This window comes from Anopheles merus, chromosome 2L (assembly GCF_017562075.2).
Source record: "Anopheles merus strain MAF chromosome 2L, AmerM5.1, whole genome shotgun sequence".
Taxonomy (NCBI): Eukaryota; Metazoa; Arthropoda; class Insecta; order Diptera; family Culicidae; genus Anopheles; species Anopheles merus.
In genome coordinates this window covers 47764566-48254441 of record NC_054083.1, presented here as the reverse complement: position 1 = coordinate 48254441, position 489876 = coordinate 47764566, and the positions used below count along the sequence as shown (strand labels likewise).

Genomic DNA, 489876 nt, shown 5'->3' with positions numbered 1-489876 from the left:
ACAAACCCGCTCGCAGTACGGGGGGGGGTGGGGGGGGGAGGGAGGTCTTTCTTTGCGCCAAACCGTTGACCATAGGAAATCCGGAAAAAAACGGGTGGGAGCTTTTCGGGCGCACTGTTGGTAAAATGAAATCGGTGGATTGCAATAATGCTGCTGCTACATGAAAGGAAAATAAGCCCGGGTGCGCCACCCGGGACCCGGGCCGTTTTGGGTTTCCCGGGGATGGAATGCGAACCTCGTAAATCAAGGACGCTGGGAACGTGCACACGAGCGCCGCGGAGCAAGCTGGCTCGATACATTTGTTTGATCCTGTTAGGCGAAGGCAAAGGCAAAGCATCACACGAAGCCGATTAATGTTTGGTATGGAAGCACACACAAAGGGAAAGAACACACTGAAGTGAGCTTGAAATAGCTCATCATGGAGATGAACTATGTGTCATGTTTGTATGTGTGCCATGTTGGTTGTTTTACATCGTGTGCTTTCGTTTCATTTCCAGTATTGCGATCATTCATAAATCTCGCGAACAGATATCTGCTTGTCGGTTGAAGAGCGCGCGTGTGTTTGTGTGAACCGTTTGTGAAATGCTTTTGATGTGATTTTCCATCCCAATCCAACCCCGGAGAGAAGTTAGGTGGATTCCGCTGTATGGCAGTCTCGTTGCAATTGAATCAAGATTGAAGGATTAAAAAACAACTTTCTCCTTCACTGTTGGAAGCATCAGCTAGCGCAGGGAGTTTGGTTTTTTTTGAATTTAGAGCAAGCATTTTCCTAGAATGATGCTACAAAACCGGCACAAAGACTGGGAAATAAAAATGCCTCCGCACCAAAGAGCCAATGAGTCGTCGAGTGGCTGTTGGTTGTGTATTTCCAAGAGATAGTTGAACCCGATGGGCCTCATTTACTTCCCGCAAATCAAAGAGTTAGCTGATTCTGTTTTCCAAATGGTTGTTGAGTATTGTTCTCTCTTGTCACGAGTAATCGACTTGCATTCTTCCGAGTATTACGGCCAGAAAAGCTAGTAATTAAAGCCCATTACTTTTTTCTATTTTTGTTCTTTTTTCAATGCTTTATGATGCCATGTATTTATTGGATATTATCAGTAGAAATACTTTGGACGAGCATATCAGCAATAATTCAGAACTTTGCTATTAAATTCTTCAAAGCATCAAAAAGGAAATCAACAATCGTATTTACTTTTAATGTTTTCCCCGAAAGTTTCGTTTTTAACTTTACGTTTTACAAAGCAAATGTTCAGATAGAATAAAACAGTGTTAACACAACCACATTTCAAAGAATTCCTACAACACTCCATAGAGCAACAATCATCTCAACAGGCTTCATATTTCCTACTTAAATTGATCCAATAACAGGAGTGTCTTTTGAGTGTTATTATTTTATAAATAAGCGATCTTTCTCAAGCAAAACGGTATCACCTTTCTTTGGAGCAAACAGAGCCATTGCTGCTACCACAGACACAGACGCTTCCAATCAAGCAGCCGGATGATAATAATACTCAATTTTGATGCTATACGTGGAAACGTATGACCGTGTGCGGCATTCGCTTCACGTACGAATCACCCCCGTCGGCTGTTGTTATATTGTAAACAAGATCATTTTACTTATCGCACCGCATGTGTGTGTGTGTGACAGTTCCGGGCAACAGGAGAGCACTCGTCAGCAGCCGAGCTTACCGAAAAGGAAATTGCAATTTCTGCAGCACGCCGTTGTGCCGTTGGTGGAATGTGTCCCAAAAGGCACGTACCCACAATTTAATGCAGGTCTGTACTGGCCCCACTCCGCTTCACCGTTTGCCACGTGCCTTTCGACGACCAACAAGCGGATAACGATGATGATAATGATGGCGATTCCGTTGGAACGCCAAAGACGCAAACGCACACACAACAGCGGCGGGCGAAAAGTAGGAAAAGTGCATCGTACGAAATCGTCTTTCAAAGCTGCTGCTGCTACTGCTGCTGTGAAAAATGGGCAGCCAGAAAATCCTATTACCGTGCCACAAGCACACACACACACACACTCGCAACCATCACGTTGCGCATTATTTGCATCAGGATGCAGCGATTGATGCACTTTTCCCTCGGTTTTTTTTTACTTTTCTGCCCTTTGCTGTGGGATTTTCTTGATGCTGTGGCGTGAGCGTCTTCCGCTCAGTAAACGTTGGCTGTTGGCAGGCAGCAATGCCAGAACGTTCTTCGGCACTGTGTGCACTGTGCTGGCGCATCGAATCCTCCCATTTTCGGCTGGAACGATGAAAAGCTTTTCCACTTTCGATGCGCTTATTTGCCTTTCCAACACGCAACAGCCACTCCCCTTGCAGTCCTTTGCACTGCTTTTGCGTCAGACTGCAAAACTGATGATTTGCTGCACCGTCTCGTAAGGCGGGGAAGGGGGTTTGAAATTTAATGAACAATCAAAATTGCAAACGCACGCACAAACACACACACACACACGTGTGCAATATTGACAGTGAAACAATTTAAACCCGATTACAGTCGATTATGATTCCGGGCACGGCCGCCAACGGCTTTGCCCGCCGTTCGAAACGATGGTTGCCTCCGGAGACATGCAACTAGCAACAACTAGATTTGCAATTTAGAGGCACAGCCCGAAAGGTACCGCTTTTGCCATCGGTCGGAAGCCTTCAGCGACGTGATGACGTTATCTTTGTTGTTGAGCTGGCAGGATAATTGATATTAATGCCATTACTCACCAATATAGACCGCAGACGGCATATGCCTGGGGGAAAGATATCGAGATTAGTTCCGTCGTTGCTCCTGTTTGAAGTATGAATCAGATCATCAAAATCAAATCGGCTCGGGTTTTAAGTTTCATATTTATTGGCTAAAAATGGCATTAGGGTATCTCATGCACGACAAAGTCTTCCGACAAACGACACACATAATGATACTCAATTGCAATAGGTACGGAATATGCAATGCAAAAAAAGGCTCAATCCAATTGAACAGTGTATGTTGATGACAAATGTTTGATCGTAAAGTATGAAAAAAAAAACAGTTTTGCCATTTTGGGAGATAATCATTTAACCATAACTTACTCATGCGGAGTTATCTTTCGCATCTCTAGCGTAATGAAAACTGTCAGCTTATGTTTGGATTTTCATATATTCAAGCATGTTCAGCATGTGAAAGATTCATATTGATGCGTACAATAATGTTTAAAGCACTTTCACAAGTCACCATCATGACAGTAGGATTAATTAAAGATGCATTATTCAAGCATTGATGATGTTCGACTCCACTTTTGATGTTTTATCTATTGACTCACTTTCATTAAGGAGCAAGATTCAATCAGCAGGCAAAACGAGCCGAAGGAGTGCTCCCCTCGTAGGCGAAATTTTTTTTAAATGATGGTAAAGAAGGAAGGTTGCTCGATCGTTGTATTCATTTATGGTGAGTAGGGCCTCCTTCGCTCTATTCACAAGTGATACATTTTGTCGCAAATCTGTACTATGTTAGCTGCGTTTCTTTCATGAAAATGAAACCAACAGTAGATGAAAACAAATTCTGCAAATTAGTCATTTTGTGGGCATTTTCTACAAAAAAAAAATGCTATTCAAACCGTGCACAATACCACCCGTCCGTTCCGTAACGCCTAGCACGGTTTACTTTGAAATAATTTTCTCGCACAGACAAGTGATTCGAGTGTGAAAGAGAATCGAGCAACAAGCACACAATCACACACACACTAAAAGCGCACAAAATTACAAAAGGGCTCGGAAAATGGTAAGGATTATCCCGGTCAAAAGCATCCACCATTATGGGGTGGCCGGGCCGGGCCCCATAATGACGCACGCTGTTAAATGGTAAAACATTTTCGCCCATGCCCTAACAACGCCGATCTTAGATACGCCCCCGGGCCCGGGTGCAAAATCACACACAGTATACACACACATATATACACAAAGGAAGGCAACAACACAAAGAAAATACTAAAAAAAGAAGGATGCGAATAACAAACGCAAAACTTGCAGCGCATTATTTCACTCGCTTGATTCACAACCTCAAGCGTTATGGTGAGGCGTAACGGGGCTCGCGAGAAATAAAAAAACCGAGCCCTGCAGTACGAATCGAGAGGTCAAATGCGTGGTCTGTGTGTGTGTGTGTGTGTGTGTGCGTGGGAGGGTGTTTTTTTTTCATTGGGAGTAAAACGCGTTAGACGATCATTGCAGTTGTGAGCGCAAAGCAACAGCAACAACAAAAACTGTCAGCGAACGCATTCAAAGTGGAGCAAAAAACGGCCCACAGCCCAACGGCCCACAGCCCAACGGCCCACAGCCCAACGGCCCACAGCCCAACGGCCCACAGCCCAACGGCCCACAGCCCAACGGCCCACAGCAGTAGTGCATGAAGCGCACAGGGAAGAAAAGTTTTGCAAAATAAGACACCCAGCGGTGAGCGGCTAGGGCGTAGGCGTGGGGGGGGGGGGGTTCTGGTGTGGCGAAAACGAAATCAAATAAACCCATCCGCGGCGGGAGAAAACTGAACAGAAAAACAGTTTCGCGAACAACATTTAAGCAAAAAGTAGCCAACTTTCTGGCCTCGACCTCGGGGGTGGTGGGAGGTTTCGGAAGCGGTGCGAGACACGCCCGGGTGAGGTTTGTTTTATTTTAACCTCTCCCGACTGTGTGTGTGTAGGTGTGTGTGTGTGTGTGTTGGGAGAAAAGAGCAACCTTTTACCATCAATCCAGGCCAGCAGGGCCACCGTGCGAAGGGGATAACGACAACCTGCCAACGAGGGTCGGTAATTGTTTGCGGTTGTAATAATTTAATTTTGTCTAACTCTTATTTATGAATGGGTGTAGAGTTTCGTGCATATATTTTTATGCGTAAAGTTGCCGCGATTGGACACACCGAAGCGGAACCGCTTTGTTGTTTTGGTGTGTGTGTGTGTTTTACTCGCACCGCTATAAAGCACGGGTCCACCCCGTGGCAACGCAGAGGAGTAGCGCACTTTCATCTTTCGGTTGTTTTGCAAATCCAAAAGTGTAGTTTTTCGGGTGTTCTGATAGGGAAGAGGATGTTGTTTGGCACAACACAACCGCTCTCTCTCTCTCTCTCTCTCTCTCTTTCCCTGTGCAGATTACGCGCAGTTTGTCGATGGCTTTAATCGATGTTTATGAGAGCTTTCGGGTTTGACAATGCGTTGCGAGGGCGGTAAGTATCGCCATAATCGGGAACGATCGGCAACCGGGAATCGAACTACCGGCGCCGGATCTTTTACGATCCCATTTTGGATTATATTTATATTTTAAGAGAGTCAGACCGAACAGGGTACCAGACCCCTTTTCGGTAATGTGGTTTCGGCACCGGCGAATGGTTGACTGTGGTCGTTAAAATTCACCAAGAAGAAGGGGAAAACGCTGGTGTGATGGTGGTAAGAAATGATCGTGAAAAATACGGCCTCTTCCCCACATGCGATGTTGGGGAAGTTGGCGTCGATCAAGCACCCGCGGGAGCGATGCGAACGAGCGGCCTGAAGCGTGAGGCTTTATGTAATGCCCAAACAGTGGCTCCCTTCCGTGGTTGTTTTTCCAGTTTTCCCTATTTCACGTTTCCAGTTTCCTCGTTCCATTTCGTCTCACAATCCGCCTTCAATCTCTCGAGTGAAAGGGCTGAGTGCTTTCGCTGCCATCTTTGTGTCTGTTCCCGGCTGCACTAACCAATCTTTACAGCTCTGCCCTCTGCCAAACACACACACACACGTGAATCGAAATGGAATGATAACGATTATGAGCTGTTTTTTGTTGTGTGTTCTCGCGGCGGGTGGTTCCACTTTATCGCCTTTAAAGCCTGAAAGCCCGATTGTCAGGAGGGCGCCGTTTTGAATGGGATTGTTTTGTCGATTGGGGCTGAGTGGGGCGAGTTTTTGTGCTTGTTTTTGTTTTTTTTTTCAAAAATGCCTTTAAAATGTGCTCCCCCCTCGCCAGAAACAAGACGTTTCTCGTGTACGCGCTGTGTGTGTGTGCGATAAGGGGGAGTAAAAGGATTATGTGATAGGGTGTTTGGTGTTTACGCTGGCTGTTTTTGGATACTTTCGATCATTTATCTTCGTTATCCTGGGTCGTTAGTGTGCATCAGCTTAGCAGGTTAAAGGTGTGTATAACATTTCCTTATCGGGGTGTACATTTTTTTTTTTGGATGTTCTAAAATATTTACCACGAAGGGAAACTGCACGATCCTGTCGCATAACATGTACAGCATGTGACGCATTTCGGAAGAAATTTGATGCGCTATTTTTGCCCATGTTACGCATATAAATACAGTGGAACCCGTCATAATGAATTTCATCCGTTCCAATGACTCACTCGTTATGCGGGAGGCTCTTTTTCATACAAATTGTATGAAAAGTCAAATAAATCGTCCCAGGTCAACAAAAGTGCAGGTTTAAAAGGATTATACGCATCACAACCATACGGAACACCTCCAATTCTTTGTATCGAAATTCTCGCATTCATGAGCAAGTAGATCAAGAATGCATGCAAGAACACACATATCAATACACCTCACCCTTGTGAAACATACGCTACTTGGGGAGGTACACTACACACTAAAATATACGTTCTGTCCACTTCCACAGCTGACGCCGAAGAGAGCCTCCAAAATTGTCAAATAAAAAGGAAAGAAATGGAGCAATTAAACTGCAGACGCTACCTCACTCACTCCACCTGTTGATAAGCGCAGCAAACCTCTCAGCCTCGCTATCTGAACTGGAATGAGTTATCTGAACGAGAAGTGCTCGTCCCGGTTTTTTTTCGATTTTTGTATGACTTTGTGCTTGACAGCTTGATAGCTTGATATTGAACGATTCTTAGTATTGGAACTCTCAAAATTATCACGATTTCTTATCGGGACTGATATGAATGAAATTAAATTGCTGGTTATGAGAGATTATACTCGTTAAGAGGGGGATAAACTCGTTATACAGGGTACTCGTTATGAGGGGTTCTACTGTATAGTTATTTGCAACTAATGTTTATGAATAACACAAGCGAATTTTAAAAGCATCAAAATTAAAGCATTGCTCCCACAGAATAATGTTAGATAAGCTATTGCAAAATAAGCTTGATCAAAACGGGTTTCCCTTCAAACTGTATTGTGTGTTGTGGTAGAGTTATTATGTCACCGGAGCATGCATTATGTCAAACAGCATGCCCGCCACCTGTTCAACTCTCGTAAGTAGCGAGCCAGGTTTTGAAAGTGATTTAAGCCGATGCCGAACAGCTTAACTGTACACACTTTTATTGCCAACTGAGCCAGAAAAAGGGGGCCTGGTTGCATTCAGAACGCAGACATAGCACTACTTTGCTCTACTAGGTCATCAAGACGAACAACTGAACTAAACTGCTGTTTTTTCCTGTAATTTCAGCAATTTTTTTTACTTCAAAGCAATAAAAAAGCTTGTAAAACTTACATAAAGCTTGTTAAACATACAGCAGTTACACGAACATGTTGTCTGGTCTCTTTATCAGCAGTGAATGAAACTTGCAATCATCCCTGTGCTCGAACTCTTCCGCACGGTAAGAGCCGAACCACTCGAGGCAGCATTTATGCATCACAGCTCCGTGTAAGCCTTTTCAAAACAAACTCGTGCTCCCCAACACGGCGGTAGCGGGTGGAACTTTCATTTAATCCAATCCACTAATCGCCCGCTGCTTGCCAAATAACTGTAAACGCATTCGACTCCCGCCTAGACACACACACACACAGACACAGGGGGCCCGGTGCAAAACTTTCGCTGTAAAGCCTGGTGCATTCGATGGTGCTCCACTTTTCATTTGCATAAAGCATAAAACATTCCAACCGAACTAATCATCAACACAAAACAATGGTCCCGCTATCCACTCTGAGCTCTCTCTCTCTCTCTCTCTCTCTCTCTCTCTCTCTCTCTCTCGGGCTCTCGGGGTTCACTAGCGTGTACTAAAAGCGTGCTCATCCGTCCATAGGTTGAGCCCGTCCGGCACTCGACACCTGGAAAATTCAATTCACCACGCTTGGATGAGAAGGGCCGGCGGCCGGAGAAACGGACCGGCGAATCCTTTTACAAAGTTTTACCTTATTCGCATCGTTAGCCTTTGCGTGCTTTCGTTTTGTGTTGGATTTTTTGTGCATGGGTTTGTCTGTTTTCGTTCCTACGTTGCCCCAGTTTTTACGCTCACTTTCTCCCTTTTTATTCGGTTGCATCCTGGTTTTAATTGCTTTCAGCAAACCCTTAAGCAGTGTGTACAAGTGTATATGTGTGTGTGTGTGTGTGTGCATGGTCAGGTTGTGCCTATAAAGTTTGCCAAAATGTACCACCTCCAATTCATTCCACCACCCATTCTACCATACGGCCAGTAATTTGGGGTGCTCGTTCGGACGTTCGGTTTATTATTTTTTCCTTCTGTTCGGTCGAGTCTTGAACGGTACGAAAATGCCGCAGGTCAATCTTTATGCTCATCACTGCTCGCTGTGAGATACTTTGTGTGTGCATTGTACGTGATGTGGAAATGATTTCCAGCGCTCCCCGCTCCTATTTGCTTTCATTTAGGGTGGAGGAGAAGTCGAGGTCGTTTTTCCGGGGAGGGTGCTGCTCGGTGCTCCAGCGTACGGACCGTAATGAATTTATGAGCGGATAATTTTGTGCAGGTTGTCAGTCATTTTTCCGTAAGAAGATACCGACCCATAATGTTGGACCCGGCCGCTATTAAGTGGAATATTAGGACGGAACGCTAAGAACAAAACGGAGGAGGACTTTATGAAAAAAGGCTCGCAGTAAGTGTTCTGGTTTGGGGCTCACGGCTGAAGCACTAAATCCCAATTATGGGCACGATAGCGAGGGCTTTAAACGCATTTAAATTTTAATTCAGAGGGATGAAACACATAAGAGGTCGGGGATCGGTTCATGGCTCGGTGTTTTTGTGGGGGTTTCGTTGCATTTACGAAATATTCTAGAAAGCTTCATTTTCAAGGGTAGATATTTTACGGCCAGCTATTCGTTAAGGACTAACCGGTACTCTAATATAATGGCTTATTATATTCGTTTCCTTTATTTACCGGTAGCTTTCTGCATGTTATCAATGAAAACATATTGGTTCTATAAGCAAACGTTCTACACTGAGTGTCTGAGCCGTACAATGATAAATTAACGATCCGTGCCAAGAAGGAAATTCAGATATCGTTTTTCGGACGGAGTGAAAATGAGCAGCTGTTTCAGACCCGGTGTTAATTTGAGATACATTCTAGAGATTATTTGGTATCAGTACCAGGTCTGGCGTTTGACAAGAGTTCCAGGATCAGTTTAAGTTAGGAATCGGTTGAAGCACAAGTATCATTTCTAGAGCAACTCCAAAACCTGTATTGTTTCCAGAAGAGTTCTAAGTCCAGAATGGGTTTCGAACTAGTTTCTAACCCAATTTGGGGATGATATCTCAAGACCTCAATCTCAAGACCTGTATGAGGTTAAGACCAGTCCCAGGACACATATGAGTAAAAAGGCCTCTTTCAGGATCATCATGGGTCCGAGATTAGTTCGAAGAACGTTTTGCTTCGGGACTAAGTTCAGGATCTGTCGTAGGTTTAAGATCATTTGCATGACCCTTATGAGTTAGGAAACAATTCTAGGACCAAAATGGAGTCAGATTCAGCTTCAGCAATGGTATTGGTTCAGTATTAAATCAATGAAAGGTATAGAATTGGTATCAATTCTAGACACGAGGGATAGGGACTAGCTACAAGATTGGTACGGGTTCAGCATAGCTTCCAAGATCAGTACATTTTAAGCAACCAACAAAGGTAGACTATTAGATTCCGTACAAAGGAACCATTCCTTTTCAAGTACTTCTTGAAGGCTTGGCCAGCTCAGTTCAAGATTCCTAGTGAGTTATCAAATTTGGTACAAAATTACGCCTTCTTCAGCATTAGTTACGAGTAAATAGTGTAGTCAAGTTTTAGTGGTAGCATCAGAAATGACAATGGAGTTGTATGTTGAATAAACACTGTTTTCTTTTTTTCCAAAATGCTAATCAAACGTGATGCATCACAATCGGAATCAAGCCGTACTTCACATTTTATTTCCTGGAATAAATAGCAAATTCTTTCTATGGTAAGCCAATTTGGTTTGAAAAGATATATTTCCCAAAACAGTCAGCGAAAGGGATATCATGCTCCAACTCCTCCCCCTTTTGATTACACGAGCAATGTTTGCTATCGACAAAGTTCCGCTTCAGTTGACGCTATTGAAGCATCAACAAATCATCGCTGAATGCGCAAATATCCCCCGCTCGGCCCAGAAAAAAGGCCCATAATCCAACCGAATTGCCCTCTTCCCCCTCTCCCCATCCCCATGACTATCAGCACAGTCACTTAATATGTCGCAACAATATGTCATTTGCTTATTTACCCCCCCATTGTAATCGTGTAAATAAATCAATCCATTCTTCAATTCGATTACGCCGCGAAGCACGCCTCGGTCGCAACGAGTCAATCGAAGAAAAAAAACGAAAGCAAAACAAAACGACGAAAAGTCGAGTTCCTCCCATTATCGGCATCATATTACAATGCTGCGGTAGGGGTAATGCGAGCAAAGAAAGAAGAAAAAAAACACGATCGACACCACCAGAAAACAATAAATCTTGCTTGCCGTTTCGTTTCCAATATGCACTAAATTACTATCTAAATAAACTTAGCCCGGGTGACGAAATAATTTTCCTCCAATCTACCGACAGAAGGGGAAGAAGGGCAAATATACGATGGTAAATGGCCGATCGCTACAAAACGAAAGGTTTACGGTTTCCCCCCTCAGAAAACCGATTTACGATGTTTTGTTAGGTTTTTTGTCCGCAACCGATAGCGATGCGTATATTTTTGTACTTTTAACACCTTTTCTTAAAACCAATCGCTTTCTCTTTCTCTCTCTCTTTCTCTCTCCGACACACACGTGTGCGCTTTTCCATCACACAAAAAATAAAGGGTGGGGTCCGCGAACCAGCGAAAAATGGCCTCTTTTGTTGATTCGCTGAAGGAAAAGGAGGTAAATTGAATTATAAATAAATAAATCATAAATTGGCCCGGCGGTCGCTTTTCATGGCTGGAGCTTTCCGCCCGCTGCGTGATGCGATGCGCGATCTTGGATCTACTCGTCCACGCGTAACAACGCTTCCCGCCCTTCCGGATCGCATAAAAGACGATTCATCTTTTATCCGTGTGACGCGAGCACTCACCCAAATGGCCCCTCTCATAAACATGACATATTTTCTTTTACTTTGTGCCTTTGTGTGTGTGATCTTGTTTCTTATTATGTTCTCCTACCGCTGCTGAAAAAGATCGGTACCGAACCGTTGAGCCGCGCTGAATGTGTTGCTTACCCGTTGCGCATACATCAAAACCTTCTCCTAGGCCCCCCTCACACACACAAGCGCACTTGTGTGTGTGTGTGTGTGTGTGTGCTCAGCGGCAATAAATTCGGTGTTTATTTTTGCAAAAGTATGACTACTTCGGTGGGCAGGCGGTACCAGCGAACCGGCCGGACCGGAAGCTACTGGGCCGGTTCGGTCGCGCCGTGCGCTGCACGTGTGCATGCTTCCGGGCCGTGGCCACCAGCAGCCGTCGTCCGGCTGGCGGGCAGCTCGTTAACCGTTGTTTACGTTGATGGTGGCAAAGATGGTTAAAAGTTTACAGCAGCTTGATGCAATCGGCTGGCTGCCAGCGTTGGGGCAGAACGGTTGGGTGAGATAAACCATGTCTTGTCCCGGGGCACCGTCCTGGTGATGGGTGGTGAAGCTGCGATGGAAGGAAGATTTATTTGCCTTCGGTCGATTTCGCAAGCGCTACAATGTTGCAGCCAACCGATCGAGCACGGTGGGACGTGTGAGTCGCCGGGGCGGTGCTTTCGGGCGAGATTGTGCACGTGAGCGTTTGGGGTTTTGTGCAGCACGGATGGCGTGCTAAAAGGGGCGTGCTGGGATTTATTTAGCTTCTTACCCATCACATGCATGCGTTCGATCGGGGGAGCAGGGGTGACCCATGGTTATGCCGTGATGCGGGAATTCTCCGAACGAAAGAGATGTTTTTATGGGTGTGTGTTCGATTTTTTGGAGCGTAAGAAATGATATTATACCGTGTGAAGAAATGATCCCGGGATTTGGTGCATCTTTTGTCGACTCTTCATGCCAAACCTTGTTTATAATCGCTCTTAATTTTAACTTAAAGTTCATAAAATTTCACTTTCACAAAGACAATCTGTATAAAATCCCACATTTTATATCATTAAACAGTTTTCTGTGCAAATTTTACTTCAACCAATCGTTTCGTTCCATTATTTGAAACATATCTTTATCTTTTTTACAGTTTCATACAATGCAATGCATACAGCATTAGAAACAGCTTTTAGTACAATAATCATGGCGATCTTTTAAATTTTTTTGTTTCATCAATGCAGTTAGATTATTTGCTTCGTTTAAGCAAAACTATTTAATCATCTTGAAACTAGACAAAACCACAACTGTATTAAAGATCCTGCTATCATATTTTTCTCATTTGTCGTCAGTATAAAGAGATAAGTGGAAGCAATGAAACTGAACGATAGTTTAACTAAACAAAAACCAATAAATAGCACTGAAAATTCCGCTTCCTTGCATCGGAAAATCACAGCAAATCGAAACAATTGTTTTAAATCTGCAGCCATGCAAAAAATCAGAAATCCCCAAAAATTGTAATTCCATTTTCCAAAAAAAAAAAAAATTGAAGAAAGAGACGGGAGGAAGGAAAAAAATGACAAAAGCACTCGCGCATCAACCTCGCGACATATTTAGTGCGAATGGGTGTGAGCTGCTTGTACATCGAACGAATATGTTGTGCCGCTGTGCCCGCAAACGGGCACCAGAATGGACGAAAAAATGTGACACCATCAATCGTCGGTGCCACGGCCTTGGCGACTGTCAATCTTGTTCTGCTTTCGATTCTTCCCCTCTCTGGCGCGCCCACCACATGTCTCACGCACACGTTCGTCCCGCCAGCAGTGTCTCCGTTCGACAGCTGGCTTGATGGATGACGTTAAGCATAATGGAAATTAATGATGCGCACAGACGCCGCACGGCACTCTTCACCCGATACGGCCGATACTGGAGAGTGGAGGTGTTCATGGGCCTGCCAGCTCGTTCGGTGACGTTATTGACATCAAACTGGTTGGCAGAAACATTACACAGAAATGGTGGATCGCGAAACGGTTGTGAAAAATTGCAAAATAATTGAGCTGTACACGGACGCATACACGGAAACAAGTAAGAGCGTGTGTTTAGGGTTTTCCGTAAATACTTTGCTATTATACTGTGTGGGGAAGAAAATGCATTAGTGGAATGTTTCTGCCCGCGTACCACATAGTGATGCTTCGAGAGTTTTATTGAGGCGTAAGCGTAAAATGCATTAGCTGACTGTCAGTTTGCGCAGCTCTTAGTATTCCAGCTTAACGAGCTGCATGCGTTTCCTGTGCTGGGTTTGTTTCATTTGCACGAGTGCTTTTCCCTCGAACTGTTACCTTTGATAGTTATACATTTAGATGCATAGCTATCCACACATTATAAAACACATATTTTCATAATGCATTACGGGAACTTCAACATCAAACGGGAAGATTTACCACTTCTACCAAACAATGGTAAAGTATTACCTTACCAGCTCGTTCCGAAAAACAAGAAACTCGCTGCGAGCTGCCGGGAAGCATTTTTATCCCCATAACTATACTCACGCTTTGATGCTGGACTCCTGTATCGTTGGAAAATTGATCGGAGACACACACACACACACACACACGCTCTCCCGTACAAATAGAGAGAGGTTCCATCGCCCGGAACCATATTCTAATCAGCCCCGGCAATATTTACAACACACTTTACCGGTGCGGTGCCGGTGCTTCTGCAACTGGAAATGTCCTCCACTCCAGGCCATCCACTCGAATCGGCGTTGGCCATTTCCTCCATTGCCCTAGGCACAATCTTGCCGGTGATGGATATCTCCCGCAGCCAGCAGCAAGCAGTGCGGGCATCCCGGTATCTCGCTAGCTCCAGCTTGATCGTGCAAGTGCTCGAGAGGAAAAGACACCCGAGCGCCTTTTATCTTTTCGCCGCTGAATGGCAAAGCTGAAGCCGAGGCAAAAGAGCTCTTCAAAAACAAACACGGAGTGGGCGCTTATGGGCGGCGGGCAGCTGCTAATGGGCATGGGAGCGACGGGAGCCCTGGTAGCTCGTGCCGCCGTAGAAGACGCAATACCGAAGCAGACGGATCGACGGGCGGAAATTCAATCCTTTGCTCAGAGCTCAATGATGGGCACAACCTTCACCAACAGTGCGGGACGAAGGGGCAAGCCTCGACGGGAGAAATAAAATATCCTCGTGCCCAGCCCAGCTGGTGTATCGCTGGTGTAACTTCAAAGTAATTATCGGCAGGATTGCACTGAGTAGTTCAGGGAGGAAAAGTCGACCGGGGAGAAAAAAAAGACCATAAACTATACAGTAACGGTAGTGAAGTGAAGTTTATGGTCCTTGTGCAGTGGATTCTACGATGTTGACTGTTTTTTAGTGTTACCGGTTTTGGAGTGGGATTAAAGAAGTTTAGAAATCAAATAGGAAAATTTTAATACCCACCACCGCCAATACCAGCAAGGAAACGTTGCTTTATGCGTTCAACTGGGAATGGCAAATGAAATACATTTTATGAAAGCAAAACGACTCTTGAGGGTTGATATGAGTTGAGTGAATTGCATGTACCATGACCTTCCGTGATTGAAAAAAACAAAAATAATTAAGACTAGCTTCGATGCATGTAACTTAAGTGATTACTTAATTTATTTATCTGAGTACTTCTATTGAAGGTCTACTGTTTTGCCAGCCAGATTTCGAATCAACAGAAGGTAATATCATTACAGAAGAACTGCTCTGTAATGTAGACTTCGATATTTTTTGTATTTGTACAGGTAGTCCCCTGAGATACACGTAACCTCTTACACGGGGATATGGAGATAAGCGGATTTTCTAAATATTGGGCCCTTTCCGTGTAAAGTTTTTAGGCTGAAATTTCAGCCTCTCAGCTGTTTGCATCGTACAGCAGTTTTCGAGCAGCTATCTAAGTGAGTATAATATGCAGGTGGGCTTATCCCAAGGTGTATGAATTCAGGAACTCGAGAAGACTGATTTTTATCGCTTTTGCTTCTGAATGAAGATTTTAAGAGAGTTTTGGGTATTCGTCAAGTCTCCAGAAAGCTTGTTTGAATAAAAGTTCTCACCTATCCTGCCAAAAAGTGATGTTCAAAATTGGTTATAAAAAATGCCATTAAACCACCTGGACTACATATACTTTGATTCTACTTTCCACCACCTGATCTGTTTAATGCACCTTGGGGTGAATGTAAACAATACCGTGTTTTGCCATTTTTTCGAGCACGTACTCGAATCTAATTCTAGCTTTGAGGCTGGAATGAAAATTGCTGGCTAGTTTTATGTGTGGTTTTGTATGGAGTGTTTACATGATATCAGCCTCCAACTGTGAAACTCCATACAAAAAGCTGACTAGAATCGTGAAGGGCCCCTATTACAGCTTCTTCAGCAAATTGTAATGATTTGACTTTTCAATTTTCAACTATTCAAAATAAATCCTATTTTGATAAAGTTTTAGCAATTATTTAAAAAGTTACAAAATGTTATCTTAAGCCATTAGCTTAGACCCATTAACTGAAACAAAATAACCACAAAAATGAGCAATATGTTGGCTGAATACGTGGTTTCTTCTCGGTAGACATTAAAAGCGTATATCCGAGATTACCAGTATTTCTATTTGAGATAAGCTGTGTGATGATATCGTATTGAGCTAGATACGTAATTTAAGTAATTAAATCCATCATAAAGTCTTTGTTCGCTATCTGACTTAGCAGATACAACAAACAACAAAACACGGAAACTCATAGCCTTAATACGCGAAAAGCAATTAAATCTCAAAACAAAACAATCAAAGCGATAAACCCACTCGCATCCGTCAAAACAACGGTTGCCAGCGGAACTGGACTATGTGCCAAAAGAAAAGTTCTGCCCCAAAATCCCTTACATTCAATCATCGGACGTACTAACTGTGGCTCTCAGCTCCGGTCCCTACAGGCGAAAGAAGGAAAAAAAACGAGCAGCAAACGTACAACAGCAATCACGGCTTTATCACCGTCACACAAAGCGCACCCAGCTGGGCACACCAGTCGGTCAAAACCTTTCGACAGGAGGAGGAGGAGGAGTAGGAGCAAACCTGCTGGTCGTCGACGCATCTGTTTTGCCCCGCGAGCACCAGTCCAGAGGGTCCAGTTCGCCCGCACGAGCGAAGCGTAATGTAAATAATCGCGCACCACACAGCGGAATACGGATCGGAAGGAGTGCCTAGAACTTTCCCCAAAACTGCGAAGCACCGTCCAGTCGGTCCATCGGCCGGCCAGTCCACGCGGATGGACGCATAAAAATGAAAGTAATAAATAAATTTTACGACAAAATAAAACTGGCACCGAGCTCCGGGGCCACACACTGACCGGGCTTGCGTCTCTTCTACGGCAGCAGCAGCAGCCGTTGCGATGTGCCAGATTGAACGGCTCCCGTTGGTAAAGGCAACGCAACGAACAAAAAAGAAGGCAACGCAACGAACGAGTATTGCAACCCGTTTAAAACGTTCACAAACACACGAGGTTGGGTTGAATCACGCACGTCCTACCGCTTAGCATGTGCCACGGCGCAAGCGATTAGTTCGTTCGTCCGGCAGAGGCCACGCTTTGCATCCCACACTGGCACGAAACAGGCCCTGCAGCACTAAATGTCACACACGCGTTCCCTTGCCAGTAGCCAGAAGTCGGCGCAAAGCAGGAAGAAAGCAGGGTCATCTCTGTTGACGTTCTGTTTGGTTGCTGCTGCTGCTGCTGCGATGTGCGTTCTCCGCCAACAAACCAGTCGGCTTTTTGGCACAATCATTCATCATCGGATGGCGTGGGGTGACTCTTTACCGACGACAAAACATTTCCCTTTTTTCTCTCTCTCTCTCTCTCTCTCTCCCCATCTCTCTCAACCAAGTCCCATTGTGTGAGACTGTTGCGGGTAAAAGTATATGCCGCAAGAGGGCTATAAAAATCAGAACCTTCCCCCCGTCAAGGATATGCGCTTTAAAGACCTGCCGCCGCCGCCGCCGCGGCTCAACGTTGACGTCTTTGCGTCTAATGCGTTGCGGAGTAATGGCGAGTCCCTTTTTGGGGGTGTGATGGTGGATAGTGCTTTTGTAAAACCGTGTGCCCTAAATGCGTGTCCGCCCTCCCGAACCGATGGGAAATGGCGACGTGGTTGCAGCGCTCACCGGAGGCGGCGGGTTTTCTCACTCCCTCAACCGCCGAGATAGGGATGGCTTTTGAGGGGTGGATAGCAGACAAGTGGCTTTAAGTGAACGATGAGTGGGATAACGCTTTTCCGGGTGCGGTTTAGGGCACGCTGTCAGGCACAGATTTGCCTACCCGAGCTCCCCGAGAAGCCGCCCATTGTTTGGGACGACGGCGGCCCTGACGACCTTCAAAAGTCCGACCACTTTTGAATGACCTTTTTTTGGGGGGGGAGGTGAATGTAACAGCAGGTTGAAGGTGTGTTTGTGGTGCAAAGATCAACACAGCAGTAAGTGGAAATATTTCAGCTACAACACCATGGTCCTGGAGTTCACTTCAGGGAAACAAACAAAACGCAATGATGTTCGAATGCGGAAATTATTTGGAGAACAATTTCCTAGCTGCAAAGTCTGCAACAAATTCTAAGTATTTGAAAATGGGGAAACTAATTAAAATCGAATGCATCAAAACGCTGCAGGCGTTCGCAATTCCCTTAGTCACGCGCACAAAGTAATCAGGCATACTCATGCAACCATCATCATCGTCATCGGTTTTGCTGCAGCAGTTGCAGCGCTATTGCAACGTCCCGCCATTGTGCAAAGCGTAGCGCCGTTGCGGGAAATCGACAACTAATCTGATCGATGGAACGAAAACCCCTCCCTATGTGTGTGTGCTTCACACCATCCATTACTTTGGGTTGCTTTGGTACAGGGCCAAACGCTCGCATTCCCGCTGAAAGTTTCGCCCGCCAAAGCCCCAGGGCGGCGAAGCGAATATGTGCTGCGGCGGCGGCGTTCGATAAAATACCCATCAATGAATTGTTTGATTAAAGTGTAGCCATAGTGGAGCCTTGCGGTACCGTTCGAGCCCTCTCTGCTCTGGTGTGGTGTGGTCCATCCAAGGCCAGTCGACCGCGTACAGCGCAGGAAGATGGACGAGCTTTGGACAGGCACGCGCAACATCTACACCCAGCACAAACAACTGCTGCACTGCTGGCACCTTGACGGTGGTCAAGGGTGAAGGATTGCCGGGCTTGTACCGGGGCCAGAGGGATGGAGAAAATCAATCTCCCCCGATGGTTGGACATCGGCCGCAGCTGGGCCGCGTTTTGGTAAAAGCAGCCGAAGAGCCGAACCGAAATGTGAATGTTATTAACATAATTGATTAAATTTGATCCACGTCGGTGCCCAAAAATTGGAAACGATCCTGAGCACTGGGGAGAGAGTGACAGGCTTTTGGGAAAGGGTTTTTTTCGGGCTGATACCACACTTTTAACCGGTCCTTGAAAAAAGGAAAAAAGAAAACAGGAGGCATAAAATCGGTCCGTCGCTGGTCCGTACCGCCTGTCGTGTGATTGGAGTGTCTCTCTCTTTTTTGCCCTTTCTTGCTGTCGCTCAACGTCATGACGAAATATAAAAATAAAATCCGTTACTACAACAAAAAAAAATATAAATCTCCAAACCATCACTTGTGCAGGAGTGGCACAGTTTTCCCTACCTGGGAAAGCTTACCGACACGCATAAATGGAGCACACGCGAAATGTATCACACACACGCGCGCGCGCGCGCGCCCTTCAACCCCGGCTCAAGCTTCCCAGCTCAATGTGGTGGTTGCCCGTCGCTACCGATCCGTATCTACCTTTTGATGCGGGTGTGGAAAATGAAAGGAAAAAGTGAGACTGAAAAAAAAAACACAAAAATACTTCAACCCGCCCCCCGATAAAGCTCGCCCCGTTTGAAGCTATTTTATTCTAAGTGAAAGCGTATGTGTCCTCCCTGCCCTGCCTTGCTGTATGTGTGTGTGTGTACGCACACAAGAACAGGAGAAAAGGGGGGGTTTTGTTCGTGGGTGGATGATGATGGTGATGATGATGGTGATGATAAAAATGAAACCAGTCAGGATCAGTGCTCCCGCCGAGTGAAAGCGTCAAATGAATAATTCATTTCCATTCATGAGAAGAGTATGAAAAACCAACATTCAAACGCACGCACACATACAAATACACACACACACACACATTGACAGACCAAAAAAGAAAAAGATGGGAACAAAAAATCATTCCTCCATTGAGTCACACGAAAGTAGCCTACGGAGTGTATTGTACTCAAATAAATAAGCACACACACACAATCATAGAGAGAGCATGAGAGGGGGAGAGAGACAGCGAAAACAGAAGCACAAAAGCTTGGGCCAAAATGCCAACTTTCAGCGCGCAAAGTCAAACCATCGGGAAAGTCCCTAGCCCATCGTTAATGGTGGCGGAGAGTAACAAAAAAATCTTTCCCCTTCTGCCTCTCTCCGCCTCTATGCTCTTCTTTTATTCCTCCCACAAAAAATGGACAAAGATGAAACAAGGCAGGACAATGTCACCGCACGTGTACCGGCCAGAATGGTGTGTGTGTGTCCTTTTGTGCGTGACAAGCGACGAACTGTCGATTTGCTATGATAATTTCTTTCCCTTTCCTGCTGCCGCCGTCTGCTGCGCGCTATTGTTCACACAGTCACAGCCAGCGAGGCTCTGGTCAAATGGGAGGAGGTGATAGACGACACCGACACGCGCGAGGATCGCGCTAAGCATAAAAACACATCACGGCGGGTGATAATTCCCCGGTCGGTCCGACATTAGTGTGCCGATTGTTCAACGCGCTTTGCCACGGTCGGGGTGCGGGTCCGGGTCGTGTAATGCGCGGGCCAGCGTTTCATTCGCCCAGCGCCGAATATCATTACCGAAAAGATTAGGAACGCTGCTGCTTTGCTGCTCGGGCTGGCATTGGCCACCCGCCACTGCTCAAGCTCTTCTCCAGCTCGGTGAAATGTGCAAACAACACAAACAAACAAAGGCAAATCGGCTACAGCCAGGCTTTACACTCCCAAGTCCCCTAACGCAAACACACTCACACACACACACACAGGCACAGAGAAACCTCACATCATCATCATCATCATCATCATCATCATGATTATCGAATTGAAGGGGCAAAGGGGCAAAAGGAAGCGTGTGCACAAGTTGCTTTGCGTTGGATTATGGAATTCGGTTTAAAAATTACCGACACCGACCGAAATCCTGCTCAAGCGGCCGACACAGCCCCCACCAAACCTCTCCCTTGGCGTCGGCTTGGGCGCTTGGGCTTCCCGGGCTTCTAACACGAAGGATGAAAAATGACGAATCCCTCGTTGAGCCGGGTCTGGTTTCGCCCTCCGCGGACGACTCCTTGCCGCACAACACGCGCAACACGGACAAAAGATTTGCCCCAAGGCTTAACTTTGCTGCCGGGTGGGACGCGCCCGGTTGGAAGACGTTGCCCTAGAGCCCGTTTGGAAGACACACGCTGCTGTCTGCTCGCTCGCAGCGCGAAAGCACTGACGAGATTGGCACTGGAACGGGAAAGCAACTGCCTGCATTGGTGGGAAGCGAACGGAGCGAAAAGTTCCATCCTTTTGCCGGGTTGGCGTAGAGGGGGGGGGGGAGCGTTTGGGATAATGCCTGGAATCAGCTTAACGAAATCAACGGTCTCATTAGCGTGCATGCGGGAGTGGTGAGCATGCCGGACGGGGACAGGCTTACGGCGTCGAACGTCGGTGTCGGCTGTGAAGGGATTGCCGAACGGCTTAAGTGTAATAGGCACCTTGCCCCGATTTGTCTTGCCGAGGGACCGAGCACCGTGGGCTCGGGGAGGGGATCTCTTGGGGCAGAGTGTAGTGCAAGTCCGTACACGTGCAACTTTTAATGGAAACATGTCAACCGAGCTGCTACAGCCCGAAGGGTGGGCGGCTGCGTGGTTTATTAAATTTGTGTAAGTGCATTTGCGCCATGGTGCGTTTTGCAAACCGGCGCAAAGTTAGGTGCTAATAAGAAAAGCTTGCATAGTAAGTTTCTTGTTCCGCAACAGCCACGCACACACATACAAAGGGTTCATGATTTGTTCGCTTGTTAAGCTCGGAGCATGGTTCTGAGAAGAGGTGTTCTCGAAACTGTCTTAAAAGGTGGAAGCAAAATTGTATCTGTAAGATGTGCCTACAAAGTAGTTTCTTGTCTTTTATATTGTAATTTTTAATACACATTGATGACATGAAATTCGACTACACTGATTGATCGAAATTTTGAATAAGTATGTTAACAAAATAATCTGCTTAAAGCTATTTAAATTGTCTAAGGTCAATTCAGTGCTAATGCAGTCAGATCCGGCTTGAACAGAAAAAAGCGACTTCATTAGTTTTCACTCTTGCCATGCTATTTTCACTTTTTCTATGCTATTAATCACTATGAAATCGCTCTAAATGTATCCCATACGACCTAGTCATGTCCAGTGATGCAAAATGTCATGAACAAAACGCGATGATCACCACCGAAAGCAATGCACATATCCGCGGTAGCTTGACGTTCTTTGCTAATGCTCAGTGGAAGTTCATCATGACATGCCGAAAGCGACATGCGCATTGAGTCCAACGCGATGCTCTGACTGACAAGTTGAGTCTAATGCCGTCGCAAGGATAGTTATGACTTTTTCTGGCTGTGAACAGTACTGCCCAATGCCACTGTTTCAGTCACCAACACGGTCACGGCTGAAACGAGTCAGTTCCTGTCAGCTCACGTACCCAACTGTGATGATCCGGAGTGAGACTCAAACAGTTGGTGGACCAATCACATGTTTGGTAGCACCCAACACTTGGTCATTCACATGGTGATGACATTTTCTTTTTATGATAATCACGATCTTCTCGGGACATATTTGGCGAGTGGTCCCAAGCGACAAAATGAGCATGCTTTCTCGCTCTGTCCACTTTGATGGTTTGTTGGGTAGAATGGTATAGCATTTGAGCGAGATAGCATGTTTATGGTGCTGCTTAGGACCACTCGCACGCACCGCATACCTCCCCTGACTATCGTGATAATCAGCGATAGAAAATGTCGCGACCAAGTGACTGACCAAGCGTTGCTTCACAAAGTATCACCAAGCACGTGATGGTCGTAACAACTGTTTGAGTCTCACCGTTGATCATCACATGGATTTTTTTCTGTAAGATTTTTTTATGACATTGACAGTGAAATTTGGCAGCGCTGGTTACATCAAAAGATACATCTTTCATTGCACCGTTTTAACAATGAATTGTGTATTTTTTACAAAACTATTACTAAAAATCAAAATCTCAATCTAAATGAACGTTGTTTACCTTTGGCTGACTGTTTGACAGCTCGGAAGGCTTTGAAAAGTCCATCGAAATGCGACTGATTTGAATCGTCGAAATGAATCCAAATTAGCTAGCCGCTCCAAAGTAATACGAAAACAGTGTTTTGTATGTTCTACGTGTATGTGAATCACTCAGTGCTAGTATGAGTCAAATCGACATGCTTGTGATGTGCTGTTGTTTTCACCTCAACTGGTCAGACGGCATACTCAGGATAGTGAAAACATGGATGTAAGTGATGTTAATTAAAACTCTCTGTACGTGCTCCAAATTGCTACCTATGTTTGATGCTTGAAACTCTTAATAATTGCGCCAACATTAAAAGTACTCTACCGGCGGCGCTGAACCCATAAAACCACTCATTTGAAAGTGCTTCTGTTGCAAAACTCCCATCCTTCCCAAAATCCTGCCCAAAACAACCGAAAATTCATTAGCTGATGCAGAGCAATAAAAACGCCTGCTGTTAAGTACTCTTAATAACATCCACAATTGATTGCAAATACTGCAACACCTTCGTGCTGCATAAACACGGCTCTCGGGTACTCGTGCTCACCAGCCCATCTCGGCATCAACGCAACGAAGAGCCATTAGGGGCCATCCGGGCTTGACTGCATAATTAATGCTCGCTTGCAAATTGCACTGGGAACCACATCATCTGCTTTTGTTGATACATCCGCACACTTAACAATGAAGCTAAACAATGCGTACCCGGTTTGTGGTCACTTTGAAAGTTGCAAACAGATTGAAGCAGCGGCAGCGGTAAGTGAAGAGTAGCGAACAGTTCGCAAACATCCGAAAACACAGCCGTTGCCAAATTCGAAAGTGTCTCTATGAGTTTGTTTATGTGTGTGTGTGTGTTTGTGTGAAGACTACAAACATGGGTTGGGATGGTAAAACTAATACACTATGTAGCGATTATTTTGCACGTTCCCTTTCATGTGCAGGGTGTGTGATCAAAGGCCTCCAAGGTTCCAAACGGCAGCCACTCGATGTGCCAGATCGGGCCGAGCAGCTGTTTACTGCCATCTGTGTTTGCTGGCCCGACACTTGATTGACATCAGCTGCCGCGAGTGTGCTGGGTGAAGTGTGCCGGTGTGTATTTAGATCGAGAAGCGAATTAATACATTCAAATTAGGTTACAGGGCGAAGGAAGCACAAAGTTGCCCTATCGGCGTCAAAGTCGGAGAGCTATTAAAATGATGCAAGAACGTTTTACAGCCACTTTGATTTGGCTAGTTTCGAGCCCAACACAGTTACTAACGCTCCTTCCATGCGTCAAGTGCACGCTTCGCACACACAAACATTTATATCTCTCCGCATCGGCAATAAAATCCACTCCATTCAAGCTGGTTCACGCCGACTCCCGCCCACCAAGAAACCCAAAAATAGTAGGGAAAAAGTAAGCGACGCCCGAAAAACGCCGCTCATTTCCGTTTGCTGATTCACGTCATGTATCATTCACGTGAGCAAAATACACGATTATGGCCCGGGGGGGAGAGCAACCTACGCAGCCGCACCAAAAGCCACTCCTCGGTCGGGGGAGGCGGCAGGAGATGCTTGATAGTTGACAAATCCACGGGGTTTCCGGGGCTTGTTTGAGTCGCCGGGCACAAATGCTCGCTCCTGCGTGCCGTTGCTCAGGCAGACAGGCAGGAAGGCACACCCACACGTACCACCGAAAACCAGCGGGCTTTACATTCCAAACTGATGCACAGCAATGCGGACAGCGGGAGCTTGCGAGTTGGATTGCCACCCATCAACAACAGTAAGTGTGTGTCGTTATTCTTTCACCACAGCCCCGAGCGGGGCCGGCCGGTTGGTGCTTTGTCGATTATGGATGATCGATTTCGGAACGGGGTTCGGTGGAGTGTGTATTGGGATAAACTTTGTAAAAGAAAAATAACCAACGATGAAGGGCGGGGCAGGACTGAAAATTGGCGCTCGTTGCGGTTGGTTGCCTTTTCAACTAATTGGAATGTTGACGGAAAATAGATTGACATGGTGTGGTGGCTTTGCTCATTTTGCATTCGTTTTTGCTTGCCGTATTTGCTTGCACATTTGTTATTAGCTTCTGTTTTGGGCTGCAATTCATTATTTCTTCAAAATTTACAAAAGGTTTGAAATTCAACGATGCATATATAGGTGTAAGTATTTCCACATTCTTTACTTAAAAAAGTTGTAATAAGCACTAATCATGTGCTTCCGAAAAAGACATAATATAAACCAAAATGTTAGATTTAACAAACATTCCTGCATGAATTGTGAACCTTCTATTCATATGAAAGGATGCAAAAATAGCGTTTTTCTTTTTTCCATATTTTTTATTCCTATTAAAGTGTTTCCTCAACTGATTAGAAGAGCAAACAATAAAAGAATTTTTTTTAAAGGCATAAAAAAGGCAACACATTTTAAGAGCATTTTCAGTATGTGCTGTGCCCGTCGAAAAAAAAAAGAGGAAACCATTTGCCGCGTGTTGCGTATCAGTTCGCACGAAATGGCTTTCGATCAATAAAAAGCACACACAAACACAATCGAATAAAATCGGGCCCGGCGAACAGAGGGAGAACGCCAACAGTGGCACCGGCCATTCTCCAAATCCAACGACGGCATCACGGCTGGAGAAGATCAGCCATCAGCATCACAAACGGTGCAGCCGTAGCAAAGGTAAATCGAGCAGAAACCGAACAGAACCTTCCATTTACTGCCCGTCACACATACATTCTGGGAAGGTACACACGCATACAAAAGCACATGGAAATATACACTCAGTCCGCTCGGACGCTCTGCGGAGAGTTGTCTCCCAAAGCGTCCTGGCCGAAGCGAACGGAACCGGAACGATCCTATCAATCTCAATATGTTGATCGGCTTAGAATAAATTGACCGTATGCCAGATTAGAGGACGTCGCGCGGGACAATCGTGTGCGTGTATGTATGTATGTATGTGTGTGTGTGTGTGTGTGTGGGGAGCTAGAAAAGAGATTCTTTCCAGCTCGCTGGACACCGCATAAACGAGGCGGCAAACGAAAACTGTACCATCAAGACAACGGTGAATCGAACACGGAAACTTGAACCTCGTCGCAGTAAGCGCGCTTGGATTGGCAAGGTAGCATCGCAAACAAATTGCTGCCCAATCCATCAGTCTCTGTGCCGTCCGCAGCGTCCACACCACCAATCGATTATTCAACTGGTGGTATAGTTGCTGTGAAGCGGTGGGAAAAAGAAAGCGGACCGAACTCGAAATGCCAGCTGAACCAAATTCCATGAATCTTGTTGGCCAGCCTCGTTGGCTAGGGGAAGCTAAGTTGGTGGGGGGGGGGCAAAATAAATGTACGATTTGCAGACCATCAAAGCCGATAGCATCTCGGGGATAGTCGGGTTGGGCCCCGGAACCAGCACCGGGCACCAGCAGTGCTCCTAATCAATGTGAAAGGCGCAATTGTTTTCGGCCGGGGGAAGGTTTGCGATTCTGATTCAATCACAGCTGCCAAATCATGGTTTGAAGTTCCGAAAATCAGTCGTTCAGTGCGATCGGAGGGGAACGCGGACCGCACGCGCACGACTGACTGCATAATGGCGTGATTATGGTACGTAGTGCATTGTGTTTTGGGCTGGCGTTATGCCATTGCGTATTCGCAAATCCTCGGTGTGCTCAACCGCGTGTGCGTGTGCGATTAGGTTGTGGTTGTGCAGTGCAGTCTGCCAGCCGTGTACGGCCGTACAGTGCCATTACATAATTCAATTTAATCGCCACGCTAACGGACCACTCAAGCACGGCCCTGGAATGCACGTTAATGAGCTTACTGTTGTTTAGTGAATAATGTGTTTGATGAGGCTGGTGCAGGGTACGCTTTACGCGTCCAATGGTTGAGCGTGGGTTTTATTTAATTTTTATTGCACGTGGGGTGAGTGGGCAGAGCGTCCTAACGAATGTGCTGCGGTATGCCGTTGCATTAGCGCGGTGGGAAAATTGTTGCCCACCTGTGCAATGGAGATTGGGTTTGGGATTGTAAATTTTCATTATGTTAGATTTTGTCTCTAATTAAATCAGATTGGCACTGGTTCGATAATGCGCAACCGAGTTCAAACAGCGGTTGCATGATTAAGGATTATCCATAAGCCGTTTGATTTGTGATCGTTAGTGAAACGTGACTGGTACGGTTTGGTATGATCAAGCCATATTTTATGACAATTACATTTACTGCAAAAATAATCCATTTGAGAGCCTAAAACGCGCCTCTCCAATGAAATCGGAATGTTTGGTTAGCCGTGTAGTGAGACGTGTAGAAACATGCCATATTGTCGCGCAATGTTCGCGCCAGCTGTACCCTTTAAGACGACGAAACACAATAACCGGTGCAATACACACACACACACGCCAGGCGTTAGCCCGATAGCGCCAATTTAATTATTTACCATTGCCCATGCACCTACCCGTTCCGCCAAGAGACGCCGACGCACGACTGATTGGATGTCCAAGTGTAAAGCATTTTCCCTGACGTGCTGGCCGATCCTCACGGGTTTTTGGGAAGCAGATTCCCATGCACATGCTTGCAGCAAACCAGAGCTTCTGCCGCACTGGTATCGAATGTGTGTGTGTGTGTGTGTGTGTGTGTGTGTGTGTGTGTGTGTGTGTGTGTGTGTGTGTGTGTGTGTGCGTGTGTGTGTGTGTGTGTGTGTGTGTGTGTGTGTGTGTGTGTGTGTGGTGTGTGTGTGTGTGTGTGGTGTGTGTGTGTGTGTGTGTGTGTGTGTGTGTGTGTGTGTGTGTGTGTGTGTGTGTTGTGTGTGTTTGTGTGTGTGTGTGTGTGTGTGTGTGTGTGTGTGGCATGTTAAATATTCATCGCTGTGCCCGAAGAAATGCTGCGATGCCGCGAACGCAAAAGACGTGCAGGGCAGAGCGACACAACACACACACACACACACACACACACACGCGCACGCACACACACACACACACATACTGATGGTATTGGGAAGTGGTAAGCAAATGTGCATCCACTAATGGTTGCCCGTGTCGTGCCGCCCGGTGAGTGCCCGGTGCGCGTAAATGGAAACTGCGGCGAAAGTTGAAAGGCATTCCTTAAAGGAGACGAACCAAGCGTACCATTTTAAAGAGGAGCATTAGCGGACGGCTTAATTGAAACACCTTTTGTGGATGAACGTTGCAAGCATAAAATACTATATTTTATTGCCGTTCCAATATCGGTCCGTGTTAACGACAGACAGCCATACATTTCCAGGGTGAGTTGCAATGTTGTTAGTCAGTGATTTGGAAAGACGAATTTGATCGCTTACAATATGCAATAACAAAAGAAGCTCAATTCTTAAAGTTTCAGACTTACATATCTTTATTATGTCAATAAATCAGCTGTTAAAATAATACTATCACAAACGTTTATTGATACTCATTGTAAAAACTGAGACTTCATTTGCATTACAAGTCATCGTTATGTAAGTTTGAAATGTTTTGATACATTTGCAAAGCATGTATCTTATTTATCTGTTTGAAAGTGCTGACAAAAAAAAACATTTTGGTGATTGAAATTTATTTGTTTTATCCTGTTTCACTGTAAATGACCTGGCGCCTCCACGGAACAATCTTTTTTCACGAAAAACACCATGCGTCTCCATTATTTAGAATTCGTACATTACCCCAAAAATCTCCCACTGAAGGGTTTTAATTTTTAGCATGCAATCCTACAACCAGTTTTTTTTATATTCAATTTTTAATTATGAAACACCTTAGCATGGAATTATTGTAAAATACCTTAGCACCGGTGAAATAAAAACAGAGCTAATATTGTCTAAAACTGTTTTGGTTTATGATGACAAAATAAATATGTAGCACAAGCTCGCTTTAGTAAAATTAAAGTAAAGGTTTGAAACCTTCTACAAATCATATATTGTAATGTTATTTAACAGAAAAAGGATAGGTACTCTACCATTGAGAAATTTTTATTTATCGCTGCAAAACGTTCTGGTAAGCTTGCGAATGTTGGCGCACTGACAATTACTTCCGCCGGTGTGCAGGTAAAAGTTGTCACAGGAAACGAGAACTTTCAATACAAAAAAATCAAAGCCGCGGGAACATCAAACGCTGAAACAGGGCAAAACAACACGCCTTTCAACGAGCAGGTTACACGCGTTACAGCTTAACCACTCGGCATTGTCTCAGCAAACGGGGTTTAAACAATGGCGCACGATTGTGGCGCTAGCCTTACGCGAAAACAATGCTCCCACAAACGGTACTGCGTTCTCGCCCCCTCGGGGCGGAAGTGGAAAGGATCCGAAATATTCCAACATCAACCAACGTACGAAACCCTTCAAGCGGCAGCTGTACCATCGCTGCTCAGCCACAGCGTCTTCTGATCTTTTCGAGCATCGCTGGATTCGCGCTGAGCCGTGATAAGTCCGGAAGTCATCGGGAAATCAAGTCAAAAGCGAGCATCGAAAAGAAAGTCCAAACCATGCAGAACGCCGCCGTCTCGCTGCCCTCGTTAGCTGACCCTGGCAGGCAAGTGGTGAAGTGTTGAGCTGCCAGCTGGTGGGATAAAATATTCCACGGCCAGAAATGGGCAGCACGTGCGCGATACCCCGCAGGGGGGTGGGCCGGAAGGAAATTGGCTGTCGGCGCGAAGGTTAAAAGAACTTACAAGCCAAGCGTCGTCAGTGATGTGACGAGCAAAAGAGGAAAAATAAACTAGAAGAGAAGGTGCCATCCCGTGCCGGAAGGTGGTCTGTTACCATTTTGGAACGATGGCGGAGCTTACGGCCAGCGCTGCAAGGATCGGTGACACAAACTGGAAGGATTTTATCTGCAACAATTGTTGAAACGTCGGTGTTGAAGCGAGCCACCGGGCACCCAGACCGACCCGTTTGGAGACTCACCAAAGTGGAAGGATGTTCTCTTTTTGGGGTTTTTTGTTTGGTTTTGTTTTGCTTGCCGGTTGCGGCATGCCCTCGCACTGACTTGTCCCTTGCCCGGTAATGATGGAATAAAGTGCTTGGCGGGATGCGAAGGGAACGGTGAACAGTTCAAGCAGTCCAGAGCGCTCCAGAGTGGTAGGTTTGATGTCTAAGGTAGTCTAAGATGCACAGACACATACACACAAACCCATGCAGCTCAACGGTTTTGCAAAACATTTCGACTTGCTTTTGCCGAGGCTGAGTGCACTTGACACTTGTCAGGAAGCCCTCACAATAAGCTCGTGTGAGCGCTTGGTTGAAAAATTGTTTCCTCTTCAGTCGCTATTTTGTGTCACTCTCCGTTTCTCTTTCTCTCGGGGCTTTGATCTGGTCTGAGAGAAAGAGAGAGAGAGACAAAAAACATCAGCTGAAACGTTCGTAACGTCAACTTTGAAGTTTGGCTCACTTACAATTGCCCCATCGTAGCCCACACTCAGCGGTAATGATATGCAGATCGCCAACCATAGATCGTAAAACGGGGCCGGGAAAAGAAACAAAAAACCCAGCACTACCCAACGACCCATTTCTGGCCACAGTGCACACGGGGCCGGATTAATCGATGTGCGGTCAATCGTGTACAGACCCCCCTCCCTCCCCCCATGGTACCGCCCCGGGCGCCAGGCGCCAGGGCTGCCTCGGGCCGGCATGTACGATAAGCCCCAGCTTTCCGTGCGATAAGAGATCGGCTCAACGGCAAACGGCTGAAATATTCTCATTTTCCGCTCGGCCGACCACGTTTTTCCCTACGGGTCGGCGTTTTGTTTGACGATTTACGATTGCCCATTGTGTTTTATTGTGAGATGACGGGGGGGGGGGGGGCGGTTGGTGACCGGCGAAGGGGAAGAAGGGAATATAAAACAGGTCCCGGCTCTGTTTGGTACGATCGGGACCGTGCTGGTGAGCAGATAAGTCCGACAACGAGCCTGCCTGTCGGTCTGCCACAGTGAAATGAATGCCACAATTAAAGCTTCGAGTGAAAAGCTGCCTGCGGAATGTAACATCCTTTTTTTTTGAGTCAGTTGCTGTGCCACTTCTGAAGAAGAAGAAGAGGAAGAAGAAGTATTTTCTCTCTGGAACTGAAGCAGCAGCCTAGAACGGTAGCCATGGTGAACGAGTTGATTAGGAATGTGTATTTGCACTGGGGAAGGAATTCCGTAAATTTCGGAATGTCAACAAGTTCCGGCCAGTGCCCAGCCCGGTAGCGGACATACGTATGTATATGTGTGTATGTGTTGGTGTGTCACTTGCAACCGACAGCGCCACGATTGTGGTTGAGCGATTGTAGCAACGTTCGCTAGAATGGGTGGCTAGAATGTCGACACATGTCAGGCCTCTTTCGGAAGCAGCTGACAGGTTTCTTGAGCAGTCAGGGCTAGCAAATTCCAAAACAGAAGCTCCGAATCGTCAGTGAAAGTCTTTGTTTCAATTTAAACACTGCGAGATGTATGGAAAAACAGCTGAAAATAGGAATGGTACAAAACATGTATCTTTCCAAGCGAAGAATGTTAAACTACAAAGTTACTAAAGGAAGATACTGAAGGTACATAAAATGGTATGATACAGAAAGGTATTTATGAGCTTTACACACTTAAAAAATTAGTTACAAAAATCGTTGCTCGCTTTATGTTATTTACAACAGCAAATGGCCATATCTATACAAATAGAGCATCTTATTTTTAAACTATGTTGTTTATAGTAATAAAAAATAGTAATAAATTATGGGAACGAACCCAAAATCTATGGGATAAGGCCAAACAATCGTGGGAACGCACCAAAAAATCATGGGAACTGACCAATAAATCGTGCGAAACCCTGTAATACAGTTACGGTGAAAAAGACAATTTTACAATAGTGATAACAAACAGAAGGATGAGTACTGATTAGTAATGCGTAGATAATTCCGACTCTGAGAGGAAAATTAAATTTAAATTATTTCCCTATCTCAAGTATTCAAATGAAAACTATGCTATGAGTTCATACACATAGTCCTTTGTTTTTTTTGAAGTTATACCTCAAGACCTATTCCTGGAAATCTATAAAGAATCGAAAAATTAATTTTCTTAACTTTCCAATTCCATGTTATTCCGAACAAACTGTGAATATTTCAGGAATATTAGAAAGTAAATTGACACAAGCCGGTCTCATGGTACAGTTGTCAACTCGTACGACTTAACAACATGCCCGTCATGGGTTCAAGCCCCAAATAGACCGTGCCGCCATACGTAGGACTGACTATCCTGCTATGGGGGGAAATCAATAAGTCACTGAAAGCCAACCCCACAAGTGTGTTGGCAGGCCTTGACCGGCATCGGTTGTTGAGCCAAAGAAGAAGAAGAAGAAATTGACACAATCCATTGGTATGTAGTTTATTCGAATAATTGAAAGAGATATCTTTAAAAAATTTGTAGGTAAAACACGCTTTCTAACTTTATAAGATCCTAATAATATGATCGTTTTGTATTAAATTCGTCAATTCATATCCATACTGGACAAAATGTATCTTATTGTAAGCAAACGCAACATTTATTGAACGTAACTTCTTGTTTGAAAAAAAAACTTAAGAAACTAATAAAAAAAGAAAATGATTGAGCTAGTATATCTAGAAATAAAAAACACAATAAATCAAGCAATGTTCATCTCATTATGACAAATGAAAAACTCGTGAATGGCATCGGTGATGTGCGCTATCGAAAGGTCATGTTATTTGACGGCATCTGTGCACTATGGACGAATCAAAACAGCCAATTGAACCTTTCCACATCAAACACCAACAATTAAACCCCACCATGGCACAAAGAACCTTTGGCGGAGGCTCGCTTTGTTCGCCCCGCTTGCCCCGATAATGAAGCTTTGACATTATGCGCCAGCCACAGCACAAAGCGCAACAAAAGGTCAGGCAGATCGGAATCGACCGCATGCTTAATTACACCGCTTGCCGAATACCAGGAACGCGACACGCGCCCACCCAGAGGAACGCAACGGAAATGGCACAGCGCTCATCAATCAACAGATGTGAACGGATGTGACGTGAATAAACAACCAGGCCCGCTCCCAGCAACTCACAGATGACACAGATCATATATCAATCGGCAGTCTCGGGCGAATTGGATCGATCGATCGAAAGTGTCACGTTCACGCCACACCAATCGCGTACAGTTGCACTCGTGTGCGACACGCCGTACGCCAGCGGAAATGCATCCCGCTGCGGTTTAATTGCTCGCCTTCGGAAACCTCGCGCGTACGTCGATGGAATGGGGTTGGGCTGCAATGACAGCGTGTGGTTTGAAACTGCACCCGAACCCGAGCAGCAATACGAGAAGGGTCTGGCAGTTGTGTCTCGAAGGTTTTTTTTTTTTATTTGCTGCTTTTTTCCCACCGCTTTTTTCCCAAATTGAGGCGCTTAATGAAACTGGCTTACCTTGAACGAACTGGCGGCGTTCGCTCCGGCGAGCGAGCGTGGTCGGCAAAACCGAAAGACAAGCGCGGAACAAACCGCACCGCCTGCTGCCTGGAAAGTTTTTCTTCGCTTTCCGTTCCGTTTGCTGGTCGTTGCCGTTCGCTCCGTGGCAACCGGGATGGTGTACGTGCCTGTTGCCCGGCGTGCGGAGAACACCCGCCCAAGAAAACTGCTGACCGTGTGGTACGGTCCTGTCACCGGGAGCTTACAATCGTATATTATCGTCGTTAGCACGTCGAGCACGGCGTGCCGTACCGCTGACTACTTTCACCCACCGAAGCAACACCTCCCCCCCGGATACCACTGTAGCACGTCACAAACTTTCTCTCGCGCACACACACACAAACACACAAACTCACAAACAGCAACAACACTCGCGACACTTTGACTTCAGTGTTTTATGCTGCCACTGGTGTGGCTGGTGTGGCAGAAAAACTAACGCAGCTTGGTGTGAGAATAAAGCGAAATTGAAGAAAATAACGATAAGATACTACACACTGAAGAAAAGAGAAAGGAAGTAATATAAAAACACACACACATCTGCACGCAGTTTTCTTAACCAGCACCCCGGAAGTGCCATAGAACTTGCCACCGTCCCCTTTATGGTCGACCAAAGCAAGACAGCACAAACGTCACGCGCTACCCCGTGTCCGGAAAACGATAGGGGGATCATTGTGCGAATCTTTGGCTAAAGGGAAGCCGTTGGTAACTGATCCGGCCAAGCTGGAGACACTGAGATGGCGACACATACACACACACACCAACGCGCACGCGAATCACAAACCGGAAACGGGGAAGGAAAGGCAACAGCCTGAAACAAAAACAACCACCGGCAAATGTCACCCGAAAGGGAAAGGATCACTCGAAGGAAGCGGCCGGCGCACGGACTGGTGACATGTTTTCCTGTCCGTGTGTAAACACACACACACACACACATTTGGTCACCGTGTCGAGTGTTATTTATTTTTCTATTCCTGTTTTTTGTTTGTTTTACTTTTACTGTTCACTTCTTCAAGGGCGACCACTTTTTTGTTTTGCCGATCCCGCATCACTAGTTCCGGTGCTTTTCGATTATTTTTTGTTTCGTTTGAACCATGTTTGCTTTTGAAGCCCTTTCCCTTACAACTTTCCCCACTCCTCGTGGCGGGGAAGGGAACTCTCTAGACAGCAATTTGCAGAAACGCTGGACAGGCGGCTTCGGCAGCTTGGGTTAAAAACAACAACACCACCAACACGAGAGCTTTTTTCACGCTTTTCGCGCCGGCGGCTATTTAGTCGAGTGCTGCCCGTGTGTTGTGTGTTTGCCCCTCCGCCAGTCCCAGACAGATGATCAAAAGCGAGCCCAGTTTAAAGTGGCCCGCCGAGGTCGTCCACCGACCGGTGCGCGAGAAGAAAAGGTCTCGTGCCTAGTGCCCCACGCCTACCTTACGCGTTTCACTGTGCTTTGATGTTTGGCACTGCTTCTTTTGAGGTTGCACTTTTTCAAACGACGTGAGCAGATGGGAGAGCAACGGACAAACGAAAAAAAAACGAATCAACGCGAACCTTTTTTTATGTTTTTTGGACCCACGCTTGGCAACCCGTCACACACCACACACTTGTTCGATCCGTTTATTGGGCTCGGAGGCCTACGCTCCACATTACCTTAATCACTTTTCGGTGGTTTTTGGGTGGCGGATTTTCACAAGCGCAATGGCACGGTGTTGATAAGCGATGGTTTGCCAATTGCTCACTAAGCACAATCGCGCAAAACGTCAGATGACAGATGAGTGTGTGCTTGTGTGTCGGTGTGTGTTTATGCCTGCTTGAAATTTGAAGCAGTGCCGTGCAAAAGGATACATCCCCGCTTCACAGGAAGGAGAGCGCACTGTAACCGGTTGCTCCTCTCAAGGCGCCACACGCGTGTTAGATGGATTTGCTTGCTGTTGAAACGTAAACAATTATGGTGACGCTCACGCTCAGGCTCTGGTTTTAGGGATGTTTTTTCCAATGTTTGAATGTACAAAAACCTTGCTTCACGAACACTGCTGCAGCAGAGTGCCATTTTACTTGTTGTTTACCGGGTATATCAACCACTATCGACACATTTATGTTTCACATTTTTCGTAGGCAGTCACATAGCTACAACATTCGTCATATATTATTTTACCAAACTACACCAAAGTCAGCAGCACCATGCCCTTCCGTCCATGACAAAATGGCAAATCGTTGCAAAAAAAAGTTCACTGCGTAGAGGAAGGGGAAAAAAAGCTCACCACTGCACTCGTTATTCGATGCGACGCTCCGATGACCGAAAAAAAACCCCGACCGAACGCACCGAGCTGAGCTGACAAACTGACGCACGAGCAGCGTATCGAACCCGCCGGAAGCGTTCGAACCTCGGCCACAGCTTAGTCGCTCTCCAAAGCGCTCTCAGCAAGAGATTTCGCACGGTGGGAGAGCAAGCAGGCAAGCAAGCAACGCCTGATAACCGTTGACGGTGATGACGCTGATGATGGTAATGATGAGCGATGATTGGGATGGTGAGTTGGGGTGAGCTGTGGCGGCGCTCATCATCTCAGCTGGCACATGGCACTCACAAACGTCCAGCAGCATCCTGCCGGGCCTCCGAACGTGAGATGCGTGAGAAAAAGTGAGAGTGAAAATGAACTCGTTTGGCAGCGAGCCAAGGAGTGGTGGCGTTTATGTTGTTGGTCCTCTATGGTGCAGTTCGTCTTGGAAGAGGATTTGATGGCACAACAAAAACAAAAAAAGAAGAACATCAAAAACCTGTGGATGTTTAATTGAGGTGCAACAAATTATAGATTGTCTGGTTAAAGATGCATTTGCTGTTTTGATTTTTAAGGTTTTAAACAATACTTTTGTGATTTGATGAATCATTTAATCATCATAAGTTTTAAATTTACATGAAAACACTAGAAAGCAGTTTTGAATTTGAAAAGATTTTAATAACTTTTATGTTACAGCAATGAGATTTGCTTTGACATGAACTTGCACAATCTTTTAATTTAAGTTTTGAAGTACGCATTCCGCTAATGAACTAAGCTTTCTATTACACTATGTAATATTGAACTTTCTCGATATATACTATGGATAAGATATCTGTTACTTATTTACTGATTATGCTGATGATGATGTTGATGCTTACATTGAAGCATTTCTCTAAATAAACCTTATCGCGCAATCATCCCTGTTTACCACTATAAATTTGATCCAAGCACACCCGGTCGCAAATGGTTACCACTTGATACGCGCCACCCTTTGCAGCACGCAGCCCAACCGCACTTGAAGACGCATTCCATCAACCTGAGCAACAAGCTGCCATCAAACACTAATTACGGCCACTAATCATTCCTCGTTTTGGCCCCGGTAATGGACCATTTTCGAGCAAATAGCTCACCATTAGACGTTCCAGATTGTTGTGCAATGTCGAATAAACACACATACACACAATCACGGGAATTCAGCACACAGTGCATCGGCATTGGATGTGTGCGTTGTGCAACGATTGGGGCTAGCTTTCTGCCCTGCCAATGCGAGGGAAACCGGTCCCTTCATCCCCCGCTAGTGGGCCAGTAATGAGTGCATAAGACAGACTTCCAGACCCAACCCAGCACGTCTGCTGTATTGATTTTGCAGTCAAACACATCCCTTGCTGCACAATGTGAAGGACGTGTGACTGTTCCTGGTTGTTTGTCAATTAACCGACCAACCGGTACTGCGGCTTACGCCCAACGAGCAGCCGTTTTCTTGGCCGTTTTTCTGACGACGGTACGTGATTCCATATCGGAATCAGCAACGGAGCAGCATCCAACTAATTAACCCACTCGATGCCAGCTGTGGCCCCGATCGTGTGACCCTGTGCCGATGATGACAATGATGATGGGAGGGGTGTTCACATTTCCCAAAACCCTATGCGTGTATCTCGGTGGGCCATAACGGATACGCTCGAACAACGCACACAAACCGTACTCATCATCATCATCATTAGCATCATCATTATCAGCAGTAGCATCATCGGTGGCAAGGGTAGCCTCAACAGATTGCTCATTCAAGGTCTTGTAAAGAGTTACCGTTTTTTTGCCCCCCCCCCCTCGTTCCCTTTTACTCTCTGCTCTGCTCTCCTCTTACTCGACCGTTTGGTGGTCCCGAGAGCGGTCAAGCACTGTCCGCGGGTACATCAGGTGGCTATAACCAAGTGTTGCACCGACCGCGAAACGAAGCAGTACGCGCCCATCCGTCTCCACTGTTTTTTTTTTTTTGTGTGTCATTCCGTCGCCGTTGTTGCTGGGTGGGGGAAAGGGGAGGGAGTGGAATCGATCGGAACGCATGCGTTCTCGCCGAGGGGTGCCGTGCTGAGTGCGATGAGTGACTCACGCGTCACAATGATTAGCAGCTCTAGGGAAGGAATGGGGGGGGGGGGGGGTGCGTGATGATTGGTGAGAGCGCTTGCTCGCGTTGATGCTGGGCTGTGAGATGAATGGTGAGAAGATGCGTGAGAAAGATTGAACATTTTGTTTGGTTTGTGCAGATGATGTGTCGCCCGCCTAGACAAACAATTGGCGTTTCGCTTTTGGAATGTAGCAACCATTTTACTCGAAACATTATCCTCTTCACATGATGATATATTAATTGGATTGTCAAAATGAGGATAACACGATTTATATGCTTTGATACATAATCAAACCTCTTAGGTTTCTACTTAGGACATAATGAGGTCTTGAGTACTAAATTTTTCATTAAATCACATGAATGAATGATGAATTAAAACATATTTCAGAATGATATCAGATACTCACTATTTTGAGTGTATTTCAATCCTAATTTTAATCAGTTTTCACCGCAACAGTTGATTGTGACAGTTATTTTTAAGCAATATCTAATCCGTAATTGTATTGAAGTCATTTATGGTATATCTGGAGTTTGTATGATATTTACAATAATTTATTTGACATCATAAATCATAAATTTGAATTATTGCAACAAACTTTTTTTTGTATGTAATAAACTAACATTAATCCAATCCCAAATCCCACCAGCTACAAACATCAGCCCCTGCCCTACATTCAATTTCAATTTCCACTGCAAATTCTCGTTTGTTTGTAGAAAAACATTTCGGCGTTGGTATCCAAAAGCAACAACAAGCAAAATACTATTTTCCTTCGTATTTTCATCATTCCGAGCGCAAAAAAAAAGAAAAGAAAAACCACATGCCCAAGCGACGGTGACAAGATTGAATATTTTTAAGCAAACGTTGCTTCCCTCTCCCACTCTCTCTCTCTCTCTCTCTCTCTCCACAACTTTCACCTCCCACCAATCGTGTCGTTTGCTTGCAACAATTTATATCCATGTAATTCGCTTCCATCCGTAAGCCAATCTGTAGTAACGTTTAATTTCGTGGGTAGCAGCAAATCGTCGCGTTTGCTGCTGAGGAACAGAAAAAACAGAGAAAAAAAATGGAAAAAGGATCGGAAAACCGTTCTGCCCGCCTGCGCTAGGCTGGCTAGGTCAATCCTGCTAATGGTGTGTCAACATTTGCTTGCCACTGTGTGTATGTGTGTTGATGTTTGTGTGCTTGCTTTGTATCCTTCCACCTTCCACCTAGCTGCCCGATGCGCACACAAATCATCCGAAACAGAATGCTTCGTTACGGATGACCAGCATACACCGATCGATGGATATTCGGCAGGGAAGAGAAAGGCTTCGTGTGTGTGTGTGTGAGTATGTGGATGTTTGTTGCGGAAAGGTGACATGATCCCTGCTGTTATGTTTCCTCCACTTTCCACTCGGTTTACGCTCGCTTCGGTAGCATACAATTTCAATGGCGGAACGATTAAGATGATAGGAGGAGAAGCAACAACAAAAAAGGCACACACACACACATATCTTCGCTTCATTGCATCCCGGCAAAAGAGGGAGAGAGAGATAGAGAGAGGGTGTGAGCACGATCCGATGGTAAGCAGACGAGCAGAAGGAGCAGCACACCATCGTAAGCCGTTCCGTTTCAAGGTTGTCGGATTTCGTTCGAATCACATTTCCCAAAAAGCAACAGATTCGACACCCACACTATCACACACACACACACTCGGAGGAACATCCCGTTGGGGTCAGTAAAAATATTTCCCAGCAAATAAAAAAAAATACGACAGCTTCTTTGTCGCACTTTATACATCGTACCTTCGCTTCTTGCACTTCCCGCTAGTGCGTCGGGCTAGGTACCAAGGGCTGGTAGCGAGCGGGAAGGAGCGGTAGTACTAAGAAAATAACAACACCCACCCATCCACCCAGCGGCCAGTCGATGTGGGGTTTAAAATCAATTTATCAAAATTAAACGCGGGCGTCATTCGCAATCAACGTGTTCGCTTGGGTTTCGTTTTAAAAATTTCGCTAATAAACAACGGGCTGGTGGCCAAATCCCCTTCCTCCCCCCCCCCCCCTCTCTCCCCGAGAAAGAGCCAATGGGAGGCAAGGTATGCAAGTGAATAGAAACCGCGTGTAGGAAATGGATGGAAGCAGCTCAGCAAAGGTGTATCGGCGCTCACGCTATATCCGGTGTATGTGTGTGTGTGCGCCGCCAAGTTCAATGTTTGGTTTAGCGGTGTCGAGGTAAAAAGCAGCGGAATCTGATTGAAATGTTATTTTTAGCCAGCGGCTCAGCTGCTTCTGGATGCAATCTTTTCTAGTGTCACGTTCAATCAGGCTTGCGAGTAGATAGGAAGGTGTGAAGAATTTGGTTAATGAAAGGTTTTTTTTTATTGCGTCTGCTTTTGTTGGTTTAGCTGTTGCTGAACTGAGGGTGGAATATGATCGCGTAATAGCTATTTTAGATTAAAAATCATCTCCAGCTAAATTGATGGTTAGTGGTAGAAGGAAAAATTAGATTGAAAGGCAATTAGTCTGAATTTTTTTTGTAGTTTGTTTGATTTGACTTTTTTGAAATTGTCTTAAATTTAATCATAAATTTAGAACGAATATTAAAAAACATAAAATCACGCAATGTACCGTACTGGTTTGAATTACGGACACTTAAGACGTTTTTGGCATTTAATATTTTCAAACTAATTCAATTGCAATCGGCCAAACATCTGTATTACTCACTTAACTAAAGCAAACCTTCTACCTTTGAGATATATCATAAAATTGGAACGATATTTTGGTTCATTGTCCTTCAAATGTATACACACACACACACACACACACACACTAAACCTTTACATTATTTTACTTGTTTCAAGGTCTGGACACTTGATTCTGGATGTCAGAGTCCTCCTAGATCGGCAGAACAACGGTCTTAAAAACAAACGGGGTTTGGATGTTGTTTTTCTCTCGTACTCGTAGATAGAACCGAATAACTGCTGCGCGAATTGACGGTCTTTCCCGTTATTGCATCAATGCACTTGTCACACACATCTCCCTAAATCGTTGTTTTCTGCTTACTATCGCTACGTAAAAACATATGTATGTTATTACAATAAATCGCAATCTACTTCGGCTGTCCCGAATTTCAAACAAGATAAAAAATCTTGCATCAAATTCCAGACAGAATTAAATACGTGAATTTATGAAATTCAGAAAGCAATATGATAAAAAACCTATTGGTTTCGCATTGATAATTACTTCCACAATGGACTCCGATGTATTTCAATGCACGTAGACGCGTTTAAAAGGAATTATCTAGGTAATAATTCTGGCGTGGGTTTGAAGCAAAACTGCTAAGAATGCCTCTGGTGGTGAACTGACTGACAGAAACTATGTATTTATTGCGACCTCAGGGCATACTAGGGGTCAAACACATTTTTTATTTATTCTAGTACATCAATACAATAATTTAAATAAAATATACCAGTTCGTTATGACCAAGCCTAGGTATGAAGATATTCAATAAAACATGCCAAATGTCCGTAATTTTGTACCATAACGGTACAAACAGTTGTGCAAACGATTGCATTATACGTCTAAGACCAATTATCGAATATCACGTACAACAAAACGAATAATCTAAACATAATCACAAATAAAGCCGGTCTGGTGGTACAGTCGTTAACTCGTACGACTTAACAACATGCCCGTCATGGGTTCATGTCCCGAATAGACCGTACCCCCATACGTAGGACTGACCATCCTGCTATGGTAATAAAAAGTCACTGAAAGCCAAGCTCACTTCACTAGTGGGTACAGGCAGGCCTTGACCGACAGCGGTTGTTGTGCTCAAGAAGAAGAAGAAGAATCACAAATAATAATAAATCCTATTAGCAAATTCCTTATGATAGTGAAAGTGTGAAAATAAACTATTTTTCATAAACCTCTTTGCTCAATTAATTCTAGAAAGTTATCCACTAAACTAAAAGCAATTATAATTATTAATGAATAACATGCCGTCAAAACCAATGAAAATTCAAGCAACAAACCCTTATTGTCAAATTTGCTTCCTTTACCATAAAAATTTTCCGTCGTTAACAAAATGTAATTTTTTATTATTTTTGTAAATTAATTCCACCAAACAAAAAACGGCAGCTTCTTTTGTTCGATTAAAAGATCCATAATAAAATTAAACATTCTTGCTTTGCGCTTGCCACACGCTTCCCAAAAACTCCCTAAGACGACGGTGGCGGTTCTTTCACCTCGGAACCTCGTTTGTCATCCCGCCCATCCATCGCGTCGCCGGGCAGTCGTCAAACAACCGCGGCAACATTACATCACTCTGTGCCAGCCCCGAACGCCGGCTCGTCCCACCGACCGACCGGCAAAAGAAGGTGCTTAAGCGCGAAACCGAGAAGAGCGAGATGATGTTACACACATACTGTCGTGTCGCCCGTCTGACGGGACCTGAACCGTGTCAATGGGTTTCATGCCGAAAGAAAAAAAAAAAAAGACAGCGTGGATAGGGAGAAGAAAAGGAAAGGTGGTTCCCTCGGTAGCGCTCCCCACAAATTGAGGCCTTTTTTTTTGTTGTTGAGAGGCCTTCGAACGCGCGCCTTTTTGGCGTTTGAAAGCAGGCTTGAGGTTTGAGAGGGATGTCGGGACGGGTTGAGATTTTGTGACATTCGTGTGAGTAATACCCGCTGTGACTTTACGTATATATATATTCAATGCCATTGCGCCGATGATGAGGTAGGATGCTGCTGCTGATGCTGATGACAATGAATCTAGCCTCGAACGCCAAAATGAGCACGTTTTTCTCGTGCGCCTTTCGTTCCTTTGCCGGTGTGTCCTTGTCTGCTCGTTAATCCCGTTTTTTCCCCCGAAAAGTGGTACCCGAAACTAACAAAATGCGTATTAAAATGATTGACGTGTGCCTTTCAGGTAGATCATTGGGGTTTTTTTTAATCGCATTGATAAAAAGGCAAGTACTTTTGACTGGCTTTACTGTGGAATTCATTTCTTCTTTAAATTCTAATGCCTGTAAGTAGATGCAGCAAAAAAAGTTAATCACACTAAACCGTTCTCAATGATGCCCAAAAATAAACCCCATCTCCCAACGGGTGCGACCACTCGCCAACGCACACACACTCACACACACACAGAGTGCGGCAGGTTCACTGAAAGCAAATTTCATTCTAAGCATGTGCTGCTGCTGTCTCACCTCTGCCTCAGCTCTGTTCGCACGCTCGGTTCAATGTTCAATAGAACGGCGAAAAAATGTGCGTACGGCCACGTTGCGAGTTCGCCACGCCGAAATTAGGCGACCACGATCGTGCTGCCGTGTCGTGCGATGGATATTGCTTTAGTTTTGCTTCGTTTGCGCTTTGCTGCTGCTCTTACCCTCACTCTGGGAGGCATTTTTTCTTTTTATTCTACCCATTTCGTGTTTCCCTTTAAGTGTACTGAATCTTTTCGCGCACTCTCTCTCCCTCTCTCTCTCTCTCTCTCTCTCTCTCTCTCTATCTCTCTCGCTATCTTTTTCTGTCTCTTTAGCGTAGACAGTGAGTCCGTGTGGTCGACAAACGGACAGATAGAAAGATATTTATTTGCGATTGGATTCTTAAGCAGCGATGTGTGTTTTCGGCTACCAAAAGGGCCAGTTACCGCAGCCATGGTCAACAAACCCCCCACATACACACACACACACAAACACGCATGGTTGATTGCGCTGGTTGCGCATGCCACTTGCGCAAAAACGCCCGTACGTTTTGCCCGCGCCCGGACAGCTAAGTGTGGGGCCCGTCAGTCGAACGACGGCAGGCCTTCGGGCCCGTTCCTTCGCGATCTGTACGTGTGGTTCTGTTGCTTTGCTTCGTTTTCCTTTTCTTTTTGTGATCTTTTATATTGAAAAAAAAAAACGTTTAGCTTTCTAATTTTCTCACTAATCCTAATCCGCTAGCTTCTGGATAAGTGTGCGGAAGGGTGTTTATAAGTTCGTTTGTGTCCGTGCAACATTAGCATCGCTCTCAGCCTCATACACGGTGCATACATTTGTGGAGGAGTTTGAAAAAAGAAACTGCACCAAAACGCATGCACCAAAGGCACAGTGAAGTGGCCCCAACGCCACAGTTTAAAAGGATCTGCAAATTGTTTTTCAAGTGACCGCCACCGAGCTGCACACCTAAATTGAAAAGGCAAAGAGTGAAAAGATCCTACCGAGGGAGACGAATAAAACGATGGTGCTTCATTGCTGCGTGCCAGTGACAGCTGCAGACATACATACACACACACACACACACACACACACTGACACGCACGCACACACACATACGTACAGCTACGCGGAAAAGGATGCTGTAATGCGGTGGATGCGCGTGCAAAATGCATCTTTATTTGCTTCCTTTTTATATTCTTTCTTTCCGTCTCGTTCCCGTTCCCGAAGGTGCGCTTGTGGATGAGTGCAACGGCGTGAAGGTGATTGTGTAAAGTGTAAAAACGGGCGTTTTGAAAAGGAGAAAAATCGTTTAAAGTGTAAGTGGAAAGATACAAGGAAAAGTGTGTGAATAATAACACCAGTGATACGCGCAACCGACCGCAACAGGCAAGGAAGGGGGGAGGTCGTTTCGTTCGCTTCGTCTTGCCCGTGGGTGTGCGCGCTTACCAAGGGCGTCACTCACGGAGCTGCTTTATCCGCCGGTTTCGTACAGCTTTCCTGTTGGTTTTGTCGTACAATTTGCAGAAGTGAGTACATTGGTACAGTATTTATCGTTCTTTGCCTTTTTTTAGCTATCTAAATGTGTGAAGCCTTTCCATTACTAACCAAATTAAAACAAATAAAACAAGATAACAAACATAAACTGAATCGTCTATTACAAACGAAATGTGCTACTTTTTCATCATCGAACAAACGAGAGCCAACTCCCCTGGCGGTACGATAAACAACTGCCGCCATAAAACGTCGGAGGAATGTTTTAACCGTGGCGTACTGGGCGCCTCCTTTCCGCGAACCGCGAGTTGACACTCGACTAATCGCTAGCTGTCGCTAGCCGATTTGTTCCGTGCGTTGTTAAACCTCGGTTGGGGTGGGACCGCCGGACGGGTTTGACACAAGTTTTGTGGGCGATGGACGAAAATGTAAAAAATCCGGTTTTGTCTTCCCGCGTTTGTTTGCTTTTTCGGTCCATTTTGCCGTCCAACCCCAGCGGGTCCATTTTGCCGGCGGTGGGTGGACGCGGTTAAGTGGGTCGCAATGGTTGAATCTAATTTCATGTCCTCGGGCGCAGTGTAGGAAGAAGGATGTTTGACTAGATAAAATTATCTAAAAAGAGGTATGGAGGCGGTTTGTAGAAAGTATTTATCTGATGGTCATCCGTTACCGATTGCTGCTTCGATGTTTTTATGTTCCACAATTAAATCGATTTTATTTTGTGTGAAACATAAGGGAAGATCAAGATGCTGCTGAGCCATTAATTGGCAACACTTGTTCGTGGACTATTTTTTGGCACTTAAATGTTTTGAACCAATCGAGCGAAACGTTGCTACGAAAGAGCTAAATACAAGTTATAAAACATGACCATGGAATGTCGGCTACGACCATGGGGCTTACCCACACGACACCCACACATGATGTAACCTTCTCGAAACATTATTACAAAATCCATAAATCATTTTCTAGGTTGATAAGCGTGTTTAAAGTATACCCCCGTTTTTGCTGTGTACAGCATAATCTTTGAATATTGGTATCATCCTACCCGTGAGAATCGTGTTGTTGTTGGTTGTTTGTCTTTTTTTTTTTGGTTAGTTCACTCGTGTTGTGATTACATTGCGTTTCACTTGAATGCTTTATTTTTAGCAGAAGTGTCTGATTCATTTTTCAACGCCATTGCTCGCAGCCGCTACTATTGATGTCATAGTGCGTGGGAAAGACACGTTGGGAACGACAAGCGTAGAGGCCGCAAAGCGAACCGAATTTACACGGCTTTGCCGGGGCTTTCTAACATTTGAGTTTGAGGATTAATTTCATCATTCTTAGAAGATTCAATTAAAAGCTCACAAACACCAAAATATTTTACAACTAATAGGCGTACAAATGGCTGAAAATGGCAGACATTTTGAAACTCATTTCTGTCTTATTATTTTCATTCCAACCCACCGTAGCATCACTTCAAGCGTTACATTATTAGCTTTTAGTATGCGTTGGTGTCCCATTCCTTGCCTTGCAATAGCGTGTGAAGCGAATCTATAGAAAAGATATCTTACACACCTCACCAAACCGTGCTTGCAATGATTAACCGCGCCTGCTGCTGCTGCTGCTGCTGCTGCGGCCACTCGGCGATTACGGAAGAGCTCGCGACGAGCAAAAGAGATTTATTTTTATCTCACAGGCCGTGTACCTGTACCAACGCACCCCATGCAGGCAATGTCCCCCAGCACCACCGCTACTATCTCAATGAGCAGCGTGTATGTCGACGTATGTGTGAGGATCGCGCACCGTTCGTCCACTGCCAGCGGTGGACTTTCTAGCGCTGAAAGATAAATCAAGTGATGCGCAACAGCGAATTCCATTCGTATGATTTCGCTTCACCAGAGGGAAGGATGTAGAAAGGAAAAAAGAATGCCGAGAGTTAAGTGAGAGAGAGAGAGAGAAGGAGAGAGAGAGAGAGAGAGAGAGAGAGGGTTAGTAATTGGCCATTCCCTTTTGCAAGCCACTCGTACGCTTCAAGTGAGGCAGTAATGTTGCACTCTCGCTTGCGTACGACAAGGATACTACTCCGTTCCTTCGTCTTTGAATAGCTGCACAGTGCCTTGCGCTTGTGTTGTATGTTGTAGCTACGAATTGTAGGGAAGGCAAATTATGGTTAAACCCCCCTTTCACAGCACACATAAATCAAACGAGCGAAGTGGCCTTTTCCACGCTCTCTCTCTCTCTCTCTCTCTGTCATTACGATGAGCCGCACTTGTCCGATTGTGAATGAACGGGGCTGCAGTTAAAGCAGCTTCAAAACTGTGCACAAAATTGGCTCTTTCTGGCCAAGTACGCTGCTACCAGCGCTTTTACACAAACCACCCGACTCAGTGCACCGCTTCCTTCGCGTTGCTTGCGTAATGCTTTGCAAATAACGGCGCGCTACACTCACTTGTAACGCGTGCTCTCGCACCTAATTGGCCATGAAATGCAAACCACTGAGTGGATGTCTCATCGTGTTTGCATTCGGTCCCTTTGCCTTTGATGCCAACCACCGCACTCTACCGCATCGCACCGCTTCCACTACTTGTTTACCTACCCACCGCCACAGCGCAACGTCTCCTGTAATCATCTTCCGCTCATTGGGAATTGATTGACGAAGAAGCAAATAAACTGGCCAAGCAGCAACATCAGCAGCAGCAGCTGGGACGTTGTGGGTAGGGTGTATGTTTGTGTATGTTTTTCCATACAACTTCCTCACTATCGCTCTCCATCCCGGCTGTGTGTGCATTTGATTTCACTCCGCTTCAACCGCTACCACAAAGTGTAGAAAAGTAAGGAAAGCTGTGGGCTGTGTTGCCCCAGTCGGGCCCCGAGATGGGTTTCCTTTTTATATCATCCCCGAAACGCATTCCGATTCGCCCTATTGCCATGATTATTGGCTGTCTTTATTGGGTAATTTGTTTCGCCCTCTTCTTTCGTTTTTCCTTTGAGTGTGTGTGTGTGCTTTGTGTCCGTTTGCTTTGCTTTGTTACTATTGTATCGTTTGAATTTTGGATCACGCAGCGAGAAAAGTTGCAGCAACGAACCGCACACTTTTATTGGCGGCATAAAGTTGCCGAGCGCTGTTACTGTTGATGCGGTGGGTGGATAGTGTTCGCTTGATACGACGGTGCCCAATGCTCTATTGCTCGTACACTAGCTTTAAGAAAGATTTTTTCGCTCTTCAACAGCGTAAACCCACCGTTGTTATGGTATCGTCTTTAAGACTCCGCAAAAACTTTCAGCCAATTTGCCGCCACTTTCGCGTGTGAAAAAGCGACACAACGGCCAAAAGGAAAAGGCGAATGCAACAGGACCTATTGGTCGATGGATGTAAGAGCGCCAACACGCAAACACGCTCGCTCCGAACCGAGAAAACCGGTCGATTAACCGTTCCAAATCGCAGCCATGATAGAACGATCAAACTTTCACCATCAAAACACGCCCCCGTTGGTCGATCAAAACTCCGAAATGGCAATGAAATCGATTTGGCAGATTCAATTTGTGTCTCCCTGTGTATGGTGTGTTGGTGTGTTAGTGTTTGTGTGCTTGCGTGTGCGGTAGTCTTTTCAATCGAGCGCACCATTCCCGTCCGAATGGCCTGTCATTATGGCTGTCAGCGGATGAATGTGGTGACAAGCGAATGGAACGATTTATTATTTGTGTGGCCATCACATTGGTTGGTGGTGAATGAGCGATGGCAAAGGAGGGAATTGTTTACGAGTGGCCAAAAGTTGGGCATGCCTGGGTACGCAGAGAGAACAATAAAATCACTGTCCCCGCTCGTCTTACTTTTATCGCTGCAAATCGGTATTCACGGCAAACGGGATTAAGCGCCACGAACCACGCCTAACGCTTTACGGTCGCGTTGTTGTACACTTTGCGAAGGATGTTGGGCGTCCCAGGGGTAGGGCGAAGCAGTGTCATACGTCGCACGGGAGGTTTTTGATAGGGCTGGAAATGGATATTAGTGTTTTGATTAAAAGATTATGTTGTAGATGTTTCGTTTTATGTTTTGCCTCTTTGTGGTGGTGGATTTTTCTTATCCTTTTCAACAGCAAATTCGGCCAATAGTTAAAGAATTGACGGTTGTTGTATTAGTAATATCGAACTATTCATTATTTTGTCTACCATTCAAGGGAAACAATATGAAAATTCCTTTGAGCGATAAAGTGTTATCTCCGCAAGTACACTTTCTTATGAATTTATTTCTCCAATAAATGGACAGACCCGCTTCAACAAGCTTTATCATCTTGTTAAATATTTCCTCTAGCATTTGTTCGGCTTCGCACCACCTGCTGCTACAACAACCCATCCATCAGGCTCGATCATTGCATCACCGTATTGCCGACGACTTGGCAATTTCAATATTCAAACGACAGGAAGCTCAAACCCCCTATCGATTCGCGCATTTATATCAGCACCAAAAACCGGTCTGCCCAATACAAAAGCCACTCCCGATACGCATCGAAGTGCAAAAATTGTAAATGTCGCTCGCTCGATAAGAGCAAACACAAGCGTGGCTGTCAGCGTGCGTGCGGGCAAACCGTCTCCTGTCAACCGCCGGCAATGGTGTGGCGTGGTAAGTGCGCGCGGGCGCTCGCGCCTACTGTGTAGACTATTTGCACACCCTGCTACTGCTGCTGCTGCTGCTGCCAAAAACCTGTTGCGCCCGAACAGTAGGCAATGCACGATACACATCGCACGCAAGGCAGCAAGCGCCGGCCGGTAATGGTGGCAAGGTTATGTTACGCTGAATATAATCAAGTGTCACCGCAGAAGAAGCAGAAGGGTGGTTTGAAATGCAGACGGCGAAACAAACCAACGCAAGTCAGTTCGCCGCTGTACTGATATCGTGCTTTTTCTGCCCTTTTTTTTCGCACGGAAAGGCACAGATCGAGAGACAGAAGAACAGGGCGCTCCCGGTACTTCGGCACGATGGAGACGCCCGGTGATTGATAGCGATTCGACGATGCGCATCGAACGGGAAAAATAAGTCCTTCGGGCGGGTGTGGTTTTTCACGGCGATAAAACCCGATTACACCTGCAGCCCAATCCAGCACACTACACTGTCACCATTTATCACAAACTGCGGCGGGCGGCTCTCCCCATCACCCAACGATTTTGTGCGTGGCCAAGCGCCGTTTTTTCCATTGCGGTACGTGTTGTCGGTTTTCGCGCATCGTTCAATTGAAATTGATCGCATTTTCGTTGCGCCTGAAACGGACAGGGTAGGAGAAAAGGATGGCGATGGACTCCTGTGTATCGATTACCGCACCCATCGATTCGCATCCGCGATATGGTAACGAAATGGTGCGAAACGGGAAGGGATCGAATTTTGCGTGCGAGGGTAAAATCGAAATTTACTTCGAATGCGGGTGGTTAATGGTGGGCCATGCGTAGCAAACCACCAAAATACACATACACACACATACACAGGACCTTAACCGAAAGGTCACAGACGCTCCTGTCCCGCTCGGGCCCGTGTCAAATTGTCAAACGGAGAAGTTCGATTCGTACTAATGGCAGGGCTTCGGTTTCGGTTGTTTTGCAGCGTAAGGTGCCGGGTGCAAAAACAACCCCTCTTCCCAGCCCCACGAACCCTGCCAGTGACAGTTAATCGATTCAATTCATCTTCTTAATTGTTGTTGTTATCATTTTTACGGCTATGGTTGGCGTGGGCAGATCTGCCTTCGGGGGTTCATCTGGATAAAGAACAGCGCCACAGTAAATCGGCAAAAAAGCATTTGACAAAGCTGGCATTGTAACGCAAGCGACATAATCAATACGTTTGGTAGAGCAACAACCAAAAACAGGTACCACCGAGTCGATGGGTAAAGGTGAGGGAAAAGAAAGGGAAGAATGGAAAGAGGGACATAAGATTGAATAGGTGTGCAGCCGGATTTAGTGCGACGATAGACAAACAGACACTAACGACACCTGACCATTCGCACCGAGCACCGAATCGTCGCGTGTTCCCCTCTATCTCTCTCTGTCTCTCTCACGGCGCCATTTACATATGTATGGGACTAAAAGGCAGCCTTTGAATGTGACATCAATTTATTTTATCGATGGCTTCCGGGCCGTGAATAAAAAAAAAAGTCGCTGATATGTGCAGGAAAGGCAAAAAAACAGGGCGATAAAGAACAGACAGCCACAATGGAACGGACGGTGCTCGTGACGCTGGACGATGATCGTCCTGTGCGCGTCCTTGAATGGTTGAAGAGTCCCAACCACAATCGAACCCGTGTTTTCCCTTGGGGCTAGCGTGTGTAGCTATGGGGAATAGTACACATACGCACGCACAGCCACACAGACAAGGGCAATTGCATCAACGCCCGCTGAGTAAAGCGGCCATAATCGAATTCCAGTGCCGTCCGCCCTAGTCCATCGTGCAAACTTCAAGGAGAGTAGAGGGGTAGAGTAGAAGAGGAAGAAGAAAAAGAAGAAGAGTAAACAAAAAACACTTCCAACCAGAAGCGCGGCAGTGCGCAAATGTGTACATACGCTTTCGCAACACCGAGCTTTTGCGTACGTGCGCGCGCGTGTGTGTTTGTGTGTGTGTTTTGGTGCGGAAAATGCCGATGAAGCAAAGCCACGGGTAACATAATACTGGCGGGAAACATTGTTACTACATACACATACACACACACACACACACACACACACACACACACACACACACACACACACACACACACACACACACACACGCGCGCGCGCGCGCGCTCGCGATTCCACTGTCATTTCAACTGACGGACGGTTAGCGTGATGGGACGGTGTGAGTGTGAAAAAGTTAAACAAATAAACACATAAAAGGGTGGGGCCGGGGGGAGGGGGAGGGGTAAAGCGTGAACAGTAACGGGGACATAAACGGTCCACCGGTGACACAATTTGCTGCGTGTCCTGTCAACGCGTTTCAGCGCAGCTGTTGCAAGGATAAAGCACGTACGCACACGCAGCACGGTGAAGGGTGTTGAATGATGGACGGGTGACCTTCATGCTTTATCGTAACTATCGCTAGTGATGATGTTGTTGATGCGGTCGTGTCATATAACCTCAGCGCTCAGGTCCTGTGTGTGTGTGTGTGTGTGTGCATGTCATGGAGGAGCATACAGGGATTTTGTTTTTTTTCTTGACACATCCGTAGAGGACAATTATCGCAACGGACTCGGGTTGTACCGGTGACCGCTAAACGGGTTTGTACGCCGTTGCATCAAGCGGGAATTGATATTTTAATGCATCAGCTTCACCCCGGGAGGATTGTTTTTGGATCGGTGATATCGTTAGGATTGAGGTAGCATTTGCTGTGGTAATTATAGTAATCATTCAATCGACACTTGATGTGTATGTGAGTGAATTGTGACATGAACATCGGCAAGAGATGTTTCCAAATTGTTTTCCAAATATACAATACCATCCTTAGAGATGTAAAAAGGAGAGTAAAATCGAATAATTACGTACCGTTTGCTATGGTCAGGTATCATCCGCACGTAGAACTGATTTTGACAGCTTTTTTTCTCCAAATGTATAGTAGCAACTGTCAGTTGTGTGTTTACAAACTGTGTTTGAGTTCTCACTCTTCAATAGTTTCAATAGCACTCTACAATGCTCGAAAGATCTTTTAAACCTTGCTAAAGGGTACCATCTAATTCAACAAGCCCATCATTTTGTAGCTTATAGCGAGAGTCGAATGTGCTTGAGAGAAAACGTTTACAGCAATTAAAAGAGACTTTATGTATTACAAGAATTGTTACAAGGATTTCTGAAGAGACATTTTCTGAGAAAAATGTAACAGAAAATGAACCATCTGTAAGAACCTTAACAAATCAAATTCAACCATCAAATAAGCTCACCCGGACTAGCCAAACAGCTTTAAGAAATGACAAAGACATATTCGTATCCCGGTCATGGCACCACCTAACTCTTAAGCGTCTCTATTCCATTGTGGCTTTGTACTGCAAACACAAAATCATTTCTACCAAAACAAATAAATCAAACAACACGGACACAGATGAACTTAGACACCATTGTACCAAACACCATTTATTGCTTGCCCGTCAATTATCATACCACAACGGGGCCCGTCCCGGTACACCAATATTACAAAACTTTGGCTTCCCTTTTGCGCGCTCGGGCCTGCTTCCCCCCCAAAACAAAACATCTATAAGACGAGTTTACGATCGGTTTCATAATTACGCAACTGTGCGCCATTGTCAAACCGCGACTGGCGTGCCCTTGCCACATTGCCGGCATTGAGTCCGGGACACATTAAATACGCGCAATTGCAGGCTTTAGCAGCATTTGCCAAAAATTTACTCCACACATACACACACACTTACACATCGGGACGTACAAAAGTAATCGTTTTCATTGTGTTTTCTCCGACGGCTAAACGCAACTTGTACCGACAAATGGCACAAAACACCCTCACCGGTGCTGGTACAATGCGCACCAGCAAACGCGCCGGAACGAAATGTGTAAAGTTTGCCGTTTTATACGAGCAATTATACTCGGGCGCAAGTCTCAGATATCTCCATTAAATGTGTGCCATGTTTGGTAGCTGCCTTTTTTCCCTGCAACAAAGCACCGCCAGACACAGGGGGGGGGGATGTGCCAGACTGTATTAGTTCACTTTGGGGGCTATGCCGAGGAGAGTAAGAAATGTAATAAATTCACGTGAAGCTTATACAGCACAGCAGTAACAATACTGCGCTCAAGCAAACAATGGATGCACGCTGCAGGAGAGCGTTGGGGATGAAATTTAGTTTAAGATAAAAGTAAAACACGGAAATATGACCGATGGCAGTGGAAAACATTTGCCATTTCAGTAGCAATGCGAACTACCAGTGAACGGAGAAAGCGTGTAAGCATCAATTGAAGCATTTTTGCGTTTTATGCCACATCGTTTGTGAAGCACCGTTGAAGGCGAAGGGTACGAAGTGGAACAACTTGTGGTCGCAGAAAGTGGAAATAGTGGAAACCGTAAACGAAACGACGCTCTGTTTGATGCTGATGAAGCACCCGGAAACAAACACTTTGGTGTTGTGCTTTTACTTCGAACGCTTCTTCACTTTAAATGTGTTTTCAACAATGTTTGAAGTGAATGAATCTCTGTCTCTGTGTTACTTAACTGTCGCTTTGCTTAGTGCACATCTAGCAAACTATGAAAAGAGAATCGTCCACAGCCAGCACAGGGACTTCAAATCAAATTTGCTTCCACAGCAAAATGTCGTTCTCAAATTGCTTTCACGCAGTTTGGTTGCGGGTTTCTGCGTCTTTGCCCACCAAACTACAGCCGTGCCGTATCGATCCGCAAAAACCGCACTCCGACGGTTTGTTTTCAAACAAGAGCGCATACGTGAGCTGCACGAAAATAGAGCATCCTCCTGCCGCAGTTACTGGCCCTTTCCCTCTACGCCAGGCGTTACGCGTACGCACAACCTGACGCTTTATCAATCAACTTCAGTCGAAGGCAGACGAAAGGGACTGCCTTTACCCATCGACAAATCGAACTCAATCCATTTCAAGCAGCAAAGAACGTAGAAAGGAGAGCGGGAAGGAAAAAAACCCATCACGTCTTGCCGTCCCACAGATCCACGCTTGTCCATCCCCAGAGGTATGCACAACACGCACGCAAAGCACGGACTGCACGAAAATAACACCGAGAGTGGGAAGAAAAATCCCGGCGCACTTGGTTGATCGCTCCCCTCCCTCTCGTCGGTCCGGGGTCCTGGGTCACCGAGCAGCAGAAAAACAAAGTCATAAATTTTTATCGTCATAAATAATAATGTATCACATTTCGCAGACAGTGTGCGCTGTGGGCGGGAGCGATTGAGAGGAGCAAAAAGAAAAAAAAAGGAAATTCAACAGTCCAAATGAACGACAAGCGCACGGCACTGGGGTGCGTAAAAGTGTAGCAAAAAGTAAGTAAAGCAAAACGAAAAACCCATCCCATGCAAGATGTTATTAGATCTGATGGTACGGGATGCGATGGGAAGGGTAAGTTTCGTTGGTGAAAAGCCAAAAAATCGACGCGCCTGGGGCGCAGGATCGGTGGCGCAAAATTGCCACTTTGCGCAACGCTGTGTCCCAACGCACGTGTCAAATCGCATTGAAGCTTCATCAGCAAAGTGAAAGTAAGATTGAACGCTGTTCCGAGAACCGGGTGCAGTACAAGCGTCACGATGTGCTAGGTTTCAGCAATGGTGTTGGACTGGTGCTAGTTTTCCGCAGATTGTTGCTGGTAAAATGGTTTTTGTGGACGTATCGTTCGCTGCGTCGCATCTGATTTGTTTAACGGTTGTTTGGTGGTGCACTGGACTGAAAGTACAGACAAGGGAAATTGTTATGCGGGAAGGTTCCAATACGGAGTACGATTTGTAATAGCACAGATTGTACAATTACATTGTTTTAAGTGCAGGAACTAAACGCATCATGTAGTAGCTCTTCAAAGAAATAATTAAAAATCAAGAAAAAACAGATACAATTTCTACAAAAAAGCCTGAAAACCATTTGCACCGCAAATGATTAACATTCAACGTACATTTTACACCACAGATTAACAGTTTATGTACAAAATAACCAATTTGTTCTCGAGTATCCGTTCGGCTAGAGAACTAACTAAACTGTTCCTCCGAACTATGACATTCCAGGAATAAACTCTCCACTCATCATAATTTTATCAACCCGATAGCCTTCGTGCTCGATCAAGCCCCGGCTCGATGAGACTATAGTAAAATAGATTCCCAGAAATGACAAACAAGAATAACGTGCAACAAGCTTCCAAAGTCCCCGGTCCCATGACCCCACCCCACACTCCATCACTTACCCGACCCGACAAGACTAATGACGCAACATGACTCATCAATTGGTGAAAGTTCTAGATAAAAGCAAAACCACCTCGTACCAGACAGAGCACGATAACTTTGCAGCACCCATTGTTTCTTTCCGAGCAAAGTTTTGCTACTGCTGCTGCCTCTGTTGGGGAAGTTAATTCATTCGGTCAATTATAAAACAAAACACCTACTCATTGCTACCCCCGACTAATCAGGGAAGGCAGTGAAGAGGAGCGCTTTGACGATAGGGGTTGAATTAGCTTGATCAGCGCTTCTACCAAACGGGACAGAATTTGACGGAGGCTAACGGGATGTACAATTCAACGGAAGAACACACAAAAGCGCACACGCTGCGGTAAAGAGGATGTTTCATTGATAGCCAATTTTGGAACATGGACAGGGAGTAGGTTGTAATGCTGTTTATAAGTGCCATTGAAGGGTGCTAGCACGATAACAAGGTGGGCGAAAACATTGATTAATATTGTGATTATTGTGGGAAACTGCTTCCGGGGTAGATGGTGGCCGCGTCGATAGCATTCAGTGGCGTTCGATTATGATCGGAAAAATGCTTTCTTTTCTGGCTCTAAAGAAAGCTACAATGACGTGTATAGTACGAAAGATGATCTCTAATAATAAGTGTTGCATTAATTGGAAATGGAGATAATTAAAGTGCATAGTAAAACATTAAAGATGGATGAATTTTTACCTCAAACATTCAAACCACATGTCTAATAACAAACGTAAGATATTGCTTAATTTAGAAGAAGGGTGTTTTTTCTTTCCCGAAACCCAAACAGGATTTCCTTTGATCTGTCATGGCACACAGAAACATCCAACTGCTCAAACCATTTCACCAGAACGCTCATGGTAATGATGGGCAGTTCCGCCTGCCGTTACTTTTATTTTCTTTCCTTCCCACACGATCCCGAACACTCCCACACGAACACACACTCACATTGGTGCAAGATGAAGAAGCTCTCATTAGAAATTCCTCATCAGCGGCTAGAAACCACCAACCACCGCCCCGGGAAACGAATGTGTTGCATCTGAATAAATATCAAATGGCAACGAACACGCACCAAAACGGTGATCCGTCACCGAAAACAAAACCTGCCTCGCCCAAGTGAAGTGACCTAGTTCCACCTAGCCTCGGCAAATGGGAATGGGAAGAAGCGGAAAGGAAATGAAGCAGTGGAGCAGCGAAAAAGATCAATAACACTGCTGCTTCGACAAGAATCGTGTGACACTCTTCCCTGCATGCGTGATCCCGTGGTTTGACAGTACGTTACTGATGCGTTACCTTCTCCCAAAGTAACGCCGATCTGCAGCAACGCAGCGGCCACGTCACAGCGGACAGTGGAATTTTACCAACACGTCCCACCGTCACGGGACTCGCCGTCTGCCTTGGTTGGTGGTGGTCTATCCAAAAAAAAAACACACACATTTTCAACCTAAAACTGCGTTCTATTAATAAAACTGCCGCTGTCGAAACAAAGAGAGCGCGCGGAAAGTTCGGAGAACTCGACGAGATAGCTCTTGTAAGTGTGTGTGCGTGTTTTCCAAACTTTTCCACCTTGGTGACGTGCAGCATATGCACGAAAAACTGCAATTCCTTACAGGTTACTATTTATAGTTCCGCGAACGCCACTCTCTCGGGCAGAGCAACTACCCGAACTCATTGAACATCATCTTCCCAAACGACGCACCTGACGCCGAACGATCGTCTCTAGTGGGTCCGTGTTGTCCTAGGTGTGGTGAGGCCTTCAGGGTGTTGCCCCACGCACACCAACGCTCGAGCGCGCTCTCACCGCGCTCCGAGTGCATTTGGAGTGGAACGATGCTCTCTCTCTCCCTCTCTCTCTCTATTGCGCTCGCGCTCAACCGGTTGCGCACAGGTTGCCTCTCGCTGAACGCAACCGGAACACTTACCAACACACACGTAAGGCACGGTGTGCGATGTGGGAGTTAAGTGATCTCGCGAATCCATCCAATCCACCGCCAGGGCAGCCATTTTAGTGCGCGATCGAGTGCCATCTTTGGAGCAAGTCGTTTTCGCCTGCCTGCCACAGTCGACCGTTCGCCGTACGCTCGTGCAAACGTAACACTGCTGATTCTTCCGTAACGAAACGATCGAAACGAAGAGACTTTTCCATTGTTCTTGTTGGTGGTGATTGGTGATTGGTGGATTTTGTGCATAAAAAACGAAAGCAAACGAAAAGCAACGAAAACCGTGTCATTTTGACAAAATAAACCAGGAGGAAACAAACAGTGAAACGTGAAGGAAACTGCTTACAGGGGGTGGAGAAAGTCAACCGACAGCCTAACCTAACATACAAGTACGTTACGTGCAGGCCCCATCTGCCCCACGGCAGTGGTGGAATGTACCGATCGTAGTAGTGATCCGCTGGTGTGCCGCTGTGTGCCGCTGTGTGAGAGAGGTTTTTCTGTTTTCTTTTGGCCAATCCATTGCAAGCTGTACTTTAGCCCGCTTTTCTCACAGAGTGCAATCAAAATCCAGTGCAAAAAGGGCAAAAGCAACGTCCAGGTGTGTGTGTGTTTGTTTCTTGTGTCCTGGTACCGCTGGTGCTTCATCTCTAATGGAGAGCTGTTGCAGCAATTTCCTCTGCTCTAGCGCTGGCTAATGCATTTTTTTATCTTTTCCCACGCTATTTCCCGCTTGCATGTGCGTGTGTGTGTGAAGCTTCATTGTGTTATTGCTCCGGTGGGTCTGGATTTTCTCCTTTAAAATGACTTCAATCCCTTCATGTACCGCAGAAACCATAACCATACCTGCCGCGGTAGTGTGAACTGCTCAAGTGTTTCCGTGTGTTTGTATGGTACGGTAAGAAATTAAAACACTCAAACGGTGCCTGTGTGCATGTATGCGTGTGTGTCTTATTTCCCATAGTTTACCCAGGATTGCACGGGGCAGCACCGTTGACACACTGCAGCCGATTCACTTAGCGCACACATAGGGTTTTCCTCGGTGATCTCCTGTGTGCCAGAACTTTCGCTCGTCACTGCTTGCTTGCGCTTCTTACACCGGGCACCTGCCCTGAGCGATAGTAGTGTTGTTTATTCGGATTCTCCCACCCAGTCTTCCCCCTTGCGGGGTGCCAGAACTTTGCCGACGAGAAGCTGCACGACTTTCAACCCGGTTGAAGTTTGAGCAACTATTTCCACACGCTGTGTGAAGGTGTGAACCGTCGGCTAAGTGCCGGCGCAGCCACAGAACTGGGGGCGAACTCGGCACAGCACACCGTTGTCGACGCTGGGGCCACATCGGGTTATCGGGATTTCACTTTTCTCGTCGCTTGCGTTTTCCCTTGTTGAGTCCGTGTCGCGTGTACTCGCGGGCGACAGTGGAGGGTATTGATGATTTATTTGAGAGCGTGACTAATGATTCTACGCGCGCGCTATTAATAGCTTCCGGTAGTCATTCGGTCGCTGCGATTCCGCACTGTGGTAAACAAGCGTGTTGGGAGTGTGGCAGTGTTGGTGTGTTGGTCGGGTTGGTGTATTTTTGACACGAACAAACAGAACCATATGTACCCCGTAGCCGTAGGCCACATTCAAATCAACATCCTGTGTGCTGAGGATTCGAGGAAAGATGATTTGTTGTTGTCTCACCTGCTGGCGCTCTTGCTTTTCCACTGCGGCAAATGTGTTCTAACAGTTTGTTATCTCGTGTGCTAGACAAAAACAGACTTCATTTTGTGACAGCAAACATCCTTGACGCGCTTGTGTCTGTCGCCCACCGCTTATCATCGCCTTGAACCTAATCTCGTTTCGGTACAAAAAATCGCCAACATGTCCATGAGTTTGTTTTTTATTTCTATTTCTTTCAACAAAACACATCCAGTTCAAAGACCCCAATACGCGTGTGTATGCGGGCATCCGGTTCGAAGGACCAATGTTCGAGAAGGGGGGAGGGGGATCCCAAAATAAGAATCGAACGAACATTGGAAACTTCTCGCGTTTGCTCCACTTTTCTGCACTACTCGATCTTGAACCCGTTTTTCCAATCTGCTTCCCTGCCTGCTTGCCTCTTGCTTGCTCTGTGACGCACGAAAAGCGTTGGAAAATGACAGCCACGGGTTAAAGACAGTTTTATACCGATACACCAGCGTGAGGTTTAGCCGTGTGCGCAAGCAAGCAGTAAACAATCGTTAAAAGAAAACCATTTTCCATGCGCTCTGCCGCGAGCGTTTTTGGGGGAAAAGACGACTTACTCGGGGTTTGACCGTGAACGGGGTTTGATCTCATCCGGGCTCAGGGATGGGGAGGGAAATTATTTATAGAACCGGGCAGCAAACAGATGCGACGCGGTTGCGTGTGTTTTTCGAGTGAGTTTAAAATCGAGCCAGCAGGGAAATCGTTTTTTGGAAGCAGTAGCAACGGAAGTGCATTGAGCTGGAAATGGATTCGCTGCAGCAAGCGCCTGTCCTCCCGCACCACCACTGTAACGATCATCATTCATCGCGCGGTACGTGATGGATCCTGCCGCTGCTATTGGTGCTACAATGGCACACACACACACACACACACACACACACACACACACACACCACACACCCACACACACACACACACACACACACACACACACACACACACACACACACACACACCGCATCGGTAACCCAATTCCGAGCACGCATTCCATTTAAAATGCAGATACGGAAAATGGTGCGCAGCTGCTTCTGGTTCCGATTGCATATTTTGCATACAGCGCACAAGAGATAGCGACGGAAAGGCAGCACACTGACACACATGCACACACTCTCTCTCTACACTACATTTGAATTCCATTCGAAGATGGAAGGGAAAGTAATAAAAAAGAAATCTGACATTCTACCGCTTGGTTGAAAGGGGCCTGTTAGACTGTGCGCAGCTCGTGGCAGCAGTCGTGCACGATCCCGGGCTGCAGCTGCACTTGACAAAGCTAATAATCATGTTTGATAGAAGCGGGAAAGTTTTACAAAAGCCGCTTGTTCTCCTCGCCCGCTTTTCCCCGTATCGGGTGCGAGTGGTTGCACTGTTACAAACCCGTACAAGCCCGTACGAGGCAGGTTTTGGTGGTACAAGTTTTATGGCACTCGGTGTTTTTTTCCCAAATTGAATTTAAAGAGTCATGTTTGATAGTGCCAGTGTATTATTTTTTTATGGTGTTTTTGGTACGAATAGCTTCGATTCTGGTTCTGTGTTGCCGTAGGTTGTTGGCGCAGCACAAAATTGCTTCAATCGAATAAGCCGAAACACAAACAGATATCCTTTTCCATTTCATGAGCTAAAACAATTCTACGGATTTGGTGGCCGTTGCCGTAAGGCAGCTGGAGCTAAATTTATCTCCCGATTAATTACGTCCTGTGATGCAAATATACTATTACCATCATCATCACAACAACAACAACGACAAGGACGACGAGGTCAGAAATAAATAAAGAAGAAACGTCCCCAAAACACAAACAAGCAACATTTCCTGATTTGTTTAGCGTCATCGCTTCCAAATTGCCATCTATTTGCGTGTGTTCGCAAGATCATCGGTGTGTATGCGTCGGGAAATTGTCGGATGAATGAATGTGAAACCCGGCTGCGGCCGTGTGGGTCGATGGGTGGAGTGATTGGAATGAGCCGGAAGGCAAACTGAAACCCACACAGTTAAACCGAAACAAAAAAAAAGAAACGGATTAGCTAGGATAGGCCACACGCGTTCGGTTGGTTTTGGATTCGGTTTCCACTGACCGGCGCGCGATTTACGCAATCGCTCGATTTTGCTCTTCTCTTTGCACAAGTGGATGTCCCTCGTTCGACCGGAAAATGGAAGTGAATGGAGAAGCTACTGTTGATTTGGAGTTCAAAAAAACGCGTTAAAATATTGTTTTAATAATTCTGTACTATGTGCGTTGACTTTTTGTACGTTTTTTATTCATTTTTTTGTGTCTAACGTGAGTTATCATGGAGAATGGAGTATGGGAATGAGAACATGCAATGATGGAGAAGAGGAAAGGGACGGTCAAATTAATTACTCTCATTTGAACTTTGGTGGATTTAACGGGAAACGGGAAACGGGAAAGAGCCATTGCTATGGTTAGGTTGTATTTTCCTACATCCTACATTTACCATTCCTAAAAAAAAGCCTTCAAATGCATACTTGTTGTTATGTTTGCGCACAAATACTCCAACATGTTATATTTTATTCATCATATTTCATGCAAATCATCGTAGAGCAGTAGAGGAAATGGTGCTAAAGTGTATTAAAAAAGTTCAATTTGACTGAAATGCATGTCGATCGGGGAGTTCAATCGTTTGATGCACATAAACGTCATACTTTCAGCTTGTTTTGTTACTAACATAAAAATAACACAGTAAAAACTTTCCTCCCACTCTCACCATGGAATGGTTAGAGAAGATTGTAAATGTTAAACTAACGCTCCATACATCCTAATCCACAAGCAGGGATGAAAACCAGCACTATTTCCTGCAATTTCCTGCAATACCCTTGAATCCATGAATATGCAAATGTGCTTCACCCACCTATCGCTTCAAGTGATCGGCCATCTGTGCATCAGCATAAGCATCACCTTTTTCATCTCTCATCAATGAATGGGATGTGTTTCGCCCTTAAAATAGAGTTCCGAGCACTTCCCTGCTAGCATCTATCAGCCCAGCCAAGCGTCCCTTAAATTGAATATAAGCATGCCGTGAGTGTTTTATAATGTAAAGCGTGCGCGAGCACCCAGTGTGAGTGGTTTTGTTCCTACCGACTACGTACACCTATTTATAAACCAATCTTTCCAAGCGCTGCAGCACGCTCACAGCCGATGCCGATACCTTTTTACTAACGAAGCCTGTGTTTCCCCCGTTTCTTCGTTTTTTTTCCCCCGCAGTGAAAAATGGAGCAGTTTGAGCAACTACTCACGTGTTGCGTGTGTCTCGATCGATACCGCAACCCGAAGCTGCTACCATGCCAGCATTCGTTCTGCATGGAACCGTGCATGGACGGTCTGATCGACTACGTCAAGCGACAGGTAAGCGTACTTACTATTCCTTCGTTTCACAGCGTACGATTGAAGAGGGCCGAGGGCTGTGGGCGAAACCGGCCGATTTAAAGTGAATTTCCGCCGCTTCACGGTGCTAACGAGTGGCACCTATGCCACTCGGGGTTGGTGGGGAGAAGCTATACGTTCGACTACACTTTTGCTTTAAACACTGGCCATTAGATGCTTTACTGGCTTTACATTAACGAGAAGAAAAAAAAATGCATTCCGAAAAAAAGCAAAGCAGGGAGTGCAAGGGAAGCAGTTAGTCGTGATTTGTACAAACATTTATTACCACACCGACCATCACCCGAGCGTGGACGTGTGGGGCACCGAGCAGCTTTAACCGCAATCACCAGCCAATATGGTGGTGCACTTTCTTGACGTGCGGAAATTCGTTCGGAACACTTGAAAGAGCAGGAAACCGAGCCCGAGAAGCCAAGGCTAGCCATCTTCAATGCCAAACCGATGCATTATTTCTCGCACCATCCCGCTATGCCGGTGAACGAACGTGAAGCATAAGAGTGTTGGAATCCAATTTCTCAGTCTCAATGCATCTGTCGGCACCAGGCACCATGCTTCCTTCCTGTCACGATACACACAACGTAAGTGTGTGTGATTTTTTTTTGTTGCTCTACAAAACCACACCCGTTTCACAAGAGCCACCGGGGGCGGTTGACCGTATCCAACTTCCGCACTATTCGTCCTTTCTTGCCTCTACGGCCAACGAAATAAAATATGAAACCCAATATCGAGCACACGGCACACACCACTTTGCGGACTGTTCCGAGGGGCCATTCCCGGTCGGCGAACACTTGTACGCCCAAGCTGTACGCTTTCACACCACCAAGGACACACACACACGCGTTGAAGGCGAAATTCACCCGTTTTGTGGACGATATGCTTCGGGCTCTGGGGATACGAGAGGGGGTTCGTCCGAACAAATCAATTCCCGAAGATGCTTTGCGTTATGGTTGTGACATTGGGACATGTATGATCTACACACACACACACAGACACACAGAGACATACACATTCACACGCGTGGCTGAGGATGGAAGAAAATGATTCTTTCGATCCGTTTTCTTGGTGTTACTGTTGTGGAAACACTTTCGCCAACTGCTACGCTCCACCTAACCTAACCATGGCTCTATTCAGTTGATACATTACGACCATGAACCGTCACAAATCATGGCATTGTGTGTGTGTGTGTGGTTGTGGAGTTTGCAGAATCGAGGTGATAAAGCGTGTGATAAAACGATATTGAGTGGTCGTTGGACGGTTGTTTGTTTTCGGATCGGAATTTGCTCCCCTCCCCGAGCTTAGCAATCCAATTGGGGGCAATGTTTTACAGATTGTTTGGTTTTGCCCACGCTAATGAAAATCTCGCCTCCCTTTCCCTGTGCAGGTCAAGTGTCCAGAATGTCGGGCGGAGCACCGGATACCGTACCAGGGCGTGCAGGGCTTCCCAACCAACGTCACCCTGCAGCGGTTTCTCGAGCTGCACATCGAAATTACGGGCGAGCTGCCAGATCCAACGTCCGGTAAGTGAAGCGGGCAGCTGTCACTGTTTTTTATTGTTGTGATCGATTCCATTTCCCGTTTTCTCCCCCTCCCGGCAAACCACACAGGTCAGGTGATGGAACGGTGCAACGTCTGCTCGGAGAAGGCGTACTGTGCGCTGTGCGTGCACTGCGACAAGAAGATCTGCGCGGACTGCAAGGGCGCCCACATGGACATCCTGCGGCGTGAGATCAGCCGCATCAACAACCAGATCCGGCGCGGACTGCACCGGCTAAAGGAGGTGCTGGCCGTGGTCGAGAAGAATGCCTCCAACCTGCAGAACAACTGCACGAGCGTGTCGGAGGAGATCGACGAGATCTACCGGCGGCTGCAGAAGGCGCTGAAGGACCGGACCGACCATCTGCGGCACGAGATGGACAAGTACATGTCGACCGAGCTGAAGAACGTGGTGGCGCTCAAGGAAAATCTCGAGCTGGAGATTGCCAACATCCAGAGCAACGCGGACCTGGCCGAGAAGTACATGAACGATTCGGTCGAGTGGGACGACTGCGAGCTGATGGACACGAAGGAGATCTTCCTGCGGACGGTCGACTTCATACGCAACTTTGACTGCGAAACGATGGACTACAGCCGGAAGGTGCGCTTCATCATGAACATCGACCCGAACAAGCTGATCAACGAGGTGTCCGCGTACGGCGACCTCAACCTGCCGAACCATGGCGGGGCGGCGACGAGCCAAAGCCAGGGGCTGCTGCAACCGCCGCCCGGTCCGGGGCTGATGCGCTCCAAGAGCGACCACCGGCTGGCGGCCCAGTTCCGCCAGCAGCAGGAAGCGCAGCCCTGGAACGCGGACGAGGAGCCGCTGCTGGGCGGGCGCAAGTTCGGCGAGCGGCCCCCGAAACCGGCCGCCCAGGAGCGCGACCGGTACGGCGGTGAGTCGCGGTACGGCCGCGGCACGACCGACTACGACTACGACGACGACACGACGTCCGCGAGCCGCACCGGGAAGGGCCGGTTCCGGTCGCGCTTCGCCCGCTCCCATCAGCTCGATAACGATTCGGACAACGAATCGAAATCGAACGCCAAATCGGCGGCCGAGCTGGAGAAGGAGCGCAACAAGGTGTCCAGCACGGAGGACTGCGCCAAGGGGCCGCTCAGCGGCATCTTCCGCCTGATGGACTCGCCGCGCGTCATGAAGCGCCTGCAGGACCAGGAGAAGGGCAAGAAGGAAAAGAAGGCCTCGCCGGCGGCGACGCCGACGCTCGCGAAACCCTCGCCACTGGGTGTGAAGCCGAAGTCAACGCCGGCCGCAGCCGCCCGCCAGCTGTCCGAGGACGATGAGATTGCGAAGATCAAGCGCCAGAACAAGGGCGCGTCCGGGTCGAGCACGGCGGCGCAGGTGACGGCGGCCACTGCGGTCGCCGAACCGGAGCGCCCCGCGGCGGACCGCGTGTCCGCACTGAAGGCGGGCCGTACCGCAACGCCGACCGGCAGCGACGATAGCGACAGTGCCACGTCACCGGCCCGTCGCTCGTCGCCCCACGTCGAGGTGAGATCCGATGAGGAGTAGTAACAGCTCGTGTGTGTCAGTTCTTCCTTTATAGTGATTCGATGATAGTAGCAAGGGAACTCGCCAGGTGCTCCCCATCCCTCCGGCGTAGGCTCTCTGTCTCTTTCTCGCTGTCTCTCTTTGGCTTCTTCTCTTCTTCCTCTTCTCTTCCACCAATTGCAATACACAGTACACTCTTTACCAACGCTTCCCTAAAGCTCCAAAGCACGTAGTTCACCTATACAAAGTGCCAGAGACACACGCCAGTAAGGCACCAGAGATACTCGAAGACATTTGAGCATAGAATTATAAGAATATAGAAACAAAACAAACATGTATTACTAGACACTAGCGGAAGTCTACACAGTACCTATTACCATACCTTTACCCACCAAATGTACCTTTAAACGTCCAACCCGAGCATCCAAGCCAAGCCACCACTGCACTGCAATAATGCCAAAGGGCCATCTCGCGTGCGTACTGTTGCTGGGGTCAAACAACAAACAACGGTGTGCCCACTGCCACGACCACGACGTCATCGTGTGCACAGGAATTCATTAGACCGTGTGTGTGGTTTCGCACATCGAAAGGGAACTGTAATGCCTGCCTGCCAAGCGGACAAACCGCAACACGAACGCGAGTGACTGCAAACTGAATTTCCAGGCTGCTGAAAAAGGGGCAATTAAAACCGAAACCAAGCGCACAATGGCTGCAGCTCCAAGAAGACACACACACACATGCACACACTTACATGTACGCACACGCACATGGTAAGCAGGCGAGGCAGCAGTGTTGTCAAACCGCTAGAACGGAGTTCGCTGTCAACAGGCCGCGGTGGCACAGTCGGAAACGCTCTGGAGGCTCTAGTTGCTGGCAGCCGCACAGTGACGGTTGGTGTTTCCTATTGGTCCTTAAACATACATTCTCTCTCTCACTCTCTTTCTCTGTCTCTCTCGCCCTCTCTCGCAAAACACAAACACACTGTAACACCCAAGTGATATCTTTGATGAATGTTTCTGTTTGTTTTGAGGCAGAGAATTGTCATATTGCGTAGCTTCCAGCAGATCAGTTTCATTTTTAACAATGTTTTGCACCCATTCAACCCATTCAAAGACACCCTTTTCGCCTGGATATTAGAAAGAATATTGGCATCTCTGTGTGCTTTCTGTATGAAAAAAAAAGATCGTTTTCGTGGAGCCAATGGTTTTACCTTCTCGCTGCTAGTCACCATCACACACTCCCGAACAAGCACATTCATTCCACTCCAAATAACATCGCTTCGTGCTGGTCAAATCGACCATCAAACCAGACCCTCAGCTCATAAAGGATCCCTTTTTTGTCTGCAAACTACTCGTGTCCTGTTTTGAACGGTCATCTATCACCTTTATCATACGCTACTTGTCGAGTTTGTCCCCCCAAAAACGACCCCTGTAGAACCATTCCCATCACCCATTCCACCGCTCATAATCCACCGTTTCTCGTGTGTTTTCCTTCTCTTTTCACGCCACCGCCATCCACATGATTCCGATGAAACGAACCTCCCAGGCCGACAGCGATCAGGACGATTCGGAATCGAACCGCCGTACCGCGCGTCAAACCTCCGTCGGCAGCAAGCCGGCGGCCGGAGCGGCGGCGGTGGCAGCGGCCAAAAAGTCGTCCGTCACCCGCTCGGCCAGCAGCGAATCGAACTCGTCGAGCGAAAGCTCCAGCCCGTCGCCCGTGCCCGCCTCCACGCGCACCGACCCAGAGGTCAAGCCGAAAACGATCCTCAAGAACGCGAACGAGAACGCCAGCCAGCGGAACGGCACTGCCAGCCCGACCGACGCGGCCAAAAAGCCGTTCCAGAGCCGGTTCCTGCCGCAAACGCAGCCACCGGCCCAGGCGGCGCCGGAAAAGAAGGACGAGTCGGAAAGCAGCTCCGAGGAGGAATCGTCCTCGGAGGAAGAGTCCGAAGAGGAGGAAGAGGAGGAGGAGGAGAAGCCGGCGGCCGCGCCCGCACCAGCAGCAGCGGCCACCAGCACTGCCCGCTCTTCCCCGATCACCACCACGACGTCGCGCACGGCACACGACACGCCGAGCAGTCCGCTGTTTGGGCGCGTGTCGCGCCAGGACTCGTCCGACAGTACGCGCAAGTCGTCGCGCGATGAGCTGCGCACGTCCAGCGGCTACTCCAGCCCCACGAGCTACCGCAGCCAGAACCACTACGAGCGCGACGAAAGCCCCAAGTACGGTTCGTCCTCGAGCGGCTCGTCCGCGCTGCGCTCGCGCACCACCAGCCACGCGGCCGAACCGGAGGACAACAAATATGGCAGCGGTTCCGGGTAAAACTTGTTTTGCCACTAAAACCCCCCCTCATATCACTGTGTGTTTTCTTTCTGTGTGTGTGCTTCAGACTGTCCTCTGCGTGTGCAAATGAGCTTCTTTGCTTCTTTCTCTCCCCCCACCTCCTCCCCCTCTCCATCGTTCTTTTTTGTAGGACACGTTCGATTCTTTCAGGTACACGAGCCGCTTCCTGAACAAGAGCAAGAGCACGGCGGTCGTCGCCCCGGAGGACGATGCCACGGACGATTCGGACAGCCGGTACGGGGCGGGTGGCCGCAGCCGGTTCACCGCGCTGCAGGACCGCCGGACCCGGCTGGCCCGCAGCCGCTCGTCGCACAACTTCGGTAACGACGACGAGGAGGATGAACCGGTGTCGCCGACCACCACGTCACCGTCGGCTTACCTTGCCTCCAGGTAGGTTGTGCAGCAGCACCAGCAGTGGGGTGGGTAGAATCGAGCGTGCTAGTTGCGTGCGTGTACATTCAGCGCCTTAAATCCCACTCTCCCTCCTGGGAAGAAACAGCTTTCCCCGTAAAAAGCCCTTTGCAATCCTGGTCACGGCACCAGTTATGTTCGCAGCAACGTTTGAATTAGTTTGCCATTTTATTAGCCTTCCTAGATTGAAAAAAACCCTCGTGTCGTTCGTTTCCAAGAGCACACACAATCTCAAACACAATACCGATACAAACGGATACACACACATTGTCAGCATCCAATCAACCAATTTTCGGAAAGCAAACACAACCAAACTCGTGCTATTTTTGACATTCCGCGCTCCAGCCGCGGCATCCCGGCCAGGCCACTTGTACTGATTGCTTGTTTCCGTTCTGCCCTCTCCACCCTTCTCCCCTTCCGTCTTCTGTTTCCGGTTCCCAGGTACGGTGCGTCCTCTTCACTCGCCTCCCAGCCGTCGGACCTGTCCCGCAGCCGCTCGACGCACGCCCTCAAGTCGCGCGAACCGTCGCCCGAACGCAACAGTACGGGCGCCGGTGGCGACAAGGACGGTGCCGCCCTGAGCTCGTGGGCCCGCTACCTGAAGAACAAGTACGGCAACCGCACGACCAAGGACGGCAAGGACTCGCCCAGCTCGTCCTCCTCCACCTCCGGACTCGGATCGTCCTCCCTGTCCTCCCCATCCTCCGCCTCCTCCTCCTCCTCCGCAACGTCCGGGTCCAGTGCGTCGGCTTCGGCTGCCGCCCGGCGACTCAGCCTCGGTCTGCCGTTGCGCCAGACCGACCTACTCAGCTCGGACGACGATTCAAAAAACGGGGTAGGCTCCCCTACCTCTCCTACGGCAGCAGCAGCGGCAGTAGCCGGTATACCCGGGGCAGCAGGTATGTCCCCTAGGACGCAGTACCTGCAGAAGCGCCGGCAGCTGTTCCAGATAGGAGGTCGGGGGAGCGAACCAGGTTCCTTCACGTGGCCGCGCGGCATCGCCGTCGGTCCGGACAACAGTATCGTCGTGGCGGACTCGTCCAACCATCGCGTGCAGGTGTTCGACTCGAACGGCATCTTCGTCAAGGAGTTCGGCCAGTACGGCAACGGGGACGGCGAGTTTGACTGTTTGGCCGGTGTCGCGGTCAACCGTATCGGGCAGTTCATCATAGCCGATAGGTAGGTCGCCTGTCGGGGGAGGTTTGCCACCCGCGTGAACCGGAATGTTGAATGATGAGATTGTACCGCTTTTTCCGTTTGCTTGTCGCACACAGATACAACCATCGCATACAGGTGCTCGATCCGGCCGGTCGTTTTCTGCGATCGTTCGGCTCGCAGGGCACCACCGATGGGAAATTCAACTACCCCTGGGGCATCACCACCGATGCGCTCGGGTTCATCTACGTTTGCGATAAGGAAAATCATAGAATTCAGGTAAGCGTAACGTTTGGCTTGGAGTGCGACTTTCCCAAACTAACAATGGCTATAAGGGTTGCCGTCGTGCAGCAATTTAATATATGTTATAAATATAATCCAAATACCAGAGCTTATAGCTAAGGTCACGAACTAATACTTTAACGCTGAGGATCGGAAATAAGGATATTAATTTCATTTTTGTGGTTAAATTCATTTAATCATTTAATTGATGTGATTTATTAGCTATCAGCTATGTAATTTTATAATATGTTATCAAAAAACCCAAAACCTTGAGGACAAAACCTTGGTTGCAACGAGTCGCAAATGCATGGCATTTAACTGTGATGAAAGATAGCTTAAGAGCCGAAATGAAAATTCTGGCTTTTGGATTCCCAAACCAGCTTAAATGTGCAGATACATGGATCCAACAATCCAATCCCAAATCAAATTATACAATTTCTTTATAAAATTATACATTTTAAACAGTCATCACTAGTGATCGATGTTTTAAACGGCCGGAAAGGTGAAGTTATCCTCAATTGATAATACATTATATTGAGAACATTTTTATTCTATCGAGAGAATACTATTCATTTTTTACAAAGTTACAAAGGCTATTTACAAACGATACAAATGATTTTCGCGACTTCCTTCTTATCTCAAATCATGTAAATTTAAATCACCAAATTTCGACAATGGGGTGTTGTTCCCTTCACGGTGTTGTTTACATTTACCCCAAAGTGCATTAAAGAGATCACGTGGTGGAATCTAGAATCAAAGTGTATGTAGTCCAGGTGGTTTAATAGCATTTTTATAACCAATTTTGAACATCACTTTTTGACAGGATGGGTGAAAACTTTTGTTCAAACAAGCTTTCTTGAGGCTTGACGAATACTCAAAACACTTTTAAAATCTTCATTCAGAAGCAGAAGCGATAAAAATCAGTCTTCTAAATTCATACACCTTGGGATAAGCCCACCTGTATATTATACACACTTAGATAGCGGGTCGAAACACTGCAGTACAATGCAAACAACTGACAGGCTGAAATTTCAGCCTACGAACTTACAACGGAAAGGGCCCCAATGTTAGAATTAATTGTAAAAACTAATGAAATTCTATCCACTTTCTCTCGATCACAAATAATACCATTTGAGCAAAATTAAGCGACAAAGACTCAGCTATCTATACAGCTATCTTTGGAATATTGACACACTTTATGCAGTACAAATTCCAATAGCATTTTCAAGTACCCTTATTGGCCAGATTAAAGCTCCTTCGGCATTCCCTAACTCAATTTCGTACTTCAGGCTTCATAAAAACAAATGATGGAAATTTTATTCACAGAACGAGCAAAATGAAAAGTCTAATCAATTGGACAATCTTATTATCGTCTCAAATTCCTACCTACTAAAATTGCAATACCCACCCACCGTCAAGCATCTGCCAGCGGACGTATCTATTTCAGTTTGCAGTACAATCTCTAACACCGAATAATCAGCCTGCTATTCCTCCGCCTCGCTCTGTACTGTACACAGTGACCCAATTTCCATGTAAAAAAACCCGTCCTGCTAGCACGGCCCAACCTGAAGGAAATGGGCCCCAAAACCCGGTCGCAACAAACTCGAAACAAACCTAACGATGGAACTTTCATTTTTGTCTCCCTTTTTTTCATGCCCCCGAAAAACCCCCGAAAGGTATTCCAATCCGATGGATCATTTATTGGCAAGTTTGGCACCTGCGGCAAGGAAAAGGGCCAGCTCGAACATCCGCACTACATCGCCGTCTCGAACACGAACCGCGTCATCGTGTCCGATTCCAACAACCATCGGGTGCAGGTAGGTGTGAAGAAACCCGTGAAGGGTTTGACGGGTGGCAGCGCAGGACTTAACCCCACCGTGCCCAAGCAGTTTTTTTCCCACCCTGATTAGCATTCCAGTGAAGCGCGGGTGGGCACAGAGAGCAACGGAAAGCACAGCACGAAATTGTCCACCCGGCCGGAAAACCCTCGTCAGGGCCCGCTCGTACGCTCGTAATCCGCAACAGCACCGGAAGCGAGCGGTCATGTAATATGTAATTTCCGGTGTCGGTTCTGCGGAAGTTTCTTTCGGTCGGTTTCATTGGGTTGTGTTGGGAGGGAATGAGGGTGTGTGAGCAGCTAGTTTTTTTTTTTTTACTTTCTCCGATACACCTGCGCTTTCTAGCACCACGGTTTGGACACAGTTTTCCGGCCGTTCAGTCTCCCAATCTCCTACCGTTCGGCGGACTGTGATGGCACAGTGTGGACGGCTTGTATCTGCTCATTTGAATTTCCGGCCAGCTCTGACAGTCAGCCCGTCAGCCGAAGCGGGTGCTGATGCTTCTTCCGCTCTCCGCGTCCGAGCATATGGCCCAAAAGGTGTCAGAAAAAGACAACGGCAAGCTTTTTGCACCTTCCTGCAAGCAGGAGATGGTATCGGAATGGAAAATTTGGTGTTTTTTTTGGGCGGGCGACGATTGCAATTTTCCAACACACTCTATCTCTTTCTCTACCTTTCTTTCCTTTCTATTTTGTACAGATTTTTGACGTCAACGGTCGCGTCCTGACAACGTTCGGCGGCGAAGGCTCCGAGGAAGGTCAATTTAAATTCCCAAGGTAAGTTCCAACGGACTTTTTTGCTCACTCTTCCCCCAGCTTCATGTAGATGTGCCATTCCGGTGAAGCACGTTCTTATATGATAGTTTGCATACGGTCTCTCGCTTCCGATGGTTATGGTTTCGTGTTCAGAAGGCAAGCGAGAGCAAATTGCAGCAGGTTTCTTCTTTTTTTATTGCCACTTTTTTTCTCTGATGCCTCGATGATGCCTACTAAACCAGCGTTGTTCCACCATTTCATGTCGGTTTGAGTTTTCTTCTCCCATCCTTCCATGGGACCGTGAAGCGATGTCGAAAGCGTACCCGAAATAGCTCCATTCGAGGGCCGGGAAAAAAAGCTCACGCGGTACGTCAAAAGCGATAACGGAAACTATCTGTGAAACTGGCCTGTGTGCGCCCTTGTCTTCAGCAGGATAAGCTTCTGCCGAGTGCTCGAGATAATACGGTTTTTGGCTCAACGAGGGAAGGGTGTGTCGGTGAAGCTTAGTAACGAATGCCATGGTTCGCTGGGCAGCATGAAACCGTTCGGATGGAACATATTCTATTTCTGGTGCTATTTATTTTGACATTGAGCATGATCTCATTAAGCACGGGCTCGGGCACTGTTTACAGTGCAGGTGAGCCGGTATGCAAACGGAGCATAATTTACCAATGCTGCATTGCAACCCCATGCAGTGACCCGTTAATTGCACCGGTTTTTTTTTTCAACACTAATGTGTCCATTTTAAAACGCTAAATTGCTGTTTTTTTAGAGTCAGCATCAGTGTCTCATTGAAATGATTCTGGAACATAACTGCAATTAATGCTGGGTACGAATTTAATTGCTTGAAATTGCAGTGAAGCTATCTGTTAAATGATATTTTCATTAAGATGGCGCTTGCGTAACTAAAAACGTTTGGCAAATTTATTTAAATTTTGCTATCCTGAACTACATCCAGGGAGATGTTAAACGTAGTAATGTAACATATTTTTCTGAACCATGCTGCTACCCAAGGACGTAGAAATGCACACTCTTTTCAAGCGTTTTATTGCGTTTGTTATCCTCTTTTTTGCATTGTCTCGTGAGCTTACCTTTCAATGACAATGCTATGCCGTAACTCGAGTGGAAAAGAAGAACAGCCTACACCGGATCTGACAGGCAAAAGTGTATTGCATACGAACGGCAAACAGTGCGAGAGAGATAAAAGATGTAAAAAGCCCCTCTAAAACACTACATGAAAAAAAACAACCTGCCAAACTCTCAAGAAAAGTTCAACGAGTTCCGGGCAAAACATGCAGCCCAACCGTTAGACTCGTTACCGTATGTTTGTTTCCCAAGCGGACGGAAACTGTCAATCCGGTTGTAGGGGGTCGGGCGATTTCTAGGCCAGCTAGTGCCGTACCGTTCCGGAATTGTAATCGAAATTGAACCGTGCGTGAAGACACATATCCAGCAGGGAAGGGAAGAAGGTGAGTCAATGAATGAGAGTACTGTTGTAGCAATTTTCGCTGAAGCGAACCGGGTGAACGAACGTGACGTGGAACATCATCGGAAGTTGCGATGGTAGTGGGCAGTGGGAAACGGGAGCACAAGCACAGCACATGGGCCAGTCACAGCCCATCCAGTGATCGCATCATTCATACGTCCGTGTAGGTGCTCCTTCTACCGTTCATGATCGATGGTGACAAAGCAACGGTGGCCACATGGCCTGTGAGTGGTTTTCATTTTGCTCGGCGAAGGAGCCACAGGACCAACTACAGCGGAACGTTGGGACAAAATACACCGAGCGATGTTGTTGATGGGCCAGAGGCCCATTTCGAGCATTTCCTTTTCCCTCTTCGTAGACATTTATAGATTTTCCGTTGCGGAAAACTGGCAGGCTTTAATGTGACAAGCGTAGTTGGACGCATTTTAGTACTAAATTTGTTGATATAGATTTTAGGGAGTAAATAATCCTCATCGATTCCTCGCAAAACGCCTAAAGGTATGCTATTTGTGTAACAAAAATTTGTTTTTCAGAAAAATTCTGCCTTGTTAGCGGGAATGAAACACAGAAACTGTAACGATCACATCTACGCTTTCGAGAGGGGTTTTCCAAGACTTTATTTCATCTTTTATTTCCCGCTTCCTACCCGTTGTGACATTATTTCCATTCGAAACTTTCGCTGAAAAATGTTGCAAATTTCCCTTTTCATTGCATCGAATACTTTTGCATTGTGTACCACTGCTACAGATAACCTGGCCCACAGACCAGCTCACACATACGTACGTCCTTTTATGTCAGCAAGTGGGAATCAGCATCAATCCCTCTCCACCCATTCACGCGCGCGCACAAAGGGCAGAGCGTGTTCCAAAAAAAATAAATAAAGCAAAATGGCAAGCCAATCGCGACGTCAGCGCACATTAGCATAACAATGCCCCAGCACACATGCCAGCGTTGTGTTTGTTGATAATTTTCCGATTATCATCACAAGCTGTCCTGTTATGAAGAAATAATGTCAATATGATGGTGGAGGGCGCGCGCCCGAACAGTGCGCGGCGAACGGTTTGCCATCGCTTCTCCGCTTCTTCTCCGCCCTGCGGGCTGTTAGCTCACGTGATGGTTCCTGGATGGTTCCTCGACACACGGCCCACCATCCCCGGGTTCAACCGTGGATCCCGCTCCATGCTGGCAGGGAAATGGGGAAGAACGGCAAACGGCAGACAAGCGTGCAGCAATCACTAGATTTGCAATAAATTGTTCCGCCCCGGGATAGGTTGTGCTTTGTTATTATTGCATTCGCTCTCCGCATCTCGCAAAACGAACGTGGCAAGCCAGACCGAGTGAACCGGGTGGATGCTGCTTCCTGGTGAGCGAAGCACAGTCGCGCCCAAGAAAAGCGCACCGCTTGCACTACAAACGAAACGAAATGTTTGTTTATTTTCGTTATATTTTGCAGCTTCCACAATGCAATAATGCTGTGTTTCCTTATCATATTCCTTCGTTCAATAGAGCAGTCGCACCATAAATGTTGAGTATAAAACAGTTAAATTTATCTTAAACCCAGTACCCACACTTTAAATAACCCTTCTTGCGTAGGAATTAGTGATGCGCGTTGCGTTCCGAACCTGCCAGGTGCGATCCGTTCCAGCATGCAAGCATCCGGACCGCGATCCTTATTTTTTACCCAAGCAGGTTCAAACTGAACCTGTTGCTCCTACCGTTCTTTGCGATCCAACCTGAACCGACTGTTATCAACGATCTTATTGATGCGATCTGAACCGGCTGCTCTCAGCGTTCTCGGCGATCTGTGCTGGGCCGGTTGCTCTCAGTACTTATTGCGATCCGGTAGAACGCACGACATTCTACTCTCTTTGTATTGATGAGCCGGTTTGCCGGTTCAATTTAAACCTGCTTCTCTCAGCGTTCTTTTCGATCCAGTCTGGAACGCACGATCATCTGCTCTCTTTCGTACGAGGGGCCGATTTGGTACGTACAAAAGAAGCAGGTAAAATCTGAACCTGTTTCTCTCAGCGTTCTTTTCGTTCCGGTAAAGAACGGCCTTCTCTTTTGCTTCTTTCTAGTATGGACACACACACACATTCTGTCTATGTGAGTGATAACAGCGCAAGCCATACTCTTTCAGTCAAAGAGATAACGGTACAACACCTGAGCCGTGAAGCCAGGATAGAGATTTGTGATTGGTGGGAAGCTAAAATTTAAAGAGACAATCCTGCACTAACGGTAAGCGCAATGAATGAAATGTTTCTCTCCTGCCATATGGATGTTATCAGTATAGGTGCGTTATTTTGACTGGATTGTGGTAGTCAATGAATTGCTATGTGTCTGGTGCTAAGCTGCTTCGTTGCGCATGCATCTCCAATGAACTCGTTTGAATTTTTACTTTAGATCTTCTTTGTGCAACTAAATATTGAGGGTGCATGACATGTTTATCCTTCCGCAATAATTTATTTAACGCCGTTTATCGCCCCGTGAAACAGAAACAGAAACAACTTAACAGTCTATGTATTTTAAATAAACCAATGTTATTCGATGCTATCTGCTTCTATTAAGAAATATTAATTCAATCAGTGTAGCTTAATCCATACGAAATTTAAAAAGCCGATTAAACTTGTAAGCTTTATGATTTTGCATCAACATTTCATACGCGTTGCAACAAATTTCTGATTTACTTCTTTATTTAGAAGTATAAAAAGGGAATAATGATTAATTTTAGTAAAAACAAACAAAATTCCTTAAGCTTTTAATGAAAAAGGAACTGTATAGCGGGCTACTTAAGTTAAGCGGGTATATTTTAGTAGAAGAATAGTTTTACACATTCAGTAAACTATTATTAAGCTTTGTTTTAATTGAAACTGTGTGATTACTCCATAAAAAATATAATACAAAATATTCAAAGAATACTTTGAAGTTAACCATTTATAAAGTGAGCAACTGAAAAAAGCGTAACCATGGTAGGTCATCTTGAACCTGCGTTCCGCGTTCCGTTCTTTTTCTCCAGATTGGCAGGTTCGTTCCGTTCCTCGATTTTCGGAACTATTCTCATCACTAGTAGGAATCGAGTTGAATCGCTATGACGACGTTTAGCAACACGAACACAAAAGCTCACCGCTGACGTTTATTGGCGTTGGGCAGCATCATTCCTTACCGCAACGCTCCAGGCTACGGCAAAACTTTTCTCCCTTCAGATTTTTCCCCTTTTCAACACAGCTCCTTATATTTGTTGTTGTTGTTGTTGTTATTGTATTTGTTTCAAACTGTACTTCGATTTACACCAATCCATAACAAAGTGTGTATATGCGTGCTGTTGGTTGAATCGCTAGTTTGAGTAGTTTGTTTTGTAAGTTGAAGAAGTAACCGGTCCGAGTGGTTCCGCTTTCCTCTGTTCACCTCTCCAGCAGCTTGTGAAGGCTACATGTTTTCGTCAAGAGTAGAAAAAAAAGTTGTGCAAAGCAACGATGGAAAAACTCAAACCCATCACCTGAAGTGGGCTTTGTTTGTTAGTTGTGGGCGAGCATTATTGCCTTGCTTCACTCCTTTGCCCATCGCTTAACGATCGCTGTACTTGTCCATCTTCATTTGCGCCCTTTACTTGCGGCTCGTTCCCCACCCGGACGCGGAGGAGTGGCGTATCAGCTCCAATCGAGAGCAAAAAGAAAAATGTGCGCCTGCTTGTTGAACAGAATCAATTGGGCTGATTGCTGATTGGGAGGCGGCTTCATTGCCCTGTTTTAAATGCACTGGAGCGCTTATGCAACATTAAAGCTCTTTCTTAGCAAGTGTAAGCTGTGGTGCAGCTATAGCCAGACATAATTTAGTAGTATAATAAACCAAACAACGGGAATTTTACGAGGCAATAAACCCGTTCTTCGTATTATCCTTTTTTCTGTCTTCAAACGCATGAAGGATAGCCTCGTTGTTGTTATCGTTTCACGCCCGCAGCGAACTGCGGGAATCCTTTCGAAGGTATCCCATTCCTTTTGATGATTCCATCCTGTACCCGTGTGTGTGTGTTGTTCCCATCCGGGCTGTCACTGTGCCTGTTTCGGTCTATTTGTTCAATGTTAAACCACTTAAAGCGACAAAAAATGATAATATTGCCGAAAAACACGTGCCACCTTTGTGTAAAAAATGAACTTTAAAGCCACTCACTATCAAAATGCTACTTTTGTTGTTCCCACTGTCCCACACATTCAACCTTAACATTTTACGTTGCATTAGGAGGTAAATTGTGATTTTTCCAACATTATTTTTCTTGTACGACTTTTTACGTCCTTTTTTATTTACTTTTTGTGTGCGTGTATGTATGTGTCGGTAATGCTGGTTAAATGGTCTCACGTACCAGCACCGTTGGGTTTGATTTATGAAACGTGTGAATCTCGTGCGGAAGCTGGCCCCTACCAACTGGGAGCCTTTTCTTTGCCCGCACAAATAAAATTGCCCTGCTCATCGCCCGACCACCACAACACCCACAGCGGTTGGCGGTTGCCTGCGTTTGTAGTCCCTCGAGAGCGACTGGCAGCCACTGGTTTATTAAGACACGCCCAGGGCCGACTGATGCGCCGGAACCGAATGATGGGCCAAACAACATCTGAGCGGAGCAGGCACAAAGTTTAGAACCGCACGGTTCAGTTCAGCACGGTATCAGGCGTAACCGGCGCCAGCGTTCACCACGACGACGACGTGCCATGTGTTTATCATTCTGCTGCCACAACGCTCCGTTTAGCGGGCTAAATCGTGTGTGAAAGTTTGTGCCGGCAGCACGGTGCGATGTATTATTTAGCGAGCAAGTCGGCCGTGTCTCGTGCGGTGGTCGAAACTTTTCCTCTGACATATTAACTCTGCCAAGTATCCGCTCATTAGCGGAAGAAGCTGCTAACGTCTCGCACGTAACAGCGGGCTGGATTGCACTGGTCGAATAAAACTCACTCCTCCCCCTTCCCCCGCCCCCTGGTGGGCTGAGGAGGGCTCTGTTTTGATGATTAATTTAGCAGTTGCGGATAAAGTTTTGAAAAGCACGGTTAAAATTATTTATTCCTCGCCAGCAATTCATTACACTCTGCTGGGAAGCCAATGGAAAGGGAAGAAAACTTTCATTCAAAGTGAGCAACAGAGAGAAAGAGGGAGAGAGAGAGAGAGAGAGAGAGAGAAAAAAAAAATGTGAAAAAAGTTCACAGTGTGATGGTTGGGCAGGAGCAAAATTATTCCATAACCTTGTTTGCGCTTGACGTTCGAGTTGAGCGATGAGAGATAGGAAAATTGAAGTGTAATCAAATAAGAAAACCTCTACAGCCTCTCTGAGGGAATGATTCTAAGCGGTGCAGACGGCAAGGGAATGAGAGATCGTTTCATCAGCCCCGGATTTGTCGTTGGTGATTGAAAGTAGTACGAGTAAATGGTGACGAGCATCTGAATCGGTGAATGGGTTCTGGGCGATTTGGCAGAGCAGTGAAAACTATTAGGTGTTCGCAAAAGTTGGTGAAAAAAAGGAAGTTTTCGAATGGTATTTGAAATATCTTCCATTTTTCTAACAAAACACTCTCAATTAACTTATTAGCAACAAGACTGAGGTCTTGAAAATTTTACGATTTTCTTTTAAATGCAAGCATAATCATCCCAGTTTATCGTAAATGATAAATTATTTGGAAGCTATTTACTGAAAAAGTGCCTCTGCAAATATTAACATAGAGCAGAATATAGGTGAAACGAAATGAAGGATCTTGCTAACTCATGTCATAAGTAGATTAAAAGATAGAAATAATATCAAACACATCCACAAAAACATCAAAAAATGCTTTCAAAGGTTAAATTATTCAAAGGAATGAAGAAATTACCATATTTATTCAAATTTATTAACGGACAATTAAAAAATGAGAAAAAGTATCTTTGAATAATTACACTGAAGCTCGTAAACGGGACGAACGTTCTGTCAAGTCGATAAAAGCAAGTGCAAGAGCAAGAAATGCACTTAATAGTCATACAGATTAGATGAAACTAACTGGTACAGCATATGCAAATGACCCTTATATGTTAATATGCTATTAAGACCAAGGTAATAAAAAAGCATCAAACTTCATTTCCTTCATCATTGAATGCACACTGAGGCTCGATTCAATTACATCCATCATCACCAACGATGCTTACCGGATAACCTTACCTTCAACCTCAGCCCTTTTTGCCTTTTTAGGGGGGAGGAGGAGTGGGGATCATCCCAAGTGTCCGAGCCCTTATTTGCCAAACGAGATATACCAATTCAGCAAACCATTCCCAGGATCATTCCGATTACAATCACATAAAATAACATTAATTTCATTTGCGCACAGACCCACATACAGAGATACATACAATTCCACTCTAGAAAACGAATCCGTACTTTAGAAACTCCCCTCAGGGATGCTGGGCACTCCCTGGACGGTGACATTTTATCACGAACGGTGCCAAAAATAAGATTCTCTTCGGCTGCTGCTGCCTGTCTGCCTTTTGCGTGCCCACAGCGAGACCCGAGGAGAGCCATACGTCCCTCTGGTGTTGGAGCGGGGAAGAGGGAAGGTCTTTGGGCAAAGGCGAACGGGCGGATAGCGGGGTAGGATTAAAATGAAAATGTTGTACCACCGCACGATAAATGTTTTGCTTCCGGGCGGTGGGGAACGAAGGTGGCTGGCCACGGCTTGTTTGGAGTTGACCATTGCTCGGGAAGTCACACAGGAATGCATTTCCCGAACGCGACAGGAAGGAGGGAGGAACGCGCAAGAGTACAATCCAATGCCAAGCCGTTGCATACCGAACCCGAGCATGTCGCATGTTGAATGTTAGCATTCCTGTCCAGCCGAAAGGAAATGGGAAATGAGGGTTTGCCCCGTTTTTTTTTGGGCTGTAGTATTGGGAGATGATTGCATTGCACACTCGTCCCAGGTAAGATGAAGGTCCAAAGGTCGCTCAGAAGGTGCAACACACACACACACACACACAGCGGAGTGTCCTGAAGCCATCTTTGGTGGAATTTTAAAAGGACCTTCGTGCGAATAAAGGAGAACGAAACAGGGCCACATCGAAGGATCAAAGCAAGGTCGCAGCCACTCCCCCCCAAAAAGGTAAAAAGAGAATTTGAAGCACTCGTGGACGTGATAAAATCACGCCAACGTCGCCGGCAAATTGGTCCTACGTGCTGATGGCCGGAGGAGGGGACTCGCTTGTGATTCCGACTTCTGACATTCAGATTGGAACAGAAGTCTCGATTCTAGAGCGAGTACAACTCGGAAAGCACCGAAGCGGTGTCAAAAAGTCAGCCAGTCTGTCGTCATCGTGCTCATCACCTTGTCTCATTGTCACCTTGCACCCCTCCCCCTGAGAGGGGGGAGTTGGGTGGTGAGGAAATTGTACACCCGTACATCAAAGACGTGCCGGAATGCTGGTGCAGACGTATTCTTCGGGACGATGGTGTCTCCTGCAGTATTTGCTGGAGCTTGGCTGCCGGTTGGTCGACCAGCCGTTCCGTTCGTCTTTCTGACACATACACAACGGAACCGGAACCATTCAAAATGCTGGTTTGAACGTGGTGCACGTGGTGGTGGTGGTGCAGTTTTCTCACTTGGAAAATGTGTTTGCCTGTGCAAGTAAATTATGCACCCGAGGGCAGCAACCATGCACACTTGTGTCAATGTTATTCCACAGCTAAGCTTTATGTCTGGGGTGAGGTACTAGCATCACCACCACATCCCTTACGTACCTTCATGGGAAAGCTACAAAGCACTGGGAGGGAAACCCAAACCCACCAGCACAGAACCAGTTTTCCCGGGACGTAAGGTGACACTGGTGTGTATGTGTACGTGTGGCTTGTTCGATTACACGCGACACTGAGCGCGCCCCGTACGTGTGGGTCGGGTGGGGGGGACCTGCACTTAATTTACCCCGACCGACCAGGGCCGTGTCTCATGCTTTATCTCATCAATTTTGAGCTTCAATTAGTGGCCTTTATAAACATGTGCTTGTGAAAATGAAACCTTGGTTAATGTCGTTTTGCAAAATAATGGTTTTGCTGCTAACGGAGCAAAGGAGCGAGGCAGGTGGAGTGGTGGACCGACCGTGTCGTAACACAGTCGCTGGCCGTTGGGAAGCCGTGTGTTCACTGGGTGGTGAAGGAGGGATTTCGTTAGTTTAACAAGATTTTGTGCTGCTATAATTTGCTACCCCAACCTGACAGGTAGCACGCGGTGAACGCTGTGGACAATGATGATTATCTGGTGGATGGTTTAGATTAGACCGGCTCATTGACGATGTACACATTACACGATGCATTTCGCAAATTGGCACGAAGGTTGGAAGCGTTTATGGTGGAGTAGTTTATTGAGTGTTTGTTGAGAATGATTCGATTATTATAATAATTCGAGTACATACATTGGGATTGGTACGTGATTGAAAGTCGGAAGATCGAGCGTATTCGTACCGATTTTGTTCCAGCGCAGCCATTACTTACGTTCGTTTTTTAGTACGTTTCTTCGTTCCTTAAGAGTTTATATTCGTAATTTCAAACAGTTCTGCTATAAAGAGTGTAAACTGTATGTACAACTGGTTACTGCTTTTTTTTGTTCTAGATACATGAGCGTGAGTTACGTATCCTTTTGCAGCTTTATTTGTTGGATTGTTGGACTTTCTACAAAAATTAACCTGTTCTTTGTGTTCCCCATAATTTGTAATTAGCACTTGGAGCTGTCAAACCCAATTATGGGTGTAAAATGATTCAGATGAACTTACAACCGATCAAAGTGCTTGCCATTGTATTTCCATTTCTTAAGGGCCAGGTTAGAAAGCATCCAGATGGGTTTATGGTAGGGATTTTGAGCAATATCATGGATAAGGATTGATTTATGTATTTATCATATACTATCTGCATGGCCTCTAATGTGACCTAAATAACACAATAACTATCCTAAACCATGTACAGGCTTAATCTTTGAGGCTGGAAGGTTCAATATATGAAGCTATACTATCGCCTCTTAAAGTTAATACTCAAGAGCTCCTGATCCTAGTTGGTACATTAATGTGAATTCTGAGCTGAGAAATCAATAATATACAACAATATGTCACACAAACCATAAAACAAATTCACAAATATCAGTAACAATTCGCAAAGAATACATAAACAGCGCCTGCTTGTTAATCGCTCTACATTTGCTTCCAAACCACGCACATCAATGTCACTCTGCAAAACATTGCGATATTGAGTGCAAAACCTTCCGTTTAAAGTTTGCTCCAAATTAAACCAGACACGCAACTCTTTATCATCTGAAACACAACATCACTCGAACACACTTTATTTTGCACCGTTCAGTTCGGATCATCATCAGCATTACGGGGCAATCTGTTCGCTCCTTCCCATTCCCATCCCGGAACGTGCATATCTGTCAGCTTCGTGTCAATCAGCCAGCTCACGCATCTGGTGTAAGTGAATGTACAGTGTAATGCAAAAAGCGCAACAACAAAAAAAACACCCCCAAAAAAAGATGCTACCATCTTTGCAAACCAGGCTCGAGCTAAACGCGTTTCGTTCGTGGAAAATTGTCAAGCAGCAGGTCCGCGCATCAGCCTTCCACGAACGTACCGTATTCCCTTCTGCCCTCGTTTTTGCCTTTGTCTTTTCGCTTCACCTCACTTGTCATGTTTGTGCACCACCGGAAGTGTGCCCTAATGCACGCTGGGTGTGTGTGTGTGTGTTTGCTGCTGATGGAATGTTTTTTTCATCAAACCCTTCCTTTCGACAAAGAGGTGGAAAAAAGTGTCTACCATTGACACCAACCCACCGAAGCGCCAGAAGCAGATGATATGCCGATGTACAATGCGCGCGTGATGGTGACGGCCATTGTTCATAAATTAAACCAAACTAACCCCCTTTTGCTTTGCTTTTTTGCAACACTTGACGCGCCACCTTTTGGTCGGAGATTTATCGTCCCGTAGCTGTGTTAGCGTGCGTCCACCTTGGCGTCGATCACTCACCGGCAGCAGTGTTTGCGCGCTCCGAAAACGGCGAGTTTCGACGAAACTCTTTCCCTACTGCTGGGTAGAGAAACCCCGCCGCCGGCAGCACGGCTAAATTGGTTCCAAGAAGTGGACGCTAGAAACCCGTCGCATTGCAGCAACTCCTGATCGCACCGAATCATTCAACACCGGTGCCGAAGAGGTGTACTGTACTGATGTTGCCATGCCAACATCGAGTCGCTTGTTTCGTGGGATTGGATTTTGACACTTTTCTTCTCAATTAACGAGTGCTCATTCCCCTCGGGAGAGGGATTGTATCAAAACACGGAAACCCCGTTCCGCCCGTTCTCTCAACCGGTGCGCATAAAAAACCCCAAGTGGAAGCTATTTTAATTGCCTTTATTTTGTTCGTTCGATTCGCTGGAATTTATGCGATACTGCCGCAGGGATGCAGAGTTCAGCGTCTCAGTGACTCCGGGACTCTCACCAGGGAAAAGTGTAACAGATTTTTCATCCCCGTGTAATTAAAAGCAATCAATTCGTCCAGATGCTACGACTGATTGATGTCGATTGACGCGGGTGCATGGGGTGCGACGGTTCGTTACAATGAATTTCGACGTGACCCATGGTTGGGGTTGAAATACTTTGACTTTGACCGTTGTTTCGTCAACTCATTCTTTCGAACGTTGAAAAATGGAAAATATTTACTTGACTAAACCATAACAAGAACTGTTTGTAGCACAATTTCGGTGACTAACAATGTTTAGATTAAATTTTAGCAGCTTTGTTTTTGCAATGCGTAGTTACTGGCTATTTCATGTTGATCAAAACACGTCTCTCAAACAAAGTTGTTTTCAATCAGATCGAAAATCAACCTTCAAAAGTAAGAAAACAGTAAAAGCGATAAAATCAAATGAAAAGAACACTTTGAACAGAACTTTTTATACAAAACTGTGTAAAGTTTCTTCAAAAACAGGTAACAAACCCCTCGATGTAGGTTTGTTTCTTGAGTCGAACCTCTACTACGATAAGCGTCATCAAAGAGGATCAACAACACATCCAAACTGCATGCTATCAAGTGTGCCTAATTATAGTGTTGTTGGTCTATTTTGGAAACGAAACTTTCCCCATTCACGAGAAAGTTTCACCTCACAGCGGAACAAGTCAATTGGAAGTATGAATGATGGGGGTCAGTAACCAAGCCCTATGTTCATGTTGTGTGCTAGCAAGCTGTGTAATGCTAGTGTTTAGCCACAAGATTGGTAAGCCACGGAAGCGATGTTTGCCGGAACTGGAAATACCCTTTTTCCCTTTTTTCTGTCGGAAAGTTACAGGCCAAAGGTGGCCGAGACATGAGTCGATCAGACCACCACACGTGTTGGTGCTGATTGTCGGAAAAGGGGATCAACCACCCGCCCTGCTCTCAAAGGCAATACAGGGAAGAAATTTATGTAGAGGTTAATGTCGGTATCCATGCAATAGATTGAATCGATGCCAGCGGTCAATGTATGAGGCTCTTCTGGGAAGCTGGTGTTCCGGGAGGGTGTTCCCTCTTTTGATTGGTTTTGTAAGCAATATTTTCTAACGCTTAAGAGCCGATTTTAGAGCGGTTAGAGTGTGTTGAAAAATTATTCAAAAATCACTAAAGAAAGGCAAATGTGAAGAAGGCAAACGATAGCCAAGCATCACCATCAATTAAGCAGCAAACAACTCAAATACACACACACATACATACATTCTTTTTAGTGCTTTTAAAAATATGTCTCCCGGCCCGTCGGAAACTTTTTGAGAAAGACTTTCAATTACAACATTTTCCGCATATTTCTCACTCCGCCATCAATCTTGGCCAGCCCGGTGAGTGAAGTGCCTTGATACTGTTGGTGGGGGAAAAGCGAACCGACAACGCATCGGGAAGATATTTTTATCGAAACATCCGCCCGTTCCCCTCCTACCAACCTTGGTGTTTTTCCTTATAAGAACCTAAAACCCCTCCCCAGCTCGGTGTCAGCTGTTGGTTGGCTGATGCCTGCCGTTTGTTTATTAATTTTCCGCCAAATTACAACACATGTCCCTCCTGGGTGGGTGGCTCACGCATTCTTTCGGCTGCTTTAGCATAAATCGTGACCCCTTTCTCGGCTGTGCCTCCGAGGTCGGTGCTATAGCATCCGGGTGCGACGGGTGCGAACAGTTTTGTCACCGCACCCCAAGAAGCTGTCTGCTGTCCTTCGAGTGTCCTTAAGTTCGGCAACATAATCCCTTCCACTGTGCCACGGACGTGCTCATCTTCTTTTTTTTTTCTTTCGTCTTCGCCAGCGCCGCGAATCATTGCCGTAGCAAAACGATAAACGATAGCGAACGAACGAACGAGCGAGCTGGATCCGGCTTTTCCACCCCACGCGGGAAACGGGCAATGGAATCTCATTAGGGCTCGAGCGGAGAAAAGAAACTTTGCCTTACAAGGAGGCAAACAGAGAGAAAGAGAGAGAGAGAGAGAGAGAGAGAGAGAGAGAGAGAGAGAGAGAGAGAGAGAGAGAGAGAGAGAGAGTCCAAGCTCGGACAGCTCGCACCATTTCCTTCGACCCAATGCGTGCGTGGTGCTCGATCGATCGATCGATCATTTCAGCATTCCAATTATTTACGATTTCGCCTCTACCGAAACGGAGCGCGGGACGCGTTCAAGCAATAGCAGGTCAAAACATAAGTTCAACATAAGTTGACTATCGGATGGGGGGCATTTTTGGGCGCAAACTTCTTCCCGCTCCATGCCTTGGCGGAGTGCGAGTTTTTGCTCTGTCCGTGCCACACTGTGTATTTGCGTTCTGGCTTGACGTTTTTTGTGTGTATGAGCTGTAGCACCGTGGTGTTATTATACTGCTTTGCTGTGGCAGAATGGTTTGTCATTTGATGGGTTCTTGGTACCGAAGTAGCTTAATGTCGATGTTTGATGGATTGCTTTTGAAAACCTTTTTCCGGGAACATTGTTATTGGCACACAGCCTGCGCGGATTACGGCAAGTGTTGAACGGGAAAGTTGAAATCGGAATCATTAAGGCTCGTTTTCGTTGCGTTCGGACCATTCGCTGGTTGGTTTTGGTTCTATGGTTTTGTGACTTTCGGCTAAAACGTGCTTGAAATATGTCCAGCATAGTTTCACACAGCACAGTACGAATGTTTTCCGGCTCAACAATTTTATCGCACCTAATTCCTCTCCGGCAAGATAGCCGCAGCATCACATCGCAACGAAGTAATCAAACTTTCCGATCCGATCTTAATTCCATTCCAGCGACGACTTTGCAGCTCATAATTATTCTCTTGCCTCATCAGCCATTACATAATCTCGGTATCGATGCTTCGCAATCAAACCCGAGCCGGCTTAAGCTTCATTCTAGCCTTCCGGATCAAACGCTCCACCCCCCTCATGGCCCCCGATAAACACAAGCACGGCCAACGACACTTTGCAAACGCGCCTGTGCCGGGGACTCACTTACCAAACACTCCAGCAAACTTTAATTACAATTCAAACCCAGGACACGATGACAGGCTGCAGCGCAATTGCATACGAAATCTAATTGCTGACTCGCCGACAAAAGTCCTCCCAATCATACTGCCCATCCTTCACTCTATCTCTCTCTCTCTCTCTCTCTCTCTCTCTCTCTCTCTCTCTATCTCTCTTTCTCTCTCTCTCGCTCTCTCTGTTTTGCTCTTTCGTGCACTCCTCTCCTCTAGAAAGTCCGCATCATCGGTTGGCGACAGCTCGGTTCGTCCATCATCATGCCTGCTGCTGCCTGAGCAAATTATAGTTTCTGGGAAAGTTTTACAATTACGCCCGCATCCCAGTTATGTCCCGTTTGGTCTGTGTGAGTGTGTGTGTGTGTGTGTGTGTGTACCATGGCCATCCGCCACACCATTCCCGAATGACGCAATGACTCTGCTGCTCCTTTCAGCTTGCAACTCTCAAGCGCGCCTCGCTCGACGAATGAAGCAATATTCGCACAAAACTGCTGACTTGCTGCGACCACACGGCCTGTGACTCTCCGGCCCTTACAAGCTTCACTTGAGAGCCCCCTCTACTAGCGGGCCGACATGGTGGCCGACCACCAGCATCGGTTCAAAACTGAATGATTTATTAAATTTGGAAAATAATTTGATCCATCGCTCGCTTATTCCATTTCGGATTTCGGCAAAGATCAAACGCTTCGGCGGTGCCGGTTCCTGGTTCCACTTTGGAGCTGCAGTTGGGACCGTTTCTGGGTGTGGGGGAAGTGTGACACCGACTCTCCTCTCCTCCCCCCCCCCCCCCCCCAGATATAGATCAATATTGGATACACTACAGGCAGCGTCGGTGTGCAGCTTCCAATTCCAATGAGCCCACATCGGGGGAAACACTCTGATTGGCATCTATTGCGGGCGCACCGCTTTTTTATTCTTTCGGAGGGATAGGTTTTGACGCGCATTTCGTGTAAAATAAGATATAGACGCGTGGCTGTACGCTGCCTTGAACGTACCAATTCGGTTCCGACGGCAACGCTTTTATAGAATGTATCGGGAAGAAGGATGAAGATGGGCAGAAGCTTCAGGGGTGGCACGTTTTGGCAAAGTGACGCAAAGATATGACACGCCGAGGGCTACCATTATCGTGGCTGTTGAGGAAGGCGGCAAAACTTTTCCAACACGGTTGCTAGGGAAACTGTCGACTGAAAATGAGACATGTAGCATTACAACACACACACACACACGCACTCACACAATGGCACAGGTTCGATGTTACAATGGGTTTAAACTTTTCCTTAAAGCGTTGACTCTCTTGGCAGTTCGTGTGTAATACTGTGAGTGTAACATAAGCTTGAGAAGGGGATTTTTTGTCGTTGGTCGAATTACTGAGCGCGATTGAGAAAGTGTAGGAATACTTAATAACGTTTACTGTACCCATTTTACAGATTTTTTTTTTGTTTAATTGAGCAACGCAATAAATATGGAAGAGATGCAACACAAAACGACGTTTATGCATCGAAGAATTTAATTAACTTTTGTTTGATGTGTACACATGTGCTGTTAAATATGAGGTCATATGTCATTTTTTAAAGGAGGCGAATGAGGCCAATCAGCTCAAACTCTGTTTAAAAATAAACAAAGAAAAGGTCGTATTTTGCTTAAAATATTAAGATTTACATTATTTGTTAAGCATTATTCCTTTTTAATAGAAGCCTTTGTGAAATAAGCCACAATTGTAGTCATTTAAATCATTTAATGAAAAAAGTCCCCTTACCGAGCAAAAATACGCCCCATTCCCCCACCAATAAGCATCCAAACCAAACACAATTTCCACTAACAAAAGAAAAGCTACATTTGTACAGCGTCGCTCCCGTTTTGTACTGTAGATGCCATTTTTCGTGGAAAAACGCTTCAGGAAAATTACTTCGCCTACCCACGGCAACATTGCTCGAGATGACGGATTGCATGCTGAATGTTGCCACCGCACGGCATCTGGGATGTGGATTCTTGTAGTTTGCCCTCCCGCCCATTTCCACCGCCTCTCCCTCTCGATCAATTCTCTGGAGGTGAGAATTTTTGCTCCCATTGCCACCAAAAAAACCAAAACCACTTCCGAGCAACAAAAATGAGACAAAAAAAAGGAAATAAGAAACATTGCTCGAATGATTGATGATTGTCATTGGCGTTTAATTTCGTTAAACGTGTTTCCGCACACGCACGGCCACCCAGTGGCCGGTAGTTGTGTCCATCCCACACGCAAATTGTATTGGAAATTCAATCACGAATAAATGCAAAAATTTGGGCAAAGGCCGGGCAAAATCTTTTTCAAAGCACAATCGCGACCCCGCGGCATGGGATGAGGTGTGCTCAAGAATGTGGCAAACAAGGCCACTCGTATAACAATACGCAATGGAGTTTTTTTTTGTTTTGCTTGTGTCTCCCAAGTTGCGTTGTTGCTGCAAAGTTGTTCACAGAATAATGCCACGTGTTGGGCGTCAATGAGAAGAATGAGAAGCTGAGGGACCCTTCCACTCCCGCCCCCATCGCTGTAGAATGCGCCCTCTGTCTATCCGTTTTGTGTGTACGCTTTCTACGAATAGGGCAGAAAGAACGCACTTTGGTCATTTGGTATCTGTCCCCTTGTCACCGTTTTGGTAACGTTGTTTTGGCCACGTGTCTTTTTTATGTGATTCCGTCCCAAAACCCATGGATAACATGAAGCTATTTACATAGCAAAACGGAAGCTGAGCTGCGTTCGACCAGGCACCGAAGAAGCTCCCGATCCCGAGCCCGGTTTGATCTAATTTGTGGGATAATTGAATTTGGCTTTTGGAAATTATTTCCACCCACATTTCCGCCATGGTGCACCATGTCATCGATCCCACACAGACACTCACACACTCTGTCCCAAACTGTTGGCTGGACGAGGGTGTTACAATGCGAGCACAAAACAATTGTCGCTTTTCCGGTGACATTTTACTCGTTCTGTAAGTGTTGTAAACGTTTCTTGGAGGATAACAAAGACAGCGGGTTGCTCTAAGCATTGATTCGTTTTCTTTGTCGAATTTGAAGCATGGCAGTTTGATAGACATTAATCCAACGAGGGAAAGATTAAGCGACGCCTGGTCAGCTACGGGTACGATAAGACGATTCGTTTGATTGAGTTTGTCGTTATCAGTTTGTATAACTTTCGCCAGAGACGTTTAGAAGATTCGAGTAATTTTGCTGATACTTTGTCTTTGAATGACTTTGAAGCATATTAAACACAGCATTCAAAACGGGCTCGAGCTACTGCTCGGTTGCAAACACAGTTCCATCCGCAATGAGTACATAATTTGACGGATAGATGGCGCTGTGCTGTCTTCGTTAGGGCCACTGTTTTTGTTTGATATGAAAGCTTAAATTTCATATTAATGCATTTAATTGTTACCTTCCTGTTATTGAATTGTTTAATGGTAACCGATTTCTCTTAACTTTACTTCGAAAAGTAAAGTACTTTAATATTACATTATATCTTAAATTTAAACACCAAACTAGCTATGCCACAAACAACCTTCTAATATTCTCTCGCTCTATTTTGTTGTGTGCTTTCTTCTCCCTAGGGGCGTTGCGGTGGACGATCAGGGCTACATCTGTGTCGCCGACTCGGGTAACAACCGCATCCAGATCTTCCACCCGGACGGCAGCTTCCTGCGCGCGTTCGGCTCGTGGGGTTCGGGCGACGCCGAGTTCAAGGGGCTCGAGGGCGTTGCGATCATGTCGAACGGCAACATCCTGGTGTGCGATCGGGAAAACCATCGTGTGCAGGTGTTTTAGTGTGTACGGTAAGGGTGGCTGGTGATCAGGAAATGCTTCCTTACAAGCAGACTACCCTTAAATGCATTCATTATTCTTCCGTTTTAGTGGTTCGAGGTTGCTGTGAATGCGGTACTGGCGTACATTTGAGCGTGAAGATGCGAAATGAAGTTGTCATCAAGTACCGAAACGAATTGCTGCAACCGCACAGCGTTACACTTAAGCCGTGTTGTGTGTCACCCTTAACCCTTCCTTAGCCTAATTCATTTCAAATTGTTCTCTTAATGTTTCATCGATGCAAAACACCCTTCATTCGTATCACTGCTAGGAATGGATGTTTGAAGCAGTTTACCGTCAAATTCAACGTACACCCATCAACATAAGCACAGTGGAATATGTAATGCGCCCAATCGTTCGCTCGTAAGCTAACAAGCGGACAATGTTTTAATATGACGGTAGTGGTTGAACGTTACATTACCGCTAGTGGTGGCTTTTTGCTAGATAGTTAGATGGAAATAAAGGTTTTTTTCTCTTCTTTGTCTGAAGTTTTCATCGCCGGCTGTCGCGTTTGCTGTCCTGTGCCTTGCAATCCCTTGCGCGAAAGAAACGTGGCAAAGTGGTAGGGAAAATTCAATCAACTCGCCCGGGCACGAGCCAAAAATTTGCATCGACGAAATTCAATATCAGCGGCAGCGTGAAGTGGCTGTTCGATTGGTTGCTATCGCAACCGGTCGCTTCGAGCGATGCGTTTGCGCTCGGTTACTTTTATCGCTGATCGCCGGCACGGCCACTTACCGCAAACGCAAGGATATGTTGGGACTTTTGGAATACGGATATACGCTTGATAAATTAGCTCTGCAATGCCGCAGAACTGGCGGGTTATTGAATGGCTGGCCAAAGTTGTCCATATAGCGTGCATGAGTTTTGATTGCGGATAATTTGTATCTACATGCGCAACCAAAGGATTCCACAGCAATATCTATTCGCAATACGCAAACCAACGTTTGATATCTATTTCACAGATTGCTTAATAAGTGGTCGCAGATAGATTGTCTTTTGTCAGTTATGGTACATGCATGTTAATTGGCAAACCAGAATCAGATTGCAGTAGTGTCCTTACCAATTCAGCTCGTTCAATCATTTCAAAATGCAACTCAAAACATCCGAATTACGTTTTGTATACAAATGTGGTAGCAATTTAGGCGTGTTCTCTCTTTTTTTTTGGCAGCATCTCTTATACATTTGGAAATTTTAATCATCCGTCAATTAAACCGGTTCTAACATTTTCCTCCTGCAGGATACCATCACACCGTCACGCTGGATGAAAACTTTCGATACATCACCATGCTTTGCCATGCTTTCAGGCACATACTTTTGGCAAAATTTTAGACCCTCAATAGAGCGCATTTACCTTTTGTTGAGGTGGAGCAGCCCGCTGTACAAAAGCATGCAGCACGGCAACAAGAACCGACCGAAAAAATAAAAACGAGAAGGAACCACATATTAATCAACTAAACTTTTGCAACTGAATGATTGCCGCACACTGATGTGAGTTGTTGAGACTGGTTGAGACTTTTGTGATGGATGGCTGTTGGAAAGAAAGGGGGAGGAAATAACGGCACAAACGGGAACCAAAACGGCTTTTCTGTCGGGCATCTGTTTGTATCGCTCCGTACAGAGCTTTGGCAAAGTTGAGGCGAGTAATGCGTTGTACAATAAGGTAATGCAAAAAAAAAGAAACGCAAGGTACACCCATTCAGAATGCATGTTTAATTTGGAAAAGTGCAGCAGTTCCCAGAACTCTATTCGATTCCTACAATATTCCATCGTACCTGCGGAAAGCATGAGCAAAGCTTTGCGATGACGCAGCGCACGGTACGATATTTGTGTTGATGCAAACCGGCATAGCTATGGTTTTGTGCACAACAGTCGTCTGGCCGGGGGTCTTATTATACGGTGAAAGTAAGACGATGCTTGGCAAGGAAATTGTTGCAACTAAACCCATTGCGCATACACGCACAAGAACACACACACTAACACCGAAATTCATACCCGAATGCCTTTTGCTTAGAAGCTTCAGATGAGTCCGCTAACGCTGTGCGATTTGATGCAGAAACGGATTCTCGAATGAGCATGTAAGAAACTTCCTCTATTCCTTGTTTTTATCTCTAGCGATAGTTGGACTGGCCTACAGGGAAGTATACAAACGCAAACGTAATACAGCGTGCATTATACTGAGCAACATATTTTAATTTAAAGTTCACTCTCGGTGCTCGACAAGCTTCACTGAACCATATCAAATACAGGATGAAGGCTTGTGTACTCAAAATCATTTGCTTCCATTCTCTGTTGAGGAGAATAGTTACGGTCTAAATTTCTATATTGGTAGCTGTTGTATTGCAGTTTCTATTGCAGTAAGGTTGTGTGGTGCGTATTGCATACCTTCAGGCGCAAAACACGCACCGAGCTCCATGAAACGTGCATCTTGTAAATTTACCTTTTTCAACAAGCCTCTCTCATCTCTAAAAGTGAGTGTTTAAACATTCAGTGAAATACATTGTAGCCCTTAACTTTATTTCAATGTGTATGCTTTACAATCATACTACATATGTTGAACAATCGTAATAATTAATAGAAAGCCATTTTGTAATGCTACAATGCTGCATAACACCGTCGCAAAGAATGATGAAGTGCTCGGTGGGTATGCAATTAATTATCAGGCACATTCTTTATTTGAAACCAGAACATCCTTCCCGCAACATGCAATCCTTCTAACAATTCTAGCTTCAATCAATAGTTTCGTTCCCCTTATCCTCCAACCATTATTCCTTGCCGTGCCCGGTAAGACACTTCTCGTTGCCATCGTTGAACCCATCCTGCAAGCGCACACTACGTACAGCACACTTACGATTTCGATTGCGAATCGCGGAAAGCGCACAAAGCGCACAAACTATCAATCAATCGCGCTTGAATCAGAAGCATAAATTGACCGTTTTACAAATAAATTGCACTAAATTATGATTGCACACGCTGCTGCATAGGAACGCGAGAACGGAAGAGCGATAAGTAGAGAGTGTGTGAGAGAGGGAGAGAGAAAGCTAGTAAGAGAAAGTGCGGAAGCACACGATTACAGAGCACCATTCATTGAGCAGTGGTTAACGAGCCTAATGAAGGCGTATTCTTGTGCATTCTGTGGCGTCTCAAGCACGAGAAACTTGACAGAGGCTAGCGGTAGGCGGCACTTTGGCGCAGAAAGACGACGTTTCCTTTCGGATGGTTCAATCGAGCCGTAATTCCAGTGCCAGTAATCGTGCCGCTTTTCATGATTCCGTTGCATGATTGCTTCCTCCCTGCGGGGGTGATTGTTGTATGCTGCGAAGGTGAACAGAGTGTAAGAGGTTTGTCCTGTTTGATAGTTATCGTGTTTGCAGTGTGGTGAGTTCTTTCGTGCATGTTCGCGACGGACGAAAGGCGAAAAGTTACAAACTACAATAATTGATATTTCCTTACAGACTGAAGTCAAAAAGTGCCAAGAGAAGGAGGATAGCTAAATCAACTTCCTGACAATTGAACATAACAACCATAGTTGCGGATGCGTTGTACTTAAAGAACTATCAGTAAACATGTGCAAAGATTCATATAAAAATCTTAAATATTCCCCTTTATCAAGCTTGACGATATTTACAAGTGTTCCATTCTATCTGCAAGTATAACCAAAGGATAAAAAGACGGTAAAAATTCTGATACTGCAACGAGAAGCCTTTTTCGATGAGACAATTGTACTACAAAACTCTCCTTGTACAGTGAAGACCCACCCATACAAGCATCGCGAAGCACGACGCAATATTCCAAATACAAAGCGCTTATGCAGTGCCCGTGATGGCGAGCGATAAATTGCATCTCGCCCCAGCAGCAGGCTGGTTGCTAGGTGAAATGCAGAAAAGATGAACGAGTGTAAGCAGAAGGAGGCTGTGTAATGGTCGGTAAGCGAAAAACACTTCAGACTCTAGACCAGGGTTCTACCACGTCCTTTGCACGCCGATTCCGGCCGTAGGCACGATTAAGAGGCTGAAGTGCAGCAACGACGACAAAATAACGCAAAAAAAGGGAAACGGTGGCAGTAAAGCCTTGCCTGGTCGGACGAGGCACGGAGCGTCGTTACCTCTCCGTGTCGGCAGAACCTTTCGGTGAATCGAAGATAACAAGCCCTAAAAAGACGTCTTTTTCAGACTCTTTTCACCCACAAACTCACACACACACACCAGTACAAGAACGTGACGCAATTATGAATGTGTTACTGCATTTTTTGTGTCTCTGTATTCTCTCACACTCACACAAAACACGGTTCGCTTATGCTAAATCTCCTCCCTCCTTGCAACGCATCCACTTCAGTCCGTGGCAATGGCTCCACGTTTTGCTGCACGGGGGGTGGTGCGCATTATTTATACATTGATTGGGCTGTTTGGAGAAATCTGGACCCCCGTAGAAACTGCTTCACTTCACGCGTACTGACTAACTTGCGGTGACCACTATCTCCTAGGTTTGGGGCGACTTGGGCTAGATTGTGTAGGTTGGGTTTTGTCCTTTTTGTTTGCTGTTTTTTATTTTTTTAAAAGAAAATGCGACACACACACACTCATACATACACACATACACTCACACACATGCAGACATGGTATTTCCTTCATTTTGTTTTCGCCCGACGAGGTCGCTTGACTCATCCACTGGCAAGCTCGGCCAGCTGCGTTGACCCCGTTCGCGTGTCCTCGCCACGCTCCACCACTAGCCGTTGCCGTAGTCCGGCCGGCTCCTGTTGCTGTTTGGTTTGCGCTTCAGTGAACACATCCTCGGCGGTACTTCCCTCCACCTGCGACCCATCCGCTGCACACTCCGGCTCCACGGCCAGCTTCTTCACCGATTCCAGCAGCTCCGTTCGGCTGCTGCTGTTGTTGTTAATGTCTTCCAAAGGTGCAGCGTCGGGTACGGCGGCTTCCAGCGACTCGGCCGGCATCCCGCTTTGGTCAGCTTTGGTTGGCAGCGTTGGCAGGGCTGGCACTTCACCGGCTGGCAGGTCCTGCACACCGGACGCTTCCTGCGCCGCCGGTTCGATCGATGGTGTGGCGGCCGTGCTGGCGGCCTTCGCGGCGGCCGATTTCGATTTGCGCTTGTAGCTCTCGATGTAGAAGTTCATAAACAGGGCCAGAAAGATGGACGCATTGATCAGCAGCAGCGTGGTGATGAAGCGCGGGAACGGACAGCCCGTGGCGAGTGCGTTGATGCAGTGCGCAATGCAGATGATAAATTGAATCTGGGTTTTTTTTTTGGCAAAGAAACAACCAAAGAGAGAAGCGTTAGATTTAAGAGTGTGAGGGAGCTTTCATATGACTTTTGCTTTGAATTTTAGCATACCAAACTGAGGTACTTTATTATGTTTTAATTCAATTATTTCCCAAAATATTTGGATATTATGCCATGAATCTGCTGTTTTAGTATTTTTTAGCTCAAAAAGCTAGTGCAGAAAACGTTTTTTTATTGCTTTTGTATCTAAACATTAAATAAAATTTGATTTTCTAACAAGGTTAAATGTTAAAATTGAAGTTTGATTGCCATCACTTTGAATGACCAAACACTCTGAATGTCAACACATCGTACATTGCAAGCAAATAATGATGTTAATTTCCATCAAAAAAAGCACTGAGACAGAAAGCAATCCAGGATAATAAACTTTTCAAACGTCGTTTTCACTCAAAACTTCTGATTTTAGGTACCTTTTTTTCTTGTTAACCTAATTCATTAAGTGACAGTAGCTCCAAATTCATTACCCAATAAAACGCGCAAGTACTCTGCTAATAAAACAAACCATTCTATTGGCCATTAAACAGCCCGCCTGGCCCAAAAGGCACAAACCATCGATTAGCAGACGAAGCAAGAAGGCTTCCCCTAATATCACTCGAGGGAGTTTTATAATGTGCTAATAAACACGCCACACGATGAACGCGGGCGGCTTGCACGGTTGTTAAAACCCCAGCACCAGCACCACAGAATCAAACGAGCAGCACATTAAATCTTTTTATCCCGCCAATCATGCAATCAACAGCTAATTCCTTTCGATGAAAAAAAAAAGAAAAGAACACCCAGGAACGGGTGGTTTTGTCCTAATGTTGCCTTACCAGTGAGGCAATAAATTTGCACCGTTTTGAATGTCCCCTCCCCCTTTTCCCCATGCGTCCCCCTCTTGGCGCTGACTTACAATTTGAACTTCCGTCATGTATTTTTTCCACCAGATATCGCGATATCCCATCGCCGACAGCATGTAGTAGAAGTACATCAGCACGTGGACGAAGTTGTTAATCACGTTCGGCAGCGTCGCATTACCACCTGCAAGAGAGGAGGGAAACAGAATGCGAGAGATTAATGCGAAAGCTCGGGCTAGGTGTGCGCGCAACACAAATCGGTAAATCGTTCTTTCGGTGAACCGCACTGAAACACAAAAGACTTTCGCTCGAATGCGCTCGAGCCGTAAGCAGAAAGCAGATTGGGGGGGGGGGAAAAAAGCTCCAACTCCACAGCACAGATGAGCAGCACCTCCAACGTGCCCCCGGAGTGTTGACGTTGATTGCTTCTGACAGCCGGAAACTAAACAGTGGTGTGGGTCGGGGGAGGGGGGGGGCGCAGGGACGCCTTTTGCCTTGTTTCATAATCAATTTTCCGTCTCATTGCCCGCCTATATCCTATAGCACCGAAACCAATAAAACCTTACAGGTTAAATCGTGCGTGATGGAACATTTTCAATTATTCAATTGGCGGGAATAATAAATAATGCTGCCGGTGGTTTGTGCCCGCGCGCTTTTGTTAGGATTATGGACCGGAAATTATGTGTGTGTGTGTGTGTGTGTGTGTGTGTGTGTGTGTGTGTGTGTGTGTGAGGGAGTTTTTGTGTGCACTGTCTTTTACATTTTCACTGACTTATTGGGTGCGGAATGCCACACGATTCAACCTACCGGCAATGAATTTTGTCAGTATCCACGCCTCGATCGGTGTGAGCGAGTGGTGGTAGACGTGCAGGTCGGTAATTTGTGACTGCTTCTTGCGGAGCACGAAGAACACCGTATCGGCAAACTCGGACAGCTTCGAGAGATAGTACACGTAGCAGAGGTTGAACATCTGGAGGGATGGGATTAAATTGATTGTAGAAACACTGTGTCTTGTTTTTGCGTACTGTCGCGTTTACAGAGCGAACTGACTTACCCTTCTCGAAAGCGGACTGTCGCTGTAATCCACCGTTTGGCACGTCAGACTGTATCCCCTCACCCAACCGGCCATCAGGTGCTGGAGATGGGAAAGCAATCGGATAGGAAAGTTAGCTTCATCAACGGCTCATCAGCTGTAAACTCGCTCGATCTTACCTCGTAGAACATGTAGCCACTGAGGAGCACCTGAAACAGGTTGTAGAAGATGATTACTCGGCGCAAGTCCATCGGCTTCCGGTCGCGCATGTACATCGGACCGATCAGGAGAACCCACAGTAGGTAGCAGATGATCATACCGAGCGTCGGCAGTGGATTGTCCATGAAGGGAAGCTGTTTCGCTCGGGGATCTGAAAGAGAAACGTGAGAAGTTAAAAGTTAATCGAACTAACCACCAGGGAATCATTCAATGCATTCTGTCTTTCTTATTATGACGACCCAAAACTAGAGATTCAACTCACAATCAGCTGAAATGAGTTATATCAAGGTGAGTTTTTCCATCAACTTATTGTCTGATTGTTCATCCTTCAACATATTATGATAGCAAAACTATTCACTTTTAAATGTCAAACAGCAACATTCGTTCCCGAACACGCCTCAAAACATGCCCTACCTTGAAACCTAACATCTATTCTAGCTCACGAGGACTAGCGGATTCAAACAAGCTGACAATGTTTTTTTTTAGATTAAGAAATGAACCTTTCTCACCACGCTGCACATTCTTTTGTGGTGTTCGTTTAACAAATCGACACTAGTAACACTTCTATCTAAACCCTCCCATTCACGATACACGTTGCTCTTCACTTGGGTTGCTCGATCTAACACCATCCAAATGTCCTTCACCTAACTCCACCCGATCATTAATCATTTCGCGGGGTAGCGCGTCGAGGACGGTGACGAGACCGTCAACTTGGTGACCCTTAAGCAGTCTCCATATCCCTAGCCATTCACCCTTCTTCATCATCATGTAGATACCCACCGGCAATCAGTTCGACCAGCGCGCGCCACCAGTGAGCGATCAGCGACGAGATGGAGCTTCCCCGAAAGTAGTCATCCATCGTGAGCAGTACCTCCGACTTGATCATATCAACTGGCGCGTACATTTCAGCCGAAGACGCAATGAGCTGCGTCGTGGAAGCCATTTCGTGTGGACTAAGACACAGTTTAATGCCAATCACTACTGTTCACGCTGTTCACGAAAACACGATCCTTACGCTTCTACCAAGCACGGTGCACTGGATCCTTTGCTCACCGTGCGTAAGAACTTATTATAGTGAGTGCCAAACTTTTCGTACACCCCCGCTTGGTTAGAACACACCGAAACCCCCTACTTCTACCACGACTAGCACTAACATTTGACTCATCATCAGCCGGCCCGGAAACGGCATTGCGTAATGCTCACGTGCACCACCACTCCACAACCACACCGGCAAACCGGACACGCAAAGGAAAATCGTCGTTGGCTTTCCTTGCTCCAGATACCGCCCCACAACCAAAACAAACCCCAAGCTGAACCCTTGGCTGGTGTTGAAGCTTTCGCAAGCTTTCTACCCTTGCGCTTGGTGTGGGTCGGTTTGGGCTTGAACTTGGGCTTGAATGTGCGGCGTGTACTCGCATTCTCAAGTGCGTTACAACGATCACCACTAACTTCATTATCACGTGTTTAGCTATACCTCTATAGGCCACGATCGATCGAGCGGAAAATAGAAAACATAACCACCACCATGCTACACCCCACCAACGCTTCTTTTTGGGGTGATTCCGGTTGAACGCATCGGTACGATGGGGGGAAGTACGCAGACGGCCAGAATGAAACCAAGCTCCCCTTTATGCTAATCCAAATGCACTGACGAACGTCACACCCGTTGAGCTCTACGGTGCGGCGGCTCTTAAGCTGCCACCGCCGGTTAAATGTGAAACCAATGCGTTCGGCAAACTATTTCGCAACGAGCAACGCGTTTAGTGGACGGTGAAGCGTTCGGTCGTAAAGCTTTCTCTCACTGCTGCTGCTGCAGAAAAACGGTTTCAATTTGTTAGGTCGTAGTGGTTTACGATTGATGGAAGTGTTTGGACGTTTTACGGTGTGCAATTGGGCTGTAGCAAATTAATGCACCATAAACTGATTAAGATCGACTATCTGATCTTGTGGTGAGTGTTCGTACAGAGAAGTTCAATTTCAATGCAGGATTTATTGAATTTCCCACTCAACTTCGTATACCATTGATGGGTTTAAAGAAGGCAGTTTCCATGCAGGCCGTCGTACTCACATTTGCTATGAAATCAAATCAAAGCTCATGATTGATTGCAAAGGCTCTGTTTCTCTGCCCCTGGTGCCGGTGAGCGTCAGTGATGACGTTAGCTCGTGCAACACCTTTATCACCCAGTGCCACTCTCTCTCTCTCTCTCTCTCTCTCTCTCTCTCTCTCTCTGTGTTGCTGAGGGACTTAATCGGCTTTATACTTCATCTGTGAGGAAAATTACCTAGTAGCAGCCGTCCTAATGTTGTAGCTGATGTTCTCAGAAACAATCAAAGATCGGTTGGAGGCAAATGTCAGAGATTAGTAAATATCGATTGACTGCTTTTGTTTGCAAGCAAAATGAAATTTTAATGATATTGAAGGGCCATTTGTGTTTGGTTCAAACTCATGATAGGAAACATATTTCGAAGGCATGAACTTTGTATGATTCCTTTCAAGGGCGGTACTGTAATACTGTAATCTAAAAAAACTGAACCATCATATTCGTTATAATGTATATATTCTTTGAGAAGCATCAAGCCATGCTCATAAACATCCGAGAAGTAGAAAGACAAACTATTAAATTAGATGATTAAATGTTGTCATTGATGAATGTTTGTTGCGCTTAGCTTACGACCAAACATTCATCTTGAGTGCATATGAAAACTATAGAAAAAATGGATTGTTTTGCTACTAAGAAATCCGCAATAAAGTATAATAATCAGCTAAAAGTTTAACTCTTTTATGAATTTAATAAAAAATATAAATAAAATAAAAAATATAAATTGAATGCCTTTTTTTAAATACCATTTAATCATGTTAAATTTTCCTTCCATCAACGCCTACTAAGCGCAATTACATTATTCTCAGACATCTAGCAGCTTCCACATGGATCAACACATGCAGAGCAGGAAGCGATCGAGTACTAACATCAAAACCGCAAACAACCACGTGCTCATACGCATTTACCGGCTCAAGTACCGCCGGTCTGATCAACGTCAGTCATGCGCGCTCACACAGACACACATAGACAGTCACATCAACCTGCCAACCACATGGAGGAGCAATGAAGGAACCGTACCGTAATTGACCCAGCCCCACCGGTGTACGGTGGTAATGATCATGAAACCGAGAGTGTACAGCACGTACTTTAACCGCACCGCGCGAAAACCGGATTGTCGGTAAGTGTGTTTGCTATTACGCAGATTTGATCTGCTCCCCTCCATGCCCTCCCTTCCCAACCAAAGCTGCCGGTATTTCAAATTCAAGTGCAATATCATCGTGTACCGCCCCTTCGGTGTACAAGCGCACCCGTTAGGTCTGCACTTTTAGGGCTTTTGCAACACACGGTTGAATGGGTTTTCGGAGTGTTTTGAACGGCCAAGCGCCGACAGCAAAACACACGACGAAACGGTACATTCCATCTTCGAGACGCTCGTAATCGCGGTGGAAGATCGATTTTACTTTCATTCATTCACCGGCCACCCTGGCCAGCTAGGCGTCTGTTGCGGTGTTATGCTGAATGCACAGCATAAAGCAAAGGGAGCGAGAGCGCAACGGAGCTATAGTAAACAGCGAAACCAGCGTACCGCGTCATCCAGCGCCCGCGGCCATGCGTTCGAACTGTCGTTGCGCAATTTGATCGACGCGCGAGAGAGAGATGGACAGCCTCCGCTAAGACAGTGCGCGAGAGCGCGCACGCTCGTACGAAAGATTTCAACGTGCGTGGCAGCAACGAACGCCGTGCTTTTTGGACAGCCGAGCGTGCGGGGTCATACTGCGCAACCAGCGCATCTTGCCAGTCTAACGGTCATGAACAAATTATGCTTCAACGGTAAGTTCGCGCCATTACGGATAATAAGTGCTGCTCGATGGCCGCAGCTTCAAGTGCACCTCGGTGTGCAGTACGGCCGTCTGGACAATTGTGAAGGTCAGTACGCGCAGACGAAAACGGTCCTCGATGGGTTCAAGGCAGCTTGTTATTGAACGCACAAACACATACACACACGCACACACACACACACACACACACACACACACACACACACATATCTGCGTATACGCAAGACAGTTTGGCGCAAAGACATTTAAAATGCGCACACGTGCGGTGTCCAGACACCGTGTGGCCCATCTAATTACACAATTGGCTCTGATGGTGCGAGCAGAGGTGGTTTCTTCTTCTTATACTCTTTCTCTCTTTCACTGTAAGCTGGTGAGAAACACGGCTGCGATTACGTTTTGCCGTGGTCGTTGTTTGCGATTGTTCAGATCGAGATCATGCTATGTCTAGTCCCAGTGATCAATGCCCAACTCAACCGGCTAGTTAATGTAAAACCCTTTTATCTCTCAGCCTGCCATTTTTGCAGGCTGTTTAGCTTTTGTTTTAGCGACAGTCAAAAGGCATGCGAAGTACAGGTTTTAGTGCATGCGTTTTTAGTTTTGGTGTTAAATATGATATCCCCTTGTATCGAACGGTTCCTGCCCTCCTGCCGCCAACCACCCAGCCGGGCCCGGCTTGTGGCAGAGAAAGTGAACGAGTTTTTAAGCGCTGGCCCACTTAAAAGAAGGGAAAAGTCGATTAGGTTTATTAGTCGTACGTCAGTTGGCCAAAAAATATAGGTTTGCAGTACCGGCGGTTACACAATGGGCAGTGTTTGCCGATCGAAAAAAAGTCGATCATTATCTAACGTAAATTTTAAAGCGTGATGTATTTGCTTTTCAAATTAATATGAACATTTAACACCAGAAAGCCACCATGATAGGGGTAGCTAGGCATGTAAGAACGTCGATTTCAACACATAAACTTGACTATATGGTGATGAAATGTAACCTAAGGCAGGGTAACCATTATCATAAGTTCAATGGCAGCGTTTCTGAGGAAACAGATGGCTGGTGCCGTTAAGCATTGCTCATTACCATCATCATCATCACCACGATCATCATCTCTTTCTTCATTTTGCATTAATCAGATGACGACAGCCTGTTGTTTTATTGCACTTTAAAACGGAAATGATGTTTAAACGTATAAGCATTTCATTATTGAACAGCAACGGTGCACTTTACTAATTGAAGAGAACAGTGCGAACAATGTCGTTGCAGGTGAAATGAGAACTAAAAATCCAAGTTGAACTCATTTTTAAAATGTAAAAGAGGACCGAACAATACATATACTGCTCAAGGCATAACAACACATTTGTTGTTGTCGGTGTCAGTTACAACACAACACACAAGCATTTCGAAACGAGCACACCCTTATCTACGCGGCAGCATATGCTGCGGTGTGGACAACCTGCTGATACCTAACGACCTGAAGCATCATCCTCGTCCACGTCCAAAATTTGAATTCCTGTTTTTCGATAGAGGAACATTGCTTTGTAGGCGCCCTTCGGGGGCCCTTTGCGTCGCCCCGGTGCGAACGGGTTCTGTTGAAACGACCCGTTCCATATTGGTGTGTATGCATATTTTGCCGCAGTTGCATTTTGATGGTCGTTGCTTACATCATTTCGTTTATTTTTTCTTTCTGCCCCGTATGCAATCTGTATCGAACAAACATGCCTCCAGTTCTTTTTAATCAGGCCAAAACTCAAACACACTGTGCCCTTTTTTTCTCTTCGATTCGGTATCGATTTTGCTACACTTCTGCTAGATTGCTGTTGGAGGAGTAAGTGGCTGACTTGGCTAAGGTCTAGTGGAAAGAAAAGGGAAGAAAAACCTGCCCACACAGCAACATATTTCCTCTACCATGCGCCCCACCCGCCCATGGACACAAAGTCGCCTCAGTGGGCCAACGATTTCGAAGGTTTTCATTTCAAAGAAAGGAATGAAAAGGGGAGGAAAAACAAATTATAAAAACACATCATCAGAGTAGGGTTTTTTTTTGTTTGTTCGTCTTTCCTTTCAATAGCCGTAGACGACCCAAGCTGAACGCATATCTTCGAAAAAACGCGTGTGCTGTAACGCATGGCACTCGCAACATGCCCGCACGCAACGCGAGTCTGGCGATGCTCGCCTCTATGACGATGCAACGGACCTCAAAGAGATACCAGAGGGAGAGAGAGCGAGAAAGCGAGAGATAGAGACAGAGAGAAAGAGGTAGGGAAGTTTGATTTTCTTTTCTGGGTGAAGGTCGCCTCCGGTGAGATAATGGCCTAAGCTGGTGCGTTGGAAGCTGGTGGCGTCGTGGTCCGCTCGCACGGGGCTTGATCGCTTCCTGGGTGCTAGTACGATCGCGCTTTGTTAGTAATAAATTGACCATTTAGTCGATTGCTTTACGGTCGGAGCTGTGATGTGTGAACCCGCCTGCGAGGGAGGAGTCCCTTGCGATGCAACGATTTTGATGTTGAGGTATGCAAAGACCATTTTGAAGGAGGGCAGAGGTAGGGTGTCTCTTGTTTTGCTGTGTGGCGTCAGCAGTTGCCTCAACTTGTTCATCGTTTGATTCGAGGCGGGTTTGGAATTAGATTTACAAATTTAGTCCTTCTTTGGAAACGTTGGTGATTAGCATCGCTAGCACTTTTATCTGGTGTTCAGGGTTAGTTTTGAAGGTATAGTTATAGCAACTCGAACTTAAATTATATTGGAATATAATTATTTTAAAAAAAAACAATGCTTCACTGAACGCAAAATTGAATAATCTTCTTCATCACAGATGAGTTGACAAACAATAAGGAAGTAAAAAAAGACTAAAATCCTCTAAAACTATCTAAAAATTCACTTCTGCCGCTTAAACCACCCGTCGAAAAAAACACCATTTTTAGCTTATTACTTCCTAACCAAGCAATTGTACATTAATTGACGCAAATTAGTCACTCTAAATGATGCTTTGTTGTGCTTAATTACAATCACGTACGCACTAGTGGCGTGATTGCTCATCTTCTGCACAGTACACAATCGGTACAAAAAGCTCAGGAAGTGTTTTGCATGATCTTCAGCAAGTAAGATCTTCAATGTGAACCTCCCTCTACGCTACAACAGTGTACTGCTGTGCTAGTGTACGACTATAAAGGCACTTTAACGCATCGGTGCTGCTGAAGGCTTCGCTCAAGACAGAAGGCACTGCGGTTCGCTGTGGTCGGCGCAGCTCGACTGTGATCGACTGCACGGGGGTTTTTACGATTTCTAATCACTACGCCTTCCCTTTACCACCTTCAGCGTCTTGATGCAGAGGTTTGGTTCCGTGTGCGTATTTATTGGCACAGGGACACGATGAAGGCAATTTTCTAAACCTTTTTCTAAACCTCCGGAAAAGTGTTGTAGATCAGTAAGGTTTTGAGGCGATGGTGTTCACGATTTAGGTCAAGTTTAGCTGTTCAGGGTGTAAAAATGTACCTGAAATGAGATTCGTTTTTTGAAGGAGAGAGAAATCTTAGGATGCTCTTAGTAAGCTACACCATTAAGTCAGGCCAATGTAAATGAGGATGCGACAATGGCGTTTCTCAAACTTTGACCACTTTCCGAGGGAAGTGAAAAGATGGCATATTTTATTTTACATCTTACCATCCAAGTCCGAATGGAATTAACCTTCTTCGCGATTTCTTGTCGGCCACAGCTGGGTGTGATAAAATATTCAACATCCCAGCGCTTACAGCCCAGACGGCCCAGCCCAAAAACTGGTTCTTGCTACGATACAAAAAGGGCATTTCTATTTCGAGCGGAATCTCCACGATCGCTATTCTTTCTCATTCTTTCTCGAAATTTTGAAATCAACTTCAATAAACGAATCGCTCACAGCAAACGTCCATGCGCTCGAGCACCGTTCAGTTCAAAGTGCATTGCCGCCCGGGTTTGAGGTAGAAAGAAGCTTGCGCTTGTAAGGTGGTAGCCTTCATCAGTCCCTCCCGCTTCTACTTCGAACTTCAAACACTATAGTTTACTCAGCCACACTCTTCCTAACACCGCACAGCGTGCACACCACCGCAGGATAAGTCGGGTACAGGAAGGTCGGGGTGATAATTACAACTTTGAGCACAATCCATCCTAGATCGTTGACGACGTGACTTACCGGCGATCAGCTCCTCCACGATCAGCCAGTAGCGGTCGATCAGGCCGGTCCAGTTACGCTCCGCATTGTACTCGTCCACGGCCATGCGGAAGACGAACGACGTGCCGGAGTAGAAGTCGGTAAAGTTGTCCGCGACACTCATATTCGGTGTTGGGTGTTTGTATCAGCAGTAACTTCGAAATCACCACAGATCAGATCAGTGACGTGTGGCGTGGCGCTTCAGCTAGCGAAGGGCTTCTTCCGGAGCGTGAAACCTCCACTTCGCGCAATCTCACTTTTATTCCTCCCAAACAGTGTTCACCAATTGGGGAAGATTCCGTCGGATGCGTTCGTTGTCACAACCGTCCTTCGATCACTCGATCGAAGGGAAGGAATACACTTGCACTTGTAATTCTGGGCAGCATATAGACATACGGTGGCCTATATCGTGGCTGATAACACTACAAATGAGCTACTGATCTTGCTACATCAAATCCATTCCATCCGCACTCGTGCCGAGCTGGACATTTTTCGTTTTGGTCCGTCCGGGGAGCTGGATTGTTGGAGCTTAACAGCACTGATCATGCACTGGATTGGTTTTCCTTATTCCGCAACACATACAAACCACCTCCCTATACGACCGATAAGCATGCTAGAACTGCTACGACGGAACTGCTTCTCTCTCCAGACAAACCAACGACTCGCGACCGTCCCACACGACAAAGCACCAGCAACTGACCGACTTCGTACTGTCCGCGACTCCTTCGGGTGGGCTAGCTTGTCCGAAAGAAGAAAAAAAAAATGACTGTGTGAGCCTACCCACTTGTCATACGGAAAATTTGGCAGCTCCCCCTCTTGCTCACTCTTGCTGGCACAACACACTCACACACACACACAGGCCCACGAAACGGATGCGGTAACAGTGCGCTCGGACTGATCTTGCGACAGATGTACACGATCGATGACTATTTGCTGGTGCAAAAGATTCCTTCCAACGCACACACAATCGCCACCCGAAGTCCGTTGGCAAACAACGAAAGAAGGGGAGGGCTGTGGAGAACAATGTGACAAACCACAAAAGCTTTCGCGAAGTCTTTCCACTCCCTCCCGTTTGATTTCTTTGCGAGCGAAAGAGGGAGATTGTTACACACAAACGCACACGCACACACCGCCACGATCAAAGCGGACCCAATAGACAAATATGCGCGATTTGATGATCTTCGCCCGAGATGCCGAAGCGAAAGCTTGCGGCGAGAGATGGAATAGATCGTTGGATGATCGTGAGTTAGAAGGAGAGAGAGAGAGAGAGAGATAGAGACGGCATTAGAGCTTCGTGAGATAAAGCATCAGCGCGCTCAAGTTCAGCGGTGTCCTTCGGTGACAGTAGTGTAGCCGTAGTGGACTGGGCACGGGAGTGTTGTTGGTATTGTTGGTAGGTTGCTGGTTGTGGGCAATCATTAGGCAACCGCCCGCAAGTACACGGTCGCAGCGGTATGCTGATCGTGCCTATCGTGACTCCATCCCTGGCGGGTCTGATTGATCAGTCCCTATCAACCAGAACGCAACACATACGCATACGATCGCGTTAAAGGGATTGATTTGTAATAATTAATAATATATAAAATTTATTTGGATTCGTTTTTGTAATTTTTACTGTTTATGTCATCATGATATCTTATTTAAGTTGCAATGTGGTTAAAATATTTAATTTAAATGAGTTATTATCTTTCTTCATATTTTTACTTTTTTGAACTATTTGAATCTTTTGAATATTGTCAACATTTTTATTAAAATTTATTTTAAAAAACACATAAAATTATCTTGTTATTACAAAAACTTATCAACTAACCATATCACAAGCCACTAGCTCGGTAACGCACCGATCACACTACCCTGCCCTGCCCGTCGATCTCGATTCTCGTTCTCGCTCACACGGAAGCTCTGCTAGGCAAACACACCCGCAACCAGGTTGAAAGCCCGTCCAATCGAACGCGATCGAACCCGGTCAACCGATTTCCTGTCCCGTCAGCATTACTTTTCCTTGCTGCAATTTCCATTTTTGCACACTTGCGCACTCAAAACAAAGCTCAACACGAACAGTGTGCCCACCGCCACCTGTGGAGCCGCATGTGCATGTGCGAAACGAACTTCGTATCAACAAACAACACCCCGGTCCAGCCCCAAACTAGGCCATCGTTGGCGGGCGAGCGGGCGTGCGATCGCTACATTCCAACCGGCCGGGCAACGCAGGCAGGCTTCAGCGAGGGTTTTATTTGGGGGAGAGGAGCAAGAGAGGAATATTAAGAAAAAGAAGAGGAAGAAAACGATCACAAACTCTTAAACACACACAAATTGGTACGGCTTGGCCGCGGATCGTATGACACACACCGCGGTCGTCGGTGATTGTTGTGTGGACTAGGTCAGCGTTTTTGTTTCCAGTACCGCGTGTGTGTGTGTGTGTGTGTGTGTGTGTGTGTGTGTGTTTGTGCCTGGCACCATACACGACGCAAGCAGAACATCACTGCCCAGGAAAGGGCTTTTCGGGGCCGATCGTAACGTCTCATCACCATGGTCGATTTGGGAGAAGAAATTAGCTGCTCGTTAGAGTTGTTTTCTTCCCGCACCCCCTAGCCGGGCAGAATCATTCTTCGCGCCGTTCCGGTGCGCTCTTCCGTGTGGCCGCGAATCCCGGTAATGTTCGCGGCGCGGAATTAATTAAGCTCATCGCGGGTAGATTCGTTTCGGGCCGGCTCGATTCGATGCACGGTTCGAAGATCGGTTTTAATTTAGCCAACAAGCTCATGATGATCGCAGCCGCTTGACGTCACCCGGCGTCGGTCTGGCCGGTCGCAACCCTTGGATTTTCCCTTAGCTACGGATACAGACTAAACGAAAATCGATCTCAAGGATGCCATTGACCGAACGCCTTTAGTCCGGCCGTCGGATGAGCGCATTCAGCCACGGAAGCGAATGGTGAAACAGTCTTTTGAATATTCGCAGTTGGCGATGTAGCAAATTAAATCAACCTCTAGCAGTGGATGTGGCCTCAAAATCGTTTGCCAATTCAACGGTCGATGAGCTATTTCATGGGTTGAATTGTTTCCTGTGAAAGAATGTGTTTTACAAACCAAACAAAGCACAACAATCTACAACTCAATCATGCAAATAAACAGATACGTCTTTTCGTATTTTGATGAATTGTTGCCAAAATGATGGCGATTGGAGCCTTGTATCTTTGTACATGAATTGATTGTCTTGTAAAGAAATCTTTTGCAACTAGTTTCAGTTAATGGAGCAGCATCGAAGCAAAAGTCTTCGTTTAAGCAGCTCTGCTAAATCAAAGTAAGCCATGAGCTGCCAATTACGATTTAAGCTTTCACTAAAAGCTTTTCTACAGCGATGCGCGTATAAAAATGCACAATTATGATGCATTTCTTGGTAAACGTGTAGATAATCTACACTAACATGTAATGAAATTAATCACTTTCTTCAATAAAATAGACCAAAATTTATATTGTAAAGCAGGAACAATCATTATATGGCATCATGTAAGGGCGCCGCCAATCGACACTAAACACTAAAAATGAAATAAAGCTTACTGGTCTTAGTCTACCGTGAAACAGCATCATTGCGCCTCTCTCGACACTACCAACACACCGACCTTTATGAGATTGCAATCTACTTTTATTACCAGCAATATCTCAAACTATAAAGCCGCTCATAAAAGGCATACGCGTTGCCTTATCTACCTTCACACACGCTAACGAGATCAATAGTATGTATGTGGCAGACACATCTCCCCCTTCCAAATGGCTGGGGCAAACAGCTCTCTGCAAGATTTCCATTCCACCAAGCCAAGGTCAGTGGCAAGACTTTTCATTTCGACGCATTCCGTTTTCCGACGCTCCAACGGCCTTCCCGCGAAGGTGACAACTGCGTCAAAATATGTAGCAAATATGTTACAGCCGCTGGTACCCTTCTTTTGATACGATCGAATGCTAGACCGGCTCTCTTACTTTATAAAACAATCGATTACACAATCTCTCACCGCCCTGTTACTGCGCTAGTCGCTTGATCCATTTAACCCCCTGCCCGAAAAAGATTACGATTGATCTAGCGGGGACCTTCACGAAGGTCCCCAACAAAAAGCGGAGTGTTTCGATGCGTTTTTGTTCGTTCGGAGGACGCGTGGCCTCAAAAAAAAAAATGCTTCCAAGACGCTTTTTCCGTTTCGAGGTTCTGCATCTGGGCCCCGCTGAACTGCAAGGGCGTCAACCGTGGCGTACAAGGGTGGCCCGCACGGCTTGTGTAGATATATAGATTGGTTAATTAATATTTATAGCGTTCTTTTTTTTTTTTTTGGTTTCGGTACCAGTGAAGCAGACACCGCAAGGTTTTCTTTCCTCAGCCGACACGGGGGCAAAGTGCAACCCGCACCGGATTGCGCTACAGAGATCACCAGCGATGGGTGTGGTAGGCGGACGGGCAGGCGTGCCGAGTGGCGCGAGGTACAAGGTACCGGGCCCAGTCCAAGGTCCATGCCGGCCAAGGAAGTGTGGAGCCATTTCCATCGAAGAAAGGAGAACAGCTTTCTGACATTTCTGAAGCAAAATGACAAAAAGGCGTGCATTATTGTGTAGAGGTTGGGTGAGATAAAGGAGATAAAACAAGATTATAAACTTATTTAATTTTCATTTTATATTAAATGTGTATTGATGGATTGTGTGCACTAGAAAAAGACTCTAAAACAATTACAGTGGCGCCAGCGAAAATGATCGATAAAACCATCCAACCAGATGTAATAATTGTAGCAATAAATTGCACTACGCAAGACTACGGCATCATACAATAAAAGCGTTTCATCGCTCAATCACCTCTCTTGTTGGATAAATAAATAGTTCCATCATCTGCCAGCTACTGAAAACTGAGTAAAAATATTCCTTTCTAAAGCTCATTCTAAATCTTATCTTCGCTATTAAGCCTCACACATTCTACAATTCTCACTTCGAAGGAGCGTCTTATCGGAAGCGATACTCTGCCCCGCCGAAAACGGTATCACCTGGGCGTCCTTCGAGCAAACTTTGAACCTTTCACGATACACACAAACCACAATCGCTTGACAAACCGGAAATCGGTAACAAAGTCACCGAATAGAAAACAGTTCCATCCTCGTGGCGATCACCAGAACATTAGCGCATGAAACGGGAATAACCAGTTCTGGTGTGTCTAAGCTCAACGAGCGGACAGACATTTCTTCGCTTTTTTGAGCGACCTTCACGCCAAGCGAATCCGCAACACAAGTCTAGCCGTTATCAGAGCACACCCAAAGCAAAAAGAAAAAGAAAAAGAAGTGTACGGGAAGTTGGTGTGGCTGGTACGGCGAACGAGTTATGATTACGATTGCAAACAGCGGGTTGTTATACCCAATCAATGCTAAAAATGGTGGTTTTAGGAACTGGGAATAAATTATACGTAGAATAAGGATTATCATTAGTGGTAGCTAGTAGTGTATCAAAGCGAGCTGATAACAAGCACTATTTGTTGATGGTAACGGGAAACTCCTGTCCAGACAATCTTGCATGTAATCACAAGGCATTATCAAGCAGGACGAAAGAGTTCGGAAAAGCATCACCAAACAACGCCATCGCTTCAGTTTCTTCCGCAGAAGAGGGACTGTTTTTGGGTGGTAGAAACACGACTCCATCTTGTCAGATTTGTGTCAGTCATGTGAAACGATTTGTAGTGGCTGGCTACGATCCTACGCCCATCTCCTGATCGTTCGAACAACGATCAAGCAGACCAATGCGTAACTGCGTCGTCCGTTTTGAAGGGCAAGTGCCTGCTGCGATGAGTTTCATCTTTTCGGTCATTAGTTCGACAGCGGAAGAGGATTTTGTGATATTTTGAGCTTAGTTAGTGAATCTAAGCCATTTAAAGGCATGCAAAGAATAAGAAAGACACTCACTCGCTTAGTCTCATTTTTAAAGTGTTTTTATTTTTGAAATTGTTAAAATTGTTGTAATGTTCTTTTTTCTCTCTTTCTCTCTTTCTCTCTATCTCTCTTGTTGCGTTCTTTCTCTTTTTCTTTTGTCACTGTTACGCTGTGTTCTGCTGTGACCTGTGGTTGTGTGAGTTTTACCTCTTTCTTTGTGTGTGTGTTTGTTTTTTTCATCCCACCCATAACGTCCCGCTAGCGATCATGAAACAAAACCAATCTATAAACCGTTTAGATTAGAGTTTGCAAGGGAAACTTGATAATAGTGTTAAGGTTAGTTTTTGTTTTGTTTTGTTCTTTGCTTTGCTGTTTACTGTCATAACTAGTAAGTGAACCTTTTGTCGAAAGAATGCATACTGTTTTGTTTTTATCTGGCGGCGGACGATCTAATTCCTTTCCAAACACGTTTCTACATAATCCCAAAAAGGTACAGAGTGTGTAAGTTGGAAAAGGGAAGAGGTTACTTTAAGTATATCTATATATATGTTACAAATAGATGGATACTGACCGCACCAGCGGGGAGCTGGAAGTGAAACAAGTAACGCTTTCAGTGCTCAATTTGTTCTAATAGTTTGTCATTCTTTGAATGAATTTGCTTTGCAAGTAGAAAACAGTTGAAAAGAGGGTATTTTGATGAGGGTATTTTTTATTTCTTCCGTTTTTTTGTTGTTGCTTTCATTGGAGAGAGTTTGTCTGTTTGTAAGTAAAGTGCAAGTGGTTTATGCAATTTGGAGTGCCTTCGGGGTGTGTTTGTAATTGCACAAGTAGTTCCCGGCCTTTTGCACACCTTTTTTGTTTCATTTATATACGACCACACGCTGACCGGAAATTGTAGGATATGCTTTTCAGTCGTAAAGTTTGCTGTTCGGTTCTGTTTGCCAAATTGAGATGCATGTGTTTTTTATTTGTGTTTATATCCCTCCCAGTGTTAAATGATCATCATGGTAATTTGATTCGATTTTCTCACAAATTGGGCTCCATTTCACTCGACGGTTGGCTTGAATGTGTAAGTGTGGTTTTTCTTGTTTGGTTTTGTATCTCATATTTACAATTACTTTCTTAAATTAAATACAGCACGAAACACAGTAAGATGGCCAAAGTGCAAACAAGCATTTCCATTTATCAACGCAATCGCAATCGCTTGTTGTTTAATGCTCATTCTAGCGAGATTTCTTTTCATTTTCAGCTTTTTATATGCAACTTATTTACTTTGGTTTTCATCTTTCTCAGAAGAGCCATAGCAAAAAGTACAGAGACTATACCGTTTTTGTTAAACCATTTCTTTCCAACTCTACCCTTTGAGGATTGCTTACTAGCCATTTGTCTGTTGTTTTGTTTTCTTCGTTTTTGGTGTTCTATGTTTATGTTATGTTACCTTTACCTCTCATCATCACCGCTTTTACTTATATTCTCTCTTTTTGTTTCGCTTTTTTTTACCTTATTTTCTCTTTCTCCATAGACTTGGGTACGTTGTTTCTATTGCTAGATTCTGTTTGAATGGTGCAGTTTGACTTCCAACGGTGCCGTAGTGCAAATCGCTTACTTAAATAGTATCCGCATTCGTTACTCCTTTCGCATCTTTCTTATCACTACACTCGTTCCCGTCCCCAAAACGCGTGCAAGTGTATGTCAAGATTGTGAGCTGTGCATCTGCATTGTCATGCATTATTTTCAATGTGTTTGTTTGCTCTGTTCCTCCATTTCTTTCATTAAACTTTACCAATATTAACACGCACTATGCATTAGCAAATAGGTAGAATAGGAAGGAGTTTTAACGCACACACCCCTTGCAAATACCGCTAGCAAGTGAACTCTTTTCAGTTTTTTTTTCTGACCCTCAAACGTGCACAATGAATGAACAGCAAATGGTACAAAACTAAAGTAACGCAGTAAGTGAAGCACGTGCTCGTTTTGTTTTACGTTTTTATTCGTTTCACACTGGAGCAAAAAGACCCTTTGGCTTCACTGTTTAAGAGAACGCTTAAAGATGCAAACTGTTTTAAAGCTATAGTTTCTTGCCTGCCTGCTCAATCTTACACGAGTGTTAATGCTACGTAAGTGTTCTCACTTCTCGCCGGTTGACGGCCGGCATTCTATTCAGTAGGAAAGGTGACAAAACTCGTCTAGCTAAATCGTTTGAACAAGAAACAGGAGAACGCGCTTTCCGATAGTGCTTAAAAATACGGTTTAAAGTACGCTAGTTGTATTCGGTGCCTTAGCCTCTCACTTTTCTGGGAAGGGAAACGAAACGTATGCAAAACCGGGATGGATGCAGCACGGAACTGCGCAACTGCTCACAACCGAAATGCTTTTCATCTCTTTATTCTTCTTTATTCTGTTTCTGCTGTGTGTGGTTTTGGGAAAGCTTTCCTGTCTCTTCCTTACCTTCAGTGTTTCAGAGGGGGAAGGGTTGTGTTGTGTTCTATAGACTTTGCACACCTGTGCATTACTTTTAGACGTACGCATCAGCCGACCAGGTGATGAACAAACAAACTATCAGACTTTTCTCAAAATTCTCTCCGATGATTGCTGATTGATCGACTTCGAACGATGTGGGCATGTGAGGGCGGCCGAGCTAGAGCTAGAGCGATGAACGAAGCGCACCGCTGCGGAAAGCTTTCCGCAGCCAGGCGTCAAAAACGAGTGCTAGTAGTATAAGACAAACAGTACTCAAGTGAGTGTGTAGTATGGAGATTTGTCCCGCTTCAATTATCAATGGTGCATCTCCCATCTGTTGCCTGTCAACATACCGCAGGCAAGCACGATCAAGTTTGGTTTGCACACACTCACCCACTCACACACACACACACAACACAATTCAGTATGGTTTGAAAGATTTTTGCTTTATTTTGTCTTTGTTTAGTTGTTTCCTCTGCTTGCCGCTTGTTCAGCTGCTTGACTTTGTCTCCGCGCAGTGTAAGAGACACGCCACTAAACTTGATTTGTCACAGGAGATGCCATTTTTATTTAAATGTTCTTTTTTTTTGTAACTGTTTGCTTGTTGTTTTTTTTTTTTGTTGGTGTTTCTTACTTAATGTTTTTTTTTTTTTGTTTGCTGTTGCATTTTTTCACTTTCATTTCTCGTGTCTTGCCACTGCAATTGCACACGTTACTGCTTTTTTCTTGTTTTCATTCATCGAACTTTTAATTAATTGTATATCCATTTCGCATGGGATGTGTGGAGAATTGATTTATAATATTTATTTAAGCCTTTTTTCCTCCTTTTCCTTCTTTTTTTGCTTATCTTTTATGTCATCGTGCTTCTGAGCGTATGCATTCGTTTAAAAATATGTTAAAGCTTGCTTGTTTATTTTAATTTGTTCTCTTTTCTTTTTCTCTTCTTTTTTGCAATCTTTTCGTGTTCTCTTTTTTTCCCTTTCCGTTCTATCCGTGCCGTGTGTATGTGTGTGTGTATTTGTTTCTTTTAGTGTTTTTAAGTGCTTGTTTGCTTCATGCTCATTTCACCTCTTTATTTATCGCTTCTTTTTAACTATTTTCATTTCTTAGTACCTTTTTTCTTGCTTTGCTTGCACGAGTAATTGGTAGTTGAGTTGATTTGTAGTGGTTGGGTAGCTGTCACCGGCTTTTTTTAATCGTGTGATAAGTATGTGCGCATCCTACAAGACTAGGGTTGCTAGGGCTCATGGAAAGGGAGGACTCTGTTCAAACTATTAGCTTCACTGATTCGTGCAGATTAGTTTCTAAAATCACTCGCTGTCGTCCTTTCCAGGTGTGCAGGTGTGTTAAAGTGTTTTATTAAGTACTCTATGTTGAAGAAATTTCATTTTAGTTTCGGCTTTGTTTTGGAAAGAACAGGACAGGACAGTGATACTCGAGAATCGAAACAACAGTGTGTATGTGTGAATTGTGTATACGTGCATCTCAAAACAACGTTATCACCTCCTTGTCTCTGCTTACAACATGACAACAGATTAAGGTAAGAGAAGAGAACAACGAGCGGGATAATAAAGGTAGTTGCTCTTTCGATTGCTCTTTCTGTACGAGTGTTTCTGTGTGTGTGTGTATGGTTTTTCGTGTTAAAGGTTAAAGCGATCTTCCAATGTTAGCCAAAATGGAGAGAGAAAATGCTCTTCATTGGATTGTGATATTTGTTGTATTTTCGTCTTCCTAAAAACCTACACTACATGCAGAAAAGCTACTCGACAATCGCTCTCCACGCCGCCTCGATCGCCGCTACTGGTTTGGAAATGGTTTGGAATGAAAGAACACGTTCTTGGGTAGATTGTTTAGAAAGGGGAAAAGGTTCATTTTGGTTAGTTGCTCTATCCACATGATTTTTCTGCTGCTGTTTGCTAACTGTTTCATCCGGTTTTTGCTTCCCCTTTTGTTTTGCTATCGATGTGTTTTTTTTCTCTCGATCGATCGCGAGAATCTTGCTAGTTACTATCACTATCAGTAGTAGAAGTAGACCCATGATTGCTTATAGCGTCTTCTATCGCGTGTTTTCGTTCCACCGTCTTCTAAACGCCTAAAGTGCTAGGAGAAAGTAAGCAAGCGGTAAAGAGCGAGAAGGGAACGAGAGAATAATAAGTATAAGTGTTGTAAGTGTGTACGTGCAAAACAACCCCGTCTCGTCTCTTTACACTTTTTTTTTTATAGCCTTGCTTATAAGTCGCTTTGCCTTTTGGTGTATAAAAATATAGTTAAACTGTTTGTCGTTTCCCAGTTTCCCAGCTATCCAAATGTGGACGCGGTTGTGTCTCTGTCCTCTGCGAGATTTACTAAAGCGGGTTGGACGGGTGTGTACCGCCATTTTTTGTGTGTGTATTTTTATTTTTTAATGTTTAAAGTAGAGTGAGTAGATAGGTAGAAAGAAGTAAGTTCAAATTGCATACTCTACATCACTATGAACACCCTTCCCTTTTCGCTTTGCAGTGTTCATTGCTCTATATCAAAGGTTCTGCAGCTACGCAAAAGTGGGTAAATTTGGTTGCGCTGTTGTGCGCTACAAGGTGGCCCTAGCTAGATAAATTCTTCAATAGATCACTCTAGATGCTGCACACTGGGAGATGAGATGTGCCTGTGGTTTTGTGTTTGTTTGTGTAGTTTATTTAAAGGGAAAGTGTTGGTTTTTTTTTTAATACTTTTTGAGTGTTTTTTTTAACGTGCCTGCTGTCCCTTGGTAGGTCCAAGCTCCTACTGAACCTGAGCCGGGGAGGAAGAAATGTTCGTTTCTAGAAAAGAGAGAAATAAACACTGGAGAAAAAACACACACTGGAATGCTGTGTGGTTTGAAACGTTCTTGCTAAAGCAACTCCTCAAATCTGATTTCTGACACAACCGTTGTTTTATTTCCTTCTTCCTTTTTTTCCGCGAGTAGTACTTTGTGTGTTTGTTTACCTCCTAATTGTAGCATTGAGAAATTGCATCCGTTTACCGCACATCCGTGCACTGTGTGTGTGAGTGTGTTTAGTGGTGTATGATTGTGGGATTTTTGTATTGTATCATTTTTCTTCCCATGGACGTATTAAGTTGTTTTTTTTTCAATGTGTTATTTGTTTGTTTTCGCTTACTTGTTTTATACATGGCTTTAACCTCAACAACATTTGCCATTTTCCCTGATATGATACTCTTTCCATACTTTTCTACGAAATCAAAGCTACTAGCGTGCTGCTTAGTGAAAATGAACATGAAATAAAGAGCGAAGGAGGTCAGCAAGGCTGTAATTGGGGCTCATATTGCACCCAATGGCAGCCAAAAACGATCAATCAAACGTCGCTTATCTCCTGGGAGGTTTTTTTTGCCTATTACAGTGCCACGATGTAATCTCAAGTCGGGCCAAAACCTATCAGAAATATGCTCCGACCTAGCCTTAACTGACAGTGACAGGGGGAGGGCAAAAATTATGCACCAGGCTAGCCTCATCTGTCACGCATCACCGCTTCCTTGCATCATCGTTGGAGTCGCTGGCGCGCGTTTGTGCTTCCCCAATTAGGAATGCTGCTGTTTTCTCACAGCCCACGAGCCTTGCGAGTTGACTTTGAACCATTTCTTTTCGTGTAAAGACCACACACAAAACTGCCGTGAAAATGAGCTCACACGTGCCGGGGGCGTGATTTTCGTTTTTCGTTAAAGAAGGAACTGATGCGTAACTTTTGCTCCAATCGGCACCACAATCCTCCCCCCAACAGAGCTTTGATATGATTTTAGTAGCCGATTGGCACGCGGGCTGCTGCTACTGCTGCGCTTTTGTGACCACTCGTGGCCGGAAGCCTTCTTTCTCAAAGTTTCTGACAGGTGCTTTGCCGTGCGGGGAGTGTGCAAAAACAGAGCGGTACAGGTCTGGGAGGGCAATCGATTTGATCGATTGAATTAGTTTTGGGTTTATTGTTTATTATTATTATTATTATTTTGTTCAAACAAGGAGTTATTATTGCTTTCAAGAGTAGAGGTTTTGCGAACGAGATTGCTGCTGCATTCTTAATTTGCGAAAAACTACCCAAAAATTCAAGAGCAAACGCTTCACAAGCAGAACAAGAGTGTGGATCGAAAGGATCGTGGATCGTTCGATCCCAGTTCTTTTTTTTTTTTAAAGCTGTGCACCGTACGATAGTTATTGCTGATGAAGTAACCGTGTCATTCACTGCTCACAAAGCTGCAATACTGTTCGTGTTTCGTGGAAGCGAAAGGACAATAAGTCAACGAGCAAACGGGAGTGCAACCGCACGGTGTAATAAAAACGCGTTACATTTCATTCTTCAATCGTTACAACGTTAGAAAGAGATTTTATACCTTTTTTTTCTGTGTTAGCATTCCGTTTGTTTCTTCCTTTGTGCTGCTGTTGGTATTAACTTCATAAAACACTCAACAAAATAGTTCCACAAGATTGCGCCTGTCGTTTGCAAAAGCTCGAAATGGAGCTTTTGCCCGACAAACTGCTTTTGCTTTTGCTCAATTCCCCTCCAATTGTGTTGGTTGGCTCTTCTGTTGCTAACTTCTTGCTCGTTTTTGTTTTTATTTAAATGTAACCTTATACTAGCGCTATCCTATTTGTGTTGTTTTCTTCTTTTCTTCTCACATATGTTTTGCTTCCTTCTCTTAATTTGCGTTAAATGATGCAATGCTTTGAAGATTTGATGTTTTGGTTAGTAGGTTTAAGTACGCAGTTTGTCTGTTTCCTGTTTTTATGTGCTTTTTTTGGTTTTTCATTTTTGGTTTTTCTTTTTCCCTTTTTTCGAACCGTTTTTTTTTGTTTTTGTTATTCCTATTCTACTTCCTATCGCAAGAAGAATGTAAAGAATGCTTAAACCGTTACCTATCATTTGTCATCTATCAATTTTTCTAGTGTTGTGTGTTTTATCGCTTTTATGTTGTCGTTTTTTTTTCTTGTTTGTTGCAGGTGGAGAAAAAGGGTGTTTTTTTTTGTTTTGTTTTGTTTTTGTTTCAGTAACTGGAACTTTTCTTTAACTTTGTCGCTTGAACATCGCGCTTAAACTGTAAGGTAAGTAGGTAGTAGTATGCACGTATGTATTGTAGGTATGTATGTATATGCATGAATTGTATGTTTGCATGTATGTATGTATATATATATATAGCTATAATCGCTTCTCTCTGTCAAATATATAGTTTTCCCATCTTTTGTTTTCTACAATCGTGTACGAATGTGCTTCAATCAACATTATTTTCTTTCCTTTTCTCTATTTTATCCTTCATTTCATTTTTCTTATTCGCTAAGCATTATTATGTTATTGTTTGTATGTATATATATAATCATTAAAGTTAGTTAACGATCCGCTTGTATGTGTAAGTGTGTGGATTCGTGATTTGGAAAGTCGAATAGTGCAAAATGGCAAGTAGCTGAGAGAGTGTAAATTGTTTTTAAGTTCAAAAGTTCTTCTTTTTTCGTTTTGTCACATGATTTTGCTTTGTTGCTTGTTTGCTTTTCATTTCCTTCTAATCTCCGCTTCCTGTCTTATTCTTCCTCTTCTTATTCTTCTTCTTCTTATTCTTCTTCTTCTTCTTCTCTTTCCTCCTTTTTGTCCTATTTATCTAAACTCCTCCTTACAGCACCTCGTTCTTTGCTCGTGCAGATTGATTGCAGTTTATTTCGCTTTCGTTTCGCTTTTTCATCCGCTGCCTGCAAAACGGCTCGTTCATCCTTATCAGTTATGGAGGTTTGTTGTTTTTGTTGTTGCTTTGATTTGATTCAACCGCGACCTCGTTTGACCCAGTCGTACTGACAGTTTGCTTGTAGATAGATTTTTGAAATTTCATTACTCCTTTTCGAAAGTCATAAGATGGACGCACACAGTGTCACCCTGGAGAGACTGAACTAAACATCGAAAAACTACCCTTCCTCCCTTCCCCTCTTCCGTTGTTGTTGCTTTTACTGCACGTCCTTTAGCTTTCGGCTTAACTACGATCGGCAAATGGGGGAAAGGCGAGGGATGAAATTTACTCACTAGATCGCGTTTGAAACAGACGTTTTTGAATGGCGTATGTCAGTTTGCTTTTGTTTTGGTTTTCCTTTACACACTTTTGTCGCTTCGAAACGTTGTAAAAAAGAGATAAATAGTTAGCTTGTATATATATCTATATATGTATATGTCACTTTAATGTATATAATGTCTACATTAGGTAGCTTCGATCGCTTTCGTTTGCTTGTGTTTGCTGTTTTTTATCATCCTTGTCTTTCTCTTCTGTTCGCTAAAGAGTGTGTAATTATCAGCAATATCTTTACATAAACACACGTACACATGTCACACACACACACACACAAATGCACACAAACTAGGTGCGTTGCACTAGCACACCGTTTGCCTGTACGTGCTTTTCGTGTGCCGTGTGTTTGTTTCGATAGTTACCAGTTTCTAGCATCTAGATCAATTTAACAAAAGTTAACAATCAAATAGAAAATCACTGCTTGACGCTCTACAACCCCAGCTCCAACTATTTCGCTATATACATCAGCCCGTCAGGTTACTCGTCTACTCGTCCGTTTTTTTTTTTGCCTTAGAAAGAGAAAAGAGCTAGCTTAGACCCTAGTTTAGCAGCTTATTCGCTCCTTTCTATAGCGTGTAAGTTTAGGTTTCTCGATCTCGAAAGATATAATAAATAGATGTTGATTCAGTTTCTGTTTGTTCTACGCCTCAACAACCGCTACGCTTTGCTCTAGTAGTGTAAAAAAGTTGATTTTCATCAGTTAAATAAAACAATGAACCAGTAACAACTGCTCTACAATCTGCTGTACAATTACGCCCAACTGGTCAAACGCGCAAACCTAATCACTCGGTTTTGCTTTGCAAACTACGCTTCTCTCCTTTCCTATTTACAGTACCTTACCACTGCCTACATTACCGTATTCGACCGAGAGGATGGCCAGTCACTAGTGTTTTTTTTTTTTGCTATAAATAATTATTTCTAGCACTATTTCGTACCGTTCAGTGTCGGGTTCAAACATTTCTAAACTTCTCCGTCTAACTCGTCTCTCTCTCCCAACCGCATCGCATTCCTATCACGGGAAAATAAGTCTATCTCTGGCTGTACAGCTGTACTATGGCAAACACTGTCTCGGCTGATTCTAATAACAGTCGCTCGCGAGATAGGCGAACATTTTACACGTGTTTTAAAAAAGAGCTTAAATCACATTTTTCTCAGTGTTTTGTTTTGCTTTTTGTTCTACTTTCTGTCCCCATTTCTCTCTCAATGTGTGTGTGTGTGTTGTTTTCCCAACCACCAGCACCAGGTGGTGTGCGAGAACGTTATTTAGACTAGATTTTCTACTAAAAGTTCAGGTATCAGATTAAACGTCTCCCATCATCAACACGCTTTAGTTGCATTTTTTTTCTTTTTTCACAATGCTGCTGCCGCCTCATTGTTATTCTAAACGAGTTGCTCGTTCAAAAGATTCCCCACCGAAATCTCTCAACACAATACTAGCGACATCTAGCTTATCGGTTTCAGAAACATTTCACCGCACCGCACAGCGCTTGCTGTGAAACATTTCAACCACACCGGGTAACGCCACTTGAAACAATGGTAACGCAACATAACGCAACGTTGGGACGGTTTTGCCTTTTTTAATTTTTTAAAACGTAACTTTGCTTAACTTACTACAAGTAACAAAACAACAGAAACAAATTAACACTCACTACATGCGTCAACGTCAACGGGTGTGTGTATCTGTGTGTGTGAGAACCCAAAATCGATTAAATAATTTAAAAAAAACGTGAACAAGTGTCCTGACAAAACAAATCGTTGTAAAAAGTAACGCAATAAATTCGACAACAATTTTCCTTTCTTACACGCCTACGCCTAGCTTCGATGAGTTTCCATCAAACTGGCTGCATTCGGGCGAGCGTGAACAGTGTTCCGTGTGGGTAGCGCCATCCGTGCGCTCGCGTCCTGTTTCAGTTCACCTTGGAGCGCTGGTAGGTGGTGGAGCCTCGGGCTGTTCGTGACACTGCAAGCTTTGGAGGTACTCCACCCTGCGTAGGTGGACCAGCCTCTCTTTTTCGGCTCGTTCTCTCTGTAGCCTGGATGGAGATGAGAAGCGAGGAGAGATATGTGAGTCATTTCAACCGCTACAAATGAACCTTTTACAATGTGAGGACAATGAATTGAAAATAAAAAGGGGTGGGGGATTGTTTAAAGTATTGCTTTTCGGTATGAAAAACGATACGCAATAAAATAAACATTTAATTGAATCAAAACGTATGACAGTAGGATGAATATCTCACCAAGTTAGTCATTTGCTCATCCCAAGTACTGAAGGTAAGCGTATGGATTAGAGTGATTTGACGGTTAGTATGAATAGTCCGCTCATGTAAAACACTCCTCACTGCATCGTTAAAACGCATGCCGTGTGTTACTTACTTGTTTTTCGATTGTCTCATAAACTGCTGTATCTTCCTAGCGGCCTGATTTTGTGTTCGTTGCGAATAAGTTCGTCTAGAGGAAATGAATGAAAAACGTATCAGTATTGCCGGAGTTACTGCCACTGCTCGCTCACTGTCTCCACTCAAACCACTCACTTCAGGGGACCCGACGGACTCGGTTCCTTCGAGCCGGAACCACCTGGCTGATTGTTCTGCTGTTGCTGCTGAGGCGATTGTTGCTGCTTCTGCTCGTTGCGGAAGTTCTGGTAGTACGTCTCGAGACACTGGGCGGACGCCTTGTCCTCCTCGCTGCTCGTCACCGGCTGCTGCTGCTGCTGGGCGGTTTGCGACTTTTTGAACCGCTTGTTCTCACAGTACGACCGGTAGCCGTTCTGGATGACGAGGGCGGCCTGCGTCATCTGCCGGTAGTACGCGTACTGCTTGTACCGCCGGTAGTAGTTCTGTATCACGACGGCCGCCGTACGCTCCTTGTCCTGCTCCTCCATGCGGCTCTTGCGTCCCTTGTACGATCGGTACGCCTTCTGGATGCATTTGGCCGCCTCGTACAGCTCACGCTGCTCACGATCTGTAGTAGTGTGGGAGAAAGTTCGTTGAGTATTTGTTCAATTTTTTTATGGTTTACAAAGTGTGTCTCACCATTTAGCTTTAGGTTAGAGAAATCGGCTTCAAACGGCCGTACAGTTGCGTTCGATGATTGGAGAAACTCGGTGAAATCCTGCGTAGTTGGAGGCGGACTCGGCGAGCCGACGGGATGGTCTTGCGGGATCGAATAGCTGGCAGGAGACTGTAGCGGACCGGACGATGCCGGGCTGAGGCTTGAGCAGGGTGTACCAACGTCATGGTAGCTGTGGCAATGAATACACAACAAAACCGTTAACAAACGTCCAAAGCTGCCTCGAAGGTTTTGTAAAGCCTTACCGGTAGTTATGATCACTGAACTCGAAATTAAACTCCTGATCGAACTGCGACGAAGGGAGCGAATCGAGCAACGGTTCCATGAAGGTGTCGTTCAGTATGCCCATACCGGCCGTATCCTCGTTCAGGGAGTCCGGCAGCGGACTGCCAAGGTACATGGTTTCTTCCGATTCGTTCTATAAGGCACAACAAACATTAGAAGCATGCTTCACGCCTAGAGACTTCATACTAACCTTGATACGCTCTGGCATTGCGGCTATGATCTGTTCGGCAAGTGTAAGCACCTTTGCATCGGAATCCCCTGTGAAATAAGGGAAGGGCACAACAGAAGCTAATCAGTGATGATGTTCCAATGTTTCGAAGCCGTTAAGTAGTTCAGTAGATCTAACATCACATCACGACACAACATTCCACTACGAAGCACAAGCAAAAGCGATATCATAAAGTGCAAAACAAAACCAAGCAACGGTGCAAAACAACTTACCTGGTGTAATGCGAAAAAAAGGGTTATTATTTGTACAAATACCTTTGCATGTACGGTGTTGTGTTGGTTGTAGTGTCTTTTTGAAGTGCGAATCAAGTATCAGATTTTATCACATTGAGCAATGAGGTGTTACCGTTTAGAGTTATTGTCTTGTGAATGCTTCAGACACAATATCCTATCAAACGTTTTTACAGTTCAAATAATAATTTAATATAAGGTGAAACAAAAGTGCAGGTTGTTTAGTTTTGAGAATCGAAAGATATCCTTAGACAGCACTTTGAGATGTACAGGAAAAACTAAACACATATTAAGACACCAAGAAGATAGCTAAAAACACATTAAAAATCTCTTCTAAAACACAACAAAAAAACCAACTAAATATAAACAACAAAAACATCTAATACACACGCGCGCACACCGAGAGATAGTGAAAGAAAAGATACATGAAGAAAGAGAAAACTAGAGTAGGACAGGTAAAAGGGACATAGAGGAAAAACTAAAACTAAACAACGACCAAACTAAACCATCTATTCCTGAAGGGACAAGAGAGAGTGAGAGAGAGGAACGGGGAGTAGGATAACTAAACACAACTAACAAACAAACAAACAAACAAACAAACCCACAAACGTATAAAACAGAACGCCTAAAGAAACAAATCCCCGACTGAACGGCGACTGGCAGTGGTGGTGGAACTGACCTACGGCATTCGTCACGGCACCGGCACCGTTCCCACTCGTCCCCGGACCCATATCCATACTGTCAGGCAGCTGATGGTGACAGTCGTCCTCCTGCAACGAGTCGGCGTCTTCGCACATCGGGCTGGTTTCCGTAGCCGAAACCTCACCTGTGCAATCGAAACACGCGGCACAGTGGTGTGTGCACCGTGTGTACAGTAGTAGTAATAAATTGGCAGGAAGTACGTAAGTACGGACGAATGCAAAATAAGAATTTGGAAGAAAAGGAAAAGAAAAGAACAAAGAATTGCGATAAAGAAAACACGACAAACGAAGAGCAGATTTGTACGCAAATGTAAGAAAGAACTTGAGCGCGATCAGATCGCATCAACAGGTTAAATAAAGCGAGTAAGTAATCCTGTTGACACAATTGGTTGTGCAGGATTGCCATGTCATGGCTGATAACCAATCTGCAACCTATATTAGTGGGAAAAATTCTACTACTAAATGGAAGTAAAAATCGATATGCCATTCCCGAAAAAGCGTGACAAATTTGAACCCAAAGAAAGGTCTAAATACTACAATGTATTACTACCGATTGAAAACGTATACGCCAGGGTTAGAATTGAAATTTAAATAATGACGAAAAATCACACCTGGTACGGTGTTCAGACAACAAAAACTGATAAGCAAATCGATAAACTGGCAAGAAGGTGAAAATAGCAGATGCAAGAAAGCCATCCTATACTAGCTAGTGATGTGTTTTATGTTGTGAACTTTCAACAAGAGAGCTAGATAAGTACGCGTAGTCGCGTGTAGTGTCAGTCATGTAACAGATTGGATTATAAACAAGTTAAAAGAGTTGTAAAATGCACAGCGTTTAAATGAAATAGAGCGGTTCTCCTTCGTACCCCATCCCGTAGTATAAGATGATCACGGTGGGTACGATCCTGATCATTGGATTCACATAATGGTTTTTTTCAAAGACAGAATCAAAACTTCAAACGTGCCCCTACTTACACAGTGCAAAGTCCATCTTGCGCAACGGCGACAGCAACGAAACATTGCTCGAAACCTGCGACGGCGACTCGGTGGTGCGTTCGCTTAGAGATAGCGAGAAGCTGTCCGTCTCACGATCGCCCCCGGCCGTGCTGGACGGTGTGCCGGGTTGATTCTTGACACTGGGCTGTCCACCACCACCACCGCCGCCAGATGCGAGCGGAAGCGACATGCTGCGATCCATTCGGTTTGTGCGCTGTGCCTCGCGGAACGCTTTCCCGGTGCGGCTGAGCGCCACCGAACGGTTGTCCATGTTGATGCCACTGTCGATCGACGAGCGCTTGGAGAGCCGCGCACCCGGTGGGCTTTGACTGTGGAGTTGAAGCGAAGAATGCAGGTTTAGCACCAAAGAAAGATCCAGCATTTCAGCACTCAAAAACATACCTCGAGTAGACGGCACCGGGACGCAAGAACACACCGTCATGGCTGCGGTTGCTGTCCGAGTTCGGTGACAGTGCGTTGGAGAGCATCGGGTTGGAGTTGGTGTTCTCCAGCCCGTAGTGTAGCCCACCGCCGCCCTGCGACCCGGTCGACGAGCACGAGCCCTTCATCTCGCTGTACGGCGAAAGACCCGTCGGCGAGAGGGACGGATTGAAGGCCGCCACCAGACCGAAGTTGTCGTTGCTGCAGCTATCGCTGTTCGCCCCGTGCAGGCCCTCGCCGTAGCTGAAGATTTGGTTCAGGTTCAGGAAGTTGTGCATCGTCCCGGATGCATCGTTCGTCAGCGAGTGCAGATCACTGCTCATACCACCCGACTGCAGGTTGTTATTGCCATCGGGGGCTTTGCAGTCAGCTGTACTACTGTTGCTGCTGCTGTTGCTACCATTGCTACTGCTGCTATTGCTTTCGTTCAGGTTGCTGAGCAGATCCTGGGACGCTTGGGCCGGCGAGGCCGACGGTGAGGAGGCGCTGGAAGAGTGGTTCGAGCAGCTGGTTGGCAATGCGTTTGGCGAAGCGGAGGAAGCGGAGGAATGCGTGCCGGAAGAAGCCGTCGTCGACGACGTGATGGAGGCAAGCGTCGGAATGGAAGCACTGGTTGGTGTGCGCTGCTGCTGGCTGAGCCGCTCCTTCTCCTGCCGCTCGAGCTCGCGGGCCAGCTCACCGTGGCCGTAGTCGCGCGCCACCTCGACCGGGCCCTTCTGCGCGTTGTTGCGCACGTTCAGCGCGTTCTGGTTCCACTTGTACAGTATGATCGCCGTCTCGGTGTGGCCCCGGGCGCAGGCCAGTGTCTGAGGAGATAGGGGAGAGTTGAAACAGAGGACGTTTGCGCGTGGAAGAGAGAGTTGCTTGAAGCCGAACTTACCAGCGGCGTGTAACCATCCTTGTCCTGGCTGAGAGCATCGATTTCAGCCTCCAGTATGACATTGGAGTTCTCGGCCTTCCAGGTAAGCATCGTGCGTACCAGCTTGGCATATCCGAGAGCTGCCGCCAGATGTAACAGCGTCATGCCCTGGTGTTTATCGATGAACGGACCAGGTGTTACAGAGCGCCACATTTTAGCGGTAAGCGTTTCACAGTAGTTCACAAGTCGATCCTCAAAGTTATTCTGCTTGAAGAGGAGCGTATCCTCCGGCTAAGGAAACAAACAAAAACACAAAGAAAGGTTAACTCCCTGCCACAACGTCCGGCACACGAGAGCCAGCGCCCTACTCACCAGCTCGCCCGGCTCAACCTTTATCTGCAGCTTCTCGTCGATCGACTCCAGCCGGTTGAGCAGATTGAACTTGTACAGCATATCGTTCCCGTTGCCCTCGCACTTCGTCTCGAACTTTGGCGGAGATTTGTACTCAAAGTTGACCGCATTGGATATCACAAAACCATCACAGGCGACCTGCAGCGTCACGATGCCGACCTCGTGCGCCGGACAGTAGCACCGCAGCACACCGTCCTGCACGAGCGTGGTCGGCACCGGGAACGAGTCGAATAATACTGTATAGGCGGAGCTGGCACTCCACGGCCCGGTCACCAGCACCTTGATGCCACCCTCCGGGTACGCCCACTCCGGGCTAAAGTCCGTTATGGTGGACGCGTTCGGCAGCGGCTGCGATGACTGTTGCTGCTGCTGCTGCTGCGACACACTCTGTACCTGATGCTTGTACTGGCCGAGCTCGCTGCCACTGTCACCGGCGAGATCGCCCGCACCACCGGCAGTGTCGTCCGTCCCGTCATCCGAGCGCAGGAACTCGCTCTTCGCATCCAGCTCCAGCTCGGGGAACTCTACCAGCATATCGAACGCGTCCAGATTCACAAACACATCGTCATCGACCGTGCCGTGATTATCGCCACAGTTCTCGATAAAGTCCATCGGATTGATCTCCCCGTTCATGGCGTCATCGGTCGGCGCTGTGTCGTGGCCGGCGACATGCCCCCCGAGCGGCATGTTCGCGCTCAGCGTCTTCTGTATATCTTCCTGCGACAAATCGAGCGTTTCGTTGAAGAACGGTAGATTGTCGTGGTGGTGCGTTGTTGGGGGACCACCGGAACCGCCACCGCCGCCACTACTACTTTCCATGCTTTGCACCGGACTGGCCATCGGTGTGTGATCCTGATAGCCAAACAGACTATCGAACGATTGCTTATCCGAGCTACCGCCGGTCGCCGACGACGGGGAGCTGTTCGACTGCTGGGACGGCTGTCGCTGCTGATGGTGCGATAGTGAAGGGACGGGCGAAGATGACGCGTCCATCATTTCCTGCTTCGCCACCGAACCGGCGGACGATTCCGTCTTGATCGACCCATCGTGGTCCTTGCCGTCGTTCGCTTTCTGGTGCTGCGCCTGCTGACAAACGTACGACTGCTGCTGGTTGCCTTGGTTCAGTATCAGCAAGCTGCCCGGTCCTCCAAGGTTCTAGAAATGAATAGCAGCGAAAGAAAAGGCTCATTATAGTCAAGTTCCTCAAGTCCTTAACACTCCCTTCGGAAAAGAATAAACACGCACCTGCCCCAAGCTAAGCACCAGCGGCGGTGTCGATGTTGCACCGTTACCATTGACCGAGATTCGATTATGATGAACCGTCGTACCCTGGTTCTGGCCGCCGCCGCCACCCTGCCCGCCGTTGCTGCCCCCACCATTCGAGAGCGTGGCATTGGGCGCGTTCGAATCGCCGCCGCCACCGCCGTTCGATGCACGATTGCTGCCCTGACCGGTGGAACCGATCATTGATATATGATTCTCGCTGCTGCCGTTAAGATTAATGTTCGCATCGCGAGCAGCCGCAGGTACGCCGTTCGTAGCGTTCGGCCGGTCGGTGCCGTTCGACGCCGTCACTTGACTCGAGTGGCCGAGGGTGGCTAATTGATTACTACCGACACTGGTGCTTACGCTGGTGTTGTTGTTGTTGTTGTTGTTGTTGTTGGTGTTATTATTACTGGTACTGTTGTTGCTGTTGCTGCCGTTACTACTGCTGTTGGACGAATTACTGTTACCGTTCATCGTAAGCGTATGTTGCTGTTGGGCATGAGGATGCCCGTGGTGAGGATGCCCATGCACATTGGGATGCTGCTGGGGATGTTGGTGATGTTGGTGCTGTTGTTGATGATGTTGCTGCTGCTGCTGCTGCTGCTGCTGCTGCTGATGCTGATTGCTTGTGATAATCATGGCCGACCGATGCCCACCGAGATGATTGGCTTGCGAGCCGACGATGCCGTTCGTAATGTGACCGCTGACACTTGTTAATTGTGAGCTACCGTTGCTGATGCTCAGCGTGCCCAGGGCGGAAGCGTTCTGATTGCCGCCGGGCCTAATTGAATTCTGCACCGAGGTAGGAATGACTTGGAAGTGTATCGACGTGTCGAGCGTCTTGGGCGTGATGGCACGCGCCCCGTTCGGGTCGAGGATGGTGTGCGAGGACGGGTGTTGCGATTGCGATTGCTGCTGCTGCTGCTGCTGCTCGACCCGTCCCGTCGCCATCCTTCGATTATCCAACCATCGGGGATACATCTACGGAAATGGCAAATGGAGTGTACATCAATAGATTGTGCTCAAACGTAATTGAGATTTTGTGGTAATCGAGTGAGCGGGTGAGTGTAATACCTACCCTGGAACCGATCAGTACGTTCGGTGCCGTACCACCGCCCGCATGCCCATCCGACCGCTTGCCCAGCTCCTGGACGCTCTTGGCCGCGCTGATACGCCGCATCGGATGCGAGCAGGACTTCCCGTCCGCACAGTTCGCGTCCGGGCAGCCACACTCGAGCTGCTTCACCAGCGCCGTCTGGCGGGCCATGCGTTGCTTCTCCATCAGCTGGCTCACGATCGCTTCCACCGTTTCGGCGGTCGAGATTTCGATCTCGTTCGCCGTGTCCGGTTCGTCCTCGCTGAAAACTGTGGGGAAAACTAAACATCCAGTGTCATCAGTAAAGGCTTCACCCCCCCCCCCCCCCCCCCCCTAGTTTTGTTGTGCTAAAACTTACACATTGGCTTCAGCTGGCTGACCAACTCCTCCTTGGTCCACTCCTTCTTGTCGCCCCACAGCGCGAGGTTGGGCGTGATCACGGCCATCTTGTTGTCGTCCGGGTACGGCACGTTCAGATAGTGCACCAGCACAATGTCCGGATTTTGGAGCAACCAGTAGCACCGCCGATGGAAGGTGGGCAGGATGGCCGAATGGACGTAGCAGCCGTAGATGCACTCCGTACCCTGCACCTTCAGCTTCATGTGGTCCTCGCGCGTCGTTTTGCCGTCCTTGCGCTTCTTCCAGCAGTAGCCGTCGCGCCGGTAGCGCACCTTTTTGCGCGAGTACAGCAGCATCGAGCCGCTTTTCGGTCTGCAGCAAAACAGGGAAATAGGGAATGAAAAAAAATACCATCACTTTCCATTCAAACGACACTTTTTAGTGTCATAATAATGTTGTACCAGTTTTTGGAGGTTTATGAATAACAAAAACCCTTACACTAATCTTCCCGTACGCTTATTCCGCTCCATCATTAACCACTTAACTTTGATGCGTTCCAGGTATCCCCTACCTCCCAGAGAAGTCTCTTTTCGCACCAACCTTCCCCCATCAAAAACACCAAACCGTTCCGGTAGAGCTACTTCCTAAGTCTCTCTCTCACACACACACACACACACACCTCACACAAACCAACCACCAACCGACACGGGTGAGGGAGTGGAAAAGAAAACGGATCGTTACCGTCGAATGAAATTTAATGACCCATTTTAATTTCCATTTGCTTGCGCCCGGGCTTGGCACGTGGCGATGATAATCCGGCAAACGTGCCGGCACTGTTTTGGTCCTTCGAGCCGGAGCGAAGGAAAAGGTGACGCGTGGTAGAAACCCTCCTGCATGCGGTAAGGTGTTTAAGGGCAAATACATTCCCTTCAGAGCGGAAGGTATTTAAAGGTTTGCGGTTTGCACCCGTCCCGTTGGTCCGTCCGTTGGGACGAGTGTGTACTAAAAATGTGAAAATTGGGCAACCTCTCCCTCTGGTGGGGTGGTTTTCGGTTGATTGGATATGTTGTTAAATTTAATTATATTGACATCAACTTTCCGGAGGCGTGGTAAGGTTTAAGGAGTGTAAAGATCAATGAGCTGGTAGAGAGTCCATTTAGAAGACCGTCTTTGAGTGCAAAGAGCTCCCTGACCATCCCTTTCGGGTCAGCTCGTAATGACATAATTATCAATCGCTTTTACAGGTGCTTCAGTATCAATTACGAAGGCGTTACACCCGTTTTAACTGAATGTCTTTCATTACGGACGTGCAATTAAAGGAAGTGAGGGAGATTTATATTAAACCCGTTTTGTTGTTCCGATGCACGTATCTTGTTAGAAAATGTGTTCCGACACCATTCACTTCCGGCCAAAAACCGGTCTGAGGCGTTTCAAAAACACCTACCTAGAGCAGTTGTTTAAACGCCTTTAATCGGTCGTTTTAAAAACAAACCCCGCCATGCCATAATTACGCGAGAAGGGCTTACCTTTAATTACTTCTTGCTTCTTGTGCTGCAAACTATCTTCATCTACTTTCCGCAGTTAATTAACTCCCACAGGCCGGGTTGCCTGTTAAGCTGGGACGTGTTGCCATTTTTCACTCCTCACTCACATAAGCAGCACAGGCGTGTGCTGCACAGCGAAACGTATTACACGCAAAACTATTGTATTGCATACCATTAGCTAACCAGCGCCCGGAGCCTCCAGACTAACTAGCTTAACCCAATTTATTTGTCAACCGATGGGAAAAAGCCGACGCCAAGTAGTTTATCGGTGATGCTAATAAATTTCCAATCCTACACACATACGCACCCCACATTGAGCTGCGCCTTCGAAATGGCCAAGCCACCGCAACGTACACACTTCCGGGTGGAAGCGAATAATTAACTTCTCACATATTTTTCCCAAGCACCAACGAACGCAACCCGAATGCGCGGGGCATCGCGATCGCGCTCGGTACCGCTCGAAGAACAAACGCGCGACAGTTTATTTTCCACCCACCCCTTGCTGAAAGAAGCCACCCACATAGTTTGCCAGCGGTACGGCAGCAGTACGGTGCCACAGTGTGCCACAGTTTCCAGTTCCAGTGGAAAGAGCGGCGCACGGACGCACCTAGCGGTAGATCCTGTAGGCTGGGATTTCTAAGCGCGCGCGAAAGGATATAAATTGCCTTTTTAGCCATGCATGCTTCCTCCGTGTTTTCCATCTCACACACACACACACCCACACACGCATACACACTTATACAGCGGAACCGGAAAGCGTACAGCCTAGCTTGTACCCTCGAACGGCTCTGTTCGCAAGCCACCCGGAGCAGGAATGCGTTCGTCGAAACTTTCCCATCCCCCGGACGGTGGTGCATGGTAAAGGGTCTTTAATTAATTCGCGATGCAAAGTGCATGCCGGGGTGGCCCTGTACGGCTGGGTGTACGCATATGGAACTGGTACATACACACTCACACACACATACACAAACACTCAAGCAGAAAAGCTTTGCCTTTCCGATTCTAAAGGCTGCTAAAGTACGCCAAGCATTTGAGTTTTGAGTAATTGGTCCGAGCCAATCATTGTTGAGGGAAAATGTTTGCTAAATGGTGCTGTGACCTGTAGCTTACCGGCAACACTTAACGCATCACGCATCATATCAGGAAAGACTAATAGGAGGTGAATTATTGGGCATCACAGTTTATGAAAAGTAATGAGGCTTCAGGGCTCGTAGAAAACAAATAATACCATCAGAATTGTTAAAATTGAAAGATTGCTGAAGCAATGAGTTCTCAGACAATTTGGAAGGATGAAAGGCAATAGAATAAACTTTAAATTATGTTTCATAATCATTAAAAATAGTAAAAGAGTGAAAATATAACGTAAAGAAATTCAATATTTATCAGAATACAAAACATCAACAACAAGAGAACAGCAAAATACAATAATCAACTACACGAATGAAGCGTACTACTAAACATAAAACATATTCCATTGCCCGTATAACTTCAAAACAAGCTATAAACTTCGCTGACCAGTGTCACTGTTATCTAAATCCCATTTGCTGCCCATTCATAACGTCGGACTTATGAAGAATCACGCTAAACAGAACGTAAAATCCCACGGAAAAATGCACACAGCACACGGAAACCTTATCGGTCAACGAAAAACTAGGTCGTCCCTATCGTGCCCACGTAAGGTTTACCGAGCAGGAGAGGGGCCAGGAAACCCCCAAAAATGACCACGTGCCCCGGTAGGCACACGCTTCAGCACCGTAAGCCTACGTCAGCGCTTCAAAAAAAGGGATCACGGCAATAAATTTGCTCACTAATGCAAACACCCAATAAACCATTCCCTACTTTCCAGCTGTGTCTGTGTGTGTGGTTATGTGTTTTTGGGGACACTAAGAAGAAGGGTGCTTTATTTACACCTTCCATCGACGGAACGGCACGAAAACGGGTGCGAGCCAGCTCATTCCACCGAAGCCGAAAAGTCCATCCCATCGGGTTGGGAAATAAAATGTTTAAAATTACATCACACAATAATCATAAATAGGTATATCTTCCGGTGTCCACAGCGCCACACACACACACACACACACTCTCACATACTGACACACGTTTATGTTGATAATGTTGACAAACCAGTATGTGTGTTTGTGTGGGTGCCCCAAAGTGTGCAACGCTTTGAACTGTGTGTTGAGGGAAAAGAACCCCACTGCCAGCAAGAATCCAAGCACCATCAGCGCCCTTGTTGAGCGAGGTGATAAAGTTAAATTAATATGTGTTTGTGCGAATAAATCTTCCCTCGAGAGTCGACCAAAGGAAGGCAAGGAATGAAAAAGACACCCTCCCCGAGCTGGCCGTCCCGAACAAGATGTCCCAAGATGTGATGAGTGAGTCGTTTATGATGCGCTTCGGGGCGGGCGAAAGATGCCACCTGTCTGGCAAGAGAAACCGTTCGCACTAAACACGCTTGGCAGGCATGCTGGCCTGTTTTTTTTACGGCACATCACTAACTCCCTCTTGTTGACACTCTTCGGTAGCGAGAATGAAAATCATCATAAACCGTTTACCCCAGTTTGTTACGCGACACGAACAGTTAACCTGCAAGGAGAACCAGCCGTCTTCATCGCGCACTGACACTGAATTTATGAAATATGTTCGTTTATGTTTGTCTCCCACGGGTGCTTAGCCCCATAGCCCAGAGAGGGAACAGTGGTGGCAGTGTTGCACACCCGTCTCGACATATACTTTTCCCTTTTTGTTCGCCCAAAAAGAGGGTTTTATGGTGACAAGAGTCTCTGTGTCTCTGTGCCGGTTTATTATTAATTTGTTCATGCTGTTTCTACTGAATAAGATGGGTTGTTTTATTAGAAAGGAAAGAAGGCAAGAGACACAGTAAGGATACATCTGGAGCGAAATGGTATGGCAACTTTAAACGTACCTCGTTTTAACTTCCTTCGACTGCCACTCGGAATGTTTATCGAAGCTGATTAGGATGGCCGCAATTTCCTGCAAATAGAAAGCAAAGTAGAACGATAAGTTACAGTAAACAAGTACTTGAATTTTGTCTCAATTCAGCAGGGAGAACTATAAGTTCAACATCATCAATTGTAACTCATTAAGCTATGTTTGATAAAGTATAAAAATCGAAGTCTTTCATTGTGCTTAAACTTCTTTGTAAATTGTGTTTGGATAATGTTGGATGTAAATAACTAATTAATATTTGAATTTAATAAAAAGGCTTTGTTTTTGATCAGTTTTTACAGCTTATAGCCTATTTATAAACTTCCTTCAAATTCACAAATTACCTTAAATCACCCTCAAAAACCATTATTCTAACCCACCTCAATCACCGTGGGTCGGTTCGTCTCAGCTGCAAGCATTTAATTTACCCAAAAACACACACACAAGCACCACATCCACGATCACCAGCATACCAACAAGGACGCCTCATCTCGTTCCCATTAAAAGAAGAAAAAACAGAAACACATCACCCGCCACCAGTCCGTTTTGCTTCGAAAAGTTTGCCCCCCAGTTTTCCCATTTCCCATTAAACCCCCCCCCCCCCCCCCACGAGCCACCCACGCAAGAGGAGCAAAATGCTTACCACGCAGGTACAGAAGCGGATGCTTTTTTTTTTGGGTGTCTCACATCTCACAGCACATAGTGCCATCCTGCTTTGGGAAAAACGGCAAGGCATCCACCCTCCGGTTGGAATGTTCTGCTCTCGCCTCGCAGCCCGTACACACGAACATAAAGCACAACTTTCTCACGCTTCACCCACTGCACCTCATCCGGCTCCGGGTGCCCTAATTGGGGATGTTTTATTTTGTTGTTTCTCCCCCCAACACCAGCCACCAGCCGGGCCGATAAAGACGAGACGATGAGCGAGCGCGTCCTTTTGCGCTTACCTAGCACCAGGGAAAAGCAACTATGTTCGTCGTCGTCGTCCGTCAGTCGTGTTATCAGACGTTTCATCGTCGTTAGGTCGTCTCGTTTTCCGACGACCAGCACCACCAGTTTCCCACGCAAGCTCTCTCTTTCCCTACCGCGCGGGCAAAAAAGCCACTTGCTCGCTCGCTTTTTCCGGTGCGGCGCTCAACCATCCCGTTCGTGCCTGCTGTTATCTGTATGGCGCGCCTGCTCGGGCCCTCTTTTTTGTTGCTATCACACACATTCGCTGCCTCCCGCTCACACGCTCTGGCGAAGGGATGGGGGTCGTTTTTCCACCAACCAAAGCGCTGAAGCTTTCTACCGAAGCTTCTCGTTTTGGAAGCGGAAAAAGAAGCAGAAAAAGAAAAAAACAAGAGACGAACCAGCCAGAGGTCGTGTCACCCAACCAACCGTTCACCGTTTTATTCTTCGTTCTTGGGCTATGTAGGCGCAAGAGGGTTTTTTTTTTTTCGTCCGCGAAGGCGTATGTGCTTTTCTTCTTGTTTTCCGTCGGACTCGTTTATCTAATTATTTCGGGCTGGCTTCGGTTGCTGGTCGGTCGCTCCCCGGGGTTAAATTTATGCATTCCAAATTCCGTCTTCAGCCGTGCGCCGATTTGTGATTGTGAAGTTCTCTTCCGAAAGGGGGAGTTTACCCACAAACTTCCTGCACTTGGCCTGGCACGGCCACTGGCACATCAAATGGGCGTGGGAAGCAGCGCTACGTGAAATGCCTTATTTTTTTCTGAGACCCAAGAATAACCGATAAGACGTTGAAAAAGGGCGAAAGAAAACGATACGGTTGCACCGAAGCATTGAGAAGGTAGTTCAATTTACTGTGTTTTCGTGCGATTGGCTTCCTCCAGCAAACTTCGCGGGTGGAGTAATGATTTTTACTTTCCCGCCGTTCCTTATCTGGCCTCCAGCAAGCCGCTCCAAAATCGTGCCGTGCAGCTTTAGGGACGAATCGAGCAAGGCACGAAAGAAATTGCCAAACAGCAAACTGAATTGGAATAAATTTAATGTTGCCGCACGTAAGTAAGTAAGCGCGCGTTAGCTTTGGAGCGACTGGAAGAATGCGTTTTTTTCCGACGTTGGTCGTTGTTTTTCGAGTGGCCCAGTTCTTGCAAAACCTGCGCCTTGCCGGGCTACGTGTGCCAAAAGTAACCATTTCCGGGGCGACATTTACTGTGGCATGCACTCTAGCACGCTTCCTGATTTGCTCTGTAAGCATGAAATTCAATCTTCCTTTTCCGCTTTCCGTTCCGATTGAGACTCCTGGGAAAGCGGGGAAAGATGCTGTCCCGATGAAACGGTCCACTTTACTACCGCTTGTTGCTGTTGTGCGTCCTGTCTTGTCTTGTCTTGGCTAATGAGATGCAAACGACAGTCTTTTGTTGCAGTTTTACAGCGCCCAGAACATCTCGCTGGCTCATCTCGCTGCTAACAAACGTGGTTAATGTGCGATTCTGTTGTAGTCTGCCGTGCCGTTGCATTACCCGATTTCAATCAGGAGAAATTGAATGCAATGGGCATTGCTTTGCCATCGTGCGCCATCGTGGAATGACTTTGTACAGATTTTCATCCCCCTTTTGCAGCATATGGTTTCTTTTACATGGTCGTGTCTTTTTTTTTTTGCGAGGGACACTACTGCAAGCTGCTTGGTCGTGTAATGCCAGCAATCTGATAAGTAAGTGGTGCTCTCTGGCAGTGTAGTTTAATTTAATATTTGCATATGGGGAAGTTTGGTGAAGCGTTTGGAGCGCTTTGTTCTGGGAAAAGTATGCATGGATTGGGGAATGTATGATGACAATCGCACATTACGACGAACGGTAAGACATCATGTATGTTTAAACTCCCAAACGCTTTGAGGTAGAATACATCGTTGAGGATAATCCATATCATTACTAGACTTACTCATCTTTACCCATACACACACACTGTACAATCTTTGGGCAGCTCAAGTGCATATAATTCAAGCTATTCCGATCACATACTCTTTCGATTACACAATCAAAGATGGGAACACTGTAAGCAGATCCGCTTACTGTTCCTTGTTACTTCCTCGCCTCTTCAAACCGTCCAACTTCATCCAGGGGAAAGAAGTCACTCGCTTTGAAGAACAATAAAATAACACTAACATAAATCATGTAATCGCTTACTATCGAACGTGAATGGAAAGCAAGCCGAGCCCGCTTGCATGGTTAGAACAATGTGAACGATGAATCTTCACGAGCCGGCAACGAAAAGTCTGCTGCCATCAACCGCCCGACCACTCGCACCGAGCGAAAGCACACACCCTCCTGGAAAAGGAGCATAAAACCTGTACGACAAATAATAATAGCCCAACAACGGCCATAACAATTTGGCATCCCGTTTGGCCGCTCGGGCGACGGTACAAAGCTGAGCCGTTCTATCTTCATCTCGGCCAACCGATGCACCTTTCTAGTGAGACGTATGGAGAGTCAGAGTAAGTACGGAATGATGCTCCTTTTCTTCCACTTCATGCGTGTGTGTGTGTGTGTGTATTTGGCGTCGATAGAATTGCTCCGATAGGCACACACTTCGTACCCAATCGTACCGAGCAATGGAAAGAATTGTGAGACATTCCTTTGCCAGCAACGAAACCGTCCCAACCGACCGACCGACCGACCAGCTTCCGGGTCTGGCTCGCACATCCGCACATAATAACACACTGAATGATGTCCTATAAAATTTAATGTATGATTATATTAAAACCGTATTATTGTTTTTATGGATTTTAAAAATCTGATAAAGTAGGTGAGCTCCGGGCCGGCCCCGAGCGGGCAGACGTAGAACCATTCTCATTTTCCAACCCATTCACCCGATTCCGGCGAAGAACCATTTGGCGAATTTTCCACACCGTTCAATTCATCCTACTCCCAAGGGGCAAGGGGGATGGGTAAGTGTCTTGTAAAAGCGCTGAGCGCCTTGTAGGGGAAGCCATTCAGGTTCGGTTCCTTTGCTGCTTCCATTTCCTTTGCAAAGCTGCCGCTTCTCGCTAGCAATGAGCGAGAATTTTCAAGCAAATATTTTATACGCTCCGTTGTGATTAAAGAGTGCGAGACCAAAACCAATCGAGATAAATGATTGTGTGGCCGTTTTCTTTGCTTCCCTTCTTTCTGCCGTTCTGAAAATGAATGTTCCAATCGTAGTCATACTAGTTGTACGGCTCTTTTTTACGGCTTTTTTTCCACTCTGCTTCTCTTTCAATAAAGAAATGTACGACGATGCACTTTTGATCGATTTGAGCAACGAATCAATTGAACATGCACCAAATCTTCCGTTTCTTGGGTGAATTTAAATGCACCCAATGTCGGTGTTGGAAATTGAACAAACACACGGAACAATGGCCTTTTTTATTTTCGGTTCTTCCCGCTGTTGGCCTCGGTTTGGCCTGATTTTGCCAATGCGCATCTAATTCGAGCTCACGAATAGGCATGAATTTCAATTGGCTGTTTGATCAAATTTGAGAGGCTTTTTTTGTCTTTCGACTAACCCCTTATAGACATTTTGGGTGACAAGAGTTTTAAAACTACAGGCAAACAGATTTAACTGCTCAGATTGCATTTGATCCAACGCCTTCCTCGGATAGAAATTGAATGTTTAAATCTATCCAAGAGCAATATATAAAAACATGCCAGCATCACATTGCATACTTTTAGGCGCTACAAACCGTTTCTTTTTTTAAAGCTTCGTTGCATTGAACAGCAAATTCCAAAGTGCTTTAAAATATCCTATAAATTGTAAAACGCTCATTGCATTAAGCTCGTTTAATCCTTGAAACAACCAGCAGCCTAACGCTATGAAAACCTCAATCAAAACACACTTTCATTGCCCAAAAGCCCTTATCAGAACGCTACCCTTAAGCTTACGACCTTTTCTCCGCTCGGCCAGGCCACGATTCGTGCTGGGCGCATATTGCATGCGCCCTAATTATCACTTATCGGCAAATAATCGTTACGAAATTATGTAAATACTACCACCAATTTTCGTTCGCCTCGTGTTCCACCTCGCTCTCTCTCTCTCTCTCTTCCCCCATTGTTGGCTTCCACCAATTTGTACCCACAACAACAACGACCGTCCAGCGGGTCCCGTTCGATAACGCACCTCGCACGCAGTTCCGCTGGTGGAACAGAGGCAGCAACACAGCGAGCACGCCCCACTCACCATTGACGGCTTATCGAAATCAATTTAATCACTTTATCCAAGATCAACGGCAAGCACAGTGGGAAAGCGTGAAATGCCGCCCGCCCGGACGGGGTTGGGCCGGTTTGCCGGGCCATTTCTTCTTCCGCCACGATAATTATCGCTAGGGCCATAAAAATTACAACCATTGCACTAAGCCTTCCTGCCGTGCGCTGGAGTCATTGAGCTGGCGTTGTTTTTGTTTTGCTGTGTGCCATTTTCCACCCCTTGCGTTGATTCGTTCGCCACGGCCACAGAACACAACAAACAGCAAAACGGCCTCCCCGAAAATAGTTGCGCTCTTTGGCCTTTTTGTTGAACTTTCTTTTAAAGCCGGCCGCGATTGAACCGCGGTTCTAAATGTAGCAAACCAGTGTGGAGTTGTTGCTATTGTTGCTGCGTGAAGAATTCGACCAATCTACCTTCGATTTCTACGGTACGGTACGTCCCCGAAAAAAAAGCCAACAAAAAGCAACACGGACACGGGCGGAGTGATTATTTTTTCCTGTTTTCCGTTTTACTTGCCAGCGCTTTCCATCTTTGACGCTTTCTGGCATCAGTGAAAGGTTAGCTGTGTGAGTGTGTGTATGTGGGGGTGTATTTTCCATACACTTTACCTATTTTGGTCCTGGGTGATCGGAGCGGCAGGCTAATCGGCGCTAATTTATGACCATTTATCGTGATTCGCGGCCGAATAGTTCCGTCAGAACAGATTTACCCCCAGAATGTCTTAATAAATTAACGGAAGGGAACGAGAACCGTGGCCTCAAGGAATGTGTGTTGAGAAGCATTTTTATTGCGGGTCGATTAGGGGAAGCCGTTTTTTTGTTGCATGATCAGCAAATTAAGAACGGAATGATGTTACACATTCTTTGCTGATAGTGAGAAAACTAAACACGTGGATAATAAGGACTAAAAGATGAGGAAAGACGTAAATTGATGAAGAGTTATCCCAATCAAATAATGCTGTAATAGTGGCAAAAATTCTACGGTTTCACCGAAATACTGGTACATATTAAAGTCCTTAGGTAACATTCAGAGAGTACTTCAGCTCATGAGAGTTGATAGAAGGAAAACAACGAATCCACGACATGAAAAATATCTCATCTTCAGTCTACCGCCAGCAAGAGTCATAAAAAATGTATCTATTCACCACATGCCTGCGAGGTGCTTGCTGTGACGACATCAAGTCGTATAAATTTCATCCCTCGAACCTGTCCGACTATTCCGGCACTGTTCAAAGTTGAGCATGAAATGCGAATAAAAGGCACTGAACGAACAAAAAAACGGCTTCGAAAAAAGATTGGACTGAGCAGTACGTTAAGCAACGGTACGTAAATAAAAACCATCTTCATACAAGCACAGCACACAAAACCCCCCAATTCCCAACAACACAGTCTCAGGCTAGCGAGAACACTCCACGAAAGCCTCGAAATAAAAACACATACATCCTCCACGACGTGAAAATGAAACTCGACAACAAGAGCCGCTGGTGCCGAGTTTTTGCTGCCCCTTTTCCCGCAGCAAGATAAAGCCGGTCGGTCGCACAAATTTCCCGCTCTTCGCGCGGCACCAAACATTGCCACATGAAGCGAAAAAAAAAAACAACAGAACAACCGACCCCGACCGTCTCCGGAAGGATGAGATTGGACGCTCGGCACCAAACCGAACCAAAGCCAAGTCCACTGACCTGTAGGATGCACTTGTTCCACCCAAAGGGGGCAAAAGGAAGCCACGGCGCTGACATAGCTTGTCGCCAAATCTAACCCCCTCCACCAGCAGTGTGTGAGTGTGTTGGTCCCCCACTGTGAAGCTCCACAGTGAGGCGCACACACATCGGACACATTGGCAAGGCACCATGAGCCCGAACAGAAACGGGCAAACTTTATTTATTACATAATGAGAATTTTGATAAAAATCAAGTTGCACATCCGGCTTTGCACGTTGTAAATTTTCCCATTCACAACTGGATGGGCCGGCATCCTGTTCCGGCATTTCGCACCAGCGGTGTTTGTCTTTTCTTTTTGTTTTTAGCACGGGACATTGTTTTTCTTTCCCTCATTCTCGCTCTCCGGATCTGCGAGATATTGTGAAAACCCTTTTTTGTCCCATGAGCTTGCTCGCCTTGATCCATCCCGGTGTAGCGCGGTAACGATGCCGTGGGATAGCCTTTAGCCTTGATCTCACCCCAATCCGGCACCGCTTCGGGAGCGATTTGGCGATAAACGTGGAAGCTCGTCCCTGTTAGATGAGCAAGTGCCGTCCCTTCCGTTAGCCGTCGTGTGTGAGAAACAAGGGACTAGTAAAGTGAAGTTCATAAATTTTGCATCGGCCCCGTTTGGGGTCAATTATGAGCGAGGTGAGCGATAAATTATTACCGAAACAATGAATCGTGTTCATTAAACGTTCATTATTACACAATCGCACTCACACACTCATTTTGGTTGCGAGTGCTGAAGTTCATCGGTTAAGCATTTTATGCTTTGTGTGCGATGCGTTCTATGTCAAGATTGTATGCCCTTCCGATCTAAACAATGAAGAGTATCCTCGATGGAGGCCTCGAATATGATTTAAAATGGTTGTAAAAATCGTTTTATAGTTAAATTTTTTGTCTCTAAAATTGCATAGTTGATTGTTGGTATCAAATGGTAAAAATAACCTATATGAAGGTTTGTTTTCAAAATAAAGGGAATTCGTCTAGCAAATTGCATACCTTTAGGCGGATAATAATAGAATCAAATATCCAACATCATTTCTCAATACAAAAACAATACCTGCCTTTCTTATACAGGTACATGTAATCCCATAAACTAAATAAGTAACACCTAACAGCTGTAATTGTCATAATCGACTACAAGAGCATCAAAGACTGGAGGTACAAATTAACCCCATACATAACTGCAATCCAATTTACATGAAAAGATCACCTTTTCCAGTTTGTAAAGCAAATTGTAATCCCTTTTTCATGAGTACATTCCATACGAGAAGATGTTCATTCTTTGCTCGTTCATTCCGACCCGGTGGCCTTTCTCGGAGAATCCCCTGCTAACAGTCCCAAAGGGCGACAGCAATTATGACCACCACCACCACCCGCCCAGCAAGAAAACGCTCCTCTACTCCCATCGTCTATTTCCACATCTAATCCCACTAATCTTGTTCTTGCCCGAAGTGCCAACCGCTTTCTCAAAGACACTGGCAAATGGCCTTGCTTGATCCGGCTCTCGTGTCCATCATATGGAGCCAGCGTGCATGTCCCGATTCTACACAACCTTTGATATTCGTGGCCCTTTGGCCCTTTCCCACCCTCCACCACGAGGTAGAATGTGAAATTTATTTTAATGTGCCACTATATTTATATCCATTTTCCTAGATTATTTTTCGCTTCCGTCCGCCGGTGGCTCGCTTCACCAAGCCCATGATAACCCATGGCCTTGATGACAGGACAAATGAATCCGTCCCGAACATTACCATCACGGTGCACGGTACGATAGGCGCTGGGGCCATGCTGCTGCCCGATAGCTGAACGTCGCTGCTGGTGCTGCTGCTGCTGTCTCAGCATATCCCGCCAGCAATCAAACCGTTTACCGAGACCCGAACGAAGCAAATAAAGCACCTCACGTCGTCCATAAAAATCGGCCCATTCCGCCTCGGTCTTTGAGGCCAGGCACTCTTGGACCGGTCGAACGGTGACCCACACAAGCCGCCCAATGGGTGAAAGCGGCCCATGTGCTACCGGGGGGGGGGGGGGGGTCAGATACTCGTGCAGGGAGCGGTAAAAGAAACACACGTTGCTCCCTCACGCTCGATGCCAGGCTGGTCACACACAAACAAACGAACCGGGCAGTAAGGCAAGTGAAACAACGAGCTGGCAATAAATTAAGACATAATTCACCTCACTCGAACTAAGAATGCTGCTGGGCCTGTTGGGACATTTTTGTGTGTGTTTGTGAATGTTTTTTTTTTCTTCACTGCTTCATGCTTTTCTTTTCCATTTCGCTTGGCTCGAGAACTCGCGCGCAACAACAAGCGAGGGCTAGCTAAAATTGCAAATAAATGTCCATTCGAAACGTGTGGAGCAAACTACAATCGGTGTGTGCGTATTTCTGTGTACATTTGTATGTGTGTGTCAGATAAGAATGCTTTTTAGGGAGACCGGAAAATGAGAACGAACCGTAGCAAAAGCGGAAACTGAATCTTAAGGAAAAACACTCAACCAAAAGAAAGAAAGAAAAAATCCAACTCCAATATTTCATTCGAATGTTTACGGAGCTCAACCAAAAATCACTTAATGTACGCTTCAAAACACCCCGGAACGTGTCTTGGAATCAAGACCACCACTTGTCCAGAAAAGGGCATAGCACTATGGAGTGCACTTGCCATTGCCGAGCGAGCGAGAAGTGATACCAGAAGAAAAAAAAAACTAGAAGTTTGCACCACAGAGAAGCAGGAAGATAAAATTAACCGTTCCGTTTTGTTTGGTACAAATTTATGGAGAGCTGCTTCTGTTCTCTACCCTCCCTAGCGAGTGTGTTTGGGGGAGCTTTCTTGGTTGTGGCCCTTCCAAATGCTAGGAGAAGACAGCGGGTGCAAAAGCATGAGCATGTGTCCAGTTGCTACTTTTTTCCCCCTCCTGAAGAGCTTTTTAGACGTCTGGGTGGCGTTGCATCGTCAAGAAATTCGTACACATTCATTGCCTTTTATCTGATCGGACACGCGGCAGCCATTCTGCCTGTGCCGCTCCTCAACGTTCTGTATCTCGTTCCTCATCTCTCTAGCAGCAGCAGCGAGCGGCAAGCTCCTTTGTTTGAGTTGGCCAAAATTCACGCAAACCTCGATGAAACAAACTATCCATTCTGGTAGCCGGAGGTTTGCGCTTTCCTGTTTTTTTTTTCTTTTACACCACTTGCCAATAGCGAAGCGCTTTGGCTCGTGTGCACTATATTATTTACGTTTGAAAATTGGGAGAAAACGAACTTTCCCCTTACCGAACTTGAACTCGTTTTAAAAAATTGGATGCTTTACTTCTTTCTTTCTTTTTTTTTGGAAAACTAAAAAAACGACATTCCAAGGCACCGATCAAACGGGTGGTTTGCCTTAGCAACAAGAGCACAGCACATTCCACAACTGCGAGAAACTGCAAATTCAACAGCATCAAACGAAAAACTTTAACAAGCCACAGCGAAAAACAGGTGGATAGGGGAGTTTTGCATGGGGATGGGCGGAAAGAGCTCCAAAGCTGATATGTGTGAGTGTTGTGCGAGAGCACGGCCAACACAGAAATACTATCATAAACAGTACGTGGTCATTCAATTTTCCACTTCATACCCTTTCGCAACGGGTGCCACTTCCGGTGACCGGTAAGCGAGCCACACAAAAGACGAAGGTGTATTGGAAATAAAAGTATGTTTAGCCACGAAAACCCTGTTACGAAACTGGCTAAACACACACACACACACACACACACACACACACACACACACACACACACACACACACACACACACACACACACACCCACACACACACACTCACACATACTATTCTGCTTTTCTCATACACTTTTTTCCCATCTAAACAAACCCATTCCTTCCTTTTCCATCCATTTTGGTATTTTTCTTTTGCTTTTTTGTTGTTGGAAACTCCTTCCCTCCCCCATCGGTTTTCCACCTTTTTGATATGAGGAATGGATTTTCTCTTTCAACATTAGCTTCCCGGTTTTATGCCTCCAGTCTTGGCGGGGGGAAACTGTATGCGTTTTGTTTGTGTGTGCTGACTGCTGCTGCCGCCCAACGCTCCACGCCAGCCAGCCTACTGCCGCCCGTTGCACATATTTTACCGAATTTTATGCCCAAAAGTGAATGGGTGGAAGAGGAAAACGAAGAAGGTGCCCTCAAAGGGCAGGGACAGGCAGCAAAAAAAAACCATTTCAATTTCGTGTATTTTTACGATCAAATTAGAATAACTTAATTCGGAACTAAACTTTCACGTTCCGTTTGCCATACGACGTCGGAAACGTCGGAACAGAAGAGCAAAAGGACGAGAAGGAGCGAAAAAGGAAATGTACCACGCGACCTGTACTCCTTTTTTTCGCTTTTAGGCAAATGTGTTTCTTTTTTATGTGGTCATGCACACACACATATCCACAATGTGGAGGCGCATGGTTGATTACCTTATCTTGTTTCATCTTTCTTTCCGGCGTTTCCGTTTGCGGTTCGGCCTTTCGCGCTTACTACTCGTTCATGCACTACTCACAAGAGGCAAAAGATCTCCATCAAAACCGCGGTGTGCATGTGTGTGTGCTCACCATCGCACCAGCACTGAACGTCAAACATTGGACATTCGGTGTAGGCCGTTGCTAGCCCGGACGTTAAAGTTCATTTGCATTCGATTCGCGTCATTCGGCGTGTATCTCGCGAGTTGCGAGTCATCAGCCGCTTTGCCCACAAGGAAAACTCCCCGGAAGATATGTACGTGTATGCGTACGTGTTTGCCACGGTGGATTTTACGACATTCCTGTATATATTGAACTTGAACGAGATGGAACGAGCGAGGAGGAAAACAGCCTGAACTGCACACCATCGGAACAGCAGTAACATTAACTACCACACATGGATTCGCAGTTGCATTCCCTTCACCGTGCTGATGCTTTCGGCGTGTCGAGTATCGAAAAACGATAAGGGTTGGTTGGCTTGCCGATTGGTACAGTCGTTGTCAAAAATATCACCCCGTTGGATATATTTAGAGAAAAATTAAACACAAAAAGTCGACTGTAAAGTGACTTGATGTCAGAAATCAATTTTTTATGGAATTATCGGCTCTAATTATAATTTCCCAATTAAAGATTAAAAATACATTTATTTGTAAGACACCTTATTGCTCAATACTGCTACTGTTGTGAGCAGAAGTGTACCATGCTTCTGTTCATACAACTGTTCCAACCAGTGCACCTATTTGCCCCAGCAGTACACTTTAGCGGATGTAAGTCAGCTGCAGGCAACATAGGATGGCACACACACACACACTTGATGCCACTGCTAGCAGCAAAGAAGCATCACCTCTCTTCGGGGACCGATGATGAATATGATATCATTGACTGTAACATGTGCACTTGCCGCTAATACGATTACGCCAACGACACCGGCGTAGCAGGTTCATTTCGTTGAGTGAAGCCACTGTTATGCCTGTGTACGGCGGCACTCAAGTCGCGTGCAAAAGTGCGCTCGTAAACTTATGCGCTTTGGTAGCGATGCGGCTGCTTATCGTGATGAAATGGCTCGAGCTTCTCTAATTGGACTCGAGAAGCCGGTCGAGCAAGATGCCACTGGTTGTGGAAATGAGTTTATAAAAGCTTGAGCATTTTAGGGACGGTTTTGTCATCCGCTGTACCTCTACAAGCCAGCTATGGCAATCTCGTCTCCAGGACAAGCTCAACTCCATCCCATTCCTTTTTGTGTTACAGGAACCAGCGAGCCCAGTTATTACCACATAACATTCTAAACATATGGTTTGTCCACTTTGGGCATCCGGTTTTTTTTTTGGAGAGTAGGTAAAAACGGACTAGGATTTTAGTTGGATCAACTGTCCCAACGCGAATGAAGCGATTGGGGTTGACTCCAGCAAACAACGGACACCTTCCGAACCCTTTGTGCTCGAAACCACTGCTCACCATACAGACATGGTTTAGTTAGATGAGATTATCCACCTTTTTTATCATTCCCCACGTTCTTTCGGGTCATTCTTTTTTTTATCACACCTTTTCAGAGCGGATAAGCTGATAGCAGCGTGGAAAACCGAAACAAAAAACTGTCCCAAAACCCCTCACACCTCGGCGAACGACTAACTGTCATTAAAATCACATTCCTATTGCTCAACTGGTGTCTCGTAAGTGCCTTCAAGTGCGAAATTAACTGTACCGGTGGTACTTTCCTATCCGTTCCGTACTTACTTATCTATCAAGTGCGAAATTAACTGTACCGGTGGTACTTTCCAGCTGGCATGCTACGCTGTTTTCACTCACGTCGTTAAAACACAGCAGCAGCGTGTGCAAAGATGAGCGGAAATGTCGCGTTGTTGCCCACCGGTATTGTTATTTATGGTGAGTAAATTTCAATTAGCAAAGGTGTTTAGTAACACGACCGTCCGGTGGAAAATTAATACGTTGTCTCTTCAAAATGGAGGCATCGCGGATGGTGATGTCGTCAAGCAATGAGTGTAAAATTATGTTTATGACCGTACGGATTTCCTTTCAAAAATAGCCCTCTACCAATGAGCAGCAAAAAAATGTAATAAAGGAAACCCTTGCTTAAATTTTCTTGATATAAGATACACCAAAATCTCGTACAGTCATTGCTATCGGATCATTGTACTAAAGAAAAAAACAAATTTATTGTATTATCATCCTTGCTTCTACTTGTTAAACGCCCAAATCTATGCAAACAGTCAAACATATGTCTTACTAATAAGAATTCAAAGAGAAAAGGCGATAGAGACATTGTTTTGCATAAAGTTAGGCGCATTTTATTTCAACGATACATGCAGACGCTCTTCTGAGCACTTTGCAAAACATTGGCTTGCTATACGAACCTTGATAGTACAACTTTTGATCGGCGATTATAACGCTTTAAATCGGATCATCAACTTCGTCAGATGCCAATCGACAACGTTGTAAGCATAGCTCAAACTAAGCCTATGCCCATAGACTGGTCTACCACTCTGAAGGTCATACCTCCTGGAAGAGGTACACTCTTGGCTTTACGCCATCCCGACAAAAGGGGATTTGCGTACCCCTTCACAAACTCGCTCCCCCCAGTGAACTGTGTTTATCGTTTGGCTTTTGGTTTCTACCGTAAAATTCGACTTTTTTTTTGGCGCTCTTACCGAGAAACAGTATCGATGAATCTTCGACAACAGCAAACCAGCGGAAAGCGAATAACTTTCCCCGAGCGGGCAAACAACAGTGGTCGACAGAGTTATGGGTGACTTTCGCCTAGCCCCCGGAAGCTGGGCACACATTTTTCAACGACTTACCGTACCGAGTGCGCTCCGAAACCGTTGTCCACCGAACTGTTGCACGAGTAAGCACGAGCCGTTGATACAGGCCGCAGGGATAAAGGCTTACGAAAAATCATATGCACCGATGCAAACAGTGTACACAGACTGCACATCGTCTTGGGAGGATCGAGTCGCACACACACACACACACACACACACACACACACACACAACACACACACACACACACACACACACACACACACACACACACACACACACACACAGCACGACTGGCTGTGGTTTATTGTAGCGTTACGCTAGGAGGCAGTTTTGTTTTTCTCGCTTCGTCTCCCGATAGTCTCTAGACTCCTGGGAAAGGCAAAATATTTATCGTCACCCCTTCTTCCCTGGCAGTGAGCAGTGTGCTGTCTGCATCGCGGTTTTGCTCTGGGTTGACCCTGGACCATGGAACCAGCTCCTGTCGATTCTGTCGAGTGAATTTCTATTGTTGCCCGCGTCCCAAAGGCACTAAATCGAACTGATCGTATTGGATTGTAAACTGTAGCGCCTGCCGAACGCTCTACTTAGGGAGAGGAAAGAACAAAAGATGTCTGTTTTATTTGTTTCTCTAGAGAAACTATTTTTTGTGGGGGATTTTTTTTTTCTTGAGACGGGACAAACATTGATCTTAAATGCAAGGAATGTAAAACAGAGTAAAAACATTCGGTTCGTGTGACGTTTATGATGGTGTCTGGAGGATGATATTCATCGTCTCGTGTTTTCTGGATCTTCAGAATGGTATCTGGATCCTACTTCCTGTGTTCAGTGAATAATACTATATTTTTGAGTATTTTTTGTAAAAAGAAGTGTTATATGTATGAAGAAAACAGATTGTAAGCAAATATATATTACTGATATGGTATTTACAATATTTTTAAAATATTCCACATTTTCTTATCATGATGTTTATCATGAGTTTAAATCATTTGGTTGCTTTTTTATGCAACCTCTACAACAGTGCTATTCCGCTTAGCTTCCTGCAAACATTGCACAATAATTGTACCCACCGCCCCGAAAACCCTTGCCCGATGCCTAATGAAACGCACCGCCTAAATGAGGTTATAAAATATGAATTTTATCACCACCGGGAAACCGGAAGCTCAGCGGAACCGACTACTGCCCTGAAGCCCTCGAGGCATCGAGGCGCGAAACACACACACACACACACACACAAACAACCGAAGCACGATGGACACAAAATTAAACCACACATCATCATCCACCCCTGGGACCAAACACCGTCACCGTCACCGAAAACCATCTTGGACTGGTGGTTCGCGTGCTCCCAGTTTGTTGCATAGCCGTGTGTTGGCGGCTCCGAAACTCCAACCAAGCGTTTGGGGGAGTTGTGAATGCTCCCGTCGGGCAGGTGGCAAACTATCTGGTCATTCATTGTGGCGACCCTGCCCAAGCACATCGGCTCGTTACTGGGCGAGGACACTTATTATTGGCAGGACACGTTCAATCCGAACCGTCCAAACACGCTGGCCACCAGCACTAGGACTAACGGACTCGAACCCTCTTTCTCGCTCTGCTGTCTCCTCCGCTGTCGGCTAGTAATCCTTTGGCAAGAGTTTATTATTGCACGCGCGCTCACATCCCACCCGCACCAGCATGGCTCGCGCAAATAAGCTACCACTGACCGTCCGGTCCCCCCTTTTCCGGCACCTCCAGCACTAGAATGGGTTTCGAATTTTGAGGTTTCGTTTATGCTTCTCGCACCTTTTTTCCTATGCCCTTCGTCCCACTCCCTTTGGTGCACCGTGTGAGCTCTGTGTGGGTGAGTGTATTTTCCGCCGAGCATAAAATCAACAACCCTCTTCACGCAGAAAAGCGTCTCCCACTCGCACTGTTAGCGGGGCGAGGCGGTAAAGCGGAAAAAGCGGGTGATTTTCCACCCGACCGCGAAACACCAAACGACCCCCGGAGGCTATTTACTTCCGCTCATCTATTCCTTTCCGCCCGAAGAGTTTAGAGCAAAGCACGTTACAGCCCGCTACACTAGGGGCTACAGTGTGGGTCTTCCTACCCGTTACACACACACACAAACACACGACCTGCATTCCGTGGCCACATTTGTTGTCGTCCTGTGGATGGTTTGTTGCAGGTACAGTAATGCACAAAAAAAAGTTGCATCAAACATCGTAATGAATTGTGTAAAATATTTCTAATCAAAAATCAATAAATGAAACTTTTATTCTTCCATAAGTAAAATATCAAAAGATGTGAAAGTGATAATTGTTCGCGAAATATTCTAGAGAATATTTAAATAAAAGTCGCATTCAAAGATATCACTTCCGTCATTCTTACCTAAGAATGCAATTTAACTTATTCAACAGTCTTATTTGTATCGATCGAACGTGCCTGTGCTGGATTGTTAGGCTTTATGCATCCAACTGCACGTTTTACTTCGCACTGCCAACAACATTGTACAAAAAAACAGCGATGCACTGTGTGCTGTGTGCACCAGCACGGAAGACGTCAGAAGTTTTACCTGCTCGTCAGCCGTTCTGCAATTTTCAACCCCATCGCATCCACCCGAGCGAGGGCAAAGGTTTGCCCTCCAGTCGGCCTGTCACTTATGCTGACGTCGTACAACGGCACAACCTTCAGGGATGAGCGAAGGAGTACGTGAAACACAAAACGAAGTCATTGAAGAAAAGCGGCAAATAATGCCACTTCAAATCGGGGAATTTGAACGAACGGGCTGTGAAGGGAGGGGAATTTGCCAACTCGCAGGGACATACATCGAGTAAAGGCAGAATACAAAGTTAACAGTTCCACCATGGAACCGTAGCAGCAGTAAGGCGTTGCGAAGCTGCCGAAAAGATGGTTGCACATTTTTGCTTAACTTGGTTCTTCGGCACACAATTTAACGAAAATAATGCCGATCACGGCATCTCCCACACATCCGGGAAGGGTTTTTGTAGTTTCGGTTGTTTTTTTTTTGCTTCTTTTTTCTGCCTCAAAATGCCAAGGGCGAATGTGTAATCTAATAAAAAATAAGGGAAACAGTATATAAAACAATTCAATCGAACTTATGAAACGCCTGCCGCTGTGGCCAAGCTTTATCGACCACACGTCGGCCGCACCAGCCGTACCTGCGGGCGGGAAAGTAAACACAGCTGGCAACGAACCGGGTGCAGCCAAACTTTGTTACTAGCTTGCGAGGTGTGAGAGATTTCTTTTTTTTTGTTTATGTGTGAAGAACTCAAACGTGTACTAGAGGGCGATTTTCACGCTTCAAAAAATGTTGATACAAAAATAAATCAATAAGCGCTAGCTTTTGCTGAGTCTTTATCGCTATAAAGTAATTCGGGGGCGAGTTAAGTAAATAGTTTCTCGCTCCAAAATCTGCTTGGATTACTGAAAACTAAAAACATCCGATAAAGAAGGGGCTTGAACATTGCTAAACAGTCCCTTTTTAGTTCGTCGATAAGCGCTGCTATGTTGTATTGAACAGGAAGCTAAAGATGGGGGGGGGGAAACCCCCGTTTGTCTTTCCACTACTAACCTCATTGGTATTCCACCGGTGTCGCTGGGTTGGGAAATGGTCTGCCCGGGGTAAACTCTCCAAATTGTCCGGAAGTTTGATCGGTTCACCATCTGAAACGGCATCACAGGCATATCGGAAAGGGATGGGAAGAGAAAAGAAGAAGAGGAAAAAAAATGCTCTGATTAAGATCGCGTTCAATCGATGCAATTGCAATGCTTTGCTGGCAATTTATTGTTGTTCGGGGAAGGGTCATATTTAATTAAATTGGATCCCGGGTTCTCTTTTTTTCTGGGATTGTTGCTTGCGTTTCATTATTCTGTGTGCAGTTGAGCTTGTGTGTATGTGTTTTGTGTTTTTAATATTTTGATTGTATGTTATTTACTCAGAAGGCCATGTTTTCCCCTATTCATCTAATGACATTGCTTGAGGCGTTGCTTTAATGAATTAATATACCTGATTTGCATGATAAAATCAAATTTCCTGCCACTACCAACACCTTCGCCGATCGCATCGGATGATGTATCACTTGGGCACTGCCCACCAAACCAAGAAACGAAAAGAAAATACGACTGACAGCAAAGCACACACAGCACGCGTCCATGTTTCGTTTCCGCATTTGCACACCTTGCGTAAGGCTCCGTTTGCCTGCGGTCCAGTGATAATGGGGAAATGATAAAGCGAAATGTGTTTCCGGCCGCACCAGCGGCTGCTAACGCTCGTACAACCAGAATTGCTGCTCGAAAGCGAAAAACCGAACTGGAGCAGTTTACCTTCGATTTAAGCCAGCCAGCTAACATAGCTAATTTCCCCCCAGCCCGGCATCCGGCGTGGCTAACGAGGCCTAATCCACGGATCGTTAACAAATTTCCTTCCGCCCGGTGGAATGTTTCCGGCCGTTCCGGCGCGCTTTGTGGGTGCTTTGCACCAGCGCCTGCCTAAAACCCGATCGCTACCGGTCACTTTCCACGCCGAATGCCCGAATGCCCAAAGATGCCTTAATCCGTTTTTATCAATAACATAATTTTATTTTGCCACTTCGTTTTCATTTCCTTGTCGTGGCGTGACACGTGATCGGGACGGGTGAAACAACACCTGGAAGGTGATTGATGGGCCGTCTCACGCGGCAATGGTTTCTGCGCGACCTATTTCGGGACCACTCGCAGTGCATGTCAACTGTGTCACTGTGTCAACACTCTGCTGTGCAAGGCGCTGCTGGAGCGTGTCGACGTTGTTGGCCACTGTTTGGTCAGCGCAGGTGAAACGCTTGAGAACGAGCTCATAATTGATTATGATGTAACTCCGCTAGCGTTGTTGTGTTTTTGCTGAGAACTGGCAGGAATTCCGGGAACGTACAGTCACGTCACTGACACGAGCTTTCCCGGCAATGCTGACGGATATCTATGCAAATGAGCGGAAATTTAACGTCAACTTAAGTCAATGCTTTTTCTAGGGTTGAAAACGGGCTGTTACGTTCAGCGTTTTTCAGAACCTGAACGAAGTTAGCTACGAGGATGAGACATTGATTTGAACAATTTTGTCTAGTATGTGGACTAACACAACATAGAATTATTTTGAAGTGTCTCTGTCTATAGTTTAAAGCATATCTTCAAAATAATTATATCATCTTGAGAAGCAACTTGAACTCCACATTGCATCTCTCTATCGGATGAACGTCCTCCAGTTCCTTCCGCTCGAAGAATCGTAATTGAAAGGATCAATTTCACTGTCTTTTCCAGCACGTGCCAAGACCTGCAGCAAACTCTGCCCGGAAACTACCAATCAGCCCCAAGCACTGAAGCTGTTTATTCCCTTTCCCAACCCAACCGCTTGCCCCGGTCAATCGACCGACAATCACAAACAGTTGTAGTTGGATGCTGTAATTGTTGTGACAGACGCCCTGGCAAACGGTAAAACTTTGTCGTCGTCGGGTTGCTGTGGAGTTAACTCTTTTGCTTTCCCATCCAGCGTTGGAAACAGCGTCGGACTGGAGAAGCTGCTGGTCGTGAAACTTCTCGCCAACGAACCTTCAAGAATACAAAATGTAACGATTGCCGTTTTGGAGCGAGGCGACAACAACTCACACGAAAAAAAAACCAGCTTGATCGTGCTCCGTTTTTAGTTAAATGAGCTCAATTTAAACGACCACTTGAAAGTTCCTAGGAAATCTGGTAGCAGGAAGAGGAGGAAGAAGAAGAAAAAACCGTTGTTGTAAAAACTTTTCAACCGCGAAAAGCGAAAAACTTCCGAAACCCCTCGACAGCCGCCGACAACGGTTCCGGGGTGTGACCAGTTTAAACTCGCGTTTACAAAGACGTCGTACAAGACACTCCTCAACCCATTCCGTCCCACCTGTACCGTGTGTCCTCGCTGCATCTTACTTTTTGCACCACAACGCTCCCCCACACACACAATCCCACCGGACACATTTCATCCGATTGGCCGCCGAACGCCGAAGCGCAAAGCGAAAGATGACAAATTGATGGTCCCACCGAGAGAGTCACAGCAGTCGAGGGCAATATGCCACCCGTCGTTGGCCCCTGCACTTCCCCAACCGGGTGCAGAGGGTGGACATACATTTTTAATGCATTCGCCAACGGTTGGAATCGGTACATTATGTTCGGTGTGGTTTTGTGAGGTAGCGAACTTCTGTCAGCGCTGGGAGTTTGCTTGGCTGGCTGGCCGTCGGAAGGGGCAGAAGTTGAAGCATTTTATTTCTATAGAACATTTTCTTACAACTTCTAATCCGTGGTAAGGGTTCGGGGTGATGCCGTGTAAACTCAACAGGAGCGTTTTCTTGTTTTTACTCCACCAGAGCTCGCTGTCTTTTAATCTTCCGTTTGGCCATCTGGTGGCTCATCTACGGGATGTCGTAGAATTCTTCAGGTTTTGCCTTTTCTTTCGCTTCAGGCGTCCAGAATGTCAATGGAGTTTGAGATTCCCGTATTCTTTTTTTTGTGCTAAACCTTTCTTCCCTTTGTCCTTCTAAAGAGCTTTCCCCTACAGTACAACAGGCTTTACTGTCTCACAAAAGAAAAGTTCAAATAACCACCAAAACAAAACATTACAAATTAGCCGGAAAAACTTATTATTATTTCATAATGACCCCACGCCAGCAAACCGGCACCACCGCCACCACCACGCGGAGTGTTGATTTTTCGCGTGCTATTTTGCGCTGTTCGGTGTAAAATTTTCTTTCCACACTTTGGACAGTGTGAGTTTTTTTTTATTTCACCAGCTCCTTTCACAGGGGGTTTCCTTGGTGTGAAAACTTAACTCAAACCACTTCGCGCTTGTTTTTTTTTTTTTTGCACCACCAAACGGCAACCGTATCCGTACCGGAGCGAATTAAAAACGACAAATGAAATGGCTTGGCCCGCTTATTAGCCAGCAGAGAGCATGTTTACACAACATTAGCACCCGAAACTCGCGAACGGGCCGGTCTCACGGGCCGTGCGCTGGTCGATGGGGAGATAGTCCACCATCAACACCACCGCCGTCGGGTTTGGAAGAGCAGTTTAGTTTAGGCGTGAAATATGGCGGCTACTTTCGGTCACGAAACGAGCAGAAACGAGCACCTGGATGTTGGTCACTTTTTTGTAGCCCTTTTTTTGCAAGGAATGTATATAATGTAGGCAACACTTTCAACAGCAAATAGCGCTTGATTATGATTGTTCGAATTGCGTCCGCTTTTCGTGGAATAAAGGGCCTTTTTTAACTGATTTATAACATTGGTTATGTAGTTATTGTCCATTTTAAATCTAAAAGAAACAGTTACAATTTTTACACGTAAACAGTCATTAGCGAGACGCTTCCCTACAAAGCTGTCCACTCATTAGCATCGCCACCCGTCCACAAAACGGTATTTATCGTGCCGAATTAAGCACGCGGTATATTTTCTTATTAAACACAAGCCTCCAGATCAACGCTCGGCTCGGAATCTCTCCCACCGGGAAGCCACGACGTTCCACGTGTTCCTTTCCAGCAGTATGGCCAACAAGTCCGTTCACATATGTCGTCGCGTTACCGTACGTGCACAGCCACGTACGATTCTGGCAAACTCTTTGGCGACAAGTGCAGCAGCAGCAGCCGCAACAAAAAATCCCTCCACCCGGAGCTACACAACACTTACATCCGGACGCCCGGTACCCCGGTCCGGAAATATAAATTCCACCCACCCTGTGGCTTACGGGGTGCCACCACATGGTTTAAAAACGTCCACTTGGAGGCGGCATTCGCGCTCGGCAAAAGGACGAATGCAAGAACTTTGCTTTGGCCCAGCGTCGCGCGGCAACGTACGGGAGTACATCTTTGGCGAAATTCTCCAGACCACGGCAACAGTAGGACTACATTTGTAATGCTTCTATTTAGCTTTATTGTGCAGTTGGTAGATAGCTCTTTTTTGTGTGTCTGTCAGTGCAAAAAACTTCCTCTTACGGCCAACCGTTACGTGCGAACAAAACGCTTTAATGTCGTAAGGGAAGTGGCTGCGCTATGTTGTGTCGCGCACAATTTGTATGGCGACATGCACCTTCGAATCAAACATGGGACCAGCGTATGTTGTAGGTTCAAACCGTTGGTATGGTCATACGAGTCGTAAGTACGAGTGTGCCGATTGCTTGGTTTCGCTAAGCACAAATTCATTGGAATGTACAGTTGCAGTAGTGGTAGTAGTGGAACGCTTTATGTGCAACACTTTAACGTTGACGATGCGTTTCTGGCATTCGAGTTATTTTGGGCGTTTAATTGCTTCCCATAACAAACAACCTTTTATAGTTTTGGGGTCCTTTTTTTATTTGGAAACCCTGATTTTATCGTAATTTCTTATGCCTTACACTTCATTATATGAATCTTTAAAGTCCATAAAGACCTCCAAACAGCTTCAAGAAATTGTCAACAACCAGTACGCGAAGCTCCCATTTATCCTTTAACAACCTTGCTTTACATTGCATCGAACGGCATCCTCCATTGTGGGAAAGCAAACTGTGTATTCAAGTTGCACTAAAAAAGGCCTCGAGGCTCCAACCGAGCACCCACTGCAAGGACTTTTGCAGAAATGTCGCACGGAATAAGGGACGACCCCTGGCACGTTGTACATTTTCTCGCGTGGTGCTGGTGGTAGAGCACATTGTACAAACCAAACCGAACACACACTCACACACTGTTTCCGCGCATGGTGTCAGTGTTGGCGGGAATTTGTAGATTGGATTCGGAACCCATTCGTTTACCCATGGGGGGACGGCGGCTCAAAATGGCAGTACGCCGAAACCATGTAACCGAACACAACCGGCTAAGACAAGGCTGCTAAACCTAAAAGGGTTTATACGAGGCAAAGCAAATGGAGGTCAGAATTTACTATTTCTAATTCCCATAATCGTAAAATATACACACTTGAGCGGAATAAATAATAGGCGATCGGGCGGGGCGAGGTTGCATGGGGCATGGGACCTGAGCGACAGGGTTTATCCTGTCCGCGAGCCTACCGAACTAACAAATCGCCGTTTCGAAATCAAACGCGAGCTCGTTTCATGTGTGTGTGTGTGTCGGCTGAGGCTTTCTTTAGCCGAGTGTGTTCATGAAGAGAAATTATTATTCGATCCATTCTGCGACCTTGCTTGGGCGGCTGGGTTGGCTGGGACGCCAAGACGCTGCACAATTCGTATCCGAGACCGAGTGAGATACTTCCACTGTGTGCGTGGACGTGCAATGTATCGCTAGCGACACGGATGGCATTAGACTTGTAAATCTCTCACGCGCCGCTACGAAAAGTCGTCGATTTACAGGCTTTACTATTATTTTGCTTTTTTTTTCACCCCCTTGTCGGGCCACCCGTGTCGCCTGCATTACAAAACGCCCCAAATTGGTCAAAGGACGAGCTAGTTTTCTTGGGACGAGCACAGTAAATTAGCTCTCCAATGGTCCCAAGTTTCATTGCTCATTGCCTTACAGAGGAACGACAAGCAGAGTAGGCCTAAATACATCTGAAAGGCTACAATGAATTCTAAATTGAAGCCAGCTTGTTCATACACACACCAACAGCGCCCCTCATTCGCAATTCGGTACGTTCTCGCTCTCTCGGTATTCTCCAAGCACAAGGCATGAAGATTGATTGAAAAATCCTGTCACCACCGGCTTCACTCCCAGATGGCAGCTGCTTTGAACACAGCCCCACAACACCCTCAAGAATCTGGCAAAGTTCTGTGAAGACCCAATATGAATTCGGATGCCGTACGTGTACTTCGGGCCAGCATTAACCAACAAGAATGGGTACTTTACGCTGGGATCGTGACACGATTGACGTATGCCCTCGCCCTTAACTAGTTCCGGATGTAATGGAGTGTTTACTTTTGGCGAAAGCAAATAAAAGCAAACGCATCTAACACACACACACACACACAAACCTCCGCCTAATCTGTGAACTCATCCAGCAAATGGATCCGCTTGAACGCTGCGCGAATAAAAACAAACCCCGTAGCCCCGGGCCCTGATGATTTGGCACGGCATTCAAATCGTCCGTTCGCGACCGTATGGTGACGGTAGTTCTACTGGTAACGGCCAGTGCCTATAAAATTAGCTACTGATACTCGCTGCCTCTTTCCTTCCCCACCCTCAGCCTCACTGATATTATCCACCGCTCGCACATGCATTACCCTGATGAAATGAGTTTGCCCCCGAAAAACCAGCCACAAGCAGCTCTACTTTCCCCGAAGTCGGCGCAAAAGTTTTGAGTTATTTCTAGTACATGAAAACGAGCTATGAAATGGAATTTTACGGCGCTGTGTATGTCTGCTCCCGTACTCCACTTCCCACTAAACTCCTGGGTGGGGAATGTTTGCCACCACAATTAGCGGCTTTTTATTGACAAGCGCGAGCCATTTTACTGCTAGACGCTTTCGGATCGGTCCGGCAACCGCGGGGGTAAGGGCAAGCGTGAGGTTGGTTCCACGCCCTTCAGCCAGCGCCCCAGAAGAATCACTGAAGTCACCATATCGCCCGACTTGCCATTTATTATGACCACATTTTGCATTATGACCCGCGGATATCACGCGGGCGTTTATGGAAGCGTTTAAAACTTATGCTTCCCGTGAGGGAGGGAGCGGCAGGGAGCAGCCGTTGGACAAGAGAAAACAGATAAATGAAGAATAAAATGAAAATGGTACAACATGGACAGTAAACATGATCGTAAAACACAAACCGGTTTGGCACAAACGTGCGATGGCATGGGCGGGGTGCTGATTGTGCGCCACTGTTCGGGTTTATATGCGCGCGTTTTTTCCTGCCGAATTAGAACAGTCGCGTACTAGCTTTGGCTTTCCTTTTTTATGACTGTTGCTTTGCTTTTTATTAAGCATTTTTAATATTCTCAACTGCTTTTGTTTGTTTTGGAGTGTCTTTCTGTTTGTTACAGATGTTGTTTATTGTGCAATTGGCTTCTATCATTTCAACAATTTTTTGTTTGGTATTTTTACTTTTTTTGTTTTTGTCTTATTCTAATTAACTGTTTTGGTTATTATTTCTCCAATTAGATTATTTTTTTTTTTAGAATTTTTTAGTTCATGTTTCATCATTTGTTACTTATTTATTTTTATTTTCAACATTTTTTGTATGTGTAGATGTAAAATAAATCTTCTAAAGCCATTTTTGAGTACCACACACTCACACAAACTCGTTCAATTCCATTCTACAAGTAAAAAGCTGCAAGTTGAATGAACAATTGCTAACCAAAACCAACAAACAATTGTAAATTCATTGCTTTCCTTAATCCATAAAAAACTAACTAAACGACAACCAAACAAGAAAACAAAACGGAAGCGGAAATCTCATTCTCGGAATCTAACGCGTGCAAAACCCCAACTCCTCAAGCTCTAATCGCTAACTGGGTACACGAAAAACGTGTTAAAAACTAATAAGACACATTTAATTCAACCACGCGCCAGCGAATGGGGCGCACGAATCGAAGAGAGCGCACCCACCCAGCGCTCCCGCAACGTGCACAGCCAGTGTGTGTGCAGAGATTAATGGCTTTCGATTGTGAACTTTTACGACTTGATTCTAATTTTATTGCCCAAAATTATGGCCGCTTCTCCCCCTCTTTTGCGGCATAGGTCCCAAACTTTCCACGAACAAACCGGCATACCCGGGTGCCGCCTGTGTAGTAGATCATCAGTGTAAACATAAATATGCTTTCGGTTTTTGGGGATTTTTTTTCTTTGCAGGCCAAGCAATAACAAATCATCTCCGGTCTACTGTACTTTCTACCGAGCGTTTGATTTGCTGGGTGCCAAAAGTGTGTCATGGAGTGGGTTTGCTGTCTACTTTTCCCTTCCCTTTTCCTAAATTGATACTGAAGCCGCAAGAGGGGAAAATCCCTCACTTCAACATCATTGACACTCACTCGTAGCAAAGGGGTCGATTTCCCCACCTGAATGCCGTTTAATTCTGCACCACGTACATAAAAAGAAGCCACACAGGATAAAGCGGGGCTTATTAACCCAAAATGACAGCAACCGAAACCCGACAAATCGGAAAATCGTGACCGGTAGCATTAAATTTATTAATTCCCCTATCCCTGTTGCAATGTGTCTTCCACCACCACCCACCCATGTAGTGGCCAAAAATTATGCCAATCTGTTTATCTCTCCCCCATCTCCCTCTCCTTCTCTTTCTGACTGGCCGTCATAATGATTGGACGAACTTGTGCCTTCCTTCCCAGTGCGTTCGGTTGGATGGTTGGTGGCAGTTTGTCAAACCAATGGCGTCATTAGACCATTTCGTCGCAGCAACCATTTGCAGTGCACGGTTTCGGTGGTGGTACCCGTAGTATCTCTCGCGGTCACTCCCCTCCTCCCCAAAGACCCATATCACCGGGTGACGATCGATCCTCAATGCCGTGAGAGTGCGTGAACGGGTCATAATTTTTACATTTATTGCCTCTTCCACGAGCAGCGCGTAAATCTCACCACACGACGAGTGATTGACTTCGGAGGGCAAACGCGTTAAGGAGCAACGCAAATCCTTCATAATTTTCTCCTTTCTTGCCAGCATATCTGCCACACCAGTGCATGTACTTTAGCACCCTTTGCAAAGTCTTAGCCTGTGACTTAAAGGCACTAAACCGTGGTGCGAACTACAGATACAGGAGAAAACGAGCCCCCGGCCAGGCAGGGAAAAAGCCATTCCTCCTCGCAAGAGCATCATTAATTAAGGTCGTTTAGAGCGAACACACACAAAAAAACAAAACACCTCCAATAGTGCTACCGCTAGCTATCTGATTGCCCTGTCACGAGCGAGCGGCTGGACCCGCCGCGAGACAGCTGCTCGTTGTTAATGGGGAATATAAAATCGGACGGCGGGTCTCCCACCTAAGCTGCGGGCCCCGTCCTTCTGAGACAAAACAAGTACCGATGGGCACTACTGCCGGAGGGGAACGGTAAGGGGACGGCTTTTCATTTGGAAAATAAAACGAAACGAAAACTAAAAATGGACTCACATTCATATGAAAAAGAAAGCCAGCACCCCCGGCGAAACCCTCCCACCCGCTGTTCGGCTTGGTCGTGCGAGCCCTGCGCCCCGCGTTAAGCACCATGGTCAACTATAACAGATTACTGTTCTGCATGTAAGAAATGCCATAATTTATAGGCGATGATTTATGCTACTCGCGGTCGTAAATCCGAGTTCCGAGCTCTCTCTCTCTCTCTCCCCCCCCACCCTTCCACCCATATGGTTGCATGGTTGCCGGTCGCAAGCAAACGGTCGCAAGAGCTCGCGTAAAATTAGGAAGCGCCTTTACGAGCGCTCTACCCTTACACGCCTTGCGTGTCTTTTCTTCCTTCCGGTGCCCCCTTGCCCCTCGGGGGTATGTGAGCTGTTTATGAAAGCAACAACAAAAAAACACCCCCGTGGCACACAAAAAAACATAAGCAGCAAAGCCCAAAGCAGCACGGGAGGGTCGTAAATGTGGGAGCTGTTTGTGTGTAATGAAAATAAAAACCTAGCGGAAGGTCAATTTTGTACCCACTTTTAATTGATAAGACATCGTAAAATAATTGAATTAGAGCACGGGCTGTGTGGAACGCACCGTTGAGTTCTAAAGATCGATAAAGACGAGAGCGCGATGAAAGTGGCTGGTGGAAAAGGTTGAAGACCGGTGGTTTGATTATTTTTGGGTTGCCTAAGTCATTGCCACTTAAAGTACCAGAATCGCTATCAAAAGGATACTAAACTATGATGAGGTAGTTTTTCAGCTTTTTATACTATAGCGAACGTTAGACAATTGTTCAATAAAATGGAATTGGATGCTCTTTTATTATAAATATTATTATCGCATTTACATAAGCCAGCAGCCACAAAATATTGAATTGAAATTGTGTTTAGATTCGAAATTCGAAATAAAATAGATCATACTTCAGACGATTACCATCAATTTGATTGGTTGGAATGGTACGTCACGACCTACATCAACACTTTCTATCAACAAATCAACACCTATTACTAGCTATTACAATTTACTAACTTTTTTCTAAACTAATCTTACGTCATAACCCGCTTTAAAAGCTCCAAACATTTTTGAAGTTTTTTTTTTCTTCATTTTTTCACACTATCAACAATTGATCGAAGCAAAACAAAACATTTCCTAGCATTTTTTTGTTGCTGTAATTCCAACATCTTCCTGTTGCATCCAGAAAGTCCCTGTCACGCGCAACCACAGACAATGTTGCCGAACGGATGTCCTTTCCTCACTGGGGGCCCGCTCGCTACACAAAACGCCGTAAAATTAGCTGTTTGCTCTTCACCCATCATTAGCAACCCATCATTAGCACCAGTGCGCGCTGTAACCAAAGGACTCTCTCTCCCTCTCCCACTTCGTGTTTGTCATTTCGTTTCGTTTTACGCCAGCTAACTGGCGTTGAAGTACTCGCCCGAATTGCCCGATCGGAACGTACCCGTAAAATACATGACGCCGAATACCTTACGCGGGGGGCTACCTTTCCTTCCTTCCTTCCTCCCCCGCTTTCCCATGGTGGCTAATTTTCCTAACCAAACAAAGAAAACCCCACCATTGACTTTCGATCGGCAGGAGAAACGCGGTGCACCGGTCTTTGAGGCGAGGAAGAAGTATCGGGAGCAAACAACGGGTATTGGTGTGTTTCCCCATTCCCATTCCGTGCCGTTTGAGCATTTGCACTCCTGCTATTTCTACCTCTATTTCTCTCTTTCTCTCTTTACTTCACCCCTTTCATTCCTTCTCACGGTTTGCGGCCCAATCCGCGGGCTTTAAAACTTGCATGCTAAAATTCTATCATAAACAATTTTAATTTGTATACATTATCATATTCAAATAAAAATGCTATTAACTTCCTTGCTTGCACCGCGCCGATACCGCTCCTTCCATCGCTTTCGCTTTAAACACATACACTCACACACATATACAGACAAGAGGTTCGTGATTGTGGAGTTTCTGTGCCTTTTTTCCTGCCTCCACATCGCCCCAATCACACGCCCAGCGGGGTCCTTGTTGGGTGATTTTTTTTTTGTTCACCATTCTGACCCACCCCGCAGTGAGCAAATGCTCTATCCACACTCTCACAGATACACATACGCTCAAGGCAGACAAAAAAAAACAAACGAAAACCGAAAACTAAAGAACTCAATTTTAATGATAAAAGTTGATTTTGCCATTGCTTTGAGGAGAAGTTTTGCTTTTGTGATAGTTTAAAGGTGGTTTTCTAGGTTGAATAATTCCTCCACTTCGCTCCTTGTATAGGATGTGGAGAAGGAGCGGCTTTTTATCCAAGATCTGCCCAAAACAGTGTGTTGAAACTCTTTCGCTCAGCACAAAAAACAAAGCTCACCAAACTGCTACAAACTAATTTGGAATTACTTTTTTTACACAGTTGTTCCTTCTTTTTCATCCCTTTCAAACGCCGCTGTTTTTGGGCGGGCTGGTCGTAACGGAGCTAGGCGGTCATAGTTTTGCACTTCCGGACTTTGTCATTTCCCATTACAAAAAACACCTCCGCGCTGCGTAAGGGACACACCGGGCCGGTGTCGAGAGCCTTTGACACGGCGTAATTGATGGTAGTTTAATGCTAATTAAGTTATCAGCAACTGCCCCACCACCCTGGTGCGCTGGTGGCAAATTTTTGAAAACAAAACAGCGGTTTATTTTGTTTTTAATTTTCCAATTCCAAAGGGGACCGTTTGCAACTGTCGGGTGGTGTGAAAAGGTGGATTCTATTTTTTGTGTGTGTTTTGTTAATTTCCCTCTCCGGGGCAACAGACTTTTTTTTTGGTCTCAACTAATGTGTGTCACGCTTCAAGCACTGTGATCTGTGTGCAAGGACAGACAACAGACAAACACACCGACACATAAATTCAATTCCCATTCGACTTTAATTGGCTAGCTCTGCTCGGTGCTAATGATTTGATTTATTTTTATAATAAATTCAACAATTAATCCACCGATCGTTTATAACAATTTAAAGTCCGTCAATAATTTACGCAATTTGTTTATCGCACGCTCAATTGCACTGCGGAGCCCTGGAAGGGAAAAGGGTATGTACAGCAAAGGAAAGAGTGAATAAAAAACAGTAATGGAAAATGCACCTCCCGGAACCCTTCCGCATCTCGTGTATTTGCTGTCCATCAGTAAAGTTGTGATTGTGCTTCACTCACTGCTCGAGCTTCGAACCTCCGTGCACTTATTATTCCGCTCACGATCAATCACGGACGAAGCGCGGCTGAACAGGAAGTCCATTAACACACATTTACCCCAGCGCACTTTGTTAATTGAATATTTTTAGGATGAATACTTTAATTTAACGTACACACGGTGGGTCGTCTGGATACGTTTATTCTCTCTCTCTCTCTCTCTCTCTCTCTCTCTCTCTCTCTCTCTCTCTCTCTCTCTCTCTCTCTCTCTCTCTCTCTCTCTCTCTCTCTCTCTCTCTATCTCTTCCTGAGCATTGTTGCATCTCCTGATGCAGGATGCATTTGTTGCCCGCTGGAAGGGCGGGAGAAAATTGGCTCCGTTTTCACTGAAATGGGCATTATTTAATATCAGTTGTTTCGATGTTTCCCCTTTTTATTCATCACGTATTTTTAAAAATCCACAGCTTTTTTCCCCCATCTATCCTCATCTTTGTTTGCAAAAATACTTTTTTGTGTGTTTTGCTTTTGCTTCCACACCATCTATCTCGCACCATTTCAACGCGAGCTATTATTTTCCTGTTGGCAGCTTCAGCCTTTTCGCACAAGGACAAACTCGCGGGCGGCGCGATTTATACTGACCGTGTGTATGTGCGTGTCGCGCGCCCGCCTGCATATTAATGCTACTTTAATATGAAATTATACGAACCGTATCATTTACTTTAATTACAGAATAATTAAATTGTGGCTCCTCCCCCATCGAAATGCTGCTTATTACTCGCGCCTGACAGCACGCGTTAAGCTTTTCGCGTCGCACGGCTGAGCGTGCGTGTGTGTGTGTGTGTATGTGTCCGTGGCACATACGGTTTCGTTTTACCGGGCGGAACCGGCAGTCGATGGAGCGCATCCAGCATCCAACAACGGTTCGTTGCTGCATCCCGTGAAAGCGGCCACACAAATTTGAGATGCAACAACGGAACGGCACGATTAAAATAACAATATGAGGTGAAACAAGAAACAACAACACTGTGCGCTGGCCACAATTTTCCCATTTCGTTTGGGAAACCAAAAATCCAAATGTGTCCGGGCCAAGGATCGTGATTCGGAGATAAGTGTTAACTGTTGTCCCCTTCCTACCCCACTACCCAACTGTTCACATCTGTTTATGCCGGTCGGGGCTTATTTTCGGCGTATCATTTCGGTGACGGGCTGCTGTTTGGGAGATTTTCAATTTAAATTTATGAATTGTTTTAATAAGCCCACGGACAATGTACGTTCGGTCTTGTTTCGGCAGAAATGGGTAGCTTCGCTTGCCATAAACACGGTTTGATTCAACATGGTTGACATTTGGGCAAGTTAGCGGAGTGTTAAATGAAGTGTTAAGGAAGGCTTTCGGACAAATCCTTTCAATTTAATTGAAGTATTACTTGGAATTATAGTTTCATTTCATGGGCTCTATGCAAAAATATTTCTTGCTATTGCACTTACTTGTTGTTCCCACAGTCGTACACCAATTCCAAAAGGGTATCAAAACTGACAAACCGGAAACGCAACCAGAAGTCCAAACCTTCCAAATGCCAGGGAAAGGAATTCAACAGGAACAGCATAGCAAACGCTCACCAATGCAATACCTCCCGACAGAGACCCATCGATCACCAATTTTCCCCGAAAACAAACTCAACCATAGAGCCTTCAAACCCCTGCTAGTTTCCACGACCCAAACCTTCTAGACAAACCGTCCAAAAGTAACAATTTTGGAGAGCCGAACCTGGCCAGGAAATGTACTGTTAAACTGTTATTTATTTATACCCAAATTTATACACACACCGTCTTTCTCTCTCTCACTGTCTCTCTCTCGAGCGTCTCGAGCTGAAGAGCTCAGAACCTAAACGGACATGCAAACCGGGAACGTGACCCAAGCGTCGGCTGAACGTCAAAAGACGACGAATGGACCATTTGCCCCATGTTTGGGTGCCGGTTTCAAATAAATAATTCAAATTTGATTATGCTCATAATTACATTGCTTGAACGGCTGCAGGGGGATGGTTGTGCTGTATCGTGCAACTGAGCTGCCTTCTAGCAGCTTGTACAGAAAGGAGTGAAGGTACACATCAACCGGTGGTAGTGAATGTTGCAACTCGTTTGCTTTGCATTTTTCTTCAAAACCAAAAAGCGGGATTTTCTCAAGCCTGGTTTTATTCAAAAACGTCTCGAAGTATTTTCTTTTGTTTTTTCCTATTTTTTGAGGGGTAGATAATTGAATTTAAATCGTCCTACCATGCAAAACCGACCGATCGCTGGACGGTGATAAGTGACGGTTTGTGTGAAATTTGCAGAACGAGATGCACTTCATAAATCAAACACCGAAAAATTCGGGGCGAGAACGTCCAACACGTTGCTGACGACGCTGAAGGAAGTGTTTGGAGGGAAGAGCAACAAAAAATGGTATGCAATTTATTTTATTTCGGGCAGCAAGGTTTTCCTTTCCTATTTCTCCTCCTGCCCATAAAAATGAACCTTGACAATTGGCAGAACATGTCGCTGACAAGCTGGGCATCGCGATGGATGATAAACACACCTGCCGAACAGGGCACGACAGCGAACGGCAGGATTGTGTTGAATGATGAGGGTATTTGATCGATCAGGCTAAAGGTCGGTTGACACTGCACAGAAATAAGGGGCGCTGGCTCGTTTCCCTGTTGAGCTTCACAATGATGAATCTGTTACATACAGAGCTTAGCGGGAAAGCAAAAATTGCAGCATGAGAAAGAAATCGTTTGCAAATGTTGTAGCATATTAAATTCGTTTTAAAAAAAGGACCTTTTACACTAAACTTAAATACCACACCACCGAAACCCTACTTTTCGGTTACTTATTAATCCTTTGCACTAGCTTCTCGCAGACGCTTTGAATAAATTTCCAATAAATCACCCTCACAACCGCGCGGACCTTTTCGGGGCAAAGTTTTGTGAGCAATATTCGCGAAAAGCCGCCCGTCGCCCGTGGCAAACCTCTTTCACGCCGCCTCCGACGTGACAGCCGTCCGACGACCGAGCACAACTTCCCTGTACCGACGGCGAACGAACATCGCCCGGATGGTCCGATGTGTGAAAAATATTTTAAACGTGCACTCAAATTATAGAAAATAAATCATCACCGCCCTTGCCGAAAAATCTGTACCGGACAGGGAACGGAGCCGCTTCGCTTGCGCTCTTTCTTCTGCTTTCGATATGTTTTGGCATTTTCCCGGCGTACATTTTAGACAAGAACACGGCAAGAGAAGCAAGGGCCCCTAAGCTTAGAAGGTTCCGACATCGACAGCCACAGTTCTCGCTGCTCGATTGGGTAGCAAGACGGCGTGGGGTTTCGGCGGAGAGTTGCCCCTACGACTCGATTGCAAATTGAGGCTTTTCGATGCACTCGCTGCACAGAGAGTGCCAGAGTTTGGGGAGATTAGCAAACTCCCGCTCGATCGATCGTGGTTGTCTGCACCTGATAGCAAAGTGCATCCAAACTGGGGGACCCATTCTTGGCGGGAGCTGGCCGGCCGTACTTTTCATTCACGCACGTCACGCACGGCGTCGAGGAAAAATTAGCTAAAAATATGTATTTTGTGTGCTGGTGAAGGAATCGGCCACGTCAGTCAATCGTCAATCGAACAGCGCTCCGTTTGAAACGGCAAAGGGGAACCATTCCTCAATGGCAAACATCCCAACCTTCCACACACACACACACACACAAAGGCGTGGTTGATTTTTTGACAATAAAATAATCCTTCTTCCGGGGCAAACAAAACCATTTAGCTCTTATAAAAAAACAAACACTAACACACTATATCTAATGCATTTGACAACTTAAAAGAAAAGGTGTGCGTTTCAAATCGGTGCCAACGGTGCCTACGCAGGTGCCTACACCACGGCAAGGGCGCGCTCGTTTGAAGCGTTTTATTTATGGCTTAGTGCACAAATCACTTCCAAACAGGGAATCACCCGTTTTCCTGGTTGAGGTTTAACCTTCTTTTTTTTGGAATTCTAATCACCTCACCGTTTCATGTGCTTTTTTGGCACGACTAAATGGTGCGCTTGCTACCGTATGAACGATTTAATGTTGGAGATTTATGTACGATCCTTTCACCCTGTCACGGGGCTACTGACGTTCAATAGTTTTGATGATGGGCAGATAGTGAAGAGTGAATGGTGGTGAAATGGCGATACGTTGCAAGAAGGCTTATAGCATCACCATGCTTTTTGGAGTGAGGTTTTCTCCGTGCAATAAATACAAACGGAACTTCCAATTAATAGTACAAGTCACATCACAATGCGTCAAAGATGTAACGTAAGTGATGTGCGTAGAAAACGTGAAGCAACGATAAAAGAAACATCATTCCATACGAAACTGTTTGCAATAAAGCAACATTCTATCGGCCGTTATACGTCGGAAGAGTACCGCTCTAACGTATCAATTCACTATTCAGTGCACGGCGCGACCAATTTGTGGTTAATATTCACGCGATATGCTTCCCTATCACGAGCGGCAAACGCTCGCTGGCCAAGCATTTGTGAGCGCTTGATCGAACCAAACCGTTCACCGCATCACCGCATAAACAGCCGAAGAACGGGGGGGGAACGCTTCATTACGATCCGATCGCTGAATCAGGTTCCAGCAATGTTGAGCGTATTTTTTTTTATTAGTACGAGTGTCATTAATGGTGACGTTTTTGTGCACAAACAAATTACACGCCGTCCGCTTCCGATGACCCGGCGGCAGGCGAAGCCATTCCCAGACAGGGAGCGCTTAATGTTACAGAGCATGAAGAGAGAGAGGGAAGAAAAAAAGATAACCATCTAATGGTAAAAAAATGGATAATGGACAATAAAACCGTCCCCTCCCGTTTCGCTAGACGAATGCGTTATTCATGCCAATCATTCACTTCGGTAGAAGGTAAAAGGATCAAACGCGGGAAAACCGCAACCGAGCGAAAGACAGTTAGTGGTGAAAGTGAAAATATAAAGAAACTGATGGCGATTCACAAATCACAAAGCGCTTTCGACGCCCTTGATACGCGGCAGAAGCGAAGTAATTTCGAGCTCAAACCATAAAAAAAGAACTCCCCCTCTTTACGATTACTGCCAATGGGTGGGAGTGAGGTTTTTTTCTCTCCCACTCCTTCCCAGACTATCTTTACTATCGCCAACACCTTTTTGGATGCATTCGGCTCCATCCTTTCTTCCCAAAACAGGGTTATTTCTTTTTGGTTGCTTTTTTTAGCTGGTTCACTGAACAAACAAAGCCTCCGATGACAGTTTCAATTATCCGAACAATTAATTTGCTGTCGTAAACATAAAAAAGAAATTATGTTTATTTTATGCTCCGGTAATGTAGTACTACCTTTTTTATGCTTCATTACTTTCCCTTTTTTTTTATTTGGGTGATAAAGCGCCCGCAGTAGGTTCTGCCGCCGCGCGAGTGAGATTGAGAATCGTTAACGAACCTCCAAACCCCACCTTCTTCCCCCTCCTACCCCCTGTTAGGTTAATACGACTCTGAAATAAGTGGTACTTAAATTGTTTGATGATCAACTTATCGTACACAACAATCGAACAATCGTTATAAAAGAAAATTATTGCTTCCTACAGATATTTTACTTCATGAGTATAAGTATTATTCAATGAGGAATTAACTTCATTTGAAATCTCCGTATAGGTTGTCTTTAGAGTCAAAAAAATTAAATTAATCGTTATTGTAGCTAAAAACAGAACAATTTTTGTAAATAATAACACCTTTTATGATGAAACTTACTCACTAACAACACGTTTTATTGAACAAATCATCATAAAAACATATTTCTAATGTACGCAACAAAAAAACTCAACTCACACCAAATTGAAATTAGGGCCAATAATAATCTTAAAACTCTGCCTTTTCTAGGTCAGATCAACGAACTACACTTACAGAATGAATAACATTACATCAAACACGTTCATCGAACCATGTTTCCCACTTCCCAAAAACAAAAACCATTCACATTAGCTCGGCAACAATTCGTCATTCGTTCGTTGACGGAAGCGTTCTTGCTCTGCTCTGACAAATGACAACAGTACACACAGAACCAGAACACAGAAAACAAGCTCCAAAAAACAGCATAAAACATGTTTACACACACAACGATGAATCAACTAAACTGAGATGCCCAGTTGCGAGCTGAGCTCCATCCATCAGGGCGCGATGGAAAACATCGCTCCAAATGCAAAGCATAATCACTCGTTCATCAGCGCACACAAACGGTGGCGCGAACAGCGCTCAAAACATGTTTCACGAGCTTGTTAATTTATTGGTGCCAAAAAAATACATCCAACAACAACAACAACAGCAACAACAAGACACCTTTTGCATGACTTCCCGTTGGCTAGCGGCGTCCTTGCTAAACAGGGAAACCGTTCGCAGCGGTGTGTAATCAAATGCAAGGATATATAATTTATTTCTGCCCAAAATAGCAGTGCTCTCACGACGAAAATGGCTTTCGGGTTGGTTTTCGCGATCGAACCATTCTCAACCGGTGCGATCTGAAGTAGAAAGAACGGGAAAGAAAAACAGGCCTTTTAACACCACCGTGTTTGTTTGAGGTGTTTTTGGGGTGGTTGTTTCTTACAAAAAGCAAACACGCACACCACTATTTACACTGTTTTGGTGAAAGATTTCGCCACCGCGTCGCTTAGCTGGGCCCCGGATATTTGCCATAATTTGCCACTACCGGCTTCCTTCGGAAGTCCGACCGGCCCATCCAAACTGGTCGCTTCCGGGTGTGAAAGGAAGTGAGAGTGGCCCAGGTTTCTAATGATATCTATTTAACATAATGTTTAGACGCTTTTTATTCATGAACTGTCCGCGGTCCGGTTAGTTGGGCGAACATTTTTCGGCACTCGCGCTGGTCGGTTTCCTTCCCCCAAAACTTTTTGGTTCCTCCGTTTTAAGCAACCAGAGGGATATTTAGTAACCTTCCACTATATTTTCGGGTGTTCTTTATTCACACCAAAAAGGCCACTATTGTTTTTTTTGTGTCCTGACAAATCGCGACCAACATGCCGTGGCCGTGGGGTTTCCTCTGTTGCTTTTCAACCCGTTCCAGCTGACTGACCACTGGTGCTGGTGAAATGCAATTATTCTGTAATTTGAGACACCCTAAAACGCCGTACGAGCCTTCGCATGGTGTTGCTTTTACCGAAACGATAGTTTTGTAAATTCGAAAAAAAAAGCGCGAAAGCAAATACAACAACACGTACAGTAGAAAACAAAAAAGCAAGCTAGAATTTCAATTTTCGGGACTTTCGTGCTTCCGGGGCTGGTCAGCAGTTCGCTTATTTGACCGCGTTAGCGTTCCCCACAAAACACAAAACAAAACCCAGCACCATAAATTTCTTCACCTCCGGGCGGGAATGCTGCCATCGATATGCAACTTTCCGCTTCTTTGCATTGTTGTCTTCTGTCTCTTTTTTTTTTGCTACAAACTTCACCACGACTATTACTTTTCCCCTGCTTTATATTCATTTGACTTTCTTTTGTGTTTTGGAGAGCTTTTTTGGGACGTTGTTTCTGTTTCAATTTCAATTGCATCCTTCCGTTTGGTGGGTCTATATCAATGCCTCGTCCCCGGTTGTCTCGGCAAGCCGGGTTTTCCTTTGCCTAGCGCGGTCCAATTATTTTGATTTATCCGTAAATGCATCGCACCACCGCAGGACGCTGTGATATTTATTTATTGAGTGCAACTTTACTACTGGCCTGGCCATCGGACGGTGATGGTGTCGGACGAAGGGACAGTTCGGATAAATTATCACACCCAGCAGCGAGAAACGTATTTATGTCTCTCACTCTCTGTCTCTCTCTCTCTCTCTCTCTCCCTTCAGTGCAATAATGAACTTCCTTGTGCAAATAAAGCATTTCCCTTGTGATGGAAAGACGTGCATGAAAAGGTGCCGTCCATACATTTCATCCTGTACTGTAAACCGTTTCCGCTCTTGTCTTGCCACTAAGGGTGGTGCCACTATTTTGGGTACAGTAATTATCCTAAAGATAGGTTTTTATTTCCATTCTATGCACATTTGCATAAACTCCACTTGTTGAAAATAATTCATCCCCTTTTTTTTAATTCATACCATTTTCCCCCAATAGGGGGGAATTCAAAGGGAAAGAACGATTACCACAAAAATAGGAAAGAAAAAAAAGACACCTCCAAAAAGCAATAATCCAAACCGGTAAGTAAAGAGTCAAAGCGGTATGCAAATTAACCACCGAAAATGTTTCAACAGCTTTCCACGCGCGCGAAAAACGGAAAGCCAAATACACACACACACATACAAACAACCCTCACGACCATCAGGACCAAGTCTTTCATCTGTACGAGGAAGAACGAACGCTCCAGGGATCTAGTAAGTGTGTCCCGTAGACTTCCCGTGGCTTCCGTGCCGTTGGTGGAGTGAGCACCAATTTATTTCCTCGATATTCGACATTTTGTTCATTCTTTATTCCTGTAAACCCTTTTTCCGCCGCCAGCTCCCCGTTGAAAGCATTACCCCGGCTCTGCACTGGTCACTGTTGAAGGTCTATCCTCACCACCAAAGCTAAAAAAAACAAAAAAACCACCTACAAACAACAGTCAACAGTCATTGCTTACAACGGGGTGAGATGTTTTTTTCCTTCCTTCCTTCCTCTTTCGTGGGATCCTGTGCGTTTCTGAGGTTCACTTCTTTTTTAGCCTCCTCCACGGCTTCCGGGCGGCATCTTTCCAAATCCCGAAACCGGCTACCAAGTGCGCGAGAATGCAAATAAATAAAGGTGCTAACAGCCCGGCCTGACCGGAAAGTGGAGTTTACACCATCCACACCAAACGCTACATCTGCTTGTCCTCGCTTGCTCGGCTGTAGGCCCATTCTGGGTCTTACAGGTCCGGGGGAAAGGTGTCCCCCGAACGGAAGCATTATGGGAGCGTGTCACACCATTCTTCCTTTCCAGCTGGGCAGGGTGTTCGGGTTCGGGACACTACAGATACTTCACACCGATGGCACACCGTCCTGAACGGCAGGGGAAAAAAAAACAAAGCAAGCTCCCGTCCACTGAAGTTGAATATTTATTCAAAAGGTCATACTTCCGCTTTCACACGTAAAGCGGTGCGAGGACTGGGAATCGGGTATCAGGCTCTTTTTTTGCGCTGTGTCTTCCTTGCAAGGTCCTGCTCCGTAGATCGTTTGTTTACAGATGACCTAAGCTTGGAGCCGTCGCCGTCGTCAACTGCCTCTCGAACGCGTGCGTGTGTATAACGACAGTTCGAAACTCGCAACCCTTACTCCTACGCTGTATGCTCCAACCGGACTGACTATTTGCTTTGTACCGATTTTGAATTTTTTATTTTCAATTTTTCTTCCCCGTTCCCTACACTTATACTGTACGGTTTGTGAAAGTGTTTACAACATCTAAAGAACACCCGGAAGCACATTTACAACAATGCCCGAGAGAGAGAGGAAAAAATCTCAACGCAAGCCACGCGTCCCCGTTAGCGCACCTTTCTTCAAAGGTTGCCGTTGTCAACGTGTTCTATCTGGATTGTTTCTCCCGTAGCGCTTCCCTTTTGAACCTCCCGCACCAAGCAAGCGGTGAAGTCCGAGTGCATATATTTATTGGCACCAAAACAAACCCGGTTCGGTCCGGCATTCCGGACTTGCTTGCTGCTGCTGTCGTCCGACCTGAATATCAAACACTCTGGGATGGGGAAGGTAGTTAAGACGGGTAGCATATTTTTCCTTTTCATTTGCATGTCATTTAGCAATCGCTCTTGAAGCGTACATATCAAGTTTGCATGGGAGGTCATCCTTTTCCTGGGATTTTTAGCTTCTCTGTTTTTTGCTTTGCTTTGGACAGCACACACACATTCGCATATCTTTGCGGGAAGGTTCGTGCGTGAATGGTGCAAATTAGCATGCATCACACGGTAAAGTGAGCGACACTTGTGTGCTGAAAGTGGCCCCCACGGATAGTCAAGTGGCTGATGTGTGTCCTACATGGCTTTTTATGGCTGATAAATTGATGTTATTGCTCTGCGTTACGAGAGGCTACGAGAAGGGTTTTTGACAATGGACTACTATTACTACTACTTGCGTTAGGTGCACAAAGGGCTGCGTTGAACATCAAAGTCCTTCGATCGTTTCACACATACCTGCAGACAAAAAGAGAAAAAACGGAAATATATAATAAGATTTATTTGATTAATTGATAACTAATACAATAAAAATAACGTCATCTTTCATACAAATAAAGCTAGTTGAAATCCCAATTTGTTCAAAAATCTGAACGATAATTTAAGCAAAAGTTATACAACTCCAGCTGAGTGGTGCTTGTCTCTGTACTAAAACAAATCAGGACGACACTCAGCTGGGTCACTGTAATCCCATGTGTAACGCAAAACAAAACACTAAACCCCGTTGACCTCGCACACAAACGTGCGCATTGGTGTTGCAAATCAAATTTATCACCTAAACTGCCCACAAATAGATAGGTGAGATTAATTTATAGCCTAGGCAATAATTTTTCAAATCACACCAACGGTTAACCGCCCAAAAGCGGACGAAGCACGCAAACCACCGGGTGCCAGTGGGAGAAGGTGGTGTGGGAAGGACCACTGTGGCTTCGCTTGGCCATGTACGGTTTTTGCTCGTTTTTTTTCAAACCTTTTCCCTAACATTTGCCGTCACATAATCCAACGGTGTTTGGCGTGTAGGTTACCGCTTTTTCCTCCCTGCAGTTTCAAAAGAATCTACACGCTTACTTTAAGTTCTATTAAAAAAGCGATACAGCCCTACTTGCCCATTGCAGTAAACAAAAGCTCGTTTGCGAAATGGAGCCAAACGGAACGGGGTTTAGTTTTATTTTCACTTTGCTGCACAGCGCCGGAAAACCCCGTAAGCAAATGCTCGTCCACAATTCGAATCGGTTTCCAATTAGCCGTCGATGGAGCACCATTAGAAAGTGCAGCCCGTTTTCCAGCTGGTTTCACTCAAACCCCGAACCGATTGGGACACCTTCAATAAAATGTATCAACACGAGGTTTCGGCCAACGTTTCGGTGCTGAACTCTGCATCCAGGTGCGCCAGTTCAACCACACCGAAACGGGGGGTTTTAGGCAGCGTAGCCGGGAACAGGAAGTGTTAGGCAGTAGAGGAACAGAGGTGAAATAAATAATCAAACGGGCCGCTGGAATTGCTTTCCGATAAATTGGCTTTTTCTCGTTATAAATATTCCACACGCGCGAGAGCCACACACCGACACGCACGCATACTCCTGCCGAGGGTGAAGTGGTGCCGATTTGGTGGTGCAGCGGGACGCCCGGCACGAATGTGTCGAAAAATTCAAAAACCACCCCAACCACCAACAGCGCTCTTGCGAGCGTTTGCAGCGATTCGCATCAGCTTGTGGCTGCGGTGACAAAGTGCCACCCGTAAGCATGCCATGTGGCGGGGTGCTCGCCGCCCCAAAACCCGGAACACACCCGGATGAAGGCCAGACCAACCGCCTCTTTGCACGAAACCGCCTCCCGGTGCATCTCGAACGCTGTTGCGTGGGTCACACCACTCGCACACACACGCACACACACACAGGGGCAGTGGAAATTAATCATTTTCATAATTCAATGCTGATTACATCTATTCATTTTAATAACTCATCCCGTGCCATCGAATGCCGGGGCAGTCTTTGGGGCAGCCATTATTTGCAGCCCTAGCGCTGCCAATGCCCTAGCGTTAACACTAGGAACCTTGTTGCCAGAACGCCTCGGAGCTTCCCTCCGCTGGACCGGGCGTGGAACCAGAAACATGACCCCACGTGCGTGCCGGTTGCGCCATGGTTGGTCAATGTTTGTTTATTTGCACGATGCTGGGTATTGTTGCCGTGCGTTGCTGTTTTTAATGATTTTTTGCTGTTGTGCCACTATTTTCCCCTCTCCCCCATACCCTGAGCACACACGTATGTGTGTGTGTTTGGTAGCATGTCCATGATTCTAGTCCATAAATTTACTTCCTTCCGGACGTTGCGTTCGGATGTCGAAACGTCGATGGTGGCAGTACGGTGCTGACCTTTTTCCCTTCTCACTTCATACTCCCTGCCACTGTTGACCACCGGCCCGACATCAATTTTATTGTTACCGATTATGATTTATTAAGCTATCAAGGCACGTCGTCACTTGATTCGTCCGATCCCGACTCTCGAACCCGACCAAGCCCTTGCTGGGCTTATAGGACGACTATATTTTACACTCATTTTACAGTCACCAACAACAAACGGGCTCGGTGTCGAAACGGTCACTCTCAATACGGTACCGCCGAATGGGTACGATCGAAAATGATTTGAGCCTGGCCGGGTCACGCCGATAATGAAGAACGCCTTCCCCACTCCTTTTGCTGACTATTCATTTCCCGGGTGATTGTTGCAGTTTTAGGAACGGCGAAAGCGTTGAAGCCTCTTCCCAAGGGACGAATTAGTAAAGGCGCTTTCAAAGAGATACTTTTGTACGAAATCTTACCTTTTATATCTATTGACAAGCTACTATGCTGGTTTTGGAACGGAAAAGCTATCACTCAATCAACGGAATGTTTAAAAGCTGAAGGTACATAAACATTCTGGTGACATCTTCTCCCAAGAGATACGGACAAAATTCACAAAAACTCTCACTGGAGTAGCTATTGTCATTAAAAAATGGCTAGAGTTTATTGTCTAATTCACGTGCTATTTGATCGTTTAACCTCTCAGGAGATCAATTATTTTACAATCAAGAATTTACACATGATGTACTACTTCTTCTCTCATTTTTTAAGTTTTCTTGAAAAATCACATGAAAATGTATGTCTACAAATCAATTTCGCTTATTAATCCTTGCTACAAAATCACCAAAACCCTTTTACAAGAAAATGTATGTTAATATTGCCAATTGAAACGCTTACCCTTAAATTGAAATGCCAAAAACAATTTCCATTTAAACACAAGCTCAATCAAACGGCACCAACAGCTGCCCAGCACAGCCCCGCAGGTCTCCCCATTTGTTGCACATGCACACCACAGCAAAGCGATCACACCCACTTAACTCTGACAAGACGTTGTACCCAGCAGACATTGTTGGATAACAACCAAAAAAAAAACCCTACAATAAACGATAAGAGCCATCTTTCCAAATGGGTGAAGTCTAATTTGACACCCAAAATGCAAAACCCAAACAACATTACATTCCAAATCAAAACAGAAGGGGTGAAACGATTGACTGAGCAGCAAAAACCACACGAACTAGCTAAGAATCACGCTCAGCTGCTGAAGACGCTTACTAGCAAACGTGAGCAAGGTTACACACTTCACAAAAAGGGCGTAAGAAAGTTTCACCCCTTTTTTGCTACCGATTTTCATTCGAATTTTTTGCCTCCTTTTTCTTCACTTCCTCGTGGCAGCGTTCACTCATCGTTCAACTATGCTGCCACTTTCGTTAAAGAGGTACAGAGCAAAACAAACAGCAAAAAATCATAATAATGCATAAACGAAATGGTTACACGAAACCAGGCACCATGTAATGCAATCGTAGGAAATTCGCCCGAAATGCTTACCCAAAGCCACGCCACGGGATGAGATACCGGGGGGGTGGGTAAGTGAACGCACACGCCACCAAACAAGAACCCTTTCACACACACATACAAACATTCCCCGGCGGAGGAATGTTATCGGGGTTTGCCGAGAAAAAGGGAAAAATTATGCACGACTACTTTTTCCTTGCAGGAGCGTGTTTTCATTCATTGTAGTTTCTTTTTTTTTGTTGCTCTTTCCGAGCGAAACCTCGGGAGCAGTGTCACGCTGGCAGCACCACGATTCCATATTTGAGATTGTTCGATTGTTCCACAGGCACAAGGTTGATATCGCGGAGAGGTTGCAGGGAATGAAGCAGCAAGGCAAGGAACGTAAATAGTCACACATCAATTTTTGAAAACGTCTTATTTATGCAATTCCAATTTGCCACCTTTCATTTGCGCCGCATGCTTATCGAGTGGGAAAGCATTTCGTTTCGGTTCGGAGGCGGGCATCAGTGAGCGACAAAAAAATGAAAAAAAAAAATCATTCATGTACATGATATGATGTTTCTTCTCTTTCAGCAACTCAAAGAAACTATTCCAGATAATGTGAAAACAACCATTTTTGTATTACAATCTTGACCGAATGGAGAGGTGAGAGAAACTCACATACTCGCCAGACCCTTCGAATGTATATCATTATCACACTGTTGTTTTTGGAAAAGTTAATACGCTTTCACCGAAAACAAAACCGACCCGGCAGATACAATCGTATCTCCCGCTTTGACCAGCCAACCTTTTCACAGCTGCCCGGGTAAGTGGTAACACATTTGCCTAATGTAATTATTTCCAACACCAGACCACTATTTTGTCTACCACCGTTCAGCGTTAGCGCTCAAGGCAAGGCTGGGCTATGGTGTTTTAATTAAACATTTACCCAAAATGAACTGGCAAGGTATTCATAGCGCCATCTGGACGTACATCATGGGTAATTTAATACACTAAATGTGGTATAGTTACAGTTGAAGAACTATGTTAAATGAATATTCAGCTCCACTGTAAGTAACATTTCTTGACGGAAAAATTAAACATATTCTGATATAAATAATACCAATTGTGAAAAATCTTATCTTTACCACATGTAACCTAACCTTTCCTTATTCAGTAAACCGTACCTACAAAATAGTTTTACTAGCCCAACACGTTTCTATGCCATTTAGATTTTTGCTACTTTGCTAATGACCACCGACCATACATTCACTACGTATTAAACCGTAAAAACCGCCAGCGAAAAGAAGGAAATAGCCAAAGCGAAACACAACCCCGACCACCTTCCGACACCGCCGCCACCATACGCTGGCACAAAACGCTAGCCGGCAGACAGGAACATTCTGTTAACAAATTACATTTATGAAATTAATTACTTTTTATCTAGATGAAAATATAGATCCGGCCGGCAGACCCCGTCTGACTTCCCGCGGTTGGGGGTGTATAACCCCCCCCCCACCCCACCAAAGCCAATGTTTTTGTTAGTGTTTTAGTGTGAAGAGTGTAGAGCGTAGTATAAAACATCAAAATGGTTCACTTTATTCAGCGACTGGCGCGAGGCCCAAAAAAAAACTACTACGGATATGATATCGAGAAGGCTCCACACTGTGAAGCTTTCACTGTCTTTATGGCTGCCACGAGGCTTTTGGTTCAAAAAAGCAAATAGAAGACAAAATAGTGTCTGTACAAAGAATGGCCCAGTAGTTTTTCTAGAAAGAAGTTTGATGCGAAGCACTTTATTTTGATGTCTCATCATCGTTACAGGAATCAGCTCAACTTGATGGTTGAAAAATTCCAACTCACTTTAATGATTTGACTTTTTGAGTCTAGAAAAGTTTATCTATAGAAGCCATTTCAGCAATTTCTACAGCAATAAAACGCTTGCTGCTTATGATGGCTTTGACAATGCAAGAAATTCTTTCCAAAAGTTCAAAATTTACTTCAAATTTCCTTAACATAGTTTACCTTCTAGAAGCCCTTTAGCCTGAATTTAACCTTATCATTTCCTTTTGTACGCTCACCCTTAGCCTTTTTATCCCTTTCGTGCAAGCCAGTTTAAGATTTTATTGCTTCCTCTATTTCCCGTGTTCCCGTGTCCCGCGCGAGAACAGTGGACGATCTGCATCCCAAGTGCAAAAGGTGTCACTTTCGAAATAAAACCATCGCCTCCCCACCCGGGTGTGTGGATTTGACCGGGCGAAAATCCCCCCCACGTTGACAGCGCGCATTTGCCACGTCCATTTGAAAGCCAGTTTAACGATCGCACCGAGCGACGTATCTTTCCGCTGCCGATCCCGAACCCGACACGTGCTTCACGGAAGTGGATATTTCACAAATATATAAACCTACTTACGGCTCGGTTGTAGTTTTTATTGCTTTTACTTTTATATTTACGGCTGGGCAACGACGACGACGACGAAGACGTTTGTCCGCCCGAAACAGCTGCGCTTTCGGGCAGTGCTCTGAAGGCGTCGTGAAAGTGCTTCGAAACGGTTGCGAAAGACAGTCACTAGCAAAAAGGCATTCTTCAGTAGTCGAATAGTGTCAACGGGATGGAAAGAGCTTTCTTGAGATCAAGCGATGTATCCCGTTGGTTACCCTCCAACTGTAATGTCGATTACATTTACGGTAATGTAAATTGAGAAACGGAAACAGAGAGAGAGAGAGGAAACATATCGATGCAAACGGCTGCATCTCGTAAGCCTGGTTGACATCTAATTCAAAGCTTCTTTTTGCAGGATAGCAGGAAGAAACGAAACGATTTTAAATATCGATTAGATTGTCGCATGCTTCTGAAGAACGCTGCTCTTACAACAGTATTTTAAAGCCCGTACAGAAGGATGAATGTGTGCAGGAAATCTTTAAAAAAAACCCTACTTGTGGAGAAGTTCCTGCATGAGCGAGACACTTCTCTTAAACCTTCCGAGCAACCGAGTGAATGGTAGCACAAGCAGAACCAGCACAACTTTCAAACACCGGTGACATTTATTGGCTGCATATGTGTCGACGGCGTCCAAGTAATGGCCACCGTGACTTTTCATCATACATGGCTCCCAGTCAACCTGCCTTAGAACCTTTGTAGAATGCAATGCAATCGGAAAGATCGTTCGTTTTAGCAAACCCAGCTAGACACCGCTAGTTGCTGACTAGGTTGTAAAAAGTGTAGCTTTAGTTGGGTTTTTTTACGTGGGTTATAACACTCTGATAGCATAGGTACGAAACAGCACTCGAAACTCTTTTATGTTCAAACTGGGAACCGAAAATCAGTGCTGGCAGCTTACTTCACTTCGCTCTGACCAGCCCCGCCTTGTCGGTTGCAATCGTGTGGAGTAAAGAATCTGACCATCATCACATTAACCTCACATTCCCAGCTCATCAAACATTCATTTTGAAGCGAGTAGGTGTCTTGGAGCTTTGAAAAGAACTATGAATAAAAAACGCATTTTATGCTAGTTTGCAGACCAGCTTAACAAAGGTTTTGTGGTATGAAATCGTTATCAATGAGATGTACGTTGTGGACGAGTAAAGTTTCAGTAGCATTAAGTTATAACACTCTAGATATTCAACTGAATCATATGCTTACATATTCAACAATAAAACAGTACACTCGTTTCACAGACTCACAACCTAAACGTAGAGAAAATTGCAAAATTGAAGTGATTTTTTAAAGGCCTAAAAAGAAACCCTCTAACGTAGCAAATCGGTTAGCTGAAAACGAAAAACAAAACCCTTCACCCAACAGTTGAAGCTTCCAGCAAAGGGAAACTAAAAACTGTTCCAAAAGTTAAACCCACTGGCGTGCATTTGCGTTCAACTGTCCGTGGGCTGACTCGCATTCATTACTTTACAAATTGCTATTTTTCATCAATCCTCACCTTAAAAACTGTGCCACTGGAGGTCGAAAGCAGCAGAAAATAGAAACGCCAATCGTTGTGCAACAAAGTTTACTTGGTTACAGTGAACAAAAAAACCCCTCCGTAAACTTATCCGACAGTAGCAAAAACATGTCCTCGCACACACAAACATTCCAGTGTGTGTCTTTGTGAAAAATTTAAGTTTTCCAACCCACACCACTGCTTGGAGGGGATTCCAATGTACGATCCCATGGATTATGACGGCTTGGCGGCATAATCGAACCGACCAAACGGGAATGGATGGGAGAAGCGGAATGAAGGCAAAAACAGGTTGACTTTTCACTTACAATACCGAGCGCAGTTGGGCAGTGGTGGTTCGTTACAGAATGGAAATAAAGGGGGGAAAGAGCGAAGCTTCCCGATCGAAGCAGGAAGTCGAACTGGCAAGTTCCGGGCCAAACGAGTTCAACTTTCTGTTTCTTTGGACTTTTCGCTAAAGGAAAGTTTTCCCCAGATGCCCTCCACTTCCCTATAGCCCTTCTCTGCGCCACCACCAAACGTACGGATTTGTTTGTTCTTTCGCTTTCCTTATCCATGGATTTCTTTGTTTTGTGTTCTTACCACTTTCCTCGCTCAATTCAATATGCAACTTGCAGCAAACGAGCTATTGGAGCCAGTTTTGGAGCTTCAACAAGAACAACAAAAAAACGCCCGTCCGTAATTGATTGTTTGATGTGTGCCCGTTAGCTAGTTGGCACTCGAAGTAAAACATTTGCAGTGAAAAAAAAAGCCCCCCCGTAATCATAACGTACGCCGATGTAGGTTAGCATTGGCTCGCGATCGCGAAAGAGATTGGAAATCTTTAAGCGCTGCAGACGGCTTGCTGCTACTTACTTGCGTTCAGTGGCATACTGGAGGTCATGTTGAGCCCGTGCAACCGGGGATGGCCCGCGTGCATGCCGAGGTAGTGCCGCGTCAGCATATGGTGCGGATGGGGCGGATGTGCATGGGCGGCGGCCGGATGATGCGCCTGCGATTGCTGCGGGTGCATCGTGTGCATCGGAGGTAACGGTGGAGGTATCGGTGGTTGATGATGGCCAGCTGCTGAGCCGCCACCCTGCTGCTGCTGCTGCTGGGGATGGTGGGAGTGTGAGGAAATTTGTGCACCGGGTTGCTGCTGTTGATGCTGTTGCTGCTGTTGCTGCTGCTGCTGCTGCTGCTGCTGCTGCAGGCTGTTCATGGTGGGGCCACCGTGGGCCGGCTGCGGCGGATAAAGCATACCGTGCCCGGCCAGCGGATGGTACATCCCGGGCCGGGCTTGGTGATGCGGTGGTAGATGCCGGTAGCCGGCCATCATGGAAACCGGTGCGTGGTCCAGCTTTCCGCTGTTGACGGGGGGCGCTGTTGGGGTTAGTTGTCGGGGCAGCTAACCGATATGTGTGGTGAGTATGCTCACCGGGGTTGAATTTTGTTTTATAGTTTATATAGTGTCCCGCTTCGGTTTTTCTAAACCATTCTCTTAACGAGCGCTTAGGCAGCTTCACTGATGCTAAACTCTTTTAATAAGCGCTTAAGCAGCTTTTCTTTTGGCTTTTTTTTAAACCTTTATACTTATTGTTTTTGAAAGGCTTGTCACGCGCTTCGTGACCACTCAATCGCTGCCGGTTAACCACTAGCTGGCGGACATTAATTCTCGCACTGGCTCAATGCGCCCTTATCCGCCGCCCTGGTAACAGTCAATAAATCATACATTTTTCCAATCCCGTTCCACTCACTCCAAACACCAAACATTTCGCATTTTCATTCCTTGTTTTTCTTCCCACGGGAGGGATTACGGTTTGTTTTGGAAACGGGATTTCGTTCCCGTTTTTTTTTTCTATTTCACGTCACGTACGCACCCACCACCACGGGCGGGCGTAATGTAGCACGATTATCGTTAATATTACTTCACTATTGTTATTAATATGTACGCTGCTCATCCATTTGCTTCGCGCGCATAAATTATCCACTCACATTGTCTTCGGACATAATGTCATTATGTTAAAAAATGTGTTAAAGGGCCCCCGCTCGTGTCGCTTTTTCCACCGTCCCTTTGTGTTTTGCCCACTCGGTGCTAATAATTATGTTATTATGTCGACCCAATGTCGGCCCCACTACGTGCATACGTGCAACGGGTGCCCGCTGCGGGTGCGGGTCCACCGGATTTGGGAATGGGCTGAACGCGCAACGCTCGACCGTTGTGTGACACGCGTGTGACACTAAGCCGCACGTGATATTTGTTTGAACTGTGCAGAACGAACTAGCGCGTGGTATGTGTTTTATGCGTTTTTTGTTTGCCTCTTCAAACCGCTTGCGTGTTTGGTTTCAAGTTAAAGAAGCATTCTTTTTACATAATTCACTTCGAAATGCATTACCGAGTTAGTTGGCCCAGGTTCGTTCACTTGGCTAAAAAAAAACACTTTTTTCACTTCACGTAACGATGTTGTCACACTTTGACATTTCAATTATCAAACCTCGCCGTGCGCTATCGTGCATCATTTCTATTGTACCTTTATTGCTCCCTTTGATATTTTCTGCACTTGCAGATTTTTTTTTCAATTTTTTCCACCCACAGACCACAAATCACTCTCGCTCACTGTGAGGATTGACTCCTTCAACACCGGTCTCAGGTGCACTCACTGTTGATTTATGATTATTTTACCGTTTTATCGCTCAATCTAACATAATCTAAAATGGAAGTACGTTTAATTGCTGTCGAGTTTACTAAGTTATTGGGCGCGGCTTGCGTTTGAGTTGTTTTGCTACCGTTTCTTTTTTTTTTTTGCTTTTTTTGTTGCGCCCATTAGCAGTAGCAATGGTCCTTGCTAGTTGAAATTGAGTTTGAGCCATTGCCGGTGCTAATGGGCTGTCGGTCGGTCGGTCGTTCGCATACACGCTTTCCCTCGCACACACGCACGTGGTTAAGGATCGATCACGAAAAGCTTCAACAAATGCTTCACACAATGGCAATCTCGTGCCCCTTCTCCACCTACCCACACGAACACACACACATATGCCTCACGCGGTCTTAAAACGGTTAGGATATTTAATTACAAGTCATGCAAGGACCGGCGTCGCACGTGAACGTACGGTCGCGCATTTGTCGTTGGCCGCTTGAAAACTCCAGCATAAACCGGGGGTTGGTGTCGCATGCAAGATGGTTTCAAGGTTTCTCCTCACACCGAGCGTACAACAAAAAAAGAAATGCGGGGTAACAAACCGGATAAGATAATGTCAAGCACCGGGGGCAGCTCACAGTCGTTAAGCGCTTTGAAGCTTTGAATCCGGTTCAATCTAATCTGCCCGCTTGGCCTGCACGCTTCACGATAAAGGGGGCTGAAAAAGGTGTGATTTATTAGACGCAGATTGTGATAAGTTTCCAGTTCTGCTTGATTCCAGCGCGTACGATTAGAATCATATTTTTACCACGTGTCACTCGTGTCAACGATAATACCACTGGGTTTGATCGACTTGATCATCTTATCGATTTCACTGAACAATTATGCGTTTGGTTTGTGTTTGTTTGTTACAAAATGCCCGCACTGTTTGAACCATGCTCAAGTGGCGCAGTTTCAACTCAACTCAATTGTCCCCTCTTGCTCGATTATACAAATGACCTACAGCCAATCGTAAAAAAACCAACGACTTTGCACACTTCTAACCCCGTTCGGTTAAACACACGTACCGAATTTGGTTGCCCATTTCATAAATATCTAAAATTTCGGCAGTCGTATACAACCTCATTATCTGACACGCCGGATAAAACTAAAGCTCACACACACACATACAATCACAAGCGCCCCTGGTTTATTTGGTTCCGTGCAAAAAAATTATTACCGAGGTAAAAAATGTATAATCGACGGTTCGGTTGACCAATTCGATTTCCACGGCAAAGAGGGTTGCAAAACAAAAAAAGCATCCTCTTTTTATCACATCGCGTAACTAGCTAACGCTCCCCGCTTCTCTGGTTGGGGTGCCATCTTTACGCGTTTGTCACGTAATGGTCTTAAATAAACGCTTTTTTCGGTTTTGGTTAAGTTTGTATTTTATTTCATTTACGCATGATGCGTTTTGCACACCCCTTTTCCGTATGCGAAAATCAGCCAATACGTACACATTCACCAACACGAACATGGACGGCAGATGATCCTTGTTTATTTTAACAATTTCCTTCCCTGCCCTGCTTTCCTGCTACCCATCCCTTTTCGAACGGCGTAAAAATTATCACCAACCGTAGCTTTTCCTGCCATCGCCAAGATTGCCTAAAATCGTAATATACGCACAAACACAAGCATACATTTATTACTCCACACTTTACTGGTGTTAATATTTTCTCCTGCCCTGCCTTTTTTATGTTTTGTTTGCTGTTTGGCTTCCACCTTTTTTTTATTTCATCTCTTCGCAACGCATCACTCACGGCACGGAAGGGGCGGCGATATTGCCGGTTGCGCTTTTACTGCCATTTTTCAATGGCTTTGATTTGCCTTCAGACACCTGCTGCTTGAACTGCAGCCTGCAAGTTGCTGAGCTCACTGTCGTCTGTTTTATGCCGCGCGATTTAACTTGTCTCGTAAAAAGTACGGACCCACACACACACACAAACGCTTGCACATAAACGGCTCTGGATGATGGGTGAAATAAAATTTCCCAACTGTACACATACATGGTTTATTTGGAGGAAAGTGAAAGCTCCACACTCGATTAGCTACCTGTCCGCTTTATACGCTTTGCCACACACAAACCGAGCGCACACATAACTGGCGTCCTTCCGCAGCAACTCATTTGCGAGTTCAATTAAAAATTTCATATAATAAAACGTACGGGCGCTTGCTAAAACAAGCAAAGACTACGACAAAAAAAAATCATATCAATGAATGGTAAAGGCATGTTTTATGTGGTGTTGATCAGCCGGGTAAAGGATGCTTTAACCTTCCTCGTTACACAAACAAGCTATAATTTTTCACACTTCACACTCACTACCAGTACACCCAGTGCGTGTCCCAGTGGATGCTAGCAAAGGGGTGCACAAAACAAGGACAACACGACAAGTGTCCATGCAACCAGACCGCACTGCACCCCTACACGAACCAGCGTCATCAGCATCATTTGGTGCGATGAACCCCCGTTTCTTGGCGTACTGTAGTCTATTTTATTTATCGAAAAATACTACACTTCTGCCACTCTCTCATGCCCATCCGGCTTTTATTAGCGCTCAAACTTTATTGCTCTATTTACACGCTTTCTACGATCCTTTGCTGATGTTTCATCTCAGAGTACACACACTGGAACACTGGGAGCACAGAAGAGCAGAAAATAGAAAGCAAATGATCGGATTCACACCACCGCCGCGGCGGGTGACTTGTGTGAATCAAACGGGTCATTGAAAACGAATCCCCCCGTTCCGTCAGTCTTTTTGCACAGCAAACACACTGATGAAACAAAAACCCACACGACGGTTTTATTTCATGTTTGACTTTCGATTTCGGTCAATGCAAAAAAATCGGCCCCCAAGCATGGTTTTTGGTGGGGGGATTTCACTATCGAAATCGAATTCATTTGCACCCGACCCATATTTACGATCAAATCTGAGCTGGATGGGAAAGCATGCATGGGGGGAAGATTTTGGAGACAGTTTTATTTTTACGACGCCACTAGACACCATCACACCGCCGGCCAAACGTCCCATATGGTCTGGTAAATGTGCTTTCTTCCATTCCTTTCCTGTGAGAAACAGCACCGCGAACCCGACTGATCGAGAAGTTGAAACGGGGAAAGGGGTCTGCTGCTCACTTCACACCATTTTTATCGATTTTGCACTAGTTTTTCCTCCTTCATCCCGTTGCCCCTTTGCACTGCACGCTTCGCATAAAGTCGTGTGGTTTATGCTCCGAGAATTGACCCGAGCCCCCCGGCACTAACTCTTGATTTTGTCTGCTCGATTTTCTTTCGTTTGGCCACACTTTTTCTCCAATGCCACGGCTGGGGATGACATTTTTATTGCAGCTTGAATGTTGTGCACCAAACGCCATCTATCGAAGACAATCTTCACCCAATCTCAAGTGGCGGGCTTTTCTCTTCTAACAATCCAATAACATTCACATTTGTGGTTTAATTAATTTACGATTCCGATCATTTGAATCGTTTGATTGCAAAACAAAAAAAAAACATGTTCATTTTTGAAAGCCAAACCACAAACATCTCACTTGAACGGTCGCACAATCGCGGCAACACGGCGGAATAAAATAAAACGAAACACGACGGTGGTGCAAAAATCACTGCACGCCCAAAATCCTACCACACCTCGGGAGACCGCACGATGGCCTCTGGCAGAGCAGCAGACGATTACGATTACACGCGGACACCCAAACAAAGCCGCACAGGGATGGATGAGGATGTGCACAGTGAGGTGCGAACCATTCGCCCATGGAGCAGGGCAATCATTTGAGAATCCAATGATAAAAGGTAACTATCATAATGGCAATTTCATTTTTTATTTTTTTATTCAGGAGTAACGGTCCAAAAAGGCCGTATTGCTGGCAATTTCATTTTGTAAGTATTTAATTGATTTGGTTGAAAATATATGAAAAATATTGCATATTGTTATCTCATAATTGAATGCTTTTATTATTTAAAAATTAAAAGCAAACTATTGTTAGAAAAATAGATTATTGATTGGAAAAAAGCTTCTATTTTGTGTGCAGTGCTTTTTATTATTAATTTCTAACATGAATACTTATTATTACCAAAATCATTCAACTTCATTCCACGCTTTCCTAACTGTAATTAGCTCAACGGCCCCGTACCGAACTGGCTATGTGTTTGTTGCATCCTCACCATACCTATAGTGCCTGGTCTTATCTGTCTTATCATGGCGTGTATCTAGCTTAAATCCAAACCTCAATCGGCAAGGGTGGCCACGAGTCACGATAAAAGCTCGCGATGCGCCAGCCCAGGGTTTTGACAAACCATGTCCCATTGGAGGGAAGGGTGTACGGTAGGTTGGCCAGCACCCCCTAGGGTGGCGATAGGTTTACGCTACTTCCGATTCAGTTCAGTAGCAGCAGCAGCAGAGAGTACAATACATATAAAAGCCCCCAAAAAACGCACACACAAACAATCGCGCAAACGTTTCGGGGCATCGCGTGCAGAAAGGCGCGTACATTTAAAAGCAAGCAAATTGCTTTAAAATAAATCTAATCTATTTATCTGCTCCATTAGTGGAGGCCAGCGCAAGGTTGCAAAACTTCATCAGTTTTAATTTAATTTTGATTAGTTTTTTATCCATTTTTCTTCTTCTTTTTTGTTGGCTCGTTCACATCAGCAAACAAGATAACATAATTTGGTAATTGACACAGACACCTAGCGCCTTGGGCAAGATAAAGGTAGAATGTTTCATTTTTATACCCCATGTCTGTATCTGTCTCTAGAGTTTCCTCCACATTTTTTCACTGTTTAATGGATCTGTATGCGTGCTTATTATCTCTTGTGCGATAAAACAGTACCTCATTCAGTAGGAGAAGGCTGAAGAAATATGCCAAATATGAATAACGTGGACACATAAGTGCTGTCCGATACGCACATGTCAGCCGTATGTTTATATCGTACCGGGGAAGCCGTTATGGGAAGAGATAAAAAACACCATTAGCACTGTAATTAAACTTAGTTCTGAGACGCAATACCGGCCCCGGTGAAGGATGATGAAATAATTCAACATAATGCCAAGGTCGATGGGCTCACATGTACATTAGCATATTATTTCTTCAATTCTTACGATAAGGAATGTGCTAAGTAGTTTATTTGTGGTTAAGACTGATTCCTTTTTTTAAATTATTTAAGTGAACAGGTCATTCATAATGTTTTACAAATGTTTTACACACACGCTCGCTTCACTCGAATACGAATCCAAATTCCACCACGGTAAGAGACCATTACTCATCGTCATACTGCGCCGACAAAATGAGACACAGCGCACGTACAAATAATAACAAACACCTTTAAGCCCTCCTGTCCGACTGACAGATAAGCCTGGTTACATGCTTTTTTGCCACGATTGTTAAACAATCGCTACAACCCCGCGGGACAGCAGCCAGCCGTACTTAATCATCCAATAGGTAGGTTCACTGCCCGCCATTCGCCGAAAGTCGTGCCATTTTCCCGCAAGAAGGGAATGTCGAGCGGAATAGGACAAAAGAAAAAAATGCAATCGAAAAGCCAAGTGCACTCCATTACGCAACAATTTGGACAAGCAACATAATCTGCTTGCTTTATTTTCATAACTCATCGTTTCCTCCCGCGCCGACAATGTGTACAGACACACACACACACACACACAGCCATCATGTAGCAAAAGAATGGGAACGAGGTTCCCCTCGGAAAAAAGCTCCATAAGAAAATAATGACACCGAAAACGGGAGGATGAACATTCGATGTCCTTCTCGCCAAGCCAAGCAAACAACAACACAGCGCACACGTATGACGGTGTGTGTGTAGATGTGTGCAGCAGGCAATGATAAATATTTATCAACAACTATTTTGATTCATGCACTGAGCCCGTATGATAAATGTCACTTGGCAATAAGTACCTCGAAATAATGGCCCATCATTTATCAGGCCAGCGCCGTGTGTCCAGTAGCGGCATGGCTGGGATTTTATTCTGCTTTCGCCTCTTTCCCCTTACGGTCCGAGCCGGCTTTTCCAAGGGAACGGGGCAATAGTGTTTAAGTAACTCGAAACTGCCCATACGACCGTTGGTCCGGTGGCAGGGCCGGCAAACGCTTTAAGGCCGTCCATTTTCGATAAATACAGACATGTGTCAACGGGCGACATACCATTACATACCCGGAAAATGGAAACGGAACGCTTGCGATTGGCTTCTGCCCGCGGTCGATGCATTTCCTCCGCGCGAAGAAAAGCGCCCGGGAAAGACTTTATTGAAAAAGTTTTTTTGATCTATGGTGCATGGTGCGGCTGCTCCCAAAAACCGTCGGCCAAACCGGAACGGTACAATATTTTGTCCATTAACATATTCCCGGGCACGGTGCCGGAAAGCCGGTGTTGAGCTGGGCAGGGAGGGCGCGGTGAAATGGCAGTAATCAATTGTCACCCGCAATCTGGCGTGCGTTTTACCCAAAACCCAACAGCACGTCCGGTCGCGTCTCATGGGAAGCTGGGTACGACCACGGCAACGGAATGCCGAAAACAACAAACCACGTCTCATCAGGCGAGTCACCCAACCTAGGCGAGGGTCATCATCGTTATCGGTATTATCAACACCCACTCTCGTACGCCCACCCCAAAAACGGTGACATCGTTTATCAGACCAGCGGTGGTTGTTCGGAATGTGTGAGCGTGTGTGTAGGTGTGTATGTGTACGATGTGGGAAAGGCGACCGACACCAAGCTACTTGTTGGACCGATAAACGATCCCTCGGAGCAGAGATAAATGGCAGTCAATTTGTCACATCAGCTGCTTCTGGCGCTGGCTGCCGGGTGAAAGTGTTGGTGAACGGTTGGAAAACAATGAAATCTGCGAAGCGAAAGTTGACACATTACGTCCTTTTTGGGGGTTAGAATCTTGGGAATTCTTACACATGGGGAATTGGGGGGCGAGTTACTACTAGTTATTCTTATTAATTCAATGAAAGACGCAAGATTGGAGGAAATTAACCATTTTGTCATTTTTTGTCTGAAATTAAAATGATTATGAATCTTCCGTGAGCTATAAGAAGACTGCTGAAGACGAGTTTCTTCAGAAGGCAAATGCGATCTTCAGGTTGCTTAAAGTTCGTTGGAAATTACCTAATTTCGGTCACATTAGTTCTTTAATGATTTGACGACAAAATCTTGTGTATTCTTCTCCACAAAACCTTTAAATTTAAGCTTCCATTCAACTTCACCGACACCTGTACCTTCCTAACCGGTAATTCGATCATAGATGTCCTCGTTTTCACGTATCATCACACCCCCAAATACACACATTTCATCCTTAAGCCTCAATATGTCACGCATTAGAACCGACGTTTCGATAACTAAACCCAACCCGTTGGACCAAACCATTAGGACCCGAGGACATCCTAAAACAAAGCAAAAAGCAACGGTTTGAAAAAAAAAACAGGACACAACTCATCCATTCCGACGTACCGCGAAAGCGCCACACAGCAGGAAATGCCACTGGCGAGGACTTTATTTTAGCCACACGGTGCTCGTGTTTTTGCCTGCCACGCTGATTTCCGAGCCACATGTTAAACCGCGAAATGTGCAAATGTGACGCATGTTTTGGCACAAACTTACGCCCTCCTCCGAAAACCCACGTCCACGAAATAGTCAACTCGTACTGGAGGTTTGCCTGGCTTGCATATCATACAGGTTTCAATCAAGTGCCCACACTGACACACGTGGCATGTCCTCGCCGTGTCTGTGTCGTAATTTCTCGCAACATTCGACACACAGTGGTAGACGTCCACCACATTGGGTGAGAGGGAAGTGATGATGTCAAGCAAGGGATAGGTTTTAAAAATCACTCCCAAAACAAAAAAGAACTAACCGCGGTTCAGAATAACCGTTTGTGCATTGGGGTTTGTTTTGGGAACACCCCATTCTGTTTACATGTGATTATGATTTGGTGTCACATAACCCGCCACACTGTTTGACCCTCCGTGTACTTCACAGCTATGACTTTTCACCCGAATTGTTTTGACTGTTTAATATTAATCACATTTTTCGGCTTTCATATCTCACCTACGTCCCCTTTTCCTCTTATCCGCTAAACGCTAAATTATAATTTGGAGTGTGTTATGACTGTTTTTCCCCCAATTCTTTTTTTCTCTATCTCTCTTTTTTCCAATTTTTGGGTGCTTCTTTTCCTAATTTTATCCCACACAAACGATCCCATTCAGCATTGGCCCGTCAGCCCGAACGCTACTGACGTTTTACCGATCTGCCTCTCACTATACCCAGCCTACCTTGCTTTGTGGTCTCGTCACGGTGGGTGAGCGGGTATATATGGTGGCATGTGCAAAACTGCCATACGTCGTTGACGTCACGGTCGTCGCCGTCGTTGGCCATCGCGCCATACCTCAGGACATTTGGGGATGTGGCAGACTGCAACGGTATAGGCGCGATCTGGCACAACCGGTTGTCGGGTTGGTTTGTTGTGCATTTTTTCGTGCATGCATGCATTTCCACACAATCAACCCGGCCCAGAAGCCTCCCACTAACACATTTCCGGCATCCGCACCCGCCCTCCTCCAATCTCCTAAAACCATTGATATGTCAACACATGTCGGTGTTCTTCGTTTCCGGTCCTCCGGATACAACTCCGACACCTCACGCGTCACGACTTGCGAGCGATGCGTTCTAGTGATGGAAAATGATTCTGTCATGTTTGCTCTCTTTCTTTCTCATGCGGGAGGAGGGCAGACATCAATTTTGGATTTTGGAATCGGAAAAAAATCCTTTCCTTTCCGTAATCTTCCCAACCCACCACCAACAACTAGCAAACCGATCCATTTTATTGGATTTGCAACCATTCCGTGCCCAATATCGTGCCATGTCTTATAGGTTTTGCGTTGTTGGTCTAACCTCTATCGAGCGGCAGAATTAAAAAGTATATGTCCGAGCGTACGTTTGTGTCTGTGCACATTTGCACATCGATCAAAACTAAAGCGCCCAGCGCCAGCAAAAAGGCCAGTCCCAGATATTGGGATCGCGCCAACTACAAACAAAAAAAAACCCCTCCTGGCACACCCATATTCGTGTGCATCTTATATCGAGCGCCTTTCGATGTGCGCCTTCCACCAGCTTGAAAGGCGACCGACGTACTGGGGTTTCCTCAATCAAAACATACCAGCACACACACACGTGGTGGTTCAAAAACAATTGCAAAACCCCCAAACTTCCCGCTTCCCGGCCGCACAGAAAGCTCTCGATCGGCGAAAGAATTGAACAGTGCCGAAATAAATAAACAAACGAAAACACGCACCACGCAAAGAAGGACCTCGCCCCCGGCGTACCCGTCCGGCAGCGCTTCTGACTGGGTCAGTTGGGAAAAACATACGAAACGAAATCCCCCTTTATGCTCCATTGCTCTGCTACACGGGGGGGGGGGGGGGGGGTTTAAACAGCAACGCTGTGTGGTGGCTCACAACAGCAATCAGTATCGAAATCGAAAGGAACACATTTATGCTTTGCATGTGCCTCCGGGCGATGTCCGGGTAGGTGAGTGACGATAGTGAGAAATTAAATTATATTTATAACATTCTTCGGTGCGTGGGCCCGCCTGGTGACGACGCCCGGGTTGGCAGGAGTTTTGGGGGCGTATTTCGTTCACCTGGCCCTGAGACCCGAAAACGGACGATTTCGGGCCAGCACTGTCAGGCTAGCTGAACCTGTGGAAACGTAGGTCACGGTGCCAAATCGACTTTCGGCGCACGAATGCTTGCGGTTGATGGGAAATCAGAGAAGGCATTAGAAATGAAGGGAATGAAGTATTAAATTAAATGGTTTATTATGCGAAAACTGGTAAATATGTCAAGCTGCTTTATTACACTTATTTTTAACTAGCTTGGAGGTCCTGTAAGATCAATTTACACATTAATCAGCTAATATTTTTATAAAGTTGGGATAAAATTATTCTTCCTATTTTCAGAACTTAGATTTGAGACTATATAAAAAGCATTTTCAAATTTTCAATCTTTCGACAAATCAATCAGCCAATGTTGTAGACATTCTTGTTCAGCTCAAATCACCTATTGTATGATGACATTTCATAAAAAACAACGTGAAACATTCTTATCATATTTGGTTTATTCCCCCCAAAATGCAACAATCGGGCATAGGGGACAATATTCTAAAAATAAAAATAAAGAATCTAAACCCTCGTCCAATCACCAAAAACTCACAACGTCACATGTTTATCATTCCAAAAAGGATGATGCACGGACGTCCCTAATCCACTCACACACAGACACATCGAATCATAGCATTCTTTCCCTCCACCAAAACATGTCTGGGTGTGTGTGTGTTTATGTGTGTCCAACTCCTACCAATAGCACGGCCCATTTGTCGATAATAATAAATTCTTCCCCTCCTCAAGCACCCACCGCAACCCCCCCCCCCTCGCCATCCTAAAGCTGAAACGATAATCTCATTCCGTCGTGGGAAATCTGTTAAAATCCGTACAAAAACCACAAATCACCAGCTAATCTACATAGAATAAATAAACAATTTTCTAATTTTCCTCCACCACCCCTCGGGTCGGCCACTTCCACTCGCTGCTGATTTATCTAAAGCATTGAATCATCGCCCTCTCCCCCCTTTCCTTCTCTCCGATGTTCCCGAACGGTGCTCCCACAAAAGGTTCATGGATAGATGAAGTGAAAAATTTATTTTAATAGCAAATTTTCTTCTACCACCTTACCGCTCGCCCCAGCATTCAGCATTGGACCGAACTCCCCCGGTAGCGCATCGAAGGGTTGCTTTATCAACTATTTGTTTGAATGTTTAACACCAAAATATACCCTCCCACTGGACGGGTGCTGTGAATTTTTCCAGCCCCGGGCCCAACCAAAACCGATTGCATAAATCGTTTACATTCCACCATGCATGTGTGTGTGTGTGTCTATGTGTGCTGCTGCTTCAACCCAGCCCAGGCGCCTGATGCTGAAATGCTTCACTAACATATGCTATTGCGTTCCAGCCCGGTGCCGTACCGTATTGGAAAACCAAACACAACACCCCCAACGCCCCAGCTCGATCCCGAGCTAGCCACTTAACTGATTCTCGATTGGATTCCACCGAACAATCGTTTCGTAGGGTAGTAGGATGGGTGTGGGAAGCAGAGGGCTCCACGCACTAACAAACATATAGGTGCATGTCTCTGTGTGTGTGTGTTGGGAAAATTGGGAAAATCCTCCCAAATAATATGTAAATATAAATCACTGAAATGTTTAGCATCCGAAGTGCCTCCGAACACAAACAAGCAGCAGGACACCGCTATGCCCAACTTCGCCCTCTCCCAAAAGGTATGGAAGCACACGAGATTCATCTAATGGAAGGAGGCGCTTGGTGTCCCACGATGCACAGGGCAATTTGTCTGATCACTGATGGAGAGATCCAAAAATTGAGTGTGATGGTTGTGGTTTGTAACTTTATCTAGTGGGACGCAATTGATGTTTTTCAAGAACACTTGTGTTAATCTAAAATTTAACCTATTATCATTCTAGGATTAAAAGTTGTAGTATAAGTTCTTAAAAGTGATGAAACTCATACCCTAAACCATTGCATGTCGAAACGTATACTCAAACGACACATCACAGACAACTCATACGGGTCTCCAATTACACACTGTGTCTCCAATTACCACGGACATGATTCAAAACGCCCAGTAGATTCAGCTAGATAAATATTTCCCCACCCAAACCTTCCCCTCTCCAAATTCAATTTCAATTTAAATATTCCCAAATCTGATTTCTACCTTCAACTCCGATGCAAAAAGTACGGCGCCTCCGTACGTGCAGCAAACGGCAGCAACGCTCACAGACCAAGTCTCTCGCTTTCGGGAGGATATGGGTACCATCTGTTTGTCCAAGCAATGTATGTGTGTGAGTGTGTGTGCATTTGTACACATGCATGTGTTGTCCTCTTGCTGGGTGTGATAAATAGACCCCATTTTAATGGCGCGAAACAAATCATCACCCTTCGTTTGATGATGGAAAATGCTGGACGCGTGGAATGCACCTACGGAGGACGGACGGGGAAGCGTGTGTACACATTTGACAAACTATTTAATTTGGCAACTATCGAAATTTCGTTACGAAGCCGAATACACACACACACAACCATGGATCGTGTACAGGAGGCCGGCAGTCAAGCAACACTAGAGCTATGAGAAGGAAAAAATCACTTTCATATGCATGCTGCACTACTAAATATTTTAACCAATTATTTCATGCCATCGAACATGAACAGGAACGTGAGGAAAGCGAACAAGGGGACGAGATACGATGTGCATACATTCTAGCAATTAGTTTCTCGTTTGCCACCATGGAGGCAATCACCGATCTCCCACAGGGTAGGTATCGCCATTAAAACCCTACACCCTATCCGAGTACTTCCATGCTTCGAATGATAAATTGGATCAATTGTTGTGGATGGGAATTTGTTGATAGATTTCTACGCCACCAGCAGCCTCCTATTTGCTCAAGCCCAGAGCTTCCAGCTTCACCCCTTTCCCAAAACACAAAAAAGACCTCGCAACATGATGCTCTCACATTTCATTGACTTTCCACCTAACCTGCTGTGGGGATTTTGTGGGGAAAGCTTTCGGCCACATACACACCCGCGTCCATCGAACGCAAAATTATGTTACGGGTGATGATTTGGGAAAATTGTTTGCGGTAGGAATAAATTTGCGTGAATATTAGGGAACAGGACCCCGTTACCCCCCATTGCTGGTTGACTCTGCCAACCAGCGGCTGAATCGGTAAGCCAATCAATTTCGGGACAACCAGTGCGAATGGTACGTGATATCCAGTGGCTTGGTGTCGTTTGCCCTTGGTTTGCATGTCAACTAATTTTGTGTCGAGTGTTTTAATGCAAACGTCATTAACGCAGTGTGGACAATAACGAGTGACCTTATTAGGGGGATAGAACAGGTTCCCTGTTCATCGTAACATTTGTCCGTAATGTTGATACTTGCACTCGCATTTGATAGGTAAAATTGAGCAAATAATCCATTTTTTTCATCGTCATTGTTAACTTGAATTCTTTAACACACTTGTTTAAGATATTTTTTTCTAATCTATCAACAATCAATCAGTCACTGTTAGTAGTAGCAAATCAGTTACAGTCATTACATAGCTGATTCTCCTCTAAAAATAAGGAAAATTATTTATCACACTTTATCAAAGTTATAACTATAATGTCGATAAATTATTTTACCTCTATGTACACTTAACAATGCTTCAAAAAGGAAAAGAAGTAAATTATTCTATACAATTGATCACGCAATCATAAAACCAGTGCACTACAAAAAGATTCAAAATGTGCTTTGAAGCTGTATAACTAACCGGTCAACAACAATTAAATCAGCAATCCATCCCTATTATCTCAGTTATCCTTAACTCTAACCGCAACCTTTCTGCTCTTAACGCAAATTCAAGTCTCCGAAGACATTTGTGTGTTTATATCTCAAGATAGGGAACGATTTCAATATCGTTTTTTCCCTTAAGATCATATCTAAACCTTCCGTATCGGCACGGTTTTGGCTAATATTTCCTTATTTTTTATCCTAAAATACTCTTAAATTTAGTTATTCCCTCAAAACACCCATTGCCAGTAGTGCATACGAACGACCGACGTTTACTTTTTTCTTCTTAGACATTCAATCTTTACAAACTTACAAATAGTTTCATACTTCTACCAATTTCGGAAAGAGTCATGCTGAACTGATACCGAAACACTTGCACTGTTGTCCTTTTGGGTGACATTTTTTCACTCCAAACTCAAGACTTAAGTACACGGATATGTCTTCACACAATAATACTGACACGTTTTGTTCAAATCGATGCTCAAATAAAGGGGTGTCTTAACCCATCAGGTTTTCTTTGCCATTACTCTCGTTTAAGCTTCATTAAGCGACATCGACCGACGTTGTACGACATTCAAACGTTGGAAAATCAATGTAACCACATTTAGAGCACACACATGGGAAGCAAAGGGTCGTTTGTTCCCGATTTTCGCACGACACCAATTTTTACACTCAACACACATACACAACACACGACACGGGACACGCACACCAAAATGCGAACGTATCAAATCGAACCAAAGGGTCTCTCTCTCACTCGGACAGTAATCGAACCAAATACATTGACGACATTTAGACGACGATCTTCAACGAGCTACTGTTTTCGTATATATTTTCCTTATTGTTGCATATTATTTGCTGACGGTGGCAAATAGTTTCTATGCTCTTGCCTCTAACCACAATCCATGGGTCTGTTCAGGGGTCGCTACTGTACGGGGCTGCTAATTCTTTCGATCTTTCGGTGGTGCAAATTCAAGGACAGAAAGCACAGGTTGCCCTTCAGATGCAATAATTTTCAATTCCATACACCTTTGTCGGCCGTATTTCGACACCACAAGGGTCTCTTCCTGGCAGGTGGGTTGTCCCTTCCTGTTCTGCAACCTCTGCTGGACCTTCCTGAGGCCGCCTGGAATTTATTGCCCTGCTTTAGGACATTTACACCGAACACACGATCGACACACGGACACACTAGACGGCGATGTACACATACACGAACACACACAGACCCATGAACGTATTGACATCAATACACACACACACACATAGAGTGAGAGAGAGTAGTAGAGAGAGAGAGAGAGTGAGAGAGAGGGCGCGAGGGCGAGTGTGTCTGGAAAAAGACGCGAGGAGAAGAGAACTAAGGGTGGGCGAACACGCGCGTACGCTCCGGGGCGTTCAAGAGCTTCCTATCCCGGCGGAAGGATAAACGGCACTGAAAGTAACGGGTTGACCCTCCGTTGACAAAAGTCCCAGTTTCTCGCCAGCCCGAGCATTCCGGTCCCGAACATTCCGACATTCACCACACCGTGCATGGGAGGGCCGGCGGGAAAACGCATGCACCTGGGAAAGCTCATTACGCGTGGGACAGGGATGAACATGTGTAACACATCCGTGGCAAAGCAAATGATGCGTACACGAGCAAGACAACCAGTGTTGGGAAAATCTTAGAAAAGGATCGACTCCGGTTTCCCATAAAGGATAATTTCATTGCCGCCAGTAGGGGAACAAGGACAACCGTATTGCGCACCTCCCAAAACTACTAGCTCCAACGAGGGAGCGAGCGAGCCCACAGCAGGTCTTTTTGCCATGTGGAAAGCCGTAACCGAAAAGGACTTCGGTTGGCAAAAAGGAAGAAAACAAGGAAACCCGAACCATTCAGCTGTTTTGTTGTGGTTTTTCTTTTTTTGCCCGAGTACAACTCGTGCATGTTCGGGAATTCGGGGGGCGCATCGGCTCCACAATCGGCTGGTTGGCGGTTCGTCGATTTTTATCCTTCACGGCTTTATCCTTGCAAAACAGTTCGCCCCGTGTACGGCAAGTTGAGTGCAAGTTGTATGCGAAACTCGACCAAACTTGTATACGAGCAGGCAAATGTTGGTCGATTTTGGTTCGGTGTTTCGGTGAACGGAAACGGATACATGACTAGACTAGGGTACGAGGACGAATGAGCCGAAAGGACGAAGGCTAGTGTGGGCCGTGTGCAGTATGGTGGAGATTTACGTGACGACACAGGCAACGAAAGTGCCGGTTGCTGCTGCCGTTTGCCAAGAAATGCTGTGTTTTCGTTTCGTATGATCCGGGCGAACGACGGGTGAATGGACAAATGTACAATCAGTTCAAGAAGGGGTCAGAAAATGGATGTTAATGCTACATCTTTTTGATTATCTCTTATTTATGTTTCATCTAGGTTTTTATTTCAAAATGTAGATGCATTGGGGACGATACTTATTTCAGCACAAAATATGAAATAAGAAATAAGAAAGTTGTCAACTAATAAAAACTGTTATATAAAACATATACTAAATTTAACATTATTCCAGTTTTCCCAAATACAAACCTTATCAAAATAAATAAATAAATTAATCAAGAAAAGGTTCCTCTGAAATCGCTAGCCTAAGCTAGGATTTCCAAAAAAACGTTTGTATCTTCACGTCAAAGTTGATAGTTCTTAGGAAAACATTATGTGCCTGGAAAGGATTAAAGCGTCGTTTTACCACCCAACGACACATTTTTAGATCTTTTGCACCGGGATGTTTTCATTCACATGATCTTAATGAGTACTAAAATTGAAGAGGACCATGCAATAAGACATGGCTGTTTTCAGTACATATATAAAAATAAAGATGGGTAAGAATCAAATAGATTAAGCTAATCCAAGGTGAATTTACTGTCATAGAAACAAATTTTGAAGCAATTGTTCTAGAATAGAGTGCGTACTACTAAACACAAGCAAACCAACTTTAACATATCTACGATCCATATGATTAGTTCCAATGACTTTACTTTCCAAACACTCATACACGAATTAAATATGATCAATGTAAATGATTTTCACTCGTCCGCCATCGTCAAGCGCCAGTCAACATTCATCAAAAGAAAGATCCACGCGAAATCCTCCTCATCCGTACGAGATTGCATTATTCACGATAAGCTCCAACCTAAAGCTCTACCCATCAAAACCACTCCGCGTTGATCGAATAATCCCCATTGGCTTTCGTGTGTCAACCGTGTACCGTGTTTCCCAATCAACCCCCTCGAACCGTGCCGTTCCGCCACCACCCCAACTGTCCGGTAACAACCAACACGTGCACCTGGACCAATTGGAACCATTCACCAGCATACGCGCGATTCATCATACGTGTCACTCAATTAGCCAGTAATCCGGTTTTCCCGCTACAAAACCTACCTCACTTTCACCCCACAACACCGGCTTGTCCTCCAGCCCGATAAAGCGTGAAAATAAGTAAACTTTGTCGCTCTTAAGCTTAGTCTGCCACACCGCTTCACCACCGAACCGAACCTGCCCACAAAACCAAAAAGCAGATACTTTATGGCACAGAATTACGCGCCCGGTCCAAAGGAAAGGTATTAATGTTCCCATGGTGTCGAAGGTGAGCTTCCCCAGCCCCATTCGCCCTTGTCTCGCATGCTGTTCCCATTGCGCAATAAATTATCAATGACTTCAAGGCGTCCCACTCACTCCCCGGCTGGACGGGACATTGCGAGTCAGCGTGTCGAGCTGCCTGGAAAGTTAGCGAGACCGATGAGAGGGGGGCCACGATTTCGATCATAAATCATAAGCACGAAGTGAATTCGGGGGGGAGGCGGAGAAAAGGCGACAAGGTTCAAGACACGGCAACACCATCCCGGCTCATGATTGTGTGTATTGGCAGGTGTGTGGATGTGGCGACGCGAGTGCGAAGTTTGTTAGTGGAGCAATTTCCTCGAATTATCCCTTCATCAGTGTGCGATAATTTGATTATTGTTGCAGAGATTTACGCGAATCGGCTGTCGGTTCGCACGAATCGGCAGCGATATTGTGATTTGCGAATGCGACAGAAATGCATCTGGTTTGCCGTTGATGCGATTACCGATTTGTTTTGATTTTCGGCAGTTTTAATGGCACGGCACAGTTTACGCAGCGACAGTCATTTTGTGACAGTCTTAATCGGGCTTTCGCACGGCCGATGTGCTGTTGTTCGTAGTGCATTCCTTCGGGAAAAAAACACCTCATCCTGATCATGGTTTTAAATCACAAAACATATTCTTCGACCAGCAAACAACCTGCGTTAAACAAGCAGCAAAGTCTGGCTCGTTATAATAGGAAAATTGATTGGTTGATTGATTGGCGCACAGAGCTTGCCGGCGGAATTCACAAGTGGCCCGCCTTGCCGACCATTCTCCGTAACTTGTTGAAAACTTGTGCAACAAAAAACTGGAACAGTCTTGTTGTAGCTGGTTCGCCAAACACCAACACGCTCCCGAAGCAGTAGCGGTTCATTATAATATGAATTTTATTACAAATGAACCAAAATGTGAAGCTCATTATTCTAACTCGCCCAACCGTGCACTGGTGTAGGTCGTGCGAAAAGCGGCAAGCAAAGGGAGCAACATGCTTTTTTCCCAAAAATGCTTCATGATGAAAGTTCTTTAAGGCTTCTCCATTACTGGACTGACCGCTTCTGCCCTCGAAGTATGCCTGATAATAAGACGCCCATCGTCGCTTCGGGGCGCAACTTTTCCCCTTGAGTTGTGCTCGATGGGAAAAAGTTTCCACAACCACAATATACACTAAATTATTTGTTAGGCTTATTTAAAACAGGCCCCCATTTATGCCTCCTCGTTCCACTTCTTTCCTGCTCCCTTCGGAGAACTTTCCAATGGGCCCGAACGCGGCGATGCCCCTTTTTGGATCGCGTACAATCTTGTCTGCCGTCCGGCGTCTGCTTTTTCCAGCACGCACCCAGCAGGGACGGATGCCATCGTTCTTCCGGTTTGAATGGTTGAAATAAATTAAATTTGTTGCTTTGCTGCCCCCCGGGCCGTCCTCACCAACGGGCAATCCTTACGGCCGGCTAGCCAGCCGCGGTTTAGTAGACAAATTAAAATAAGCCTCCTTGCACTCCTCAAGAAACCTGGGGCGGCTAGCAACAATCGTCTGCTTGCAAATGCCCCCCTTCAAAATAATCTCGTGTAAAACGGGCTAATAATAAGGCTTGAGGGATGTTAATTGGAACTCGCGGTTCAGTTGCAGACCACGGTTTGCCGACAAACTTCATCCGTAACCGTCCACCCTTGCCACACAAGGACATTGTATCATGCTGCTCCGTAGACAAGCGGCACATAGAATCGCCGGCTGACTGATTTGTTGCGCACTCGCCGTTGACTGTTCGTGGAACATTTCGTGGTAGATTTTCTGGAACACAACCAGTGACACCCGTTTCTGGCATGTTTTGGCTGGCGTGTGACAGTGGCTTACGCTAGCAACGGACGAAATTAACTACCCGCCGCCACAGACTTGCTATCAAATGCCAGCCTAGTTTTCTAAGCGGGGGGCTTTCAAAACATCTGCCACCAACAGCAGACCGGTATTCATTTCCGGTGTAGATGTTGTTTGCAAAGTTTTTGACAATCAACAAACAATTGTCACCGGCAGACTGTACCCGCGGGACGGGTGAGTCAACGAGTACCACAATTTGTTGCCGGCGGAAAGAAGACCTCTCGTGCCACAGGCACAAGACCTTGGAAGTTATGGGTGCAGGGTGTCGCTTATCAAATGGCGATCGTTTGCGCGGCAACATGAGAGTGGAGGGAGCTGAGGGCTCTAAAGATAATTCCTATCGGTCATTTATGGGGCCAGAGGGTTGCACATCGTGTGTGTATTCAAGTTGGTTCCATGAGGTTGCTATCTGTCGTACAGATTGCTCCAAATGTTGCTGAGTATGCCATGGGATTCCTCGTTGCCCAGGGCTTAAATCACAATCCAGAGTCCAAAAAGCGACGCCAGATGTATTATACAACTCTTTACTTGTCTAGTTTATCTTGAAAAAAAAGGTTTATGTTGACAGAGTTCTATTTCAAGCCTCTTCAAACAATTCCGGATCCGATAAAAGACCTAAAAGTATTAAGACTTTGCTCTTCCAACGTTTTTTTGATGAAGTGATGTTTGAGAAATATCCTCAAGGTTTTTTTTTATAAATTTTGAAAAGAATACTAACGACTATTGGGAATTATGCAGTCACTTGTAAATCAATCATTTCTTCACAAATATTCCTTGTAGAAAGCACCAAGAAAATTACTTACAAGTCGTATAATTTCTAAGGCACACATGAAATCACGTTATCACATGAAATAAGTAAATTCAAAGAAAATATAAAATTCTATTGTAGTGCCATGATTTCTTTTCTTACTAAGTGGAACTGATTGCTTCAACGTCTCCTTTCAAATCTCATTACAAAGCCAACAATTTGCTATGCTATGTGATCCACATCTACTTCTTTTGTTGCCTAATGCGCTATGTTTTATTCCACACTCAACACCACAAGTATGTCATCGGTGGCCAGATCCCAGTTCATGACTTTGTTTCTCATTTTGTTCACACTCCGAACCACATGGCACCGCACACAAACACACACACTCACACACCGGTGACTTATGACAGCCAGGTCCTAGCGTATACGCTATTCTTCCACCGTATCGCCTTCTTATCTCCCGCGGTGTTAATGTCAAGCATCAAAAGTAATGAATTCGTATTGCTTCGACGTTAATGGTGGCACATATTTTGTTGTGTCCCGCTTGGACACTAGTCCGTCCCCGTGTGTGGGTTGTGTGTTTGTAGTTTGTATTTTTATGAGTGCAAGATTTGGCGGCTTTTACGACGTTCGGTTCCCAACCGGTGAACAGCGGGACAAACGGCCCAAACGACGCTTGTCTTCACACGACCAGCGTTCTCGGACCGACCGGTGTGCGGCATTACTGTATTTGTCTCACGTGCGTTTTGAAGCTCGAAGCACCAACAACATCAGCAAAAACAAAAACAAAACCAAACAAACAAAATATTACACCTTTGTGCTAAACACTGTCAACGGCAACCGCTACGGGAGGCACTGCCGTGGTTGAGGCACTCTCGAGGCAGCATAATTCTTTCATGATATCAAATTAAACGCCACCACCCCGCGTTTCGCAAAACGACCACTCGGGGACAAATTTTAATGGACGGTAATGTCACTAACAAGGTCATTAAATCTTTTCGCCCGGCCCGCTCGGCTAGTGCGCCCGGAACACTCGGACGAGTGGGCCTGCTGTTGTAGTTTGTTGCTTAGATTATTCATCAAGTTTGATGGTTTTATTTGCAACTCAGTTAATATTTTACGAGGCCACGAGCTGATGAAAAACAAAACTTTGACTCCATTTTGCAGTGGGGTTCGCTTTCTTTTTCCCAACTTTTGTCTTTAACGGTTTCCCGCGAAACAAACCGCAGATTATAAAACGCACCGATCCCTTATCTAATATCAAACAAAGCATTGGCGCCACGCACCATCGTCGTCAGCACTCCCGAAATAAAAACCCATCCATTAGTCCCATTTTAACCCCTTTTTTCCGGGTGCCGGTGCTTGAGGTTTACCCTTCCACCCCCACCCATCCTGTGGGGGGAATGCTTTATTATACCAGTCTGTTACTACGCTCTGCTGCTTTTCTTTTTTTTTGTGCTGTGATTATGAAATATTTACTACCATCAACATAAAAATTAGATGCGCGAAAGATCGACACGGAACTTGCCTTTTTTCGCCTGGTTTTTTTTTTGTAAACCCCTATTCGCCTTTTTTTAGGGGGCCGGAACCCCCCCCCCCCCTTCATTCCCATGAATGGATTGAAGTTATTTGGGTGAAAAATCACGTTAGCCAAAATCGCGAGATTGCGGTCAGCATACACACAAACACACACCGAAACCAAACCCGAAGGGCGTCGAAAGTGGCCTCCGTTGGCTAATTTATATCCCGGTAATGGTTCCGGTTATAATAAACGACCGACAATTAGTGGTAAAAAGTGGAGCGCCACGCGTCGAGTTTGGCTACCACTACCTGGTTTTGGCTGGAAAGGGTTAAAAAGGCAGCGGCAGTGGAAAGCTCGCGGCATTAGATAAAAAAGAGAGGAAAAAAACCCCCCCAAAAAAACTAACTCGACCCCTTCAATTCAATGATTTAGTACGCTAACTGATTCACATTGACTATTTAGCAGCAGTACGTACGAATCACGCCACCTTTTTTTTGTTGCGCTTGCTACCATTTCAGATCTGATTCCATTTCGATATGGGGATGGAAATTAATTTGTTTGCTACCAGTGACACTGCCCACGATAAGGGCAGTTGACGTTCGGTTTTATAGGTGCGCTTTGGGAACGGCGGTTTGGGTACCGGAAATACCCAATCGCGGGGTGATTAATTGGTATAAAATAGTTGTGTAGGCATTAGGTGATTAAATTGTACCCCTTTAGATTGTACGATAGCGTGGTACATTTTAATGACTGTTAGCCAATGGTGGTCTAAACGATTGTTGGACAATCTGGGCAACATTTGGTGTAGATTGCCGTTTTTTATGAACCGTGCTTCGCTGATAAACAGCCAGCTTCTTTGTTTGAAAGTTATGATTGCTGTTTGGTGTTGATTAAACATACTCTATCAAATAGAGGGTTTACTTACCCAACTCAAAATTTGTATAGGAACATATAGGAATCTTTGTTTCATTAACTCACCTGAAACGAAATGGAAGAACAATAATGTGAATAAACTGATTTTACGGAGATGTCAGTTTGAATAATTGTAATATTTCAAATTGGTGCATCCTAACAAACCACTAAGTTATAAAAAAAGATTCATTCAAAACTTCAAAATTTGAAAAACATTCCCTAGACACATTTTTTTGAAACCGCATCCAGAATTTCTTTCCTGTTTAAACATGTTCCTCCAGCATTGCTGCTGGAAAGCGTTAAAGTGCAATCAATTCGATAACTTCCAACCAAGTGTCCCTTATTCAACCCCTTCGTACCTAAACGAAGGAAGGGTTGACTGAACAATACCAACAACAAAACCACTTCCCGTCAACTCACTCACTCAGAGTAAGCGTTGTGTACCGTCGTGTACGCGTCTCGTACCGTATTCATGAGAGCAGATTTATCCGAACCATACGCTTCCGTCGCTCCCTTCCCCAGTCGTCGTTATCACAAATCATATTTTCCTGCCGTTCGGTTCCGACACCGACCAGGCACACATACACACAGACACACACTTTACAAGCGACCGACGACAACAGTGGCACTGACTCAAGGAAAGCAACGTTCCTTTCACAAACCGTCGTCAACATCCTCTAACCAAACTAACAGAAGTATCATCATCGGTGGCATATGGTTTTTTATGTGTGTGTGTGTGTGTGGACTAGCAATCCGACAAGGGCAAAAGAAAGGTCAAAAGTTTGCCCCATCTTCCCCCCCCCCCTTACGCAAAGTAAGAAAGCTAGAGTCGTAAACTTTTGAAACTGATAAAATAAATTTGCTTCCTTCCGGTCCGCGCCGTGTTTGTTGCCCGTGTTCTTCCCACGGAATGGAGCGCGGAAGCAGACGGCTGCTCTCGTTGCTGACGACGTCAACGTGGTTTTATGATGTGATCTGTGCGTGTGAGGTACAGCATACACACAGCCTTAGCCTTCTGTGGATCAATCGGGATGTAATGGGATCAATATGATATTGGCATTGCAATATTGCGCTCGAATCTGTATTTAAAACAGATTGTGAAAACACAGATTCTTTCGAAGAGTTATGTCTTTTGTTTATAAACTTTCTATCTTGTTTTTGTTACCGTTTTTCTATCTCCTGTCACACACATACACATTATTTTAATGATGCTTGAAGGAATTAACCAAACAAAATACAAACAATCACACACGACACCCTACTTTCATGGCTTTTAACACACACTCACAAAACCTTACTCCAAACATCCTATGCAAATGATAAACGTAAACTTAAATTATCAAAACAACCTCTTGAAAGAAAAGGTCAACCAGCATGACGAGGGGAGGCAGGAAACAAGCCACTTTATTGTACGACATTCTTCGCAACGGAAGCGAATCATTCTCATTCCCCGGGACTGACTTGACTGAAAAGTTTTGTGTCAATATTCTTTCCTAACTTCCGGCCGGCTCTAGCGCGCCTAGCCGTGGGTTGGGTGTAAAAATGGGCAAAAAAATGCCTCACACCCAATGGGCAACGACACAGAAGCGTTTTGGATGCGAGGGGGAGTTGGCTTTTCTACCAATACCTCGACTTCCCAACGCCCTCGCGCCCTCTGTGTTAAACCAATCGAATGCTATTATTAACAAACGCGTTAACACGCAAAGTTTATTGCTATTGTCTGATGCTGGTCGCAAAACAGAAAAATGTTTTCAACTTTTTATCAAGTTATTAAAATGGTTTCCTTCCCCTCAAGGAGGTGGCACAGCTTCCACGCCTCTTTTTTGGGATAATAGCGAGAATGGGTATGAAAGAAAGGACTTTATGGCTTTATCGAAAAGAAACGTTTGTTTTGTGTTGAGTGTGGCTGTATCTGTGTGTGTGTGTGCATTCAAGGGTCAAGTGGAATTTTATGCCCATTTTAACGAGCTTGTTGACAATAAAGATAATTTAAAATACAGCCATAGATGATAAATATTGCCCCTCAAACATAATAATGGCAAAACAGATGCTCGTAATGCTAGATCTATGCTGTTGTATTTGACACTTCGTTCAACACTGGGAAGTATTTTTAGTACTTTTTTTCTCTTTAATCCTTAAATACAGTAAGTAGCTACAGAAATATAACTCAAGTGCTTTAAGCTCACGAAAAAAAAAAGAAATCAGTCAATATCACATACACAGACACACGTCGATGGGATCGTAAAACTTCCAACACACAATTTATTTCACCCATTTTCTATTGTTTGCCCGACCGACCACAACAAACAATAGTGCATCGTCCTTTCTCGTTTCGGTTTTATGTCTTTTCTATTGATGTGTCGACTCAGTTAGTTATTGACTGTTCATCCCAATTTGATTCGCTTTTTGTTGAACATGAAAGAAAGCAACCACACAGAAGTAGCGCTAACATTTCGCTAGCCCCCTAACCCAATCCTACGCTGGTACTTGGTGGTTTTGTGCAGAATGGTACTGCTTGGTTTGATGGTATTGAAAATTCCTTCCGAAAAAAACTATGCTCTTTGCTCCAGTAGTTAGTGGGACGTGGAAGAAAGTTTAACTGCTAGGGAAGGAGAACGTATACACAGGGCAATAACTCTTTTTTGAAAGTTAAGTTTAACGAACAAAACGAGTTCGTACCAATCCTGTAGCCAGCTGTAGCCAACGTGCCCTATCAGTATTCGCTTCACTGCAACTCAATCAAACACTGGACAAAATTGGAAAGTGCCACTGTTGCTATCTTGAAGATTGAACGCTAGTCAAGCTCGTTTAAGGATGTTTAACGAATCATTTTTCATCGAAATACAATAAAAATATCGTTGAGATTTGAAGTACAATAAGCTTGCTTGATTAAAGCATCAACCTTCTTGATTTGATTTGTTCTTGATTGATCTTCTTTCGGAACTGGTCGCTAAACTCCTCCTTATTTTCAGTTAATTTATTATAAATTTTAAAGATTTCGAGTAAAGAACTACCAATTGCCAATTGTTCAATTATCCAACGATATCAACAAGATTTTCTAATCACAGCGTTTATGCTCATCATCCCACCAGAGTTATCTCTCAAAATAGCTTGAAAACTCATTCCTGCTTTCAAGAATCATGCGCCCTCCCACGTTCTAAAATCAACAGGCAAACGTTTAACCTGCCAAATTTAATCAACGAGATTTACACCTCTCAAACTGATTGCCACGATGCCAACGGCAGCCTACAGTTCCTCAATCCAAAGCGGTGTTACACTCAAGCGGTAACACTAACAAACGCGGCTTAACCTTCCCGATCGATACTCCTTATCCCATCAGATAATCTTACCGGAACGGCTCCACGCGCCCAACCCCGGCTATCCTTGCTTCAATTTGCAGCAAGATTAACGAAACACGGGCGAAAAATAGCGGAAGCAAAGTTCTAACCAAACAGACATAAAACAGCTTCCCAGTGTCCGCTCGATTTGACGAGAGCAAGCATCCTGAGGCTACTATTACTCTACCATCCCCCGGGGCACCAGCACCATCACACTTGCTGGTTTTCGGCCGCCTGAATGGAAAACTCATCACTCATTGCGAAGCATTCCCTGTGCCAGTGTACAAACGCACACAGCCCGGTCTGGTATCTTTGGCCATAAATCAAAATAAAGCCTCAAAAGCCTCTCCAACCCTGCATCCAGCCCCGAAAATCTATTTCCCATTGCTCGCGGACCATCTCGGGGGAGATTTTTGTTTTCTGCAACGGGTGGCTCCCGTGGCAAAGGAGTCATTTCCCGCCCGCGTAAAAACTGCCGACGGCACGCGGCATTCTTGCGAGCCAAATTGAATGACCATCACCCACGACACCATGGCATGGGGCGAGCGTTTTCCCAGCCTAACGTTTCTCTTCATTTCTTTTGCGATATGACGGGTATAGGCCAAGATTCGCCGCTCCTTTTCGATCCGTCCCATCCTGTCTTGATGTGCCCTTCTCCCATTTATTCCATTCAATTTCGTTAAGCACCGTCATCATGTCGCGGCAGCTTTGTTGAACCACCTCCCCGGGGCGGCGAACGTTTCACGCAAACAGGACGAGCTGTAACGGTTCCGTTCGTTCCGTCGCCATAAAAGATAAATCGCCCCAAGGAACTGGTGTCCGGTGAAATTCCGGTGCGGTAACTGGGCGCCGTGGCAAGGTGCACGTATAATGTAAAACTGGTAAAAATGTCTCATTGCTTCCGCACGGTGGAGACGCGCGCTTACGCGCGGGCGAAGTAAAGCCATGTCTTCTTTTCTTCCGTTCACAAGTTGATAATTTAATTAACAACGATTTACCGAACAGCCGGGGAAAACGGGAAATCGCCAGCCCATCGTCCACCAAGTGTGGAGAGGTTTATCCAGGGGGTCGAGGGAATTCGGTTCAAAAAGGGCACACAAAACCGTGGGAGGGTTTTTTGGGAAAACTAATAACAGTTTTTTTTCTCGTCCGTGTTCTCTTTCTGTACTCCCCCGTGAAAGTTCTTTCGGGCCGAGCACAAATGATCTTCACGGAACGAGCGAACGGCCTACGCTACGCTTAAGTAATTAGTGTCCTCGAAATGCGACTTGAATTTTAATTTGTTTCCACACGCCGATACTGCCCTGCTTGGCCTTCCTCGCGCCAATCGCTTCATGCGACCATTTGTCAGGCAGAAATGAAATGGTTTTTCGCTCATCTTTGTATTTTAGGGTTGTTGTTCTTTTTTTCTTCAGCTAACTTGAACGGAAAACGATATTTAGTTTAAGTGGAGCTGTTGAAAGCACTTGGGATTAAAAAAGAGCTTAGTAGTTTATTTTTTTGTATTTTTTTTTAATTTTCAAACATCGAAATGATTCAAAGAAGTCTAATAAACTAAAGAATCTTAAGAAGAGCTTTTTTTCATTATTTTTTCTATTTATCTGTTACATTTTCAAATGCATTTTCTATTGTAACCAATTCTTCTCTGTGTATATATTGAGTGACTAATTTAAGAATTATTTAAAGCTACTCAAATATCATTCAAAGGCAAATCTCACGAAGCCTGTACAATATTTTCGTAGAATAATAAACTGAGACTACTTCAAAAGTCCAAACGACCTGTCAAGAGTACTTTCGCGATGTTCCAAGTGTTCCAGACATCCCTGGAAGCTGAGCAATTAATGAGAATACGATCTCAACTCGTCGGCTCAGCACTCTTTTTGCTTATAATCGCAAACAAGGAAGACAGGCTTTTCCTTCCATAACCAGGAGCTCTTCACATTCAAGGCCAAATATTACCTAAACTGTTTGCGATGAAACCTTTCTCATTAATGTTTATAGCTCCTCGTGCCACAAAAAAGCATCAATCGTTTCAGCAGCTGCATATGGCCACAATTAAAATCTTCAACCACGTCATAACTGCTTCGAGAGCATGTGACAATGTTTTCTAAAGAAATTGGATCCTTGTTTTCACATTCTGTAGCACTCGTAAAAGCCTCTTCATTATCCCAAAAACACATTCAACCCCGTTACGAACAAACCCCCTCTGAAAATCGTCAAACGATGATGCTTGCTCGTTAAGTGCACCTTGAATCATCATAAAGCTGCCGTCATTATGTCGCCTCGTCCAACGTTCGCGCATAATGAGCGTAGCCCGTGGGGAAGGTGGTTACCTACTTTAAACCCGACATTTTCACCTGCACCACCTGATAATTGATAAATGATTCTTTCCACCTTCAAGTGGATCCGGTTTTTTTTGCAAATCTTGCCGAAGACCCGACACACCGGGAGCATCAAAATGCTCCCCCCGTTGCGCGCTGTACGACCTCCCACCGCTTGAGCAAAAGTCAAAGCGCGCGCGGCCCCCTCCCCATCGTAAACGCCTTCGCGAACGGAAGGATGCTGGTACAAAAATTAATCCACTCCATTCCCTTGGCAAGCAGCGGCAAGAGGCGACCGAACAAAAGTGTAAAGCTAATTAGTCTTTAATGGGTGAAGTAATGTCATAAGCTTCGCCAGGGTTTTGTTCGCGCTTTTGTCGCGTGATGAGATGAGGTTTTGCCCGCACACCCGCACACGCCGCGTCGTAAACCATGGCTGGCCGGAGCGGGTATACCGGATCTTTTGAACCGTTTGCATTGCTTTTCCGCCCATTTGCTCTGCGCTCTTTCGTTCTGTCGCCGTTGACAAACGGAGCAGCGTTTCATATTTCTTCTTGCAAGTGGTTCAGTCTCCACTGCTTGCCAAAGGGGCCAAAAGTGGCCAGTGGCGACTGAATGTTTCGGTGCGAAGAAAATGACAAAATCCCCGATAATGAAGGTGCTCTCTCGGTGCGATGAAGTGAAACTGATGACGATTTGCCCCTTCAGACTTGACCTGGGGAGATGATTGCATCATCATCATCATCAGCAGCAAACAACTGGCTCTGTTACCGTGCTACTCAATGAACTGGCTTGATCTTATCCTGTTTTTGCTTCGGCTATAGTAAACTCTACCTCGTTCCACTGCGCTGCGAAAGCATATCCACATTCAATGAAACTGACACTCGAAACGGGAGCTTTTCAGAATGTTTCGTTTTTCCTTTCTAACTCGACTCGGGAAATGAGGAAAAAACACCTGCACGATACAAGGATAGAGCGAGAAAGAGCAGTAGCAGCATCCGACATTGGCTAGAAACTGTCTGAACCCAAACCTGCCCCTCCACTCGCATGCAGCTAACCGGCGGATGAAAAGGTTTAAATTGCTCCATTGTCAGAGAATGTCTTCATGTAACTCATTTCCCGGTCCCCGGTTTTTGCCCTACGATGGAAACGTTCCGAGTGAATCATAATGCGAAAAACGAGACAGCAACTGCTGTGCCCGTACCGGGCGGCCGGGAAGGTCATTTACTTGCCCTTTGGTCCCGGCTGTGTTGATGAGTGATGACAGGGCCTGACAGATAAGTGACGAAAGGTCCTTGTCGGAGAATGTTGCCGAGAATCAACATTTACTACGCTCGGGGTTTCGCTTCATCCTGCGCATCCAAAAGCAGCATTCCATTGCCATTCTGACCTTACAGACCCTTTCTCCTCTAGAATCCGTAGCAACCGACCCGACCCGAACGGTGGACACACGGATGATGATGATGATGATGATGATCGCAAATTAACTGCAGGTCAACTGTTGGACGAGTGTGTGTGTGTGGCACGGGTCGAATGGACCGGTTACAGCTCCGACCGGGTCAGTGATAACCTTTTCCCCATCCGAAGGTCCCAAAGCAGTGCAAGCATCCTTCTTTCAGGGCGGAGATACTTCACAGATTTGTTGGAAGAGATTTACAAGCGCTACAACGTCAACTCAATCGTGCTGGGATTTGTCCGGGAGTGGTAGAAATTATGTAGACAAGAAATTAAGTCTTGAAGGAGCACCATTTCGCAATTTTGATAGTGAATGAAGAACTTTCGGGCCCACTTTTTTGCGCTTTCTGATGAAGAACGGTTTCGGGAAATGGTTTTTGCAGTTTTTCTGATGACGAAACAATTGCAGTGAAAGTTAAGCTATACTGTTTTGTGTTTAATTTAATCATTAATTAAAAATTCAGTTCGCCATTTATGGTTGTGCCTTTTTCGCATTCAATAAGGAAGATATCTCTGTATCAGTCCTCAGGAATTAGTCTACATGAGACTTTTTCTTATACTTTTCTGTGTAACGTTTTTAATTTCAGAACTGCTTTATAACATTGTTTAATTTGATTTCTTTAGTTTCATTTTGACTAATGAGTGTTTTCTACTATCTTTTCATAAAATATAAATAAAAAGCTATGTTTCTTCTTTTCTCTCTAATCTCTTTCAGATTTCCTGAAGGAAATACCGGAACTAAATAATCGAAACCGATAACCAATTTGCATACAGACCACACCACGCTTAGCTCAAACCAACAAAAAGATCCCAACAAAAGACAGGTAAAACGCATATCATAAATAAAATCTATCCTCTAACACTCACACACACTCATACACCCAAACACATCTGCAGCACTCGCGTCGCACTAGATTCGTGGGAAGGAAGTGAGCTAAATTCGATTAATTATTGATTGGCAACCGGAAGTGCCGGGCCCGGGGTCGCAAATTGAATCCCCCGGCCATGCCCTGCGGGACCAAACACCGAAACCACGGCTCGAGAGTTCAAGCATGCATGACACACGGCACGGCCGCAAACTCAAAGAACTATCTAAAACCCCGCGTGTCCCGTTCTCGGGCAACCGTTCGGCACGACACACCAACCCAACCGCGATCGCATGTACTAATTATTTCTTATTTAGACAAGTTAATTCATTAGCACGCCAAATTGGTATCGAAAGGACTGCCCCGGAAGCCACAGGGCACCGGGACGACACGAGAGCTATCGACACCGTCTGCCCTTGAACGGTTGTGCTGCCTTGGGAGAAACACACAGACACACATTGGGAGAAAAAAGAGGGCGACGAGAAAAACGTGTAGACAGCAAAGTCCGCTTGGGACTAACGGACAGGGTGAAAAGAAAAAAAACCAATTGACTTGGGTACTTCAAAGCCTTCCCGAGGACGACCAGGTCCAGGGAATCGTCCAGCACACCGGAACGAAGCGATGGTGGTGATTGGTTTCAGCGTGCCAGCGCGCTGATGGTGTCGATAATGACACCAACGATGATGAAGATTATTGCACTGATGGTGGTGTTGATGGTGTCCATTGGTTTGGCTTTCTTTTTGCCACCCCGAGCCATGCCCCCGCGAGGACAGAGCGGAATAGAACGGACAGTCGGGAAATCGACTCTTTCGGCAAGGTTTGGTCTCGTTGGGCCGGTACGGTTCTTTGACAGCGTATTAGTAATTCAATTTCCCGTCCTTCCCGTGCTTATGGTTTACGCTCAAAAATTGATAAAGTAGGGCTTACGTGGGGCCATACGTGAGAAGGCTGCCCAAAACGGAGAGCGACTCACGGCCGGTTTTGCACCAGATGTGGTTGACAGAAACAAGAAAGCGAACCGGAAACGTAATCCTCCCAGCGATATTCAAAACAACGAGTTGAAGAAAAGGAAAGGGTACTAGAATAACAATGTTTTGAAGCAGTTTCTTTACATTTTGAATAGTACAACCCTGTTTCTTTATACAAGTAAGTGTAATAGTAAAATAATATTACATCGATAAAATATACAAATTTGTTTTTGTAAGGAAAGGAAACACTTTGAAATAATAAACAAAATTTGTCAACAAAAATCTAGCTAACCATTTAAACTTACAACATTCCAATACTTCTCCAAACGAAGCTGCCGAACATCGCCCTCCCTATTAGTCATTCACCACAGGCAATCAATACCAATACTAGCCGATGAGGGAGATGATACTTTCTGCAAGCGCATCAGAACTGAACCCCTGCCCAAAACTGCTGACTGTTCAGAATGTACAGGATTTTTATCGGTTGATTTCTGGCAACCAAACCCACCCAAACCTCGGGCAACGAACGTGGCCGTCAGGCCACATGCTCGATTATACAATATTTTGATTCCCACTTCTTCCCCGGTCGGTTGAATGTGGTGAAGGCACCACTTTCCGCCGTGGGCTTGTAGCGGGACATCGCCATTTGCCAAGTGGTTGCAATTGAACTTTGCACTTGCACTTCCAGTGCTGAGCCTGACAAATTGTCCAGCTGCCTTACACCACCTTTCCCGCACTTTCCCGCGACACTTCCATGGTCAATGGCAAGCCAAAGGAAAGCTATCGTCGGCGCACAAGATGTTTCTGGTGATGATTTTATTTAATAATATTTGTCCTTTTCACCCCCAGCCCGGGGTCTTGGTGGATGGCATCGATCGATCGTTTGAGTTTATGTTTTGGTTTTGAAGGGGGAGGGGGGAGGGGAGTTGGGAAAAGATGCTGTGGTCCTCAATGCTCTGAAGTGATTGGTGTTTGCATGTATGAGGAAACTAGATGTAACGGTAGATATAACGGCACAGTATGGCACAGAAAACAGTCGAAAATGAACAACATACAATTAAAACAAAGTGAAAATAATACTTTGAACAGCATCAATTGAAACTCAGGACAATTAAAATAACTCTTATTATTATTATAATTTCGTCCCAGTAATTTCAGTTTCCTTCAGTTATTTAAGCAAGGAAAGCATTTTTCTTAAGATTCTTTACTTACAATGCCCAAAATTGAATCGAAAAATGTACATTCAAAAACCTGCATTACTCAATCCAATCGACAGGTTTCTCATTTTTCTTGTTTTTTGCTCCACAATGCAGTAAAAACAAACAAATTCCAATCAATCCACCGTTAACGACTTGTTCAAGGTTTGCGAAATCATTTGTCGCCACATTATTTATCTACCTTCCTTCCAGGAACTGATATGTGTTTTATTTGCATGCCAAAACAAAACAAACCCAACGAAAAAAGGGCACCAACTTCCTTGCGCCGGTCCCATAATTCTTGTGACAGAATGTTTGCCCCTTTCTAGCCCTAGCATGGGAACCTTTTTTTGTTTTCATTTTGCTGGCACATCGGCAAAGAACAAGCGAACGGCGAGCTGTCCCACAGCTCCCCTGTCAAAAACGGGAGTTGATAAATATCGTGTCGAAAAGCGTGTTCCTCGTTGATCAATCGTTCCCGAAGCGTTTCCACCCGCTGCCCAAACAAACGCTCGCCACAGAGCAAACGCGCCGTACCGCGCCGATCAATGTCTCGTTACACTCATTACCAGGCGGCTCGAGGACGGGTCTCCTTTATGTTTTCCCCCGTACTTCTGTCCCCTGTGTTTGTCGTCTACCAAAAGCAAACAAAACGCAAACGCTGAATTAAACGAACAGTACAATGTCTACTGATCGGTAAAGGAATACCATTCGCACAACCTTTGCTTTGAGGACGACTGGTTACGTTCAATTTATTCAACCTCCTACAGGGTCGGATGCTTGTTTTGGTCGTTCCAATCCATTGGTGTCGACTCCCGAACCTCGCTATCCAAAATCACTTTCTTAACCGTTTCGAAAAGATAGAAAGAAAATAGAAACCTCTCGCAGAGCTTTACCGGGGAGAAGGGGAAGCAATTGTGATCGATTTTTCTGTTCTTGTTTTTTGCATTTCTTCTGTATGGAGTGACTCTGCGCTAACTTCACCATTGCTCGCACAAAGAAGGACTGCACACACACACTTTAGGTGGTGAAAAATGGAGCGTTAAAGGATTTATTTTTGTTCGTTCGGTGTTTCTTTTTTGGCTTGCTTTTCTTCACCGACTGTTTGATGTAGAATTGCTTTTTTCTAGCTCCACTCTTCTGGGCCCTGCTTGCCTGTACCGAACCCTAAGCAGTGCAGTGTGTGTGTGTGTTGAATTAATTTGGTTGTTTTTGTCACTCGCCCAGTCGCACGGAAAGAAAACGAAATCAATTTTTCCTTTTTGTCCCGAGCTGCACCCACTCACACCAATTATCCTCGCGTTTGGGGTTCAGTGCGATTGGACGGAGAGAAAAAATCAGATCGCAGACCTCCGCTTAAGCTCAGTCAGATAAATCCAGTGGGAAAAAAACACGCCCAACACGACACGCGAGTGCAATTTGGTGATTTATGCTTTCCTGCCTGTACTGTTTTTTGTTTGCCCCCTGCGCGTGCCACTGGATTTCGGTTCATAATTTATGAGGTGTTTGACTTGCAGTTGTTCACCCTTCAGCGCAGAAAGTTCACAGCTCGCACAGGAAGCATTGATTGCGTTCGGAGATCGTAATGATGATCGACCGGTGCCGTGCCGTGGCACTCTGTGAAGGAGACACACGGGGGTTTTGTTTGCCTTTCCGTCTGTGGATCAATACTTTTGGGGTGAATTATTAATGTCCTGCCAGCCGGTGAGTCGGTGTGGAAGGCAAATATTAAAAACCCCCGGTGCACCGTTTTAAGAAAACAAACAATTGCTGGTGTGGTGAAAGTGGTAGAGCAAACATAATTTTGTACCAAGAAACAAAGTGAAAACTTCAATTGGAAATATTTTCACACCTGTTAGTAAGTGTTGTTTTATTGCTGCCACTGTCGGGTAAGAAACAGAGACTAATGCATACAATTTGTAAAGTAAATCACTACCAACAGACACGAAGTCTCACTCTCTTTTACAATTCAACAAGACTCAAGGTCTTCAGTCCGGTGAGGTTCACTAGGCAACACTAAGCTAGTAATCAAAATTCAGTCGAAATGACTTTCTGGAATCACTCTTCTTAGAGTTGAAAGTCCAAAGAATGTCATACGGGTACTATCACATAATCTTCTGCATTTATTGGAGGTTAAAGAGGCCCTAAGAGGTCCAAAATCTCTATAATCATTCCAAAATTATAACCCGCATCTTCAGTGAATAAGCTGCAAAAATGTTTAAAAAATTTCCTTTCATTTCCAATCCCACTCACCTGCACCCAGCGGCATATTGTTCGTCTTGTGGACCACTTTCGCCACCACGGTCGGTTCCTTCTTTTCATCCGCCTCTTCCTGCACGCGCCGTGCGATGGCACCGCCGCCAACGCTGCCCGATCCAACCGGTGCCGCTGTCACTGTAACCACCGTCGTCGTAGGTGTCGAGACCGGCTTCACCTTCGCCAGCGTAGCACCGCCGGCCGTCGATACCGAGATGCCACCGGAAGCGGCCGCCGAAGCGGCCACCACCGTACTGCCAGCCGTTGCGACCGTACCCGCCGTCGTAGCATTGCGTATCACCAGGATGGACTGCGACTTATCAAGCCGCTTCAACGTGCGCAACAGTATCGGTCCCTCGGTACCGTTCTTGCTCAGCCGCTGCTGCAGAAAGATTGGCCCGGTAGTGCTGCCCGCCGCAGACGACGAACCCACCTCGAGTGTCGTGCCCTTCTTCAGCGCATCGGACTGCAGCAGAATCGTGCCACCAGCTCCACCGACACCGCTAATGCCCTCGAGCGTGCCACTCTTGATCGCCGGTTGAAAGAGGATCGTACTCGCCCCGCCACCACCGGTGCCGGTGGTCGCCTCGGCCAGCGTCTTCGTTGCATGGGCCTTGGTGATGGTCGTACCGCCGGACGTCGTTGTGAGGCGCTGGTGCTGGAGAAAGATCGGCTTATCCTCGTCGCTCAGCAGGCTGAGCAGCTCGTGCGTGTTCTGGAGAATGATTTGACCGTTCTCGGAGCGTGAACCTCGCACGAGGATGATGTTGCTGTGCTGCTGCTGCTGCTGTTGGGGCTGCGAGGTAGCCACGGTAACGGTGGCTGGACTCTGGCTAGTCGTGACGATCTGCGAGTGAGCGATCTGCAGCGCGTGCGTTTGCAGTGCGCGGGACGCTTCGGCCGAGATGGTGACGCCGGACTTTTCCAGCCCGCTCAGCAGCGTCGCCCCGCTGGCAGTTACCATTGTGGGCGCGTTCGACGAAACAACCGTAGCCGCCCCGGAGGCCGTCGCCACCGATTTGCTGCCCTGCTGCTCATTGCCACCGTTCGCTCCGGATCCCGATGCATTGCCCTCCTCGGCCGTTGGACCTGCGATGGAAAATAATAAGCGAAAGAGTTAGACATCTTAGTGACTTTTATATGCAAGATGGTTATGTTATGATTTTATTTTAAATTCTCATCGTTGAATGTAGTATAAACTGCATTTACAATACGTCAGGACACAATCAAAGTCGGGACCTCCCAAGGACAACTACTCTTCCAAGCTCCTGTACAACAAATCACGCTCTAAACAACAACATTTAAACTACCAACACTTCTACAACCCTTTTGTGCCTAATCTAAAACTACCGGAAACGAGTTCATTCCATTATCGATAAGTTTGCTCCATCCATTCAGCAGCACTTTCCACCTGAACACGATGCGAATAACACAAAACAAAACAAAAAAGCTACACCCAGAAAGGAAGGAAACCCCTGTCACTGGCCGGATTTCTGCCCGGTTAAACGGTACAAAATATAGCCACACCGGCGGTAATTAATTTCCCCCACGTCCGAAATGGAACATTTAACTAATTTCGATCATTTACAAATGGCTCGCAGGGCTATAAAATTTCCCCAAACTAACTGCCCACTTTCCGGGAACTGGGGAGACAAGCAGCTCCGTCTAATGTGCTACATCCCGTTTCCAACGAGCGAGCAAGTGCTAAGGATCAATTTAATGACCGAACTATCGGAAATATCCACTCGCCATACCATTACTCGCTCTCTCTCGCTTGCCTTCTGTCACTCGCGCTCGCTCGCTACCTCAGAGCCATTCCGACAGCCAGCATCCTAAACACGACACACGGCTATGCCACACGAGAACGTTACGGGTGCACCCAAAACGCCGGAGTTGTAAAATCAGTTAGCATCGATAAACTTCCGGTCTGTGGCAGTTTCGCCGCTGATGGACGAGTGAACCAAACGATGTTTGGTTTCTTCTACCCTCCACAGTGTAAGTGTGTATGTGTGTTTAACTACCGAAAGTTCTCTACCACTTCAGGCTAGAGTCACACACGCTACACAACCAGCCCAATTCCAGCGGAGGGGAAGGGATGGCAGCGTAAAGGTGTAGCAAATGTTTTCCCAAACAAACTATCACCTCGCCGCCGTACACCGGAACCTTACCGCAGCGGAATACAATCCCTCCACGCTGCAAAACCACGCCGCAGCCCGTCAAACCGCTGTGAAAGTAAATTACGATACAAACAACCAATAAATATCCGTACCGGAGTGGGTGGATGTTTTTGAACCAGGGGGTGGAGCTGATTTTTCATCGGGAAGCTAACGTAAATTGAACGAGCCGATGGGAGCAATAAGTTGAAATTTGAATTGCTTTAAAGAATTTTAAGTGGATTTTCATGATGCAACGGAACATTACTGAATTAACACAAACATTATTTTAAAGGTTAGTTTTTTTTGTGTTATTGAATGATTTTTTGTCATATTTATTTGATCGTTCTATATATTTTATGCTTTGGAGGATTAATTTATATCTTTAAAAGTAGTTAAAACTTAAGAGTTTAAAGAAAATGAAAAGTGTTCCCAAACATATGTTCCTCGAACAAACCTATCGGATAAGAACAACTTGTGCAACAAATTAGGTCTTCAAGTTTCAGCTCAACCCACAAAAGAAGAAGATTTATGAAACAAAGATTGATCAATCTTTGCGGAAACCAATTTTGTCTCCTTGTGGACAGTAATGTATTCATGGCGTAATTTCTCCCATTTCTCTCTTCAAACTATTGCCCGCCAGCGCATTAACCCTCACCATGCAGCGGGAAGAAAAGACCATTAGTTCTCTTTTGCTACCCTCGGAGCACGGTGCACAGCTCAGCCGTGCAAATTTACGCCACCGATACCGATCGCATCTTAACGATTGAACCAATCGACATGCAACCGCAGCCGAATCGCCCTGTATCGCCATAGTCAGTAGTCTTGCAAAGGGGCTCCAACGATAACTCTGTCAACTCAACTTCTCCAAACAGGGACAGAGACGGTCAAACGGGAACGCAAGGCCAGGATTCGATAGGATTCATCCCCGTCGTTGAGCGGAACACAGCGAAGAAGGTCCCCTGGAGTAGTCACTTATTAAAAATAAGACATTCCCTTGCAGATCACGTACACCTTCGGCCCCCGGAATAGGCTGTGTCATTCGTTACCGAAAGGGGAGTATGTCATCCCCCCCGCGTGTGCGCGTTTCATCCATGCACGCTAAACGTGCATAGTTTTCCTTAGTGGAAAACTCAAACGAATCGTACGTTGGCCGGTTTTTGGGGAGCCAAAAACAGCACCGGCATTCGAGTCTGAGAGGACGAGCCCTTAGGCTTGCCTAGCATATCGTCTCAAGGGTTATAATTAAAACTTTCTGTCCAATGTCTCCCTGTCTTTTTCTCTTTCTCTCTCTCTCTCTTCCGCCTTATCCGTAGAATCGTTCGACTAAGCTACTTCGTATGTCCCGCATTTCTATTCCACACAGTACCCACTTGCCGGGGGTCCGCGAGTCGCATACATTCGCAACGCAAATGAGCTACACAGCGGCTTTGGCCACCACATAAGCTCTCATTCCCTCTTCGGTGAAGCAGTCGCTTTTTTGTCCACAGAATACCCGACTCCACTTTTCTCCCTTTTGCTCTACTTATCTCGCCCTGCCGCTGGCATTATCCGCTACGGAGCTCAGTTTCGGTTAAGCAAAGCCGTAGGCAATCATCACGAATATGATAATTGAATCTAGGAGGTTGAAACACTCACCCGGCACGATACACCCTTCCCTACACTCACTTGCAATCGAACAACTCCCAGTTCCAATTTGCTGGATTCAGCGGGGGATGCTAGGATTGGCTTAGGATTAAATAAAAATCGGGAAAAACTGTCGACAAAACCAGCCAACCAACACTACCGCGTGGTGGCTTTGTAGCACAGAAAAATTCACTTCTATCTGGGTGGAATTTACCCCGTATTCAACTAGCCCTCGAACGACCGGAAGGGCCTCGAGTTTCGTTCAAATGGTAGCGTCACACAGAAAATCCAAGCCGAAAATTGTTCATCCCGCCGCCGTGCGGGAACGTGGGGCACGTGTGTGTACGTGCTCTAGCATAGTGAATATTATGCAAAACTAAAACAAAAGCAAACAGACACCAATCGAAACAGGATCCACTGCGCCGTGGCATCAATATGAAAAGCGAGAGAAAAAAAGGCATTTCAACTAGAGAAAACTGCCAGATTGTTTCACATTCCAATTGTGACGAAAAGTTTCGCGTAATTATTTCGACTTTTGAGAAAATACGGCCTGCCGCAGAAAGACCACACTTAAATTGATCTTTCACTTTTTTGTCCGCTTTCGGATGCTTTTTTTGTGATCTCTTGTGATAATTTCCCGGAAATTCCCGTTCCATCTCGATTCGTTTTGCAAGCCGGCAAGGCAAACACAACGCCGAGTCCTTCCCTGACTAGCATCAGCGTGACAGCGAGGCAGTAGATCTGTGCTTGAACTCACTCTTTCACTATCTCTCTCTCTCTCTCTCTCTCTCTCTCTCTCTCTCTCTCTCTCTCTCTCTCTCTCTCTCTCTCTCTTCATCTCTACCTCTACAATCATCGTAAACTTTGTCTAAAATCAACTGAGATGAATGGTTAATGACGACAGATGTCGTTGAGCTGTTTCGCGGAACCGGTTGAACCATTCTAAGGAAGCGCAGCGTGAAACAAAACGATCCCGGCTATGAAACGTTGTGAAATAAAAAGAAACAAGGAACAACAGGAAACATGAACACGAAAAAAACGAGAGAGCACAGGGGGTGAGTGCCTTTCGCGAAGTTCACAAACTAGCGAAACGGAGCTGTAAAGTTATGGGTGGAAAATTAAATTCCACCGCTGTGTACCGTTTCGCTGAATTATAGTTGTGTTGTTTCTAACTCCGTTTGTTGTTGTGTAGTTTGTTTTGGTTTTGTTTTTGTTGTCGTTTGTTGTAAATTAAATTGAAAACTAGGAAATGTGTTATTGTTGTGGGTCGTTCGTTCAAAAACTCATACATAACACTCTTAGAAGCTTCCGATGGGATTCCGATGGTTCAATATTTGGATCGAGAGTTCACACAAGGCCAGAAGTGGATCTTTTCTCATTCAGACTATCGGGTTAAACTCTAATGTGCTTAAAGCTTTTCGATGCTTTATTCACTCCAATTACCAACCAGCCTGTGAGTTGGCAGGCACAAATTGTTTCCTTTCCCTTTCAGCTTCAAGCAACAAGCGTACCTTTTACATCTACCAAAAGCACAAAATCGCCTAACCCACACCAAAAGCCACAGAGAAACCAGGAAATGAAAATTCCCGCAAAAAGATAAAGTACTAAACAACTGGAAACGTATAAAAGCCAGAGGAAAAAAACACAAAGCTGTCATAAAAATATTTAATAAAACACATCGCGCACAACTTTACAAAAAATACGGCGTTATATCTTTCCCATTGCCTCTTTTATTGAAAGGTAAGGTATTTCGCTTCCGCCTTTACGCTTTATTGCTTACGCCGAAAAACGAAACGAGCCTTATCCTTTGCGGCCATTCGGCGTGCGGTGTGGTTGGGTTTTTTGTTGTACTGGAAAGGACCGGAGCAGTAACATATTACCCTTTAACATCGTGACCGGAACTGACACTTTCAGAGGCAATATTAGAATCTTTCAGTGTGTCTTGTGGTGCAACGAAAGCACTGTGCGCGTAAATGGCTGTTGAATTTAAAGTTTAAAGCATACAACGACACAGCAGCGGTTTGATAGATAAAAAAAAAACATCTCATGAAGTGTTTTAAGGATATATTATATAAACTGCGACGATATATTAAATTTAACAAAAATGATTTAAAATCTTAATTTAAATTGTATGCCATTCCATGTTGCAAAGGACCGTACTCAAAACATAGCCCTCCGAAATTAAGTACCACACCAACTTTATTCAATAATTAATTAAACGATCCAATTACATTTCAACTATCCTCCAACTAGTGCTCCCCACCCCACATCAAACTACCATTTAAATCCTCCAAATACAGAACATGCTGAGCAATAAATGTATTAATATAAAATTAAGCGCATAAATTATGTCCACATTGATTTATACAGTACTGCTTAGACAAACAACCCCGTTCGGCAGTAAAGAAAATGGGACAATACAAAACAGTGGCAACAAAAAATTTAAAAAAAAAATACCCAAAAAGACACTCACACATACATTCTGTAGCAATGTGGTCCTTTTAGACACACTGCTACCGGCCTGTCGCGAGCGCTATACTAATTATGACTTTGTGTGGTTTGCATTTCTCAACCCACCGCACCCTTTACTCATCGGCTCATCCAGGGTGTGTGTGACCGGTGGCGGTTAGTTGCCACCTTATCCCTGCTGGATAGCTGAGCTAGTCCTGCAATCAAACAACGAACGAACTGTTTGCTTGTACTGTTTCACCCCGCTCCAGGCACGAAGCAAGCAACTTCGAGCGCCGAAAAACACACCAAAACTATGGATTTTCCACAAACATGAACAATAAACGAAGAGCAGTTTCCCGTTCCAAGTCCGGCACGGAATGAGAAACAGAAGCGCGGCACTCTTATTGTTCACCACCGACGATGGTTTGCATCAAACGGGCAACGGGCACACTCCGTCGTTTGCATAGAAACGTCCATAAATGGTGGCAGTACAACAGAAAAATGGCACAGCAAACACTCCCGAAACAAGGACACCGACACTTACACCATACCGTGCCGTGTACCGGTGATGCAACCGAGGATGTGTCCCTCTTCATGTAGTATCTGTTACAGGAATATCGAAAAGCCAACCACTTCAAACCCGAAGGAGAAAAGGAAAGAAGGGAAAAACACAAACCGGCACTCGGCTCACCGCACTAGTCGCTAGTGCTTTGGTTTCTGCCTGCCTGCCTGCCGGCCTGCCATTGTGGACACTCCGGCAGACACAATAGCGCTGCATTCGGGATGTCCGGTTTTCACCACAGGGCCGGAAAGCCGGCCGAAAACGGACACTCGTCCTTGGTCCCGGGGTTTTGCTCAACGTTAAAACGTCGTCGACTGCACGCCGTGGCTTTTTGGGGTGGTGATAAATGGAACGGTGGTTTGTTATTTTATTAATTTGCTGAAAGCCGTACCAAGACCACAAATGGCCCCGGGCTGGCAATAGTTGCCCTTTTATGTTGCCTTTTCCAGTGTCCTTTCCCGTTTTGTGACGCTGAAAGATGTTTGTTTTTCCGGGGTGTAGGTTTTTATAGTTTTTAATTTAAGGATGAGTTTTTGTGTGGTATATTCCAAACGTTTTCTCCACATTTGTCGCTCTGTAAATGTGTGCAAATTCTCCAGAAACGATACATTACTTCACGATTTTTATATCCATCGCTCATCATAATTGCCCCATTGAAGAGCCCCACACATTAACTCATCCCATCAATTTCAAAACACTACACACACAAGAAAAAAACAACCCTTCCAAAACAGATATCGGACCGGTACGATCATAAACTGTAATCTCTTTCCATAATTGAGTCACATTAAAAAACTCTTACGGTCACAAGCGGCCGTACGTTCGTTCCCCGTTTGGCCGTTCGATAAGCGCCCAGGACAGATCTGACCAGTGCGATAGGGCGAGCGGGAAATTTATGGCTGACCATTGGCTAATAAATAGAATGCACCATAAATAACCTGCGGAATGACCTGACGGGCCCAGGCGGCGAGACCGGCGAGCCCGGGGTACTGGAAGCTGTGTTGGAAAATTGAGATGGTGACATTTACGAGATGGCTTATAGAAATTTTATTCCTATTGCTAATGGAAAGGATGCGAAACTCTTCTCCTTTTGTGGCGCTATGCTCTTGCTCCATTTAACAATGATAGTGCCACACGCCATAGCAGTGTAAGTGACCGTTTAATGTATTACAGATTGCAATGCAATTTTAAAACTATGTACAATATTTCTTCCGTTTTATAGTATACTAAGAAGTTGTTTGCAAACAGCGTATAAATGTTTAAAGGTCATGTGTCACCCCTTTCTCAGCCGCTCCTGGCAAACCACGCGCTACCAATTAAATATTAACCCTCTTCACGTAATCCTTAACAAAAATATGTTCCTACGCACTAGCTGCTGGGTGCGCAAATTTATGACCAACATTTGTATTCCGTATTCGAACAGCCTAATTCTGAACATCTCTTAATCGGTACCATGGGACAACACGTAACGTAGAGTGGGACATAAACAGTCCTTGTTTACATTTTGAACATTTTTTACATTATTTTTCGATAAAAAAATGAGATAAATTGAAATATTAAAATAAAATGCATCATAAACAGATAAATTAAAACATTCAAAGTAAAATGGTAAGTGGGTATTGTGCTTTACAGGCGTTAAAGAAAGTTTAAGAATGAAATTAACAATAAAAATAATAAATGCTTTGAAAACAAGTAATAGAAATCAGTAAAAATAGAATCATGAAGACGAAAACACAGCAGCAAAAGACAATAACTCAATGAATATATGAATATATGAATCAAGTATTCTACATCAGACAAATGACCCTGGACTTTTCCTTTAATTCTTTCAAGTTCTACTATTACTAAGAATTTATAAATAAAAACTGTTCATCCTTGAACTCCGTTTTTATCCCATAGTTACCCGACCCATTACAAACAAAGAACAAAGATATCATTACACACATACCATTGTTTCCTTGACAAGAATCAAGAACGTTTGCTATCCACAGCGCGAAGCTTAGATAAATCTCGGTACTATCATACATTGCTCGATACCCCATTTCCCAATTCCCTCCCATCCACCCACAATCGCTTTGTTTATGAGCAGCTTCCGCAAAAACCAGCTAAACCTAGCATTACATATCTCACACAGCCCAATTCCCCGTCCCTTGAAGGCCTCTGGGGGCGACACAGCGTTGTAGATTTGAAATTATGAGCTGCCGTATTTCTTACTTACACGCTCACGCATTTAATCGCACAAATCCTGTGCCGCTGCGCCCACCCCTTTGCCCGTGGAAAGCGACCAAATGCTGGTGCAAAACCAAAACCACCCCCCCACGGATGGATGGCGTTTCCCGCACGGGCGATCTGACGATCCGCACATTCGGTCGGTGACAACTAGTGAGCGAGCGAAGAAAATCCATCTCAAATTTCACACCACACCAAAACGCCGCAGGAACGTTTTTCGGTTTCGGAAGTTGTCTTTGCGTTCCCTCGGGGCGGGAGTGCAGAAACCACCATCGCCATGGTTGATCCTGACACTTGAGCACACACACACACACACGCACACACAAATTCCCCCATACATGCATGTGTACATCATCATGGTTCACAGCAGCGACACGACAACGAAAGACAACATTCGCTCGGATTCACTTGTCACCAGGCTTGCCCTCGTCTCTCGGGGCCACCGATTCCTCTCCAACTCCTTGCGGGGCGCGCGCGCGCCCTGGCACTGATTCAGTAACTTTGTGGAAAAGTTAATAAAAAATTAACAACTACTCCCGGAGAGCGAGCGAGCGAGATGCCGGTCCAAAAACCACCCATGGCCCTCCAAGCTCGTTCCGCTTGTTCGTTCCTCTCGTTCAACATCATCACGCGCCCGGTGGCTGCTCGCGAGCGGCATACATTAGGGTACAAGTATCGCTGGCGCTGACAAAATTATCTACTTTCCGTGCAAAACTTTCCTCAACAGTTTTCCGTCCACCAGAACCGGGCGGCTGCCCGGGCTGGAAAGCCACGTGACGTGCAGGAGATTCCACCACGGTGAAACCGCCGCAGCCACGAATAATAAGTTGACACGTTCCATCGCCGGCATCGCCCTGGTTACTGCTGCCCGCCCCGCGGTTTGGAAGGTGTACGGCGTACGGCTCGGCGCAGTGGTGTTCGCTCTTTTATGGGTTTTGTTTTTAAAACCGTGTGCGGTGCTGTGGGCGAGTGTGGGCGAACAGCAAAAAAAAAAGGAAAGGGGATTTATTTCGTACCAGCAGAGCGGAACGGCAATTTTTGCTAATGATAGCCGCGAAACATGATGAAAGATTCCGATACTACTTATCGTGTTGTTGTTTTACTGGTTTTTCTCCGCTCGGATCAGCTTCTTTGTGCGTGGGGTGTTAATTTTAACTTGAGGGAAAGTCTTCCATTAATTTTGTGCTAGCTGATTGACGCTGGAAGCTTTTATTTTGTTCCCTGTCTTCGTCATACTAAATATGTTATTTTTAAAATGATTCTCTTGTCTTATTACATCTTTGTAATCCATTTGTTAAGTCAATGTGATTAAGTTTGATTTACTGCTTCTTTCTGGTCTTTATATAAGTTTTATTGTATTTTATGATTTAATTTTGATTTAAATAGCTCTACAGTTAGTTCTTGTTCTACGATGGTGTAGATTGTTTCTTCAGTTGTTCTTCGTTTAATTGTTGTATCATATCACAGCTATCGATTTCTTCTATTTTTCCATCGCTTTTTACTATCTTTCATGTTTATTTTTTCAACTGTGGACTTACAGCGCTTAACTACTACGTCTACTTAACCTTGTCGTTATAAACAAATTAATTCAATTATAGACTAATTGAATCCTATACGGTAACCTATTCTCATGCCAAAGTTTCCACCCATTCTATATAGACACATAAACCCTAAAATATTGCTAATGCCACTATCCTTTCCTCAAGTGCTCTCTGACTCTATCCCCCCGCTCTCTCTCTCTCTCTAGAGCCGCATAAACACGTCCACCAATTTGTTACCGCCGTTACCGTCCACAAGCGACAAGTACTTAAAAAGTAACAAATGTTCAACTCATCAAGATAATCTCCCCGATCGCAACCAACAGGCGCACAACACTTTGCCTCACGCTTTCATGAAACATGCAACGGGGAGGGCAGGGAATTGAAATCGCATACCCAAAATATATGCAATCCTGGCACCACGCTCCAAACAGGACGGTCCGACAAACCGGTACTCGCTCGCTGGCTCCCAACCCTCAAAGAGCGCTTTTGGGTGGCGGGTACGGGTCAGCAAAAAGCGGAGCAATAAAATGTTAAACATACTCGCGTATTATGCACGCTCCTTTACCAGGGCAAAATGGCACCATTCGCATACCGAAACAGAAACACCACCATCGCAACCACTGACCCGCACGCCCGACCATGCCCGGCATCCGGCACCAATTGGCACCCGCAGAGCTCCGGCCAACCGCTTTACAGCGGTTGGACTATTTCAATAAAATACAAATATTTACTACCCACCACACTCGCCCACGACGCGGGCACCACGCCAACTGCCGATTACTATCGCTTCACAGCGCGCGCACACACACACACACTGAAAGGAACACTACTTTTTTCCCATCATCTTCCATCGCTGACGATCCGGCACAGCGAGCGCATTTGGCATGCCCGGGACAGATTAATCTTGTTCAGAAACAGATTTTCCTTTTCAGGTAAATTGAAAATTTGCGGTGCAATAAAGTCGACAAGTAATGGGTTGCTTTCACGCGGCATTTTCGCCGAAAAGCTCGCTGAAACTGTCGTGTCTCGTGTCTTGCGCGTGGACCGCATTGATGTGTGTGTGTGTGTGTTTTGTGTTATTTGCTTGTGAAATAGTTTATTTCACTTTGCACCTCTCCCCTCGGCAAGCTTAGCACATTTTTTGAATGAAAAGAGGGTTTAAAATTATTTAAAATTGAAGAACAAAATATTACTTTTATTATGACTTTTAAATTCTCATCTTTAATGCTTTAGGTACCAGAAAATAAAAAAAAACTGGTGTAATTTTAAATCACATCAATCAGAAACATTCGAGGCAATTTATTCGATGCGTAAATGAGCAACAATTCAGGTTCCGGAAAGGGCCTGCTTCCCTTATTCCGATCAATATCATTCATAGCCTAACATCCCGACACAATGCACCTGCTTATCAAACCTATTTTAAAGCTATTTCAGGCCAATTCACTGCCCACACCCACCGGTCATCTATTCTCATTACGCGGCCATTGATTCAACCCTTCCTTCAAACCTTCGAATCTGATATCTGCTCGCTCGCGCACCATTGCAAGATTAGCTACTCCAAATGAAACTCTAATCAATCGGTGCTAATTCTCGGAAACCGATTCACCTGCCACGAGACTGCTGTACAATAACTTCCCCTCCCCCATCCCGTCCTACACGTTTCGATTGCAATCCGCGAGCTGGAGCAGGCAGGGTGAAACGGAAGTCCCGCACCTGGCGCGTAAGTGTCAAGCGTGCCAAATGGCGTATTATGTTCCAATAATTATTCATCATCATTAGTGCATTAATTGATTGATGTTGCGAGAGCCACTCCTCCCTTGAGTGCCGTGTGCGATGCAATGGGAAATTCCAGCAAAATTGCACTTGCACAAGAACACACACATACACACACTCGTGAACAGTATCTACAATCCAGTAGGCATGGCGTTCCTCGCGTTCCTTGGCGCGATCCTTGCGCGACCTGAACTGTGTCTTGTGTGCGAGTTTGACCGACCGAGAGGCACGGATGTTTGCAGTAATTGTGCCAATTGGAGCCAATACGCGCCCGGGAACGTCTTCGCGGGCTTGCTCCAAGCGTCTAGCGCCAGCACCAACCAAGAGCACCAAACCAGAAAACCGCAAACCTGTCGTGAGTGAAACCGATTCCGTGCAATTACCTTGCGATGATTTATGTGCAGCTAACCTAACCGGGCCGAAACGGGCCCATAGGCAAAGGCGCACCCCAAAGAAGTTGGCCAAACGAAGTCATCACCCGGAACACATCTTCCTGCCACCGTCCGCGTCTTCATCAAACCTTCACCCGGGCCCAGAAGACCGTGGGAGAAAATCGAACGCTTGCAAACGCTTCGCGGCGCCCAACCAGCTCGCTCACAGCCCGATAACCCGAGAGGCGCAAATATGCCAATTGGAAAATGGAACGATAAATAATACAGCCATAAGTACCTGTTGTTGTTTATGTGCTTCGACGTTATTTGTCTTCGGGCTCACTCGGGGTTCGGGCACCTCCCGCCAGCGGACCGTAAACCGGTCGCTTCCGCTTCCGGTACAGCGATCCGAAAGTTGCTCACATTTCCGGCACCTTTCATCCCCACCCGACACAAGGTTGTGGGGGAAGGAAGGGCGATTGTTTCCTTTCGGTCGCTTCTTACGATTCCATGATTCCTTTTGCCGAAAGGGATGGGGCGACCGGCTAGACAGGCTTTTGAAGAAGATTTAGCCGCTTAGCACACGGTAACCGAGAAGCATACGGTAGGCACGGGCCTGCTTGCCATTATTGGCAAAACCGGTAATCGCAACTGGAGCCCGTCCGATCCCTCCCTCTCTCTCTCTCTCTCTCTCACCCGCCTAACCGAAAGGAGATTGGGTTCGCATTACAAGCGGCACGGCACGGCTTGCGAACGAAATGGGGAAGTGAGTTTCGGAATGATTGCGATCTATTTCTTCCGTACACTCCCTTTTACCATGCTTACCGACCTTTGCCGTGGAAAATTGCGTGTCCTCAGTCCCGGGGACTACGTGGGGATACAATTTACGCGTGCAGGCATGCGCTCCGAATACCGGGCCCGGGATGGAATTGAGCCGCCACTGTCGAACTGAGCCGTATGCATAAATAAATTAAATCAAACTCAGGCGTTCCGGGTGAACATCCCGGATAAGGCTGGGAAGATAGATGTCGAGCTGCTAATAAATCAATACCAGCTACCAGGAACGGGAAAGGATGGAGGAAGCTTTGTGAGGAGGAGATGAAAGGATGGTTGGTGTGTCATCGGTGTGGTTAAGTGATTTATCATTTGTTGAATCGGTTCAATTTATGTACATATTTCACCATTGCTCAGCAAGCCAGTTAGCATACTAAGTGGGCGACTGGGCTGGGGGAGGAGAAGGCTTTTTTAACGCTTTCTTTACGAGCTTCCGAAGGTTAACGGGGAACGACCTTCGTTCAAGGTTGTTCGTTTTGGGGTTTATAGCTGGTATACGGGTACTTTCAATCGATAACGATAACGAGAAGGTAAATCTGGAGAGTTAGGATAACAGACGGAACTGTCACAATATTTTTGACCAATCTACTGGGTTTGTTCACTTAGGGTTAGTCTATCAATGTTAGTTCAGTAAAGAAATATTGATTTTAATTTCCTTATTCTGAGAACATGTCAATTTTGTCCAGATTTGTAATCCATTGACCATTTTACACCTCGAAGAGAAGGTTCTTAGTTCCTAGAATTGAGCACAATCAAAACTGTCGTTACATAGCGAATATTTAACTTCCTAGAATCGGATTATAGAGCATTGAAAGGATAATCTAGGATAGCTTCAATACGCAGACAATCCATAAAAAATATCATTTTATTATGAATGATAAAATATGAGACCGTATTGTTCAACGTAATGATGTAACAACCTGGAACTGTATCGGATTATTGGGTAGCACAATTCCAAATACTGATTTTTGAATAAACGGAATAAATATTTCTATTTAAACCGATGTAAAATACACCGTTGTGCATGTTATTCAACATGTTGTTAAAGTATTTCCTACAAAGTTTGTTCAACTCTGATTGTTTGACTAACAGTGTCGACTCCCCAAATGATGCATGTGACCTTCTAGCACCCTTTCCAAAGTAAGACTAATCTGATCCAGTGCTTTTTAAGATGATTATGATACCGTCAGTCAATAAATCGTTAGCAATCCTCACTGCCAATCATCGACACCATCAAGCCCACCGACGAATGCTCATTACACATCGTCCTCAATTTGACTGCCACAATTCCTCATGACTGCCTGCCTTTCGTAGTGAAGGACCGCTCCAAACACCGTACCAAAACCACCACACAACCGATCAAAGCCGTCCCTGTTGCATTACAGCAGCACGGAGCAAGACCAGCACAGCATACCACAGCGTACTTTCCAGCGTGGAGCCTACCCACCCAAAACCAATCTCCCATCGCAAGGCACCCGTGGAGTGAGTGTCCGTGGGGAAACGCCAAAAAGCCTTCACTTCCAACGCACACTCAGTGGTGATGGTGGTGGTGGTGGTGTGGCCGGAAGCAAACACACCATCAAAGTGCATAATAAATCATGCTCAAGCTCAGTCCCCGTTTTCACTGGCTCTTTCTCTTTCACACACTCTCCCCGTGAAAGTATGCCACTGGGGGAGAGGGGGGGGGGGGAGCAAGGATGGTTCTGACAACGAACCAGCTCGTACCGGTCGACTATTTGCTTTACAGCACCGTACCCGTTGGCCACCTTCCAATTGGAATCAATACCGAGGTGTTCGAAAAATCCATTCACTGCGAGTGCGATTCGTTGGAATCCAGTTGGGGACAGGAAAACGGTTCCCGGTGAACAGTGGAAAAGAGGAAACGGTACCAGAAATCAAGTGTTACAACATTTACAACATCCTGCCCATCATTTCCGTGTCATCCTCGCGCTTCCCACGGTTGGGAAGCAGTAACGACCCAGCTAAACAAGCTGACACCGAGGCCGAGGTGGTATAAGGGTGGGTGTTAGATATCGGCATGCCAGACAGCTGGTTTTCGGTGCTTTCACCGGGTGGGTTACCGTGACACCAAGCTGGAACTCCCTCGACGCTGGAATCGGAAATTCCAATTCCAATTGAACTTTGGCAGCAGCGGGAATGCAGTGTGCAGACGAAGAATCCGATCCTGCTCTAACGACGATTGGAGTTGGTTCACTATTCTTTTTTTTATTTTTTGTTGCAGACTTTCCCAGAACCTGGAAATGGTGCCTTTTCCCATTGGGATCCAGCGAAGTCCTTCGTGGAAGTGTGTTTGTGAATGGGAAAAGTTGGAAGGAAAATGATTTTGTGCAGCAAGTGGACGGCGAATTGCTGCAGGATCAAAATTCCTCGCTAGTTTGAGGTAAATGTCGTTTGAATCTAAACTGTCTGCTACCAAAGGTAGACGAGAAGGTTGCATTTAAGAACAATCTATATTTAACGAGTATCACAATGCATAAATTACAAAAGGAGGAATGAAAATGTTTGTATTTTCTTTACTAAACAAGGCAAACAGTATCAAACATGGTACATTCAGTCGAGTTGTCTTGGTTATTTTCCTTTTGCATACATTCAGGCGCTTCAAAACAGCCGGGAAGGGATGCTTTAGAAAAAAAACACTAATATTTCAGCTTTAATAAACAACTTAAAGCTTATAACTTTACATTCTCACCCCTTTATCCCATAATTCATTTCGATACATTTTGACCGCATCGACTGCGAAGAGCAAATGGCAATTTAGTAAAACTCCAATACCAACACACCAACACATCCTTTCTTCATCCTTGCTACATGTTTATCGTGCAGTTTTATTCGGTTCCCAATCTAGAAAAGTCAACAAAATCCCTTCCCTTTACGACTTACAGCGTTTGAGTTTATTTTAAGTAAAATTAGTAACACAACAAAAAAAACTAAACCTAACCCTTCCAATTCCAATTCTAACCACGCAAACGGCGAGGTCGCTCAGCGTTACCTTAGAAAGGATTTGCCGAGTGTTCATTACGATGATATACGGTGCATGACAGGGAGTAATTTATAAAAAGGCAGGAGCATAACATAACAAAACCCCGTAATAGGTATGATACTTCCTGGAAGAAAGGGAACGCCGTGCCGGAGTTAGTTTTTCTCACCTAGACTCCCATCTCGACCATGATGGATAGCGCTGTAACACGACTGAACGTGAAACCCTCGGGGCTATGGGGACGTGCAAAATGAAAGTGGAAGGACACATGTAATGTGGTTGAAAATTAGCTTTATGGAGAAATGGAGAAACAAACTGCGGAAAGAAGTAACGTCCACAGTTCGTTTAAAACAATAATACAGCACTACGATGCAATAATTTAGCGTTTTAGCAGGAAATATGTTTCATTGCCGGACATTTCTTACAACAGAAGCAATCAAATATGACCTCAAACTATTCACACTATCTAACGCAGTTTCAAAAATGTGTATTGCCTATCCATAAAGTTCCACGCCAACCAGTTCCACACCACAGTCGAAACAAAAACGCTCATAACCTATCAGATGCTTTGATCTTGTACGTCCAACTATTTCACACCCCATTACAGCGCACATAAATGTTCGTTGTGACGCTGTGTGTATGTGTGTGCCAGAGAGTAATTTGAGCGCGTTTGGGTTCGTTTTTGTCCTACAAAAGCGAACAGCTTTCCGGATGACTTTCAGCGATTTGCCGTATCGCGTTTCCACCTTCATCCCTCTTCTCGACGCTCTTTTCTACGCTTTTCAAAGGCAAACCCCGGGACGGAAGAAACCCCGGGCGAGATTTACGGATATTTTTATCATCCGAATTCCACTTCAGAAAATTAACTTCTTTTATGAGGCTCTTAAAAAAAAGTAACGTTACATTGGCCCGGGCGCCCGCTTCCGGGAAAGGACAACGGGCACAAGGGTGCGCAACCGCCGCGGCTATCTGTGCAGCAACGAGGCGGATATGAAGCAGGAAATGAGCATTTTGGGAGGACGAAGCAAAAAAGATGGTAAACTTTACTAATCCAACCGGCGGCCCCGGGAGTGTGGTTCATCTTGCTCCCGAAAACGAACTAATGCCCGGAAAGATGGTCGACGGGCGATTGTTTTGCAAATGCTTGAGGAAGTGAAATGGGAAGTCGTTCCTTTTTTGTTGGTTAGTTTGTCTCTTGCTTCATCTTTAAGCTACTCCAGACGCGTCCAGAAATATTTCTTTCGTTTGCGTTTCCTTTTGGTGGCTCGGAATGAAGAATAGGAAGACAAAACGAGCAGTGGAAAGTTCCACTTGAGAAAGCGACTTTTTCTTCCATGCTATTTGAGGTGCCTATTTGTTTGTGCATTTGCAATTGACTGTCTGAAATCTTTTCTTTCGATCGTTTTTCTGTCCCACATTCAAGGCAAACGTGCGCTACGAAAGCATAGAACAGTAGAAACATATGATTGTCGTGCGTTACTCTTGAAGCCATCAATGCAAGCATAAAACAAGTCGTCTTTCGCTCCCGTCAAGTACACGGCCACCGTTACGGTGCCACTGGTGCCATCGGAAAAGTCATCATTTCACTCGCAGTGCCTGGCCGGGAAATATATAGAGTCTAGACTCGAAGAACATCTCTGGAAGTCGTGCTTGCCGTACACGGTTGCCCTTTTTCTTTGCCCCTTCTCTGATTGAGTACGGCACTGAGCACTGAACGAGGGTTTCCTTTCAAACAATAGAGCTTCCTTCAAACACACACACACACACACACACACACACACACATCCATTCAGACAAAAACACGTACCCAGGATTCCACCCTCACAATTGATACACACACCCCCGTAGAGCAGGACGAGCCAAACGATTGTCGTCGTCGTTATCGTCGACTGGTGTCTTCGGCATCAAGACATTTAGCTACCATTGCCGAGAATGCACACAAATCGTGAAGCTATTTTCCTATGCACACACACACACACACCCAGAGAAAACTAAGAGAGTAATGATGCGTGGAGTGAGGTGAGATTAAACGGCCAATATGCCATCCGGATCTTGAACGTTTCATCCTCGGGATGCTCGTCGTTTAACGGACTAATCACAAACGTCAAACAAGCGAAGCAGGGGGGGGACATCGTCGTCGGTCGTCCTTTTTCCTTACCTCGTTGGCAATAAATTGAGCGTAAGTAATGGAATCAATCATCCTCCATGGGCCCGAGCGCAGCCGGGAAAACAAATGGAGTACAATTACGATTGGGGTGTTGTTGTGCGATAATGGCAAGGATGAGTAAACGTAAACGGATGCCAGTGCAAGTAACGAGAATGACTCAAAATCAAATAAATGAACATTTTGTTATATTTTAACTATATGAAACCGAAACGGGCAATCGATAACACAAATAATCCAATAAGCATATTGATTACTGAAACAGATCTAAACAAGAAGTTAAGTGGATTTTTACAAAAACCACTTACACCACACTAAAGGTGTTCTATTTTGACATTCATTACATTTATTTAACACACAAATGAAACAATTTGCTTGCAGCCAAACAAACATTAATATTTCAATTAATCCAGCGAAAAATAGATTCACGACGCCGAGGCCTCTACACCGAGCAGCACAACGGTCTCGGGCGAAAAAGTCTGCAAACAAATGCAATTGCGTTTGCCTTTCCTCACCCGCAAAAAAAAACACATGCTGCAACTTTTTAGCCCAAAAATTAGATTGCTTTTCTCAACGTTCACAAACACAAACGGTTTGCGGGGCATAATGAGCAACTTTAAACGAGTTCTTCTGCCCGTTATTGTTTACAAGTGCAAGCGGGGAGGGAGGCGGAACAAAACCTTACGCCCTCCTCGCGCAAGTTTCCTCGCGAGCGCTAACTACAACTAATGACAATTGTTTTGCATTTTCCGTCATTTTGCATTTCTCGTGTTTTTTGTTTTATTTTAATTTTTGTTCCTCTTTCCTTTGCGCCACCCATTTCAATGGGCTTTTCTTCTTGTGTTTTGTTTGCCCGACCGGCCCGGGTCCGGGTCCGGCTTGCCGAGTTTTATTGTTCTATTTTAGCACTTTTGCGTGCTGTTCTGCCCAGCACACTGGGTGCACTCCGGGTTTTCTCGGGTTGGCGTTTAATATTTTTAAGCAGTTCGTGCCTTTCGTGGGAAAGATTGCACGGGCCGCGACGGGAAAGAAAGCAGAGTTAACGAAACGCGGCATCGTGCCGAACGAGCGCACCGCGCGGTGCATCCACCCACCTACTTTCGTAAGTAATTTACGATGCATTTACCACACACACACACAGCGGTGCATGGTGCGACTTGGGCGTACTGGGGTGAGCGAGAGTAAAGTGGCATTTGTGCGGGTATTACATGCACAGGGCCGTACGTGCAAATGTATAGCACACGTATGGTGGTTCTGAAAACAACAACATCAGCACCGGCACGGTAAATTCCGTTTACATCCAACTCCACACAAGATGCTACGCGGAGTGTACGTGCGCAAACAGGGTTAGTGGAAAAGTTTCACAAAGGTGGTGAAACTTTTGAAGGATTTTGGGTTGTTTAGTTTTTAAATGTGATGCAAGCAAATGTAGAACCACCTAAACTGTACTTTTTTACTGATGAAAAAGGGCCCTTGCAAGAAGCAACATACTACAGAGTTCTATTTTACAGTCAGCAGAGTCGTTCTAGGTAATAACTAAAGGGGATGAATTATGCAATAGATTGTCTTCTTTTAAAAACTATTTGGTAAAAATTAAAAACCGGGTACTACATATTCTCTCACCAATCAATAAGATTGTGGACTTTAACAAGTGTTCATTGATGAAACTGTTTCTTTCACCATATTCGATATCTAATTATAAACATCGCCTCATGCCTGGATGGATGGAGCACTCTCCTCGCCTCTCACAAGTCTTCCACCAGCAACCACAGTGTGCCGATTGATGGTGGCGAGTTTAAACGAACACAAATCAAACACCCACCCATAATACGAAACAAACACAAACACCACGTTACCCCCCAACTGTCCGCAAGGTGGACAGGCCGGGAATAAAATTCTGTCCACCAGAAATTCGTAAACCATTTAGCGCCTTTGCGTAAACCCAGCTTAGGGAAATGGATACGCCACCGCTTGGGGTAAACTTTGTGTAACCGGGTAACTAGGTGGTTTGTTTTTGGTGTCATATTCTAGAAGATTAATTGTGAACCATGTAGTCAGGGCATTTTTCAAATTGAATTCTCGTTAAGAACCTGTATCTTTCTACCATTTTTATCAGAATGCAGTTCAGAAAGAGCAAAATATTTCACTTACGTATCTGAAGACTAAGACAGTACACAGCTTGTGACGTCATCGCTGGACGCCAGACGTTCTTCTACTTGATTGACGGATGTTGCAGCAAATTGACATTCATCTTCCCGCACTTGATTAGGTGTAGCGTTGCATGTGGCTTGTTGGGTACGCTGGAAGTAGCAAAGCAAAGAAACAAACGTTGTAGAGAATTCAATAAATTTCAATAAATGCAGAAACAAAAAAACACGACACAAAGGTACATATGGTATGGACATGAAAGTAAAACATAAATGCACCCCCTGCTCTACACTCCCGGCGTAAAGCTCGAACCACGAACAAAGGCGAATTACATGAGCGAAATTTCATTTTCTAAATGGCATACAACATAATTCCGCCCATTTCCTAGGAGGCATTACCCTCATAATAATTTAGATTATTTTACCTTTCACCTCACTTTATCTTTACTCTACGGCGAAGGGAGTGCGTTTGCCGAGGCTAAACGAAAAAGGGTTTTTAAAATTACACTCCCGCTGCCCCAGGAACCGAAATACCAGCACCCGCACGCGGTACCGGGTTCCGAATCGTTTTTTATTAGTTTAACCTTCATTTTTCTTCCAACCAGCTAAGATGACTTTGGGCCATCGCAGCGAAGACTTCATTGTCTTGCGAACGTTCTGTGGGCCGAGGGAATTGCCGGAGAATAAACCCTCGCTTTTGATAAAACGATAAACCCCGAGAAAAGGTAACATCGCCCTTTGCGTATTCATTGCTCTATTGAATCGCTCTCGCTCGCTGTGAGCGACCGAAGACAAAATACAGGTGTGTCGGGTAGATGGTGTAAGTCAAAAGGAAGCGGTATCTTTTATGATAGACCTTTTAAAATAACATTGCACAGTGGAAAAGAAAACAATACAGCAAAGGGAAACATTTTTATCGAAAAACTTTAACAGATGGTAGATGCATATGCTCAAGGTTAAACGTACATTGACAAATGTTTCCCTACACCCTTTACCCATTCTGTATCACTCTGGTTCCACACGGCCTTTAAAGATGTTTTATTCCTTCTTAAAAATGTACTTTAAAAACTCACACGACATCCTTTCCTTATTCCCTCCTCTCACAAATCATTTTTCTTTCCACAACCGGGTTGTAACGATTGTTGTAACTTCTTCGACGTAGACGAGCGGGCGCTCAACAAATGCATGAATAATAAATAACTTAAAAGATCATCATTATAACTGTCGGGAAAACGAGGAAAAGGGCGTTAGCCGAAGCCGCAGATCCTGGGGACAGATCGGTTCGATAGAGTAAAGCGATAAGAAAAGTTACCCCACCGGGTAATGTTAAAGCAAAGGAAAGGGGACCCACCTCTCTGCCCCTGTTGCCGGCCGTCTTTTATAACACAGTGGACCAACTTTTGGAACACGCGTTTTGTGCATAAATTTGCTTTTCCTTTTTTGCTCGTACGCTTTTTCATCTTCGGTCGACTTCACAGATAGAACTGGGAAGCGGGAACTGGGCGGTGACGAATGGAAACTGTTTTGATGACAAACCACAAAGACGAGGGGGACGTGCCGGATCAGATCGGAGCAAAAGGTGTAAACGTGATCACAATTCTTTCCCGGTGGAAAGGTGAATCCGAAATGATCGATCAGGAGGAACAAAAGACAAATGGAAAAGTTTTTTGGTGTATAGAAAGTTTTTTAATAGAATTGGCAACAGATTGTCGTTGTTGTTGTATTTAGCAGAAATACTAAATTAGATAGGTTTAGTAACATTATTCTTCAAAGTAACTGGAATTTTGATTTTGTATTAATTTACGTATTAATCATTACACGTTTTATTTTTGGTGAAGCGACCTCATTACCTTTGTATCGAATCTTCAATCTTCTTCTTTGGCTCAACAACCGATGACGGTCAAGGCCTGCCAACCCACTTGTGGGGTTGGCTTTCAGTGACTTATTGATTTCCCCCCATAGCAGGATAGTCAGTCCTACGTATGGCGGCACGGTCTATTAGGGGCTTGAACCCATGACGGGCATGTTGTTAAGTCGTACGAGTTGACGGCTGTACCATGAGACCGGCTCGAATCTTCAATCACTGTTCGAAAACAATTGAAAGCCTCAATCACGGTGGCAAAAACACATCACATCTGGCAGGCCTGGTATTGATTTGCCTTTACCCAAATAAGCCACCCAGTAGCAAACGTTAAATCCAAGCTGGAGGTCTATAAAAAAATGATCAATAAAATGTAAAACCTCACACGCATAAGCTGTGCCAAGGATGAGAATATATGTATAGTTTCCCTCTTGATGAAGCGATCCTCGCATATCAGCGACAAACAATAAAAAGAATCCATACTTTCCCTCCGCGACGGTACGATGATATCTCCAATCAGCGGGAAACCGAAATCGCTCATCGCTTGACAACCCAACCCACCGTCTTCACCGGCCGGACGAGGTATGTGACTGTGTGTCTGTAAGGCTGTCTGTAAATACTAAACGAACAACAACAAAAGGCAACAACTTCCACTGCACCCGCTTACACCATTAAGTAACCATCCCAAGCTCTCCATTTGCTAGATGCTCCAAGATTTCCATTCCGGTTCCAGTCCCTCGCGAAGGAGCAGCAGCAGTAGCAGAAGAACTTTGTCGAATAACTTTTCAACTTTGTCATAAATTTGGAGCCAAACGAGCGTTTCCTTTTGCTGCCGCAATCTCCTCCCCACCCCCTCCCATTTCTACCCCTTGAACGCTCTTTTGTTCCCAAAGGCTCGTAAGAATGATTAACGGCCCCTTGCAAACCGTGTCCCGTGCATGGGGGTTTGTGGGTTTTGTTTCTCAAAGTGTACGGCCAAAAAGCGACAGAAGCAGACAGTCGTTGCCGGTGAAGACGGTGATGGTCGAAATGTGGGATACGGACTTACTAAGTAAGTAGCGGAAACCATTCCGGTGGCAAAGCCTACATGCCTATGCCATGCCGTGTAAGCTGAGGGGCAGCTTGGTAGAAGTGGAAATTGGGATCATGCGTGCAATTACCTGCTGTGTTAAACTTGTTTTTAGTTTACCCGAGTTTCGCTGTGGATGAGTAGAGCTTAAGGAATGAAAACGATTTATTTTGAGTACAATTGAAGCTTAATACTATTTCACATTTTAACAGCATTCAATCTAGAAATGCTTGTGATTGTATTGTGTGATAGCAAGGTATTTTTCTTTATATCATCCAATCTCACACAAACCACAATACTATAACATTTGAATAAGAATTCTAAAGTTGACGAAATGATGTTAAGACAACGAGATTTTTCTACATTTATCTACTCCAGAATAGTTTCCATACTATAAATTATTCAAATATTTATGTTAATAAAACAATACAGCAATATGGATAAAAGCCTTCGCCGCTATGCACACATTTCTCTGCACTTCAAAACATTCTCTTTCATTCATGATGCCTCAGGTTCCTTTGCACTTTAAACAACCCCAACCCATTCACATGCTACATCCATCCTCCATCCATTCTTCCACTTATTATCTTTGTTTTACCGAACGTACAAAATTTTGGATAAAGCAACGAGGAATGTAGGTTAAACATACTCATCCAACATCACGGCGAGATACACACACAAAAAATCCCCCACACCCACGAACCGGAGCATCAGCGCAACAGCGAAGCTCATCAAACCATCCAGCCCCGTTCCCCGATCCAAACCGGGCCGTATTAGCTGTGGCTAACCGTTAATTCATGAGCTATTTGCCGCGAGTTTCGCTGTAACTCGATTCCTTCAGATGCCGGCTCAAGGATCGAGCTCATTCGCCGGGCCCGCTCGAAAGCCGCCTGCCGGTATTAGCACGATGTGGTTGGCCTTTAGCACATTAGACAGACCGACCGAAAGCTCCGCTCGGTTGGACGGGTGTGGGCGAAAACGGGGTCTGGTTGCAGATGATGATGGAAGGGTCGGCTGTCGGCGGTGCCGGAATTCACTCTGACGGTAAGAAGATTTATGAGCTCGTGCAACAGGATATCTTCATAAGTGTGCTTCCAGGCATACTCCGAACCACCCCTCATTCGCCCCTCATTTGCGGGAGAGGGAGGAATACCCGAGCACTTCCCGGTTCCGGGGTTGAAGACGGTTGCGCTGGTGCAAAATGGTGCCGTTTACGTCAGCGCATAATCGTTGCAACCGTCAAAGACGTTCAAGTGCGACCTTCTTCACAGCGAGCGAACTGTGTGTGTGTGTGCATGGTACAACCAGCTTTCATATGCAAATCCGTCTCACTGCCTTCACTTGATGCATGAAAAAAGGCTAACGCTGCTCCGCCTTGTGTATACATGCACCCGTGGTGCACCATCCGCAGTCCTGGAGGGTGCGGGGTGGTAATAATAACAACAGTAATGGAACACAGCAAAAGCAAAAAAGAAGCAAGCCAGCCAAAAAAGCCACCGGGACAAGGTGTCGAAAGTTTTTCATCAATCTTCGACTGAGAAGAGTCGCTGTACGCGGTGTGAACAGGGTCGCCCGTGCCCGTTGAGGCAGAGATTTATGAGATTTGTGAACAAACTTTCAAATCCAACGTCATCATGCAGCCGCGGGAATCGCATCATGAAGGAGGGTGTGCAACGAAGACTGATGGAAACTAAACGGTGCACTCTCCTCCTCCTTTTTTCTAATGAACTTTACTGATGGGTGCGGGTGCGGCAATATTACGAGTGTTGCGAGCAGGTTTTTTGGTGTGCGCCATCGGTACATTTGCATGATTTATCCCGAGTGCTGCAATTGACGGGCAGGGATTCTTGTGCAAAGATGCAATAGAATTTAATCCACCTGGTTTCTTTGGAATATGTTACAGGATGTATTTCCACCGAGGCGTTAATAGGCGTTTCTCAGAAGCACTACACTACATTGCTCAGGAGAATATTCTTTGTGTTATGGTATGCTGATTCTTGAAGGATCTCCAAGAGTTTACAAGAATTTGAAGCAAAAATTATGTGCTCCTTGTGCTTTGTATATTAACATAAAGCATTATCTTTACATATAAGGGGGAACAGTTTAACTAGAGTCGTTGGAAGAATATGAAGAAAGACACCTTAGATTCTTTGACATTATTCATGATTTTCGTACCTCAAAGTCAATTGTTTCCTTATTTTTCATAAATGTTAGTTTCTTAGGTCTCTTCATTGAGTTTTCTATTATTTAAGACTTTTGTTATAAAGTGATCCAATGCAATGCAATCTGTGGTTTTTAATGTCGTAAGATGCAGGATGTTCATAACAGGTTTTGGTTTATTCAAACGTTTATTTTGCTCAAGCATCAACCGTTCTTTGTACTACTTTATTAAACTTGATAGCTAAAATTAACGCAAAAGTCAAAATTACACCTCCTCAACATAAAAATAACGCCTCCCACATGTATAGTTCCGTAATAGCTGATGATAATCTTAACCCTACCAGCTGAGCTTGTCACGTTCTGCGTGCTTTAGGTGAACGTACATTCCTACCAACCATCGATTCCTCCGGTTCGGCAGACGAGTGATAAACTTCATCAATACACGAAATGAAGAAAGAAAACGACTGACAAACGAACATCTCAGCCCAAACACGTACCCACATACATCTTTCACACGCATTTCATCGGACGAGCAGCTATAAACGGAAACCATCACTCAATAGCTCGATAACTACACAACCAATCACTTACCTACGCCAACGCCAACGCCCCTGGCCATCCCCAACGGTGTGGGTCACATGGTCTTCACCAAGCGAAACGATGGCCACCATACCGCTCCCATCGCAACGGAAGACGCAGGACGAATGTTAAGGACGGATATTTGATTATGTTATTAAGTGAACAAATATTCCCTCGAAACGATGTTCCCTCGTCGATGTGTCTTGCTGAAACCGAACTGCTTCTACGCCTGTTCCAACTTCTTCCGGGCGGGTTCGCGTTGCCGTTGTTGACAAAAACGGATACAAACACAATTTTGTGTCTAGCTTCTTGTTACTATTCGATTTCCTTCCTCTTCAGGGTTGTGTTTTTTTTTCGCTCTCTCTCTTCTTCTTGCCCGGGTGACACAACACATTGGAATTCCTCGTTCGAGAGATTAAGCACGCAGTTGTCAATTGATGAAAGTCTAACAAAGACACACCAGCGCAGTCGAGGCACGCGATTTAATACATCGACTGGAGCTTTCTGGGCACTCAGCACACTACAGCCAATGTGCTGTGTCTTCCCCCCCCCCCCCCCCACCTTTACCAATGCGTGGGAGAAAAACTTCCAAACAGCTTTTTGCCTTTTTTTGTTTATCTCCCGGACGGATGTCAAGTTTTGTTGCCATCCCCGTGCAAAGACAGCCTGGACACAAGTTTTCCGTCAAACGTGGGGCCCAACCCCCGTTTGCCGGGCCAAAGACAAATTAACTTTGCAGCGTGGCTGAAGCATGACCGGGCCGGGTCGGTAAAATCGAATCATGGAACGTACAGCGTCCCATTGAAGCGCGTTACCAGCAAATGTCCTACGGCGCTTCGAGTGGCGGTGAGCGTTTGCCGAACCGTAGCCGGAACCAACCCGAGAGATGGTCCCATCTTACTGACAGTATCAATTTTCGGTCAAGCATTGCGTAAAAGGACACATCTCTTGTTGCGATAAGAGAGCAAGAGAAAGTGCGAGAGAGTGGGAGAGGGAAGGAGGCTGAAACACTGCCCGAACCACCGCACCGACGTCAATGCCAACGTCAAAATGCGAAGCCTGCCCAAACTACCCCGACTTGTGCCCTTGTTGTGCACTTCCCGGTGCGTTCTGGCGTAATGTGCCAGCGTTTCTTTGTACCGGCGGCATCGTACTTTTATGTTGCCATTTTCCTGCTGTGCCCACCAACCTCCCTTAAAAAGGCTGCCCAAAATGCGACCGCCGGGCATCGTCAGGAAAACGCATGTCCCGGGACGGAAAATGTCAACGTGGCTTGGTGCCCGTGTCCGCTCGGCTTGATGGAAAGATTGAGCAAAGAACAACTCGAAACGAAAGCAAAAACAAAAAATCGAAAAAAAAAGCCGAACCACATGAACGTCTCATCCCAAAAGCCGATACCGACGAAGCGGTAGAATTATCGATTCCATTTGCACTGGGCACCAACGGCAGGGTAGCCGTTGCCCGATTCCGGGCACGTACCGGCAAAGGGCCCGATCGAATAAGCTCGGAAAAATCCACCGAATTAGCATCCGCTTGTAGGATGAGGATTTAAGCGCTTCGATTATTTTGAGACACTGAATCGGTACTCGATCAAAATCCGGCACTCCGGCTGGCCTGGCTGGTGCGCTCTGGTGGGTTGTGCTTTCGAAACGGACAGCGATTTTATCACTCACGCACACACACAAACACCTACCGTACTGGGTTGTCTAATGAAACTTCATGGGGGCACTGGATTTTGGGGCAGATCCGAACGCTGGTTCTCGTCCTGGTAGCAATCGGTCTAGAGAAGAGTGGGTTTGAAAGCCCTTTAAATTGTCCCATGGATTAGCATTTGAGGGAAAGGTTGGGAACATCCATTTTATTTCAAAAAAGGAGTATGTCTAGCACAGGTCATCAAAAAGATATTGTGGATTATGAGGGATCAGAGCAATACTTTGTTAATAATTACGATTTATTACACTTTCGACTACTAAACATCATTTCATAATTACATAATCATTCATCATTAGGATATAATTTTCATTCACTCGATTACCACTAGCTATTCAAGGTCAAAGCCTCAAGATGTCTAATTAAACTACGCTTTGGGGTGTGTTATTAAACTACCATCTCGGTATACGTTCTTACCTTAATTTCTTATGTACATAAATGCCTTCTCGATCCTTACTTCCCGCTTTATCCGGCAAGTGATACTATTTAAATAAATTTCCACCTCCAACGGTATACAACCGGCCTCAAGATGTTACGCTTCGCCTGAGAAAACACCGATTGTCCTTCGCGGCGTAATTTAAACGTGGCGTGCAGTTTACTGCACGCAACATCCCCCTAAAGCTACCACCATTTGCAGCGATACGTTACACGCCACGGCACCACCGTGCGCAAGAAGCCGGGCAGGGCAGCGATACATACTTGCCAACTACTTGCTTCTGCTAGCAAACACCTTCGATGTTCCTACCGGGATGCATTCGGATGCTCTACACAATCCCGTCTCGCAGCCAACGCATTATAAACCAACCTGGTGCGGGTGCCAGCCGGGTGCCACACAAAACCGACAAAGACACCAGCCACGCGTGCTGTAAGCGTAACCGTTTTGCCAATAATTTTGCCCGGACTCGGGAAGGTGATCCCGTACAGCCCGGGTGGTTGTGTGTGTGTGTATACAGCCGAAAAGGTGCAATACAACGCACAACAATAACAGACCGCTGGGAGGATTTCTCCGCGGTGAGAGCCTGGGGAAAGGGTAGGAGAAGGCAGCGACACGGTAGCGAAAATCTGTTCCGCTATTTGCATAAACAACTTCAATATTAATTATGGCGAATTTATTGCTAATTTAAGTCCCTACATTCGACTACCGCGTGCACCGACCGAGCCGGCGCGCGTGTGTGTGTGCCGTGTTGCCCGAAATCAGCCGTCCCCGTCATTACACGGGCTGATACACACTCGCACGGGACGATACCTTTTGGGGAGGAGGATCGACGGGCAGATGATGGTGTTTGCTCAACGGGAAAGGACGAGAAGTTGCTTCCAATAGAGTCGCATTTGATACGACACTGGAGAGCCTTCCCGCTTGTACGTTTGAGTGTGTATGTGTGTGTCAAATATCAAACAGTCCCTTTGTTGAAGCTTCCGTGCGGATGGGTCTATTTGTGCAATTTGGACGAATATTTTAGACAAAACAGTGGAATTTTTAGTGGACAAATCACCATATTCAAATATTCAAAGTCATTTAACAATGTTCTCACTGTTTTCAATAAATATTGAAATAAATTAAACTCATTTCAAAATGAAAAATTATAAATAAACGATATAATAACATCAGCAAGGACCTCAAAATTGCGAAAAAAACGGTCACATTCGGTACGTCAAAGATCCAGATGAATACATCTTCTTCTAATTATTTCAATCACCTGCTCATCGCTTATCTTCTCCTATATTAAATTATGAATATTTATACACCAGCTAATCCAGCCAGGCAGACACATCGTTCCCATTCCCCAACTCTACCCATACCGAAGTACCGAGGGTACTCTTTAATAAGCAAATTAACTAAGCTCATTACCCTGCTCACGGTCGGCTGCACGTACACGGGATCTAATTAATGTCACACCTCTCTCACACTCACACACACACACACACACACACATACACACACACTCATAAATGTCTAACGCCGTGTGTGTATCATGAGCCGAAGCAAAGCGTTTAATTTATTTAACACTTTAACCACTCGTTCCCCATTAACGATTTATCTTCATTCTAGCAGAGCATTAATTTTTCCCAGCGTGTGTGTGTGTATGTACGTTTTTTCTTTCTTTTTTTGTGCACGATCTCTCACTCCCTTTGTTGTTGGCCAAGTTCCGGCACAACCGTCCAAGTGGAGTGGAATAAGACCTTACCACCTTCTACTGTTTCTAGAGATCATGCTGTGAAGTACACGCTTTCGTCACCTGTACAATCCTTCCTGCTACAAGCACCATGGCTGTAACATGCTGGCTATGATCCACTTACCTGGGCGGGGACGGTAGTGCAAAAGCGACAACAACAAAAAAAACACGAAACCTTCCCCAAAGTGACGTGTCATCGGCCAAAACGAAACTGGTCCATAGTGCCACGGACGAGTGGTGTCGAGTGAGCCACCGCGATCCTTCTCTCGCACTCCTCGACCGTGTGTTGCTCAAAACCCATCGTCACTAGGAGCCGGGGGGTCGTTCAAAGGACTTTTGCTACACGCAATCCCGCCCGCGCAAGACCCTCGGCAGCGGCGTTTGTCGATGGTGAAGAGAGTCACCCGGCCTGTGTTGCTGTCACCGAGCGTTTCGAGCGTCTTCATTCGCTGTGTGTGTTTCTGTTCCTCGCTGTGATACACTTTATAATGTGTGCACACACTCGAGCGAACGATCAAAGGACATTATTTCTCGGGGAGCACACACGCAAACACACAAGCAACACACACACCCTACTTATGTTGCTCGTGATACTTTAGCAGTCGGCGGGTATTTCGGGGGAAGGGGGCAGTACGCGTCTTTGTAGAAGCGTGTAGCAGCACGAACATGCACGAACCGTGTGCTGCCGCCACACGCGACAAATAACATCATAAACACCGTCGCCGACAATGATGACGATGTTGCCGTGTCCGCCGCCCGACCAAGACGCCAGCTTGGACCTCTTCTCGGATGGTGTAAAATTATGAAGTCGCGAGCCTGCTGGCAGGAGCAATATGTTTGGGGTGAAACTTTACAGGAAGCAGCTATGTTGCCGATACACTTCCTCTATCGATGGATGCCATTTTGTACGTGATAGCTTGCGGGAAGGACGAATATTTGAGATGCAAGCATAGAGAAAGGAAGGCAGGAAATAGCACATTGTGTACAGAGATGGCAAGAACTATCAAAGAAACATTACACGCCATTTACGAAGACAGGGAAAAGATGCCAAAAATAACTTCTGTAGGAGAAGTCTTAAATAATGAGACAATAATAACTGCTTTCACATATCTCAACCTAAAGCATACAGCAATACATTTAACCAGCATTAGAGTCACTTTATTACGAGATTATTAAATGATTGTCCTCTCAAAACTGATGGTTCGTTCATGTCGATTAGTTTGTTTTATTGTTATCGTTGTACATTTGTTACAAAAAGCCCATCAAAACCGAGCTACTAAAACGACACCGATTGTGGTCAGACAATCAGTCCGTACCGCACATCACGCACTGTCAACTTCATCAACCGTAAACTGCCAACCATTTACACCATCATCAACACCTCACCAGAAGCAGTGTCCCGTGCCCCGATCAGTAAGCCACACATTACATTTAGTTGAATTACACGATGAATTAAAAAATCATACAACGCGTTCCTATTCCACCCAGTACCTCCCGGTGGGCGGAGAATGCGCACGGAATGGAGTGGAAAATGGCCCCTGGCCCCAAAACCGCATCCGCGCAAATGCATGCGTAAGCATTATAACGATCAAAACAGTTAGTGGGCCGTTAACTGATACTAACAACAGCCGGTTGGCCATAACTGGCTGGAGCGCAAAACCATGATTGCCCTAAAAATAGCTTCCACAGACACACACACACACACAATTCCTGCTGTGCACACCCTTCGCGCACGAAATACGTGCGCACGACCCACAAAACACGCAGCCGGGGTTGAAGGCCTGGCCACTTCCAGGCATCGATTGGAAATTGAAACTAGCACAGTTTCCACATTGCCTGGTTGTGTATTTCATTGCCAAAATACAAAAGTGGAAAAACACAGCCTTCCCGTTCATGCGTGAAAACGATTGACGAAAACTTGACGTGTTTGAGGAACATTTTCGAACGATCGACGTACGGAAAGGGGGAAAGTGAATTTTGAGTTTTTTGTTTTTGCTTGCTCTAATTCGCCACACGGTTGATGTTTGATTGGTTGGTTGGTTGGAAGGTTAAGTGGAATTGCTTACTCACCGGAAGGTGAAAGTATCATTTAACCATTTAATCGATAAGTTCTTTTTTGTGAAATATACATTATTTTAATATTTTATATCATAGTTTTTATTCTTTTTTACCACAGCAAATGCATAGTTTGTTTTCGAGTTGCTGTTAGTATTGATTTTACTCCATTAATGTGTTTTATCACTTTAGCTTAGTAAGCTTAAAGTATACTAAGATTATTAGTTAAATGAATAGTAAATACAAGTTAAAACTACGGTTGTAGTAAACAATCATACACAAAGTGATACCGCGCACTGATCGATTAATTAAATGTAGCAACCGAATGAAATTGTCACATGTAAACGGCCCCTTGTCTCGAGGCTCCCCCCGAAGCAATCAATGGCACGTCCCATCGCCATAAAACAACGCTCGCGAGCAACCAACAACACCGTTCGCAATTGATTTATGCGTGTTGCATGTGCCATCCGGGTCCCATGCATCCAAGGCTGGCAGGCGCTGCCGTGCGACGACATGGAATCCCCATCAACATAATCACCATCATCGGTGTGTCATATCGATGCCCCGAACAGTGTGCACTTCACCAGCAGTTCCCTACGTCAACAGTTACTTCGACGTACATATCAACCCACACACACACACACACACACATGAGTTCGTGCGTCAAAATCTGCAAGTTACAATTCATTCACCTCCGCGCGAACCCACCACAACACAGCGCTAATCGCTAACGACATCAACCCGAAATGGTAGTTCGCGGCCAGCCAGCCAGCCGGCCCGGTCCGAGCCGAGCGAAAGATCCACTAGATGGGCAACAATTATCCCAAAGAGAGTGATAATTACGCTTACAAGCATTTGCACGCACGCCGAATCGTCGACTAAATCGGCCGGTGCAACGTCCAGCCCTGTCGAGCCTGTGTCGGCGCTGTGGCTCCTCCTCTCTCTCTGCAATGGAACTACAAACGTCGACGGCCAGTACAAGGGTTTGGGGATACCACCCGGGGGGCTTCAGACACGGAAGTGGCGGTACATAATTTCTCAGCAACAGTACAACAATCTACCGCCCCTACAGACACCGAGCGCTCGAGGTAAGAGTTCAATTCCGAAACGATACAACGGGGCTGGCACGCCGGTGTATTTCTGTGTCCAGTGGGCAGTAGTCGCCTGAGAGGGAAACGGGCGTGCGCTTTCGTGACCCGGGGACACATTCCGGGAGCGATTGCAAACATGCAGTTATGCAATGTTTACTGTTACGGCCGTTTCACTGCGGCGGGTAGGCGTGCATGCGTGCATACGACCGCGTGCATACACTTGCGGTCCAGTTGTAGTTGCAGCCAAACGCAGCAATGGAGGCGCCCGGTGGCGTGTGAAAGGAAAGGAATAATGAAACGTCCATCGACAAAAAATTAACCATTTTTCACCGGCTTTGTACGAGCAGAAAATATAGTTTTCTAGTAGAAAAACCACTCATCGTAGCTTGGTAAGGTTTGGAAAGATAATTACCGAACATTAAGCGTAATTAACATGATTTCCTTATAGTGCACGTGTATTATCGTATCCAAAAAGAAAAGAATCCAATAGTTGACCAAAAATGGTAAGTTGTTTTTTTTTTACGAAGAGAAGGAGAGCAATTTAACTTCATTAATAAACCGTACGTATGTACATTTCTCGAGCGAAACGAGCCCACCGTATGTGATCACCACCTACAACGGCTCACCTGCAAACGAGATTCTGGTTTCCTTTTTTTTTTGGCTTCGTCCTCTCATTTCCTTTTTGGCAAAAATGTTAAGTGGTGGTAAAACATCTGCTCGCCTCATGCATGCTCGGTCACTTATGCAATTGGAAACTTTTTTCAACCACCATCTCCCCTCTCACCACTGGGACCACCCAAAAATGTTAATCGAAACACGGATGCACGGACAACCCACGGGAAGGGGGAGGGGGCAGGCTGGGCCAGTTGGAGTTTAATGAAAAATGTATAAGCTCGCAGGCACGCAAAGACGACTGACTGAACTATGATTCCTGGTTTAAAAGCTTCCGGTCGCACCACCCCCCGGAGAGCTTTAATATTTAATCCTAGGCCGCTGGGCTGAGGCTCGATATACGTTCGAGGGGTTGTGGAGTGGAGCGAGCGGGATGGTGATGCATGTGAGTGAATAAATAATGTTCTGCTGAAAGCTTGGCGTTTCCTTCAAAATGTCTTGCTAAGTGGAAGTTAAAACATTGATGGGCTTTAACACGTGAAAATAGGAAAAGAAGTGGAAAAAACCCTCGCCAGCGCGTGGTACAAGCAATCAAACGAAATTAGAATTCAATTGCATGGAAATGAAGAAAATGAAATAACTTTGTTGTGTTTTTTTTGGTAGGAACAGGTGATTCCAGTGACAGGAATCTCACTGTCATGGATCTTCTGTTATTCACCTGTTGGTGTGCTGTTTGTTTTTGTTTCGGGTTCAACTTTTATTGCTGTGACATTGCTGTAGAAAGGAATGACAAGCAACAAATGGTAACAAGATAAATTCATCTACACGTTAGTCAGCATTTCCACGCCCTACCTATAGACGGCGAAGCGAGCATAATCGTTTTCTATGTCGGTTACACTACAATAAACAATCGAAAGAAATGCAAGACTTGCAACACATTTATGTTGAGCTTGAAGCTCAAACAAGCTACGATAAACTAGTAGCACAAGCATCAAAAGCTGTTAGAGATGCTATCTTCGTAATGGATTAGCAAGTAAACAGCGTGACCCTAACCTTTAAAACCCAATGTTTTTCAATCGAAATGAGCAAACCCCACAAGCATGCTAATGAGGCAACCGGTGCAACATGCTCTACACCATCGATCGACAGCCAATCACCTACTCACGTTCCCCTTATAGTGGCCCCCATTCACGTTGCAGCTGGTGGTGGCAAACTTTTCACTCCCTCCCTAAAAAACTATTCGCAGCGCAAGCTTCCGTACATGTAAACCGGCACTAATCGACCCGTAATAAACCGCAATGTAAAGCAAACACGTTCGCAAGTATGCAAATAAAGCCTCGGCTTCCCTCTCGCTGTGCCCCCGGCAGGATGGGGAGTACGTTGTTCGTTGTTCGTGACAAAGAACACACGAGCTCCAATTGGGGAGTGTTGCACGTACGCGCGTATGAAAATCGCACTCACCGCTTAAGCAATAAAATGGGAAACAGAGGAAACACACACACACGGCCAGTGCAGCAATTCAATTATTGTCACAAATTGCATCCTAATCCACAATAACGAGCCACATTAACGCAGCTGTTATCTTACTGTACTCTTGTCGCCCGGAACAGTTTAAAAGTGAGAACGGGGAGTGCGGCGGTGGTCGCTTTTGTTGTTTTGGTTTATCCAGCAAACCCCGCTAGCTGATCTGGTGATTTTATTGCCGCGGATTTATTGGCCAGCATGCATGTATAATACCTCCCTCCTCCTCTGCTGGCATATTCAAATAAAATCTGCAACCAACCTGTTCAAAATTGATGAAAAAAAAACCTTAAACAGCCCAAACAACAAGCAATCCTGGTGCCTTTTGGCACCGACTGTATTGTTCACGGTGTGTGTGTGTGTGTGTGTGTGTGTGTGTGTGTGTGTGTGTGTGTGTGTGTGTGTGTGTGTGTGTATTCGAAAAGGTATAAAGCGGAAAACACGAATTATGCTTCCCACCTGGTTTTTTTTTCTCTCTCTCTCTCTCTCTCTCTCTCTCTCTCTGTTTTGTTTTCATTGTACATTAAGCGGGCTTTCTGTAGTTTGCGTTTTTGAGGGGAGGTGCAAACGGGAAGAATATTTATTTGATTCCATATGCGGGAAATTTCCGGGATGTGTTAAAATATTTGACCCAACGTTCGATGCTGGAAGCTGGAAAGCTGGAGAATTTATGTGAGGATTTAATTCGAGCCTGCTTTACTACACCACTCGACCGCTTTTTTGCCATAAATTTTTGCTCCAAATATGCACGCAAAACCACCAAACATGTACACACTTTACTGGGTCTTTTCTCGCCCTAGCAAGCTGGTTTGTGTCCCAGCCTCACCCATTATTACCAGTGCGAAATTGGCGAAATCCGTTCGCTCAATCTGCTCATAATTTTATGATGCTTATCGTCGTCGTACAAAAAGCCCATAAATATATAATTACATACATCTCAGAGCGAATAAATTAGCCGCGCGGTGCTTGCTACCCGATTTGGCCCACCACACCACCGGAGACTGTTGTGACAAATTTTAGCACAATACACATAATTTCTCTTCCTCTCAAATACACACACACACGCAACGCACAGCACAGACAGTCAGTGTAGCACTTTATTATGATTAGTGTTTTCCGAATCGATTAAAAGCGATAAAACTGCAATAGTGGCAAATTTGCAGAAACATTTCACCGACCTCCACACACACCTCGCCTGCCACTGTCCATTAGCCGTGTGCTCGCAGTGCAAAGTGTACCGGTGTGTCCGGTGCCACCCCGAACTCCCATTACCCATCGAGATCGAGCAAAACTTTTCGCAAACGCTATCGAAAATGGGACACCATACACGCCAGCAGTGGCCCTTATTTGTTTAACGATATGGTTGGCATACAGACACACACACACCCGCTTACAGGCCGTGTACACAAACTCACATTTATATACTTAGGAAAAACGTTTTATGCACCTGAACCTGAGGACCGGCCTTTGCTAAATTGGTTATATGAATTAGGGGACGGGGATTGAACCGAGCAGCCGGAGGGAAAAGCATGAAAGGGCAGCAAAACCTAATCATCGGTCAGCTGCATTCAACGCCCCCTTTTGTTGAGTGCAGCGGGGAGGCGGGGAGCGGAGGTGCTAGTGCTTTCCCTTCGGCGGGTGGAGCCGGGTGGAGCCATCGTTGACGTAATGCAAGCGATAAGCGACCACCACCCTCGCCTTAAGGCGGGCGAGCAGTGGCCAGTTAAAGGGTGGCTCACAGCCGTAGCCGCTGCTATTGGGGCGGACTGGCGCAGGCTGTGGCAAGTAATGTGTGGCACACCGATAAGACTGCTAACAATGCACTCTGATAAGATGTGGCTGTGTGTGTGTGTGTGTGTGATTGTGTACATTGCCACTCGGGAATCGCACCATGGATTGTTTGCGATCTGTGAAGAGAGCGAGCGAAAGAGCGTAAAGCTTGTAACGGCGAACTCGATCGAGCCGGTGCTGGATAGGAATTTTTCAATCAGCAGCTGTGTGGTTACTGCGGTTTGAGTGTGTGTATGGGTGAGTGTACGACCGAGGCACCGATACGGTCAGTTTGATAGTTTTTCAATGTCCTCGGGCAAGATTCATTATTTCACACAGCACACACACATATACACACTGCAAGATGTGAGATTTTTGTTACGTTTTGCTGCCGGAAAATTCAATTCATATTGTAATAAAACGTGTTTATTCGAGCAACTACACGCTGCTATATCATGTGAACTACAGAAAATTAATTATTTCAATAAAGCATAATGATTTAAAGTAAGACAAACATAAATTTATTTATAGAAAATTGCTCAACCATAAAGAATGTCACGTTGAGAAGGAAGCAGACGTAGCATAAAGTTTTATTTTGATTGTTTTGGCCATGGCTCTTTAAAAACAGGCATGCACCAAGTTAAAGTTCCCAACTGCTAAATATCGTACCGCATCAGTGTAAGGACGCACATTGTTTTGTTTTAAATTGCAAAAATTACAGACGTTTCATTTATTAACGCCACTTCATGATCATGTGGTTACTATAAGTTTGTCCTATAAATTAAATCTTCAACATTGTCTTACCACAACCGCACGAGATGCATTGAATGATCTCGTTTGTTTATTACAATTACCAACAATTAACGATTCAATTTCCATAATATTTCCATAGATTGCTTTTTTGGCCTCATAAGTCGCCACTAACACACTTCTAGATCATCTCCTGTGGTTAGATTTCACAAATTTCCTTTATCAACACATATCGATGGAAACGCTGTTGATAAATCAGAGTAAAATCATACATTAAAACAAACAAACTCTAGACTAACGTTGAAACCCCGATTTAATGTACCCATCGTGCATCTTCAAGTGCCGACTACAATCACGCACACACACACATTCACTTACAGCACTTTCCCCCTTGCAAAATCATCCTCCATCGCGTGTACCAACCAAACTTGACCTTCACCGCCACCGTTTTGTGTGATTAAGATTTAATGCAAATAATCCCGCCAAACTTTGGAAGCGGTGTGCAAGTGTTGCAAAACTTTTCCTTCCACCCATCCACACCAACCCGTTCCAACCCGAACCAATCTCCGCTCGCTTCCGGAACAGCAGCACTCGCCGGCAAATGGGATGAGCTAGTAGTTCGAGATGCTATCGAGCTTCTTGCGCCTTTAATGGCCTACTCGACCTTAATCTGCCTTTGCCATTGTATGAGTAGACGCACCCACCACACTTCATCAGTCGGCTTTCCCGCCCGACCCGTGCTTCTCGCCGCAGTGCTTTACATTTAGTTTTGCCTTCCAGTAACACGACCCCTTTCTTTTCCTTCGCAACCTACCTACAAAAGCGTGCTAAAGTGTGCTATTGTTGGAGGGCTTGATGAAACTTTAAATAAGTTCCTGCCCTATTGTGGGCATGGGGGGGGGGACCCCACTTCATCTCTCGCTCTTTCTCCCTACCACTTGTAAGTAGTACGTGATGCGCGATGAAAAGTGGAAACCGAACGTAACGGCTTCGTACGTACGGGTTGTACCCGTTCGGTTGCTCGGAGCGGTTTCCCTTAGCAGGGCAACGACGCCAACCGCCGAGTACGATTTTCGTCGGGCAATGAAAACAATTACAATAAATTACCATTAAATGAATCGCATGTAACGGCGATATTTATGGTGCTCAGCATAAGCACGAGCCCGAGGGTCCGGTGAGGACGGGGGACAGGTCGATCGGTGTCGCCGAAACGTGCGTGTGTTCGTTTGTGCTGAATTGGCTATCGGTATGGTTGGAATTTTGCGTCACACAGCCCCCAAATGAACTTCCGTGTTTTGCCCTTTTTTCCTCCATCGGCTTTCGCCGCTCCACGATTCCGATTCTGATTGGCTTGCTCGAGCACTCGGGTAAAGCTTTATCGTACCCGCGCCGATGTGTGCTCTCTATGAACACGGACAATTCATAAAACGAAAGCTAAGAACAACAATTGGCTACCGAGCGTAACCGAGGTTCACGACAATCGAGGTTCTCCTCCCGCAACGAGAGCTTATAAACGCACCAACACACACATACACATACACACACACACGCCCGTCGTAATATGGCGGATTATGGAAAGCCGGAATCACCTTACCCTCCCGGCGTGTGGAAAGTGTGGAAAAGGAAGCTGCACGTACAGTGGAATTGATTTTCCAACAAGCAGATTTATGCGTCCCAAGGAAGAGAGAGACACGAATGGTACCAAGGGCCGTTGAAAAAACAATAAGGACGAGGGAGAGCATTAAATGAACAGCTGCAAATCCAATTCGGCCCGGTAGTGCGGGATTCGGGACCGGAGTGTTAATAAAATGGAACAATATTTATTTTCAATTAGACACGGGTAGAACGTCCGTTTCTCTGGTCGCTGGGTTTAACGTTTGATGTAAAGGTGGGTCGCTCTCGATGATCGCGTCAACTGTGCGAATGATGGAACAGTGCGAGGAATAGATTGAACAGTTTATGTTCAATTGTGTAAAGATAAAGGTGTTTACACTGCAAATATTTTAGAATGCATAAAAGCGCAATACTGCACATCATACACATTTTGGTGCCGTGACCAGGATCACCAAACTAAACCTGCGTGTTTCTATTAAACAACACCCCCGGGAGGTCAAACTCCATACACAACAATCGCTTCATTTGTTTCCTTCCAGTGTTCCATTCCATTACGCATTCTACAACCTCCCCATCGATACCCAAACCAAACCTCAAATTGTCTATCAATTTAAGCTTAATCCCGCGGTAATCAGTTTAGCTCCCGCAGCATACACAAATCTCATCGTAGTGGAAAGTTTTACTTAATTTTCGCTCCACCGTAACGCTCACACACACACGACGCAAACCCGCTTATACACGTAATAGGGCCACCACCCATTTGCGCTAGATAAAACATTTTTACTCCCTTAACACATTCCCCCCCCCCCCTCACCCCAATGAATGCCCTTCTTTCACGGTAAAACTCGAGTGACAACAATCAACGCGTAGGGGAAGGATGGAAGCCGGGAAAAAAGCAGTTCCCATCCCCGCCAAACGTACCGGAAGCAATGGCGCTTCCGTAGCCAAAAGCTTTACTTTTCGTCGGCTTAACATCTCTTCCACTCGATTGGCTGAAAATCGAGGATTACACGTTCGCCTTCTCCAGTAGCATCGGCCGCCTCAGTTCGGCCTCAGCTCGGAGGAAAATTGAACAAGAAAGCAAAGCAAAAAAATCAATCCCGCAACCATCGCTGCCTCCTGCTGGGGCGTATTTTTGCTGCTCTAGAAATTACACGTTCCAACCGTAGCTTCGGTATGTCTGTGTGGCCTCTTTATACCACGCGCCTACGCCTACATCTACGCCCCGCCCGGGTTCTCCACCAAAATTCCACCACCGATCATTACAAAAGAACTTGACAATTTTGCTGACTGCCAACTTTTGCCAACCCTTCCCCTCCCTACCCAAGTAGCACGCACAACCTTTCAAACCCGCAACTGTTATCGAGTGCCGGTGAAAAACTTTCTCCCGGAACGAGCGGAAATCCATATGATTTTGCCGCAAAAAGACAAGCCCACGGTTAGGTTACGGGGTAGACTAAGGAAATCATCGAGTTTTAATCCCGCACAGGGAAAAAAGATTGAGCAAGAGAGAGAGAGAGCGAGAGACAGAGAACGAAACCGAATTTTCTTGGCCAATTTCCGACCGGAAAGGTACACCGGTATCGGAAAATCAACCAAAAAGTCCCTCCCAGCCCCCTAGCATAAGGGTTTGCCCCTTTCGGGAATGTTATCTGTAAGCCCGAAGGCAAGAACGGACTATTTTCCAGTGCTTAGGTATTGTCGAGCAGAACAAAAAATCAAAGATCACAATCCCCTATGCGTCTAGAAATAAGGAAAACCCCCCACCGGAAAGGTGCCCTTTCTACGCATACTCAGGGGTTCGATTATTTTGAATACAGAAACATAAGCTTTACCCTTCCCAGTGCCACCAGGCCAACAGTGCCGTCAAATAATAAACTGGTTTAAAAGGCTTTTCTTTTTACCGGGGGGCCTACGGAGCATACGGAGATACCACGTACCACCCGTACCACATCCAAGGGCGCTCGCTAGCTCGATTTTGTTAGATTAAATTATTAGTCTCGCTCGAACGGCTACGCAGCAGTGCGCCGCAGATAGTGGATGCTGTGCTGTGCTTCACGCACCGTTTGCTGCAAACGTATTGGATAGCCGAACTATCGATAAATTCACATTTTCGGTTTGCTCCCAGCCGGAAGGTTTAGAGAATTTAGAGAAAAGATAAACCAATTCAAGTTTAATGCACGCTGAAAGCGTCGATGGTTCCTAATCGGTGGGGAGGGGGCAGAAACTTCATTCGTGCTCGTGCGAACAGTTGAATATGGAATCGCCTTCCCATGTTTTATGTCTCACGCATAATCTACCGTGCAGTTCTGTCGGCCGCAGTTTGGGAAGTGGATTTGTAGGCTACGGCAAAACACTAAATTTTGATAGTGAAAGTTTTATAGCGTGTGTAGTGTTAATTAGCTATCGTTTAGTTTAGTTTTCTCTGCTCAGCTAAATGTTTTATTTCCCATGATTTTGAAATCCAGAAGAATGAATGCGGTAGAAAATATACATTATTTATTAAAAAATCTCTTTTGAAAACATTGAACCGCTTAACAATTACAAGTTGCTTTCCGGTGTTAACTGGTTACCCAATTAACTTGAACAATTCGGTGCCATGACCAGGATTTATTTCGTGCAACGTTTTGCTCTTTCTGTTCAACAACATACTAAATGTATCTAAGCAGGTATTGTGCGATTTAATGAAAGTCATTTCTCAAGCTATTCTGGTCCTAATGTTTTCCTTCTTATTATAATTTACTATTTACTACTATTTACATTTTACATTTACATTTTACTATTTTTTATTATACTTTAAACAGATATAGAGCATACAGTAGTCATGACTGATTGGCGCTAGAGCTGAAAAATAACTTACAGAACCTGATTAGTTACAGCCACTTTACTATCACCAACTAAACAGTATTATTTATTGATCAAAAGGTGAATTTCCCTTTTCCATTAAAACAAATTACTTTTCACTAATCCGCTCTTTGCAATCACAAATAACAAACGCACAAAAACACAGAATCCAATGCCCCAAACAATCGAGAAGGCTTTCGGTTCGCAAAGAAGCCCCTCCGGCCAAAACACGCGTACCAGCTGGCAGGCCACTGGTGTGTAAGCTGATAGCTCTGGGAGCAGCAGGGTAGAAAAATCTGTTTACATGAACGCTCATTTGTGTTTCAATGTTATGCTGGATCGTATCGCTTTCACTCCAGCCACGCTGCTGCTTCCTGGCTCTACCTACGCCTCAAGCCTACCTCGCACAGCATAAACATACCGCATGCCAAGAAGGCGAGAGGGAGCGAAAAACGGCACAGTAGTGTGCTTTTCTTTTTTTATCCACCATGTAAGGAATTTCAACCGTGCACCATGAAGCAGACGGTTGGCGCATTGTTTTGCACATAAATTTACTTCCGACAGGCGGGTGGTCGGTGAATGAAACCGAAAACCGAAACACCCTTGCCCCGAATCCGACAGCACGAGCAGCCTGTGAAAGGTCAGCCTGTTAGCGTAAGCCGAAGGAAAAAAAATACACCGTGTCAAGATAACACACCGAAGAAGATGGGAGGTTAGGAAGCAAACAACACAACAGTCTGTGCCCTTTTTTGTTTTGTTGTTTTTGGTGAATCCAAGTATCGAAATAATGTGGTAGACACAGGGCGTAGAAAAAAAAACGGATACATCAACACAAAACACAACCACGCACCCGTTACGACTGGAAGGTGCAAGCTCGTTTTGATAAACTTTTCCCATCAACCGTCAGCTTTCTAAATTCGCATATCGTGAAACTTTCCAGCTGTCAAGGGCGAGGGAAAAAACCCCGTGCCAGTGCTTCAATTGTGCGAGTGCGATAGTGCTAAAGAAAGTATCAACGATTCACAACAGCGGTAAAACCCAACTCCCGGGCAAGGAAACCCACGTTGAAGGGTAACCATAATCACGATTCTCACGTTCCGCAAGCTGATGTTGTTGCTTCGGCAACACCATTTCCGTACCATTCGGAATGGTGTGAAAATCAACGTTTCGCACAGCTCGGAAAAGCACAGCATCCCAAAAGCCAGGAGCAACAAAGAAAAAGCGGAAAAGGCACCACGATATCGATTCCCCGGTTTGGACATTTGGCGTGATGTGTCCTACAGCTTCACCTACAGAAGCATTGCATCACGCACACACACACACACACACTCAGTGGTTTTGTCTATCCGTGGTACGTTTGAATGTCGGAAAGTGGCGCAACGAACGTGGTACCGTGGGACCGTAAAACCGGAAACATCAAATCAATACGACCAATTTACAGCTTGCTTCGCCACCCCCGCCCGTGTTTCCCGACCTGTACCGACGCCAGTTGAGAGTGGTGGCGAGTTTCACCGAACAAAAAAAAAAGACAAACGGATAGGAAAAGTTCCGACGAAACAACACAAACGATGATCACAATCGATTGGGTGAGGTCACCCAAATGTATGGCCAATTGTGGACGGTGTCGAATTGCAAGCAAAAGAAGGAAAAAAGTGGTTGAAACATATGGTTTGATTTTTGATTAAATTTCCTCTAACGAAAGAACTGCTGAAATCAAACTTCAATGAGTTACTATGAGCAAAAAACGCAAGATTTATGTAAAAAAGGATGGTTTCCGGCATCTTATAATTAGAAACTTATCAAAAATATTACGCTGTAGAAAGAGTAATTACTAAGATTAAAAAAAGCAAATGATTATTTGTAAGGGATCTGCACATTAAAGTTGAAATGATATGATTAGTTTTGTACGTTTGCTAACTCATATTTTTATAATTACTCAGTACACCAATTATTTTGCTTCCAGTAATTCACCCTTTGTCCGATCTGTTAGAAAACGTGCTTTATAAACCATAAATCAATATTAATATTAAATTATTTCAACATTGAACCAAAAAATCATTGAACCAAAAGAATAATTGGATGGTTTCAAACGTTATTGATTATTTCACGTTAGAAAACTAGATATTACGATATAAAAGAAAAACAATCAAATCAACCATAAAACAGTTCGTAAAAGAAAGAAAATGTTCACGCTCACGCTGAAGGTAGCGTTGTTTAAATTACCATCTCAATTATTTTTAATATGAGTTTTGCACTAGTTTCGCCAGATCATTTAGCAGTCATCTAATTTAAATACTTTGCGAAACATTCTTCCCCAGAGCAAACCCTTTGCTTTGCGCTTCCGTTCGCTTGAATTCAATCCCTGTTCGCAGCACCCTGGCAGAAAGTTTCCGCTTCTGTACCGGACAACAATACAACCGGCACCAAACTCCCATACACCCTCCACAATTTCTAGCCCGCCATATACCGTCTACCGGGGGAAGAAAAAAAACCATCTCATCTACCCACAGCTCTCAGCTAATCGCTCGTGACGTGGAATCCACTTCCTTCCTCTCGCTCTCACTCCACTTCTCTCTCTCTCTCTCTCCTGCAAGCCAAAAGACCGAGAACAAATCACAGATTTCCCGTTTTATTAACTTTACCATGTCATCCATCATCCGGACCGATCCGGTTCGGGTTGAACGGCAAAAGGGACCGTAGGATGGCGTGAAGAAATTCCCACGAGCGAAAGTGATAGGAAACAGCGTGTTGTTCTACACACAACACAACCTTTACGAGCCTGGAGAAAAGAAGAAAAAAAACGAGCAGTACGAACTAGTAGCTGCTGTGCTGTTTCACCGGGGAGCTAATTGTTTCTCGATATATCCTTATCCCTTGCAACGGGGAGGGAAGGCATGCAAGAAGAGCGGAGTATCCCTTTCTGTTTCTATTGTTTGGGGGTTAGTAAGACAGCACAAAACAGCGCCCGTACACACACACCCACAGACGTCGACTAACCGGAAGCCGTAAGCTGACTGTAAGTCAAACTTCCAACACCGAACTCCAACCCGACGCTGCGACGGGACGAAAGAAAAGCGAGAAAAACACATAGCCAAGCAAAAGGGGGACTATCCCGGCGGTCCCGGCGGCCGCTTGACCACTTGCCACATCATGCCGTGCCGTGGCAAGCACAGGAGAAGCGCTAAGCCCGTCTCGACACCTTGCCGAGTGTGAGAATGAAACGTCGAACATCCTTTTTTCCCAACTCGCCCCGAGTTTCCCACCATTGCCCCGCTCCACCGCTCATTTCGTTCCATTCGTGTCGGATGTTCCGGAGAAGAAAAGCAAACAACCGCCGGCCGGACCAGAACGGAACGGAACCAACAATCCAGAAATCCCCAAAACACGAACGACGCACGTGTGCATTTTATGTACTTGCAGCATACGTCCGCACGGTGTCTCTATGTGATGAGCCCTGTATGCGTGTGTTTGTGTGTGCACAATGGCAACATTCAGAACAAACGGACTGCCAGCTGCTGCCACCGTTCACCCACTTTGCAAACGAGTCCAACGGGAACGGGCTTCCAGTTCCGACACCATAAATAAAGGACCACGTTTTATGTATGTGCGCTTTTCGGTACCGTTCGGCCTTACCCGGCCGTGCGCCCAGTGCATGTGCAAATAATTATGATGACGCACGGGTTGTGAGGATTTATGTGTGTGCCAAACCACCGACCAAACGTACCAATTCACACAGGGAGACACACACACACACACGCATCGACTTACGTCCCGCGCTGTGCACGTTCCCGGGCCTGTGAGGCTTTTTGCGAAATGCGTACTATCGGCGGGTAGAGGCTACCGTGTCGACCAGTGACGCTTTTGCGAGCGTATTTTCGATGGATTGAGCAGTATTGAGAATGGGAGGTTCGGTTTTGTTGATTGGTTGATCAGACGCATCATGTGCGCGATATTTGTCACGTGAAGTACTTCTTCACAGCCTCTACAGCTAAATTTTGAAGCTTTCCTGAAGCCTCAGATTAATATCCTTAAATTAACTCCATTATATAAAAACTTAATAAATTAATACACGGCACTTAGCTTTAGCAAGTGCACTTGTGCAGACTCACAACTTTTGAGAATCTCCACACGTAGGTATTCTCCGAAATTTAGAGATAGAGCGGTTTTCCAAACTTAACAATTCTTCTAACATATTGAACCGATTTAACATAAACGATTAAAAGCAATATGATTCAAAAAAAAAAAGATTAATTATGTTGAATTTTCAAAAACAACTAAAAACGAGAAAATATACTCTTTACTCGGAAGCATATCTAATAATCCATGCCAGGGGATAACAACATCGACTGCAAGCAAAACGACAAAAAATTCAATATATTATGGCTGAAAACCACAAAATATATCTAATTAATTAAAAGTACTCGGTTTCTACACGTTTTGTGTTAATAGCGTATCTCGACTACCGTCTATATAGTGTGTGCCAAGTTCCCTTCATCCTAGACTTAATACGCAGCTAATAATATCAGTTGATCTTGATGCCTTAGTCTCTAATGAAGAGTCCAAAAACGTGCTTTAAAATGCGTTTACAGGTTGATTAAAGCCACCCATCAAAACATCAATATTAGTTGCAACAGACCCAAGATCCAAACATACTCTAGTGAAGTGCCAAATGAACATAAAAAGAACATGTCTTATGTCCTAAAAAAAAAGACTATTAAATGGTATATTATCTATTTTATCAATATGTGAAGTCTCTTATGAATATGACGTATTCCACACACTTTTCAATCGTCCCCTGTCAACGTTTGCCACTCCCGACACATGCCTGCTCGCAACCAACCCAAAAAGCGACCGTGATCCACCGTCACGCCGCGCTTTTCGGCTTCGATGTGTCCTGCGTCCTTCATCTCCCACACCCCCTCCCCCCCCCCCCCGCCCTCGGCAGGCAGGCAGCGCGAGTTCTAAAAGCAGACAGATGAAATGGCGGTCAATCGAAAATAGTTCCCCGTGGAATTGACCATCCTTCGGCGGGCCCCGGTCGGAACTGGTCGTTAAAGCCGGAAAGCATCCCCTCGGGGGAAGAAGCAGGCAGGCTGATAAACAGTGCGCGCAAGAGAGAGAGAGAGGGAGAGAGAGAGAGAGAGAGAGAGAGAGATAGTGGGAGGGAGAGAGAAAGAGAGACAAGGCTTTCCACCACCAAAGGGTGGATTAAAAGACAAACGGAAAATAGCATAATAAAACCCTGCCGCAGCGTATGTTTGTGTACGTGTGTATGTATGAAAGTGTATGTGGGCTTTATGTATTCGATGTATTCGCAATCGGAAATTGCATACGGTACCAGTGAAACGAGGTGAAGACAGCAAGTGGGAAGTAGTGGGCAGCTGGAGAAATGAAAAAGAAAGGTGTGCCAAACACTCCACCCTTCTCAATCCTCCTTTTTACCCTCCTCACCACTCGCCTCCCGCGCTGTTTTTGCTACACCCATTTAGCCACGACAACTTCAGAGTGATAGTGACCTCTCCGTTCAACCGTTCCCCCGGGGTGATTCGCTCTCCATCTCTCTCGCACGCTCTCTGTTTGTGGTTCTCTTCGGTTCCCCGGTGCTGTTTATAATGCTAATAAAGTTTTGCTTAATTTCCGTGTAGGTCAAGGCTGTGTACCCCTTTTGTGTGCGGGTGGTTGGATGGTTGGGGGAGGGGGGCTCGACGTTGGTGTTTGCCCGTGCTTTCGTCAGCAGTTTTATAGATATTTCGGGTCGTGTTTGAGTGTGTGCCAGGGAGGGGATGGGTTTGGAAAACCAAAGCACGGGCACTAAACGGTGCGGAATGCAAAAAGCACCGGGAGCCGGCCAAGAGAACAACCTCGCTCGTAAATTCTGCCCCCGGGCTCGTCCATCAGCCACAGCGAAAGGTCTTTGCGGGTGCGTAACCATGGCTGACGGCCGAAGGGACAACGGGTTGAAACGGGTGTATCGATTTTCACCCGTAGCACACTTGCGAGCTGTTTCATTTTCATGCCATCACACCGGAACGTACCGCAGGGATCGCTGAGTGTGTGTGTGTGTGTGTGTGTGTGTGGAGGACAGACTTCTGGTGAAACTTTTTAATACCGTCAGCTACCTCCCTAAAACTGGAGCACACTTTAATTTGATAGTCAAACGGCATTCGGTAAGTTTTGGGGGAGCTTTTTTTACACCTTTTTTTTGCAGTTGTTGACTTCTTTCGTGCTCGAAGAAAACACGAACTTGTGTCGGATTTCTACGTGTATGTATGTGTGTGTCTGTGTGTTTGAATTTTTATTTTTGCCGAACCTGTCCGTTAAGCCTACATTTGAGCAAACTGGTGCTGGGGGCCGCTCCCATTCCCAGCCAAGCCCTTTAGGCAGTGCCAACTATACACGGCTCGGGGTTTTTTTCCTCCGTTCTATACTTTTCATTTTGCTCCTTCCCTTTTTTCGTACCAGTGGCTCCCTTGAGAGTTGCACATAAAACCTTCCCCTCGCCAGCCTAGCTAAATCGAACGCTGCGAGACGCCGGGGTAAAGTTTAGGCCGCCGGGCGAGCCTGTTTGCCATAATTTATTCGCTGTCACCCTGTCACGCTTTGTCGAGAGATGCCGGCCATTTTTGCCGCGCTTTTGTTGCTCGCTGTTCGCTTCCGCGCCGGGGTAAAAGTTTGTGAAACTAAAATTGACCAAAATTGCATTAAATAGAGCAGTGCCGCCGCCACTCGAGTTGCAATCGGAATGGGTTTGCATTTTTTGCCGTTATCGTGTACGTTTGAGCCAGACCGTTGTTGCAGGTAAGGGCAGTATTTATTGATGACGATGAGTATGGAACTGTGCTATACAGGATGGTTTAGAGATTTGCTTATTTTTAAAACAGTTGAATGTAATAGTTTTTACCTAGAGAATAGAGAACAAATAGAGACGAAAAACGATGCTGCTGTTTAGAAATTGCATAAACTCTAAGTTGAACAAGACGACAGAGCTCAGATTATATCAAATAAAATAAATATTAATTAGACAAATAAGCACACTTATTAACATACTACAGATCATTACAAATGTATCTGAATCGCCCAAAACGTTTACACTAACAAAATGGACACAAATGATCGATTTTTGCGGGTTTATCTTCACCCACACTAAGAAAACATTAATTGCACTTTAAATAATAGTATCCCATGGGTCAGTAGACAAAATTTGACACTTCTATCAGTCAAACTCTCACTGTGATTGCCAAAAAAGTAAAGCAACTTCGTTTAGAAGCGAGCGCGACCTAAGAACGGCACCCCGTAGCGTCTAGAACGGACTCCGTGCGACAGTTTGTGGACGTCCTATAAGCTTGTCCTGAAATAGGCAGAGGTTTACAACATCATAGCACTGTAAGACAACAATCAGAGCTTCGAAAGATATCCCAGTTCCGAATGCCGGACGACCCTAAGTGACTTGAGGTGCCAAAGGAAGCTTAAAATAAAAACTGAGAGACAAGTCACTATATCGCTGCGTTCGCTTGACCGGGAGTTCGATGTAACCGGCCAAATAGTGAAATAGTAACTGGGAAACATGAAAAAAAATATCAGGAATCAAAAATCACGTCCACTAGCTTTGCAGCGGCAAGCAATGGCGCCAAAACTCAATGCGATCCTTTTACGCAAATTTCGGAGGAATTTCTATATGACACACTAGTCCACGAAATGGTTCAACATCCCCAAGTTGGACTAAAAGGTCTACTCCAACTAGATGTAAATTGAGTTGAGTAAAGAAATTGGTAAAAATTGAACGTAGACCTTAAACCCCGTCATGGGTTCAAGCCCCAAATGGACCGTGCCTCCATACGTAGGACTGACTATCCTGCTACAATAAGTCACTGAAAGCCAAGCTCACTTCACTAGTGGGTACAGACAGGCCTTGACCGACAGCGATTGTTGTGCCAAAGAAGAAGAACAAGAAGACCTTAAAACATGCCTACACGCATGTCTTCGTCCGACATGGCTAAAATTCCGGATAACGGACGACAGGCAGTTCGCAAGGTCATAGATGTATTTTTCAAGTAAGCTTGAATAACTGGCTTTCAAAGGATGCTCATTGAAAGAAATTATCTCTCTTTCTTGTTTTTTTACAGCCAGACTTCTCTACTGCAAACGTTAATACAAAGTTAGTGCAACTTTCAAATAATCTTTGAGAAGCAAATAGCATTTTTTAATTACATTCAAATATCCCACATAGACCCAAATCAATATTCTAGACCAGATTTGCGTGGCGCTAATTTATAAGTATCTAATTCTGCGAAGCATACAACTTCCGTGTACAGTAATTTCGAGATCAATTATTTCCCCCATCCCCCACTGCCAAAAACAACTTCCCCATTAACCTCATCCGGTGAATCGCATCGCCTCACCTTAAAAGCGGTTAACAATCAACCGGGTCCACGGAAGCTCCAGTTGCTGCCCGACACGACATGACCCCGTGGCATAAATTATTATTTAACACCGGCAATAAAAAATGGGCGCACGAAGAAACAGCCAGCCCAGTCCGGCAGCCCCCGCTGGTAGTGGTAGCCGGCCATGTGACGCGTAGATCTACACTGTCCCCGATCCAGCATTCTGTGCTTCGTCTTATTTGCATTTTATTTATGGCTTTAAATTATTCACCCGCGCCACACCGTTCTCTTCGGGAAATTGCTTCCACAGCGTGCTGCATGGTGGAGTCGGCTCATGGTCTCATAATAAAAGGAAGAGCAGTCCACTCCACAAAACCACTGCTCCTTCAAAAGCTCCACCAGATACGCATCGATGACACAAAAGTGAGTGGAAACAGATTGCCGTCCAAATTTCTAGGCTGAAGCACAGCAAGCATAAGCTCAAAATCATAGAGAAAAAAAATAACGACCAACGCATCAGCGTGAGGACGACGTGGAACGTTGGAAGCTTCTTTGCATTTGCCACAAGCAAAAACGCACCACATGGGAAAGATGTTTCATCACGTGGTTAGGCAAAGGTTAGCCTGCGAACCGGTAAATATGCTGTCGCCTAATCGAAAAGTCCTGTACCAGCTGCGAACAGTGCGGAGCCCCCGTTTGAAGGCCTACGCGAACAAAGGCTGGTATGCATAGACACACACACGAAAAAAAAAGAGCAGGAAACGCGCCAGATCGTTTCCCTGTGCTTCGGATGAGTGCTCTTTTCCAATTTTATGTATCTGTTTCTTCGCTGCGTTGTTTTCCATTATGATGACAGTCAACCAACGCGAAAAAAAGAGTCTCACATATGCTTTGGAATTTTATCACCTACATCGTATCAACAGAAAAAAACCCCTTCCCATGCCACGAGACGATAGACGCAAGGCAAACAGCTCTTTGGTTTCTTCTTGCAGCCATTTTTTCCCTTTGTGTGTGTATTTTTTGTTGACACCATAACTAAGGCTGGTGTGGTTTTTGCATTAGCCCAGACAATGTCCTGTGCGTTGGAAGGTGTAAAGAAAAAATGGAAAAATGTCCTCCTCTACCACCACCAACCCAGCCACCACTTTACAACGCGCCCGAGAAATCAATCACGAAGCCTCGAGGCGGTCCCGCATGTTTGGTGGCTGGGTTTCGGGCAAATCATTTCTCCCATGAGTGGCATTTCACGTGTTGCCGCGTACGATACTACAGCCTCTCCATCCTCTCCCCCCCCCCTCCTCACGCCCACTAACAACCCGACCCTCTTTGGCTCTCTTTCTTTCTCTCTTTTGCCCATGTCCTTCGACAACGGCTGGCCTTCTGGCTGACAGGGAGTCGTCATTATTTATTAGCTTTCCTCACCGCGTTCGCTCTCGCCCGATGTACTGTGGCAAACGACGATACCAAACGGCCCCCTTCCACCCATCCCCCAATAACGCTGCTGAACGTTTCCCCGTTGTGAATGGGTTGTCAATATTCGTCCACTTCCATCTCTCTCTCTCTCTCTCTCTCCTTCTTTCGAGCACAAACAATCGTGTCTGGGGCTGTTTTTAGTGAGGCTCGGGCGGAGAACGCTACATGAAACGCTATCGATCCGTCGCACGGTTGTGTGAGTGCAGCGCACCCGCTCACCCGTTGAGAGGCTTCACACTGTGAGTGGCTTTGAGCGCGCCAAGGCGGTTGCTCACGCTCACTCAACGATGGCACGCACGGGAGAGCACGATTAGGCTTTGTTTATTTGTTTTCTCGCTGTTTCTTGACACACTACTGTTTCAAACACACATACACACACACGCACGATACGAACTCGATGCACGGGACGGCAATTCAATGAGCGCCAATTTTCACAACGTCCTCGTGCCCCAGGAAGGCCTTTGTGGGGCAACATAGCGAAATGGGAAACAAAATGAGAACCGGAACGTAGACATGAGGAAAACAGGCATAAACGCACACACACACACAAGCACAGCAAGGAATGGGATCAAATACTGATAAAATGGAAACAAACGAGCTTTTACGGGAGGAAAGCTTGGGGGTTGTGGCAATTTGGGCATGCCGAGACTAGAGGGGGGAGAGGCAGAAACAAGCGTTTCACTTATCTGCTTCTTGTGATCTGCTGCGAGTCGTGCGAGAAGAAATTTATTCAATGAAAATGCGATCGATGGTGCTTTGTAACACAAAATATACACTTGCCCACATATCACCGAGCAGACCGTTGCGCCGTTTCCGGGAGTGAACGGGATTTTTTTATGTTTGTGTGTAGGTGTGTGTGTGTTTTTTTTTTATTGGCCCACGCGGTTATCGCGACTAGGCAATGGAGACGCATGGTGCTTGATGCCAGTTTTTGGGAGTTTTCATTGCTTTTGCCACAAAGAATGGATGGAAAAAATGCCGTTAAAACACTGCTTCCCAAACATCAAGGTCTGAGTAAATAGAACAACAAAAAACACACACACAAAACACGACGCAATCGATTGAACTCTCGCTTCGAGGGCGAGTTTATTTGTTTGTCGTTAGGGAGCAAATTGCCGGCCGTGGCAATTTAAATTAAACAGCTTCCGATGGGAGGCTGTATATATACATTTTTTATATTGTTTTGCTCGCTTGGTTGCTGTTTTTTTTCTTTTTTTTGAGATGGTGAGGGCTGGGATTTGAGTTTTGATCGTGTAAACCGAACGGATTACCGCTGTTTCACATTTATTGCAAACGAGCTTTTGATGAAGTGCCGAACTGGAGCTCGGGTGGATTAAAATCAATATCTGCTCCCTGGCCGGGCTGTGAAAACGGTGGTGAAGGGTGGATTGTGAGAGGTTGTAAATTTCTATTTAGATGTAATTAACTGTGCTGCTGGGGGGGGGGGGGGGGGGATTTGCATCATTTACTGTTAAATCGATTAAAAAAAGTGCTACATGGAAAAATCCGCAACAATCCACTGATGCTTTTGTGGGGAGGAAATTGGGTAATGAGGTGTGATGTTGACAATGTTGTATGTATGTTTTGTACAGCTTTGATACTGTGTGATCAAACGTGTTTTTAAGTGTCATTTGAAAAAAGATACAATAAAAAATGAATAATATATATAAAATTTGAGCATTGCGTACACTTTTGTAAACTGTGCTCATATAACCTTATACTCTCTGAGGTCATGGCTGATGGAAAGTAGTTTTTGGTCGTTACTTAAGTATTATTCATGCCTAAACAAATTTCATAATAATTTCAAACGAACGATTCCAATTAACTATTTATTCTTGCCTTATGCCACTGCTGTATATATAGTCCCAATAGTCCACAAAGGTAACCCCAAATATAAAGTAAATTGCGGACCTATTAGCAAATACATTCGCATAGATTTATCGAAGCTGTTTAATATGATGGTTTTCAATTTTTCAGCATTGAAATCATGTTAATTTATTCCCATGCCTACGCTCATTCCAAATCAACTAAATAAACGAAATAAAGCCGCTCTGGCTGTCTGGAATAAATAATCAATTGTTCACGTTTGCTGAGACACACTCGATGAAGCCAAAAGCTCCCTTCCACGGTGCGTATCTTAGAGTACAGCATTTTCCGCCACAAGCCACAAGCTACATTATGCGTGACCTTGAAACATCCCATCCCCACTGCTACGCTTAAGTAGAAAAAGGGCAAAGAAAAACGCACACGCACACTCCAGCAGCAACCGCTTTGGGGGTAACTTACGAAGCGTAACACAAGAGCAGGCACAACAGAAAAAGAAGGCCAAGAAACCCCCAGGTCCATGTTCCGCCCTGCTACATCACGCTCGGGTCGCGCTCCTCAGAGCCACAGCAGTTTCTGCATCATAATCTGCTTAATAAATAGCGGATCTGTTACAACAATTTAAACATTCTTCGCATTGCTCGCGCCGTAATCGTGCTGGCAGCAGCGTTTCGTGCTTGGCAGTGAAAGTAGGAAAAGATGAAGCGAAGACTGCGTGCGTGCGTGTAGGCCTGTGGAATGAGAATTTCCATTCGGTCGCAGCAAAACAAATGGCCGAAAGTGCCAGAAGCGATTCCGGTCGACCGCGGTTCCGGCAGGTCGGCTGGAATTTAGGAAGCTACAGCAGAGCGGAGCGCACTACAGAGCCATAAGCGAGCGTCTCAAGGCACGACAGTAAAAAGGACATGCCGTAAGGTGGTTTTCTTTTCCTTTTTATGTTCCCTCGCACCCAGCCCTTGTCTATTGGGACAGGCATGCCCTTGGGCGGAATGCGTTTATGTGTCACCGTCCCCCCCTCTCAAAACAGGCCCAGACCAGTCTCTTTTGGGTGCTTTTCTGGTGTGGTATTTCAACAGCAAACGCTTTAACCTTCCAAAAACGACCACCCAAGCGACGCTGTGTTTGCATACAAACGTGCTAGTAGTAGTAGTAGTAGTAGTGGTGCAGCCGATAGATAGCATACCCATTCCGCCCACGGTTCGTCGAGTTTCCACCTCGTCGGACGCACGAAAGCAACCCAGTGAGACCAGCCGCCAGGCGTACGGACCACGGCTCTAAATCCTACCTCGATCGCCTGCAGCAAGAAACACCCGCTTTCAGGTGAACCAGGCGGAAGGGTGGTGGGATCAACAAAGTGAGGGAAAATAATGAAAAGAAAATATAAAGAGCAGTCAGCACTGAACAAAGCAATGGAAAGGACACGGACAAACACATTTGCTCGGGGACGCACAAAACGGTTTCACTTGTTGGAAACGCTTTCACGGACCTTTTCCCGATTGCGAATCCGAATTTCAAGTCGCACGGGCAACGAACGATTCGGGGGTTTTGATGATGATGATTTCTTTCATTTTTCTGTTTTCTGTTTAGTTTCCTCTGTGGCAACGGTGGCAGCTGTGGAATGTTGACAATAAACGCTCAACTATCGAATAGTGTGGCCAATGTCACAGGCCTCCACAACATTGATACCACATTTTTTTCACACATCCATAAGTGTATGTGTGTGTATGTGTGTGAATTCTTCCCATTTTTACGCTCGCATGTTGCACCGGCCTTCGACAAGAGCCGACACGAAACCGAAGCTTTATTTAGTTTCGATTTTTCGAAAGACCCCAAAGAAAATGGCTGTTGTTCTTATTTTCCCAGGCACAAACTAAGCGCGACGCTTTCGTGATGGTGATGATGCTCGGAATGGCGTGAATTGCCAGCGTCCTTGGGTGATGGAAGTTTTCACAACCAACCCCAAAAACGGAACGCCCAATGCTTCTTCCACTGTCGCCGGCGATACTGACGCCCCGGCAGTCTTCTTTTATCATGATATCGTTTACACGGTTCTTTGTTTTGTTTCGGCAATTTCTTCCCATCTCTCTAATGATGTCTGCATCTGTTTCGCCTCATTTACATACCCTCCCACCGGTGTGCGCGATGTACGGGTATTATCGATAAGGCTTTACTTTAAAATATTCCAATCCTGTTTCGTCCTCTCCGGCTGGCTTTTCTGCCGTATCGATTCAGCTACATAATCATGGCTTTGTCCCAAGGAAAATCAATTGACGTTGATTTGATACATGCATTAACACTCATTTGAAATTGACGAGATGTTTATTTATTTATTTTTTTGCAGCAAGAGAAGGAAGGTTGAGTTTTTGCATTTCTTGGTGTGTGTTTTTCCAATTATTCCTATTTTTATATCCTATGTTTTCGTTTTTTCTCCTTATTATTCTGAGCTTTAAAGTGTCCTTAAAGATGATTGGATTTGTAAACTTTTTTATAGAAATTGCGAACAACTGATCAATTTCATTTCATGCTTTCTTCGTTTGTCTAACTTGCCCTTTCCAACGCACTCAAGTCTTACAACTGCGATGCCACTGCCCCGAAAACCGTATCGCCCTAACCAAACCACCACCTCCAACGGTCACCAAACGCCCTCCAGCAGCGCGTCCGGAAAATTAGACACAACTGTCACTAAAATGGAAAACGTGCCTGCCATGGTCATCTCCCAAGAGGGCGAACACCATCCCAACTGCTGCCCTTATCCGGCCATTTCTTCTCCCTCGGCCGTGCCCATTTACGACCATAAAACGTTGGCCTATCTGACCCGGGGTGTGTACCACGGCCAACGACCGAATAACAAAAAAAACACACGGAAGGAAGGAAGCAAAACCCCCAAACACTTATATTGCCCACAGTGCCCACGGTTCCGACATCGGTCAAGCCAGAGCAAAGCCAGAGAGCATGAGGTTGCCGGAAACCTCATTCAAATAAATTGAACACATTTCTTCAAACATGCACATGGCGCTCGGTGCCGCTGTTTGGTGTGCGCTGTAAGCGCTTCAGCCTTTTATCGCCAAAATCCAAAGGCTGAGCGGCGTCCGCCTCAGCGCGGACGTGAGCAGCAGCAAGCCACCAGGCGTCTCCACCGGTCTTGTCGGCCGATATATTCTATTTTACACATTATCCGCATGAATAAACACCAGCTGGTAGGGGTTTTTCGCTTTCACAAGTGGTGAAATTTTCCACACACACACACTTGAGACGAGGAATTGTAGAGTAGAGTAAAAAAAAAGCACGTATCGTCCCCGTTGGCAGTTCCACTTTTTAAGTTTATGGTTTAATCCAGGGGCTGCCAAGTTGGAAGATGCCATTGAAGTAAAGATAAGCATATGCAACCGATAGCAAACAGACTTATTTGTTTGCCTTTATGATAAACAATATACATCTTTTAATTTAACTATATTTTATTTATGTGCTCATTAGTCGCATATCGTTCTGCAAAAAAAAACTAAACTGAACCTGTGAGCAGAAAAATAAACCAAAAAACAAAACACACATCTCAAGCCCTACCACCCGAAAACAGAAACTAATTAATGCGCACCAGCACACATTTTCATTCACTATCAAACAATGCGCAACAACAAATCGCTTCATTTCCTGTAGCAAGCGTTGCCAGCGTTGAACAGTTGCCAGCGCAAAATACCTTACCACCTCGCCCAGGACAAATTGCAAAATGGCCCTTAAAAATAATATCAGCCATGAATCATAGTCTTGGGAACGAATAAAAGGCAAATCAAAACAGGTTTGACAGTCCCATTTGATAGTAATCGTATTTTTAAAAAAGAAGAAGCTTTGCTATCTAAACTATAAAATGAAACAAAATACGTCCGAATGGTGATACATCCGGTGGGGGAAAACTAAACCACGCAACAAACGAGTCACCAGAATATTATTTGCTGTGATAGCTGCAGCTCAGCTGTTTCGATAAATCATCCAACCGAATACGAAAACGAGCCTGTCAACAAACCTAAAATCAAGCAAAAAACATATATTTAAAAAAAAATAAAAGGTCAGCTTCCTTCGGCCGTGCGGCTGTTTGGTTTGATTTTCCAATTGTTGTGTGTCACGCGGGGGGGCAGTTTGCGCGGGTTCGGGCGCGCACAACTTTAATGTGCAAAATATAAACACTGCTATCGCGCATCGAACAAAGAGCACCAAATTGAGGTCAGCATCATACCGTAGGCGCACAAACAAATTTCTAGTCACGGCGCGATCGAAAATAAGGGATAGCCGTGCCATTATTTTTTGGTTTTTTTTCTTTTTTTTTGTTTTGTTTAGCTCACCGGCTTTGTTTTGCATGGCGATCCGTTATCCGGCCGTTATCTGCTGCCTGTGCTACACCCGCGCGAAATGATATTTTTTTGCAACTTTCCTCCGAGCAGTGATTGCATCTTTATATCAAGAGCAAAGTACAGGGAGAGAGAGAGAAAGAGAGAGCGAGAAATAGCAACACAACTATGCAGCGTGTGTGAGTGAACAAAACTTCCCTCATCTGCCGCCCGACCCCGCCAAAAAATGCCAAACGGCGCTAACCCGAGACCCCGAGACTAAGAATAGAAAACGGGCAGGCCCGGCCCGTGGTCCCCCGTCGCACGCACAATATGGGGCAGGTGTCGAAGGGGGGGAGGAGGATTATCGCAACAATTGCCGTACCGGTAAGCCGCCTGCCTATCGGACGGCGATCGGACATTTCAGCACGCGCCGGGACGCTCCCGCTGTGCAAAACATGACGGAATCGGCATCGAATAAATGCGGCCAAGTTTTCTGTTCGGTCGCTTTGTTTTGTTTTTTTTTCTCACTTTTTGTCTCCAATCGAGGGTTGCTCGTTTTTCGTTTCACACATTTTGCCCGTTTTTCATTGCCTTTTCACACACAGAGACACACATTTAATATCACCAGCCTGTACACAACGGGTTGCTTTGCGCATTGTTAACCCTTGACTGTTCAATTGCCGCTTTTTTAATATTTTAAAAAATATATTTCTAAATAGTAAAACACCATTCTTAGTGATCGTGATACATTAAAGTATTTTCTAATACACATTTTATGTATGTATAAAACGAACTACCTCCCTTCCTCTCCAAGGGTTAGACAAAGGGAAAATACGCGATGAAATTGTAGCGCATTTTTGGCATGGAATCGCAACGAAATGAAACAACGCGTGGCTAAATTTACGACGACAAACGACGACACCGGCAGAGAAGCATTAGCAGCAGCAGCAGCGGCAGCAAACACCGAGATCATAACAAACAGCCGCCCACATCGGGCCCCAACATCGGCATGGGGCAGCTGGCAGTGTGTTTCTCGAGCTCGAGCTGCAAGGGGAGGGAATGCAAGGGTTTGATACGGCGGCGTAAGGAATGCGGCGTATCGCAGTCCGCAAATACGTGAGTAAGTGAATGGTGGTAGAAAAGGGCACGAAAGGGAAAGAATATCCCTCCCCCTGTGTGTATATGTTTGTGTGCGTATGTGTGTGTGCAACGCTCGAACGTTGGAGTGAAAACGAGAAGGACATAATCTTTTATTAATTGTGACTTAATCCGCATCCTGGTTCCGAACATTCGCACACATACTCTGTGCCAATATTTGTGAAATAGAGAGAGTGAGAAAGAGAGAGCGAGAGAGAGAAAAAGAGAGAGAGAAGTATGGTCAAGTTTTCGTAACAAAACAAACACCTACCTACTACATACACGCGTTGACCTCTTTGTGTGCCAATTTTTCGGGGCAACACCCAGCTGGTCGCTGTTACTACCGGATACTAAACAACAATCACCAGAACGACCAAACCGGAATGGACTGGTGGTACGAGTGTGTGTGTGTGTGTCTGGTAGTCGTAGAGAAATGCTAATACAGGGGGTTTTACGAGCTACTTCTACCGCAAACATTGTTTCCCATTTTGCTCCAACGATTATTTTGAACGTTTGCCGCCTACTTCTATTCCATCGTCATGTTTTTAGATGTTGTCCAGATGATTTTCAACAAATACTTTTTGAACTAGGTAGTATAAACGCATTCCAGCTGTGAGAAACTCTATACAAATGGTGTAAAAGATAAATATAGACAAACTAATGTTGAAAATCTTCTTGGCGAAAATGATTTAGAAAAGAATTGCATATTTTTTACGCAAAAAACTAAGGTAAGGTTTTCCGAGTCAATTTCAAACGTTTACATCATTTTTGATTGCTTGCAAGATGTTTTTCAACAGCACGTAAAGGTTGTAATTGCATCACAATAATTGTTCGGTTCTTCCACATGATTTTCAACACGTCTCAGGCTGAAATGCGTTTGACAGTTCTTTGTGATGTGTTGAAAATCATGCGCGACAATTGAAATATAATTATAATGCTAATACACCATATGACGGCAGTTGAAAAACATATTGAAAGTGGTGAATAATGATGTGTATATTCGAAAGCGACTTAGAAAACCCTGTAATGACCCTTAAATATGCCTCCAGAAGCACTGTAACAGTTCCAAAAAACGATCAAGGTCCTGCCGAAACCTACAGAAATGAGAATTTTCACGGCCACCGTAACAATAGCGATAAGTTCTCCCTCCCCACGAAGATAACCTTGCCAAGCACGCAACGTGTGAACCGGAATGAGCTTTCTGTTCCGAGCAAAGTGTTGCAGCTGGTCCGGGCGCCGAGGGATACCACAGACCAAACTTTCATTTCCTCCCTCGACCGGTGGGGAAAAAAAACGGTAGTGCCGGCGAAAAGATGAGCCCAAGATAATCGTTGGCTCCGGTGTTTTTTTTGTGTTTTGGCGAGAAGTTGTACCGCGCTGGTGGGACTGTATTAATGCAACACAAACAATCGACACACACACAAACACACGAGCGGAATCCACAATAGCACACTCGTTAATGTCCGGAGACGGTCATATTACCGGGTGGAAGCAGGACCTTTGGGTTGTGTGTGTCTGTGTTTATGGTTGGGGCGATTGGTGCGATTGCTTGTTTATGTTCGAAAAGCCGCACCAGTTCGAATGGTTCGAACGGTGGAAACCATCTTGCGAAAGGGCCGATTATTTGATTTGATGTGTTTCGGGCGGAGCGACGTTTCAGGGTCACTGGTGCCGTTTCTTTCCCATGTTTGCTGGTGTTCGCTGCCGGTCGAGTCGGCGCGGCGATTGCGTGCCCAAAAGTCTTTTGAAGAAATAGACAGACATTGATTTACAAAAAATACCCAATCCTATCTCCCCTTAATGATGTTTAACCCAATTATAAAAAAGCATTATTCAATGTCAGGCGATGCTGTGATAAGCACCGGACAAGACCATTTAAAGTATCCGGGGAAAACAGAAAAGAAAAATCGGTAAATTATAATGGAAAAATCGTGCCTTAAAATTTATACCTCCCAGTGCTTTGCGCTGTGCGCAGGCAAATCATTTTCCAAACCTTTATCGCTCCCCCCTCTCCCAGTATCCCTATATCGCCTGTTTTGCGGAAATAAAAATAAAACCACACGGCTTATCGCGCGTGAACCTATCAGCCTTTGGACCCACACCCGTTCGGCCGAAGCCCATAAAATCAACCGTTCCTTTGCTTTCCCTTCCTTGGCGCTACCGCTTTGTTCCATTCAGCCGCTCGAATTGCCACTTTAAGCTAACCCTTTTTGGGTTGCTTTTGTGTAGAAACAAAAAGAAAACCCAAAATGAAAAGGCTGGGAAGCTTTTCTATGGCAGAGCGTATGCGTAACTGTCACAAAAGTCACGTGGAAAACGAGCAACAAGCAACAAGGAGGGAAAAGAAAACAGCATCGAGAAGAGTGTATGTGTGGGTCTCGTGGGAGTTAATAGGAATTCAAAAAAAAAGAACGAACCCCTTACGATAAAAGTCCCATTCAAAAATTTGCTTTCTTTTTCAAATGTGTGTTCTCTTCTCTTTTGTCTACTCTTTTTCCTCCCTGTTTTTCATCAATTTGTTTAAACCGTTCCTTTGTTGTATCGATGTATTGTTGTTGGTTTTGTATTGTTTCTCTTTGTATGTCGTCTAAGAGTTATTTTTCTTTTAGTAAGCTCTTGTTTACTATAACATATAATATACTAATAGCATCTTGAATTAATAACAAAAAAATTAAACCGTCAAACTCACCTGCTTGCATATGATGTTACTTGTCGTAGTAATTCGAGTATGTGTGTGTGTTGGTTGTGGGATGCTCTATTAAATTGACTAACCCCAAAAATGCTGCCTAGTGTTGTTGTTGTTGTTGTTGTTGTTGTTGTTGTTGTACAACGAATTGTTGTTGCTTTAATTTCGCTCGATTCGCCCGATTTCCGCTAATCTTCAAGTCCAAGGATAGTATTGACGTTTTTTCCCCAGGCATTCACAGACAGGCGAAAGAGCGAGACACACGGCGGCCCCAACGATACATGTGCTTTCTTTAGCTCACTTGATACACTTCCACACAATCACATCACAACTTGTATCACACACACGCACACGTATGAGAGAGAAAAAATCACACACACACACACACAAACACGCTTACACTGCACACGCTCTCTCTTTCTCACCCTCTCTTTCGTTCACTTCAGTGACTGGTGTACTGGCACGTGTATGTGTGTTTAATCTTGGCTTCCTTTTCCTTCACCTACAAAATACGTGCACGCTCTGCCGCACAGCACAGCAAAGGATCATCAGCTTTGGTTGAGAAAATGCTTATTTTAACTTAATTTGTAACTTTTCATTCAGGCGAAAACCGTTTGCCCTCCGGCGGTCGGTCCCGGGCCAGCACTCATTCTACTTTTTTTTCTTTTTCATTTAAAGGATAATAAATTTTCATTCTTCCTTTGCCACACAGCAAGCGCTTTATCAAGCGGGTCACGCACTCTCCGCTGTTTTCCTCGGTTTTATCCCCCCCCCTCCCTCCCTTCCCCACGATTTCACCGATAGTCCCGATGTGTGTGTATGTGTGTTTGTGTGTGTGTGTGTTTGTGTGTATGTGTGTGTACACCCCCTCACTAAGCTCACTAAGGCCACTCACAGCAGCGGAACTCATCGTAGTGGCTGAACTCTCAGCCACCCAGCGATGTGGTCGCCGGTTAAGGGTACAATGCAACACGGGGGGAAAGGGAAATTAAATACGAACCTACCGACACACACTCACAAACACATGCACGCACACGGGAACGTTCCTGCAACAGGAAATTGTGGCGCCGATCTGATTCTCCCTACTTGAGATGGGACGGAGCTTTAAGAGTGGCGCTCACTCCCACGTGGAGCGGAATGTCCGTTCGGAAAATGAGTGCCCACACACAGTCGTGGCTTGCTCTCTTTCGCGCTCCCTATCTCTCTTTCTCACTATCCACCAGTGGTGCCTCTCGCTCGCACCTGCACGAAACACGAAACGGCCTAGCCTGAAAGCCTACACAGCCTGATGGACCGATGCGGGAGCGAGATGGAACCCCGAAGCCCGAAACAAAGGACACCCCGTGGACGGCCGGTGTGCGTGCAAAGGATGCTGAAGGCTCTCCAAAAAAGGGGGAGGCAGGGTGGGAATCAGAATGGAGCAGAGGGAGTTAGAGTGAGCAGTGGACAAAACCACGTTTTTCTACCCAGCAAAGGCAACCCCAGAACATACACACACACGCGCGAGAGTGTGAGCGAAAGGGAACGATCGATAAAATCGAGTACGGGAACGAGTTGGGATTTGTGCTGTAGGTTGGGAGCCCTAGTTCTCGTTCAGTGCAACACAACAACAACAACAAAAAATAGAAAAAAAAGCGTCAACGAAAAAAAGCGGTTTCCTACAAAGCCACAGCGCACTACAACAGTTTTGTGACGTATGTGTAATGTGAAGCTTTTCCACCAAAACGTCCGTTCCAACAAACACAGCGGACACTTTCAGCTGGCGGAAGTAGCAACTGGATACATACACAAACACACACACACACGGACGCATAGACAGAGCAACGGAACACGGGCAACGCTAGCACGGTTCCGTAAGGGCTACAAAACACTACGGCAAGCGGATTACGGTTTCGTTTTTCGAGCCCACCGGAATGGGCGGGCGCTCAGAGAGCTAAGAGTAACAAAAAAAACTCCACACACACACACACACACACACATACAAACACACATATCGGGAACACGGGTACGACCGTCTGGTCTGGTCGCGGCTGACACGACTGTGGCGCGTGTGGCGAACCGAAGCGAATCCGAATGAATGGGGCTTGCGTTTTCCGACCGAGCACGGGGCCAGCCAACGCTGCCAGAGGTTCACGCACTCACGCACTTTTTCTTCCCTTTTTTTGTATTGTTGACAAAAAGAATGAGAGAGATAGAGAGGGAGAAAGTGAGAGAAAGAACGTTGTGGGGAGAGCGAACTTGAAGGATCGTGATTCGAAGATTCGTACCGTAAACAATGTGCGTTTGGCTTTTGCACATTTGTCCCGCAAGACGTTGGCCTGGTACAACACCAACCACATCGTCCACAAGACACAACACAGGAAATTCCAAAATGTTCCCTATACTGAACGGGGGAGTGGGGGCTGGGCCAGATGCAATCAATAGAAACAAAACAAACATCCAAAAATAGGTCCCAAGGAAAACTACCCCGGAGGGGCAAGGATATACGGTCTGTACACACACAAACGCGCGCGCGCGCGCCTACTGTATTATTCATGTGTTGTTCACCCTGTTCCTTGCGTTGATTGGTTTGGTGGGCGGCGAGCCGGTGGTGCGGTGATGGGAAGCAAGGTAACAAATGCTACTAATAACGTACACCTGTCACAACAAAGCACACGGCACAATGGAATTGGATTTTGTTGTTTTGTCGAAATCCCTTCCAGCGAATGGCTACACTCACGGATGACTTTACACACACAGACAGACACACATTGGAGTTCCAGCTGAGCTGTTTGCTCTCGAGAGGAAGCAGGGGAGCCTCTCACGCCTTAGGCTTCCATCCAAGCAGCCATATCGCTTTGTAGGTAGGCTTGTGCTCACTCACAATTTCCTTCTCTCTTTTGCTCTTTCATTCACTCTCCATGACTTCCCAATCACACACGCACCCACTACCTTTCTCTTTCGGCTGAGCTCCGTAGAGCTGGTAGTGTTCAGCTTCGATCGCACCTTTTTTGCTGTTGCTGCTGTTGTTGTTGCGAAAACTGCACTTAAATCAACAAACGAATACATGTAACACACTTTTGGAAACAACGAATTGGGGGTTTGCTGTTTTTTGCATTAAACTGCTACCGGAATAGGGCAGCACTACACACAACACCGCCTCTGGTCGATATCCCGGGAGAGGCTGGTGCGAAAACAGAAAATACGCGAACCCTCCACTCGCACTCGATGGAGACGCCAAACTGTGCGTCACTCACCACTCACCATACGGTGACAGCTCACCAGACGTATCCACTCACGCAGTGAGCAATGGATATTAGTGGGGAGCAGAGGGAGAAGGCGGTTGAACACTCTCGTTTTTCTATGGCTCTCTCTCTCGCACGCTTTATGAGCGTGAGAGCTCTGTTTTTTGCTGTTCCTCTCACACGCACACCAACGGAGGCGCCTGGTCGTGGATGGATGGCAAAAGTTGTGCCCGGTTCCGTGTGTTCGCGACTGCGAAAGGTACGTACGTGATCACACTCTACTAACCGAGTTTTTAGCACTTTTTTCACCCATTTTGAGTCTCTCTCTCGCTCTTGCGCTCTCTTTCATTTTCACTCTTTCAGAATTGTAACATTTTTACTCTCGTTTACTTTTTTTTGTTTCGAGATCGAATGGTGGCGCTACTACTACTAACACCATTTCTTCGATGGACACTTCAAGTGCCGGAACAACTCAACAGAGCGATTGCCTCACCAAGCCAAAGCCATTCTTGAACGTGGCATTATATTTGCCGGACGCTCTCTTTATCTCTCTTTCTCCCACTGTGAAGATATCTGCTGCGGCTCTTTCCTCACTGCCCGGGTTTTTTTGAAGCAAATTCACCGCACCACCGAAACACACAGTAAACAAATCTATTCTTTACACCCATTTGCACTTCACGGCAGCATCACGGGAGACGGCCCGAACCGTCCGAAATCGTGTCCAAATCTTGCTTGCTCACCCGTGCATTGTTTCACGGCACGGAAGCGGATTGTAAACAGAGCGCGCTTCGATGCAACCACCCTCGGGAAAAGGTCGAAGAAAAAAAAACGCCTTACCTCCGAACGTGTGCGTAATCTAAACACTGCGATTAGAAGAGAAGAGGAAGAAAAAACACAAACAACAGAACCAACAGCAGCTACCCCAAACAACGGTCGATACGGCTTGTCGTCCGTCGGTCGTCGCTTCCCTTAACTCGGCCCGAACTGACAGCTGCTGGTTGGTGCCACCAATACCGGTGCAGCACGTTTCACGTTGCCCCAGTCTGGGTGGTAAAGGGGTGAGTCAAGCGAGCGAACGTTGCTGCTCTTTGCTGCGTGAGTGTGTTTGTGAGCGTTGCTGCGGGGTTGCTGGTGATGAAGATATGTGTGAGAATGGGGGAAAAATGCTCCACTCGCTACTCACACTTACAATGCTCACTTCTCACTAGGAACGTGAAGTTATCCTCAGCAACAGAGCATTCAAAAGGTTTTGAGATTTAAATATGTTTTTTTCAGAGAACTTTGTTCATTAAAATATATTCCTTGAACATGCAAATATCAAAAACACTTTTATGTTATTCCGCAAGACGAGACATGCAACGAGAGTTTAATCTAAAATTAAAAAAAAAAACCTATTGCAGCACTTCACCATACAATACGAAACGGTTACGATCAGCCTCGAGACTGCCTAATGTAATCTTCAATAAGGGTCTGAAGCATGCAGCGCACCTGATAGTGACTCGCGAGCGCGAATAGCGATAACCACGGCAAGCAAAAACAACAACAAAAAAGATAGAATTATCAACTACGGAAATCTCGTGACGTGCCCGCGCGGGCCAGCTGATCGTGTAGTTTAGATATTAACCTTTACCAGGTGCAACGGCGCCATACAACCGCGCAGGAAACACACACCGTACAATCTAATCTACACTACAGACTACACCACATCACTACAGACTTAAAATTCATGTTTAACACTTCCATTTTCAAAACTTTCTTTCAATTTTCTTTGACCTTTGAATAAGAAATTACACACCACCATCATCGTTTTTTTTTGTTTTCACTTTCATCGACTTTTACTTTCTTTTGTTTTCAACAACTAAGTTTATCATCTTAATAGTTTACGCAATAATAATATTATTATTCATGTCATATTATTATATTCTTATCAACGGTGTCTTTTGTGTGTTTTTCATGATGTTGTGTTCACCTTTCCACTATATTTATATATATTTATAGCATATGCTTGTGTTTGTCTGTAGATTTGTAGGTGTATGTGCTTTTGCATTTCGTTAAAGTTTGCACGCTTGTTTCTTCGCCGCTTCTTCTTTTTTTATTTTCTCCATTAGTTTTGATAGTTGAATATCAGTATTGTTTGTTTTCTTTTCTGTTTTCCATACGCAGTTATGTAAAGTTTGCAAATGGGGTGATTGTAGTATTGTTTTTTAAACATTGGCGAAATGATACTAGTAGATCGTTTGCCAAACAATAAATGAGTTGTTCTTGAGGAGGCTTTTTTATTTTAATGTTTATATATGCAATGCTGCAAACAAAACACAAAAGTAATCATTTTTAGGACTTTTTAATTTTCACTTTGATTTCAATAATTTATCGCATACAGTTTTGAATCGTGTTTACATGTTTCTGTACCGCACAAAAAAGAACCTATAGTTATCGCGTCCTAAACCATACGTTTATAACACTCCGTTCAACAGAAATGCCTGGCCCTTTTTGTTAATTTTGCTTCGCATTTGCATTTTGAAATTTTCCGTACCTCTAATACTCTGTGTAATAATAGTAGCCAGATGCAGCCAACAATAAAAGAACAAAAAAAGTCACTCAATACAATTCAGCATACAGTAGTGAAATGTTCGGAATTTCGCCAGCTACAACAGAGAGTATGTTCTCTACACCTCGCTCCTCTAAGTAGCATTGGAATGGATGGCGATACGAGTTAGTATGAGACGGAGGGGTAGGGAGGGAAGGAATAGGGGAACATACATATATACAGAAGCAATAAATTCGGCACAGCTCCAGTTGGTGGATGTGCTCCGCCGTTTTTGTTGTTCGCTTGCTGAATGGAACAGTTTTGCCATCAGTTGTACATGCACAACAGCACGCAACGCCACTTCTAACTAATCCTTTATCTCCACCCTTCTTCTCTAACTCAAGCTTTGCAGTGTTCGCGTTCTAGCCGGGAGGGTCGGGAGGTTCGCTTCTTTTACTCAACGATTACTGATGGCATTTATGCAATAAAGATCCTTTTTAGCGCCGGAGTCGGAAATTTATCCGTACTACGTCTACTAGAGGGCTCTCCGCTACACTCCCGAGCGCACAAAACAGTCAAAGAGATTCGTCCGGCAAACAGTTGCAATGTTTGGCGTTAGCGTTTTGTTCAGCGTCACTCGCAGGCGAAAAGACCGAGACCGTACGTGTTGGATGGCCACGCTTTCGCGGCTTCCGAATGCAAGCACGGCCGCCTTAAAGCGCTAGCAGGATTAACGTAATGGGTATGCCCTTTAGTATGCTTTTTCTATACTAAATATTATACTTTTGTTTACGATAGGATCGTCTACGGAACCTAACAAACACACACACACATGGACGAGCGGGCGCGCGCTGGCTCGCACATGCATCATGGTGCAGCTTATACACAATGGATTCGATTATAACACGGATAGCTTGCTACTAGTTGCTCGTCAATTATGCTCTCGGCTTTAGTGAAATAACATACTTTAAATTTTATTCCGTTCGGCTGCAGCCGCAGCAGCAACAGCAGGCCGGCCGACCGAACGTACTTGCTGATTGCATTATTGTTTTGTATATTCGACTGATAACGCCCCGCTGCTAAATGCTCTCTACGTGGTTTGCGTATCGCCAAAAATAAACACAACATTTGCACGTACTTGAAATCGAATCGAATGAATTTCTCTACAATAACCGAAACAAAAAAAACACACACTTTTTTGTCATTTTGCTACTAATTGCCTAAACGGAAAAGCACCGGGAAAAAGAGATGGAGCCTTTTGTCGGCAGCAGTAAAGAGCAGTGTGTGTATCGTAACAAAACAAGTAAGAGCGCAATAAACCTTTTTGCTTACTTTCTGTTTCAAACACACATCCAACAGGGATAGAATGTGTGTGTGAGCTTGAAATTTGTATAATAAGAAGAGCAACACAATCTCTGAGGCGTATTGGGAGTCATTCCTTTGCGGGCTTGTGTCTTAGCATCGCGTTTCGTACAGTCCACTGCGGCCGATGTAGCGCACCCATTTGATCACATCATGATCGGAGTAGTTCAGTTTCGGCTCAAATACCTTTAAGTAGCGAACCTGGTGAGGGAAAGACAAGGCGAGGAATTACAAAAATGCACATAATCAATTATCCTTTGCACTAGACAAAAGAACGGCCAACTCACCTTGAAACCGGATGGTGCGAACGGAACCTCAAAGTTCATCGAAATCGGTGGCCGGGTCCATTTCTTTTTGGTATCCGTTTCGAGCAGTTCAATTTCGGCCGACAGTTGCGTTTCCTTCATACCGGCCATACGTTTAATTCTGTTTTGTTTTAATGTGGAAAAAAGGCACTGGAGTTACAAAACCATCGCAAAACAAGACAGAGAAAAAGGCTACTCACTTCCATACGATCGCATTCTCGGACGCCTTGTACTTCGCCTTGCCCTTCAGACAGATCAGCTGCACGCCGGACGTGTTCAGCGGCGTCGGTATCTTCACCTCAATCTTTTGACCGAGCAGCGACGGCTTAAAGTTCGACTTCAGCACCACCTTCACCTCCATCTTGGTCCGGCCGACCTCCCGCACCAGCGGGATCACCCGGAATGGCAGCGAGATGTCCTTGGTGGTGCGGTAGCGCATCAGCTCGAACTCGCCGTCCGGCGGGATGAAGCTGATCGAGTGCTCCGTCTCGAACTTGCTCAGCTTCACGCACTGGTGGAACTGGCAGTCGTCGATCACGACCACCGGCTTGCCCGACCGGGACGCCTCGTTGTCCGCGTTGCCCGAGATGCCGCTGCGGCCCTTCGCCTCCATCACGATCTTATCGTTGATGCCGAACTTGCACTCCGGCATGCCGGACAGGTACGACTTCATCACGACCTTGCCGGCGACGTGCGCGGACAGCACCTGGCCCTGCGGGCTCATCAGCAGATTCACGTACTCGAGCACGTCCAGGAACAGCTCGTTCCGGCGGTACTTGATGCCTTCCCGGCGCCATCCGATCTGGCCCGTCACCTGGGACGTTATCTGGGCCTGCTCCTCCTTCGTCGCCGTCTTGATGCCCTGCTGCGTGATGAACGTCTTCAGCACGCCCGTGTCCGAGTTTTGCGGATAGCCAAAGTCCAGAATTTCTGCGCGGGAAGGAATCAAAGCACGAGCACAGGAATAGTAATGGTAAATAAATACAAATCAATCTGTCACTCTGCGGCCAATGGCTACTGAGCAACAACAGAAATAGGGAAGTGCAAGCAGCTCACCATCCAACAGCTCGTAGATCAGCACGAAGTTGTTCTTGATGTTTTCCTCCGAAATCTTGCCAAAGTACGACTGCATCACGTCGATTATCTTCAGCAGAAACTCAAACACCATGGCGGCGTTCACATTCTGCTTCGTTACGGCCGCCAGCCAGATATTTGCCCGCTGCAGAGGGAAGTGAAGCACAAGAGCAAGAACAAGAAGAAAATACCGCCCGTGCACACGCACAAACCGATTATTTAATTTACTTAATGCGTGACACTCCCTCCTTCTGACAGTTTGCCAGCCGCCTCGCCCCGTCCCGCCTACCTTGATATGGAAAAAGCTCGTACGGGCGATGTTCGTTACCGGCGACCGGACCTGCTGCCGGGCGTGGATCACATTCACGCGGAACGCGTCCACCGCATTCCGGCCAATGTCATCGCGGTACACGCGGGAGATCAGTACCTCTCCCTTATGGTTGTACACGAACAATCCACCGATCATGATGGGTGCCTGCTGCCGTCGGTCGGTGCCGCGCTATCAGTATATTGTTGGTCCCAAATGCAATGCACTCGGCCAGGCGATGGAATCTATCCTAAATTCTCTTTCGCTCTCTCGCTCGCTCTCTCTCACTTCTTTACGCAATCAACCAACGCGCTTCCGTCGTACGAGACAGAAACCGCCGGATAAAGTGGCTGATTTTATTGTACTGATGGTTGCGCCCCTTCCTGTCCCACACACACAGCCCGTGTGCCTGCTTATCAAACCTCTCTCCGGATGAGAAGGCAACCCGCGCACACACACACACGCTGGAAAAGAAATAAGAGGAGATATGTTTTAACGCCCACTTTGCATACGCGGCTCTGTGTCCCCTTGTAGGTTTGAGAATCCCAAAAAGGGCGGGGAAGGCGCGAGGGGAGCAGAGGAACCGAACTTTCTTTGCTTCTTTTCATTTCCCTTTCCGTCATCAGTGTGTGGCGTTGGAACTTGTGCTGGTACAATCGATTAAGGGAGAGCAATCACTAGCAAAAACCTCTATTATTAAATGTTCTCCATAAGGGAGAATTGATTTTTCGACGGCGGAGGAGGGGAACAATCAATAGTGGGGCGTGCGAGCGGTTCGTAACACTGCAAAAGGGAGACTTTTTCCCTGGTTTATCTTCATTTCACTGAAGCACAATTCATGCACATTTCCACAACACGCGTTTCACTTGCCGCTTTAATTGTGAATCACGTACTACAGCTTGCCCAACAAGGAAGGGCCCCATATCAAAAATGTCTTCCAACACGACGATGTTCTCGTCTCCACCCGCCGGGATTGATGGGTACGACCATTGCACACAGCCCAAGCGCTTCGCTGCTTCGGGAAAGCTTTACTTTTCTTCCTCCCTCCACGTTAACCCTTACCTTGGCTCCGAAGACACACTTTTCCGCGCACCAACCGCACAAACACACTTGCGCACCCGTAAATTAATCCATTTTCTTGGGCGTAATTAATCGCAAAAACATTATCACCGCGAAGGAGAAAAATTTCTGTCCGATCTTTTTCTTTCCCCCTTCCTTGACTTCTCACTGCTCGCAAGCAGCAAATGACACAACCAAAAATTTCTTCCCCCGATTTGACAGCGGCCCCTGCGGCAATGTCGACTGCCGTGGCGCTGTATGTCGACTGCCAATCAGCGGGTCGGCTGCCCGATGGGTAATAAATTGAATTGTTGGTCGGATAGCCGTTGCTACAGTTTGTTAGTGTGTTGGGCCACATACGTTGTTTAAGCACCAACGAACCGACGTTTCGCGCGACAAAATAATAGCTTAAAATTGCACTCCGCGTAGTTCAAAGTATGTAGTTCATTTCACCCAGTCAACCAACTTGTTTTGAAATGTTTGAAAACACAAAAAAATAAGTTCAAAAGTGTTCAAATCTATTGGTTAGGTTTGGCTCGTAAAGAAACTGGATAAGCCGATTGTTCCTGATAAAGCAGAAATGTCACGTGAGACGAGTAGCTCTGTTTGCCAAATTGAGCTACTTTTTGTTGCGCGAGACGTCGTCGCACGCGACGTTGTCGCTCTCTGACTTGATGAACCATGACACTTCGAACAAAATGAGCTTCAAAAGTTGTCCCTTATTTTGAATGAAAAAACATTAAACACTAGCACCATCTCTATAATGATTCGCTTACTTAAATAACTTGAGACATTCAGCTTTTTACACCCGTTTCCCGCTACGTTCGTATCTCATGCCGTTTACAACGAATCATGTGCCGCCTGCTTCGAATCACAGTCCACTATGCGCGAAAATTGTCACCAACAGAATACGGAGAGTCACAGGAAGCGTACACTCAAAAAGTTCACGCTTGATTTGTATGGGAGAGCGTAAACTTCATGTCAAAAGATTATAGGGTTGTATGGCTGAAATCCAGTTTACGCCAATGGTGGACAAAGCGCTCAAAGTGAAGTGGGAAAGGAGAGCACAAACGCTCACTTGGAACAAACACTGTCGGTCGGCAAATAGAGTCGGCAGGGGGTAGAGAAAATGAGCGAGATGCAGCGATATTCGAATGTCAAAAACCCTCGCCATGTTGTACGGGCTCGGGCGTATGGCACAATTGTCAAACAGCCGCAAACGGTAGAAAGCAGCAAGAAGAACAACCCCGAAGAAGCGGATAGAACTTTTTTTAATCATACGCCTACTTTTTCCACTGCTTGGTACGAGTTTCCTTTCGTTTGTGTTACCGATTTGTGTTGCTGCTCGGTTCCCGGTTTTCGGTCGGTTCGTTCTGCGAGACATCCTCCCTTTGTCTGTCCAAGCAGTAGCATCCGCACAGGCCGTTTTTTTTTGGTGAATTTACGCGAACTTACCATTTGCAGCAAGCGCGTCCATCGCCTTCCCTTCCGTTCTCGTTCCGCTAAGGGACGGCCGTCGTCCTGTTTTCGCTCGCTCTTCTACCTCGGGATCGGCAGCGGGGCAGTGTTGTGTAGTTAACAAGACGGCTTTAGGAAACCGGATTCTGTGCACCACAGAACGGCTTAACGGGAGTCAACAAAAAAAGTACAACACCGGATGTGATTAATTTCGGTTTCGTTTTCGGAAGAATGTTGCGCACATAAAAGTGTTCGGGCTCGGGGCGTCCTCGGTTTAGCTACAGTGAATGCAAATATATTACCGCTACCCCAAGCGCGCGTGTGTGTGTGTCAGTGATTTTCAATCGAATTAATCCTCCAAGCGAACGCGAATCATCGGATCAAGCAATCCGCGAGTGTGAGAGAGCGAGAAAAACGACCCTCGGGGTGCAACCACCATCAAACCGCCGCCAGCCGCCGCAAGTGGTTTATGGCTGTGTGCATCCGCGCTGCACACTAGACCGTGCGCCTGTGCGTGTGTGTGTGTGTGTGTATCGTTGCATACAAACCCGCGCACTTGGCTACCTGTTCGATCGCACTGCAGCGTAGGAAGCTGTGCCGGAACGGGAAAGGAGGAGGAAGCCGAGCAAAAAAACAACAACCACCTTCATCTCGGAACACGTTCCCCCCTGGTTCCACCTGCTAGCCAGTAGTGTGTGAAAGAAGAAGAAGGATGAGTGGTGCATCCAAGTGTGCTTAGAGGAAAAAGGATTTAGCCGCCAGCAAGCCCTTGAGCTGTGTTTGTATGCGTGTGTGTGTGTCCCTGTGTGCTTTATCCGACCGAACGAAACGCCATCCTCCGGCACCAGCATCCGTCCGTCCGCGTCCGTCCGTGCGCCCTTTTTGTCAATTACCCATACACCGCACCGCAAACAACCACCATCCTTAGGCAGCAGCAGCAGGAACCCCCGGGATACGGGACAAGCAAGCTGATCTGTTTACACTTGCTCTCCATCCGACGTCTTCGAGGACCGGAAAGGGCAATACAAAAAAAGGTAAGTTTACTTTTCATAAATTCCCTTTTTCTGTTCCAGGTTCTGTAAGGTAAAACGGGCTCTCCATTGGTGCGCTTCCTTTCGTACCCGATCGATAGGACCGTTTAAGCAGGCCGGGAAGCGGAAGCGTGAAATGTAATAAACTTACACACACGAGCTCACCGGAGGTGGTTTAATTTAGCGGAAAACTAATCTCCACCTCGGAAATGGTGGGTGGGGCGGACACGGGCGTGTTCGTACACCGGGTCAAGCGGATTGGTGTGATAAATGATGACCCATCCCAGCGCCTACTGGTACTGTTCCCTTAACGCCTGGGTGGTGTGATGATGTGCACCAAGCACGCACCACTTACTCATACAGCCGCACCACGAGCAGCGTGACCGGCACTGGCCATTTTTCGTTCCCCTTTTATTTCTTTCTTGCTCTTTGGCCCACCTCACGCGTCAAAGCCGAGATGATGACGATGATGACGAGATGGACGCGGTCGAGTAACAGGAAGAGATGAATTATATGCCACCATACACCACGTACACCACGGATAACCCACACCCTCCCGGTTTCTAACAAACACACACACTTAAGCGAAAAGAAGAATCCCCAGCTGGTCAGGCAAAGCAAGTCGCCGACGAGAGAAAGAAAAAGAAAACCACGCATAAAAAGGATGCACGAAAATAGATTTTTGCCAAACGAGAGATTGCTGCGCCCCGCTCTACTCCGTTTTTTTTTTTTTAAACCACCGGCTCACATGCGGCGGCCAAAAATTGGCCATTAATGTGGTGTGGAATGAAAGGATGCTGCGCCGTGTGGATCATCAACCTCCACCCAGTCCCCTGTCCCTTAAGGGGTGTAGAGATTGAATGAGATTGAGTGGATGTGTGGATACGCCTAAAAAGAGGGTTCTTTTCGCTTCTCTAAGTGCGTCCTTTTTACATACCTCAACCCCACCACCGCATCGCCCATTCACATGTGGTCGAAGGAGGCGTGTTATTGCTCCCTTTTTTTGTTTGTTTGTACAAGATCGTCACCCGTGGAGAGGGATCATTAAAGCAGGCCACGATAAGGCATATTTATGGCTGTAAACAATGGCGATGTGGGCGGGGAGGGATGGCACACAGACGAAAGCGTGGAAGAATGATTGTTTCGAGTAGATTAGTAGAGGCTATATTTACTCACCTTGAAATTGTGATACAAGAAAAAAGGCCACAGCTCTCGGATTGATCACGCGTTTTTTCCCCTTTCTTTCTTTCTTTCTTTCTCGCTGTCTCGTTATCAAAAAGAAAATAATGCACCGTTTCCTTTATGTTTCGCAATTGGAAAAGTTTATATTGTTCCAAAGCTCGGGGGACCCGCATCTTAGCGTGTCAAAAAGGTTATTAGTCATCGAGGGAGCTATTTATCTTGGTAGGGTTTTTGTTTCTAAAACTCACAAGCCCCTTAGGCGCACACACGAGCGCGTACGGTTCGTTCGCGTGCACTGTTCCGCGCATCCGTTCGCGCGAGAGATGCCTTCGCGTAGTACGTGTTGCAATAAACACTTCTTGCAGTGCTACTGCTGCTGCTGCTAGGTCGCTAAATCCGTGAGGTGGCGTTGCCCATATATCCACAGGGGAAATCCACTTTCAATTCACCTAAGAGCTCTGCATCAGGCCCGAAAAAGGATGTGCGTGACACCACCACCAGCCACCAGTAGCGGTGCACCAAAAACGGCGGAAGTTTCGCACGTGACGATCGCTACCAAGACACTCGCTGTCCGATGCGGCGCAGCGTAAATCCGAAAATATGTATTTGGTGGTGAATTTAATATACATTCTTTAATATAATAAATGAATATTTTATTTACAGTTGAACAAACACAGCTTAAAGTGATTTTGAATAAAAAAAATAATCCCAAACTTACTCTGCTAACAAGCAGTGATGGGAATTAATAGCCGTTTGATTATGGTCCCGGAGAAAAGTGCAATCAACCGCACCCCTCCCCCAAAGACCCGCTTCCCTCGCTTTCTATCGACCTAAAAAAAAGGGGGAGGTAGAAATTAGTTTGTGATAGTAATTGACCTTAATTGTTTCATTCATACAAGCGCTCAATACTGCCGCGCGGATGGCACACACACACACATCATACACGCGAGGGGCGCCAGCAAACGATCAAGCAAATAATTTCACGACTTTACCCAACAACAATCCATCCCTTGATCCGTTGACTAATCCTTTTAGATTGGTTGTTTCAGTTTTTAAACATGTTTGAATATAAATAAATTGAAAAATCTACAAAACTGTTTAGAATCGGCAAGGAGCTTCAGCTTTCATTGAAAGGATAATTATCATAGTGTAAGAATTACATGATTCAGGTCAATTTATTGGCTAACTTTAGACATTATTTCTGTTTTTAGCTTATTTTTTGAAGTAAATAAAAATTCCAAATTTGTAAGAAAAATAGCTCTATGCTTTATTCAACGCTCGTGAGATGCTACTATTCATTCATTTTCACAGAGCGAGAAAGCATGCTCATTTCGTTTTGCTTGGGACCAATCGCATGCATCGCATATCTCCCATGACTAGCGTGATGATCACCGACAGAAAATGTCTCGACCAAGTGACTGACCAAGCATTGGTTGCACCTGAGTCTCACCTCTGATCATCACAGTAGAGCGTCTCGTGACGCAGACATCATTTTGTTTCAGCCGGAATGTGTCATGACTGTGTCAGTGATATTTTGCAGAACTGAGCACAGTAAAAAAAAGTCATGACATAGCGACTGGCCAAGCGTTGGTTGCACAAAATGTCACCAAGCATGTATTGATCACACCTATCGTTTTGAGTATCACCTCTGGTTTTCACAATGGAGTACGTGACGCTGACATTTGTTTGTTTGTTTAAGTCAGCATTTTGTTTGACTTTGATAACTATAACTGTACCTATAACGTGATACTTTATACCAAAACTAAAGCAACAAAAAAAAAAACCTCCAACAACTAATGTTACATGGTCAAGAGTGGTCGTAACTACCTGCAACCGTTTGCCAATTACCTGATAGACCGTGTGTAAAGTAAATGATAACACAGAGATTCAAACTTGACCGGCTTGTTTGCCAACTCAGTCAGAAGTTTTCTTTCATTCTGATATATTTTTATCGGTAACTCCCCCAACCCCCGGCTCCAAGTGTTTGTTGATTGATTACGTTTCTAGGAAGCAGTGCCACTTTCTTGCTGTGCTGGGGGAGAAGGCGTCCATTCTCTTTTTTTTTGCACACCACTCAAGACCATCATGATTCGTTGATAGATTTCTTTAAGATTTTCAAGATTCACGATCATTTCGAATCTGATCATAGTTTCATTGTGTTGCAACCGAAAATGCAAACTACTCTCGATCACACTTTCTTCTTGCTCTCCTCCCCCAATTTGAGAAGGGTGCAATTGGTAGAGCGCAATCTTTGATATCGACGTGTCGTGTCTCTATCGCCCGCCTCAGCAAACGAATGTGCATCCCTTATCTTATCGTGTCCTGTCCACTGCGCGATGGTGGTAGCCCCATGCAGTCGTCGGGAGTTAGCATCCGTAAACTTGTCCGCCCTAATGTGACATCATGCTACAATTTACGCTTTTTTTTTTTGTTTGGTGAATGTGTTTTTAGAACGTTCTCACATGCTTTAACTCACTCTTTTTGCGTTTCTCACCTTTTTTGCAGCTATCTTTCCCGCCACCGCAGTGCAACAACAAGCAAAAAGCACGCGAGACACAAAGCAACGATCGGCGGCCTTCATCAACTCCTTATCACAACGTCGCACCCTCGCACGCAGCACCCCGACCCCCCGCCCGAGCGAGCCCCGATGACGGCGACGATGCTTGCCAGCGATGCTTGAGCGCGTCCGGTTCGGTGGATTTAGTGGCACGTACAAAGTAAGGGGCGCCGAGCTGGCTCGCGACAGGAAAACGCAAACGAAACCGGTGACCGTACTTTTCCTCGATGAAAGTACGCACACGTTCCATCTGGACAAGCGCGCCAAGGGCGCCGAACTGCTCGACCAGGTCTTCCAGCACGTGGAGCTGTCCGAGCGGGACTACTTCGGGCTGCAGTTCCCCTCGCCCGATGATCTGCACGCGGTGGGCAAGGGTGCGGCGGCCGGTGGCGGGGGCGATCCGGCCACTGCCGGTGGGTCGACCAGCAGCAGCAGCGGCTCGAGCAGCAGTACAACAGGACCGAAGGGAGGAGGCGGTGACGGTGGTGGCGGCGGCGGCGGTAGTACCGTTGTCTCGCCGGGGCCGGGGGCACAGTTCCCGACCGGACGGCTGCCGGTCCGGTGGCTCGATCCGAACAAACCGTTGCGCAAGCAGCTAAACGATGCGCGCACCGGCCGGCAGCATGCGGACGGGGGGCCGCTTGTGCCGCTGCTGCTGTTTCGCGTCAAGTTCTACGTCACCGATCCGAGCCGGCTGCACGAGGAGTACACGCGGTACCAGTTCTATCTGCAGATACGGCGCGATGTCTATCAGGGCCGGCTGCCCGTCACACTCAACACTGCCTGCCTGCTAGCCAGCTTTACCGTGCAAGGTCAGTATGATGTTGTGTGTGTGTTAAAATTGTATTCTTTTACCCTCCCACTTACAGCTGAACTGGGCGATTACAATCCACTGGAGCATACGGCCGGCTATCTGAGCGAATTGCAGCTACTGCCGGAGCAGACGGAGGAAGCGGAACATCGCATTTCGGAGCTGCACAAGCTGCATCGCGGCCAGCTGCCGGCCGACGCCGAGTACAACTATCTCGAGCACGCCAAACGGCTCGAGCTTTACGGGATCGATTTCCATCGGGCAACGGTAAGCGCGGATCGCGCAGGAGTGCCTTTTTCTTTTGCATTTTTTTTAAATCCTGGTTCCTCTCGCTCAGGACTCGTCTGGCAAGGAGCTAGCGCTCGGTGTGTCTTCGCTCGGCTTGCTGGTGTATCAAAACGGTACGCGCATCAACACCTTCTCCTGGTCGAAGGTGGTAAAGGTGTCGTTCAAGCGCAAAGATTTCTTCATCCAGCTCGCACGCGAACCGGTAAGGTGTTGTTTGGATCTCACAGGGTTTGAAAAGTCAGAATTAGATGTTAAAAACCCTTTTCATGCAGCCAAAGCCTGTAGAAGCGCTGCGGTACGGTGAATCTTTAATTCTGACTTGTAAAAACCATTTTTTTAATGCTCAATTGAAGATTTGAAATTAAACGTTCTGTTTTCGTGTTCACCTAAAACGCATCTTCCAGTCCGAACACTACGACACACTGCTTGGCTTCAGCATGGGCTCGCACCGTAACGCCAAGCTGCTGTGGAAGGCTTGCGTCGAACATCATTCGTTTTTCCGTCTGAAGAAACCTCACCGTTCACCACGTTCCTTCCTGCCACTGACGCTGCGTTCGAAGTAAGCAATACTAACAGCCTTCCCTATCAGTGACGGGAACAATGAAGTTTTCGACGGAATCGATTTCGGTTAGCTCCGAAGCTTTCTGGAACCGATTCCGGATACAGTTTCCGGAATCGATTCTGGAATCGGTTTTGGAATCAGAATCAGCTAAAAAATTGAAATCAGAATCGGAATCGGCACCGGAATCGGAATCGGCACCGGAATCGGAATCGACTCCAGAGTCGAAATCGGTTTCGGAATCGTAATTGGCTTCGGAATTATAAACGGCTCCGGGATTGGAATCAGCTCTGGAATAGGCTCCAGAATCAGAATCCGCTACGGAATCGGCTCTCACGGAGATTTCCGGACTGATTTTGCTTCTGAAATTTCTTATTTCAATTAACGAACTGATTTTCATTCTGGAACTAATTCCAATTCCGGATTCATTTCTGATTCCATTTCCGGAGCAAATTGAGTCCCTGGTCGATTCTGTTTCCGGAGCTGATTCCGATTCCGGAATCCAGAATTGGTTTCGGAATCGGAATCAGCTCCGGAATTAGCTCCAGAATTGGTTCCGGAATTGGTTACGAAATCGGCTCCGGAATCGGCTCTAGAATCAGAATCGGTTCCGGAATCGGGATCGGGTCCGGCATCGAAATTGGCTCCGAAATCAGAATTGGATTCGAATCTGGAGTCGGTTTCGGCATCTCCATAACAAACGTCTATGGGTCCAATGGTGCTACGTATTGATAGTCGCAAAGAATCGATTCTGAATTGATTCCGAACACGGAATCAGGATCTTCCATCAGCCTATCACCGCGCGTACTAAAGGTTACTTTCCATCCCCCTCGCAGATTCCACTATTCCGGCCGCACCGAACTGCAAGCCGTAACGGAAAGCCGGCAGCGGGGCAAGGTGGCAAAAATATTCATCCGCTCGCCCAGCCGGCGCCTGCTGGCCACCATTTCGCAGCCCCAATCGCCCCAGCTGAACGGCAATGGGGCAAGCGGTGGTACGGCAGCGGACGGCAGCGCTACGGGCGGCTCGGGCAACGAGGCAAGCAACGGTGGGGCGACCATCGGCTCGGCCGCTGGGAACAAAAACCAGCTCACGTTGCTGGCGATCACAAAAGCGACGCGCACGTACGACAAGGTTACCTCCAAGACGCCCTCATCGATGCCACGCAAGGCCTGGGAGCAGCAGACGGACGAGTAAGTGTGCCTGGGAATGTAAATCTTTCTCTAAATCGCGAAGCATTAATCCCTGTGATTGTTTTTCTTTCAGTCCTACCTTCATCGAACACTGTGCCCGCACGTCCGTGCCCATGTACGATTCGCCTCCGGCCTACGCCGGCCTCAATGGGAACAGTTCGAGCAATGGAATGGCGGTCGATGACGACAGTGCCGGCCTAGTGACGATCCACCTGGTGGCCGACGAGCAGGGCCGGTTCGGGTTCAACGTCAAGGGCGGCATCGATCACGGCCTACCGATACTGATTTCACGCGTCGCACCGCACACACCGGCCGACAAGAGTACGCCGCGCGTCTGCGAAGGCGACCAGGTGGTGCGCATTAACGGGCGCGACGTGGGCACGATGGCGTACGAGCAGGTGGTCAGTTTGATCCGGGCCTCGCGCGAGTATCAGGGCGGTGAGCTGCTGCTGACGCTGAAACCGAATGCCTTAATCGACTACCCGGAGGAGGAACCGCTGTACCAGTACGTGCCAGAGGAGAGCGACATCGTGCGGGCGGGCCTGCTGAACGGAGACCAGCTGTTCACGCAATCGCTGCTGCTGCTGCGCGATGGCCTAGCTTCCGGTGCGCTGCTGGCACAGTACGAGCAGCTGTACCGGAAAAATCCCGAACTCGCCATTACGGAGGCACGCAAGACGGAAAACATGGGCAAAAACCGATACCGTGACATATCACCGTGTAAGTGATAGAGTTTTTTTAAGGTGTATTTGTTGTATCTTTTCAAAGTTAACGTGTTTTTACTCTCTACCAACCAGACGACTGTACGCGCGTCGTACTGCAGCACGCGGAAAGTGGCGACTACATTAACGCGAACTACGTCAATATGGAGATACCGCCGGCCCGGAAAACGAACCGCTACATCGCGACGCAAGGCCCACTCCCGACCACGGTGAACGACTTCTGGCGGATGGTGCAGCAGGAGAGCAGCCACCTGGTCGTGATGCTGACGACGGTGAAGGAGAGCGGTAGCACTAAGTGCCATCAGTACTGGCCGTCGGCCGAGGACGATCCGCTCGTACCGTCGCCCGGCTTCTCGATCAGCTGCCTTACGGAGAAGCCGGACGAGACGGGCAGCTTCGTGTTTCGCGATCTCGTCATGACGGACGAGCGCACGAAGGAGACGCGCACGATCCAGCACATGCAGTATCTGGCCTGGCCGGACCATGACGTGCCGGCCGACCCGAACCTGTTCCTGCAGTTCACCGAGCGGGTGCGGTCGGCGCGTGAAACCACGCTGCCGCTCGAGATCGAGGCCAGCCTGAAGAACGTGAAGCTGCGCAGCGTGGACGAGAATGGCGGGCTGGACAACTCGGAGCGCCGGATCGTGCACACGGACAGTGACGACAGCCCGAACGATATGCCGTCCTCCACGTCGGTGCATCAGTGAGTTGAAAGCTCCCTTTTGTTAGAGTTCTTTTTTTTATAACGTTCAACCGTTTTTGTCGCACTTTTGCACAGGTATATTAGTGCTTCTAATCCGCCAATCATTGTGCACTGTTCGGCCGGAATTGGCCGGACCGGTGTGCTGATACTGATGGACACGGCACTGGCACTGATGGAGGTACGGGAACCGATCTATCCGCTGGACATTGTGCGAGCGATGCGCGATCAGCGACCCTGCATGGTGCAGAATGTGGTAAGTAAACAAGGAGGAAAGTTGACAAATTGAACATTAAAATCATTTTTATCATTTGTAAAAACAAAATGCATAACTTCAGGCGCATATGATCCAAAGGGGAATCATTCTTCAATTTGAAGCTTATTACTTTATTTAATTTACGATAAGAGACACAGTAACAAAGCCGTTTGTTGCCTTTGTTAATATAAGTTTTTCATACTTCTAATTTCCAGAGCCAGTATCGCTTCGTGTGTGAGTGTATCTGTGCGGCGTACATGCAGCAGGCAGCCCAGGAGCAGGAAGCGTCTGTCCCAAATTCTCCCACGGAAACGCGCAAAGCGACGTCAAAAACGACGCCCACCACTGGCTCACCAACTAATGCCGCTGCACCAAAGCCCGTGCCGAGCATAGCGTCGCCGGAGGAAACGATGCTCGATACCCCCGCCGACAGCGAACGCAAGGCACCGCTGGCAACGGAAACGACTAGCATCAGTACGGCCACCGTTTCACCGTCCAATGGACACGAGACGGTCGCTTAGAGAAGCGCACAGCCCCACAGGTTGAAGCTTGGCCGCCTGAGCGGTTGGCAACCGTTGGAACAGGAAAAACAAAACGGTATTAATTTATTTCATCTTCGCATATCTCTGTGTTTTTCCCGCCCGACCTCAGCCTCGGAAGGGATTTCCCGCTAATGGTTAGGTAAAAACACAAGTACGTTTAGACTCGTAGTGTGTCCCCTCGACTACGGCGCTACCAGGGGGTCGTGGAACAGTTGGGAGCGTGGTTCGTCTTTCTTAGTCTTACACGCTGCTTGCGTATATTATTCGAATTATGTAACCTATCGTGACCTCGTGATGTTGACAATTTGGATCGTGTTCTGCGCTGGAAGGCGTCGACACCCGCAAAGCAATATAGAGAAAGAGAGAGAGAGAGAGAAGATGAAGAGAGAGAGAGTGTGCACGCCGTACGCAAACGAACGATACGAAGTAATAGAACAAGTTGTGATTTAAACAGTATACCGTTCTTGCGACGCTAGAGACGTAAGGAAAAGAAACAGATCGAACGAACTACAATAACGTGGAACGTCCGGCGGGGCCGCCGCCGGCGTGTGAAGTGTAGTGCATCATCGGCGGTGGTGACATGTGTTAAAGTTGCAGCTGCTGCATCCCTCTATCATCCCATTCGCTAATGCTTCCGTTTATGTTTTTGAAAAGAAAAAAAAACGATCGATTTTGATTACAATTAAACAAATAGAACCTTGGATGGATATACACAATCAAACACACATACACACACTCACTCACACACCAAGCAACCGATCCGACCGAAGCAAGACTATTCTGAACGTTTTTTATAAACTGCACCGAAAGCCTTTTTCGAATTTATGTGAGAACAAATAATAATAATAAAAATAATATTAATAATATTAATAATATTATAATCAACAAATGACGCGAATCGAGCAATGCAGCAGAGCTCCAGAGTATATGAATGAATGAACGATGGAAGAGGAAGCGAATAGAGTAGAAAACTATTAGAGCGCACTGCTTTTGGGCAATGCTTCCCGACCTCTGAACCCTTTGTCAGAATTGTGAATGTGTTATTTATAATCGGTAAGAAATACAAAGAATACACAAAACAAAACATCAAGTGCATCGTAATACGCGAAAACAAATACCCGTTGGTACAAGATAGTGTGGCCACAGATTAGGACCCAAGTGCATGTTCGACGCAGCGATTGGTTGGTTAAGCAACAAAACAATAATCGAACAATAGAGCTGACGCACAATGGCTGCAGGAGGAGGCAGAATCAACAGTATGTTGGAGTTGAATTGTGTGAAATTTTACGAAGAAAACACTCGTACACGTGCTGAAGCAGCGTTGTGTTACAGCAGGCTTGTTACAACCCAGAGTTAGTGGTCCGTTGAAAGAATACAAACGTTTGAGATTTATCAATTAAATGAAAACGTATTGAATGGCGAAGCTGGCAGCAGCAGCATCTGGGACGGTATTTTATTAAGCTATGCTGAACTTGTTTCGAAACCAAACCCCGGTAGCAGCAGCAGCATTTTGTGGAGTACAGTCTCTCTTGGTGCGTACCGGAGCACGGCAACACAGCAACATAGGAGAGTGCTTGCATAGAGCAATAAACGAATAACAGCAGTCAATGTTTCAACAGTATATTTGCTAAGAAATAGTATTGAATAAGCCGTGAGTGGACAAGGATTCCGGGTATGAATCAATAAATGAAATACGCGATACGCAATGGAACGAAAGAGGCCGGTTTTGTGTCCGTGGTATATCAGGCATTGGGTAAGTATTTTTTTCCTTTTTACCTTTCTATTTATGTTTTGCTTGTAAATTGTGCTCTCTTTTAGATTGTTGAACCATGTTTTAAACTTATTTTATTTAAAAGAAAATCCGCTCAACGAATACGCATCCCGCAGTTTGAAATGCCATTCGAGTAGTGCATTTCGAGCAGCCGCAGTGCATCTGTCAAAAAGATCAAAAAGGTAAACAAACGCAAAACAGTCGTGCCGCGCGGGCTGCGGATGTGCCTTCCTACATTGATAATGTTAATTTATGCCCAAACATTTGCAATTTTCTCGGTTTAACATTCAAATTCAGTATGTTTGAAAGTAAAAGTGGTCTTTAATCGGCTTTGTAAGTGGTAGTAACAGGAAGTTTAAGCACTGCCGCATCCGATTCGAAGCGCTTCTAGAGAGTGGTAAGACGTTTAACTCCTTTTAGATGAAAATCTGTACAGTAAACGTGCATAAATTAACGTTTTTTTTTATTCTAGTGGTTCTAGTAAAACATACTTTAATAATTCTTTCCGAACTGATCCGTTGTAATGCATCGCGATGGAGTTCCAGGACGAGATTGTCATAGAGCGCACCAAAATAATGGCCGCCAATGCGGAAAACTCGTTCCAGTATGAAGAGGTACAAATCAAAGAAGAAATTGCATCTGATTCAGAGGAAATAGTACCAGTAATAAGCAACGGGAAGAAAGCAGGGGCACAACAGCAAAGCAACAGCAAACATCACGTGCACGAAGAAGATATTCTGTGTGGCCTTTACCCATTGGAAGATAACAACAATAATGCAAAAGCCAGGGCTAAGCATCAATGCGAGAATTGCCTCGAATCGTTCGACAGTATCGTACGCCTGCGTCGGCACGAGCGAAAGCATTGGATGAAAAGCTGCCCAATATGCAACAAGAAGGTGCAGGTGGATAATTTAAAGTTTCACATCGGCCGTATGCACGGTAGCGATGAGCGGTGCGCTGAAAAACGGCCCTTCCAGTGCACGGAATGCGATAAATCGTTTTTTCTCCCGAACCACCTGTTAGAGCATGGGCAGACGCACCAGAAGGCAAGCTGCCCGGTGTGTGGGGAATCGTTCAGACCGTCCTACCTCAAGAACCACATAGCCAGAAAGCATCCGGATGATGACGTGGGACTTTCGAAAACCCCCACCGTGTACCGTTGCAGTGCATGCAAGCAAACGTTTGTCAGTAAATCCCTGCTCTGGACTCACCAGCAGATGCATAAGAAGGTGGAGTGTACGATATGCAACAAAACGTTCCGGCAGGATGGTATGAAAATGCACATGGCCACCACCCATCGGGAGTATCTGTCGCCTTCGGAGACTCCATCGTACAAGTGTGATAAATGCGAACGGACATTCCTGTACAAAAAGCAGCTGACGAAGCACCAACGCTATCACCCCCGGATGGTAAAGTGTGCGATTTGTGAACGGTCGTTTAAAACGAACCACATCAAAATCCACACAGCAGAGGAACATGGTGCACCGGAGTAATGTGTGATTGTAAAACTCTATCGAAGCAAAAGTAGTAAAGAATTTTGAATTTTGAATTTGCAAAAATCGTCTATGCAACAGTGAAGTATTGTTTTTAGTACTTTCTGTATTAATTTTAGTACGCTTCCGTTTGACAGAACCGCGTAGTGATGTGCTCTATGGAGTAGTGGTGAGAGCTTCCCAGGCTGATTCCGGAATCGATTCCGGAAACTGATTCCGGACCTACTATTAGAAATCGATTCCAGAGGACTTCTGAGCTAGCCAGAATTGATTCCGACGAAAACTTTTCTCTGGAGCGCACCCAGGACTCTGATTCGACTCGGGTTATTGGTAGTCCGATTCCGATTCCGGCAATATCGTTACAGGGTTTTCAATGATATTATTGACATATTCTGCGAGTTGTTGATTCGTTCGAGCATATAATTGACTCTTTCAGCGAGATATAGAATTGTTCGGAAGTAGGCGTTGACATGTTAGGTTATACTGTAGAGCTGTCACTTTCGTACTCCTTGGACTGCAGCTTGAATCATTCTCATCAGGAGGTAAACAAACGGTTTTCAAAAAAATATGTTTGTTTCAACTAATTATTGTATTAAACAGCTTGGGGAATGATTATTTGCTACGTGTAGGACATTTAAGAATAAAAAATTAAACGCTGCGGCACAGGGTGTAAACAAAACAAATGACAGCACTACAGAATCGCTGAACATGTCAACGCCTGCTTCCGAAGAATTCAATATCTTGCTGAAATAGTCAATTATATGCTCGAACGAAGCAACAACTCGCTGAACATGTCAATATAATCCTCGAAAACCGTGTAATTCGGAGCCACTGGTACTGTCCGGTGTCGATCAGTGTGTGGTATAGATTTGTCGTCTTTCCGAACATGCGCTTCGCAAATAGATCTTTGTTTTTAAGAATAGATCCGGAAATTTCAAAATAGCTTCGGGAAATGCTGGTCGGATCTACCTTCTGGAGTCGGTTTCCAAATTTTCAGAATCGGATCGGAGGCAACTCCAGATTTTTCCGGAATCTTTTCCCATCACTAGAATCGTCAGTTCATTTTTGTGCTAAAATCAAATTGTCAACAAAATGTATTTACGTGTGCAGAATGTAAATAAACAGTAGGCACTGATACAGAAAAATCGCAGAAAATAAGTCTCTGAGAATGGCGATTCAATCATCCAGATGGACACATCCTTTCTCGTAAAACAGAAGAAGCATAATCGTACACCGGTAAAGTAGTTTTGGGGCTAGAGACAAAACATCCTTCGCCCAATGTGACATTAACTTGGAAGCATTCTGCCTCGAAGTCTGGACAACCAATCAGTTCAGCAAGCATACATACAGTCTAATCCATTGACTCCTTTCTTTCAAGCAAACAAACGGCACCGGCGGAACAAAAATGGGAAACAACCTAACAGAACAAATGGATGTGGAACCCGCTCAAGATATGGATCCGTTAGCAATTGATAACGACTCTATCAAATTCAGTGAAGTTTACATCAAAACAGAGAACTTTCCATCGGAAGAAGATCACGATCCATCTTACTGTGACGAACCACAGCACATTCTTCCTGTCTCTGCTGATATACAGCTTAAAGAGGAAGATATATCGGAGGATGATGAAGCTGGTTCGATGTATCCGGATTCTGGTGACGCCTTCGAACCATTCTCTATTGTTGGTGGAAAACAGCCATATTCGAAAGGCATGTGCTGCAGTTGCTCTACTTTGAACAGATATTCCACACCACCGAATGAAACACCATTGGAACGAGAACAGCGAATTCGTCGAAAATATCATACCTTCCACCGTATTCTGAAGCTGCCTGACGAGCTTCGTGACCAGAAATGGGCATGCCGTTGTCCGCCAGAGTTGGGTAGTAGTGCCATTAGGAAACAGCTTTCCCGGTGTATTGAGGATTACAAACATTTCAGATCCTACATATCCAGATATGACACTCCGCCAAGGGAGAGCAAGCACGAGCGAAATCGACGCATAGCCAGAAAGAATCAGGCGATTTACATGTATCGGCAAAAAATGCGGTCGAATGGTATCGTGTATACAATGAAATCCAAAAACGACAAATCCTCCAATAGCTCTGCACGTGCTCAGGATAGGGAAGAATATTTTTCCATTGATTCCGTGTCATCAGCGCGGACGCTAAATAAGAAAAACAATAGTATCGCACAATTGTCTAGCAAAATCCGTTATAAAAACACACATCGTTCCGAACGCCCGCTAATAAGCGGTTACGAAACTCCACCAGACGAAACGAAAGAAGAGCGAAAGCGACGACTAGACAGAAGGAATCAAGCGATATGTCGGTACCGGAGAAAACTTATGCTAACTGGTAAGATGCAGACAAAGAAATCAAACAACGACAAAACATGTCCATTTAATAATTCTGCACTTGCTTCTGATGATGAAGAAGATATGGGCAATAACTCCGAGACATCAAATTCCGACGAAGAGGATTTGAAAAACACGCAGCTTTCCGAACCTCCGCTACCAAGCGGGTATGAAACCCCACCAGAGGAGACGAAAGAAGAGCGAAGGCGACGGCTGGCCAGAAAGAATCAAGCGATGTACTTGTACCGGAAAAAACTGAGGTTATTTGGTGAGTTACAGGCAAAGAAATCAGAGAATGACAAAAGCTGTACAATTGCTAATTCTGAAAACGCTTCTAATGTTGAAGAAGATTTAACCAATTACTCCGAGACACTAAAGACGGAACAGCAGATAAACAACAGTAGCACACAATTGCCCAGCACAGAATGTTCAAATAACACACATCTTGTCAGACCGCCGGTACTAAGCGGGTATGAAACTCCACCAGAGGAAACGAAAAAAGAGCGAAGGCGACGGCTGGTTAGGAAGAATCAAGCAATTTATTGGTATCGGAAAAAACTCAGGTTAATTGGTAACAACGTGCACACAACGCAATCCAAGAACGACAAAAGTAGTACCTCCAATAAGGCGTATCCTTCCCTACGGCCTCTGATAAGCGGCTATGAAACTCCGCCAGAAGAGACGAAAGAACAACGCAAGCGTCGACTAGCCAGAAAGCACCAAGCGATTTATTTGTATCGAAAAAAACTCAAACTAACTCGCAACGCGTCCAATCATCCGCATCTTTCCGTACGGCCGCAGTTAAGCGGCTATGAAACTCCTCCAGATGAGACGAAAGAAGAGCGAAAGCGTCGACTAGCCAGAAAGCACCAAGCGATTTATTTGTTCCGGAAAAAAATCAGGCTAACTGGTAAAGTGCAGACAAAGAGATCAAAGAACGACAAAACCTGTACCTCCAATAATGCTACACTGGCTTCTGATGATTATTTGGCCAAAAACTCCAAGGCATCGAAGTCGTTAGTAATTAAAATCAACAGTATCGCGCAATTGTCTAGCATAAAGCGTTCGAAAAACACGCATCGTTCCGAACTGCCGCTAATAAGCGGTTACGAAACTCCACCAAACGAAACGAAAGAAGAGCGAAAGCGACGACTAGACAGAAGGAATCAAGCGATATGTCGGTACCGAAAAAAACTCCGATTAACTGGCAATGTGCTCACAATAAAATCCGAGAAGGAAGAAACTTGTACCTCCAATAATTCTGAGATGGCTGCTTCTGATAATGGTGAAGAAAAAGATTTGGCCGTTGACTCTGAGGCATTAAAATCGGTACTAACGAAAATCAGCAGTGTCGCGGATTCGTCGGACGAAGAGAATTCGAGCAAAACGAATATTTTCGAACCACCGCTAGTTAGCGGGTATGAAACTCCACCAGACGAGACGAAAGAAGAGCGAAAGCGACGACTAGCGAGAAAGAGTCAGGCGATTTGTCGGTATCGGAAAAAGCTGAGGTTAACTGGTAACTTCCCGGCAAAGATATCAGAGAATGACAAAAGCTGTACCTCATATAATTCTGAATTTGCTGCTTATGATGATGAAGAAGATTTGGCCAATGACTCCGGGGCATCAAATTTGAAATTTGAGGAAAACAACAGTATCACGCAAGTGCACAGCGAAGAATATTCGAAAAAGAAGTATTTTTTCGAACCGTTGCTCCTAAGCGGGTATGAAACTCCACCAGACGAGACGAAAGAAGAGCGAAAGCGACGACTAGCGAGAAAGAGTCAAGCGATTTGTCGGTATCGGAAAAGGCTGAGGTTAACTGGTAACTTCCCGGCAAAGATATCAGAGAATGACAAAAGCTGTACCTCATATAATTCTGAATTTGCTGCTTCTGATGATGAAGAAGATTTGGTCAATGATTCCGGGGCATCAAATTCGAAATTGGAGGAAAACAACAGTATCACGCAAGTGCACAGCGAAGAATATTCGAAAAAGAAGTATTTTTTCGAACCGTTGCTCCTAAGCGGGTATGAAACTCCACCAGACGAGAAGAAAGAAGAGCGAAAGCGACGTCTAGCGAGAAAGAGTCAAGCGATTTGTCGGTATCGGAAAAGGCTGAGGTTAACTGGTAACTTCCCGGCAAAGATATCAGAGAATGACAAAAGCTGTACCTCATATAATTCTGAATTTGCTGCTTCTGATGATGAAGAAGATTTGGTCAATGATTCCGGGGCATCAAATTCGAAATTGGAGGAAAACAACAGTATCACGCAAGTGCACAGCAAAGAGTATTCGAGCAAAACGAATCATTTCGAACCACCGCTGGTAAGTGGGTATGAAACTCCGCCAGAGGAGACGAGAGAGGAGCGAAGGCGACGACTGGCCAGAAAGAGTCAAGCGATATGTCGATACCGAAAAAAACTCCGATTAACTGGTAACGTGAACACAACGAAATCTGAGAACGACAAAAACTGGGCCTCCAATAATTCTAAATTTGCTGCTTCTGATGATGATGCAGAAGATTTGGCCGTTTACTCCAAGTCTGACGAAGAGTATTCAAATAACACTCGTCTTTCCGAACCGCTACTAGTAAGCGGGTATAAAACTCCACCAGAGGAGACGAAAGAAGAGCGAAAGCGACGTCTAGCGAGAAAGAGTCAGGCGATTTGTCGGTATCGCAAAAAGCTGAGGCTAATTGGTACCTTGCCGGCGAAGATATCAGAGAATGACAAAAGCTGTACCTCTTATAATTCTGAATTTGCTGCTTCTGATGATGAAGAAGATTTGGCCAATGACTCCGAACCATCGAAGTCTGATGAAGAGTGTTCGAAAAACGCGAATTTCTCGGACCAGCTGCTAGTAAGCGGTTATGAAATTCCGCCAGACGCGATGAAAGAAGAGCGAAAGCAACTCAGACTAACAGGTAGCGTGCAGGAAAAGAAATTAGAGAATGACAAATCCTATTTCTCTAATAATTCTGAACTTGCTTCTGATGATGAAGAAGGTTTGGCAAATGAATCCGAGACATCAAAAGAACACGAAGAGGACACTCATCTTTCCGAACCGCCGTTACCAAGCGGGTATGAAACCCCACCAGAGGAGACTAAAGAAGAGCGAAGGCGACGGCTGGCCAGAAAATATCAAGCAATGTACTTGTACCGGAAAAAACTCAGACTTACATCGAAATCTGAAAGCGACAAAACCAGTACCTCCAATAACGCGCATCTTTCCGTACGTCCGCACATATGCGGTTATGAAACTCCACCAGACGAGACGAAAGAGGAACGAAAGCGACGAATAGCGAGAAGAAATCAAGCAATCTATCGGTACCGGCAAATGCTAAAGCTTACTGGTAATGTGCACATAATAACTTCTGAGGATGACAAAACCAGTACCTTCAATAACACGCATCCTTCCGAGACGAGACGAAAGAAGAGCGAAAGCGAAGATTAGACAGAAGAAGGTATCAAGCGATATGTCGGCACCGGAAAGAACTGACGTTAGCTGATAACGTGCATACAAATTACTAGACATCAAAGTAGTAGACAACGGCTTGTAGTTGAATCATAGTAACCATATGTGAGAAATAAAATTAAGCTGGTTCTGATCTTCAAACGGTACATAAATGTTTGTCCTCTCATTTGTCCGAAGATTCAACAAATAATGGGATCAGCTTGTCTACACGCTGGTAATGGGTATTGAAATATAGATAAAAATGCCGGATGGAGTGCCGTTTGCGAAATTGAATAGTATTACTCTATAGCTACTATAGGAAATTGGAATCTATCACCTTTGCTGGATAAATCCAATAGGAATTTCCAAACAGCCTGTCCAAAATGGGCGATACAGGTCCTCAGCACGTTGGAGAGAGCGACGAAATCTATGGGACGAAATATTTAGAAGAAAAAGTAAATGAATGGTTTCAACAATGTGTAAATATGTGTTTGTGGAAGAGTGGCAAGTGAAGAAACAATTTGCAACTGTATCTTACTATGAATATTCTTGGTAGTACTAGTGATAGGTTGCCGGAATCACACTCACAGCTCCAAACCGGTTCCGATTTTGGGAGAATCTTTCGCGAGGTTTTCATGCGTTTAAATTACACCAACGGCTTTAGATTCGCCCGTACTAACACAATTCAAATTCGCTGAAACCTGTTGCATTCGTTCGATGACACAAACGTCATTGCTAACAACCTCTTCTGTCACTCCGAGTTTGTTTTGGTTTGATGCTGAAAGAGCGAGAAAACACAACAAACCGTAAATAGTTTTCACCGTCGTTTGCGCTTTTTGCAGCAAAAACGAGTTTAATTTAATGTGATTTGTTTAGTTTGTTGCTGAGATTCGCTTTCTTGCAAGTACGAGAACACACGTTGCCGTGGTGATTTCAAGCATTTTAAACACCTCCAGCCTGCTGTAAGCATGTCCCGTTTCGTATGTACCGCGTCTCGGTAGAAAGGACAATAACAATCCTACATACAGTGATACAGTGAAGGAAGCGAAAACCAAACCAAAATGGATATATTTCAAAACCAATGCAGCGAGAGCTTAGGCTTCGATTCGATGGTAAGAGTGACGTCATTGTGCCGCAACAACACGTGCGCTCTTGTAAATTAATTCTCCCCAATTCTCACTTGTGTCCCACCACCCGTTCCATCCGTAGCTTTCGTCGAACCATCTACACTCACCGTTGCACGATTCGCCCTGCTCCCCGACAAACCCGTACGCACCATCGTCGCCCTACTTTTCCTCCATCTCGCAGCAGCCGACCGGCCACACCAGCGGACCGAACGATGTCATCCTGCCGAGCATTTTCGTCAAAATTCCGACCCAAATCAACCAGCAGTACCAGCAGCAGGAAAGCCGGCTGCTCCGATCGACCCATCATAGTACCGCGAGCGAAATCAAGTGCGAGGAACGGTCGGACTCGATCAAGAGCGAGATAGCCGATACGCGGGTACGGCTAGCGGGGAATGGTCTTGCCAGCACCGACCACCGGCTGCCGGACGTGATCGATAACTATCTGAACGATACGGACCGAGTGGAGCCGGTGGAGGTGGTGCCGAACGTGCGCAGGTGTGACCGTTGCCCTTTTGCCACCCTTTCGGAGGTGCGGCTGAGCGAGCATCGACGCGAAAGGCATCCGGGGGATGGTGTTGGTGTGGGGCCACAAGAGTCGCAGGTCGAAAAGCTAAGCTGTCCGGTGTGCGAGAACAAATTCTACAAAAAAGCCGTACTGGAGCTACATCTTACCGAGGACCATGAAATGTTGGCCAGCGAAGTGGCAGCATTGAGCCGGAGTTCCGTCACAACCCTCCAGTCGGAAAGGGGTACTGCACCGGAAGTTAGAATCGAACCGGCGAGTCAGCAGAACTGTGTCGAGATTCCTTCGGGACCCCCAGCTGCTACCCCTACGGCAACGTCCACGGCGACACATAGCAAAAGCCGGATCTACATAAAGGACGTACAGTTGCTGAAAAAGCCGGACGTGATTGCGCAGGAAAGCCATGACGCGCAGGGCCAGCAGCTGCTGTCGACGGAGCAGGAACCGTCCGCGATAGCGCACGGTGCGCTACAGGACAGCCATCAGCTGTCGCTCGGCGAGGACATGTTGCCATCGCTCGATCAGTCGCTGGAGCTACCACCGCAGCAGCAACCATGCGCCGTCAGCGGGAACAAAATCTTCATCCGCAACGTGTCGCTGCTGCAGAATGTGAATTTCGTCGCGTCGGCGGAAAACATGCTCACGAATGGGAACGGGAATCGGTACGGTACGGCACCACCACCACCACAACCACCACCGCCACCGTCCTCCTACTTGAGCATGGACTGTGCGAACGATGGCTCGGGGGCGCTACTGGACACGATCAACGGTGGGTATGGTGGAACGATTCCTGCACAATCTGCTCCATCCGCAGTAGCACAATCAGCCCGGGGTAGTCGTATCTACATCAAAAACGTCGACATACTTCGGAACCACCCGCTCATTGCGCTCGATGACCCCGGGGTGCAGTGCACGAATTCGCTCTCCACGACGACGTTCAGCGAATCGATTACGACGAGTAGGGCTAGCAGCTGCGAGAGTATCATCTGCACGTCCACACCACCAGCCACGGCGACGGAACAACAGCAACCACCGACCGTGCCTGTACCATCGTCCATGACGAACAACTCCTTAACAGCAGTGTCTCAAGCGAACGATCAATCGCTTTTGCATGGCACCGAAATAAGCTATGCCACCGTTGGAGGCGATGCGATGGGAAACCCGGCCCGGCCATTGCCACTAGCCGTGGATCAAGGTTCGCAGAACTTGCTGATGCTGTTTTCCACCTCGCTGGACGGTACGCCGGGTGGTGGATCGGTTGGTGAGCCTAACGTTTCCTACCTGACCGCAAGCTCCAACATGACCGTGCAGCAGGGTGGCGAGTACGGTACGCTTCCACCACCACCACCACCACCGGCACAGTGCGATGCTCAGCAGCAAACCACCGACGACGTACCGCAGCAACAGCCAAGGAAGAGCAAAATATTCATCAAAAACATCAGCGTGCTCAAGCAGCCGACCATTCATCTGAAGTCGGTCGACGAGGTGAATCTGATGACGTACGACGAGCTGCAGAACATACTGCCTACCGTCGGCGGGATGTCGTCCCAGGTGGGGATGGACGGTGGAGACACCATTGGTGGACCATTGGAGCAGCACGAAGCCCACGAACAGCACACGCTGGACGGGGCGAACCGGTTGGACAAACCGTACGGTGGAATGATTGAAATGAACGCGCACCATTCGCCCGAGCTGGTGGAGCACGATAATGTCGAACAGCACGGCGATGGCGACGACGATGACGTTATGGATGGGTACCACGAGTCGGATCTCGGCTACGGTGAACTGAGCGATGTGTGCGACTTTACCGAAGGTTTCAACGATCGAGACGATCCCGGCGGAGGAGGAGGAGCAGGAGCAGCAGGAGCCGGTGGTATCGATATGACGGCGTGCACAGCCAATGATGACACGAACCGTAACGGTCACTTGGTGGCGGAATCGACCCACTGTGAGGCAACGCTTCCCCCCGGGTCCGGTTTTACGGGTGACATTATACTGCTGCAGGAAGAATCGGACGCAAGCGAGAAGATCACGCCGAACCACGAATGGGCCGCGATCGTCGAGCCGGCGAATGGGCCACCGTTGGGGCAAGACATTTTGCAGCAACCGATGGAAATGTCTGACGGCAACGAAGCTAATCCGTTGCGACGAGAGGAAGATCTGCTGCTTGGCAACTCTCACCCTCATGTGATCAATCTCGATCCTCCCAATGAGTACCATCCACCGGTTGGCGATAGTGACGCGATCGTACTGGCGGCTGCAGTGAATCCTTCGATCGGGGAGACCCAACAACCGGTGGATGCATTAACACCATCCCAAGAAGAGGTGAATGTGTCGGCTGTCACCGCGCTTGCTGAACCAGATCGTCCCCGTACCCGTGGGCGGCCAAAGGGGGCGAAACAGACCGGTATCACCAAGCTGAAGAAGCTCTACACCAACCTAACGGTCGAGGAGGAAGGCTACAAGTGTGACCTGAAGGACTGTGGCGTGCGGTTTCGCCAGCCGGATCGGCTGGACTACCACCGCAAGTGTCACGTGGTGGCGCCCGACAGCCCCAATCCCATCCACTGTCCGGAGTGTGGTTCGCTCGAGTTCCGCAACTGGAACACGCTGCACACCCATCTGTGGCGGGAGCACGCGATCGACATGGAGCTGTACGCGTGCCATCTGTGCAGCTTCAAGACGCCCGTCCTGTGCCGGCTGAACAACACGCACATGAAGATCCACTCCGAGGAGCGCAACTTCAAGTGTGCCATCTGTGGGAAAGCGTTCAAGAACAACAAGCAGCTGCGCAATCACCGCCGGTGGCATCGGGAACCACACCAGCGGCAGCAGCAGCAACCGCAACACCAAGAAGCACCCGTGGTGGAGGAGCAACAGCCGGTCAGTCAACCACCACCGGTGGAAGAAACTCCCGCGATCGGCCCAACCCAATCGAGCGATGCGTCCCAGGGCGACAAACCGAAGGCAAAACCCACATCCATCCAGCAATCCACGATGAAGTGCGTCAAGTGTGGGCTGCGGTTCGCGGGCAAACGCCAGCTAAGGACGCACATGGACGCAAAGCATCCCACCGAGGCGGGCGAGCCAGGGTCGACGGAGGTGAGCGCCGCCAAGCATCGCTGCCTACTGTGCGGTATGGTGTTCCGGACGCGCTACCTGCTCCAGTCACACGCGGCCAAGCACTCGGACGAGAAGCGGTTCAAGTGCGAGCATTGCGAGTACACCACCAACGACCACAACGCGTTCCGGCGGCACAAGATGCGCCACAGCACCAAGGGTGGCCATATGTACAAGTGCAGCTACTGCGATTACAGCAGCATCCAGAGCACGACCTACCGGAAGCACCTGGAGCGGATGCATGCGGAGGTCGCCTCGGCCCTGCTGTACAAGTGTGCCAAGTGTCCGTTCGTGTCGATCAGCGAGGCCAAGTATCAGCTGCATCGGACGAAACACCAGGAGGAGGGAGGGGATGCGCGAGGAAGACCGGTGGCACTGGGAGTGGAACCGGTGCAGGAGAACGACCCTGAGCAGCAGCAGCAGCGTCAGTGCGAAAGCGTTAACTCGGACGTGGTGATTGTGGAGCAGCAGCAGCAGCAGCAGCGGGAGGTCGTGGCGGACGAGTTAAGTGCGTCACCGATGGATGTGGAGCTGCTGGGCGGGGATGCAGCTGGCGGGGGTCTACAAATCATTCAGCATCCCATCATCCGGCCGGCAATGTTTGCGAACAATTTCTCCAAGGTGGACAACTTCTACGGCTATCAACCGGCCCAGCAGCATGGTCAGCCCTTCGCGCCTTCGCCACGTGGTATGTGCCCTTCTACGCAAGTGTCTTGCGCGGTCGGTTTGATGCCTACGCCAACCACTCCCATTCCTGTACCAGTGTCCGGCCAGCTAGTAACGGAGCAGCACGAGTACGTGCATCTAGCTAACGCAGTAACCGGCGATGTCCTAATGAGGGAGCTTAATTAGGCAAAGAAAAGCGGTATTAAGCGCTGTTGCGTGAACAAGGCGCGATATGAATGTGATATTTAAGCAGTACTAGTGGTTAGAAGTAAATGTAACGCAACGTAACGCAACGTAACGCAAGTTACTATGGAGCAAAACAGTGCCATCTGGGTAAGAATTTTCCCCTGTTCTAATTAGTTTGTGTACTTTTTAACGTTTTCTATTTTACTAGCGTGTTTGTTTGTATTCCCACAAATAATGAAAATTAATAATCGTGTAAATTCTACCAACCTAATATTTAAGAGTAAAATAAACAAAATGGTTTCCATAAGAAGGGCATTTTTGTTTGTAGGAATTATTTTTAATAGGATGCTTTTTAGTAGCAAATGTATTTTTTTATTTTAATTTAGAGCCAGTAGAATCCAACTCGAAACGTTACACCGTGTTCGAATCCTTTGTCGAACGTTTGTCGTCCGAAAGGAGCGTCGATATAGAAACCGGGAAGCCTTACCTCGATCGGCCCCCGTCCCTTTTACGTGTACAAACGCACCGTATTGTCGGCACCGGTCGAGAACACCCACGGCTGGGTCGGATGGAACACCACGTCAAACACGGAGAAATCGTTCACCACCGCATGGTTCTTCAGCCGTCTCAGTGGCACAATCAGCGGATTTTGCAGTAAATCACTGAAACAAGACAAGTAGATGAGAAGGAATTAGTGCTACTTCCTTTGAAAACTTCCACCCGGGGTTCGAAAGCACTTACTTGTACACCATACCGTGCGAAACGATCACGCTGCGATCGTCGCCGGCGGACGCAAACAGTGGATAGCGCGGATGGAACGCCACGCTGCGGATGGCGGCATTGTGTATGCGCAGCTGCTGGTACGGTTTGGTCGAGAGGTCCAGATCGAACCACATCAGCCGCTTCTCGTACGTGCCGATCAGCAGATTGTCACCCTTCGGATGGATCGCCATGCTCGAGATCCATTTGCAGCCCGGATACAGCTTCTTCATCATCAACTGTTTCACCAGATCGTACACGCGGATGTGTCGTTGGGTCTAGAAAGCAAAGCAAAGGAATACAAAAACCGGTCATTGGAAACATTACAGACCTTTCCGAACCTTCCCGCGCGTTTAGAAACTTACCGCCACAAAAAGACACGGCTTGATCGGATGGAACAGCACGCACTGTATCAAACCCTTGCTCTTCGAGAACGGTACCTGCGACCGGCGCTTGGATAGCTGATGGATCATCACCGACCGGTACGCCCCGTCCGGCATGACGGTGGCAAAGTAGTCGCCCCGCCCGTGCCACGTCACCTGGCGCACCTCGCGGAAGTGTGTGATCACGATCCGCACGCCCAGCTTCTTCTCCTCCTCCGTCACCTCGCCCCACTGGACCGCCGACCGGATGCGCTCGCTGTCGACCGTGTCGGACCGGGGCGCCTCGGTCAGCAGATCGTCCGTCTTCTTCACCAGCATGTAGTCGCCCACCTTCGGGTTGATGAGCAGCACGCGCTTACCGCTCGCCGCCGCCACCAGCGATATCTTGCTGTTCGGGCACCAGGCAACGGAACGCACAATGTCCCCGGTCGGGATGGTGCGGATGCAGCGAGCGGTCGATATTTCCCAAACTGTTGCAAGAGGAGAGAGAGAGAGTACAATTTAGCTATTTATCTTGGTGCCCGTTTGTGCACACGAACAACACTTACTCTTAACCGTCATATCGTCCGACCCGGTGACGATGTACTCTCCCTTCGGCTCCACGCTGATGCACCGGATCAGACTGGTGTGCCCGGTGTAGATCAGGTTCTGGAGCGTCGGGAACGGTTGCAGATCGCGCGGCGACGGCAGCTTCGGTATCAGATACTCTGCCCCGACCGCCACGCGCGAACGCCGCATGCGCGGCGCCAGATACAGATCCAGACAGCGCAGGAACCGCTCCTTCACGTACCGCGTGTAGCCCGGCACCTCGCGCAAGCTGTTGTACTTCTGCGGCACGTACGCGCGCTTCCGCTTCCACGGCTGGTTGGCGAGCTTGTTCCACTCCTCCAGCTCCTTCTCGTCGAACAGATACTCCGGCGGCGGGTTGTACGATTCCGCGTGGCCCGGCAGCATGCGCTTCGGCGCCGCCACGTGATCGTGTATGCGGCGCATCTCCTCCTTCCCGTGGTCGGTCGTCCAGAGCATGTAGAACTTGGGCTGCCGGCGGATTGCCTCCAGCCGGCGCTTCTCCGCCATTGTCTTCATCCAGCCCATCTTGAGCGCGTGCACGTACCGGCCAATCTTGTGCTTTTCCGCCTTGCTCGGCAGGAACGACCGCTTGCTCTCCGGGATGTTGCGTATCGGCATCTTTTCCACCTCGGACGTGAACCACTCGATGAACGGCTCGTAATCGTCGTACTCCGCGTCCGGGTTGCGCCCGGACATGATGCGCTTGATCAGCCCGATGTCCTCGTCGGACAGGACCACCTTCTGCCCGGTTTGTGGATCGGTGACCGTGCGCCAGAAGTTCGGATCCTCCATGCGCTGCAGGAAATCGTCGATCGCGTCGCCCTTCTTCGCCTTGACGATCTTCTTCGCGTCCCAATCGTACCCGACGTGCTTGTACTCGTCGTACCAGTGCATCGGTATGTTGCCGACCGTATTGCGGATGTCCTCCTCGTCCGACGTATCGCCCGCGGCGTACTCATCCTGGGCCGCCTTGCCCTTCCGCTTCGGCACCGGGGGAAACACACCCAGGCCGCGCGTTTTCTTCTCCCCCGTACCGAGCACATCCTCGATCCGGCCCAGCTTCAGGTCGTCGGGCAGTGGTTCATCGTCCGATTCGAACTGTTCTTTACGCTGCTTTCGTTCCGCTTTCGCTTTCACTGGTTTTTCCTTCCCATTTTCTTTTGCTTCTTCTTCTTCTTCCTCTTCCAGTTCTTCGTCGCTGCTTTCCTCCAGGTCGCCTTCATCTTCCTCCGGCGAGCTGTCGCTGTTCACATCATCGGCCGAGTCGGCTTCCTCATCATCCTCACCGTCTTCTTCCTCTTCCGCTTCGTTTTCCACTTCCTCCAGTGTCGCTCCCGCATCCTCTGCCTCGTCCTCTTCCTCCCCGTCCGAGTTGAGGCTCTCAAAACTCAACACATCATCCTCATCGTCGTCCGTGGCGTACTCGCCGTCCGAATCGCTACTATCTTCACCCTCATTCTCAATACTTCCGAGTAGATTTTCCTGCAAAAACCAAGCAACAAACAACAAACGATAACCAAAAACACACACCAAGGATGTTGTTAACAAATTCACCGCCTTTCGGGCGGTACCGAACCTTGTCCGACTCGTAGTCACTTTCGTTGCTGTTGTCCTCGTCGTTCGACTCATCCAGCGGTTCCTGTTTGGAGGTAATCGATTCCGGCTTCGCTCCCCCCTCGGATGCTTTCCGTTTTATCGCCCGCTCTTTGTTGGCGACCATTTTACGATGGTAAATTAAACGCACAAAATGCTTACAGTTAAATATTTCCCCAACATACACACCACGCGCTGCGTGCGGCTTTTGCACGTGTTTTGAAGTTGTTTACGTCGTATGACAGCTGTCAGCCGCCCGCTGTACGCGGTTATGCGTTATGCGTTACGCGCAGCGTTACCATGTGGCACAGTGGAAGGCTCTCGATTTTGTTGGCCATTTATTATTTTTATAAAACAATTGGAATTATACTACAAGTTAAGAGGAAAAAGTTAAGTATTTCTACAAAATGAATTAAAATATTAAAGATGGGCCAAAAGTATTCTAAAACGGATCAAAAGCACCACCTTAACAGGACTTGGTAATATAAAGCTACCAGCAGCCGTTAAGCAGCTAAAATTGGGTTGATGCATGAGTTCGAAATTTGATAAATTGAACAAGCATTTAAAAGCACTTATAAATCATGAATCCATACAAAATTTGACTACAGAATTAATTTTTTTCTCATTTTCTGATATCAATAACGAAGATATAATACTAACTTATATGTTTACTTCAGCCCAACGGTTTTATAATTACAGTGGAGCGCCGTTTATACGAACTCATCGGGATTTGACCTCGCCTGAATAACACGGATAATAGGTCAAAGGGCATATTTAATCACAAATTCCTGATTTTTTCAAATGTTATCTTCTTTTTTGATAAAAATTACTCAGTTTTTATTAACTTCATGTTTTTCCAATGAGAATATTTCAAATTTGCCATAAATTTAAATATTTTTTGTTATGCCAATGTCCTCTGATAACCTTTTTTCACATATCCTCCTCAAAGAATGTCACCTTTGAACTTTCAATACCCAGCAGCACGGATAAACGGACAGCCGGATTAAAGGTACCCGTATAAACGACGCTCCACTTTGATTTATTTTGAATTAATCCAAGAAAGCACCAAAAGTTTCATCAAACGCTTGCACTTCATTCAATCTGCCCCATGCACAGCTCCCTTCACTGCGCTTTCGCATTCAAGGGTTTTCCCCCCCTCACTGTGACTGTCGCTGCAAGCATCAAAATCCATGTTGTTCGAGGAAATTCATAACAACACTAAAAACTAACACACCGCACAACGTGTGCCCCATTCAAGCAGCGCGCCCTCTTCTGGGGAAGGGGGAGGAGAGGGCTCCGGGAAAGGAGTAATGGTGCTGAGAAGCTTGCAAGCCAGTGTGCGAGCAAGAGTGTGCGAGTTGATGGAAGGTGATAAATTTTCCAATTGTTGATGTAAGCCACCACGCGTGCAAATGAACGAGATAAAGGTAGAGAGAGAGAGAGACGGAGAGCGAGAGAGCAAAAGGCCATTAGATTGAGGGAAAAATGCTCTCCGGAAAATTGCTACCCCTATAGCAGCTCACACCCATAAGTGATGCGCGCAAGCACACACATACACACGCACACGCAGCTCTTTAATGTGCTCTGCGGTTGCTTTTCCTTCTATTTGGTGGCAACTACAGTGAAGCGCGTAGTTGTGGTTGGTTGTATGCACAGTACGGGTAATGATTTACAGGTGCCGCAGGTTGTGTGCTACGGGTTAAGCGAGAAACCGACCGTGAGATGGTGCGATAAATCGAAGGATGCTAAGGAAAGAACATAGAGATGGGATGGGTGTTTTTCTCTCTCACTCTCTCTAATGACACCTATCGCTAGAAAGAGAGACCAAAACGAGAGAGCGAGAAAGACAGAAAAAGAGTGAAGATGAAGAGAGCATTTTCGAAGAATGCAGAGTTGCGAAAAACCCGAAAATCAACACACTGCTGTAAATCGGTGTAAGTTGTTCGCTCTGGCAGTAGCAGGAGCGAGAGAGAGAGAGAAAGAGCGCGCGAACAAATGCCCGCGAGAGCGAGAGATTTTCCAAACGATTTTTTGGGGGCGATCTGCTCCACGCTCAGCACGGGACCACAGCACAAGCGGGCCAGGCGAAGGATCGGGAGTTAGTATAGTGCCAGCGGACTAGTAAGTAGTGCAGTGGTTAGCAGTTAAAAATAATTGCACCCTTTGTGGCCCACCCGCCTTACCAGGTTGCTGGGCAGGAGGAGCGCTGATGCGGGAAGGAGCGAAGTTAATGGTGTAATAGACGAGGAATAGAAAAGGGGAAACCCCTCCTCCACCCCCGAAACGGTACAGCACACAGGCTGCTGCAGTGTTTTAAAAGTGATTTTTTTTTCTTCTACTCCAAATGGCTGTGTTTTTGCATCTCCTCCCGAGCTGTCAAAAAAAAAAGAACGGAACTCGCTCTCCCGCTCCGTCGCTTCGTCTCTCTCTTAGTGAATGAGGCGTGAGGGTGCACTGAAGTGGGGAGGAAAGGGTGAAAGGGAAAAGAAAAAGCAAAGAAAGGCAGCCCTCCCTCCAGTCAGGGAGAGAGAGAAAGAGAGAGAAAGAATGTGGTGAGAGTGTCCAGTGGAGCCGAAACCCGAGCCAAGGGAGCAAACTGTGTGAGAGCAATAACACGGCTACAGAGGGGGAGGGTGCGGTGAAACGAGCATATTCAAGGGAGCAATTCCCTCCTTGTGTATGTGGCTGTGTGTGTGTCTGTGTGTGTGTGTACGCTCCCCGATGGAGACGGCAGTGTTTTTTAAACGGCTCGCCTGCGAATGCCTCTCCTAGCTCTGCTTCTGCTGTGTGTGTGTGCGTGCGTTTCTGAATGCGTGTGTGTGTGTTAATATTTTTCTACCCTGCCACTCATCATCCCCCTCTCCCCTCCCCACCCCTTTACTCAACACTCGTTTGAGGCCCCGCGTGTATTGCGACGAGTGTGCGTGCGTACGTCGCGGTGTGTGCGTTGTGGTTGTAGTTAACGCCATATTGGTTTTTGTTTCGGGCCCAGCGGAAACGGAATAAGCAGTTGGGCCGACACCACGGGTACCACCCCGGGAAAAGGGGTTTTTTTCGGTTGTTTGTTGGCGGGCGGCTACTTACAACGCGTTCGCGCTAAGCGGAGGAACAAGCAACCGTCCCACCAAGGCGGGACCGAGCGGGAAGCGATCATCATCATCCTCGAGCTGGTGGGTTGGAGAAAGGCGAGGATTTTCTTTGGTACGTTTTTGGTGCGGTTTTGGCCACCTCCAAGGCGGTCGATCTTGGTCGAGAAGAAGAAGGAAAATTAAAACCCCGAAACGGGGCAGCAGTAGTTCCACGTGCAGCATTTGGAATATATTGTGCTTGTGTGTGTATGTGTGTGTTGCCCTTCCAATGGGCTGGAAGAAAGGTGTTCCGCATCGTCCAGCGTGTACGCATGTGTGTGTGTGTGCGTGGTGTACCTGTGTGTAAAGCGAAAATTTGTGCAGGCAAATCTTTTAATCCCAGCAACCATTTGCGGCACGCCACATACGGGGAGGGTTGTTTTTTTTTCGTTTAATTCAGCTCGTCGCTCACTGCACCGTACTTGTGTGTCCCGTTCCGTTGTGGGAGGGGAAAACTGGGAAGTGTTTGTGGGGGAGGAAAAAAGTGTTTTTGTAGTGCGTTCTACGACAGCCATCCGAAAGGCAAGGGCGGCCTTTCGTGACGTGAACACGGAACATGGCTGTAGCGCGAGCCGGATTTTGCTAAAGGATGAAGAGCAAAATCCCTATCACAGTGTGTGTGTGTGTGTATGTATGTGTGTCTGTGTGCGTTATTAATACATCACCAGCGTACCTGCCCAGCGCCTGCTGGGCTGCTTCAATCGGCATCATCAGCAGCGGAGCGGCAATAAAATGGGCCCGCTGGCGGGCGTATCTTTGCATCGGCTGTTATCACAAAATCTACCATCATTTGTTTCCGTGTCTTAGTGTCGCTTACCCACACACCAGCACGCTGTAGCGCGATGCTCTCAGCACACAATCATAATAATCTAGCGCTCCAGCCCGAGCACGAAGCAATTGTGTGCGGAGCGGGCAGCATCTTTTTCTTATCACAGCCTTGGTGTGTGGAGTTTGTTAGAGTTTTCCCAACCAAGTTAGGGTGGCCGGGGGGGGGGGGGGGCAGCTGGGATACAGTGTATAGAGGCCCCGTGAGGAGGCGAGGGAGGGGAGATTATTGGAAAGCTATTGGGAGGGGTGCTTGATCACAAACAGTTCCAGGAGTTTTCCTCCAAAAAGGTTTTCGATTCTTTCGAAGGCCCCACAAATGATTGTGTGCGTGTGTGTGTGTGTGTGAGTTTGTGAATGTAATTTTAGGAGAGCAAACGAAACAGAGTGCGCCGAGCTGAGGGAACAGGAGAACGACGATCTTAAAAATAGAGAGCTTTCCAACAACAAAAAAAAACAGATGAAATGACAGGGGGCTGGGAGAGGACACCAAGGAGTGCAGACAATGGAGAGTGTAGAGTGAAAGGGGAAGGTAGATAAAGAGTAAGAAGAGGAAAAAACGCTGAAGGAAATCGTGAATTTTGTCGCGTGAGTGTGTGTGTGTGTTCGTATTTTTTTATGAAGGAACGAGAAAGTGTGAGAGCTAGAGAGAGAGAGAGAGAGAGAAAGGAAGCAAGAAGCACAAAGGATGAAGCAAGCCAGTAGTGTACGTTAGTGGACGGCTGTGTTTTTCCCTCCCCATTGTAGTAATCATAGGCAAACTAGTGAAGAAAATGGGTGAGGACCAAATTTTGAATGCATGCCTACTGACCCGAAAGATGCTGCTGGGCTCAGCCGAATAGGCCGTTATTTTTATCCAGCTCTCCTCCTACCCCCCCCCCCCCACCCCCTATCCCACTGCCTGTTCAACATCTAGCCGAGGGACACAGTGAACCCGCTATCTACATCAGTTCAGTGCTATCTGCCATCAGCAGCCATCGCTCATCATCGCTGGGAGAGTGGATGTAGAAAACAATGGAGCAAACAGCTCCATGCTGTGATGTGTGTGCTTGTAGTGCAATGAAGCTGAATCGTTAAAGTGTTATCTCATGTTTCCCTATTTTTTAATCTCGCCACCAGGATCAGGAAGCGTTTGTATGTGTGTGTGTGTGTGTGTTTGAGTGAAGCTAGTGCTTTAGTGCAAATAGAACCTTAGGTGCAAGAAACACAACCAAACTACACTGCAGTGGCTTATCTACGAAGTGCCGCGTGCTTCAAGTGTGCGTGTGTGTGTCCATTCGTGTACGTGTACGCTTGTGGCGGTGACGGTGCATCCTTCGGCGGTCCCCTATCCCGCTTATCAGTCCGTGACCGTGGCAGGCAACATTGTGATTTAACAGCCCCGATACATCGATCTACAGCGTTCATCTGGGACGGCGCCTACATCTCAACAGCGAGAGAGAGAGAGAGAGAGAGAGAGAGCATAAGGGCAAGATACTGATACAACACACCACTCATACACACGCGTCGGTCGGTCACAGCTTCTCCAGCCATATTGCACAGTGCGTGGAATCAAGCGTTCCATTCATCGATTCCGATGCTACCGCTTTGCAGCCGATTGTGCACGTTGGACCAAGCCGACGCCTGAATGGTAGGCTACCGCCGCAGCACGCGACGATGGGCGACCAAACGCTGGTAGTAGTGCAGCACTAGTGACAACGGTGACAAAAATTAGCCCGCATCCGGCCCAGCTCGATCGGCCCTGCTCCACGATATGCACCGACGGTAACGACGCAGACTGCTGCTAGGGCGACAGTAAGCGACAGCATCGACGGAGCAAGCAGGAACAGAAGCATCGGCAGCAGCCCGAAAGGCAACCATAATCGCGCAACGCATAACTCTAAGCACAACCGCTCACACACCCACACAAACAACACGGTCGAAACGTAACACAACGAGGTTTAATGTAACGGGCAAAACGGGCAAAACGGGCAAAACGGGCTGTTGTTGTTGTTGTAGTAGTGCGGTAAGCAGACGGGAGTGAACAAACGCGTGACAACGGTCCTAAGCAAAGCGCGAAAGCGAAAGAGTAACGACGCTTTTGGAGGCGAGCGGCAAAGAAATCACCGATCGAGCAATACTAAACGATAGGCTCGGGCAGCAAGCAGAAGAAGGTGGTGAAACAGAACGAATTTTTACACACAAAAATTCGTTTCGACCAAAACAGGTGAGTCAGAGCGGAAACGGTTGTTTTAAGTGGTGGTAGTGCGGGTTGGCTTGTGACGCAGGCGTTGGCTTGTGACGGTCGATGTTTGTTTTCATTTTCTTTCATTTCATGTTTTATTTTCTTAAAAATTGAGGCTTTCGTTTAACTTCAAACTGAGGATAGTCTAAATAAGCAATGAAGTGTGTTTGTCTCACAAATGGCTAGAATACTGTTCTATGCTTACAGAAGCCGGCATGTCTGTTTTAAAGTTTCTATCTGTGCCCGAAATACTTGAGGACTACGCCAATCAGTGTTGAATTAGAATATAATTTACAAGGTTTATTTACTAACTCCCGTACATTTATGGGTTCGTCTCACAGTTTATTCACACCTTTTCTATAGATTTTTGGATCCTTTCCCACTATTTATTGGTATCGTCGCATTGAAAAGCAATACCCAATGATCTAAATCAGGGGTCTCCAAACTACGGCCAGCAAGTCGCATGCGGCCCTCGAGAGCCTGTTATGCGGCCCGTGATGGCTTTGTATAGGTTAAAATAAATAGTTAATTGTTGTGATTATTTTCATCAAAACTGTAATAGTTGATTTTTGAGACTTTAACCAAGCCGCAATAACCGAAAACTATAAAAAAACATTATATTTATAGTTATAGTATAATTATATAAAAATTCTGTTGGTAAAAACAAAGATTTAAAGCTTGCATTAGCTAAAGGCAACTAAAAACTAAACCGCGAACTAAAAAGTTTGGAAACCCCTAAATCCTAATCCCCTAAATCCCCTAATCTAAATGATCGTGGGAACGATCTAAAAAGCGGGATTTTGTCCCACCAATTTCGAAAAACAAAAAACAAAAAACCTTCGGCCGTATCGGGGTGGTCGTTCGTTCCCGGGAACGTTCGCCGCGACGCTCATTTTCACTCATTTCATAGCCCTCTATGATCAAAAATTAGAAAACCGTCTAGGTTTTGTTCTGCCCATTCTGCCCAACCCTGTCCACTCATAAGCGACGAACGTTCTTGGACGAACGACCACCCCGATACGGCCGCTTGATTAACCCCGGTAACGGTTTGCCATTTAAATAAAATTGAAAGATATTCAATTTAAACGGGTAAAGCCATGTGTTCCAAAATTTTTTTTATGAACTATTCATTCTGATTCAAGAGCTATATATTTTAGCTTTTTTAATATTATGTTGATGCATAAAGGATGTGATTACTCTACAATAATCAAGTTGAGCATTTTTATTATTTTTTGCTGAAGCCATTTTAGTAAAAACTCCATTTATAAAACAAGCAATAGATTTTTTGCTAAAGCTCATTGTATTTCAAGTTGAAAATAATCAACCCAACTCAATATAAACAAATTAAGTTAATCAAAGTATTGACGAAAATGGAAATATTCCCACGGTACAAGAACACAACTCTCGAAAAGGTTTTCGATTTTTGTTTTATCGACCAATTTAGTAAGAACATGTACGCGCTGAAAGCAGTTGAAAAATTGATCCCACCATCGCTGTAAAGGAACCATCGGCCTCGGTGGCGTAAATGCGTCGTTAGTGTTTTCCACGGAATTCAATTATTTAAAGCTTTTGCTGTTGAAGCCAGCCCAGCCCGAGCCACCCTCGTTCGTGATTCGTCACCGTGCACCGTTCAGCGTGGTTTGACTTGGAGAGCACCAGCAGCTTTCCAATATAGGTGTTAATCCGCGCCTTTCAGCCGGAGGTAGCGTGACCTACCAAACGTGTGTGTTAATTCGTACGCAGCCCCAAGGACGTACAAGGCAACACCGTTCACTAATCGTCGATATTTGTTTGCTTTCTCACACACACGCACACACACACACACGTGTGCGCATAAACACACATATCTGGGAAGTAAATCCGTCCCCCGGGAGGACGTCCTTTCGCTCCGGGTGATTCGTGGAAAAGCCTTTCTGCGCGCTTTGTGCAGCAGCGCTACGCCACCATGATCGGCCCTGCAGAAACTATGCGCTGCGTGTTTATGCTAATGCATATCGATTGCCTGGCAAATAATTGTCCCATCCACATGGCGGGGTGAACCGATTGCGGTTCGGTTGCGGTACTGGGCGCCTCCATCGCTCGGTTGACAGATTGGCTAACCGTGTGTAGGGGAGTGAAAGGATCGATTTAATTTTTGTAAACCACCTGCGCCACAATACTGCTATCGAGAATTTTATAGTACACTGAGGCATAACATTGCTGCACTCGAACTCGACGAAATTGCTTTAATGATTGAGCATATAATGGAATGGATGAATTATAATGAACTACGCGCCAGATTAAAAACTGCAGCTCAATTGAAAGATGAAATTTTGATGGCGATTCCGCTTGGAAGCATAATAATAGTCATGCATATTGGAAGGAGACTAGGTTAGGATGCTTCCTAAAAAGGCACAATCGGATGCTGTTTTTCTATGCAAATGGCTTTTCAATATTTTGGTACGTAAAACCGAGTTGCAATGGCTAATGATGTTTCAATTATTCTATTTAGATACATAGAATAACAAATTTTTAGTGTAAATTATGATAGAGCTGATAGTTAATTTTTACCCTTCAAAAAGATACTTTTTCAAGCTACAATCAATTAACAGACCTTAGCAATAGACTTTACAAAGCAAACAAATTATTACGAAATGGCAAAGCCCTCACCCAAATAGCTCTTGCAAACATTACACAACACAGCATGATCGATCGGCTTACGGTTCGATTCCTAATTAACCGTGTTGACCTGATTCCTCCAATAAAAGAAATCTGCTCGGCAGGGCTGGCTGCCAAGGGAAGATTTTTCCGACCCTGCCTGCCATTCGAAGGCAGCGTGCGGGCATCGATTGGCTCTGGTGCTGGCGTTACACAGCAACAAGCAACAACCTACCGGCTACTGACGGTTGCCGTTCCTTCCCTTGCTTCTGTGGGCGGCTTCCCAAAGCGGTCAAATTCATAATTCACAACCAACCCAGCCCCCGAAGTCCGAGCTGTGGTGGAATCGATCGCCGAACCTGGTCGGAATTTAGGTAGCCGTTCCTTTAGTTTTGATGATTTATTCATTCGCAGGACCTTTATTTTTACCCTTTCGCTCGTGCTGGGGTCCTTTTTTCTGATTTTGTTTCCCTGTCTTTCTTTTCCCTGTGCGCTCTGTGTCATTGCGGTCTCGTCATTATTGGTCACTGTCTGGTGCGATCCGATTGAACCCTTCTTCCTGGTTTGTTTTTACGTTTTTTTCTTCTTCTTACTTGCAGTAAGCATTCCTGCGTGTGGGCTCGCCGTGTGGGCGATGGCGCTTGTGGTACGAAGGGCGACCGGTGTCAGCCCTGTCTCGCTAACGATACGCTCATAAAGCTGAAGTTGTTCGACACGCGAAACAACTTCCATCGCTTCTTCAAGATTGGGTAGGTGTGTTTGGCCGCCGGTGCCCGCCGGCATCCTTCGCTGGTGACCACTAGGCGACAGGGCGAACGTGTTAATGGGCGGTTTCTGTTTTATTTTTTGCTTTTTTTTGCTTCCTTCTCTCCACCATCCTGTCCCGTTTGCAGAATGTCCTGCAGCGTAGACGGACTGCCGGCGGGGTGTAGACTCCGGGGCATGGGCTCAACCGTTCAGAGTGGTCCACTTAATTCGTCTTTGAGTGGGACGCAAGAATCAAGCAACAATGTCGTGCCGCTACAGCGAGCGCCATCGCAGAAGCCGTGCTGTTTCTGCTGGTGCTGCTGCTGCTCCTGCTCCTGGTAAGTGGTGTCAATCCACAGGCTCCCCTGTGCCAACCGTGCTCAGCTCAGCACTGTGTTGTTTCTCCCTCTCTTACTCTCTCTCTCTGTCTTGTTCTTTCCCTTTCTTTACATTTTCCTCGATTAAACACACACACACCATCGGAACGGATTGGAACGGATCGATCAAAACGCTACAACGAACATCGTGTACGAACGCTCCTGGTACTGGTTGCACCATCATCATCCTGCTGCACAGGGCTAAGTGGTAAGTGCTATTGAGCTAGCTTGATTTCACATTTTACGCCCACCGCCATAGCGAAGTATCCATCCAACTGTGCGCTTCCTTGAGTAATGTGGAGGGTCAATAACTTACGCCCCATCCTGATGGGGATCCAAAAAAAAACCCACCCGTCTCCGATTGGAGGAAAAGGTGTTTGATTATATTTATTAAAAAATACCCCCACGGTGGGAGGTGCTAAATCGTCGGTTGTAGGTCGTAACAACAAAAAAATGGTAGGCACAGCGTACAAAAAGGCTGACGGCACAATAGAGCGGCGCTCCGGGTTTGGGTTGGCCTAAAACCGGGCCAGAGCATAACATACGATCCATAAATATTGTGTCGGAAGCCGGAATGACCGGTAGGAATGTCGTTGTCGGTGTCTATTTTTGGTCCCAAACTTTGGGTCTTCCCGGGAACGATGATTGGTTAAAAAGGCTGGTGTGCTTTTGTGCGATGACCGGTAGCATTTGTCAGTTGCATGTTAGATGCTACACGTTGGATAAATGATACTTCGGAAAGATGATTTACAGTCTGGTTTTCCTGGTAAATTAATTTTACCCTCAAAGTGATCCCGTGCGCAGTTTTTAGACGTTTCAAGGCGTTTCCGTGTAATTCAGATAGCCTACCTTACAGGCGCATATGTATACGAAGCGTTTACTTTGTGTGCTTGAAAGATTGAATGGGATTTATTTGACAGCTGATAAGTGATAGGAATAAATTCATGTGATATTGCGCCATCAAATTTAGTTTTCAATCCATGATGTGTTTGAAATTTATTTTAATTGTTGCACTCTTAAAACACAACCGGATTACCCCTATATTAGTTATCTCGTTGATAACACAAGCTTGAGGGAGAAAGGGACTGGCCATCGTAACGAAAAAATAAACTAAAAACAGCAATATAAAGGAAAAAGCTTGCTCTTTAGTAGTTACATACCAACTAAAAGGATGTTATGTATCTTGCCTACCTTGCAGGCGTATTTCAACAGCTCTCTCGCACACACCACGTTATTATGTTACACATTTGATATCTTCAATCATCGTCACGTAACGACCTAATAATAACACAAAAATAAACATTGTCCTTCCTTTTGTTAAAAAATCAGTAACGACAAAGTTGGCTCTTTAGTAGTAAAATACTGTCTACAAAAGATGTATTGCATTTTGCCTACCTTGCAGGCGTAATTCAACAGCTCTCTGGTACACGCCACGTAATTATGTTCCATGTTTGAATTAAGAAACGTCATCGCCAGTGTAAAATTACCACTACCAAAACACGCAGCTATTGCAGCGCCACATGATGCTCAATGAATGCATGTTCCTAGCCGCGGAGGCGTGTGCAGTTCGTACTGGTCATCGGTGCGAAAACAAAAATCGGTAGATAAGATTCTGCTATCCACACAAATGTGTGATTGGAAAATTTGCCACTCGAAGATCGAAATGTGTGTGTGTGTGCGTTAATGGAGGGGAGTAGGGGGAAGGGATGAAAAGAGGGACAAAGGACAGTAAACGGGTAAAACTGAGCGGACTGTCGGTGTGTGTGTGTGTTTGGGTGCGTGTATGGTATCAGCCGCCACCACCATTGCTAGTTATTGTATGAATGAATGAATGGATGCTTTTCTTCTTGATCTTGCCGCAGATACTCTTTTCCTGATTTTGCCCATTGCTGTCATGCCTGGCACTCGATGACAAACGCATGCTTGTGCTCTTCGGATTCGTTCGCTACTGCGTGCTCTCCTTCATTGTCTTTTCTCGCCCCTATTTTCCTGCTCTCCGCGTTATCTCGCTGCTGTTTTGACTCTCTCACAGCTCGTTTCTCTCTCTTCGAAACCTTTGGAATGTTCTGTTATTTTCATCCACAAGTAAGACAGCGCGCGAATGCCGATGAGTATGTTTGCCTCCTTTGCGTGATTCTCTCTTGCTCTACAGCACGCTAATTACTCATTCACTTTCTACCCTTAGTTAAAACAATATTTAAAACAATTTGTTAAGTTGCTGTGGCATTGAGAAAAAACGAAAAGGAAAACACTATTTTTTTTCTTACTTTCCATCTGCTCAGTTCTGCTCTGGTGCGCTCACGCGACACCTTTCATCTCGAGCAATCCACTCTCTTCTGTATCTCTTCACAACTCCGCATTCGATGAATAAGCTCTCTTTCTCTCTGTCTGTGTATCGCTCTCGCTTGCTCTCGAACCAATCCTGCATATTATTGATAATAAAATTACACACCTGTATGAGTGATTTCTTCCCAACTCTCCATGGCACGCGAGCGAGAGCAAGAGGCGTGCGAGAGCAAGCACACTTCGAAGCCTTCCCGGGACAATCAACGGTGCAGCGGATGGTGGTTGTAGAGGGCCCAGGACCCAAGTGTGTGGGTTCGCGCTTTTTCCCTGATATTCCCTCGATTTAACTCACACACTGACACCTTTACAACACTCGCTCACTGGGTGTGTTTGTGGTGGTATGCGTGCCGTATTCTGCGTACTGGCAAGCGTTTCGTTAAGTTTTGGCCCACTCACCATCACCACCCAGTCACCCAATCACCCTTTCTGTGCGAGCTTTCGGGAACGCAAACTGAACGAAACTTTCACTCTTGCCCGATGTTTGCTCCAGCATTGTGAGTGTGTGTGTTTTTTCCCATACATTTCTGCTGTCTCATGCTATCTCTGTTGCACACATCCGTCGTCGTCGTGGTCGATGACGTGTAGCGCACGCCGTACATGCGATGCATGCGAGGGCCACATTTCGCATCGGCCAGAGGGAAGAGAGATATGCGATGGCTTACAGTTGCGCCCACCCGCGCGCACTGTGCCGCTGTGTGGTGAAGATGTAAAAATGTAAACAAAAATCCATCAACCCACCGACTCACGCGGAGAGGGTACGCGGAACACAAAGGCACGGTTCGCTGGACGACACCGAGTGTTGGTGCCCCGAAGGGTTAGGGACAGCGCTGGGTGCCGCGTTGGGTTTGGCGTGCGCGCCTGTCAGTCGGTGGATTCATTCGCTGGTCACCGTTCTAGGCGTGCGGTTCTCGGTGTTCTCGCGGGGCTTACACTCGGTGCTGGATACGGTTGATACGGGTGTGGTGGTTGTCGATCGTTTGACGGTTGGTTTGTGGCACGCAATGAGTAGAGTGTGCAGTGATTGCAAATAAATACATTTTTTGAGCACAAGCTTAGCAGTCCGACGGGTTGATGATCGTGCAGAATTGTGTTGTGTTTGAAGTTGTTCTCAAAGTGTTTCAATCTGATGTATCTCCGGAATGCTTAAAGCAAAACATTATTTTTTTGTGTTCCAAAATATTATTCCTTTCACTTGTGTGTTAGCAGTGATCGTACGCTCCGTGTTTGAAGTGGATTATATTTATCGCGCAACAATCGGGTGTACACCAAAACAGCAAATAAATCTACGCGCGTGCTAGTTTCCAGTGTCTCAATACCAGAGCATTACGTGCACGTATACACCAATCCAGCAGATCAGTGCGGTCCGAGGGGAATGAAAATTTCGGTGAAGATGCAAAGGAGAAAAACATACGGCCCTCACACACCTTGCGTGCTCTTATCCTCGCGTACTCGCGTTCATCCGCAACTGTGTGGTTTGCTAAATTCACCAAAACTAGTGCGCTACACAACACACACACACACACAGACACAAAACACCATCGTCTGATGATCACAGAATTAAAAGAAACAACGAAAAAACAGTTTACCCTCCTCCCACTGCACAGCACTCAGCGCGCTTTGCCCGTTGCTCCGTGCACGGTCTGGGTGAGATTGATCGTGATAATGTTTATTACCAGCAGAGCCGGAGGTGAATCGTGGTCCCCACTAAGTTTCCTCTTCAAGCTCTTCAGCGAGATCGTAGGAAAAGATCAATTGCACTGCTCGCCCCGGAATGTGCGACTTTTTGGAGCGTGTGCTTCTTATTTTGTGATGTCGATCGGCGCGGATGGGGATGGGGGGAAGCAAGATTGGAAGGTTTACAAATATTCCTCTTCCTCGGCGCGGCGCGGCTTCCGGCGACTGTTGGCCCGCACGTTGTTCCTAGAATTATCTACCGCATTTGCACGATGGGTAGTGTGCAGATGGGCGTTTTGCTTGAGTGTGTCATTTGAGGGCAAGGAGAAGCTGTGAAGCGATGTTGAATAAGTTTTATCGCTCCATCATCAACCTTGGGCTGGGGAATGTGTGTGAGTGTCTGTGTGTGTGATCGAATATTATATGCATGCTGAAATGCTTTAAATAATCGTTCAAACTGCAATGATGATAGTACGGCGCGGTGTTCAATTTATTCATGGAGACGCCTGGTTACTTGTACCGTTTTGAAATATTGAACTGTTTTTCTCAATTGATTCGATAAATCTAATCGATAAACGGAGAAGTCTTTATAAAATGATGTTTTCATACATTTAAAATGAAATTAAACTAACATTCACTATATTCAACTATTTACAAGGTTTGCATGGAGACGCCTAGTTGTTGAATCAAGTCGCAGCATTCATAATATGTTTCCGTTTATTGCCTCTTGTTTGAGCAGAAAATGAATTTTTGATCCCATTTTCAGCATCCTTCAAAACATAAAACGTTGATTTTCAATCAGCCTTGATAGCTAGCTGGTGGCACATAAAACCCTCATATGCAGTCTCCATGGAGGCGCCTGGTGATCAGTGCTTGATGTTGTTAAATTTTACCCTTTGCTTTTTAAAACGTACTTCAAACTATTTTCATCTTGCACCTATACGACCACAGTGGCACTTCCCTGAATGACCCGTTAACACGCCTTTTACGACGCTATACCGCACATAAAAAAGCTTTTTTCCCAATGACGTGTTTCATGGGCGAGATGAATCAAACGCGCCATGGAAACGAATAACATCCGCCGCTCGTAGCCCACCACTCTCGCGGCAGTGTAAAATCATCGTCTTTAATAGTGCCATTTGTGTTTTTGTTTTATTTTTTTTCCCATCCCTTCGTCTTAACATTTATGAGTGTCAAGCGCATTGCATGATTGCAGCCTTTCAGACTTGGCTTGCCTCCCTGCAACGTCATCATCGTCACTACTTTCAATCACGCGTTTGCTTTTGTTCGCGTTTGCTCAAATCAATCACCGTGATTGAGCTGTTTGAGAGATCGCTTCCTTCACACTCCACTCCTTGTCCATCCAATCGTGCCGTGGTGCTAACGGGAACCCGATAGTTAAAGTGCTCAATCTATCAGCCGCTGCCTTAATAGGCAGCATTCCAAAGGCTTCGTGTGTCATCCGGACGCTCCCGGTGACATAATCGATTAAGGCAAGTGTCATTTGCCACACAGCAGGCGTCATTTGCCTGCGTCGGTTCGATCGACTCCCAGGCGTCCAACATCGTCCAACGGCTGCCGTGTGCAAGAAAACGGGCGTTGTTCCAAACACATGCACCTAATCAACAAGTAGTGCATCTGGACGGTAACCTTGCTGCACCACCTTGCCCTTCCCCCGCCAATCAGCCGGAAGTCGGTGTTGTTGCACCGCCTGCAAGGGTATATCACCTTCGTCCGGGTTCCTTGTTGCTTCAACGGTGGCGTCTAATTTTATCGTACAGTAGCGTGCACATGTGGTGTTCACCATTGAAGCCAACGGGGTCGCAATGGGACGAAATGTGTAGCTGCACTTTGCGTGATTCCACGTGCAATACAAAGCGAAGGGCAGGCAAGGCAGGAACCGCTCCATACCTAAATATACCTCATATTCGAGGTCTAGTTTAATGCCGTTCCATGATCGGGATCGGGAAGGACTTGAGGGCAAGGTTCGGGTGCGGTTTAGGATGGGGACTTTGAATAACATAAAATCGTGCATTTGAAAGCGTATTTCAAGCCGGAGTTGATTTTTGCGCTGCTAAATTGGAAAAGTTGTGTGCTGCTACTGCTGCTGCTGCTGCTCGCACAACATACAAGTGTTGCTTGATGGATTTATGGGGTGCAGTTGCCTGTTGAACAATACCGCTTGAACAGTACCACAAGTGTAGCTAGCGAGTGAAACTAACGTTTACGAGGAAGTCACAAAAGTGTGTGTGTGTGTGTGTGTGTTTTTTTTTTAAGTTTCTGATCCTGGTTCGTGCTGCTGGCTGTTTGCCAACATCAATTTCTAATTAGTGTTGCTGTCATAATTTAATTACATACAGCGCAACTACTGTAATTTTGTTTATTCAACTATTATAACGCGTAGATGGTTGAATCATACAATATAAATATTGTAATCGTGTACATTCACAGTAGAGATCATGAAACTATAGAAATTATTTTCTTGCAAACATTTATAAATGGAACAATTCGCACAAATAATGTTTAGACCTCTTCAACAACTGGTATACAAATGGAGTAAACGACTTTTGAATGAGGATTTCATCCTTTGATTTGGTTATGTTTTTCATGAAGCGTTGCCATAAGTTATCTAAAATAGAAATAATACCATTACAGTTAACAAAACTAGACTGAAAAGATATTGCTCAAATCGGAAACAGCATTGTAAGGTATACGGCCTACTCCGTCTCGTGAACTGTATAGTGGGGGAGATAAACTCCCAAGCAATAGCCTTGAAAAAGGCTGGCACCCCGATTCGAACTTCCGCCTTCCTACCGGCGGAATTCTTACTGAAGTCTTATCATTCTCATCGGGAATCGAATTTCCCATAAAGAATAATACTCACCAAAAAGCTTAAAGAGAGAGTTATTACTGGAATTCTAGTTCGATCTATATGTGATTTCCGCGGTTTTAAATTAGGAGCCTAGCGTGCTTTGCTAGCGTTTGATATGGTTTCTCTTATAATTCTAGTTGAATTAAACAAAATTCCAACTGGAATTTTTATAATGGGTTTTCTGGTTGAGCCGCAGTTTAAGGAAGTGTTCTGCCTATCTCAAAATCTAACAAGCATAGAACCACATCCTTCATGCAGTGATATTGCATTTAAATATTCAATGAATTGTTTTTTTCTATCAAAACCCATTAATCTTCATTGTGGACAGCTCTATTGTCCTGCGTGGAAAATAGCAGAAAAAAACCGCATGAAAAAAAAAGAACTCGCACAAAACCGTGCCGTAAGTAAATCGTCACAATAAAATGTGCGTTTCCCCGTACCGTCAACGAAAGGCGGGAGGAAGAGGTTGGGCGAGCTCTGTCGCATTGTAACGGGGGAACACAAACATCTGTCATAAAACCTTGATGGTGACAGTTTTTCGGACGCCAATCGTCAAACCGCCACCGTGTTCATAACGATATTTTATCGATTGTGCGTCGCGTTGCGCTGGGTGCGTAGCGATTTGTTCGTTTCGGTGCGTCTCACTATCGCACTACCGGGCGATATTAATGTGCCACCCTCAGTCCCTCGGCCGGTTTTTATATCGCTGCGCGCGTTTAAGCGTTTCCCAATGCACACGTGTAGCACGGCTGGGAAGGCCAACGGCTACGTGGGTCATGGGGGAAATGGTAAAGAATGGAGAGGTCGAAGCAAAATTTTCACAGCATTTGGGGCTCGCGATCGCGCACACCACCGGCGCCAGGGGGCGGTATGGGGAGAGTGCTAACGATGATGACGGGTTTTTTTTCGTAACGCTTACAGCTGGCACGATGAATTAAGGCTTGTAATGGAGGGCAGGGGTAGTTTTTCGTTCTAGCTCCATTCCAACTTTCTTGAGCCGTTTTCTGTTCTGTTCCTTTTGCCTTCTTTTTTTTACGCCACAACGCTCACTTTACGAAACAAACAACAAGGCGCTATTGGGGGTTTTGGGATAGTTACCAACAGTGTGCAACACAAAGGCAGTGGATTGTTCGAGGTTTACTATTTAATGCCTCACTAATGGTTTTTTTTTCTCTTGTTGTACCGCTTACAAATGGTGGTGGCCTTCTTTGGATTCCATTTTTGCGTCATCTTTTCTTCGTAGGAAGGAACCTTCAAGGATAGCAAGCTAGTCTCACTGGAACCACGGTGTGGAAAAGATCCGCTTGCCTAGAAAGAGGACGCAAAACTACACAGTCAGCAAACGAAAACAATAATCAGAATGGCCCCGCGCAAAAAGAGCCGCCAAAAATCTTTCCACTTCTTTTTGCTTTTTTGTGTTCTCTTTTGTTTTCCTGTGAAGGATGATTATTGGGAATTTTTGTACGCTAGAAGTGGGCAAAACTTTAGGCAAAAGCACACGCAAAAAAGGTCAAGAACAGTGAACCGGTGACATCATTCGTTGGCACACAAAAATGGCCAAGCAAGAAGATGCGTCTGAAATCCGTGCAGCCGTGTGTGATTGAAAGCGTTAACGAGGCCGAAGCTTCTGCCAAAACGGACGCACGTTGTTTGTGCTATTGCAAGGGATTTGGACGTGTGCAACGAACAATCAAACGAAATGGGTAGAAATGCCGATGGGAGAAAATAATAGAACCTGCCTTTTGAGTGTTTGTGCACTGGTTGCACTGTTTGCCGGATGACAAATCCTGCATCCTGCACTCATCACGGCATCCATTCTGGTGTCGCCATTCTGGCTTATAATTTCCCATTTACAAAGCACCCAAGTCGTTACACTCGCGGCATGCGGATGCAATTTTGTTGCTCATTTATCAGCACAGCACGATCGTTGCGTGTACCATGCGGAGCTGTGTAGTCGTTATGGAGCAACAGAAGAAAAGCAATATTTATAACTGCTTAGTAGTCAGTTTTTGTTGCACCAGTTTGTGTGTGTGTGTGCTAGGACATAACTGCAGCAGCGCTCTCATTTGCACATCAGCACAGTATGCTTTATCTTCATCATTTCCGTGCCGGCATCCTTGACGACGGTGGAGTGGAGTATGAATATTTCTCGGCGATTTGCAAGTATGATAGTACAATGATTTACCGCGCTATCACTTTTTTGCACTTGCTCTTGGGCTGTACTTTGGTAAGGGGGTTTGTGCGGTGCTACGAATATGAAACAAGATGTTGTTAACTTACAGACAATTCTGGGTTACGCTATGGGGATTTGTTAAGGTTTTCGTTGAATCCCTGACGGTATAAATTATATTGATTTTGACATTATTGTTAACAGCACTTGAAGGAATCATTGCGTCACTTTTAAATGTATTAAATGTACAGTGTAAAATAAAAGCCACCAACATACTTTTTTGTAACAAAAAACGATGAAATGTAACTGTGATTGCATACATTTAGGCGCTTCAAATCATATTCGTGCACAATTTCCTCCTTTTTGTTTCCTTCTACAACATTTAAGGTGTAGAACACAGTAACGCACCTAGCAAGAAAGCGAGACTTTATCTCTTTAAATCAAGAACAAAGGAACAGTAATTAATTAGCTGTACATGATGTGTCCGACGAATCATAACCCTGTCGTTGCCTGTCTGTGCCAGAATTATAAATCCTGTACACACGAGCTATGCTTTAACCGGTGAGGACAAAGGACGTTCAACCGGATTGATGGTTGAAATCTTTTCCCAGCACATATCCTACCCCGCCCACGCCAGTTCGCATAGATTCCTTTCATCCATTTTAATGCACAATGAACGCGCTTAAGCCCTCTGTGCGAGAGGTAAGGGATTAATATCGAGCTGCCTCGAACGCCATATCGGGTGCGCTTTAGCTACCGCCTCCGACAGCTGAGTGATTGAGAGGAGTGCGGCCTACGGCGTTCCGTTCGGCGCTAATCCGACACCTATATCCGAAAACGTACCGATAAACCGGGGCCAAAACGGGGAAGTGGAGCCGTCTGCCTGGTTCGGTTGCGATTACGAACTGTCGGGATGCTAATTACATTTCCTTCGCACCGGTACAAAGACACACAGAAAATTGCAATGTGTGTGCTTGGTGGGTGTGTGCACTAAATTTCTTACTCAAGCACAAATGACACCCGGCAATGTTTTTAGCTGAATTGAATTAAACCACTATCACACTGCACCGGCAACACACAGCCCTGTTCCTTCACTTTGAAGTGTTCATAAATGACCCATTTTGCTCCCGCACTGTGCAACTGTGCTGTATACGGGAGGGAGAGGAACGCTGTGGAGGACAAGAAGAGCCCTAGAACAGTTCAGCACTGCACTGCAATGTGGCCGTTGGCATAGATACCCTTCGTTAGTAACACACCTGTCTTCTCCCGCTTTTTGCAGGCATGGGCTATGAGCTTGAGACAGGAGAAATCGGAGAGAGTGAAATTCAATTAAAAATTAATTTTAAAATCTCGCCCGTTCCGCATCGTCATCTGTACGTTGCAGGGTAGCAGTGTGGTGTGCAGGGTCTTTGCACTGCTGCACTAAGGGTACACTACTGTTGCCACTAGTGGTAGTTGACCTGCCTGCGAGCGCTCCGATTGATGATGGTGGTGCTGGTGGCGGTGGAAGTGAATGTGTTTGCCATGAAACTGTCACTATAAAACATCACCCAACTGGACGTGGAATGGACGTGCAGGGGTTTAGTGTCTTTTTTTGTTGCAATTTTGCTCTCTTTCTCTGACGTGTCACATTCCAATCAAGCGTATTTCGAATAAGAATAAAGTTTAGGTATTTATAAATGCTAATAAAATGCTAATATGATAGAAAGTTCAAAAGGATTAATATAGTTTTAGCTTTAAAAAATGCGTTAAGCTACAGTTTGTGATGAAAGAGCTGTAAACACTGCATGAGAAGATGATAGAACGATATTGGTCCGCTGTTTGCTGTGCCTGTGGTGCAATATTTTTGTAATGGATACTTTGGTACTTTAACATCACCACGAGGTAGCTTAAGTTAAATGCCAGTTTTGACTTATATCTTCCCATCGGCCTGTGAATTCTAGTTTATTACCTTTTTTATTTGTTCTTACAATTTCTTACATTGAAATTGATTTTTTGTTCCTTTTTTAATGTTTAAAGCATTAAAACTCTACAATTTAAAATCCTGCCAGCTTGATTTCACTTTGATTCATAATTCCTGTTCCCATCCTGCACGGTAACTACACAAAAGTACACAGTATATGTGTGCGTGTATGTGCGTCCATCCTGACCCTCTTCACTAACAATTCCCCGAACGCCACTTGGCCTACTCAGCGAAGCATGTGTGTGTGTGTGTGTGTATCTCTGCACTATAGATGACTGACATATGCCTTTAGCGAAAAAAAAAGGATGAGACGTGGGGCACGCTAAAAGAAATAGATCAATCCATTCACCCGGCTAAAGCACCCACACACGGAGTACCCATTTCAAAGGCGGCCCTAGACGAACGTGAACCGAAAAGTCAGCAAAGCCCTATTTTACCCGCGCCCCCCCGGGGGGGAAGCAGCACCTCCAGGGTCACTTCACTGGAGGGCGTTTTCGTTTCGAAGCGATGTGTACAGTGGCAGGAAGGTTGGCGAGAATGGTTGGTCGCTCCATCGCGATTAGCTTCGGCAAAGGCAAGAAATTGCCACTCTTCCGTACGGTTGCACCCGTGTGCCCTCGTTGCGGGTTGCTGACAGATTCAGCTCCTCGTTTGATTTGCTCGGCGCGCCTGGCACGCTAAACGTTCGGGACAGGCATCTTGCAAATGATGGCCAAAGCCTTGCCTTGGATCCCTCTCGTCACGTCGTGGGCTATCTGCTATTTTTATTTCACTTTTTAAGGCTTAAATGTTCCCCTCGTCTCGGTTCCAACTCCCCGTCCTGCTGCCAAATGTGCAAATGTGTTGTAAGATGTAAGGAAGCAAATGAGAAAAGATGTTGTCCGTAGCGCACGGCGTAAAGGGACTGAGAATGGAAATGTTTCGCTCGCCACGCTCAGCGTTTGATGCTCCATTTTTTTGTTGCTGACTCACTGGTGCGATTCTAATAGCCTCAAAGCCTTCGCTGTTCGCGGGAACTTGCAAAATAAAACGGCCCAACAGCAGTACGCTCATCAGGTTGTCGATTTGAATCCATCGGCTCGTGTGTTGATTGATGAAAGCCGCTTGCGCTGTTGATGCCACTGCTGCTGCTGCTGCTGCTGCTGGTTGATGCCTTCTGCCCCGATGAGCCCCGTGATGATAAACATTATGGGGCTTCTTTGCTTTGTTGTTTGGGGCAGGCTTTCTGGAAACAAGCAACGTAACGAAACCTTCGGACGAAACCCATCCACAGTGTGTTCCTGCTTTGATCCGATGCCAAACATTGGAACAGAGTGGGACCCACACAATACAGGGGCGTTTGGCACCTCATCGAGCAGCATTATCTGGCCACCTGAGGGCAGCAGGCTGCTTCATCAGGGTCGGGCGATGTGTTCGTGAAACGGTTGAATGACTGGACCGGTTAAAAGTGCTTTAAATAATTGCCCGTGGGTGGAACACGGATAGCTACCCCCACGTGATCGGGGTTGGATTTGGGTGTGCTGTGTGGAGTTTATTTTTGTGCAACATTGAACCCGAATATCCTGGGCGGATGTGTGTGTGTGTATTTTTTTGTCTTGGTGACATGTATAGTGACTTCATTGAGGAGCTATTTAACATTTTGTTTTCTTTTTTACGTGTGTTATTTTTATTATGGCAAGGTTCAAAGAAATTAGAAGAATTTAGTTCACAATAGATTCAATGTTCCGCGAAGTGCGATTCACTGGTGTTCCATCATTCCGTGGGCGTACAATGAAACGAGAATAGGAAGGCCGTTGTTTGATGTTGACTGTACCTTTTAGTGTAAAAAAATAATATATGAACACTGAGGCTTCTGTCTGTTATACGAAAACTGTCTCTATAATAGATTGAAGGCAAGAAATTGATGAAAATCATCCACATAAATGACTAAAAATTAAAATTGAAATGCGTTTTACCTCAAAAGCATATAAATAAAGCCTGCAGATCCTGGTCACGGCACCGATGATGTCAATTTCATCTCATATTCAAACGAACCCAAAGCGATAGAAACACTTGGGTTTTCTAGTCATCAATTAGATTCAAATAATCGATTACATTACTGACCACCACCAACATAATGTTTGGTTATGTTTTTCCATCCCAATTCCATTTGCAAGTGGCGCAAAAAAAGAGCAGCTTCTCTGTTTGTGCTTTTCCAAGCAAATTAAATATTCCTGTTAGAGAGGCCCCTCAATTACGAACATAAACTGTCCGTGTTTGCCCCGTGTTTGCTCAAGCAATACCACAAAGCATGCAACCCTCCCGCCGCCCGGCCATTCCAACCCACCGTGTGCAGGGAGTGTTCCGTTTCAAGGCTGCTGCGAGCGCCCATTGTAATGACGCTTTTAAACCACTTTCATGTCACCGCGCATCAGGAAGCGGCAGGTTGTGCTTGTCTATTTCCTTCCGCTCTCTCGCGCCCGCTCGCTCGCTCCAGCCCAATCCTTCATTGTCCTTCGAAGCCCTCCAAGAATGTGGCACCGTACACTGTACGCTGGAGTATGTGTGTGATCTATTTCTTTTGAAACAGTACACCCCACTACCACCTGCACCAAAATGTAGAGGGCCGGTTTCAAAGGAGGAGAGGCTAAAACAACAGCAGCAAACAAACAGCGAATGAACAAAAAGCACCATATTTCCACTCCATTTTCCACGCGTATGGGGTGGGGAAGGGAGCAGGGAGTGGGACAACTAACAGCGGGCAGCGATGCGCGAAGGTGGAGCAACGCGGCGAGCAACAGAAAAACAAAACACATTAGTGATAGGAATTGGCTGCCACGCTTCAATGCACTTAACCTGCCCTAAGGACAATTGTTTAGCCAGCTAAATAAAGACTAACCCAGTGCAAATAGATTCAACAGCCTCTGGGGCAACCTGCTTGGGTCGGGGTTGTATGTGGCGCTTGCAAAAGCACCAACCACGGGTTGACTCCTAACTCCTCTCCAGGCTGGGCCGGTTCACCAGGTCAAGGAAGCGCAGGAAAGCGCCAGAAAGCGGCAGCAGCAGCAACACACTGCAACATCCAAGAACAATACGAAAAGGCACCGACTTACTTACGGGTTGGCGGAAATGAATAAAACAACAAACGAAACTTCAACACCGGAAGCGAGAGTTTCTTCCTGAAGCCGCGCACCTTTCCCCACCGGCTGCCCTTCCGTTCTGGGTTGGGGGTGCGCGTTGCTGCACCAGCTGGACACCCGTGTGGTGCTTTTGCCCTTTTTGTTTTCTGCCGGCAGGAGTGGTTGGGCCATTGTTTTTCTTTGTTTCTGTTTTTTTGCTTTGCTTTGCTGTTTTGCGTTCACGGGAAAGGCAATTCGTTTGCATGCCCTCTGGGGAGGGGGACGTTGGCGCGCGAGCGCCCACTTGTTTGGGGTGAGTTACAACTTGTCCCATGCCTTGCACGGACAAATGTATGTGCACCGACCAAGCGGTGAAGTAAAATAAAATCCCTTTGCCCTGTGGTAAAATAATAATGAAGAATAACAGGCGAAAGGTGATGGTGTGTTGCCGGAGAATTTTTACTACAAAGAAAAAGGGGACCAACCCATCGTTGTCGTTCGAAACTTTCGGAACTCTCGGAACCAAACGTTTTATGGAAACCGGGTTTTCAGTTCACAGACGCTGGGGCTTGTTGATTAAAAATTCAAACCGGACGTTGCCAAACAAATCGCCCCACGTTTGTCTGCAACCATTTCTGGCCCAGAACGTGATATGGGGATATGGTCAATAAACGGTGAAAGGTTGTTTTCCAATAACGGTGTGTTTCTCGTTTCACATCACTAGCCCGGGCTCGCACAAAATTGAATCGTGCCGAATGCAAAAAGGGACTGTTGCTGTTGTTTCGTCCGCTATCCGTACCGTCGAAAGGACAGTGGGAACTTCAGTGTTAGCCGTGTGCGACTTTTCGAGTGGGCTCACTCAGCGCGACCCGAACCCATGCGCTGCCACGGTTCCTTTCGCTTTGCTATCATTCACGATCACGAAAGGGTGTAACGAAAATTGATACAAATTGAATGGAAGACAGAGAACAGCTTTGAATACTCTTTGCTAGTGTGAGAAAGTGGATCCAGTCCAGGCTGGTTTATCGGTTCGGGTGAATGAACATCGTTGGAGCTGAGGGATTCAGTTGTGATCAGTTTTATTTGATTAAATCGTTCCTCCAGTGTGACAGTACAGAATGGTAATGTGTCTTTTCGTTTAGATTAATTCAATCCATATGAGAAACCGGTTCTAGAAACCGGAGAAACCCGGTTTTTACAACATATATGAAATATTAGCTTTGCAAAAATTGATTACGACAACAGCTGAATGTCTAAAGCATCTCTTTTCAGGAGATAGTTCAGATGATATGTCATTATTCAGCAAACTTAATATTGTGGTGGATTGCTTATAGTAATATCTTAGTTGTAATCAAGTAGCCATTGGTTACAGCAAACGTGGTTGCACTGAATATCGAATAAGAATAAGAACTATTCACAGATTGGATCTGACCTCTGACCTCTGATGTAAAGTCTTTCCAATCTAAGAAAATCTTATAAGTTAACGCCCAACGTTCACTTTAAAGTCTGGACATCGTTATTTAATTATTCAAAAATTAAACTGTAGTATCCACAACATTCTTCTTGGTCAATGTTCTTACTTTTTAATTAAATCCTCCACATTTTTTCAATCACAAACTCCCGCTGAAACTGCCATGTTTCACTCCATGACATATCAAACTGTATTGAGCTACAAAATAAGTTGAAAAAGACGTTCGATCAACGTGATCGTGTGTTCACTAGCACAACCTCAACGAGACACATGTACTACCTTCATCGTGAAACTTCGCCTCATCCGCATCGACAACCGAACCGAACGCGTTGGCACTTCCATCAAAACAAACCCATTAAAACTTTATTATCACCCGGTTGGCGAGTGGGACACGAAACGTGGTCCAGAACTGAAACCATGTGGCCCATTCATCCCAACGGCAAACCTTAAGCTTGACCAGGGGGCCTGGCGCTGGGCCGAAAAATCGTTGCGTTCCAAAAAAAAACACGCACACATGAAAGTAATGTGCACACATTTGTGGCGAACTACTAATAACCGCTGCTGCTGCTGACCCTTGTTTGCTCGCACCAAGTGCCATACAGCACGTTGGAGGATGCCGCCCGTAACTGACATCATCAGCGCCATCCGGGGGGAGAAAACCCATCATCAAAGTAATTAACCTCAAATATGATGCGCCCGGTTCACGTATCTCGGGTGCGACATCCTCCTCACCGTGGTCCGTGCTAAGGAAGTGTACCGGCTGGGGACGTTCCTACGTGTGTGTGTCCAGGGGATGATTCAATATGAGTTTCGTGGTGACGTCTGTCGCGGCAAAGGGTGTGTAAGTTGCTGCCAAAAGGGAGAAGGATAAAGTTTGGCAAAATTCTCGACACACGAACGAGGGAGCAAGCGTGCTGCAAGCGTAAACAGAGCTGTCACACGTGTACACCCTTGTTTTGACAGATGGCGATGGCCACTAACACGCTTTTGACAGATGCGACAAGGTAGTGAGTGATGAAGATGTTTGACGTATTACTGAAGTATTGGCAGAAGAGCAATTATTATGTTAGTGGCAGAACTTTGTACTAATAACACTGAATTTAAATCGGAATAATTGGAACAGCTGAAAGAAGCAAATTGATTGGAACTAAATTGGATAAATGGTTCTAGCATCTTGTTTCATTCGGATCTCAGAATAATTCATCATTCGTATAATTGCTTAACACTCCGCTATATGTCCTGTGACACATCGCCATATCGTTTCTTCCCATGGACCGTCCACATGAAACGTCCACAGATACGGCATGATACGGCAAGAGGTGATTACACTTTTGAAAGGAACATTCTCTAAGGTGGGTGTTTGTCTAAGGCTGTCTCTAACATGATGTCTAGTGCTTCAACACACCGTGCAGCTAGTGCCGGAAATGAGCGCCAGCCGGTGTCCGGTGCTGGCCGTGGTAGACAATCATTAAATTGCCACTAATACATGCACCCTTCGTTTCACCCACCCGCTCCGCTTGATCGTGCCCGCCCAATGCTGATTAGGCAGCTAAATTCTCTTTAGCTAATTTTATTCATGTTCAAGACTGTGTGTCATTAGTGGGGCCTCGGACGCTACGCTGCGGGCGCCAAGGCGCTAGGCGGAAGGGTCGGAAAATGCAAATTGATTGTGCAGCGATTGTGCAGTGCAGTGCAAGGAGTCAGGTGCTGTTTGCTCTTTGGTGCTGTTTCCTTCGGTGGAGATAATACGATTGATAAACCATTTCGCCAGCTTGTGGTTTTTGCATTCAGATGCCCCAGGACCTCTTTAGTGTTTGGTATTTACATTTTCTTGTGGCATTTTGCGTCTATTCCCCGCCGTAATGCAATGTGCAGCCAAGTGAATAATCCAGGTGCAAAGACAACAACATCAAACCCACTACTACCACGACTATCTTAATCCCTTCCAGCAGCAGTGCAGTAAAATTTAAATCAACCAACCAAAACAACGTCAAAAAGTGTCCCCTCGTGTGCGATTAAGATTTCCGCGTACCGTCCACGTAACGGCGTGTGTGTGTGTGTGTTCGCCAGTGTGTGCCATTCCCCCCTCCCAAGTACTTACCCCCCCCCCCCTTGTTTTGGATGTCGCACGTGAAGCGACGCTTCCGCTCGCGCGCCAACCTTCCCGGAAAGTGGGTGGAAAGACAAAACCTTAAGTGCTGCGCAAACATGTCGAAACAATAGACTCGGGTAACAGTGTGTACGAGCGCGCGTGCCAGTGTGTGTGTGTGTGTTGATGAAGGTGTGTCACTATCCTGGCGGGCAAGCTGGGAAGAGCTAAGCTTCGCTAGCCTCGCTAGCCTTCCCCCTTGCAAACCGGCGGCCCGGCAAAGTGTGACAACGCTTCAACCAAAGGCGCCCCAACCCCAAACCGACCGGGTCAAGTGTTTGCACTGTCACATTAACTCAAACCGTTGGCCATTTTGTGCGCACTGTGCCAGTGGGTTGACTCTGGCGTGCATCTCGCAGTGTTCACAGGTGTGTGTGTGTGTGTGTGGCTGTGTCATCGTAAACGGTAATCCATCCACTCCGGTATGGCCGAAAAATGGCGCCAGGCGATTGGAAAAATTCGAAAGGGGTAAGAGTGAAGTGGAAAAAAACCGGGAAAATGAGAGAAGCAGAGCGAGCGACTGTGACCGTTAAATGCCTAATGGCGGTTTGAAGTAGAGGAGAAGATTGTTGGTTTTAGGTACCAGGCGCGCTCTCAGGTGGAGTGTTATCTTAATTGGTGTTGATTTTAGGCTTAGCTAAATGTCAATTCGTCGATTCGAACGTTTTGTTTGTGATAGGTTGTTTGCGATGAGATTCTGAGAAACTAATTTAAAAAAAAATAACAAAGCAAATAATCCTTCAAGCAATCTTCACCAGGTGTCCTCCTCCTCTTTAATTCTTGTGGCATAATTCTAATTGTTCAATCTTTGTTGCCTAAACCGAGATTTCTATGTTCCTTTTTTACATTTTCGAGTTGACTAAAAGTAGTCTAATTAGTAACTTATTTTCATTACATTACTATGAAATGATTTTCCTTTGCTATGAAATGTAAACGGCTAAACTGTGCTTCCCGAAAATATCTCTACAAAGCTTACAGCTGATTTTTGTGCTGCCTTTTCGGTGACATTTAATAAAATATTCCATAGGCAACAGTTCGTTAGATAGCGAAAAAACCCCTGCTACACAACAGTGGTAGTATTTGCTATCCACACACCTCATAAGCTATCGGCGTTTCAAAACCAAATAAACCCGCCTGCGGCTCCAACGAAAAGACGATCCGCTCCCGATGGCTTCCTACACATACACACTCTTTCTCTCACACTCTCTACAGCCCCTCCAGCAGACCAAAAAAAGGTCACCCGGTGACGCAAGGCTTCGTTAAATTTAGCAAAAAGCAAGTGTGGTAGCATAAATTCAATAATAACCGCTACGTGACAAATCTTCCATTCTCTGCTGCTGCTGCCGCTGCTGCTGAATAAAAAATAACGGATAAAAGATTGCATTCCTGGCGTCCGCTTCCTGTGCCCTTCTGCGCGATCACGTGCAAGACAGTCGGTGGGGCCCATTCATCCCATTGCTGGTTTCTTTATTCATCCTGCTCCGAATTCTCCACCACCCGAGGGTACGGCCCCGACAGCTTCTTGATCCTGGGGGTTGGCTCTCAGCGTGCAGATGGGGAATATCATTGATAAATATTCGAGGACAGCAGAGCCCCCGTGTGGGGTGCCTTTGGCTTCATGCCATTCTCCACTGCTGCTACTACTGGGCTGTCTGTTGGTCCTCTCTGTCGCTCAGTCTCATTTGCATGTGCGTTCCTCTTCTGGCAGGTGTGCGGTAGATATATATACATATTTCCATATTTTGTTTGCTCGGGGCTGCTCGGAAGCTTCGTTCATAAATTTTATATGCCGGAACTGTAACGATCAAACCATAAACACAAATACACACACACATATATATATACACACTCCTCCCATGCACCTGAAACGGGGACGGGGCTGCAGATGACAGAGCAGACAGAGATCGCATCCATTGATTAATTCAAGCCCTTTTGCTAGCCGGAAAATTATCCTACCGGTGGGCTGTTATTCTCCTATCCTGTCCTCCACAAATAAAAAAAAAAACCCCAAAACATCCCTTCACAACGGAAGCATTTTGTCACTGTGTTCGTAATTTATTGTCAAGGCTTTACCGGCCGGCATAAGTATGAATACTTCATGCAGTTAAAGCAGAGCAGTAAAGCCCGGAAGACAAATGTGTGATAATAAACAAAAGTACATTTAGCTAAGTTGTCTAGCAATCAAAAAAAGAGGGGGGGGGGACTGTCGAGAGAAAAAGGGAAAATTGAAAAGCTGCTCATTAGAAAATAATCAATCACTGTCAACGATCTTGCTCTCGTGCACCTGCCGGCACATAGTTGTATAGAATTAGTAAGGGGAAAAAACGCTGCTCTAATTGTTGTCATTCAGCATCTAAAAAAACATAAAACTAATTTCCGTCATGCGTGTGCTGTTTTGTGCTCTCTCTCTCTACTTTCAGTTTGGCTATAAAAAATGCAGAAGACAATGGGCCTACGAAAAAAGACCAAGCTAGTTCCGATACCCTATTCGATGGTGAACAGTGAGTAGTTTCTCTTGCGCCCGTATGAATCTCGCCATGACTCGTGTCAATGTTTTAAGTGCTTTTGTTTCTGGTTTAGTGTGTGTTTGAAGTGGTTGACTTCAGGTCATTATTTATATTTTGCTTTTATTTCTTTCTTGTTCAAAGTTTTGTCATTTTGTTTAACTATATTTTAATTCTTTCTTTTTCTTTTGTTTTTTTTTTATTATTGTTTTACTGTTTTATTGTTTACTTTTTATGTTTTTTGTTGAATTTGATTTTGTTTTTAAGTTGAATTTTACTTTTAATTTTCTTGTGCTTTATCAGCGTTCATTAAATGTTTTTATCGTTTATTTAGATTACTTTTTGGGATGCATATTTATTGAATGTGCCATTCGGTCTAGGATACTTTAGAGAATCAAATATTTTGTTTGTTATTATTTGACGTTTTGAATTCATTTTCAAATATTTAAATACCTCAACTCGGGCATTTCAAGTTCCCATTTATTTGAAAATCAGTTGACACATATTGTATCCGCTATAAAAAAAAATAAACTGAAAACTTTTCGTCTCTAGTTTTTGCTTGAAATTGTATCACTGTATTTGCGATTTATTTTATTTTTTTGCTCTTTAACAACTCTGTGTGTATAATATTTTCCCAACCAGCTGTACACCTTTGATATTGGAAACTAGTTTCTCCTACACATCGCTCACCTTCATGCCCGTTGTTTATTCTATTATTATTTCTATCAATTCCATCACCTCCCATCAGCCCTTGGGCGGCTGCCCCACTGTGTGATGCTGTCAATGTGTAGCTATTAATTAAAATTGAACAAATGAACAGCTTTGCACTTCCCGCTTAAGCATACCCACCCAACCCGCTGAAAAACGCTCATTTCCATACACATATTCTTTCTCTCTTGCTCTCTCCCACCCGCAACAAACACCTCGTTCCCAGACCAACGCTAGAGGAGATACGCAGCTGGGGCAAAAGCTTCGACAAACTAATGCGAAGCCCCAGCGGGCGAAAAGCGTTCCGGGAATTTCTGCGCTGCGAGTACAGCGAGGAAAACATACTCTTCTGGCTGGCCTGCGAAGAGCTGAAGAAGGAGACGAACCCGGAAGCGATAGAGGAGAAGGCTAGGTTTATTTATGAAGACTATATCTCGATTTTATCGCCGAAAGAGGTAAGCAAACCCCTGCGGTGCTGTAGGATGGGGGAAGAAAGCACGATAATTACTTGACATTTCGCTTTAATTTTACCCCCTTTTTTCTGTGTTTACGTGTCTCCCCTTTTATCCGCAGGTATCGTTAGACTCGCGTGTAAGGGAAATAGTTAATAGGAATATGGTGGAACCAACGCCGCACACTTTCGACGAAGCTCAACTACAAATTTATACACTTATGCATAGAGATTCGTATCCAAGGTAGGATTTATTAGATTATTTTTATAGAGAAATTTAATTGCACCTGGAATAAACATCAATTAAAATGACCCAATCGGTTCTGCATTTCAGATTTATAAATTCTCCTCAATTTAAAACGCTGGCCCAAATTCCAGACGGTGTGTCGGCGTCCGGTTCGACGGCCGAAAGTCCCAGCAATTAGAGCCACCGTGTGCGCGTGAGCCAGCTTAGTTTTGCGGTATTTAATTTTCCCCATGCGCAAACCATGTGTTCGCGTACAGCTGCAACGGGAAATAAACGCACACAGCCCACTGCTGCAAACGCCCTGCCCAACAAGGATGGATAGTTGATCCGCTGCAGAAGAAGTCTTGTCTGATCGTAAAGCAAGCGCAATGGACACTGGAAGCTTAACTTTTTTATGTTTTTAGTTTAAAATGTTACGTTTTTTTTACTCGTTTTTTACACCATTTTGCTTCACGTTTGGTGAAGGCGATACAGCAAGAAAACCCCCCCTCAAGAAAATGATATTTATTTGCAAGAACGAAACGAATGCTTCGAACCGGCGCCTCATCGCATTATTGGGTACTGTTAACCCGGTGGTGCCCCGTTATAGCCCGTTAGCTAGTAAGAAGCATTAAGCGGCGAAGCAAGCGGCCCGCCGCTAGGAGCAAAAGCAATCCGGAAAAGAAGGACGCGCGAAGAAGAAGCGGATGAAGCAGAGCACAACCAACGAGGAAGAGAGGTGGAGTGGAGCACGGTTTTTTTACGTAAATATCTAAACAATCGTATTATTACGCACAAAAAAAAACACACACACACATACACTGAGACACACGCTCGCACAAGTCTACTTATAAATTCATACATACCGTTGCGCTCCAGCGCCTGTGTGTGTGCGTGTGTGTGTGTGTGTGTGTGTGGGAAGGTGTGTTAGTGTGGGTGGTTGAGTGTGTAGGAGAGGAACAATCTGTAATGAAGTGTAACAAACAATCAAGGGCGCGACGAGGAGGCAGGCACACATTTCAGGTGAACAGTAAAAAAAACCAAAAAGCACTCATACACCCACAACCATATTTTAAACGTCCCCTTGAGACCACTAGGCTACTATAATTGTTCGTTAACTAAAGAAATACAATTTAATATAGAGAGCAAACTAGAGACAGAGACAGAGAGGGAGAGAGAGAATGCAGAAGAGGGGAATGTTTGACAATGATTAGTAGGAGAAGACGAAAATAGCACAAATTTAACACACCAACCTGGTTCACCTGAAGCCCCCCCACCCCCGGTAGCTATCTCAATCGTGTACCAATGATAAAGAGTTTAGTATTTATTTTTCCTACTTACCTGTTTGATTGTGTTTTCTAAAGATTGTGAAGGATGAATGATGGATGGAAAGATGAAAGTGAAACACAAACACAAGAAGGATATAGAAAACTTGTTTTTAGATACAGAACGAATCACACACACACACACACACTTTTACACAAAAACGCCTAATCACAACGATGCAAGATGTTAGAATTTTGTTTTTATTTTAAACTCTAGCCCTAATAGTGCGTTAGTACATTCGTTGTTTGTTTGTTTAGTTTTTCTTTGCGCTAGTCACACGAATTTAAGCTCTTGTTAAGAGAGAGAGAGAGAGAGTTAAGGAAGGAGGGAAACAGAAAGTTTATTTATTCCTGTTTGCTTGTTGACCCGTGCTCGACTCGAGTCAAACTGTGCCGATAGTTTATTCTGGTCGTTAAAGCTGTTTATTGTATTCTATTTAGTAAGATGTACAGTAGCTCCAACAACATCCCCCCACACACACACACAAGCACCCATGCAGCTTTAGTTACCTGCCAATAAATGGTAAATTACGTGGGGTTTTTAGTAGTTTCTTCACAAATATTTCAAGTGTGAGAAGGCATCTTGATTTGATAGTAATTATAAATCTCTATGTCCGAGGGCCTAGCACAGTGAATCCGTTTTGCGAATGCTTTATTGTTGTGACAACACACGTACACACCCACACCCACACACACACATAGCAGAACACATACACAAAACATGCGTGAGAACGAGGGAAACGGGAAAGCAAGAGTATAATAGATGTAAAACGAACCAAACAAGCGAGCTAATTCACAACTTTAGGCAAAATGTTTAGTCATACGCTCTGAAAAGCAAAATCCTTTGGAAAACTAAAGAGCAAAAAACGGAGATACTGTTATCGTGCAAGAAGCTGCGGAAGTAATAGAAAGAATGCAAAGAGCAACACAATGAACCTGATCGTTTCTTCTCCACCACCAATCAGTCATTCAGTAGTAGTGAGCTGTTGTAGTTGTAAGGGCAGTGTGTGGTGTAAACAAAACAAAGCGTGGCGAGAAACATGAAACATGCCCCTTGTCCAAGGGGCTTGTTCGTTAGTTCAACAGTTTGTAGTCTGTATTTATAAGATTTCTATTTTTTCTATCGACAACAAGCGGGAGATGAAGCCTAGAGGCGCGAAGTAGTTGGCAATTATCATTACCAAGAATAATAAAACAAGAAAACAGCAACAACAAAATACAACCAAAACCCAATCATAAGCAAATGCAAACGGAACAACGGCGGGAAGAGTGGGAAGGTATGGCAGAGGTAGCAACAAAAAGTATAACAACAAACGCAACATTATAACATAAGCATACGGAGCAAAACAAAACAAAGAAAAGGAAAATAAAAGAAGTGCAGAGAAGAACGAAACGTGCAAACGTGCAGAAACAACCACAAACCACAAAACGAATGATACAGATGACGGAAGAGCAATAGTGAACAAGAAACCCCACGAAAAAGCATAAATACATTCACCCCAAAACAAAACAAAAAACGTTCACAACATGTTTTTCATTTTCAAATAGGCGTAATCGTAATCGGGTGGAAAAGAAATCAAACTATCACAATACAGCAACACAATAGAAAAAAAGAAATTAAATGAAAGAGAATGAAAGAAAACGTATAATGTAGCGAATGTGTTTAAAACAAAAACAGAGCCTATACAAATAAAATGAAACATTAACGAAACGTGTAACAGTGGGGGTAATGGAACATGCAATAACACAAATATGATAATTAACCAAACAGTCCAAACATGTATACAAACATGTATAGCACAACGCACCACACAATAAATGGGGTAGGTATTCGAAATTTACCTGCATTTAAGAAGTATGTAAGAGCAGCAGCAGCAGCAGCAGCAGCAGTCAGTCAGTAACGAAACGCAATCGTTATCTGTGTGTGTTTGTGTGATTGTGCGGCGAAGCGAGCAAATGATAGTAAAACAACACGTTAGTAGAGATTATTAATATTAATGGAGAGCAAAACCTATCAATAACAAACACCCTACAGTAACTTACAACAGCAAACCACACATTCAACACACTCTCCCAGTCATACTCAAAAATGGAACGCAATGTTTAGGAACATTTTCGAGGGTTCGCGCTGTTGCTAACGAACAGAACAGAAGTTAAGGAAATGGAAACAGTTTATGTGTAATACTTTGAAATTAAGTTTTGGAAATTGTTTACAGTTGAGTTTGCTAGTTGAAGTAAGAGCAATTTTTGTGTTTAGTTTTGAAAATAGGCAGCAAATAAACAAATGAACAATGAAGAACAGAAGAGAACTATGAAGAGAAAGTATTAAATTACATAAGCAGAAACAATAATCAACAAGAACAAACAAGAACACAAACAACAGCAACCGATAACTGATGCAGCGCAAAAAGAGAAGAGAAAAATAAGAAATGAATCCAATTGTGAAAATGAGGCTTTTTTACGACAACAACCATAGCAATGAAGTTGAGGATCAAATGAATAACGTTAAAGAGCTTTTTGTTATAGTAAAAAAAAAGCAACAACAACACAGTGTACTAAACACACAAAATAGAACAGAGAAAAGAAACACTGTGTAACAAGGTAACAACCATGACCAAATGGGAGAAACAAAAATCACGCACACGTGCAAAGGAACAGATGAGCATTACTGTTTCTTTTTATACATCTTCTTGAGATAGATGTTTTTCTTATTTATTTATTTTACTTATCTTCAGATAGGGTCGTGGATATGTTCATCCTTCCTACATATGTTTGTATGTATGTTTGTATGTGATAGACAGAGAGAGAGGGATAGAGAGAGAGATATAGAGAGTATGTTTTAAGTAATTTGAGTTTGAATATACTACCTCTAGCCCGACACCCAACGCCCTCTCCTCCCCCTCCTCCTCTCCATAACAAAGCAAACGAAGGTGTATATTTGTGATACGTTAAGTGCTGTTTCGTTTCGAGCTGGAGTTTGTGTTGTGTCTTCAACGAATCCCCGTTCGAAATAGTTTCCAACACGACTACTTCTCGTTCTACCATGTTTCTTTTACCGCATAAACGGGGGGGTACAAGCGTGTTAGCATGCAATAAAACAGTGTTAAACCTATAGGTAATCGCGTCGGCCCGCGGGTATAGCGTTTTGTAAAAATATTTAAATCAAAGGAAAAAAAATGCAACACAATAAAACACACCCGTAACGGAAGCGGTAGCTGACGGCTGACAGAGGGATGAGGAATAAACCAGTGGAGCAGTATTTTCTGCTTTCCACTAAGTAAGCTAAAACACAGCTAAAAAGCAACAAAGCAAAAAACAGCACCAAGAGACAGAATCTGTGGAGGACAGCTTTTTGTTAGACCTTTTTTTGTGTGTGTGTGTTTGTTTTTGTGTAACTCATACACTGATTGTTAGGTTTTTGTTTTGATGGAGTAGCCAAGTGAAGCTGTTTCATTCTGTTCGGGTTAGTGTTTACCTTCGTTACAACGAGTTTGTTATTCAACACCGGTACACGTCGTTTCGTAGTGATGGTGCGTTTTAGCGACGCACGAATAGAGGCCCTTGTTTAGTGTTGTTTCCTCATGTGTGCATGCGGCACGAGAAAGTGGAAGGAAAACTTCCCTCAAAACAATATATAAAAAGTACTAGTAGCAGTAGTTGTAGTAGTGTACGTTATCTCGTAAGGTGAACTAGTCAAGATGCTCAGCTACAGCATACTGAAACTGCTGCAATGATGAGTAGTGCAATGGAAGTGTACACGGTTTACTCCCTGCGCACGTTAGCCGTATGAGCAGCAATGCAACTCTGATCAACGATTGTGCATTGTTTTGAACCCCTTCTTGAACCTCCTCTGGATACGATCCACCACACCACTAGCAGCCTACTACGATGGCTCTTTCGCCCGGTGTCAGTGTATGTAGTAGCAGTGTTTGTTTACGAAGAGCACGTTGCTCTCTTGAGCACGTGTCTGCAGCGTATCTGTTTCATCTCCTTCCGATACTCTCCCCCCCCCCCCCCAAATCTCAGCCACTCACGCCACACACTTGGGGTGATTGTATTTTTGATGCAAGTACAACGAACTTTTCCAAATTTTCAACTCTCTCCACCTTCACGATGGGGTGTCCCACCAGGGCATAGCAGTCATTTCTAGTGCAAGCAGACCCCTTATCTCATTCTGCCTAAACAAAGTGAAGGAATAAGAAGAGTAAAACGCAACGACTGTTTCAACAATTTTGCACTTGATTCGATATCTGCTTTCCTGCGCTTTCTTCTGCTAGAATCGTTCCCTTTGCGGAACGAAATGAGGAAATATTGTTTTTTTTCTATTATTTTCTGTAATTTATTCAGTAGCAGTAACAGATAAGAGAGAAACAAAAAAAGCACAGATACATACACACATACACATTTAAATTAAAAGAAACACACATAAATTTGCAAGTGAGTTAAATGTATAGGGGCTGTAATGAAATGCAAACGCAAAATTGTAGAGATGATAATGAAACGAATATGTTAAAAAAGAACAAAAAAAAACAAAACAAATTCAAATCAATGACAAACGGAAAACAAACAGCATTCTATGCATACTGCAAGCATGGAGAAGATAGTTTATCATAGGAATTCTTCAAAAAAAAAAAAAGAAGGTACACTTAAAATACTACACTATTTTAAAAGTAACAACAGACAAATCGAAACACACCGAGTGTTCGTGCAACTGGTACGATTACCCAAATACAACACACAAGCACGGCTACACACCAACACACACCACATGGTCAGACAAAATAACACACTCAGTCACACACATACACCTATAGGTCCCATTTAGCATCTGATAAATAAAAATGTAGCTTATACAAAACACAAAAGTGAGCCAGTGTGGTGCATGAGCGGTTATGGTGAACGAGGCGTCAAGAATGTAAGTGTAACACGTTAGAAAACAAACGAACAATTTTTAGAGCAAAAAGAAAAAAAAAGGAAACATTAAAGGGACAAAAGGGTGACACAAGTAAGAGAAGAAAAAAAATAAACAAAATCGTAAGTTAATCTAGTTAAAACTGGAACCAATCAGCGTAGTGCAGCAAACGGAAACGAAACGAAACAAAATGCAGAACTCCCTTATAATGTAACAGTAAATTGTAACCTAACAGCAAACGCGCCCAGAAGTATGCACCGGATGCAGCAACAGCAACACTATCGGAGCTGTTTGAGATGGATTGATGGACGAGAACCGAAAATGTATGCACAAAACCAAACCCCCTGAAGCCCCACCCCATTGGCTAACTATAAACTTAACGAAAGAAAAGAACACAAACGTGCAACTGCATCTCTGTTTACACTATTCTATCTCACCCACATTCCTGGCGTAAGATCGCAGGAAAGAAATGCGGAAGTAATATTTGCGTACTTCGCGTTCAACTACAAATCACTAGCAATGCAACAACAAAACAGCAAAGAGAGAAAAACAAACATACATAATATACATTTAACTATAGAGCAAAACCACACCACTAAAGAATCTTACGAACATGAATTCTACTATACAAAAAAAAAAGAACAAAACAAATATTCACAGATAGAGAAAGAGAGCGAAATGGAAACCCCGAAAGCACTATAAGCTTGGCAAAAGGTGCAGAACAAAAAAAACTCACATAAAAAAAAAACATCTTCTTCTAACAAACAAAGAAACCCACTCGTACCATACTATCACACCTTTACAACATATAACTCCATTTAAATGATAAAAAAAGAAACAAGAAGAAAATCAAACGATAACAGACGCGGGAAGCTGCATATAATTTATCGCTAGCAAAACTACAAAAGAAAGAAAACAAAACAAAACAAGCAAACGGTATCGTAAAAAGGAGGTGTGTCGCATATTAAACGATCAGCAGGCAGATAAACAAAACGTAGAAGAAGCCTGCAAGCAAGCGAACCCACAAAACAGGCAGTGGAAACCCAAGAAGAAAAAATGAAGTAATTAACAGAAGTAAGAAAGAAGATTCCGAAATAAGAAAAATACGCAGAAGCGCAGGCGGATAGAAAAACGAGGAAGAAATTAAGAAAAAATAAAAAAATATGCGAAAAATTCAGCAACTTGTTTCATGATTTTATTTGCCTTTCAACGGATTATTCCAATTGATGTCAGAATTTTAGGGATTGTTTTTTTTTTATTATAATTTTGGTCTCTTTCTGCCAGTGTCACAGTTTGAATCAGTCCCGTGTTCGTGGCAACGGTCGTGAAATAGCTCATTGTGTCAAATTCAAATTTTGACAGCATCGAATGGCGTGTGTAAATTGTGCTTAACAAAGCGCGCGCGCACTCACCGGCCTGTTGTTTTGTCAACATATTTCTAGCAATCGGATCACGCGAGTTTGCCGGACTCGTCTCGTGCTTTTTACTACGTTTTTCTATTTTTATAGTGCAGTTTTTTAGTGTTTGATGTGTTTACTACTTCCACAAAATGTCTGGCGAGCTGGAAACGCCGATGCTACCGGCAACGAATGCTGAATCGAGCAAAATAAATGCCATCGACAAGGAGACGGTCCATCGCATCTGTTCCGGGCAGGTATGGGGGCCCGAGTTTCTTTCAGTTCAGTTCAAACGCTGCTGAGGCACGGAATCTAATTTTCCTGTTTATTCTCAGGTTGTGCTTAATCTGGCCATAGCTGTGAAGGAATTGGTGGAAAATTCGCTCGACGCCGGTGCAACGCTGATCGAGGTGAAGCTTCGCGGATGTGGTGCCGAGCTGGTCGAAGTGTCCGACAACGGAAGCGGTGTTGAGGAAAAGAATTTCGAAGGACTGAGTAAGCCTCCCGTTCTCTTGCTCGATTGAGTAATGGCTTCTAATGCACACCCTATCCTTCCGATTTTCATTCTAAAGCGGCCAAATACCATACCTCCAAGCTGAAGGAATTCACCGATCTGGAATCGATCGAAACGTTCGGCTTTCGGGGGGAAGCGCTCAGCTCGCTGTGTGCGCTATCCGATATGATTATCACCACGCGCCACAGCACGGCCCCGCACGCCACCAAGCTAACGCTCAATCACGAGGGACGCATCCAAACGCGAGCACCCTGCGCCCACCCCGTCGGCACAACGGTCAGCCTGACGAACCTGTTCGCAACACTGCCGGTGCGGAAGAAAGAGTTCCAGCGCAACATTAAGCGCGAGTTTCAGCGCATGTGCCAGATACTGCAGGCGTACTGTCTGGTGTCGGTTGGTGTGCGCATCATCTGCACGAATCACACCGCCAAAGGGGGCAAGTCGGTGATCATGAGCACGCAGGGCTCGTCCCGCGTGCTCGACAACGTGACGGCCCTGTTCGGCACGAAGCAGACGGCGGAACTGATGCCGCTCGTACCGTGCATCGGCGGCAACGGAAAGATACAGGATCTGGAAGCGAGTGACTTTGACGATAGTATGGCACTGACGCAGGAGGAGGTGGACAACTTTAACCTGTCCCGGTACAAGATCGAGGGATACATCTCGAGCTGCGCGCACGGGTCGGGCAGAAGCACCAAGGATCGCCAGTTTTACTTCATCAATTCGAGACCCTGCGAGCCGAAGCAGATTAGCAAGCTTATTAACGATGCCTACCACCGGTACAACGTGCATCAGCAACCGTTTGTGTTTCTGAATCTCATGCTGGACCGCTCGGAGGTGGATGTGAACTTAACGCCGGACAAGCGGCAGGTGCTGGTAAACAACGAGAAGATCCTTATGCTGGCGATAAGGAAATCGATCAAGAAAACGTTCCAAACTGTGCCGTCTTCCTTTACGATGCAGAACCAGAATTTAAGCGATACAAACCGGCTGCTTAACATTTCGCTACCCTCCGACAAGGACGACGAGGATGAGAATGGTGAGGAGCGGGAAGATTTTCTCAACTCGAGCTCAAGCGATAAATGTACGGCCGGGGATTTGCTGTTTACGTTTCAACCGCCAAAAATGGCTAGTGGTTCCGGCAGTGGTACCGGTGGAGGACAAAAGCGGAAGAGAAGCTCCAATTGCAGTGGCGGAATGCAGAAGATGATTGATTTCCTGAACATAACGAAAGCTTCGCAGCAAAGCTGTAACGATAGCATGGCAGATGAGGAAGATACGACGATGCGCTCGTCAAAGCAGGCGAAGAATGAAGAAAATCCGTACGATTTGACCATTCTGAAAGAGCCGAGCAGTGAGGAAAGAGCCGAACACGTTGTAAAGGAATCGGTTAAAGTGATAAGGTGTACAAACGGCAAAGAACAAGACCCACTATCCCAAGAAGCGCGGCAAGAGGACGAACATTCGATGAAGGCTAATGCTGGTGGATCGTCCCAAGAATCCGTCACAGAGCTCGTTTCCTTTCTGAGCTGTAAAACGGAAGCATCGGGCTCCACTTCTCCGTCTCTCTCGCAAACCAGTGCATCACGCGTCATCGATGGTGAGATGGAAATTATACCAGAATCTAGCAGTGAAACGTTGCTCTCCCTTGCCGAATTCGCAGCCCCAATCAAACGGGAACCAAGCGACAAAAGCATTGCATCCTCCATCTCCACCAGCCAATCGATCCTGCTCGACGACGAGCTGTCCGACGAGGAGCGGCAAGCGGACGATATGCGGCACCGCAATCAGCAGCAGCTGTCCGTAAGCTGGGATTCGCTCGAGCAGCTCATCAAGCGCGAGCAAGCATTACAATCCGCCCGCACCGCGGATCAAAACTCGTTGACACGGTTGCGGTTCAAGAGCAAGATCAACCCGACCAGCAATAAGGCGGCCGAAAGTGAGCTACAGACGGAAATAACGAAGGACGATTTCGCCAAGATGGAGATCGTGGGGCAGTTTAATCTCGGGTTCATCATCGTCCGGCTCGGCGACGATCTGTTCATCGTCGATCAGCACGCCACGGACGAGAAGTACAACTTTGAGGATCTGCAGCGGACGACGGTGCTGCAGAACCAGCGGCTAGTAGTGCCGCAGCCGCTCGAGCTGACCGCCGTCAATGAGATGGTGCTGATCGACAATTTGGACGTTTTCGAAATGAACGGATTCAAGTTCGAGGTGGACGGTGCGGCCCCGACGACGAAGAAGGTGCGGCTGATGGCGAAACCGTACAGCCGGAACTGGGAGTTTGGCAAGGAGGACATCGACGAGCTGATCTTTATGATGCAGGACGCCCCGAGCACGGTCTGCCGGCCGTCCCGTGTGCGGGCCATGTTTGCTTCCCGGGCCTGCCGCAAGTCGGTCATGATCGGGCGAGCACTGTCCGTGCGGGAGATGGAGCGGCTGATACGCCACATGGGAGAAATCGATCAACCGTGGGTAGGTGGATTGGATTCGGTGGGTGGTCCTTTTATGAAGAGATTAATTGTTTTTTTCTTACAGAACTGCCCACATGGCCGTCCAACGATGCGACACCTGGTGAACTTAGCAATGATCCGCCAAGTCGATCCAACCCCACAAACAAGCAAATCAAGGATGAGTTTACAGATGATAACAAGTGAATAGAACCTCCAACATTTAGTTTTACAAGCAGCACTCGCCGTCGTTGTGCTCCTGTGAATGTATTCCTATTGCCATTAAACACTTATCGTACGGAAAACGTTGAACCCGCTGTGTGCCGTGGACAGTATCACACCCTTCAGCTGCGGATGCCAGTGCAGCTCCTTGATCTCGCTCTGTCCCTGGTGAATGAACAGCAGCTGGGGTGGAAGATCCTTCAAGTTCGGATCGTCATTCGCATCGTCCCCATCGTCCTTCTCCACGGACAGATCCCACAGGGCAATCTGGTCGTCGTCACCACCGGACGCCAGGATGGTCGATTCCTTCGGATGCCACTCGACGGTCGTTATGTGGTCGGTGTGGTGCTTAAACGTTGCCACCGGTGTTTTCGACTGGAACTGACGCAGATCCCATATCTGCAGCACACCATCATCGCCACCTTGTAAAGCGAGAGGAAAGAAATGGAAGAAACCGTTAAAGCACAACCGCCGAAATCTCAACCCCAAAACGCACAACCACATACCACTAGCGATGAGCGGTTCGTTACGATTCCAGCTAATTACATTCACATCGCTTTCGTGCGCATTTTCCGCCGTCAGCATGCAGGCTTTGGCGGGCGCCGCCCGACAGTCCCAAATGCGGATCGATTTGTCCACCGAGCAGGAAGCGAGCACATTCGCTTCGTTCGGGCTCCACTGTATATCTTCGACCGAATCCGTGTGCCCCACAAGCGGCCGCTGATCCACGTTCCAGGCGCCCTTGTCGTTCGGGCGCCAGATGTGAATATCACGCCGACAGTCGCCCGTCGCCAGCATGCCACGCGTCGTCGGACACCAGTCGATCGCGAAGCCTTCCTTCTGGTGCCCGGAAAAGGTGAAATCTGGCTTCACCCCGTCACCGGTCTTGTTCTGCTGGTACGTCTTGCGCGCCCTACTATCGTCGATGGCCGCCAGCTGTTCGTTGATGTTGTAAATGTGCACCTTGCCCATCTCGCTCCACGAGGCCACGTACTGCGAGCTGCCGAACGTGGACACACGCAACCGGTTTACGCACCCGGGGTGCTTGATCATCACGCTCGTCAGGATGGGCGTTTGGTCCTCGTTCACGTCCTCGCTATCGCTCACCTCCTCGTCGTCGTCGGACTCACCGTCGGCCGACTGTTTCGAGGTGCGCGTCAGATTGGCCATCTTCATTACGATCACGCTGTTCACGTGCGTACGAGCCGCTTGCGTACCGGCCACGACATACGCCGTCAGGGGGAACGTTTCCCGATCATCGCCGAGCGGATCGCTCACAATGTCGAAGCTGAGGCAGGGTGCTCCGGTATGTGCCTGGTGCAGCATAATGTAGGCGGATTCGTCGCACACCAGCTCCTCGTCGTTGGACAGTTTACCGCCGGGTAGGTAAACCTTTGCCTTGCCATCCTCCTTCTCCTCCTCCAGATCCTCATCGTCGTTCCCGTCGCTTGCATTTTCCAGATCGGCGTCCTCGATGTTTTGATCCTCGGCCACCTCCATCTGTTCGTCGGCTTCCGACATGGTGAGTAGACTTGCTTTTTTGCTTACTATTCGTAAAATCGACACACTTGCAATTGAAAACCTCGAAGAGAACGCTGTGGACTGCCCCGGCAACGTAAACAACAACCATGTGCTTGCGTTGACAGCTTGGGTTATTTGACAGCCGGGACAGTGCAGGGTTGGAGATTCCATTTTTGCACCCTAGCGTACAGTGTGTGCTGGAATTTTGCATACAGCAGGCCAGTTGCAGGAATGAAATATTTGGTGTTTATTTTTCGAGTTTTGTATTTGTCTTTTTGTCGTTTACTTCAGTTTAAAAATATGTAAGTGGTTTAATGTGAATGGTCATGCCATGAAAATGAAATCAATCATCAGAGATGTTTAAATATGACTTCTTCTAATTCTGTAACAGTTTCGCCAGCGGCAGTGTATTTTGCATGCGATTTTATGAGATGTGCTGGTAAATTTATATAATTGTATGTATAAATTTTGTCGTTGCAATTCGACGTTAACTTACAAATCTCATATACAATTTTGACAGGACTTCTGATAATATCGCATCCAATGGAGCACTGTCACCGGCCTAAATACTGGTTATGGGACAGCTTCTAAGTCCATATCCGGAATTGAACCTGAACCCATACCAGTCCTGAAATCAAACTTTAAGCCGTATTGGTCTTGGAACTGATCCCGAACCTAAATCGGTCCAAGAACTGAACTCGAATCATTTTTGGAATTGGTCCTGTCCCAAATCTGCCCTAGAACTGATCCCATACTGTTCGTTCATAATAGACCGGTCACGAAATTGTTACGGAACCCAAATCGGTCCTAGAACTGATACCGAACCCGTATCAGTTCTGGAACTGGTCCTGTCCCAAACCTGCCCTAGAACTTATCTTGAACCCATACCGTTCCCGTAATAGATCTCGTATCCATACCGGTTACGGAACTGATACCGAGGTCTTTATAGGCTCTGGAACCAATCTTCAACTCATCCCCGTACTAGAACTGAAATTGAACTGATATATCTGTCCTGGAAATGATATAAAATCCATACTGGTTCTGAATCCTTAACTGAATCTCTGCTGGAACTGATACCGTACCTCCAGCCATTACGGATCCATCTCGTTTTTTTTATTCTTATATGCCTCAATTATGGCCTACTCCGATTATAAACTATATGCAAATGAAAGGAAAATATGAACGCGTTTCGGGTACCGCACTTGGCACTCAATGTGCAATTTATTTCGCAAAAGTTTCTGTATGTTTATAATTTTTGGTGTAATACGATCCATTTTAATACTTTGGTATGTAACAGTACGATTAGTCCGAATTTGCTTTGAAGTTGTCCATTTTATAAATACTATAAGTACAGTTAGGGTGCATCCCCATAACCCGTCCCCGTGTCAATCACTGCCAATCGAAGCCATATGCTGCCGGTGCTGGTACGCTCCGGACATTCCAACGCTTCCCCCAACGTGGCAACCACTCCCACCGGCCGTATGATACTGCTGGTGCCCATGGTGATGTAGCTGGTGGTGATGCTCCTGCTGCCCAACCGAATGCTGCTGCTGCTGCTGCTGCTGTCGATGGTTATGGTGAGGCTCCTGCTGGGGTTGATGGTGAAGGGTGGCCGAATTTCCCACCATCCCCATCGCTTCTCCAAACGCACCGTAATCGGTAACTCCACCGCCATCCCCCAGACCGGGAACGGTAGAACCGATGCGATTTTCCGAGAATCCACCCAACGAAGCAGCAACGCTCAATGGCGACGGTGCGATGGTTTGAGATTTGATACCCTCCGACACAGCGACACCACCGGAGGTGACATCTTTGGGATGATGGTAGTCGACCCACTTGCTCGGCTGCCGATCAGCCGCCATGGTGGCACATGTGGATTGACCGACATTCGGTGGCGTAGCTGTGAACGCGGCAGCCGTCGTTGACTGCTGCTGGGATGATTGCGTACCGTGCTTACTCGATTTGCTTGTCTCGTGTGGCTGAACTTGCTGGAAGATGAAAGGCCATGCCTGTTGTGGGGGGAGGAGAGGGACGAACAAAATGGTAGCATTAGATGAGGAATTAGATATACTGTGGGAAATGTGAAGCGAAATGCGACTGAGGACATCCCGCTTTTGAAGAGGGGCGGGGGCGACTGATCGTCATATGCGCTAGGATCTGCGCTAGGTAATGCGATATTTTCTTCAAGTGCATACTCTCGGCAAGATGACCGCGAAAGCACCAAAATATCTTTCCACCATAAACAACGGATGTGGATGTCCAATGCCCAAACACCGGAAACAAATGTGCAGATGAGAATTTTTAAATAACAAAACCTTTCGATCGATCGGCTGGGGTATGTTTGTTGCATCAGGATCTTCAACTTTGAAACCAATTACGAATGAAGATTGCCTACTTTGTGTAAACGTTGGTGTCTTCTTTTTGTGGTACTTCAAAGCACCATAAGCCATAAACTCTACAGCAAAGGAATTGCATTCACGTTCCTTTGATTTATTCTAACAAATCTTCGTGGGTGATGAGTTGAGTTTTTGTTGTTAACAATTATTCCATATCCTTAACATAAACGATCGCATAAACAATCACCATGCTTCCCATCAATGCCCATTGTCCGCTAGGGAAAATGCCACACGCCAGCCATCCAGGCTGTATCGTCACCAGAGAGGGCCCTCACCCAAGTACACGCATGTTTACACGCTTCGGGCGCACAAAGTGTTTGTTTGGATATCGCTTTTCAGCGATCCCGTAAACAAGCGGTCCCGTTTGTTAAACAATTAATCGCCTGTGCGGTCCGTACAGGGTACAACCCCATGGTGGCACAAGGGTTGGAAAAGGATTGGTGGTTGATGTGTTTTATCGTGAAAATGGAACTGAAGGAAAACCGTTGAAGCGAGCAAACGGTTCGCTCGATATCGTTACCGCCAGCCGGCATTCGTCATAAAAATGCGCGTCAAAGCATCACATTTCCATGCTCCTCGGGCCGGGTGAGCTCAAGAGCTGCTCGTCATCTTTTCTCCGGCCGCGTCATATCCTGTCATATGTTGAGATGAGATTTTTTTCCTATTTTCCAACACGTTTTTTGTTGCACATTGCTCCCCGAGATTGATCTTAATTTCTCACACATTTCCTTTTTTTACCTTGCCTGGCGACGAAAAGAGGCAATTATTGAACAGTGGCTTTTCCCCTGATCTTCTCCCTCAAACGCTGAATCGTATGCTGCACTTCACTAATGAGTCATTTCCTCGCCGTTAGGCGCACTAAATGGGGGCAATAAGCCATAAAAACGCTCGCCCAGCGCCCGACGCGCCTATTTGTTCATCTCTAATGACTTGTAAACATCACATTTCCGAGATGAAAAGTTATAGCACTCACGATCGTTTTGCCCCCACCGACAGGGAGAGGGTGGAAAGTGTGTAAAGAAAATACGCGACGCCGCGTACCACATTTACCTATCAGGAAGCAAGTAAACCCGGCCCCTTGGCTCTGCGCGTAACGGGAGAGGATCGGTTGATACGATCCACCTGGTACTGCAGTGATGCGCGCCTTTGTGTGGTATGTTCTCGCGTTCTCAGTCCTCCCCTTTCTCGTCAATTTTCTCAAGCCAGCCTACGTCTCATTGCTAAATTTACCCCGGCTGTGTGAGGAGCTGTGCCGGTGACGCTAGTAGTAGTAGTAGCAGTAGTAGCGTACACGTACTTACCGTTTTGGGCGGTTGGGCCAGGTTGGTAGAGAAATCCTCCACCGACTGGCCGTCCAGCGTGGCGGCCAGGTAGGTGATGTAGTTCTTGGCCAGCCGGAGCGTGTCCAGCTTGGAGAGCTTGGTGTCCGCCGGTACCCACGGGATGTTGCGCTTCAGGTTGAAGAACGCTTTCGACAGTACGCGCATGCGGGCCCGCTCACGTGCGTTTGCTGCGTTTCGTTGGATCGGCGTGCCCGGTTTGTCGTCTGCGCACCCGTCGAGGGGGAGGTGGGTTGAGGGGGCGATGCGCGCCAGCGGAAACGAGAACGACAAGGGGAAAACATTTCTTTGTAGATGACCAATGGAATTTTTGAGCACACACACACACACGCACCGGGTGGATTATTTCATATTTGTTTAGTGGATGATTCGATTATAGCAAAGTCAGCAATGCAGCACACACTGATCAGTTGTGTCCGGGATTTGGTAAGCTGCGATGTACGGCACTAGTTGCCATAGCAACAAAATGGTCAGGGAAGATTCTAGTTCTACTTATAATTCATAAGCTCAAACACATAATACAGAGTATCTTTCTCTAATATTCAGACTCTTGTAGAAGAGTTGTTTCTTTAGGATATATGTACATTTAAGATAAAACGGGATTTTTCATATACTTGGCCTTTTGAAGATAAGGCCAAACAAATTCTCGAAGTCGAATTTATCTGAATTTCATATGCGAAATTATTACTTAAATTCTTTAAGGAGAAAGAGGAGTTTCTAATGGCAGTTCACAGAAAGATTTCACTTGGCGATCAAAGGAAGCCATATTTCAATGCTTGATGTCTTGGATGCTCCATAGCAAAACGTTTATTTAGTTTACTTAAGATCATTCTAATCTGTAAGTACCTTGAGCTTCTTCATACCTTATAGACACTTCACAGTAAAAAAATACCGATTTGGGCTGTTTTTAAACGAGACAAAATAGAGTAATTTATGTAACTTTTGATCACCGTTGTGATAAATGATAAATGATCCTTCTTTAATGTGTCTGACGGATCGCGTGCGCTATGTCGATTGCATATGCGATCATCACATATTTATTTGCTAAATTTATGCTGAAGTTGATGTATACCTGTTTACTATCATGGTGTAATTATTAGATACGGAGTGAATTACAGCTATCTAAACTTGTATTTCTAGTGATATACAGTGTCATGTATAGAAGAATTTTGATGGTTCAAGAGACTTAACTAAGCTCATGATTCTAAGAAAAGTTCCCGCAATCTGGGATCATCTGTACAAAGTTGAGTAAGAACATTTGAAAAGGTTCACAGTAAGCTATAGCAATTCAAACCAATTCAGTTATTTTCTCGAAATTTTCGAGAATTGTTATCTCTATATGTGCATTGATTGTGTGGATGATCATCTAACTAGAACACACTAGAAACTGCAGCACTTCTTCTGTAATTTATTGTTTCGTTATTGGCCATTTTTTATCATATAAGACACACTAAGAGCACTTTAGTAAAGAACATTGGCAATTAAACACTATTGTATAGCCGTCATGAACGTGTGAATTGAAATTGATGTGTTAGTTGGAGTTTAAACAACGACACTATATACAACAGAATTGTGCACTTCATAATGGACACTGAAGCTGAAAGCAGATAAATTACCATTTGAACTGAAGTCATCATCAAACCCGTCCTCGAGCAGATCAAACTTGGGCGATGGAGCCTTTTTCCGTTTCGGCATAGCTGTATCACAATTCTTCCTGTTAACCAATCTATTGCACTTTCATATAAATTAGATATTTTTGTGACCAAACTACACAGTTTTAGAAACACACACACACACACTTTTAATCACGATCACTTTGTGTTTCTGTTTGCATTATTTTGTATGGTTTTTTGCTGTTCACTGTACGATATTTCTAAATATCTTTCGAAACAATTTCGATGTATTTGGCAATATTTACACTGTACTTGAATTAAAACTCTTCACTTTCAATTATGAGATTAATTAATTCACCATTAAATTCAACCAAGTAGCTATTTGCGATTGATGTCACAAATCTTTTGCAGCGCAAAGGATTAAGTGATCGTTACAACCGTCAGGGGGAATAGTTTCGTTTCAAATGAGCTAGAGCTAGACTTCCACCAAAACCGAAAGTCGATCGACGATCCTCATCGCAGACCATAGATTTTCCCAAAAGGCTGGCATAGCCACGCCCACTCATTTCCCTGGCACAAACTTATGCTGCGCGATGATCGTCCGTTATGCAAATACAGTATGCTGCATAGAAGAAAGGGTAGCAAAGCTAAATATTTGCTGATTTTATTAGAACCAACAATCTTATTGATAAATTTTATTCATATTTTTTCGTTGTGTTTCATGGACAATTAAATGAATCCAACGATTGAGACAAATATCCTAAATATCGAAAAACTTTTGACAATTTTTGGTAAATTAATAGCATTTGAAAAAACCTAAAATTAAAAGTTTTTTTTTTTGCAAAAACAATTAAAATTCAACAACCAAAAATTCCTCTTAGAAAGAAAGCATGTGCGATGAGAGACAGCGTGCAGCAGTACGCAACACGCCACACAAGACTCTGTCCGCATCGTGTCGTGTCGCGTGTCGAGTTGTCTCTGGGAAACGAGCTGTAAAATTTTATGACAAATCACGAACAATTTATTACCCATCCCACGCGGGGTCGGAACGGTCGGAAAACGCTCACCCTTGACACCGTGCCTTTTTACCGCAGCATACGGCCCATCACCTCTATTGACAGTCCATTTGCTCCGCTGATTCGTCGATGCGTCCTTTTTCGTCCCTGTCTTTCACCCCCTGTTCACTCGACGAGGATCCTGTTACTCATTACTTCTACCGAACCGTCCTTTCACCATGCACTGTGGGCAAGTGCGTGAACCCGAACGGAAGAAAGTCGGAGATCGGATAACATTCCCACAATACGTGTGGAACTCTCGCGCCCCCGCCTTGTGGTTGATCGTTTCACGCGTTCAAGTGGGGTGAAAACGGTGACCATAAATTATGCAAACCGTCGTGTACCGCTGGACCTCTATAAATCCTTTCGAAATCCTTCCAAAAAACGCTCAAACCCCGAGGTCGCACCCCTTTGCCCCCCGGGATATGTCATCTTGGTGTGTCATTCGGTCGGTTCAAACACGATGTCAGTTACTAAGCTCTAGCGATGGAAAAGATTTATTTGTATATTCCCAGCATCCGTTCACCTTTCGGATCAAACGGACTTCTCAAATGGCAATCGGCATCGTACAGCTTGCCCATCACCTCGATCTGGTAGTGGCCCGACTGCAGGAACTGGTTCGTGATTGGGCTACTGTCTGCGCGCTGCACGTACGCCTGGCCGATCGGTTTCTGGAGCGTGTAACCGTACTCTCCGCGCCGCAGATGTCCCACAATCTCTCCGTCCCGATAGACCGCTTCCAAACCCCAGATCGGCACCTGAGAGGGGGACCGAAAGATGATAATTTACAGAAAAAGACGCACCATACAAAGGTCTTACCTGTTCCCGTAGCGTAAAGAATGCCAACCGCCGACTGACGCCATTTTCGCGCTGCCGATCTACAATCTCCTTGCCCTGATACTCGCCCTCCTTTCGGCACACAAAGCCCAGGTTGGCCTCGATCGGTGTGTCGTCCGACCGGAGATCCGATCCCCACAGATGGTAACCCTTCTCGCTGCTGAGCGAGTACAGTGCCCGGTAGCCCGCGTTTCGCAGACTCTCCTTGTATCCTGCCTTCATCAGCGCATTGTACACATCGTTACAGCTTTCCTCGGGAATGTGCAGCTCGTAGCCCAGCTCGCCGACGAAGCTGACGCGCAACACACGCACATGGCAGCTGTAGTGCGGATTGATCTTAATCGTCAGTATGGCGGTAGAGTTCATCGGCAACAGCTTCTCGTTCGATAGATCAAAGTCGGTGATCTTCTGCAGTATTTCACGGCTTTTCGGTCCCTGGAGTGATAGTACGCCCAGCTCCTCCGTGTGATCGCTCACCACTGCCCGGAACGCTTTCTCCTGAATGGCGGCCAGGATGTGACATTTGGTGTGGTAAGCGGAGGCACCACCGGCGACGATGTAGTATCCACGACCCTGTTTTGGAGATTGAAGCAAAAGAGTCACTTGCCGAGTACATCGTTCATTGGAAGGCTCATGGCACTTACCTTGAAGATCGGATCATGCAGTCCACCCAGTCCCGACTCTACGATGCTAACCGTGACATCTCCTTCCACGCCACCCCGTTTGTTTAGAGCGCAAGTATAGATGGTCCTGTGCAAAGGAAGAGCACAAAATGAAGCCTCTATCTCGTGTACAATACCTTCAATACTTACTTGTTGATCGGTTTATCCAAGTTGGCGGTGAAAATCCATTCGGCGGCCTCCTTTGCCTGGCTGCCGGTAAGGAAGAGTTTGCAGAAGTAGCTCAAATTGAACAGTGCAGCATCATGCCGGCAGGTGAGTGCTTCCTCGCCAATCTACAATAAAGCAAGGAAGGTTTAAAACCAGTTTCAAAAAAATCTGATTTCAATCCCGGAGCTGTTTCTAATGTTACAGTCGGTTGCAATTCTGCAATCCAATTTCGATATCAGTTCCGGATTCAATTCTGATTATGGAGCCGATTGCTATTCGAGATCCGAAGCCAATTATGGTACCGATTACAATTCCTATTTCGGAACCAAGTCTGTTTCCTGAGTCGATTTCGAAATCGGCATCAGAGCCAGAATTGAATCCAAACCCTGAAACCTAATCGGGAGGTTCCGATTCCGAGGTTCCACCACTAGTTCCCTGCGAAGAAATCGTACCAAGTCGTGATGCTCCGAAAATCCAAACGTGTAGTCTCCCTTCAGTGCTTCCTCGTAGTGTGTGTTGGCATTCTTGGGATGATCGTAGTAGCCATACCAATCGTACGGTTGCACCACCACCGTTTCATCCGGTAGGAAGTATCCCGGCCGTTCCCAGCCATGTCTTTCCTCCATAACTGCGCCATATTGTATCATTTGCTGGAAGTCAAAACAGAGAGAAACGTTTGATCAAACATCTCTTACACCTCCCACCAAACTAATGATCCTTCAGCCTTCGCCTACCTTGTGGAATGGATCGACGGTAAAGTTTCGCCCAGCCAGTGGCTCATCGTGCGGGAAAACGATGCTGTAGTTCTTCGTGTACGCCTCGTGGCTTCGCTCCGTCGCCCAGTTCAGTGCCTTCTTCTGTTTGGGTGTGAAACGTCGCACATCGTACGCAAACATGTGCCGGTCGGGCCGATCGTGTATGATCCACTGTGCCAGCTGTTCCGCACAACCGCCACCCAGCATCATGCCGGCCGAGTTGTACCCAACGCTGTGAAACAGTCCGCTGACCGTCGGGTCCGGTCCCATCAGCGGTTTGTGGTCGGGCGTGAACGATTCCGGTCCGCAGATCGTGCTCTTGATCCCCGCACTGCCAAACGCCGGGCACAGCTTCACCGCACCCTGGATGTGCGTATCGAACACCGAGTAGTCGAGATCGTACAGCCCAAAGTGGAAGTCACCCGGCACCCGGTTCAGCATGATCGGATTGTTCTCGTACCCGCCCATGCAGATCGATTTGCCCTGGATGCGGAAGTACAGCGAAAAGTCGTGATCGCGCACATTTGGCAGCATCTGATGGATGGTGTCCATCGTTTCCGACACGACGTACGCGTGCTTCATCGGTATCAGGGGCAGAAAGACGCCGAGCGGTTCGATCAGATCCCGGCCCCACACGCCCGTCGCGTTCACGACCGTGTTCGTGCGGATCGTACCCTTGTTCGTGAGCACACCGCGCACGTCCTTCATGCCGAGCAGGTTCTCGCCGGTAATGATCTGCGACACGGTACAGTCCTCGACCACGAGCCCCCCATTGGCGGTGGCACCCTTCGTCAGGGCGGTACACATCATGGCCGGATCGACGACACCGTCACCGGGCGAGTAGAGGGCACCGGTGAAGGAGGTCGGATCTAGCGGTGGGAACAGCTTCTGTGCCTGTTCCGGCCCGACGATGTGTGACTCGATACCAAAGCATTTGCCGAGCGTAGCCAACCGGCTGTACTCATCTAACCGCTCGGGGGAGTGCGAAATGAACAGCCCGCCGTTGTTAATCCAGCCCGAATTGTGGCCCGTTTCCTCCTCGAGGCTCATGAGCAGATCGCGCGTTGCCGCTAGCAGTCGAATTTCGACATCGTTCGGTCGTAGGCGCCATACCAAGCCGGCCGTATGCCAGGTCGTACCGGCCGTTAGTTTGGACTTTTCGAGCAGCACCGCCCGGACGCCACGCTTTGCCAGCTGGTACAGTGTGTTGCAACCGGCCGAACCGCCACCTGGTGGGAAATAAACAAAGCGCAAGAGCTAGTAAACGGCGAGAGTTCAATTTGACAGTTACACCCTGAACGAGGGCTACTACGATCGCGTTAGCGGCCTGAACAGCAGCTGCTGCAGGATTGTTGTAAATTAAAAAGAAAACCCCTGAAAACAGACGCACCCCGAACGATCGTGCCGGATTGATAAGGGAGTTTGAACTTTAACCGCCTGCTGAGGTTTGTGCTTTACAGTGCTGTGTTGTGTTCATTGCACCTATTTGTACTGTGGATGTAGTTCAACAAAACAGAACCTGCCTCCTGCTACTTTTGCCATTCAGTTCACCGATCGACGCAACGTCAATCGAAAATCGCACTGGATCAGCGATCGTCGAGCGATTGATGGCTTCTGGACGGAAGGTCACAGTGGTTATCGTGGTCGGCGTCTTGCGCACGATGGTGACGCTGCCGTCTATGGGGTCGCTGGTTGTTTCACCAGAGATTGGACCCCGGCAAGCCGGTTTTGTTTTTCTTCGAGCTAGCGTTTTGCCAGGTTTATTTTCCGTTTATGTGTTTTTTGCGTGTTGATCACGTAAATTCCCTTTGCTTTTGAGGCGATTATCAGAATCAGAGTGGCAATAAAAACCAACAAAAAAGGAGTGCGCTAATCTCAATTGAGTGGAAGTTTTTGAGTAATAGCAGCGTTGTTTAATTTCCAAAGATTTGAATGCGATCATTTTGGAAGATCTTGTCCTTATAATACACAGAAGGGTCTTTGAAACCTGCTGCTACTAACCTATGATAACTACATCGGCACTTTCGGGCAGCGGGCTTTCAGTGGAATATTTGCGTGCAGAGGTCGCTGCAGTGATTGTAGCTCTTAGCTCGCCACCCGCAATGTGACTTTTAAACTTTGCCACCGCGTTCGCTCTCAGTCGTAACATTTTCACGCTTGCTTTACAATTTGAACTTCACCAAACCAAGTGTTTTTGCTGAACTTTCAACTCTATTTACGCTTAATTATGATTGAATTAGTCTCAATGTTGTGTGCCACACAATTCTTCGTTGCGACCGGCCCGTTCCAGACGCAACCAAACACTGAGCGTTGGTTCGGCACGGAAGACTTAAAACCATAACGCAACGCTTCCACGCTGATATTGCCAATACGCGGGAGAGGAATTGTGGACCCTTTGATAACAATATGCCTTGCCGCCACAACAAGACGCGGTAGTTCGGAGGATGCGCAATGTGCGCGCTGCTCTGATTGTGGTGTATGACTGCTGGAAGTAAGTGCAAAAAAACAGCATGTTGATAATCCGCAAACGGCACAGAACCACGGAAGGTTATCCCCCGGTGTCAGCGGTGTTCGTATCAAGCGCAAGCTTCCCTGGGGAAGGAAGGAAGGCAGCGAAGTGGGGCGTGTGTGTGTGTGGCTGTTTTACGAAGGCACCTGTTCAAGTTGTTAGCGCTGAACGTAGTTGATCGTGTTCAAATCGTGAACGATCGAAGTGAGTGGCTTTGCATATTTATTGGGATTGTCTCATTTTCTAGATCAAAACGCCTGCTCAAACCGATTTAAGTCCTTCTTGCGTTAATCTGACATCCGAGGATCTAAGCCTTATTGCTTAATCCTAGTTGATCCTGAATACTTGGTCTACATATGTAAGCAATAAATTCCATGTTCTTAGTAAACCTGAAGTCTCTATCTACGAGTTCTGGATAGACAAGAGAAGAGTCTCAATGTCTCTATGTTAAAAATTGGGATCCTCTGGCTGATTACTAGCTAGATCGGTGTTATTATTACACCTGAAGGCCATCTCGGAGGCATATGTCATTGATTTGATGAAGCTTCTATTTGTAGAGTTCTCCTCGTTTATTTCGTCTGTTCGCTTCAGTGTCTACCAGTCAACTGCCAATGGTTCTGTTCTCTAGCAGTCTCCTCCCAAGCCGATCAATGACAGCTTTTCCTTCTGATCCACGTCATTGTTTACACTATATAATTTGACGCTTTTGTTTAATAGTACATTGTACTAAACGTTTCTGAAGTTTGGTCTGAGCGGTAGAAACGATCGCCCCGTATACTGGCTATTCTGCTATGTTACTTGTTGCGTCTCATAAGAAGAATTTCATTGCGATCCTTATGTTTCCTTATCTTTCCAACAATCACATGAAGTTATCGTTTTATTTTCGTAACTTTTTTCATCGCTGCATTGCTCGGTATGTATCGTTTTTGTTCGTCCACGCAGTGGAAGGGTATTTCTTATTTAAACACATTTTCCTTTAAAAAAAAGTCCTTGCTTCCTCTACAGTAAATTACTATCCTTCGCGATCTTTAATTTCTATTTGAAAAGTAAGGTTAGAACAACCGGTTTTGTATAACACTTCATACTTCACATTGGCATAAAAGATAAAATACCAAAATTTTGACCAATATTGCACTACGAAACTCCTGCTGTACTCACTGTCAATAGTGTCTAATACTAACAAAGTACACTAACTAGCACCACGGTGGTATAGGATCTTCGTGTGCATCCTGTTTGCTTTGCGAGTGTATTGTGTGATTGTGCAGTGTCCGTGTCGGTGTGGTTTGAATGTATGTGCCACACTGCCGATCGTGTGTATCGTATGTATTACCACTACCAGCCTTCATGCTCAGTCGTGTGTCCGGCATTGTCCTTTGCGCATCGTTTATCGTTCGTTTTGTCCATCGTTGTGTGAGCGTCTTTTCGTTGTAGAATAGAGAACAAAAATGGTGCGTTACGCCCTTCAGTGCAATCTTGGGTAGGGTGTGCAAATAATAATTAAACTACTTTTTCGGATGTTTGTTGGTTCTCGCGCTCAGCGTGAAGTAATCTCGATACAGGTAGGCCAGGCAGGATGCCAGATTGGGAACGCTTGCTGGCAGCTGTTCACCACCGAGCACGGCATACAGCCGGACGGGCTGATGGCACCTAACCAAGCGGTGGAGGAAAACATGGCCGCCTTCTTTCAAGACACACGCTCCGGCCGGGTGGTGCCGCGCAGCATCTTCATCGATCTGGAGGAGTCGGTGATTGACGACATCCGGAACAGCGCGTACAAGCAGCTGTACCATCCCGAGTACATGATCATGGGCAAGGAGGACGCGGCGAACAACTTTGCCCGCGGGCACTACACCGTCGGCAAGCAGATCATCGACCGAGTCGGCAACACGATCCGCAAGCTGTCGGAGCAGTGCGACGGGCTGCAGGGCTTTCTGCTGTTCCACTCGTTCGGCGGCGGCACCGGGTCCGGCTTTACCTCGCTGCTGCTCGACCAGATCGTGCTGGACTATGCGAAGAAGTGCAAGCTACAGTTCGCCGTCTACCCGTCGCCCAAGATCTCGACCGCCGTGGTCGAACCGTACAACGCGGTACTGTGTACGCACGGCACGATGAACACGTCCGACTGCTGCTTCATCATGGACAACGAGGCGACGTACGAGATCTGCTCGAAAACGCTGCAGATCGATCGGCCGCACTACACCGACCTGAACGCGCTCGTGGCGCAGGTCGTGTCGTCGGCCACCGCCTCGCTCCGCTTCAAGGGCACGATGAACGTGGACCTGAACGAGTTCCAGACGAACCTGGTGCCGTTCCCGCGCGTGCACTATCCGCTCGTGTCGTACGCACCGCTCGTATCCGCCTCGAAAGCGTCGCACGAGAGCAGCTCGGTGGCGGAGATTGCGAGCGCGTGCTTCACCGCGGACAACACGATGGTCAAGTGTGACCCGCGGCACGGCAAGTACATGGCGTGCTGCATGCTGTTCCGGGGCGACGTCGTGCCGAAGGACACGAACGAGGCGGTGGCAGCGATCAAGAAGAAGCGCCACATCAGCTTCGTCGACTGGTGCCCGACCGGGTTCAAGATCGGCATCAACCAGCAGGCCCCGTCCGTGCTGCCGGGCAGCGAGCTGGCCAAACCGAAGCGGGCCGTCTGCATGCTCTCCAACTCGACCGCCATCTCGGAGGCGTGGGCCCGGCTGAACCAGAAGTACGACCTGATGTACAAGAAGCGCGCGTTCGTGCATTGGTACGTCGGGGAGGGCATGGAGGAGGGCGAGTTTGCGGAGGCGCGCGAGGATTTGGCGTGCCTCGAGCGGGACTACGAGGAGGTGGCGGGCGATACGGTCGCCTCCGGGGAGGAGTATTACGATGATGATGAGTATTAGTGGGCGCGACAAGGCGCCGCGGTAGATTGAGAACGTTGAACGTTTCGGGGAAAGACGGCTTTTAATAAAATAAGAATAATGTTTGAACTGTTTGTTATTTGTATCTGGTTTTACGATAACGTGCGTCTCGAGTCGAGAGAGTCCCGCCAGCTTATCTTCGGATGAATTTGGTCTTAACCCTGTCACGAGACGTACATTACATATAAAGTTTTGTTATTTTATTCCGTAACGTTTCGCTCCATTTTGGTAGACACATAGAAAAGATTTTTTTGTAAAAAAAGCATCTTTGTTAAAGGTAAAAAAACACAGCAATTAAACACCTTTTCCCCATACAGATAAGATTAAAAAAACATGAACGCTTGTGTATGTTGTGTGTGTGTGTATGGTGCCTCTTGTATCACGCCCCGGAAGCTAACACAATATAAAACATTTAAACTAACGTGAAACAGTTTTTGAGCCGTCCCTTCCTTCCCTCAGTGAGGCGCTCAGAAATGTATGATGAATTAAACGCTCTCTCCTACCGCTAACGCGTGCTAGAATTGTGCCGTGGCACCTAGAAAGGCTTGGAAACAGGGCGTCTCTCTAACAAACTGGAAGAAAGACAAAATCGAGCATACTTTTTGTGACGCACGAACCACGAGCCCGGGGAGCTCTAACAATACAAAGAGTAACAAATGAAAATCTTTTATGCATTTCACAGGCCAATGTGGGGCTCTCTCTCTCTCACTGCCATCCTTTTTTCGTTCCCTTCGGCTCGCATTTTGCTTCCATCCCTCCCCAAAAAACGTCGTGTGTATGTAAGGTAAGGCAGTCGATGAAACTTTGGTATCCTACTTTTCATAGAAGAAAAAAGAGGTACATATTATCTTGCCGATCGTGTTTTTAAAGACGTTTGTCGCATTCTTTTCGCTATCCTCGTTTCCGCCGGCGCGTTCGTCTCGTGTTTCGATATGGATCCTAATATGCTGATTTACAATCAGCACATCTCGTCGCCCGTGCCGAGAGAATTGGTTTCTGGATGGTTTTTTGTTGGCTCACAGACAGAGATAGTAGTAGATAGCGAAGATAGTAGTAGATAGAGTTTATAGAGAAATCAATTACGCTTCTAAATATGGTTGGCCTTTTTAGAGTTTAGCTTTTGTTACCGTGGCGCACACGGGTTTTCTCCCTGGCGCTCTGAAATCCTACCTTAATGCTTGTATGCGTACGCTCCTGTTCGCCCCAAAACGCCATTGGGGAAAACGTTTGGTTTTGTATGAAGGCTTTTGCTTTGCTTTAGATTGTTCCAGTTGTTGCGATTTTCTAGTGTTTGAAACTATCATAAGAGCTTCTTGGATGGGTGCCATTTCCTTAGTATTTCCACTATCCTCTTTTGTTGTCCCCTTTGCTTTAACTAATTGCCCTTCCCGCAACCACACACAGCACCTTTGTATTGCATACTGGAACACGGTGGCCCAGTGGCCCTGTGGGGGTCCTAGTTCCGTGGCCGTTGTGCGATGCGATGTTTGTTTTCCCACATGCCATTTCTGTTTTTTGCGTTACTACGTGCACTCCTCACTCGCGTTCATTCAAACACTTTCATCCACTTAACAGTACAGTACTTGGAAATGTGTGTGTGTGTGTAGCAGCTGCTCGGTGGCCCCCCTGTGTGTGCGTGCGCAGCCCGCGGGGACTTACTGGGTGAAGTAGAACCGATAGAGGATGGTGGCGAGCAGTCCTAGAATAAGTGGCACTATCCACTGCTTCAGTTGGCTGTAGCAAAAAGGGGTTTAAAAAAAAACAAACGAATGAATTTACCGTGAATTAGGTGATAAAGCTCTGATAAAGCCAATGCTTTCACTACTCACTTATCATCCTGCTGGTCCATTTTCCAGTCCGGTTCCTTCTTCACCGGGATCTGTTTTCGTTCCGCTTCGATCAGCTCGCCAACTTTGAACTTCTTCATCATCTCCCGGGCATCGCTGCTGTGACCGACGTCCTCAAACGCTTCCGTTGCTTCCCTGCCGGCCTGTTCGAGCAGCACCTCCTCGCCACCGGGATGCTAAAAATGGGAAGTCGCAATCGTAATTAGATTTAGAATTTAAAACGACAGTTGCGATGAGAAAGACTTCCATTTGTGAAGAGTGTTTTTTTTTTTTAATAAATCACAATTATTATCTTTGTAGCGCAAATAATCTTGCATATCTCGGTCTCTCCATGGTTTGTCTCAACCGGTATGCTACCTACTCGTAGCCTCGTTTTGCAACTCATCGTGACAATACTGCTTTATCTTATCGTGTGTACGTCGTCGCACACCAGCACCGGAGGTTAAATTCGTCTAAAACAGGGTACACGATAGAACTTTCTACACGCTTTTTGCGGCTGCGTACGTGACAATGTGATTTTTTAAAGGATTAAATAAACTATCCTGCATTGAAATTAATGTCCTCATGTAATCGAAATGAATGTTTAGAGCTATCAGCAGCCAGTCAGCCCAAGCATCAGCTGGAACCAACAGCTGTTCCTTTCCGCGTTAAAGATCTCTAGATGCGTAAACAAAACAATAGAGGCGTACCGAACAGGGCATGCGTGATGTTCAATTGTTCATGTTTGCATGATTCCGTCAAGGTTAACACAGTTCAGCAGCTCGTGCTCGATCGCGCTTTGGGGAGCTCTCCATTACTCGGTGTGGTGCAAAACAGCGCAAACACACACAAAGCCATTTGAGGTGGAAAACGACGCTAGTGGTGATGCTATTGGAAATGTAAACGAGACAGATTGCTAGTCCTACGCCTAATCATCTTTAACCTTAGCGTTTTTTTACGATGGCCTAGCCGAGGTCTGTAATAAACTTTCCCTCGGCAGCAAGTGTGCTTGTTTGCTGCTGTCTCTTCACCACTCCTATCGCGATGCACATAAAAATATTGATAAAGCGGCTGCTGCTGCTGCTATTGCTGGTGACTTGGCAGCTTTCGTCTATTAAACATCAATAGATCGCTCAAAAGAAAAATGATCCCGTACTGGGCGTGTACACGTTGATGTGTACGGTGACGATCGACTGGCACGATCCGCGAATGATTAAAATCGACGAATCTACATTTTTGGACTCCATACAGACAGTTCATTAAAGCGTTAGCGTTCCAGCAGAAATGTGCACACATACGATTTGACCGTTCAGTACGAACAGACACCACCCTCCTCCCTGACCAACGACGTCTGCTCGGTTGGAAGTGGGGGGCCTTCTAACCTTGAACTTTGATCAGTACCGAGCATGATTTGCAAATATATCGTACTGCTTGCTGGCAGCCGCTCGATGGTTCCAGATGATACTGCAGAAAAAAAAACAACTCCCTAGTTCTACTACCCCTTCCAAACCCCAATCTCCGTCTCCTTGTGTTTGTCACATCGTCTTCTTTGCCGTCGTATCTTTTACGCGCGATCGTTGTCCGACAGTTCAAGATCTTGCCCACTATATGCGCGATTCGGTGTGTGCCCTACTGTGTTGTTTGCATTGCAAATCGCCTCCCACCTCCCTGCGGCCGGACCACGGCCATATGATGATGATGATGATGATGCTGCTGGTAAAGCCGTTTTAAAACGATTATCCAGCTGTCGTCGAGTTATGCAATGTGAAAATGGGGCGCGATTTCTCTTCTCTTAAACACCCCCCCCCCCCCCCCGCGAATAGATTGGTTGCGCCTCTCCCCCACCTCATCCTGGAAACGGTTCATTATCTTGCTCATTTCTACAGGCCGGAAGGAGGTTGTGCCTTTGGTGTGGTGATTATCTATCTTTACTCGTGGCACTTCCACGTTCCCCGTCACACCTTGCCACTGTGACCACGTTGAAGGTGTAGTGCCTGCCGTGACTCCTTCGTTTGACCTGCTCCCTTTCGGTGCTTCCATCACCCCCTCGGCGGAATTTACCTCGTTCAAAAACTCCGTCACATCGTAGATGTCGTTGTGAATCACAATCCAGGTCGATTTGTTCGTGTTGTGGGACTTTACGTCCGCCAACGAGTACGTTTTCACTTCCGACATGGCTGGTGGGGTGGGTTTTTGGTTGGCTTAGGTGTTAGAGGGCTGCTGCTGCTACCACTGATAATGGAGGAAGAAAGCTACACTTCACCACTTGCACTTGTTGTGCTGCTTTTCTTTTTTTTTTTCTTTCCCCGAGAAGAGCGCGACCGAAATACGCGTGTACGTTCGTTCCGTTCCGGCTAGTGTGTGACGTTTAAATGCCTTTTCGTGCGGGCTCGCACTGTTCGCGGTGGGGTTGTGTTGAACGAGCTGCAGCGGTGTGATACTGCCCCCGGGGGTGGGGTAGCTGTCAAACGAGCTGTGACAGGATCGGTTTACCACTCCGCGTTGGGCGTTGCGGTACGTGTTGAGAGCTTGAAATGGTTCCACGTAATTTCAAGATGGATTGAATGGAGTTTCTTTTTTTGCTGATAAAATTGCCGAAAATGTTTTGTTTACTCTTTGATGCAATTTAAAATTTATCTCATTGCAGTATTGCGCAAAATTTAAAAGAAGTCGATAAAACATTTTCTTATGATGCTACCACCTTTGCATGCAACGAAAGCCAATCGATCGAATTACAAACCCTTTTTGGATGTTTTTTACACAGATACCGGCAATTGCTTTCTTTTCTCTAAATTATTGGTTAGCAGCTAGAAAATAATTTTGTTTCAGTAAAATCGATTCCCTTGTACATTCAGGATCACAATAATAGACCAATGCTGTCGAAATGATCATTCACGGTAATGCAATTGCAATTGCATTAACCTATTTGCATATACCGGTGCATAAGCCGGCACTCTTCTCAGTGGGGGGCACATATCCTAACCCCTTACCACTCTGCCACAGTGATTTTGTTACGTCTTCCTCTGGCTGCTTTTAATTGCATTTGTAGGAGCATTTTTAGTTGTATCGATTTTATGTCCGTAATGATGCATTGCATGTTGCACCACCGTCTAGCTGCTGTCGCCCGAACGAGCTATGTTGCTCTTGAAAAAAGCATTTCCTTTTGGTAAATAATAACAGCCCTCACCACCGTCTAATGGTGCTGGATTATATTTTTGTTGAATTCGTTTCATTTTCCCCATTTTAATTAATGTTTATTTTATGATGCTCCGGAGGATTGTCCGCACTATTGATCGCACTTCGATTACGGGTTGCACGCTCAGATGCCATCAGCGGCGGGGAGCTCTCGGGATGTCCACGTATGCAAACAGAGCGAAAAAAGCGATCTTCCAACTTAATTACTTTCATCCCCTGCCACTGGGACAAACAATGCATATCTCGGGCCAACAATGGAAGAAAGGTTATCTTTTCATTTCAACCTCCCACTTGAAAACACGCACACCCGCAGTACATTTTCCCCTCTGCCCCGCTAGGTACATTTCTCAAGGTTAAAAATGGTGTACCCACCAACCAACAGCCATCGCGCATTTTCCCTTTCTCTAGCATTTTTATTCTTCCTTTCGCGTTCTCAGTGTTCCAGAAGCACACTTTTAAAAGCAAACTTGAGTACGACGATACACATAATTGTATAAAATAAAACAGGAATACTCCTTTTCCTCCTTCTTCTCTTTCACACAGTGATTAGAGAGTTAGAGAGTGTGTGTTGGTGTGTCTGTGAGTGAGTAAATGCTTGATTGTTTCAGTGTTAGCCCGCGCGTGTGTGTGTGTGTTTGCACCGAGAACAAGCGCTTTACTCGTACACCCATCCTTCGGTGGCCGGCGTCCAGGATACCAGCTCCTCGTCCTTGAACCACAGAGCGATCTCCTTGTTGGCCGATTCGACCGCATCCGAGCCGTGGATGATGTTACGTCCGACCTGGACGCACAGATCGCCACGGATGGTGCCGGGCTCGGAGTCGGCCGGGTTGGTGGCGCCCAGCATCTTGCGGCCCGTCTTGACGGCGTTCAGGCCCTCCCAGACCATCGGTACGACCGGGCCGGAGCTCATGTACGTGACCAGTCCGGGGAAGAACGGACGGGCCGACAGGTCGGCGTAGTGCTTCTCGAGCAGCTCCTTCGATGGCTAAAGAAAGAGAGAGGAAAGAGGAACCATTGATCGATTTTCCATTAGTTACAGAGGTCAAAGAGCACGTTTTTTCTTCCACTTTAAACGGACGACGGCGACACTTTTCTAGGTTATGTGGTTACGTGGAGCCGGACCAGAGCGGCCAAGCCCGGGGTATTGGGGAGTTTTGCAGCGGCACTTTTTACTTACCCACATGAACTTCATCGCGACCAGCTTGAAGCCCTTGGCCTCGAAGCGCTGCATGATCTGGCCGACGAGTCCACGCTGGACTCCGTCGGGCTTGATCATGATGAAGGTACGTTCCTTGTTGGCGGCCATCGCGGATGAGAACAGCGAGAAAAATGCTAGAAGTGAAGCGATCATGCGAAAAGCTCGGACCTATATATCCCCGAAGCGCTGCTGTGGACGGGGCCGCTGGCTAAAAATACGCTGACAGCTGTCTCCCGGCGCTGTCAAAGCTTCGCGGAACTGTCAACCGCGCGCACGGTGGGAGCGGGCCATCGTTCCTGTACACACCTCGGTGAAAAGTGGGTTGATTTTATTTATTACAAAATGCATTTTTACGAAATAATGAACATTTTGCTGGAGAATATTAAGAAACAATTCATATGGTTTGCATGATTTTATTTTTAATGTATTTCTGTTATTTTCCGTTAGTAGCAAGGTTATTGGGAAAACGATTTCATCTCGCAATATTATGGGGGCAAATCAACTGTTTTAAACATTTCAATATGCTCACACATAATAAATAAATTCACACATAAATTGCATACATTTTGTGCAAAATGGCTCTTCTTTGGTTGCTCCCTCTGGAACAGCTGATGCGTTTTGTAAACAAAGACAAGCGAGCAACTGTCAACTGGCGCACACCTCATAGGCCCTACATATATAAACCTGGGAAATGCATCCAAGCAAAATTTTCCCCTGGATGCACCGGCTGGCACTGACAAACACCGCCGCCAGTTCGTGTGCGTGTGTGTGTCGCTATTGCTGAGGTGCATTGGGGCGGAGCGCAAATTCGTGAACGTCTCATTAAAATCGGTAAAGTTATATGAAATAGTGCAAATACTTATCCACGAACGGTGCTGGGCAAGTTTTTGAAGCGTGTCACGTTGTTCGTCCAGTGAGAACAATAGAAAATAAGGCGAGAAGATGTGTTTTTTGCAGTTTTATACATAAAAGCCCCAGGGACTGAACGTGTTTGTGGAGCAAATTTAAGGAAAAACAAAGCTTCAGTTTAAATAAATCAAACCTCTGTTAGTGTCCATTTTCTCGAGGGAATAAACTGCTAATGGCACCGCAAAAAGTTGTGTTTTGTTCGTTTCCTGGCAACGAAAATGATTGGCTCTAGCAAGGACAGAATCACGCTAATCGCCCAGGCCTACAGAGTCCTAGTTGGTACATGCCAGTTAGCGACCAGGCCGTCGCGATTATGCAGGAAGTGCTAATTTGGGGTCAAAGATGAGTTCAGGTTGGAAATATCTCGTATGACCCAGTTTCAAACGACTTTCAGCTTCGAGTTCGTACGAAAATAGAAACATTTGCAGTTTTCTCCAACGCATGGAGAAAAATGGTTTCATAATCAACCACCCCAAAAAAAGGACACCTGTAAATAATGTCCTGAATGTTGGAGAGAGTGAGATAGATTCGCTGGTTTAGATTATGTAACTCACTTCTTACATTGTGTGGGAACGAAAAGAACGATCACTTTGTTGCACCCTAGGCCAAACAACATTGTTGCAGTTGGCTATTCCTTGGTTTTTTTTCCTCTGGCGGTTAATCATCGGAACTGATCGCGAACGGTTTCTTCCTTCCCAGCCATGTCCAACATCGATATCGTGCAGCCGCTGTGGGATCTGAGCACCTTTACCGGCCGTCTGAAGCACTACTTCTGGATAACTGACCCGCGCACATGCTTCGCCACCGATGAGGAGCTTGATCGCGCCAAAGAGCTGTACCAAAGTGTGAAGTAGGCGCTGCTGCTGCTGCAACTGACATGATTGTTTTCTCTCACACGTTGTCATTGTTGGGCTTTCCCAATTGCAGGGCTGGCACTATACCTCAAAATACAACGATCGATCAGATACATTATGCGAAGAAGCTGTACGAAAGCGCCTTCCATCCGGACAGTGGCGAGAAGCAGAACGTGTTCGGGCGGATGAGCTTTCAGATGCCGGGCGGTATGGCCATTACCGGGGCCATGCTACAGTGGTACAAGTAAGACTGCCTGTGACTGCCATTTTGAAGTACTTAGTTATGGAATCCCTTTTTTTTTTTTGGTTTGCAGAACAACGACCGGAGTGGTATTCTGGCAGTGGGTGAACCAATCGTTCAATGCGCTCGTCAACTACACGAACCGTAACGCAAACTCGTCCCTCTCGACCACCCAGCTAGGGGTGGCTTACGTGTCGGCCACGACGTCCGCCCTGGTGGCCGCGGTCGGCTACAAGGCGTACCTGCAGAAGCGGGCCACACCATTGTTCCAGCGATACGTTCCGTTTGTGGCGGTGGCGGCGGCCAACTGCATCAACATACCGCTGATGCGCCAGAACGAGCTGATACACGGCATCGGCATTGAGGATGAGAATGGCAATGTGGTCGGTTCGAGCCGGTTGGCTGCGGCGAAAGGAATTGCCCAGGTGAGTTGGGGCGTGGGCGAGGAGACGAACTCCCCCTTTGCTTATCACAGTTTTCCTGCTCCTTTTTGTGGAATTTCTTCCTCAGGTGGTAACTTCCCGCATTGCCATGTGTGCACCGGGAATGCTGATCCTGCCTGTCATCATGGAACGATTGGAGCAATATCAGTCCTTCCGCCGTATCGCGATTCTTCACGCACCATTCCAGGTTTTGGTTGTCGGTTGTTTGTAAGTACTCGAAAGGGGTCCTCCCGGCGGGGCATAATTTCGAGAAAAAAGTGCTTTACTCACTATGTCTCTGTCTATCGCTAATGCCTTTCAGCCTAACGGTAATGGTACCGACGGCCTGTGCGCTGTTCCCGCAGAAGGCAGAGCTGAGCACGAGCGTGATGAAGCTGGTCGAGCCAGAGTTCTACGAGGAGATGTGCAAGAAGAACGAGCGCGTACCAGAGCTTGTGTACTTTAACAAGGGACTGTAAGCGCCCCATCATCACCCTGTGGATCGATTGATTACCTCCACTAGCCAATTTGTACGCGAGCGCACAGCCGGAAGCTAGTTCCATCCTCACACAAATGCATCAAATGCAGTGCAGAATACAATAAACGATTCGTCATCAGGTAGAAAGTTAAAAATTCGGTAATGGATCCGTACGTTTTTGTTGCACGGAGTGACTTCCCAGGAGCCTATTTTTAGTTCTTTTAGACACAAAGATTTTAAGAATGTGAAGCAATTCTGTTCATTGGAACATTTATATGTCTATCTTATCGTGAACTCGCTCATGCCATTACCAAAATCGTATCGCACAACTTCCCTGGTCCTTGCTCGGGGAACTGATAACCGCCCAGACCACGCAAAGTGTATGTTGTTCACGTTCAGCTTGGATATTTTAATAATTGTGCGCTACAAAATATAGTTTTTCGTCGATTGATTTCAAAGCTTATCAAATTGATTACCGTTTTTTTTTTAATTTTTCATTGCTTTGTTTCAATGAGGCGGCGCTCAGGAAGACTTTGAGCAAGACAACCAACCAACGGACTCTGTTTGTAATCTGATCGTTGTTTTATAGAATTACAATTTATTTCAGGAATTATGTAGCTTTTTGTTATCACTCCTTCATTTTAAGTTATTTTGACTTCCTTCAAAGTGAGTTATTTTGATTTTTTTTTAATTCCTCCATTCAGCACTTTTGTACCACTAGAACTCCCACTGTGCGCTGACTCGCCTGCTGAAATGGGTCCTCCAACTTTGACAGATCAATTGCTGTGTGCTGAACGTATGTATGTATGTGTGCGTGTGTGTGTGTGTTCATGCGCCTGTGTACATGGGAAATTGTATATGTCCGTCTTGTGTCTCTGTGGGAAGGTGCGAAGAAAGTTTTGCGTTCGAGAACGTCGACCAAAACGACACACCACCGTTTTATCGTCTTTGGCCGCGAGTTTTTATCGAAATTGCTGCCGAGTAGCTGATACAGGGCATTGCTAAAATGTGCCACGGCCCGTAATTGCAGGTGCAATACACACACAGCAACCATAGAGAACGATTTCGCGTTGTGCCTACCCTCCAGCGCAGTGTCCAAGAGCTAGTGCCCCGAGCAGAACAAGTGCAGTGGAAAATGTTGGCCACCGCTCGGCGTAGCTGGGCGTGCGGTGAAGATGCCCGGAAAGCCATGGAAAATGGTGCCTAGAAAGTGGAGGCTAGACACGCAAATCGGGAGCGGGCAGTTACCCCCCCGCAAAGAAACAGATGCTGTCGTAGTGAAAAATAGATTCCTCTACAGCTCTCTGCTCTTCGTGCAGTGTACATAGTAAGAGTTGGAAATCTCCCCCCCGTTGACTCCACCAACCTTCTCTATTGATGTGGCAGTTGTGGTCGGTGGGGTTTGTGCTGGTGTTTTAGATGATTCGGTGGGTCCACGGACGATACAAGAAAATTGTGTGAACAATAACTGATTCAGTGCTTTGTGAGAAACAGAAACAAAAAAAGACCCATATTCGTTGTGGCAAACTGTTCGCTTCATAGAGAGATAGAGAGCGAGAGAGAGAGCGTGAGACATAAACGGTAGGGTGAGAGGTCACAGCCACAGGTCAGACAAAAAAAAAAGAAACAGTGGAAGAATTGCGGTGCAGTGTGGTGTACGGTGGTGGACGAACATTAAGCAACAACGCCACAATCGCCAATCCTCTCGGTGCTCCCAGACACCCAAACACCCGCCCCAGGCCCAGCAATCATCCCTCAGCAAAACGCGTAAAGTTGATACCAAACAAATAGTGTGTACAAAGAGTGGGAGTGAATGAGAGAGCGAGAGAGAGATAGAAAGGGCCCGGAAGGGATGCAATACTGACCTACAACAAAGGCGTTTGGAAAACATTGGAAATGAATGAATCTCTACACATCGAAGCAGCAATGAGCACTGAGGATGGTGTGTAGTTTTCCATTCCAGCAACCGTTCCAATAGCGTTCGCTACTTTTGTCCGGTCGCTAACCAACCCCCCCCCACACACACACACACGTACACTTTATTCTATTTTAGGATCATCATTTTCCCAGCTTTACGTTGTGCCGCTTGTTGCCGTACCGAACCGAGGAGGCAGCGTCCCGTCCCGATACACTCCAGGCAGCGCCAGTGCAGCGCCACTGCAGCGCCGGTACTATGACACACCGACAGTCGGCCACGCGGTCACCGTTCGTTCGGCGCACAGCCAGCTGCGATAGGGAAAATGCTGGATGCGATTGTATACAACGGCTGCACGCATCGATTGCTGCGATTGGGGGTAGCGCTTGTGTTTGTGAGCACGCTGGTGGACTTGCTAGCCGCGTCACCGACCACCGTGTACGATAGTTACGGCGACAACCGGGCGCTTCCGGTGCGCGTAGACGACCGCTCGAGCGGCGGCTCCTTCTTCTCATCCCCGCTACATCCGCCACTTTCCGCGCAACAGAGCGCGGGGGAAACGCTCCCCCCAGTGCAACAGCAGCTGGTGGTCGGCGGTGGCGGCGGCGTGACGCGCGTCCCGTGGTACGGCCTGACCGAGCTGTCCGACATTCTGCTGCTCGGTGTGCTGGTGACCGTTGCCGTGCTCGGAACGCTACTGTTCGTTGTGTTAGTGTTGGGCCTGCGGGCCAAGTTGCACCTGCTGCGGCAGGACCGGGCTGCCGCTGGGGACGATCGCGCGGAGCTGGCTGCGGACTATGCGCAGGAGTGTAGTGCGATCAAGTGCGTGGGAAGTGGAGGGAAAGGGAAAGTGATCAAAACACCGCCAGCGTCGCCTCCGATCGTGCTGCTGGAAGCGGGCGCAGTGGTGAAACCGGTGCCGACGACGTGCATTGCCGTGACCGGGGTGGACGGGGGCCGTCGCCGTACCGAGCAGCATTTAAACCAGTCCGACAAGCGGCACCGCTCGCCGGGGGGAAGGGGAAGCAAAAGGCGGCCGCCACCGGTCGCCAGTGGGCAACCGTTGCCGGTGGCAACGGTAAACATGAGTGCGTCGATCGGGGCAACCGCGTCGATCGATCCTGCCACCAGCAGCGCTAGTGGGCGCGAAACCATCGAGCACGTTACCATCGACGATAAGGACAGGCTCCTTCGAGGGCAGCCACGTGCCGAGCAGGGCGAAGAGCAGCAGCAGCAGCCAGTGTCACCGCTGCCATCAGCACCTCCACCACCGTCCGACAAGCGGAACGTGCTCAAACGGCAAGCCGTAGCGGAGCTTTCCGTATTTGCCGGTCTGCCAGCGCCGGGAACGCCCGGTAGCGGATCGCCCACCGCCTACCTCCAGCTGCTAACGCCACTGTCCGCCTCGTCGCTCTCCACGTCCGCCGCTACCACCGACAATAATGCGACCCCGACGAAGGGCGAGCCCGGTGGGGGCAGCGCGGCCGGCGGGGGACCCCTGTCCGCCGCGGAATCGATGGCCGCCGCACGGTTCGGCTTTTCGCCCCGCTCGATACACTCCTTCACCATGCAGACGGCCACGTACTTTCGCTTCCCGGACGTGGACGATTTCACACCGACACCGCGCACGCTGCCGAAGCGGCACGGGGGCGCAGGCGGCGACGAAACCTGCTCCACTCCGCCCGCCGTCGATGCGCGCACCGAGGAGGAGGAGGAGGAGGGCGGTGGCCAACTAAGACGGACGGAGCGTGATACAGCGGCGCCCAAGGTGGCGGTGTTGGCTCCATCGCCGGGCTCGATGCCCCTACCACCATCGCCACCGGCGAAAGGAAACCCCAAAGAGGGTGAAGTTACACAGGACGTCGTGGCTGCTATCGTAGAACAAATGGAACAACTGCAAGCACCACCACCACCACCACCCGCATCCACCAGTATTGAGCCGCATCGTCCCACGGCACGCATCTGCGCACCGATGGCGAACCGACGCGTCCGGCTGAAATCGATCTCGCTCGACTCGGAGGGGGCGCGGCTGGTCGAGGAAAACCTCACCTCGACCATACCGGTGCAGGAGCTGGTCGGGATGGCAGCGCACCGAACGGGCGGATTCGACAGTGTCATCGACGACGATGACGATGACGAGGAAGAGAATGAACGAGATGATGATGACGACGACGATGATGGGCATGACGAGCGTGCGAACGCATCCGCCGCACACGATGAGACTGACCAGGACGAGGACGAGGCAGCCGCGGCTGCGAAGCAACGGTCGGCGGCACGGGCGAAGCGCGTCCGCAACATTTTAAACCTTCGGCTGAACATCCCGCCCCTGCCGACCGGCGGCGGGACCGGCTCGATGGCATCGCAGGGCAGACCGCCGCCACCGGGCGCTTCCCAGTCGACGGGGTCGGTTGCGAAACCGATCGTGAAAACGGTCACCGTTACGGGGTCAGTATCGAACCCAACGATGAGCACCCAACAACAGCAGCAGCAGCAGCAGCCCACTTTACACCACCGCCACCACATAGAGGACAGCAATGAGCAGTTTTACTTCGAGTACTTTGACTACGGTGACGAGGAGGACGAAACGGACGACGAGTACGACGAGGTAGAGTACGGCGAGGAGCACGAGGACAATAACAACAACAACAACAACAACAACAACAACAACAGCAGTAGCAGCGGCAGCCACACGGTAGCGCTACCACCGGTCCCGAAAACGCCGACCCTTTCGCAGTACAAGCAGAAGGCGAGCTCGCTCGACTCGGACAAGCTGAAGATCTCGATCCAGTACGGTGGCAGTGGTGGTGGTGGTGGTGGTAACGGTGGCGGTGCTGGTGGTAATTCCAGCGTTTACAGCTCCGTCAGCTGCGGCGGCGGCATGAGCACCATCATGAGCATCGCACAATGTCAGGGACAGGGAATGTCCCTGCACAACACATATTCCCATTCGCACACACAGCAGCAATTTGGGCAATTTCAGTTCCACCAGCAACCACAGCAGCAACAGCAACAGCAGCACACATCGCAGCAACCCGCCGGGCAGTTGCAGCAACCGCGACGGGTGTCTTCCGTTTCCGTGCCAACGACGCCGAAGCGATACCAGTATCGGACGGCGGCAAACCATCACTATTATCACCATCAGCAACAGCAGCAGCAACACTACGCGAGTGGACAATCAAAGCTGAAACCCTCGTACCATCCGGGGCCGGCACCAGCGCCCTCTGTGGGCGGTGACAGCGGTGGCGCCACGGCGAACGGCAATCGGAAGGAGAAGAAATCACCGCTCGGGCTGAAAGCGATGGGCGGCTGCGGCGGGGAAGGTGGAACGACACCGACCCAGTCCCAGTCCCAGTCGCCCTCCGAGCAGGGCGGCAAGCAGGACGACGGTACCAAACCCTCCGTACCGACCAGCGGGCGGTCGAGCATACTGCAGCGACGGGGCTCCAACCACAGCCTCACGCTGAATCTGGACGTGTACAACCGCAGTGGGGGCAGTGTCGATCTGACCTCCTCCAGCTGCACCAGCCTGTACCGCGGGTCGTACAAGAACCTGCACCAGGTGCAGTCGCACACGCAGCTCTACCAGCCCGCGCACCAGCACCCGGTAGAGCCACCGGTGCGCGTCCAGTGCCATCAGGCGTCGCCACAGCAACCAGCGCCGGGTTCGGCGACGGTCGGCGATGGCACCACAACCACCAGCGGTACCATGCACAACAACAACAACAACAACAACAGCAACGGCTCGAACGCTAACACTAGCAAGAAGAATCTCCTGCAGCGACGCGGCTCCAACACGAGCCTCACGCTGAATCTCCGCTCCGGGGTCGGGGCGGGCGGTGGCACCGGGTCCACCTTCGGGCTGAACCGCTTCAGCAGCCACAATTCGCTCAACACGGGCATGGCCAGTGCGCTTGGGGCGAGCAACAGCCATCAGCACCACTCGCAGCAGCAGCAGCAGTACCACCAGCAGCAGCACCAGCAGCACCAGCAACAGTTCCCGTCCTCGTCCATGGTACGGTTGGCCGGTTCGCGCAAGAGCCTGCTCGAGCGGCGCAACTCGAACGCCAGCCTAACGCTGATCAACGTCAACCAGCGCACGCTGTCCGTGTCGAACTGCAATTTGCGCGGTTCGATCTGCAGTCTGAACAGCCTGCTGACGACGCACACGCAGAACGAGCCGGGCCCGTCCGACATGATGCTGGAGGAGGACGAGCTGGACGGTAATGGCGATAACGATCATCATCACTACCATCACCACCATCATCACAACCATCACCATCATCATCAGCATCACGGTCAGCATGGTGGTCATTCCGGGCCGCATCATGGCGGGCTGTGCCGTGGGGGTGGTGAGGGTGAGCTGCGGCGATTTGGAAGCAGTGTGGATGCGTCCTTCACCGGAACCGATGGCGCCGGAGTGCAGTCGGAGATGGGCAGGGCGGGCTCGCGATACAATCAGGCGCACGAGCGCTCGGAGCAGCAACATCATCAGCATCTTCATCACGCCGTTGGCGGTGGTGGTGGTCATCATGAGGAGTCGCGCAGTGCCCGCCAGCGCAAGTTCCGCAGCTCGGACAGTCTGCACAACATCAATGTGCGCGAGCAGGGACTGCACGGTGGGCATGGGGCGGCCGGTCCGTTGCAGAGCCGGCTGATGGACGCGGACAGCAAGCTAATGTCCGGCAGTGGCTATCCGCAGTGCAGCTGCCAGTCGTCCTTCGATGAGCGCCATCATTACGGTAAGTAAAGGCCGGCGTACACTGTCCGTACTAGCTAGCGTTATTTTGAATTTAATTAGCGCATCTGGCGGCGGTTGGTGGAAGCTTGCTTGAAATGCTTCGGTCAGCCGCCGCCAGATGCGCTAGTGAAAATTGAAATTACACTAGCGAGAACGATACATACATACAGGATACATTGCCTGGCCTTAATGGGAAATTTCCTCACGTACCTTTCAACTCCAATGATTTGGCTCCTCTTACTTCCTCTTCGCTTAGGATCGTCGGAAAACTTCAAAGAGCACCAGAACAAACTGTCGATCCATCGGGGACTGTTCCAGAGGGATCCGGCCACCGTCACGTCCACCTCGTCGGCCAACAATCTGTCCGCGCTCGGTACGGGCACGATGTACAGCGGCTGCTGCTGCCCGTGCTGCTGCGGCTGCTGCGGCTGCTGTGGCGGCGTGGCCGGTATCGGCAGCCACCTGGACGGCTGCTGCGGCGTGAGCGGGCCGCTGAAGGCGGGCGGCAACCTTAGCAGCAGCAACTCGAACGTGCGCAACATCTCGACCAAACCGCTCAGCCCGCAGACGACGAGCGAGGATTTCAAGATCTACCTCGCAAACATTCAGTTCCTGCAGAATGCCTCGAACGTGCTGACGATGGCGTACCTGCGCAAGCTGCACAACTTCTTTGCTAAAACGTACCGCAAGATGGTCGCGGCGACGGCTACGGCCGCCCAGGAAGTGTTCCAGCAGCAACAGCAGCAGAAGGAAGAAGCGGCTCACGAGAAGGGCCAGCACGAGAGCACGAAAATGGACGGGGAAGCGGCGACGACGGCCGGCACGAAGATGATGCTGCTGCACAGCGACAGCCTGCACCATCCGCCGGTGTGCGACGACGAGTCGTACGAGGAGGAGCACAAGCGGATGGTGCTGAAGATCCATCAGGAGTTTTGGGACCTGCCAACCAACTATCAGGAGAAGCCGCTGGTGTTCGGCTCGCAGGCAAAGAATCGCTACAAAACCATCCTGCCGAACGAGCATTCGCGCGTCATACTCGAACCGGAACGGTCACCGGCGGCCGGGGGTGAACCGTACATTAACGCGAACTACATCAAGGTAAGGCACACCGAGCAGCCTCCAAAAATGAATTGTGCAATTGTGAATTCGCTTTTTCTTTCTTTTTCTTTCCCCCCTTCCAAAAAAGGGTCCCGATTATGCGAACAACAGCTACATCGCTACGCAGGGCCCCCTGCCGAACACGATCTACGAGTTTTGGCTGATGGTGTACCAGAATGTGGCCCGCACGGCCACGGTGGCGGGCCGATCGTGTGCCAGCGCCGGACTCGAACAGAAGATAGTGATGCTGACGAACTTTGTCGAGAATGGGCGGCAGAAGTGTGCGATCTACTTTCCGCAGACGGCCGACGAGTGGGTCGCGTTTGGCAGTGGGGCCGATATTGATGTCGCGGAGATGTTGCGCGAGAAGGATACGATCACGGCGAGTATTGCAGCAGCGGAACAGCAGCAGCAACCCGAAGGGCAGGAAGCTGTTGGTGGCGTTTGCCAACCGGTGACGGTGCGGGTCCCTTGCGCCAGCTGCTTCTTTCTCGTGCACAACGTCGCGGTGGAGCAGCGCAACGGGTACACCGTGCGGACGCTGAACGTGATCTACGGTGCGAAGGTGAGCGACGCGGACGCACCGGACGGGGACGGATCTCGGGCCCTGTTTGAGCTGACGCTGTTCCGAGCGCACCATTACTGGTTTCCCGACTGGCCCGACCATCGTTCGCCGAAGGACATTAACGTGCTGCTCGACCTGAGTCTGGACGTGCTCGGCTCAAACGTGGTCGATACGCCGCGGCCGGAAAGCAGCAACTCGCTGAAAGGCAACCAGCCGGGCACGCCGGGCCTGGAGGAGGTAATGGGTGCCGCGCAGCTCGCAGCTCTCAGCTCCTCCTGCACGCCGACCGTGCTGCCGATCGTTCACTGTTCGGCCGGCATCGGTCGAACCGGCTGCCTGATAGCGATACTGAACGGGCTGCGACAGCTGCGGCTGTCGGTGATGGCGCACCAGCGCAGGCAGCAACAGCTGAAGCAATCGCAGGCGCAGACTGTTGAGGCTGGCAATGGGGAGCTGCAGTCGGGCGGGAGCAAATCGGCTGCCGACCGGATGCAGGACGAGCTAGAGCAATCGTTACCGCTGCCACCGGTGCCAGGCAGCGGCCCGGAAGGCCGTCGGAAGTCCACCGTCCAGATGGACGGTTCAGCGCTGCTGGCACCGAATGCCGCCGCTGGGCGAGGCGGTCAGCGCGAGGGTAGTGCGGTAGTGCGCGAGTCCGGCCAGGTGGACATTTTGGGCATCGTGTGCAACCTGCGGCTGCAGCGGGGCGGCATGGTACAGAACTCCGAGCAGTACGAGTTGATCCACCGGGCGCTCTGCCTGTATCTGGAGAAGCTCACCCAGGATGGACACATTTAGGATAAAACAAACCATTTTTGAATCTTTGTCTACATAGAAACTGATTTGTATTTGCTGTGAAAACTTAGGAAATGACAACAAGCTGTTGTTGTATAGGTGAGGGCCTGCGTCAGTGGGAAGGAGTACCACCAAGTGTGCAAGAAGATACCAAAGAATTACAAAGTCGACAAGGATGGCAGGAATCAAACAATCAAACTAACGCGCGGGCGATATACAACAAAACAATACGCTAATACGCTAACACCCAGTGGCAGGGGGACGGGGTGAGCAATCGTACATGGTAGATCTGACTAACTCTTAGTGGTAACGGTGGGGTAGCATGATAAAAACAGCGGGTGACTATCGTTTCGTGGGGGAGGGCAGGGCACGACCTTTAAATGGAACCACGTAATGGAATTATGAATTCAATGTGTGTGTGTTGTCCTTACGATGGATGTGCAGGTGTTACAAGGGGGACAAGGCAGCAGCAGCAAGTATTCTTATTGTATGGGATTGAATTAGTCACAACAAAAAAGCAAGTGGGTGAAGATGAAACACGATAACTTAATACATTATACTAAACTGCAAACATTAACAACACAAGGGAAAAAATCAAATGGTAGAATCATTGTACCGGACACATCTGCTAATATATAAATGTATGTACGTGTGTAGTGTCTAAGGGGGTTTTTGAGGAAGGGGGCATGGGAGTTTTATGGGATTGGTATAATGGGATTTTACAATACATTTGAGGGATGAGGGGGGGGGAGGCGGGGACGGGGGAGAAACTCACACACACAATCACACAATGCCGCAAACAGAGCCAAGATCCCGCCCGCTCGGCCCACCCACCCTCGGAAACACGAATATATTGACGAAACAAACAGACAGACAAAAAAGGGATAAAACAAGGGAATACGCTAAGGGAATGCGCTTTATATATGTTTTAGTGTAAGCAACCGTATGTTTGTATGAATGTGTATGGGAGAGGGAGAGAGAGTGCAAGAGAAAGTGATGCGAAGTATAATATAGATTAATGGTAGGGACAACTAAATTATTGCATAGATGGAGCATATATATATACATATACACACACCAAACAGCAACAAATCCACATATACACACACACACATACCTTACAAACATCCTTACAGGGGGTTTGCAGGAGTTCTCATAGTTGTGGGACACTTTACTGACTTTTTCTTATTTGAAATGAATTTAATGTAATGCGATTTGGAATCTATAGCTCCCTTGTTGGACAAATCCAATAAGAATTTCTCCAAATCCAAGGAGCCAGTCTAAAAAGGGTGCTAGAATCCAATTTCCACCAAGTAAAGCTCACTTCCCAGAAAGAAAGAGTCAAGGAAGTGTCGCACAGCTATGAGAACCCCTGGAAAACCCTGTATACACTTATGCCAATGGAAGGACAACAATTGTGGTGGTGTTTGTAGCGTCGTAAAAACAAAGGAATAGTATGGGAAAAGGCTGGACATTTTTTATTAATTTAAATTTATCGGCATAGAATAAATGTTTTTTATTTGTAAATTAGAAAACTTGCCCAGAATCGGAACGTATTAACCTTATGAGAAGAACAAGCAAACTAAACACTTGATCGTAGAAAGCATGAGATGAGCAACAACAAAAAACCGTTTGGCAAACATTTGTAGTGTAGAACAAAAAGGGAAAAGGAAAAAAATTCAAACGGATTAGAGTGTATTTCGTAGCAAACTTAATGAGACGCTGCTGGCAGATGAGGAGAAAACAGCCGAGAGAGAAAGAGCACAAAGCAAAGCCCATTTACTGTGGATCCATTTTTTAGTGCGCGGGGAGAGTAACACCCCCTCGCAACCTCGTAGATTGAAGTATTTAAAATAGATATTTTTAAACAAACAAACAAACAAAAACGCAACCTAACGCGGCACCACAGCTGCTTCTACACCACCTGTGTACTGGTATTTTGTGAAATGGTAAAATTTTATCGGGAAATTACACAAACACACGCGGCACTGTGCGTGCTTATCAGCCCCAGCAGAAGCATCCCGCGTCATCTCACGTGCGCGGGCGGGATGACCGTCCCCGCACGTGGGCATTACAGTACAATCGAACCACAGCCTCCAGCCAGCTTCTGGACAGTCTCTGGTGTGCTCAAAGTATGTTTTTTTTTTTCTATGTTAAATTTGCATAAGCGCGCAAAGTTACCACACACACACACCGGTAGTAGGGGAGGATAAAAGCAGCAAAACTAAAATGGCAATTTATGCCGCTGCACGTGGCGTAAGTGTTGCGTAGGCTTTTTCTGCAACCTTACTGCGCCGAAAGGTCGGTGTTGATGCGCAGAGAGTTTTGAAGTGGCTTCAAGGAGCAGGCCAAGAAGCTACTGCACCGCGCACACATCTTTTACGCGAACGCGCATACGCGTGGTGTGGGGGGGGGGGGCAGAGGTACAACAGCGATAAAACCAAATGAAAAGAAGGAACACAGATAAAAAAACACGAGCAAAACTGAATTGCTAACTAAGAATCAATCAACCACAGAAAACCAACCACAACCAACAATATGTGTGTGTAAATAAATGTGTGAAAAAATAGTTTTCCGTTTTTTTTGTTTTACTTTGCGCGAAAGAGCATGTTAGAGTCAGCACATGGCGAGCACTGCAGCATCTTGAAAGGATCGTAGTTCACTGTGCGTTTTGCAGCATGGAAACGGAACAGAAATGTCACCGAGTAGACCGTAGTCGCCGTACAGAAGTCACAACAGGTCAAAGAACGTGTGTTAGATCCATTTTCAATGTATTGTAAAGCGTAAATTAAGTGTCGTGAGTAAAAAAAAAAAAACAAACATTACGGTTGAACACTTCCGCCACCGGTGGTTGCTGGTGCCGTCCCAGAAGTTCCGGCCGTGCTGCCCTGGTCCAGCTCGAGCTGCTTCAGCAACCGGTACAGGGCGGCCGCCTCCCGTATCCGGCTAAACTCGATGCAAAACGCTTCGATCTCGATGTACAGCTGCTTCACGTCGATGATCTTGTTCCGGATCAGGCTCTGCAGGAACACGCACACCAACCGTACCAGCCGGTTCTGCATGTACTTGTCCCGGATCGTCGAGCACGTGCCGATGCTGTTCACGATGTACAGATGCACGAAGTGCACCGGCAGATCGACCGACGTGGTCAGCCGGTTCACCACCTCCATCGAGTGCAGCGACAGCTCCATGTCGACGATCACGTCCAGGTACGCATCGATGTGGCGCGTTTTCAGCATACGCATCAGAATTTCGATCGCAATCGTCGGGTTGTATTCGATCAGGTTCGGGAGCTGTCCCAACGGGGGAAAACACAAGATTCCAATTAGAAATTTGTAACATCATTTCCGCTGGCTTTAACCGATGTACCTTTTCCGGCGTAACGCACGACAGGTGCGTCTGCTGCGTGTCCTTCTCCAGCTCGTTCACCAGCGTCTGCTGGTCGGCAATGCTGAGCGCCTGCCGGAACGATTGGTCCAGCAGCGTCTGCAGACACTTGTCCGGCGTTGGTTCCGCATCGCTGCAGCTATTGTACACCGGCTTGTGGTACGAGGGGCTGCCCAGATCGAGCCAGATCAGCTCATCCTCGCACGTGAGCAACGGTGGCGCCACGGACATGAACGTGGGGCCGAGCGCGTTCAGCAGCGGATTGCTCGGGTTCGCCGTCATCCCGCTCACCAGCTCCTCGATGGCCGCTCCGGTGTAGTTTTTGAGTGCCGGTTCACGGCCAGGCAGCACGGGCAGGGCGGGAATGATGTTGGCCACATTGGAGCGCACGGTGAGGGGGAAATCTTTTAGCCGCTCCGCTGCTTTCGCCTTTACGAACGCAATTTCGGCCGGCCCGACCGGGGTGGGCATTGCGGCAAACGCTTGGCAGAACAGGCGGGGTGACTTTTTGTCAATCTGTGAGTGAGGTGTGTTTGTGTGTGAGTGAGTTGCTTGTTTTGAGTGAAACGAAGAATGCTTACGTCTGGATCACCGTTCGATAGTAGCAGATGAATGAACTTCAGCTCCACCATCTGCGCGGGGCTGCTGCTGATGGCCGGCAGCAGTCCACCGAACGGTTCTAGGAACCGGGCCAAAAACAGGAAGAAGGGAGATTCCGCCTGCTCCTTGCGGCGGATGTCATACAGCACGTAGATGCCTGCCAGCCGGTGAAAGGGAAGGGCGAGATCGTTCTGCAGCAGCAGCAAAGCAAGCGCTGATCCGACTGAAAGATAGAGCAACATAGCAACCTGAATTAGCGGGATCGCTCCAAGCCGGCCGGTGATGCATCCTCTTACCCTGGAACCAGTTGCCCGCATTGGTGAACCGTTTCTGAATGATCGCCGAGACGCTTTCGAACGTTTGATGGTCAACATTCTTGCCCGTTATTAAGCTGCAATGCAGAAAAGCAATGATGAAAAACACACATACGCCCAGCTCTGGAAGCGATCAAATCCAGCCTCACTTACTCGTACAGCTCACGCATGTTGGCAGCTTCGTTTGGTTTTAATTAACTAATAAGGAGAAAGCTTGCCACTGCCACCACCACCACCATGCGGACAATTGTCAACAGCTGACTCGGCGGCCTATCCCGCGGCTCCGTAAGACGACCGGAGGAGCAAACACCAAAACAATCCCTTCCGTTTGTTGTTGCTGCAAGTTTGACATAACAGATGGCGTGGAAGGGCGAGAGCGCGCGCGCACACACACAAGAGAAAACAACGCACGGGAAGAGGTTGCAAAGAAGCAGCAGCAGCAGCAGAAGAGAAAATCGTTAACTAGGTTGAAGGGTGGACAGGGGGGCTTTCACCATGGCAGCATTGCGGAGCCACACAAAAGAGTGTGCGTAACCATGTTTTCCCATGCTCAACAGTAACTAACAGTAACACTTCCCATCTGCAACACCTTGGCAACGGCAAACAGCGTTTTTCGAGGAGGAACGAAAAAAATGGAACCCTTCCTCTTGCCCCCACCCCCTTCCTTCTGCCCAACGAAAGATTAGCGTCTATTTTCGGAAAAAATGGTTCTTTCACCCCGGAAGATGCAGAACATGAATGAAAATGGGGCTTTTTATCCATGCAGCTGGCTTTTTAATTAAGCTGTAGTGTATAATTTATTTGTTCCGTCATTTTGTGTAAGAGTACCAGGGGGATGGCGGAGGCGATCGATTGGTCTTTGAGTGTTCCCGAGCCCCCCCTGCGTGGGGATTGTGGTGCTGCTCACGCTTAACACTTTTACTTTTTGGAAGTTATAATACCATACGCAAAATACACAATTAGAAAGTAATAGTTATCGGTAGAGAGGCATTGGGGTTTTTTTTTGTAAGTAAACGGGATTTTGTGTCGTCTTTTTCTTGTTTTTTTTGGCAGTTCACTCTGCTAGCCCTTGCCCGAAAGACGATAGGCTAGCGAAAGGGGAAGGGGTGTGTGTAAGTGTGTGTGTGTGTGTGTGTGTGTGTGTGTGTGTGTGTGTGTGTGTGTGTGTGTGTGTGTGTGTGTGTGTGTGTGTGTGTTTCCATTAAAAGCTAACAATAGAAGTTCGAGGTACAAAAGACATTAATAAACAAAATGGAGCACTCTGCGCCCTCCGACCGATGCGGATCGTCCCGGGCGCGCACGCCGGAGGTGTGTCCCCCGGGGTGCGGGCAGATGCTTCCGTTGGGTGCCGTAGAGTATGATGTAAACACAATATAGAAAAGCCGGAACCTGCTGGCCCGCATTGCGGGGATGTGGGAGGGTTGGTGCTCCCCATTCCCGTGCTAGTAGTAGTAGTAGTTCACTTGTTTTTTCTACTTCTTTTGGTTCCGTTGCAAAGAGCAGAGAGATGTGCAATGCAAAATGCGCGTTACTTGCGGCGAGTGGTTGTGTGTTGGATGTAGTGAGTTGGATGGGGCGGGGGAGGCAGGGTGATGCGCTCACCCAGCTCACCAGAAGCCCTGGGAGTGACCGCCCGGTGGCACGCGGGCCCGTTCCGACGTTGCCTGCTGCCTGTCCGCCGACGCACCGCCACCGCCATTTGATGATCCATTTTGCGCTGGTGCCGATGATCCGTTGTCTCCTCCGGTGGACGACGGTGCGGCGCCACCACCACCGCCTCCCTGCTTTCCCGTATCGAGCGACTCGTTCGGGTCCATCGTGCCCATGACGGCGTTCATGTTGGACGAGTTCTGCTGGTTGTTCTTCGGCCGGGGCGGGTTTTGCCGCACGTCCGACGAGCCGAAAATGTCCGAATGGCCACCGCCCGGGGGTTTCAGCACGCGGCTCGAGGGTTTCGCTTCCGCGGCCACACCAACGTTAAAGTTCGTCGACATGATATTGCGTGAGGAGTTTTCGAGGGAACGTCGAAGGGGTACTACACAGTGATGAAGCACAGTCTGCAAAGGGTTGCGGTGTTCCTCCGGTAAACGCGGACTGAAAACGTGAACACTTAACACAGCGTCGGGGTTTGGAAAAATGCACCAGAGCACGCCTTGTTCCCTTGCACGGCAGGTCGCTTTTGTCCCTTTTTTTTCTCCCCTGTGTGTGGATCAATAAACTGAAGCGTCTGTGCAAGGTGCAGAAAATTTCGGTTGGCGTTTCACGGCAGTTGACAGATGGACAATGGGTTCGCTTGAAATTGGGTCGCACGCAGGGACACGCCTGCAAGTCACCGTGCGTGACAACTAGTAAAACAAATTTGTTTTAAATTTTCACTGAAGTTAAGTAAAATTGCAAATGAGATAATGCTGAATTTGAAAGCTGCAAATCGCGTTATCAACAGAGTTATTGGGAATTCATCGTTTGGATCGTGTCCCAAAAGCGGTTACTTTGGGCCACATTGGTTCGTTTGATTGCGAACATGTTTTTGAATTCAACGATGTAGGGTAGTTTTGAAAAGTTGCTTCAAAATGCATTCTTTCTATTGGCTTTACAATGCCTTCTGCACATTGAAACACATTGGAAATTGGAGCTTATAAATGGGTTGGAGAGAATGAGATCATGTTGAACTGAAATCGGATGATATTAACCCATTTCCTTGTGCCATTTCCATAAACTCCGCATGATGTCATCGAGCCAGGCATGACATCATCAAAACGAAAAAAGCCGAGAGAAGCTAATAACAACTATTACCTGTTGAGAATTGTGGTTGTGATGCGGAGAGAAGCAAAATCTCCATACCACCAGACTAAACAGTCTTGAAAAATTCCCAACGACTCACAAATGAAACTCCCCAATCTTCTCACTGTGGATGGGAAAAGCGTAATCAATTCTCTTTATTCGCTCCGATGAAAATAGTTCGTTACATCCTGCTCGGTGTATCATATAAATCCTTTTGATTTCGCAACATTCATTACGGCCTACGATGGCGAAGGCGATGGCATAAGGTCAGTTGTTTGGTTTCTGGCAAACCAGGTATATGCTGTTGTAGTGGCTTTGGTGCATTGAGGTGGGGTTTTGCGAGTACGTCGTCACGATGTTTGTTTCATTTTTCTGCCAACGAAATGATGAATGTAATTAAAGATCAAAAGTTGAGGTCATGTGGTGGTTCGAAATGAAAGTTATGCTTACGAGAATGATGAAACCAAGAGAGCGAATAATTTCCAGCAGATCCTCGTACGTCGGCTCGATGCTGCCCTCCTGCGGCACGTCGGAAAAGTGGTACAGCAGCGGTCCCAGATTCACCCAAATGCCGCCGGGTTTCAGTATCTTCTTGATCACCTCGATAAACTCGATGATGTTGTTAGCACAGTCGATGAAGAAGCAGGTGGCTATACACTCCCAGTAATCTTCGTCCCGGTATACCTGTCGCAGTGGATAAAACAAAAAGTAGGAAAATGGGCGGTTGGATATACTTTCTGCCAGAGTTTGCGTCCTCGCCGTACCTGCAGAAAGTCTCCCGCCACCATATTCATCGTCCCTTTGGGTGGGAATTTTGTGGGGCTAACGTCGGGAAAGGAAACCGGAACGAGCTGATTCTGCTGGCTCAGATTGTTCACCACCTGGTGCACCCACGGGTAGATTGTACACTGATTTGCAGCAACGCATCTATAGAAAAGACAAAAAAGGTGCCAAAATTAACATAAATGTACTGAAATACCAATACCAATACCTCATACCTGTTTAATACAAAATTGGACGCAATGAGCATGAAGAGCGAAAACTCATTGCCCTCGCAGTAAAACCCCTGGCAGGCAAGCTCGTAAATTAGCCGCCCTAGCCCGGCGCCGGGCACCAGAATTTTCACCTTTGTCAGGTCACTGCAAAAACAAACAAAACACACAGCGCGCATTGACAGTGATTAGATAATGCTGCTATCAATTGGGGCGTGCTGCACCACCGGGCGTGCTGCACGAGACTCACTACTTTGCCGGGTTGAAGAAGGCCGTAATCTCCTGTACGATTGGGCTGTAGCACTGATCCCGCTCCAGCTTGCCCTGCTCGCTCCAGTCGCGAAAGATTTGCTTCAGCGTGATTTGCACCTGTGCAGGAATAAAGAACCACCACGTGGGTGAATGAATTTCGTCACTAATCGGCTTTGATCGGTGCCGCAACGCTACCTTTTGAAAGTCCTGATAGCGCAGCTTCAACCCGTCCGCCGGCTGCAGCTCGGGCTCGATGTTGTGGTCCGCATTTTGAAACAGACAGTTGGCGTCCTGTATGATCTGCTTGATCACTTGCGCGTTCACCTCGACGCAGCGCCGCTGGTTCTGCAGGTGCTCCCGGTAGCTGGTCAGCATCTGCTGGTGGGCCGGTGGTAGCGTCTCGAGAAAGCACTCCTTCCGCTTCAGTTCCGCCATCGAGCTGTGCCTAAAGGAGAGGAGCGGACGAACGCGTTAGCATCGCTTGCAAGCAAAAACCCCCTCGTGGGGTCGGGCGTCACGTTTTCCTGCACGCGTTTTTCGTACCTGTAGTACTTGAAGGCGGCGATGATTTTGAAAAAGTTTCTCCGCTCCTCCTCCATGTCTTCGATCAGGCAGGCTTCCGGATCTTCCGGCACCGTTTCGGGCGCGTGTCCTTTTGAAGACGAAGACGATTCCATGACGGGGTGGTTGGGTTGGTTTCTGCTAAAGAAACAAAACAACAAAAAAAGCACCTCCTGCCCGTCGTTCAACGGTGGCGTATCCAACGATTGCAAATCAAAACAAAAGCAATCCACCGTTTTGACAGCTAGCGGCGATGTCTATTTACGGTGTGTGGTTGAGTGCTTGAAACGTTTCGTTGTTCGTTATTTGCAAAAGTGGCCCTTTTTTATCGCATTTGGGGTCCCAAAATTACAAAATTTGCAGTTAAAAACGGAAATATGTGGGAAAATCCATCCCACACAATTTGTGCCATTCGCGTGCAAAGAGTTTTGCGAAAATATTGTGCCATTTTCTGCCACGCATGACGTTTTGGGGCGCGCGAGCGGACAGAAAAGAGAAAGAAATAGCGATACAAAGAGACACACATACACACACACGCACACACAGCCATGCCCACACAGGAACAGATTGCGAAACATGACAGCAGGTCGGGTTTTCCACGGCTGACACAGGCTGCTCTCGCTCGTGTACGTACTCGGTAATAACTCGCCGTCGTCCCTCCCCCGAAAAAGAGCCCCGTTTTTCCAAACCGTCGATGAAAGGGGCTGCAAGCAAGCAAGCAAGCAGCAGCAGCAGAAGCATCAGACAGTGGCAGCAGTGCAATCGTGCAAAACGTAGTAGTAGTAGAAGAAGTGCAGCAGCTGGTAAGCTGACGGTGCCGTGTGTCTGTGTGTCCCTGTGTGTGGGTGCGGGGAGGAAGGCTGGCTGCAGATTTTGAAGGGGTGCCCCTTTGCGGTCACGACGGTGGTGGGTGTCAGGCCCAGGGGTCGTGGTCGCATTCTCGGCCACCGTTCGTTCGCAATCTCGAAATCTCCCAAATCCGAACGGAGTTGCGGGATGGGGTGAAAGTAATAGCAGCAGCAGCAACAACAATAACAATATCGTGTGTCCTTTCCCCGTCGTTTCCCGTACCCGTGGCAGAGAGAAGAAGAGGAAAAGTGCGTACCGCCGAGCCGCGAAAGTGCGTGAAAAGTAAATTGTGTTCTTCGCAGCAGCCCCCGGGAGTGTGTGTGTCGTGTCTGTACGCGTGTGTGTGTGTGTGGTGGGCTAGGCGAATTGGGGTTACCTACACCCGCAGGAGAATCGAAGGGCGCGGGAAGGTTTTTTTGAAAAAGAGGCAAAAGTGCAAGTGAGTTGTCGAAAAAGTGAAACTCTTAGTTCCATGGCCCGAGCTCTGCTTTGCCCTGCTGCTGCCCTTTTCGCGATAGGGGATTGTGGGAAAAAGACATTTCCGGCGGCTCCTTGTCAAGGGGAGGGTGCGGAAGTGGGGACACCCCGTGTCCCCGATACAGGATGGGAGGGGATTGCGACGGAAAGTGCACACTTGCAAAACGACGGCCCAGATAGTGTAAAGGGACACTCAGGTCAGGCCAGATATAGATTTTTTTGTTTCGTCGTGGTGCGCCGTTCTCGTCTCTCTCTCTCTCGCACACACACATGGAGATTATTTAAAATATTTTTTTTTCCACCGTGATCGAGTCGGCCCCTATTTCCTGGCCTACTAATCCCGTCCTCCTCCTGCTCGTCGCTGGTGCTGTTCGGGAGAAGAAATCTAAATGGAAAAGAAGGCCTGTCCTAACACGCGATTTGTACGATTCTGGTCCGGTCAAACCCGGATGTAACACAAAGTCGTAGAAAAAGCCCCCTTTTTGTGTGGGAAGTGCGGGGGGTGATGTGCGCGTATGTGACGAGCAAATTAACCGAAAGGAATTCCATCTTTTGCCACGCACAAGGACATAAGGTTGGCGAATGAGCAAGGGGGGGGGGGGGGGGAGTGGGCATGCCGTTTTTGTGAAAGGCGCCACACCGTCACACAGCAAAACGCACACACTATCAATAACATACATCCCCCATCCCCCAACCACCACCGTTTTGATCGCTCATGTCGGTCATCGTGGTCGTCGTCGTCGTCGTGACTGCGTGAAGATTGCGGGTTTTCGATAGTGTGAGGGGGCAGCGCAAAACTTTCGACCGAGGCGCACGGGGAGAGCAAAAAAAAGGTCAACATTCCGACCCCCTCCTCCCCGTTCCCTTCGTCATGCGTCCCCTTCTCTAGTAGCCCAGACGGATTATTGCGTGCGTGCGTGGTACTTTGTTGGTGAGAAAGTGAGCGTATTTTGCCTTCCCCCTTTGATTGATTCCCCCCCCCCCCATTCCCGTCTTCTTCTAAGCTGCGGTGGAAAAAGCCTTTGCCACCGCCAGTGGTTGTCTGCATGATGTCCCGAAAAAGTCGTTATGAGTCAGCCATGTGTGTGTGTGTGTGGGTGTATGTGTGGTCCGTTCGCGATCGCGTATGTGTGTCGCGCAGGGCCTGCTTGCCCGGTTGTGAAAACGTCATCGCCTCCCAATACCACTGCAAATACGGACTGAACGCGTGTGTGTGTGTGTGAGAGAGAGAGATAGAGTGAGACAGCGCGCGCACACGCGAGAGGGACAGAGCAGCAACTGTCATCCAACACACCTTCTTGGGTCGCGCTGGTTGTGTGCTGTAGTCGCGTATTGTTTGCCTCTGCCCGCCGTCTACGTCGGTTGTGTTGAAGGTGGTATTTATTTTCACGTCATCAGGACGACTTTTTTGTTGCCCACAATAGTTAGTAGTGTGCATTCTGCGTGTGTCTGTGGATCGTTCACGCATCACTAAATCACGAACGGAATTCGGTGACAACGAACGACGACGACTACTACGAACCTACTGCTGCTTGTTCAACACCATCGAGCAGAGCGCAACCAGCTGATGACGTTACACACCTTTCCGCGGTGTAGCTGTGTGTGTGTTTGTGTGTGCGTGTGTGTGTGTGGGTATTGGTTGCGAGATGTCACTTTGCATTGCGTTGCGTTTGAGGGGGTTCAGTGTTTTCTACTTTTCCTTACGGTGGGGACGTTAGGGAAATGATGCAGCAATGCTGATGGGTGAGCACAGATTAAGAAGAGGCAAGCGATCTCTCTTTCACTATAGTTTCGCTATCCGAATCCCAGTGTTTCCACCTTTGTGAGGTTGACTCTATATTTTCACTTTTAATTACAAGTTTGGAAAACTAACAAATTATACACACACACACATGGTGGAGGGTTGTGAACGGCCACGGTGTCATCGTCAAGCTCGGCTGAGGATGAGGTGTGTGCGGGAGCTAAAAGTAACGCGAATTAATTCACCGATTTCTGTCGGTCATTCTGGACATGCGGTTACTGTAACGGCGGGTGCATTGTGTGTTTGTGTGGGTGTGTGTTGCATACCAAGCGGATACGGCTGCATCAGCTGGCCAGCCAGTGACAAGTCAGTCCTCTCGCTTCAGGAAGGTGAAGTGCAGGTTGTTCACCGTGAAACAGTGGCTGTATATGTGTGTCGAGTGTTTCGTTAATACGTTTTGATAATCGAAAAACATGCGACGTTAAACCCGGTGTCTTTCTGGTCCATGGAATTTAGCACATTTTCGATTTTGTTTTTTTATGAAAAAAGCGCATTATAATAATCAAAAACAGTACTTGTAGTTTCAAAACCTTTTGATTTGATTTGAATGTCGCTTTGTATGTAAATTTCTAAGTAACTTTATCCTCCGGGAAAGAAGTTTTGTGTTCTTTTTTATATTAATGTTATTCTGAATAAGTTTGCACTAAAACCTCTGATCACAACCATCCAATCAGCAAGCAAACACACCTATTATTACACCTTTTTAAAACGGAATTTGTTGTGGGCTGGAACTCACGATCAGTTGTACACAAGGCAGAGCACTTACCACAACACCAAAACCCCATAATTAACTAGGCCCGTTAAAAGTCCTTCTTGTATTACGCATGAACAAGGAAAACGTAAAAAATAGTCCCGTTTTCGAAACCAAATAAGCCCAAAGAGACCTTTAATGCTCGTAAAAGCTTTCCAGGAATGTACAAACTAAAAAAAAGTGGCTCTCGTTATTTTAAAAATAATCGAATACTCCACTCGAAACATCCGCGCAGCATTCTGGGGATGGGGATTTAAATGATTAAATTTTCCCAGGCACTGGGGCAACCCAAAGCGGAAGGAAAAAGCGAATCGAAGAATAACAAAAAAAAAAATAAAAGGAAAAACGAGCTGCTTTGGAATTTCTAGCCCGTGGCACCCAAGGGGCTGTACAGTGAAAGACACAAGGGGGTATGAAAAGGGGAGGGGGGAGGGGGGTGAAATCGGCACACCGCTGCAGCAAAAAAGGAAGTAACAGTGAATGGAACGCACACTGCAAATGGCACGTGAAGTGGTGGTCTGGTGGGCAGGCGCTGGTGAAAAGAAGAGAAGGATAGGGAGAGAGAGAGAGAGAGAGAGAGAGAGAGAGAGAGAAAGAGAAAAAAAGCGAAAGGCCTTGCCCACCCCACCTTCTTTAGCCACCAAAAGCGCACACCCCTGCGGACATTCGTGTAGCAGCAGTCCGGGCGTGCGAACATACACACACACAGAGAAAACACACACCATTGCTCCCTCCTAAAGTGAATTGTTTTTCCTTCTCGCAGCAGAAATCGACAGCAACAACAACCACCAGCAGCAGTAGCCCCAGACGGTGGCAGCCAGCATCAGCGAAACGGCAACGTGTCTAGCAGCTTTTCCTTATCCGCAAGGGAAACGCGCAAAACGAGTCGAAAGTGGAATCAGGTGTAAATAGCAAAACGAAGAAGCGGAAAAGATAAGCCAGAGAGCGAAGGAGAGGGAGAAAGAGAAGCTTTTGAAAGAAGAAAAAAAAAAACATCATCTCCGATCATCATCCTAAGAAGGGTGAGAAAGCGTAGTGCGCGCGGTGAGAAGATCGTGTTTCGTTTGCGCTGTGTGGTGAGTTGGGTGAGAAAGTTTTCACGATCGTTTCAGTGGTGTGTGGTGCAGCGTGATTGTGAGTGTGTGCGTGTGTGTGTTTGAAAAGAAAAGTGCAACCGAAAAAAGCGGGCGCCCACCTGTTACGAAGGGCTTTGCGTGGAAGAAAATCTGCTCTGTGCGCGCATAACACACGCGCACACGCACGCAAAGCGAACAGCAGCAGCAGCAGGTGTATGCGTGGCGGTTTTAGTGGTGTGCTGCGTGAAGTGCGTGTGTCACAGTAGTTTTGTTTTTTGTGTTGTTTGGTAACAGCTCGATCGTGATCATCTTTTATTCGAAGCAGCTCATCGTGTACGTGCGTGTGTGTTTCTCGTGAGATTGTGTGCGCCCAACACAGTCAGAGCAGCATCTCGCACGGTTACCCGTGTTTGGTTTGCTCACCTCGTGAGCTCGCGTGCATCGGTGAGAAGATTTCCGCTACCGCCGCGCCGCTCCCCTTCATCTTCGTCCATCATCTCGTCGCCTACTGGTCACGGTGCGCGTGTGTGTCTGGTAGTTTTAGCGCACGGAAGGAAATGTAATGTGTTTGAAAGCTAAGACACAAGGTAAGTGCCCGGAAGCGGTTCACCATCTGCATCCTAGTTGTCCCGTAGCTGTGTCGACAAGATGCCCCTTTTTGGGCTTTTCATTTCCATTCCGCCCGGAACGCTGCGGGGTTTGCGCTTTAAGCTGCAACGTGCAACGTCAGGCATTGCACCAGCCCGAAACGTGTTCAAACAAGTCACGACACAGACACGCACATACATCGACCCGGAGAAGCGCACTGCTGACGTCAGAGCTAATTGCCGACGAGCCGGCGGGCGCATTGCGAAAAACCCGGGCGGGAGGGTGCTTTGTGCATATGGAAAAGCGTAGAAGCGACGACACACGTGGCGGCCGTGCATGATTCATGGCACATCGCATGAGCTTTGTGCGAGAGACCCATATTATACGTAAGCGTCACTGAGCATTTGCATTATTCTGGTCGGCCCTCGGCCCTGCTGCCGATCGGCACGGGAAGGTTCGGGAAGGACTGCTGCCACCACGTGGGGCGGTGGTTGCAAAACTATGCGCATCGAAAGCGAACGTGGGCACCGGGAGAGAGAAGTCATTTACCCGTCGCCATGGCTTGGTTTCTAGGGTAGGGTCGTCGGCTGGAACTGTAGCAATTTGGCGATGGCGGCGACGGCGACAGCACGACAACGACCGACCCAAACCGGGTGCCGCTCGTCGGAGGAAATGTGAAAAGTCATTAAAAGCGCCCGAAACAGCCGAAGAACGTGGCATTGAGCCTTCTTGAACGCTCACTCCGTGGTCCAGCAGTGGCCCCCCCACCCGAAGGCATTATGCAGGAATCCGGTGGGATTGCTATTTAATACGATTTTGGTGGGAGACTGAAACGATGCCATGCGAGACGTTACGGATCCCAGTTTTTATTAGGATCGTTACGGTTCGCCCGGGGTCTCGCCGGTCGTTTGCCCAAAACTGGTGTTTGGCCGCGCGTTTTTCCGCCAGCAGCGTTCCGGCACCAGCTGACAGCAGCTTGTCGTCGCTCACTCGACGACGGTGAAGTGGTTTTCCTCTTTGCATGCCAAACGAGCCACAACAGCAGCAGCTGCCGTTTCGCACCTTTTTGGAGTTGTCTCCCAAAGCAATCGATGACAAAGCGAAATTAGGTGGCAATATGGATTTGTGCACTGCCTGCCTGCCGGCTGTTGGGGCTCCGAGGTGTCCGAGATGAAAATAGAACCGAAACAGAACGGACACTGCCGGCTCCCCCCCGGGGCGTCCAGGGTCATCTAGCGAGACGGCTGGGGTTGGAAATGAAGACATTTCCAAACGAGTGTGTGCCTCTACCGGGAAAGATAATCCCCTTTGAGCGCGGTGCCAATAGTGTGTATGTGTGTGTGTGTGGTTTGTGACACGAAACGGTTTAAATTGGACGGCTTTTGTGCTTTCTATGCATAGGCCGGCACCACAGAATCGATTGTTTGACAATAGCTTAGATTGAGAGATTTGGCTCGTTCGAAGCGGGCCTCGGTTGATTGATAATACAATTTGATGGGGTTGTTTGAGAGGCTTTTGGAGGCTTAAAATGCGTTTGTGATGATTATAACTTTGCTGCCTTTTTGTGCTTGGATGGATATGCTGGTTGGCTATTTTGTGCTCTTCTATTTATAATGTATAAACATGAAACACTAAAAAGATATGTCAAATGGTTCCCAAAAATGTAGATATTAAGTCTGATGTTAGCTACAGACTCGACAAACGTGTACCCTTTATTACCAATCAATTTCAGCGGGACTTCGTGGTGTCGTGCTAAGCGTTAGTTCCTTTAAAAGACAGGTTGTAGGTTCAATTCCTCGCGCGCGCGCGCGCTTAGGTTGAACTTCTTGTCATTGTTTCCGTCGCTTTATTTCCAAAATAAACGAAACGGAAATTATCAAGGACAGACAAGAACGCACACAACGCTCAAATTGCCATTTTGTGGATGTAGCAGAGAGGTCCCATTGACATTTGTTGAAAAGGTTATGGGGGAAGCTTCTAAATTAATTTGGATGTAAAAAAAGAAGCGACTCCCGACAACACACACACATACGAGACTCACTTCTGCCTCTCTTAAACTTTAATCAGGTTTTTACGTGATGCGAATGAAAACCAACGAAACTCTGCTGTATGTGAAGCCAGCCAGCACCCACAACCGTAGGATGTGTTTTGTCGGAAGACGATGGGATTCCCCTTCACAGTGTGTGTGGTTAGAGAGCTGACAAAAAAGTCCCCCACCGACACAAGTTAAGTAGCGAGAAAGCATATCAGCATAAAAAATAATCAACTTTGTGTGTATGTATGTCATCGTCGTGCCCCAATGCTGCTGCTGCTGCTGCCACGATGATGAAGAAAACATTAGCTAAAAGCGCAATTGAGCAAACGGCATTTATTGTCTCGCCAGGAGAGCGTTCTGTTTATGATTACCCTTTCAGGATGTGTTCAGGGCTTACCACTGGAAGACATTTCTGGGAGCCTTTTTTGTTTTGGTTTTGTGCCACACACGATCGTTTGTTGGTAGGATGATCCCAGAAAAGGATCCAAGAACACTTGAAGACACAGTGATGTGTGTGCTGTAGGTAATGACATCTTTTTTGCTGGGGGTCCTTCCTAACTGGGGTCTCCGTGTCTCTGGCTCACCCTGCACCGTTGACAGCAATTACAGTGTTAAGTCTTTCTCCCACGGCTTCTTTTCGAACTCTTTCACCGGTTGAGGTATCCTTTTTTAAGGGCGGGCCGGCCGGAATGTGTTCCAATGTATTACAGCGGGCCACACTGGGCCACGGTTTGAGTTTGATGTTAATTTCAGCGTCCTGAGCTTTCCAGAGCACACGGGGTGGGTTAGAGTGTAAGATAAAACAGCCCGCAAACTCTGGGGCTTGACGAAACGAGGAAGATAATGACTTTCGTTTTCACTTTCTTTTTCCTTTTTTGGGGGGGGGGGGGGGGGTTGCGGTGTGTTTGAATAGGTCAATAAGGGATAGGACAGAGACGGTGTGCTGATGAACAAAAGGGGGAAATTGGGAGCTTATGGTAGAAAAGGGTTCCAGGTTTTCGGGGTGGATCCCAATTAAATGGAATGAAAATGTCACCGAGAAGTTTTGCTTTTTTTTCTTCGCCTTCTCCTGAATCTCCTTCAGTCCCCTTGCGTGTGGTTGTGTTGTGTTTTTAGCACGAGAAGAAACTTTTTCTCTTCCCGAAATGTCCTTTCCCATTATTTCGATGGGCTTTTTCCATGTGGCAGTATTTCTTCACCTCCTTAGTGGTCCTCATAAAACCGTGTTTTTTATACTATTTTAAGTATGGTAAAGAACGATCTTTATCATGCGTGTGCGCGTGCCTGTGTGACGGGCATCTTCCCTCTGGATACCGGAAAAAGAGTTTGTTTGCAGAAACGGAATGAAAGGATAATACAAACCCTTTTTGCCGATGACATCCCTGTTCCCTCTCGGGTAGCAAATTCGGTCAATTTTTTTCAACTCTTTTTGGTCGTGCACAGGGATCTTTGCTTTGGTAAAAGAATGTGGAAAAATTAATAAGCAAAAGGAAGAAACAAAAAATGGACAATCTAAGCTTTCAATGTCAGCGGGTAAACTTTGGCATCAACAACAAGAACAAAGGGCCGAGAGGACAGGCCATGGTTTATGATGTTTCGTTACGCTGCTGCTGCTGCTGCTACGGCGGAAAAGTTGATGATAAATTTGCATTTTCGCCAGTGAGTTAGTTACTACCGGGTTTCACCCAGCTTTGCTCGATGCCCTAACCCCAACCACTGCTTTCTTCTTGGGTGTGTTTTTGTGCATTTTTTTGCGCTTGTAACGACCCTTCGGACGATGGGAGTAATTATTCACGAATCTTTCTTTAGTCCAGTTGCTGGGTGGCCTGCCGCTGTTTGTTAAGAAGGTGGATTATTGAGTATGGCAATTGGAAATTAAATTGGCACCAGCTACTAACGACAGTGCTACGGGAGAGAGAGAGAGAGAGAGAGAGAGAGAGAGAGAGAGAGAGAGAGAGAGAGAGAGAGAGAGAGAGAGAGAGAGAGAGAGAGAGAGAGAGAGAGAGAGAGAGAGAGAGAGAGAGAGAGAGAGAGAGAGAGAGAGAGAGAGAGAGAGAGAGAGAGAGAGAGAGAGAGAGAGAGAGAGAGAGAGAGAGAGAGAGAGAGAGAGATAAAACATAGTTGGAAATAAGAAGACCCAACGAGAGGACTGTGTAATATGCAACAATCAGCCAATAGATAGCGAAGGTACAGCTAAAACGGAAAATACAATAAAGAATAAGGAAGTTGAACAGTTGGTAGAAGATTAATGTTAAAGAAATGAAACTGCAATGTTTGCTACAACATGTAAACAATCCTTATAACTTGATAAACTCTCAATGATAATAAAACATTGAAGAAAAGGATGAAACAAATGAAGGAAAAGGGGTAGGTAAAAATAGGGTATAAGTAAAAATAAAATAAAATAAAATAAAATACTAACAATTGGAACTCTCTACAAGATAAAAAATAGAAGTTTATGGCAATCATTACTTTTCAAATTAAAAAAAAAGTTTGATGTAGCTTTTTTTCAATAAAACACCAACCAGTAGGCCAATAAAGACTCTACTTCCTGTCGGTGTCGTTGAGTGATGATGAGGAGGGAAAGCCTCTTCAAGTGCACTACACACTCAAGCACACACACACTCACGCACTACACACTTCAGGCTTCAGCTTTTCAAACTTGCAATTTCGAGAGACTCGTCTGACCAGCGGCGAGGCCCCTCTCCCAAACCCATCTTGGCTTACTTTTTGCCAGTTAGATCATCATGTTCGCACCGGGGCACAGTTTTATTTTTGCTTCCTTCGCCTCGTTACCAGGAAGTCTCGTTAACCTCCCTTCCCTCCCCGTCGTAACTTACACGCACTTGCGGTTGATTTCACGCATCCAGTTTCTCTTACACTGGGGAGCTAGCTGGGCGGTGTGTGTGTGTTTCGGTCGGTTGAAAATCGAAATTGGTTCACTGCGTCGATCGCGTGCGTGGCGCGTCGTCGCTACTACTTACTCCAGGGTTACTACTTCTTTTACCATTTTTTCCACCAGTGAAGGAAGAAATCGAATTTAGTTTAAAAAAAACACACAAAAATTAGACATCAGTTTCATTTTCGTTCGGTTTATTACATTTTATTGCTCTTTGTGTATGCTGTTAGTTCGTTTCGCTTTTCTCACACTGGTGAAATTGTGCGCAACAGGGGGGAAGATGGGTAACACAGTAGCAGCAAAACAAATCCTTTCTGTTGGCAAACTAAATCCTCACCCTTCCCGGCGATCGGCGGCCGGGTCGTCATTTTCCATCGGTTTCATCATCTTTTTAGCAAACAGTTTCCATGCCCCCGGACTCGTTACTGCGAGCAAGAAAGAGAGGGTAGACCTACTACCGTCTTAATCATGGGTGTTCGCTACTTTTGGATAATTTGTTGTGCGCGTTCGCTTTTTTCTTTCCTCTTCAGTTGTAAATTCCATTCCAGCGCTCGCTCGCGCCGCTTACCTTTCCTGCTCGCTGTAGCGGAGGTAGTAAAAGTGAAAATGGTGTCTTTGGGCTGCGCGCCGTCCGACTGTCTTCAACCGCGCGTGTGTGTGTGTATTGCACAATAGGCAGGAAGTAAAAGCGTTTGTGCGTGCAGTAAGACAATAGGAGGAAGTGGTGGTGGCTTTTCCGTGCGCCATCAGCCGCCGTCTTTAGTTAGTGTGTGGGTATATCTATTTGCAGCTTGTGTATGTGTCTTGTTGTTGCTCGGTTTGCGCTTTTCTATTGCATTCTATTTCTTTTTGGATAATTTTTTTTAAAATACGTGTTGTACTATATGAACCATTTTTTTTCACTTGCTAAGGGCTGTGATCTCAGGACCTTTTGCTACCACCAAAGGTCTGCGCCAGGGGGACGGGCTTGCCTGTCTCCTTTTCAACTTGGCGCTAGAGAGGGCCATCCGCGACTCGAGGGTGGAGACTACGGGAACCATCTTCTATAAGTCAACCCAGATCCTGGCATACGCTGATGATATAGACATCATTGGTCTGCGGCTCTCCTATGTAGCAGAAGCCTACCAAGGGATTGAGCAGGCGGCAGAGAGCCTCGGATTGCAGATAAACGAGGCAAAGACCAAACTGATGGTGGCAACATCAGCGGACCTACCAATAAATAATCCGAATCTACGTAGGCGTGACGTACAGATAGGTGAACGCACTTTTGAAGTCGTCCCACAATTCACCTATCTTGGGTCAAAGGTCAGCAACGACAACAGCATGGAAGCTGAGTTGCGCGCAAGGATGCTGGCTGGCAACCGGTCATTCTACAGCCTGAAAAAGCAGTTTACCTCAAAGAACCTGTCGCGACGGACGAAGCTGGGACTATATAGTACCTATATAGTACCAGTACTCACATACGCCTCTGAGACATGGACACTGTCCAAATCTGACGAAACCCTCTTAGCCGCGTTCGAGAGGAAGATGCTCAGAAGGATACTTGGCCCCGTATGTGTGGAAGGACAATGGAGGAGCCGCTATAATGACGAGCTATACGAGATGTACGGCGACCTCACTGTCGTACAGCGTATAAAGCTCGCCAGGCTCCGGTGGGCTGGCCATGTTATACGCATGGAAACGGACGACCCAGCCCGTAAAGTCTTTTTAGGCCGTCCACAAGGACAGAGGAGGCGTGGTAGGCCCAAACTGAGGTGGCAAGATGGCGTGGAGGCGTCCGCCATTAAGGCCGGGATAACGGACTGGCAGACGAAGGCGCGAGACCGTGAGCGGTTTCGGACACTCCTGAGGCAGGCCAAGACCGCAAAGCGGTTGTAGTGCCGGATAAGTAAGTAAGTAAGTAAGGGCTGTTGAGAGTTTTGCTTCCGGGTTTGCGGCACAGAGGAAGCTGTGGGTTATGCATTTTTCAGGGGTTTGTTGAACCCTTCCACCAGCGCTTTTCGTCCACTGCCGCCAACGCTTTGTTTTTCTTTAATTTTAAGCCCAAAATCGGAACGAGATAGATTTCTTTTTTGGCTGTGTTTTCTCAACAACAATCGCGTGTGTTCGTCTCCCGGAGTTCGTTCTATTGTTTGTGTTTTTATGGCAAAAAAGAGGAGTGGAAGCTTTTCTCATTTATTTTCCTTCGGTTTGATAAATATTTTTCCGATTTGTATTCCCTTTTTTGAATTTTGGTTCAAGTTTTTCCTTTCGACTGCAAACGCCTTGATGGCGGTCGAACATTGTTATTTTATCCATGCGCCGTGCTTTGTCGAGAAAGCAAAGAACTATTAAAAAAGTGAACAGAACCAAGTTTGAATGATGATTGTATTGTTTGTTTTCCTTTTCAATTTAATGCGTCTGCCTCTACTTTGATACTTATTTCATCTCTATCTTTGGACCTGTTTTCCATTATCTTTAACATATTTTCAAATACTATTCCGATGCCAAACCACCGAGCATGAAGAGTCTTCCGGATGTTCCCATGACGTAACCAAAGTATATGGGGCCATTTATAAAAAAAAAAAAAAACGTGGGCAGACAGCTGGAATATAGTTTTAAAAACTATTGTTTCTGTCATCGCCCCCATGGGTTGTAATCTTCCTTTCCATCTCCCTCCGAGCCACTAGGGTAAATGTCATAAAAATGGTCAACTTGGAGAAATGTAACGAAAAGGCCCCACTACCTTGCGGCGCTCGTTGTAAAACCGATTACGAGAGATTCGCTGCGGGGGGGGGGGGGTTGTTTTCTGTCAGTTTTCTTTCGTGTCTGCACCAGACACACCCGAGGCCCCGATGTAAGCGAGCGCGGTTGTTGTTTGGGAAAAACTACAGCACAAACAAAGCAGCAACAACACAACTACCTTGCTTGAAAGGGGGAGCACAAAAAAAAAAAAAAACACTTACACAACCACTTGGCGGATTGCGCGGTGGGGCTTTTCACCCCTTTCTCCAATCGTTATATGAACTTCCAAATTGCTACTGCTGGCTATTGCCGTACACCCATACACACTTCGAGCGAAATATATTATTTTGTACGCTTTTTTTTTTTTGGTTGGGGGGTACGCCTTGCGGTGAAAAGAAAAGTGCTTTCATTGTGCCACCTATATCAACGAGTACACCTCGGTGCAATTTTCCACCGAGGGGTTTGTTTTGCTGGATCCCAGATGCGGAAGAGAAGTATGCCGCGCGTGAGCAGTAAGCAGGGGAAGACGTCCTTGTTTCGGACGGACAGACTGAGCAAACGGAGAAGCTAGCGAAAGGAAAGGGGTGTTGTGTTAGGGTACAGGCAGCGAAAGGGTTTCTTGGCTGCGTGGTTAGCGCGTATGAGTGTGTGTGTTATGCTGTGGGCACTAATTAGTGTTTCCATCACCACCGACAAACGACGACGACGTCGGCGACGGCGATGACGACTACGTGGCTGGCACGTAATCAGGCCATTACCGGTTTCTGAAGCGGATGCACCACACACTTACCCGGGCCCGCACGGTGCATAGTGGTCGCACGATCACTCTCTCCTTCTCACTCGCATTGTGGCTGTATTTTCTGCAGCTGCAGCTGTGTGCTGTCAGTGTACATTACACCTGCACCGTTTTATGCGCAAGGAATCTCCGCAATATGGTGGTTGAGGTGTTGGGAGCGAACAGCGAAGCGCACGGGAAGAAGGGCGCGGTTTTGTAACAAAACTCGAGAAGAGTCATAGAAAATGCCAAAGGGAGGAGGAAGAGCGGCGGATCGGTTGGTTGGTGTGGAGATACGCGCGTATGCACGAGATGGATTACTAACAGGTTGCTGCTGCAGTGCTGCAGAGTTACTAAAGGTGTAATGCACTTCTAATAGCCTGTGTGCGGTTGGTTTACGGCGAATCTTGGCGTTTTTTTTCTCTTGTTTTATGGCGCTTTAGTGGCGTTTCTCACATGAGATGTTTAGAAGCCATTTAGTCGAGACGGGAAGGGCTTTAAAAAAACATACAACTTAACTCTTTCTATTTAAATTGTAGTACATAGATGCGTGAGGACTAAACGATTGTCTGGGTTTATCCATTTTTTTCTCTCTACTGTTCTCGTAATCTGTTTCGCTTCTTAAAAGTTCATCTGAAAGAAACGATTGCACAATGCGGTTTCCCTTTTTTGTCCACCATAAACGACACTCGCTGTGAATGCTAGAGGAGCACCACCATTAACTCCAACGTAAAGATACGGAAAACCACATCATCTTTGCTAGCAGTGCCCCCGCTATCACGGCTGTGGTTGATGGTTTTCACTCTCTTTGCCGAGCGAGACTTGTACACTTTTGCGTCGATGTGGCATTTCAAGCCGTTGCTGTGATGGTAGTGTACGATGTGCGATGTGGCCGATGAGACCGATCATGTTGATGACTGGGAATGTCACGAGTTTGCTGCTTGCGTGGGAGCAATATCTTATCTTCATTCTGGTCAGTTTTCGTCAGATCGTAAACTGTTCGAATAAAAGCGCATTTAGCGCATACCATGGCAACGTTGAATCTTGCTGCTGGGGATGTATCGACGGACTGACACACGTCAGCCCGTGGTTCAATTCTAATGTCGGCCGTTGTTAGAATTTAGAGACAACTGTATGTCATTTGGCATACAACATGATCCTATCTAACAGAGGCGCGCGTGCTCGTTAATACTTACATTAAACATTGTTTCAAGTTATAATTTTATTTAAAACATCAAACATTTCTCAAAGAACATGAGATTCACAAACATTCAGGTACGCACTGCGGCAATCTGTTGCACCCTTGGCACTGCAAGTGTTGTGTGGTGTTCCTTTAATGATGTTTCGTTTAGGAATAAAAATATGAAGGATCACCGAACTCTGAAGTGCCGAAGACACGACACTCTCCAATCCATACAGAAGAAGAAGACTCCGTGCGCATCTCTGGGGTGCTAATTTGACGATACGGTCACGTTTGCACGTTTCTCCCTATCATCATCATATCCTTCCCTCGCACATACATTTTGCATCCTCAGCTTCTTGCTCGGTACTAACCATCTCACTAAGCAAGGGGAGAAAACCCATGTACCCCATCATGTTTTGATTGGATGGCACATAATTAGAGCGTATCATGATGGTCTTTGGATGGTCCCCATTGCCCTCAATCAGGGCAGATGCAGATCAGGGGATGAGGTTGTGCATTTTGTGGCTTTATAGAACGTTACCGGAATGTGAACGAGCGAACCTGTGATTTGCAATTGAGACGTTTGTAACTACGATATTTCACGTATCTTGAAGTATACTGTTTGTTCAGATCAGATGGGAGAGACAGTTGGCAGTTGTTAGAGGAGCATTTACTGTACATTTCGTCAATTTCGTACCTTTGGGGAAATCCTTCCAATTCTAACTGGAATTTATTCCTCCTCCAAGGGATTTCCAATGACCACTTTTCCCGCAAACAAAGGCTACTTTATGACCATCAATTTCGCTGCGTCCCTAATGTCCTGCCGGGGAACACATTACGTATCAGAGAAAGTGTAATACTCTGTTCGTAGTTTAGTGGGTCGTTTTATCGGAGAAAAACCATTGCCCGTCCCAAAAAAACGAAAGAAAAGGCTAACGATTGCCCTACGTTTTGTCGTCCGTTTACCGTTTGCACCAACGTACGTCAGCAGTGAGGTTCTTGCTCTAACGCTAATTAAATGACCCCAAGAGAGCCTGTCTCTCGGGGGAGGACTGAAGGTGACCGTAAAAGGATCGAACGCTCCGGTAGCATCAAGTTAGGGTCGTCTGGACCGGGACCGGTCAAGTTGCGCGGGTATTAAGTTTGCCGTGTCGGCCGCCCCTCGTAGCATTGGCAATGACACGGGGCCTCGGCACTTATCATTAGACACTGGAAGCACCGAAACGGTGATAATGACCCGAATAGTTAAATGGCTCTCTTTCTTACTTTCAAAACCGGACAACGATTTGTCCGTTACGGGACAACTTTTGGCCTGGAGTGGTTTTTGAACATCGACTGTAGTCAATAATGTGTTTGCACTGCCATTCCTAAACGGTTCTAAATGAAATGAAGAAAAATGCTAAAAGCCAATCATAAGAGAAATTCAAACCCTCTAAAACAGTAACGGCAAAACGCATCAGAAGCAAATGAGGAGTAAATTGAGGTTGTTTTCCCTTTTCACAATTTTTGCCCCTTTTTTTTGGGGGGGAGTTGGCCTCAATTTTCAGTTCATTTCATAGTAAATGCCACCGAAGAGGGTTCCACCAATTTCGCAAACACAGTGCTGATCGTAATATGCTTGTCTTCTACGGCTAAGGACAAGGTACGAGTGTCCTTTGAAGGTTATGTCTCGATTTCAAAGTCCCTACGGAGGTTCTTTCACTGTTATCAGCAAGAGATGGCTTACCCACATGTGAATTTCGAGACCAAAACGATAAAAAATAACAAAATAAAGGATATTTTCTTTACCCTTCAACATGCTGCTGCTTGCTCGCTACGCTTACATGTAGTGTTCTTCATTTACCAACAAATTTAAGAAGGTTTGATTTGGTCCTGCACAAGACCCTTTTTTGTTGTTGTTGTTTGGTTTGGTTTTACCGGCCCTAGTAGCCATCAAATGTCACCCAGCCACACCGCCGCCTTATGATGATGAAAATATTTGAGGTTTTGCGAACCGTGCCCCTGTCTTTGCTGTTGTCAACCTCTGGAATATGATCCCGGGGAGCAGAAAATTCAATTTCGTCCGTAACGCGATTTGCCGTACCATGAGTGGCATGAGAAAATGAGCCAAACGGTGAAGGTGTTATTGCAATACGACATTATTAGATATGTGTGTGTGTGTGTATTTGCTTCAGGTCGGCAAGAAGTTGTGGGGCCTGGTTTACATGCATGGTACCAAAAACATGATGGGGGGATACCATGGGACCTTTCTTCCCGCTGCTGCGCACCAATGAACTGTAATCGAAAGTCCTGAGCGAGACCCCGGGACATCGACGTCATCGGCTTTTCGACTTTTACAAGATCAAACTTTTCCTCCCGCTGGTGGTACTGTGCGGGCTTTATCGTGTTGCATTTTCCCTTCCTTTTGTGTTTCTGCGTTGACTTTGCTTTGTTTGTGGGTTGTGGGTTTGCCTTTGTTGAAAGGAATCTAACCAACAAGCAGGAACAGAATAACAAACAAAAAATCCCTAAAAATTGTAACATTTGTGAGGTGGGGATGGATTTCATTGTTTGTGTGAAAATCCGAAAACGGGAGAGTGAGTTTGGACGTGTGTAAGCCTTCCGGAAGCAACTCGTGTGTGTGTGTGTGGCTGTGTGTGCTGAAAATAATTCGCCTGTCGGCACTGATCCGTGTGCAGCATGGCGTGCGGGCAGTGGAATCGTGTGGAAAATCTTTTTGGCCACGCGATCAGTTTCCCTTTTACTCTTACAACAAACCTGGTTGGGTGGTGCGGTTGTGTAAACCTTGTTCGTTGCTGGTGGTGGCTGGATTACGTGACACGAATACACACCGAAAGCAAGCAAGCACCAAATCAAAATGGGGTCAAAAAAGTACGGAGACCAGGGGGGTTTCTGTTACGACATTGCGAATTCGGAAACGAAAAACGGTAGAAGAAAAACGGTTCCATCAGTTAGTAAAGCGAAAATGACTTCCTTCCTTCCGTGTGCGTGTCGTTCGGCACTGTGCTGCACGCACAGGTGTGGAAAAAACAAAAGCATGTCGGAAAAATGGTCCGCAGCTAAATCATCCCTTCTTTGAGATACGCTGGCTTTTCCACAATCCGTTTTGTGCTGGGTAGGTGTGCAAAAAGGTGTAATAAAATAGCGTAAAAAACATTTTTGTCTGCGACAAACAGACGACTGAAGACGGGGAGAAGTATACTTGTACGCAACAAAATCAGTCCGCGTTTGAGAGGTTGGGGATTACTATGAATGTTTTAAATTAGTTCACGGAACTGTCGGTCTTTCTGAAGCACAGTGGGTTTTCCAAGATTGCGCTGATTGTATTACTTGAAAATTTGAAGAAGAAATGGCATTCTGTTTCGGAAATTGCACGACGAAGCTTGGCTTGAATAATTAAATCCATTTCGGTGTAAATCAGTGCTGAGTTTTGTCTTGTTTTGCTTACTTTTGACAGTTACAACAACGCGGCATCGCCACAAAAACCGCAGCACCGTCTCACGATCGAAACCCTCACCAAGAAGAAAGACTGCCGGCGACGTGTGCGCGCCTGTCCATAATGTTTCGTTCGCTTTATTTGCTCAAATCAAACTCTTTCCCAGTGTGGCGGATGTAGAGTTTAAAGTTTTTGATGGAGATTAAATTTCCTCCCCCCCCCCCCCCCCCTCTCTGCTTCTGTCGTTAGTTTTCCAATTTCACAAAGCACAGTCTCTGTACGCACCTGGTCAACCAGCGTTTCAAGAAGAGTTTTGTCGTGGGATATTGCGTTCGATTGCGTTAGCAAAAATCTCGGTCTCCTTTTTGTGAAAGACCGGAACGGCGCGACGGGGCTGCGGGGTTAAGTCCGGGTGTAATTGTAATTTTGTCCGCCGCTTTTGTTCGCCGCTTTGCTTCAGCTCGCTCGGAAGCACCTTTTGCGGTGGAAGAATGTTCCTGTATTGTTGGCGTCCGCGCGGTTTTCGGGTGAAAGCGAAAGCTCTCCTGGGGCGGTGTTACAAGGGGTACAACACTTACCTTTAGCTCTTAGCTAGCTTGCCTCATTTTCAATGCACGAAGAAAGTACGAGAAGTGGGGTTTTAGTAAGCGGAATGTGGAGAGAGACAAATCCACCCGCGAGCACCTTGAGATGGCGGAGCAGGTTGGAGGGCATAAAAATAAACCATAAGAAACAATGGTTCATCAAGCTGCTAAATAACGATAAAACTTTAACCGACCGGAAGGCGCGTGCTGCGGTGTGGCGCTTCAATCAGGCATCATCGGCTTAGCGCGAAGAAGGAGCAAACGATTCCACCCAACCCACCTTTTGCTCCTGTACAAACCGTGGCAGCAGGGATTGGGGATGGGAAGCGAGAGCTTTCCGTCCAGTTTGGGTGGGAAGCGCAGGATAGCGCAAGATAGACAAGTTTGGTTTTCCTGTCGCTTTCGTGCTGTCGCGTTGCGGAAGGAGGATGTTTTGCACACACCGTGTTTTACTTGTACGAAGGACTGGCCTGTGTGTGTGTGTGTGTGTGTGTGCGGCTTGGGAAGAAGTAGTGGAAAGGCGACGATGGACGGGAAAGTACGCAAACACTTCCACTGCTTGAGATTTCCGTTTGAGGCGCTGGATGGTGGGAAATGGGATGATGGCGCAGGGAAAGGGAAAACCGCATCAACGTCAACCGTCTTTTGCCATTGTGGTGGTGGTGGTGGTGGAGAGCTGCTGGCAGAACCGACCACAAGATTCTCGAGAAAGACGCTTGCAAAACCGAACCGAACGCTCTACTCTCAAGGGAGGCAATGGCCGATGGTTCACACGATAGGGTAAGGATGGAATTGAAATTGGTTACATCCTACCATCATCATCCTGCCCAGTCTTGGTGCGCGGGATCGCTCCTGCTCCATCACGCAAGCATCAGCAACTGTGCTTCATTTCACCGCACGTTAACCTTCGAGGGCACAGTGTGCAAGTGCAATTGGTGCAATGATGGTTGTAATATTGTAGTTTGGTTGCAAAAGCTTGGGGTTTTATATTATCTTGAAAGGATATTTTCGCAATTTTAGGAGAACTTTTCCTATCTTCTTTACCACCAGGACGTAATCTGATCAATACTTTATTCTGATGATTAGAGTTGTGTTTTAACTATGAATTAGAGCCTTATCAAGGTCAATCGAGAAACATGTCCTTAGTCGTGGGTCCTAAGACCTAACCTGAAGTAATCCTACACATAAAGAAACGGAGCTATTGTCGCTTCCTACATCAGTATTTCCTTTAAAAGGATATGTTTAAATTCGTACCTCAAAAACAAGACTTACATTAGGAGGTTGACTAGAATTGGGATCCTTACAAAATACAAAAGCTGTTTTGGAGCTAAGTTTGAGATGTTTAATGAACATTATTCAATATAGTAGCGACTTTGGTTCAATTTTACCGCTTTAAATGATCTTAATGGCTTAGTTATGCGTGTTCTCAGTCAATTCCACTTTACAGTTATCGTATCCTGGAGCACTCTCGACGGAGGTTGCATTCCAATCTTCCAGAGAATCCAAGATACAATCAAATCCCAAGAGATATTTCTCAACTCTGATTGAGATCTGAAGCCATTACGATGGAAGAGAATTGCTCTGGAATGCTTTGGAGAAAACTGTTCCGCTACTATTTAGCAGCTAAACGATAATTCCCCTTTAAGGGTTCATGTCATTTGACTTCTACCTTCTACACCGATACCATCAAGTACGGTTACCCTAAAATGGGCATTTCGGGCCTTGGTGTGGAGATAGTTTGACGTTAGCGTTGATCGTTCTTCACCGTTCATTTGCTCGCTGTTCTTCCCTTTGCTCATCCTTCCTTTCCACAACCCGGTGTGTTCGGTTGTTTGGTGTTGGAAAATGTTATTATTCGAGATGTCTTGGGAAATCGTAACGTTCCGACAGGTTTGTGGCTGCCGGGACTGCGTGATGGGAGGGTGCCCTTCCGCGGCGTTGTTAGTAATTTCGGTTGCTACGTACACTTGTGTCCTCTTTACGCACGATCTAATCGAAATTGGCAGTGAAGTGGTTTCTACCTTAACGCTCGGAATTATTCATACACAAACACACAAACGCAGATACGCTTGAACACGCACAGACAACTAATCCTCGCCCAAAACAGCAAAGAAGGTGGCTCCGACGGGGCTCGTTAACGAAAGTGTCTCGAAGCCGAAATTTTGAGGTGAAAGTTTTGTGTCGCTCGGACCCTTTCCCCTACCAAACAGGCGTCAGTCACGCTGCTACCATCTTGCTTCTTCCCTCAACTTTGTCTGCCAAAATGAAGGAGAAAAACGCGGACAAGAAATTCCGGACTGTATCTAATTTGTTTCTTTCCTTCACTGTTTTTGGACTCGTTTTTTTTGCCTTGTTGCACCCCACAGCCGGAAGTACCACTCCCCCCTCCGTGGCCGATGGGAAGATCCAGTAAACTGTGGAGAGAGGCAGCTTGGAAATAATTGAGCGAAAAGCGGCCGTAAACGAATTGTGGCGGGCGGAAGGAAGCAATGGCTATGATGATGGTCATGTTAAAAGAGAGACAGAGAGAGAGAGAGGGAAGGGAAAAGTTTGGAATTTGTTTGAGCTTTCCCGGCGTCGTGCGGCCGGACCCCTTTGCCCCATTGAATGCAGAAAAGAATGAAACGAAGGAAACCACCGGCGTGTGTTCGTTAGGTTACACTCTCCCGGTTCACAATGTTCCGCGAGCAGCGCCGAGCACACTTTCATTAGAGGTAAAAGCATACAGCAGTTTATTTTTTGGCAGTGGGGAGGATGCCGGAGTCCCGGGTGTTTCAGGGTGGGAGGGGATGCGGTAAAATATTACAAAAGGTTAACCATAGTCCCCGAGGAGGTCTTGGAAAATTGAGAAGGAAGGGAAACACAGCTTCCTCCAAAAAAAAAAGGAGAACATTATGTTGTAATAGTTGAACATTGTAAGGATAAAAGTTCCGATTTCCGGCTTCCGCCGAACGCTTGCTTTTATCCTCCCCCTGGGGAGGATGGGTTTTGCCATTGTTTGGCGTTTGTAAGGCCTTGGGAGGGAGAGCAAAAACAAACGTATTTGTATCGTAAAATGTGTTGCACGATGGAACAGAAAAGCTTTATGAAGTAACCGGAACAGTGTGTGCCGTTTGCTCGGTTTATCATTTTGTTAAAGGAAAGTTGTGTTTTATTAAAATAGTAGCTGCACTACAAACGTTCAACTCTATCTTTATCGTGCACAAGATGAAATACAATCTTCCTGGTAAGGCGTCGCTGCCTTGTTCGGGGGCCGTTTACCATTCCAATATGTTCCGCCGATTGCAAGCTTTTTCCGGTTTTCCATCTAGCGAAGCATCTGCATAAGCCGCCGCGCTCGTTCGCAAGCTCACCAGCGCCCTAATAGGGGTCTGGTGGCTGGTGCTTTTGCCACATTATCTGTGGCATTTGTGGCATTTGGCGCTGCGTACGCTGCGACACGGTGTTGGCGACGGACGGTATTGCCTGCCTGCACAAGAAGTTATGAATAATAACTACAACAGATCGTGCAGCGCGCGCCTGAGATGCTTTTCCGTTGCCTGGTATGCTTGAAGGAAGAATGGAAGGTAGTCGGGGTGGAAGGAGGGGCGCATATTATCGTTGGCTCGGCTTCCGAGTGAAGATTCCGCGTGATAGGTGTGTGGGAAGCCATGTTTGGCGTGAAAGGGAAGCTGTGTACGAAGACGTGCCCGTGTGCCGCTGCGTCGGTGTCCGCGTGTGGCTTGGTGCGTCGTTCGCCATGCTTCCGTTGGGCTAAAACTTTAATGGAAAACTGCCAACCTAGCAGACCTCCCCCAACCCAAACCCCCAGTTTAGCCGCGGTTGCCCGGTTGTGTATGAAGTGAACGTTTTTGGAAGAAAGGTGGTGTAGAGCAAGCGGAAATTGAAGCGTGATTGCAAAAGAGGGAAAGAAAGTTTCATTACTAACAGTGAGTAGCGTATGTGTAAGTGGGATTTTATGTTAAGATTTTTGGAAAAAATGCTATTTTTCTATGAATATTCACTAAACATTTTTCAATTACCTACTGATACTAACATACAAATCCAAGAGAAATAATTGTTACGTTAGTGGTAGTAGTAAAATAGGTGTAAGAACAAGCTAATAGCAGAGTAATTGTACAACATTTGCTGACGTTGTTATAACAGCTGTCTACGTCTGACGCAACCTTGGCCTTGTATCCAGTGCTGCTTTTTTACTTCGGTTGACCTATCTGTAGCAAGGATCGAACTGTCAGCTTACGTGGTAATATACAGTGTAAAGCTCCAAAGCTCAACAGTATTGTGGCGTTGGTACAGTAATCGCAAGTAGATTTGAAACCTTTACCTGGCAACCCCTTAGTTTATCTATGATTGTTGACAGTTTCTCTCATATTTTTGAACATTTCTCACGATATATGAACAATTGGTAACGATGAAAAAGTATCAGCAGTTCTTGATAATGCTGTTATGTTGTTATACCCAAAATAAAAGAAAATACTTCTTAATTGTGCTTAAAACAATTCTTCGCTTGACAGAATTTTGTCGTTTTTGACCTGACCCAATATTACACCCAGCACTGTGTTATTCAATTTGCTTCCTCTAACAACAATTGAATGTACCGGCCCCGGTGGTAGTTGGAAGATTTTCGGCAAAAAGGGTTGTCCTGGGAGCGGAACCGACTGCACATAAACTCACGCTTTTGCCATTCTTATCCACCCGCGTGGTCCCACGGCTTCCCACCACCGGATCCGGAAGTGGCTCGGTGTGGTTCGTTCGGCTCGCTTCGCCAGTCTTCTGCTCCCAAGGGAAGCGGCAGAAGCGCCTCAAGCCACGAGCAGCAGCAGCAGCAGCAACGGCAACGGTAGACCAGCGAGCCAAGCGAGATAGGCAAAGGAAAGGCTCTTAATTGTGCGGAAAATTGGGTTCATTGAAAATGAAGCTTTTGCACCATCGGCTTCGGATCCCCGCGCTCGTCTTGCAGCCGGCAGCCTCCCGTTCTGCCGCCTTGCTTTGGCGCACGCGTCCTCTATCTTTGCGTCACGTTCTGCGTGCGTTTTCACTCTCGGGACTGGCTGGTGATGGTGGTGGTGGTGGTGATGATGGCTAGCTGGGTAGTGGTGCATCGTGTACCCGGGAGGACCAACTTTTCCCATCCCATATCTCGCACGGATGCAAGGGTTTGAGCGCGTGAAGTGTGAAGGCGCGTGCGATATCGCATGAAGTGGCAAGTACGCGCCTTCGTTGTTCGGAGAACCAGCGGGGAGATACAGAAATTGGGGCCTGCTGATGCTGCTGCTGCTAACCGACAATGGCACTCTTTGGCTGATCGTTTCGGGCCATAGGGCAGGAAGGAAAAAGTTTGCATACGTGGCGAACAGCTGGGACCGAAGGCTGGTGGTGGAGGAAAAGAGAGATAAACACAGAGAGTATTGATACACACGGAAAGCGGAGGAATTCTTGCGGGAAATGGCAGGAAGAGGCAGCAGGGAAGGTGCATAATTGCCATATAAAGTTTTCCGATCGCAGAATTTCGCTTTGTTTGCGTTTGCTTGGTGTCGTGGGAAGTGTGTAGCGTGTGAAATTACAGCCTGCTTCAGGGGTTTACTCGTTTGGTTAGCAAAACTTTTTATCTTTAATTAGTTCGCCGCTGGATTCTTTGTTTTCGTTCGGTTCTTTGGTGATTTATGTTTTTGAGATGTACTAAAAGGGAATATAGCTGATAGCAGGAATAGAGCAAAATACGACTCAAATAATTTTTGTTTATTATGAACAATACTCAAATGTAGGGTTTGTAGGTATTTTTAGCTGTTTCGTTTGGTGTCTTACTGATTCTGCGGTCAGTCCACTTGCTACATCTGGGACTTCTTTGTGCTCTGAATGTCAAATGTAGCGCATATTAACAGAACTGATTATTCTGGAATCATTGCACTAGACCTGGATGGGTTGTGACGCCAAAGACTATACTAATTTGCGTGGTCAGTATTCATTCTCAATCAGTTTCAATAGGCCCTAGAGAAGGCTGATATTAAACAGATGGTCATCAAGTCTGCATGTCTCGATGTTTAGAATGGTAAAATGTGAAATAGAATACATTCCAATCTTTTTAACACACATTATCCCATTTTATAACTGTATTTAGAACTCTACAAAGTTACAGAGATATCTTGGACATTTAAAGTACTCTGTTTGTACTACGCTGATGGACATCCTTTTCACGCTATAACTCGTTAAAGTTGCCTGAAATTGCATAAGCGCCTCAGAATGCAGTCAGATATGTTTGTAAAGCCGATAAAACTGCCATGGAAAATATCATTTTTGAGTTATGAAACATCCAATGATAATTATCAGCTGCCACTCGCATTGCTGGAGCTTGCTGCAGTTCATCTATTCGCATTTTTCCATAAGAAGTCAATGTCAATTCAATTTCTGCCCTAAAACAGTTTTGTATTGTATAATCCCATGTAATTTTTTTTTCTTCTCCCTTAAAAAGTGTACGACATTGACACACTTCCAGGTGTACTATTAAATTTTCACAAATATACTCCATTTGACGGGTGGCAAATTCGGGCTAACAAAACAAAAATGATTCCGTCAATTCAGAAACCAAACTACGCGGGACTGGTATTCAAAACTGGAATACTGATGGTTATTTTTCATACGGGGCCATGAAAAAGATGGTAATAGTGGTAAGCGTGTTGGTAGCAACAACAAACAAACAAAAAATATCATTACCCCAACCTCTACCAAATGTTGTCGCGACAACACTCCTTATATCACCCACTCACCCAAGGCAAGAGCCGCGCGGCAATCGATTTCTTCTGACAGAGTACGAGACAACAATGTTGCACTATACGTGTCTACCGTCGGCCCACCACACTGCCCTCCCTTTACCCTCCTTACCCTGCCATACTAAAAGAAGAAGAAAACGAAGAAATAGTACGTTCAGGGTCTAACCGGGTCATGGCGTGGCCAACGTGGGATCCATACTATTTTTTCTCTCTCGTTCTCAGTGTTGGTATTTTTCTGTTTTAGGTTCATTTCTTTCCAACGTTTGTAGTATATCCTTCAGTTTTGTGTCACTGTTGGCTGCGTTGGCTTTCGTTGCCTAGCGTTGGTCGGTGTTCCTTGTAAAAGGAAAGCGGGTGGGACTGGTGTATTTTTTTTGTTTTAATCGCATCGCTTGCCCATGTTCCTGGCAGTGGATGGAGCTACTTAAGGGATTTTGGTTTTAAAAGACTCGCGTTCTGCGACTGTATATTTGCGTCTTTAAAGGCCCCACCCTCCTGGGGGATGGGTCGTCGAGGCTTATCTAATTATCTTCTTATTTCTTAATGCTGGTTTCGTGGTGAAAACCCCTTGGCAAAAGCACCATTTACAGTTTGCTGTAGTACATTCGCAGAATGAGATTAAGGATAGTAGAGTGAACGAACGATCGAGGGAGTGTTTCAGTTCCTAAGCATAGTACTAGGATGAAGTTTGTAATCTTTTAATCTGTGGAATTATATTTATTTTTAATATTTTGAACTGAAAACATAGTTAAGGAAACAATTCTTGCTTTTAAAATCAAATGTCCTTTTATGCATGGCCAAAAGGAACAATCATCAGAGCCTTAATTAAACACAAAAAGAGAGACACTGATCAAATACAGTGTGGCCTTATTTATTCTGATTGTTATTATTCCCCCGTTGCATGTGGTGTACAGCATCCTCAATTATACTCTCTGTTTTGATATTTATTTTAATACGATCGTGCACACACATCCAAAGCAGAAGCAAAAAAAAAAAACAAAAAATAATCAAATCCTGGCATACTCACACCCCTATATACTGTTTCAGAAAAAAGCCTTTGTTCAAGCAACACAAAATGTGTGTCACTGGCGAGGAAAGAGGTGCATTGTGTGTGTGTACGTGTACGTGTGCTGTGGCCCTTTGTATCCGGGTCGATAGGTTGTTGATAATTGCAATTCCTTTCTGCATCGTTCTTTCAACCTGTGCGATTGGGTTTTTTGCCAATGCCAGTGGGACGAGTGCAATTTACAATTTCGATCCAAATCCACAGCTCTTTGATCGGGAATGGTTGTTGGAATGTTTTCAAAATCACATACATGTTCGGCATTATTTTTTGTATGTTTCATTTACCGGATTATTATCGGCACAGAGATGTTGTCTGCCTTTGTTTGTGTCTATGCTCCCACCGTGCAAATCCCCCATATATATATCGTCCGCCCGGATGTTTAGGGCTGCTGGGCTGAGGGAGGTAGTGTTGCCAGCGGGTGATGATGATAGCTCGGCGGCCCGGTTGGAGATTAGCTCGACAAATTCGATTATATTGCGGAAGGGATTGTCAAAGCCGTCTGCCGACATTAGAGGGATGATTGTCCGAAAATAAGCTTTCCAGCCCCTGCCGTGTACGAAACAAAAAAAAAAAACGAAAGCGAACGGTTGGACCCCCCAAAAAAAGAGACGGCGCTTACGAAAGCGAGAAAAAGGGCTTCCTCTCTAATTCGGTGCACACGAGTGGGCCATCGCCCATCGCCCGCCTTTTCTTGCTCCTCTCTCCCTTGCGGGAATAGACCCGCCAATCAAGCCCGCTAGAAAGCGAATCGAGAGTGAAAATGAAATGCCGAGATGGCGGCGATGACGATGATGATGATGAAAACGATGTTGATGTTGATGAGAGATGAGTGGAGCCGTGTCGTGCGGGTGTGATGCGCTAAGATTATATATGGAACTGAGGAAGACATTCCACTTCTCGGGCCTTTCGCAACGAGCGAACACAGCGATGGCTTTTTAAAGCTTTTTTGATTGAACCGGCAATGGATGGACTGGTGCTGCGCGCTCCGTCCGTTGGTTGTTGTGCTTTCGTTGGACGTTGGATAGCGTCATGAGTGCAAACAAAAAAAAAAACGGTTTGCCACGCGTCGTTTGACAAAATTTGTGGCGCGTTTATCTGTGAGGACGATTGAAATGTTTCTGAAAGAGCTGCAAGAATGCTTCTTTATTTAATTTGTAAATGTTTGTGTTAATCATTGCTCTAGTTAGGTGTAGTTGCTTATGCGTTCGCCTTTTTGAGATTTATTAAAAGATCAGACTAAGAATTTTGAAGCTGATTCTCGTGTGTAATTCATACAATTTTGACAGATTGCATTAAATTCTTTCGATCATCTTTTAATTAAGTTACTGATTAGTTCACCTAAATTGTAGAATTTTGGACATAAAGGTTTCATAAACGAAATCGTCAAATATTCTAAATCAAGCAATTGCCTTATAATAAAACCTTAGAAAAAGATATTGCTGTCTTTGATACAAAAATAGTTTAAATGTAGGCAAAGTGTAGCTTCAACCACAGCCTTTTCTCTATAATATCTCCCAACACAATCATGTGCAATGTGTTGTAAAACGCGCACGACTCCCTCGCAAGCACATATCATTCCACGGGTGATCATTCTTCCGTGCCCCATCAGCTCAATGTCAACGTCAAACCGGAGGCGCTGCACAAACACACACACACGGTACATGCGTACCACCCCCCACCACCTTATGTGTCGCTGGAAATGGGCATCATAAAGTTCACCCACAAAAACCAACTCCCCACAAAACCGCCTATCCGTCCGGAACGTACGAACCATCCTCTCACTCACGTCGGAATGCCGTACGCAGGCCCATTTTTGCCCATTTCTGTCAAACTCTGGTCGATCGTGTGGGCATGTGTCTGTAGTGTGAAGTTTTGGACAACGAGAGCACGGGCGCGTACACACGATTGGGTTGGCATTACAAAAAAAAAATGGAACTTTCCAAGCATAAATTTGCCCAATGCCGCCGCCGTGGGTGCTTTCTCCTTTTTGGATTAGTTGGCAGAAGCTGGGGCTCTGTTTTTTTTTTGTTAAAGCCTAGATGACGGTGTGTCTACAGAGCGCGACACTCATATCCGGCTCGGTACGACCTTCCCAACGACCTTGCCTTGCCTTGTTCGTTATTAGTATGCGTCCGTTGCACTACGATCGAAATGGAAACGACGGGTGCATCTGGTTTAGTGGTTTGTGAGAGGACCGAGCAAAAAAACAAAAATTGTGCATGAAAGCGCAAGTAGCAAGGTAAAAATGGATGGATCGACGTGTCTGTATGGGGACTGTTTGAGTGGTTTGAAATTAGATGAAACGATTTCCTGGTTTTCTCCAGACCTGTGTGGTACTTTCTCGGTCTAGCTTTCGGGGCACTATTAATCATGCGCTCGCGCGTAGCTATCTATTCGGCATTTAATTCTTCCCCTTTTCTCCATCCATTTCCTTTCACTGACGATGCAAACCAAGATATTTGCCTTCCATTTTTTTTGTCTTCTTTTGCTTACACTACTTTCCCCTTCTTCCGTTTCGTTCACAGAATGCCAATACAGGCGCCCCAATGGACAGAGTTTCTCAGCTGTCCCGTTTGCTGCAACGAGTTTGCAGCGAATTTACGCCCACCGATCAGTCTAGGATGCGGCCACACGATCTGCCGCACCTGTCTCGCCACACTCCACCACAGGCAGTGCCCGTTCGATCAGGTATGTACTGGTTCTATATTGTAAGTTGACGTATTAGAAATTTAAAATAGTTACCAATTTAGTATACATTTTAAAAGCATTTTTTAGAAGAATTGAGATTTGGTGCAGACTTATTGTACATTGAAAACGTCTATCAAATGATACGCTTTACATGGTGCTAAGTAAAGAATGAGGCTGAGTTGTACCATAAAACAAACACGCTCCAAATTGACTTCCTTCCTAAAAGCTTCGAATGAAACCATTACGGCGAATCTTTAAATAGCTTCCATCAATACAAATTTGCTTCCCGTTTCACTTTATAATCTAAACGTACTGAAGTGAAGGAAAAAAAATATGATGAAGTGCAAAAAAAGGGAGAAACGTTTTACGATTGAGAAGCAAAAACAGATCAAAACACACACACACACACACACACACACACACACACACACACACACACACACACACACACACACACACACACACACACACACACACACACACACACACACACACACACACACACACACACACACACACACACACACATCGGTTCCTTCCACCCGCTCCGGGACACCCCGAATGTGAATAACTCACGTGGAAAAAGTAATCAAATAACGACAAGTCAAGGTTGAAGCACAAAGTAAAACAAATCAACTTGCTTGTTGCAAAGTCAAGCCGCCATGAAGCGATGACGACGACTACAACGACGAGGAGGACGAGGCAAGAATCCCCATAGCAAGGAGCAATAAAACTTTATCATCTTCTCCATCCTGAAAGGGACTGCCACATGCGGAAAGGCTCGTGCAGGTCTGTGTGTGTGTGCGTTTGATCACAGACCTGTGACACGGTGCGTCCTGGCACGATGCACGTGGCTCGGGAATGGTCGGTGGAAGCGTCTGCTGCGTGATGTCATTCAATATTAAAGTTATGACTCTGCTGCTGTGCCTGATTCCGGATGGCAACGGAAAAGCACCCACCGGTTCGGACCCCATGGGGGAGAGGCCTCTCGGCAACGCGGCACGCAGAGGGATTTAGAACATTAGCTTTTTCCGCACCGTACCTTTGCATGGCTTGTGCTTTTCCCGGGTGTTCCGGGTGTGTGTATTTCGGGACGATCCCTTTTTTTTCTCGTGCCGTAGCGATCTTCCGCCTGCTAGTTAAAGATTTTATTTGATACGAATGTAAAGAAGGTGGCAAAAGGGTTCATATGCTGGTGATTTTGGAATTTTATTTATTTCCACCAGTTCGTTTCCGTTCCTTTTTTGTGTGGTGGTATATGTGTGGTGTTTGGTTGCTTCTGGATTGCGTTGGGTTGCAAGGGTTTCGTGTGCGAACGTACACATATCTATACCGAGAACTTCTTTATGCGAGATCCTTTGACTTTCTTGCTTCACCGGTTGTTGGGAAGAATCAGAAATGTGGAAAGCATCAGTGTTTGGGAATCGGGGCTCTAAATCCTTGCCTGTATCTGTATCTATTGGCAAGCTTTATCGGCCGACGGATATAAAGGATATGAAGAGCTAAAGGTTTGCACCTTTTTTTTGCGGATGTTCAAATGGAAAGTTAGCACATCGTTCTCGTGCGATGAGATGAATATTGAAGTTGGTTCTTTGAAAGCACGAGAAAACGTGATATTGCTTTTTATCATACAGTGTGCTAAAAAAAGCTGAGGAAAAAAACAACTAAACTTTGTATTTGTTCTTGATATGAATTGATATTCATTAATATTCACTGTTATTCATATATGTAGATATGAACGTTTAGGTAACGAAGTGAGGAACTTGTTGATTAAAATGGACAATAAACACGCTTCACGAATGAAGGATGCATAGCGCCGTGTTAAGCGCCTGGTCTTTGGCAAAGCAGGTTGTACGTTCAAATCCAATCCAAACTGCGGGGCAACTCCAAGTCAAAAGTAACTTTACGGTGTAATTTACTTACTTGTATGAGGAATGGTTTCATAATATTTGGTGAAACAAATCACAAATCAACGTAATAAATCCAAGTTTTTCCGATTTGAAAGTGTGTAAAAAAGCCAATAAACGAATATAAAAAATTCGTTCTATAGTAGACGGGGGAGACCGACCGTCTGCTGCTTGCTGTTTTTCTACATGAAACCAAATCCAAAAAAAGACTTCAACCGAGCTGAGTTGCAGGGAGAGATACCATGGGAAATGTTCCAAAAAATAAAAGGCTTCTCTCTTCTACCCTGCTTTCCCGGACCACACCTTGTCTACTGCCATCTCGCCCGCGCCGTGTAAGCTCCCTAGCTTCTTCCCACCTTCCCAAACGGTGTTCTACGTGGCTTCAAAAAATTTCCTCTCTCTAATCTGATTTACAAACATCCGCCACAAAACAACCGACAACCGACCGTTCCCGCGGACTGTGTCTCGTGATAGGGCGTCGTTTCCTCTCCCATGCCCCCCTCATAGTGGTTTCCTTTATCGTGTACTCTATGTGCCGACCTGGGGCGAGCTTTTCCTCCCACTCCCATTGCTTCTCTCCCAACCATTGAAGCAGTTGAAAATGAAATTTGTATAAACCCGTCAATAGTATCCTCCGGTTAGTGTGTACACTGGGATGGCAGTGAACACACACACACACACACATAGCTTAGAGGAGGAAAAAATAGAAACAAAAATGTACAGCCCTCGGAATGGTGGAATATACAGCACCAGGAATGGTACTAACTGCCGCTCGGAATTCGGCCTCAAGGCGAAGGTATTAAATTTTGATACATTTTGCGTTGCGCGTTCCTTTTTTTGCTTGGTTCGTGTGTGTGTGTGTGTGTGTGTGTGTGTGTGTGTGTGTGTGTGCGTGCAAGTGTATGTGAAGTTCATTTGATATCCTATCAAGTCCCTGCCATCCGGGGGCACATTTCGCCACACCTGCTGCTGCCAACCCTTAACCTGGAAGAATGGGCCTCGAGTGCGTGTGTGCAGTAGCTTTCTGGTAGCGTTACGGATTGACGAGATTGTGTCCTTTTTTTGTTTGTTGGTCGATGGTGACTTTCCCGAATACTCGGGAATAGGGAGGGAGTGTGCGACCGGTGAACCGGTATAACACCTTTCTCCCGAGGCCCGTTAGCTGTGCGTGTGTGCGTGTGTGTTCGCTTAATACCCCGTAAGGGGGAAAAAGGGGCATCCTTTTTTTAAGCATCCAGCTTTTTCCTTTTGCTCCATTCCATCCGTGTTGTCGGCATTGTTTCGATTGGATATGTTTTTTTTTACCGCCCGCCAATCGACAAGCTCTTGTAGTAAGTTGAGCAAATCCTTGCCGAAATACGTTAACCTTTTCCCAACCTACCTACCCACTCTGGCATTCAGGAACGCGACCCAACGATGTGAAGGTGAGATAGAAGGATCGATCCTGAACACATCCTGCCGGTTGGGTGACGGTTTCTATTTAACCGCGCTTTGGTTGTGTGATAAAAAAAATGGAAGAAAGGCACGTTGGTGGAGCACACGGCCACCAAATTGTAGCTATTTATGTAATGCGGCTGAAAAACACGGCCGTAAAGGATAAGCGGTTCCTGTCTGGTGTGGCGCGTGGCGGGGAAAGTGCGGAGATTTTCCACTTTACTGTCTGTCCCCAGTTCCCAGCTGTGGGTGTGTTTATGTTTGTATTATTTAGCATACACGCATCAGAGATCTGATCGCTGTGACGACACAGATGAAGCGTGTCCGTTTTTGGGTTTGTCCTTTTGCGTTAAACTATTTACCTCGTTGCGCGCTTGAAATTTTGGCGTCAGCGGGAGTTTGAAGAGGGATTAACTTTGTTTTTTTCATATTTATTTTTCCTTTCCTGTTTGTGGGGTAAATTTTGGGAATAAAAATCCACAGAAATTTATTCTTCTTGCATCAACTAGATTATAAATTTGCTTAATAAAATGAAACACGTATGTAACGCAATCCTGTTACTGTGTATGTGTATGTGTGGTTATAGTTACAATCAGATAAATGGTAAATTCATGTTCCGTATGCTTTCGCTGGTGCGCTGTTCCTTTTTCCGTTTCGTTCAATCACAATTACGCTTCCGGTGACGTACTCGAAGCGCCTGTCCACCATATAATCGGTGTGTGGTGCATCATCATAGAAAACAGTTACCCGTGTAGTTGTATTACCCATGGTGTGGTACGCTGTTATGACGCGAGATGTATAAAAACAAACACCGCGTAACACGAAGGAAAGGCAGCGCAAGGCAACGATGCTTGGCAAAAATACAAGAACAAAACAACGGACCAAATGGATTTGTATCGCTTAATATGAATAAGTTTATATTACGTTTATGATTTTCCGCAGCGATGCTTCGCTGCGATGGAGGAAGCGATGGGAAAAGATGTGGCCACATTGGCCGTAGTGAGTGTTGTTGTGCTGTGGTACTGCGCAATGTGGTTGTAAGACACATGGGCACACTGTGCGAAGGTTTACGATACCGCCGGTACCGATAGCTTGTGGTTACGCGCACATTGTATGCTGCCAGTAGTTATGCTTCTTACTGCTGCTGCTGTCGTGGCGGAAAGTAATAATAAATACGAAACTCGAGACACGTCACGGGAGAAGATTCTTGAACCAACCAGAAGAGTGTTTTGGTTTGGAGTGAGACCTTTGTGCCTTTTTTTTTCGCTGCCATATTATGTACTGTACAAACAGGGGGAAATATCGTCCTGTACTGTACGCTTTGCTGCACCACGTGCACGGTTGCTGTTGCGCAAAGATAAGCGTTCGATTTAGCCTCCCAATGCCTTTTGCGTGTTGCTGTGTTGGGTGGTGTGTCTGGGAGATTCACGTACACACACATACGCGCGCGCGCGACAATAAATCCAAATCCTTGTTGAAATGGTACTGGATGTTTGTACGCGAGCTGGAAATGGTGAGAGGTGGTGTTTGTTTTCCCCAGCAGAGCGTTTTGTCCCAAATGGATGAAACCGTATTGAGACGATAAATCGCATCCGTAAGTCGTAAGAACATACGAACATGCTCGCTAACCGAATGGAGGCTGCTTCTGACTGTAAGCGGGAGGTTTGTTGCATTCTTCACGGTACTTGAATTGGTAACGGATGTCAACCACTTTTTGTGCTTTTGTGTGAAGTGCTATGCACACCACTCACACCAGCAAAGGGGTTTGATTTCCGATATAATAGCATCTATCGTGCTTTTTTCTGAGGGAAAATTCTCATCCATAATGAATGCTTTTGGAAATTCATACGCTATAAACGACCATGCATCCGGATATGTATGCATTAAAAGGTCCTGTGTCCTGTTGGAAAACGATGCTGGATCGGAATCGATCAGACGCTCTGCTGTAATTCCAATTTTATTGAGCATGTTTTATTATGAAGTAGCAACGAGTCCTTTACGATCGAATGGTGTCTTTATGGGGATTTTAAATGGAATGTTGAAGTTTGAAATTCTAAGTATTGATGTGCTTTCTGAAGTGCACCTAAGGGTCAGAACCGGTTCCGATTATTATTAGTTCCGTAGTTGATTGGAGTCGTCTAAAACTAATCGGTTCCGACCGCTTACGACTCTGGAAGTCTTCGATGCCGACAGATTCACACTCTGAACGACTTTGACTCCAGTCGACTCTGACTCCGGACGACTCCGAATCGGCATAATTCCAAACCCAGGAGACTTAAACTCCGGAAGATTCTGCCTCCGAATGATTCTATCTCAGGAAGACTCCGACTCCGGATCACTCCAACTCTCCAAGGCTTACCTCAGACTTATAGGACCTTTATCTATTGAAATCAAATTACATCTAATTCTTTGTTTTCTCGCTTTCTCTCTCGTTCTACCGCACAGACTGTTATTTCGACTGATTTAGATTATCTACCGATTAATAATGCATTACTGCAGTTGGTCAGTACACCAGGAGCTTCGTCCGCACCGGCATACGGTACGAAAGGCGGAGCAGCAGCAGCAGGAGGAGGAGGAGGCAGTGGGGCAGGTAGTACCAACAATTCTACCAACAATGGTGGCACTGCATCACCGGGAGGAGGAAGCTCGCAGGGCGCTGTTTGCGGGAGCAATAGCAGCGCAAGCAGCAGTAGCAGCTGTAGTAGTAGCAGCAGCAGCAGTAGCAGTAGCAGCAGTAGCAGCAGTAGTAGTAGTGCCAGCAGCGATGGTAATAAAACCAACAGCTGCAACAGCTCGACTTCTTCCTCCGGTGGTGTAAACGCTTCGCCCGGCGCCAATGCGTCCGCCGGCACCATCGCCGACCCCGACCTCAACTCGACGAGCGTCCAGAGCCTCAGCCCCGAGAACCTGCAGTACTACAAATCGGCCAAGGGATGCATCGAGGAGCTGGCGCTGTACCTGAAGCCCTGCCCGTCGGCCGGCAGCGGCTCGGTGGCGGGTGGGAGCGGCAACGTTAGCGGAGGCTCTTCGGGGCCCTCGGGCGCCAGCCTGCTGTCGCGACAGATGCAGCGCAAGCTGGTGATACTGGTCAACTGTCAGCTGATCGAGGACGAGGGCCGGGCCCGGTCGCTCCGTGCCGCCCGCTCGCTCGGCGAGCGCACGGTCATGGAGCTGATCCTGCACCATCAGAACCCGCAGCAGCTCAGCACGAACCTGTGGGCGGCGGTGCGGGCCCGCGGATGCCAGTTTCTCGGGCCGGCCATGCAGGAGGAGGTGCTGAAGCTGGTGCTGCTAGCGCTCGAGGACGGGTCGGCCCTGTCGCGCAAGGTGCTGGTAATGTTTGTGGTGCAGCGGCTCGAGCCGCACTTTTCCCAGGCGTCCAAAACGAGCATCGGCCACGTGGTGCAGCTGCTGTACCGGGCGAGCTGCTTTAAGGTGTCGAAGCGCGAGGGCGACTCGTCGCTGATGCAGCTCAAGGAGGAGTTCCGCACGTACGAGGCGCTGCGCCGCGAGCACGACGCCCAGATCGTGCAGATCGCGACGGAGGCCGGGCTGCGCATTGCGCCGGACCAGTGGTCGTCGCTGCTGTACGGCGACACGGCCCACAAGTCGCACATGCAAAGCATCAACGACAAGCTGCAGACGCCGCAGTCGTTCGTGCAGTCGGTGCAGGAGCTGATCATTGCGCTGCAGCGCACGGGCGATCCGGCCAACCTGTCCGGGTTGCGGGTACAGCTGAAGCATCTGGCCGCGATCGATTACAACAGCGAGAACCTCGTGCCGAGCTGGGCAGAGTGTGCGGCCGCGCTGCAGGCGGTGAAGCGGGTCGTCGCCGGGCTGGTAGACTTTGTGCAGCACCATGGCAATCGGAAGCTGCAGGAGGCGGGCCATCTGGCGCACAACCGCAACTACAAGATCAGCCTGTGCCGGGATCTGAACAACCGGGGCACGTGTCCGCGTGGCCCGAATTGTACGTTTGCCCATTCGGACGAGGAGCTGGAGAAGTATCGGACGAAGCTGCGCAAGAGCCACGGCAGCAGCAGCAGCGCGACGGCCAGTCTGCGGATGGTACCGAATGGTAAAGACCATCATTTGAGTAGCACAGGGGGAGGAGGTGGAGATAGAGATAGAGGTGGTGGAGGAGGAGGAGCAGGCCAGACAGGAGGGGCAAGTCGTGCGCGTTCGACGGTGGACTATCACGGACACTCGGGTGGTAGCGGAAGTAATGGGGATGGTGCGAGTGGCAGCATGCATCAAAGCTCGTCCTCCTCGCACGGTTACCATTCATCCGGAGAGGAAGCATCGTCGCCAGTGCGCTATCACAAATCATCATCCGTCAGTGGTGGAGGAGGAGGTAACAGAGACAGTGCAGGAAGTCAACATGGCCATCGAATGATGGATAAACCACACGGTGCAAGCGGCAGCATTGGCTCGGGAGCAGCAGCCAGTGGCGGTGTTAATGGGGCCGGAGGTCCTCATCCATCCGGATCCTTCAGTGGAGGAGGCTCGATGTCAATGAATGGAGGTGGCCGTGGAGGCTACTCTGTTGGTGGGGGTAGTACGACAGCCGGTCACTATCCACATGCTGCTGGTAATGGCGGTGGCTACTCTAATCGTGGACCGCCCCATCATTCCAACAGTGGTCCCGGTGGTGGAGCTGGTCCTTCCTCACAGGGTGGTGGAATGCAGCACAATTCACCCCAAGCGATGAGATTCCGTCCACCACCACACATGGGTCCGGGGGCAGGTGGAGCTAGTGCTAACGGTGGCAGCAACTATCACCCCGGTGGACCGGGTGGTCCAGTACCTCCGACTCATCCTGGCATGCATCATGATGGCGCTGCTAATGGAAGTCATCACTCGGGTGGTTATCCACCTTCCGGACAGCCAGGAGGCGCAGGACACGGTCCTGGCGGGCATCAGATGGAACCGCATCACCACCATCACAGCCCGTTGCCAAACTCGCTGCACCATCCGCCGTACTTCGGTCCGGGTGAATACCCGGAGGGTGGTAAACATGGCGTGGAGCATGGACCTCAGCACGGTCCACCACATCACCACGGCCATAACCATCCTGCGCAGTCACGACGGCCTCCGCCGAACTATGCCGGCTCGGATAATTTCGCCACTCCGCCCCACCATCATCACCTGGGCGGGGGACAACACCACGGGAAGGTGGGCCCCGGCAGCCATCAGCAGCAGTCCGGTGGTGGCAGCTATGGAATCGGAGGACATGGAGGACCAGCATCCCTCCATCATTCGACCGGTGCAGCACCATACGGAGCTGGTGGTAGTCCCAAAAATGGACACCCCAATGCGCCCACAACCGGCACAATGGGCTCGAAGTATATGGGCGGAATGCAGCACCAGGGGGGTCAGCAGCAGAACTATCATCATCAAAAGCTGGGCCCGCAGGGGCGTGACTTCAAGGAGAAGCAGCATCAGCAGGGCAATCGGGGACCGCATTTGGTACCGTCGCAGCATGGCCATGGAATGCCACCGCCGATACCGCCGTCCGCCGCCGGCCCACCGTACTCGGGCGGACGTAATGGGCCGCTGCCACCGCCCCCGTATCTATCTTCCCCAGGGCTGCCCGGAATGGGTGGCCCGGAAACGTTGGGCAAAAGCTCTCCCGGACAGGTGGCACCGCCAGCACCACCACACCACAATGGCTACAACGGGTCTCAGCCGGGCTATCAGCACAATCACGCGCCGCCCCATCACCACCATCCGCATCACCATCTGCACCACGGGCCGCCTGGAGCGTATCAACCGTCGTCGCGCCCGTCCGTCGGTGGTGAGCCACCGGCCGGCTACCTGGCCAAGACGTTCTTCGACACACTCGGCACGGTGGCGGGCAGTGGTACGAAGAAATCGTACAACCAGCAGCTGATGAACCAACATCTGAACGATATCGGCATGCCGAACCCGGCCCTCGCCACCAGCAAGGACATGTTCATCCGGTCCGATTCGCTGCTAGCGGACGATGATGCACTGATTGTGGCGGAGCAGGAGTGTAACAATGCCGCCCCGTACGGGCCGATCTCGCGCATGAACCCGATCGGTACGGAACGCATCGACTTGGGGCTGACGCCACGAGGAGGTCACCCGAGAGGTCACCAGCAGCAGCGGGCAGGTCTGTGGTCCACTACGTCTTCCTCCTCGCTTGGCGACAATCCTTCGCCGACCGGCGGCGGAAACGGTAGCTCGTCCGCCTCCTCGCCGTTCTACCCTGGCAGTGGCACTCCGTCGATGCCGCAAAACCACAAGCATTCGATGCAGCAACCGTCGTCACACCTTCCATATCATGTACACCATCACCATCAGCAGCAGCAGCAGCAGCATCAACATCCGCACCATCCATCATCTTCCTCCGCCGCCGCTGCCGTGTTGGCGAAGATGGCGCCCGAACCGAACAACAACACACTGGACTTTGATCTGTTGCGCGCGGATAAGAAGACGCTAGAGTACGATCCGGCCGGCGGCATGGCCGATTGCTGCGACCCAGTCGCAGCACCGTCCGGCAATGTTAACAACAGTGGCTGTGTAGAGCAGGATTTCCTGCTACAATCATTGGTTTCGCAGGGTGGGCTTACCGGTGGCCATTACGGGCAGCAGCAGCAGCCGCCGCCGCAACACTACCACTCCATGATGACCAACACGGTGATGATGATGACGGAGCGAAGCGATTCTCCCCAACAGCAGCATGCTCAACAGCAGCACCTGCTGGCGAAGGCGGGAGATCGATGCAATGGAGGAAGTTTGGGTGAACGGTTGGGTGGCAGTGCTGGATCAGCACTATCACCCGCCGAAGATCAGCGCAAGCTGAACGATCTTAAGGTACATTTGTAATTTTTCGTCCGTCCTTTGCGTAATACATTTAATGATTTCGGTTGTCATTCCTCCCCATCTAGAGTCCGCAGTCATCGCTATCGGGCATACCATCGCCCGGCATGATCATGTCGGTGACATCGGAGTCTTCCGTCTGCACGACACCGCCGATGGTAATAGGCGGCACCGGCGGTCCCAACGGCGGCACGTCCATGTGGAACAATCTGCTGGAGCTGTCCAGCTTCAAATCGTCGCCAGACGACACGCACGATCAGGACGCGAGCTGCAACGCGAACGGGCGCAGCAACGGCACGGCCGGTTACCCCGGGATGCCGTTCGCGTCGGCTGCTTCCACCTTTATACGCTCCTCCGAGCACTACAAGCTGCCGAAAATGCTGATCGACTCGGGCAGCGGCCAACAGCAAGGTTTCCTGGGCCAGCCAGGCAAGGGTGCCGCACCGGGGGCTAGCGACACGCTCGGCGATGTTGCCCGCTATCACGAACTGATCACTAGCAGCCAACCGGCATCGCCAAGCTGCTTGAGCGACCGTGTGGCTAGCGATGATCAACGCAAAATGAACACATTCAAAGAACTGAACGACCTAAGGGTGAGTTGTTTTTCTCCAGCACTTTGATAGTTTGTGGTCAACGAAAAAAGCCGGCTAAAACATTCATTTTACTAATTACCTTTTTTTCATTCAAGATTCAATCATCTTCCGTGGCGGGTATTACGTCCTCGGCAATTCTTACCTCCGTGACGGCCTCATCGTCCCCGTCGGTCGTATCGTCTGCCGGTGGCTCCGATGGAGGTGTATCGCTTCACGTCGACCAGTCGGCTGCATCGCTGTGGAACAATCTGCTCGAGCTGCCCAGCCTCAAACCGATGTCGGGCGTCGTCGGGCTGGATCAGGCCGGCGCTAACGATCCGCTGCTGAGCAGCCTCAACACCAGCAAGGGTAGCAGCTGCGAGGATGCGTACGACATTGCGGATGATATGCGCGAGCTGGAGCAGCGCCTCAAGTCGGTGATCGACGAGAATGGCATATAACACAGGGAGCTGGCGGGAATGCGGCTAGTGGCAGCAATAGTGGCGGCCGCCCAAGCCAGACCATATCTGTAGGATACAATCCAATACTGTCTGTGTGTGTGTTTGGGGGAGTGGGTTTGTTTGTTTTTTTTTTTTAATGCTAATGACGAATCAATTGCGGATTTGAGACGTTCGGACGTCGAACGTTGCCAACCGAACGTAGTGTAAGTTACATCAGTTCAGTCTGTTTCACAACTCGTTCTTTCTCCGTCTCTCCTTACTCGCTAAAAAGAGAGAGAGAGAGAGAGAGATTTACGGCGAAAGTTGCCGTACCTATACTAGGAGCCTCCTGTGGGGGAGAGCATTAGCTGCCGCGATAGGGTTTGCTTAAAGAAATTTTGTTCTGTTGTATTTTTACATATTGCAAAACCGGTTGAAAAGCGATCAGCTCGAGCTGTCGAGAAATGAGTTTGGTTCTTTTTTTTCCCCCGTGTAGTTTTTGCTAAGAAATGTGTTTAAACATTTTGCTTTTTGGTTAATGTTTAATTCCTGCATAGAAAGGATCATGGACTGATCTGTGAATAACGTTAATTTAGAATCGGTTAAGGTAATCAGCTTTTTTTTATGATTATTGTTGTGTGCTAGTTTCGATAGAGAAAGACAATTTGGAAGGAAGGGAAAAGGATGAATGAAACTGTGCTCCGATACTGAATCGCCAAGATGGACTGGCACGATTGTGAAATGCCTTAAATACGTTAAAAAGAATGCGTTGCTGAACAGAGGTTTTTTTTGTCTTGTTTTCCATTCTACTCTGCTTTAAAACATAATCCCCAATCGCTCAACGATGAGAACACTAGTAGACCTTTTTTGAATTAATGGAAACAGTATATCGTGTTATTACTAATACCTTTCCTATTTCCAAACGGGACGGGGTGGAGGCACCGAACAGTGAGTACCACATTGTTCAACATGCGTTCACGCGTTAGCAGTCTTTTTCTAGCTCAATTTACACGCAATATATGCTTAACCGTGCGTGCTCCGGGAATTCAGGCTAATAGTGAGGATATAATTTTAACGACACACTTGCTCCCAACGACACTGTTTGCGAGCGAAGGATTGTTCTGTGAAGGGATACTACACTGTCCCTGCTCTAGATAATGTTACTAGGTGATTAACACACAAGCACAGTTTAAACTTGTTTTTCTTCTTCTTCTTTTTTATCGCTTATAAAGCTTTTTAGACCGTAGTAGAATGCTTGGGTAGCAGTTTACAAATTTTATCATTGTTTGTTTGTTTTCTTTTTAAATATTATATATGTATACATACCGTAGCATCATGAACACATTAATCGTTATATGGATTACACACAGTTATTGAGTGACGAGTTGCGTTGAAAGCGCTTGCTTTTGATTTTAGAAAAAGCAAAGCTATGTTATAAGATGTTACAACTACATTAGTAATTTTAGCATACATTTTCCCCATTGCTCAGCACGGTAAGAGAGAAGGAGGGCGAGAAATTAAAGAGAAAACGAGTAATTGATTTTACAATCCGGAGCTATACAATACTCTAAACTTTCGTTCCGACTGCCCGTGATTAGTAGTGCCCCGATGGCCCCCCAAATACATCTACTGACATCTACTGTTTCATTGCCGACAAGAAACAGTACTGACACTTATGTTTGAAAATAAGTTACTCTTACCCGCGCAGCATATATCCGTTTGCAGCGTTGAGAATTGTTGTTACCCCAACACGTGCGCGACGGCGTGAAGCAGCCACCTAGCTTAATTGTATCCGAGGTCACACTTTCATGCGATGAAATGATACTAGTTACACTAGCAAAAGAGTGAAGAATGAAAATCACATATAAATGCTCTTATACGAATGTACAGTGTAGCAAATTGGAACCCTCTTTGACAGTAACGATGGCGCGGGATTGATTGTGTGAGTGTGATTTACAGTTAATAGTCCAATTTAAACACCGGCAACCGGTGTGCCAGATACTCTCCGGAACTCGTTTATGCGTGCGAGGCAGCCCGCGCTTGTTCATTAGAGTATATTGTATATTCTAGTAAAAAAAAAAAAACAAAGTCACAAACCACCCGTGCATATACACCTTAGACAGAAGACAAACAGACTATTATGATGCTACGCTAAACAGAAACACAAACCACATGCAAACGTACTCTAGTGGATAGGGAATGATCGATTTTTCCGTTCCTGATCTTTTGTGGTTTTACACAAAAAGAGCGTGCAGGAGGATGAGAAAAAGGAGTAGCAAAATGGTGTAAAGTTAGTAGCGAAATTATTATTACCACTTACCTTAAATGCCGAGCTGCCCATCGGCCCGGACTGTTCGCGCTCGGAACGTTAACAAACGAACAGACTTTGCGGTTTGCATCCATGCCCTCTAACCGCTCCAATGCTCGCAAATGGTGGTGTTTTCATACTCGCGAGTCTAGCAAATGAAGGACAGAGGGGGGGGGGGGGGGGGATAGGAAAGTTTCGTGCCAGGAAGGAGGCCATTTGTTTACGATGTAAACTGGAATGACGGTTAGTCGGAAGCTCACACACAGACACATTCGCGCTGAAGCGCGTGTTGTGCCAGCGTGGTTCGATGATGCTATTTGCCATCAATTCGGCACAAATGCATCATGTAATTTTATTAGCATCCGATGTTATTCTACATATATACAATAGGTAGCTTGTTTTGTTTCCGCTCAGCAAAGTGACGTTGGCGAAGATCAGACTAGCGAGCAGATTGTTTTAACTAATGTACTAACGATATAACCGCCTCTTTGTTACTTTGCGCTACGTATGCAAACCCTTTCCCAACTGTTGATAAGTTATATCCCCTGTGCGCTTTTCGGTGGAACTGTTTGCTGTTTGGAAAGAAGTTTAATCATTTATACCACAAGCTTGCCGACTGCTTACCCCTGGGATAGCTTTTCAGTCAAAGACGCTTTTCACGGGCGCGTGCAGCAGTCAGGGCAAGAATAATTATACTCGTTTTTCTTTACTTCCTTTCTTAAACCCAATGGGTTGTTGGTGAATGGTATACATTTTGTAAAAATATTCTATTTATTTCGTAGGAAACGATTCTGCTGTTCAGCGTTTGAGAAACGTTCACACACTTTTATCCTCGACTGAGCAAAAAAAAAAAAAAACCACGGAAGTGAGTGAGCGAAGAGTTCAGTTCCCCGGGAACACAATGCACACCGTTTGTTTGTCCGAAATAGCGAGAAGAATTTTGCAAAATGCAAAACAAACAGAGTGGTCAGGATGCGGAACCAGAACTTTGTTAAGATTTCGACACTCGGAAGTTTTTCGTTTGAAAAAGAAATCAAGAACATGATTGTGTAACCACACTACTGTGTATTACGATAAACTAAGTGAATCAATTTAATGATTCCCATCGCTTCGCCGCCAATCACGCCGAGAAGGGGTACGAGGATAATCAATGATGAGATTCTGTGTTAGGCTTGCAATATTGTCTAGTGAGTATGCGTAACGCAAGAACGTTAGCGAAATTTGCTCCGTTAATTTTGTCAGAACTGTTGTAAGACGGGGAAGCATTAATGGCGAAGCACTACTAGTAGTAGTAGTCGTAGTATGTAGTAGTAGCATAATAGTAGCAAGCTTTTACAAGCCATTGGAACAAAACGTTGATGATGAAAGATGTTACACATGAAAGACAGCCAATCGAGATGGAGGGAAAATTAATCATTTCCTCTTCTAGCTAATACGACGGGTAACGGTGCGAGCTAGCAAGATAGTAAAACCGGCAAAGCAAACATATGCAAAAAGCAAATCACAACTATACACTTGAAGAAGAAAACAAACACTAAACAAATCGAAACAAACACAAACAAGCGAATGATGTGTGTGACTAATGAGTCCAATTTGTAGTTCATATAGTTTACAAAGGAAAGCAACAGTAACAACAAAACGGAAACAAAACATTAAAGAAACACGCAGAGACACACATAATTAGCATCATTTATACATTGGTATATCCTTCTCCCTCCCAACTTCTATACACGGCGACATACAAAAGTGCATAAAGGATGGATGAGATGGATGAAACAGAGTTAACATTTAATATATATATATGAAGAAAAAAAAACAAGGATATATACATACCTATAAACATATATTTGAAACAAAAAAAGTATATATATATTTTTATTATTCGGAAGTTAAGCAGAAGAGAGACATATATAGAATCTGAACGAGATGGCTATTAACGTATTATATGTACAACCAGAACGGTGGATAAACAAACAAACAAACAAAAAACTATGAAATGAAACAACTAGGTAAATGGAAGCAATAGACAAAACAACTCTTAACAAAAAAAAAAAACAATACAAGATGAAACAAAATAACAACAAAAAAAAAACAAACAACAAAAAACACGTTTTCCCAGTGGGTTTCAGCGCAACAACAACCACGCGATCGCGGCGGGCATGATCACGAAAAGACAAACCACAAAGCAACCCGAAGAAAAACACGATCAATCACACGGTGAGAAGAGAAAAAATCAATCCAAAAGAGCTGGCGTGAGTGTTTTGTTTTGCCATTTGTTTACTGCCCCTTGTATTTTGTACTTCAATTTGATTATCCTGTTCGACTTTGCTGCTAAATTTAACGCTCTGTATCATACCTTCGGTTCCCATTTTACAGCGTTTGTCTGTCTGTTTTTGTTTGTTTTGTTTTGTGCTTCTGATATTGTTTTCGAGTTCTGCAGCGGGTAACCAAAAGGGGGTAGAATTAGTGTGTAGCGATGCATAGCAAAAGCCTATAGTTTTCTAAACATTACTGGTCCCCTTTGAGCGACGTTTAGGACGAGCAGGAAGGAGAAGCAGTGTCGATAGAGTGAAATGACGACGACGAAGACAAGATAGTGAAGAAACATGAAATTATGTTATTAGCTCTTAAAGACGCTTTTTATACATATTATATTATATATTTTCCCGTATTTCACACACTCTGTCACTAGCGATTTGCGTGTTACAGGTTCGTTTGAGCTTGATAGGAAAGGTGGAAATTTAAAGCTGCGTTTTACGCAGCCCGTTTAAGCGCGATGCGTTGATGAACGTCGAACGTTCGGATTTTTTGTTTGTTCTTTCTCCTTCCTATAAACTATTATACTATTACAATAACAGCGCTTAACCACAACCCCCGTTTTTCCCAATCATAACACAGCGTGTACGTTTGTGTTGTGTGTGTGTGCGTGTTGTAGCTCAAAAACCACCACCCGGAATAGGAATTTAATACAATTTTTAGCGTTTAGTGTAGTTGATCTTTTTCGCGTTGATTGTTGATCGATATTTTATTATTATTATTATTATTTTACTTACACCACTCGTTTAGTCGTACGCCACCAATGCGCTCTCAAGCGCAAAACCTCTCGCCCACCAGCGCAATTCTTCTATTTTATTACTGCTTGCTACTGCTAGGCGATTTGTTCTGTTGTTACCTTTCCTCTTATACTCTGTGTTCCTTTAAACGAACAGTTTAACTTATTTACACACCCAACACCCATTTTCGTATGATATCTTCGCTTGTACCGCCCAATTCGGTATTGTTTCGTTTGTGCAACGGTTTCGCAATGGTATGAACTATATATGTATAAGCAACAGGGATAGATAGATATCGTTTCGTTTACTAACTGGGTTTAAAGATTAAAACACACACACACACACACACACACATACAGATACATTTTTTCCTCCAAATACTTGCTTCCGTTTGTTTTTAACTTAGGCGCCAGAGTTAGGCAATGCATCGCAAATAATCATTCAATTGTCGCGTTATAAAAATCACCAATCGAAGGGGAAATTGTAATGGCTTTAGCAGAGATGGTTCGATTGGTAACAGCAGCAGCGTGTGGCGAGAAGTATTTAGTAAAGCGTTTAAAAATACCGTACCAAGTTAAACTGACCCGATCGGAAATACAAGAGTTACTAGCGTTGAAATTAAGCTCCTTTCTTTTTTCTGTTTTTTTCTTGTTGTTATGTCGTTTATTTTCCTTTGTTTTCTTTTCCTTGCCTTCGTTTGTTATAATATCACATAGTTTATTATGCAGTTATGATTCAATTTGTTATTTCTATTTCATTATTATCTATTTCCTTTATTTGTTATTAACTGTTTCCTTTTGTTTTCTTTTTCAGTTGTCTTCGTGCTCTAATAGCAAATAAGGCTAGCTACCAGCTCAAAAAGAAAACGGAAGGGTTGTACTGTGTTAAGTGCGCATTGAACAACAATCAAACACACCATTACATCGTGGAAAAGTGTGACTAAACTAAACTAAACTTCATTCTAGTATAACTAAAAATCATACTAAAAAAAACGGCACGCCAGCATTTGGCGCTGTAACTGGCTAGCGATTTACTACTTACTCCATTTACATCATCATTATTCATTCGTATCGAATAGAGTAAAAGCAACAAAACGACCGACCGAATAGTGTTATCAATGTTGAACTACCAGGCGGCGGCAATCTTAGAAGTAGGAGTTAGGCGACGTAAAACCAAACCAAAAAAAAAGCGTAAACATTGTTAATGAAGTAAAATCAACTTAAGAGAAAGCAAAATAACTGGCCGCACACGTGTACGATTTAAAAACGAGCAAATCTGATGTGAAAATGATAAAAAAAAAACATAAACTAAATAAGAATAGCTACCCCATTAAACTGCATGAGAGTGTAAATTGTGGTAACTTTAAAAGAAAATAGTGTGCATAGCTTAAACCTTCAGCCACACTTCCTCCCCACCCGTTGGTTTGTTAACAATTTTTGCCCGCAATGCCAGTGCCATAATAGGCGAAAGTGTGCGAAGCATTCGACCAACCCCTGTTTGTGCGCCTCCAAGCTGCGTAAACGAGGCAGCAGCAGATACACACCGTACAGCAGTAGTATAGACGTAAGGAGGAAAAAGCAGCCACGAACAATCTATATCATCTTATACAGTGTTTAGATAGCGAGAGCGAGCATATTAGGGCCGGCGACCCATTTGGCGGAACTCATTAGGGAGGGTTAGGAAGCTCGAACCTCTAATCATGATCTTGCAACAATTAGACCAATTCAGAGCGTTTGGTTAGTTTGCCCTTTTTGAGTCGCTCCCAGTTTCCTTGCAAAAAAAAAAAACAACAATAAGATCGTTTTTCTTTTTCGCTGCGTATCGGGGAATAAGAAACAGACAACATGGACAGAAAGCAGCAGAAAAAGCGCCACAGACGACTATTAGCACAGGCCCGGTTTGCGATTTTGTCATTTGCTAGTGAGGAGTTCACTTCGTTTGCTACTAGAGTAAAAGTGCCTTTTTAAGAGAAAAAAAAAAAACAATACTTGTAGTTAACTTTCATGTGTATTCGCTATATATATACAGAGCCTGTTCAAGAGCAACCTAAAGAAGGAAACAAACAAAACAAAACAACAACTAATAATCATCATTTATACACTCTCTTACACAATGCCGTACACAGCGTTAAAAAAAAACTAATACTAACATGTGAATGATCATCTAACGGATCGTTTTTTACGTTTAAATCCACTCTTAGCAGTAAACAAAAGCAGCACTACTACACTACTAAACCGAACCGATCGTATCGTAGATTCTTCTCCCAGCTGCGCCCATTTACACGCTTTAGAAGCTCTCGATGCGCCGTTTGTTAGGGATGTTATTATTGCACTGTTGCTACGGTTTGATACTTACCCGCAAGATTTGCCCTGTTCTTAGAAGTGATTTGTTAGCGCGTTTTAAAGCTGTTTGTGTTGTTACCTAGCGATAGAAGAAGCAGAAGTAGAAGAAGAAGACGTTTTTTGTGGGCAGCATCATGCCAATTGCATGCGTCGCCGTTCAGACGAGTTCCTAGGAAAAAAAAAAACAACACTGTGCAGCACTTTCTGCGTCTGTCCCGGTGTGCTGTTCGATTCCCCGATATGTAGCAGCCAAAAGGAAAACAAAACGTTCAGCTCTAAAACAATATCAATATATTAATATATCCTACAGAGCCCCGAGTTGCCCGCACATACAAAAAGAAAAAGAAACCGAATAACCGAACCAAATCTACAAAACCTTAACAGAAACATTGTTTGCGTTGATGATGGCGCGCTTGGCGCAACGTTTTGCCATTGGTGTGCAAATGCAATTGCAAACGGATGGCAAACAGGCCGCGCCCCAGCACGCACCTATTTCCTTCGAACTTGTGATGTGAAATTTAGAGTTAACATTCGTTCATCCTCCAGTTTTAATGGAAGGTGAGCACCATACTTTAATATAGGTCGGTGGGTGTGGTGTGGCGTTTATTGTACTTTCAGTGCGAAGCGATCTGAAGCGAAAAACTGAAACAAAAAACACAAACACAGAAACACTCTGATTAAATGCTATCATATTAGAGATATAGAGTGCTAAACGTTCCACTAAATAAGTCTACACCCAACGTTATCAATCAATGAAGAATGCTACACCAGCAAGGGCGCGGTGCATTAAATCATAATCCATAAGCAGTGCAAACACCTTCCCACTTCGAATCAAATCCAGCCAATCCAGCCCATTAATCCCTAAAGTTGCTGTAGCAACGGACTAGCAACACTTGACCACTTCAAGCGATGGGAAAGAAAGCCACTCGCTGTGCACGTGGAGATACGTTGAGCGTTTGAATATGGAATGCATTCACATTAACCCTAAAAGTAAAACCCATTGAGAGCGTTAAACAGAAGAAAAAGCGACTCCACTGGATCGCTGTATCAAGCTACTATAAACTTATACATACACTTAGCTAATGCATAATGGTAACGATTAAGTCCACCTCACAATGGTAACACAAGTAGCAATAGCAAAACCAAGTACATTAACGTAAAACTACGTGAACAAGATAAGCAGCAGGTGAGTTTTGTTGGGGGTGGTTTGGGTTAGCGAAAGCTAAATGATAAAAAAGAAAATGGTAGAAAGTAAACGATTTCGTAACGAAATCTGTTAACGAAAAGTGGAGTAAAATAACAAGAAATAGAACAAAAGTAAATATAAAAGTAATCCAACGGTAAATAAAAGACGAATAGAAGAAAAGAAAGACGTAAAAGAAGCATAAAATGTTATCATAACGCCATGCGATCCTTCACGCCAACACTACACACTACAACACTACCCAGCACGTGCGGAGGGATAAATCCGAATGCCGAAGAGAAGAGAAAGAAGAAGAAGGAGAAGAAGAAGGAGAAGAAGAAGGAGAAGAAGAAGAAGAAGAAGAAGAAGAAATAAACATTAGTTAACATTTTTACAGTTTCTCCGGCTATTTTGTATACACAAAGGGAACGTTGATATGAATGTGGAAATAAAACAAAACAAAAATCGTACATATATAACGCAATATACATACATAAATGGCATGCATATAATAAATGTGAACAGATGAAGAAAGCAAGCAGAGGGCACAGGAGAAATTTGAAGCTAAAACAACAACAACACCGCAACTAACATCAAAGGCAAAAGAAATGGTTTATGAAAAAAAGCTAAACATTTGTTTACAAAATAAGAGTTTATAATAAACCAACAAAGAGGCCGAACTCTAAACGCAAATATTCCTTTTTGCAAGCAAATAAACATAAAAAAACACTGGAAAAATGCAAATTAGAACAGCATAAACGAATAGAGAAGCGAATAAATAATGAAATGAAAAGAGAATAAAACAAAAGTACATCAAAAAGCACACACACACTAATGCAAAGACGCAAAACATAAACAGCCGAAAAGTGGAACAGTAAAACAGAAAAGGCAAAAACAAAACCACTAAATCAATATTTATCATATTTACATTTTTAAGCTTAAACATTTACAAAAGTGTGAACATATTTAGTGGGAGAAAAATTAATCAAGAAAACGAAGAGGAGAAAGAAGAAGAAGAAAAAGCGAGTTAAAAACGAGGAACCGTAACATAATGAACACTCTTGTATAGTATAAACTTGTAAACGCCTCTAAGCATGCCATGGTTTTCCATGTTTCCTTCCACCTGTTCGTTGCTCCCCACAATGCTATATACTTAATTCTCTCAAGCTAAAATCAAATTTAAAGAAGAACAAACCTTTCCAACTAAAAAAAAGTTAAACATAAACTAAGACACAATTAAATGAAATAAACTTATTACACTGCTGAAAAGGGAGCAGAAGGGAGCAGGAAGTAATCGGGAAGTAGATGGTAAAAGAAAGCAATTTCTCATTTTTATATTTACCTACTTCTTTAACACAAAGCAACATTGAAACATTAAACTAAATAGTAAGTGTTTGTTGAATTAATCTTGAAACTGTTTCTTTATGCGTTTGCCAAGCGTAGAAAAGGGGAGAAAGCTGTCTGCTCCTATACTGATATTAAAAACAAATGCAAACAACTCGAAAAAATGGAGAATGGAAAAGAGAAAAGTGAATCAGCTGTTCCGTTACTGTTATAAAGTGGGGGAAAAACACTAAAATATCAAAACGATAACCAAACATATGGCGTTTAGCAACTAAACTGATAAAAACAAAACCAAGAAAAAACAAAAGCAGAAGCAAAAACCATACAAAACAAAACTCAACTAACATAACAATTATAGCCTCGAACATATATTATAGGTGTTTTTGGTAAACATTTTTTGAACACTAACGCTAAAGCCGAGGCCGAAGGAGTAAGTAAAGTAAACGAGTAATTATAGTAAAGTAAAAGCCAAGCGAACATGTTAAAATGGCTACATCAGATTTTAAACCGGTGGCAGCGTACGAAATGCATTTGTCCAGTGCAGTGAGGGAGAAATGAGGGGTAAATATTAACAGATCGCAAACATTTTTGAACTTAAGCGCATTTAGAAAGGAAACAACAGATTTGCCGATTTGTGCGCTAGCCCCGTAGCGCGAGCGTATATTACTTAAGCTTGTTAATTTGTACGAGAGAAGAGATTTAAAGCATGCACCGAATTCGTTAAAATCGATTCATTAGATTGTTGCACGTGTTTTTTTTTTAGGGAAAAAAAGCAATTGATCTTTTATAGTTTGTTTCGTCCCCGTACTGTTTAATCTTTGGTCATTTAGTGTGGAACAATGCAAACACATAGTGCTGTTTTGGAAGTTAGAAGATTAGTTTAGGGTGAAGAATTATCCCTAAAGCTCCTCGTAGTGTGCTCGCTTGCGGGAGAATAAAAAAGAAGAGCAAACTAACGTAAAAACGTAATCGGCCAGAACAGGTCGGCGCGAAAACAAATTAAACAGGCAAAGAAAAAGGCGAAGGAAAATGAACGGAAGCATTTGTTTTAAAAATGCGTGTAACATTTGTGTACTTTTACTGAAAGATTATTGTACTTTATTGCTGAATTTAGGCATTGAGCGGAAGCGGAAGCGCGAATATGATGCAAAACACAAGATGGTAGCAAAAACAACAACAGTACTTAGCGTGTCCCCGGGCGCACACGTGTTTCGGACGTTGCTGCGCATTCCGTTGCTAGGGACAACGGGCGGGGTCAGCGCGGTTAGAGTTTTGATCTAACGCGAATGATTCATTCACTTAGCGCCATCTGGTGGGAAACGATAGAACCAATACACGATGTGCGATAGTTTGCAAGTACCACTTTGAATTTAGGGTTAAGTTTTGTTAGCACAGAAACAGAAGATGTACTACTTTCTGTTTTCCGCGAAACATATAGGTGCCATTGAAAATCGGTTCACAGGTGTCGCTGTAAAACGAGAGGAAAAAAAACAATCAAAACATAGACAAATGAAAACAAAAGGTAGATGAATTTTGCCAGCATCAATAGCGTTACATTTTAGAACCTTTAATTAACGTAGCTCAACAATCACTATTCCCAACCACTGGCAAACAGCAAGCAGGCAACAACAAAGAAACGAATTGTAATAATAAAGAAAAGGTGTCAAACGAAACACAGTACGATCAGTGTAGAACCGATTTTAATGCGCATTTAGTTAGTTAGTTTGTTCTGCTTTCTCTTTTTAATTGTTTGTTTTTTAATTTCAATCGCTATTAAGCCAACATGTATCGTTAAGTGAGTAGTTTAACTACGACAACAACCGACCGAGCGAGTGGTCGCTGCGAACAGCAAAATGAACGTTAACAACTTTGTCTAACTTAGAGCATAGAGTATAGAGTATAGCACAATTAGCGAATTAGTACTTTGACGTACGCTAGACGGTGGTCGTCCATGCCATTATTGGAATGGCATGATAAATGCAGCAACGGAAGATGCAATCCTAAAAACTTTAAACTAAGAAAGAAAGATCGGAGAAATGATGCCAGTCGAGTTTACTTTTTGTTTTTACATTCGTTTCGTTCAATGGCAAAGCTGGCCGAACGGAAAGCGCAAAACCCAAAGTCCGTGAAAAGTGGTAACATGTCGGAAAAAAGGTTTTTTTGGGTGATATTTTGCACCTACCATATATCACACCTCGGTTTGCCGAGAGAAATTCCAAACCGCACAAGCGCACAAGCAAAAACAAAAAGCGCCCCGCGGTGTACTTAAACAATTAAAATATATTTAAAAACAAAATAATGCATTATTGTAAACAAAAACACACACACACACACACACACACACACACACACACACACACACACACCTAAACTAACAAAACAAGTGTAAAATTACATTTTCAATGAAAAGGACATAAAAATTAGAACAACATGGAAAAGGTGAGGGAATGCATTAAACAAAAAGAATTGGAAGCAAATGGAAAATACGAATATTTTTAACGTTGCGAAAACAAAACCTTTGATTACATTAATCATTAACTATGGCGATAATGTTTGGAATGAAACAAAAGAAAACGAAACAAACTAACATACACACAAAACATAAATTACCAGCGCATGAATAAAATGGAAAATTCATTCAAACATGATATTATTGTTTATAACAAATGAAAAAACAAAAACATACAATAATCAAGCGAAGATGGAGTAAATGCAACAGAAGTAAAAACGGCAACCAAAACAAAGAAAACGGAAATATGAAAGAGAAGTGAGTATGTTTTTTTGTGTATAAAAAAACATAAACACACACATAAAAAATCACAGTGCGAAGCAGCAAAAATCAAGCCAATAAACAAAGTTAAAGAACCAAAAAAAAAAAAAAACAACCAGAAAAGTGGAAAGCGTGTAAATGATTTCTTTCTGTTCATCCTATTTTCCTCTTTAGTTAAGTCGCTCATACATCGCTCGTACAGCACTGTTTTGTTTCGCAATAGTTATTACTATTTATTCTTTTACTAACACACTGTTTCGTCAAGGTCACAAGGGGGGAGGAGAGGGAGGATGGGTGTTTGTATTTTTATAACATTTTTTTGTTTGCTTCAAAAAAATACTTCTTCCTGTTTGTGCGCGTAGTACTCCGCCAATCTATATTGGTGATAGAGTAGTTGTAGAAGAGCGGAAGAAAAAAAAAAAGAAAGGATGATGAAATTTAAAACAGTCAAAAACACAGAATCGGTATTTTTATGTTGCTTACATTACATTAGTAAAAATCTTAGCTAAGAACAAAAAAAGAAGAAATAAAACACACGCGATCTTTCTCTCTTTAAACGAATTTCCAACGCCTTTGCCCGGTGTGCGTGTGTGTGTGTGTTGGGTAGTATTTCGTTCTGGGTTGTGAAAGAAACCTCCACCAAAGCAAAGGTAAGTAATTAAAATCGTAACAATAACGACTGACAAAGTAATTTCCCTGCTCAACAAACATCAAACAATTTTTTAATGCTTTTTGCATAGTTTTTGGAAGCAATCGCTCGCCTTTCTCTCTCTTTGTGTGCAAAAACTGTACGAAATATCATCGCAATCAGCAGCTAAATTTGGCTTCAAACGGTTGAAACGTTTTCCCAATGTCCGTTTGCATTTGCTGTAGAGTGCACTACCTCTACTATCTGCCCTGTTTTTTTTTTTGTGCGCCACCAAAAAGTGTAATATCAAAAACCGTATAGGAGGGGAAGCATGTTAAACATTTAAAGTAACTTTATAACAAACAATTTCACTTAAGATAAATTACTCTAGCCGACGACACAAACTGTAAAAGTGTTTTTTGTTGGCTTATGAAAAGGGGGAAAACATGACGACAAATTGATTAGTAGCTGAGGACACCTGTAGGTCCTACTTTTGAGGTGCTTTAAATTGTGTATATTAATTTCCCACTCTCAAAAAAAAATCAGCGTTCAGCGTGGCTAACCATAAAAGCCGGCACGCCACGCCCACTTTTTCTCCGCTAGTAAAAGTGTCAAACTAAGTAGCCTATGATTAAATTTCCTCAATCCAATAGGAAATGCAAACGGGTGTTCAAGTAAGCCACAGTAAGGGTAAGAAATTCATAAAAGAAAGTTCACTTAGTTAATTGAAAGAAGAAAAAACCATACTTAAAACGGGAAAAAAACAAAAACGACCCCATTTCTGGGGCCGATTCTTCCTATTGTTTCACGCGCTACCGCGCTTTGTGCATCTCCATCGTGCGCTTTGCATCATCGCTATTGCGCATTACACGCGACTCTTCTCCTATTGATTTCACCCACGCGTTCCTTCTGTTCATCCGCAAAACAACAATCATCTCAAAATGTACCTTAATTTACAAAGCTTGTGTATGATGTTCTCTCTGTCTGTATTGGTTTTTTTTGTTGTTTGTATGTTGGATGTGTATTTTAGGTAGATGTTTCTCCGCCCGGCTACAATATATGTCTGGATCTTGGACCCAATAAATAAACTGTTATAAAATAGCTTATATATCCTTTTTGCCACTCCCCCCGGCCGTTTTCCCTGCCCCGTTTGAGAGCTGCCCTTCTCCTTCAAAATGGTCCTTCGCCTTTCCGATCCTGCATCCAGCTTGCTTGCTTGTGTGTGTGTGTGTGTGTTTCGTACCGGGTAGTAGCAGTAGCCTTACCACACAACGCGTCGCCACAGTTTGGCACAAAACAGGACAGGACACCGTTGCAACACAGCTAGCCCGGGGCAGCCTGAAAAATCTAATGCCTCCGCAATAGCTAAACCAGCACTCACATTCGCCTTCCCGTTTGGGCGTATATCCCACACATCCCGTTGTATGTTTGTATGTATATATAGCATCTAGGCATGTACAAAAAAAAGCTGCCTTCCCTGCTTCTCTCTCTCTCTCTTTCTCTCTAGTACCTCTCTTCCTTTTGTCCATCAAACAACAAAAAACTTCCGCCCGCGCGCTCGCCTCAGTATGTAGAGGGTGGGTGTAAATAGAGTTTTTGTGTGTGTGTGTGTTTGCTTGTTGGCGGGGCCGGCGGTGGTGCTGCTGGTGGTTCTACTTATCCTTGGCCGATTCGGCACCGGTCGGTTCCACCGGTTCGTGGGTGGGACTGTGGCCATTTTTCAGCTTTTCCGCACCGTACGACGAAGCTTTGCTGATCTTGGACATACCGATCGCTTTCACCATCAGCATGTAAACTAAAAAAGAAAGAGAGAGATATTTTTTGTGTTTTTTTATCGCATCCAAACGCATTGTTTGATCGAATACTTACAGGCAAAGAGAATGCCGGCACCGATCGAAAAGTACAGAATCTCGCCACTGAACAGCAGCATCACCAGGTAGTACAGCATCGGGGTAAGGGTGGCCACCACCCAGAAGGCAGTATTGACGAGCGTCGTCGGTCGGCGGTGCAGCTGCAGCTTGGGCCGCTCGGCCACGCCGGAATCGGTAAAGAAGCTGCCGGTCCGGTGGAAGCTGTCCTGCATCCGGTCCTTCTCGCGGAACAGATCCTGCAGCCAGACGGCGGCGTCCTCCTCACGCTCCGGCAGCGTCACGGTGGGGAAACGGCGCACGCACATGTGCGCCTCGATCTGTTTGCCGTTCAGGATGTTGAAAATCGTGGGCTTAACCTGGAATTGTGGCAAATGTTAGCACAATTCGGCACAAAACCTGAATCTCACCCATTAGCCGTGTACCTTCGAGTCCTTGCTAATGCCCAGCTGAATGTCCAGCACGGCCGGACACTTTTCGCGCAGAAACGGCAAGCTCGCGGTGAAACCCTTCGTGCGCGGGATCAGATGATGCTTCAGCGGCACCATACCCTTCTCCTGCGCAAACTTGACCGACGCTTCGTGCTTCTGCTCGGTAAAGCGCGTACCTTCCGCGTTCAGCAGCAGCCACACCGGATCGGGATAGTCGAGGATTTCGTTAATCTGCCGGCCAATGATTTCCCGATCCTTCTCGAACGAGCGCTCGAGAAACACAAACTCGGCAAACTTCCACGCCCACCCGATGGTGGGTATGTACTGGATGACCTTCTTCGCGTACGCTTTGCAGTTGCCCAGCACGCGCACCTTCTCGCAGAACATCCACCCGAGCAGCCAGTCGATCTCGTACGTGTGGTTCATCAGCAGCAGCACGTGCTCGGTGCCGCAGTACTTCATGTCCTCGTCGCTAACGTACACGTTTAGCTTCGTGTCCGACCACCAGTCGGCCAGAAAGACAAGCTCTGTGGTGGGTTGGAAAGGAACAAAAATTGAGACCAAACCGCCAGACCTCAACAGACGCGCTGCTACTTACGGGAGTAAAACGAATAGCAAAGATAGTAACCGATCGTTCGATAGAGATGCTTGTTGAACGGCTTCAGCCCGACGTACAGGATGCACTGCACGGTGTTGATGATCAGCCCGGAGGTAAAGAATGAAATCGCAAAGCAAAGGTGTACAAGCGTCGACTGCTTGAGCATCGACAGAAAGCCTGCCATTTTGTGTGCTTTTCCGAACACTTATCCACTTAAACTTTACTGCTAATTGTAGTATTTGGAGAGGTGGGTTTGTTTTTGTTTTTTTGGGGAAGCTTGTTCCTACACTCTGTCTACAGCCTAGCGTACTGGTTATTGCACTAAACGGGTACTAAACGAAACGCGTATTGCTGCCCCGCGCAAAAGGCAAATGTAACGGAGAGAATGTAAACCTAAAGACGAACGCCAAACTACTTGCGTGCAAACGCGTGAAACAACTACGATCGTGTATGTTTGGGGTGCGCGTGTGTCTGAAGGGACGTAGCGGCTAGGTGACTCGTTTAAACCATCATAAGTGAAGCCAAGCTATGTGCACAGAGCTATTTACTGTTCGCCGGTAGCACATGGGAAGGGGGTCGCGCCTGTCTGTCAACGTTTGCGTGAAATGGTGCACGATCTTACCCGCTCATTACGGGTGCGCCTTTGGAAGAGTTTCAACAGTTTCCTAAAACGAAAAGAGAAGAGCATTATTAGTGTGTGTGTGTGTGTGTTTTTACCAGAAACATGTGATTGCATTACAAAAACTGCTGATGTGGAACGAGCGGTGGAAAAATCACGATCCCGAGAGCTGCGGCTGCTGACGCGAAGTGAACCTACCGCACCCGGTCAATGCTGGACTGGGCGGGCGCTTATCTCGCTGCAATCCCCCTCTGCCCCTAGAGGGACGGACGCTCGACACGAACAACCACCGAACATAGCCGGGAGGGACGGTCAAGCGATAAGAAAGGGCGCATACTAATCCCGTTCGGCTCGATCGAGGGGAGACGTGTTGGAGCGAAGTAAGTGCAAAGCGAAAAAATAGAAACAAATGTCTTGTTGCTCCTTTGCTCAGACAACTAATCCACGTACGTATTGGTGGGTCCAGAAATTCGATAAAATCGAAAAATATGCTACCTCTGCTAACACATTCATCGTAAATCTTCGCACACCACATGACAAGTTTACGTTAAATTCGCCTTTCTTTTTTTTTGTTGCAACGTAACCCGCCAGCTGGTTTGACGGAACAGGTAAAAGATACCAAAATAGAACCTCCATCATCATTATCGTGTACCTGTGGAGGGGGGAATCAATCGCTGGCGGAATGGAAGCTTGGAAAATGACTTTGCGCTATCATTTTCGTTGCGGGATATCTGCTATCGTTGCTAACAAACAAAACCACAAATACCGGTGGGAATGTAGGCTTATTGGGAGACGATCGTTGCCAGGATTAAGAAGATGACCAGTGCTGCAAAATGTCATGAGCATCACGAAATATTCACCAACGAAAACGATGAATATATTCGTGGTAGCTTGAAGCTCATTGATGATACTCAATGAAAATGCGTCATGACATGCCGAACGCGACATACGAATACTTGAGTTCAATACGATACTCTGACTGACAAGATGAGCTTAATGCTAGCGCAAGCATAATCATGATTTTTTTCTCTGGCTGTGAACAGTGCTGCCAAATACCGCCGTTTTAGTCACCAACGCTCATGATTGAAACGAATCAGCTCACGTACACAACTGAGATGATCAGACGTGAGACTCAAACAGTTGGTGAACCAACCACATGCTTGGTGACATTTTGTTGAGCACCTAACTCTTCATCACTTACTGGGTCACGACATAATCCGTCGGTGATAATCACGACATTCTTGGAATATAACTGGCGTGTGATCCCAAGCAAGCTATCGTGAAGATCACCAACACAAAATGTCGTGACCAAGTGACTGATCAAGAGTTGGTTGCACACAATGTCACCAAGCATGTGATGGTCGCGATAACTGTTTGAGTCTCACCTCTGATCATCACAGTAGAGTGTCTCGTGACGCAGACATCATTTTGTTTCAGCCGGAATTTGTCATGACTATGTCAGTCAGACATTTTAAAGAACAGATCACAGTAAAAAAAGTCAGGACATGGTGACTGACCAAGCGATAGTCGCAAAAATGTCACACAGCATGCTTTGATCACACCAATCGTTTTGAGTATCACCTCTGATTATCACAATTGAGTACGTGACGCTGGCATGGGTTTAGTTTCAATCCGAATTTTGTATGACATTAATAGTGACATTTTGCAGCATTGGAAGTCCCTTGATCTTTACGGGAGAAGATGATTCGACCATGGTTCCAACGAAATTATAACGAACCCCGTAACTGGCAGATCAAAATCACCTATCCAGCGTGAAATATGGCTAAATAGATTGTTTTCACATTAAGAGCTAATTACGCTTATCGTACAGCAGCGCTTATTACTTCAGCAGCAAATTCGTTACGCTTCAGTGTTAAAATTCATTGTTTGCAGTCAATTATGAATGACCGTTTCTCTTCGTTCTTCGTTCCCGTAGTATCTAAAATTGGAGAGAGAGAAAATCATTATCACTTTATTGTGCTTCCAAAAAACGACACAAAAAAATAGAAAAATAAAATTTTCCTATCCTTATTGTTTGTGGCTATAAATGCGAAAAATGGATTTATTCGCAGCATTGGTATGCCCTCTAGCGCGCGGCCGCCTGTGGAAGATAAAGAGGTTGCTATGGTGTACAATCATAGCAGACAGCGTCCTAATCTATCAAATGCGCGGGGTGAGGACTTTGCACCCAGCCAGAGGGTGGTTGCTACCACAGCACCAGACTGGGGTGGATTCGATGATATCAATATCGTCACGTTATCGATACAGATTTTATAAAAAGAACGAGGATTCTCGCCTTCACGCTTCGCTTTACTGTGCCCATTAGGAGAGTGAAGATATCGCATTCCATCATCGAAAGATATGGCATTCCATCGTCGTCAGCGCGCGCCTATCTCATATGTTTCGCTTCCGATCTCGCCAAACAAAACATCCAATTTGACTGTATGGTAAATCTTCCACCCATGGGGATGAAAACATGCCGACAATCGCATTATTGTTATCTTCAAACACACGCACTGACCGCCCGCCCCATTCCGGTACAGTGCGTGCTGATAAGTCAATCAAAACCATCGCTTCATCAATCAATCGCAGCAGACGCACAGGCCCCTACCAAACCGACCGAGGTGTAGTGATTCGGTAGACGTTTTATGAGGCTCTTTTATGCTCTTGCGACCTGATCCACCTGTCAGCAGTAGTTGCTGGTGGAGCGTGGCAGCGTGATATCAGCAAAAGCAACAGCAAAAAAATGCCGACATAAACAAATCTGTTGCTGATTTGTTGTAGCCGGGAGCCTTACCGGGAGGGGTCTTTTGCACCACATCACATGCAGGGTTTGCCTTGTCGGTAGCCAGTTCTTTCCCAGCTTGACGCTAAACTTTAATGCTTGCCACACTTGGACGTGCAAATTTGGCCACGTTGTGGAGCTACCCACCAACTTACACACCCATTTAATACACTTCGTAACAAAGGGGGGGGGGGGGGGGGGGGGGGGAGAAAGCAACTACTGCTGCTCCGCCACCAGAGAAAGAGCTCGAAACTCGTGCGAAGTCCATGGTGACGTAACGCCCCACACACATCGCCACAGCATTGCATTGCACAGGGGGACGTGTTTGACGTCGTCGCTGCATACTGCAACAAGTGCAACCAGTTCGTCTAGAGAACTTGTGAGTGGAGAAGAAGAAGAAGAGAAAAAACAAAAACAAATCCTTAATAACCGCCAGCCTTTACAGCGACGGGCTTGGCGGGTAACTAGATGTCTTTGCTGGATTTTTGTTGTTGCGTGAGCTCACGCACTACACACCGCACGAACCCCATCCACAGTAATGGTGGGTTCCGCAAAACAGTTTTCGTGCTGTTTCCTTAGCAACCCCTAGCGTCCAAAGTGCATTCCGGGGGGACCGGTCGAAAGTCTGAACTTGAGCGGAATTTATAATTACGCATGTTTTATGCGCTGCCTCGGGGAGGGTAAAGTAAATAGTTCCATGGATTGACGGCGCAATGATACTTGGGGTAGTGCCGTAAAGCGTAATACCGCTAGTTGGGGAGGGTTGTTTTCTTCGCTACACGCGCTTGAGGAATGAAACAAAACGGGAACAGTGGAATGAGGTGGGCAGGGGGGGGAGGGGGATGGTTCCGTTCTATTTCCCGCTTGACGGTTCCGATAGTTCCGTACCAGGGTACCGTAAAGGGATTGGGGTGAGTGTTATTGATACCCTTTAACAGGCGTTGTTCATGGGTTTGGCCTTGCCTTACCTTGTGTTTTTCTTTCCTAAATGGTGTCCGCCTGTTGATGCTGGACAATCCGGAAGCGACAGCAGCAGCAGCAAGAGCCGTACGTTCGTACGACGAAGGACTGCTGCATTCACGTTCGCTGCAAACTACGCAACAAGCGCCGTCAGCCACACCGCGGAATCGATAATAGCACGAGCACAAACCGATTTTTCACTAAGGGGCAGAGTAGAGTCGATGAAATGGATTTGCAAAACAAGTCCACACACAGGCACCGTGCGCCGTTGCCCGTCGTTCTCTGTCTGCGTGCGATTTCACCTAAAAATGATGACGGCCGCCACGATCCGATGGTTCGCGACCGACCGGGGAGTGTGTTGGCAAAGGGGGCCCAACTGAAAGGGAAGCTTCTTCTTTGTCCTCTTCTTGCGCTCCCGAAAAGGGAGGGTGAATAACACACCGGTACGCGCGCTGTTCGTCGGAACAGGTAAGGAAAGGGAGACTACCGACACACGTGGATCGAATAAATGGAACTTCTTTTACCGACAGCTGACTGCCGGATGGTTTAATTTACTTGAGCGCTGCTCACTGATCGACTCGAGAACGATGTTTTGCCTTCCGTTCTGTTCCGCTAACTGTTTACTGCCCTTGCCCACGGTGTGATGGTATTGGTGTGCATTCGCTGTCAGTGGCTGGCGAAGAGGGTGCGTTCTGCTGCTGTTTACGTTTTGGAAGAGCGTCGTTATTTTATTTTATCTTTGAACACCTAAAATGAAGAAAACATATCTTGTTACTGATCAAAATATAAAATAAACTTGAAAATTCAAATGTTGTCCTATGAGCTTTCTATATTTTTAACAATTTTGTCGAAATTTTTCAAATAATTATCACTAGGAGGTGTCCCACTGTGCGCTACCACATTTGACAGTTCGAAATTCGAACGAAGCACGTTTTTTTTATTTGGCACGAAATGTCAAAACAAACCTTTTCTTCCTTCATCGCACGGCGCGTGCGGTCAGGGGTTTTGTTTAGCTCCCGCAGAACGTGTATTTTTCGTGGTGAAAAAGGGTAGTTTTCCGGCAGTATCTGTAGTACACGTGCTTGAGTGCACTTTCAGTAGAATTTGTGGTGCTTGTTGTGTTTTTGTTTCCCCTTCGTCACGATGGTGAAGCGAAATCACAAGGTAAGTCGCGGCGTAGATGCAAAGTGAGGTTAGGTGTGCCATCAGCACATGCTCTGGAGTGTGTGGAATATGCGTGTGCATGATGAAAATGCGACCTTGTATTGATTTCCTCCCGCTCCCGCTTTTCCACAGTTCAAATCGGGCGAGGGTGCCATGTACTACACCCGGAAGGCCGCCATGAACAAGCTGCAGCTCAACATCAAAGACTTCCGGCAGCTGTGCATCCTGAAGGGCATCTATCCGCGCGAACCGAAGCACCGGGCACGTGCGCAGCACGGTTCGCGCGAGATGAAGATCCTGTACCACAAGAAGGACATCACCTTCCTGCTGCACGAGCCGATCGTGTGGACGCTGCGCGACCGGAAGATCTTCAACCGGCGCATCAAGCATGCGGCGGCGAAGCAGAACATGAACCTGCGCGACATACGGCTGCACAACTACCCGCAGCTGAAGCTGGACCACATCGTGAAGGAGCGCTACCCGACGTTCATCGACGCGATCAAGGAGCTGGACGACTGCATGACGCTGCTGTTCATGTTCAGCACGTTCCCGGCGACGAAGATCATTACGCGCGAGCTGACGCGCATGAGCCGCCGGCTGACGGTGGAGTTTATGCACTACGTGATCGCGGCCCAGGCCCTGCGCAAAGTGTTCATCTCGATCAAGGGCTACTACTTCCAGGCGGAGATCAAGGGCGAAACGGTGACGTGGATCGTGCCGCACTACTTCCCGTACTCGCCGCACCGCGGCGAGATGGTCGACCTGAGCATTATGAAATCGTTCGGCGACTTTTTCACCGTGATGGCCGGGTTCATCAACTACCGGCTGTACCATTCGATCAATCTGGTGTATCCGCCCCAGTTTGCGCACTCGCTCGACTCGGACGAAACGATGGGCAACGAGCAGAAGTTTGTGTCGGAGCGTATTGCCGCGCTGAACGTGGAGCTGCTGCGCTCGGACGGTGGCAACGGGGACACGGAAGAGCCGGAGCTGCTGGAGTGGACGGGCAACGATGAGGAGCTGCCGCACGTGAGCCAGATCCGGCAGGAGGCACAGAACGTGAACAAGCTGAAGACACTGTTCAAGGGGCTGAAGTTTTTCCTCAACCGCGAGGTGCCGCGTGAGCCGCTCGTGTTCATCATCCGCTGCTTCGGCGGAAAGGTTTCGTGGGACAAGACGATGTTTGTCGGCGCAACGTTCGACGAGAGCGACGAAACGATCACGCACCAGATCGTCGATCGGCCGAGCATGGAGAAGCAGCACATCTCACGCGATTACATCCAACCGCAGTGGGTGTTTGATAGTGTTAATCAGCGCCGCCTGCTCCCGACCAACAAGTACTTTATGGGGGCCGTTTTGCCACCGCATCTGTCGCCGTTCACGAGCGCGAATGCGCGGTACGTGCCGCCGGAGGAGCTGGCAGCGCGCAAGGCCGCCGAAGGGGAGGAAGAGGAGGAAACGTTCGAGCCGGCGGAGGTGAATGCCGACCAGGAGCACATTTCGGACGACGAGGAGGTGCAGGACCCGGAGAATGAGCAGGAAATGCAAGACTACGCCCTGATGAAGGCGTTCAACGACGAGCGAACGGATTCGCTCAACAGTGGCAAGAAAGAAGGGGCGGATGATGCGACCGACAACGGTAAGGACGCAGCGGAAAAGAAGCAGCAGCAGAACGGTGACGGTGAGTCGGACGATGAGGAGGAAGAGGAGGAGGAGGAGGACGTGATGCCGAAAAAACAGAAACCGGTCTCGAACAAACCGAAAGGCATGGCGGTACGGCGCGGCACAGTGTACAGGGAGAACGAGACCGAGAAGAAAATCGTGGACAAGCAGGAGGAGGCGCTGCGGGCTCGAATGGTAAAATCGAGACATCGCAAGCTGTACTCGAAGCTGGTGGAGCGGGAGAAAAAGGCGGACAAGAACGCGCGGCTGCTGGCAAACAAGCGGGAACGCATCGAGAAGCAGAAGCGAGCGGAGCAGATGGAAAAGCAGAAGCAGCAGCGGAAGCAAATTTTGGCCTGAAGACCAGGCCAAGGAGCGAAAATGATAAGTATATTATAGTTTTAAGCGTACACACACAAACCTGAAGCTTCGCGGGAAGAGTAATAAAACGTTGCATTTCTCCTACTTATACTATCGACAAAAAAAAGGCGAACCACGCGAGTGAAAGCATATTGCTGTTAACATCCGAAAAGGAAAGGGCTCGTTCCTTCAATGTTTAAAATGATTCGTATATTATGAACAATTGTATCTGGCATATTACATTTCGCTAACGTAATTGTTTCCCTACTGCCGCAGCGTGAACGATCAGTAGTTAGTACCGTGACCGTGATTTTACTGACTTATCATCTAAATTCCGTACCTTTTTGCTTAAAGCTTAGCGCCACTACACCACAGAACTGTTGCTACACACACTTCTGCCACATTAGCTACGAACCTTTTCCGCTGCCCTTGCAAACTTTGCTGCTCACGGCCTACTTCATCGCAAGCGCAGCAACCCCTATGCCTATGCTACCTTTTTTTCTATTCGTGTTTGGTGTGCCCAGAAGCACGCACCCCCCTAGTCCAGTCTGTATCCATCGAACGCAGGCCAAGCACATCGTCGATCCTAGTAACACATCGTCTGCCCTTAAGTATTTGATTGTGCAGCCATCGTCTGCTGGTCTGCTTTTGAGAACTGTAAGTACAACACATCGTTGAGAGTGTGGTGCAGCCGGGATTTGCTTCTAGAACGTGTTAAAATGTGTTCGTGCGCTGGAGTGAACACATCATACCCTTTTGGCCCAAAAACACCCTTGCTCTTTGCTCCCCCCCCCCCACCGGTGAAGGACTCTTCCGTTAACCGTCGTTAACCACCGCCTCGCCCGCTCAGTCCGTGCCGAAGTACTTCTGTCCGAAATGGTTCGGTGCGACCGGGTGCAGCTCGGAGGTGAGAATTTTCAGATCCGGAAAGGCGGTCACCACCATCCGGGCGGCTATCGGTGTGCAGAACAGGTTAGACAAGATGATCGAGTTTTCCTTCACACCGTGGTCCTTCAGCACGCTGACCGCCTGCAAGTCGGAAGGGGTAGAGACAACGGGCACGGACAAAAAAGGTAGGATTATTCGTACGCCTATTTCTCTCCCTGTTGCCAGGACGATGAGTTGTCTTTACCTGTATGACGGTGTTGCCGGTTGCCATGATGGGGTACATGAGCAGTACCTGTCGCCGGGCGATGTCGTCTGGAAACCGGGCGTACACCACCTTGGCCACGTGCGTTTCGGCGTCCGATTCGACCAGAATCTTCCCGATTCGTATCGAGCGGCAGCAGTCTCGCAGTCCCTGAAAGGAGCAAACACCGTGATATCGGAGTGATGCTGGTTGGTGCCGACCACAAACGGAAGGTGCCGCATGAATGTGCGCTTACCTGCTCCATCGCTTCGCCGGAACGGATGATGGAAACGCCACAGTTGCCGGACCGGTACCGCAAACCGTCGTAGATGGCGCCGGTCGGCGTGATGACGGAGCAGTCGGAGTACGGCAGCTGGTTTAGGCTTTCCTCGATCACCAGCCTAATCAGCCGGTCGGCGTAGAATTTGAAGTCGCTCCGCGTGGTGTTTCTAAAATTAGACCCCGTCGGTAACCGGCATATATATTCCACATTATGTGTTTGTACGGTGGCGGGGGGAAAGAGAATGAGGAAATCATCGTTTGTGAATCACACGAACTGCATTCTAGTGCGTATGCGCGCATTTCGCTTTACAAAGTGTGTAACGATGATAATGATGATGATGGTGTTACAAGTTAGCACGGTTCGATCACATCGTGATCATGTTTTCAGCGCCTGCTGGCTGTGGTGCCACCCCATCATCATCATCATCATCATTGTCATCCACACATCGTCGTGACGCGTTTACTTACTTGTCCCGTATGATCGTCTGTAGCTCTTTGATTTGGTCGTTGCTGTCGATGATTTTTAAGTTATTGCCATAATCGCTGGGATTTTGCGACAGTGCCACCGGGGGCGGCGTGGCGGTACCGTTGTTTTCGTTTGCGCTGCACATGTTTGCCTGTTTGTGTTGGATGGCAACTAATTTTCTTACTCGCTTTCTCTCTTTCTCTCTCTCTCTCTCTCTATGGACCGCCACGCGCTAATTTGCTGTCGATAGTTTTGCCCTTATTTGCTTTGCAATTTACTTCCGCACAGTGCGCGTTAAGTGCTATTAATTTGTGAGGTACCGTTTGCACGCCGCACCACCGCAGGATCACGCCCTCTACAGCCTACCGGAAAGCAGCCAGCACACACGGCGGGTTAAGGGTGTATATGTGTGTGTGTGGTGTTTTGCGTCAATGTAGGTCGGGTGCCGGGCCAGACACAGAGACACGCGTGCCGTCGTCCTTCACTGTGATCGTTTCAGATCGTCCCGCAACCGCCGGTTCACGCCGCTGTACGGTCAGCTGCTACCACCACCAAGGAGCAGTCGGCACGTCGCTTTACGGTGGCTTTTCCGTTTGTGAGGGCGTGATGGGACGAAAATGGGACACCCACGTTTATTTCACTGCAACACGCACAACAGCAATGAATATGAGAAAAAGCCTGCCCAGTGGCGATGTAAGCATCCGCACTAGCTGTCTGGTCCGGTGTGACTGCTGGTCTTGTTATTATTGTTCGTATGCGGGCTGTCCAGAGTGACCAGAGTGACCAGAAATACCGATTTATCTGTATTCCTACCGATTTTTATATGCCTACTGATTCACAGATGACCGCACTAAAACTACCGATTTTCCATTTATCCTGCCGAAAATCACAGATATTTGATTTTTCAGTCGTTTAAGCTTAATCTGTGGCGCTTGGAATACTGTTTCAAGGATCGCTATCCTCATTTGTTACGTATCGCGCTGATGCACGTTTGTTTGTGTGCAACTTGAAAAATGCTACATGCGTTTGGAATTCAAAATTTTATCCGTTAAAATTTTATGTTCATAATAAGTAGAAAATGTCAGTTGTGTGAATTCCGAGAATTGCTCGTCAAAGAAAATCATTTAGATTTGAATTTTAATCTCGCTGTCGGCGGTTAAAGCTTACCCGACAGACAAAGAGAATGAAATTTTCAGGCGAGGGGTAGGTACCCAAATAGCCAGCTCGTACTTTATAGCTGATTTGGGGCTGTTTAACGAAAAATCGTTCCGATGTCGTACTTTGTGGCTGATTAAGAGATAGACGGTACTTTGCGGAACTATGGAACTTGAAGGCTTGTTAAGAAAGGGTACTGAACTTGGTGGAACTTTATAGCTTTTTAATGCATGACATCGGTACAAGGTGGCTCTTGTCAAAGTGTCAAAGACGGACGCCGGCAATAATCTCATTGCTGTTGCACTAGTTAGATTCGTTAAATGAAGAATGAATATTGAGTGAAGTGATTGTGAATTATCAGTAAATTGTGTAAAATTTTGTGTAATTCATGAATACAAAGGATTTTAAAAATATACATATGTGTTTAAAAGAAACAAATCTTGTTGTTTATTTCATCGATGACGCTTGCTTGAAAATAAAACACAAAGAAAAATAATCCCTGGCATCGTGGCATAAGGAAGCTGCTTAGGCGCTGTTTGAAAGACCCACATAGAACTTTGATGCTGTTTATCTACTGCAAAAGGCGAATTAGAGCAGCGATCTTTAGCGTGCCAAATGCACCAGGCGCTTGTAGGGATCAAGAGTGAGAGAGAAGTCTAGTGAAATCAGAGAGAGCGAAAAATATTGATACATGCAAAAATGAGGATGAGAGGGGAGAGATTGAACGAAAGCAGAGATAGAGATGGAGGAGGCGCGCGGAAAAGGAGACGGACGTCTACCGGTAGCTAGCGGTAGCTGGGATCAAGAGAGAATGAACTCCGAGAGTGAATCGAGAAAGAGAGTGTGTGTGAGAGAGAGAGAGAGACAGATCGTGAGATCAGGGAGAGAAGACAACCCAAGTGCCACAAATCCACTAAACGACCACTAAACGGCTTCTAAACGACTCAAGTTCTCTACCTAAACGGAATATAGAAAGACTTCGTTTAGCAGACGCCAAACGACTCATGCATTCTAAAAATAGCAAAAAAGCTGGTGGCGCTATCTGTTGGTGGGATACCCCAACCAGTTGAGCTTCATCGCTTGGAGGAGAGCTTTCTCATTTCCTCTGTACTGTTGTATGGTTTCGCATTGAAGTTATGCATCGCTAGAACTAGAACGGCGATACGATTGTTTAAATACTAAACTCCAACGGAAACCACCAGCACTGAAGCAAGCGAGATTTGAGCAATGGTCATTGGTGTTGATACCCACGTATCTAACCACACGACCATTTATATAGATTTTTGCTCAGAAAGTTAGAAGGCTATATAGGTCATAATAAAATGCAACTTGTCGAAATACATTGCAAGAAAAGGATAGCAATATAATGATGAGTTGTAATACGCCATCTATTGATCAAACCAATGAAGCTGTGGAGCTTTCATTTTTTTTCTATGGATATTCAATTTTCCAGTCGTTTAAGCTTAATCTGTGGCGCTTGGGAAGTCAGGCGACAGGGAGAAATAAAGGAGCCTCGGGTCAGTCTTGTGGTTGATCGCAACGAGATCGGTAGAGCGTGAAACAAAAAATTGAATAAAATAGCCTAATAAATAATTGAAATGTGTGACGATTACGACAGCGCTCTCACTGAAAAGAACGCTCGCTTGCGCTGTTTCATTGTATTTTCCTCATACCCCTTCCTTTCCGTTTCTTTCGGCTTGCGCTGCGCTGAACTGTTACCCACTTGATTCCAGCGAGTTGCGCTGCGCTGGACTGAAACCCCCTCCCACTCGTTTCTTTCTTAGCGCGCTGTGCGCTTCCCTTCACACGGATTTGGTGCACCCGAATCAAAAGAAAAACTTTAACACATCAAACTTGGTTTATAAATATTTTATCACTTGTATTACAAATAAAAGCCACTTTTGATTCATAGCTTCACACAATCTTCCTTCAAACCACACACATTATTTATAAAAGTCGCACACTTTATGATTCTCTTTGCTAGTAGGGTAAAAAGAAATTGATCGTTAAAATAATTGATTAAATTTAAATGGTTGCGTTCTCAATAATGCTCCTGCCGAAATCTGCCAATATAATCTGGCCACACTGGCCCGCAGGGCAAAAGCTCGCTCGAAAGGTCAAAGACCGTCGCAAAACGTCAAAAACGACCGTCGCCAGCGCCTCGAAATCGTTGCGAGTTTCGCTCGCTGGCGACGTCGGTTTGCAGTACATGCGACGCCGGTTTTGACGTTTTGCGACGGTTTTTCGACGGTGGCCGCCAAAAGCTCGCCTTGCACTGTGGGCAAAGTGTGGCCAGAAATACCGATGTACATATATCTAGGGTTTGAAGGAAAAAATCTCAATTTTTGTAATCATGGAACTATAAAACTCAGCCAAACTATCAAATCAATCTAAAAAATCCAGCGAAAATCAAATGACAGCACGTACGATAAAATCGTATCCGATGGAGCACTGCAGCGGCCCTAAGCGGTCGCGTGGAGCCCCGAGAAAAAGAACTTGCCACCACTGAGAAGAAAATGTGCATCTTAGTCCTTCTTTGGCTTTGAATTCCTAGTACAATGTTCCTAGTGAAAGGATGCATATTCTCGTGAGATGGAACTTTTATTTTACGCATTAGCACTCTCCCCCCCCCCTGAATTTCGAATTTTAACCTACCGAAAAATACAGATAAAATATTGGTGCTCCTACCGAAATCCGCCAAAATAATCTGGCCACATTGTGCGCAACTGCCGGATCGGGATGTATTTTGTACCGCGATAAATTTTGCTGCCAGCTCTGTGTTCTAAAAAAACGTCTCAGTTTTAGAACAAAGTCAAGGGAAACGGTGATTGTCGCGGGTTTGTGAATTTTTCACAGAAAGGCAACGCTCGCGTTCCGCTGCATTACGATCGAAGTTAGCCATACATTCGTGCTAAAACAAACATTTGGAATGAACTGAAATTTAAAAAATGAATTGATTTTATGGTTTATTGTTCTTTCCCTTAAAAATCAGAATGAATGAGTGTATTTTTTTTATCTGCATTTTAGAACTATTTCTCACCGAGGCTATGCACGGAACTTTTGGAACAGTAGAAGAATGAACTACATTTCGTTAAAATATTAGAACCAAAGTTGTGTAATGATATTGCTAAATTTACCCGACAAGCCGTCACTGAACCCTAATCAACAGGTTTGACAACCCTGTACGTATCATTAAATTTTACAAAATTGTACATTTTTTGATAGTTTTCTCGACAAATCACCATCGAAAGTCTATCTTGATCGCTAAACTTTATTTTACAAATGTTATTGACCATTTCACATGAGATTTGATGAGATGAGATGACGTTGTAAGTAACATTGCTTGAACACGTGTAAATTATGGTAAACCATGCGTCTCCACCAAGTTTTCGTATTTCGATCGTTTATATGCTTGTGTGTGTATTGCTCTAAATATTGTTTTTTATCTTTCTCCTTCTTATTGTTTGTACCGATACAGAGTGGTTTTATATATTGTTTCTTTCATTACGAGCATTTTAAATACAGACAAGTTTGATGGCGGTTAAGGTTTTGATTCAATTACATCATACATTAATTCTACTCTTTTATGGATATGGGGTATTCTGGTATATTGCTGATTGTGTCGCGATTGGTCCAATCGCCGTCAGCATACATCAGGTTCGATTAGGTCTCTGATGGGCCAACGGTGATGGATTTGGGTATTCCCGCGATGGAAATGTTATTTCCGCGCTACCTTGTAGCACTTCCAAGAACTGATCTATTGGAATAGTTGAGAACGGTGTATGTTTGATCAGCTGAAACGCACGTATGATCACACATTTACAACCGTTCCCACTCTGGCCCAGCAAAGAAGAAGAGCAGGAGAAGAGGAAGATGGCTGGATTTACGACCGCCGTTCGTAAGCGTAATCGCTTTAGTGTGTAGCATGAGTAATTTTTACGCGACTGTGTACGACCGACCCTGCTGATCACACAAAGTGTTCTAGCGCACTCAGTTCCTGGCTACCATGCGGCAGATTTTTTGTTTGCACGCCTGTTTTTGATGACTTACATGGTGCTCTTGCTACAATCAGTGTTGTGAACGGTGAAAGTCGTCGCCATAAAATGTTACAAAATAATACTTTTTGAAGCATCGCATTGTAGATTCACGCATTCATTCGACAATCACGAAAAAAAAAATCATTTGACACGATGATATTTTTCTGCTACAATCATTTGACTCTTTGATTTTGGCGTATCTCAAGTGAACTAGATCTTCATCGAAAATGGGTCTTTTCGTGTTTTTGCATGAATTTCTATACTGCTGTAAGCGAACACCATTTTCCTGGTTGACTGAGTGAAAATATCAAGTGGTCTAATGGCTAAGTATCGATAAATGCACGATTAAGCAGTTCTGGCGTCTCATGAAAAATGTCAAATGACATTCATTCTAATTTTTTTGCAATGATGTCGTGTTATTGCACAAATGATTGTCGCTTTTGGAAAGTCGTGTCATGGTAACCATGAATATCTTGATCAAAAAAATATTTTGACAGCCGCTTACTGCGAATATGATAAAAAAATGTCGACAATTAACAACACTGGCTGCAATAATATTCGAGATCGCGTAGAGTTCACTTCGCTCGCTGTAGCACCGTAAGCGTGCGAAAGTAAACGGAATGTGTGAAACATGGGTTTCGTACTAATGATTTCATCTCCCTATGCTGTATGCAACAGTTTTTCGAACAACTTTAAAAAAGGTGTTTTTGCACGAAGCCGTAATTTTTTTCGACGAAAGAACCCGTACACGAAGCACTTACACACGGATAAAGATAAACACGTTTTATATGCAATTAAAGTATACGACGTGTTGGAGTCGACGTCAGGATTAAAATTCGATTTGATGTTTATTGCGACAACCAAAAGTCATCAAATTGTCAGCGCTTTTTTGGTGCATAATAGAGCAAAACAAATAAAAACACCTGTTCGAAGCTAAGCTGGCTATGAAAATGCGCACAGCGAGCGCAATGCAGACGACGAACCACAAAAACAGCCGAACCTAGCCGAAGCCACACGAATGCGCCATGCAAACATTCGGTCCCAACACGTTCCACGCTTTATGCACGGATGATTCCTGAATTCGTTAAAAACTGCTTGCGTGTTTGGAAGTAGTTTGCAGTTTCGCTTACTGCCTTACCTGCAGTATGATTGTGTTGAATGTGGGATGCGTTGTAACACCTAATTCTGCACATGTTATTATAGGTTAGTGTTAATTGATAGTTGGTTTGAAACATGCTTAAAATGTTACAATTACATTCACCGGATCATGATCGGAAAGAAACATGGTATCAACTAATCTAGGGGTATCAATAGCGTGTTACGTTCATTACGAATATATTTTACGTGCGGTATAACTAAATTATTAAACATCGGTCCTTACGTGGCTTGATCCCATGGCAGTTATCTTGTTCAGTTGTATGCTATGACTGTCGTAGGGGAAGGAAAACGAGAATGTGGTCAGTCAGTCAAGTTCTTTCAAGCGGATCCAACGGAAGAATCAACGGAACGGGTCCACAAAATGTTTTTAGTGCGGTTTCTCTCCAAGTAAGTAAGAGGTTCCGGAGTAAAAGGAGCGGATCCCATATTCGATGTTCGTTGATAAGGATTCCTATGTGGAATTGAAAGAGGATCCGTTTTCAGCGACATTTAGAGTGATCGTTCACAGGAACTTACGAACCATATTTGAAGCGCCGTTGATACGAACCTTTTGTACGATGATTGGAACTGAAGAGTGTATTTAGAGTAAAATGTCGTTCACTGCTGGTTCCACGAGGCTGGGCCATACTCACCCAACACTACTATAGGTATGGCGACATTTGAACGAACGAATGGTACGCATCGCAAGCGGTGTGAAATGAACTGGTGGCTGGCGGCATTTTCTCGTCCCTGCGGTTTACCATGGCGTTAATCCATTACCAACATCGTAGATATCCACGCGCGAAATGAACGGTGGCCTTCGGATTTAGTTGTAGAACAGGTTGTGCAAGCAAATTCCAGAATATAGGGGTCGCACGTGGGATATTTGTGCAGACACATCTAAATTACTTAACACGTCGCTTGTTTACAATGCCTGTGTCACATTTCTATGTCAGCGGCTACATGGCAGTGCACCACTTGTGCCAACAAATGAATGTATGACCTTTGGGAATCGGAAACAGAAACAGCGAAATAGTAACGAAAGAGATAGTGAGAGAAATAAACGAGAGCAGGAGGGAAATTGAAAGGAAGATGGAGAACATGATAAGGGTCGAGAGAGACGGCGAATGAGAGGACAAGATAAATAACACAGGACAGAAAGACGATAGAACCGAAAAAGAAAAAGAGAAAGAGCGAAAGAGAGACAGAGCGAGAACGATTGAGAAAGAGAGAGAGAGGAGATAAAGCGTAAAACCGTATAAAACAGGATCCGCTGGCCGGTAAGGAATTAAGAAAGGCACAAACATCGCATCAAGATGTTCCGAAAGCTGCTCGATTCCCTCACACTCCTTGTTGTTGTGCTGCTGATGCAGTCTGCAGCGGATTTTTTCCCCTGTCTGCACGGAGTCGTACAAGCACCACCACCAACACCAGCGCCAGAAATGCCACCGACACCGCCGTAAGGATGGCACGTTTCTGCAAGGATGTTTCTCTCGTAAGGATACACCGGTATACAACATCACCGCAACGGCCTCGCGAGCGTCCAACGCAAACACACACAAACTGATTGAACTTGATTGAAATTGAACATTGTACAGGAATAAAAAGCGCATGGAACCTTTTTGACGAAACCAATTGGTGGTACAGTTAGGGCTTGGCAGTTTATTGGCGCGAAGCGATGGAAAGAAATGGTGTGTGTGTGTGTGTGTGTGTGTGTGTGTGTGTGTGTGTGTGTGTGTTTGTGTGTGTGTGTGAGTGTCGTGTCCAACAAATGATCTGAGGATTAAGAACCATCCAAACAAGATCCAGAGGGGAACGGTGGGTACCAATCCAGACAACCCATCACTACTGGTATGCAATTTGTTTACAGCGACGTTTCGGTTTTGAGCGTTATCGGACGAATATGGGATTAGTGATGGGACACACTTTCTACTCCAACGCACCCGGAGACTACCGGTTCCAGGACGAGGCGAACGTACGGTATGATAAAAAACTATCTTACGGCCAGAGCATGGATTCCGTTCGCGGAAATCCGTTCGCCGCGACACTCAATATGCACTCATTTGCACTACCGAAAGAGTGATGTCACTCACTTTTCATTGAGGAATCCGTTCGTTTTGCGAATTCCGCGTGGTTGTGCGTTGCAGATTCTTGTGTTGTACGCTCATTTTGAAGTGAGCGACGAACGGTTTTCGGCGAACGGAGTCCATGCGCTGGCCGTTAATCTTTATATCAAGGCGTGCGTGATTGTTGACAACAGCAGTTCGTGACTGTTTAGCCAAGTGTTGTGTCCTGCGGATTTTGTTTTTACTCGTGTGTGTGTGTGTGTGTGTGTGTGTGTGTGTGTGTGTGTGTGTGTGTGTGTGTATGTGTGTGTGTGTGTGTGTGTAGATGAATGTTCGTAGATTCTCTCGATGTGATAATGTTTGGAGTGTTTTGTATTGTTTTTGTTGTTATTGTTGGAAAATGAGCTTTTGTCGCAGTCAGCAGCATATTTTCGCTTGGTGACAGTGCTAAAGTGCTTGTGCAGATAAATGTATGTGATATAATATTTTACCAAAGTTAGTAAGTGTGACGTCGAGAGAAGTGTACTGTTTCAAAGTACAGTTTGTTCCCGAGTCACGCGAATTCGCAGATAAGCGGTTTTATAAATTTGACATTGTATGTGTTTCAATATCAGCGGTCCTACCAATAAATAATCAAAACCTACGTAGGAGTGATGTACAGATAGGTGAACACACTTTTGAATTCATCCCAGAATTCACCTATCTTAGGTCAAAGGTCAGCAACGACAATAGCATGGTAGGAAAGTTGGGCGCAAGGATGCTGGCTGCCAACCGGCCAACAGAAAAATCAGTTCACCTCAAAGAACCTGTCGTGACGGACGAAGCTGGACTCTATAGTACCTATATAGTACCGGTACTCACATACGCCACTGAGACATGGACACTGTCCAAATCGGACGAAACCCTCTTAGCCACGTTCGAGAGGAAGATGCTCAGAAGGATACTTGGCCCCGTATGTGTGCAAGGACAATGGAGGAGCCGCTATAATGACGAGCTATACGAGATGTACGGCGACCTCACTGTCGTACAGCGTATTAAGCTCGCCAGGCTCCGGTGGGCTGGTCATGTTGTACGCATGGAAACGGACAACCCAGTCCATTAAGTGTTTTTAGGCCGTTCACAAGGCCAGAGGAGGCGTGGTAGGCCCAAATTGAGGCAAGTTGGCGTGGAGGCGTCCGCCATTAAGGCCGGGATAACGGACTGGCAGACGAAGGCACGAGACCGAGAGCGGTTTCGGACACTCCTGAGGCAGGCCAAGACCGCAAAGCGGTTGTAGCACCAGATAAGTATGTGTCAAATCAGTACAATTCGCTTCAACAATACAAAATGGCTTGATTTTTTTTCTGTAAAAAAAAAAAATCAAATCGCTTTACATTCAGAACGCTACGATCGTTTATTGTTCAAAATAACGTCTTCTTCTTCTTTGGCACAACAACCGTTATCGATCAAGGCCTGCCTTGTACCCACTCTAGTGAAGTGAGCTTTGACTTTCAGTGACTTATTGTTATCATAGCAGGATAGTCAGTCCTACGTCTATTCGGGGCTTGAACCCATGACGGCCATGTTATTAAGTAGTAGGAGTTGACGACTGTATAACCAGACCGGCGCAACGACGCATAACGCAATTTTCATGAAAAATAATAAGAATTGTAACACTAACCTGCAGAACTGTAATTGCTGCACTAACCTGCCCAATACTGGCACAGTTATCCTACTAGTATCTTGAAAAATCTCTCAATCAACCATTTTGTGACTGTGACATGTTTTTTTTTCATTTATATTTATCTTCTTCTTTTTTACAGTGCGGAATAATCAGTTATCGGTCTACACCCCTGTTCAACTGCGTCCGCGACATTAATTCTCACTGTAAAACGGTCGGTGACCCAAAATGAGTTTGACACCACTGGTGTAGCGTGTATGTCTGTCAGGCGTTTAATTGGTGAGTGAAAAAACATTATCAGTAAACATAATATTATCTTCTTCTGTAATTGATTTTCTTTTCATCGAGTGTATAAAATGCTGTGTTAAAATGTGGCCAGATTTTGAGCAAATATTTGATCGTGCAATATTTTAACCAGATGGAAAAAAATGTGAGCGTATGTGAGCTAACGCTCTGGAGAGAGGAATCGAGACACTCAAAACTGAGATTTGCGCGCAAGTAAAACGTAAGTTGGACACGGCTCTGCGCAAAACAGCAGGCGAAGAACGCCTTGCGTGCAACTTCTGACACACCGCAAACCAGTGAAACAGTGCAGGACGCAACTTTTGCGAATCGGGCAACGGTAACTAAGAAAAGAAAAATGATAAATATTGGGCACAGTAATACTCAAACGATTACAGGATTTGTTGAGTCGGTTGTGTTCACAAAACCTCACGAGTGCTACGGCACAAACAGACTAGCTATATTTAAAACACTTTAGTGCTTTGTTACACGTTACTCTACAGACAAAACGAAACCACAACATACGCAATGCGGGCATTGCACGTCTAATTTCTCTCGGTGGCCGCGATCATCACTGCGGACGTCACCCGCTGTCAGCCCCGTGGTCGATGGTGAGGTCGTAGGACGATAATTCAATCTCTTTAGGCTACACAATAAGATGTTTAACCAATTATATTTTAATTTAATTTAGTATAATTTTGTTTAATTTGAATTAAGCTTTTAATCACACTTGCTGTTTTTCGGTTCATAGTAAATCCAAAATTATTTCAGACCGTTGCTAAGTATGGTACTGTCTCGTTAACCCAAGAACCTTACATCTAATTAAAAATAAATTACTCTTCTGCACATATTCGAATGTTGCTTCGTCGACTCGAATCTGCCGACGGGCTACTCGAAGGGGAACGTTGCTAGTAAAACGATACCAAAATGAACATAACGAACGTGCGAGTGAATCTTCTCGAATGCCGAACGCAATATAATAGGCCTGGTAGTCTCTACAAGATGAATTGTTTCTTTAAGATGAACATTTTGACGGACCCGTCATATTCTATATATGTTGTATGTTTTTTCAAGATAAATGTCTCCCTGAGGCGAATGTTCTCTAAGCGGCCTGTGCAATTTGGCAGCCTAAATTCTCTAAGATGAACTTTTGGATGATAGTTCTCAAAAATATTGGTCAAATGTTTTTCCCGTGGTTTCTTGGATACTTCATTAGTTTTTCTCAACATGAATATCTCTAAGCTGACGGTCCCTTGAAGATTCACCTTAGAGAGCAAAGTGTATAGTCGTCCAGAACATTTGTTCAAAAAGCGTGGGAAAGTTTTGACAGCTGGATGAAAAACCTTCATCGTAGCATACATTAAGGTTTTAAATGTTGTGCATGCAGTGGTCTGAAAGCATTTTCGGTCATTTTTACATCGTTTGTTTGTAATATTGTACTTAAAAAAGTTGACGAATGTGAAGAAAAGATAGAATTATAGTGAAATTATCAATTACAACAAGATCAGTGCCCGAAATTACGACGAAATCATGTGCAGCTCAAGAGGGCCAAAGCTAAGAGGACAGATTTCTGATTTTGGTCATTTTTAAGCGACGAATTACCGTCAAAACTACTCCATGCCACATTCATGAGAAAGAAATGTATAGTTACACTAAGTTTTGAGCAACTAACTTTCAAAAATATGCTTTCAAAATGGTGGACCAAAATCGAGCTGTGCATCGCCCTCTGTATTATATAGATTTTTTTAGAGAGATTCACTCTGCACAAAATGAAACATATTTTGGCATCAATTTACACAAATTAGGGTCAAAAGCCTGAAGCGATCAATAAAATTTGTTACCAAAGTTAATCACCATGTCACATAAGATTTTGTTACATCAAAGCACTTCAACACGTTGTGGACCATGCGTCTTAACAGTTTTTTTACAGTTACATATTCCGACGAGGTGCGTGCTCGTTGCACTGAAATACAAATTATTATGCATTTTTTGTTCCTTTTTGATATCTTTCTCTTTTTCATTGTTCTAATCGATACGGAGTGGTTATGTTTATTGTTTCTTTTGCTACGAGCATATTCAACACACACGTTCAATTCACCGTTAAGGTTATGCATTAATGCGTTGCCGTTGAAAGTTACAATACAATTTTTAAAGTTATTTGTCCTTTTTTGCATATTGTCATCTACTTCTTCATCCTTCCACCCACTTGCATACGCGACACCGATGATTCACTAATGAATGCGTGTTTATGATCAATGCAAGGTTTAATAAACCATTTATTCTGCGCCACCTGGTTGCTGCTTCTTAGCTATATACATTCTTTGGTATTATCAAATGTGTTTTCTTTTCCTAAAAACCGTCATGTGTGCTGTGGCACGAGACTAAATTAGGTTTCATAAATTCATAAATTCATGAAAAGCTTTTTTTTAGCTGGTATTACATGACGGCTATACTACGGACCCGCTTTGCAAAACGAGAACGAGTTCAATGGTTGTATTGACGATACGTACGCTGGCTTTGGCCGTGATCGCAGAAACTTACGGCCAATATTTGAAGCGTTTGTGCATCGGAACATCTGAACGATATCGGGAACAATATTGGAATGGAACTGAAGCACTAGACATACCGTCGGCTTACCACGGAGTAAATCACATTACCAACAGCGATGAAATTGGCTATGGCGTAGCTAGTAGCGACTTTCAGGTTTGGTGGATGAACCGGTAATGTTTGCGCTACGCCACTTGTTTAAGCCTTCTCAAGAATTTAATGAAATTGCGCGAATTGGACGTTGTTCCAAGAAATTCACCTCACACATTGCTCATTTACGATGCGCGTGTGAAATTAGCCACCGATTGCACTTGTGTCCGCAAATGGTGGTACCACTTTTGAGAACGGTAAAGAAAGAACAAAAACTAACGAAAGAGAGATCGATAGGGCAATAGAGTTCGAGAGCGAGGGATGTTATGAGAAAGAAAAAGAGAGAAAAACGATCACGTAGTTCGCCTGGTCCGTTCGATCCGCCTCTGGAAGAGAACGATTAGAGGAGCGAGGAGAAAGAGAGAGATAGCGAGGAGTAGGAAAATAAATTCAAAAAAGACAGCAAGTTGAGTTTACGTTTTTTAGTTATTTATGTGTACAACTGTCCACCTGAAGGGCTTGTGAAAATAACACACAGAGACATATACAGAGACAGAGAAAGTGTAAAACGGTATATAAAAGGATCCCCCGACCGGTACGGAATTAAGAAAGGCAAAAGCATCGCATCAAGATGTTCCGTAAGCTGTTCAATTTCATCACGCTTGTTGTCGTCGTGGTGCTGATGCAGTCTGCAGCGAATTTCTTCCCTTGCTTGAACCCAGTCGTACCAGCACCAGCACCAGCACCAGCACCAGCACCAGCACCAGCACCAGCACCAGCACCAACACCAGCATCAGCATCAGCATCATTACCAGCACCAGCACCAGCACCAGTACCAAGTGGTGCAATGTTTATGGGACCAAGTGGTGGAATGTTTATAGGATGATCTTCAATATAATGATGGCACGTTTCTGGAAGGATAACCTCTTGCAATGAAACACCGGCATATAGCAGCACCGCGACGGCTTCACTAGCGTCCTACGCATTCACACACACTGACTGAACCATTCAGGATTAAAATTGAACTTTGTACGGGAATAATAAAAATCGCACGGAACCTTTTGACGAAACCATCTGCTGGTACAATTACGGCCGACCGTTTAACGCGCGGAGCGATGGAAAGAAATGGATTGTCTTAACAAACGATCCTGTTCGAGATGAGAATCCTTTAGCTAAATGGTATGGAGGTGCTTCGTCAGCAAAGCGCAAAGCAAAGTTATTATCTACAGTTACGAGGATGCAGTTCAGTTCTGAACCACTCCAGTTGGTAGAGTAGGAATCGGAACCATCCAAGCACGATCGGGACTGGAACGACCGGTTTTGAGCGTTTTTGGACGTATATGAGACTAGTAATGGGATACATTTTCCACTGCAACGGCCCCGAAGTCTATGATGCCATCGTAAGGTATGATAAAATACTATCTTAATCCATATATTACGTTGTGCGTGACTGTAGACAAGTGCTGTTCGTGACTGTTTGGTGCCATGTGTTGTGTCTTACGAAAATACTCTTTTGTTTGCTGTGTGTGTAGATGAATGCTCGTAGATTCTCTCGATGTGATAGAAAAACGGTATGAAATTAAGGACATTGTCGCAGTCAGAGACATCTTTCCGTTGGTGACAGTGCGTAATACTTCTTGTGCAGATAAGTGTTGGTGATATAATATTTTACATAAGTGTGTGTGTGTGTGTGTGTGACGTCGGGTGAAGTGTACTGTAGCAAAGTACAGTTTGTTCCCAAGTTATGCGGATTTGGAGATAATTGGTTTTCTAAATTTGACATGTTGTGTGTCAAATCAGTACAATTCGCTTCATCAAGTGGGAAATGCAAAATGGCTTGCCTTTTTTTTTGTATAAAAAAATGAAATCGCTTTACATTCAGAAACATAAAAATTTTCTGCAAGAATCGTAGAGAATAAATTGTAAGGTGTATAAAAGTACTATGCTTTAGTGATGGGCGTTTCGAACCGAACCTCCCGGATCTGAGCCAGCCATAAGCGACTCGAAGTCATTCGAGTCGACCCGAACTGTTTGCTCCCGCGGGTCGGCTTTGATTCCGACTCCAACCTTGCGCACCCGCTGCACCCGCGGGTCGAAATCGATTCCGACTGGCTCCAGGTCGGGTCGTGACCCATCGTAATGAATTGTATGACTTGCTATGCGTTATGTGCTCACTCGAAACACGGCGATGTCAGACAGGCGGTGAAAGTGTCAATCAAAAATACTCAGACATAGTATAAGTATCTTTAAAAATCTCCCAATCAACTATTATGTGACTATCTCCATTCTTCCATGTTTTTTTCATTGATCTTTTTTTTTTCTTTCTTTTTTACAGTTCGGAATAATCAGGGATCAGGGAGGCCGCGGGATTAATGTTTTTAAACGGTCCGTGTTCCAAAATGAGTTTGACACCACTGGTGTGGCGTGTATGTCTGTCAGGTGTTTAATTGGTGAGTAAAACAAATATTATCAGTAAGCATAATATTATCTTCTCCTGTAATTGATTTTCTTGCCATCGAGTGTATAAAATGCTGTGTTAAAATGTGGACCGATTTTGAGCAAATATTTGATCGTGCAAGCTGTTAACCAGATGGAAAAAAATATATGAGCGTATGGACTTGTAATGCTCTGGAGAAAGAATCGATTATTCAAACCTGAGATTTGCGCGCAAGCAAAGCGTAAGTTGGACACAACTCTGCGTGAGACACTACGCGTATTAAAGTTTCGAAACTGGTGACGGTCGACTTGCGTGCAACTTTTAACGCAAAGCAAACTAGTGATGTGCTCTCTAGAGCGCACCCACAACTCCGATCCGACTCTGAATATTGTTAGTCTGATTCCAACTCCGGAAAAATGGTAACCACTAGTTCCGCCTGGAGTTTGAGTCGTTCGGAGTCGTCCGGAATCGCCCGGAGTCGCCCGCAGTCGAAGTCGTCCAAAGTCGTCCGGAGTCAGAGTTGTCTGGAGTCGTTCGTGTTCACCGAAATATTTCCGGACTCATCGACTCCAGATCCGGATCAGTCCGCAGCAGAACTCGGCTGTAATCCGGAGCCGGAATCATATTTTGCGCACCGGAGTCGGAGTTGATCCACGACTCCACTCCGGATTACCCATGACTACAGCAAACCAGTGAAACAGTGCA

At 46.1% G+C, this 489876-nt stretch overlaps 26 protein-coding genes and 1 long non-coding RNA gene across 83 annotated transcripts in view; 12 read left to right on the top strand and 15 right to left on the bottom strand.

The window, feature by feature from the left end:
* LOC121591974 (5-hydroxytryptamine receptor-like) overlaps window positions 1–35344 on the bottom strand; it is a 74607-nt gene extending 39263 nt beyond the window's left edge. For 2 of the 4 annotated variants that reach the window (XM_041913105.1, XM_041913104.1), the window contains exons 1-2: window positions 35261–35344; window positions 32967–33449 (exon numbers count right to left, since the gene is read on the bottom strand). The gene's annotated coding sequence lies outside the window, so the exon portion shown is untranslated. The other 2 variants (XM_041913106.1, XM_041913107.1) reach the window with 2 other exon arrangements.
* Window positions 35345–43113: 7769 nt separating this feature from the next.
* LOC121591753 (RING finger protein nhl-1) lies at window positions 43114–91143 on the top strand. 5 transcript variants are annotated; one of them, XM_041912647.1, is made up of 13 exons: window positions 43114–43214; window positions 43810–44108; window positions 61823–61963; window positions 63381–63516; window positions 63604–65045; window positions 66591–67366; window positions 67542–67781; window positions 68244–68981; window positions 69077–69236; window positions 70916–71056; window positions 71777–71853; window positions 90399–90620; window positions 90700–91143. In XM_041912647.1, the coding sequence occupies exons 3-12, from the start codon at window positions 61829–61831 to the stop codon at window positions 90610–90612; spliced, it is 4059 nt and encodes a 1352-aa protein (XP_041768581.1). In that variant the 5' UTR covers window positions 43114–43214; window positions 43810–44108; window positions 61823–61828; the 3' UTR covers window positions 90613–90620; window positions 90700–91143. The 5 variants fall into 5 exon arrangements, with proteins under 5 accessions (XP_041768581.1, XP_041768586.1, XP_041768582.1 ...); XM_041912648.1 differs by lacking the exon at window positions 43114–43214 and adding an exon at window positions 43347–43408; XM_041912652.1 differs by lacking the exon at window positions 66591–67366 and having other exon boundaries at window positions 67522–67781.
* A 3746-nt stretch (window positions 91144–94889) lies between these two features.
* LOC121593920 (elongation of very long chain fatty acids protein 7-like) lies at window positions 94890–107066 on the bottom strand. Of its 2 annotated transcripts, none has more exons than XM_041916715.1 (6): window positions 106077–107066; window positions 97998–98188; window positions 97840–97920; window positions 97593–97755; window positions 96842–96969; window positions 94890–95899 (listed from the first exon to the last, which is right to left on the bottom strand). In XM_041916715.1, exons 1-6 carry the CDS (start codon window positions 106216–106218, stop codon window positions 95309–95311), a joined length of 1296 nt encoding a protein of 431 aa, XP_041772649.1. In that variant the 5' UTR covers window positions 106219–107066; the 3' UTR covers window positions 94890–95308. The 2 variants fall into 2 exon arrangements, with proteins under 2 accessions (XP_041772649.1, XP_041772648.1); XM_041916714.1 differs by lacking the exon at window positions 106077–107066 and adding an exon at window positions 98818–99332.
* Window positions 107067–117556: 10490 nt separating this feature from the next.
* LOC121593846 lies at window positions 117557–286625 on the bottom strand. 20 transcript variants are annotated; one of them, XM_041916568.1, is made up of 21 exons: window positions 286539–286625; window positions 282481–282999; window positions 240849–240997; window positions 219993–221084; window positions 152674–152765; window positions 134906–134973; window positions 130455–130807; window positions 130079–130377; window positions 128980–129981; window positions 127696–128889; window positions 127345–127614; window positions 126426–127270; window positions 126003–126352; window positions 125006–125152; window positions 124058–124125; window positions 123828–124000; window positions 123546–123754; window positions 123045–123474; window positions 122887–122961; window positions 122751–122778; window positions 117557–122546 (listed from the first exon to the last, which is right to left on the bottom strand). In XM_041916568.1, exons 3-21 carry the CDS (start codon window positions 240886–240888, stop codon window positions 122421–122423), a joined length of 6861 nt encoding a protein of 2286 aa, XP_041772502.1. In that variant the 5' UTR covers window positions 240889–240997; window positions 282481–282999; window positions 286539–286625; the 3' UTR covers window positions 117557–122420. The 20 variants fall into 20 exon arrangements, with proteins under 20 accessions (XP_041772502.1, XP_041772505.1, XP_041772498.1 ...); XM_041916571.1 differs by having other exon boundaries at window positions 282481–283029; window positions 286539–286596; XM_041916564.1 differs by lacking the exon at window positions 286539–286625 and adding an exon at window positions 285409–285687 and having other exon boundaries at window positions 282481–283029.
* Window positions 286626–288026: 1401 nt separating this feature from the next.
* Window positions 288027–292537, bottom strand: LOC121593847 (AP-2 complex subunit mu). The gene is made up of 6 exons (XM_041916583.1): window positions 292339–292537; window positions 291259–291740; window positions 290952–291114; window positions 290096–290825; window positions 289878–290016; window positions 288027–289791 (listed from the first exon to the last, which is right to left on the bottom strand). The coding sequence occupies exons 2-6, from the start codon at window positions 291433–291435 to the stop codon at window positions 289684–289686; spliced, it is 1317 nt and encodes a 438-aa protein (XP_041772517.1). The 5' UTR covers window positions 291436–291740; window positions 292339–292537; the 3' UTR covers window positions 288027–289683.
* A 965-nt stretch (window positions 292538–293502) lies between these two features.
* On the top strand, window positions 293503–313191 carry LOC121594502 (tyrosine-protein phosphatase non-receptor type 4). 4 transcript variants are annotated; one of them, XM_041917812.1, is made up of 11 exons: window positions 293503–294827; window positions 298512–299375; window positions 299433–299641; window positions 299712–299864; window positions 300067–300221; window positions 301058–301414; window positions 301488–302134; window positions 302212–302839; window positions 302915–303092; window positions 303308–305387; window positions 308277–310437. In XM_041917812.1, exons 2-10 carry the CDS (start codon window positions 298679–298681, stop codon window positions 303611–303613), a joined length of 3330 nt encoding a protein of 1109 aa, XP_041773746.1. In that variant the 5' UTR covers window positions 293503–294827; window positions 298512–298678; the 3' UTR covers window positions 303614–305387; window positions 308277–310437. The 4 variants fall into 4 exon arrangements, with proteins under 4 accessions (XP_041773746.1, XP_041773744.1, XP_041773745.1 ...); XM_041917811.1 differs by lacking the exons at window positions 293503–294827; window positions 298512–299375; window positions 299433–299641; ... (5 more) ...; window positions 302915–303092; window positions 303308–305387 and adding an exon at window positions 307472–308134 and having other exon boundaries at window positions 308277–308778; window positions 308837–313191; XM_041917810.1 differs by lacking the exons at window positions 293503–294827; window positions 298512–299375; window positions 299433–299641; ... (4 more) ...; window positions 302212–302839; window positions 302915–303092 and having other exon boundaries at window positions 303611–305387; window positions 308277–313191.
* LOC121594506 (zinc finger protein 530-like) lies at window positions 305597–306954 on the top strand. Its single transcript, XM_041917815.1, has 2 exons — window positions 305597–305802; window positions 305878–306954. The coding sequence occupies exon 2, from the start codon at window positions 305939–305941 to the stop codon at window positions 306896–306898; it is 960 nt and encodes a 319-aa protein (XP_041773749.1). The 5' UTR covers window positions 305597–305802; window positions 305878–305938; the 3' UTR covers window positions 306899–306954.
* A 381-nt stretch (window positions 313192–313572) lies between the features above and the next one.
* LOC121594503 lies at window positions 313573–318619 on the top strand. The gene is made up of 2 exons (XM_041917813.1): window positions 313573–313819; window positions 313917–318619. Exons 1-2 carry the CDS (start codon window positions 313769–313771, stop codon window positions 318327–318329), a joined length of 4464 nt encoding a protein of 1487 aa, XP_041773747.1. The 5' UTR covers window positions 313573–313768; the 3' UTR covers window positions 318330–318619.
* Window positions 318620–318631: 12 nt separating this feature from the next.
* On the bottom strand, window positions 318632–321878 carry LOC121594504 (ribosome biogenesis protein BOP1 homolog). The gene is made up of 5 exons (XM_041917814.1): window positions 321618–321878; window positions 320020–321523; window positions 319454–319941; window positions 319071–319366; window positions 318632–318991 (listed from the first exon to the last, which is right to left on the bottom strand). Exons 1-5 carry the CDS (start codon window positions 321759–321761, stop codon window positions 318838–318840), a joined length of 2586 nt encoding a protein of 861 aa, XP_041773748.1. The 5' UTR covers window positions 321762–321878; the 3' UTR covers window positions 318632–318837.
* A 1783-nt stretch (window positions 321879–323661) lies between these two features.
* LOC121591681 (regulator of G-protein signaling 17) lies at window positions 323662–360069 on the top strand. 11 transcript variants are annotated; one of them, XM_041912455.1, is made up of 9 exons: window positions 323662–323755; window positions 326707–327793; window positions 331048–331197; window positions 331342–331533; window positions 331772–331780; window positions 351736–351816; window positions 352754–352982; window positions 353101–353222; window positions 353313–360069. In XM_041912455.1, exons 4-9 carry the CDS (start codon window positions 331343–331345, stop codon window positions 353401–353403), a joined length of 723 nt encoding a protein of 240 aa, XP_041768389.1. In that variant the 5' UTR covers window positions 323662–323755; window positions 326707–327793; window positions 331048–331197; window position 331342; the 3' UTR covers window positions 353404–360069. The 11 variants fall into 11 exon arrangements, with proteins under 11 accessions (XP_041768389.1, XP_041768393.1, XP_041768385.1 ...); XM_041912459.1 differs by lacking the exon at window positions 323662–323755 and adding an exon at window positions 323762–323869; XM_041912451.1 differs by lacking the exon at window positions 323662–323755 and adding an exon at window positions 323762–323920.
* An 809-nt stretch (window positions 360070–360878) lies between these two features.
* Window positions 360879–364138, top strand: LOC121593363 (mismatch repair endonuclease PMS2). The gene is made up of 4 exons (XM_041915634.1): window positions 360879–361095; window positions 361174–361333; window positions 361411–363830; window positions 363894–364138. The coding sequence occupies exons 1-4, from the start codon at window positions 360991–360993 to the stop codon at window positions 364014–364016; spliced, it is 2808 nt and encodes a 935-aa protein (XP_041771568.1). The 5' UTR covers window positions 360879–360990; the 3' UTR covers window positions 364017–364138.
* Window positions 364028–365665, bottom strand: LOC121593365 (glutamate-rich WD repeat-containing protein 1). Its single transcript, XM_041915635.1, has 2 exons — window positions 364534–365665; window positions 364028–364449 (listed from the first exon to the last, which is right to left on the bottom strand). Exons 1-2 carry the CDS (start codon window positions 365546–365548, stop codon window positions 364088–364090), a joined length of 1377 nt encoding a protein of 458 aa, XP_041771569.1. The 5' UTR covers window positions 365549–365665; the 3' UTR covers window positions 364028–364087.
* Window positions 365666–365757: 92 nt separating this feature from the next.
* On the top strand, window positions 365758–366745 carry LOC121591823. The gene is made up of 3 exons (XR_006004566.1): window positions 365758–365850; window positions 365940–366003; window positions 366069–366745. It is a non-coding gene; the product is annotated as an uncharacterized LOC121591823 (long non-coding RNA).
* A 22-nt stretch (window positions 366746–366767) lies between these two features.
* On the bottom strand, window positions 366768–371379 carry LOC121591820 (box A-binding factor). Of its 2 annotated transcripts, none has more exons than XM_041912827.1 (3): window positions 370901–371379; window positions 369246–369454; window positions 366768–367557 (listed from the first exon to the last, which is right to left on the bottom strand). In XM_041912827.1, the coding sequence occupies exons 1-3, from the start codon at window positions 370977–370979 to the stop codon at window positions 366934–366936; spliced, it is 912 nt and encodes a 303-aa protein (XP_041768761.1). In that variant the 5' UTR covers window positions 370980–371379; the 3' UTR covers window positions 366768–366933. The 2 variants fall into 2 exon arrangements, with proteins under 2 accessions (XP_041768761.1, XP_041768759.1); XM_041912825.1 differs by having other exon boundaries at window positions 366770–367557; window positions 369246–369490.
* Window positions 371380–372433: 1054 nt separating this feature from the next.
* Window positions 372434–376678, bottom strand: LOC121591818 (sarcosine dehydrogenase, mitochondrial). The gene is made up of 7 exons (XM_041912822.1): window positions 376376–376678; window positions 374354–375603; window positions 374072–374269; window positions 373602–373744; window positions 373434–373539; window positions 372772–373362; window positions 372434–372710 (listed from the first exon to the last, which is right to left on the bottom strand). The coding sequence occupies exons 1-7, from the start codon at window positions 376521–376523 to the stop codon at window positions 372450–372452; spliced, it is 2697 nt and encodes an 898-aa protein (XP_041768756.1). The 5' UTR covers window positions 376524–376678; the 3' UTR covers window positions 372434–372449.
* Window positions 376679–376911: 233 nt separating this feature from the next.
* On the top strand, window positions 376912–379930 carry LOC121591819 (tubulin alpha-8 chain-like). Of its 2 annotated transcripts, none has more exons than XM_041912824.1 (2): window positions 376912–377087; window positions 378422–379930. In XM_041912824.1, exon 2 carries the CDS (start codon window positions 378524–378526, stop codon window positions 379766–379768), a length of 1245 nt encoding a protein of 414 aa, XP_041768758.1. In that variant the 5' UTR covers window positions 376912–377087; window positions 378422–378523; the 3' UTR covers window positions 379769–379930. The 2 variants fall into 2 exon arrangements, with proteins under 2 accessions (XP_041768758.1, XP_041768757.1); XM_041912823.1 differs by lacking the exon at window positions 376912–377087 and adding an exon at window positions 378183–378331.
* A 41-nt stretch (window positions 379931–379971) lies between these two features.
* LOC121591822 (cytochrome b5) lies at window positions 379972–384025 on the bottom strand. Its single transcript, XM_041912828.1, has 3 exons — window positions 383674–384025; window positions 381616–381809; window positions 379972–381520 (listed from the first exon to the last, which is right to left on the bottom strand). Exons 1-3 carry the CDS (start codon window positions 383785–383787, stop codon window positions 381442–381444), a joined length of 387 nt encoding a protein of 128 aa, XP_041768762.1. The 5' UTR covers window positions 383788–384025; the 3' UTR covers window positions 379972–381441.
* Window positions 384026–385199: 1174 nt separating this feature from the next.
* On the bottom strand, window positions 385200–386206 carry LOC121594041 (nucleoside diphosphate kinase). The gene is made up of 2 exons (XM_041916909.1): window positions 385988–386206; window positions 385200–385795 (listed from the first exon to the last, which is right to left on the bottom strand). The coding sequence occupies exons 1-2, from the start codon at window positions 386159–386161 to the stop codon at window positions 385463–385465; spliced, it is 507 nt and encodes a 168-aa protein (XP_041772843.1). The 5' UTR covers window positions 386162–386206; the 3' UTR covers window positions 385200–385462.
* A 523-nt stretch (window positions 386207–386729) lies between these two features.
* Window positions 386730–389375, top strand: LOC121593969 (sideroflexin-2). Of its 4 annotated transcripts, none has more exons than XM_041916779.1 (6): window positions 386730–386839; window positions 387617–387767; window positions 387845–388015; window positions 388086–388437; window positions 388523–388662; window positions 388757–389375. In XM_041916779.1, exons 2-6 carry the CDS (start codon window positions 387619–387621, stop codon window positions 388911–388913), a joined length of 969 nt encoding a protein of 322 aa, XP_041772713.1. In that variant the 5' UTR covers window positions 386730–386839; window positions 387617–387618; the 3' UTR covers window positions 388914–389375. The 4 variants fall into 4 exon arrangements, with proteins under 4 accessions (XP_041772713.1, XP_041772714.1, XP_041772716.1 ...); XM_041916780.1 differs by having other exon boundaries at window positions 386835–386921; XM_041916782.1 differs by lacking the exon at window positions 386730–386839 and adding an exon at window positions 386868–386887.
* A 299-nt stretch (window positions 389376–389674) lies between these two features.
* Window positions 389675–400592, top strand: LOC121591500. 2 transcript variants are annotated; one of them, XM_041912091.1, is made up of 4 exons: window positions 389675–389942; window positions 390966–395566; window positions 395822–396663; window positions 396752–400592. In XM_041912091.1, exons 2-4 carry the CDS (start codon window positions 391153–391155, stop codon window positions 398024–398026), a joined length of 6531 nt encoding a protein of 2176 aa, XP_041768025.1. In that variant the 5' UTR covers window positions 389675–389942; window positions 390966–391152; the 3' UTR covers window positions 398027–400592. The 2 variants fall into 2 exon arrangements, with proteins under 2 accessions (XP_041768025.1, XP_041768024.1); XM_041912090.1 differs by having other exon boundaries at window positions 389675–390854.
* Window positions 400593–400773: 181 nt separating this feature from the next.
* LOC121591501 (CCR4-NOT transcription complex subunit 11) lies at window positions 400774–402704 on the bottom strand. The gene is made up of 5 exons (XM_041912092.1): window positions 402478–402704; window positions 402307–402401; window positions 401992–402233; window positions 401393–401926; window positions 400774–401316 (listed from the first exon to the last, which is right to left on the bottom strand). The coding sequence occupies exons 1-5, from the start codon at window positions 402492–402494 to the stop codon at window positions 400846–400848; spliced, it is 1359 nt and encodes a 452-aa protein (XP_041768026.1). The 5' UTR covers window positions 402495–402704; the 3' UTR covers window positions 400774–400845.
* Window positions 402705–403075: 371 nt separating this feature from the next.
* Window positions 403076–404589, bottom strand: LOC121591502 (homeotic protein ultrabithorax). The gene has a single exon (XM_041912093.1). It carries the CDS (start codon window positions 404316–404318, stop codon window positions 403932–403934), a length of 387 nt encoding a protein of 128 aa, XP_041768027.1. The 5' UTR covers window positions 404319–404589; the 3' UTR covers window positions 403076–403931.
* A 647-nt stretch (window positions 404590–405236) lies between these two features.
* On the bottom strand, window positions 405237–407134 carry LOC121592479 (carnosine N-methyltransferase). 2 transcript variants are annotated; one of them, XM_041913955.1, is made up of 7 exons: window positions 406893–407133; window positions 406545–406794; window positions 406348–406466; window positions 406104–406244; window positions 405870–406032; window positions 405556–405789; window positions 405237–405477 (listed from the first exon to the last, which is right to left on the bottom strand). In XM_041913955.1, the coding sequence occupies exons 1-7, from the start codon at window positions 407024–407026 to the stop codon at window positions 405373–405375; spliced, it is 1146 nt and encodes a 381-aa protein (XP_041769889.1). In that variant the 5' UTR covers window positions 407027–407133; the 3' UTR covers window positions 405237–405372. The 2 variants fall into 2 exon arrangements, with proteins under 2 accessions (XP_041769889.1, XP_041769888.1); XM_041913954.1 differs by having other exon boundaries at window positions 406348–406794; window positions 406893–407134.
* A 317-nt stretch (window positions 407135–407451) lies between these two features.
* Window positions 407452–461247, top strand: LOC121592480 (hornerin). 10 transcript variants are annotated; one of them, XM_041913960.1, is made up of 6 exons: window positions 407452–407547; window positions 411552–412451; window positions 436447–436609; window positions 442396–446790; window positions 446865–447389; window positions 447485–461247. In XM_041913960.1, exons 3-6 carry the CDS (start codon window positions 436448–436450, stop codon window positions 447827–447829), a joined length of 5427 nt encoding a protein of 1808 aa, XP_041769894.1. In that variant the 5' UTR covers window positions 407452–407547; window positions 411552–412451; window position 436447; the 3' UTR covers window positions 447830–461247. The 10 variants fall into 10 exon arrangements, with proteins under 10 accessions (XP_041769894.1, XP_041769893.1, XP_041769891.1 ...); XM_041913959.1 differs by having other exon boundaries at window positions 407454–407536; XM_041913957.1 differs by having other exon boundaries at window positions 407472–407713; window positions 411555–412451.
* A 1580-nt stretch (window positions 461248–462827) lies between these two features.
* LOC121592483 (1-acyl-sn-glycerol-3-phosphate acyltransferase gamma-like) lies at window positions 462828–464517 on the bottom strand. The gene is made up of 4 exons (XM_041913968.1): window positions 464334–464517; window positions 463730–464262; window positions 463306–463663; window positions 462828–463231 (listed from the first exon to the last, which is right to left on the bottom strand). The coding sequence occupies exons 1-4, from the start codon at window positions 464515–464517 to the stop codon at window positions 463089–463091; spliced, it is 1218 nt and encodes a 405-aa protein (XP_041769902.1). The 3' UTR covers window positions 462828–463088.
* Window positions 464518–469656: 5139 nt separating this feature from the next.
* On the top strand, window positions 469657–471992 carry LOC121592482 (pescadillo homolog). The gene is made up of 2 exons (XM_041913967.1): window positions 469657–469861; window positions 469994–471992. The coding sequence occupies exons 1-2, from the start codon at window positions 469841–469843 to the stop codon at window positions 471881–471883; spliced, it is 1911 nt and encodes a 636-aa protein (XP_041769901.1). The 5' UTR covers window positions 469657–469840; the 3' UTR covers window positions 471884–471992.
* A 79-nt stretch (window positions 471993–472071) lies between these two features.
* LOC121592484 (uracil phosphoribosyltransferase homolog) lies at window positions 472072–474485 on the bottom strand. The gene is made up of 4 exons (XM_041913969.1): window positions 473763–474485; window positions 473269–473461; window positions 473016–473183; window positions 472072–472912 (listed from the first exon to the last, which is right to left on the bottom strand). Exons 1-4 carry the CDS (start codon window positions 473903–473905, stop codon window positions 472730–472732), a joined length of 687 nt encoding a protein of 228 aa, XP_041769903.1. The 5' UTR covers window positions 473906–474485; the 3' UTR covers window positions 472072–472729.
* Between the last annotated feature and the right edge of the window lie 15391 nt (window positions 474486–489876).

Coding starts and splice junctions, on each gene's coding strand:
- LOC121591501 (XM_041912092.1), bottom strand. Junction 401,927..401,991: donor TATCGAACGGTGATCCAGAC/GTAAGCATTCTT, acceptor CCTCACTCACAG/ATTGACAAAAAGTCACCCCG. Junction 401,317..401,392: donor CGTGCGTTACGCCGGAAAAG/GTACATCGGTTA, acceptor CCGTTGGGACAG/CTCCCGAACCTGATCGAATA.
- LOC121592480 (XM_041913960.1), top strand. CDS start 436,448: ATGCCAATACAGGCGCCCCAATGGACAGAGTTTCTCAGCTGTCCCGTT. Junction 436,610..442,395: donor GGCAGTGCCCGTTCGATCAG/GTATGTACTGGT, acceptor TCTACCGCACAG/ACTGTTATTTCGACTGATTT. Junction 447,390..447,484: donor AAGAACTGAACGACCTAAGG/GTGAGTTGTTTT, acceptor TTTTCATTCAAG/ATTCAATCATCTTCCGTGGC.
- LOC121591753 (XM_041912647.1), top strand. CDS start 61,829: ATGGAGCAGTTTGAGCAACTACTCACGTGTTGCGTGTGTCTCGATCGA. Junction 65,046..66,590: donor GCTCGTCGCCCCACGTCGAG/GTGAGATCCGAT, acceptor CGAACCTCCCAG/GCCGACAGCGATCAGGACGA. Junction 68,982..69,076: donor CAGTTCATCATAGCCGATAG/GTAGGTCGCCTG, acceptor TGTCGCACACAG/ATACAACCATCGCATACAGG.
- LOC121592482 (XM_041913967.1), top strand. CDS start 469,841: ATGGTGAAGCGAAATCACAAG. Junction 469,862..469,993: donor TGGTGAAGCGAAATCACAAG/GTAAGTCGCGGC, acceptor GCTTTTCCACAG/TTCAAATCGGGCGAGGGTGC.
- LOC121591822 (XM_041912828.1), bottom strand. CDS start 383,787: ATGTCGGAAGTGAAAACGTACTCGTTGGCGGACGTAAAGTCCCACAAC. Junction 381,810..383,673: donor TGACGGAGTTTTTGAACGAG/GTAAATTCCGCC, acceptor TCCCATTTTTAG/CATCCCGGTGGCGAGGAGGT. Junction 381,521..381,615: donor ATGGACCAGCAGGATGATAA/GTGAGTAGTGAA, acceptor TTTTTGCTACAG/CCAACTGAAGCAGTGGATAG.
- LOC121592479 (XM_041913954.1), bottom strand. CDS start 407,026: ATGGAATCGTCTTCGTCTTCAAAAGGACACGCGCCCGAAACGGTGCCG. Junction 406,033..406,103: donor TCCAATTTTGTATTAAACAG/GTATGAGGTATT, acceptor TCTTTTCTATAG/ATGCGTTGCTGCAAATCAGT. Junction 405,478..405,555: donor CTCTTGGTTTCATCATTCTC/GTAAGCATAACT, acceptor TTTCGTTGGCAG/AAAAATGAAACAAACATCGT.
- LOC121593920 (XM_041916714.1), bottom strand. CDS start 98,980: ATGGCTTCCACGACGCAGCTCATTGCGTCTTCGGCTGAAATGTACGCG. Junction 98,189..98,817: donor GCTGGTCGAACTGATTGCCG/GTGGGTATCTAC, acceptor TTTCTCTTTCAG/ATCCCCGAGCGAAACAGCTT. Junction 97,921..97,997: donor GTGGCTACATGTTCTACGAG/GTAAGATCGAGC, acceptor TCCCATCTCCAG/CACCTGATGGCCGGTTGGGT.
- LOC121591818 (XM_041912822.1), bottom strand. CDS start 376,523: ATGTTACGACTGAGAGCGAACGCGGTGGCAAAGTTTAAAAGTCACATT. Junction 373,540..373,601: donor TTGGATAAACCGATCAACAA/GTAAGTATTGAA, acceptor TCCTTTGCACAG/GACCATCTATACTTGCGCTC. Junction 372,711..372,771: donor TCTTTACGCTACGGGAACAG/GTAAGACCTTTG, acceptor TCCCCCTCTCAG/GTGCCGATCTGGGGTTTGGA.
- LOC121593847 (XM_041916583.1), bottom strand. CDS start 291,435: ATGATCGGTGGATTGTTCGTGTACAACCATAAGGGAGAGGTACTGATC. Junction 291,115..291,258: donor CGAGCTTTTTCCATATCAAG/GTAGGCGGGACG, acceptor TTCCCTCTGCAG/CGGGCAAATATCTGGCTGGC. Junction 289,792..289,877: donor TCGCACCATCCGGTTTCAAG/GTGAGTTGGCCG, acceptor TTCCCTCACCAG/GTTCGCTACTTAAAGGTATT.
- LOC121594041 (XM_041916909.1), bottom strand. CDS start 386,161: ATGATCGCTTCACTTCTAGCATTTTTCTCGCTGTTCTCATCCGCGATG. Junction 385,796..385,987: donor TCGCGATGAAGTTCATGTGG/GTAAGTAAAAAG, acceptor CTCTTTCTTTAG/CCATCGAAGGAGCTGCTCGA.
- LOC121594504 (XM_041917814.1), bottom strand. CDS start 321,761: ATGGTCGCCAACAAAGAGCGGGCGATAAAACGGAAAGCATCCGAGGGG. Junction 321,524..321,617: donor GTGACTACGAGTCGGACAAG/GTTCGGTACCGC, acceptor TGGTTTTTGCAG/GAAAATCTACTCGGAAGTAT. Junction 319,367..319,453: donor AGCCGTGTCTTTTTGTGGCG/GTAAGTTTCTAA, acceptor TTTGCTTTCTAG/ACCCAACGACACATCCGCGT.
- LOC121591681 (XM_041912455.1), top strand. CDS start 331,343: ATGTCCTGCAGCGTAGACGGACTGCCGGCGGGGTGTAGACTCCGGGGC. Junction 352,983..353,100: donor CGATTTTATCGCCGAAAGAG/GTAAGCAAACCC, acceptor TTTTATCCGCAG/GTATCGTTAGACTCGCGTGT. Junction 353,223..353,312: donor CATAGAGATTCGTATCCAAG/GTAGGATTTATT, acceptor TCTGCATTTCAG/ATTTATAAATTCTCCTCAAT.
- LOC121591820 (XM_041912825.1), bottom strand. CDS start 370,979: ATGCCGAAACGGAAAAAGGCTCCATCGCCCAAGTTTGATCTGCTCGAG. Junction 369,491..370,900: donor TGATGACTTCAGTTCAAATG/GTAATTTATCTG, acceptor ACGGGTGCGCAG/ACGACAAACCGGGCACGCCG. Junction 367,558..369,245: donor TGGCCCAACCGCCCAAAACG/GTAAGTACGTGT, acceptor CCCCCACAACAG/GCATGGCCTTTCATCTTCCA.
- LOC121593365 (XM_041915635.1), bottom strand. CDS start 365,548: ATGTCGGAAGCCGACGAACAGATGGAGGTGGCCGAGGATCAAAACATC. Junction 364,450..364,533: donor CGAACCGCTCATCGCTAGTG/GTATGTGGTTGT, acceptor TCGCTTTACAAG/GTGGCGATGATGGTGTGCTG.
- LOC121593363 (XM_041915634.1), top strand. CDS start 360,991: ATGTCTGGCGAGCTGGAAACGCCGATGCTACCGGCAACGAATGCTGAA. Junction 361,334..361,410: donor AAAGAATTTCGAAGGACTGA/GTAAGCCTCCCG, acceptor TTCATTCTAAAG/CGGCCAAATACCATACCTCC. Junction 363,831..363,893: donor GAGAAATCGATCAACCGTGG/GTAGGTGGATTG, acceptor TTTTTCTTACAG/AACTGCCCACATGGCCGTCC.
- LOC121591500 (XM_041912091.1), top strand. CDS start 391,153: ATGCTGGATGCGATTGTATACAACGGCTGCACGCATCGATTGCTGCGA. Junction 395,567..395,821: donor CGATGAGCGCCATCATTACG/GTAAGTAAAGGC, acceptor CTCTTCGCTTAG/GATCGTCGGAAAACTTCAAA. Junction 396,664..396,751: donor TTAACGCGAACTACATCAAG/GTAAGGCACACC, acceptor CTTCCAAAAAAG/GGTCCCGATTATGCGAACAA.
- LOC121593846 (XM_041916568.1), bottom strand. CDS start 240,888: ATGACGTCACAAGCTGTGTACTGTCTTAGTCTTCAGATAC. Junction 127,271..127,344: donor AGGATGGTTACACGCCGCTG/GTAAGTTCGGCT, acceptor CTATCTCCTCAG/ACACTGGCCTGCGCCCGGGG. Junction 124,126..125,005: donor TGCCGTGACGAATGCCGTAG/GTCAGTTCCACC, acceptor CTTATTTCACAG/GGGATTCCGATGCAAAGGTG.
- LOC121592484 (XM_041913969.1), bottom strand. CDS start 473,905: ATGTGCAGCGCAAACGAAAACAACGGTACCGCCACGCCGCCCCCGGTG. Junction 473,462..473,762: donor CAGACGATCATACGGGACAA/GTAAGTAAACGC, acceptor GTCTAATTTTAG/AAACACCACGCGGAGCGACT. Junction 472,913..473,015: donor CCGGCAACACCGTCATACAG/GTAAAGACAACT, acceptor TCCGACTTGCAG/GCGGTCAGCGTGCTGAAGGA.
- LOC121594506 (XM_041917815.1), top strand. CDS start 305,939: ATGGAGTTCCAGGACGAGATTGTCATAGAGCGCACCAAAATAATGGCC.
- LOC121594503 (XM_041917813.1), top strand. CDS start 313,769: ATGGATATATTTCAAAACCAATGCAGCGAGAGCTTAGGCTTCGATTCG. Junction 313,820..313,916: donor GCTTAGGCTTCGATTCGATG/GTAAGAGTGACG, acceptor TTCCATCCGTAG/CTTTCGTCGAACCATCTACA.
- LOC121591502 (XM_041912093.1), bottom strand. CDS start 404,318: ATGTCGACGAACTTTAACGTTGGTGTGGCCGCGGAAGCGAAACCCTCG.
- LOC121592483 (XM_041913968.1), bottom strand. CDS start 464,517: ATGGCAGGCTTTCTGTCGATGCTCAAGCAGTCGACGCTTGTACACCTT. Junction 464,263..464,333: donor TTGCTATTCGTTTTACTCCC/GTAAGTAGCAGC, acceptor AACCCACCACAG/AGCTTGTCTTTCTGGCCGAC. Junction 463,232..463,305: donor TGCCGGCATTCTCTTTGCCT/GTAAGTATTCGA, acceptor TTTCTTTTTTAG/TTTACATGCTGATGGTGAAA.
- LOC121593969 (XM_041916779.1), top strand. CDS start 387,619: ATGTCCAACATCGATATCGTGCAGCCGCTGTGGGATCTGAGCACCTTT. Junction 387,768..387,844: donor GAGCTGTACCAAAGTGTGAA/GTAGGCGCTGCT, acceptor TCCCAATTGCAG/GGCTGGCACTATACCTCAAA. Junction 388,016..388,085: donor GCCATGCTACAGTGGTACAA/GTAAGACTGCCT, acceptor TTTGGTTTGCAG/AACAACGACCGGAGTGGTAT.
- LOC121594502 (XM_041917810.1), top strand. CDS start 305,340: ATGGAACGAAAGAGGCCGGTTTTGTGTCCGTGGTATATCAGGCATTGG. Junction 305,388..308,276: donor CGTGGTATATCAGGCATTGG/GTAAGTATTTTT, acceptor CTTTCTTTCAAG/CAAACAAACGGCACCGGCGG.